The sequence below is a fragment of the Aquarana catesbeiana genome, linkage group LG01 (assembly GCF_042186555.1).
Source record: "Aquarana catesbeiana isolate 2022-GZ linkage group LG01, ASM4218655v1, whole genome shotgun sequence".
NCBI classification, from domain to species: Eukaryota; Metazoa; Chordata; class Amphibia; order Anura; family Ranidae; genus Aquarana; species Aquarana catesbeiana.
The window spans coordinates 313669400-314246115 of record NC_133324.1 but is presented as its reverse complement, the minus strand read 5'-3'; the positions used below and the strand labels follow the sequence as shown (position 1 = coordinate 314246115).

At 42.6% G+C, this 576716-nt stretch overlaps 3 protein-coding genes across 4 annotated transcripts in view; 1 reads left to right on the top strand and 2 right to left on the bottom strand.

Annotated features, from left to right (window-relative positions):
* Nucleotides 1-24138, bottom strand: part of LOC141144152 (sodium-dependent serotonin transporter-like) — a gene marked incomplete in the record, with an annotated part of 151264 nt that extends 127126 nt beyond the window's left edge. Inside the window, 3 exon segments of the mRNA XM_073629563.1 lie at nucleotides 4932-5151; nucleotides 8015-8149; nucleotides 23888-24138. Coding sequence (XP_073485664.1) covers nucleotides 4932-5151; nucleotides 8015-8149; nucleotides 23888-24101 — 569 coding nt within the window.
* A 107488-nt stretch (nucleotides 24139-131626) lies between these two features.
* On the top strand, nucleotides 131627-483149 carry SGSM1 (small G protein signaling modulator 1). 2 transcript variants are annotated; one of them, XM_073629541.1, is made up of 26 exons: nucleotides 131627-131768; nucleotides 131850-131893; nucleotides 230775-230850; nucleotides 304503-304665; nucleotides 308763-308915; nucleotides 315625-315692; nucleotides 326481-326626; nucleotides 332140-332271; nucleotides 341563-341687; nucleotides 353594-353661; nucleotides 356091-356254; nucleotides 358094-358223; nucleotides 359536-359652; nucleotides 388516-388654; nucleotides 399217-399281; nucleotides 413697-413842; nucleotides 417193-417321; nucleotides 433610-433792; nucleotides 433960-434031; nucleotides 436172-436768; nucleotides 438123-438247; nucleotides 442600-442682; nucleotides 446457-446566; nucleotides 457416-457512; nucleotides 463242-463409; nucleotides 475998-483149. In XM_073629541.1, the coding sequence occupies exons 1-26, from the start codon at nucleotides 131753-131755 to the stop codon at nucleotides 476084-476086; spliced, it is 3405 nt and encodes a 1134-aa protein (XP_073485642.1). In that variant the 5' UTR covers nucleotides 131627-131752; the 3' UTR covers nucleotides 476087-483149. The 2 variants fall into 2 exon arrangements, with proteins under 2 accessions (XP_073485642.1, XP_073485653.1); XM_073629552.1 differs by lacking the exon at nucleotides 359536-359652.
* A 10449-nt stretch (nucleotides 483150-493598) lies between these two features.
* Nucleotides 493599-560961, bottom strand: LHFPL7 (LHFPL tetraspan subfamily member 7). The gene is made up of 4 exons (XM_073629531.1): nucleotides 560876-560961; nucleotides 504663-504911; nucleotides 500306-500444; nucleotides 493599-497406 (listed from the first exon to the last, which is right to left on the bottom strand). Exons 2-4 carry the CDS (start codon nucleotides 504870-504872, stop codon nucleotides 497147-497149), a joined length of 609 nt encoding a protein of 202 aa, XP_073485632.1. The 5' UTR covers nucleotides 504873-504911; nucleotides 560876-560961; the 3' UTR covers nucleotides 493599-497146.
* Between the last annotated feature and the right edge of the window lie 15755 nt (nucleotides 560962-576716).

The following is a 576716-nucleotide window of genomic DNA, read 5'->3' as shown; positions in this document are numbered from 1 at the left end:
ACTGATGAGGCTGCACTGATGGGCACTAATGAGGTTGCACTGAAGAGGCTGCATTGATAGGCACTGATGAGACTGAGCTGATGGGCACTGATGAGGTTGTGTTGATGGGCACTGATGAGGTTGCACTAATGGGCACTGGTGAGGCTGAGCTGATGGGCACTGATCAGGCTGCATTGATGGGCACAGGTAAGGCTGCACTGGTGGGCAATGATGAGGCTGCATTGATGCGCACTGGTTAGGCTGCATTGATGGGCACTGATGAGGCTGCATTGATGGGCACTGATGAGGTTGCATTGATGGCCACTGATGAGTCTGCACTGATGGGTACTGGTTAGGCTGCATTGGTGGGCAATAGTGAGACTGCATTGAAGGGCATTGCCAATGCCCCAGGGCTGATCTTCACGCCCCTTCTGATGTCGGAAAGGGGGTGTCGCGGGATCTAATCACAAGCTTCTTATGGAGAAGCCTGTGATTGGAGCATATCGCTGGCTCAGAGCGCATGCGTGCTCTCTGAGCCAGCAAGGGGAGGGTTTTTTCAATTTAAAATGTGGGAGGGGTTATCAAATTTACCTTCGGGCTGAAGCCCCTGGTCTTTTAACCGCTAGCAACACCCCTGCCATGGATCCACCCTTTGGTAACTGTTTATCTGTAAAATATTATCTAATACAAATAGTTAAAAAAATATAAAACATCAATTCATGAACTTTTATAAGAAAGTCAAATAAAATGGATCAAATTCCAATATATATTCATTTATTATACATAGTTTAACATTTCCTTATAAAAAGAATGCTACAAATTATTAAACAGAGGATGATGAGGGACCCAACAGAACCCCAGAATCTGCTGCAAAAACAAACCAACTTCCAGTATTCTGCAAAAAGTAAAGGAAACATGTATGAAGAAATATATAAGCTGCCATTGCTGACTTCCTTCTGCTTACTACCTGACTGTTTTTATATTTATCACTTTCTAAAGCAGTGAGCCAGTACAAGCACGCAGCAAGATAAATTTAGTGAAGTCTGAACAGCTTATCTGCATAATTTTTGGGGTGAATGGCTTTTACATATTAAAGCCACTGGATCAGCCCAAAGGCCAGGCAAGATAACAACATCAGCATGGGTTTTACCTTAAAACTACACTCCAACCAAACATAAAAATATTGTATTTAATCTGCAGATGGAACTTGAAGTTGTTTTTCAATTCACAGATAACTGACAGAGCCACACACAACTGTGCTAACATCAAAAAACAACAAGATACTCCAGGGAGGAGCACCCCAGGTAAGTGTGGGGGGGGGGGGGTGGCGGCATTTGCTGGAGGAGGGTTGGGGAATGCAATCGTTTTTTAAATAATGGTGTAATATGCAACATGGTCCCAAAGGCTTTAAAGAGGTGGGAAGTGTACAATTGTTTTTGTTTGTGTATCTGTTTGGCAAATATACTCTCTCCCTATTTGTTCTAGTGAAAGTAATGAAAATCCAAATTTTTGAGTTATCTTCCAATAAGGACCTTTGTTGCAGTAACAATTGTTTAAGGGAGGATTTCTCTCTCTATAGAGAGTTATCCTCTTGCATTCTGATGTGTCTATAGAACAGAAAGTGAAGCAATATGTACCCAAAGCATACAGATTGCAAAGAAAAAAAATGACAAATTTAGCCATTCCCTACTCTGTTTTATGTATCACCTAATATTTATATGTTTAGCCTTACACTAGCCAGTCTAACCAGAGGTTTTTATTTCATAAAGTTTTATTGGTTTACAACATAATAGCAATTTTAGTGTTAAAGGATACGATCACCTTTCATAACATGTTACATGTTAGACCCATATTCAGGGTTTTACAAGTAACATGTTATGAAAGGACTGGCCCCCACTCCCCTGCTTTGACAGCTAGCGGGGGATCTTCTCCCCCTGCTAGCTGTCACAATTTAAAAAAAAAAAGGCAGTAAAAGTGCCACCTGCCTGGCCGCGTCACTCATTCACAGTGTTCTGTGAATGGGAAGCTACAAGTCCCAACAGCCTTAGCAGCTGTCGGCTTGTAGTTTTCAATAAACTACCAGGACACTGTGAGTGCTGTGGTAGTTCATTGATTCTTCCTTTCATAATGTATCGGCTTGCTTGTATGAGGTATGAGCAAGCAGATACACTGACAGATCTGCAGGAGACCTGCATGGCATCAGCGAACTGCTGATCGCTGGTTCGATGCTTTGCAGGCTCCCAAAGAATGATAAATGCATAGTTTGACGGAAACGTCCAGCACCCAGCTTGGGTACCCCCGGGGACAGCCGCTCACCTCAGAGCATGCGACTCAGCTGTGAGACTGAGTCTAAACACGCTTATGAGCCATCCCACGGCTCAGTGATGGAATCCAGATACACAGTTTTCAGCAGCAACTCCACAGTTAGGAATAAAGGAAAAGAAAAACTGGATAGTGTGATATCGTTTAGGAGGATGATGAAGACACGTGACCCTGTGTCGAACACGCGTAGGGGAGGGGCCAGGACGGAGCATGGAGCCTTTCACTCCACTGAGATGCGATGCACAGCTCATCCTTCCTGACAGGCAAACTTTGAGGCAAACTTTGGAGACTGTTATCAGATTGGTGCACTCACGCACCTTGCAAATGTGAGTACCCTAATGTGGGGAGCTTTTATTCTAATAAACATTTATAAACGATATCACACTATCCAGTTTTTCTTTTCCTTTATTCCTAACTGTGGAGTTGCTGCTGAAAACTGTGTATCTGGATTCCATCACTGAGCCATGGGATGGCTCATAAGCGTGTTTAGACTCAGTCTCACAGCTGAGTCGCACGCTCTGAGGTGAGCGGCTGTCCCGGATGGGTCACTGGATGGCACTTGAGCATGGAATTCTGAGCACTAAGCACTAAGATTAATGCACGCACGTTGGATTTTTTATGAACTGTTTTTATGGACTTTATGTGTATTTCTAAATTGGACTTTAATAACCACGTATCAGATCTTGGATTTGATATTCACACTCATTGTGTGGCACTTGGCACTTTGCTGTATTTTTGCACTTATCACTGTGATATATTTATATATTTTTTACACGGTAAATTTCAGATTATATAAATAATTTTTCATTCATTATATATACAGTTAGTAGTTTAGTCATCGCTACTCTTATTCTAATGGTATACATCTAGTATATTATTTACACATTGCACCTTATAATCACTTGGTTTTTTATATATATCCTTTGTGCCTTGCTGTGGCTGGATAAGCCACTTATGCTGTATTTTCAGTATACCTCATATGCATTAATAATCTCCAGATTGATATTTTCACCTTAGCGCAGCGTATACCTTGTTAAAGTGGGCTTTCAGATTCCAATAAGCCCCCGCCCACAGACCCCCCGCAACCACTGGGCAAGGGTTGTGGGGATGAGGCCCTCGTCCCCATCAACATGGGGGGACCCCAAAGCACCCTCCCCATGTTGAGGGCAAGTGGCTTGGTATGGTTCAGGAGGGGGGGCGCTCGCTCGTCCCCCCCTATCCTGGCCTGCCAGGTTGCTTGCTCGGATAAGTATAAAGGGCCTGGTATGGATTTGGGGGGGGACCCCATGCCATTTTTTCTTACATTTTGGCATGGAGTTCCCCTTAAAATCTTTACCAGACCTGAAGGGCCAGGTATGGCGTTCGACTCGAACATCGGGCTCATCCCTACACATAATGATAATCCATATCTAGCAACTAATAGCTGACAGTGGTCTAATTTTAACAACTAGTCACTTAAACCTAGGTGCCCAGACCGTTCAACACCCAGCCCACAACCCTGGATACACAAAGTACATTACACATAATCATAAGCATAAACACATAACATCCCGCAATGGTTTGATAATAAGGTAAAGTGGTCACAATATTAATCACACCTCCAAGAAAATAGCAGACAGACAGAAGCAATAGACGACTCAACTAACAATGGCAATGCACATCTAGGAGGCACACAATGAGAGAGATACTTAACAATAATCACATAACACCTTAATAAACAGACTACAGCAGGAGACCCCAGCATCAGGTTGAGCTGATGATATAAACATCTACTTTGAGTTTCACTGTTTAAAGCAGTCATTGCTGGTTTGGGTACAAAGGCCCCAAATCTGTATCCCAGACCTAGATTCCCAGAGCCTGTGTGTTTCGGGGAGACATAGACCCTAACCCTAAGCAAGACCACACCAAGGGTCAGATATTTTGCCAATGTTTGTTCACAAACCCTAGAACACTCCCTGCCAATGTCAATTCGTATTCAATCCTGCTATACAACAGCAATCATTTTTCCCACCAAGTGAATTTGTGTTCACGTCAAACATCCAGCTATGTGTATGGAAGTCATATTTTTTGATTACCTTATATATGATTGGATGTTTGAAGGAAATGCAGTTTCGCTAATGCTGGCCATACAGGGTTCGAATTTCGAAAGAATTTTCTTTAGAAAATTGTATCTAAGAATTTTCGTACGAATTTCGCACCATTAGTGGGCTGCAGCAATGGACGATTTTCGTGCGGCAATCTAATTTGAGGAATCGGATATGTTGGAAATTTTTTGAAAAACAAACGATTTTCTAATCAATAATAGGAGAATCGTGTGAGAAATGTAATAAGAAAAGAAAATTTACGGAGTTTAAAGAAGATTCCCGGCCACGAAAATTCTTTTCTGTAGCAACATGAGGTGAAATTGAAGGCTTGGTCGGCTGAATTTCGAAAATCAGTGGTGGCATCATCGGATCACAAAGAAAACGAACTTTCTGATTTTGAAAAGAAAATTTGTTAGAAATTCGACCATGTATGGCATGCTTAAGGTAAGTAAAACATTTTTATCTTAGTAAATGACCCCAAAGACTGAACACTGTAGTGTTAAATGCTCTAAACCACCTAAGTTGAATCCACTTACATGCACTTACGTATAAAACTCTTCAGCAGGAGATCTGGAAAAGTTATTCCAAGAGATGTTATTCTTTCCAAAATAATTAGTGCAGTTTTCTGTATTCCAAGGATTGTCACAACTAGTCCATGGCAGGGTTGTGGAAAAAGAGGAGTACAAATAGTATAAAGCCCAGGCAATAATGGTGTTGTAGTAGAAAGACACATATAATCCAATGATGCATATAGCATAGCCAATGCCTAGAGAAAAAGAAAGAACGAAAAATAAGATATCCAGGTGTCTTTATTGCGTTCATGTTAACTAATTTAATTTGTCTCCTGTAACACTAACTTGACCATGCAATATTGTAAAAAAAATAAATCTCCTAAACAGCAAACATTAAAGTAGAAAAAATATGATCCATATAATACATTTCAGCATTTTTTTTCATAGTTATAGTAAAAAAAATATATATTTTTAAAGTGTTACTAAACCCAGGACCCTGCATTCACTACATCTGGTCTCCCACCGTGCACAGAACATGGAAATGCAATTATTTTAGTAAATATAAACTGCGAAATATATTTTTTCATCAGCAGTATCTAGCAGTCTTGTGGCTTCTATCAGTGTCTATCCAAGCACTGGTTAAAGCTTGTAGGAGGAGTGTTCATTGTGCTCTGACTGTCCTATGAGGCTGCATGACCCCTGACTTTCTGTCTGGACAGTACTGATTAGCCCTGTGCTGATCACATGCACCCTCCTAAAAAAATACCTCTCTCTAGTAATACATACCAAACAGAGCATGTGCAGAGTGTGCACTGTTCTATCAGTATGGATTTGGGACAGTAAAAGAATGGGAGGATCAGAGGAGACAAGATCAAACAGCCTTTTTACACAATGCGCAGGATTAACCCCTTAGGTTCCACAGTGAGTATAACAAGCATGCTTTACTGCATATACAGGCTGATTTTCTGTTGTGGGTTTAGTAACATTTTAAGGGTCCAGTTTAACTACCAATGATGTTAATAAGTTTATAATAGCCAGCACACACAAGCTTATTATTATTATTTAGAATTTATATAAGTTTAGAATTTATATTGAATTTTATAATTGAATTTTATTGGCTTTGTGGTGTCATTGGTTAAGAAGTGGTCTATTTTGGAGATGTTACTGGGGTTGAGATGGCCAAATTTGGACAGTGATTGGATGTAGGGCCGACAGGAGAGTTCAGAGTCCAGGATTACACCGGCAGGCTGGGAGGGACTGATAGTTGTGCCATCATTCACACACAAGCTTATAAAAACACTCTTCGAAGCAACCATCAGGATGCATGCTTGACTTTTATGCACATAGTCTTAAGTAAGGTATAAGTATGCACTAGACATACATGCTTATCAAATTCACTTTTAATAAATCAGGGCAAGGAACCCCGGATGCATACCAGTTGACTGTAGAACTGGCAAGCAAGCTGGTGACCTTAGCACAACAGGCATTAAGGGCCCTTTCACACTGGGACGGGGGCGGCGTCGGCGGTAAAGCACCGATATTGTAAGCGGCGCTTTACCGTCAGTATGCGGCCGCTAGCGGGGCGGTTTTACCCCCCTCTAGCGGCCGAGAAATGGTTAAAAACCACCGCAAAGCACCTCTGCAGAGGCGCTTTGCCGGCTGTATAGCCGCGCTCTCCCATTGATTTCAATGGGCAGGAGCGGTGAAGGAGCAGTATACACTCCGCTCCTTCACCGCTCCGAAGATGCTGCTAGCACGACTTTTTTTACCGTCCTGCCAGCGCACCGCTCGGGGCTTTCACACTCTAGACAAAGCAGCGGCACTTTTGAGTCGGTTTGCAGGCGCTATTATTAGCGCAATAGCGCCTGCAAACCGCCCCAGTGTGTGGCAACATGATACTTGCTAAACTTACACACACACCCCTCATCTAACAGCTAAGCCATAGCACTGCATTGAACTATGAGAAATTTAGGAATCCATTACAACTGCCTGAAATAAGTGCATATTTGCAAAAAACAATTCATTCCAATCAAATCATATCCCTGAAGTATATCACAGCCAAAACATATATTTTTTGCTTTGTATACAGTATATTGAGAAAGGGCAGGAACCACTGTCAGGTTTTTGTTTCAGTCTATGTCCCAACTGAATGATTCACCCCCTCTATGTGACATGGTTATCTTGATGGGAAATCCAAAATTACAGTTGTCAATAGAACAGAAGGTAAAATGGGGAAATCTTCCAATGGGGACTCCCATGCCAGTGACAACTAAGCAGGGATTTCCCCTTACTTTGGGAAAATTTCCTCAGTCATTCCCCATTCTTTCCAAAACCAAAAAAAAGTTGGATGCATTTTAGTGTACATAGTTTTTATCTGTGTCATATGTTTGTGCAGATTTGAACTTGGGTCCTTCTAGCTTCTGTGTTGCAGCCCTGTTCACTCTGCCACTTGGGGATCAAAGTCTCTGCAACACATACCCTGCTTAGTACATTTGCTCCTTGGACTCTCTAGCCCCACCTGCCTTCTAGCTGCAGGTAATCCAAAATCAGCTCAGCTTAACTTCCTGTACACTGTGCCTGTTTGCTGGATCTCTTTCCCTGGGTGTGTGCTATACTACTGAACTTCTAGACTTTTGAACTTAGCCTGATTCCTGGAACAATCAGTTTGCCTGATGGTTTTGCATTACTCTGTCAGTCTGTGTATGACCCTGTCTGTGTCTGGCCACGCTTCCGGATTCTGACTTTGTACCTTGCCATCAAGACTTGTTGCTGACCTGGCTTGCCTGACTATGCTAATGCCTCATCCCCCAGCCAAAGCTCCGCTCTGGACTAAACCTTTCAACAGGTACCTTACAACCTGCAGCCTAGATTTCATTTCATTCAGGATGTATAGCAAACTATCTAATAAACTTGGGATGTTATGACCAATTGTTGTTATAGAAACTACATCCAAAGAAATTGCTCAATTTCAAAATATTCATCTTTGTTTTTGTGGCACCTCTTTCGCTTTGCTCATTGTGGTGCCTTGGAGTAAAAGATACATTTTATGCATGTATAAGACCATGATTCTGCCTTTTTTTTATGAAAAATCCATATATTTTAAAAAGTGAAACTTACCTTTAAAAATAGGGCATATGCGTTTCCATATGGGTATAGCGCCAATTCTATGAAACTGTCCTAGAGCTAACTCCATGTAGAAAAGTGGGACACCGCCAAATATAGCCATAATTATATATGGGATCAGGAATGCTCCTAAAAGAGAAAACAAATACTGTGAATACCTTTTTAATATTATCAGATGAAAATCAGAAACAAATCTTAAATGAACAAGAAGTAGAGGGTCAAAGGCGGTAAAGCTTAAGTACATTACCCACTTGCCGCCCGCCATATAGCAAAATAACGGCGGCAAAGTGGTTTCAATATCCTGACTGGATGTCATATGATGTCCAGCAGGATAACAGCCGTGGGGGCACACATCGCGGCAATTGGTGGTGTGGTGCGTCAGTACTTTTTTTCTACTACTACTCTACTATGTTTACATTCCTTGTAATAGGAATAAAAGTGACACTTTAAAAAAAAAAAAAAAAAAAAAGTGTAAAAATAAAAAATAAAAGGTAAAATAAATAAGAAAAAAAATGTTTTAAACGCGCCCCATCCCGCCGAGCTCGCACGCAGAAGCGCACGCATATGTGAGTAGTGCCCGCATATGAAAACGGTATTCAAACCACACATGTGCGGTATCACCGCGATCGGGAGAGCGAGAGCAATAATTCTAGCCCTAGACCTCCTCTGTAACTTAAAACATGCAACCTGTAGAATTTTTTAAACGTCGCCTATGGAGATTTTTAAGGGTAAAAGTTTGACGCCATTCCATGAGCGGGCGCAATTTTGAAGCGTGACATGTTGGGTATCAATTTACTCTGCGTAACATTATCTTTCACAATATAAAAAAAAATTGGGCTAACTACTGTTGTCTTATTTTTTAATTCAAAAAAGTGTATTTTTTTCCCAAGACTGCTGCGCAAATACGGTCTGACAGAAAGTATTGCAACAATGCCATTTTATTCTCTAGGGTGTTAGAAAAAAAAAGTATAATGTTTGGGGGTTCTAAGTAATTTTCTAGCAAAAAAAAAACTGTTTTTACCTTGTAAACAACAAATCTCAGAAAGAGGCTCGGCCCTTAAGTGGTTAAAGTATCATATGATTTGATCACAATTATGCAGCACTACTTTATTGAATGCATTGCAAAGCACCAATTCATTGGTGCTTGAAAAGAAAATTATTTAATTACTTCTATACTAGCAAATCATATTTACAAACTATGTATGCTATCTTTAAGAGATGTTAACATAAGGCTGACCGTCTTTATGGATGGGCAATGAAAATGGAAGGGTTGAAATAGTTAGCTATGCTACAATACTGCTTCAGTTTCACTTTAGGAGTCTCCGTAAGAAAGACATTGTGAGCATTTTGAATTACTAAAACCTACAAATACTAAATTCTTAAAAACACAAAATAAATGACCTGAATATATATTTTAATATGTGCACGCAAAATGCTAATACTAATGATTAAGTTAATTATTGCTCATATACAGTATTTTAAGGATACCATCAAAGCCTTCTGGTGACAAATGGGTTAATTCCCTAGTGTAAAAGAACTTTGAAGTGATTTTAGTGCGCAAAGGAAAAAAAGAGCACAAATTTCTGCCTTTGTCTATAATGCTGTTGTTAATATTTAATAACTCACTTTACATAATTAATAACAAGTAATAATTAAAAGGATCAGATTATGATATATGATGATGATAAATTTGCACTCTCGCATACTTAAAGAGTTTACTTCTGGGATTATTTAACGTGTGCCTAAGGCTCATCAGGAAAAAAAATAGATTTTTTTAAAGTGGGTTGCATATAAATTTATATTAAAATGTGCAGTCCTGTGCTTTTTAATTATTGTGAATAATGAAAATGGGTCATGCTAGATCTATGGCTTCAGTAATAATACTATCTGAAAAGGAATTAAAAAATAACAGAATCTAAAGGATTAGACTACATGTTTGCAATGATAAAATTATACATTTAACTTAATTATATTATTATAGAAGTCATTTTGTACAGGTAGTATAGCTATTATCTAAAATGCTCGGGGCTTTCCATAAACGTTTTTGCTGAAAATATAGAACATAATTTAGACTCACATCACGCTGCTTCTAGCATTCTTCCTACCAGTGGCAGCTGGTGGTTTTTTGTTTGGGGATGCGGCAAACAACCAAACTCCCCCTGCTGTCTGTCAGTTGGTCCATCTAGGTGGCGGCCATCCGAGGAGTGGCGTCGGGGATCGGGCATCCGAGGAGCGGTGGGGATCAGGCATCCAAGGAGCAGCGGTGGGAATCAGGCATCTGCGGAGACCGGGCATCGGCCAGCAGCTCTTCTCCTACTTGCTTCCACTGTGCATCTCCTCCTCTCCTCCTAGGCGTCCAAAAGGATCGCCTGTCCTTTCAGCCAATTAGACCCGCTTCCCGACTGGCCGGGAGGAGGATCGGTGTTGCAACAGCGAATATTCATTCGCTGTTGTAACACCCCTGGGTGGGCTCCGAGCCCACCCTATTTTGAAACCTATTATGGCCTCTGGCTCTAATCAGGGGCTTAAGAAAAAACCCTGGCTGCTGTAATTCATGCGCCCGGTGCCCTGAAAGGGGCCGTACACATGAATAGGGGGTGGCTGCGGCAGCCATGGATAGATTCATGCTATGCTATGCATGAATCTATCCATTACTCATATAAGGGTGGCCTGGAGAGAGGGAGTGGTGCCCGGGTGACCCCTAATAGATGGGCCACACACCTTCTTCTTACTAGTAAAACACTGCTATTATGGGGCCAATTGTTAGATCCCCCAACCTTCCATAAGACACCTGTTGGCCTCTGTCTAAAGCAGCAGGTTTAGAGATGGTGGAAAAAGGATATAATATTTACCATCATCAAAAGAAATTTGGAAACTGGAGTAAACTCTGGAAGGAACAGGTCTGGCAGACCCAAAGCCACCACAGACTCACAAGACAAGTTTATAACAGTCAACAGCTTGCATGATAGGTGCCTCACAGGACAACGGCTTCTGAATCTTTTGTTTACAAACTTTTTATTGAAAAAAAAAAATTCTTACAGATATTTGAATAACCATTCATAGAAAATACATATGAAAAGTATTCAATTAATTTACATTGAACATACTGTATGTTCTTGTATACAGATGGTAATCTTATATATCATATGACTAAGCAACGCTTCAAATAACTATTATCATGAAAGAAAAAGAAAGATAATAATAGAAAAAAATGAAAAACAACATTAGGATACTATCATATAGAGGTATCTGTATCAGTTATAATAATAATAAAACCCAAGGATCCCATTTCAGGTTAAAGGCTTTCTTGGTATTATTAATTGTGTGGAAAATATTCTCTATGATCTTGATGTCATCTACTTTCGCTATTATTTGTGGAAAAGGTACAGAAGTAGATTATGCAATTGTCCAGTGTGTGGCAACACAAATCGTGTGGGTCAGTTGTAACAGAGGTGAATGTACATCTGGGATACCTTGAAATAGTAAACAGTTAAGATGAGTGAGTATGTTTTTTTCTGCATGTTTATTTATGAGGGAAAATACTTCCTTCCATGTTGGAGCTAACTGTTCACAATCCCAAAATATGTGGATAAAAGTCACAGGACAACAGGTTCAAGCACAGATCAACATTGGTTGAAATAGGCAATCTATTTCAGCTGAGAAGAGAGAGAAGACATTGAGCTGTAGATAGGTGGCTATTAGACAGTCACTGTTAAAATGATAAGATAAGAAAAAGAGGCTCGTCTGGGCTAGCAATCACCATCTGTGGACTACTGAAGACTGGAAGAAGGTTGAATGACAAATCAAAATGTGAAATCTTTTATTTAAATTTATTGTGTGTCATATAGGGTTTTAGTACATAGTGAATTAAATTAAAGGGTCATTCCTCAGTGCATGACCACAGCTGTCAAACATGGAGAAGGAAGCAGTCTGGAACTCCTTTGCTGGATCCAGAGTTGGCAACATGCACAAAGTGACTAGCACCTTGAACCAAATGACTTACCAGAGCATTTTGCAGTGCCATGCAACACCTTCAAATCTATGCCTAGTTAGTCAGGGGTGTGATGATCATGAGTTCTGGTGAACCTCAAACTGAATAGTGATTTCTACAAAACTCAGTGCTATCCTAATTTCTCCCAAATTTGCATGTCTGTGACAAAACAATCAGATTTAAGTCTGTGTCTGTGAGGTCAAAGAACTGACACATTTCATATAACCTTACCCCATCTAAAACAACCAGCTTGAGCAGATCAAGTTGAAAACATAGTACTGAGCCAGCGTGAACAAAGCATAAAAAAAAGACCCCTCATAAAAATTGCAATGTCATGAAACCTCTTAGCACAGTCTTCAACAGGTTTTAATGTATCCTGATCATAACTGGGTGTTGTAAACCTCCATCAAACCAAAGCCTGCTAACAGTTATCAGAAAATAGTAATTAAAACAGTCCAGGAATGTTTTTTAAGCAAATAAATATCTTGGTCTGGTATTTATATTCCATAAAGCTTGATATGATAAAATTATATTCATAACAAGTATCAACTCAAATGTATAAAATGTAAGAAACTAACAATCAAGTAGGGACCAAACATGCCTATGTTATAATGTTGAGAAGATGGATGGGACACATTACATCTTCTGGGGACAATAAGATCAATATCATATTTGATGTGTATCCAATCTTAATTTCATTCTATTCAATAATCCACTGGTTTTCGGAGTTTCAAACATGTACATCTGGAAATATGGATATAGTTAGAAAAACTAGCATTGAGGATATATTCATTAAAATATTATAAAATGCTTCATCACTCCTACATTACACCTCTCAGTCCTCCTGATCGAGTGGGGGTTGGCTGGGAGACACCCTCTGGAGGAACAACAAAAAGCTGCTGCAGTTGGTGTCAGAAACCATGAATCAGACTGAGACAGAAGCACAGTTAAATCACACTTGTTTAATAAAAATAAAAAATGGTAAACAGAGTAAACGTAATCAAAACGTAGCCAGAGTTCAGGAACCGGAACTGATAGTCAGAAAAGCCAAAACATCAGGGAGCCAGAGAACAGCATAGTAGAACAGCAAGCATGATCTGGAGCCAGAAGGAATGTCAGCCAAGCAAGTCTTTAACAGGAACACAGGAGAGCGTCTCTAGAGATGTGACCAGGGCGAAGGCAGAGATCATTTGGACTGGATGGCTTAAGTAGGCAGGACTGACAAGCAGGATCATGAACAGGTGAGTCACTTGTGGAGAGAGAGGAGCTGGCAATTAGCCGACAGCTGAGTGGCCAGCTCAGAGAAGGAAGGGCTGGGCCCAGCCCTGACAATTGGTTGCTGTAGCTCTTGTATACCAATGGAATTATGAAGGATTGCTGAGGGTTAATCATGAGAGCTGATGACCTTAATACATCGGATTAGACTGGTTCTACCACCACCCAAGGCCAGGAGAACTTTACTAAGTATTTTTTCTTTTTTTTTTATATGTTAAAAGAAAGTTTTATTGAACAATTGCAAACATACAGGTTCTAGAAAATACAGTGCATCAAAAATAAAGACCACAGCAGCAGCACACAAACATTTCACTATTACAATAGAACAGTGTAATTACAAACCCAGGCCTATTCCAGCCCGCAGGGCCAAAAGGATCCCGCAGATATGTCTACAGTTACATATAGGTATACAGATTGTGTCTACTATTAGCAGAGCCGTACAGAAGTTATATTTACAGTATATAGATATAAGTAAGTGCTAACCCCGCAAACTATCCATGATCAGGTCTACTAGAGGTAAGCCAGGAATCTCCAACCAACACCCCCCAGACCCTATGAAACTCATCTGGACATCCCCAATGCTGGTAAATGACATGCTCATATCTAAAGATGGTCCCCATATGATCGATTTATTCCATAAGGGTAGGGGAAGAAGTACTTTTACAATGAAGCAGCAGGATTTTACATGCCTGAAACTAAGCCTTAGAAAGTGCTTCCCTAGTAAACGTATCCGTCACCACATTATCTATAACACTCAGTATGTAGCACTTGGGATGAGAAGAAAGAGCAGTCTAATATGCTTAGTTTATGGTGGTAAGAATAGATTCCCAATATCTGTGTAGTTTTGGACAGTTCCACAGCAAATGAATGAGATGATGATTTTGGACATATCGTTTTCCGAAGTAGACCCATGTTAAATAACTTGAGAGGGGTGTAGTGCACTGTCAATAGTTTATACAGTTGAGAGAGTCACTGAGATGTGTTCAAAGAACTGGAATGCACAGTCTCCAGAGCCATTTCCCACTGCTCACCAGTCAGGTCCCCCACATCCCACACCCATTTCTCCTACACCCTGCAGGGGTCTGCTGCCAGGTAAGTTGGCAATAACATTGTGTAAAATCCGGATATAAAACCGTTAAGTACAGGCCTTTGTTGCATCATACCAAAAATAGTGGTTGGGTAGAGAGCAAAGCCAAATGGTAAGTTTTGAGCCATGACTGCGTGTTGTAAAAGTGCATGGACTGTGGTAAACCATATTGAGATTGCAGTGAAGAGAATAATAAAAATTTACCTCCACTGAATATATGCTTGATGTGCAAGATATCATGGTCTGACCATTTCTTCGCATATGGGATTGTAACCAATTCCGGATACGAAAAATTGTTCCAGGTAGGGCTATAGTGTGTAAAACCATTAACCGCTTATATCTGTTTAACTTTTTTCCAAAGTTTTGGGATTCCAAACCCTCTGAAAGAGCAGGTGAGTGGGTATAGTGTAGTATTAATAAAAAGGTAGAGTCCTGAGCCTCTCCCTCATTCTCGTCAATTTGGGCCATATCGACCACCATATGTTGTAATTGGGCAGGCCCATAATATATCCAGGAGTCTGGGAAGGCTATACCTCTATCGCTTTTTGGTTGTTGTAATCGATCCAAACAGACCCTGGTGGGCTCTGTCTCCATAACAGTTTACGAAATATAGGATTAAATAAAAATATGCAAAAAAGTTTAAGTATTTTTCTTTTTTAATCCTATTTTTTTTTTTTTTACTGTTATTGTTTATTTCGTGATATCTATAAATAATGTCTTTCACCATTTTTTTCATTAAAGCTGATTCTTTAAATCCTCTTTTCACAAAATAAAGAATCCTTGTCTCTTTGAAGTAAGCTAACATATTTTAAACTTTGTTACCTTCCTAGCTGGTGTGGCAATGAGCATCACAGACATTTCTTGAGGCTGGGTTCACACCTATGCGAATTGGATGTGGGAAAATCCGCCCCCCCTGAATTAATTTACCCCCTTAATGACCAGGCCATTTTTTACGATGCGTCGCTTTAACTCACAATTGCGCAGTCGTGCGATGCTTTACCCAAACAAAATGTATGTCTTTTTTTCCCTACAAATAGAGCTTTCTTTTGGTGGTATTTGATCACCTCTACGGATTTTATTTTTTGCGCTATAAACAAAAAAGAGTGACAATTTTGAAAAAAAAAGCAGTATTCGATTTAACTGACAACTGTGCAGTAACGCGATGCTTTACCCAAACAAAATGTATAAGACATTTCCCTACAAATAGAGCTTTCTTTTGGTGGTATTTGATCACCTATACGAATTTTATTTTTTGCGCTCTAAACAAAAAAGAGTGACAATTTTGAAAAAAAAAGCAATATTTTTTACTTTTTGCTATAATAAATATCCCCCCCCCCCCAAAAAAAAAAATATAAAAAAACAAATTTCTTTCTCAGTTTAGGCTGATACATGTTCTTCTACATATTTTTGGTAAAAAAAAACAAAACGCAATAAGCGTATATTGATTGGTTTACGCAAAAGTTATAGCGTCTACAAAATAGGGAATAGATTTATGGCATTTTTATTATTTTTTTTTTTTACTAGTAATGGCCTGATCTGCAATTTTTAGCGGGACTGCGACATTGCGCCAGACAGATCGGAACCCCTAACTGAAATTTTTTACACTTTTTTGGGAACCAGTTAAATTATTACAGTAATCAGTGCTAAAAATATGCACTGTTATTGTTCTAATGACACTGGCAGGGAAGGGGTTAACATCAGGGGCAATCATGGGGTTAAATATGTTCCCTGGGTGTGTTTACTAACTGTATGGGGGAGTGTGTGACTGGGGAAGCACACAGATCCGTCTTCCTGCATAGCAGAAATACAGGATCTGTGTGATCTCCCCTGTCAGAACGGAGATTCGCCTTGATTACACAGGCAGATCCCCTGTCACTACGGGGGAACGATCGCTGGTGGCCGGCGGACATCTAGTCTGCCCCACCCGCTGATTGGCTTCCCCGCGCGGGCGTCCACAAAATAGAGTCCCCGAGCCGATGTACAATGACAGCGAATTGCCTGGAAGGAACCGATCGGCCAAAGTATAATGGCAAGTGGTTAATTACAGCAAACACAGATGCTCAGCCCTTTCATTAACATATAGAGAACTATATAGCATTTTTCCTTACCGGAAGGTCCAGAATAGAGCATCTAGAAAAGGTAAGCTGCAATTTTAAAACATTTTTTTAAAGTTATGCTATGTGAATGGGGACATGTAACAAATATAAAGTAGATGTTTTCTAGGGGTAAGTCATTTTAAAAGAATGCTACATGGAGAGATATTTTTCTTTTGTAAAGGTTATGAATTAATCCAAACATCTTTACATGTCATGGACTTATATAATGTAACTGGTAGGGGGGCTGTTCAATGATTAGACAGAGGGTAGCTTTAACTTGAACTATACCACACAGGTGCAGAATGGATTACCAATGCAAACATGACCAACATAGCAAAAGCATACCTCTCAACTCTTTGAGATGGGAATGAGGGACACTTATTATCAAACGTACGTAGGCACAGGACACACACCCTGCCAAGCCCCCTTATAGGAGTACTATACAAAAAATGATTAGTTAAATCCAGCAAATACAAGCAGTTGTATGGCTGTTGTATGGCTGAACTCGCATTGGATTCGCACAGAAAATAGTGCAGGGACTTGTTTTCCCCCACACTAGAATTGGATCGCATGGGTGTTCTCACCTATGCAATCCGATTCCTGTGCGAGTTCACAGTTCACACTGCGATCTGTGAACTAAACTGGGGGTGTCATTAACTTTGTTAATGACATCCACAGTGGTTCGCACAAGGCAGTGTGAACTGCATGCGGGAGAAGAGAGATGCTGGCGGGTGCGAATCACATGCAATCTCTGAGATTGCGCTAGTGTGAACCCAGGCTTAAGCTCAAAAAAGAACATGAGCTTCTTTGGGGCAGATTACAGGCGTTTTTCTGCTTTTTCATCTGTGACCAGTGCAAAATCGCGGCAAAAACGTAGAAAAAATCGCAGTAAAAATACGCGACTTTGCAACGCTCAGGTGTGTATGCAGCCTAAGTTTTTATTTAAATACCTCTGTTTAGATGATCTCATACTGTAGATTTAAAACTTTTAGTCTACAGAATAGGCGTGTCTAGGCACAGTCACATGTCAAGAAGTACACTTCTATTTTTCAGGTGGAATTTCAGGCAAATTGTAGTTCTTAGGCAAAATGAATCTATCTATATTTTCCCTACAGAAAAAAACACATTCTGAGTATACATCCACTTTATAGGTAAAGTTGATCCAGGGAATATCTGATTGCCTTTGCTGGGGTTTTTGCCTTCCTCTGGATCAACTGTAGATATAGGATTGTGTACTTGGGTTTGTATGAGTTTTGTTTCCATTTTATTGGTTGAACTAGATGAACTTGTGTCTTTTTTCAACCGGACTAACTATGTAAGGAACCTGCAATGAGAGAAGCTTGGAGAAGACAAACTGTGTAACTGTTGGAACAGAAATGCAAACAAGGACTGCATACTTCTCGATCAGTCACTAAGACATTATTGAAGCAAGTTGTTAAGCATAAAATCAGCCATGGAATATTTTCAGTATATATATAATGCTGACTGGTGGAATGACATATCCTGTCCTGTCTTGTACTTCTATCTCTCAACAGCAAGATCTCTCCACCTTAGTTCCCCACCATGGTATGACCAAGGCTTTCAATTTCCGAGACTTTTCACTCTTAAAAATTGAGTCTTCAGTTATTAATGTGTTTATTTTGTTTGAATTTGTAATGACTACTACTTGAGTGAGGAGTTCTTACTACCAGGGGCCCCAAACATGAGGACTCATGAGGTGATTCAACTCTACAGCATCTGCCAAAAGCTTTCATTTTCATTGTCTGTAGATTTGACTTGTGAAATTAGAACAGATTAGGTTATAATTCATATATTGATTTGGATTGTTCGTTCAGTTGGTTTAATGTATATTACAATTTCCTGTAATTGTCCCTATGGTTTATGCCAAATAATGTACAGTCAGGTTCATAAATATTGGGACATCGACACAATTCTAATCTTTTTGGCTCTATATACCACCACAATGGATTTGAAATGAAACAAACAAGATGTGCTTTAACTGCAGACTTTAGTCTCAGCTTTAATGGGTATTTACATCCAAATCAGGTGAACGGTGTAGGAATTACAACAGTTTGTATATGTGCCTCCCACTTTTTAAGGGACCAAAAGTAATGGTTGTGAATGGTTGCAAATCCTTTGCAGTCAATTTCAGCCTGAAGTCTGGAACGCATAGACATCACCAGGCTCTGGGTTACATCCCTGGTGATGCTCTGCCAGGCCTCTACTGCTACTGTCTTCAGTTCCTGATTGTTCTTGGGGCATTTTTCCTTCAGTTTTGTCTTCAGCAAGTGAAATGCATGCTCAATCGGATTCAGGTCAGGTGATTGACTTGGCCATTGCATAACATTCCACTTCTTTCCCTTAAAAAACTCTTTGGTTGCTTTCGCAGTATGCTTCGGGTCATTGTCCATCTGCACTGGACCTATCTTGTTTATGCTAATAGGTATTTTCTTTTGTTTAAGGGCGAACATTGTTAGCATAGATTGTACATTTTCAGAAACCTCAACATGTAATTGATTTGTATTTAGGTATAGAGTTAACTGGGCAAAAAATGTAGCTTTAATGACTATTAGGCAAATTGTACCGTAATAGAATAGAGAGCATACATATAATGAATTTGAAAGGGTAATACTGCTACAATGCAGTGATCCAGAGTTGTATTGTAATTAGTGCCTGTAAAAGTATCATGTGACTAAATGAAAGCCTGCTTCTTTCAACATCACTGCAATGCAAATGAGGGGGTAAATGTATTCCTATTCTTTTCAATAAACATGTGGTTTGGATGGAAGTGCTAGTAATCATTAGTTATTGTGTAAATAGGTTTAAATTAATTTCATATGATGTGTATATTGGCAGAGCAAGGCATAAGCAGGATGGGAATGCCATTAACTATGAACCTTTTGCTATAGACTTGAGTAACGCTTGGGTTAAATTTTTAAAGTTTGCAGTATTGTTATATGCAGGCTAAAATTTAAAACATAATTAAGTTACGTTAAATAATTATACAGGGAAGATAAAACAGTTAATATATTTAAAAAAAAATACTATGATAAATAAGAAGACCAAACAGAAAGTTCCTGTCTGAATATTTTTCCCTCATTTGTTGCCAGCTAAACAATATTACAGTACGCTAGAGTTGAAAAGGTTTGAAAACCTAAAGAAAGATATATTTTACAACAGTGCCTTGGACAGCTCATAACATGTTGGGTAGCTACTCTGAGATCCCATTCATCGTCACAGAGCATATGTAGCAACAGGACAGAACTCCATGTGCAGTTTTAAACATCCCAATGAGCGATTCTCACTGGATAAACATTAGGTCTATCAAGTAGTCCACTTTTCTCCCTATTACTATTAATATACAGGATTTATATAGCGCCAGCAGTTTGCACAGACCTTTACAACATGAGGGCAGACAGTACAGTTACAATACAATTCAATACAGGAGGAATCAGAGGGCTCTATGCTTTGTCTTCTGAGTACTGTTGGTGGTACCAACATTTTTTCTTTTAGCGCAAGTGTTGAGTAGAAGCCAGATAACAGTCAAAGAGTTACTGATTTCACAAATATGTGTGGATTCTAAACAGTTGCTACAGGCAAGAAAATTGTTTCCATTTAGCACATGGCTCATACATTAATTAGTATTAATCTTTCACTAAAATATTACCATACATACATTGTTGGAAGACAGAGGGAAGAGACTGGTGAAACAGAGCAAGAAGAGGCAGAAAGTGACACTAGCAAACAGTGGAAAACCTAGTGGAGTGGAAGCGTGATTGCATGGTCTTGAATGGAGAGATAGCATTAACCACAAAGTTTGGATCAATCACTACCCTGTAATTTGACATCTAACATAAGTGCAGTCTGACCTCCTATAAACTACAGGTTTATACAACTGGTAAGCTGCTCTATCTATTCCTTGGTGAAGGTGCTGTCCACTAATGGTGAAAATGTGAAGGATCTATGGAAGATTGGCTATCCACTGTGGTGTATCTGTAGGTTATAAAAGAGTTTTAGCTGCGTTTATCTTTAAATATAGGGTCTTTTGTGGATGTGTATGCTGTTATTTAAGTATGCTGCTTAGTATTGTAGAGTTTGAAAAAGTGCAGGTTTATTGTTTCATTTTTTTATTGTACAGTGTTAACTATCAATCAGAAGTAGAAAGCTAATAGTTAAAGAGTTATAATTTGCTCACTATTTCTGTAGGCTTAAAGTACCAGATAACAGAGAATGCATTATTTTATATTGTGCATATAGACCACCTATTCTCAACCAGGTTTCAGTGGAACCCTGAGGTTCCCCCAAAGGTTGCTAGGAGTTCCTTGGGCTCTGGTTGATTGTCCTTCCATTTGATGGTGCCTGCATAGTTCCAGGGCCAACGTCATTTGGCAAAGCCTGCACCATGACCAGTTTTTTTTATCTGTATGTAAGGGCAGCATTCTGACCACCATTGTAATGGTTCCATTCTGCCTCCTGATTATCAATGTAAGGGCATTTTCCCCATTAATCCCCTGATGAGTTGATTTAATTAGGGGTTTCCTGAGAACTGAAAATTATTTTAGGGGTTTCTCTGGATAAAAAGGTTGAGAAAGGTTGGTATAGACAAAAAAAGTTCACAAATATACAAATAAACCATAATTTACCTACATAAGGAAAAAATAATCCTGTATAAAAACAGAAATGTACTTAAAGTGGGACCTTGATCAAAATGTTGTTTCTATGTTATGGCTAGACTGAAGGAGGCTTAAAACTTCTGTAACTTTTGCATCCCTGTTGTTTTCCTTTCTGTGTGTCTGTGTCCACATGGAGAAGGCACCTAATACTTCCTGTCACAGTGACCATTCCACTGAAGACAGAGACACTGCTAAAACCCTGACAGAGGTTCTAACTCTATTCACATTTTCCAAAACTTAAGGAAAAAGTTAGACTTATGCCCTGTACACAAGTTTGGAAATTCCGCCAGCAAAAGTCTGATGAGAGCTTTTGGTCGGAAAATGCGATCGTGTGTATGCTCCATCGGACTTTTGCTGGCGGAATTTTGGCCAGAAAAAGATTGAGAGCATGTTCTCAGTTTTTCGTTCGGAAAAAATTCTGATTGGTAATTCCGATCGTCTGTACAAATTCCGACGTGCAAATTTCCCACGCATGCTCGGAAACAATTTGACGCATGCTCGGAAGCACTGAACTTCATTTTCTCGGCTCATCGTAGTGTTGTACGTCACCGCGTTCTTGACGGTCGAAAGTTCAGAGAACTTTTGTGTGATTATGTGTATGCAAACAAAGCTTGAGCGAAATTCCGTCGGAAAAAACATCCAAGTTTTTTCCAACGGAAAATCCGCTCGTGTGTACGGGGCATTACTTTAATATAAAGTATGGCATGACAAAAACATTTACCAGTACACGTGCCAGTTTTAACTTTTAACTTAAAACAACAAAGAGCACTTCAGTATGAAACTTCATTTGCACTTTAAGATGTACATGACATATATTTGTATTACACCACCATCAATGTTATCAGACTAACACAAGTATCATAATCTCTAATCATCGCCATCCCTAGAGGTTACTTTTATCTACTTAAGCTAATGCAAATTCTGAATAGAAATATAACGCATTAAAAGACCAAGAAAAGGGGGAGTACTTCTATGGGACAGTAAAAAATATAAAATAAAAAGTAACATCCATTTTGTCTAGTGCAGAATCTTAAATCTAGTTTAATGGGTTACATCTGCAGAGATTGTTTTCAGCTGTGTTTTAATTATACAGAATTTTAAAGCTGCTTGGCTAAAGTTGGGTACACACTATGAGAAAATCGGGTGAACGATCATCCGATTTTCCTTGTTGCTTCACAGCAAATGGGAACCGATGAATGAAAATTCTTACGAAAATTCTCATAGGACAAAAGCTATTTTTTCTTGTTTATGGTCATGCGCAGTCTTTCTTTTCTGAATTTTCTTGTTCGAAAATCGTACAAAAATGGTACACATTAAACGAAAATCGTTCATTCTGTTCCTGTACGAGCAAAATTTTGGAGTATGTCCCTCCGGGAATTTTCGTACGAAAGTTGTATACACACTATACAAAAATCGTACCAGAATTCTTTGGACGAAAAGGTTCGCCCGATTTTCTTATAGTGTGTACGAGCCTTAAGGCAAGTAATAAGTAAAGTAAGTGCAAAAATATTTGGCAGATTATAGTTCGTATATGTGATACTAAAATATAATGACTGGAAAAAAAATGTTTAAATATTCTGGGAGGAGCACTTTATGCATATTTGAAGTCACTGGATGGTAAAAACGAAATAACAGTTTCATCATGTAGTAATTTATGTATTTTGTTTGAGAACAAAAATATGATAAACTCAAGCTAACTCCAATTGAGCTTGTATGGACTACAGCACACGTGTAACAAAATGTTTGAAATTCACTATAGAGCAATATTGGTCGTGGACAGGGTCATGATAATGTTAAAATTTAGAAGCACATCTAAAATCAAATAAAAATGCAACATCCTATGTAGATGATTTTGAAATCTTTCTAGTTTATTAAAATGTAGGAACTAATTATTCCTGGGAATTCATTCTTTAACAATTGAAAATGAACAAGACATTTTATTTTATGACTTATAAAGCAGAATTCTAAACCAATTATACATCAAGTCAAGGAGAGCATAAAGAGTTATAATCTATATCTAAAAGTGGAATATCTTGTTCATAGTAGCGTTTTCAATAATAGGGAACTTTATAACAAATACTCAACTTAAATTTTTTATGAAAAAAGTTCTTGAGAATTTATTTGAAAAGTTTAATTTGTTTAACATCTCGACAACACTGCATTGTGTTTCAGTTTGAAGTATAAACACTTTTACTAAACTGTATAGTAGATGTTTACATTTAAAAAAAATAATATTACAATAATTATATAACAATATATGATCAATAATACAAGTACTAATATTTTTGGAATGACTAACTTACGGCGCAAAAAGGTGCTCCATAATAAGTACTTACACTGCTATGCTTGTTGCATAATGACAAAAAGTTTACTGTTTTGTTAGAAATGATTGCATTAATGACAATTATGCCATAAATACGCCATGAATATACGTCTTTTTCAACCTAACTTATACAACTAATAAATCATAATAAACTCAATGGGATACAACAATGAAACCTGAACTTATTTGCTTTTTGTACTTTGCATATTGTTCAAAAGTATACCATGCTAGATTATTTAAAATGCATACATAGTACTATTTTTTTTAGCTAAAAAATAAATATAAAAAAAAAATTGTATGTTTAGAAAGTCACTGGATTCAGCCTTAGGGAGTCTTATAAATACCCTACATGTTCTAATAAAACAGAAAACCTACCATGTGATTACAAATAATTTTGTTGAAATACCAAATATGTTGCCTACCTCCGCCATTCTGATAGCAGATGTAAGGGAACCTCCACACATTTCCCAGATCCACAGCAAATCCAATGACAGAGAGGAGAAAGTCCATCTTTTTGCTCCATTTGTCACGTGAGTCAGTCTGAGAAAGTGAAAGAGGCAAAGAGTTATTGTTAGGAGTAGTGGCATCCTGTTTGGGGTGCTTGTCTGCAGGAGCTGTGGAGTTCTCTTCTGACATGCTGCCTCTCCTGTAAACCAGGCAGGATTTCAGCTGAGCAAGTGTAAGTCAGGGAGAATTTCTTAAGGCTGATGACAGGAGGGATAGAAACACAGTAGGTGGGTTTACTAGAAGAGGGATTCTCCACCTCCACAATGCCAAATGCATAGGTATAATTGGAGTTCATTTATGCTATGTGGAGAATATGCCATAGATCTGCTGTGTTCTATTATATACAGAATATTAAACTGAATTGTAAGAGGTAAAGCAGCAATTATTACTTTAGTTTATAGTTTTAATACACTGTGGGTATTATTTCGTAAACTGAAAAGTTAATAGTTTGGTGTTTTAATCACATTTTGTTTTTTTCTTTTTGTTTTGTTTTTACAGATAAATGTTATACTGATCGGGTGTTTTATGTGTAACAGGTTCAGCACTCTACGACAGAACTTATTCATACCTTCTGCCTTGCCTCCTTAGGTGACCACAGACAGATTCCTCTCTGAGATTTAGCACCCTAGGGTTCTTCTTCCTACCTTGAATAAGGAAGAAACACAATACACACACACTAAAAGTTTTTCGCTTTCCTCTACAAAGAAGTGGAAAATTGGCAACTGGTCAGCGACATGTTGGAAAATCTCTGCATTTGGTAACAAGCATTTCTGAAGCTTCAGAGCTAGAGGTTTTACCCCCTACATTGCATGATCATCCCAATCAATGCACACAAATCATTATGCCTAAATTTAACCATGCATGACTTTTCTCTAAAGGGTTTTAGGATCATACAAACAGGACTTTCATTCTATCTATTTCAAGCTTTCCACTCGGTGAGGCCCTTTGAATGACTGTATTTTCATCTGTGTACCTCTACAGAATACGTTAGCAAGTTCGGATGATCATGGGCTCAATCCGAACACAAGCTCTAGTGACAATGCTGTAATGATTTCACTGTAGAAGGAAGAGAGTTGACACCTCATTAAAGGATGCAGCTAAATGGCTCTACTGACAGGATCAACAGGTATTTATCAAAATGATCTGTGAGTACTTCGAGAAACTTACTGGTATAGGCAACCTAATTCACATATGTGATTTTATGGTTTGACCAAAGCTGTTTATTGGTCTAGTAGAGATCTGCAGCATCAGAATAATAAAGTGATATTAAAGTCTTGTTTTTTTTCTTTAAAAATAACAAACATGTTATACTTACCTGCTCTGTGCAATGGATTTGCACAGAGCAGCCTGGCCCCTCCTCTTCTTGGGTCTCTATTCGGTGCTCCCGGCTCCTCTCTCCTGCCAAGTGCCCTCACAGCAAGCAGCTTGCTATGGGGGCACCCGAGCTGAGTCATAGCTCCCTGTGTCCATTCAGACATGGAGCCGTCTCTCTCTCCTGATTGGTTAACTGACTTTGACAGCAGCGGGAGCCAATGGCGCCCCTGCTAAGCCTTGGCCAATCAGGAGGGAGAGTCCAGACAGCTGAGGCACTTGTACAACATCGCTGGATAGAGATGGGCTAAGGTAAGTATTAGGGGGGCTGCTGCACACAGAAGGCTTTTAATCTTAATGCATAGAATGCATTAAGATGAAAAAACCTTCTGCCTTTACAACCATTTTTTTTTTTTTGAAAAACATTTTTTTTTGCAAAACAGAGCCTGTGTATTTTCCATAACATTATTTTTGAGGTTTCCAGTTGGAATGTTCAATCAATTATACCAGCATTTTTCATAATTAATTGTTTCAAGGATTTCTATATACCGGTAATTATTTAATTTCATTTATGCAGTATATGCCCTAAAATAAAATCTATAACTCTGTATTTGTACCGCATCTGTGTTTCTAAAACACTGCATTGTTCAGGTAACTTATAGCAACAGCAGTCAGTGAGGTTGATTTACAAAAGGCAAATAGACTGTTCTCTTTGCAAGGGCAGTTGCACAAATTTTCCCCAGAGCTTAGAGAATGTGGTGAAGTTCTGCTAAATTCCATCATCTATTCTACAGTATGTGAAAAATAAATGCTGTTTTTTTTTTTTTATTTTCCCTGCACTTGATTGTCTTTTTGCCTTTTATAAATCAACCCCATTGTGTGTTTTTGAACTAGGTAAGCGAATGAATCAAGTCTTCATTTGACACAAGGTACCTCTGCTAGAGTTGATCGCCTGCATGTGTGCACTGCACAGCAACTCTTTGGATTACAGATTGCTAGTTTAGCCACTACAAACTTACTATGACAAAGCAGACACTTCTGCACACACTTTCAGATTGCTATTTGTATACCAATACACTGGATACTGTGATACCTTAATATTACTGCTACACCTTCTATGATTTTTTGCCATAAGTTATTGGTATTTGAACTTACTGAATTTGTCTATGTCTTGTCTTTTATGTACAGTCTAATTTTGTAGTTTTTAAAAAATTTTTTAAAATTACAAATTAAAGTTATGTACGGTGCTCCAAGTTATCCCTTTTTTCCTCTACCCCTATATGTTTGAACGTTTCTGCAGTACTTTTTGCTGTGTGTTTTGCATTCTTGCACGCGCAATTTTTGTCACGATTTGTGTTTTGCATATTTTATGCTTTTTTTTTTGGCCAATAAGTTGTTGGGCAGAATAAAAACGCAAATCGCAGCAAAATTGCGGCAAAACGCATTACATGCTTTTCTGCGGCTTCACTATTGAAGTCTGTGAACCAAAAAAGCTAAAAAAAGCACAGTTTTGCACTTAAAAAAGTCCCTGGCCCTTTTTAAAAATGCAGTGGCTGAAAAAAGCATGGATGTGAACTTGTCCCATAGCAAGCCATGCTAAATGGTCTGTTAGTGCGTTTCTGCAAAAAGCACCAAAAAAAGCATTGTGTAAACCAGGCTTAAGGCTAGGTTCACTCTATACATTGCCTATGAATCGCACAGGAATTCGCACTGCATTCCTGTGCAATTCACATGCAAATCAGTGCGGTGCGATCTGAGCCCAATCATTTTGAGCTTGAATCTCACTGCATGGCACCAAAATAGTGCATTGGACTACTTTTTAAAATACACTGCAACCGGATCGCATAGAAGTTTTGTACCAATGCGGTCTGATGCAGGCAAACACACTACGTTCATGAGCTGCATTTTTGGTGTAATTAAAAATGCACTAATATCCGCTGCATATTGCAAGGGCAATGCGTTTTAAATGCGGTGTGGAAAATGTGCATGGATCGTGGGTTTCTGTCACCACTTTCTAGTGTGAATCGGGGCTAACTGTCTATTTACTTACTTTTGATCCTTTGATGAAAATGGAAAAAAATATATATTTTAGAAAAGAAAATGGCCAGTCTAATTAAATAGATTCCTTTAATAATAAATATAGTGCTTCAAATCAATTGAACCTCTGGGAATAAGAAATGTATGCAATGCTAAATAAATTATAGAATTGCCTTCTATTATATATGTATCAGTATTAAAAAAAAAGGGTATTTTAAATAAAAAATAAGGCATACTATGAAAATTGCTTGTTTGAGGCTCACAGCAAGTAAGATATGTAGAATCCTTGGTCTGAGCATATTCTTTGTGTCATTTTAAATAAACAAAGCCTGTAGACCTCTCATCCTTAAACGACAGTTCCTTGGGGTGTTTATGTCAGGAAAGAGCACACAGTGAGTGAGAGATAAAATTGGTCTACATGTGAATGTGCTCCGTGAATCAATCTATATGTTGTTGATCAATGCAGGATATCACTCTTCAGCCTGAGATGCGAACTGGATTTGTACCATTAGCTTGTTGAAGAGATTACTTAAAGTAAAGACTGTGATTACAGTTTTGGTTTAAGTTGTGTTTATTGCATCATCTTTAAACTGGTGATCTAACATGTTTTATCACTTGCTTAACAGAGGGAAAGGATAATTGGTATATGTTCTGATGGAAGAATCCATATGTTTAAGTACCTACCCTGAAATATAACTTTTACACGTTCATCACTAGCAATGAGCGAATTGATTCTAGAGTCAGAATTTGCAGTAAACAGGATGCTCACTGGCAATGAGTAATATACGCTTCCATGTTTTGTTGCATTTTACTGCCACGTATGTGTTTGCTGTCAAAACGGGCCTCCACATCATCCGTAGGGTCACTTCTGACTCGGGAAACAAATTTCTGCCAATCAGCAGCACCCAGTCAACAGGGGTTAAAGTGCATGTAAATACATTTGTCTTATTTGCTTAATTTTGGTCTGTTAACCGCTTCAGCCCCGGAAGATTTTACCCCCTTCCTGACCAGAGCGTTTTTTGCGTTTCGGCACTGCGTCGCTTTAACTGACAATTGCGCGGTCGTGCGATGTGGCTCCCAAACAAAATTGATGTCCTTTTTTTCCCACATATAGAGCTTTCTTTTGGTGGTATTTGATCGCCTCTGCGATTTTTATTTTTTGCGCTATAAACAAAATAAGAGTGACAATTTTGAAAAAACACATTATTTTTTACATTTTGCTATAACAAATATCCCCCAAAAATATATTAAAAAAAATTTTTTTTCCTCAGTTTAGGCCGATCGTATTCTTCTACATATTTTTGGTAAAAAAAAATCGCAATAAGTGTTTATTAATTGGTTTGCGCAAACGTTATAGCGTTTACTAAATAGGGGATAGTTTTATGGCATTTTTATTAATTTTTTTTTTTTAATTAGTAATGGCGGCAATCAGCGATTTTTATTGTGACTGTGACGTTAAGGCAGACATGTCGGACATTTTTGACACATTTTTGGGACCATTGTCATTTATACAGCGATCAGTGCGATTAAAAATGCACTGATTACTGTGTAAATGACACTGGCAGTGAAGGGGTTAACCACTAGGGGGCGGGGAGGGGTTAAGTATGTCCTAGGGGAGTGATTACTGACTGTAGGGGGATGGGCTCTGTGTGTGACGTCACTGATCTCTGCTCCAATGACAGGGAGCAGAGATGAGTGACACTTGTCACTAGGCAGAACGGGGAGATGCTGTTCACAACGGCATCTCCCCGTTCGTCCTCTCCGTGAGGCGATCGCAGGTATCCCCGCGGCGATTGAGTCCGCGGGACCCGCGACCCGACTCACGGAGCTTCCAGCTGGCGCGCACGCAATGGCACGGCGGGGAATTCAAATGGACGTACAGGTACGCCCATTTGCCCAGCCGTGCCATTCTGCCGACATACATCGGCGTGCGCTGGTCGGGAACCAGTTAAATATACCAAGCGTACCAAAGGGTTATTATTACTGTTCATTATTTCTTTCATTTGTTTTACTATACAACACGTGCAAAAAAAAGTAGCTGTTCATCCAACTAGAAATCTTCTGGACTGCTATCTACATGGACTGAAAAAACACCTCCTCTGTTATAGAAAAAAGAAGGGGGGGTGGGTGTTGTTATTTAATTCTAACACACCCTCTGTGTTGGGGTGGCAATGCAGCCCAGAAAGGTTGTCACCCTAGGACAGGCAGTATGTTAATAGCAGGATAAAATAAAAGGAAAACGTGTGAAAAATATAAAACTAATGCAGCAACCATGCCTGAGGACAGGTAATACTATTAATTTCTGTTCTTGGGTTTAAGTGAATGCTTACTTTTTTCATGTAAGCATCTTGTTATGTTAGGCAAGCTGGTGTAATTTATATATAGTTACATATAGTTACATAGTAGGTGAGGGTGAAAAAAGACACAAGTCCATCAAGTCCAACCTATGTGTGTGATTATGTGTCAGTATTACATTACATATCCCTGTATATTGCGGTCATTCAGGTGATTATCTAATAGTTTCTTGAAGCTATCAATGCTCCCCGCTGGCCTGTGGAAGGGAATTCCACATCCTTGCCGCTCTTACAGTAAAGAACCCTCTACGTAGTTTAAGGTTAAACCTCTTTTCTTCTAATTGTAATGAGTGGCCATGAGTCTTATTAAACTCTCTTCTGCGAAAAAGTTTTATCCCTATTGTGGGGTCACCAGTACAGTATTTGTAAATTGAAATCATATCCCCTCTCAAGCGTCTCTTCTCCAGAGAGAATAAGTTCAGTGCTCGCAACCTTTCCTCATAACTAAGATCCTCCAGACCCTTTATTAGCTTTGTTGCCCTTCTTTGTACTCGCTCCATTTCCAGTACGTCCCTCCTGAGGACTGGTGCCCAGAACTGGACAGCATACTCCAGGTGCGGCCGGACCAGAGTCTTGTAGAGCGGGAGAATTATCGTTTTATCTCTGCAGTTGATCCCCCTTTTAATGCATGCCAATATTCTGTTTGCTTTATTAGCAGCAGCTTGGCATTGCATGCCATTGCTGAGCCTATCATCCACTAGGACCCCCAAGTCCTTTTCCATCCTAGATTCCCCCAGAGGTTCTCCCCCCAGTGTATAGATTGCATTCATATTTTTGCCACCCAAATGCATTATTTTACATTTTTCTACATTGAACCTCATTTGCCATGTAGTCGCCCACCCCATTAATTTGTTCAGGTCTTTTTGCAAGATTTCCACATCCTGCGGAGAAGTTATTGCCCTGCTTAGCTTAGTATCGTCTGCAAATACAGAGATGGAACTGTTTATCCCATCCTCCAGGTCGTTTATGAACAAATTAAATAGGATTGGTCCCAGCACAGAACCCTGGGGGACCCCACTACCCACCCCTGACCATTCTGAGTACTCCCCATTTATCACCACCCTCTGAACACGCCCTTGTAGCCAGTTTTCAATCCATGTACTCACCCTATGGTCCATGCCAACGCACCTTATTTTGTACAGTAAACGTTTATGGGGAACTGTGTCAAATGCTTTTGCAAAATCCAGATACACCACGTCTACGGGCCTTCCTTTATCTAGATGGCAACTCACTTCCTCATAGAAGGTTAATAGATTGGTTTGGCAAGAACGATTCTTCATGAATCCATGCTGATTACTGCTAATGATATCATTCTTATTACTAAAATCTTGTATATAGTCCCTTATCATCCCCTCCAAGAGTTTACATACTATTGATGTTAGGCTAACTGGTCTAATTCCCAGGGATGTTTTTTGGGCCCTTTTTAAATATTGGTGCTACATTGGCTTTTCTCCAATCAGCTGGTACCATTCCAGTCAATAGACTGTCTGTAAAAATTAGGAACAACGGTCTGGCAATCACCTGACTGAGTTCCCTAAGTACCCTCGGATGCAAGCCATCTGGTCCCGGTGATTTATTAATGTTAAGTTTCTCAAGTCTAATTTTAATTCCATCCTCTGTTAACCATGTAGGTGCTTCCTGTGTTGTGTCATGAGGATAAACACTGCAGTTTTGGTTACTAAAGCCCCCCGATTCACTCGTGAAGACTGAGGAGAAGAATAAATTCAATACCTCTGCCATCTCCCCATCCTTTGTAACCAGATGTCCTTCCTCATTCTTTATGGGGCCAATATGGTCTGTCCTCCCTTTTTTACTGTTTACATACTTAAAGAATTTCTTGGGATTTTTTTTGCTCTCCTCCGCTATGTGTCTTTCATGTTCTATCTTAGCCATCCTAATTGCACCCTTACATTTCTTATTGCATTCTTTATAAATTCTGAATGCTGTGGATGATCCCTCAACCTTGTATTTTTTGAAGGCCTTCTCCTTTGCTTTTATATGCATTTTTACATTGGAGTTAAGCCATCCAGGATGTTTGTTCGCTCTTTTAAATTTATTACCCAATGGGATACATTGGCTAATGCCCTTATTTAATATGCTCTTAAAGCAAACCCATCTCTCCTCCGTATTCTTTGTTCCTAATATTTTATCCCAATTTATGCCTTTTAGCAAGGTTTGTAGTTTAGGGAAGTTGGCTCTTTTGAAATTCAGTGTCTTTGTGTTCCCTTCATGTCTCCTATTTGTGTGATTTATACTGAAACTAATTGACCTGTGATCGCTGTTACCTAAATTGCCCCGTATTTCCACATCTGTTATCAGGTCTGTATTGTTGGTAATCAGTAGATCTAGTAATGTTTTATTTCTAGTTGGTGCGTCTACCATCTGACCCATAAAATTGTCCTGCAAGACATTAAGGAACTGGCGAGCCTTAAATGAATGCGCGGTTCCCTCCGCCCAGTCTATGTCTGGATAAATAAAATCCCCCATTATGATAACACTTCCCATCCTTGCTGCTAATCCAATTTGTGATAGGAGATCCGTCTCCACTTCCTCCCTCAGGTTAGGGGGCCTATAGCATACTCCCAGTATTATTTTCCCCTTAGCTTCATCCCTTTGGAGCTCTACCCATAAAGATTCCACCTCCTCCCTAGCCCCCTCAGTGATGTCATCTCTCACATTCACTTGTACATTATTCTTGATATATAGGCATACCCCTCCCCCTTTTTTACCCTCTCTATCCCTGCGGTATAGGGTATACCCTTGAATGTTTGCCAGCCAATCATGAGAGCTGTTGAACCAGGTTTCTGAAATTCCCACAAAATCCAAATCCTCCTTGTACAACAGTATCTCTAGTTCACCCATCTTGTCCGCCAGGCTCCTGGCATTGGTGAACATGCCACATAGTTTAGACCGGTCGCATATTGTCCTCGTATTGGGTGTTTCAAGATTGCAACTTGGACTTGCTACTATACTCACCTTGTGTTTTTGTGCTTTGGTTAACCTACCACTAATGCCCCCAATACTACCCTCTGGAATATCTTCCACGCTGGCTATCACTGTCTCTGGACCCTCCCCCCCATCGCCTAGTTTAAAAACCCCTCTAACTTTTTGGCCATCTTCATTCCCAGCAGATCTGCACCCTCCTCATTTAGGTGCAGTCCGTCCCTTCTATAGTACCGGTTACCGACTGAGAAGTCGGCCCAGTCCTCCAGGAACCCAAACCCCTCCTTACTACACCAGCTCTTCAGCCACTTGTTTACTTCCCTAATCTCCCTCTGCCTCTCTGGTGTGGCTCGATGTACCGGTAGTATTCCTGAGAACACTACCTTGGAGGTCCTTTTCCTCAATTTAGCTCCTAAGTCCCTAAAATCATTCTTTAGGACACTCCATCTGCCTCTGACTTTGTCATTGGTGCCAACGTGCACCATGACAGCCGGGTCTTCCCCAGCCCCTCCCAGTAATCTGTCCACAAGATCCGTGATGTGCCGAACCCGAGCGCCCGGTAGACAACATACTGTTCGGCGCTTCAGGTCTTGGTTACAGATTACCCTCTCTGTCCTTCTAAGAATTGAGTCCCCTACCACCAGAATCTGTCTTTCCTTTCCCTTTGCTGCCCCCCCACTCTCACTGGAGGAGTTCTTCCCCTGGCAGCTAGGAGAGTCCCTCATCTCCAGCAGTGCTGGTCCCTGACTGGTAACACCAATGTCACTCAATGGAGCGTACTTATTGGGATGCTCCAGTCCTGGATCGGCCTCCCTGGCACTTCCCCCTCTACCCCTCCTGACTGTCACCCATCTACTCTTTGCTAGTGCCTGCACCTCTTTGTCTCCACCCGCCTCTGTGCTGGCCCCTGCCGGCACCTGCCGTGTACATTCCTGGCTCACCTTTAGTATGGAGGGACTTCTCAGTGCTGACAGTTGCTTCCCCAGATTCAGAACCTGGGCTTCCAGGGAAACAATGTGCTTACATTTTGCACAGCAGTATTCGCCCTCGATCGGATGATCAAGGAACGCATACATGCGGCAAGATGTACAAAGAGTCGCCTCTCCACACCCGCCGGGCATCGTACCTATTAAATTTAGTGAGGATTTGGGGATTTTACCCTGTCCAAATTACCTAACAACTAGCTTCCTGGCACTAATACTCAAGACAATACACACTGTTAGATTACAGTACTGTATGTGTTATGTACTGTATGTAGTACTGTATGTGTTATGGTTTTTACATTTCTTTGAATTTGCCACCAGGCTCCACCCCGTGCGTCACGATGCTCACAGGGAACGGAGCCTGGCACGGAGAGGCTTCGGAGGAGACAGAGCCCGCAGACACAGCGGGGGACATCACAGGATCCTGGGGACAAGGTAAGTAAAGCCGCACCAGGATCCTGCAATGTAATCCCGAGTGTGGCTCGGGGTTACCACTAATGGGACTGAAATTTAACCCCGAGCCACACTCGGGAAAACCGTCAGGGAGGTTAAAACGAGTTTATTCAATACACAAATTAAAATAATTCAACTCACATTTATAAGTGTCTTATAGTCCTGGCACCCGGCGTATATAGCAGGTGATTGTTAAGGGTAATCGGCCCTGGCATGGAAAGCCGCCGCTCACGGCGTTCTGCTCAATTCCCAGGTAATTTCATATGGGCGGAAGTGACGCAATGACGCGGTGTAACCTTCAACGTTTCTGCCTATCACAAAGCCATCATCAGGAAGTGGTCCTGAATCCCAGGATGCCTCTGCCTCTAGGAGTCATGCCTGTGATTGTCAGGGTCTTGGGACCTGTAATTTCACCACAGCTGGAGGGCCGAGGTTGCCTACACCTGAATTAGAGTATAGGATAATGAGAGACTGATACTGTATTGCTCTTTTAAAACTGCAGGTATAAATAGAAGTGGAATGGGATCATAGACAGAACTTCTTAAAACTAGTAATAAACACACCTTACTGGAGAACCTGTGGTAGTAATAGGCCGTGGCCCTTTATTATAGGTATAATAAATTATTTAATATTATTATCATCCTTCCAAACATGCAGGTAGAATTAACTCCAACCAAACATCCCCTTTCAATGAAAGGCACAAAACCTCATAACTAGGGCCATGACAAGGGGGGGAACAAGTTATCTTCTGTCTTCTTCTTACCATTGTAATGATGCATCCTCTTCTTTAAATAGGTGCCCATTCGTGACAGAGGACCATTAATTGGATAACTGTTGGATCAACTGGATCCAATCAATGCAAAGATAGATATATATATATATATATATATATATATATATATATATATATATATATATATAGATCTATATATATATATATATATATATATATATATATATATATATATAAATCTATATTTGTATAACCTTTATTTAAATCATTATTTATCTGTCTGTCATGATCGCATAGGTAGTGGGGTGGGGACATTTTGCCCCACCCTTCACCTTTATTCAGTATCTCAAAAAAAGGGTCTATTTAAAAAGCTATACAACAACCATACCAATGCTCAAAAAACAAAGATATCCCATTTGGAGGTGAGCACTGTCATGTGACCTGTCAAAGTCACATGACTGGCTATCCCCTAAACACGTGTTAAGCAGAGAGAACTCGGTGGAACAACACAAGCTATCCACTGCAGCCCATACTTTATGAATGGACCATTGTGAACCCCAACGATATCGGCTCTCTGTTATAATTGAGTCCTAAGACTAACCAAGGTAAATTTACTAAAACTACAGCACTTAGAATCTGGTGCAGCTGTGCATGGTAGCCAGCCAATCAGCTTCTAACTTCAGCTTGTTCAATTAAGCTTTGCCAATAAAACCTGGAAGCTGATTGGTTTCTCTGCAGAGCGGCACCAGTTTTTGCACTCTCCAGTTTTTGTAAATAACCCCCATTATGTCAGTCCCTGCTCATTGCCAAATTACTTACAGGTGAAGGCTGACAAAATGTGGGGAATTTTTTTGTTACTTAGCAGCAAAGCTGACACTGCCATACTGCTCCCTGTTGGTATAACCCGCTTAGTGAACTTATTTAGAAAGGTATCTGTGCACTGGAGCTCCGAGTAGCTGCTTTTTGTTGGCATGACCCATTTTGTAAAATTATCAAGAACAATCTGTAATCTTGATTTGGCTTGTTGCTTTCCCTTGGTTTGACCCACTTTCTCTGAAAAGGTGTCAGTTATTTATAGTAACTGGAAAGATTATAACAACCGATCCATGCATAATAAATAAACCCAAGGATTATTTAATCTGCAGATATAACCAATGGTCATATCTACCCCAGTTTTTGGGGGTGTGGCTTGTGGCGCATGGAGTAGGACGTGCTCTCTCCGCCGGAGCTCCTGCATATTACCCTGATATCCTCCTGTAGTTGCCGCTGTCCTCTGGAGCCTCTCCTGCCCCTCGGATCCATGGCTAAGCGAGGAAAAGACCTTTTTGCAGGGCCCAACCACACTGTCCATGATGGTGGCTGGCCGCCCCGTTCGGCTAAAGAAGCAGCTCAAAACTATTCTTAAAGACACTCCAGCTAAGCCAACGATCGTCCCCTCAGGGGCTCCACAAGACCACCCTGAGGAACCAGAACATGATCCTGCATGGATGGATGACCCTGCTGAGCTCCTCTGGGACACAGTGAGTACCCCTGCTATTCTGGCCTCTCATAGTGATCCCAGCGCCCACAGTGCCCAGGACCCTGAGTCTACACTCAGAGAAATCTTTGCTGCAATCACCTCCTGCAACACTAACTTATTAAATCTTACTGCTGAGTTTAAGGGAGTGAAAATAGAAGTTGTACTTACCTGCCATATCAGGCAAGATATGCAGAAACTGAGGGATCGCACGGCTGCATTAGAAGGCCGTGTTAGTACTAGAGGATGATGTTGCCCCCTTACAGCATGAGCTGCGGCATGTGCAGGCCCTAACTTCTGGCCACGCTGCATGCCTGGAAGACATGGAGAACAGGCTCAAAAGGAGTAATGTGCGGGCTGTGGGCATCCCGGAAAAAACAGAGGGGAAGAACCCAGTAGCGCTCATAGAACGCTGGCTTGTTGAAGATTTTGTCCGGGAAGTGTTTTCTCCCATGTTCGCAGTTTAGAGTGCGCATCGTGTTCCTAGGAGGCCCCCGCGCCCTGGGGAACCTCCACGGCCTTTTCTGTTTAAGCTCCTGAATTTCAAGGATCGTGACGCTATTCTATACCAGGCAAGAATCAAGGGTGAGGCGATGAAAATGGATAATGTCCGGATCTCTTTCTTTCCAGATTTCTCTGCTGACCTGCAACGTAGGAGAGCTAAGTTTACAGATGTCAAGAAAAGATTACGCCGTTATGATGTTTCTTATGCAATGCTCTATCCTGCAAAATTGAGGGTTACGGCGAATGATCGCACCCATTTTTTTGAACATCCTGCTGCTGCGTCTGACTGGCTGGACAGAGAGGAAACCCCGCGGAAACCTCCACATAACTAAGCCACTAAACTGTGGCCTCTTCTTCTGCTTTTTGTTCTATTACCAGGTGGAATGCAAGTTGGGTATATTCGCTTTATTACTTGTACCCCTTTTAAGGCGGTAGGTTTACCTGCAGTTGCTGTATTTAATACCGCCCCCTACCAAGTGGAACTGGCAAGTCCCTTCGGATTTACAGGATAGAGTGATGTAGGCCCCCCCCAACTGCCTATCCCATGTGGACATATCACTCATATTTGACCCCATCTGTTTTTGGGGACTATGTTTTTTTTTTTTACTCTGTTATTTGGCTCCCTGCCTCCTGCTGGGAGAAATGTTGGTCTACATTGGAACCTTGCAAAGTTTACTGACATGTGTGCCTACTGCCTCATTGAAGTGACTGCCTCCCAATCAGCTACTCTGACTATATGCTCCCCTATGTCTGCCACTAGCAGTGTCCCGGTTTTCCTCCCCCTTTCTTTGGAACACTTACCAATTGCCTAGCCCCCTTCCCCGTGCCATAATGGGGCCTATGACTGGCTCAGTGCTGTGTTTTTCCTTTTTTGTATGCCACTCACTATGGGACTGCTGCGTCTACTGTTATTGTTAAGTTGTCATTATGGCGGTTGACTGTAATCTTATCTCGTGGAATGTACGGGGTTTGGGTGATGCGGTAAAACGTCAGGCAGTTTTTTCAACACTTAAATCATATCATTATGCAGTGGTGTGTCTGCAGGAAACACACCTACTACCTACTACCTTATCTACACTGAAAAACTCTGCTTATCAAGTGCAGTTTCACTCCACTCACACCACATTTTCCAGAGGGGTTAGTATCTTAATCTCTAATGATGTCTCTTTTGAACTAATACATCTTGGGTGGATGATCAAGGCAGATACATTTTTCTGCTATGTAAGTTAGCTGGCATGCTGTGTATTATAGGCAATGTTTATGTCCGTCCGCCCTTCTCTGCTGATAGCCTCACCTGCTTAGAACAATTTATGGCTCCGTATACTGATATACCCGTTTGGGTTTAGGGGGACTTTAATAATCTCCTAGACAAAAAGCTAGACAAGTTCTCACCACCTGGCAGACCCCCCAGAGGTCCGGGGGGCGGTACCTCATTTGCAAAGCTGATCAGTGAGCTTGGCTTGGGAGATGCATGGAGGGACAGATATCCAGATGGGAGGTGTTAGGCTACTTTCAGATTGGGGTGGGCGGGCGTTGGCGGTAAATCGGCGCTATTTTTATCGCCACTTTACCATCGTTTTAGCTGCGATACTCAGCCGCTAGTGGCCGAAAAAGGGTTAAAACTGCCCGCAAAGCGCCGCTCATTGTTTTCAATGGGCAGGGGTACTTTAGGAGTGGTGTATACACCGCTCCTATAGCACTGCAAAGATGTGGCTTGCAGGACTTTTTTTTACCATCCTGCAAGCGCACCGCTCCAGTGTGAAAGCCTGGGCTTTCACACTGGAGAGACAGGAAAGACAGGAGAGGCTCTTTACAGGCACTATGCAGGCACTATTTTTTAGTGCTGTAGCATCTGTAATGCATCTCAGTGTGAAAGTAGCCTTATTCCTGTTACTCCGCATCACATAGAGCATTGTCCCGTATTGACTTTTGTTTATGCAACCCTTTGGCCATGTCTACAGTTACTCTGATAGAATATGCCCCTTCGAAGTATCTCTGACAATTCCTTCCTGCGGGCAACGATTTCCGTCCCGGGTGTCCCTGGGGAAAGATTGTGGAAAGTCAACCCCTTTTGGCTCCAACTGTTTCCTGCCGATGATCCCCTGCCTAGGGCACTTGCCACCTTTATTAGATGCAATAGGAATACGGCAGCTCTGGGGGTTGTTTGGGATGCCCTAAAGGCGCATCTCCGAAGCCTTCTCATAAAACAAATTTCCGGTATCAAGTCTAAAACTAGGGAATGGGAGACTCTGGTGTCTACTGAAGCTCGGAATGCTGAGGAGCATTACATTGCTCAGCCCTCACCAGAATCTGAACGAAGCTGGTTGGCTGCCCAGGCCATATTTCAACAAGCTGTTACCACTGCTGCAGATAACAAAAGATTTTTATGCAACAGCGGTACTTCGAAGAGGGTGAAGATACGGGACATCTGCTGGCGGTGATAGCTCAGGCTCAACGGGCAAAGTCGCAGATTGATGCCATCCAGACCTCTACAGGTGCAATTGTACATGGCTTGGATCGGGTGGCATCGGGTGGCATCGGTCTCTCCTACGAAGATGGAATTTTGGCGGACTTTTAAGACCAGTGCCCTCTTCCAGCTCTGTCTGTGAGTGTTCGCAAAACATTAAATGCCCCCATTACACTTGAGGAACTTACTGAAGCAGTGGCTTCCATGGCTAACATTAAATCCCAGGGGAGATTTATAAAAGATATAGTAACCCACTCCTACCTCTACTATTAGATACCCTGAATGCAGGGTACACAGGGGGAGTTGGCAGGGGTGTCCACTTTCATCCCTCCTTTTTGCCCTGGCATTGGAGCCACTGGCGGCTATGGTCAGGACCTCACCGGACATTGTGGGGTTTCGTCGGGGTGAAAGGGAGGATAAAATCTCCCTCTACGCCGATGACACTTTGATATATCTGCGGGATACAGTTGATTCCATGGAGGCTGTTATTCGTCTCATAGAGAGATTTGGGCGGTACTCCTGATTTACCATTAATTGGCATAAATCCTCCCTCCTATTGCTAGACCCCCTAGATTCTCCCATGCAGGACTCAGTGGCTCAGGTGGAAGTAGTTCACTCCTTTTGATATCTGGATATTGAGGTGACTGGGAACCTGAGAGACTATATATTATTAAAATATATTATTAAATTTGAAACCTATTCTACAAAAATTCAAACATAAATGTGCCAGTTGGTGCAAGCTCCCCCTATCAGTTACAGGAAGAGCAAATCTTGTTAAAATGGTGTGGGCGCCGCAGCTACTTTATGTCCTTCACAACGCACCCATTTGAATACCTGGCTATTGATTTGCTTGTATAGAGTCCCAATATAGAGCATTAATATGGAAGAATGGAGTAGCCCGCATTAAATTAGCAACCTTACAATACCCTAAAGATCAGGGGGGACTAGCTGTCCCGCATTCTTTAACCTATTTCTTGGCTACACAGCTGCAACACCTTGCAGGTTGGGGTTTATCAGTGTTAGCAGACCTCTCCAGGATCTTGTTTATTTACTCCCGTTTGGAGTATTCTGAAATGTCCCAGATGGAGATGGGCCTCGCGGGGGCTCCTCCAGGGTGCCCGACTGTCCACTTGCTCTGGAGACTCTGGAAAATTTTAAAGAAGCACCTGAGCATTGAGTGCTTCCTGGACTGCACACCCATTTGGGTTAATAGGTCCTATCCTGAAATGGAAAAGAAAAACTGCTAGACCATTCCACCTGAAAAACTGCTGGAATCAAGTACACGTCACAGTTATTTGATGGTATGGTAATGAAGTCCTTTCTTTAGTTGAGAACGGAGTTTCCCTTACTACCAAATCACTATTTTATGTACTGTATTTACAGTTGCGGCACACCGCAAGAATTCAAGGTAGATGCTCTGTCATGCGCCTTGACAACTCTGACTTCCTTCCCTCTATTTTTAATACTATTGCCCCGTACACACGGTCGGATTTTCCGATGGACATTGTCCGATCGGAGCGTGTTGTCGGAAATTCCGACCGTGTGTGGGCTCCATTGGACATTTTCCATCGGATTTTCCGACACACAAAGTTGGACAGCAGGAGATAAAATTTTCCGACAACAAAATCCGATCGCGTCAATTCCGACCGTGTGTGGCCTGTTCCGACGCACAAAGTGCCACGCATGCTCAGAAGAAATTCCGACACGGGACAGCTCGTTCTGGTAAACGTAGCGTTCGGAATGGATACAGCACTTTCGTCACGCTGCAATGTTCAAAATGGTTTAATACAGCGCACTCTCTTCTTCTTTATAATGTGACAAGAATTAAGTAGTTTTGATGCTCATATTCACACACACTTCTCACAAACTTATTTTGTTACTATTTATCGGGATTCCCTCAATATATTTAGATTTCTCACATCTGACAACAAAATTTTTTATTTTTGGACTTTAATGTAGATTCTTTTTTTGTGTTTCTCTTTTTTATTTATTTTTTTTTTTGGTGATTTTGATTTGTACTCCCGAAAATGTTTGTGTGTGTTTTTGGTTCCCACAACACCACTAATATGTTGTTCTATTTAATCTGTAGGAGATTGTTTGGTGTTGTTGTCCCTTGTTAATTTCACATTGTACTTTAGAAATGTACCTGAATCGTCACCAACAAACTGTCCTTTTTGGATGAAAACACACAGTAGAGTAGAATTTCCCTAAAAAAATTTTATTAAGGGGTCACAACTATAAACAAAGAGGGAGGCAACGCTGGAGAAACTGCAGAAGTGGGTGAAGCCTTGAACCCCCAGGGCAGACATCAATTATTTAAAAGCAAAATTGGTGGCCTGAGGAGTCCTTATCTAAGGGAGGGCAGTCTGGTCCAGAAGTCCCAGAGATCCGGAAAGCAGCAGATGACATCTGTGTCCCCAGGCTGTGGTCATACAAGAGACTGCATCTTCTGTCAGACCAGACTGAATCCAGGGTCATCACTCTTTGGTCTTCTTTCCACGCTTCCTTACAGGCTTTGGCTGTGGTGGTGGAGTTGTGGCAGCAGGAGGAGGAGGAGGATCGTCCCTCTCAATGACATCCGTCTTGTGTGTCAGTTCCCCACTCAACCCCTTACGAAGGACTTGAAAAATCAGGTCCTCAGAGATCTTGCGTTGGCCCTCCTGCATGCCCTGCAATTTTGTGGCAGCCATGCAGGCAAAGGCCTCTTCAGGACTGGGGAAGGCTCGGAGGGACGCCGAAGCCTCCTGGATCAGCCTGTATGCTGAATCCTGCACGGGACTCGGAGTGGCCTTCCTGGCTCGTTTATATGGCAGGCGGAGGGGAGGGACCTGAGACTCAGTCAGGCTGCGACTTGTCCCAGGCTTCTCTTGGCTGCCGCTTAGCCCCGCCTCCTCCTGGCTGACACTGATCCCCGCCTCCTCCTGACTGCCACATTCCACAGCCTCCTCCTGGCTGAGGTCTTCCTGTGTATGAAAAAGGGACATAGTTTTAGTTTTTTATTCATCAATCACACACAATTTTCACCTCCTGACTGCTGCAAATTGAATGTTAACAAATATAACAGACTATCCTTCTGAGCCCAGCAGTTTTCATTCTTTTCCCAATTTTGGGTGCCCACTACTGTCTATTGATATGTAAAGCACTTTTTTTAATCAGCAATTAGTGATCAATAATAACATCTAATAAACATCATTTATTTATTGACCAGAAATCTGTAGAAGAATGCTATACCTGACTCCAGCTGGGCCCCTCCATTTCTTCCTGGCTGGAAGGCCCAGGTTGGACATCGGAAGCCTCAGCTGGGGTGGAAGGAAGCGTGGAAGGAAGAGTAGAGAGGGATTCCCTTGATCCCCCCTGATGGCAGATAGCACATGTTGACATTGGGAAATTTGTGTGCATCTTCCAAATTTGGCTTTTCCAGGGGTGATTTCCCCCCATCTGAACGCTATATCAAACACAGTTCCTAAATACTCATGTCTGATATAGCCTTCCAGTTCTACCAAATGTGAACTTTGTAAGATCAAGATTTGTGTCTTTCTTGTGGGTTTTACACAGGCCTGTTTTCTATAAAATGGACATTTTGATTTTGGATAATGACACCACAAAAATTGTTATACAACAAACATGTTGGTTTGTCAGAAAAACCTTTGGTAAATGCACATGTGATTGTGCAGGTATTAAAAAGATTGTTCATCAAGAATGTGTGGATTATTGTCTCAACACTACAACACTTTTGGGGTGATGTAATTGTTGTTTTATGAGAAAATGGGGGTTATTTCCTAAGGGGAAATCCACTTTGCACTACAAGTGCAGTTTCAGTGCAGTTGCAAGTGCACTTGTAGTGAAAAGTGTCTTTGCATTTAGTAAATAACAGCCAACAGTGCTTTGTATAAGGTTACACAATCACGACATTTTCTGGACTCCACACATTTCTGTCAGGGTCAGCTAAAACAAACACAAGCAGTAAATGTCCACAAAGAAGAGCCTGGGGGGAGATGCCTGTCGAGAACTTGAGGTCCTGCAGGCTTCTCCCTGTGGCTAAATACCGCAAGGTAGCGATCAACCTCTGCTCCGGAGTGATGGCTTGCCTCATGCAGGTATCCTGCCTGCTAATATAGGGGGTCAACGAAGCCAACAAACGGTGAAATACGGGGTCCGTCATCCTGAGAAAGTTCCTGAAATCATCAGGATTATTCTCACGGATCTCACGGAGCAAAGGCATATGACAGAACTGGTCACGCTGAAGCAACCAATTCTTGGTCCATGAACTCCCCCCCACCCTGTTCATGGACTGGACTTGTGTCAAGGTCAGGACCCCAACACCAAGCCCCCGCACAGCACGAACTGTACGAGGAGTACGCATACGAAACATGGCTAGAAAACGGTCGGCTGCTCAGAACGAAGTAACAGAACGCACTGAAGAACAGCAAGGCCTGTGAAGAGCGACCTGAAAAACAGCAACGAGCAGGCAAGATCACACAGAAAACTCTGATAAGAACTGACTGCACGCACTGAAGAGCAGATACAAACCCACAAGCACAAACTGAACGGCAGAAAACGATCTGAAAGCCACGAGTCTGAAAAAGCTTGAATCGTCTCTCACCAAACTTTTACTAACACGAGATTAGCAAAAGGAGCCCAAAGGGTGCCACGCTTGGTTCTGAACCGGCCTTTTCTAGTCTCGTCGTACATGGTGTACGTCACCGCGTTCTTTGCGATCGGAAATTCCGACAACTTTGTGCGACCGTGTGTAGGCAAAACAAGTTTGAGCCAACATCCGTCGGAAAAAATCCTAGGATTTTGTTGTCGGAATGTCCGAACAAAGTCCGACCGTGTGTACGGGGCATAAGAGTAAGAAGGGGATTATCTCCTGTATCTCCCGTATCTATACCTGCCTACTGGCCCATATCCAAGCTCCAGATCTGCTGCCCTGTAGGGAAAAATGGGAAACTGATGTTGGCCCTATAGAGGGGGATAAATAGGAACAGATCCTGACGACCGGTCCCCTAGTTTCTGTATCTGTGGCTCACAAGCTATCCCACTTGTTCATTTTCCATAAGCTGTATAGGACTTCAATACAATTGTATAAATGGGGAAGGAGAGACTACCCCATGTGCCCGAGGTGTCAGCTGCATCAGGGTACTCTGATCCACTTTGAAAATGCCCTGAATTAGTACACTACTGGGATTAATAAAATTTACCATTTACAGTTGCCAGTGGATCCGATTACCTGTCTATTGGGAGGTCTTGGGAGCCCGCGCTATAAATGGGGTAAGTGCGGGGCTGGTAACCCGACCAACCGGGAGTGGGGGGGTGCAATTGACCCGACCGACCATTTGGGGGGTGGCTGTGGGTGCATTATTTGCCACCCCCCCAAAAAAAAAAAAAACACCAGCTGCCACTGGTCACTATAGAGAGAATTATTCTCAAAGCCTTTTGGTCACTGTCCACCCTATAAGAGAAGTATCGCCATATTAATTTACATCTCACTCTAAATGGTTAAACAAAAAACAACATGGACATAGTTAGAGCTCCCTTATTATGATTTACCAAATTCAGTATGTAAAAAACCTACCAAATTGTTAGCAATAAGGATATCTTGTAATATTTATCACTGCAAGAAAAAGAATGACAGACTTTGGTGACAAAATTCGGTGAATTAGCACTCAATGACCTTTTCTTATAGTAACTGAAAACAGATGCTGGCAATTAAAATAGTTAATTACATTATTTTACTATTTTTATGGTTCCAGTAAACTGGCCCTTAATCTGTTGAGGAGATCAACAGCAAATCTCAAAAACCTATGAGAAAGCAAATGTCTCTGTTAACTAGCTTAGCCTATACATTATGTATGTAGCAATTGCATAAGTGTGTTTACATGGGATTTTCACTAGAATTTGATTAGAGATATCACGCTAGAAACAGTGAGCTTCTGTATATATAAAGGTACAGTAAATATTAAGCAATATATCTAAATTATTATTATTATTATTATTATTATTATACAGGATTTATATAGCACTGACTGTTTACGCAGCGCTTTACAACATGAGGGTAGACAGTACAACTACAAAACACTTTAATACCAGAGGAATCAGAGATCCCTGCTTGTTAAAGCTTACAATCTAAGAGGGAGGGTCAAGAGATACAAGAGGTAATGCATGCATAAAAGAGAGAGGAGAATTAATACTAATTATTCAGCTAATTTTGTAACCACGTTTTCCAAGGAGTATATACAAGTGGTGAACATAATTAAAAATAATTTACCTATCTTCTACTCAGACAAAGGTCTTCATAAGGTATTGGAAGCAGGTTGTTGTTTTTCTAATCAGAGGGCTCCCACATTGGTTTCCCTCTTGTCTCCTAGTCTATCTAAACCACTGAAGAAATGCCAGCCCACCTGGCTGTCTTACCCTGGAGGTTTTCCATGTAACATTGAAACATGTAGATATTGTCATCTGAATTCACCCACTAAATCTTTTATTTCAACTAATTCAGGTGACAGCTTTGATATTAAACAATATGAAAATTGTGGAACCCGACATGTAGTGTATCTCATACATTGCATTACCTGCAATCTGCAGTACGTGGGATGCACTACACTTGCCCCGCGCACCAGAATAGGAGAAAATAATTGTGAGACTACTAACCCCAATGCTAAACATATCGCTAATGTCTCACATCGTTTTAGGGAATGTCGTGCTGGGGATTTGTCTCCCTTCAGGTTCACCGGTATTGAGAGATTGACTTCTATGCCCAGGGTGGGGATGGGACCGGGTGACTTTTGAGCAGAGAGGCTTGGTGGATATTTAGATTAAAAAACAGGGGTTATACTTCAGATGGGACCTGAATTTAAATTTATGATAATAATAATAATATTAAAAAAAAAAAAATTACCTATCTCTCATTTTTGTACATTTCTGGTTTCCCCCTTTTCCCCTGGACATTTTGTTTTATTTTATTTTGTCTTATTAATACAATAATATTATGTTTGCATATTTTTTTTTATATATTCCATTCATTATTATTATATCATCAGTTTTTTGGCATGTCTTTTTGAATAATTTTACCCCCCTTGTTTTGCTGTTACACCTAGATAACAATTAATACATTGATTGACATTTCCTGTGACCAATAGAAGGAGGGGCAATGTTTTTATACTATATATTCTGTGCTTTTTTTGTACATAATAATAATAATAATAATAATAAAATGTTGTGAACAAGGCTGTCAAGAATGAAACGCGTTGACATCTGCTGTACCTACCTGTCTTTTATGAAGTATCAATATATTTGAAAAGACTTAAGAGCATGTATGGAGTTGCGGATCATCTTCTATTAGTTATCATGTTGGCAGCTGAGTGACTGCTTATCCTGCACCTGACAGCTCAGGAGGACTTTTGGAAGATCTGGGATAGTAGCATCTTTTTCTTTCTCCATACAAGAGGTAATAACTGTGGGGGATGGGCTGATGGAGAAAATAAATGTACAGTTGTTAAAGTGGGGGCCAGATAGGCTTCTCTGAAGAGATGAGTTTTTTAGGGATCATCTGAAAGTGGACAAAGTCAGAGATAGTTTGACAAATTGGGGTAGAGCATTCCAGGGGATGGGAGAAGCTTGGGAGAAGTCTTGGAGCCGAGCATGGGATGAGGTGACAAGGGAGCTGGAAAGCAGAGGTCTTGGGAGGAACGAAAAGAGCGATTTGGTTGGTATTTAGAGACTAGGTTAGTGATGTAGCTGGAGGGATTGGCAAAGAGGGGTAGCAGATGCCGAGCAGTTTGTAAGGTGGATGAGCTTGGCAGCAGCATTCATGATGGACTGAAAGAGGGATAGCCTATTTAAAGGTAAGCCAATGAGGAGGGAGTTGCAGTAGTCAAAGCAAGAGATGACCAGGGAGTGGATTAGAAGCTTGGTGGTGTCATTGGTTAGATAGGGGCGTATCTTGGAGTTGTTTTGGGGGTTGAGGCGGCAAGCTTTGAAAAAGCAATTGGATGTGGTGCTGAAAGGATAGTTCAGAGTCCAGAATTATACCTAGGACCTTGGCATGGGGAGACGGTAGTTGATAGTTGAGCTGTTGATTTTGACAGAAAAATCAGGGGAAGAGGCACATGCGGGACGAAATATCATGTGCTCAGTTTTGGTTTGGTTGAGTTTGTGGAAGTGATGTGACACCTAGGCTGATATGTGTGTTAGTAAGTAGGTGATGCGTGAGGAGACTGATGTAGTGAGCTGGGGGGTATAGAGATAGATTTGGGTGTTATCAGATGTAGAAATGCTATTAAAATCAACTGACCCAGGGAGGAGGTGTAGATTGAGAAAAGGAGAGGTCCAAGAGCTGAACCCTGGGGGATCCCGATGGAGAAAGGAAGAGGAGAGGAGGAAGTAGAGTTGTAAGTGACACTGAAGGTGCAGTGGGATAGGTAAGATGAGAACCAGTGAAGTAACGGAGACCAAAGGAGTGGAGTTTTTTGAGGAGGAGGGGGTGGTCCACTGTGTCAGAGGCAGCAGAGAGGTCCAGGAAGAGTAGTACAGAAAAGTGTTCGTTGGATCTAGCCATTAGTAACTCATTTGTGAGTTTAGGGAGAGCAGTTTCTGCTGAGTGTTGAGGACAAAATCCGGACTGAAGGGGATCAAGAAGTTTGTTCTTAGATGGTCGCTCAGTCGGTTGTAGACCAGTCGTTCAAGGAGTTTGGATACTAAAAAGGGGGAAAGGGTAAGGGGATTGGTGGGACTTTAAATGAAGCCATGGCCTGGTAAGGCCAAGTGCCTCCATCCCTATCAATATACAATATTAGAAATAAAACAAGGACAGGAGGTTGGGGACTTTGAATGAAGCATGAGGTTTGCAAAAGAGTAATTTCACTGTCATCACTGTCATCAAACAATGTATATGAAATAATAAACATTTTAAATTTCATCAAATTACTCTTTTGCAAACCTCGTGCTTCGTTCAAAGTTCCAACCTCCTGTTCTTGTTTTAGTTCAAGGAGTTTGGAGGAGAAGGGGAGGAGTTGGGGCATAGGTTGTTAAGATTGGTGGGGGTCAAGTGAGGGCTTTTTAAGGATGGGGGTGACTAGCGCATGTTTTGGAGAGTTGGGGAAGATGCCAGAAGAGAGGGGGATGTTGAAGATGTGAGTTAGAGAGTGTAAAATGGAGTAAAAGGGTGAGGGAGCAGTATCCGGGGGGTAGGTGGTTAGATGGGTGTTAGAAAAAAGTTTAGCAACCTTGTTAATACTAGCAGGGTTGAATGAGGGAAGTAATGATTGTACCTGTGGACATGGGGTGTTAAGTGAGGGAGGTTTCTGCACATTGGAGATCTCCTCATGAATTGTATCAATCATATTTTTGAAGTGATTGGCGATCTCCTGGGCAGTGAGTGAGTTAGGGGGTGGGGGGCAGAGAAGGACCAAGTAGAGAGTTGAAGGTAGAGAAGAGTTGACAGGGACTGGATGAGAATGTGTTAATGAGAGTAATAAAATATGTCTGCTTGGCAATGAGGAGGCAGGAATAGTATTTTTGGAGGGCAGATTTATATTGGTTGAAGTCTTCCTGGGACTTAGTCTTACGTCACAGGTGCTCAAGAGTGTGGCTATGTTTTCTGAGTCTTCTGGTGTCATCTGTTTGCCAGGGTTGTAGAGGTCAGGGCCTGATTCTGCGTGTAGTGAGGGAGCGAGCTTGTCTAGGGAGGATGACATTGAGCAGTTGTATATGGAAGTGGCTAGGTTGGGGAAGGACAGGGGTGAGATTTTGTCATAGAGGTGGTCAGTAGCAGAGTAGCGGAGACAAGGGTTGAGGTTGCGAAGGTTTCTACAGGTAATTGTAAGGTGGTTGGAGGGAGATGGGGTGAATAACAGGGAGAGAGCGAAACTAATAAGGTGGTTATCAGAGAGTGGGAGAGGATTGTTGGAGAGATTGAATGGAGTGCATAGATAGGAGAAAACAAGGTTGCCACTGGAGTGAGTAGGAGCCTGTATCCATACAGGTTAAGAGATTAGGTTAGACTGAGAAGTTTAGAAATAGTAGTGGTCAGAAACATCTGCTATTAAGGTGAAAAACCAAAGAACAAAACAGGAGGAGGGAGGGGCCTGATGTGGGCGCCATACAGGAGCAGCTGCTGATCCCGTGAGGTCCGCAAGGCTCCACACAACATGTGGCTGTGAGGATTGGATTTCTCCCCCCGTCCCCCTTCGGTTCCGGAACCCCCATGTGGATGTGCCTTCTCCCTCCTGAAGTGTATCTGAGCATGTGTTGAGGAGGTCCAGGGACCAGGCAGCAATCACTGAGCTCGGAGGAAGGGGAAACCTCTGGATGCCCGCCGGGTAGGCAGAAGGGGAAAGCAGAGCAGCGCGTGCAGTGTTGCAGCGCTGGTCCCGGACAGCTGGTTTGAACCACCAGAGGAGAGAAGAGAGCGCAGGCAAAGGAGGGGACAGGCAGTGTGCCCCCCCCTTGGGATCAGGTCAATCCGGAAATGTAACCCGTCCCCCCGGCACCCCTCAGGACACTCCTGGAAAGCACCACGAACCGAGACTCACCTGAGCAGAGAGGGACTGAAAAGTGGAGGACCCGCAGAGGAAAGCAGCCCCAACAGCCCCAACAACGGATACACAGTGAGTAACACATGACTGTTGAAGGGTGAGATAAAAGCACTGTGTTTCTCTGACTCATCGCCTGGATAGGCATTTAATTACAACGTGGGCTATCCCCTTACCCCCTCAGCAATAAGGGAGGATGGTAAACAACAGGACTTTATGTGAACAGTATACAGTGGTCTGCCCTGGGCGTCTTGTTTTTCTTTTTTTCCTACTATGGTGGAGACACAGGCATAGACCTGAACTGTTAAAGGGTCCTTTAAAGGGGTAGGTTAAACATACCCCGGCCCTGACTAAGAGTAGGGTTTTGACCTCTAGGAGACGTGGATTTAAAAATGGACAAAAAAAAATGTGACAGCTGTACACAAGTTGAAACAGTAGCAGGTTAACTACCAGCCAATGAGAGAGCCTGGAAAAACCTACTCTGAGTCTTGGACAGTCATATAAAGCGATAAACTCGTATAACTGCATAAGTCATACCTGTGTTAAGGGAACTACCACCCAGACAACATATTATGAGCCATAGGTTCATCCCCAAACATTAGACCAGGAGAAGAGAAGGACGCAAACGCAAACTAATATCAAACCACAGGTTTCAAAAGGGGACCAGGGAAAAGCCCAAACTCAATATTAAAGAGAGCAACAATACTCGCATTACCAAATATAAAACTACTAGAAGATTTTACAGGTTACTGAACAATATGAGGGCTAAGCCAGTAAGGGGAGCGGGAGCTAACCCGCCTAAAGTTACCGCTAGCCCTGGTACCATCAAGAAATATATGACACAAGAAGGAGGAAAAGATAGCCTAGGAAAACAACTGGGGGCTAAGAGTAAACTAACAGAGGGCTCTCTGAAAAACAGGCAGAGCAGGCAATCAGGAGGAATAAACATCTCTATGAATATAAATGAAGAATTGGAGGAAGAAACTGAAGTAGAACCAAAAAAGGGCAAAATGGCGGAGATGTTCGTCAGGTTGGAGCAGTCCATAAAGGGTGAAACGGCAACACTACACGATATCTGAACCAGATATTAAAAAGAGTGGAGGAAACTGAAGAAAAGTTGGACTTTCAAGCAGCTGAAATAAAGGACCTCAAAGAACAGATGGAAGGGGTACTGAGAGAACAAAGGAACATGAGATATAAAATGGAAGACCAGGAAAATCGCAACAGGAGAAAAAATCTAAGAATTCAAGGCCTACCCGAATTACAGGGTGAAGACCTATGAAAACCTCTCAAAACCTGATCAAGGCTACTGGTGGGAGGGATGAAACCTCTTTGTTCTCTGAATACCCAAACACGGTCAATGGGCTTACCCAGGTTGATCAAGCAGCTAGGCTAGAACAAGAAGACGAGTGTGGGAGCCTGGCGCACATTGAGCAAAGATGACAACACAAAATTTTCTGACATACAACGTGCGAGGGCTTAATACATCTACAAAAAGATTTAATATACTAAGAGAAATAAAACAATTAAAAGCAGAATTAGTCTTCCTGCATGAGACACATTTCTCACACGATACAAACACTAAAATAATTTCATATGATTTCCCGGTATGGTATTACAGTGACTCCACAACTAATCGAGCAAAGAGGGTCGCAATGGGTTTTGCCAGAGGAGTAAGGTTTTTCCCTGGAGGAGAGATTGGCGGACCCAGAAGGGCGCTTTCTGTTCCTGAGGGGAAGAATCAGGGAGGTAGAATACACCTTGACAAATGTCTATTGCCCCAATGAAAACCCAGTGAAATATTTAAAAGGAATTATAGAAATTCTAATGGAATTTAAGAAAGGAGGTGTGATCATGGCTGGAGACTTTCATTTCTGTATGGAACCCAGTATAGATAGTATGTCCCGGGTGCAGCGGACTGGAAATGTACACTGGAAATGAAGAGGTTAAAAAAAAGGTACATCAAAATCAACTGATGGATGTATGGAGAATACAACATGCTGAAATAAGAGATTTCTCATTCTACTCCTCAGTACATGGGACGTATTCAAGAATTTATTATTTCTTGATGGAACATAGGCTGTTGGATCAGTGAGCAGTACAAACATAGGAATCACAACCTTCTCAGATCACGCCCCAATGATAAAGAAAATGAAGACAGAGGGGGTTCAAAATAAGACTAACATGTGGAGATTAAACAAATAATTAATCCAAAACAAAGTAGTGGAAGACAGAATAAAAAAAGAGTTGGAGCAGTACTTTAAAATAAACGACACCGAAGAAATATCAAAAGCTACCCTGTGGGAAGCCCATAAGGCGGCATCATGATCGCGTTAGGAGCGGAAAGAAAAAAGGAGAGAGCAAGGAATAGGGAAGTACTATCCAAAGAAATTTATGATTTAGAACAACAATATAAAAATAAGGGGCAACTCGAAATATTACAGGCAGTCATTTTAAAGAGGTAGGCATTAAAAGATCTGATAGAACAGGACACCTGAACGGTATATAATAGAATACAGAAAGAGAGGTCTCAATGGGGCAATAAAACTGGGAAGCACCTGGCCAAAATATTAAAAAAGAAAAAATCAGTTAACTGTATAGAGAAAATAAAAACTAGCATGGGGGAAATGGTATATACAAAAGCAGAAATAGCAAATATATTCCAGAAATATTTTGGAAAATTGTACTTGATTAACCAAAAGGAGACTCTAGAATAGGAAAAAGAGAGGTCAGAAAAAATAAAAGCATATTTACAAGAAATAGGCCTAAATAAGATTTCGGAAGCAAAACTGAGTGCGCTAGAGGACCCTATAACAGAAGAAGAAATTATTAGGACCTTAAAAGACTCACCCGCAGGTAAAAGCCCAGGACCAGATGGGCGCACGACACTTTACTATAAAAAATTTAAGCACATTCTGATCCCCAAAATGTGCTCCTACATGAATGGGATGGGAACAAACTGGGGATGAGGATAGAGGCTCTGTAAGCCGCAATTACCTTTATCCCAATGGCAGGAAAAGATCCCTCAATATGTTCTAGCTATAGATCTCACTGCTGAACGCGACACAAAATTATTTGCCAAGATATTGGCAAATAGAATGAAAACGGTAATGAGGGACTTAGTACATGCAGATCAGGTGGGATTCACTCTAGGAAGAGAAAGTAGAGACAACGGAATCAGAATGCTTTTAGCAGTGCAGAAAATGAAAGAAGGTAAATCCCCAGGATTGCTGCTCTCAATAGAAGCTGAAAAAGCGTTTGACAGAGTAGACTAGGGATTTATACAGAACACATTAGAGGAAATGGGACTGGGCCCACAGATGGCCCAATGGATCAAAACACTATACAATCAGCCTACAGCGAGGGTAAAGGTAAATGGCACAGTCTCCGAATCATTTGAGATGTACAACGAAACGAGACAGGGGTGCCCCCTGTCTCCCCTGTTGTTCGTTCTGGCACTGGAACCGATCTTGGCTGGGATCAGACAGAACCCAGATATTAAGGGGATAAGGATAGGGGACAAGGAACACAAACTGGCAGCGTATGCCGACAATATCCTGTTTTACATAACTAGCCCCAGGATAAGCCTGCCCAACTTAATGAAAGTTTTAAAAGCATGTGGAGAGGTATCAAACTTTAAAATAAATCCCTTGAAATCTGAAATTCTAAACATTAGTAGAGGAAATAGGAGGAGCAAATATACCAAAATGAGTTTCCGTTTATTTGGAGAAAATTACAATTGAAGTATCTAGGATTAAAAATAACACCAACCACTGAGACATTGTATCAAACGAACTTTATCCCATTTTGAACGAAATAAAAACAGATTTAAATAAAATTACAACAAGATATATTTCTTGGACTGGCAGAATTAATGTTTTTAAAATGGTGATTTTACCAAAGATCATGTACAAGATGCAGATGCTACCGATCCCTCTCCCACAAGTATATTTTAAAACATTAAAAAAAACATTGGCAAAAAAAGAAGCCTTGCATAAGCCTGACAGTAACTAGGGAAGAGGGGCAGGGGGGACTGGAGGTGCCAGACCTTAAAGTGGTGTTCCGGCCGAAATTATACTTTTTAAATAAAAATACCCCTATAATACACAAGCTTAATGTATTCTAGTAAAGTTAATCTGTAAACTAAGGTCTGTTTCGTTAGTTTATAGCAGTAGTTTGTTATTTTATAAACTTACAGCAGGCCGTGGCCATCTTAAGTGTGGGCATCTGAAGCCAGACTGCATTTCTTCCTGGATCTCATCCTTGCAGATCTCGCACATGCTCAGTGCAGCACAAGCAGTGTAATAGGTTTCAGGTCAGGTTTCCATAGCAATGGCAGTTTCAGAGGAAGTTGCCGCCCCTTCCCAGAAGGCATTGCAAACAGGAAATGATGCGATGGGCCGCGGCCAGGGAGGAGGAAGTGAAAAATGAATACAGCAAATATACAGTAAGTGCTGAGAAAATAAATTTTAAAATATCCAATTCGTTTACAGTGCACAGTTTAGTGAGGGATGCTGAAGAGTTGTAAAAGTGGGTGGAACTCCACTTTAAGAACTATTATAATGCTATTTTGTAGTCACGGGTGTTAGATTGGGTAAAAAACAATAAAGAAAAAAGATGGGTCAAAATGGAAAACACGATTACTAATGCCCCGTACACACGGTCGGATTTTCCGATGGAAAATGTGCGATCGGAGCATGTTGTCAGAAAATCCGACTGTGTGTGGGCTCCATTGGACTTTTTCCATCGGATTTTCCGACACACAAAGTTTGAGAGCAGGCTATAAAATTTTCCGACAACAAAATCCGATCGCGTCAATTCCGACCGTGTGTGGGCAATTCCGACGCACCAAGTGCCACGCATGCTCAGAAGAAATTCTGAGACGGAACTGCTCGGTCTGGTAAAATTGGCGTTCGGAATGGATAGAGCACTTTCGTCAGGCTGCAATGTTGAAAATTGTTTAATACAGCGCACTCTCTTCTTCTTTATAATGCTAGAAGAATGAAGTAGTTTTGCTGCTCATTTTCACGCAGAGTTCTTACAAACTTATTTATTTATTATTTATCGTGATTCCCTCAATATATTTTGATTTGTCACATCTGACAAAAATTTTTTTTGTTTTTTTTATTTTTGTTTTGTATTTTTTTCAAGGCTGATTTTTTTTGGTTTTGTATTTGTTTCAAGGCTGTTTTTTTTTTTTTTGTTTGTTTTACTCCAGAGTACTTTTGTGTGTGTTTTGTGTGTCAAGTTACCACACCATTATTATCTTGTATTATTTAATCTCAAGGAGGTTGTTTGGTGTTGGTGTCTCTTGTTAATTTCACATTGTATTTTTGAAATGTACCTGCCTCCTCACAAACAAACTGTTCTTTTTGAAGTAAAACACACATAGGCGAGTATAATTGAAACAAAAATTCCTTTATTAAGGGCTCAGAACCAAACAAAGAGGGAGGCAACGCTGGAGAAACAGCAGAAATTGGCGAAGCCTTGGACCCCCAGGGCAGACATCAATTCTTTGACAGCAAAATTGGTGGCCTGAGGAGTCCATATATAAGGGAGTGCAGTCTGGTCCAGAAGTCCCAGAGATCCGGAAAGCAGCAGATGACATCTGTGTCCCCAGGCTGTGGTACTACAAGAGGCTGCATATTTTGCCAGACCAGACTGAGCCCAGGGCCATCACTCTCTGGTCTTCCTTCCACGCTGTGGCTCTGGTGTTGGAGATGTGGCAGGAGGAGGAGTAGAACCTGGAGGAGGAGGAGGAGTAGGACCTGGAGGAGGAGGAGGAGGAGGACTATGTGTGAGGTCACAAATGTGGGTTGCACATGTGAGTTGGCCCCTCAACCCCTTATTTAGAGCTTCCAAAATTAAGAACTCACACAGGAGTCGTTGGCCCTCCTCCATCTGCATCATTTTGCATGCAGTTATGCCAGCAAAGTCCTCCTCCACACTGTGGGGTGTTCTGAGGGCCTCAGTAGCCTTCGAAAAGAGGCCTATTGCTGCCTCCTCCAGGTTACTCCTCTTCCTGCCACTTTGTCTTTGAAGGTGTAGGGGAGGGACCTGGGTATCAGGCAGCCTGCTTGGCCCGGCCACTTCCTGGCTGAGACTTCCCTGTGTATGAAAAAGGGACATGGTTTTTGTTTTTGCTTCATCAATCACAATCATAAATTAGTACTCCAAACTAACATCTAGTTAACATCATTGATTGGACAACCAGAAATATTTAGAAGAATGCTATACCTGGCTCAAGCTGGGCTCCTTCACATGTTGCTGCCTGGAAGGCCCAGGTTGGGCGTCAGAAGCCTCAGCTGGGGGGGAAGGAAGCGTGGAAGGAAGAGTGGAGAGTGCTGGCCTGGGTTCAATCTGACCTGCCAGAAAATGCAGTCTCTCATCATAGTACCACAGCCTGGGGACATAAATGTCATCTGCAGCTCCTGATCTCTGGGAATCCGTGACCTTCTTGTGCTCCCTTAGATAAGTGCTCCTCAGGTCACCAATTAGGATCTTCAAATAGGTGATGTCTGTCGTGGGGATCACCGTCTTCACAAATTGCAGCAAATTATCTAGCGCTGCCTTCCTCTTTGTTTGGTTCTTAGATTCAGGGTGGCTTATCTGCCATTAAGATTCTATTAAGATTGGCATAAAGTCCTGATCCTTTCAAGATATCCATTTTAACTGCAAGACACAACACTAGACAAACCCTAATGTCAGCCTAAAGTCTTCTAAACTTGTGCAAATACAGGCCTCAATCTAGAAGCAGTATAGGCCCAAGTTTAGATCTTACCTTCGTTATCACGATCTGCGCCTCCGATACTCCTTCCTCCGCTCACAGATCATATGTACTACGCACGCGTGTTACGCTTTATAGACACTGCGCATGCGTGAAACTCCGCCCGCCCCTGACTTTCTTTCTAGTCTATTCCCCGCCCCTTCTCGTTCGGCGCAGTGGGGGAAGAGCACATGGCGGAGACACAGCAGGTGTCTGTTAATTACAGCAATGAGGAGGAGGAAAGCCCGGAGCCAGAAACGTCCCGATCCAGAAGGAGACGATTTAAGGCATCAAATATGTCCTTTGGGGAGATGTTGGAGATGGTCGACATCCTGAAGAGGGCCGACTATGACGTGAAGTATGGACCTTACCTCAACCCCAATGTCCGAAAGGCCAAGATCATGGCGAAAGTGGCCAAGAGTCTGCACCGGAATTTCGGGGTACGACGATCGAAAGATCAGCTCAGGAAGCGGTGGTCGGACCTGAAATCAAGAGAGCATGAGCAGTACAGAAGGATCCGGAGAGTGCTGCATAAAAGGAGGTAGTTGTCCTGTGTTCCTATTCTTTATGTTTATTACGTTCGTGCTGTTCCATGTGCTTTTCTTAACTGTTGTCCAGTTTAAAATGGCAACTTTCATGTTCATGGGCACATTATTCGTTCGTATAAAACATTGTTCGGTCGGCCTAGAAAACACCATTGTTTTGGCCATATGCATTTGCCAACATTTTTTATGGCCTACTTGTCAGAAAATAATTTGGTTGTGTAGATGGGTTTGTAACTAGAATGTAATGCAAACTAGATTCTGTGTAAGGAAAGGACACTCAGCAGTTTTCACATCTGGACGCTGGAGCACTGGTGTGGGACACAAGAACACACTTTTTATTAGGGGCCCACACAGGTGCTCCAGTGTATACTATAGGGGTGTCTCTATCTGTGAAGCTTGTACTAAACAGGTAAAGTCTTGAAGCTTGACAAAGGCCAATAAAAATTCTACATCTTGGAACTCTGACAAAACAGACAATTGTACCCCACTTCCAAGCATTGTTTCATATTCCTATTTCTGCCATCAAATATTTGTGTGCTAAGTATACCTATTTTTTTTAACATAGGGGATAAAAGACTCGGAGGACACCCCTCATCCGAGGAGATCAGAGACCCCCCACCTCATGAAGAAGTGGAGACCCACCAAAGCCAACAGGAGGAGGAGGCGGCAGGAGATGTGGTGGAACTAGTCACCACAACAGGTGAGTGTCTGCGACCACAGGCTCAGGTAAGAGATGGATGCCTGCATATTTATAATACATGGTGTGTTTTTGTTTCTATCTTTTTAGGTGATCGTGATGCTGTGGCTCCAGATCATTTCACCTCAGAAAGTGCACAGATCCTGATCGGGGAGATCATGGGGTGTAATAGGGACTTGGAAAACATCCAGAAAAGCATCAATGATGTTAAAAAAAACTGAAGAACATCATTGATGTTTTAGGGAGAGTTTAAAACCACTCAAAATCCCTTTTTTGGGGGGCCTTTTTGTGAGCTAAAAATTTTTACCATTTTTTGACATATTTGCGAAAAGCCAAATTTTGAAGATGCACACAGTGTGTCAACATGTGCTATCTGCCATCACGGGAGATCAATGTATGCGTTTTGGGGTTGCAACCTCTTCCTCAATAATAAAGTAGCTGTGAGGAAGGGGTTGCACCCTCAAAACACGTCCCTTGTTCCCCCGTGATGGCAGCTAGCACATGTTGACATTCAGCAATTGGTGTGCATCTTCAAAATTTGGCTTTTCTAGGGGTGACTTCACTCCATCTGAATGCAATATCAAACACAGTTTGTAAATACTCATGTGTGATATTGCCTTCAAGTTCTACCAAATATGAACTTTGTAAGTATCTGTTTTATCTTAAATGGACATTTCTACTTTTTCTAATGTGACCACAAAAATTGTTATACAACAAACATGTTGGTTTGTTTTAAAAACCTTTTCTAAATGCACATGTGATTGTGCTGGTATTAAAAGATTGTTAATCAAGAATGCGTGGATTATTGTTTCAACGCTCCAAAACTTTTGTTGTGCTCTAATTGGTGTTTTCTGTGACAATGAGGGTTATTTCCAAAGGAAAATCCACTTTGTACTACAAGTGCAGTTTCAAGTGCACTTGTAGTGCAAAGTGTCTTTGCCTTTAGTAAATAACACCCAACAATGCTTTGTAATGTTACACAATCACGCCATTTTCAGGACTCACCACATTTCTGTCAGGGTCAGCTAAAAGAAACACAAGCGGTAAATATCACCAAAGATTTTAGTAGTTAATTTTTTTTTTTATTTGAAAAAGGTTTTAGACATTGTCTGGCATATTGATAGCCCCCCTACCCGCAAAGTATTCAAGGTATCTTAGCCGGACATCATGGGCACTCAGAGGGGGCAAGCCAGGACGGACACTTTCTAACGCCGTCAGGGTTGGTTAATTTTAAATTCCAGCCTCAGGCCCAACTGAGCCAGCATAGTTGGCAGAATGTTTCCGTAAAAAGTTGTGTAGAACACAGCACGCCAGGATGATATGATTCAGCTTGTACTCCGCCATGTGTATGGGTGTAAGAAATAGGCGGAACCGGCTGGCCATGATTCCAAACGTGTTCTCCACCACTCTTCTGGCTCTGGCCAGCCGGTAATTAAAAACCCTCTGGTCTGGGGTGAGGGTCCTCATCGGGAATGGCCGCATAAGATGGTCCCCCAGCGTAAATGCTTCATCCGCAACGAAGACGAATGGGAGTCCTTCCACATTGTCTTTCGGAGGTGGCAAGTCCAAGCTGCCATTCTGGAGATGCCTGTAAAACTCCGTCTGGGCGATGACTCCACCATCGGACATCCGGCCATTCTTCCCCACGTCCACATACAGGAACTCGTAAGTAGCCGACACCACCGCCAACATCACAATACTATTGAACCCCTTATAGTTGAAATAGTATGACCCCGAGTTGGGTGGTAGGACAATGTGGACGTGGTTCCTATCAATTGCCCCTCTGCAGTTAGGAAAGTCCCACCACTGGGCAAAGTGGGAGGCCACAGTCTGCCATTCCTGTGGCATGGAAGGAAACTGTGGAGTCAAACAACAACAAAAAATTAGTCATTTTGCACATAAACAGGGAAAGCAGATTAGACACAAACATTCTTGGCCAACATCAAGATAACATTTATTTGAGGGAGTTTTTAAAGACCAAAGTATAAGGTACACCTATCAGACCCCCCCCCCTCTCATGGGCCATTTCTAACATTGGACGGGTAACCCTCTCCAGTTCATTGAGAGATGAATGCCTAAATAATGGGTATTACTTTGGCCAGCCCCTCCTTAGTTACACTATTGGCAGCCCACTGGACAGGTAAGAAGTGTCATAATACAAAGATATAAATACACACTGTACACATTTGAGCACATTTTGAAATTCTGCTATTACCTATCAAGATAATAATAGGATACACAAACTTGAAACAGCCCCATTTGAAAGTATACAGGCAGGCCCTTGCACTACATGCTTTGGGGAATTCATCCATACATCTGAGCACAAAAGAGATGGGTATAGTGTGTATGGGTTTGGCAAAGTCAGCAGATAGATGATTGACGATAGATAGATAGAGAATTGGTATCAGCTGTCTTAGCAGTTGGGGGGAGGGAGGTTTCAAAATGATTTGGGGACCCCCAGAAAAAGCCTCTGGCACTCTGCCTGAATTTAAAGCACAAATCACATTTTAAAACATTTTATGGGGTGTTTGGGGTAAAGCACTACTATGGAGCTGATAAAATACATTGTTAAGTGACTACATGAGGTGAATATAGGGCCAGGAGACCATGCTGGGGAGGTAAGTGAAGGCAAATATGTATGAAGGACAAAAAAAATAATTACATAAAAATCCAGCATGCATGAGGACAAAGGGGGCATTCACAGCATATTACAATCATGGTAATTAGGGAATGAGGAAAGAAATACAATATATTACCAACATTAAATACAATAAAATGTGATGTTAAAGGATAAAAATCTTACCTTAATATACTCCTTCTGCAGGACCTGGATGATGGCAGAACAGGTCTCTGGGATAATGATCCCTAGAGCCTGGGGGGAGATGCCTGTCGAGAACTTCAAGTGCTGCAGGCCTCTCCCCGTCGCCAAGTACCGCAGGGTGGTGACTAGCCCCTGCTCCGGAGTGATGTCTTGCCTCATGCAGGTGTCCTGCCTGCTAATATAAGGGGTCAGCAAAGCCAACAAACGGTGAAATACGGTGTCCGTCATCCAGAGAAAGTTCCTGAAATCATCAGGATTATTCTCACGGATCTCACAGAGCAAAGGCATATGACAGAACTGAACACTCACACTGAAGCAACCAATTCTTGGTCCATGAACTCCTCCCCACCCTGTTCATGGACTGGACTTGTGTCAAGGTAAGGACCCCAACACCAAGCCCCCGCACAGCACGAACTCTACGAGGAGTATGTAAACGCAACATGGCTAGAAAACGGTCGGCTGCTCAGAACGAACAGACCGCACTGAAGAACAGCAAGGCCTGTGAAGAGCGACCTGAAAAACAGTAACGAACGAACAAGAACACAATGACAAGAGTCACGCGTAACTCGCTGCACGCACTGAAGAGCAGATACATACCCACAAGCACAAACTGAACAGCAGAATACAATCTGAAAACCACGAGTCTGAAAAAGCGTGAATCGTCTCTCACCAAACTTTTACTAACAAGAGATTAGCAAAAGGAGCCCAAAGGGTGCCACGCTTGGTTCTGAACTGACTTTTTTAGTCTCGTCGTACGTGGTGTACGTCACCGCGTTCTTGGCGATCGGAAATTCCGACAACTTTGTGCGACCGCGTGTACGCAAAACAAGTTTGAGCCAACATCCATCGGAAAAAATTCATGGATTCTGTTGTCGGAATGTCCCATCAATGTCCGACCGTGTGTACGGGGCATAACGCTACACTAGGGAAAATAATATGGATACCTGCACACTTAAGAGAACTGAGCTCCAACACACACGATATCACACAAAAAACACTGGCCACATGGGTTACAATATACAAAAGGGAAAAATGGGAGTATAATTCACCTTTGATTCCACTAAGAGACACAAATTATTTCCCACGAGGGAAAGGGAGACTGTTTGGTAATTGGATAAAAAAAGAAAATGCACAATTAAAGGATATTATGGAGAAAGATAAAATTTGCACACTACTAGATCTAAAATATAAAAATGACTTATTGATAATAGATGAATGGCGGTACTCCCAGTTGAAACACTTCATGGCCACCCTACCACAACCTATTAGATCCGAAGAGAACATGTGGCTATGTATAGCCACAGACACAAGGAAGGGGATCTCAAAGATCTAAAAAATATTGATGGGACTGAAGGGACTGGAAATGCCGCCATTCATAGGTAGATTGAGGGATGAACTGGGATCGCCAGGGCAAGATTTAGATGCAGGGAAAATACTGAAGCTGGCACACACCACGGCAATAGGAAATGAACTATAAGTGCCTGGCACGTTGGTATATAACACCTGACAAGGCACACCAAAGCCAAAGGGAGGTTTTGCAGCTTTGCTGGCGGGGGTGTAAGGCACTTGGAACCATGGCCCACATATGGTGGACATGCCCTAAAATAAAAAAATACTGGAGAGAGGTGCTGCAGATGATAAAGGTAATAACTAGCATAGAAATAACAGAGGATCTGTGTAAGTGCTTGTTCCACTTGGTTAGTATGCCAACCAAACAATATATAAGCACTTTGGTTCCTCAGCCATTAAACTCAGCCAAAAGTTTAATCCCCCAACAGTGGCAGGAGCTTGAAAGACCCACAATAAGGAGTTGGTGCAATAAAATAAGTGACATTTATAACTTGGAATATCTAAGGTTTAGTGGCGAGGACGGAATGGAAGGTTTTGAATACAAATGGAGAGTCTGGTCCAAGTTTAAGCAGACAATTAGATATGCTGAAATAACGGGAGAATAGCGGGTGAAAGGTTTGGAGGTATAGGAGAAATAGGGAAGAGGGAGGTCAGTATAGAATAGGTTTGAGAGGAGGGGTGGGGATGGAAGGGAGGGGGGAGAAGTTGGGAGTGGGCGGAGGTAAACTATTTTAGTAATTTTTTATCATTGTGTACTGTAATAAGTGCTGGCGAGAATTGTATCTCGGTTTTTGTAAAATATGATATAAAGAAAAGCAATAAAGAAATGAAAAAAAAAAAGAAGTAGTAGTGGTATTAGCATTAACAAGGATGTTGAAGTCGCCGAGAATGATTGTGAGGATTTCAGAAGAGAGAAAATATGGTAGTGAAGTCATCAGGTCCAGGGGGCCAGTAGATGACAGCAATTCTTAGAGAAACAGGAGAAAATAGATGAATACAATGTGCCTCAAAAGAGGAGTGTCAGAGAGGGAGGTGGGTGAAATACCTGATAGGTGCTGCATGGGGCTAGAAGAATTACCATTCTGCCTCCCTTCTGTCCACTGGGTCTAAATAAAGTATACTAATACAGACATATGACTAAAGTATACAGTGGGGACGGAAAGTATTCAGATCCCCTTAAATTTTTCACTCTTTGTTATATTGCAGCCATTTGCTAAAATCATTTAAGTTTATTTTTTTTCCTCATTAAATGTACACACAGTACCCCATATTAACAGAAAAACACAGAATTGTTCACATTTTTGCAGATCTATTAAAAAAGAAAAACTGAAATATCACATGGTCCTAAGTATTCAGACCCTTTCCTGTGACACCCATATATTTAACTCAGGTGCTGTCCATTTCTTCCGATCATCCTTGGGATGGTTCTACACCTTCATTGGAGTCCAGCTGTGCTTGATTATACTGATTGGACTTGATTTAGAAAGCCACACACCTGTCTATATAAGACCTTACAGCTCACAGTGCATGTCAGAGCAAATGAGAATCATGAGGTCAAAGGAACTGCCTGAAGAGCTCAGAGAAAGAATTGTGGCAAGGCACAGATCTGGCCAAAGTTACAAAAAATTTCTGCTGCACTTAAGGTTCCTAAGAGCACAGTGGCCTCCATAATCCTTAAATGGAAGACGTTTGGGACGACCAGAACCCTTCCTAGAGCTGGCCGTCCAGCCAAACTGAGCTATCGGGGAGAAGAGCCTTGGTGAGAGAGGTAAAGAAGAAGCCAAAGATCACTGTGGCTGAGCTCCAGAGATGCAGTCGGGAGATGGAAGAAAGTTGTAGAAAGTCAACCATCACTGCAGCCCTCCACCAGTCGGGGCTTTATGGCAGAGTGGCCCGACTGTTCTTGAATGGCCCAGCCAGAGCCCTGACTTAAACCCAATTGAGCATCTCTGGAGAGACTTAAAAATGGCTGTCCACCAATGTTTACCATCCAACCTGACAGAACTGGAGAGGATCTGCAAGGAGGAATGGCAGAGGATCCCCAAATCCAGGTGTGAAAACCTTGTTGCATCTTTCCCAAAAAGACTCATGGCTGTATTAGATCAATAGGATGCTTCTACTAAATACTGAGCAAAGGGTCTGAATACTTAGGACCATGTGATATTTCAGTTTTTCTTTTTTAATAAATCTGCAAAAATGTCAACAATTCTATGTTTTTCTGTCAATATGGGGTGCTGTGTGTACATTAATGAGGAAAAAAATGAACTTAAATGATTTTAGCAAATGGCTGCAATATAACAGAGTGAAAAATTTAAGGGGGTCTGAATACTTTCCGTCCCCACTGTATGTCTAATCAAAATATGCTAGTAATTAAACATACAGTATATTGAATTATTCAGTGCAACTTTGATTACATTTTTTTTATTCATTCATTTGAAAAGGACTCAGGCCATACACAGAGACTAAATAAATATTCCTAGATAAGTTGTACCCATTTATCTGCGGCCCTCTCTTCTCTACAGCTGTTAAAAGTGCAGAATTTACAGATTGTCCAAGCTTTCAGAAAGCATGGGCAGAATGCTGAAGTTACACTCTTCAGAGCTCAGTGAGGGGAGTTCTTAAAACTGATTGGAAGGAAGATAGACACCTCCCTTCACACACACCACATGGGAACAATGCTGATGCTGTCAATCACAGGCTGTGTGCTGGAGCTCCCTCCCCTGTCACCTTTTTTCTCTTGGTGTCAGGACAACTCGTTAGGAAAGACTCACGCAGATAGCAGCTGAACGAGGCAGCAGACATAAATGACACTTAGTGCTCTGGATTGAGAAAAAAAAAACACTATAGAGGGATATGCTGTGTTTATATTTCATGTCAGAGATTTACAACCACTATAAGCTTCCTTTTTACTTGGCCATACTCATTTCTCTGATACTGATTCTTATGTTTCTGTTGGTACTGCCTAGCCACTGTAGCTGCTCCTACAGCTGACTATTCTCGTGTATGCCCTTATGCATGCCATATATAGGGGTGCATGAATAAATACACCTACATCAGTGTACATCTTGATTGTCCCAAGTGCCATGAAAAGATAAACTCATTGCACACTCTGCTGGCCCACTGTAGCATTTACTAGCTCATGAGTTTGATGAGCTCATGATTTCTGTCTAGGGGACAGGAAATTTACTTTTACTTCCCTGATTTCTCACTCCTATGGCAAGGGGTGATAGCCTCCTCCTCAGCAGTGGACTGTAACTTGGTGCATGGCTATATCCTCTGCATCAGTCTTGATGACGTCAGACCATAGACCATGGAAGTGCAGGGGAGATAAGGCTGCATGGACCGGTCTAGCAGCACAGAGGTGCCTGTGGGAGCAAAGGGCCAGGTAAGTAGAACTGCTTTTCATGACCCCCTGACACAAATGAGCAGTCAACACTTGCAGTATGGATGCAGCCCCACCTCAAGGGAGAACTTTTTTCAGTGTTCAGCTTTAACAATATACAGGCATACCCCACTTTTAAGTACACAATGGGGTTTATTTACTAAAGCTTAAAAGTGCAAAATCAGGCTCCCTTCTGCATAGAAACCAATGAGCTTCTAACCCCGGCTTGTTCAATTAAGCTTTGGTAATAAAACCTGGAAACTCATTGGTTTCTATGCAGAAGTGAGCCTGATTTTGCAGCTTTAGTAAATAAACCCCATTGCGTACTTAAAAGTGGGGTATGCCTGTATAATTGCACTGTACAGTTTTGTATTTAAAAAAAACCCTAGATTCTGAAAGTTGAACTAATATTATCTCTTCCTATAGACTAATGCCGCGTACACATGAGCGGACTTTTCGACCGGACTGGTCCGACGGACTATCCGACGGACTTCCGGTGGACCTTCCCAAAGAACAGACTTGCCTACACACGATCACACCAAAGTCCAACGGATTTGTACGTGATGACGTACGACCGGACTAAAATAAGGAAGTTGATAGCCAGTAGCCAATAGCTGCCCTAGCGTTGTTCTTTGTCCGTCAGACTAGCATACAGACTAGCGGACTTTTCGATAGGAACTGGGTCTGGCTGAGTTCCGACGTAAAGATTTGAAACATGTTCCAAATCTAAAGTCCGTCAGATTTTCGACCAAAAAAGTCTGCTGCAGGTCCGATGAAGCCCACACATGGTCGAATTGTCTGCCGAACTCGGTCCGTCAGACCAGTCCGGTCGAAAGTCCGCTTGTGTGTACGCGGCATAAGGCTTCCTGTAGATGGGTCATTGGGCTGTTTGAAAAAAATTAACAGATTTTCCCATTCTCACAAGTAAGGTGGATGGAGGAATCCTCTCTGCTGTACTATTGTATGCTGACAGCGGGAACTCCTCCTATAAGAATACACTAATCAAATTCATTATTTCCCAACATTCCCCTTTAACAGAAGTCGATCATTAGATTGGCTTCTGTAGAGCAGGAACAGCCATAGGTGGATTGAAAATTCAGCTTAATTTCACTGCTGAACTGACTTAATTTCAATCCATCTATGGCCAGAATAAGAAGTCCATATAAAAACACAATAATCTACATGTAAATGGAAAAAGGACAAGATTTGGAGCAGCATAAATCAAAACAGTACAGTAATCGTAGCTAGTTAATAGGGATAAGGAGTAGGCAAAATATCCAGACCATAGTGTGGAAAACAACAAAGGAAAATTACTTAAAGAATCACAGCCTAAATTACCATGCACAAATAAGCTCCTGTCCGCTCAAAATGTTTATTGTCCTCAATATCAATATAACTTGTTTGCAATTGTGCCTAAACTATAAATATACAACTTTTTCAATCATAACAATATGAAACATCCCATTTATAGTTTAAACCATGAAGGAGCCTAGTACCCATAGTAAATATCCAACCACATAAAGACATAACCACCTCTTTTGAATGGTCTGACTCTTTCTTTTCCTGTATTTTATGTTATTATATATGGTTTCTCACTGGCTGTGGGCAAGCATGTACCGATCTGGAGCCGTATTTTGACTTTGTATATGTCTGAGGTTCTTATTTGATTGTTTTATTAACTCAGTAAGTATTCCACACTGCTATTCGAATATACAAGCAAATGTGTGATTTAATAAATGAAAAGATTATTTGCTGGAAAGTGTACAGAAATAAACTGTATAATGGTGAACAGGAGTAAACAGGATATGTTTTGGAGATCCTTCAGAACTTTAAGTGAGAACTAAATGGACTTGTGTTTTTTTTCAACCTAACAAACTATGTAACTATGTAACCCTTTAAAAGGGAAATGCTGTAAGCTCAAAAGTATGCATTGGGCTCTTGAGCAACTGCACAGTAGTCAGTTTCAAAACAACAAACTAGCAATCGATGTACTGTCTCTTTAAGATACTACACATGGAAAGAAATAACAGGTGCATGGTCTCTTTAGGATGAACATAGATTTTTTTCCAATCAGTTCGCTTTATCCAACAGAAACTACTGTACAGCAATTATCTATCTTTGTCCTCAGTATGTAACAGACAGGCTTTCCCTCATTTTGTAATACAGCCTATCACTCTAGGTACTTACTGGATGAACAAATAGCTAAAGTTATAGTAGTACTGTGTTGCAGCAAGGTAACATGATTCTAGAAATCTGATGGACAATCACTGTAACACAAGAAACTTGTTTGTAAAAGCCACGTGACACTTACAATCCAGCATCTCCTGCTCTCCTCGGTCCTCCTAGGTAGACAGAAAAAAATGGTAATAACTGCACCTGTTTTCTGCACTATTGTCTAAGCAATGAACAACAGGGTTTCTGATGACCAGGATGTCTCTTTGAAGTCTTTCTCAACTGCCACATTGCTAGTAAATATGTCTGCTTTGCAGTTCTGTGGTTCATAGATGATACAACAGGTAGCCTAGCAAGTGTCTCTAAGTTGGCTATACCCCCCGCCCCCCCCCACCTTCCCTCCTCCACACTTAAAAACGTTGGTCCTCCAAAATCGAAGCATATAGGCTGACAGCAGTATAGATTCACATAATACTAGCAACCCATTAACCGAACAGAGGTTTTGGACTCAAGGGGTACATCCTACTAATTACTGTTCACATTTGATTGAGTCTTGGATAGGGTGTCACCAATTGGTTATACAGTTGGCTAAGGGAACTTAGGAACAGAATATTGGAAACATTGGGCACGGCTTCTTGAGTGCTATGGCCTAAGGCTCGGTTCACACCATCGCTGCATGGGGCTCACAGCAGGGGTCTAGTGCGTCCTGGTTCACCGTTTCAGGTCTGATTTCAGCCCGAATTTTGAGCTGAATTCAGACCTGAAACGGACCAAAAGACACACAGGGCTCCTGTGCAAATTCGTACTGGAGCTGTATTGGAGATATGTGAACTGGCTCCATAGAGGCCATGAAGGCCTCGTTATTCTGGGAGGGTTTGGTTTAAAACTGGCAACTGCAGAACTTGGTTTGACAGATTGTACATTTCTGAACAATAGCTTTCAGGTTCTTGAATAGACAAGTTGTTTTCTTCTGATGTTTGCTCAGAATAAACACTGCTCTGTCATTCAAGTTGTATAGATTTGGTAAAAAAAACACAAACAGGGTCTCTTCTCTTTTTCTGAACATCATTTCCAGGAAAACCAAGATCTACTTCTGGAAAAGGAAAGTCTCTTTATGTCTGACAGGGAACAAACTCAGGTGTCTTCAGTTTAAGGTTACTTTTTCTTGGGTCTCTATTCTAAGCAAAGACAATTCTTAATTTTTTTTTCAAATCCTCATTTTCTTCTTCAGAGACTGCTGGAGGTAGTTGTGTGAGTGGTAGACTATTTCCTCTCTGTCTTAACTTCTGGACTGTTGAGAGTTTGGCTTACACTGAGCCATTCTGGGTTCAGGATTTGTCTTTCTCGCTGACTAATGTTATTATAGTGCCAAGTTTCCATATTACCTTACAGCATGAACTTATTAAACTAGAATAATTGACAACTGTGAACAAATTTTGTATATTTGAGAACTCCAACAATCAACTAGCTTGTTCTTTCTAAGCAGACCTAAATTCTGAAAAAGGACTTTGTCCCCAAGTTGCAAGTAATGTATCTTCACCTTTTTGTTATAACATTTCTTTTTCTCTGTGTCTTTGTTCAGTAGCAGCTTCAAACATCCCATAAGCTTGTTTCAGATCTCTTCACAATCTCTTCAAGTAGCTTACATGAGATTGGACAGGCGTATCATCAGCAGTAACTCCAAAAGCCCTATCAACTGGAAGACAAGCATTTTCTACGTTTTAATAGGTTTGCTAAAAGTTTGATTTTAGAGAAGATGTATTTTTTTTACTGTTCTTTCTTTTATGGGACAAAGTACAAGTAGTACTTTGTCCCATGTTGCCAAGTGCCTAAAAATCTAGTTATGAAGTCCAACTTGGCTATTCCCCACCTGCTATGGTGGATCCAACAACAGCTAAGAAAGAGACAGCTGCTTCATACGTTATCTCAGCTCTGAGCACTTTCCACAGACAAGCACCAACAACAGGTATGCAGAGACAGGAGGTGTGTGTCAGCCCCTGCACTTATTTTGCAATTGCTTGTCTGTGGAAAGTGCACAGAGCCGAAATAAGATGCTGTTATTAGCTGTTGTCTGATCGGCTATGGCTGGGGGGAGGAGGGGGAGGTTGGACCTCATAGCTAGACTTAGAAAGCACCTAGTAACATGGGGCAAACTACTACATGAAGTTTGCCCCATAGGTGGCAGGACAGTGAATGAAAAAAATGTAATGAAAGATCATCTTTATGGAAATATTATCATTGTGATACAAAGGATATTGATGATTAATTATTGATGTTTTATTTTCAGGACATGTGTGGAGTTAGAGATCTGGAAGAGCTGGTTCTTCACAGTAATACAGGACACATACAATAAGTCATCTTTTTCCTTCAAGTTACTTTCCCCATCAGACTTTTTCCATGTTTTTTCACACTGACACCCTGCTACTCTGGGTATCTATTTCCTTATGAGGTGTTCTATATATTTAATTTCTACCAGAATCTTCGCCAACCTTTCGGACCTCACGGAACACTAAACTAACAATTTTGAATCCTGCGGACCACTAACATTAATTTTATATGCCTTATACACACAATGCTCTGGCTCTCTGCCCCCCTCCCCCTGGATCATGCTGCTGTCTAATACACACAATGCTTCAGCTCTCTGCCCCCCCTCCCCAACTCTGCATCACACTTCTGCCTAACACAGACTCATCATTGGATCTCACCGCCAGCCATGTGCTCTGCACTCCCTCACAAAGTCTGTGATCAGTGCTGCTATTTGTAATTCCCCTCCTTCACCGCCTGCTTTCTGCACTACTCCTGACACCTCCCTCTGAGTTCACAGGAGCTGGAACTACAGAAGAGGCATCGGGTATCATCAATGCGCACTGACAATACTGTACATTGCGAACAACACTGGAAGCAACATTGGGCAGTATACATCGACCACAATGTTGATTTGTGGCAGAACTCTTGGGGACCACCAAAATCTTTTCATGGACCATCAGTGGTCCACTGACCACTGGTTGGTGACCGCTGGTCTAATACACCCTAACCACTGCCAGCACTCAATGTACAGAGCATTTTCATTATAAGTAGTAAAATTATCACTTCAATGTATGGTTTTTGTATTTATGTTGTACCATAGTATGCTGCTGCCTTTTTTGACTCTAACCAATATAAATGAGAGTACTGCAAATACTTGAAATTATGCCTATTTGGTTATAGCTTTTCCACTTTTATCTTAAGGGAAAGGGGTGTGGATTTTATTTCCCTTGAGCACTTGGATATTACATTCTGATACTAAAGGACTGAACTAGTGGTCTTTTTGGTGCATGAGATATCTCATCTTATTATTTTATGTTGCTAGGCATGATGCTTTTATTGAATATAGTACATTATTGTTGCTATAATTAGTATTATTATTACTGTTATTACTTATTATTATTTTTATTTATTGTTGTTTCTATTTATACTTACTGTAGGATGCAGTTTTATATATCAAGGTTTTTATGTTGCAGCAAATGAGATGTTTGAGTTTCCTGGATTATATTGTATACAGTATTTATATAGCTATATGTTTTGACTGTGGATTTACTGATATTCCCATTTATATTGTTTTATTGCTATCTTGGTTTGGCCTTAATTAAAGGGATGTGAGCCCCTGCAACACATTGGTTATATGCTCTGATCTGCTCTCAAGATAAATTAATACTTACTGAAAAGTACCACTACTTGTGGTGTTCTCGTCACGTGTATACTGTTTTGATCACCCCAGGGACACCCTAGCTATCAGAGAGCTGTCTTTATGAACTGAAATTTTGCTATTGTTCCTATATTAGTGGATCTAACCCCCCACCAACATATCTCTTAAAAGGGTGCATGTACAGGGTTTAAAAGGGTTAGATGTAGTTTCACACAAAAATGAAGCACAATTGTTTGATGTTCACACTATGTTAAAAGGGATTACAACTAAGGAATTTAAAATAACCTTGATGAAATTGGTGGAAAGGAAGTGAATTTTTATGTTTTAACCGAAGCCCTGTACATACGGCGGGCAACATATGCCAGTTCAATAAAAATCAGCCGACATTCGTCCCGTGTGTATGCCAGCCGGTCCGACAGAAGACGGCCTCCTGATCAGTGCTCTCAGCCAATGGCAGAGTACGCTAACTGGAGTCTTCTGCAGGGGGGGCCGCCCCCTGTAAGAACACAACAACCCAGCGGGGGAGATCGCTGTACTAACGTTGGACAGTTAGTATATCGGCTCCGACCGGAGCTGACAGTTTTTTGCATTCAACCAGCTGGGTTAAATGGAAAAAAAAATCATAGTTAGTAACAGGCTTAAGAAGAAGGCAAAAATGTTGGTGCCAGATTATCCATTTATGCCAATTTTTCACCATTTACCTAAGGTTCACAAAATGTTAAATCCCCTTGAATGGAGACATATTGTGGTAGGGATCAGATGCCTGACTGGGAGACCTAGCTAGTGACTAGATTATCAGTTACATCCACTAATAGAATGTTTGAGTAGCTATTTTCGAGCTACAGAGCAACTATTGAAGGATTTTAAGTGGAATGATGGAGATATTTAAATCTCTTGTGATGTTCAGAGTTCCACAATTCCACATCAACTAGGGTAAATAGCAGTCACACATTTTTGAACAACTATAGTCATTATTGCACAGCACACAAAGCATTGATTACTGAGTTGTTAGGTTATTTATTCAGTCACAGATACCTTTCTTTTGATGGTGATTGCTACCTCCAGAGGTTCAAGGTTGCAAAGGGAACTTTCTTCCTTTCTAGTCAACTTGTCCAACTTGTATATGGGTTGGGGGGAGCAGTTTAGATCCCAGCCCATCGGTCACGCCCCTCTGACATGTTTAACCCACATTGGGCTTAATTGTCAACCTCTACGATTAAGCCCAATGTGGGTGAAACATGTCAGAGGGATGTGACCTATGGTCAGTTTTTCATTCTCCTTACATTGGAGTTGAATGCAGTATGCGGCAGGATCTGCATGCTATATTACACTTTGGAATAATATGTACTCTATTTCTGCCAACAGCTGAACAGTGAAAACCTGGGAGACTGACACTGCAAGCTTGGTGACGCACCGATCTGTTATGGTGTTTGGGGGGAGTAGTACTGCATTTTTGGAAGTAGTATCCTATTTAGATCACATATGTTTTTTACAATATATATATATATATATATATATATATATATATATATATATTGTAAATATACATATGTATATATTATATATATATATATATATATATATATATATATATATATATATATATATATATAAATAACATATATAGATGAGATGCTGTTTATTTGTACTGGAGCACTAGATGATTTGTCAGTTTACACTTATTTAAATGATAGTTGTTTCTTAGATTCACTGAGGAACTTGAAAAGTCATTTTTTTTTGGTTGTTAGTTTAAAGGGAGAAGATGGCACTTTACAGTCAGAACTGTACAGGAGACCAATTTTGGGCAATGCAGTGCTGCATGCAGACTCGGAACATCCTTGAAATGCTATTAAATGTATCTATGTGGAACAGTTTATTAGATTGTGTTGGATCTGTACAATTGATGAAAAATTTGAAATGGAGGCGAAGGTAATGTATATCAGGTTTTTGGACAGAGGTCATTCTAGGCCAAATTCGGGTAAAATTTATGACATTGGAATGTTGAAATATAATTAAGAGTTGAAAAGGACAAACAAAATAGTAAAATAGATGGCAATGTAATTTTGTCTACTGAATACAGTCTGGAATACAGGTGGTAGTTTTGCCAGACAGAAGACACATCTAAAGAAACATGTTTAAACTTATAGAGTACTTATAAGTGTGGTATGAATAAGTGTTCTTGTTGCACACATATAGGTATACAAGTTTTGGTGCCCTAAGTAACAACCCTGTGCAAGAATGAACTCTTTTCAACTGGACTTTTCCTTGTTTTCCTGGTCCTAACTTGGCTTAGAATATTGTGATAATGCGCAAACAACCTTATATAAGATTTCTAAAAATGATGGAAAAAAACTATACAAGAAAAAACGTAATCCTAACCAAATATTAAATCTGGCCCCTAATTATAAGCTTTTTAAAAAAATTCTTGCATTTAACACCTACGTTTAAATTCAGGTTTGCTTTCACACCCACCAAAACTATTTCATAAAAATATATCAATGAAATATTGAGTAACACAGAGCCATTTCTATGTCACCTACTGTTTAGATTGTATTTTAGATTGTATAGAAATTCACATAATTTAAACCTTGCTACGCACATAGTTTGATTTGCTATACTTTACGATTTGCCAGTTTAGTGCTGCAGGACATAAATTGCTGAAGTGAACGGAAATATACAGCAGGATGTTTTGTGCTCTTATGCTGCTGCAGACATTTTTCTAGTCAGCATTTAATTGAAGCACACTGCAGGTTGGGGAATTGGCATCAAACAACATATCACAATACCCTGTCCCAAAACTGAAAAACTCTGAGCAGAAATATAAAGCAAAGCAGCAAACACAGCATTAAGTGTCTCATAAAGTTTTAGATCAGTTTCTGTAAATAGATGCAAATACTGTACCTTTATGCAACAAATAATGATACATTTCGCTGAGTGAGAGGTGTACCATGGCCACACAGTTTACAGTTTCATTTTTCAGGTCACAATCCATTTGACAATGTCACACCTAGGGGGACACAAGCTGTTTTTCATTATTAAAGGAAGGTTATCATGAAAATACTAGTTCCTTGACAGTCAGTAATTTACATTCACTGACCACAACATGTATGTTACAAAGTGAAGTCATCATTCATGATTTGCATGCTGTGGCTAGCAGGGCAGTCAGGTTTTTAGCTGTTCCAGAAAGAAAGGTCAGCAATGGCAGTTACTGTATTTTTAAAAAAAACCTTTCCTTAAAGCGAATGCCAATCCCATTAGGGTCCTTTCACACCTGCCATGTCCAGCTGTGCCAACCTGTGAACAGATCCCCTGCTGAATTTGAGCCAAGTGGTTTTGGATGTCTCTTTTGTGACATCCGTTTCAGTGCAGGTTTGCCTTACTTGAGCTTAACAGACCAACGTTAGATCAATAAGCAGGCAGATGTAAATAGACATGCGTCAATTTACATCCAAGTACCTCAGATCTGTCTATTTTTTCACTTAGATGGAGGTAATTGGATGTAAACAGATGAATGTTCATTGACATCAGCTTCCGTTCAGACCACTAGAAAAAACAACAGACGGCTCTGATTGGACTGCTCCTGTAAAAAGGGTCCTAATTCTTAATTTACCATCAAAAATATAAACCATACTCCCCAGACCCTCAGAAATGTATCTCACTGTAGCTGTGGACTTTCTTGTGTAATGTGCTTAGATGTGAAACCCTATACTACTCTCCATGAGAAATCTGCATTTAATAATACTATAAGCAGTAAGGGCCTTTGAACACAATTAGGTACTTAGTAGCGGCCCAGAAACACTCGCCCAATATTGATACAAAATATATTTTTTCTTAGTTAGTGCCCTTATAGTCCTGCTCCCAAGAGGGGTTCTTTTTCCTACATATGCCAGAATTCTGCAGGTACCACAAGGCAGGAAATTGATCTGCCTCTGCTCAATGAACCTCTAGCAACGTCTGGCTGGGAAAGTCTGGTCTAACAACATAAAACACACTACTGGAAAAACAGTAATCTAGAGTATTTTGTTTCTAAATTCAACATTGTTCCTACTCCATAAAAGCTACCCACAATTTCAGGTACACCGATTCCTTATGTTTGTTATACTAGCATAATAAATGAGAGGATTAGGGGTCACTAATACAGGAAGTTATAGAAAGTTTAAATAATCTTAAATTCTATTTAATCCCAATCCTATGTAGAACAAAAACAGTTTTAGCTAAAGTTGGACTTGATTATAAACACAAATATGAGTTACTGTATATACATTCTGTTACTTATGGTTTGTAATAAGTCTTTTTAAAACGTGCACTTCATAGTGGTTTGATACACATATTTCATTTATTTTCTGGGTGCAGGCTATGCTGCAAGGCACTGTTAAAAAAAATATAGTGGATGTAGTTCTGTGAGATGAGATGTAATTGATAGCAGTGGAACCCCAGGCGTCGTAAGAGTATACATTATTTGAAAGCTCCTCCAGAAGGCATAGCCATGGCCCCAAACATAACTGTCTACTGCATTTGCTAACAAATCAATCTAAATTGTCTGTAGCACAACAAAACTTTTAAATATGGAGTTTTTTTTTTTATACAACCATTATCATCTCAACAATGTCTTTTCTGGTGGTTGCTCTAAACAGGGTTACCTTAGTTAAACTCTCTTCATAGTCACTAAATCTTAGCAGTCTCACTCTCTAACATGAACGAAAGGAGGAAAGCCTACCAAGAAGGTCAATTGAATGGCATACCACGGTTGAAAATATTTTTTTTTGTAGAAAAAACACACCATAGAAATCACAAAACAGCAAAAAATTCAGTGAATGACCATCCAAAAACATTAAAAAGTCAACGTTGTCAAAGTAAGGAAATTGCAGCTGCGCATGCACCCATCCATTCAATTATACGCACACACTGCTTGTTGGTCTAGTGATCAAGGATTCTAGATCTTGTAACCAAACATTGTAATTAGTTAAACTTGGTTGGCATAGACTGACATATCTGATATTGCATGGGATCGCAGCCCATGGCAAATGCAGTTTGAATGGTGGTAGCTAAGTGACCCGAGAGGCAAATCTTGAGCCAATGACAACGCGGCATACAGCGACATAGATCTTGTAATCAAAGATTGTAATTAGTTAAACTTGGTTGCCATAGATTGACATATCTAATATTGCATTACAGTCCCAAAATTAAACTTAGAACCAAAAAGAGAAGAAGTGTGCGCTCAATACACTTGTAAGGTTGCGGGTGCTGGCTTGCAGTTACAGAGTTTATTGGAGCCGCCCAGTAGAAAATATTTTTAGTCACATTGGGTTAGTTGATTTCCAACTGTGGGCCAGCTGCTCACTGGGGTATGGTGTTAACTGGCTGATTTGGACTAAATAGTCGCAGAAGCAGTCTATGAAAGGTCCCCCATCTGGGATTAGGCTGCTGGGAGATAGCAATTCATCTATATAGGAGGGGTGGGAGAGAGTAGAGAGGGAGATTAAGGAGCAGGAAAGAAGAGCCACTTCACTTGTGCAGTGCTGACAACTTCCACTGGGATCACTTCAAAACACCCAAAAGATCTGACCACCTCCACTGTCTCCACTGTGCTTGTACCTCTCCCTCCTGAATCCACTCAATAGACCTCCAGACGCTGTGTCCTGTATGTCGCTGTATGCCATGTTATCATTGGCTCAAGATTTGCCTCTCGGGTCACTTAGCTACCACCATTCAAACTGCATTTGCCACAGGCTGCGATCTCATGCAATATCGGATATGTCAATCTATGCCAACCAAGTTTAACTAATTACAATCTTTGGTTACAAGATCTAGAAACCTTGTACACTAGACCAACAAGCAGTGTGTGTGTGTATGATTAAATGGATGGGTGCATGCACAGCTGTGATTTCCTTACTATGACAACGTTGTCTTTTTATTATTTTTGGATGGTCATTCGCTGAATTTTTTGCAGTTTTTGTGATTTCTACGGTGCGTTTTTTCTGCAATAAAAATATTCTTAATTAACCGTGGTATGCCACTCAAGTGACCCTCTTGGTAGGCTTTCCTCCTGTTTATGCGTGGTTTGGTCACATGGACTGCACCATATATGCATTGCCTATGTGGTGAATGGTTGAGCTATAACAAACTATTTACATGATAAATACTGTTTGACAGTTTAAGCGGTTGATCCAGGCTATAAAATTGGAATTGTTTCACTTTCTAACATGGCAATGATCAATCCGAAATAAAAGAGGGACTTCGCAGGCAGCCTTTAAGGACAACATCCTATGTTTGGTGTCTATAGCATTTGCACATAAAATGCTGGTTTGCATCGGCAAAGTTAACTGCATATGTTTCTGGGGACATGATATGCTATAAATAAAAGTGTTTTAATGCACAACAAAACAATCCAAAAGTAAAAAAAAAAAAACATTGGAGTGGGTCAGAAGAGTGACTAACGTTCACTTTTGAATTGTGCTTAACGTGACAAGGGATTATCCCCCACAACTGCTCTCTCTAGTATAATTTCTAATGTGGTAGAGATTATACTAGTGGCAGTACTGAGGTAGAGATGATACTGGCTGTACACTTCTGTCTGCACTTTTCTTCGCTACACATTAACTGAGCCACTGAAAAGTCTGAGCACTTGTGCTCCTCTTACTGGTCATAAAGTGAAAGTACAAACCTGGAAAGTTTTGTCCAGAAACTCTGTCCACAGTAAGCAATAATTTCTAAAGTACAGCCCTGATTAAAAAATTTCTGTGCCTGCCGGTAAAGTCAATCAAGCTGTGCTGAGACAAACTTGCACACAGAGTAATTACGCATTCAATACCCCCTCCTTAATACTATGCTATTTATTGAAAAAATTCTGTGTTAAAAAAATGCATGGTGTGACAATACCAATATACAATGTACTATAGATGAATGAGTTGGATATTTGAGGTACATTTTTTACTCATAGAGAATTTAATTCATGAATTAGGGATGAAGTGCGGGCTCACTGCTACCAGGGTATAACATTGGTTTGGGGTACCAGGGTATGAAAGTGGTTTTGTCACTAGCCAATCTGAATGAAGTTAAGGTCTTTGGCTTTTTTTGAAGGTAAACTTGGCTTCCACTTTACATCTGTGGCTACTACCTCCACCAGTCGATTCAGGCCTATTGCTGCTTCATAAAAAAAAAAAAATCAATTACAGACAAAACCAACCAAAATTTAGGAGCAGGCTGGTAACATGTACACTGTATTTATTTATTTTTTAAAGATATTTTTATTGAGTTTTACAACACATAAAAAAAAGATTACATACAAGAAAAAAAAAAAACCCCGTTATAACAACAACACAGCCCAACATAGCCTGCATACAGTTGAGTATACAGTAAGCAGATTATCCAGCATAACAAAACTGGTGCTATCAATAACAACCAAAGGGTTATACAATTGGGGACTGTGAACAACCAGGTTCCTGGATCCACAGAGGCAACTGTATGAGGACTGTCGACCCAGCGGCCCCATACATTCTCAAAGAATCAAGGTAATTTTCAGAGCTCATAGGTTAGCCTATACAATGGGAGGTTACTATTAACTATAGTTTTTCAGGCCTCAAGCAACAGGGTAGGGGCACCTTTCCAAGACAGAGACGACCTTCTTTACATATAAATAAAGTATATGCAGCAGCTGTTTATTATACTTAGAAAGGGACAAATCTCCAAAGATGCTCAAAAGGCAGTTCTTAGGGTGTAGAATATTAGGCAAGCCCAGAGCAATGGAAAGGGAAGTGCTCACCTCCCACCAGAAGGCAATTGGGCAATTCCACATACAATGAAGAAAATCCACATTTGCTCCACAGGTACATTTTAATAACATTTAATTGTTTGTTGACAGATTATTTTTAATACATTCATTAGTAAAAACTTTATTACATCAGAGATTACAATTATTCGTCAACCGAACATCTATGAATTTCCAGCTATTCAATCACTGAAGCTGCCTAACCAAACAATTTACAGAAACACTTTTTCGCCAGATCAATTCTTCTCCAAGGCAGATTGGCTGTGCAGTTCTTTATCCAGCATGTGAACGATAAGAGCTGACAGCATCTGTAAGACTATCAGTGTCAGCTAAGGAAGACCTGTCTATCCAATGTTACTTTGCTTTAAGCCACAGAGCCAGATTGACAAGAGAAAAGATTGTACAGTGCATATTTTCAATGAGGAAAATACACCTAGGTACCACATAATTTGTCTTATTAAAATGTTCACAAAAATAAATGTTATAATACAATAAACCTTTTTATCTGTAGGCATAAACCATTTTCATTGATTACAGTGTCTGAAAATGTATAATATAGCTTCCCGTAAGACAGGATGGCCTTTCTTACTCTTCCCTACACTGATGGAAGTCATGTAAAGTAAATGGAAGCAGTTTTACATGTGGTATCTTAAGCTGCACACCACCTTATCACATACCTCCTAACATTTTGAGATGGGAATGAGGGACACCTACTAGCAAATGTATGTAGGCATAGCCCCCCCCCCCGCCACACCCCCTTAAAGGAGCATTAACCCCAAAAAAGGTTAATCAAACCCACAAGTGCTTTTTTACCACTACTATTCCTTTATATTGGCTTTTAAAATGTACAAATACAGCAATTTAGAAATTGGATGAAAGGGGGACAAATGAGGGACAGAGGGACATTGCTCCAAATCAGGGTCAGTCCCTCGAAATCAGGGACAGTTGGGAGGTATGTTATCATGATATTAAAATGGCTGCTATTCTATTATTACCAATACAAATAATATCAAATATGGATTTGACAGGATGCTCTGGTGGTATTTTTTAGAAAAAACTTTTAAAAACCTTTTAAACAAGGAGGTTCCCTTGAAATAACTTTCAGGTCTCAAGGGACCCCTGCTAACGTTTTTAAGCATTTTTTGTGGTCAGAAAAACAGCTCCTAAACACGATTTTAGGGCATTCAGACAACAGCCCATAAACTCCACTGCTGATAAACATCCATGTGTGCATGGACACATAGGATAACATAGAGGGGAGTTTATGGGCTGGTAAAAAAAAAAAACGCCCAAACTCCCAAAAATAGCCGTTTATGAGCTTCAGTGTGCATGGAGCCTAAAAGATTATAGACAGTCCCCGGGTTTCAAACAAGATAGGGTCTGTAGGTTTGTTCTTAAGTTGAATTTGTATGTAAGTTGGAACAGGTACATTTTTTAAGTATAACTCCGGCCCAAAAAATAATGTTGTGGAAATAAGGATTGGCGATAAAGCTTCAGTGGAGACACCTTTTTCCCATGATAACTTTTACAGGATTGAATTTCCCTTCCTAGGGGTAGATTTGCTCTCACTTCCTGGTTTCTCCCTCAGTTTGTAAGTAGGAGTCGTTTGTAAGTCAGATGTTTTTAACTTGGGGACCGCCTGTGTTGGAATCAGTGGTTACTTATCTAAGAGTCATAGAAATTGTTCATTGCTCAAGGAACCACCAGGGACCACTAAAGGAACCCTAGGGTCCCAGGGAACCCTGGTTGGATGAGGCTGCTCTCAAGGCATGCACATCCACAATTATAATTCCTCTGCAAATAGAAAATTAAATATTTTATTGTACTCATATTCTTTACTTGCTGCAAGCATTATACACAAATTCTGTTGATAATTGTTCATTATCATTATTGTGTAAAACCTATTATTCTTGATCATTTTTATTATTATTATACAGGATTTATATATATAATCGGTCTTCAGAAGTTCTCTACCCACATCTTGTCTGTCTAAAGCAACTGAGGGAGTGATTGTGTTTTTACTAAACAAGAAGTGGTCACAAAATTTGTATAACCGTAGTTCAGTTTTAGAAAAACTACAACTTTTTAAATGAAATAAAACTTCTGTTTATAGAGCTTCCGAGATTAACGTTCAAAAATTAGAACCTGTGTGTGACCACTTTTTCTCTTCAACATGTCAAAATGTTAATAATTTTGAGTTGAACTCCTATGAACCAATGGATGTTTTCCTTCCTTCCTATATATTCCTTCCTATGTTTCCCTTCCTTCCTATATCAGTCATATTGATGAAATAGAGAGGAATGGACACAGACAGAGGATAATTCCAAGGCAATCAAGGGAGAACAGGGAGGATTCTACAATAACGTGACTTTTGTGGGTTAAAGAAAGTGTATCATACAAAGCGTGCCATGCTGTCACAGTTATTGGTAGTCATGGTGAAAGGTAGGAGTTCCATAACTGTACAGTTTTTTCTCAACAGACAGAATATAGTTTGAAGTCATTCAGTGCAGGACAGGGAGGACACTACAACAAAGTGATTTCTGTGGGTTAAAGAAGGTGTATCACACAAAGTATGCCATGGTGCCACAGTTATTGGTAGTCATGTTAAAAGGTAGGCATTCCATAAGTATATAATTTTTCCCAACATACCCTTTGACATCAAGAATCATCTCCCTTTACAGATTTAAAGTGTCTACACTCAGGGCCTCCAGTCCAACATATCTTATTAGTACTGACTGGGCTGGCAATTGCCCCACCTGTCCCCAAGCCCAGACCCCCTTTGTAGTCCAAAATATTCCAAAGCCCACCTGCAGAAAAACATAGTTTTGGATAAAATGATAAGGTAAAAATTTGGTCATGTTTTTATAGCTGAAAAGATACAAGAAACAGGGGGGCCTCTAAGATCGTCAGTAAAGTCACGGTCTCCGGCAGAAAGATTGTGTGCTCACCTTAATAAATGGAGTATGCCCTTCTACCTTTTGGCCTGACAATTTATGTCTCCCTTCTGCCTGGTACCTTATTTAATTTTTTTTTTTGCTCAAATTGCTTCCTTCTTCCCAGTTCCTACACTTTTTAACATTGTGAGAGTTTTTTTTCTCTTTTCCTTTCCATTACAGGGGAAGTACAGCCAAAGCTCGTTTTGGATGTACTTCTGTGGATCACAGGAATGCAGTTCGTTTGGGTGTGGCTTGAGGTTCATGAGAGCGGCTGCTTAGATACACAGCTCCGGCAGCATCTTGCAGGCATCCTGAATCCAAAATTCTCCCAAGTGACACTGAACTCTTTCTAAAGATGGCCGGCATCCATTCCAGGTATGATGGTAAATAAATATGGGCCCCTGTCCACGGCGGAACATCTGGCTTGGTTCAGGAGGCAGGATGGCACCGATCCCTCAGCCATGCATGAAGCCACGCTGCAGCTCTCTTCTACCTCAGCTCAGCCTACAAGGAGTGAGTGACTCTCTGCCTACATCCCTTCTCACCCAGGCTGACCACCTAACACTCCTAGACTCCCCTACATGCTCAGCCAGCGGACTGCAATTCACCAGGCCCCTCTCTAGATGAGCCTACACTGGCAGAAATCATGCTGGCTATAAAAGACCGTAAGGCCTCCCTCACTGTTCAAATGGAAAGCATCCATATTGATCTTTCCCTACTGAAGCAGGATGTACAAAACATGTGGGAAAGGACGGGGGGGAAGGGCGGAAGAACGTATCAGCTCCCTAGAAGACACAGGGCACCCCTTAGCTATAAAGAAGCCATAGCCTGGCTAGACGCTTGCTTTGGAAAACAACCCAGACAGCGCCGCCTACCTCTCTGCTTATCCTACCTGATGTCTGTTGGAACACCCACAGGATTTCTTAATCCTCTGATTAATACCTACATCTCTGATGATGGGGCTAATCCGTGGACTGTACGTGACAATGTCATATATGTCATGATGCATTTCATTATGGCCCTCCCTATGCTACTATGCTAGATATAGTTTCTTATGGCTAATGTGTTGAAATTGATTTCTTGGAATGTTAGGGGTTTGAATTCACCCCACAAGTGGTCCCTGGTATTCTCCTATTTAAAAAAATGTAAACCCCATATCAGCTGCCTTCAAGCGACTCACCTAATCAGTACTACAATACTGACCCTTAAATGTCTCTGGCTGGCTACACAATACCACGCCACCCACACTAACTACTCCCGCGCGGTCTCTATCTTGCTAGCAAAGTCCCTCCCAGCAGAAATTCTGCTGGTAAAGACAGACCCTGTGGGGAGATTCATTATAATTACTCTCCGTATTGTTTTTACAGTCTTTACATTAGTAAATGTATATGTCCCACCTCCATTCTCCCCAGATTTACTCTCTCACTTGTCCCTTTTATTACTGTCTAGATCCCCTGGTCCTCTACTGTTCGTAGGAGACTTTAATGCTGTACTTGACCCTGACATGGACCGCTTGAGGGGTGGGGGCAGGCCCTATGCCTCATTTGTTAACTGGACTCAGGTGTATAACCTTATTGAGATATAGCAATGGAAGCACCCAGATGAGCGCCACTTCTCCTGCCACGCTGACTCCTTCCACACCATGTCTCGTATAGATCTGGCATTTGCCCCTGTGGATGTGCTCCCTATTGTTCACACGGTCTTCTATCTACCCAGGGGGATTTCTGACCATGCCCCTCTTTCTGTGGATCTCCTCCTCCTGCCGAGTGCAGACCCTTACATTTGGCAATTAAACTCTCATTGGTTGGAGGATGAGATTGTACAGAATGAATGCCAGAAGGGTATTGCAGACTACTGGCGTGTGAATTAGGGCACTACTGGGCCCTCCACTGCCTGGGAGGCCTCCAAGGCAGTGCTGAGTGGCACCTTTATGTTCATTACTGGTATTTTGCGCAAAAATGCCCAACAGTGCACTGAGGAACTAGAAACTGCAATGACAGTCGCAGAGGCGGCCTATGCTCTGTACCCTAGTACAGCTAAGCTAACCCCCCGTGGTTGCATAGTCGTAGGGAGTACGAGCTCCGCTTGCTGGACCTTACTAAAAAACGTATGCCCTAGGTCACACAGAAGACGTTTGAAAATTGCAATAGGACCGGTCGCCTACTTGCCTACCTAACTAGATCCAACCCAACCCCTATCTAAATCCCTAGGATCCTGATATCCCAGGATAAGATTAGCGACATCCCTCAGGATATAACAGACGCCTTCCTATCTTTCTACCGTGACCTTTATACTACTAGGACCCAACTTGACGAATATTTAACCCAAACAACACTTCCCCAATTGTCAGACCAAGACCGTGCTGACCTAGACGAACCTCTCTCTATAGAAGAGCTCTCCCTTGCAATTTCGCAGCTTCCGACCCATAAGACACCAGGCTTCAATGGTTTCCCAGCTGAATGGTATACACACATTTGGCACCTCCTGGGCCCTATCCTACTCAATACATATAATGAGGCCTTGAAAGATGGAGTACTTCCTCCCTCAATGAGAGAGGCATTAATCATTTTGATACTAAAACCTCAGAAAGATCCCCTTAAATGCGACTCCTATTAGCCGATATCCCTTATCAATGTAGATGTCAAAATTCTGGCCTTAGTCCTGGCCAATCGTCTGAACAAAGTGGTTGCAAAATTGGTTGGGAGCGACCAGGGGGGCTTCATACCAGAATGACTATCCATAGACTATTGCACAGCCTGACTTACCCTCATGACTGTTCACCTACCCGTGTTGTTGTGTCACTGGACACCTGCAAAGATTTCCACAGTGTGGAATGGCCTTATTTGTTTTGGGTGTTACAACTATACGGGTTCGGCCCCCAACTCATAGCATGGATACGTCTCCTCTATAACTTACCACTAGCCCGCATACGAATCAATTCCCATGTCACTGAGACATTCCCAATCACCAGAGGCACCAGGCAGGGATGTCCTTTATCACCCCTTTTATTTGCTCTGGCTATGGAACGCCTTGCTGTACGGATCCGTAGCTCTCCATTAATTAAAGGCCTCCCCATAAATGATATAGAGGAGCGGATATCCCTATACGCAGATGATACCCTAGTTTACCAAGCAGATCCCCATGACTCCCTCACCAACCTCTTAGCTGAAATTAACACATTTGGTGACTTATCCGGATTACGAGTGAATTGGGACAAATCAATCCTTTTTCCCCTATACCAAGCTACCATATCGGAGATTCGATCGGACACTAAGCTACAAGTCGCCACCTCCTTCAGGTACTTAGGAGTCACAATTCAATTGCCATTATCCCTATACGTAACCAATTACCTATGCCCCTTACTGCTCCAATTACAAACACAAACCAAACAGTGAGAGGATTTGCCCCTAGACCTCATGAGAAGAGCCAATATCCTCAAGATGATTTAATTTCCTAAATTACTGTATGTCATGGCTAATTTCCCTTGTAAAATTCACAAACCCGTTTTAAAAAGTATTGACTCTATTTGTACTGCGTTTCTCTGGAATGGTCGACCCCATTTCACTGGAGACACCACGCCTGCCATCCCACATGGCTGGCTTGGCTTTCCCTAACTTCTACCTTTACTATCTAGCATCCCAGCTGGTTAATATTCACGATTGGCTCCATCCCATCCCCCACTAATGCCTGTACCACCTCTGAAGGAGCTATAGTCTCCTCATTTGAAACTCTCCATAACATTGTATATAGAGGATGCACGCCACCTGGACCAGGCATGTCCATTATACGTACCTCCCTCTCCCTGTTCCAAACTGTAGTAGCGAAGCTTTCCACTGACTCCTGGATGGCCTCTCCCAATAGTCCACTGTGGTTTAACCCTACTCTTAAGGAGATATGCTCCTTGCCTGACCCCAAAAGATGGACATCCAGGGGAATCAAGTATGTATGCCACATATATACCCCTCAAAGTTTCAAATCCTTCTCTCAGGTGCATTTAGACTTTGACCTACCACATAACTATCTATTTTACTATTACCAACTTAGACATGCAATACGAGCACAGTTTGGTTTCCTGGACAGTCCTCTCAGGTCGTCTGAGATCCCTGGACAAACAAAACTCATTTCCACCTATTACTCGGCCCTTGTGACAGACACCAACCCTAGATTTAAGACAGCACAAAATAAATGGGACTCCCTAGATGTCCCTATTACAAAAGAAGACTGGTCTGAATTCTGTGACACATTTAAGACCTCTGTTATTTCCTCCAGTAATCCAAATTAAATTCTTTCATCATTCACACCTCACCCTGGCTAGAATGCATAAAATGGGCATATCCCCCTCTGCTGAATGCTTCCGGGGATGTGGCCAAACAGCTGATTTTCTCCACTGCTTTTGGACCTATCCCATAGTACAAGATTTCTGGGTGAAGGCTCCTTCATCTCTTCAGCACCGGGTCTCCCAAATATGGTCAACCCCAAGAATTCTGGACATCTTTGGTAACCTCACTATTCCCTCTCAGGCCAAGAGATTGGTTCGTATCCTCTATTTTTATGTGACGAAGTCCCTTTTACTGACATGGAAGGGATCAGAGATCCCAACTCGGAGTTTATGGTTAAAACTGGTTAATGAGTCCCTGCATTTATACAAGCTTACCTTCGATATCTGAAAGAGGAAAAAAACTTTCCACAAAATCTGGGGCAGATGGCTAACTAGTCCTTTGACCCTCTCCCCCATACTACCATAATTGGAGATTTTACTGTGAAATCTGTATTGTACTACTACGCTGAACTTTGGCATAGTTATAATGTTTGGAACTATAACACTTACCTCCCAAGATTGATACCCGTATAGGACGTATTTCTGCACTACCTAGTATAGTGTCTACATGATGCACAATCCCCTTAGTTATAAGCTGGAATAGGAGCATTCTGTACTTTGTGTGAGTTTGTTTTTTTTGTGTATGTATGTATGTCTGTTAAGAAAATGCAATAAAAAATATCTTTAAAAAAAAAAAAAAAGTAATACAGTTCGTTCTGCACTCCTGTGACCCGACTTTAGACCGCTGTCTGCTGATGTCACAGAGCCAGTCCAGGCTGGGCAAGATCGCGACAAGGGAGTCAGGATGCGCCCACAAGCCTGGACCAGCACCCGGCTCAGCCTCTCAGCAAGCCGCTGAGAGCCTGAGCCCCCCAGCTCCCACCCCCTCCACAGCCCAGCACTCCAGTGCATGCCAGGGGGACAGAGCAGAGAGCTGCTGACTGACAGTCACTAGCTGTCTGCTCTGGGAGCTCTGAGAACCAAGCAATTGGCGGTGTTAGATCGCTCGGTTCTCAGTCTTAGAGGCACCGGGGGGGACAGGGTGATAAAGTCACGTGGGCAGTGACGATATGTGTCAGGGAAGAGTCAGGTGACATCACTTCTGGCCGCGGCCGAGACCGGAAGTATTGGGATCTGTGCTGTTCATTTTATGCTGTACATGTAAGTTACTATGTTGTTTTGAATAAACCTGTTTTGAATACTGCACAATGGGGATACTCCTTTCTATTGCATGCCTCCACCCAACTTGTCGAACTTGAGGTCTTCCATTGGAGATTTGCCAGACCTGTGATGATCAGGGGAGACTGATTGATTGATGGTGTTTCATCCACTTCCTGATTGCAGGCTCAACTTAACCCTAGGGGTCTTTGCTAGAGGTGAGAGGCTGGGGGAAACGTGTGGCGCACCACGGAGTACGGTTATTAAGAGGAATCTGTCATCTATTTTTTGCACAAACTGTTTTACGAAGACTCACTTTGTTCACGTTGGAACTGTATTATATTAATTGGATCGACTTGTGGCTATTTTTATAGCGTTTCTGCACTTTTTTGCACTTTATGCGATTTTTGTTATTGCATGCAACTTTTTTATCTCGTGCGATTTTTTTCAATTTTTTTCTAAATTTGTGATTTTTTTCATCTTGATGCACTTTTAGACTATTTTTGGATTTATTCACCTTCATTTGGATTTGTTTATTTATTTATTTGATGTCATATTTCATGAATTTTCACTGTTATTTATCTGATTTCAAAATGAACACATGCCTGTAATTGGAAAGGCAGAAACAGAGTGCAATAGGGAGTCATGTTTCAATAACCTTTGACAAGTTCCCAATAAACCTTGTTTTTTTTGTAATGCAATATCCGCATAGTTCACATAATAAGAGCAAGTGGCATACTTTCTCACGAGAGGAAGAAAAAAAACAATTAGGTATAGTGGCCTTCTAGTTAGGCTGCTAGTTAAATTTTAACTTTTAGCTCCACTATAGTGAGTGGAGTGGTTGCTTTGATCTAATAGGTTTCTGAGCTGAGAGTTTCATTGCTTCCCCCTGCCTTTGGAAGAAGCTCCCAGAGAATAGAGTGGGAGATTCACATGATCAGCAGAATATTTATCATACCATAACTAATCCCTGTAAAAGGGCATCCAGAAACTGGCTGGGAAGGTAATAAATAGGTAAGGCCTGAGCAGATTGTTCGTTCCTCACCAAGGAGGGTTCCAGTATTTTTGGGGCTGCTGCCCCTGAGAGAAGGATCACTGAGACAAGAGACTACTGTTTTGGGCCTAAGCAGCTAATGGGCTGAAGGCCTGAGGAGAATCGCTGAAGAGGGATAGCTGCTGAAGGACACTGTTTCAGAGTCCTAGTCTGAAGGAAGATTTTGTCATTCTCTCACTAAGGATCTACCCATTGAGACTGGGTGGCACAAAGCACCTGGGATACTCTAGGTAGAGATCCTACTGGGGACTGATAGTACTGTAAAAGCAGATGGGAATCAGTGGCCAGAGATTGCTGTGACAGACTCCAGAGGGACAGGAGATGTTGGAGTGGACTGCAAGGTAGCCTGTTGCCTACTGACTATGGGCCCTGGCATTTAAGGGGGCTCTATTCTTGGGAGGTGTGTCCCTTAGGACCCTTGGAGTAGTTATGCTTTCGATTTGGGTCCACGTCTCCCCGAAACACACGGCCTCTGGGAATCTAGGACCTGGATACAGATTTGGGGCCTCTGTGCCCAAACCAGCAATAACTGCTTCATACCCACCCCAAGACTCAGAATAGATGTTAATATAATCAGCTCAAAACAACATGATGCTGAGGTCACCTCCTATAATCTATTTATTAAGGTGTTTTTTTCCTCATTGTATAATATCCCATTGTGTGCCTCCTAGGTGTGAAGCCCCATTGTTAATTGAGTCACCAATTGTTTCTGTCTGTCTGCTAGTATTGTGTCTACTTCACCTTATTATACAAAAAACCAAAGTGCGGCGCTAGGAGTATCCAGTATATACTAGACACATATATCTGAAAAACAAATAAAATAATTATTGAACATATACATATAACGCCATCAAATGTGAAAAGCCAGGCAAAAGCCCTGCTGTAATTAGAGTGTCCAAATAAAAAACCAGGACAGCAAATGGTGAAAGTCCATAACATGTGAGGTAAAGAAAGGTGTCTTCTCCAAACGGAGGGTAACAGTAGATGCTGGGAGGCGAGCGTGCACTCAAATGGGAAGGCGACAGCAGATACCACAGCACATAGATCTCCAATGAGTATAAATGGATACCCTTACCGGATCCGTAGGGCGCACATACCATATAGCAGTGCGTCAAATAGGCATAAGGGGATGATCTCCCGTGATATCCAGCCAGATGGTATCCCACAGGTCACAGTCACGGAAAGGAAGCGATGATCACAGGTAGAAGTCGAACAGCTCCTGCATATCCTGTGGGATACCATCCGGCTGGATATCACGGGAGATCATCCCCTTATGCCTATTTGACGCACTGCTATACGGTATGTGCGTCCTACGGATCTGGTAAGGGTATCTATTTATACTCATTGGAGATCTATTTGCTGTGGTATCTGCTGTCGCCTTCCCATTTGAGTGCACACATGCCTCCCAACGTCTACTGTTATGCTCCGTTTGGAGAAGACACCTTTCTTTACCTCACATGTTATGGACTTTCACCATTTGCTGTCCTGTTTTTTTATTTGGACACTCTAATTAAAGCAGGGGTTTTGCCTGGCTTTTCACATTGGATGGTGTTATATGTATACGTTCAATAATTATTTTATTTGTTTTTCACATATGTGTCTAGTATATACTGGATACTGCTAGCGCTGCACTTTGGTTTTTTGTATACTTAGTGGACTTGGTTTGTTTGTGTGTCAGCTGCTTTGGTCACTTCATTGCATTTATTATTTTATTTGGTTTAGCGCAGCTCTTTCTTCATTTCCACTTCACCTTATTATCAAACTATTGTGGGATATTTATGTGTTTATGTTTATGTTATCTGTTGATTAAATGTACTGTTAGACATACTGACGATATTACTGTTTAAAGTTTGCATGGTTTAGGATAATGTGATCAAGCTCTTATCTGATTTTGTGTGGTGCTGTATATATTCTGGGTTATTTACAATGAAGTCAGTTCCAGTGTGCACCTAAGTTAGTGTCGTCTAGTTCTTGGGTGCAATTCTCAGTTAAAATACCTGGTTCCTGAGTGGAGGAAGCTGTATCTTGACAGTGGTACCCAGGTGGGGTGCCAGGTGGCCCGTCACAATTGTCCTATAGCCTGCAGCTGTGAGACCCTAGATATACTGACCATTTATTGCCACCTCCAGGAGAGCTACTATCAAGAGACTAGAGAGAAGTCTGTCCTCTTGTTGATGTTGCTAAATGTTTTGAAGTACCTGTGACCCTAACCCACCCCCCCTGTAAAATTCTTCTGCAATAAATCCTAAAAAGACACCCCAAGTGTCAGTGTGCTTGGAACTGTGTGCGTGTTCTTTTGGCGGCCCCTGTACTGTTTAGGGAGAACCTGTTTATTTCAAGCAGTCCCTTTGGGGGTGAGTGCTACATACTTATTACAGAATCCCAAGAGAACCTTGAATATTTACATATCACAGAAAAAAATTATGCAATTTTATGCCTCTAAGGCCAATGTCTATGTCCAGGTTTAACCAATTGTAGGTAATTGGTCCACGAGCGAATACATGTGAGCTGCTGTGAATAGCTTTGGGAGCTGTCAGCCTCCCATTGTTTTCAATTGGACTTCCTGCTGGCAGGCAATCGCAGGGGACCTCCACTGGGTCTCTTGCATTTAGGCGAAAATGGCCCCACAAAAGTCAGGCGATTTCACATCAGCATGCAGAGCTGCATGCTGATGTGAATCTTAGTGAAAGGAGGGAAAGGTCCACTCTAAATTAGTTGCCTGAAGTTTCACTTTAAAATATTTCCTAGTGTTTGTGGCCGGTTGCAGCCCACGTTGTGTGGCTTGTTATAATATGTATTGTATAAAACAAAATAAAAATAATTAAAAAAAAATGTCCTAGTGATATGAAAGCCACACTGATCACACAGCAGCTCACATTTTAAAGTCATAAATAAAAATGCCAAATCTTATTTATCAAAGTATAAGAACTGCTCATACTGAACTTCACTTCATCGTGACCACATGGTCATACATGCTTTGATTTTATTATCCAATTGATGTATGATTTGATCAAAATGATCAAACCTGAAAACAACTGAATAGTCATAACTTCCCTTCTGATCGATTTAGCCTTTAAATCGGATTCCATCAAACTAAGATGATCAGCCAGGGTGGAAAGTTATTTGATGATTGCTGTTGAATATGTTCTTATTTTGATTGATCAGATTATGGAGTTACATGGTGGAAACAGAGCTGCGATCGCTAATTTACAATCGTAAGCTATGATTGTATCTTAATTGTCAATCAAAATCTGCTTCCACAAGTGTAGCATATATAGTGAATGGTTAGTCCACCATAGATCAGTTTTACCTAGCAGAAAAGATCGATCAGAAAATAAATCGATCATTTATCGAAAAGTGTATGGCCACCAAAAGATCCATATGCATATATCTAGAGATGAATGTAATCCTTTATACTTTCGTTGGAAGCAAGTATTTAATTTTTTTTTTGCAAGTGTCACTAACCAGATCAGAGTTTCATGTTAATTTTGTGGTATATAGTGCCCCCTGCTGATGAAGTTGAAAATATAACACTTTTTTTTAAAAAGTCAAATGGTTTTTATTGCAAAGTAATAAGAATAGCCATAAAAGTATGACATTACACTTCAGGTTGTCGTCGTATGCCCCGTACACACGATCAGAAATTCCGCCAGCAAAAATCCAATGTGAGCTTTTGGTCAGAAATTCCGACCGTGTGAATGCTCCGTCGGACTTTTGCTGGCAGAATTCCAGCCAGCAAAAGATTGAGATCAGGTTCTCTATTTTTCGGTCGGAAAAAGTTCCTATCTGAAAATGCGTTAGTCTGTATGCAATTTGGACGCGCAAAAAATCACGCATGCTCGGAAACAATTTGACGCATGCTCAAAAGCATTGAACTTCATTTTCTTGGCTCATCGTAGTGTTGTATGTCACCACGATCTTGATGGTCGAAAGTTCAGAGAACTTTTGTGTGCTCGTGTGTATGCAAAGCAAGCTTGAGCGGAATTCCGTCGTAAAAATCATCCAAGTTTTTTCTGATGGAATTTCTGATCGTGTGTATGGGGCATTATAGATCAAGTACATAGAAAAAGATAACCTTAACATTAAGAGAACTTGTATAGGTGAGTAATTATAACATGGCTTGAGCATTATTAATTTGTAAATGGCTGTACACTACAGCTTCTACCTCTATGTGGCACCCCTTCATCCATGTTTTGCTAGCATTTTCTCTCATATTATGCAGCATCTCTCACCCGTTCAATTCCCTAGGTAACTATTTGGTCTATAGACACTCTCAATTGGACAAGCCCTTTGCCTTGTTGAATCCAGTGTTGAATCCATGACCTAACTGTTGGTGGGGTGGCAAACTTCATCCCAAAAGTATTGTTTTCCTAGCTTGAAACAAGGCTCTATTGAATGCTTTCCTCGTCATTTCCTCTGGATTGTCCCCCTCCAGTATACCTAGAAGGCAACAGGTTCTGGAGGAACGTTGGTTTGGAATACCTGGTTAAGTGTGGCCAGGACCTCCCTCCAATATCTATGGAGCTTGGGGCAACGCCAGAGGAGATGTATAAAATCACCTGGTACTTTTCTGCATTTGCCATATAATGCGTCAGGTAGCTTACCCATTTTTAGAGTTTTACTGGAGTATAGTGTGCTTTCAGAAATATATATAGTTGGGACACCTTCTGTGATACATTCAGTGAGCATGTGTTAACAGGTTGACGGGCTTCCTCCCACTGATCCCCCGAAGTAGGGCCTAAGTCCTTCTCCCACTGGGCTGCCGCTTTCATGGGGTATCCCATGGGATATATATTAAGGCTTTAGTAGTCAGTAAGTTTGGGGGATATTTGAATGCCCAAGTATTTAAAGGTAGTCAATATAGGGATAGGACAGGGATGTACTGTTTGCAGCCCAGGTGCCTCGTCCAGAAAAACATCAATGCGGATTTGGACCAGTTGATGGTAAAGCCAGAATAGTGGCCAAAATCAGCAATGATGGGCATTGTCTTGGATAGTGAGTGGTCCACGTCTTATAAAAAGAGGAGCATGTTGTCTGCGTAAAGCATGATTTTCTCATGCATTTCACCAAATTGAAATTCCTTGATTTGTGGGCAGCCGCGCACCTGGGCTGCAAGAGTTTCAATAGCAAGTGCAAAGAGCAGGGGGACAGTGGGCATCCCTGCCTGGTCCCCCTGCCCAGTGCAAAGACCGGGGACATCCTGTCAGACATACGTATGGTGGCCTGGGGAGAACTATAAGGCCTGCCTTAGAGGCACTTTAATAGCAGAAATTGCAGCCATAAAATATAATTCCTCTGCCCTCCTGGAGTGGGTGGAAGATCAAGTATGATAGTTGGAGCTCACAGACCCATCCTACTCTGCGAGGGAGGCATGGATATCTTGCCAGGACTCCCTGAACCAGTTGAGATCCTAAAACACTGTAGCTGCTGACTTTACATAAGTACTTACCTGTCCTGGGTGCCCGCGATGTCGGCCGTCGGTCCCTCGGCTCCCGGGTCCCTACACCGTCATCCTAGGTAAGGGAAACAGGCAGTGGAGCCTTGCGGCTTCACTGCCAGTTTCCTACTGCGCACGCGCGAGCGGCGCGGCACTCTGTGAATGGCCCCGTGGTGTTCTGGGAACACACACAGTTCCCAGAAGACAACGGGGCCACTCACCGAGGAGCAGAAGACGCAGGCAGATTAGGAAGACTGCCTAGCAACAAGGGTTTAGGTAAGTTTAATTTTTTTTTTTAAATTTTTTTTAAAATTTTTTTTAGGATTTTTGGTGTAATTTTTTTTTTTCAGGGTGGCCCTCCACTTTAAAGGAATCCCATTTCAATGAAGCATCTAGATATGTTTGCTTGTCATGGAAAAATCCCTATATTTGTATTACCACCCTCTCATTGGAAGAAAAAAAATTTCAGCCAAAAGGCGTTTAGTTTCCATGGGGCTTTCGGCAGGGAGATAGCTGGATGTGTAGTTAGATGTGCCACCATTGGGGAGTGATCTGATATCCCCCTGGGAAAGTATTCTACTTTAGTAACTAGGTTAAGGGTATTTGAAGAGCCGACACACAGGTCTATGCAGGAAAGAGAACCATACGTTTTGGAGAAGCACAAAAATTGTTTGGTTGTAGGGTGTTTCATTTGCCATACATCTGTCCATCCTACCTCCGCCATCAAACAGCTAAGAATAGTGCCTCTTCTGCCTGACGGAGGCTGGACCGGAGGATGCCTGTCCAACCTAGGATCCAGGTAGCCATTAAAGTCTCCCAGAATTATGGTGGGGCTTCGGGCTTGTCAACCAAATATGACAGAAGGTGTTGTAAAATCTCTCTAGAAAATGGAGGGGGGATATACACAAATGCAATAATCACAGTTAAGGTAAACAGTCTGCAATACAGAAACACATATCGCCCCAGTGGGTCAATCATTGAGTCTAATTCCTGGTAAGCAAAGGATTTATGAATTAACACACTCACTCCGTGTGAATAGGCAGAGTGACTGGAGTGATAAGCCTTGCCCACCCAGGGATATTGCATAAAGTATCCCTTGTGAGGTGAGTCTCCTGCAGGCCTATTATGGATAGATGAAATTTCTTCAGACATATGCTAATCATAGTGCGTTTTAATGGGTCATGCACTCCCCGGACGTTCCAAGACACTAATAGAGTAGTAGCCATAGTATACTTTGTAAATCAGTCCCTCGGTCATGCAGGTAGCCACTCGCTGACTTTGTGTGACACAAGGTTGAAGTCTGAAAACATTTCAGATTAAGCTCAATAAGGAATTGAAGTGTAGGTTGCAAAGCAGAGCGCAACTGCGCAACAATGGTAGATGCATAGAGTAACATGAATCTGGCCTGCTGAGCAACCGTAGCCACTTTGAACGGAGTGGGAATGATCCACCTCCTCTTCCCCACAGGCCAGTGTCTGATGAACAAATATGTGCCAACCGGGCACCAACAAGATTGCCCCCTCAACTGGGACACAGTGGTGCATAGCAGAAGCGTGCATGCACGACTTACACACTGTCGCATGGTGCTGAACATAGTGCTTGGTGTGGTAGCAGAAGCTATTCATAGCGCTGCCTTGGGCAAACTGTAATGTGTCCCGCTGTAGGAAGGATAAACTTGAGTAGAATCATCATTGATCACACCGGTCCTACCAGAATGGGTTTCTGGGTATTAGTCCCCCCTATCGGCATCTCTGCGTCGTCAGAGGTCATGTTCATTGTGGTCCAGCCAGGCGGGTGCGTCAGAGGCCAATTCAAAAAATGTGGATTGCCCTCTGGCGGTAACTTGCAATTTAGTTGGATACAGCATGGCGTATGTCACTTGAAATTTTTATAGACGTTTCTTCACATCAGCAAATTTAAATCTCTTCCTCTGTACATCGACGAGAGTTCGGGATAGACTGAAACTTTAGTCCTGTTGAAGAGAACAGAACCTTTCTCCAGCACCAGCCTAAGTATTATCTCACGATCTTTGTAGTTCAGGAGCCTTTGCCAAAGACATCTTGTAGCCATTGTTCTGTAAATGCCATGGGGTCCCGGCCCTCAGTCTTTTCGGGGAGCCCCACGATGCTCACATTATACATGATATCAGTTTTAGCATTGGCCTGTGCAGCTTGTTGTATTGCTGCCCTGGTGTCTCTGGTGAGCGGGGGTAATTAATTTTCCATGTCACTAATCCTGCTCTCTACAGCCGTGGTTCTCTCCCTTATTTTCTGGTGAACTTGCCGCATTAGGGATACTGTTTCTGTGAGCCCCCCAAACCTCTCTTTCAGGCCATCCAATGAGGCAGTGCACCACTGGACTGCACGCAGGATTTCACTGAGTGTGGGTTGAGGGGTTTCGTTCTGCAGCATGTCAAACGTGTCAGGGGTAGGGACAGGGGAGATGTCCAGAGGCAGCGTGTCATCCAAGGCAGACAGGATGTGCTGTCTGTCCAGCTCAGGAGCAGGGGCCTGTGTGTGAGTGGAGGTGGAGCAGCCTGTCCCCTGCAGCCTTTAAATATAATAAAGCATGTCCCTGGGCTGCTCTTTCCTCTGTGTCTTGTTAGATTTGAGGGACTTACCGCCGACCTCCTGTTGTTTGTCAGCGCCACGCACTGTTCTCTGAGGCTGTGGAGAGCTGGCAACATCTTGGACCTCCATGGCCACGGCGTCTTTCTCTCCTTTGGGGGTCATCATGGGCTCTGTGAGTTGGTTTGTTCACTCCTGGGTCACCTCGGATGTGGTGGCAAGCGGTTTGGGTCGGTTCCGGTTTCAGATCTACAGCGGGAACAGGATCAAATGAGGAGAAGCAGCAGGAGCTCCGTGTAGTGCGTCCACTCACATTCCCGTGCAGGCCACGCCCCCGAAAATATAACACTTATGCCCTGTACACATGATCGGACTTTTCAACGGAAAATGTGCGATCGGAGCTTGTTGCCGGAAATTCCGACCGTGTGTAGGCTTCATCGGACTTTTTCCATCGGAATTTCCGACACACAAAGTTTGAGAGCAGGATCTAAAATTTTCTGACAACAAAATCCGTTTGCGTAAATTCCAATCGTGTGTAGACAATTCCGACGCACAAAGTGCCACGCATGCTCGGAATCAAGCAGAAGAGCAGCATTGGCTATTGAACTTCATTTTTCTCGGCTCGTCGTATATGTTTTACGTCACCGCGTTCTTGACGTTCGGAATTTCCAACCAACTTTGTGTGACCGTGTGTATGCAAGACAAGTTTGAGCCAACATCCGTCAGAAAAAAAACAGATGGATTTTGTTGTAGGAATGTGCGATCGTGTGTATAGGGCATTAGGTTACAGATTAAGGTTTTTCTTTGGTTGAATAGAAAACAAAATCCATTTATTTTAAAATTCACCAATATGAATACATACATTAATTTTATCATTGTTATAGCTATATAAGATTTATTTGCAAGGTGTAATATACATTCCGGTATAGAAAAAATTAAACTTTATATCAGTAGAGTACTAGGTCCAATTTTTTCCTTTTTTAAGTAAAAAAACAGATTCTTTGTGCGTATCGGGGATTTAGGGTATAAGGGTACTTACATTTTGTTTCTTATTGTTGAAACTTTTCTATTCATCTGATTAATTTTACTATTTAATCTTCTTAATTCGTAATGTGCAGATCTTTTTGACAGGATTTTCTTTATCATATGTGGTCCTGGAAACCACATGAGAGCCGATAAAAAATGATAAGTGTATATATATATATATATATATATATATATATATATATATATAATGAAAAATCTGCTTATTTCATTAGGAATTAATTTTCCCTTTCCTCATCTCAGATCATCTCATGATAGCTGTGGGGAAAAAAGGTAGATAATATACTTACCGTACTCACAGTTTCCACCTGCAGTGCTTAGGGGATGAAGAGGTCGTATTCCTTTTTCTATATCCTGGAAACAAATCTCACATGAAGATACTCCTACACTGTGTTAAACCTTGTGTCCACATTAAAAAAAAAAATCCCCATTCCTGCGTGCCATAGCTTTGTTTATAAACAAAGGCATGTCAGATCCACGTGGCTTTGTTGATAAATCAGCATTGACATGAGGATCACCTGGATTGATCAATAGTGCAATGTGCATCTAGAAGGAAGCAAGTTTTTTTTAAATGCTGTTGTGAAGGAAAATATGACATTTATTAAAAATAAAAATACTAACAAAAGGGTTGGGATAACGTATACTCAGAATAGTCTAGAGTGGTTAGTGGATTAGCCCAGGGCTCTGTCCTGGGACCAATTCTGTTTAATTTATTTATAAATGATATAGAGGATGGGATAAATAGCTTGATCTCAGTGTTTGCTGACGAACACAAAAATATGTCTGGCAATAACATCACAGCAGGATATAGAAACTTTACAAGAGGACCTGAATAAATTACTGGAGTGGGCTACTAAATGGCAAATGAAGTGTAATACTGGTGAATGTAAAGTAATGCACTTCGGGGGGGGGGGGGGTAAAAATATAAACGCAAGTTACTCTTTAGGGGGAGAAGCTCTAGGGGCTTCCAGGCTGGAGAAGAATCTAGGGGTACTAGTAGAAGATATTAGCATGCATTAAAAGGGGAATTTACTCCAGGGATAAAACAATTATTCTGCCACATTATAAAACTCTGGTTCGGCCACATCTGGAGTATTCTGTCCAGTTCTGGTCACCAGTCCTCAAAGGATGTGCTGGAGCTGGAGAAAGTCCAGAGAAGGGCAACAAAATTAATATGTGGACTGGAGGACCTCAAATATGAGGAACGACTTCAAGCACTAAATGTATTCTCCCTGGACAAGAGACGCTTGAGAGGAGATATGATTGCATTGTACAAATATCTCAATGGGGATCCCAGCATAAGTATGAAACTTTTCATTCCCAGGGAGTGCAAGAGGACCCGGGGCCACACTATGAGACTGGAAGAGAAGTGGTTTAACCTTAAGCTGCGTAGGGAGTTGTTCACTTGTCAGGGCGGTAAGGATGTGAAACGCTCTTCCACAATCGGTGGTATCGGCAGGAAGTATGGATAATTTTAAAAGACTCATGGACCTGCATCTTAACGTAAACAATTTAAGGGGATATGTGAAATGACTTTTCTACATACACACCTACACAGGTTGAACTGGATGGACTGTTGTCTTTATTCTACCTTACCAACTATGTAACAATAAAGTTTAAAAACATAAAAAAAATATTTAAAGGAGTTTCTATCACTATTACACCTAAAAAAAATAAATAAAAAAATTATGGTAACCCCACCACCACCACCAAAAAAAAATCAACAAAGCACACAAAAACTTTCCCTAAAATAGAAAATCTCCTTTTCAAAAAGTCAGTTGGACCTTTTCTTAGGCCTCATTCACACCGTACAGTACGTGTATAACAACTGATGGAAACTGACGTGCAGATTTCACTTACACCAATTTTAATGCAGGTTTAATGCAGATTCCTACGCAAAAAAAATCTGAAAGTGGAATGCTCTTCAATCTGAGCTCTGCAGTTTGACCAGCGAGAATGAAGACTGGCTTCCACTCAAAACCAGAATGTTTTTTACCTGGCTTAGGCCTCATTCACACCATGTATAGAAACATCAGTTTTTCTGCACACATTTTGCAAGGGCACAAAAAAAAAATTGTTCTCTACGTGCCCTGTTCAGACCAAATAACTAGTATGACGTGCAGATTTTTTTTGCGCAGGAATCTGCATAAAACCCGCATTAAAACTGGTGTAAGTGAAATCTGCACGTCAGTTTCCATCAGTTGTTCTACACGTACTGTATGGTGTGAATGAGGCCTAAGAAAAGGTCGAACTGACTTTTGAACAATCACACTGATCTCTATTCCTTTATCAAATCAACCATAATGAGACCTACTTTTCTAGTTGATCCATGTGTGCTAAATAGTAAGGAAAATGGTACCTACAGTATGTTGTTCGCCCAGGTATTTGCAGGACACCTTTGCTATACGATGCTTTATCACAATACCTCCCAGACATCTTTACTTTTTGCCCTTCACATCTCACTACTAATCGGTAAGGGGGCAAAAGATAGTGAGCAAAGAGCAGGACCCAAACCATACTAACTTGGTTAGTATTTGTACAACAAAACATGTTTTGGAGGTCCAGGGTCACTCTATGGGAAAAGCACCTGGAGCCGCCTGCTGTACCATGTTACTGCTGATTTAGTGCATATGGGTTTCCTTCAAAAGACCACTATAGTGAAAAATATTTTATTCTGGTAACTGTACGGGGCAATACTTGTAACGAATCAATTCAATATATAAATCCAATTTTTTTTATTTTTATTTCATATGCGCTTACCTTTATTTTTCTTCATGTTTACATGAAAACAAAGCTCTCCAGCAAAACTGATAGTTACAGGGGTTGGGATAAACTAAAACAACACTGCCAGGGCTTAAAGCGGAGTTCCACCCAAAAGTGAAACCTCTGCTTATCTGCTTCCTCCCCCTCTCTGGTGCCACGTTTGGCACCTTTCAGGGGGGAGGGGGAATGGGTACCTGTTGTTGACAGGTACCCTTTCATATATAATTATCAATCAGCTGCTGCACAAGCAGGGCTCGAATGAGGAAAGTGGCAGGGTCTACGTGCCTTTAGTAGTGATTTCCATTTGGAAGTATCTCACCAAAAATTATATTTTTGTTGCAAGTGATACCCACAATCTTGTACCTTAGTGCAGACTTCTGGGAAAATCAGTAAGCCAATCACACAAGCAGGAATTTTTGGGGGTGTTCTGTATACCATCTGTATGCAGAATGTCTTCAAGTTGCCATATTGCATTGCATTTTACAGAAAATGACAGTGCTACAGATTGAAAAGGAAAGGTCGTTTTTAATAACATTCATTTACAATATGACTTGTGTTGCAATTGTATATGCTGAATTATTTCATTTTACTTGATCTCTTTTCCCCACGAAAGTGAAGTTTCCCTTTAAGGAAAACAGGTATCAATATAACAGTAAGATTTAAAAATTAGTAAAAAATCTTTGGTAGTTCATGACACAACATTTCTATTGCCTGCTAAACCTTTGTCAAGCTTCACGCTGTGTTATAGACCAGTAAAGATTTTTTACTTTCAGATACGTGCTTCTGCCTCTCGATATGTCTCTGCATCATTTGTTGATGTGGATGAGTCATTGGTAACAGCTTTGGATACAAAGAGAGGCTAAAGGGACTGTGGCTTAGGGTGACAAAAATTCAGAGGGCAGCAGTCTATCCCTTTCTTTATGCAGTTTATTGTAAATGAATGTCTTAATGAGAAAAAAAAAAAACAGAAAATGAACATTTTAAAGATGCAGACTAAACTTATGTATGAGCTTATAGAACCATAAAGCCACAATGATGTATAGTAAAGTGTAGGAAACTGTAGTATGACCTTAGGAGATATATAATGGAAATCAATATTATTTTATGTGCCCTGGAAATAATTTTCAATAAAATGTAATGAAGGCATAAACAATTTTATGAAAGAACTTATATTACTTAAAGATTGTCATAGAATAACAATTGGTGTATGAAACAAAATCTAATAAAAAAACATATATCCTCAGCTGTATCTTCATGTGATTATTAGTTTTAAAGGGAGGCAAATTTGCTCAATTATCTTCCTAATTCTCAAACACTTATTCTGTCTCAACATCTGTCATCTGATCTGATTATGTGCTTGCTTTTTTAAACTTTGAGAAATGTAAGGTTATAAGAAGATCTAGTTAAAAAGGGTTCTTCATAGCTTAAATGCATTTTTAGGACTATGCCACAGCTGTTTTATAAAGATACACAGTACACTGGAGTAAAATGGATGGTTAGCTAGGGGTAGCCACAAATATATTTTAGTGGGATAAAGAACAACAATAGTAAGGCTACTTTCACACTGGCATTAAAAGCAAGTGTTTGAGAGGCATTGCAAACACCCCTCAAACACCTTTGCAAATAATACAATGGACAGTACATAGTGCTGTTCACACTATCAAGAGCATCAGCGTCGCATTGCTTCAAAATTGAAGCCTCATGTCGAGGCAGGATGCATTTAAAGCCTTTCAACAACTCCCATTCAAGTCTATAGTAACGCTTCACAAACACTCTGGCAGGCAGTTGCGATGCAGTTGCGGGGTGTTAAGATTAGTTTATTAACTGTAATGGAATAGGCATTTGTGGAGCAGTTTTAGCGCGCCTTCATGCTCATCAAATGCTTCAAAACTGTCCATAGGGCGTTTGGGGAGCATTTTGAAACCATCATTAACGCTTGTAAAATGCCAGTCTAACGCCCATACTAAAGCTCATTAACGCAAGTCTAATGCCTATACTAAAACTATAGGAGCATTTGTTAAGAGTTAGAAATTTGGTCAACTGTGAACAAGTCCTTACTTTGTAGACCTTCTGAAGCTCTGGGTTGCACACCCTAATGCATTAGGCTGCACACACCTATGACTGAGATAAACTATCAAAGTCGGTTGGTGTGCTTTTTTGGGATGGCTTTATAAACCCTGCATGCAGGGTATTTGATAAAATAAGCCTGATACAAAAGAAAAGCTCACAATTATCAACCTGCCTTGTCTAGCCTTCTAGGCTTATGCAGCCTCGGTTCTACATTTTATGCATTAAGGTGTCATTAAACCCAGACTATGAAAAACTCTCATTAATGCTATATAACAGAGTCTACATACTCACAAAGCCACATTTGTTTTGTGTTAAGTGAAATATACCTGGTGAAATATACCTGGTTGATCCTGCATTCAGCTGTCCTTCCCATCTTCCGTGTCCCCATTGCAGATGAGATTGTGTAGATCAGCTGTTGTCATCTACTGAGCATGCTCATATTTCAGTTCCATTCTAAGCTCTTCATTTCTTCCTTTTTATTATCTGTGCAGCCCACATAAGTATAGAGTGTAGCAGAGCGTCCCAGAGAGAGCCGGGAAAAGTCCTGTTCGGGGTTTAACTGCGAGGTCCCTCCCAGTAACGCCTAAGGGTACTGAGTCCCCTCTGATTCCTGAGGTCATGATTCCAGACACCCTATTGTATTCCCAAAAACAGGAAGCTAGAGAGTTCCTGATAAGGAATAGAGAGAATCCAATAGTCACTGGTCTAGCCCCATTGTGTTAGTCCCAAAACCGGATGGCACTTGGAGGTTCTGTAACGACTTCAGGAAGCTTAATGCAGTGACAAAGTTTGACACGTACCCAATGCCCAGTGTAGACGAACTTATAGACCAACTTGTCAAGGCCCACTATCTGACCACTTTGGACTTGACAAAAGGTTATTGGCAAATACCCCTGACTGGTAGCGCCAAAGAGAAAACTGCATTTGTGACCCTGGACTGTTTGTTTCAGTATAAGAAACTACCTTTTGGGTGAGGGCCATGGACAGGACCCTAAGACCTCACTGACAGTATGCAGCAGCCTATCTGGATGATATAGTGGTACATAGCACTGACTGGGAGTCTCACTTGCCCCGTGTCCAGGCTGTCTTTGACTCCCTCTTTAAAGAAGGTTTTACGGCTACCGTATATACTCGTGTATAAGTCGAATTTTTCAGCCCCTTTTTTGGGGCTGAAAGTGCCCCCTTCGACTTATACACGAGTCACCGCAGTCTGCCTACATGATCAGCGTGTCATGCAGGCAGACGGCGGCCAGCGTGTGCTGCATAGACTCGGCAGCGGCTCTCACTGTTCAAAAGCCGCGCCTCCTCATCTGTGATAGGCAGTCAGTGTACAGCCTATCACAGACATTCTCTCATCCTCGTCCGTGGTATGAGGATGAGAGAATGTCCGTGATAGGCTGACCGCTGACTGCTGGGGAATGGAGTTTTTTGGACGAGGAGGAGGCGCGGCTTTTGAACAGTGAATGGCCGCCGAATACTACACGCTGATCGGTGCAGAGCGGCACACGGAGGATGCACAGGGCACAGGTAGGATGCACACACACACACAGACACATGCACACAGGTACATATACACATACACAGGACACAGGTACATATACAAATGCACATATACACAGGTACATGACACAGGTACATATACACATGACACATGCACATATACACAGGACACATGACACATATGGACAGGACACATGATACATGCACAGGACACAGGGAGGTATACAGCTGCAGATGGGCATTGTTGACCCTCTTTTTCCACTTGCAGTAGCTGCTGCATTTCTCACCCTCGTCTTATACTCGGGTCAATAAGTTTTTCCCATTTTTTTGTGGTAAATTAGGGCCTCGACTTATACTCGGAACGACTTATACTCGATTATATACGGTAATCCAAAAAAATGTGCCATTGGTTTAGAGGAAGCCAGGTGTTTGGGCTACACTATTGGCCATGAAGTCATTAAACCACAAGTGAATAAAATAGAAGCCATCCAGGAGTGGCCACATCCTGCAAACAAGAAGCAGGTCAGGGCCTTTCTTGGGATTGTAGAAGGTTTATCCCAAATTTTGCAACTATAGCTGCCCCACTGACAGACCTTATGAAAGGGAAAGACTCTGTAATGATGAAATGGTCCCCAGTAGCAGAGGGATCTTTCCAGGTTCTGAAGAAGGCTCTTTGTGCACAGCCAGTACTGTACTCCCCCAATTTCTCCAAAGATTTTTTGGTTCAGATGGATGCGTCTGATGTAGGTATCGGGGCAGTATTGTCAAAGGTACACATTGGGGATGAACACCCTGTTGTGTACCTAAGCAGAAAGCTCAATGACCATGAGAAAAAGTATGCAGTCATTGAAAAGGAATGTTTAGCCATAAAGTGGCCATAAAGTGGGCCGTAGTGCGCTAAGGTACTATTTGTTAGGGCACCAGTTTGATTTAATAAATGACCATGCTCCCCTGAAATGGATGACCCAAAAGAAGGAGACTAATAGGTGGTTTCTGGCCCTACAGGATTATTCCTTCTCTGTAAAACACAGGCCAGGTGTTGAGATGGGGAATGTAGATGCCCTGTCTCGTGTTCACTACTGTTAGGCCACAGGTGTTCCAACCCTGGGGTTAAAACAAGGGGGGGATATGTAGCAGTCTAGCAGAGCGTCCCAGAGAGAGCCGGGAAAAGTCCTGTTCAGGGTTCATACACCTCCCAGGCTCCTCTCATACACGTTCAGGGATCTCTGATCCATGGTCCAGTTCGGGCCTTGGTCCTCTCCCCCAGGCTAATTTAAACTCACCTGAGACAGACAGCCAGTGCTCTTGGCCTGGAAACCTCAGACAACTTCTGTCTAGGAGAGCAAAAGGTTGGTAAAAGCTATATACTGTATGTGGAAGCTGACAAGCTGTAGGCTTGTTCAGCCTGGTAGTTAGGATCTTTAAATATTGTAAGGTTAGTGCCAAGACAGGGCTAGGTTTTTGGTTGGCTATTTTTGTTCCTATTTGTTTTTGGAACACTGTACAGTACCTGTATATAGGCTTGTATATATCACAAATAAACACTGCACTGTTTGTCACTACTTCACTGGATTTGGTATCTGTGCCTAAAAGACTGCTCATCCCAGGGAGCTTTGTACCTGCTACCTATACCTATCCCCCAGGTTACAGAGAGGTGTCAGAGTGAGGTGGCGTGTCTCTGAGTGGCAGTTCTAGGCTGGTCATTACGTAAGTTGCAGGTTACTGCTATGAGCAGTTCAAAGTAACAAGCTAAGCGACCATTTATGTAGATGACCACAGAATTCTGCTGTACAGGACTCGGAGACTGCTACCAGTGGACAGACTACTATACGTCAAAGACTATTATAAGCGCAATTCTCTTTCTACTTTTGTGAGTAGTTTTTATTTATGCTTTTTGAATAAATGCACTAAAGAATAATGCACTGGGCTGGTGCGCCCTCTTTTCTTTGTTTTTGTCTATCACTAGGATATCCCTATCCTGCAGGGCAGCAAGGCCGAAAGCTATTGTCCATTCTGATCCTTTGGATTACCTAATCAACACACCTGTGCGCAGGAGTATTTTCTTTTCTGTTGTACAAGAGTGACACATGTGGGCATATACAAAGTGGTAAATGACACTCCCCTCCCTCCTCCTCCATGTCTTCCTAATGCTAAACACTATGAATACTACACTACAGAATATAGTATGCTGATTGATTACATTCACTAAGAAACTCACAAAAAGCTTAGTTTTTTTTTTTAAATATTTATTGAGTTTTATAGCATACAGTAGTATACAACAGTGTACATGACAGTTATACATCAGGTACAAGTAGTATCTCTAAACAGTAAGAAATTCTTAAAATGAAATATAGGTAAGGGGGGAGGGGGAGGGGGGGTCAGAAATTCACATTTACCATCTTATCATCGTTATTGAGCAAAACAGTACTTGAGAAACTGAGACTTTACACCTTAGTACCTTCAGGAGTGGAGGCAGCGTTTAGACATAACTAGCTAGAGATGAGATACATTGGTCTAGGTAAAACGGCAAAACTAACTAGTACTACAGAGAATGAGTAAAAGAAAGTAGTGGAAGTTAAAGAGCAGTATGGGCTTGTGGACATCTTACGGCGGCTTAAAGACGGACGGGTCAGAAGTGGGAGGTATTTTGAGGTTGCCAAGGGAATTGGTGAGATCTCTCCTTAGGTACCAATCCGTGAACCGGAATGGGTGCAATATATCTAACATTATTTGTTGAGAGAACGTTGCTTCTATGTACCTTCTCCATCTCTTAAAAAAGAGTGAAATTGAACGAAAGTTCAGTGTGATGGTATCTAGTCTCTCCAAATAGCAGAGTGAGGTCAAGGCTTTTTTAACCGCCGACAAAGTAGGTGGTGTTGCTGAGATCCACTGAGACATAATAGTTCTGCGGGCAACTCGGAGACACAGATGAGCCCATTGTGGAATATTTTGTGAATCCATCGCTGACGAGGAGGATGATGGTGGTATACAGAACAAGCATAGGAGACAGTCCTTAGTTAACTGTGTTTTATGGATTTTGTTGATGTAGGCTATCACAGCGTTCCAGTAAGTAGTGATCTTAGTACAGTCCCAGAGATGGTGGAGCAAGGTGGGGCGAGGGAGGGCACACCAGGGACATTGCGCTTGAGTGGGGTTCGCTTTGTTGAAGCGAAATGGGAAGTAGGCTCTGTGAATAATTTCGAATTGTGTCTCCCTCCATGTTTCAGAAGTGATAAGATTGCGGATATGTCTGTAACCCTCGAGGATTTTTTCTGGCAAACCGTTATCACCCAGTAAGTGAGACCATTTTTGAAAACGTTTGAGATTATACTTCCGTGCTTGGTGTTGTATGAGGAATGAATATATATTAGAGATGGAATAATTATTGCTTTTAATAAGAGTGTCAATGCAGGATGTTTCAAGAGGATCAGACTCAGACCCACAGCAAGACCTCAGATAATCGGTGAGTTGATGATAAAAAAAAAACGTGAGTTGGTGGTAGTGAGAATTCTCGCAAGGTTTGAAAGGGTTTAAACTCGCCCGGCTTGTCGTGGTAGATGGATGTTACATTGGTAAGTCCCCTGAGTTTCCATTGACCAAAAGCATTATGTAGAGTGGATGGGAGGAACATAGGGTTGCCTTGGATTTTTAGGGAGTGAGAGATGTTGGATGGCAGTTTGAGTAATTTTCTGACCTCTCTCCAGGCAATGACCGTATCCCTGAAAAGTATACTGGATTTGAGGTGAGGAGGCAGAGTATTAGGATTGGAATGAAGGATGGCTGAAAGGTCATAGGGGTAGGCCATAGCGTCTTCAAGTGTGAAGTTGGAATATTTGGATCCTCTAGTTAACCAATCTATGCCCTGCCTAAGTAAACATGCTAGGTTATAAAAACGCATATTGGGTAGTCCCGCCCCGCCCTCGCTCTTTGGGAGACATAATTTCTGCAGCGCTATGCATGGTTTCTTGCGAGACCATATAAAAGCAGTTAAGGCTTTCTGGATTTTTTGAACATCAGAGTGTCTCAGTAGGAGAGGTATGGTCTGCAATGAATAAAGCAAGCGTGCGAAAGACACCATTTTGAAAAGGTGGCATCTCCCAAAAAGCGAGAGAGGAAGGGCCCCCCAAGCCTCCAACTCCTTCACAATTTTGGCTATTAATGGGGGATAATTAAGTAAATACAAAGAAGATGGTTCACGTCCTATTTGGATACCCAAGTACGTGATATGTTGAGTGGCCATGGCGAGTGGGGATAGATGTCTCCATTTAGTGGAAAGGTGTGGGTGTAGTGCTAGGACCTCACTTTTGTCATAATTAATATGGAATCCCGAGCAGAATCGGAAGTCTGTAAAGAGTTGTTTGAGTCTGTCAAAGTCTGATATGGGATCGGTGGAGAATAAGAGTATGTTGTCTGCAAACAGGGCAGAGCGAAAAGTCTGGTTGCCTAAGGTGATGCCACTGATCCCATTCTCCGAGTTGAGTATTCTAGATAGGGGTTCAATCGCTAAGTTGAACAACAACAGGGAAAAGGGGCAGCCTTGTCTCGTTCCCTTTGCTAGGGGGATTGTGTCGGAGACAAAGTCAGGGGTGACAAGACGCGGTTGGGGAGGCATAAATTTGCAGTAGAAATCACATAATTTGACCCGAAAAGCCGAATTGTTCCATCATTCTAAAAAGCCATGAGAAACTGATGTTGTCAATGGCTTTTTCCGCGTCAAGGGACATAATGGCAACGTCTTGGTCGGGGTGAGTTTTGGCGTATTCTAAGGCCATTAAAACCTTGCGAATGTTTAGGGTAGCAGATTGCCCTGAAACAAAGCCAGATTGGGCTGGGTGTAATAGAGATGGAAGTAGGAGAGCTAATTATTTTAGACAGGATTTTTACATCCACGTTAATCAAAGAAATCGGACGGTATGATCCTGGTAGTAGGGGATCCTTGCCTATCTTGGAGATTAGTTTGATGTGAGCCTGCGTCCCTGTGGGAAGATAGGGCCCTCCGTCCCACATGGCTGCGTATACGTGTTTCAGGGTATCAGGGACAAAGTCGCTTGTCAGTTTGTAAAATTCTGCCGTGTAACCGTCGGGTCCTGGGGCTTTGGCCGAGGCCATGGATTTAATCGTGAGTCGTATGTCATCTGTGGTAATAGGGGCATTGAGTGTCTCTAATTGTGCATTTTGGAGTTTGGGCAGACGTATTTTGGCCAGCAGAGCTTCTGCTGTATGTTGGTCGTTTGGGTCAGCTTTATATAAATTAGTGTAATACTCTGCAAGTAATTTACTGATTTCAGCAGGCGAGGTAACCAGAGAGCCCGTCGCATCTCTCAGGGTAGAGATGCAAGTAGGATGTCTAGGTCCTGAACATAATTTAGCCAGCAGCCTGCCAGCCTTGTTACCAAACCTGTGGAAATGTAGAGTATGACGTTTTGGCCGCTTCATGTTGTTCTGCCCAAAGGTCAAAAGTACGTTTAGCCTGTCTCCATTCTTGTATGTTATCTAGTGAGCGGTTTAATGTTAGCCGCTCATGAGCCAAGTGTAAAGCTTCGCTGGACTGTCTGTATTGTTGTCTGGTCCGTTTTTTAAATTGGGCGGTATAAGAGATGATTTTACCCCGCAAAAAGGCTTTGCCTGCTTCCCAAAAAAGGTTCGGGTCAGTGATGTGAGCTCCGTTGGTGGAGATGTATTCCTTCCAGGCTTCGTATAGTGTGTGACGGAAGTCTTCACTATCTGCCAGGTACGAAGGGAAGCGGCAGGTAGGAGAGGGAGATGAGAGTTTAGCTTGAGTTATGTGTACAGCAATAGGGCTGTGATCTGATATTCTGGCGTCCTGTGTGTCTGGGGCATTCATTGTGGAGATTAGAGCAGGGGAGGCAAAAAAGTAATCTATGCCAGAAAAAGTGTTATGTAGAGGCGAAAAAAAGGTATATTCTCTATCCGTAGGATGCATTCGTCGCCAAACGTCGACGAATTGCATGGAAGCGATGGATTGCGCTAGGAGAGTAGTGTTCGGTGCAGGGGGGGTATAGGTACGCGGTCTATGCGACGAGTGGTACGTGCGATCTGCAAGCGTGGACTTAACAGAATTAAAGTCCCCACCTACTAGGTGTAGCATCTCAGGGGCAGTTAGCACCCATTGCACCATATCCTGAAAAAATAAGGCGTCAGGGGAGTTGGGAGCATAAATGTTGGTGAGTGCAATAGCTTTGTCACCTAAGGTCAAATGTAGGGTCATTTTCCGGTCTACCGTGTCTACCCTAACATCTCTGACAGTGTGGGTAGGTTTTTGTGTAAGAGGATAGCGACTCCTGCTTTTCGGCCTACTGCCGGAGAGCCATAGACAGAGCCCACCCACATTTTTCGGAGGCGTTTTAGATCGTCTGCGGACAGGTGTGTCTCCTGGAGCAAAGCCACATCTGCCCGGAGACGCCGCAAGTGCCTAAGGATGGACATGCGTTTATTCGGGGAGCGAAGCCCTTTAACATTCCACAAGACAAACTTTAGGTGACTCCCATCAGTAGATTGTGACATGACTGGAAGTAAACAGTGTTTTGGGTTAGAGGCTTGCAGTTGAGCCCCTTTGTAAGTAAAGTATCTACCATTTGGGAGTCATCAAAGAGCTGTAGAGCTCCTGAGAACATAGGTACTAGATAGGCAAACATGAATTTCAAATCATCTAGACAACAATAAAGGAGAAACATTAGCAAAGCAGAGTTTCGGTCAAGTAAAGGCAAAACGAACATAGTGGACTTCTCTTTTTTCCACATGAGGTTTATCTACTTAACAAAGCTCCCGCCGATCACTAGCTCCTCACGTAGGGGCAGGATGAGAGCTATGGGAGATGGAAGGAGGGAGGACAAGAGGGAAAAAGCAAAAGAGGAAAAGGGGAGAGGGAGGGAGATGGGTAGAGGAGAATAAGGGGGGGTAGTCAGAGGGGAGAAGTTCAGGGAAGGAGCATTTCAAATGTAAACATTGCGGTAGGCTTAGAAAAATGAAGGCCTATCTCTAGGGTCTAAACTACGCATGTGCAATGACTGCGCTTATTGCACGGGTCCCTAGAGTGAACTTCCAAACATATAGTATGCGGCCTTATGGGCTACTGAGGTGGAAAACCGTAAAGTATAAAAATAGAGAACATTAAGCAACAGGCTGATATAGGTGCTACATCAAAGAGTTCAGTCATTACAAATGGAAAGAATTTTAAAAGTACCTATAACACAAAAGTGAAAAGAGAGATAATGGGGGGTAATATATGGAGTTTTATGGAGGTTTGGTCGGGCTTCGTGGATGTTTAGGAGGTGCAGTTGAATAAGACAGAGATGTTGATGGTGAGCCCTCGGCAGCGGTGCCGTGTTCCATCATGGTGTTTCGTGTGGTTAGGTAGTTTTCCGCCTCATCAGGTGAGGTGTTCCCCTTCATGTGTCTGAATGCGGAGGATAGCTGGATATGCTAAGGAGAACCGAATTTGGTTGTTATGTAAAGTTGAGCAGATCGGCGAAAACGGTTTACGTTGTTTCATCACCTCCATGGAATAATCTGCGAAAAGCAGCAATTTTGCACCATCTACAGTTAATGACCGCGAGCGACGAAATTTTTGCATTATAGCATTCTTGTCAACATAGTTTAAGTATTTCACTATGACATGGCGAGGTTTGGCGCGGGTTTCTGAGTATTGTCCCATGCGGTGTGCACGTTCAATAGTGCAGGGTATGCGGAGGCCCAGTTGCTCTGGGATGGTTTTTGCGCATATATTCGTGAGCTGGGAAGCTGGGATCGATTCTGGTAAACCGATTATGCGCAAGTTGTTCCTTCTCGAACGATTTTCCAGATCGTCAAGTTTATCCCAAATGTCCCTGTTCGTGGCGGTGATGCATACTAGCGTGGCAGATGAAGCTGTGCAGTCATCCTCCAGGGATGATATCCTCTCTTCCACATGCGTGATGCGCTGTGCCTGTGCCTGGATTTCTATGTGGAGCTGCTCCAATCCTCTGTGCACTGCTGCATCCACAGTGGCTGTTAGTGTGGGTCACTACAGCCTGTGCAATGCCAGCGGCGAAGGCAGGATCTATACCTGTCATCTCATAAGCTGAGGGAGGCTGTGGCTGCGTCTGCAGCAGTTCTGTTGTGCCTGGTGCGGCCGCCATCTTGGCCGTGTCGGCCATTGTTTCTCTCGCTGGGGGTATCGTGGAGGATACTGCCCGTGCATAGGATCGCTCCACAAAGCGATCCATCTGTGCCCAGAGAGAAGCAGGGATAGAGGGGGGTCTCCCCACAGCAGTAGCTGATTTAATATGCCGGGTATGTGAGGAGCGGTGCGAGAGCTGGATCTATTCACCTCCTCCTCATATGGCGCCGGACCAAAAAGCTTAGTTTTAATATTAGTATTAAATATATCAAACATAATTGCTAATACCTGTAAAGTAAAAAAAGATGTTCAATAAAGATTTATTGGGAGCTGTAAAACTTTTTGTGATATTTATAATTTCATTTGAATTGCTCTTCTGAAATAGTTTTTTGTGCAGACATACTTATACTGTAGTAATAGAAGCCCTTTCCTGAAAATGCCAAAGAATAGGGGAAAGATCATGTGACCACACAACAGCACTGCAGGAATACTTAAAAAAACAATACAGTGGCATGACATATATAATTTACAGCAGAGATTCCCAACCACCGGGCCGTGGCCCACTACTGGGCCGTGGCCTCTCTGCAGCCAGACCACGGTGGACAGGTGGCATGAGAGAGCAAGGCAGGTGGGCAGGCAGATGAGGTGGATCAGAGAGGCAGGCGGGCGGACGAGAGAAGCAGGCTGACAAGCAGAGATGGCATGCAGGGGGGGAGCAGAGGGATGACATCATCTCTCACCGCCTACACTGCATCACCGCTCTCTTGCCCTCACTACCGACCACTGTACAGAGGCTGTGCTAAATGGACCAGGGCTGCAACCAATGCTGTGACAATCCACATCTGGTGGCACTGACTAGCGACCTGGAAAGTGACATCCTCAACTGGTGGCAGACAGCATGGCAAGTGACATCCTCATCTGGTGGCAGGCAGCATGGCAATTGACATCCTCATCTTGTGGCAGGAAGCATGGCAATTGACATCCTCATCTGATGGCAGGCGACGTGACGTGGCGAGTGACAAGTTACATCTGGTTGCAGATGACAGTGGCAAGTGACATGCTCAGAGCTCCCACTGATTCTGCGTTATGGTGAGTTGAACTATTTCATTTTATATTACAATGTTGTAATAGAAATAATGCGCTTCAATCATCCTGACACCAAAACAACCATGGTGCTGGGATTATTGAAGCGCCAACACCAGCCATTGCTCCGACAAATTGCCCACGAAAAATCGCTTAACCCCCCCCCCGGGCCTTGCCACAATTTTCTTACACGCAGCAGGTCCCCAGTGCCAAAAAGGTTGGGGACTGCTGATTTACAGCATGTGAATTATGGCAATTAACACTTCTCTGTTTAGTATCACTTTAAAAGCTTTGGACCTCTACAGTAGAGAGTTGATACTTTGTTCTCTTTGCCTGAGGGAATCTTAAACAAGCTCTTTAAAGAGACTCTGTATCATTTTGTTGCCAGGTTTGGAGGTGGAATATTATGGCTTGTGAACAGTGGTAACATCCTAAATTACTCAACATGTGGACCTTTGATTTGAATAACAATTTGAATGTCCAACAGCATACATGGTCTTATTGTTGGGTTAGCCCATGTGTGGCATTTTAATAGACAAATCTTCCGGGTTCTGGGTCTTCTGCTTTCTGTCCTGATTGGCCGGGGTGGAAAGCCAGAAGCTGAATGTTGATTTGCCAGTATCGCAGGGTGGGAGGGTTCAGGGCACAGTGCTCTGCGCCCCGAGGACAACATGAAACAGGCCAATTGGGGCCTCGGGCTCCGGTCACATGCTTGTGAGGGGGTGACAGACCTGGTAGAAACCTGTTGGTCTGGCGCCCCGCACAGTGCGCGGCCACACACGATGTTTGATTGTGCAGGCTAGGGGGGGGGGGGGGCGGATTGTGTGGGCTGGGGGTGCGGCAAAAATGACAAGCTTTTAAGACTTTTTAAGTCTCTTCATTCATAGGTAAAGAATTCTTGCACTTCATATTTCTGTGGAAATTATGATTGCTCTGAGTGGAAATTTGCATATGAACATTACTATACCCATAGCTAACTGAGGAACTGGATCTAGAAGTTGCATTGTCCCAGCCTGACTTAATGATTTTGATTAATGATTTTTACACTGTAGTCTAGATGGTATTTAGCAATTATTTTAAATAAAGTATATTTACTTATGATTAAAGGTATTGTAAAACTTCCTACCTGAATCTTGTGGGTTTTTTCCGCCTGCATATGATTTGCATTGATCATGTAGTTTCATGCTGTCATTTGTTGGTCTGTAAGCACAACCTATAGCAAGGCAAATCTTTACATTCTGGTGTCAGAAGTTTCTGTTTGTCTTCAAACACGAGGCATGTGGCATGGCACTGCAGAGATTAATGCATGACCTCTGTCTGTAGTCTAAGAACTGACATTTCCAGTGAAGAAACTACATATCCTGGGTCTCTTAGTCTAGTGCTGGTGCAAGTTCAGTAATCAGATCTAATAGACACAAGCAGGCACAGCATTCACAGACACGGAGAGCTCACTGATTCAGCTGGAAGATTATTTTTTCATTACATTAACACTCCTCTGATGAAGAGCAGATGGCAATGCATGCATTGGATGGATGTTTAGAATCATTCCACTCTGTATGTAGTTTTCTTACGCAAACAGTTATTTGTGAAACGGTTGCAAAGTTTATACTCGGAGAACCTGCCGCTAATAACATTTCCTTTAGCAAAATGACAATATGAAGCAGCCTGCAACAGGAAGCACTGCTACTGGCCGGATCGCTAGGGGGGAAACTTTGGAACAGATTCACAAGTATGATTTGCATAGGATTTACCCTTGTGGCTGGGGGGTGATAACAATAGGCAGTTAAGCAGCAGTTTAACTGCCACCTGACCTTTACTTAATATGGTGTCCAGAGGAGATGGTAAACATGCCACAGCAAAATTTATACCACAGATCACATTTGGTGTGCTGCGCTGCATCTGTGGCAGGAACCATAAACCAGGCAGAGACAGAAAATGCAATTAAAAACACACCTTTAATAAGATACCAAAAAATAACACAGGTCAGGAACTTAATCAAAAACTGAAGCCAGAGTTTGGATGCCAGAGCATGTAATCAGACAAGCCAGGGTCAGGAAGCTAGAAGTTAGCATAGTAAGGAGCAAAAACAGGAAAGGATAGTACCCCCTCCTCAATGACCCCTCCCCCCCTGGGGGGGGGGGGGCAACAAGGCATGAGGGGAAAATGTCTATGGAAAGCATGGAGTAGTGCAGGAGCATGTAAGTCCGAGAATGAGACCCAAGAGCGTTCCTCCGGACCGTAACTCCTCCAGTGAACAAGATATTGTATGTGTCCATGAAACCTATGGGAGTCTATGATAGATTTTATCTCATACTCCTCATGTTTGTCAACCTGAACCAGGTGAGGGCGTGGAGCCGAGGTGGTATAACGGTTGCACAACAAAGGTTTTAACAAGGAAACATTGAATACATTGGAAATACACAGTTTAAGTTAGAAGGAAGACCTAATGCGTAGGCCACTGGGTTAACCTTATGGAGTATACGAAAAGGCCTAAAATACTGAGGTGCCAGTTTTAGTGAGGGAACACTGAGTCTGAGGTTATGGGAAGACAGCCAGACCCCCCCCAACTTGGTAGGAGGGTGCAGGTAGGCTTCAGCGGTCATCATGGAGTCTGTAACTCTCTCTGGAGCATTGCAAGGATTCTTGAAACTGCACCCAAGTGGAGCGGAAATCCCAAAGATGTTCCTCCAACACAGGAATTTCCTGCGGAATGAATGTGTCAGACAACATGGATGGTAGGAACCCATAGCTCGTCATAAACTGAGATAATGGGGAGGCGGCATTGATGGCGTTATTGTGAACAAACTCCGCCCAAGGTAACAGGGCTGACCAGTTATTATGGTGGTCAGAAATATAGCAATGTAGGAACTGCTCCAAGGCTTGGTTGGCCTCTTCTATGGCCCCACTGGATTGTGAGTTATATGCTGAGGAGAAGGAAAGCTGAATTCCCAACTGTGCAGAAAAGACTCACCAAAACCTGGACACAAACTGGCTACCCCATTTGAGATGATAACTTTAGGTAACCCATGTAACTGAAAGACCTCCCGAGCGAAAATTTATGCCAGTTCTTTGGACATAGGCAACTACTTTAGCGAAATACAATGTGACATTTTTTAAATTGGTCAACCACCATAAGAATAACTGTTTTGCCCTGGGAGTTGGGTAAATCCACAATAAAATCAATAGACAAGTGGGTCCAAGGCCTCTCCCCACTGGGTATGGGTTGTGGGAGGCCAACTGGAAGGTGGATTACTTATTCTGAGCACACACGGGACAAGCAGCTACAAAGACGGCAAAATCAGCGTGGAGACTAGGCCACCAGAATTGTTGAGATATAAACCATATGAGTTGATTTTTCCCTGGGTGCCCAGCTGCTTTAGGAGAATGGTAGGTCTTGAGCAAAGTACTGCGGAGATTCTCAGTGACAAAGCAGCGGTCATGAGGATTTGCAAGCTGCAGCCTTGCAATGGGGGGTAGACACCCTCCTGCAACAAATTCTCCTCCCACTGTGGTGCAGGCAGGCACAGCCCACATGAGAGTGGAATATTGGCTTTAGATGTACTACTTTAGATGTAGGGTTCATTCACATGGCTGTTTATGGCTGTACACTGCTAAGAACAGCAAATTTTTCAGGTGGGTATGGGCGGGTGTTCACTGATTTGTACAGGCCTGCCCACAGCAGACTTGTACAAATCAATGACAGGTGACAGGTTGACTTTGTTGGAGGCTGTTTGCATGTAAGCGACTACATGCAGGTAGGGACAGAGAGACTGTACGCAGACTGTTTGCATCCAGGTTGGCTCATCTGACCCTAATCACAGGTAATCAATGAAGTGCATATTGTGCACAGAAACTCCTCATGGACTGTGTTCTTTACACACTATGTGCCTTTGCTTGACCCCTGTAAGTATTTACAACAGCTTGTGTGACGTGTAATACTAATATAATATAAATGTACTAATACAGTTATATTTGCTACTGTAATTATGTTTACTAATGTTTATTAGGTATTTACATTGTAGAAGTAAAATACCCAGCATATATAACCCCTGAGGAAGGACTAAAAAAGTTCGAAACATGCTTGGTTTCGTCACAGCTATTCATGGGAGCTGACCTGGAATTGGATATGGTAGCCCTCTGGATGCTATTTTTTGTGTATAGGGTATTTGCATGTACCTATCAATGATTGGTCAACATTGTATTTATATGTTCATCTCTATATTTTATCTTCCATTTTTAATGATATTGACGTTAAAAAAAAAAAACTTTTTCTCTTACACAATGAGTCTGCCTTACAGTCCATGGTTTCTGTGCATAACCCAGATAGCAAGGAATTGTGCTGCAAGTTTGAAAATGATTTGCTAAACTATTGCTAGACTTGCCAGGCTTCACACGTGTGTTGCACAATTGCAGCAAGTCCGCATTGCATGACTCCAGATCAACTTTCTTTGTAAACATTCTGCAAGTCTCCTACAAGTTCTGGTTCAGTTGTGTTGTGCAATAGTCATCCCACCACAGGGGTCACTGTGACGGAATTTTCATGCTGTAGACTTGCAGAGCTCTTGCTGTAGACTCACCACTGCAACTTTGCTCTTGCTAGAGACTTGCCATGCGAATTTGCTACAAATTGTAAAAGTGTCAACTAGAACTTGTGCTTCAAGTGCTCTGCAAGTGTACAACTTGCCAGTGAAAATGTGCAGCAAGTTAACAGGCTTGCAATTCAACACTGCCACAAATCTGTGTCAAGTTATCCATGCTATCTGTGCAATATGCACTAAATTGCTGTTTCATTTCCATTTACGATTTTGGCAGACTATGCTCTATTACACCACGCTTCTTTCTTCCTTTTTCATAATCACAGGTACAGGGGGTCCCCGGGTTACAAACAAGTTAGGGATTGTAGGTTTGTTCTTAAGTTGAATCTGTTTGTAATTTGAAACAGGTACATTTTTTAAGTGTAACTCCAGCCAAAAAATCTATTTTTAAGCTTTTTGAAAAACATAGGGAAGGGTTATCACCCCTGTAACATTTGTTTTGCTGTCTGTGCTCCTCTTCAGAAGATTTCACCTCACTTTCTGTCCCAATGACAATTGGATTTTGAGGTTGTTGTGGAAACAAGCCTTGGTGATAAAGCATCAGTGGAGGTACCTTTCCCCCATAATAGCTCTTACAGGAGTAAATTTCCCTTCCTAGGGGTAGATTTCCTCTCATCTCCTGTTGTCTCCCTCCGTTTGTAAGTAGGAGTCGTTTGTAAGTTGGATGTTTGTAACTAGGGGACCCCCTGTAATCACTTCATGGCAGCTAAACCTAAACATCCCGCCGTACCCTCCACAGAAAACCGCTGATCGCATAAACGATCATGCGAATGGGCACTAAAACTGTAGTGAAGTCCATAGATGATAAAAATCTTTTGGGGTTATTGTCTGATAGAAATGATTCAACATTTTCTGTAAAGGGGAAAAAGTGGCAGCGCTATACGATAAATAAAATAAAATTAGCTTGAAGAGCTTAGAGGCCTTATTGTTCCTTTGGCTGTGCGTGATTGGGAGTGACAGTTAGCCAAGTGCTATCTTCGGGAGCTACTAAAAAAAGCAACTTGGAGCGCAATGTGCACATTTATGGCCACAAAAAGAGAAAAATCTAAAGGTTTAGAAGAGGCTAGAAAACAGTAATGTGGAGGGTAGATGGGAGAAAGGGAGAAGATTTTTTGTGAGAAAATGATGGCAGAACATCATACATGATCTAGGTAGAAATCTAATACTATGATACCATGATATGGCTTGCCGCCGCACAACACTGAGGATTCGATCACATTTTCCTGTTATCCTGCAATATTGAAAGCCACTTATTATTAGGGATAACCACATTGAGAATTGATTAATTTTTGATTCCCCTGATTACCGGTAATATCTGCATGTAAATCTGTCTAATATGTAGAGAATCACACAATCCAAGCAATCATGCATTAAAAATAATATTTTTTTCTGCAGATTGAACAAATCTGCATCCAGAAGATTAAAAAATAAATTGCAAATGGACGATTTGTGTGGCTTTCAAGCCAATCTGCTCATCGCTACCCATTAATTGGAATAAACAAGAGTGAGAACTTTCCCTCAGATGCGCGTTCACAAGGTGGGAGCGTGCTTTAACGTCACAGGCAGCAACTGTTGTTATAGGGAAGAAAGCAGCCCTGGCATTCCTTTAGATGTGTAGGAGTTTTGCTCCTCCCTTACGTTCACTGGGTGGTTTCTGGGCAGTTGCTTAGTTGTGATCTATTTGCACAGCATTTAGGACAATAAATCTTCAGTATCACCTTGCCTAAAGTTAAGGAGAATCAATAGAATTCAAGTGTTTTTCCACCTTTGTGGTCACATTTGAGAAACCGCCGCTATATACCGTGTTTGTTATATGTTTTCATTCACGCAACATTCTTAAAAATAATGAAACTTTTTTTTTCACCTTACTACGTTTTTCTCTGGAGCAGGGGCAGTCGGGTGGAGGATAAACCTCCCCCTTTAACGCGGGTCCAGGATAGTAAAGTTTTGACCGCCGGCAATGGGAAAAAAAGCAAATCGCTGCTAAATTGCGGTAAAAATAGCGTTTTTCTGCTGCCGCGGTCAGGGTAGGCTTGTGTACATGTAGCCTAATAAAAGCAGTTACTTGATGATTCACAGGCTGCACAGTTATGCCTGGTACACACGATGAGATTATCGGGCAAATGATCGTCCGTTTTTTTTTTCATATCGAAAATGAGGAGGTTACTAAAGTTACAACAGAACAAAAATTCAGAAGTGATGTAATATATTGTATTGTATTTGTATTGCATTTTTGGACAAAAGCTGTTGTGATTAACCACTTCAATACACACTTCTTTGAATGACAATTGCGCGGTCATACAACACTGTACCCAAACTAAATTTTTTATCATTTTTTATCATTTTCTTCCCACAAATAGAGCTTTCTTTTGGTGGTATTTAATAACCGCTGGGGTTTTTAGTTTTTGTGCTCCAAATAAAAAAAGACCAAAATTTTTGAAAAGAACATTTTTTTTCTTTGTTTCTGTTATAAAACGTTGTTTTCTCCTTCACTGCCAGGCACTGATGAGGCTGCACTAATGGGCACTGATGAGGTGGCACTGATATAGTTACATAGCAGGTGAGGTCGAAAAAAGACAGTCCATCCTATGTGTTTAGTTACCCTGATGGGCACTGATGAGGAGGCACTAATATGTAGAATTGATAGGCGCTGATAGGCGGCACTGATATGCAGCACTGATTGGCACCGATAGGCTACACTCATATGCAGCACTGATGGGCACTGATAGGCGGCACTGATAGGCACTAATAGGCAGCACTGATAGGTGGCACTGATGTGCACTGAAAGGCGGCACTGATGGGCACTAATAGATGGTACTGACGGGCACTAATAGATGTTACTGATGAGCACTAATAGATGGCACTGATAGGCAGCACTGATGAGGAGGTACTGACCGTCATTACTGATGGGCTCTGATTGGCATGATCAGCGCACACCCCCCCTCTGATATGAGAGACGCCAGTCGGCTCTCCCTGTCAGCGCGAACCGAGGAAAGTTGATTGCCGGCACTTACTGGTTCACGCTGTGATCAGCTGTGATTAGTCACAGCTGATCACGCTGTAAAGAGCGTCAGAGGCTCTTTACCACGATCGGAGATCCCCCACTGATCGCGGCTTATCCTGCTGGACGTCATGTGACACCCAGTCAGGATAACAGAACCACTTTCCCGCCGTCATTCTGCATACATCGGGCGGGAAGTGGTTAAACAATGATATCAGATGAAAAGTCGTGATCGGCTCTCGACAGCTGTAGCTGTGTACTAATGATCAGATTATCATACGATTGATTTGAAAGCGGTATTTTTTCATCCAACTTTAGCTTTAAGGCTATCAGTTCTAGCATTTTGCATGATATATACAGTATATGAGTGGTAGTTAGGAGCCCCAAAGCAGCTTGGTGGGCTAGAATTTCAAACCTCAAGGAGAAATCCCTGCTTTGCAGGGTAGAAGATATTGGGTACCAGGCACTTTAGAGTGTGTAAGGCTTACTTAAGCATACACCCATGTAAAGGCCGTGTTTTGCCTGCATGGGATCTACAGGTGTTCCATGTATCTATGCAGGCAGTCTGATTCATGTCAATTGGGATGCAGTGGCTGCACGGACACAGCTGCTGCTCCCAACTTAACATCCATGTTGGTGTGTATGCAGGTAATTCTGTGCCTGCAGTGCCACTGCTACCTGCACATTGTTAATGTTTACATGTAAGCCCTGAATTCACTAGGAAGCAGCAGTGGCACATAGGATCCATTTACAGTGTACATTTGTAAATGTTAGCACAAACCTTTACATGTGTTCAGTGAAAAAGTGGTCAACAGCAGAACATGAACAAAAAAAATATAGTTTTGCTTAACCAGCTTGAACCAGGCGTCGCCATACTTTCTAAACAAAAGGCCAGTTTACTGTCCTTCAGACTTTAGGGGGCCAGACTGTGGCCATTGGTAGTAGACAATGCCTAAGACTTGGTGGTCAGCGTAAGGAAAAAAAAAATACATAGCACCTGTGGTCAGTAGGAGGAGGAAGAACAGTGCCCCATCATTGGTATTTTTGGGAAGAATACTGTTGGTGTGAGCAGGAGATAAAGAGCTCCACTGTTGTTGTCAGTGGGAAAAATGGTGCCTCATTGTTGTTGTCAGTGGGAATAATGGTGCCTCATTGTTGGTGTCAGTAGGAAGAATGGTGCCTCGTTGTTGGTGTCAGTGGGAAGAATGGTGCCTCATTGTTGTTTTCAGTGTGAAGAATGATGCCTCGTTGTTGGTGTCAGTGGGAAAAATGGTGCCTCCTTGTTGGTGTCAGTGGGTGGAACAGTGCCCCATTGTTGGTGTCAGTGGGAAGAATGGTGCCTCATTGTTGTTGTCAGTGGGAAGAATGGTGCCTTGTTGTTGTTTTCAGTGGGAAGAATGGTGTCTCATTGTTGTTGTCAATGGGAAGAATGGTGCCTTATTGTTGTTGTCAGTGGGAAGAATGGTGCCTTGTTGTTGTTTTCAGTGGGAAGAATGGTGTCTCATTGTTGTTGTCAGTGGGAAGAATGGTGCCTTGTTGTTGTTTTCAGTGGGAAGAATGGTGTCTCATTGTTGTTGTCAATGGGAAGAATGGTGCCTTATTGTTGGTGTCAGTGGGAAGAATGGTGCCTTGTTGTTTTCAGTGGGAAAATGGTACCTCATTGTTGTTTTCAGTGGGAAGAATGGTGCTTCATTGTTGTTGTTAGTGGGTAGAATGGTGCCTCATTGTTGGTGTCAGTGGGAAGAATGGTGCCTCATTGTTGGTGTCAGTGGGAAGAATGGTGCCTCGTTGTTGGTGTCAGTGGGTGGAATAGTGCCCCATTGTTGGTGTCAGTGGGAAAAATGGTGCCTCATTATTGTTGTCATTGGGAAGAATGGTGCCTCATTGTTGGTGTCAGTGGGCGGAATAGTGCCCCATTGTTGGTGTCAGAGGGAGGAATGGTACACAACTATTGGTGTCAGTGGAAGAAATAGTGACCTATTGTTAGTATCATTGGAAGGAATAGTGGCCCATCATTGATGTCAGTGAGAGGAATGGCACCCCACTGTTGCTGTCAGTAGGAGGAATAGTGATGCTTTGTTGTTGTCAGTGGAAGGAATAGCATCCCATCATTGGTGTTAGTGGGAGAAATGGTGCCTTATCGTTGGTGTCAGTTGGAGGAATAGTGCCCCACCATTGGTATCAATGGGAGGAATGGTGCCTCTTTGTTGATGTCAGTGGGAGGAATAGTGTCCTATCTTTGGCATCAGCTGGAGGAATAGTTCCTCATTGTTGGTGTCAGTGGGAGGAACAGTGCCCCAAGGGCCAGATAAAGGCAAGCAAGGTGCTGCATCCAGCCCCCGCATAAGGTTTGGAGACCACTGCTACAGACCAAAACAGAAGAAACAGTGTGATTGGATTTGGATTTTCACACTAGGCACAGTTGGAGGAATAGTGCCCCACCATTGGTATCAATGGGAGGAATGGTGCCTCTTTGTTGATGTCAGTGGGAGGAATAGTGTCCTATCTTTGGCATCAGCTGGAGGAATAGTTCCTCATTGTTGGTGTCAGTGGGAGGAACAGTGCCCCAAGGGCCAGATAAAGGCAAGCAAGGTGCTGCATCCAGCCCCCGCATAAGGTTTGGAGACCACTGCTACAGACCAAAACAGAAGAAACAGTGTGATTGGATTTGGATTTTCACACTAGGCACACTGGCTCTGGTTCGGCAGCACTTCACAAAACGGAAGATGAGAAAAAGACCCAGAATTGAGAATCAATACAGATACAATCCAACGAGAGAGCCAAAAAAAACGTCCAAGAGTCCAGGTAATTTAATGATACAATTAATTGATATAATAGAACCAACGTGTTTCTGTTGCCAAACACACTCCCCCTTCATCAAGGCTACAAAACAAGTACAAATACAAAGATCATACATCTAGATATAAAAGGTCACAAATAGAAAAAATGAGAATACAAATAAAAGAATAATATGCATAAAAGTCAAAGGGTATACACCCATTTGTATGTAATATCTGATTCAAATAAAAAGAGCAGTGTGACTGGGCCCATAATGTACAATACTGCTGCATTCAGATAAATGATGGAACTTAAAGCTGTATTAAACCTCAAAGCAAACATTTATTATATGGCAGTTTACCAATTCTTAGATGTGATGGCTGTATTTGTTTTCTTTCTTTCTTCTATTTTCATCTGGTGATCCAGCCAGTAATTTTTTATTTTTTTTGCAAGAACAAGCTCTCTTTTAGTTGTATCAGTTACAGAAATGGGACAAACCATTTAACTTTGACAGGGGTGATTACAGTGGTTAGATTTTATTTATTTACAATAAACCTTTATGTCAAAAGGAAAAACCTGTTTGCTGTAACTGCGTATAAAGTGTTAGCTGGAGTTTGGCTTTAATTCGTTAGTGTATTTAAATCTGCTAGAACATCTAACACTCCTGACCCCTCAGATTAACAATGCTGCTGTCCAAAGGTGTCTCAATTGTGCCTTCTTCCATAGTGGAGATTCTCTAATACAGGAGGTGGGTTACTGACCAGATCACCAGGTAAAAACAAAGGGAAAAAGCCTAAAAAAAGAAAAGGAATGTAGACACCACATATAATTATTGGTAAGTTGCACTATATTCCATTTTTGGTTTTGGGTTTAATACTGCTTTAACCACTTCAGCCCCGGGAAGATTTTAACCCCATCCTGACCAGAGCACTTTTTAAAATTTGGCACTGCGTCGCTTTAACTGACAATTGCGTGGTCATGCAATGCTGTACCCAAACGAAATTTGCGTCCTTTTCCCACAAATAGAGCTTTCTTTTGGTGGTATTTGATCACCCCTGCGGTTTTTATTTTTTGCGGTATAAACAAAAAAAGAGTGACAATTTAAAAAAAAAAAAAAAAGATATTTTTTACTTTTTTGCTATAATAAATATCCCCCAATTTAAAAAAAAAAAAAAAACGAATTTCTTCATCAGTTTAGGCCAATATATATTCTTTTACATATTTTTGGCCAAAAAAATAACAATCAAAACAAGCGTATATTGGTTGCTTTGCGCAAAATTTATAGCGTCTACAAACTATGGGAAAGGTTTATGGCGTTTTTATTATTTATTTATTTTTTACTAGTAATGGCGGTGATCTGCGATTTTTTTTTTAGCGGTATTGCGACATTGCGACGACAGATCGGAGACTTTTGACACATTTTTGGGACCATTGACATTTATAGAGCGATCAGTGCTATAAATATGCACTGATTACTGTATAAATGTCACTGGCAGGGAAGGGGTTAACTGTGTGTTCCCTCACTGTGTTCTAACTGTGTGAGGATGGGACTAACTAGGAGAGATGACATATCACTGTTCCTACTTTGTAGGAACACACAATCTGTCTCCTCTCCTCTGACAGCACAGGGATTTGTGCGTTTACACGCACAAATCCCTGTGCTGGCTCTCGTGCACGCGATCGCGCATGGCCCGCGGCGATCGCGCGTGCCGGCCACGTGCATCGGTCCCCCTCTGTGCAGCAGGCGTGCGCGGGTGCCCTAATTATTTAGATACAGTATGTATTCCATTTAACGATACTGTGTACATTGCAATCATATATCTATTTTATTGTCAAACCTGAATTCTTTACTTAAAGCGGGATTCCGGCCACTATAATTTTTTTTTAAAGTCAGCAGCTACAAAGACTGTAGCTGCTGACTTTAAATAAGTAGACTTACCTGTCCTCGGCTCTCGGGTCCCGGCACCGCCATCCTAAGTAAGAGAAACAGGCAGTAGAGCCTTGCGGCTTTACTGCCAGTTTCCTACTGCGCACGCGCGAGCGGCGCGACGATCTGTGAATGGCCCCGTGGTTTTCTGGGAACACACACAGTTCCCAGAAGGCAACGGGGCCGCTCAGCTAGGAGCAGAACATGCCGCGGAATAGGAAGAGGCAGATTAGGAAGACTGCCTAGCAACAATAGTTCAGGTAAGTTTAAACCTTTTTTTTTTTTCAAATTTTTTAAAAATTTTTTTAAAGATTTTTCATGCTATTTTCTATTTTAGGGTGGCCCTCCACTTTAACCACTTGCTGCCCGCCCGCCGTCATATGACGGCAGGACGGTGCAGCTGTTGTTATGGGCCGGCACAGCCTTCCATGCAGCCCAGGGGGCGCGCTCCCGCCGCATCGCTCGGGTCCTGATGCGCGTGCCCGGCAGCCGCGATGTTACGCCGGGAACCTGCGATTGCCCGGTAACAGAGCAGGACCGTAAACACACAGATCCACGTCCTGTCAGATGGAAGGAGACCGATGGTGTGTTCCTTGTACAGAGGAACACCGATCGGTCTCCTCCCCTTGTGAAACCCCTCCCCCCACAGTTAGATTCACTCCCTAGCAACATATTTAACCCTACAGCGCCCCCTCCTGATTAACCCCTTCATTGCCAGTCACATTTATACAGTAATCAATGCATTTTTATAGCAGGGATCGCTGTATAAATGTGAATGGTCCCAAAAATGTGTCAAAATTGTCCGATCTGTCCGTCGCAATATCGCAGTCACGATAAAAATCGCAGATCGCCGCCATTACTAGTAAAAAAAAAAAAATAATAAAAATGCTTTAAATCTATCCCCTTATTTTGTAGACACTATAACTTTTGCGCAAACCAATAAATATAAGCTTATTGCGATATTTTTTACCAAAAATATGTAGAAGAATACATATCGGCCTAAACTGAGGAAAAAATTTGTTTAAAAAAAAAAAAAAATGGGATATTTATTATAGCAAAAAGTAAAAAATATTGTGTTTTTTTCAAACTTGTCACTCTTCTTTTGTTTATAGCACAAGAAATAAAAACCGCAGGGGTGATTAAATACCACCAAAAGAAAGCTCTATTAGTTGGGAAAAAATGATAAAAATTTCATTTGGGTACAGAGTTGTATGACCGCGCAATTGTTATTCAAAGTGCGACAGCGCTGAAAACTGAAAATTGGCTTGGGCAGGAAGGGGGTGAAAATGCCCTGTATGGAAGTGGTTAAAGCAGTTGTATGCCCTGCTTTGTGTTTTTTACCTACAGGCAAGCCTATAATAAGGCTTACCTGTAGGTAAAATGAATACCTTCTAATGCCGCGTACCCACGGTCGGATTTTTCGACGGGAAATGTTCGATGGGCGCTTGTTGTCGGAAATTACGACCGTGTGTAGGCTCCATCGGACATTTTCCGTCGGAATTTCTGACAAACAAAATTTGAGATCTGCATCTCAAATTTTCCGACAACAAAATCCGTTGTCGTAAATTCCAATCCTGTGTACACAATTCCGACGCACAAAATTCCACACATGCTCGGAATCAAGCAGAAGAGCCGCACTGGCTATTGAGCTTTTTTCTCGGCCCGTCGTACGGGTTGTACATCACCGCGTTTTTGACGTTCAGGATTTCCGTCAAGATTTGTGTGACCGTGTGTATGCAAGACAAGTTTGAGCCAACATCTGTCGGAAAAAAAAACATGGATTTTGTTGTCGGAATGTGCGATCGTGTGTACGCGGCATAAGGCCTGGTTCACACCTATGCATTTTGTTTGCAGAAACACACTACAGTCCATTTAACATGGTTTCCTATGGGTCACCTTCACATCTGTGCATTTTATGGAAAGGGCCAGGGACTTTTTTGGGGTTTTCGGTTCCATAAACATCAATGGATCAAAAACGTGTATTGAAAAACGCAAAATGCACCTTGAAGATGCAAACTGCATAGGTGTGAATCACGCCTAAACGTACACCGTTTAGGAGATATTCACCCTACATGCAGCCACTGATGTTAGCAGCGCATGCGCTCTTAGGCCTGATTCACACCTATGCATTTTTAGTGCTTTTTGCAATTTGCACTACAGTCCATTTAACATGGTTTCTATGGAACATGTTCTGTAGTGCAAATCTGCAAAATGCAAAAATCACTAAAAATGCATAGGTGTGAATCAGGCCTGAAGGTCTGGCGTATCATGCCGGAACTTCAGAGCTTCTTGCCGGAATATGCGCGGGAGTGATATCATCGCGGTTCCGGCCACTCACAGCGGTGGAGCCCTGCGAACCTGGAAGAAAAGCCGGGGGGAACATGTCAGCCCCCTCAGCGGTGACTGGGCGCTGCTGCGGGGGGAAGGGGGGGCTTCGTTCTAAGGTAAGTATTTCATAATGTGCTAGTATGCAATTGTAGCGCTGGTAGATTTGCAATCTACCGCATGTTAGGTAAATTTAGTAAATTGTGCGTTAGGAAGGTTAAAGTTTGCCTCTGTTCCAGCTTGGCTGACGTTGTGTGTGTTTCCGTGCTGACCGGTGGGTGTCGCTGTTGCCACTGGTCAGGGTTGGAAAGGCAACGCGTTGAAGTGAATGGATGCTCCTCTGTCCCGGAGGCACGCTCGGTGGAGGTGGTCCTCCGAGTTGCATTTTGGGCGTGGGTATTTATGGGACAGATGCCATATTTTGGGGTTCGTTTTACAGCCACCTGCTGGCCCTCCTGGCCGACAGGTATGCGTTAAGGAGCTACCTCGCGGTCCTCCGTTCGGGAGGCCCATGAAACAGCGGCGCAGGGGTGGGTCCAGAGGCTTGTCTGGAGCCTACCACCGCGGCCGAGGAATGGTCCTGAGCTGTCGGTCCTGTGTGACGAAGCTGGACAGCCGAGGAGATCCCAGCGGAGGACCCGTCTTGGAGAGATCACGCAGCGTGCTGGTCTATAGAGGGGCCTGGTGACTCGGTTGGAGGACGTATCCAAAAGTAACCATACAGCATAGTGTTGCCGGCTTGGCTTAAAGGTTCAAGCACTGTGACTGACTTTCACTATAGAAAAACCTATACATCCTGTGGCAGAGGAATGTATGGATTTTGTTCCCAAACAAGTCTGTGGCAGAGACTTTGATTCGTGCTGCGTGCTGGCTGCTAGGCTGGTGAGAGAGGCCTATCCAGACGAGCAAGGAGTGTGTCCCACGAGGGGAGCGCATTTCAAATAGTATTTGAATTCTACCAGGACATTTTGTCAAGAGAACCCTACCAGAGAATATTTGAGTTTCTTCTGCAAGTTTCCTTTCTACCTCTTTCCTGCTACTTCCTAAGTCATTTGTTTAATAAAGCATTGAAAACGTACTCCAGTGTTGGTGCGTGTGTTGTCCAGGAGTAAACTCAACGGAACCCTTGACCCGGTGCCGGTGAAACAGAGGGAAGCAGAGTGAAGGTAACAGACCCGCTTAAACCAGCAGCTCCACCGTGAGTTAGTGCTACATGTGGGTGCGTCGTCCGGGTTTTGTTGACCGTCAATTATTGCAACCCAGTGGAGTGTTTTACCGGGAGTTTACAGAGAGAGCTGGACTTTGAGAAAAAAAATCTTTTCAGGAAGAGGAAAGGTTACACTGAAAGACTTTGCTTCTAAGTGCGTAGACACTGGGCGCCAGAAAAAGGCCCGAGAGTTAAGTGACTGAAAGAACAAGTGGGAGGAGGTACCCTACTTGCTACCGCGTGGGACGGGTGTGTGTGTTTGGCGCCAGAGGAAAAGAGAGGCCTTGTGATCGTGCTGAGAAGATCAGACTGTGGCCATGTCTTTTTCGGCATTGCAATCAGTTGTGGGACCAAGAATGTTCCCTGTAAGCACCGTGATGAATACTGTGCAATCTGGGACTCTGCTCACGGATAGGCTGTTTGGGACTACTTGTCTGTGCCTAAGCCCTTCAGAAAGACTGGATGTTCCGTCCCGATGGATGAACGTTTCAGCAGATGCTTTGTACATTGGAACTTCGGTCGGCACATCTATGCCAATAAAGTGGTAATTTGCAGACCGGGAAAGGACAATGTTGTGTACTTTATTACCACTGTGGATAAAGAAGGGAAATCATTGACCTTGCCAGATCCCCGGTTTTACTGGTAATTATGGACAATAGAACTTTGAAATTACCTAGCTAGATAGTGTCAGGGTAAAGAGATCTGCGTGGTCAAGATCTACAGATTCTGTTGAGAGTTTAAATCCAAGGACTTCTTTTTGCTAGCCGGATTTCTTTTATAGAAAAAAAAAAGTTCTTATGCAGGGATGGACTCCTAAAGTATATATTTTTTCTAGTATAGGTTGTGGTAGGAAAGTTTCATTTTTAATGAGGCTTTACTCCCACTGTTGTATAGGATGTATATGTGTGTGTCTAACTATGTTTCCTTTTCAGAGATTATCAGATCATATATAGAGCTGGGAGGCTTTTCAGCTAGTTAGTTAGTGAGGTTGTGTATCATTATACTGTGGTTTTGTTCGCGGCTGTGAACATAATGTTTTATAGATATAAGTCTCATAGTGTCTTTAAACTGTCCTTTCTCTCCCTTTGCCTATCCAAAGTTATAAGAAACTCAAATGCTTACTCTCAGACTTGAGAGTTATTGTTACTGTGTTGGGATAGACGTTGGGGACAACGTCTATTGTAGTGGGGGGGAGTATGTAGCGCTGGTAAATTTGCAATCTACCGCATGTTAGGTAAATTTAGTAAATTGTGCGTTAGGAAGGTTAAAGTTTGCCTCTGTTCCAGCTTGGTTGACGTTGTGTGTGTTTCCGTGCTGACCGGTGGGTGTCGATGTTGCCACTGGTCAGGGTTGGAAAGGCAACGTGTTGAAGCGAATGGATGCTCCTCTGTCCCGGAGGCACGCTCGGTGGAGGTGGTCCTCCGAATTGCATTCTGGGCGAGAGTATTTATGGGACAGACGCCATATTTTGGGGTTCGTTTTACAGCCACCTGCTGGCCCTCCTGGCCGACAGGTATGCGTTAAGGAGCTACCTCGTGGTCCTCTGTTCCGGAGGCCCACGATACAGTGGCACAAGGGTGGGTCCAGAGGCTTGTCTGGAGCCTACCACCGCGGTCGAGGAATGGTCCTGAGCTGTCGGTCCTGTGTGATGAAGCTGGACAACCGAGGAGATCCCAGCGGAGGACCCGTCTTGGAGAGATCACGCAGCGTGCTGGTCTATAGAGGGGTCTGGTGACTCGGTTGGAGGACGTATCCAAAAGTAACTATACAGCATAGTGTTGCCGGCTCGGCTTAAAGGTTCAAGCACTGTGACTGACTTTCACTATAGAAAAACCTATACATCCTGTGGCAGAGGATCGTACGGGTTTTGTTCCCAAACAAGTCTGTGGCAGAGACTTTGATTCGTGCTGCGTGCTGGCTGCTAGACCGGTGAGAGAGGCCTATCCAGACGAGCAAGGAGTGTGTCCCATGAGGGGAGCGCATTTCAAATAGTATTTGAATTCTACCAGGACATTTTGTCAAGAGAACCCTACCAGAGAATATTTGAGTTTCTTCTTGAGTTTCTTCTTCAAGTTTCCTTTCTACCTCTTTCCTGCTACTTCCTAAGTCGTTTGTTTAATAAAGCATTGAAAACGTACTCCAGTGTTGGTGCGTGTGTTGTCCAGGAGTAAACTCAACGGAACCCTAGACCCGGTGCCGGTGAAACAGAGGGAAGCAGAGTGAAGGTAACAGACCCGCTTAAACCAGCAGCTCCACCGTGAGTTAGTGCTACACAATATATACTAGCACATTATGCCATTTTCTTGAAGGCTTTTTTTTCCCCTTGATTTGCTACCGATTTAAACAAAGAATATGCAAAAAAAAATGTTTGTGTTTGTCCCATCGTATAATATCGGAAGAACTATCATGATCGGCTTTCAAAACCTGTGTCAGATTATCGTACGATCGCTTCGCTTGTGATTGTGTGTACGGGCCATAAAACACCCTCATCTTTCAATCCCGGAATATGACCTCTATGGAGAGTTTCCAGTATTATCCCCTTCTCATCATTGTCCACCTGCTTTTATCAGCCTATACCTCTCTATACATATTAGACAAGCTCAAAATTATTATTTTTTATTATTATTATTTGCTTAAATGTTGTGGAACTGTGCCTTGCATAGCCCAATAAAATAAATATTAAATGGAAGCTTTGATATATCCTTGGGTTGTCATAGAGGAAACCAGAGCCCATCTAATGGGGAAGCAGGAAGGCGCGTGCACGTCTACAGGGAAGCCGGGGGTGCCTGATTGGACGAAGCCGCGTGCACCCGCCGGAGCAGCTGTGCTTTACCAGAGCCGCCGAGTCTGCAGAGGACAGGAGGCGAGGAACTGCAAACATGGCAACGGGCACAGGTGAGCTTCCCTCTCCTCAGCACTACCTTCTCCTTGTATCCTTTCCAATGGCTGGAATAAAACGTGTCATGTCTTCCACAGAGGCAGAGACCAGGCAGAGGCTCCTGAAGACGGTGAAGAAGGAGGTAGGTGACCCATTTCTTCCTTCCTTCCTTTCTTCTCCCCTCATTAGGTGGTGTGTATGGACGGGCTGTGGTGCCTGGGAGGAGGGTGTGTTCCATGGACACAGCTGGCAGAGGGTGGGCACTGGAGAAGCAGCCTTGTCCTAGGGTTGCTTTCATATGGATCTCAATTAGGTTGCTATGCCAATCCATGGGAAGGTTAGCAGTGTCACAGTGACTATTCCAGGGGAGAGCGCTGACATTTATTACCTGGGGACCTGATTGCTAGAAATCCTATACAAGCTTTATCAATATGCCATAAATATTGCATTTCCTAATGTAGTGTATATATTCACATCAGGTGCGTCTGTAAGCATATTCCCAACCAAAAAATAATACTTCCTTATGAATTCAGTTCACACATTGCATTTGTCCAGCGCTGAAAGAAAAAGAGTACGTCATGCGCTTTTTTTTTTCCCGCACAATACAACGTGTTCAAATGTGCATGAATGCAACGCAAACAGACGAATGCAACGCAGCTAAAATATACACCAACGCGTTAGAAAAAAGCAACGCACATCCAGGGCTGGTGCAAGGATTTTTGACACCTTAGGCGAAAACTTAATTTTGCCACCCCCCCCCCCCCCGGCTCCACAACGGACTCCACCCCCTTTTCCCTGCCCATGCATACCCCACCATTTTAATTAAGTGCCCATAAAAATGCAGCCTCACCAGCGCCCATCAAATGCAGCCTCACCAGCGCCCATCAAATGCAGCCTCACCAGCGCCCATCAATCAATGTTTGCTTGCTTCCATTTATTAGGGAGTCGGGACACAGACACAGTCCTCTGCCACCGCTGCATTTCTGACACTATGTGTGAAAGGAGCGGTGGCTGCCTGCTGATGCTGAGACTTAGTTGCTTAGGAACACCAGTAGCGGGGCGCCCTAGGCGGCTGCCTAGTTTGCCTAGTGGTAGCACCGGCCCTGCTCGCATCCGTTGTGGTGCGAATGAGCCTCTATAGTAACGAGAGCCTGACCGTGCATTTCTGCAACAATCTTCCCATACTATTCATTTAATCGCTTCCCGCCGAGCTAATTGTAAAATGACAGCTGAGCGGGAGCTCTCCCATCCAGAGTGGAGGTCACAAGACGTCCTCCTAGGATTGTGCCTCCACCAGAAGCAGCGGATGACAGATCGGTGTACTGGGCTGCCGCTGGTACCATGTTATCACTGTGACCAATCACAATTGACCATGACAATTGTACACAATATTATACAGGATTTAAATATTCTACAGGATTTATATAGCACCAACAGTTTGTGCAGCGCCTAACCACTTCCCGCCTACTGTATTCAGATACCACGAGGTGGTATTGTTATCCTGACAGGGGATCATATGACATCCAGCAGGATAAGCCACTCATGCGCGCCCACGGGGGCACACGGTAAGGAGATCGGTTGTGCTGTGTGTCGATCCAACACACCGCATCTCTGATCTAGGTAAAGAGCCTCTGACATAGGCTCTTTACCACGTGATCAGCTGTGTCCAATCACAACTGATCACATGGTAACCAGGAAGTGTCGTTAATCGTCTTTCCTCCATTCGCGCTGTCAAGGCTTGGATAGAGGAAAGGCAATCAGAGGCTCTCCTCTCCTGGGGCTGTGCTGATAATTAGCGCATTGATTATCAGTGCAGACCCATCAGCAATGCCTGCCAGTGATGCCCATCAGTGCCCCACCAGTGAAGCCCACCTGTACTCATATGTAATGTCAATCAGGTGCCCATAAAGGATGCCAGTCATTGCCTATCGGTGCCGCCTATCAGTGCCCATCAGTGAAGGAGAATACTTGCTTACAAATTTTTAGAACAGAAACAAAGCGACATTTTTTTTTTTTTCAAAATTTTCAGTCTTTTTTTTAAATTGTAGTGCAAAAAATTAACAAGCCAGTGGTGATCAAATACCACCAAAAGAAATCTCTATTTGTGGGGAAAAAAAGATGAAATGCGACATTTGGGTACAGTGTCGCATGTCTGCGCAATTGTCATTCAAAGTGCAACATCGCTGAAAGCTGAATATTGGCCTGGGCAGGAAGGGGGTAAAAGTGCCCTATATTGAAATGGTTAAAGTGGTTGTAAACCCCATTCATGAAATTTGGTCTAAGCACATATATATGTAGTGTTTACTTATCTCTCTCCAAAGCTCTAAGTGTCGTTTCTCTCTGATGCTTTGTTCCTCTGTTACAGCATGAGTCACTTCTGAGAAGTTCACTGACACATGAGATAACATTAGCTGAAAATTTGTGTCGGGGAGGGAGCTTAGAGGGAGATTAGCAGGGAGCTTATCTATTCAGAATACAGCTCTGCATGTTCCTTCGTTCCTCTGTCTATGTGGAGGGGGAGGGGGGTGTCCCTTTCCTCCAATCTGCTCTCACACAGTGTAAGTGCTGAAAGAGGAAGAAAGATTTTTAACACGATCTGCACTTTTCAAAGGGTGTAGAAAGGGGAAGACAGCAGATATACAAGTAGAACTTGTGTAGGAGGATTTGTATCATCTGAGGCTATTCACTTAATTGGGTATATGTTAGGGTTTACAACCACTTTAATAGATGGCTGCCATTCAGTGAGGTAGATTTAATGTTGCACTCAGAATCAGGTGCAGCTGTGCATGGTAGCCAATCAGCTTCTAACTTTAGCTTGTTCAATTAAACTTTGGCAATAAAACCTGGAAGTTGATTGGTTTCTGTGCAGAGTTGCATGAGATTTTGCACTCTTCAGTTTTAGTAAATAACACCCATTGTGTACTATTGTGTTGATCTCTGTGATTGGTCACTGATCACAGTGTACAGACAAGGCCAATCACAGTCTATCTACCATGTGATTATCTGTGGCTAATCACAGCAGTACACACTGGATGATTGAATTTCATTCAGAAAAAAATACAAAATGAGTTGCTTATAACCGTGATTAACACTGTTATAAGCAATCATAATATGTAAAAAAATCCTAATCACCTCCCCAGAGTAATACAGCATTACCCTCCTTTTCGTCTTTCTTCGCCTCGTCTTTCTTCTCCTCGTCTTTCTTCTCCTCGTCTTTCTTCTCCTCGTCTTTCTTCTCCTCGTCTTTCTTCTCCTCGTCTTTCTTCTCCTCGTCTTTCTTCTCCTCGTCTTTCTTCTCCTCGTCTTTCTTCTCCTCGTCTTTCTTCTCCTCGTCTTTCTTCTCCTCGTCTTTCTTCTCCTCGTCTTTCTTCTCCTCGTCTTTCTTCTCCTCGTCTTTCTTCTCCTCGTCTTTCTTCTCCTCTTCTCCTTCTGTTCTCTTCTTCTCCTCTTCTACTTCTGTTCTCTTCTTCTCCTCTTCTACTTCTGTTCTCTTCTTCTCCTCTTCTCCTCCCCCTCTAATTTTCACCTATGTGTCCTCACATTCTTTGCAAGGCTTTGGGGCTATGTACTGTAATTGATGATGTCAGAGGGCACATGACCGACAGAGCATAGGGAAGAAGAGGCTGCCGCCACTGGTCTTACAGCCTGAAAGGCGCCAGGTATCGGCAATAAAAAAAGTTCTTTTTCTGGTACCCTAGAGATAAATATGCATTTAAAAAATGTTAGCACAGCATTTTATATTCCTGATATGTGCCTGTTGTACCAGGCACTTGTGTTAAAAAATATCCTGTTCTCTTTTGTATTGCTTCCTTTGTGTGAAATACCTGGTGATCCTGCCAGTCCTCCCTGCTTTCCTTTTTCAAACTGACCACACTAGGCATGAGGGCATATTTTTCTCGGTGTGTTCAGTATTGTAACTGTGCTGGGAGAACAGCCTGCCTGTCCTCCAATTAATAGACTTGTGCTGACATGCCTCCCTGCACAACCATTCACTGGGGAGATCAGTATGTTGCTGTTTCTCCACCCCCACCTCTCTTTTCCTTTCTGCAGCTTAGAACAGATATTATGTGATCACTCATTAATTCTAAACTGAATAGGTTGTTTTACAAGGTGAGAGTTCACATATACTTTAAAACCTTGCAGTGTGGGGAAAGTTCCCCCTGCAAGGGAGGATTCTTGTCCCCCCCCCCCCCCCCCCCCCAGAGTGCAAGAGCTAAGTCTATCCTTTACAACATGTTTCACATTACAGCCATTGCTCGACCCCTGAAATTCCCCCATTTTCCTCCACTTACCTGTATCACAGGCCGCTTCTCCTCGCAGAGTCCTGTTTAATTTTAAATTCAGTGTGTCTCCGCCCACACAGCTGTGTCAGTGGATCTGTCACACTAGTCCAATCTATCATCACAGTAGTTTTCAGTGAGGTCATGTCACCACACTCCTCATCCATTGATACATCCTTCAGCTCCATAACTGAAATGCCATTGTTTGGTACAGATCTGGGGCTGGAGGAATAGTCTGTAGGAGCCTGTGCATTGCACCTGTGATATCCAGATTGCACTTGCAATGCTTGTACACTCAAGTTAAAAAAATAATGCATGCAAATGTGTTCCTTTTTTTTCAATATAGCTGCATTTATTTTTATTTATTTTTTTCTTTAAGGTAGGATATGCCTTTACCTGCCCTGTGTAGATATCCAAAATCCTTGAGACACTTGCTGGGAGACACCTTTTGGATGTGATTACCAAGCCCCCATAGTACCCCCCCCCCCCCCCCCCGTAGTTTGACAGTCTGACACTCCCAGAAGAGGAGAGGGCTATGCATTGTGTTAGGGAATTGATTCTTCCTGAAGTATTAAAATGGAAAAACACAGCCAGAGAGTATTTGAAACACTTTCTTATGCTTTTAACTGCCATTTTTTTAAGTTGGTGCCAGGGTCTATTAAGAATGTAAATCTATCATGTCCAGCAGCGTGTATTTGTATTATTTCTTTAAATCCGTCCCCTGTGCCTGCGGAAGATCCCTGACCTTGATACAAATCCTGTATATAGGACCTTAACTTCTTTGTGAGTGAGATAGTAGACTTTACTTTAAAATACAAGGTCAACTTTCTTCTTATACCACCTTCGCCCTGTCCCATCATGTCCCACATTCGACATAAAAAAAGAGGAGGAAACCTAAAAAATATACTTAATGCATTTCTTAGCTTCTTCCATGGTTCCTACAGTAAGTGAAGGTGATGTCAATGGCCTTCCATTTGGAACCTGGAAATGCTGAGGATCTGAAATATTGTGAGAAGATGCTCATACACTTTTAGAAACTTCAGGAGCCTCAGTGTTCCTCACTTTAAAAGCCTATGATGTAAACCTCACCTTACAGGTGGAAGCTTAGTTGTAAGGTAAGCATAGTTTTCTCCTCCAGATGTTTTGAAAGTGAAATGCATCATTTTTTCATAGCAATGCAGAGGTTTAATAAATATGTGGATCTATTTTTCTGTAAGATCTGCTTTAGGCACTGCCCTCTTACCGTGGTATAGTCCCCATCCCCTGGTTACGCAACTGGTAAATGACAAAGCTTTTACTTGTCCCACTGTTCAATTGAGCCATGCACTATGCAATTTCTTTCCTTTAACCACCCAGGTCTCAAATTACACTTAGCTCCGTGCTCTATGCTGCGCAGTGTGTGCCATCAAATTCTTGTCCCCTGCCCTCTGGAGTTCAGAAATGCTGTGCAAAATGTGTGCTTTAGGAGGCTGTAGAAGAGAAAGGGCTGCAAATAAACAGGAACAACTTAAATAGGAGGATTTAGTCTCTTTGTATTGCTTGAGGCTAGTCACTGCACTGGGTATATGCAAGGGCTTACAACCACTTGTTTAAAGCTGAATTATATGTTGCCTATCACTTTATTAGTTCATTGAGCCAAGTTTGCCCATACAAACTATTTCCATTAGTATGTCATGTGACTGCTGGGAGCGCTGTATCATACTGTAGTAGCATCCCCTACATACAGTAAACAGTGCTGTGTTCTGCAGTAGAAAGGGCAACTTTTTGTGTGCAGCTGGAACAAAATCAAATTGGCCTGAATGCTTCTCAGCCATTCAGGAGAAGACTTGTATTTTTATCAATGAATACAAGGCTTCCTCTGATTGGTCAAGCTATATAGTAGGTAGAAGAAGTCACAATCCCTACCTCAGCCAATCAGATGAAGCTTTGTATTCATTGGTAAAAGTACAAGGTGGCTTTTGAATGGCTTAGAAGTATTCAGGCTGACTTGATTTTGTTCCATCCACAAATGAGGAAGACACCCATACTTCTGTGGAACACATAAAGTAAACACATACTTTATGTAGCTGATGCTACTACAGCAGGGGTATGGAACCTTTTGAGAGGTGGAGATCTACCCGAACAACATGGAAGAGATCAAAGATCACCAGGTTGTGCCTTTTACCATATTTTTCGCTCCATAAGACGTACCTGACCATAAGACGCACCTAGGTTTTAGAGGAGGAAAACAAGAAAAAAAAATTCTGAACCAAATGGTGTCCTAAAATATTTCCCAGTGCCCATGAAATGCAGCCTGACCATTACACATAAATGCAGCCTGACCATTACACATAAATGCAGCCTGACCATTGCACATAAATGCAGCCTGACCATTGCACATAAATGCAGCCTGACCATTGCACATAAATGCAGCCTGACCATTGCACATAAATGCAGCCTGACCATTGCACATAGATGCAGCCTGACCATTGCACATAGATGCAGCCTGACCATTGCACATAGATGCAGCCTGACCATTGCACATAGATGCAGCCTGACCATTGCACATAAATGCAGCCTGACCATTGCACATAAATGCAGCCTGACCATTGCACATAGATGCAGCCTGACCATTGCACATAGATGCAGCCTGACCATTGCACATAGATGCAGCCTGACCATTGCACATAGATGCAGCCTGACCATTGCACATAGATGCAGCCTGACCATTGCACATAGATGCAGCCTGACCATTGCACATAAATGCAGCCTGACATCATGTCATTCCATCCTCCTGACAGAAGACAGAGCAGCCCAAGCGGCCAAATGCTCTGTCATCAGCAACAATGTCAGACCCAGCCGGGAAATCGGCGCTCACAGGGGCTTCAGATCTGTGTCCTCCGCTCTCCTGCTTCTCTTCCGGCGGCAGGGGGAGTTTCCAGTGGCGCCGGGAGGGCGGTTCTGGTGGCGGCAGGGGGGCGGTGCCTAGCATACATTTGCTCCATAAGACGCAAAGGCATCCCCCCCCCCCCCATATTTCTGAGGGGAAAAAGTGCGTCTTATGGTGCGGAAGATACGGTATATTTATTTCTTTTTAGAAAAAGAAATTTACTAGCAAGCCCCTAATAATAAGTAAAGACCTATAAGTCCTGCCAAGGCCACGAACCAAAGCATTGTAGCTGCAGCATTTGTATACCCCTGGCCACTGCCTCTGCAGCTAAAGGGGGTTTGGGGTTTTATTCTAAGTATGCCCATACTGCGTGTGAGAAATATCTTATTAAATTGCCAACTTTGAGTAAATAAAAAAGAAAAATCAATTGTCATTTTCTTTCTGCATTTTCCAAAAACTTGTAGCAATAAAATGAAGTCTTCAGAAAACTCACCATGCCTTTAAAAAATACCTTGGGGTATTTACTCTCCTCCAAAATGTGGTAACTTTGTGGGTGTTTCTACTGTCCCGGGCTTCCAAAAATTGTGATAAGTAGTCAGGAAATTAGGTGTGTAATTTTTGCCTGGATTTTTTCTCTCTATGGCTAGGCTGTGAAATAGTCTCACACATATCATCATACTTAGGAAGAGTAGCAGAATTTGTTTTAGGGTGTAATTCTAAGTATGCCTATGATGTGTGTTAGTAATATCTCATTGACAACAACTTTGTGTTGTCAAAAGATAAAAATATATATTTTCATTTTCTTTCCTGCATTTTCCAAAAACTTGTGGCAAAAAATTGTGTTAGGAAATTAGATGCATAACTACTTTTTGAAAACCCTTGGATTTTGGGCCCCTCTATGCATGCAGGCTGTGAGAGTCTCACAAATGTGGTATCCCCATACTCGGGAGGCATAGCAGAATGTGTTTTGGGGTGTAATTCTAGGTATGCCTATGCCGTGTGTGAGAAATAACTTGTTAAAATGGCAACTTTGTGAAAAAAACATTTTATTTCTTCATTGTCCAAAAAGTTTTTACGAAAATTCCAGCTTTAAACACACTCACCATGCCTCTTACTAAAGACCTTGAACTGTATACTTTCCAAAAAGGGGTTATTTGACGTTTTAGGGCCTCAAGAAATGAGATGGCCAGTCAGTACATCAGGATTGATCAATTTTCCAATATATACAGTGGGTATAGAAAATAATCACCCCCCCCCCCCCTTTAAAAGTCACATTTTGTTGCTTTGCAGCCTGAAATGAAGACACACAGTTTTAGTTTTATCCAGCTGTATTTACTCAGTGCAACTTATAACATCCAAATGAAAGCTATAACACCAATATGTCAAAAAACAAAATAAACACAAATTCAAAAACAGAATCACTGAGTTGGAATCAGGATCCTCCCCTCCTAAAAATGACCCAGATCAAGTTTAACTAATCACCTTCTTAATGGCACACAAAGCCATTTGACTTTCAGCTGTGGTCACGTTCATTAGCTCAGCATGAAAAGAGCATTCCTGGAGCATTTCAGTCCCTGGTAGTGCAACTGAAGCAAACCATTAATTATATGGGTGACAATGTCAAAATATCTCTGGGATATAATTGTGGACAGGAGATGGATGCAAAAAAAATTCAAAGGCTTTATCGATGCCTAGAAGCACAGTGAAGTCTATTTTTAAGAAATGGAAGGTCATTTGGTACAACGGGGACCCTCCCTGGATCAGAACGTCGCTTCATACTGGATGAAGGAGGCGGGAGGCCTACAGCAACTATGAAGCAGTTGCAGGAATTTATGACAGATTGGTCATTGTGTGTATGTGACAACAATATCACAAATTCTCCACAAATGTGGCTTGTATGGGAGGGTTACAAGAAAAAAGCTACTCCTCAAGAAAGGCCACATGCAGTCATGATTGAGCTTTGCCAAGATGCACCTTGAAGATTCTGAGGCCACATAGAAAAAAGGTGTTCTGGTCAGATGAAACTAAAATTTAATTTGGCCTCAACATCAAACGACATGTCTGGCAGAAATCCAATACAACTCGCCATCAAAATAGCACCATTCCTACAGTAAAGCATGGAGGTGAAATATCCTGTTATAGGGGTGTTTGTTTGGAGCAGGGACTGGAGCACTTGTTAAGATAGAAGAAGAAATGAATGGGGCAAAATATCTTAAAATTCTTGGGGAAAATCTGCTGCCTTCTGCCAGAAAGTTGTCAATGTGAAGAAGGTTTACCTTCCAACATGACAATGATTTAAATCACACAGCAAAAATGACCACACTGTGGTTTAAGGAGAACAAGGTGAATGTCCTTGCATGGTCTAGTCTGAGAACTGAACTTGAGCAATCCCACAGTCCCGCAATTTCGCAAAGAAGAGTGGGCAAATATTACAAAGTCTAGATGTGCAATGTTAGTAGAGGCATATCCCAACAGACCAAAGGCTGTAATTAAAGCAAAAGACGTTTCAACTAAATACTGACACAAGGGGGTGATCCTTTTTCCAACTCGCTGATTCAGTTTTTTTGATTTTTTTTTTTTTCCTGACATCTGATTGGCTGTAGTCACCGTTTGGCTCAGAATTTTCCACATTTGTATTTTAGATTAAAGTGTGTCGATGCGGGTGGTGCCAACATAGCTGTGTATGGCCAGCAATTGTTTATCTACTGTGGTGAACATAAAGAGTTTACTTTAAAGTACCAATATCCACATGTACGTTCTAATGTAGTACACATGTTCTGTAGTCTGCTTACATGACTCTTAAATGCTTTTCTAATGGATCCATTAGTATTTAGGCAGTTGGTTACACTTGGTAAGCTGGTTTAAGTTAATTGAGAATGAGTTGTTCCATCTTAGCCTAATAGTATTATTTATGAATTTATTTGAAAAATATATATAATGCAATTTGCAATCCAGTATTTTAAAGGTCCTTCTTAAATGTATATTGTGAGTTCAGAAATATGGCGACTTGTTTTTAAAGGTTCATGCCATAGGGCTGTCATCCTGAGCCATGCTATGTGAACTAGTGAGTCACTAGCCTGGATACCTGATGCTCACTTGATTGTATTGATTGTGCTAGGACAGTGACTGACCATGTAGGGATGACAGCCATGGCGTATAAACCTTTAACAAACAAGATGACAATTGCAGCTTCCACATTTCTGTCAATATAGATACCTCCAAAATAAACCTCTACTAGACAAGGGTGCCCATCTCTAACTTTGTTTTAAAATGCTGATTGCCTAGCTGACTCTTGATTTAATACTTTAATACATTTTTTTTCTAAATAACCGACCTAGAACCTTGCAGCAAACGATATCAAACAAGGAAGCAGCCCAACAGAATTCCAAAGGGTGTCTGTGACACCTTCATGAATTCCCCTCAAAATATGCATAGTCTAGACAACCCTAGCATGTGACTATGCTTAGGATTAGTGATAGTCCATTCAGGTACCAAGCTCTGATTTGTGGATGGCAGGGTTTATCATCTGTATTTCACACCCAATAGTACGGAGTTTTTCTTCTGGCTGAAGTTGCAGATCATGGTGCCAGGGAAGTATAGAGAAGGTGTGTGCAAGCACTCATGGTGCAGCTTCACCTTTTTATTCCTGAAGTATGGGCAATTTTACACTTATACCCTAGGCAAGAGATGTAATATGTAAAACAAGGCAATATATGAAAAAAGCTACTAGTAATATTCACAGCTATGCATGGAAGAGCACCCGCACTTGAACAGATATTGAAATATGTCCTTGGGCTTTGCATCCATTTTCCCACATTACCTGCATTAGTAATTTTCTTCTATGAAATTACAGACGGAAAGCCAGATGTGTGTTGGAAAAGGCACCCTACTATACTGCAATCAAGGTCTTATGATCTGAGACAAATTAATATTTTATGTAATTATTATATTAGCTTTAAGGGCTAGTTCCATTATTACTGTTCAGTGGGTCTGCAGTCTGCCAAGCAGATTGTTAATGTTAGCTGTGGACCCCTCCTTGTAATGACACATTGCCTAGGAGTTTAATATATGGAACTTTTTTTTTTTTTTTTTTTTTTTTTTTAATAGGAAATTACATTGTAATATTTTTTTAATTTTTATTAACTATTCTTTTAAGTCACCTGAATTAAGATCTTTCTAGTTCAGACAGTAGAGAGTTACCCCTTTTACTGCCATCAGAATGGCAGTACTGTAAATACCTGAAATTTAAGCAGAGAGCACCTCCTATATGGTATGGAATGGGGCTGTTTGCTTGTAAGACATAAACACGCATAAATATGTAAGCGTGTGTTGACTGGTAATATGTGCGGCTATTGTTTTTGAACATCTGTGAGGACAGTGATATACTGCATAAAAATGATAGATTTGCTAAGGCAGAGATGATATACACAGTTGCTGACTGTAAAGAACAGCTGCACCATATAGCTGTGTACTGTATGTATACCTTTAGCTTAGCTGTCAACATGGCTAATGACTTGCCATTTATTGTAACAATAACAGATCACGGTTGGTTAATCTAGGCTTAAAGCGTGGTCATTGAATGTCATGCAACCACAGATTACTGCCTGTTTACTTAGTCTGGTTCATTCTCTTGTAAAAAAAAAAAAAAAAAAAAAAAATAGTAGTAGGCTGTCCAATTGACAAACAAAGCATTAGCGTATTTAAGTCAAATGTGCTAGAAGGGTATATATGCTACAATTTTTCAGCAAATTAGATGTTGTGCTTTAAAACTTCCCCCCGCCCCACATGAGCAGGGATATCATATGACTTGATTTTCATTTGATGTCTTTTTACTTTTTTTTTTTTTTTTTATTTCTGTGCAAGTACAGCATTGCTACGTCATGTGATTATTGCTGTGTGGCCATGAGCTGGGAACACCTTTTTGTGTTTAGTAACAGCCTAGTGACCGTCCCTGAAAAGAGTAGACCATGAGTATAGACGTTTATGAGCACAAACTCACAGGTGTTAAGCCAATGAATATCCGTGCATAGATCTATGGCAGGATGTGGGAAGGTTCAGCTTTTCAGGGTATGATTTTCTGCTATAAGCATAGTGTGTTTCTCTGCCTTCCATGCGCTGTGGTTTTTATTGGACAATTTCAAACCTGTATGTCCCCATGATCTTTATTAAATCAGCAGCTGAACTGGCCTGCCAGATACCTGGTCACAACTTTGTATTTATTATGCAAGATCATTGAAAAAGAACTGATTTATTTCTGTTTGAAGAGAGATCGTAATTACATTTTCTGTGTTTAGATGCTTGCACTGAGAAAACACATTACTAAACCAGCTAGTCATTTTACAGAACATTAAATATGCTGTGCTTGTAGATTCAGTGTTTGAATCAGAGAACAATTACATGAGCTGCTCAGTGAGTGCCAGGAAGACATATCCTTTTGTACGCTGCTCCTTTGGTAAAAATGTAGTGTGAAAAGACAGACTTCTCGTTGCCTTGACTACCATCCTTAAATTGGAAAGCCACAATATGTTTTTACAAATTTAAAACTTGACAGTAAGCAGATGTACTCATTTGTAGGATTTATGATAGGATGTGAATTTGCTTGCCTGTCAATAGCAAATGATAGTCCCAATATTATGCTGGTTTAACCCCTTAACGAAGAAGGTAGAACAAATCTTAATGCCTGAATGCAGTTTTGCAACTTTGGCATGGAATATCATCAAAATTACTTAGTGTATTCAGGTGAATTATATGTTTTTTTTTTTTTTTTTTTTTCTTCCGGACAAAATTGACCTTCATAAATGTTATTAGATAATTCCTGATTTTGTTTCATTATCAAAAGAAACCTGGTGTAAAATAGTTAAATATGATTCTTTAAACGTTAGCTGTATATTTCTTAACATGATGCACCACCAAAAAACAACCCCCCAAAAATATTACTACTCCTGACTTGTTTGAATACCACATGTGTGTCCATTATTTGTTGTTTGTACCTGTAGTAGGGCCCAGAAACTAAAGTCCACATTTTGTTTTCAGAGAGGCTGTCCTAGTAATCATATGAAGCCCATTTTACTGGCTCCCATTAGTCAACCGGTGACCAGAAGTTGTTGACAGCTTTAAAGGATAAGTTCACCTTTTGTAACATATGCACAGCTGAAACACCCCCCCCCCCCCCCGGGCAGTGGGCAGGGGTTCCTCTCCCCGTACCTGCTGTCACATTTTAATAACAGTTGGGCTGTGATGGGCTCCACCCACACAGCTGCATCATTCATTCACAGAGATCTGTGAATAAATGCACTGCAAGTCCCAACTGCCACCTTGGTAGATGCCTTGTAGCTCTCAGTGAACTTTGAGAGAGCTGATGAGCGACCTCATAGTTCATTGACTCTTCCTGCATTTCAGTTTCAGTAACTGCCTATACGGGAGGAACGAACCAACAGCTGTACCGAGTGTCTGCAGGAGCTTGACATTGCACCCGCAATCCACTAAAACTGATCGCTGGTGCAATTATTTTGCAGACTGCATCCCAGTCTTTATGGAACTTGCTTTGTACACTGGTACAAATAATTTGGTGGAGGGGGGATTATAGCGTGGGGTTGTTTTTCAGGGGTTTGGCATGGCTCCTTAGTTCCAGTAAAGAGGGCTCTTAAGGTGTCAGCATGCCAAGGCATTTTGGACAATTTCATGCTCCAAACTTTGTGGAAACAGTTTGGGGATGTCCCTTCCTGTTCCAACATGACTGTGCACAAAGCAAGGTCCATAAAGACATGGATGAGCGAGTTTGGGGAGGAAGAATTTGACTGGCCTGACCTCAACCTGATAGAACACCTTTGGGATAAATTAGAGTGGTGACTACGAGCCAGGCCTTCTCGTCCAACATCAGTATAGGTGTGAACAGAAAAGATATTCTCCTGCGCTCGTGCCGACGGCCTTAGTAGAAGGTGGTAGTATTTTCAGATGATATGATAAAATTTGTAATAAAGACCATGCGTGTCCCGCTGCCTAAACTGACTGGGGGAAGTCCAAATAGGCTAAGTAGGAAAGGAGAAAAAAGGCGCGTGACCTAACGCATGAATCAAGATAATAGAGTTTATTCTAAACAAATAGATAAATACAAGGAAAATACGACGTGTTCATAAATATGTTACAATATTCTCATTTGATAAAATAGTAAAAGTTGATGCCCATGCAAGGGTAAAAGCTGAATAGATGGCTAATGCGTTTTGAGGGGTTTCCTCTTCATCAGAGCCTTGGAAGACAAAACCTGGTCTGTTTAATGTGGTAGGTTGCTGGGAGCAGAGTGAGGGGTAAAAGCCAGTAGGACCGCCTCCTGGGCGGTACTGTGCTTGTTTTTTTGTTTTGTTCTGCCTAGTCCTCTCCTAAAGGTGGCGATATAACCCTAAGGTCAAGACTAAAGTGCTATGTCCGTCAATGAACTTCAGAGAAAGGGATTTTATGGTAAGTACAAAAATCCCATTTTTTTTGCGCATTTGTAGGGAAAAGGAGTATGTGGACCCGGAGTGGGTGAGCGGGTGGCGGGGAAAGATGGGGGTGGGGCTGGGGGAGGTGAGAATAGGAGCTGTAATTTACCCGAGATCAGGATGGGAGTTTCAGATATTGGATGAAGTATGGGAAAGTCTGATACAAAAGTGCCAGGGACATGTCTGGGTGGAAAAGAGCTATTGTAAAATAACCTGTAATAAGTGGTAGATAATATGTAGAGTTTTGAGGACCTGCGGAGGATGAACTGGGACAGGAGATTATGGAAAATTTTGACAGCTGGCGAAGAGAACGAGCAGTACAAGAGCTTTCCGGCTGTGTATATGTGTGTTCATGCAGGAGAGGGGGGGGGGGGGCTGATGGGAGAGGCGAGACATGGGGTCTGTAGTGTGGGGAGGGGGGAGCAGGAAGGAGCACTGGTCTGTAGTGGCTATGGTAGGGAATGAATGTAACAGGTAAGCTGGCTGGAGCCGCAGAGGCGGATTACAGGGGAGAGTGTCACTCGTAGTCTGTGTGTCAAAGAGCAGGATGAAGCTGTGGTCCGTTGTTACGATAGGCGGGAGAGGAAAGAAGCGATGGTTGCTGGTGGGAAGGGTAGGGAGCAATGTTCCCTGGCAAGTCGGCCGGCTTGGGTAACAGAGGTAGATGACAGAACTGGAGCCGGAGATTGGTTGGCAGGGGGGAAGAGAAAGAGGGGGAGGATGGTGGGTGGCAGGAGAGAGAGAAGGAGAATGATGATACTAACCGAATTGGTTATTGTTTCCTCTTGGGTGACAGGGGGAAGGAAGAGTCGGTGCCGTTGCTTCTCCTCCTGGCCGAACAGGAAGACTCCCTGGCCAATCATGTGCTTCAAAAAAAACCCAAAAAAACCCCATTTGAAATCCATGCTTCCTGCGCCCTGCATGTAGATTAGGGGGCGGTGCCCCTGTGCCCCTTATGGATGGGCCGCCACTGGCATTCACAATCCAGTCAGTGAAGTTTTTGAATTCAGGACTCTGCATTGCTCTGCCCCTTTTCGAGTGCACCCTGCCATAAGTTTCCATTAGAAGACTGAAAAACTGCCAATTTCCTGCTGATGTTGGCGAACAAAACAATCTAACAAAATTACAAGCATTTTTTTTTCTTAGAAGCTTGAAGATAAATTACTCTGTGGTGACTGCAGATAAAGAAGTCCGCAAGGATTTGGTCGATGGCCATGGTCACATTTGGCCCCCATCTGCATATATTTTTATTTATATAATAAAATAGTAATATGTAAACTAAGAACTACTGTTTTATACCATTTGAGAATATCTCCAATCAGAGATTGGTTATAGTTTATAGTTTTTGCAAATGTTATACAAGACTGTAAAATGTATATAGTCATTCACTCACTACAATGTTGATTTATAGAATCACAATCTTCCTGGTTGGATATTAGGCATAAGATCATTGGTAATCTGTATCCCTTAACATACAAAGAAACAAATATACAAAGAAAGTATGTTCTTTCAGTTGCATTTCATGGTAGATTACACATAAGGTATTAAGTCTTATTTTCCTAACTGTAAACATTTGTATTGTTTGGTTTGACATTTGCCTTATATTATGTGCTACAGATAACATGCTGGAGATTTTTTAAAACTGAAGGAAATTGCTCTAAAAATTAAACCCAATGCTACGCTATAGTATGAATGGGTGTGGTCAGGACATGTTGAAAATGTACTGTTTATGTACCATGGTAAAAATAGTAAAATTACATTAGGCTACAGCTATATATTAAAAAAGATAAGTTCCACTAAGACCCCTTTCACACTGGGGCGCTTTTCAGGCGTTTTAGTGCTAAAAATAGCACCTGAAAAGCGCCTCTCAAGCCTCCCCAGTGTGAAAGCTTGACTGCTTTCACACTGGGGCAGTGTTCTTGCAGGACGGGACTAAAAAGTCCTGCAAACAGCATCTTTGGGGTGGTTCAGAAGTGGTGTATACACCGCTCCTCTACCGCCCCTGCCCATTGAAATGAATGGGCAGTGCTGCCGAAGCGCCTGAAAAGCGAATCGGCAGTGCCACAGCACAGGCGCTATTAACCCTTTATTCGGCCGCTACCGGGGATTATAAAAGCGGTAAAACGGCTATTTACCTCTAACACCCGCACCACCCCAGTGTGTAAGGGGTCTAAAAGAGTTAAAGGAGTTGTAAAGATAGAAGTTATTTTATCTTAATGCATTCTATGCATTAAGATAAAAAACCCTCTGTGTGCAGCAGCCTCCCCAGCACCTCCTAATACTGTCAGGGCTGGGCTCAGCCCTCCCTTCTCAGTGCTCAGCTGTCGGGAAATTGCCAGCACTCATCGTTCTACAGTGCCTCACCTTGTGATCATTTCCTGCTCTTCAGCCAACCCCTTCTGGCTATTTAAACTGCCTGGTTAATTTCTCCCATGCCTTTGCCTTGGTCAACATATCTGAAGATTCTCTGCTGTGTTCCTGTTAAAGACTTGCCTGGCTGACGTCCCTTCTTGTTCCTGATCCTGTTTGCTGTCTCCAACTATGCTGATCTCTGGCTTCCTGTTTTACTGACTTGCATTGACTACCCGCTTTGATTACCGAAACCCTGGCTATGTTTTGACTGTGCACATTTGGTAAGTACAGAATCACAGTATATATAAAATAATCTGCAAAGTGGTTGGAGGGAAGCTTCAGAATGGCAAAAGATGTTTTTATTACAAATTATGTGAGCAGACTGCAGCTCCTCTTTAAGAAACTTACAGTGATTGTAGTAGAATGTGCCTGCACAGAAAACATTTCATAGTGTATACAGTTCAAACATAAACTTTTAAAATACAGTGGAACCTCAGTTTGCGAGTAACGCGGTTAACAAGCGTTTCGCAAACCGAGCACTGTATTTCTAAAAATCCTAACTCGGTTTGCGAGTGTTGTCTTGCAACACGAGCAGGATTCAGGCCAAAAGCGGTGTGCAGTACCGCTTTTGGCCTGAGGTGGGGGGCGCCGGAGCCAAGCAGAGCCGAAAATCGCCATTCTGAAATGCACGGAAAGGCCCGAGGACAGTTTGGCTGACCTCGGCAAACCTCGGAAAGGCTTGTGCACGGAGTCTTTCCGAGGTTTGCCAAGGTCAGCTGAAGTGTCCCTCTGGCTTTTTCGGCCGTTTCCGAGGCTCTCCGGCGCCCCCTGCCTCTGGCCGAATGCTGTATTGCATCCCATTGAAGTCAACGCGGAACAAATTATTTTAGTTTCCATTGACTTCAATGGGAAAACTCGCTTTGATATGCGAGTACATTGGATTACGAGCATATTCCTGGAACGGAGTATGCTCCTGATCCGAGGTTCCACTGTAACAATAATGAAATAAGCCTTGCATTAAAATACTATGCAAAGCAGATTTTTGCTTCTGCAGCCGTTCGATTAGCTTCTGTCAAGGGGCATGACCGAAAAAGGTCTGTCCAGCAACATCTGATCAGCGATCTCAGTCAATGGCTGTGAGCGCTGATCGGTTTGTTCTGGTGTGTGTGTGTGTGTGTGTGTGTGTGTAGGGGGGTAATCCCTTTGTCAGAACACAATAGCTCAGCGGGGTAGGTTGCTGTATTGACATTGCATAGTTAAAACAGTGAGCTCTTCAGTTTTTTTTTTTTTTTTTCTTTTCGTTCAGCCCTGCTGGGTTGAATGAGAAAAAAAAAAAAAAAGATTAGTGTGTACTAGGCTTTACAATGTTACATTTTCCTGAAAAGTAAAAATGGGGATGGTGCTTTTTAAGTGCATAACCCCCTGGAAGAGACAGCCGTTTAGGCCTCATGCACACGAGACGCTGTTAAACTCGCGTTCAGAGGCAGTTGGACACTTTTTTCAACTGCCCCTGAACCCATTCAATGTTACCCTATGTGTCCATGTACACAGTCTAGTTTTTTGGCGTTTTTAGGCAGTTGCGTTTTAACCTCGTTTTTCCAGAAGCAAAAAAATGGGTTCAGACGCAAAAGTTTTCTACGTTTCAGAGGCCAAATGTGGCTAAACGCCGGTACCGGCGTTTAGCTGCATTTGCGTTTAGAAGTGTTTTTAAAGGAACATTTTACAACCCGATTTTGGGGCCCCATATCTTGGGGCCACTTGGTGCTAGGAACTCCAAATTTGGTGTGCTAACACAGTTGGACTAACACTAACATATCCAAATGGGGTTCCTAGCACCAAGTGGCCCCAAAGTCGAGTCGCAAAATGTCATTCTGTGCTCTGCAGACGCTTCTAGACGCAAACGGGGCAAAATGGGCGTTTCTAAACGCCGGTTTCAGCTTTTAAAAACGTGTTCAGCAGAGTTTGCACCGGCGTCTCGTGTGCATGAGGCCTTACAGTGGTGTCATTAGTTTCTGAGAAGTTGATCAACTGTCGTTGTATAAGCATTCCTTCAGGAGTTTGTTTAACCCATGCAGCAACTGCTTTATAGTGTGTGTGTGTGTGTGTGTGTGTGTGTGTGTGTGTGTGTTTGTTTTGTTTTTATTCTTTTGAAAAACTGGACATTTTCTAGGCTTTTTATGTGTTCCTCTAAAGAAACAAGAGTATGCTACTTGTGTACAAATTCTAACAAAAATTTGTATGACGCTCCGCTTCAATTAGATTACCGTATCGGAAAATAACTACATCTTATACAGGTTTTTGTTGGATTGCATTAATTTCTTTTGGTTTTGTTTAATCAACATGGCAACCAAACAAAGGATCTTTCATAGCTATTATCTATGAGCACATTAGGTTACAAAACAGATTGTACTTTATTGAAAGGTAAATTTGTCAATGCCATGTAGAAGGAACTCCAATGTCCATGAGTCACCTGTCCTGATTATTCTTCCAAGACTACGTACCACATAGACTAGTTTTTATGATCTTTCAGTGGTGAATTTACTACTGTGTTTTTGCGAGGGCTCATAGATGGCACAGAGACCCAATGTTTAGAACATACCTGTTAGTCTAATGCAAAATTTGTTAATGACTTCCCATCCTTAGGCCATTTATAAATGGCCTGAGGTTGAAGTGGTTATTCTGGGATCATGGTTGAGGCTACAGCCATGATCCTGGTATCTTTTTCTTCAGTGGACGATTCCCTACAATGTAAAAGTGATCCGCTGGTTAGAGCCTTAGTGGTTCCGCCGGATCAGTTTTAGAGATCCCCCCCCCCCCCCACTGCCGCCTTTACCAAGCTCTTCCCTCCCATCGTGGGAGCCCGGTAAGAATGCGACTGGCGACATCTGATGATGTGATCAAACTGAACTAGTTTTAATAACAAACACACCCCTATATACAACCACTATTACCAAAAAGTTGAGACCCTTTGTAAAATCTACATAAAAACAGAATGCAATGATTTACAAATCTCATAAACACATATTTTATGCATAATGCAAAATAGAAAACCTAACAAATGTTTAAAGAAAGAAAGAAAATGTACAATTTTTAAGAAAAAATATGGTAATTTTTAGGAGAGAAATGTTGTCCTATTCTTGCCTGATATAGTGTTCTCACTGATCAACAATCCTAGTTCTTCTTTGTTGTATTTTTCATTTCAAGATGCGCCAAGTATTTTCAATTAGTGAAAGGTCTGGACTGCAGGCAGGCCAGTTTTAAGTGATTGTAAACCCCTACATATACCTGGTGAAGTGACTGGCCTCAAGTGATTTGCATAGATGAAACCAATCCTCCTACAGTTGTACCTGATTTATCTGCAGTCTTCTCTAGAGCCATTTAAAATCCAGATTTATAAAGCGCGTTTGAGCTTTCAGAAAACAGGGGGCAGAGAACTAAAGTTACACACTGCAGAGCTCAGTGAGGAGAGCCCTGAGAGCTGATTGGAGGGAAAGGGACACCTCCTTCACACAGGAACTGAGCTGAGGCTGTCAATCACAAGCTGTGTGCTGGAGTTCCCTCCCGTCACCTTTTTTCTCTTGGGGTCGGGAAAACGTGAGAAGTGATTTATTCTGATGGCAGAGGAACAAAACAGCAGACAGAAATGACACACTTAGTGCTCTATGGTACACACCATAGAGGGATATATTTTGTTCATGTTTCATGTCTTTTTTACAACCACTTTAAGCACCCAGGCTCTTCTATTATGAAGCCATGCTGTTGATATAGATGCAGTATGTGGTTTAGCTTTGTCCGGCTGAAATATGCAAGGCCCTTGTTCGCAAAGGGCTGGAGAGCTGTAAAGTAATTAGTGTCTGCAGGCAACAGGAAGCATGGTGGAGGTTCTTTGCAAGTTTGGGGTTGCATTTCTGCCTACAGAGTTGGAGATTTGGTCCGGATCAGTGGTGTCCTCATTGCTGAGAAATACAGGCAGATAAGTAAGAAGGCTGGCCGGAGGCTAGCCTGTATTTGTAGGAGGAGTCTGAGGGGTATATATCCCTCCTCCTCTGTCTGATCCTGCATTGGCTCACATTCAGGGTTACAGCCGATGCATGTCACCTCTGGTTTCCTTGCAGAGTGGCGGTCGGCTGCAGCAGTCTCGTGGTGGTTCCTCTCGCGGTGCTCACGCCAGACATTAATCGGGGGGGGGGGGACCGCCCTCCTCACTAACTCGCAACAAAGGACCGGCCAACCTCACACCACACTGTCGCTTACATAACAATAATAGGAAAAAATAGTGTAGTGCTCTAAAGTGCAAATGCCAAAGTACAATAATATGTGATTACAGAGCAAATAATAATATGAGTGTAAAAGTGCGAATGCTAGTACGTATAGTGAGGCGTGGTTGGGATTACCCAGTATTACAAATGTAATTGTAATTATAAAAAAGGTATATAAAGCACAGGAAGTGCATGCGTAATAAGGTGAAAATAAATCATAAAAAAGAAAGTCCAAAAAAATAAAGTGGTAAATAAGGTGAGCTGCTTTCTGTCAGGTTGGTACCAAAACAAGAGACATCAGAAACAAGTTGTCTGTAGTAATTCTAGAGTGATAAGATGGGTACTCTTACCAGCTGTTGTGGACCCACATGTTATAGAACATTGGGTTGGACAGGCTTGTGATCCAGACCTAGGTCTGGTGTTGTGTGCAGGAGGTGGATCCGGTGACGGCTCCTCAGCTTCCCAGCAGCGAACTCCAAAGGCACTGTAGTATTCAGCTAGATGTACCTCAAGATAACTCTTTTTGGGCTCCAACGGACAAACATAGGAAAAAGAAGGAGGGCTCCAAATGGTGCAGGTCAAACCAATAGGTTTATTGGAATATATCAAAAATGGCAAAAATGTAAAAGTGATCACAAAGTCATAAAATGTAAATGGGACCGATGCGTTTCGACACTAAAGGTCTTCAACAGGGGCACGATATAAAGCATATATTTATTGGTTTGCGCAAAAGTTATAGCGTCTACAAACTAGGGTACATTTTCTGGAATTTACACAGCTTTTAGTTAATGACTGCCTATCTCATTTCTTGAGGTGCTAAAATGGCAGGGCAGTACAACCCCCCCCCCTCAAATGACCCATTTTGGAAAGTAGACACCCCAAGGAAATTGCTGCGATGCATGTTGAGCCCATTGAATATTTAATTTTGTCCCAAGTGATTGAATAATGACAAAAAAAAAATTTACAAAAAGTTGGCACTAAATGATATATTGCTCACACATGCCATGGTTATATGTGGAATTGCACCCCAAAATACATTTTGCTGCTTCTCTTGAGTACGGAAATACCACATGTGTGGGACTTTTCGGGAGCCTAGCTGTGTACGGGGCCCCGAAAACCAAGCACCGCCTTCAGGATTTCTAAGGACGTAAATTTTTGATTTCACTTCTCACTACCTATCACAGTTTTGAAGGCCATAAAATGCCAAGATGGCACAAAACCCCCCCAAATGATCCCATTTTGGAAAGTAGACACCCCAAGCTATTTGCTGAGAGCCATGTTGAGTCCATGGAATATCTTATATTTTGCCACAAGTTGCGGGAAAATGACAAACTTTTTTTTTTTTTTTTGCACAAAGTTGTCACTAAATGATATATTGCTCAAACATGCCATGGGCATATGTGGAATTACACCCCAAAATACATTCTGCTGCTTCTCCTGAGTACGGGGATACCATGTGTGGGACTTTTCGGGAGCCTAGCTGTGTACAGGGCCCCGAAAACCAATCACCGCCTTCAGGATTTTTTAAAGCAAAGGCCCTACAGATTAAAATGGTGGGTGTTTAATTTTTTTTTTCGCACAGTATTTGCGCAGCGATTTTTCAAAGCATTTTTTGGGGAAAAACCACACTTTTTAAATTTTAATGCACTAAAACACACTATATTGCCCAAATGTTTTATGAAAAAATAAAGATGATCTTAGGCCGAGTACATGGATACCAAACACGACAGCTTTAAAATTGCGCACAAACGTGCAGTGGCGACAAACTACATACATTTTTAAAAGCCTTTATAGGTTACCACTTTGTATTTACGGAGGAGGTCTACTGCTAAAATTACTGCCCTCAATCTGACCTTCGCGGTGATACCTCACATGTATAGTGCAATTGCTGTTTACATTTGACGCCAGACTGACTATTACGTTCGCCTTTGGGTGAGAGCAGGGGGGGACAGGGGTGCTTTTTTAATTTAATTTTTTTTTTTTGCTTTTTTATCTTATTTTTAAACTGTTCCTTTAATTTTTTTTTATCATTTTTATTGTTATCTCAGGAAATGTAAATATCCCCTATGATTGCAATAGGTAGTGACAGGTGCTCTTTTTTTTTGAAAAAATTGGGGTCTATTAGACCCTAGATCTCTCCTCTGCCCTCAAAGCATCTGACCATACCAAGGTCAGTGTGGTTAAATGCTTTCCCAATTTCCCAATGGCACTGTATACATCAGTCGAAATCCTAAGTCATTAAATGCTCGTAGCTTCCAGTTTCAGGCCATAGAGATGATTGGAGCCATTTTGGTCTCTGATCAGCTCTATGGTCAGCTGGCGGAACCACTGGCTGCATTCTCAGGTTCCCTGTTGGGACAGGAGAGCCAGAGAAAACCATGGAAGATGATGGTGGGGGGGTGGAACATTCTAGAGGCTAATTAGCCGCTAGGATTGCTTTTACATGAAATCGGACCGCTGCTGAAAAGAATGATACCAAGATGATACCTAAACCTGCAGGCATCATTCTGGTATAATCACTCAAAGACCAGCAACATACCAGTACGTTGCTGGTCTTTGTTGGGCATATATTGTAATTTTTTTTTTTCATGCAGCCTGTGGGCTGAACGAAAAAGAGATTGATCGGTGGGTATGCCCACCATTAGAATACCTCCCTCCATCCACTTCTAATGATGGGCATACATGCACCATTTTGTTTTTAACTGTGGTGGTGAAATCACCTCCTACAGCGCTGGAGTCACGGCTTTATGTATCGTGGGAGCAAACGCCGTTGCTGTCAAGATAAATAAATCAGTGCTGCAGCTGAATGGCTTAAAAAATATAGGCCGAAGCATGGGGGCATCCGCCCGCAAAAGTTAGGAGGAAATCGCACCTCCACCCCTGCTGCCTCCATGCTTCGGCATATATGCTCTTTTTTAACTGTGGTGGTGAAATCACCTCCGACAGCGCTGGAGTCGCGGCTTTATGTATCGTGGGAGCAAACGCTGTTGCTGTTAAGATAAATGAATCTGCGCTGCAACCGAATGGCGTACCTGCTAAGCAAATGATGGTTAACAATAAAACAAAGTAACATTACAGTATAACAGTTAGACATACCATACCTGCAAAGCAATTACAAAAAAAAACATAGTAAAAAATAAAACATTTTTTACCGCAATCTGTAAATAAATCTGCGCTGCAGCTGAATGGCGTACCTGAAAACAAAAAAATGGTTAACAATAAAACACAGTAAACAGTAAAGTATAAAAAAATTACATACCTGAAAAGCAAACATGATAAAACATAATAACAATAAAACATTGCAGAATAGAATACAGTAAAAAAAGAGCAGAACAATAGAGAGAGAGAGAGAGAACAATAAAACAACAACATTTTTTTTTTTAAATATATATATTTTATATATTTGGTTTTTTTTTTTACACTTTTTTTTTTTTTTTTTTTTTTTGTAACTATAACGGTTCCAGGTTCGGGTCTCTCAAAATGCGATGGCATTTTTGGAGACCCTGTGAATGCGTGCCTAGTCTGTGCAGTGCTGTACCCTAAGCTAATACTCAACTAGTGTATGGTAGCGTTCAAAACATTCACAAATGCAAAGACCAGGATTGTCAGGACAGGAGGGACAATAATAGCGGGTGTCACGCCTATATCCATGCTTGCTGCAGACACGACTTCTTCTTTGGGGGGCTCGTTTGGTAGGGGTACTTGGGAGGACATACTGAAAATGCCTCTCATGCAGCCGGCTTACTGCATTTCGATTGGGAAGATAAGGTGGAGCACCGTCTGGAAACAGAAGGGCTCTGACGATCTCTTCCTGGAATTTAAGGAAGGATCCAGTCCGTCCTGAAGCTCTGTATAGCACATGAGCGTAAAGCAAAGCCAATTGAAATAAGTATATAGACACATTCTTGTACCAGCGTCTGGCCTTACGGGCAACTAGGTACGGCGCCAACAACTGGTCCACCCCTCCCATATTCAGGTTATATTCGTGGACACAGAGGGGTTTCTCCACAATACCAGCTGCCGTAGGAATTTGGACCGTCGTGTCTGCATGAAGGGAGGTAAGAACGAAAACATTCTTATTATCCCTCCACTTCACAGCAAGCAAATTATTACACTTGTAGCAGGCTCTCTCCCCCAGTCTAAGACGGGAATCTACAAGCCGCTGGGGAATGCTCTGGCGATTAGGTCGCATGGAGCCACATGCTCCAATCTGATGATCAAACCAGTGACTAAAAAGTGGCGCGCTCGTGTAATTGTCCACATACAAGCGGTACCCCTTTCCGAATAAGGGTGACACCAAGTCCCACACAATCTTGCCAGCGCTTCCTATGTAATCTGGGCAGTTTGGCGGCTCTGCGTGGCTATCTTTTCCCTTGTAAACCATAAAATTACATGTATAGCCAGTGGCCCTGTCACAGAGCTTCTACATCTTGATGGGGAGTAAACAAGTCTGCAAAACGTTGGTTGAAGTGGTTTACGAGGGGCCGAATTTTGTAGAGCAGATTGTATCCAGGGTCTCCACAAGGACTTCAGAGTTCATTGTTGTTGAAATGCATGAACCACAAGATCTGCTCGTATAGTGCCCTGGTCATGGAGGCAGAGAACACGGGCATATGGTGAATTGGGTCAGTGGACTAATATGACCGCAACTCACTCTTTTTAGTTATACCCATGAGGAGGGATAGGCCCAGAAATTAGGAAACCGTAATTGTTTTCCAATCTCTGGCAAGGGAGGACTGGGGAATAGCGGCAATGTATTGACCAGCATACAAATTGCTTTGGTCCACAATAGATCTATAGAGATCTTCGGTGGAAAAACAGTGAATAAAAATCAAGTGACGTAAAATCAACTGTTTCCACCTGAATGCTGGGTTGGCCAGTGAATGGGGGAAGTACAGGTGCTGCAGAAGTGGTGGGTTCCCAATTAGGATTGACGAATGCAGCAGGAAGGGCACTATGGGTTCGACTGGCCTGTGTTTGTCTTCTTGGTGGCAGCGGGACACTACTTGTGCTTGCCACCTCACCAGCTTGAACTGCACTTATGGGTCAAGACATGTTACTGCAGTGCTGGTTTGACTACGACCAGGGTGTACTAGGCCGCTGGTGCTTGCCAGTTCACCAGAAGAAATAGCGGCAATAGTACTTCTCTGCTCCATATGAGAGTCCTGCGGTTTTTGCACCTCAACAGCAGAAGAAGATCGGGGTCTGGTACGCCTGACATTGGCAGGGACCACAACTCCATCGTCAGAACTATCTGTCATGGATCCGCTGTCGTCTACAGGATTGTATTCTGAGCCTGAATCTGACAGATGAGTGGCTTCCTCTTCACTATCTGTCATGCTCAGAATCGTGTAGGCCTCTTCACTAGTGTACCTTCGATTTGCCATTTAGGGCTCTAAATTTAGTGGTGCATTAGTGAGACTCACAGGTAAAAAAGCTCCTGACTGTTTTCGATTGATTCAAATGCTACCAAAAAAACTGTTAGCAGTCGCAGGGATCAGGCCTGACTCTGCGAACGCTGCAGTTATGTGTGTTGTTTTTTGTAAGTGACAGTGATCGATCGATACTGCACTTGGGTGGGCTGGGCTGGGCGGAGGGGCAAAACACAGGTGCTAGCAGTTATCTGGGCTGTTCCCGCTAACACTGCGTTTTTGGGAACCCTAAACTGCTGGGGACGCTAGTATAGAGCTGATCAGATATTGATCCGTTCAGATACTATACCACTAAGGGAGGTAGGTGTATGCTGCGTGCGTGGGTGTTAGCGGTACTGGCACTAACCTGACGCTGCCTGGGGCGACGCAGACCGTATCTGAGCCTAAAACCTAACTGATATCACCCGCCGGGCGATCAGGGGGTTAAACCTTTATTAGGTAATAAACGGCGTGTGCCCTGACACTATAAAAAACAAACTAACTAACCAGCGTCACCCGTAACAGTTATACGGTGATCACTGGTGAAAGGGTTAACTAGGGGGCAATCAGGGGGCTAAAACCTTTATTAGGTAGTATATGGGGGTACCTGACTCTATAAAAAGCTGACAGTGAACCTAAATACTTACCTGACTACCTAGCGTCACCTGTGACACTAATACAGCGATCAGAAAAAAGATTGCTTAGTGACATTGGTGACAGGGGTTAATTGGGGGGTGATAAAGGGGTTAAACCTTTATTGGGGGGGGTAGGGGGGTACCCTAGACCTAAAGGGGCCTACCACTAACTGCCCTACCACTTATAACAGTCACAAATGACACCAATGCAGTAATCAGTAAAAAAATAAAAACTGCTATTAGTGTCACTGTGACAGGGGGAGCGGGGGGTGATTGGGGGATGATTTGTGTGCCTGCGTGTTCTACTGTATGTGTAGTGTTGGTGCAAACTTACTTGAGGTCTTCTCTTCTCGGAAGCTGGAACGAAAAGGCTTCACGAGGAGTGATGACATCACTTCCTCTGCTTCTGTTTACAGAAGCAGAGGAAGCATTCCATTCGCCCGGAGCGATCGGGAGGGGGTGGCCATGAATCGGTGGTCTCCCCCTCATCGCTCCTGGAGTGATGCCGACCGCCTCGGGCACTGGCAGGGGTGCACCCCCCGCCCACGGGAGGCGAGTAACATACCCATACGTTACTCTGCCTGCCCAAGCCATTCTGCCGCAGTATATCTGCGTGAGGTGGTCGGCAAGTGGTTGAGTAGGCAGGACTGATAAGCAGAATCAACAACAGCTGGGTAACTGTGGAGAGAAATGGGAGATGGCAATTAGCTGACAGCTGAGCGGCCAGCTCAGAGAAGGAAGGGCTGAGCCCAGCCCTGACAGTCATCTTGTTTAGGGGTTGGTTGCTGCAAGGTGTCTACACTGTTGACCATGTCCCAGGTACACTTTGTGATACATATTCATATCTCTGCATCTATAGTGTTTACAGACTCCAAATATCTATATTATTGTTCAGCGTGAGATTTCCTTCAAAACAAATGTAAACATGCCATGTCTCTAATGTCTAGTTTACGTAGGAAGAATAAGGGGTACCCGTGATTTCCCATATGACCTGACATAGGGGTGTCTGGATTTGAAAATTATCTGAGGAAGCTAAATATGTCCATATAATGGCTGTGCTATTATTACTTTGGATGTTATGAAACTTGCTGAAATTTCATAATTATTCCACTGTTTAAGCTTTATGTGCATTCAGGTATTTACGACAGGTATCTGCTGGTTCTCTGAATTGAGAGGATGACAGTTTTACCATAGGCATGAACATCCTGCCAGGCCAACATGAGCTTTTTTTACTGACCTAGCCTGGTTCTGCTTTCTCTGTTGAGATAACCGTTCCTTTGAAGTTTTAAAACTATGAATTCCTGACACAAGCGAGGAGGGAGGGAGTTCAGATTTTTCTGTAATGTTACACGGTCAGCCAAGCTGTCATGGCTGCCCTAAGGTTCTCAAACAACCTGGCCACTAGCTACAGCTTTTCATGTCCAGTACGTGATATCGTTATACCCACCCATCCACTCACTTCTCCCGGGCTCACGCCGTCATCATCAGGGGGGCGCCTGCCCGTCCACCCATTTTTTTTTTTTTTTTTCAGGGTGCTTAATCCGGCATCATCGAGGGTGGTCGCCCTCCGCTTCTCCCTGTGCTCACTGCGGTATCAGTGTGTGTGTGTGTGTGTGTGTGGGGGGGGACATGTGGATGTTGGCTGGGAATCAAGGGTGGGAAGCAGTGTCTTGCACAGTGCGCCGGCCATGCTGCTGACTAGCAATGCGCAAGTCATTGGTCACCTATATATATGCATACAGATTTGTCCAATCTGCAGAGAATAATCAAATTCCTGGAAAGAACATGTTTGCTTAAAGGGGTAGTCTTTTAAGAATACTTCAGATATAAAACTCAAGTAATAATCTTTTTATCAAAGTGTGCTTCTGTCACAACGTGTTCCAGTCACGGCGTGTTTCAGTCAGGGCGTGTTCAATCAGAGCGTTTCGGTCATAGCGTATTTCGGTCATAGCGGGTCCGTCGTAGCAGTTCTGTCATAGCGTGTTTCTGTCATAGCGGTTATGTCGTAGCATGTTCTGTTGTAGCATGTCGGTGCCATGCAGTTACGGCATACATCAATAGCCATTTCATCTTCATTTGTGTCCATGTCTCATCGTACCTTTCGTTCAGGTTTCTTTGTATACCTGGGTTCAGTTAGCTAGTGCTCACATCTCAGGATCTGTCACGTCTACAGATCCATACGGGCTGAGGTTTCCTTTTTTAATGATTGTTGACCACAATCTTCTCGCCCGTATACCACACATAATACGATGCACGTTTCATTTCATTACACCTGTACGACTACCCACCCGGTCTGTGGGTAAACTATCCCTGAGTGTTCAGTTTTTAATCACCTGTCCCTGCAGGTTACTCGAGCTCACTTACTACATACACTAGGGTAGGGGGCCATTATCAGGTTCATTCACACGCTATGGTCTTATCATTACTGCTTATGCCCTTACACTCAGATAGGCACAGAGGGGAGGTGTTCTCATGTCTGGTTGTCACTTTCTCTAGTTTTTGTTTCCTTGGGTTTGGGCATGCCGTACGTTTCAGAAGCAACTAATTCACATTTATTCCTTCAACCCCACGTGCGGGCTCAGAGCATGGTAGGACTCCGTCATTAAGGAGTTGGTCCATACTTAAGCACACAGCGGAGCTTTGTCACAGGGGTTTTCCCTGCCCGGCCACAGCTGGAACGGCGCTCTGCTTTGGTTTGTTTCCAATTCTGTCCCAGCTACTCTCATCTACCAGCATGGAACATGTTCTAGGCATTATCCTTTAACCACTTGACGACCGCCTCACGCCGATGTACGTCGGCAAAGTGGCACGGACAGGCAAAATCACGTACATATACGTGATTTGCCTTCCGCGGGTGGGGGGTCCGATCGGACCCCCCCCCCGGTGCCCGAGGCGGTCGTCTTTTGTCCAGCGGCGATCGGTGATGAGGGGGAGACCATCCGTTCGTGGCCCCCCCCTCGCGATCGCCGCCGGCCAATGAGAACACTCCTTTGCTGCTGTATGCTAAACAGCAGCAAAGGAAGTGATGTCATCTCCCCTCGGGTCGGTATTTTCCGTTCCGGCTCGAGGAGAGAAGACATCTATGTGAGTGCACCAACACACACACACACAGTAGAACATGCCAGGCACACAAAACACCCCGATTTTCCCCCCCCCCCTGTCACAAACTGACACCAGCAGTTTTTTTTTTTTTCTGATTACTGCATAGTGTCAGTTTGTGACAGTTACAGTGTTGGGACAGTGAGTATTACCCCCCTTTAGGTCTAGGGTACCCCCCTAACCCCCCCTAATAAAGTTTTAACCCCTTGATCACTCCCTGTCACCAGTGTCGTTAAGCGATCATTTTTCTGATCGCTGTATTAGTGTCGCTGGTGACGCTAGTTAGTGAGGTAAATATTTAGGTTCGCCGTCAGCGTTTTATAGCGTCAGGGACCCCCATATACTACCTAATAAATGTTTTAACCCCTTGATTGCCCCCTAGTTAACCCTTTCACCACTGATCACTGTATAACCGTTACGGATGACGCTGGTTAGTTCGTTTTATAGTGTCAGGGCACCCGCCGTTTATTACCGAATAAAGGTTTAGCCCCCTGATCGCCCGGCGGTGATATGCGTCGCCCCAGGCAGCGTCAGATTAGCGCCAGTACCGCTAACACCCACGCATGCAGCATACGCCTCCCTTAGTGGTATAGTATCTGATCGGATCAATATCTGATCCGATCAGATCTATACTAGCGTCCCCAGCAGTTTAGGGTTCCCAAAAACGCAGTGTTAGCGGGATCAGCCCAGATACCTGCTAGCACCTGCGTTTTGTGCCTCCGCCCAGCCCACCCAAGTGCAGTATCGATCGATCACTGTCACTTACAAAACACTAAACGCATAACTGCAGCGTTCGCAGAGTCAGGCCTGATCCCTGCGATCGCTAACAGTTTTTTTGGTAGCATTTTGGTGAACTGGCAAGCACCAGCCCCAGGCGTCAGGTTAGCGCCAGTACCGCTAACACCCACGCACGCAGCATACGCCTCCCTTAGTGGTATAGTATCTGAACGGATCAATATCTGATCCGATCAGATCTATACTAGCGTCCCCAGCAGTTTAGGGTTCCCAAAAACACAGTGTTAGCGGAATCAGCCCAGATACCTGCTAGCACCTGCGTTTTGCCCCTCCGCCCGGCCCAGCCCAGCCCACCCAAGTGCAGTATCGATCGATCACTGACACTTACAAAACACTAAACGCATAACTGCAGCGTTCGCAGAGTCAGGCCTGATCCCTGCGATCGCTAACAGTTTTTTTTGTAGCGTTTTGGTGAACTGGCAAGCACCAGCCCCAGGCAGCGTCAGATTAGCGCCAGTACCGCTAACACCCACGCACGCACCGTACACCTCCCTTAGTGGTATAGTATCTGATCGCATCAATATCTGATCCGATCAGATCTATACTAGCGTCACCAGCAGTTTAGGGTTCCCAAAAACGCAGTGTTAGCGGGATCAGCCCAGATACCTGCTAGCACCTGCGTTTTGCCCCTCCGCCCGGCCCGGCCCAGCCCACCCAAGTGCAGTATCGATCGATCACTGACACTTACAAAACACTAAACGCATAACTGCAGCGTTCGCAGAGTCAGGCCTGATCCCTGCGATCGCTAACGTTTTTTGGTAGCGTTTTGGTGAACTGGCAAGCGCCAGCGGCCTAGTACACCCCGGTCGTAGTCAAACCAGCACTGCAGTAACACGTGGTGACGTGGCGAGTCCCATAAGTGCAGTTGAAGCTGGTGAGGTGGCAAGCACAAGTAGTGTCCCGCTGCCACCAAAAAGACAAACACAGGCCCATCGTGCCCATAGTGCCCTTCCTGCTGCATTCGCCAATCCTAATTGGGAACCCACCGCTTCTGCAGCGCCCGTACTTCCCCCATTCACATCCCCAACCAAATGCAGTCGGCTGCATGAGAGGCATTTTTATGTCCTCCCAAGTACCCCTACCCAACGAACCCCCAAAAAAGATGTTGTGTCTGCAGTAAGAGCGCGGATATAGGCGTGACACCCGCTATTATTGTCCCTCCTGTCCTGACAATCCTGGTCTTGCATTGGTGAATGTTTTGAACGTTACCATTCACTAGTTGAGTATTAGCGTAGGGTACAGCATTGCACAGACTAGGCACACTTTCACAGGGTCTCCCAAGATGCCATCGCATTTTGAGAGACCCGAACCTGGAACCGGTTACCGTTATAAAAGTTAGTTACAAAAAAAAGTGTAAAAAAAAAAAAAATATGAAATAAAAAAAAATAGTTGTTGTTTTATTGTTCTCTCTCTCTCTATTCTCTCTCTCTATTGTTCTGCTCTTTTTTACTGTATTCTATTCTGCAATGTTTTATTGTTATTGTTATTATGTTTTATCATGTTTGTTTTTCAGGTGTGTAATTATTTACACTTTACTGTGCTTTATTGTTAACCATTGTTAACCATTTTTTTGTCTTCAGGTACGCCATTCACGACTTTGAGTGGTTATACCAGAATGATGCCTGCAGGTTTAGGTATCATCTTGGTATCATTCTTTTCAGCCAGCGGTCGGCTTTCATGTAAAAGCAATCCTAGCGGCTAATTAGCCTCTAGACTGCTTTTACAAGCCGTGGGAGGGAATGCCCCCCCCCCCACCGTCTTCCGTGTTTTTCTCTGGCTCTCCTGTCTCAACAGGGAACCTGAGAATGCAGCCGGTGATTCAGCCAGCTGACCATAGAGCTGATCAGAGACCAGAGTGGCTCCAAACATCTCTATGGCCTAAGAAACCGGAAGCTACGAGTATTTCATGACTTAGATTTCGCCGGATGTAAATAGCGCCATTGGGAAATTGGGGAAGCATTTTATCACACCGATCTTGGTGTGGTCAGATGCTTTGAGGGCAGAGGAGAGATCTAGGGTCTAATAGACCACAATTTTTTCAAAAAAGAGTACCTGTCACTACCTATTGCTATCATAGGGGATATTTACATTCCCCGAGATAACAATAAAAATGATTAAAAAAAAAAATATGAAAGGAACAGTTTAAAAGTAAGATTAAAAAAGCAAAAAAATAATAAAGAAAAAAAAAAAAAAAAAAAAAACACCCCTGTCGCCCCCTGCTCTCGCGCTAAGGCGAACGCAAGCGGCGGTCTGTCGTCAAACATAAACAGCAATTGCACCATGCATGTGAGGTATCACCGCGAAGGCCAGATCGAGTGCAGTAATTTTTCCAGTAGACCTCCTCTGTAAATCTAAAGTGGTAACCTGTAAAGGCTTTTGAAGGCTTTTAAACATGTATTTATTTTGTTGCCACTGCACGTTTGTGCGCAATTTTAAAGCATGTCATGTTTGGTATCCATGTACTCGGCCTAAGATCATCTTTTTTATTTCATCAAACATTTGGGCAATATAGCGTGTTTTAGTGCATTAAAATTAAAAAAAGTGTGTTTTTTCCCCAAAAAATGCGTTTGAAAAATCGCTGCGCAATTACTGTGTGAAAAAAAAAAATGAAACACCCACCATTTTAATCTGTAGGGCATTTGCTTTAAAAAAATATATAATGTTTGGGGGTTCAAAGTAATTTTTTTGCAAAAAAAAAAAACTTTTTCATGTAAACAATAAGTGTCAGAAAGGGCTTTGTCTTCAAGTGGTTAGAAGAGTGGGTGATGTGTGACATAAGCTTCTAAATGTTGTGCATAAAATGCCAGGACAGTTCAAAACCCCCCCAAATGACCCCATTTTGGAAAGTAGACACCCCAAGCTATTTGCTGAGAGGCATGTCGAGTCCATGGAATATTTTATATTGCGACACAAGTTGCGGGAAAGAGACAAATTTTTTTTTTTTTTTTTTGCACAAAGTTGTCACTAAATGATATATTGCTCAAACATGCCATGGAAATATGTGAAATTACACCCCAAAATACATTCTGCTGCTTCTCCTGAGTACGGGGATACCACATGTGTGAGACTTTTTGGGAGCCTAGCCGCGTACGGGACCCCGAAAACCAAGCACCGCCTTCAGGCTTTCTAAGGGCGTGAATTTTTGATTTCACTCTTCACTGCCTATCACAGTTTCGGAGGCCATGGAATGCCCAGGTGGCACAAAACCCCCCCAAATGACCCCATTTTGGAAAGTAGACACCCCAAGCTATTTGCTGAGAGGTATAGTGAGTATTTTGCAGACCTCACTTTTTGTCACAAAGTTTTGAAAATTGAAAAAAGAAAAAAAAAAATGTTTTTTCTTGTCTTTCTTCATTTTCAAAAACAAATGAGAGCTGCAAAATACTCACCATGCCTTTCAGCAAATAGCTTGGGGTGTCTACTTTCCAAAATGGGGTCATTTGGGGGGGTTTTGTGCCACCTGGGCATTCCATGGCCTCCGAAACTGTGATAGGCAGTAAAGAGTGAAATCAAAAATTTTCACCCTTAGAAATCCTGAAGGCAGTGATTGGTTTTCGGGGTCCAGTACGCGGCTAGGCTCCCAAAAAGTCCCACACATGTGGTATCCCCATACTCAGGAGAAGCAGCTAAATGTATTTTGGGGTGCAATTCCACATATGCCCATGGCCTGTGTGAGCAATATATCATTTAGTGACAACTTTATGAAAAAAAAAAAAAAAAAAAAAAAAAAAGTGTCACTTTCCCGCAACTTGTGTCAAAATATAAAATATTCCATGGACTCAATATGCCTCTCAGCAAATAGCTTGGGGTGTCTACTTTCCAAAATGGGGTCATTTTGGGGGGTTTTGTGCCACCTGGGCATTCCATGGCCTCCGAAACTGTGATAGGCAGTGAAGAGTGAAAGCAAAAATTTACACCCTTAGAAATCCTGAAGGCGGTGATTGGTTTTCGGGGCCCCGTACGCGGCTAGGCTCCCAAAAAGTCCCACACATGTGGTATCCCCATACTCAGGAGAAGCAGCTAAATGTATTTTGGGGTGCAATTCCACATAGGCCCATGGCCTGTGTGAGCAATATATCATTTAGTGACGACTTTTTGTAAATATTTTTTTTTTTTTTTTGTCATTTTTCAATCACTTGGGACAAAAAAAAATAAATATTCAATGGGTTCAACATGCCTCTCAGCAATTTCCTTGGGGTGTCTACTTTCCAAAATGGGGTCATTTGGGGGGGTTTTGTACTGCCCTGCCATTTTAGCACCTCAAGAAATGACATAGGCAGTCATAAACTAAAAGCTGTGTAAATTACAGAAAATGTACCCTAGTTTGTAGACGCTATAACTTTTGCGCAAACCAATAAATATACGCTTATTGACATTTTTTTTACCAAAGACATGTGGCCGAATACATTTTGGCCTAAATGTATGACTAAAATTGAGTTTATTGGATTTTTTTTATAACAAAAAGTAGAAAATATCATTTTTTTTTCAAAATTTTCGGTCTTTTTCCGTTTATAGCGCAAAAAATAAAAACCGCAGAGGTGATCAAATACCATCAAAAGAAAGCTCTATTTGTGGGAAGAAAAGGACGCAAATTTCGTTTGGGTACAGCATTGCATGACCGCGCAATTAGCAGTTAAAGCGACGCAGTGCCAAATTGGAAAAAGACCTCTGGTCCTTAGGCAGCATAATGGTCCGGGGCTCAAGTGGTTAATGCAGATTCACATGGGATAAATATGCTCTCAGCGACCTGTTACGGTTGCAAGACAGGATGGAGGTGATTGAAGCTCGCCTGGTCAGATGCGGGGTGTCAGCGCACCCCCAGCTCCTGCTCTTCCTACATTCCTGCAGACAAGGTCAGCATCCCCTTAGCCCACCGGTCTTATCAAGCCTTCTGGTTCAATATGTCTGAGCCAAGTAATGTTCCTTGTCAGGGGCTGTGTTGGACTTTCCCATCCCCAGTCTTCAATAAGCCCCTGGTGAAAGAAGAATTTTTCAGGCCTGCACGCGGGCCTCATCACTATCTCGTTGGAGTCTTTCGTATGTAGTATCTTGGCTTCAGCAGACAGTGGTACTTTCGTTGCCAATCAAATTACTGGAGACAGTAATTTCCAAGGGGTGCTTGGTCTGGTTCTTCATTCTCGTTCTGAAAGCGGTGGGTCAGTGGCAAGTTTCTGATATTGTTTGTTACATTTTGGCTGCTCTCTTTCCTGCGGAAACATTTTCGTCGAAGTACTCATCCGTGGATTTGACGATCCAGCACTTGCTACAATTAGGGGGGGGGGGGGTGTATTGGCTATCCAAGCTGATATCAACAGTGCTTGAACCTACTTCCATCAGACCTGTCTGTTGGTAGGGCAAAATAAATGGTGGAGATGTCATGTCACCACTAGGCTTACCCTTGGGTCCAAAGCAGTCCTTGCTTCGAAACCTTTGCCTAGAACTCCATTGGATCTTGGGTACCTGCAGGGGGGTCGGAGGTTAATTCATTTAGTTTATTTCCTGTTGCTTGGAGACCCTGGTTACCATCCAGGGATCTGCAGTTTCTCTCAGGGTGTGTGCTGAGCCAATGTCCCCTTGACGGCCCACAAAGTGATAGGTCCGGGCCAAATATCATCATTATTCTGGGTTCTACTCTCGGCTCTAATCTCTTGATTGGGAGGTTGCCTGGAGTACTGCTCAGATACGTCAGACCATTCATCTTTTTTTTTTTTTTAATTTCTTTTTATTGAACAATAATTTGACATACATTTACTGAGAATCTGCCAACATAGCAAAATTCCCAGTACATCCTTTGGCCGTACAAGGCCCATATAACATCTCCCCATAACTACTTACCCCCCCCCCTTGTCACAGCTCACAAAGCATATTTTCAGATGCATACCATATGTATCTAGTCATCCTTCAATATTTCTTAAACCATGTTTTTGGTGATCATGTATACAGGGTTATAAAAATAACAATCTGTAGTTTTTATGTCATATTACTGCCTATCTGTATCTGCCAAACTGTCTATATCTATACCATCATGACATTCACATTACCTATTCATTGTTCTTACTGACTACTGTGTCATTTTTAGTTAACCCACTGTGGTGTTTGAATCGTACCATACTTTCCATATTTTATCAAATTTTTTGATACATCCCCTTGCTTCGTATGTATATTTATAATGGGGTAACATTGAGTTTACCAGGTTTTTCCAAAAGTTTATGTCGGGAGCTTGAGCATTTTTCCATTTAAGCAGAATGGCTTTTTTTCCATAAAACAATAAAATAGTGAGTAGCGTTCTCATGGCTCGTTTCGGAACCACCTCTTCCACCAGACCCAAAAGACACACCCTAATAGTCAATGGTATAGGTACCGATATGAGATCTGATATGCATGTTACCAACTCTTTCCAGAAACTTTGTATATGTGAACATAGCCAAAAAATATGTTCCGCACCGGCCGGGGATGCCGAGCATCTCCAGCATTCAGCCGATGCTCCACCATAGATCTTGGCCAGCCTGGCTGGGGTATAGTAGCTTCTATGCAAGAATTTAAATTGTATTAGTCTGTCTCTGGCTTATACTAGATGTCTGAACGGTTGGTTCCAAAGGTCATCCCAGTCCTCCCCCTGCAGTTCTGGAACTTCTATTTCCCATTTGGTTCGGCATTTTGATACTGCTTTTGGTGTTAATTTAAAGAATTCTTTATACGTCACCGAGAGGACCTTACTCAAATCCTCTGCTGACAGTAAAGATTCAAGTGCGGAAGGCAGAGACGCCACCCTCAGCTCTCTAAATTGTTTTTTAAATGCATGCCTAATCTGGAAGAAGCTAAATAAGTATGAGTTGGGCAATTCATGTCTTGACTGTAACTGAGAGAACGTCATAAGTTCCCCAAATGTTGTGATTATCTTTTATTGTTTTTACGCCCTTGACCGCCCAGATCCCTGGTTCAGGTAAGTTATAAAAATGGGGTAAAGTTTTATTCATCCAGATTGGGGTCGATGGGGACAGTCCTTCATAACTAGGTGATACCAACCTTACCGCCATTTCCCAGGCCTTAATAGTAGCTTTCATAGTTATGGTCAAGGGAAGGTCAGATTTTGTACCACGAAACAGTGCCAATCTCAGGCTTTCGTAAGCTCCCAGATGTGCCGCTTCAAGTACAGTGGCAGAGTCCCCGTCATCCGCCACCAACCATCTCCGGGCAAACACCATCTGGCCTGCCAGATAGTATTTGTGCCAGTCCGGTAGCGCCATTCCTCCCTGATCACAAGGTTCTTGCAATACTTTAGTTCCTATCCTAGGGGGCTTAGGGGCCCAGAGGAAAGATCCTATAATTCCTTCAATTTGTTTGAAGTATGATTTGGGTATCCAAACTGGGCAGTGACGTATGAAATAAAGTAGTATCGGTAGAAACTTCATCTTCAGCAGGCTGATTCTACCTGTAAGCGAAAGGGGTAATTTACTCCAAGAAAGCACTTTTTGTTTAAGAAGGGTCAAAAGGGGAAGTAAATTTAAGGGGATGTAGTCCTGTATATTTGTTGTAATTTTCACCCCCAGGTACTTTAGTGATGTTACCCATTGCAAAGGCACTCCTGAGTTTGCTTTTTCCCTAGCTTTGGTGTCTAGTGGTAATATAGACGACTTGCTCCAATTTACTTTCAACCCAGAGAACTCACCAAATTCATTTAGAATCTTTAGTACTGCCTCTAACGAGGCGACGGGGTCACTTAGAAACAGGAGCATGTCGTCCGCGTATAAAGCAAATGTTTCTTGAATTGTACCCACTCTGATTGCCTGCACCTCTCTAGAGGTTCTCAGTGCGATGGCCAGGGGCTCCATAACCAGGGCAAACAAGAAAGGCGACAGCGGGCATCCTTGTCTTGTGCCCCTGCCCACCACAAAGAAGTCCGATATCCTCGATCCCATCCTAATAGCCACCTTTGGGTTCCTATACAGCATGGAGATCCATCCTCTAAATTGTGCCCCAAAACCCATTGCCTCCAGGACCTTGGACATAAACACCCAATCTACCGTATCGAAGGCTTTTTCTATATCTATAGATACTACTATCCTGGTATCAGTATCTGTCCGTGGAAGTTGTATGTGGGTGTAAAGTCTTCTGAGGTTTGTATCGGTCGACTTTCCTGGCATGAACCCGGTCTGATCTATGTTTACCACCGTTTGAATGACTAGGGCTAGTCTAGAAGCCAGTATTTTAGTTAGAATTTTGAGGTCTGAATTCAGTAATGCTATGGGGCGGTACGATGCACATTCTGTCGGGTCTTTCTCTGGTTTGGGCAGGAGGATCATGTAGGCCTCAAGCATGGAAACTGGTAGGGAAGAGTTTTCAGAGCTATGTTCAATTAACCAGTTAAATCTCTCGGCCAGCTGATCCACATGCGCCTTATAAAAGTCAGCCGTAAGGCCATCAGGACCCGGGGCTTTGTTTGGGGGGAATGCAAATATTGCCAGTTGAGTCTCAACCTGTTCAGGTTGCAACCAACTGGGCGAAAGTCGCCACCCTCTCTTTGTAGGACCCGCTGCAAAAGATAAAGTTAGGGATAAAGGATTATGATCTGACAGTCCACCCGCCATGTATTCTACTTCGCTTATATATTGTAGAGATCGAGCATTACCAAAAGCCAGATCAATCCTGGCCGATGACCCATGTGACAGTGATATATGGGAGTATTCCCTTACTGTTGGATGTTTCCATCTCCAAAGCTCAACCATCCCAGCCACAGAAGCCCATCCATTCAGGTCAGCCGAGCTTCCTCTGCTTAAATTGGAAGAGTCTAAGGCCGCATCCAAAATTGCGTTAAAATCTTCCAAAAAAAGGGCTGGAAGATGAAGGTATTGGGCTAAATTAGTTAACATATCAAATAATAGTTGACCTTGAAATGGAGGGGGTATGTATACATTTACCAACAGGATTTGACAATGATATATGGTTATTACAACCGCCACAAACCTTCCCTCTGGATCAGTAATGACCCTGTGTATAGTACATGAGATTGATTTGCTTATTAACATGGATACTCCTCTGGCAAAGGTAGAATACGTTGAGTGTAAAGCTCTCTGTATCCATGGTTTGCGCAGGGACATGATCCTATTACCATCCAAGTGCGTTTCCTGCAAGAGAATTATGTGTGGTTTAGACTTTTTTAGGTAATGGAATATTGAGGCCCTTTTAAATTTATTGTTCATGCCTCTGACATTCCAAGACACTATTTTTAATTTATCCGCCATTGTTGTTATTTCTGAAGTAATTTAAGATTAGCTTCTCATATTTCTTAATCACCATACATCCTATTAAACTTTCTACATTAAAGGTTATTACGTTACCCTCAGTTTTGTGAGCCGTGACAAGTGACTTTCCCCCCCTGCTATTATACCAGAAACATCAAGTTCCGGCATGTAGCTTTTCCCCTAAAACACGAACTAATCTTGATGGAGAGTTCCAACCGCATTGGTCAAAGTTCGGCAGACTTTCTGAGTGATAGTCTCTGTTGTCCTATGCTCCGTACATACCGGTAAGTGAAATTCCAGAGATGCTATTGATATGCACCAATCGTAGTAGTAGTATTACCGAAAAAAATTAAAAAGGAAAAAATGAAAAACAAAGAGCACTGTGGTAAGGGAGGGAGACTCCTGAGCAGTAAGATAAGAGGAAGAGGCAAAAAAGAAAAAAAAAAGAAAAAGGCTCAGGACTAGTAATTCCTCTGTTACCCTGCAAATTTCCAGTGACTTTAATGGAGTGTTAGTCCTCTTCCCCTCGTTCCTACATTTCTCAACAGAGTCAAGAAACATTTGTTAATCTTCCCATAAGGTCGGACGACTATTTTAATGGAAGCCAGGCGATAAAGTGCTTGAAATGTTGGTTCCTAATCCAGTTAGGCCGTGATGTTAGCCAGTTCAGGTAGCAGACTCAGCCGTATGTTAGTTGAAGTGTTCCTGCCCATGGACTTCATTGCATCAACCAGGTTATCCAGGTCAGGTGTTGTTCTTACACTGTGTTCATTCTTTAGTGGCATATAGTAATGACATCTGTGCTGGCGTGTGTTTGACCCTAAGTCAGTCATTTAACCACAATTCACTGGCCAAACCAATGTCCAGGTTGATTATTGCAGGGCCTGGGTGGTTAGAAACAGAATTAACCCGTACCAACTGGTGTAACTTTTAGAAAAGATAGAGAAATAACATCTTCTTACTTGAGGATTCGATCAAAACATCCGATCCAGGAGTTTAAGCTAAGTTCCTTATCCATCCATTCGCATGCCTCCATAGGATTTTCAAAGAACTTTACTGTGCCCTTATACTGTACTCGTAGTTTGCTCGGGTATAACATACTGTATTGCACCTCTTTCTCCCGGAGTCTCCTGCGTACATCATTGAACGAGCGGCGCCTCTGCTGCGTGGCAGCTGAAAAATCCGGAAACAACATAAGGCTCGTGTTCTCATATTTCAAGTCAGGGATTCTTCTTGATTTTGCAAGGATCATATCCCTGTCTCTGTAGTTCAAGAAGCGTACCAGGAAAGGTCTGGGATATGCACCAGGGGGTCTACGTCCTGTAGGGACTCTGTGAGCTCTCTCTACCACATAGGTGGGGGGTAAATCTTCCAGGGAAAGCAATTTTTTAAACAGAGCCTCAGCAAAATGGGTAGGCTTTTCTCCCTCAGCACCTTCTGGCAGACTCACTACCCTAATATTGTTTCTCCTTTGACAGTCTTCAGCGTCATCTGCCCTGTATTGCAGGGATTTTACCAGATCTTGGAGTTCAGCTAGATGTAGGCCTTGTGTGTGAGAAGTGTCCTCCACCCCCGAGACTCTGTCCTCCACAGTGGTGAGCCTGCCCCTTATTTTATCCAGGTCATGTCTTATCAAGGTGCACTCTGATGATAAGTGGTCTATGCGCCCCATGAGTTCTGACTTACTCTGATTTATGGCTTCTAGGATTGGACCGGTTATAGCTTCCGCGTCCATCGCCAGCATTTGATCTTCCACAGCCTCCTGATCAGCATGCGGTTCCTTCGGGCTCCCGGTCAGCGCCATGTTTGCCATCCTGTGTTTAGCGCGCTTCTCAGGCTCCCTTGCAGGCAAGATGGCGGGGGCGGAGTCTTTCACCGTCTCCTTCGCTGAGCTTGTTTGGCGTTGGTCCTGCAGCGGCTTCTGTGACTTTCTGGATGTCGAGGAATGCATGCTCAGAGTCCGCTCACCTTCCCCCAGAAATTGGTAGTACTTTAAAGTAGGAAATTTCACTCTAAATCGGAAAAATTAGATCAGGATCTCTGGAGCTCCTCAGAGGCGCGTGCTGCCCCGATCACATCCGGCCACGCCCCCCAGACCATTCATTTTTTGTCCGATCCCCAGCATGTTCCAAAAAGGGGGGCTTACAGTCACTTTGGGTATGCTGAATCATGCCATGAGACTTATTCCCCAGGATGGATTCTGGCCCTCCTTCTCTTGTTCCGGACTCCGACTCAGTTGTCAGGCTACAAGCAGAAGCACAACCCAGTTAAATCATGTGGGACCAATTTCTGTGTGTCTGGTTTCTCCATGTTTAACGATGCATATTGCCACAGTGTATTGGCCTTATCTGCCAACACTAGCAAACACATCCATCAGGTATCCAGCACTTCAGACCCCTGCAAACTCCTGTCAGTTCGTCCATTTTCACGGCTCACCCTCTCGAACTTCCCCATACCAAGTATAGACAGGCCAAGGGTTTATGGGAAATTCAAAGAGCTACTTAACTGGTGTCCGTTTGAAGCGTTCGATCTTCTCTGCTATTATTTCGCAGAGGCTCCTCGGGTCAGCCCTTGCTCCCTTTCCCCCACATATCCTCTTACTACAAGCAGTTGTTTCTCATGTCTAGGTTTTCTTGGAAATCAGGCTCAACCCAAATAATTTACGGGACATTTATTTGGGTTCTGGGCAGTTTTGCAGGTTCCAAACAGGGGGTCCCTTCTTATCATCAATTTATAGGACGTTGGTTTTCATCCTGTTATGGCTGATACATACCGAATCCGTATACTGAAACCATCCGGGCATGCACTACTCTACTGGACAGATTGTTACCTACCCTTCATTAAGCTTTCTTATCACACCTACTTTTGTGTCTTTTTGCCCTCTTTCAGGCGTACTGATTAGCTAGGCCAAGGCACACCTCAGGCCTTGGTAGTTAGGATATCGCATTTCCAAGTGAAGACTCTGACTACAAATAAGAAGGCTGGCCGGAGGCTAGCCTGTATTTGCAGGAGGAATCGGAGGGGTATATATATCCCTCCTCCTCTGTCTGATCCTGTGTTGGCTCGCATTCAGGGTTCCCAACCACCCACCCACCCGTTTTATACTTATACACATCATACATTTTTCATATTCTTACATTCAGGGTATGCCCTCTTTCAGGCATACTGACCAGCTAGGCCAAGGCACGCCTCAGGCCTTGGTAGTTAGGGTATTGCATTTCCAAGTTAAGACTCTAACTACAATTATTCATCATGCCATACCATTAGGGAGGAATGTAATTGGTTCCAAATTTATTCTGCAGCAGGACAACAACTCTAAACATGCAGTCAATGTCATTAAGGTCTTCAGTGTAAAGAAGAACAAGGGTCCCTGAAAGTGATGGTCTCGCTCCCACAGATCTCAACATCTTGGAGTCTGTCTAGGACTGCATGAAGAGACAGAGGGCAACCTTTATCCACAGAATATCTGTGGTTAGTTCTCCATGATGTTTGGAACAACCTGTCTCCCGAGTTCCTTCAAAAACTGTGTGCAAGTGTACCTAGAAGGATTGATGCTATTTTGAAGGCAAAGGGTGGTCACACATACATACAGTATATATATATTTGGACACAGGCACAATTTTCATACTTTTGGCTCTGTATGCCTCCAGAATAAAATTAGAATAATCCAAATTCATTTGAAGTGCAGACTTTCAGCTTTAACTCAAGGGGTTGAACATAAATATCAAGTAAAAATTTTAGGAACTGCAACCATTTTTATACACAGTCCCCCCTTTTTCAGGGGCTCAAATGTAATTGGACAAATGAATATAATCATAAATAAAATGTTAATTTTTAATATTTTGTTGAGAAATCCTTTACTGGCAATGACTGCCTAAAGTCTGGAGGCCATGGACATTACCAAAGACTGGGTTTCCTCCTTTCTGATGCTTTGCCAGGCTCTAATTGCAGCTGTCTTCAGTTATTCTTTGTTTGTGCCTTTAGTTTTGCCTTCAGCAAGTGAAATGCATGCTCAATTGGATTGAGATCAGGTGATTGACTCAGCCATTGCAGATTATGCCACTTATTTTCCTTCAACAGCTCCTGGGTTGCTTTTGCAGTGTGCTTTGGATCATTGTCTATCTGTACTGTGAGGCGTTGACCGATCAACTTTGCATTTGGCTGAATCTGGGCTGACAGTATATCTCTAAACACTGCAGAATTCATCCGGCTGCTTCTGTGTTCTGTCACATCATCAATAATCATATCTCCACCATGTTTTACAGATGATATTGTGTGCTTTTGGATCATGAGCTGTTCCAAGCCTTCTCCACACTTTTTTCTTCTAGTCATTCTGGTACAGATTAATCTTAGTTTCATCCGTCCAAAGAATGCTTTTCTAGAACTGGTCTGGCTTTTTTAGATGTTTTTTGGCAAAGTCTAATCTGGCTTTTCTATTCTTCAGGCTTATGAATGGTTTGCATCTTGTAGTGAACCCTCTGTATTTGCTCTCGTGAAGTCTTCTCTTGATTGTAGATAGGGATGGGCAGAACACCCCCGTTTCGGTTCGCACCAGAACACGCGAACAGGCAAAAAATATGTGCGATCATGCAAACCCTATTAAAGTCTATGGGAGACGAACATGAAAAATCAAAAGTGCTCATTTTAAAGGCTTATATGCAAGTTATTGCCATAAAAAGTATATGGGGACCCAGGTACTGCCCCAGGGGACATGTATCAATGCAAAAAAAAGTTTTTAAAACAACCGGTTTTTCAGGAGCAGTGATTTTATTAATGCTCGAATTGAAACAAGAATGAAATATTCCTTTAAATATTGTGTCGGGGGGGGTCCCTTAGTCTGCCTGTAAAGTAGTGCATCTGTCTGATATGTTTTACAGTGCCACAGCAAATTGCATTGCTAAAGGAAAACATTTAATTTTTAAAATTCCTTGCGGCTGTAATGTATTGCCGGCTCCCGGCAATATAGATGAAAATCAAGGGAAAAACTTGGTGCCCCCCCCCAAAATCCATACCAGACCCTTATCCGAGCATGAAACCTGGAGGATAGGATAGGGGGGCGAGCGAGCGCCCCCCCCCCCCCCTCCCGACCCATACCAGGCCACATGCCCTCAACATGGGGAGGGTACTTTGGGGTCCCTCGTCCCCACACCCTGGCCATTGGTTGTGGGGGTCTGCTGGCGGGGGGCTTATCGGAATCTGGAAGGGGGCCCCAGATCCCCCCCCCCATGTGAATGGGTAGGGTTACATTGTACCCATTCCCATTCACCAAAAGTAAGTGTCAAAAAGCAAAAACCACAAAAGACAGTTTTTGACAATTCCTTTATTTTTTGTGCAGAGATGTACATCCGTTGTCAATCACGCCGCCTGACGGACCCGAAAAATAGAAGAAAAACCCCCGAAAATACTCCGCCTCCATGGAAGGGCTCCCGCCGACTGCTGTCTTTTCGCTGTGACAGCTCTTATATAGACAAGGGCGGTGCCACCTGCTGATGTAATCAGATTACCCCGCCCCCTCTGACGTCATAAGGGGCGGGGTCAGTCGGTTACATCTCCGGGTGGCCCTGCCCTTGCCTATATAACAGCTGTCACAGCCAAGAGGCAGCAGTCGGCGGGAGTCCTCCCATGGAGGCGGAGTATTTTCGTGGTTTTTTTTCTCCTATTTTTTTGGGTCCGTCTGGGCGGCGTGATTGATGATGGATGTACATCGAGGCGGAGGTTTTTTTTTTTTTTTTTCGGGTTCATCGGGTGGCGCGATTGAAGATGGATGGATATCGCGGGACACTTTTTTAATAAAGGAATTGTCAAAAACTGTCTTTTGTGGTTTTTACTTTTTGACACTTTTTTTGGTGAATAGATAGGTGTACAATGAACCCCATACCCATTCACAAAAGGGGGGACAGGATCTGGGGGCCCCTTAACCATACCTTGCACTGTAATAAATATATATATATATATATATATATATATATATTACACTGACTGCACTATATACTCTGAACTGCAGTAAATATACTATATGGACTGCACTATATATACTGCAGAAAAATTGTGGCGCCAGAACACTGTAACCCCTCACAGTTACTCTTGTTGGGTGCAGGAACGGGGCCGTGCTGTTAAAAAAATTTTCAAAAATTTAAGTTAAAGGCACCTGTAAACAGGGGCAGATAAATTGGACCTTTGGGTGTTGGTGCCCTAAACCAAAAATATTGTTGGAAGCTAGCATCATCAAGATTCAGGAGGAATAGGATAGGCAGTCTTCAAGGGATCCCAGATCCCTAGCAAATTCGATCAGTTACATCAACATCAGGGGCTTGATAGCTGCTGATCCAGGACTGATTCAGTTTTATAAATGTGAGCCTATCAACAGAGTCTGTGGACGGGCACAGACTTTGATCCATTGCAAATCCTCCAGTAGCAACGAATGTCTGTTCAGAAAGCACGCTAGATGCAGGACAGGCCAGTAGCACGATTTGCATTTTGAGCAAGTTCTGGCCATTGGTCCATCCTCAAGACCCAGTAACCCAGTGGATGCTCTGTTGGAAAGGTCTCCAAGCCTGCTTTTGTCCCTAGATTTTCCTGCACCATATAATGCAGACGCTGGCGATGGTTGCTTGAACCCATCAGCCCTTGGCGCTGAGGACTGAAAAATAGCCACCTTCTCCACGGCTCTTTCTCTGACCGAAGGAAGCCTCAAAAACACGTTGTCCAGCATCAGGAAATGGTTACCGCTTCAAGGCCTCCTGAAGATATTTCATCTTCTGCTCCCTCTGTGAAGGCAGGATGAGTTATGCAACTTTACCCTTGTAACGTGGATCAAGAAGGGCTGCCAGCCAGTAATGATCCCTCTCCTTGATACCACGAATCCTAGGGTCCTTTCTCAGGCTTTGCAGAATCAGGGAACCCATGCAGCGTAATTTTGCAGAGGCATGAGATTGAGTCCTCTGAGTCACTGAGGATGACATTGTCAGGCACTACCTCCTCCCATCCATGTACAACTCCTTGGGTTTCTGGGGACTGAAAACCATCCCTTGAAGACTGCTGTGTGTTATCCTCTACATCCATGCTGACACAATCCTTCTCCTCCTCCTCCTCCTCCTTCTTCCTGTGTGTTTGACGGCCCCGCAGGAATGCTATCTGCATAAAGGGGGCCTTGAGGGGGAGAGAAGTCCCCCTTTTCCTCATGCTGTTCTGACTCAAGTGCCCTGTCCACGATTCAACAAAGCTTGTGCTCCAGCAGGAAGACTAGAGGGACAGTGTCACTGATGCATGCATTGTCGCTGCTCACCATCCTTGTGGCCTCCTTAAATGGTGACAAGACAGTGCATGTATCCTTGATCAGTAGCCAGTGGCATGGCGAAAAGAAACCAAGCTCCCCTGAGCCTGTCCTGGTGTCATACTCACACAGGTACTCATTTATGGCCCTCTGCTGTGTGTGCAGCCGCTGCAGCATTGGCAATATTGATTTCCACCTGATGGGCATGTAATAAATGAGGCGGTTGGTGGGGAGGTTGAAATCCTGTTGAATGTCAGCCAGCCAAGCACTGGCATTGTATGACTGCCGGAAATGGCCACAGACTTTTCTGGCCTGCCTCAGAAGTTCCAGTAAGCCTGGGTACCTGGTCAAGAAACGCTGCACCACCAAATTCAGGACATGGTTCAAGTGTCCCTTTCGGAGGGCGGAGAGAAAGTTGGTGCCATTGTGGCATACAACCATTCCTGGCTCAAGCTGCTGTGGCGTCAACCACCTCTGAGCCTGCCCCTGCAGAGCTGACAGAATCTCTGCCCCAGTGTGGATCCTGTCCCCTAGGCAGACCAACTGTAGCACCGCATGGCATCTTTTAGCCTGACTGCTTGCGTAACCCCTTGAACGCTTGGGGAGCACTGCTGGTTCAAAGAACAATTCTGCAGAAGAGGCCATAGAAGAAGAAAAGGAGAGTGTGGAGCAGACAGATGTGGCAGAATCACCACCAGCTTTTTGGAGGCATTGTGGCAGAACAATCTCCAACACTGAACCCTGTCCTGCATCCTTCCCAGCTGCCAGCAGAGTTACTCAGTGCGCTGTGATGGAAAGGTAATGTACCTGATCATGCCTGCTGGACCATGAGTCAGTGGTAATATAAACCTTGCTGCTGACCGCCCTGTCCGAGGCCTTCCACATGACGGTAGAGAGCTGGAATTGCCTTACGTGACAATTTTTTTCGTTTTGGAACCTGCCACTGTGGTACAGTACATTCCACAAATTCACGAAAGGGGGCAGGGTCTACCAGCTGAAAAAGCAGCAGTTGCAGTGCTAGCAATTTGGCCAAGCTAGCATTTAGACGCTGAGCATGTGGATGGCTGGGACATTATTATTTTATTTTTTTTTTTTACGGATCAACTGGGGTAGCAAAATTTGCCTGCTGATATCAACTGGTGGTGTACTGCTACTCAGTGCAGGTTTTTGAGAGGACTGGAGGTATAGTAGGGGTTAAGATCATGGATGAGGAGCAAGGAGAAGTCCGCCTTTTTTTATTATGTGGGTCTTTCAAGTGCTGTTGCCAACGGACTGCATGGCAGGTCGTCATATGTCTTGTCAAGCATCATGTGGTGCCCCAGCTGGTGCTATTCTGGCAATGGTGCGATCTACTGCACGTGTCGAAAAAAGCCCACACCAATGAACTTTTGGAAGTCAGCGTGGAGTCAGCAGCACCCTGCACCTGTGGAGCTCGGTGGTGTGATGCAATAGGGTGACTGCCCTTAAGCTGGCCCCTGGAGGACATCTTGCCTCGTTGGAGTTGTGCCTCCTCCTCCTCTTCACTTTCCTCCTCTCTGCTCTCAGGCACCCAAATACAGTCGGTGACCTCATCATCCCCTCCCTCCCTCATCACTGGAGCAAACTTGGCAGTATGCTGCAGCTGGGGGAACATGACTGCTAGTTTATTGTCCTTCTGTGGCACCCTCTCTCTCTAGGCTCATGTTACTCCCTTCCTCAACTTGGGAACCAACATCGGAGCCTTCAAATTGCTGCGCATCCTCCATCAGCATGTAACCGACACTATGGTCGAATAATTCTGGTGACTCCTGCGTGCTTAATGGTGGGGCTACGGAAGGAGTAACTGTGGACAAGGAGCTGGTGCAGCTTTGGCATCGGCGTTGGAAGGCAAACTAGTATGAGCCTAGGTGACGGAGGATGAGGAAGATGAGGACGGCTTAGTTATCCACTCCACCAACTCTTCTGAATGCTGTGGCACAATAACACGGCCAGCATCAGAAAAAAAGGACAAGCATGACCCGCCTGCAGAGGATGCAACATGTCCACCGCCACCACTTTTCACTGTAGACACAGAAGCTTCTTGTCCTCTTTTAGTGGCCTGAGAGCATCTGCCTCTCCTTGGTGGCCTTCCGGACATGCTGGGGTTTTTTTTTTTTTCACACCACACTACACTGTATTATAAACTGTGTACACGGTGAAGTGTATTAGAAACTGTACACACTGTATTATATACTGTGTACACCGCCTGCACTGTATTATGTACTGTACACCGCCTGCACTGTATTATGTACTGTACACCACCTGCACTGTATTATATGCTGTGTACACTGCCCGAAGTGTATTAGAAACTGTGTAGAACAACAATTCTTTTTTTTTTTTCCAGATCCTCAGAGAGTTCTTTACTATGAGGTGCCATGTTGAACTTCCAGTGACCAGTATGAGAGAGTGAGAGCGATAACACCAAATTTCACAAACCTGCTCATCATTCACACCTGAGACCTTGTAACACTAACGAGTCACATGACACCCGGGAGAGAAAATGGCTAATTGGGCCCAATTTGGACATTTTCACTTAGGGGTGTACTCACTTTTGTTGCCAGCGGTTTAGACATTAATTTGGCTGTGTGTTGAGTTATTTTGAGGGGACAGCAAATTTACACTGTTATACAAGCTGTACTTTACATTGTAGCAAAGTGTCATTTCTTCAGTGTTGTTATATGAAAAGATATAATAAAATATTCACAAAAATGTGAGGGGTGTACTCACTTTTGTGAGATACAGTGTGTATGTGTGTGTGTGTGTGTGTGTATGTGTGTATATATAATATATATACAGTTGTGCTCATAAGTTTACATACCCTGGCAGAATTTATGATTTCTTGCCCATTTTTCAGAGAATATGAATAACACAAAAACATTTCTTTCACTCATGGTTAGCGTTTGACTGAAGCCATTTATTATAAATTAACTGTGTTTTTACTCTTTTTAAATCATAATGGCAACAGAAACTATCCAAATGACCATGATCAAAAGTTTACATACCCTGGTGATTTTGGCCTGATAACATGCACACAAGTTGACACAAACGGGTTTGAATGGCTTTAAAGGTAACCATTCTCACCTGTGATCTGTTTGCTTAACCCCAATGACATTTTTATAATTTTCTTCACACAGATTTTTTTTAGTGGTATTTAATCACTACTGGGTTTTTTTATTTTTTGCTAAACAAACAAATAAAGACCAAAAAAAAAGTTTTCAATGTTTGTGTAAAAATTTTGCAAACAGGTAATTTTTCTCCTTCATTGATGTGCGCTGATGAGGCTGCACTGCTGGGCACTGATAGGTGGCACTGATGGGTACGGATGAGGCACGGATGAGGCGGCACTAGTGGGCACTGATCAGGAGGCACTGATAGGTGGCACTGGTAGGTGACACTGGTTGGTGGCAATGATGGGCACTGGTAGGTGGCAGTGATGGGCACTGATAGGTGGCACTGATGGGCACTTATGGATGGCACGGGTAGGTGGCACTGCTAAGCGACACTGATGGGCACTGTTAGGTGGCACTGATGGGAACTGATAGGTGGCACTGATCAGGAGGCACGGATGGGCACTGATAGGTGGCACTAAGTGGTACTGGTAGATGGCGCTGGTGGGCACTGCTTAGCAACAGTGGCTGTCCGTGTGTGGTACAGATGTCCCTTATACATTAGCCGGTAATCGGCTTGTTTTTTCTCCTCACACTGTCAGCTGATTACCAGCTTCTGTTTACATCACGTGATCAGTTGTCATTGGCTGACAGCTGGGTAAAGTCCCAAGGACTCGGTGATCAGAGTGCGCCCAGCAATTTAAGCCCTGGCTGTCACCGTCTTTCGGCTATAGCGTGGGGTTCAAGTGGTTAAAGCTACACTTCACCAAACCGATACATGGATGAGATACATATGAAGTAACTTCTTTAGGCTAAGACTTTCAAATTTCTGTCCATCCAATCATGAGATTTATACAGCCCAATCTTGGTAACACACACACACACAGGCCTCCTCCCCACCAGTACCCTGTGACTGGACAGTGGAAGGAAAAGCAACAAGCTAAAAAAGCTTCTGTCTCTCACTTTTCCCTCTCTTCCTACCAGCATGCTTCTTGCACTGCAACACAAGTAATTGGCTCCTTGTAGAGGCTCTCCCCCCCCCCCCCCAGCTTGGGCTTTACTGTACAGATACTGCGAGGAGCTAATACTAAAGCCCCATACACACTGATGGTATTGGCCAGTTCAATAGAAACCAGCCGGCATTCGTCCCGTGTGTGCGGCAGCTGGTCTAAACAAAACCGGCCGAACGTCCAGCTTCAGTCGAAGGGACATGACCGAAAAAGGTCTGCTGATCGGCATCCGATTAGCGGTCTCAGCCAATGGCTGAGAGTGCTGACCTGTGTGTTCTGGCGGGGGATGTCCCCCTGTCAGAACACAATAGCTCAATGGGGATCGCTGTACTAACATTGGATTGTTAGTACAGGATCTCCTCCCAAGCTCTTCAGTTTTTTTCCTTTAGCCCACTGGGATGAACGAAAAAACTGTTGTGCAGTGTACACACGGGTGGACTGTTCGACCAGACCGGTCCAACGGTCTATTCAACGGATTTTCGCCGGACTTCCGACGGACTTTCCCAATGAACGGACTTGCCTACACACGATCACACCAAAGTCCGACAGATTCGTACGTGATGACATACGGCCAGACAAAAATAAAGGAAGTTGATAGCCAGTAGCCAATAGCTGCCCTAGCGTTGGTTTTTGTCCGTCGGACTAGCATACAGACGAGTGGACTTTTCGACCGGACTCAAGTCCGTCAGAAAGATTTGAAACATGCTCCAAATCTAAAGTCCATCAGATTTTCGACCGAAAAAGTCCGCTGCAGGTCCGATGAAGCCCACACACGGTCGAATTGTCCGCCGGACTCGGTCCGTCGGACCAGTCTGGACGAAAAGTCAGCTCGTGTGTACGCGGCCTTAGTGTGACTTAAGTCAAATGTAGGTACTTACACTGCTTGAAATTAAAAATACACACTTAAGGATGCATTAACAAGTTCCAGTTTGGGCCAATTCTGCCATTTCTCTCATAGATGTAAAAATCAGCATTTTTTTTTTGTAGAAAATTACTTAGAACCCCCAAAGATTATTTATATATGTTTTTAACATAGAGACCCTGGAGAATAAAATGGTGGTTGTTGCAATTTTTTATGCCGCACGATATTTGCACAGTGGTTTATCAAACATAAATTTTCAGGGAAAAAAAAGCACTTTAATGAGTTTTAGTGAACACAAACACAATACAATATCCAATTTTTGGTAAAACATAAAATACAATGTCATGCCAAGTAAATAGATACTTGTCATGCTTTAAAATTGGGTACGCCTATGGAATGGTGCCAAACTATAGTACCTAAGAATCTCCATAGGCGATGCTTTAAAAGCTTTTACAGGTAATCAGTTTAGAGTTACACGGGAGGTGTGGTGCCCGATTTATTGCTCTTGCTCTGACATTTGCAGTGATACATCACATGTGTGGTGTGATCACCATTTACATAAGTGTATGGGACTTAAGTGTGCGCCGCCTGTAAAAATGATCCAGTGCCTAAATAGTCGCCAGGAACACTTTTACATAAAAGAAGTTTGGCAACTAAAAAGAACAATACCAGGATCATGACTGTAACTGCAGTCATGATCCTGATATAACCACCTGCATTAATTTGTGGCTTTTATATCTGCCTGGTGTTCAGCTTTTTAAAAGTACATTTTCATGTTTAAGTTGGCTTCAAGTTTTAAAACATAACTTTAATTTCATTATTCTTTCACTGTCTCCTGTATTATAATATCGCTATTATTGCACAATAATAAAAGCACAGATCATCTGGGAAATGTTTAATGTTTGCAGGATTGCAGCACGGACTCAACTCATCCATGTAATCATATGAATGAGTCATGCCTTGGGTGATTTTTTTTTTTTTTTGCTTTTGTCTCTACAGTCTTCCAGTGCATGTTCTCTGTGTGTGCAGGCCTTCACGTCACACCTATTTTATTTATAATGCCTTGTCATGTATGTCTCATCTCAGCACTGTTATTGCTGAACCCTGCTGGTGCCGCAATGACTCATTTTTTTACCAGCTTAAAATTCAGCATTTTGTTTAGGTAAGCCAGTGAGGGCTGAAACATCTAATCAACATAATCGATAATAAAAATACTCAACTATTTTCATTATCGATCAGTTGGTCAGTTGATTAGATGGCCTGCATACAGAATGCTTTATTTGTTCACATGTCTGTATACACAATGAATGTGTGAGATGCAATGTCTCCTGGGACATGAAGTCCTGGGCAGGAGAAGGAAGTTATGTAAAGGCTCTATCAGGGACAATCAGCATCTGAACCCAGAGAGACTAGAGGCTGATAGACTGGAAGTAATATAAGTCAGTATAATAATAATAAAAATTTATATATATATATACGTATATATATATATATATATATATATATATATATATATATATATATATATATATATATATATATATATATATATATATATATATATATATATATATATATATATATATATATATATATTGAACACGTCACCATTTTTCTAGGTAAATATATTTCTAAAGGTGCTTTTGAAATAATTAGAAGTATGTTGTAGTCAGGTGCTTATCTAATAGTTTTTTGAAACTATCGATGCTCCCTGCTGATACCATCACCTGTGGATGGGAATTCCACATTCTTGCCGCTCTTAAGCCGCATACACACGGTCAGATTTTCCGACGGGAAATGTTCAATGTGAGCTAGTTGTCGGAAAGTCCGACCGTGTGTATGCTCCATCAAACATTTGCTGTCGGAATTTCCGCACACAAATGTTTGAGAGCAGGTTCTCAAATTTTCCGACAAGAAAGTCCGATCGTGTGTACACAAGTCCGTTGCACAAAAGTTCATGCATGCTCGGAATCAAGCAGAAGGAGCCGCACTGGCTATTAAACTTTCTTTTTCTCGGCTCGTGTATGTCACTGCGTTCTCACGTTCGGAATTTTTGGCCAACATTTGTGTGACCGTGTGTATGCAAGACAAGTTTGAGCCAACATCCTTCAGAAAAAAATCCACGATTTTGTTGTCGGAAAATCCGATCATGTGTACGGGGCATAACAGTAAAGAACCCTCTACGTAGTGTGGCAGAGCGTTGCCCTGCCAGGGTCTAGAAGGAGGATGTGACCCAGAATTCTCAACCAGACGGGTTGAGGGGCTCCAGGGAGCTTGTAACATGAAGAGGAAACTGGCTTTTCAGTTTCCACCTTTCTTTGAAAGGTCCACTTTGGGACCTGGAGCCCGGGGATTTCTGAGAAATCCGGGTGGGATGAAATCCCCAGTCCTGGGTCCTGATTTTGAAAACGGCCAGCATACTGATTGGTCAGGTGTGTACTGGGCTTTTAGTAGTAACCTGACCACCCCAGCAGACAGGAAGTCTGAGTACCAGGAGTCAGGAGGGCTCCATGGGGGAGCCAGTGCAGCAAGAGGCTGTTAGCTGTGTGCACCAAGGTGGTCGGTGAAACAGTCTGTATGAGACAGACAAGGGGCTGGAGTGTAAGGTCAGAGCTTCAGTGCTGCAAGTGAGAGCCAACTAGGCTGAATATAGTTTTGTTGATGAAAAGGAATGCTGAAACCCCTGCGAGGGAATCCTATCTTTGTTTGTTGAACTTTCTTTAAATAAAAATGGGCAAACAAAGCCCTTAAAAAGAAGAACCAGCGAGTGGCGGTGTCCTTCAAGCTCTACATTTGATGCTAGTCCTTTACAGTAGTTTAAGGTTAAACCTCTTTAGTTCTAATTTTAATGAGTGGCCACGTGTCTTGTTAAACTCCCTTCCGCGAAAAAAGTTTTATCCCTATTGTGGGGTCACCAGTACGGTATTTGTAAATTGAAATCATATCCCCTCTCAAGCGTCTCTTCTCCAGAGAGAATAAGTTCAGTGCTCACAACTTTTCCTCATAACTAACATCCTCCAGACCCTTTATTAGCTTTGTTGCCCTCGTTCCATTTCCAGTACAACCTTCCTGAGGACTGGTGCCCAGAACTGGACAGCATACTCTAGGTGCGGCTGGACCGGAGTCTTGTGGAGCAGGAGAATTATCGTTCTATCTCTGGAGTTGATCCCCCTTTTTAATGCCTGCCAATATTCTGTTTGCTTCGTTAGCAGCAGCTTGGCATTGCATGCCATTGCTGAGCCTATCATCTACTAGGACCCCCAGGTCCTTTTCCATCCTAGATTCCCCCAGAGGTTCTCCCCCCAGTGTATAGATTGCATTCATATTTTTGCCACCCAAATGCATTATTTTACATTTTTCTACATTAAACCTCATTTGCCATGTAGTTGCTCACCCCATTAATTTGTTTAGATCTTTTTGCAAAGTTTCCACATCCTGCAGAGATGTTATTGCCCTGCTTAGCTTAGTATCATCCGCAAATACAGAGATTGAACTGTTTACCCCATCCTCCAGGTCGCTTCTGAACAAATTAAATAGGATTGGTCCCAGCACAGAACGCTGGGGGACCCCACTACCCACCCCTGACCTTTCCGAGTATTCCCCATTTATCACCACCCTCTGAACTCGCCCTTGTAGCCAGTTTTCAATCCATGTACTCACCCTATGGTCCATACCAACGGACTTTACTTTGTACCGTAAAAGTTTATGGGGAATTGTGTCGAATGCTTTTACAAAATCCAGATACACTACGTCTACGGGCCTTCCTTTGTCTAGATGGCAACTCACCTCCTCATAGAAGGTTAATAGATTGGTTTGGCAAGAACGATTCTTCATGAATCCATGCTGATTACTGCAAATGATACCATTCTCATTACTAAAATCATGTATATAGTCCCTTATCATCCCCTCCAAGAGCTTGCATACTATTGATGTTAGGCTAATTGGTCTGTAATTCCCAGGGATGTATTTTGGGCCCTTTTTTAAATATTGGTGCTACATTGGCTTTTCTCCAATCAGCTGGTACCATTCCAGTCAGTAGACTATCAGTAAAAATTAGGAACAATGGTCTGGCAATTACTTGACTGAGTTCCCTAAGTACCCTCGGGTGCAAGCCATCTGATCCTGGTAAATTTATTAATGTTAAGTTTCCCAAGTTTAATTTTAATTCTGCCCTCTGTTAACCATGGAGGTGTTTCCTGTGATGTGTCATGAGAATAAAAAATGCAGTTTTGGTTACTAAGCCCCCCGATTCCCTCGTGAAGACTGAAGAGAAGAATAAATTCAATACCTTCGCCATCTCCCCACCCTTTGTAACCAGATGACCTTCCTCATTTTTTATGGGGCCAATATTTTCTGTCCTCCCTTTTTTACTTACTGTTTACATACTTAAAGAATTTCTTGGGAACTTTTTTGCTTTCCTCCGCTATGTGTCTTTCGTGTTCTATCTTAGCCACCCTAATTGCACCCTTACATTTCTTGTTGCATTCCTTATAAAGTCTGAATGCTGATGATGATCCCTCAACCTTGTATTTTTTTGAAGGCTTTTACATGCATTTTTACAGTGGAGTTAAGCCTTCAAGGACTTTTGTTCGCTCTTTTAAATTTATTACCCAATGGGATGCATTGGCTAATGGCCTTATTTAATATGCTCTTCAAGCAAACCGATCTCTCCTCCGTGTTCATTGTTCCTAAGATTTTATTCCAGTTTATGCTTTCTAGCAAGGTTTGTAGTTTAGGGAAATTGGCCCTTTTTGAAATTTAGTGTCTTTGTATTCCCCTTATGTTTCCTATTTGTGTGATTTATACTGAAGCCAATTGACCTGTGATCGCTGTTTCCTAAATTGCCCTGTATTTCCATATCTGTGATCAGATCTGTATTGTTGGTAATCAGTAGATCCAGTAACGCTTTATTTCTAGTTGGTGCGTCTACCATCTGAACCATGAAATTGTCCTGCAAGACATTTAGGAACTGGCGAGCCTTAGACGAATGTGTGGTTCCCTCCACCCAGTCTATGTCTGGATAATTAATAACACTTCCCATCCTTGTTGCTAATCCAAATTGTGATAGGAGATCCGTCTCCCCCTCCTCCCTCAGGTTAGGGGGCCTATAACATACTCCCAGTATTAGTTTCCCCGTAGCTTCAACCCTTTGGAGCTCTACCCATAAGGACTCCACCTCCTCCCTGGCTCCCTTAGTGATGTCATCTCTCACATTCACTTGTACATTATTCTTGATATATAGGCATACCCCTCCCCCTTTTTTACCCTCTATCCCTGTGATAAAGGGTATACCCTTGAATGGTTGCCAGCCAACCATGGGAACTGTTGAACCAGGTCTCTGAAATTCCCACAAAATCCAAATCCAAATTACTTATTACTTTTCTTAGAAACTATTGTGCCTGCTAATTCTAGTTCTCTCTGAAGCTCGGTACAAGTGGTCCTTGGCTCTTGGACAGCTCTTCTGATAATTCTCTTTACTCCTCTGTCAAAAATCTTGCGAAAAGCACCTGGTCGTGGCCGGTTTATGGTGAAATTATGTTCTTTCCACTTGCGGATTATGGCCCTAAACAATGCTCACTGGAACATTCAGAAGTTTTTAGAAATCCTTCGGTAACCAATACCATCAGTATGTTTTGCGGTTGTGAAGGTCCTGAGCGAGCTCTTTTGTTTTTACCCATCATGAGATGTTTGTTCCCTTCAATGGTGAACTTCACTTTGGAAATTCCCTTGCGAAATGCGTTGAGGTAGCTACTGAGGTAAAAAGTTCCTATTCCACTCTCCCTAATCACACTTCCCTATTGAATGAGCCACCCCTATGGATATGGTCGGTTCACCCTCTCAGGCTTTCGTCTTCACCTGCAGACCCTCCACTTCTAAGCTCAGCAGATTTGCTTATAAACCTTCTTTGCATTGAAGGTTTACCCTCACCCTGGAGAAGGGGGTGGGGACATCGATTAACAATTGTTCCAAATCTTAGAACAAACATGTGCCTGGCCTTAATTTTGCTCTATCTTTTGGCAGAGATCACAAAGAGTCTATCTTGCTGTCCTCTTTCTGTTTTTTTTCATTACCATTTGAAATCACAAACAGTGGTCATCTCCTTCCTCCTTAGGGAGGATTACAAGGAATTTTCAATTTCCTACACGTGGGCGAAGTCTACTGCAGCACTGTGGTTTCTGCTCGGTCTCCTATAGACTTACCACATATCTCTCACATGAGATCCTCTAACTTTTAATAGCAAATTAAATGTGATGGATTTTACTCCCCATCTAGTTATACTTCAGTGTAGCCTTTACATTGCTGAACTCACTATATGTCAGGGCTGGGCTCAGCCCTTCCTTCTCTGAGCTGGCTGCTCAGCTGTCGTCTAATTGTCAGCTCCCATCTCTCTCCACAGTTACTCAGCTGTTGTTCATATCCTGCTCGTCAGTCCAGCCTACTTAAGCCATCCAGTCCAGAGGGTCTCTGCCTTCGCCTTGGTCAACATCACAAGAAACATCGCCTGAAATCAGGCTGAGACAGAAGTACAGTTAAATCACACTTGTTTAATAATAAAAGTAAAAAGAACAAACATAGTCAAAACATAGCCAGAGTTCAGTAATCGTAATGGATAGTCAGCCAAGCCAGAAGTCAGGGATCAAAGTAGTGGAACAGCAAGCAGGATTTGGAGCCAGAAGGGATGTCAGCAAAGCCAGTCTTTAAACAGGAACGCAGGCGATGTTTCTTTTGATGTTGACCAAGGCGAAGGCAGAGACCCTCTGGACTGGACGGCTTAAGTAGGCAGGACTGATGAGCAGGATATGAACAGCTGAGTAACTGTGGAGAGAGATGGGAGCTGGCAATTAACCGACAGCTGAGCGGCCAGGTCAGAGAAGGAAGGGCTGAGCCCAGCCCTGACACTATATCTCTATGGTGCTGTATTATTCGACCCTTAATCCCTTAGCTTTCATATACCAAGATACCTTTATAGACCCTTTTCTTACAAAGCTCCTAAGTCAAATCTTTAAACCATAGTGCCAGTCGTGCTCTGATTTCTCCCTGCAGTGCTACAATACCCTTCTCGGGCTCTTCTCCCAAGCATGTTCTGCTTGAGATATCTGGATCTAATTCTGACATCACTATTAGTAAAATTTCCCTTCAGCATGACATTTTGTCTATCCCTGACCCAAAGTTCGTGAACTTACTGTCATGGGTACTCTTTCATCACCTCGGCAAAGAGAATTTTCCTCAGGTTCTGCTGACAGATTCTTTTGGGACAGCCAGTGCCTGACTTCTCTACTCAAGGTCATAGGAACTCTACTCCTCACCACCTTTTACACAGATTTCCCTGGCTCACAGCCCACAGACTCTGCCCCAAGTTTTAATATGCTACTTCTTCCAGTGTTGGAGTTGAGGATCACCAGATCGCCTGTTTTTATGAGCTGACAAGAACTTTGTTTTTGCTTACTAAAAGAACTGGCCATTTGGCACCAGTCAACTTCTTTTGGCAGCGAAGTTCTGGAAAAGGTTGAAAAAAATAAAAGTGCTTTTTTTTCAGGGTTCAATGTGCTATATACAAACTCCAGTTTTTGTGAGTTCTGAGTGCAATTCCACACTTCCCTTTGTGAAAATGCACTCCAGACTGTATGACCCACTTAATAAGTTGGTCTTAACGTACTTTTTAGATATTTATTCCACCTTCACAGGGTGTTGTCCTCTCTCACTCTCTCCTCTGGTGGTGTCACTTAGTACCATCCTCCATACTACCATAGGAAAAATATTTAAAAAAATGTATATAGTGTGATATTGCTTTATTTTAGATTAAAAACAATAACAGTCAATGCACGCTTACATTAGATAGTATCACAGTATTGCCTTGTAATTCTGTCAACTTCCTGATCCTTGAAGATGTCTGGTAGATGAAATGCATCGGGTGGTGCCATGTTCCCTTGACTTCACTTATGCTGGTTGGAACGCACAGCCATTTTGGAAAGGGCTGATGGGGCTGATAGCGTTACAAGGCACTACTGTGATACTATTATAAGTACGCATTTGGGTATAGTTTTTGATCTAAAATGAAGCAATATTACACTATATATGGATTGTTCCAAAATTTGTGTTGTGGTAGCATGGAGGCTGGTACTAATTGAAAACACCGGAGGCGAGAGTGGTAGAGGGAGAGGACGACGCCCCAGTGGATGTTGAATTAATATCCAAAAAGTGCATTAGGACCCACTTATTGATTTTAAAGTGATTATTAACCCCCAAAAAAATATATCCTGTTCCCTTAACCACTTCAGCCCCGGAAGATTTAGCTGCTCAATAACCAGGCCATTTCTTGTGATACTGCACTGCGTGGCTTTAACTGACAATTGCGCGGTCGTGTGACGCTGTACGCAAACAAAATTTACGTCCTTTTTTTTCCCACAAATCGAGCTTTCTTTTGGTGGTATTTGACCATCTCTGTGGTTTTTATTTTTTGCGCTATAAACAAAAAAGTGACAATTTTGAAAAAAACACTGTTTTGTACTTTTTGCTATAATAAATAGCCCCAATATTTAAAAAAAAAAGGCAGATATGTATTATTCTACATATTTTTGGTAATAAAAATCGCAATAAGCGTATATTGGTTTGTGCAAAAGTTATAGCGTCTACAAAATAGGGGATATATTTATGGCATTTTTATTATTCTTATATATTTTTTTTTTTACTAGTAATGGCGGTGATCAACGATTTTTAATGGGACAGATCGGACACTTTTGACACATTTTTGGGACCATTGACAATTATACAGCGATCAGTGCTATAAAATGCACGATTGTGTGTAAATGTCACTGGCAGGGAAGGGGTTAACACTAGGGGGTGATCAAGGGGTTAACTGTGTTCCCTCGTGTGTGTTCTAACTGTAGGGGGATGGGACTGACTAGAAGAGTTGACAGATCGTTGTTCCTAGCTAGTAGGAACACACGATCTGTCTCTCTCCTCACAGAACAGGGATTTGTGTGTTTACACACACACATATGTCCCTGTTCTGGCTCTCGTGCCCGCAATCACGCGTGACCGGTGGTCATCACGACCGCTGGCCACGTGCATTGGCACCCTCGCAGTGCAGCGGGCACGCGCACGCCCGTTATCTCTGCTTAAAGAGCTGATGGTTCGCGGGAACGTGCCGACCTGCTGCAGTATAATGACGGCGGCTAGTTGGCAACTGGTTAAAGCTTTTTGTACAGCACAGTGCTTGTGCTGTGTCATTTGGCCCCCTGTATCACCTGTAATACCTGGCTGATCCTGCCCAGCTATGTCCCCTGTACGCTGACCACGATATATCAGGGCTGCAGAGCCCCGATACCGTGGTCAAAATACGTGCCTCCGTCAGCCGCAGCCCTGCTCTTCTGTGTCTGTGTTTCCTTTGTCCTTCACAAACACTTTAAGGGGTCATACAGTCCGGCGAGTTCATTTTCACAAGGGGAAGTGTGAATTGGCACTCAGAACTCACAAACACTGGAATTTGTTTATAGCACATCGAACACTGAATAAGAAGCACTTGTAATATTATTTGTACAAGAAGAGTTGGACATTTTGTGTATGAATTTGATCAATGAGTTGAACATATGAACTGTTGGGAGTACTGTATTTCAAAACAAATAGATATGTTTTGCAGCAATAATTTGGAGGCATTGTGCACATAGTATATGGTTATAATTTGCTAAGCACACTATTTATGGTTAAGGCGGACCTTCAGTCATTTTTTCAACTTTCCATCTATTAAATCTTCTGCCCTTGTTTTAACTTTGAGGGCCAATGAGAGCTGCAGAGCTGGAGCCTCTGTGTTTTATTCCAAATTATGTGAGCAGACTGCAGTTCCTCTTTAAGATGTGGTATTGATTAGTATTTTTATTTTTTACTATTATCCATATGTGGACTATAGTTGGTGTTTATCAGCTGGGCTAATAATTCGAAAAACCCTTGACCATAAGCGCAGAATTGCCAGACACCTAGCTTTCTGTACCCTGCAGGTCTCCTTTAAGCCTTGTATATTCCTTGGTTTTCACACTCCCTGTGCACTCTTTTTCAAAGAAGTTGCTCTCTTTGTTGCCCTTTGCAAATTTTTGTTCCCATTTGGGGCTCTCCTCAGGTGCTCTTCTCGACGCAAAGCCCTTCCCTTATGCCCAAAGAGTCCCTAAAAGGTCCTCTGTAAAAATAAAACCATCTTCTCCATTGCTGAGGGCTTGTTGCTGCCTTTTTCTACCTGTTTGATTGCCCTCTAGATTTATTGCTTGGTAGCTCCCATAGTCCTAAGAATCAATTCCTGTGTCCTGTACTATACAAAGATAATAAGAGTTTTGGTGTACCAAACAGACATGTTGCATTTTTACACAGTGCAAGTCACTGAATAGCATCGCAGTGCGCTGTGGTACATACACAAGTCACCAGCCCACACAATATTTATCATGGGTTCTGGTGTGAACAAGCCCTTGCATACAGTAGCACCCACAAACACAAATAAAAAATAAAAGATGAAAAAAAAAAAAGAAAAAGATTTTTTTCTTCAGATTTACCAAAACCATATAATATGAGGTCAAACCTTTATGCCGTGTACACACGAGCGGACTTCCCGTCCGCCTGAACTCCGAAGGACTTTTCGACGGAGTTCCGACGAAACAGACTTGCCTACACACGATCCTAACAAAGTCCGATCGTTTTGAACGTGATTATGTACGACCAGACTAGAATAGGGAAGTTCATAGGCAGTAGCCAATAGCTGCCCTTACGTCGTTTTCGGTCCGTCTGACTAGCATACAAACGTTTTTTTTCGATAGAACTCGAGTCCATCGGAAAGATTTGAAACATGTTCTATTTCTAAAGACCGTCAGATTTTTTGACAGAAAAGGTCCGATGAAGCCCACACATGATCGAATTGTCCGGATTAGTTCCGTCGGACCTTTGCTGTCAAAGTCCGTCGTGTGCACACAGCATAAGAGTTTCAATTTGTATGCAGTCAGACAGGCCCTTGCACTACATGGTTTTGGTAAATCTAAAGGAAATCGGACAACAAAAGTTGTATAGTGTCGTGTGTATGGGGTCTTACATTGCTTGTGTTAATTATTTTTTTTGTTTGTTTTCATCCATTCAGCCCACTGCGTTGAATGAAAAAAAACTTGTGTACCTCACATAACAGTGTATGTTTGTTGTTTTTTTCACTAAAGTCCTTTCTTTCCAAAATCAAATAATATAAGCAAACAAAATCTTTAGAATGACAAACCAATGTTCTGAGAATTTTTGTAAAAATTTTCCTAAAACTTTTTCTCAGAATTCTCGTTTGAATTTCTATCCATCTATGGTCAGCTTTAGTTTGCCTGTGCCTCTGTGCTTCCAATATACTATAAAGTTCCTTCTCAATGCTCATTGTACTACTGCCAGAATTTTCTTAATAAACAAATACAATAAAGACCAAATCAAGGACCTGATCAATCAAACAGGTACATCTCTAAACTCTAAACTAAACACATGATATCTACATAATGTAACATGGGCTTACAAACCAGCCAGTATGCCCATTGCTTAATAAATGGTGGATGATTAGTTATTAAAGCATTCAAAAATATTATCTTTCATTTCGCACGTATGGTGGACCGCTTGTACCCCCCCATCCCCCCCCCCCCCCCCCCCCCCCCCCCCCGGTCTCAAAATTTAATTTTTAGGTCTTTCTTCAAATTACAAAAAAAAAAAACACCCACATGTGCCGTAATACCAATGTTTATTTATTGCTTGTTCCTGTTTAATACATTGACTGCAGCCTCTCCAGGTCCAACAAACCTTGCGGCCTAGGGTTGCCAGGTCCTTAAAAACCATTTCATAAAATAATTTATTGCAGCCTACACATCTCCTGTTCCTTGCTGTGCCCTGCTCCACTCAAATGAATACCTCTATTTATAAATAATGAACTACAGGCTATGCAGAGATGTGTGGATAATATGCTGGGGTTAAAACACTGTTACATTATCAGATTGTCTCTAAGGCTCTGCTCATAGAAGTTGTAAGCAGAACAGGGATAATTCAAACTTCCCATGTCCAGTAATTCAGATTGGTTCTCTCTCCAGATTGCAGCTGTAATTCATCATCACAAAGTATTAAGATGAGCAAATCTAGGAAAACATAAAGACACACATCATGCTCACATAGGCATATTATGCTGCAGGTTTTTTAAATCACATAACAGTTGATCTGAACTTCCAACAGGGATTATTGGCAGGGTCAGATTTTAATCACTGGAATTTACAGGCACACGCTGGGGAATTCAAAAAAGTTAAAAGAAGACTCTTAGAACACTTTTTATGGTGGTAGTTTGGTAGTGGTAGTTTCCATACAACCTACCTGCACCAAATTAAGGCAAGCATTACCAACACAGGCGACAAATTCATGTAGTTTTATTTACCGCCACTTAAAGAACTTGTCTCTGTGGCAGCGATAGATTTTTAAAGAGCTACCCCAAATCATGGACTTTGCAGGCACCACTCGGATCACAATGGAATTATAAAAAGTACATATTTTTTTTTTTGGCTATTACGTGTGAAAACACGTAAAAACAAAATACATCACAATACAACTTCACAGATTATGGAAAGAACACCCCCTTCTCTTTCTGAAGTATAAAACCGATGTCAATAGTACTTGTTCATAGTAATATTACACCAGTTGGTTCCATCATCTTTGTATAGCTGCTCTACATCTTTGTAGGTTTCCCGTTTCTTCAGGAGCATGCGAAGATCGTAAAAACATTTCTTATCTAAATGTAAATATTAAAACATGTAAGAATTCCAGTTTTAAAAAGTCTACACAACAACTTCTGTATATATGAAACCATACTCACTAAGATTACATAAGTATGTAAGATTACATAATTTAGTCTCAATTGTATGGATAGCGTCCAGCCAGCAAAAACATCCCTGGGCGGGCGTGGAGGTATACAATACAGAGAGAAAGGGGGAAGGAACCAAGTTAATCAGCTCTTGGACGTACAGTACCTGTCCACGAGATGTGTTTTGCGCTGGTTCTAGACGGCAGTATACTGTACATCTGGCGCTCGCTGCAATAGGAAAAACATATTTTCCTATTGCAGCGAGCGCGAGAGGGAATTCCCCTCCAGGAACATACCAGGCTCTTAGGTCTGGTATGGATGTTAAGGGGAATCCCTTACGCCGAAAGAACGGCGTGGGGGTCCCCCCCCAAAATCCATACCAGACCCTCGTCCGAGCACGCAGCACGGCCGGTCAGGAAAGGGGGTGGGGATGAGCGAACGCCCCTCCCTCCTGAACCGTACCAGGCCGCATGCCCTCAACATGAGGGGGTGGGTGCTTTGGGGAAGGGGGGCATGATGGGACTGTGATGTCATAAGGGGCGGGGTCACATCACCCGGTGACATTAGGGTTGCCACCTCATCCCTTTAAACCCGAACACATATTAATTACACAGATTCTGAGGCTGATTAAGGTGGTAATTGAACTCACTTGGTGCCTTATCTGTATTAAATCAGCCTCAGAACCTGTGTATTTCATATGTGTTCGGGTTTAAAGGGATGAGGTGGCAACTCTAGGTGACATGCCCCATGGCTATATAAGTCAATGCGCACCGCGTACACAGCATTACAGCGGGAGAGAGCGTTGTGTCAACATCGGAAGAAAAGAAGAGGGAAGAAGACGATGGAGAAGACCAGGCCACTGCTAGCAAGAGAGCGGCAAAAGAGCAGAAGATAGCGGAGGAGCCCGGCAGAAGTACCGGAGAGCGGGAGAAGAACCGGACACTGGGAGAAGAGGCCGGAGAGACCCCCAGAGTCGGAAAACCCCCGAAGTCGGAAGAAGACTCCCGGAGCTGCCTAATAAATTACTTTAAAAACCTGTGTAGTTTTTTTGACCCTTTTTCCCCCAGGTGAATGGGTAGGGCTACGATGTACCCCATACTCATTCACAAAGGGTGGGGGCCCTTATTAAAGGGGGCTCCCGGATTCCGATAAGCCCCCAGCCCACAGACCCCGACAACCAACGGCCAGGGTTGTCGGGAAGAGGCCCTTGTCCTCATCAACATGGGGATAAGGTGCTTTGGGGTGGGGGGGCCGCAGGGCGCCCCCCTTCCCCAAAGCACCCACCCCCCATGTTGAGGGGATGCGGCCTTGAACGGTTCAGCAGGGGGGGCGCTCGCTTGTCCCCACCCCCTTTCCTGACCGGCCAGGCTGCGTGCTCGGATAAGGGTCTGGTATGGATTTTGGGGGGACCCCCACGCCGTTTTTCTGGCATAGGGGGTTCCCCTTAACATCCATACCAGACCTAAGGGCCTGGTATGCCCCTGGAGGGGGAACCCATGCCAGTTTTTTATTTAAGATTTGGCTTGGAGTTCCCCCTCATAATATTCTTTTTCCTGTAAAGTTGCTTCACTATAGATGAGGATCCGACTTGGAGGCAACTTCCATTGAATTCTATGGGTACAGGTCGCATAGAAGTCGCTTTGAAGTAGTACAGGAACCTTTTCTGTTTTTTCTTTTTTTTCTTTTTCGGTCTGTCAGCGGAGCAAGAAAAGAAGAAGACTTCATGGGACAGTTTTATTTTTTTATTTTTTAATAAAGGACTTGTCCCCAAGCCGTGTCATGTCATTTTTACCATTCTTACACTTTTTTGTGAAATGGTAGGGGTACATTTGTACCCCGTTACCATTTCACACCGTGGGAGGCCGGGATCTGGGGATCCCCTTGTTAAAGGGGGCTTCCAGATTCCGATAAGCCCCCCGCACGCAGACCCCCACAACCACCGGGCACAGGTTGTGGGGATGTTGAGGGCATGTGGATTGGTGATTGCATTGATACATGTCCCCTGGGGCAGGACCAGGGTCCCCAAACACTTTTTATGACAATATCATGCATATAAGTCTTTAAAATTAGCACTTTTGATTTCGCCCTTAGACTTTTAAAGGGTGTTCGGCTTTCGAATTTGCCGCGAACACCCTAAATTGTTCGCTATTTGGCGAACACCCGATGTTCGAGTCAAACTTACATTCGACTCGAACATCGGGCTCATCCCTAGTCTGCAACAATAAATGGAAAATTTCCTATCAAATTCTTACCGTAATTTTCCATGGAGTTAATTAGGAAACGAAAATTACGGTAGGTATTTGAAAGGGTTTTCCATTTTCCTGACAGACTCCAAGCATACGTTCGGGAACTGATTAGCCAAAAAAACAAGGGATGGAATGACAAAAAAGTAAGGTTTCAATCATTGCACTTAGCCAACAGAAGCCTTATGGCTAAAAATTAACAGGATAAAGAAGTTAGCTTCACACCACAGTGGACCAGAACAGCTGTGTTGTCACTGCTTCCATAGGCAACAAATCCTCAGCCCTATAAGCCAGTTGGCTAGCTGGCAAGACCCATCCAGTGATGATTCTGGATGATATCGCCTTCTCTCTTTATCAAAGAGATGGCCTAAATCTCTAAACCAGGGATATGCAATTAGCGGACCTCCAGCTGTTGCAGAACTACAAGTCCCATGAGGCATAGCAAGACTCTGACAGCCACAAACATGACACCCAGAGGCAGAGGCATGATGGGACTTGTAGTTTTGCAACAGCTGGAGGTCCGCTAATTGCATATCCCTACTCTAAACAAAGCTACAGCTTGTGGGCAAGCTCGAAGTATCCCAATATCCATTTAACTAGTTATCCTTAATAGTCCTCCATGTGAGGAAAAATAAATCTCATAGGAGTCAGAAGCCTCAGATTGCATCCTAGTATGAGTATAATCACTACCCGATCCAGGCAGATTGCCAAAAAATGTCCATTGTAGCCTAAGGCCCAGATCCAGGCACACTTCCTGGCTGAGAAAATAACTCTTAGAGAGGCTGCCTTCATGACTGAGCCTTTTACTCAAAATTGTACTGAAAGTGATCCTATCTGGATCAGCAAGCCGCCAAAGGGTCCTGAAGGCCTTGATCCTGGCAACGTCTTGGCTGAGGATATAGCCCTAGGGAGACTATCTTCATGGCTCAGTCCTTACTCAAACTGGACTGAAGGTGATCGAAGGCAGAGATGCAGGCCACCAAATGATTGCTCATAGCCTAATGTCTGGATCTTGGCAAACTTCCTGGCTGATGTGATAGCCCTTAGAGGGGCTGTCATCGCTCAGTCTTTACTCAAGCTGGATTGACAAGAGATCCCATCTCTTTAAAAAGGACATCTACGATGTAGTCCTATATGCTGGCTAATAGGGGTCATAATTTTTCGATTGCTTGAATAAATAATCATGATCATGCTACAGTCGGTAAAGAATTTTGTTATGAAACGTTCACAGTTTGCTAGATCGTACTGTGTATGGGGCTGGACTCCAGGGCAGTGGAAACATTGTCCACATTGAAAGGTAACCTGCAATTTATAATCACTCTGCACATATGCAAATATGGTGCCTGTGCAGTAGGTTCGGTGGTATGTCTCCGGCTGAGAGGTATTAAGGGGTAGGACACAATTTGATCCATATCCTGTACCCTAAGCGACCTCTTTATTTAAAGCTATATCAGTATGAACTTTGATACACTTTTTTTTTTTTTTTTTTTTTTTTTGTGATATTGTTGGTAATTCATTTTTGATCAAGTGTGGATAACTAGTTTATTGTTGCGGATCAATAGGTAACCATTCCCATAGTTAAGCAGCATACTATTATTTTGTGTTGAGAGCCTCTGAACATCTTTAAGGTAATGCAAATGTGGTGACCTTTTGGCTGTTGGGCTACTGGCTACTTAGTTTTGTGTTTTTTGTTATTTGACACCTGGTATTCACATATTTGTGTTTATCAGATTTATGCTGTATATGAAACTCCGAACATCTAAATAATAAATGATGCTGTGCTACCTGTTAACTAATATATTAGCTATACATATGTTGTACACACCTATAAAATAATGATAATAAAACGCAATGCTTAAAAAATCAATAAATCAAAAGCTTTAAAGTGGATGTAAACCCTCACATATACCCAGTGAAGTTATTAGCCTCAAATGAAGCACAGAGATTAAACAAATCTTCCTTCATAAGTTTTACATGTACAGTATATCTGCTATCTTCATCTGTATATATTCTTTAGAAAGTGCTCTTTGAGTTAGTTTTTGTCTTCCTGGTTAGCACTGGGAGTGGATTATTGGCATACAGCCAAGACAGCTAATTGGAGGAAAGGCACACACCCCCTCTCCACATAGGCAAAGGAAGAAAGGAATGTGCACAGCTCTGTTCTGAGAGGGCAAGCTGACTGTTAATCTATTTTAGGGCTGAAACAACTAATCGATTATGAAATAATCGCTACTGTAACTATTTCTTTCACAGTTCTATGGTAAAAAAAATGAACCCCTTACAGTAGTGATTATTTGCTTTTTTTGTACTATAAAGGGCTAATATTCGTTTTTTTAACCCCATTATGTTACTAAACGTCTTAGACCTGGTTCACATCTATGTGTTTTTTGGTGCTTTTTTGCAGAAACACACTACAGTTCATTTACATGGTTTCCTATGGGACACGTTCACATCTATGCTTTTTCAGCCGCTGCGTATTTGGAATGCGTCAGTGACTTTTTTAACGCAAAACAGTGCTTTTTTGGTTCAACATACCCACATAAATCGGTGAACATATTACAACATATACAACATAATGGAGAAGCTGCAGAAAAGCATGTAATGTGTTTTTGCAACAATTTGTGTTTTTTAATCTGCCCAACAACAAATTGGCCAAAAAAAATGCAAAAACGCGAATCGCAGCAAAATCCCGTGCGCAAAAACCAAACCACACAGCAAAGCGCACTGCAGAAAAAGATCAAAAGCAAACTGCATAGGTGTGTACCGAGCCTTATGCTGGCCACACCGATTAATTTTCAAATGAGAATATTCAGATGAAAAATCTTTGTACACTCGATGAATGAAAGAATATTTGAAATTTTCACTTGTTTTTCACATTCTGTTTTTTAAATAATTGTAATTTCTGAACGAAAACCACATACACTGTCTGATAACTCCTTTCACCAAGAAGTTTTTTATTATTTCCAAATTTTCCCATTACTGTGGTTGAAAATGAACGTCGATTTGACCCCACTAATGATTAGAAAATCGAACGAACGTTCTTATCTCTCCTCTAATAGTATATACAGTATATCTCCTCTTATAGTATGTACAGTATATCTCTTCTGTCTGTTATTCTCAGAGTGGATTAGATATTTTGCTCCCTAACCATATAGTTGGCTTTTTTTATTTACCACTGCATAGAGATATTTAAGAATAAATTGCCTTTTTTTTAAACTTTACATATTCACTAAATTATACAGCACACTTTTTTTAAGGTTATTAACCAATTAATCGAAACAATAATCGGCCACCTAACCGATTATGAAAATAATCGTTAGTTGCAGCCCTAATCTATTTATAGCAACCTCCCCCGACACGCACTTCTATCTCCCATCTCAGCAAGAGACTGCTATGGGACATAGTGCTTTGATAAGAGATACGAAAACACTACAAATATATAGTATCTCACAAAAGTGAGTACACCCCTTACGTTTTTGTTAAGTTGTCAGGGTTAAGGCAGTACTGGAAAATAATGGTGGCCACACAAAATATTGACACTTTGGGCCCAATTTGGACATTTTCACTTAGGGGTTTATTCACTTTTGTTGCCAGTGGTTTAGAGATTAATGGCTGTGTGTTGTGTTATTTTGAGGGGACAGCAAATTTACACTGTTATACAAGCTGTACACTCACTACTTTACAGTGTAGCAAAGTGTCATTTCTTCAGAGTTTTATCATGAAAAGATAGAATAAAATATTCACAAAAATGTGAGGGGTGTACTCACTTTTGTGAGGTGCTATGTGTGTGTGTGTGTGTGTGTGTATATATGTATATATGTATGTGTGTGTATATATATATATATATATATATATATATATATATATATATATATATATGTATATGTGTGTATGTATATATATATATATATATATATATATATATATATATATATATATATATATATATATATATATATAATATACATACAATATAGGGTTTGGCTCCTTCCCCCTTTCTCTCTGTACTACACACCTCCATGCCCGCCCAGGGATGTTTTTGCTGGCTGGATGCTATCCATACAATTAAGACTAACTTATGTAATCTTAGTGAGTATGGTTACATATATGCAGAAGTTGTTGTGTAGACTTTGTAAACTGGAATCCTTACATGCTTTAATATTTCCATTTAGATAGTAACTGTTTTTCTGATCTTCACATGCTCCTGAAAAAGCAGGTAACCAACAAACATGTAGAGCAGCTTACAAGGATGGTGAAATACTACTTTGAACAAGTACTATTAGCATTGATTTTATACTTCATAAAGGGAAGGGGGTGTTCTTCTTTCCATAATTTGTGAAGTTATCTTGTGATGTATTTTGTTTTTACATGTAATCCAATAAAATGTATACTTTTTTCTAATTACATTGTGATCTGTGTGGGGCCTACAAAGTCCACGATTCTATCCATTTGGAGTTGCTTGTGCATTTCAGTTACAGGACACAGCTTTTATTAGGCATTTTCACTCAGTAGAGCTCCATTCCCAGATTTTATGATAAGGTTCCTAAAGGAAACCCTACCAAATGTACATAAACATCGCCACACTTCCTTTATTGCTTCAGAGAGATGGAATATTTACTGTTACTTAAAAGCAGCTCCCCTCAGCACCCAGAATACTTACCTGAGCCCCATCTCTATCTAGCGATGTGCACGAGTGCCTCAGCCGTCTGGGACTCTCCCTCCTGATTGGCTTAATCACAGCAGCAGCGCCATTGGCTCCCGCTGCTGTCAATCAAATCAAAGTCAGTCAATCAAAAAAGAGCAGGGGTGGGGCCGCAGGTCTTTATCTGAATCAACACACGAAGCTGCGGCTCAGGTCCCCCCATAGCAAGCTGCTTGCTGTGGGGGCACTCAACAGGAGGGAGGGGCCATGAGCGCTGGCAAGGAACTTGAGAAGAGGAGGATCTGGGCTGCTCTGTGCAAAACCATTTCACAGAGCCGGTAAGTATAACGTGTATTATTTTTAAAGAAAGAACAAGACTTTTTAGTACCATTTTAAGCCCGTCCACATGTGTCGAATGTCGGGAGAGATTGGCCAGTTTAAAAAAAAAAGGGCGACATTTGACCCATGTGTATGTTGGTCTGTCAGACGAGCATGGCAGGTGCTTTGCGTAATAGATACATCGCGTGTGTGCACGGCGCCGGAGCCGATGTGCTTTATCATTGGCCGTGATGTCCGCCAGCCACCCACGATCGCTTCACAGAGAGGAAAAACAGGGATCTGCCAATGTAAACAAAGCAGATCCTCGTTCTGTCAGGGGAGTACAGTGTGATCGTCTTGTTTCTAGTGATTAGGAACAGCGATCTCTCTGTACTCCGTCAGTCCACTCCCCCCACAGTTAGAAAGCACCTCCCTTGGACACACTTAACCCTTTGATTGCCCCTGGTGTTAACGTCTTCCCTGCCAGTATCATTTATACAGTAATCAGTGCATTTTTATAACACTGATTGCTGTATAAATGTCACTGGTCCCAATAAGGTGTCCAATCTGTCTGCCGCAACGTCGCAGTCCTGCTAAAAATCGCTGATCACTTCCATTACTAGTAAAAAAAAATAAAAATGCTATAAATCTATGCCCTATTTTGTAGACGCTATAACTTCTCTTTATGAAGTATAAGATTAATGCTAATAGTACTTGAATGCTAATAGTACTTGTTCAAAGTAGTATTTCACCATACTTGTAAACTGCTCTACATGTTTGTTGCTTACCTGCTTTTTCAGGAGCATGTGAAGCAAAAACCAATCAATATATGCTTATTGCATTTTTTTTTTTTTTTTTAACCAAAAATATGTAGAAGAATACATATTGGCCTAAACTGACGAAGAAGAAATTCATTTTTTTACATTTTTTTTTTTTTTTTTAATATATTTATTATAGCAAAAAGTAAACATTTTTTCAATTTTTTTCAAAATTGTCGATCTTTTTTTGTTTATACAGCAAAAAATAAAAACCACAGAGGTGATCAAATACCACCAAAAGAAAGCTCTATTTGTGGAAAAAAAAAAGGACATCAATTTTGTTTGGGTACAACTTCGCATGATCAAGCAATTGTCAGTTAAAACAACGCAGTGCCATATTGCAAAAAATGGCCTGGTCATTAAGGGGGTAAATCCTTCCGGGGATGAAGTGGTTTAATCTAGTTCCATTTCAGGATAAATACAGTACTTTTATGGGGTTGCCCAAGTTTTTGTTATGCAATGTAAACTGATAAATGGTGCTAGGCACACTTTGCGAGGTCACACAGTTTCACGCAGTTTAGATGAAACTTGCAATACAATTGCATAACTTCCCAGGGACTGTTTGAGTATATAAAATATTTATATATATTTTAATCGATCCGCGCTTATGTATAAGCTAGACTGCAGCCTCCCCTTAGGGGCCCCAAACAAGGAGCTCTGGTAGCAATATTTAAAAGTGTGAGTTAGAGGTGAGTGGCGCTGCCTATAAATTGAAAGGTGATCTTAGTGAATCAACTTTCTCAGGTGTGAATCCACTAAATAAAATAAGTTGCGGGGCGTGTCCTGGCAATGGAAGAGTGAGGACGTGCATCGCTGCAGCTCCGTCCCGCCGCCGCACCTGATCACAGCCATTCCAGGAAATATCACAGCCAGCCGACTCCTGACATGTCCCAGAGGCACCGGACATCCTCATACCCACAGCGGAGTGACCGATCCAGGCAGGGGCAACTGGATTAGTTCCTGTCCGGGACCCGGGTACAGAGCCGCGAGGCTGCAAAGATGGCGCCGACCGGGAAGGCCCTGAAATCGAGCAAGGCGCAGACTGCTGCTGCTCAGCCACCACAGACCACCGAATCCCCTATACCCTCTCCGGGTTTGGTGAGTGATTCGCTCCCCCCTCCTTCCCCAAGCTCTGCCGCTTCCATGGACAGAGGCCCTGAAGCCCCAGACCCCCTGGAGGACATGGATATCAGACGCCATATTTGGTCTCTCCCCACTAAGGATGACCTAGAAAGGTTTGCTGACAGGGTAGAGAAGGCCCTCAAGGAGGACATAGCAAAACTGAAGGAAGACACCTCTTACCTGGGGGGCAGACTAGAAACTTTGGAACAAAGATTTGAAGACACTCTCCCTGTTATTACCATGCTGCAAGACAAGTGCACCACACAAGATCATCAGATTGAGGCCTTGCTCTGCCAATTAGATGATATGGAAAATCGCAGCCGCAGGAAAATCGCAGATCATCAGGATCAGAGGCCTGCCTGAGGCGACCGGAGCCAAAGATATTATACCAACCCTGGAGGGTATCTTCAGAGAAATACTGGGGCTCCCAAACACAGTTGCTATCGAGATAGACCGGGCGCATAGGGCCCTTAGGCCCCCTTCCCAAGACATGAATAATCCCAGAGATGTCATATGTAAGCTACACAAATACACATTAAAAGATCGCATAATGCAGAAAATGCGAGGCAGGCCCTATTTTGACTTTGATGGTGCCCAGCTTGCATTCTACCAGGACATTTCCAGACGTACTCTTATGCAGCGAAGGGCACTTCGTCCACTGCTAGAAGCCATACAAGATGCAGGCCTGTCATACCGTTGGGGCTTCCCGTTCTTCCTTCAGGTGACCAAGGAAGGCAAAACTGTTACCTTACGCAACAAAGACGACTTGCCGTACTTTCTGTCCTCACTGGGATTGGATCCTGTGGACTTTCCAGACTGGCGCGGCGCCTCAGACTTTCCGGCACTCAAGCTTCCACTTTCTCAACCATGGATTCCAGCCCCTCGCAGGAACCGCAGAAGAGACCGGCGACGTCAAACGCCCGACTCCTCACCAGGCCCAGCAACTCTGAGAGACTGATGGCCTGCCTTGGCCTGTCCCACCATGTTGGCCCTGTTTTTTCACTCTCCCTTGAAATACCTTCTGGCCTCCCAAACTCGATACTACTTGAGTACCTGAGATGCTTTTGACCCAGTCCCGCCCTATCACTTTTAAGTCTCTAACTCCGGTTAGATACAACTACCTAGTTAGACATAACCGATACATGCTAGGAGCACGTTCACTATTTGCCCTGGACATTGCTTAAGCTCACTTAACTGGAGACATTACCCAATTTAATTCATCTGAATTTCCTCCCTATACTGCACATTATTAGGTGCGGTATGCGGACGTGGTGATGCCCTCTCGCCTTCCCCCTTGTTGGCTCACATTCCCCCACATAGGCCAACCTTCATGGTTTTTCTTTTTTTTTTCCCTAGGTTCTATCCCCCTTTTGGGACCCAGGGTTCGTGGTCTGATTCCCCCCCCCTATAGGGGATGGGATTAAGAACATGACCCTCAGATGTTATATAAGTCCGAGTGGCTTTGGATATGTTGTTCGTTATGTGTTTTATCTCTGGTTTCTCATATCTTTGTCTTTCTTCTCTACTTCTCCCCGCCTTTCCTCCCTCTCTCCCCTCTCTGCCCTTCCCAGGAGTGATCCGTCGCATCGACTTTCGCACCAAGCACACCGCCTACCAGACCGGTACGTCCATTCTCAGACCTACATATGGCTACTATACAGGTAAGCTCATATAATGTCCGGGGTCTTTGCTCCCCGTTCAAACGCAACAAACTATGGGGGGAGTTAAAACGATTGAAGACTCAGGTGGTCTTTCTACAAGAGACCCACTTCACACCCCAGTCGCTCCCCAAATTACCTACTCACCTATTTAATCAGTGGTTCCTTAGCAACTCCCCAGTGTCCAAGTCTAGAGGTACAGCCATTGCCATACACAAATCATGCCCCTTTCAGCCCACTGACTATAAAACCGACCCTTTGGGTAGATACGTATTTTTGAAAGGCAAAATTACAGATCTCACCTACACGTTTGCGACGATCTACGCCCCCAACGCCAACCAGCTCACTTTTATTGACACGACTCTGGATCAATTGGCCGAATTTAAAGATGGCCTCTTGATCGTAGGGGGAGACTTTAACATCAGCCCAGACCCCTTGATAGATACATCCCACGAGAGACCCCCACACTCATATATTTTTCTCAAGCACTTCCGTAAGACACTCCAATCTCACCGACTGACGGATAGCTGGAGAACGTTGCACCCAACAGATAGAGACTTTAGCTACTACTCCAAGGTACACGATGTGTACACACGAATAGATCATATTTACGTAGACCCAAACGCCCTAGAACTTCTGCAAACGGCGTCCATCGGCAATATCACCATCTCTGACCACGCACCAATCACAATTGGCATTACACTACCCTTTGGTTCTCAGAGGGCCTGGACATGGAGACTAAACGAAAATTTACTGGACGACGAGGTAGTAGTAAAAGAGATTTCTAGCACATTAACCCACTACTTTAGAGAAAATCTCGCAGACGACACTGGAGAGGGAGTGGTTTGGGAAGCCCATAAGGCAGTGGTCAGAGGGGAACTGATTTCTAAAGGGGCTAAACTTAAGAAAATGCTTCGAGCAGACTTCCAGAGAGTACATTCAGCTCTCCAAAGGCTGAACTCCAGCATAAGGCTTCAGGGGGTGCTGAGGCATTGAGGAAACTTACTGAGCTGAGGGAGTTGTTCCTACGTCTCTTAGATCGCCAATCCCGTAAACAATTTAGATACATGTCCCACAAATTTTATGAACAAGGGAACAAGTGTGGTCGCATGCTCGCTAGAGCACTCAGAAAAAAACAAGCGCAGACATACATACCGAAGTTACACTCACCCACAGGGGACTCGCTAGTGCAGTCTTCTAAGATTGCTGCGGGCTTCAGAGATTACTACGCTAATTTATATAATATAAACCCTGAGCTTCCAATTGACTCCCGTGACACTAAAAGGAAAGCAATACAGGAATATCTAGCATCGGCAGGCGTCCCGTCCCTTACGGAGGAACAATGCTCCGATTTAGAATCGCCGATCACTCCGATTGAACTGGGAGCAACAGTGGAGTCCTTGCCCAGTGGGAAAAGCCCGAGCCCAGATGGTTTTACTAAGGCTTATTACAAAACCTTCTTCCCACAGCTAGTGGCTCCCATGTGCAAGTACTTCAACTCCATAGCAGGAGGCAGGGCCATCCCATCGGAAGCCCTGTCGGCTCACATTACTGTGATCCCGAAAGAGGGCAAGGACCCCACTGTCCCCCAAAGTTACCGCCCCATTTCCCTTCTCAATTTGGACATTAAAATTCTGGCAAAGATCCTAGCCAACAGACTTAAACACCTCCTGCCTGGAATCATCCACCCCGACCAAACAGGTTTCATCGTAGGTAGAGAGGCACGGGACAACTCCCTCAGGGCAATTCAACTAATACACTGGGCCCGTACCTGCTCTGACCCCCGACCCTATATCATACTTTCGACAGACGCGGAAAAGGCGTTTGACCGTGTCGACTGGTCATATCTAGAGGCGGTAATCAGGTCCCTAGGGCTTGGGCCGAGGATGATATCCTCGATCATGGCTTTATATTCTACACCTTGTGCACAGGTGAAGGTAAACGGAACGCTCTCACCCAGCTTCCCAATCAGGAATGGCACGAGACAGGGGTGCCCCCTCTCGCCCCTGCTGTTCACCCTAGTGCTGGAGCCGTTGCTTCGCACTGTGCGAAATAGTATAGAGATTAAAGGCTTGCAAGTAGGTAACACTGAACATAAGCTCTCGGCTTATGCCAATGATGTTTTATTCCATCTCTCGGACCCCCTGATTTCACTGCCCAACCTGATGAAGGAACTTAAGCATTTCGGATCTCTTTCCAACTTTAAGATAAACTACTCAAAATCAGAAATCCTGCCCATTCATTTGCCTTCTCACCTATCCACATCCCTGCGAGCTGCATTCCCCTTTACCTGGACAGACTCATCCCTGCGTTACTTAGGGATACAACTAACAAATAGATTCGATACCCTGTATGCGACTAACTTCCCCCCGCTGATCATGGCGATTAAGAAAGACCTATCACACTGGACACGAACTGCCTTTACATGGTTGGGACGGGTGAATATAATAAAAATGAACGTACTACCCCGTATACTCTTTTTTTTCTGCAGATGCTACCGATACCCCTACCTAGACTTTTTTTCGACAAGATGACCAGCATGCTATCTGAGTTCATATGGCATGCACGGAAACCTAGATTGGCCCTAAGGATACTTGGACGCCCAAAATCTGAAGGCGGTTTAGGGCTTGCCGACATAAGACAGTATTACAGAGCAATTGTCCTCCAGAGGATACTCAACTGGCGTTTCCACACCCACTCAAAACTATGGGATTCCCTTGAAAAATGCCTGGCAGGCAGGAATTTATCCTTTGCCCCATGGTTGCCGAAGGAGCACAGAGGGCTGTCTGAAACGACTTCCCCGCTGACGGCACAGGTGCTCTCAGTCTGGGATCGGATGAATCCACTCCTTAAAATTGCACCCCCTTGCTCCTTTAGGTGGATTCCTATGGTTCCCCCCAGGTGAACAAATGGCCTTTTTTGAACCCTTGGTGGCGGATGGAGACGCCAGTTTTGGCAAGTTTATGAAAGAGGGTAAACTCTTGAGCTTCGAAGCCTTACAGGCTAAAAATCGAGGCTCACCAATGAATTTTTGGAGGTACAGACAATTACATCATTTTTTTCGAGAGACGCGGTCACACAATTAGAGATCCTCTATCCCTGACCCCGTTTGAGCAACTTTTTGTGCAGGAAGAACCCGTTACCCATATGGTGTCAGAACTATACAAGCTACTAGGTTCGGCCGCCCAACTGCCCAAACCTATTTACATTAGAAAATGGGAACGAGACTTGGGGACCGAATTCACTGACGTACAACTGTCTCATTTATACTACCTTACACATTCGTCCTCCATAGACTCCAAAGTACAAGAAACAAACTTTAAGATAATGTCCCGCTGGTACCGGGTACCAGAAGACCTAGCCCGCATTTATCCAACCAGGTCGGATCTCTGCTGGCGGGGCTGCGGACATAAAGGCACGCTCACCCACATATGGTGGAACTGTCCTAAAATAGTACCCTTCTGGACTGATATAAAAGACCAGATAAAAGTAATAACAGGTATAGAGGTTCCTCTCTCTCCGATGCACTTCCTCTTACATATTCCCCCGATCTCACTCAAACAATATAAAAAAAATATACTGCCTCACCTTTTGAATGTGGCAAGGCGGCTGCTCCCAATTTATTGGAGGCAATCCAAAGTCCCCACAAGAGAAGACTGGATCAAAGGGGTGAGTGCAGTCCGAGGCTGAGGAATGGCTAGCGACATGTAGAGGGTCCCAAGAACGGTTTCTCGGCATTTGGGCACCCTGGTCTGAATACACCACAGACTCTAGAGACATACCCTCCAGTCTAGATATTGCTCTATTGGAATTAGCAGACCCAACCCTACGCGCTCGAAGGCAGTCTAGACCCTAGACGAAGGGGGTTCACCCCTCTAAACTTATAGCTTCCCTTCTCTTGCCAGAGGCGGTGTGCTTGGAGGCGAATGGGCTGCATCCACTTTCTGGAAAACAGGTACGTCTGGATTACTCCCCTCCCCTGTTCCCCCCCCTACCTTTTCTCCTCTCTCTTCTCTCTTCACTGTCCCCCATTGTTTCAACGTTTATTGTATGGCAAATGTAAGCAACTTATATGCTATACCTCAATGATTTATAGTTTAAATGATAAGCTGGTGTGAGATTGATGGTCGTAAACACTTAATGATACAGCAACCATGGGATAAGTCTCCTATTTTCAGGGAGTTACTTATAGGTTCGCTTGGATGGGTGGGGTGGCTCCTGGGTACCCCAGAATGTGTGGGGGGAGGAGTGAGGTTAGTAGGAGGCTCTATGGCCCCCCTCTCTCCGACTCGGCCACAGGAAGGGGACCTAACCTTTAAAGTATTACTATAGGTGATCCTCCCTAGGTCATCCCTGAAAAGGGAGTTGCTCCCCGGGGGGATTAAACGTGCCGTATCCCCCACCCATCCAATAAATACACCCATACAATTGCTACCTGATTGCTGTTGGTAATCAACTAGCTGAAGGGAATTTGTCTCAGTCAATCCCACCTAACAATCGCTAGACGTGTTCTATTTTCCATGGTGTCTCTTTCTGTTTTTGTTTTTCTTATTATTTTTGCTTTCTTATTATCTTTGTTCAATGATCAAACTGAACATGCCAGACCCTGGTGGGTCATTGATTTTATCCTATTGTAACCTGTTGGACATGTCTTGTTCTCTGTTTTTTTTTGTCCTTTGATAACTAAAATAAAGATTATTAAAAAAAAATAATAAAATAAGTTGCCTTATTGTGTGTTGGAAAACTTGATGACTTCAAATATTCCACCTGCTACAAGTGATAAACCTTAAATGTGAAACACTATGCATTCACCAAAATCGCATAATATACATAAACCACTCCTTAATATAAGTGTATGAGTAAATTTTCCTAGAGTCTCCTCTAAGACTTATAAGTGTAAACAATTGAGAAACCATTATTATTACTACATGTTTATTATTGTGATATAGATTACACGCATTTTCTTGCCTTATATCTAAAAAGAGGCTCAAATCCTGGATAGGTTATAGATCTAGCTGACACATTTTACAGCGGTCACATTTTACAGCGGTCCATCATTGGAAGGACATGTCCTTGCCTCCTTTTAAAGTTATTGACTTTGCATCAGGGAGCCCTAAATACATTTCAAAAGATTGGAGTAATATTCCATGTTGGAATTATTATTATGGTTATTTTGTTGGATCAGAGGGACGGCATAGATTATAATGTGTTGTGTTATGTTTTAGATATGTAATGTTAAGTTTTGCTCTTATTTTTTATTTTTTTTGGTTGTGGTTTGTTTTGTGTTTAGGCTTTTTTCTATGTAGAAAATAATTAAAAAAAATATGCAAATTCTGAAATATATTTACATTAACCTCATTTGGCTCTGTTTGCCTCAGGAGGCTGTTCTATATTCCTAATTTTTGCTCTCAATTGAAATTGTCATCTTTTTGTTTTGGAGGTTGAACCCACGTTCACATTGGGCTGATTGGACGTGTCAAATCCCAAGCCAAATCGGAGCCTATTGCAGGCAATGGCACCTTCCAAATTGGTGCCACGCTGGCTTTGTGGCGGCACACCGATTCTCAAAAGTAGTTTCTGCATTACTTTTGGCGACTTCAGGGGTGATTTCAATAGACATCTGTGCAGGAACCCGCACAGATGTCTGTCAAAGCGCCCCTGAAGTCAGACTGAAATGCGAGTTCAGCTGAATTTGCATGATTTCAAACCCGCCCTCAGTGGGAACGCGGGTCCCAACCCATTTCATCTGGACCATTGCATGTACGTGTTTTCTGTTTGGGGTCCCCTCTGTAGTGTGAAGAGTTCCACACTTTTCAGCTTGAGATAGAAGTCATCTGATTAAGAAACTATATGATGTGAATGTACAATGTATATGTAAATTGACGGCGCTATACAAGTAACTGAAATAAATAAAAATATAAAAAAAAAAAAAATTGTGTTATTTTAAAAATGAAAGAACATGTTTGTGTTATATTGATCTAGATGCTCTAGAGATGTTTATTTGCTTTTTCTGTGACTAATCTAGCATCCAGTGATTTTTTTCTTTTTCTTCTTCTTTTTTTTTTTTTTTTTTTTGCTTGATTTCTTTAAAAAATGTTTTATAAAGTATTTTCATTAAAATTCAGACCAACTCTGGAAAACATAACTATGCTTTCTTTTCTAAATTAGTAGTGTGAATGACTGACAGAGTCCATTTAAATATGAAACCATGTCGTTTTTCGAGCAGTATAGGTTGCCTAGCAATATTCATTGACACTGTTAAATGAAAAATACAATCTCGCAGCATTGAAAGACCACTAGTTGCTTGGTGATGACCAGGTTTATGAAATTAGATGTTATTAAGTATCACATGACCCCCACAGAAACGTCTCATCATGTGGTCTTCAGTGCTGGTATACACCGTAATCATTTCCTGATTTCTCTCATCTAAACAGGAAATAGTGGAACACATCTCCTGTGGTAATAAAAAACAAGAACACCAATATGAACTAAAAATAATGTTTCTATCGCCTTTCTAGGTATCTTATAGTTGTTTTTACTACTCTAAAACAGGTTTGCGGTTTTCCATGTTATTTTGGGGTAATGAAGTAATCCACTGTTGTTAGAAGAAAAAGAGAGATCCCCCTTCATTGGGACTTTTAAGGCAACATACACTTGAGTAATGCAAAAAATGTAATTTATTAGATATACATAAAAATATCCAATTATAGAAATGATCGATAGTTAAAAAACATCAGAGTTTGTACAAGAAATATAAACAAAAAAGAACAATTTACATGACAAATATGACAATCCAATTAATAATACTCTCCGGTATATAGTAATCCCTGGTACCCAGGGATTAAAAAACTCTGATGTTTTTTAACTATCGATCATTTCTATGATTGGATATTTTTAATGTATCTAATAAATTAGATTTTTTTTTTTGCATTACTCAAGTGTACGTTGCCTTAAAAGTTCCAATGAAGGGGGATCTCTCTTTTTCTTAAACACATACTAGGGATGTGGCAACTACACTTTGACGTGACATGGTGAAACCCTTTCTACTGCTGTTAGAATTGCATGCTGGACTATATATTACACTGGCAAGAAATAATAATAAAGAAAATTGATCCAAATGAGAGGGAAGATCATAGTTTGGTCAACAATTTTATCTAAAAATCTTTTTCCCCAGTTTTCTCTGCAGTCATATTCCTGTCATTCGAGGTCACTCTGGCCTGCAATACATTAGCGATCAGCAATGTAGCAATGTGGGCAATACAATAAAGTTAGGTACTACCAGTATATGGCCTCAGTGCCCTTGTAAAAAGTCAACAGGTGTGCAAAAAAACAAATGAGAGAAAGGAAGTCGCATAAAGGAGAGAAGGAAGGAGAAGAGTGGGAGAGGGGTTGAGGAGAACATTGTGGAGAGCTTGAATGTACTCCTTCAAAGTTCAGGTAAGTAGGATGGCCACTCGCAGGTCCAGTAGACAGTGATAAAATTCCGAGGGCATAAATTCGGAGATCCATGGATCCCACATTTTGTGAAAGGTACGCATAGTGTTAGTAGGTTTAGCATTCAATTTATAATTTGTGTGCATCCAGAGTACCTTCGATTTTACGGCTTCAAGGGTGATAGTATTCGTCAACCAGGCTCTGGCTAAGCAGTACCATGTAAATTTTTTGTCCCAGAAGGAAACTAAATGTTTGCTATAAGACCCCTTTCACACTGGGCACCATAGGCAATAGCGCCTGCAAACCGACCCGAAACAGCCACTGCAGAGGTGCTTTGTGGTGGTTTTTAACCCTTTCTCGGCCACTAGCGGGGGTAAAACTGCCCCGCTAGTGGCTGAATACCGCCGCTAAAATGATGGTAAAGCGCCGCTAATAATAGCGGCGCTTTACCGCCGATGCACCTCCTGCCCAGTGTGAAAGGGGCCTAACTGACTATAAAGTATTAGCTGGGGTTCAGCTTCAATTTGGTACTTTATATAAATCTGCTAACATTTCTAACAGTCCCCTCCCCCAGACTGACAGTGATGCTGTCCGATTCTTCCTCCCTGTGCTCTTTCATCCATAGTGGTGTCTATATTACAGGACGTGTGTTACTGGCCAGATCACTAGGGCAAAACGGAGGGAAAAAAGGCTAAAAAACAAAACTAATATTTTATAATACAGGATTTATATAGCGACAACAGTTTGAACATCGCTGTACAACGTTAGGGCAAATAGTATAGTTAAAATACAATTCAATACGGGAGAAATCAGAGTGCCCTGCTCTTTAGCGCTTATAATCTAGAAGGGAGGTTCAAGTGATACAAAAGGCTGTGGGGGGGTGAGCTGATGAAGAAAATAAAAGTACAGTTGTGAGGTGGACGCAGGATAGGCTGTACTGTCACCGCTGAGAGGGCTGACTTGTACCCCTGGTCTTGCTTCTGGGTTTGCACGCTCTGGCTATGTGCAGAGCTGCGATGACCTCATTTGAGGGAGCCCTTAGTTCCGGTACAAAGCTCTGGAGGTCCGGGAAGGATTGCTGGACCTTCAGAGCGCATGCGCCAGTGACGTAACTGGCTGCATCCAGGGTCAATATCTCCTAAATGGTGCACATTTAGGAGGTATTTAATTTACCTACAGGTAAGCCTTATTCTAAGCACCTTTAGGTAAAAATTACGAAGCAGGGTTTACTACCGCTTTAATCGCTGTAAATCAAGTTTTTGAACTAATTGTAGATACTTGCCTGGATTTTTTTTCTACCCTGTACTATTTATTCTAGGCTATACTAGCTTAACATGAGACATGGCCATGTCTAAGTCTTGAACAATATGAGCCTTGATACAGAAAGGAACAAGGACACAAAAGATAAAGCTTCACATTACTTGGTCACTAATTATTTGCTAAGTACTCTTGAAACACTGTTTTTTTTTTCTTGAGGCAAAGTGAATATTCATTTTATTTCCTGTTTTTGAGATGTCTGGCTATAATAATTTCAAATGAAATAGCATAGCATAGGCTAATTTATTCAAATGTCTTTTTGTATTAGAGACATTAACCACATTGATTCTATAAAGGATGATGTTAGCCAGCAGCTTAATTCATGTATAAGCTTAATTCCCTTCTGCTTTTATAGCTGCATTTAGGCTACAAGTAATAATACATGTTTTAGAGCAGTGTGTTTATTGTGTTCTATGCCAGATTAGTAAACTGTTCAGAACATAAAAAGGATTGGTGAACAATTTTATATGTGCATTCCAATTTAAAGTACTATGGAATTGTTAATGAACGAAGAATACTGAGGTGGATCTCATACCATGTGTAAAAGGTTACATTTTTTCCCCCCCATATACACTCCTTGCTTTAATGTAAGATGTTAAGCTTCACTCACTTTTTTTTTTTTTTTTTTTTTTTTTTTACTTTTGAATGATGAGACATGGGTCAATCTGAATGTGTCTTTGGCCATCCATATCACCTTCTGCTTAGCATTAACTGAGTTACCAGAAGTAGGTATTTTATTCAGTATATTCCAAAAAACATCAAAGAATGAGTAACATGAATTGCTGCAGGCATGTTCACCATTAAAGTATAACTAAAGGCAAAACTTTTCTTTTCTTTTTTTTTTTTTTTTTTAGTTTTTGGTAGAGTGGAGATGGATTAGAATGTTTGTCAGTTTTTATTGCTGTCTGTGCCCTCGTTAGGTAGATTCATCCTCTCTATTTGTCCTGTTTACTGTTATCATTGAAAGTAAAAGTAAAAGAAAATCCAAAATTTTGGGTTGTTCCCGGAAAAGTAATAGAGGGGAAATCTTCAAATAGGGACACTAGTTCAGGTGACATGGGGGTCCCCAAGGAATGTCCTTTTAATTTTCAGGTATTCTCTCTCACTTTCTGTTTCGCTATGGGACAGGAAGTGAAGGGAAATCTCCGCAATGCGACATAGATGGTGGAAAAAAAACCTGACAGAGGTTGTAACCCTCCCTTGCTCTACTCAAAATTTTTTTAAAAAAGTTTTGCCTATAGTACTACTTTAAGGCTGAACTCCAGGCAGATCGCTAAATACACATTTGAAATGCATATATAAAAACTATTACAAGCCTGTTACCAGTATTTGTAATTTTGTGAGCCATCTACAACCCCAATTCAAAAAAGTTGGGACGCTGTGTAAACTTCTCATAAAAACAGAATGCAGTGATTTGTAACTCTTGTAAACTCATATTTTTTTCATAATAGAAAATAGAAAACATATCAAATGTTTAAACTAATAAAATGTAAGTAATTTTGAAACTGGCAAAGTAAGTGGTACTAGCAAGGAACAGCTGGAAGAACATTTTGCAACTAATAAGGTTAATTGGCAACAGGTCAGTAACATGACTGGGTATAAAAAGAGCATCTTGAAGAGTCTGAGGGATTGATTTACTGAAAAATCTAGCGCAGCTGTGTATAGTAGCCAATCAGCTTCTAACTTCAGCTTGTTCAATTAAACTTCGATTAAAAAAAAAAAACCTGGAAGCTGATTATTTTCTATGCAGATCTGCACCAGATTTTGCACTCTAGTTTTAGTAAATCAACCCCACAGTGTCTCGGATGTAGAGATGGACAGAGGTTCCCCAATCTGTGAAAAGCTGCATTTAAAATTTGTCAAACAATTTAGGAATAAAGTTCTCAACATAAAAGTTTAAAGACTTCAAATATATCATCATCTGCAGTACATAATATCAAAAGATTTAGAGAATGTGGAGAAATCTCTGTGTGCAAGGACAAGGCAGAAATACAATTTTAAATGCCTTTGGTCTTCAGGCCCTTAGATGGCACTGCATTAAAAACTGGTATGATTCTGTGATGTATATCGCTGTATGAGCTCAGGAATACTTCCGAAAAACACTTTCTGTGAACACAGTTCGCCATGCCATCCAAAAATGCAAGGTAAAGCTCTATCATGTATAGAAGAAGCCATATTTGAATATGAGCCAGAAACACCGCTGTCTTATCAGTGCTCAGAACAAAAGCCTGCAAAAGCCTGATGGTATGGGGGTTCATGAGTGCACATGAAATGGGAGGCTTGCACATAAGGAAAGGCACCTTCAATGTTGAAAGCTATATCTAGGTTTTAAAGCAGCATATGCTCCCATCCAGATGACATACAGTGGGGACGGAAAGTATTCAGACCCCCTTAAATTTTTCACTCTGTTATATTGCAGCCATTTGCTAAAATCATTTACGTTCATTTTTTTTTCCTCATTAATGTACACACAGCACCCCATATTGACAGAAAAACACAGAATTGTTGACATTTTTGCAGATTTATTTAAAAAGAAAAACTGAAATATCACATGGTCCTAAGTATTCAGACCCTTTGCTCAGTATTTAGTACAAGCACCCTTTTGATCTAATACAGCCATGAATCTTTTTGGGAAAGATGCAACAAGTTTTTCACACCTGGATTTGGGGATCCTCTGCCATTCCTCCTTGCAGATCCTCTCCAGTTCTGTCAGGTTGGATGGTAAACATTTTTTTTTAGGTCTCTCCAGAGATGCTCAATTGGGTTTAAGTCAGGGCTCTGGCTGTGCTTAGGGCCATTGTCTTGTTGGAAGGTAAACCTTCGGCCCAGTCTGAGGTCCTGAGCATCTGGAGAAGGTTTTTGTCCAGGATATCCCTGTACTTGGTCGCATTCATCTTTCCCTCGATTGCAACCAGTCGTCCTGTTCCTGCAGCTGAAAAACACCCCCACAGCATGATGCTGCCACTACCATGCTTCACTGTTGGGATTGTATTGGACAGGTGATGAGCAGTGCCTGGTTTTCTCCACATATACCGCTTAGAATTAAGGCCAAAAAGTTCTATCTTGGTCTCATCAGACCAGAGAATCTTATTTCTCACCATCTTGGAGTCCTTCAGGTGTTTCAGGTTACATAGTCCTGACTGTTCCAAATTCGACGCCATGTTGAAGACTGCATACACTTCTACAAAGTGTTCATGGTTTTAAAGTGATTGTAAAGGAAAAATCTTTAAAAAAAAAAAATAACAAACAGTGCAGTTATTTTGCACAGAGCAGCTCTGATCCTCCCCTTCTCGGGCCCACCACCGACGCACTGGATTCCTCCACCTCGCACTCATGCATGCTCGCTCCCTGTAGATGGCTCTCTGTGTCCATAAGACACAGAGAGCGTGGCTCAGCCGCTCCCCGCTCTCACCTCTCTGGCTGTGATTGACAGCAGCCGGATCCAATGGCTCCTGCTGTTGCATCTCAGCCAATCAGGAGGGGGAGCCTCAGGTCTCGTGCACATCGCTGGATCGAGACTGGGCTTAGGTAAGTATTAGGGGGGCTGAAGGGGGAGCTGCACACTGAAGGTTTTTTACCCTCATGCAAAGAATGCATGAAGGTAAAAAAACCTTCAGCCTATACAACTACTTTAAATGTTTCTGGTTGCTAAATTGTCACAAAACAAATTTTTATGTGGTTTTCCTTTAACTACTTACGGACCGCCCGCCATCATTATACGTCGGCACTTTGAAGAGGAGTATCAATGTTATGGCAGCATATAGCTGCCATAACCCCGGTATCCTCTTCTTCAGCGTGCGATCCGTTTTCAGATAAAAGTGGTCTCTGCAATGGATTCGCTGCAAGATCACTTTTATCACAAAACAAAGAAGAAAGAATTGCGCTAGGTGCATAAACAAAAAATTATATAAAGAAAACGTGAAGAGAGTCCTGCTGCTGAACACTATAACCCCTATATGAGGGCACAGAAGATGGATATAGAATGGACGGTGCAGCGCTGGACATATGACACAAAAATTGTGAACAGTGGTAAATCAATGAATCAAATAACCAACAACGGTGAATAGCATCCAATAAATATCATTAATATCAAATCGACTGATATAAATTAAATCAATTAGGTGCTCATGGAATGTTGCAAGGACATAATAAAATATATAATGTAGTGAAAAAATAGTTGATATAGTAAAAGTGAAGGTGAAATGAAGTCCAAAATTTATGGTATTCAATGCGGGACCCGGGGTCAGTATTCCACCGCTAGTGCTGTCCACCACCTGTTGATAAAGTAATGGAGGCTTACCATTACTTAACTTTACTGTTGTCTTATTTTTTAATTCAATCAAGTGGATTCTTTCCAAAAAAAAAGTGCGCTTGTAAGACCGCTGCGCAAATACAGTGTGACAGAAAGTATTGCAACTGCGCCATTTTATTCTCTAGGGTGGTTCTAAGTAATTTTCTAGCAAAAAAAAAATATTTTAACTTGTAAACAACAAGTTTAAAAAATAGGCCCAGTCCTTAAGTGGTTAAAGTGATTGTAAAGTCTCATTTTTTTAAAATGAAAAATAATAAACATGTTATACTTACCTCTTCTGTTGCAGTGGATTTGCACAGAACAGCCCAGATCCTCCTCTTCTCGGGTCCCTCTTTGGCCCCTCCCTCCTGTTGGGTGCCCCCACAGCAAGCAGTTTGCTATGGAGGCACCCAAGCTGAGTCACAGCTCCCTGTGTCCATTCAGACACAGAGCTGCGGCCCGGCCCCACCCTCTTACTATTCTCATTGGCTGACTGACTTTGACAGCAGTGGGAGCCAATGGTGCCACGCTTCTGTCTCAGCCAATGAGAAGGGGGGTCCTGGATGGCCGAGACATTCCTACAACATCGCTGGAGCTAGAGTAACCTCAGGTAAGTATTAGGAGGCTAAGAGTGGCTGCTGCACACAGAAGGCTTTTTTGCTTAATGCAAAGCATGCATTAAGATAAAAAAACCTTCTGCCTGTACAACAACTTTAAGATTTGCTGTGTGCAGGAAAGCCTCTGCAATTGAAGAGTTTCATTTTTTTAAAGTTCCCTAGTCCTGAGGTTTATTTCAATGATATTTCTATTTTTGGCACAGTAATGAGGCATGTTTTGTGTTTAAAAGGCACTGCAACAATTCATTATGTTTAGAGAACAGGCTTTGTTGTATTTAACCATGCCACCTTAGGCCACATACATTGCTCAAATTCATGTACAATTCCAGTGCTGTCCCTGCCTTCTCTTTTCCTCTCTTAGAAGCATATTCAGGAAGGGAGACCAACAGCAAGCTGCAATGCAGAGTAGTCTGAATGAATCAAAAGTTGCCTCACTTTCTCTCTCACAGATGGTTCACACTGATGCGGGTTAGAAATCGTGCTGAACTCGCACAATTTCAAACCAGCAATGCAGTCCGATTTTGGGGGCGATTTGACAAATATCTGTGCGGGTTCATGCACAGATGTCTATTCAAATCTCCCCCGAAGTCGTCAAAAGTAGTATGGGAACTACTTTTGGGAACTACTTATGCGCCGCTGCAAAGTCCGGTTCGGGCGGTGCCATTGCCAGCAATAGCCGGCATGTCAAATCGCCCCATTGTGAACGTGGGCTCAATGTAAGTTGTGCTGTCCAGGGAACTATGGCAGGTACTGCAATAGGTATATGTGAGAATATATTTTCTTTAAATTAAAGCATAAATGGATTTAATTGAGTTTTTCACATCTGCATGGAGATCAATTTTTATTGTATCTGTTTGGCCTCTTTGCAGCTGGAAAAAGCTTTTTTTTTTTTTTTTACTGAGCTAAAATGCAGCCCATTAATTGTAATGTGCCTATGCACACAAGCGCTGTGCATTCTTCAGTAAAAAAAAATTAGAAAAATTAGCTTTTTTGGTCAGTAATTTATGCCTCATGCATGCAAATACGTGCAAATGTCTATTTACATATTGTGCAGAAGGAGAACGCGAGAATACGGTTTTGCGCATTTGCAATGGGTGCACTCTTTCATGCTCACTCCCTAGCCCTGCTCTGTGTGTCCATTGACACACAGAGCTTGGCTCGGGCCCGTCCCTGCTTCTTCTTCACTGGCTGTGAGTAACGGCTACTGTGTCTGAGCCAATGAGGAGAGAGAGAGCCAAGAGAGCCTCTGCTCTTGTGCACATCACTGGATGTACGCAAAAGGTGTTTTTACTTCAGTACAGAGAATGCATTACGTTAAACAAAAAACTGCCTTTAGAACATTGTTTTGTGACTGCACCTACCTTTTCTCACCACTCCCTGTGTTCTGGAGACTTTAAACCCAAGGAAAACCCCGACTTCCTGCAACTCCCTGTTGGTTTTTTAACATGATGGTTGGCGAAAATTTAAATACACATTTCAGAGTTTGGGGGCTCTGCTCCCACAGCTCCAAGATCCTAGAATAATATACATTATATAGAGTTGCTTGCTTTGCACTTTTTATTTAGTAAACAAATCTGAAACGGAAAGGTAGTGATAGATTTTAAAAGTATGATTATGAAAGGGAACTTGTGATACAGATACTGCAATTCCTCACACCTTTCTGAAGATTAAAGTTGGTGGTTGTCATGCTGAAAGCCTCTGAATTCTTTTTGCGGTGAGCAAGTATACAGATGGAGAGTCCCAACCATATTTTTTATATTTATTGCCACAAACTCTTATTCATTTTATAACTTCTATATGCTTCTTATAATATTTAAAATAAATCATTCACATACTTTGCATTTTGAGTGTCAAATCCCATGTTACATTTGATCAAAATTAAATATTTCTTCTTAGGGAACAGTTTATTAAAAACTGTTTTATCACAGAAACATTCATATATCTTGCTTCTAGAATTTTTCCAATACAACTCTAAGATTATTTTATTACATGCTTCTAAAGTAGAGATCATTTGTCATCTTTATAATTTTTTTTTGACTTTTGCATCAAAGCAGTAACTGAAAGCACAGTGTAATTTTTTTTCATGCCGTATCTGAGGACATCATCTGTGTTAAGAGAAAGCTTCGAGTTTGAGATCTTCTGTATTATGCTTTGATGTATGCAGCCAGCCTCAGAATGAAAAAAAACACATTCATTTTATCTTGTTTGTTATTGCAAACACAACAGAAGTCCAGCAAAAAAGTAGTTGGACTACATAAAAAGATCAGCTAAGTAGTAGGCTACGTTTTAGGCCTCATGCACACTGGACTTTTTTGAACGTTTTTACAGCAGCTGTTTTTGGCTTCAGACGTTTTTTTTTTTCTGCAGTCAAATAAACTCTCCATCATGTTATCCTATGTGTCCATGCACACATAGGCTGTTATCAGCAGTTTTTGGCTGGGACGTTTTCTGGCTTTAAAAAAAACAAAACTAGTGGGTTCTGAGAGAAGATTTTCAACGGTTTTCAGCTGTAAAAACTCTCTAACGTCAAAAAATCCTGATAAACGCTCAAAAACGTGACTCACCAGGTTTTTGATCCATTGAAAAAATACCCCCCCCCCCAAAAAAAAACTCTAATAAACGCTAAACATCAATATTGCAAAAATGTTGAAAAACTCACTGCAAAGCTACTGAAATTTTTGTAATGTTATTTTAAAGTCCAGTGTGCATGGGGCCTTAGTGGGCAAACCCCTTTTATTATGAAGAAGTGCAATCAAAAGGTACTAGTAATGAAGGCATAAAGATGGCAAAATAATGATGCATAACATTTGCAGTCTTTTTATCATTCACTTTTATTCCATTTTGGAAAATGCATGGCTGTGCCTATCTCTTTGCTCTGAAAAAGGAGGTCCTAAGATGTTGGAATTGTGAGTGACTTTAGCCACTGTTGGCCACATGCTGGTTCCTGGAGAATAGCCTCCTAATGAAGCTGAATACTTTTGCTTCTCTGCATTTGGAAGCTAAAGTTTACTGTACACTCTGCATACAGTTGGCCAGCAGGTTCTGTTCATGTTTCAGTTAACTGCTGAACAAATTTGCCATATTCACCTGCCCAAATTCTCGGCTGTTAAAATGTAAGCAGCCCGGGTGTCCTCATTGACCAAATATGTTCATGACCATAGTTGGTCAATGATATCACCTAGGATCCCCGCTGCTGTTAACATTAGCTGTTAACATTACAGCTGCACTGATGATTCTGTTATTTAGTGGTAGGGAAGCAATGGGGTTGATTTATTAAATTTACACCATTCGTTTTGCAAATAAGGTTGCACTCTGCAGTGGAATTTTCCTCAGAGCTTAGTGAAAGTGGTAAAACTTCACTTTTCAACTGCATCTGCAAATTTAACAGTCAATTTGCCTTAAGTAAATCATTGTTGGGCAGCTTGGGTAGTCGTGATTGACAATGGATCTGCATTGATGAGCAACATGATTTATGATAGATCTACATCTAGAGACATTTTGCACATTTTATTAATGTAATTTCATGAAGGGATTTTTCAGTGACTGTGTGTTTTATTTATGGTTTCAGTTTAGTACTCCATCCCCTGCAAGGGGATCACTTATTCTAAAGTTCCTCCCACAAACGCATTATAGGAGACAGGATGTAGAGAATAGGTCTTGTCCCTCAATACTGGGACAAGGTGTCTTTCAAGGGTGAAAGACTGTCACCCATTTCCTAACCCACATCCCTGCAAGGTACCCCCCCAATGTTGCTAGGCATGTAGCGTGGTATGGTACCAATGGGGGGGGGGGAGGCTGTCCAGGCTGGCAGGATTAGGGCTGGTTAGGCTATTAAGCCAAACTCCACATCATTTTTTTTCTACATCCTATTGTTCAGTAACTTCCTGTGCTGCTTTAAAACATCCCCCATGCATGTTGTTTTATAGAATTTGTGTATTATCAATATGGCTAATCTACAAATTTGAAAACGTGATAAAATTAAAAGATATTTTGTCATATTAAAATGGCTTTAAAGTAAAACACTGCAATAATAAAAAAAAGTTCAAACTAAAAACATTTGGGGGGGAAGGGATAAGGGTGTATTATTAAAACCGGAGTAGACAGAATCTGGAGCAGCTGCAATTGGCAACCAATCAGCTTTTAGCTTTCATTTTCATCACGTAACTGAAGAAGCTGAAGATAGAAGCTGGTTGTCCTGCACAGCTACGCCAGATTCTGTCTGCCCCTGTTTTGATAACCCCCTTCCATTCCCTTCTTATAAAAAAAATATATTTTATATTATAATGTAACATTTAATATTTTCATATTTGGTAATGTTTTTACATTGATTCATGTTTTATCTTTCTCATTGTAGTATTGCTACTTTGTTTATTGTCTAGACAGTTTTTTTTTTTGATTAGATAAATCATTGTAAAAGCTTAGTCTTTTGGATAGGGTGCCTGTCTCTGTCACGGCACATTCTGCCAGGCATCTGTTTCACAGATTTGCAAGGCTTCCACCTGGGCTTCTGTTCACACATTTAAATGTTCAAGCTTCTTCTGACTTCACTTTCGGGCATAAGGTGCTACAGGCTACTCTGAGTTTTTGAGCCGCCTTAAACTTTTTGGATGTTGTGTGAGTCTGTTGACATTGTTTGTTATGTTGCCTACTTTTGGACATCTAAGTTGTAAGGAGCCTGTGTCCTGTACTGTGCAATCTGTAAAAAATAATTTTTGACTTGCCAGTAAAATCTATTTACTGGAGTACAGTATAGGACTCTCCCCTCTGTTGTTTGTCCAAATGGAAAACACAGTGATGTACAATATAGTACTGTACATCTGCAGTAACTAAACTTGGCAAATTACCGAGATAACCACCTACTATATTAGGCACAGACAATGTAACTGTGAACAACTTAGATAGTACAACTTAGCTAGCAGTAGTCTAAACTATGCCCAGTCCATCCCCCGTGCCAAATTAAAATGTCCCCCTTAACTTTGCTGCTCTTTTTTTTGCTTTATTAATATATATATATATATGCACAGCAGATCCAGCTTTGTCCTTTTTCTCTTGCACCCATGTCCTTCTACAGGTCCTGTCCTGTGCCACCATCTTTCTCCTTACATCACGCACCTCGCGCCATCCAGCTGTCTTTCTTATTCTTACAGCTGGCCTCCCCAGTTACACAGCGCCAGATTTTTTACATGTGTAGGCAGAGGTCTGGAACCATGTTGAATTACATATTGCTTTCTTAAATAGAGGACAGTAGTGAGAGAGATAACGATGCCTCCTGGTATACTGACATCACATATATCAGGAGGCATTACTCTCCACCATTCATATAACAAGGAGTAAACACATGGATGGTGCCAAATCTCAGTCTGCACATGTGCAAGATCTGGTGTTGCCTCTGTTTACATGAATACAAAGTAATGTACCTATGTGAAATCAGTATACAAGGAGGCTGCAAGAGGAGATTGAAACTCCATTCTTACATAAGAAGGAATATGAGCGCTGGGTGGGCTCAGCAGCAAAAAGGAAAAAATAGATGAATGATGAAAAAAAAATATTCAAAGTTTGGCTTTTTAAAAGAAGTGGGAGGGATGATTAGAGTTCTGAAAAGTAAAAGTTTTGAGTGAAGGTTCACTTTAAACTATTACATATTCTTAGCAAGCAAGACCCTTTGCACACAGTTGGGGTTTGTAGCCATGTATTACCTTTTTTTTTTTTCAGTTATGACCAGGTTCATTGTTATCTTTGGGACAATACATACAGCGGGTAAAATAAGTATTGAACACGTCAACATTTTTCTAGGTAAATATATTTCTAAAGCTGCTATTGACATAAAATTTTTATCACGTCGGTAACAACCCATGCAGGAATCAGTGGCCATTAGTGATGCCAGTCAGTGCTGCCCATCAATGCTAATCACTGCTGCTCATCAATGCCACCCATCAGTGCCGCCTATCCGTGCCCACCAGTGCTGCCTATCTGTGCCCAGTGCCCACCACTGCCACCCATCAGTGCCGCCTATCAGTGCTCATCAGTGCCCATAAGTGCAGCATATTCGTGCCTCCTCATCAGTTCCACCTAATCAGTGCCCATAAGTGCCGCCTCATCAGTGCCCATAAGTGCCACCTCATCAGTGCCGCCTCATCAGCACCCATCAGTGAGAGCCCTTGCACACTGGGGCGGTTTGCAGGCGCTATTGCGCTAATAATAGCGCCTGCAAACCGCCCCGAAAGTGCCGCTGCTTTCATTCCAGTGTGAAAGCCCCGAGGGCTTGCACACTGGAGCGATGCGCTGGCAGGACGGTAAAAAAAGTCCTGCTAGCAGCATCTTCGGAGCGGTGAAGGAGCGGTGTGTATACCGCTCCCTTACCGCTCCTGCCCATTGAAATCAATGGGATGGCGCGGCTATACCGCCGGCAAAGTGCCTCTGCAGAGGCGCTTTGCAGTGGTATTTAACCCTTTCTCGGCCGCTAGCGGGGGGTAAAACCGCCCCGCTAGCGGCCGCATACCGACGGTAAAACGGCGCTAATAATAGCGGCGTTTTACCGCCGATGCCGCCCCAGTGTGCAAGGGCTCTAAAGGAGAAAAATTACTTAGTTTCTGTCAGTAAATTTTGTAAATAAGAAAAGCGTTTTATTTTTTCAAAAGTTTTGGTCTTTTTTTTTTTTTTTTTTTTTTTTTTTTTTTAGGAAAAAATAAAAAACCCAGGAGTGATTAAATATCACCAAAAGAAAGCTCTATTTGTGTGAAGAAAATTATAATAATTTCACATGGTTACAATGTAGCATGACCGCGCAATTGTCATTCAAAGTGTGACAGCGCTGAAAGCTGATAAATGGCCTGGGTAGGAAGGGGGTGTAAGTGCCAGGTATTCAGGTGGTTAAAGTTCAAGGCAGGTGTCCCAATACTTTTGACAATATAGTGTATGTTTACCTAGAAAAATGGTGATGTGCTCAATACTTATTTTACCCTCTGTACATCTGCATATAGATCCATAACGAAGAGTTGCATTCTAAGCCATAATAAAATAAACTGAAGGTTTTACATTTTATTGCAGTAATTTTGGCGTATACGCAAGTTCATATGAGCGTATAAATATAGATAGAAACTCTGGCAGTAAGAACTTGGTGTTTTTTACTCTGGATCTTTCTGCCAGCAAGATCTGCATATAAACATCAGTCAATTGCATTGGCATACAGGAGCCCTACAATATCCTTAAAAGAAGCCATCTCTGACCACTTGGCCTCCGTTCACATTTGAGGATATTGTGTTTAGGTGATTTTGAGGCACTTTTGCGTAGTTTATTATTTTTTTTCTGTGTGTGCAATTGTATAGTGAAGTGCCATACACGGGCGTCTTTGGGGCACAATCAAGTGTTTTTGACCCCTTAGACTTTTTTTAAAGCAATAGTCACCACTGAAGGGGCTTTCATCTTCACCCGGTCTTCTTTCCGGGTTTTCGGACTTCGGCGATATGAATGGCCGAGGCGGCGATGACATGCGCGCGGGAGTCAATGCTTACTGTACGGCTCTGAAGAAAGGGCACGGGTATGCCATTCCTTCAAAACGCATGTGCTGGTAACGTCACAGACTGCATCTAAAGTAAATGACTCCTAAACAGTGCACGTTTAGGAGATATTTACTGTACCCATGGGTAAGCCACCCTATAGGCTTGCCTATAGGTAAACATCATATATGGGAGTTTACTCCCACTTTAAGGAATTGCATGAAAAACAAGTGTAACATATGATTTTGTGCATTTTTGGTGCGCTTCCATTGAGATCGGTTACGGACAGAAATGCCCCATTCTGCTTCAAAAGTAATGATTCTCAAAAATCACAACAAAGATTCTGTTCAGTGAATTTCAAAGCTTAAGGCTACATGCACATGGGCACATTTTCCCATGGAAAGCAATGACACCGCATTTATCTGGCCCCCAGGATGTCCTGGAGCTGCGTACAGCTGCCCATAGGTATGAATAGGTGAAGGTGGCTGTACAGAGCTATGTTCCACTATTTGTGTGTAGTAATGTGCATTAGGTACATTACATCTATGTGCGTGTGCTGCCTTCACCCATTTGTGTCTGCTCCAGGACATTTTGGGCACCATAAATGTGCGTCTTTACACTTCATGGACCAATGGGCCCATGTCCATGAAGTCTAAAACTCCTGCTGGTTGTTTACATTAGAATGCAGGCAGCCTGTCAAGATTCTGATGCAACAGAAAGCAAATAGAGAATGAGCTAAGATTTTTAATGCCTGTGTTGTAAATTTTGAAATAAAATTTCTGCTCAATGCTTTTTTGGACCTGTGCATTAAAAAAAAAAAGTACTGCTTGCTGCATCTTTGGTGGGCTTTTATGAAAATACATGTTACATTGAGTTAAGTGGTAGTGCCTAAAACGCATGTAAATAAAACTCCACACAAATGTCAACAAGCCCTTAAAGATGAATGAGGGCTTGTTTTTATTGCTTAAGCAGACTATGTAAATACTTAAAGAATATGTGAACCAAGCATTTCATATTCCTGATATGTGTCTGTTGTACCAAAAGTATCCTGTTCTATTTTGTATTGCTTCCTTTGTGTGAAATAACCTGGTGCACCTACCAGGCCCGCTGCTTTCCTATCAAAAACTGGCTACACTAGGCATGGTGCACAGCGTCATCAATTCTCTAGCTGTGCTGAGAACTTAGCCTGCTCTCCTCCAATAATCAGACTTGTCCTGACATGCTCCCCCCCCCCACAGCCATTCACTGGGAAGACCAGTGTGCTGCTGTTTCTCCTCCCCCAGCTCTCTGAGCTCCTTATTCAGTTGAGAACAGAGGGTATGTGATCACCTAATAAAAGGGGGAAAAAAGGTATTTACAGTGTGCGTGCATGTGTGTGTATAATATATATATATATCGCCTTTCATTTCTAGTTTAAACTGAATGGGTTGTTTTACAAGGTGAGGATTTACATATACCTTAATGCACTTGAACTGGGCACAGGTTCAATTTAAGCTGACTGTTGATTAGTATTTTTTTTTTTTTTTGTATTACTTACAGGTAAAGCAAATTATGGAAGAAGCTGTTACCAGAAAGTTTGTCCATGAAGATAGCAGTCACATCATCTCTTTTTGTGGTAAGCAATGGCCTGCAGTGACAGGCATGTGTGTGGAACACACATAAGCAAAGATGAAGGAAATTAGTCTTAATTTCCCTGTTTCAGTAAAAGGAGAGTTTATAACTGTAAAAGAGCAAACAGCAGGGTTGCACATGCCTAGTGCATTACTGAAGGTTTATTGTAGAAAACAAAAAATAAAGACCAATGGATACTCACAAAAATAAAAGTATACAGGCGTTGTATGACACTAAATCTCAATCCAGCGCAGGTATAGCGTGGCCAAACAAGTTTCAGAGGATTGCACCCCATTCTTCAGAGATGAAGAATCTATGTAGAAAGGGCTGAAAACGCATCAGTTTGCCAGTGCGATATTATGGTGTGTTTGGCCATGCTGTTCCCCAACTGGATTGAGATTTAGTGTCATACAATGCCTGTATACATTTATTTTTGTGAGTATCCATTTGGCTGTATATTTTGTTTTCTACAATAAACTTTCGGTAATGCACTAGGCGTGTGCAACCTCCTGTGTGCTATTTTATTTTTTTACTTTCAAAGTTTTTTTATTGATTTTCAAAATGGTAACAATGCACAATGATGCAATGACATACATATAAAGAAAATATCCATAGAGACTTAAGTGGAAGATATGGCTGGGGTAACAGTTCTGTAGCAAGGGTATTTAAGGGGCTGATGCATATTATGTAGTAAGGGTTTAGAGATAGGTTGGCTCAGAGGCGAACCCAAGTTCCGCCCACCCAATACACCCCCAAGGGGATCTAGCTGTGCAAGAGGGTAGCGGGAGGGGTCTTCCCTTCAGCCTTGTCCATTGTAGACCAGCCATCTTGCGTAATGGAGAAACCAAAATGAGAAAGTACGAGGAGCAATCTTATATCCCATGCCCGTATACCACTGGGGAATTTGAGGAGCAAGGGTGTGGAGGTGTCTCATGGAGAAATTATTATCCTCGTATGTCAAAAAATTAAACTGCAACTTGGGAAATACACCCCAATGGGGCGGAAATAGTGAAGATAGAGGGCAGAGTCTGGGGAAAAAAGAGGAAGAGAAGAGGCTCAGCCACCAGAGCACCATTGTAAGAACTTAGGATTGGGGGAGACTAGGGGGTAGGTGAAGTCCTTTGTAGGTGGCCCAGGGATCCCAGGTCTCCTGAAACTGTTCAGAGGTATCCAGTAAGGAACTTGCTAGTTTCTCCTGTGACATGATCCAGGAGATTTTGCGCTTTGCTGCCTGAATGGAGACCTTGGGGAGTTTCCAGGCTTTGGCTATGGAAAGTTTGGAGCCAAAGAGAATGAAGAAGATACGTTTTTGAGAAAATTTCATAATTTTAGGGATATGGAAGTTCAAGAGGGCCATTTTTAAGAGACTTAGGAACCGTGAGCCCTGTGACCTTGAATATTATTTGGAATATTTTGTTCCAAAAACTACAGATTTGGGGACAGTCCCACCATATGTGTAACATGGAACCTATCATTTGACATCCCTGGAAACAGAGGGGACACTGAGGGGTAGATATTGGAGTGTTTCAACTGAGTCATGTACCATCTAGTAAGAACTTTCAGGCTAGCTTCTGTTAGGGAAGTGTTGAGGATACCTTTATAGGATCTTGAGAAGGCCCTATGCCAAGTTTCCAGGTCCCATTGTTCCTGGAGTTCAGCCTGCCAAGCTAGTATGTAGGAGAATTTCGACTGGGTTTGGGCAAGTGATGAGTAAATTATGGATATGCCTCCCCTGCTCCACGACCTGTCCGCAAAAAAAAGTTCATAAGGAGTTATGTGAGGGGGTTTAGGTTTTGTAGACCAGATGGAGTGAAGAAAATGGTAAATTTGCGGGAACCTGAAACATTCTGAGTCAGGAAGATCCAGTTTGCCAACACAGTAGGCAAGCAAGATGGGGCCCGCTGAAGTGAAAAAGTGGCCAATCCGGTACATCCCTTTATCCAATCACCACTTGAAGGCTTTCATTTCCATTCTCGGGCTAAGGTTCGGGTTGTGGAGTAAGTGGGCCAGAGGAGAGCTATCTGATACCAGGGAAGGGGCCTGTTTGAGCTTATCCCACAGGACAACAGAGTGAGAAAGGGAAGGGGATAGGATAGGAGGGCGACTTGAAGGTGGGCTCCATAAGAGATAGTCTAGGGTATATGAGGTAACTGCTTGTCTTTCAATGTCAACCCAGTCTGGCTTGGCCAACTTGGAATATACTGTAGATAGTTGAGCTAATCTAGCTGCCTGGTAATACCAGAGCAAATTTGGGAGGTCCATACCTTCTCCAGACCTTGATCTGAATAGCGTGTGCTGAGAGAACTGATAACCTGCCTTCCCTCATACAAATTTAACTATTTTGCTTTGGAGTGAGCCCAAGTGGTCCTTCCTGATTAAATTTGGGAGGGAGTGGAAGAGATATATGGAATCTCAAGAGGAGAGTCATTTTGACGGAGTTAATTCTGCCCAACCAGGAGAGTTCATGTTGGGCCCAAGTTTTGAGGTCAGTTTCTAGCTTCTCAAACATGGGGGGGTAATTAGCGGAGTACAGTTGTTCAAACTTGGGAGTGAGGTTTATCCCCAGATACCGAATAAAGGAATCGCTCCACTCAAATTCAAAGGATTCCTTCAGCTGTGTCACTAGTGACGACTGGAGAGAAACATTCATTGCTTGGGATTTGGCATAATTCACCCATAGTCCAGAGACCTTGGAGAATTCCTCTAATGCCGCGTACGATCGGACTTTCTGGCATACTTGGTCTGGCACACTTTCCGACGGACTTTGTCCGCCAGGTGCGCCGGACTTTAAAATGGCCGGACTTGCCCACACACTACCGGACTTTCCGGCGGGCTAAGTCCGCCCGTCTTTCCGACGGACTTTCGCTGGAGTTATGGCGGACTTTCAGAATGAACGGACTTGCCCACACATGGGACTAGAAAAGGAAGTCAATCTTGCCGCTTTTATCGGCGAGATTGACACCTTGCGAGCCCCGTCATACCAGGCCCTTAGGTCTAGTATGGATTATAAAGGGAAACCCCTACGCCGAAAAAACAGCGTGGGGTCCCCCTAGAATCCATACCAGACCCCGGTCCGAGCACGCAGCCTGGCCGGTCAGGAAAGGGGGTGGGGACGAGCGAGCGCCCCCTCTCCTGAACCGTACCAGGCCGCATGCCCTCAACATGGGGGGTGGGTGCTTTGGGGGAGGGGGCGCCCTGTGGGGCCCCCCACCCCAAAGCACCTTGTCCCCATGTTGATGAGGACAAGGGCCTCTTCCCGACAACCCTGGCCGTTGGTTGTCGGGGTCTGCGGGCGGGAGCGCCCTATAATAAGAGGGCCCCCAGATCCCGGCCCCCCACCCTATGTGAATGAGTATGGGGTACATGGTACCCCTACCCATTCACCTAGGGAAAAAGTGTCAATAATAAAACACACTACACAGGTTTTTAAAATAATTTATTAAACAGCTCCGGGGGGGTCTTCCTCCGGCTTCGGGGGTCTTCTTCTGGCTTCGGGGGTCCCTCCGGTTCCTCTTCTCCCGGCGTCCGGTTGGTTCTTCTCCGCTCTCTCCGGCCAATTCTCCCGGTGTTCCAGTTTTTCGGCCGACTCCTCCGCTGTCTTCAGGCCGCTCTTTTGCCAGCGGAGGTCCGGACTTCTGGGCTTCTTGGCTTCTTGTCTTCTTCCCTTCTTCCCTCTTCTCTTCTCCAGATGTTGACACGACACTCTCTCTGGCTGGACTGCTCTCTGAGGGCTCCGTTGTGACTTATATAGGCGGAGACCCCGCCCCCTTATGATGTCACAGTCCCTGGGCATGCTGGGACTGTGACGTTTTAGGGGGCGTGGTCACCGGGTGATGTTGACCACGCCCCCTAAAACATCACAGTCCCAGCATGCCCAGGGACTGTGACATCATAAGGGGGCGGGGTCTCCGCCTATATAAGTCACAACGGAGCCCTCAGAGAGCAGTCCAGCCGGAGAGAGCGTCGTGTCGACATCTGGAGAAGAGAAGAGGGAAGAAGATAAGAAGCCCAGAAGTCCGGACCTCCGCTGGCAAAAGAGCGGCCTGAAGACAGAGGAGGAGCCGGCCGAAGAACTGGAACACCGGGAGAAGAAGCCGGAGAGAGCAGAGAAGAACCAACCGGATGCTGCGAGAAGAGAAACTGGAGGGTCCCCCGAAGCCGGAAGAAGACCCCCGAAGCCGGAGGAAGACCCCCCCCGGAGCTGTTTAATAAATTATTTTAAAAACCTGTGTAGTGTGTTTTATTATTGACACTTTTTCCCTAGATGAATGGGTAGGGGTACCATGTACCCCATACTCATTCACATAGGGTGGGGGGCTGGGATCTGGGGGCCCTCCTATTATAGGGGGCTCCCGGATTCCGATAAGCACCTCGACAACCAATGGCCAGGGTTGTCGGGAAGAGGCCCTTGTCCTCATCAACATGGGGACAAGGTGCTTTGGGGTGGGGGGGCCCCGCAGGGCGCCCCCTCCCCCAAAGCACCCACCCCCCATGTTGAGGGCATGCGGCCTGGTACGGTTCAGGAGGGGGGGGGCGCTCGCTCATCCCCACCCCCTTTCCTGACCAGCCGGGCTGCGTGCTCGGATCGGGGTCTGGTATGGATTTTAGGGGGGACCCCACACCGTTTTTTCGGCGTAGTGGTTTCCCTTTATAATCCATACCAGACCTAAGGGCCTGGTATGCCCCGCTCTCGCCGCAATAGGAAAATTTGTTTTTCCTATTGCAGCGAGCGCGAAATGCAATACCCTGTCCTTGCGTTGTATCTGGTCCGTTGGACCAGCATACAGACGAGCGGGCTTTCCGTCGGACCAGCACACAGACGAGCAGACTGAGTCCGACAGAAAGATTTAAAACATGTTTCAAATCTAGGTCCGGCGGGCTTTTGGGAAAAAGTCCGCCAGAGCCTACACACGGTCGGATTGTTCGGCGGACTCTGGTCCGCCGGACCAAGTATGCCGGAAAGTCCGCTCGTGTGTACGCGGCATAAGAGTTTACATATGACAGGGAGGGAGGTGACCGGGGGAGGTGATGAAAAGGAGAACGTCATCTGCAAAGAGACCACATTTATGTGTGTTGGGTCTACACTTGACCCCCATGATATTTGTGTTTGTTCAGATGGCTATGGCTAGGGTTTCTATTGCAAGGGCAAAGATCAGTGGGGATAAAGGGCAGCCTTGGTGGGTGCCTTTCGCTATTTTAATAGGGTCCGAGTAGAGGCCTTGTAAGCGAACTCCAGCTTCTGGGGTGGAGTATAATGCCCTAATGAGTTTGAAACGGGGGCCCAATCCCCAGTGGTCCATCAGAGCAGGTAAGGCCAAGAGACGAGTCGAAGGCCTTTTGCAGTTTCAATGACCGTAACATCCCTTCTTGTTTAGGACCGCCATCCCAACCAGATTGTAAGAGATGTCTACTGCTCTTCTAATATGGTCCGGGCCTTGCCTGCCAGGGATAAAACCCACTTGATCTTTATGAATGTATAAACCAATGAAGGAAGCGAGGCAGTCAGCCATGACTTTAGTCATAATCTTTAAATCATTATTCATCAGGGATATTGGTCTGTAGTTCATTACCTCACCTGGGTCCTTATCTGGTTTAGGGATGATGGTTATAAACGTGGAGTTTAACTGTGTGTTAAGAGGGTCTCCTTTGGTTTTAGCATTAAAAAATGTTGCCATATAGGGCGCCACCGTGGTCGCAAAGGCTTTGTAGTAGGGGATTGAGAACCTGTCCGGCCCCAGGGCTGAGTTCTTCAGATTTTTGATCACCTCCAGTACCTCCTCTGTAGAGAAGGGGGCTTCGAGTCTGTCCCTGTGTGTCATTGATAGGGAGGCTATCGGTGTGCTTTGCACTATATAAGTTCTCATAGAACTTATGAAAGGCTTGCATTATGCTCATGGGGTTCGCTGCTGGGGGTCTACCTGCGATTTTGATATTGAGGAAGGTATGTGTGCATGCCCGAGGTGAGAGCCTAGTTGCCAGCAGGGAGCCAATCTTGTCTCTCTGACGGCAGTATTTCGCCCCGCTCCATATGATGCTTTTTTCTGTATTAGTTGTCAATGCTAGGTTAAATTCCAGGCAAGCCGCGTCCAAGAGGGAGGTGGGTACTCGAGAGGTGGGTACTTATGATTAAGCCGGAGAGAAGTATAATCCTTCTCAAATTTTTTGATGTCTGCGTGTCTCTCCCTTTTTATCTGGGTGGCAATTTGAATGATTTTACCCCGGATAGTGACTTTGTGAGCTGCCCATAAAGTTTCCGGAGAATTATCATTCACATCATTTAGGGAAAAGTATTCGGTAAGGGCCTTTTCTAGCTAATTTTTCCTAATGGGGTCAGCTAGGATGGCTTCATTAAGTTGCCAGTGGAGCAGGTTTGGTTGGGGTAGTCAGTTACTTATAGTAATGATCACCATGGAGTGGTCTGACCAGACTGTGTCTTTGATGTGTGCTTTGAGCACTGATGGGATTAAAGTGTTGGAGACCAGCAGATGGTCAATCCTGGCATATGATTGGTGTGAGTGTGAAAAGTGTGTGTAGTCTTTTTGGGTAGGATTTAATTCTCTCCAGATGTCAGTAAGGCCCTGCTGGAAAATCATTTTGGCAGTCTTAGAGCTGCTCCTGGTTGGGCAAATGGTTTGAGCATTGGCAGGTTTAGAGGTGTCTTGGCCTTGGTCGAAGGCTGTATTAGAGTCCCCCCCCCAAAGATTACAGAGCCCTCTAACTGGGACTGAGATGCTCAGTGTATGGAAACATTTAGATTGGCCAGTATTTGGAGCATAGTAGGACACAAGGGAATACAGATGGCCATCTATAGTCCCCTTGATCAGGAGGAATCTGCCCTCGGTGTCTGTGTTCTGACCTCAAAGAAAATCTGCAGTTCTTTGAAATGAGAATCCCTAGCCCTCTGTTTTTATCTTCTGCGTTTGACAGGAAATATAGGGGGGAATGAGCGTGGATGAAGGAAGGTTTGTACCAGGATTGGGAGATGCGTTTCTTGAAGGAAAACTATGTCCATTCTGACTGTTCTCATGTAGTCAAGGACTTTTCTGCGTTTGATAGGGGAATTTAGCCCCTGGGCATTGTATGTAGCTACTCTCAAAGGAGCAGCTGGTGGTGCGTTACAAGTCATGGAGCTGGAAGGAAAAGCCTATGCCCAGTTCACTGCCACTCACCTGTGGGGAGCTATTGGTCTGGTCCTGGAATCGGGAACAGTTGGAAGATTTGACCTCCCGGAAGATAGGTATCCTGCACGGAGTCTGGTAGTTGGCTGGAAAAGAAAAGAGGTGAGAAAGAAGAAAAGATGGAGATAAAAGGACATAGCACTCAGGCCCACTAAGGGCCTGAGAAGACAGCAGGCGAGTAGGATCCTGCTGCCCCCCAAAAAAAGCAAACAATAAAAAACAACAAATTGGGTAAGTGACGCTACCCTAATAAACAGAGGTGAAGGGTACTCTGTGACCCACCCTACTGTGCTATCCACACCTTACTTATAAACAAAGCTGGTGAATAATCATATGTAATAATAAGAAACAATATTATATAGCAGGTATAGATACACACATCAAACCGTTATATAACATCCATACCTAAAAAGTGGGGTACCTGCATCTAAAGGTTAAGATGCAGCACCAAGAAGAAAAAAAGTGAAAAATTATATAACTCGTGTATATCAATTAGATATATACCAAAAATCAGATGGTGTAAAGTCAATATATATGCTAGAAAAAAAACACAAATAAATATATATGCACAAAAATAAAAAATAAAAAATTATTAGTCCATAGTCCCACATATATATTGTGAAAAAATGCTGAGAAAAGTGCTGTAAAAAATGCCAAAGATTCCAAGGTGACCACAGTGCTCAGCAGATCAGGTGACTCTTGTGCTCCCCCTCAAGGGTCCTCACTCACCAGCTCCCCGCACCCCTGCAGGGGTAATAAGCATATATAGGTAACCGGAGAGTTCGATATCCCTTGGTGTGTCCTCCAGCTGATTCACCTGGCGAGGTATCTCCTCTGATCCGTCCTCCAACTTAAGATCTCCAAACACGATTTCCTAATCAGAGCTCTCCAATGTCAGTATCCAGTAAGGGAAATCCAATTAATTTTACAGAGGTATAGGCAAATAACAGATAAGTATTAAATCAGGGAACTGTGGGTCAACTGCTCTGTGATTGCCGAGCCCTGAAATATTGACACTGACATCAGAGTGTAGACCTTAGAGTATCAGGGTCAGTGTCCTTGGAGCGTGTGGGTTTAGGCTTGTGCCAAACGTTCGTCAGGGGGCTCATAGGAGAGGGACACTTGGCTGATCCTGAACAGAAGTTAGCAAAGTCCATTGCTGCTTCTTGTGAGATGAGTTTCAGGTCCAGGAGGAGGCATTCAACTTCTTGGAAGCTGTGGAAGGAGTACGTCTTGCCTTTGGAATCAAACTTTAGAGCAAAGGTAAAAGACCATCAGTACTTAATGTCCTTTTGGGACAGGACTGTTAGAAGAGGTTTCATGGTTCTCCTTTTTTGGATGGTGGTAGGTGAGATGCCAGCGAAGACATGTATGGCATGCCCCCGACATGTCAGGGGAGACTGGAAGCCACACAGTTTCATTACTTCTTCCTTGATGGAGAAGAAATAAGGTTAGACCACTATGTCCCTTGGAGAACCATCTTTTTTGCGGGGTCCTAGGGCCCTGTGAACCCGGTCTATCTCCAGTTTGTGTGAAGGGATGTTGGGAATCAGTTGTTTGATGAAATCCTGCACAACAGCCTGGGTGTCAGTGATTGATTCAGGGAGGCCTCTGATTCGGAAGTCTTGTCTTCTGGATCTATTTTGCAGGTCGTCAATCCTGGAGAGGGCCGTATCCAGTTGATCCTGGATAACCTGGATATGATCGGAGTTTTGTTTAGTCTTATAGACAGTCATGTCCAGTTTATGTTCAATAGCTTCCATCCGGGATCCCAGGTTTTGGAAATCTATCCGGATAGCACCAGTGACTTTAGCTGCCATTTGTGCAAGGCCTCTGTCCAGCAGTTCTGAAAGTTTCATGAAAAGGTCAGGAGCTGGGAGGATAGAAGTATGGGGGATGGATCTTCCATCGTGTGTCCGATAAGGGATTCTGTGGAGGCTCAGGGTGGCTTGAGTCTGGGTCCTGAGAGTTCCTCTGTGCCTGGTGTGTGTGGCTGCATGGAGCCCGCCATCTTGGATTCGGCTTGTGCTGCTGCTATAGCAAATTGCTGCCCAGGTCTCTCCGGGCCGAGCCCGCGGACATGTGGCTGTTCCTGGGGTGTTTCGCTGAACCGGAGCCAGTCAGCTTCTGGTTTTCCCGCATGCTCGTCCGACAGTTGGAATGTTGAATGGTTTTTATTGAACTGGCCGATGTCTCCTGACATTCGGCCCATGTGTACGGGGATTAAGTTTGAATTTCTCAGCTTTGTGATAGGTTTAGTCTAAGGAAGCAGCAGCACAAGAGATTGCTATTGTTTATAATCTCTGCAGCATCTCAATCTTAATTGTTTTTTACTGCAAATGTGCAAAGTAATTTAGCTTCTACAGTTGATAACAAAAAAGTGGCAGATGGCCTTTCAATCAAAATTTTGCTGCTGTAGGCTACAGCCTGTGCTGTAGTCTACAAATCATGAAGTGTATTATACTCATTCATTCTCATGCAAACTTAATTTGGTGAATGTCCTCCTACTCAGAAGCTCCATAAGAAGACAGTGAGATTTTTGCAAGTAGCTGTGTGATCTAGTCAGAATATCACTCTGAATAGGGGATAGGTAAGTATAACACTGACAGGGGGGTGGTAGAAGTAGGGGGAAGCTATGAAATAATTGTAACTGCTCCAAAGATGCAGTTAAAGAGTAAATCCCCTCTGGATGATCTTTGTACATTGCAAGAATTTTAACAAACTTTGTTGCAGATTCCATTCCCTTTTGCTATTCTGTAGAAATAGCTGTTTGTATGTGTCCATGTGCAGACTGAATCTGTATGGGAGTGATTTTATAATTATCAGCTGCTACACTTGCGGAGCTCTGAGGAAAGTGGCAGGGTCTGCAACCCTTTAGACTTGATTTCCCTTTGGGAGTATCTCACCAAAACATTACATTTTTGTTGCAGACGATGCCCAAAATCTTGTATCGCAGTGCAGGCTTCTGGGAAAAACGGCCTATCATACAAGCAGGGAATGATATATTTGGGAGCCGGTCTGTACACCATCTGTGTACAGAACACCTCCAGGTAGCCATATTGCATTGCATTTTACAGAAAGTTACAGAGCTGCAGATTCAAAAGGGAAGGTTATTTTTAATAATGTTCAATTACAATATGACTTCTGTCGCAATTGTGTATGCTATATTTTTTTTATTTGCTATTTTTTTCCCACTAAAGTGGAGTTACACTATAAACATTAAAAAGTATTTAAAGTCTGTAAGCTTTGCTGAGAAAAAGGAAAAAAAACAGTGAGAACAGTGAACAACAGAGCAGTGACCTCACCAAATCTCGCTCCATATCTTCCAAGACTAGCAGTCAGAGGTGGCAGTGCCTTTGATTTCACACCAATTATGTACAGCTATGATGCTTACTAAGCACTGCAGTGCTTAGGCACACTCGCATACCAGTAAGTGCACTGCAAAAAATAAATGCACCCATAATGATAGAAAAGTTCACTTAATTTTTGCATTTAAGACTGCAAAGCATTGCAAGTATGATCAGTGGATCACTGGGGCAATGCTCTGGCTCCTGCAGACTATTCCTCCAGCCACAGGTCCATACTGAGGTTGAGGCTAGAGCAAGTATCAATGGACTAGTGATGTCACCGCATTTCTGCTCAATTGAGAACTAAAAGTACCTTTGCTGGAGTGGCAGTAGGTCTTGTGAATGTATTGCACGGCTGTGCGGACAGAGCCACACGTGGCCTTGCTGAATTCAAATAATGAGTGGAGCCAGAAGGGAGAAGAGCTCCCTCAGATCTGTAAGATGGGGGGTTGTTTGGGGGAGGGGCTGCATCCTCTAACCATGATCAATGTTGCCTCTTAAATATGGATGTAACATAAAAGATGGATTTCTCCCTAATTTCAGCAGCAATTGGCATTGTGCTCTTGCTCTGTTACATGAGTGTGAGGAGGAATCCATCAACCGTTTAAAAAATTATGCTGTAGTGATTTAGAAGTCAGTTGCTCCTCATAATACCTACAGGGAGTGGGGGGCAGTCTATCCTCTAAGATTAAAATAAATCATATATATAACGTCCATCTGGCATCCCTTTATAGAGTATAGGTCAGCTCATGCCAGCAGAATAATGTTATATATTGAGAAGTAGGTAATTATTCATTCATGGTTCTCTCCCAACTGCCATGAAAAAAAAAAAAATGCAGAGATTGCTATTACTCATCACAAGTCTCTATGTGAGCACAGAAAAATGTATAAGTGGTCATGCAATCAAGTGTCACTGTTCAGAGTCGATTTTTCTTTTTTTTTTCTTTCAATATTCTGTAAAAAGAAACAAAAAATCTTTGTCATTGGATGGGCTTTTTTTTGCAACACAAAAGTGAATCATCAATATAACAATAACTTGATATCAGTTAGTGATGCAATAACGATTTATTTTCTAAACTTTCAAAATACCTTTATAGTTTATTCTAGAAATGTTTTTTTTTTTTTTTTTTTTTTTTTATAGACCTTGCATTCAAGATTTTAGTAGGCAATTAGCCCTTAGAACAGACTCTGTTAGATGTTGTGAGATTTTATGTATCACTGTAGTATATTTTGTTGTGCACACTGCATAATGTACAAAAGATGTACTAGGAAAGATCAACATGTTCTTGTATATACCAAGTCTAGTTATATTATTAACAGGCAGTCATCAGCACTACCTAAACACTGAACATCCCTAATGTAGAAGCCATGTGAGAAATTGAAGTTGGTTTTATCTTTTTCACACTATGCATTCAGTTTTAGTTAGAGGGTTGTATGGTAACCACAATGGCAAATTAGTAGCTTACACTTTGGAGAGTGTACACACTCATATATACAGTATGCAGTGTTTTCAGAGCCAAATTTATGTGGACCATCTATGCTACATAATGGGGTTTACTGAATAAGACAAAAATAGCAACAATTACTTGTTGTTGAATAACATCAAATAATATTTAAATTTCCATAGGCATGAGTACATTGTTTTATAGGCTGAAATTGCTTCCTGTCCCGCAAGGATGATTTGATTAGTTCCCAGAATCAAAATATTTCCATATCTTTTAGCCATTGTAACTGTAGATATCACTAAAGTGGAACTTTAACTAATCTAAAAAAACACTAATGGAGTGAGGTATTTAAAATACATCAAATTGGACATATGTAAATACCTACAGTTACCTTGATTTAAATTTCCTTTAGACCCCTTTCACACTGCAGGTGCTTTTCAGGCATTTTAGCACTAAAAAAAAGCACCTGTAAAGCGCCTCTAATGCCTCCCCAGTGTACAAGCCTGAGTGCTTTCACACTGGGGCGGTGCGCTTGCGGGATGGGAAAAAAAGTCCTGCACACAGCTTCTTTGGTGAGGTTTGTATACACCGCTCCCAAAACACCCTGCCCATAGAAATGAATGGGCGGCGCCACAACACGGGTGCTTTTGACCCTTTGTTCGGCTGCTAGCGTGGGGTTAAAAGCGTCCCGCTGGTGGCAGAAAAGCACCGCTAAAATTATGATGAAGCGCTGCTAAAAGTAGCGGCGCTTTCCTGCTGACTCGGCGCAGCCCCAGTGTGAAAGGGGTCTTATTCCTCTATACAGGGGCAGACTTGGAGAAGGAGAGGCAGTTATTGGCACTAATCAAGGTTTTTGCATGCACATTTGTAAAAAGAAACCTACAGATAGGAGAAAAGGTCAGAGTTATGATATCATCAGTTTGTTGCTGGGAGCCTGTGTTGGGGACTGTACTGTACACCATAAGTGTAAGGCCCCTTTCACACGAGGTGGACTCCGCTTCCACGGAGTCCACCTCAGTCCGCCGGCTTAGCGGGAGATCTCTCCGTTGATCTCCGCTGAGTCGGCGGATGACATGTACCTCTCTGCTCGCTGAGCGGGGAGGGGCTTGTCAAGAGCTGTTGCTGCCTATGGAGAGATCGGACAAAAATGGACAGCATGTCCGTTTCCATCAGATCTTACCCGATCTGATCCGCCAGCGACGGATCCGAACGTAGAAGCATCCGTCTGCTTTTAGCGGATCGGACCGGGTCGGATGTCAGCAGACATGTCTCTGCTGACATCCGTCGCTCCATAGGCTAACATGGAGCGCCCGTTCAGGTCCGCCGTCAAAACTGACAGGCGGACCTGAACGGTCCGATCGTTTGAAAGGGGCCTAAGTGTGCCAGTATTCAGATCCCATCAGTATGTTTATTGATGCCTAAATTTTCCTCTGCTGTCAGTTGAAGCATGTGTGCATTACTGACTTCTCAAAGATTCCTGGTAGTTCCTTGATTTGACTAACTAAATTTTGTTACCCAAGTGACACGTGTATAATGTAAAACCTCTTGGGGTATAGTTCTAATGCATAAGGCATTATAATTTGCCTTACAGATTTTAATACTGCTCGACAGCTGTTGTTGCTCGGACTGAGGCAAGATGGTGTTTAAGATGAGAAATTCTCATCTGTTCCCCTTAGACCACTTTTTAAAGGTGATCTACTGAGCCATCTGGCGACTACCTACTTACATTTTTGGCTCTGGCAACCAGACCAAATGTGAATTTAACGTATAACTAAAGACACAACTTTTTTTAGTTTTGGATAGAGTGGAGAGAGATTAGAACACCTATTATTTGTCCTATGTACCATTATCATTGAAAGTGAAAGTAAAAGAAAATCCCACATTTTGGGTTATCCCCAGAAAAGTAATAGACGGGATATCTTCCAATGGGAACACTAGTTCTGGTGACCTGGGGGTCCCCAGTGGATTCCCTTATTTTGCAGAGATTTTCTCTCATTTCCTGTTTGATTATTGGACAGAAAGTGAAGGGAAATATCCACAATGGGACCAAAACGGGGGAAAAATAATCTGATGGGTTATAACCCTCCCTTTATCCAAAATGAAATAATATACTTCTACTTTAATGGCAAACTATAGTCGGAGCATACACTTTCATTTTTATAACATTAGCATTGACACAGCAATACAAACATTAGTTCGTTTTGACAATAAAATATAAACTTACATAAAATGTCTCCTTTTGTGTTGAGTGCTGTCTGCCTGCTGACCATCTTTTTCAGTAATTTTTTTATTTCCCTGCATGTAGTGCTGCTTCTTCTTTGCTCATTCCTTTGGTTAACGTTTAAATTCGAAGGACTACACATCCCATGATACCTTACTGCCTGCTTAAATAATGATTTGGTATGTTTCCTATACTGACTCTGCCTTCTGCAACTTCTCAGCACCCCCTGTATCTCAGACAACAGGCTCTATGAAATGTGTGACAGGGCAGTGAATATGTGTCAAAGAATTGAAGGAATTAAATGCATGGGATTCTTCACAAAGTAAATTTACACATTTAAAAATTATATATATTAATAGAAGAAGGCTGAAATAATTGAAATTCATTGAATAAATATATGATTTAAAATTTTGACCTTAACACTAAAGTTGCCTTGACATTATATTTAGATTAATGCACATTCACTTTGAATTGTACCCTAATGCAGGGCTCAAAAACTACTAGCCAGGCCTTAAGAGTTACTTGCCACCAGTTGCCCTGCCCCACCCATAATTCCGCCCCTAAACACGGCCTCGTAAATTCTCTCATGAAATGACACTGTTAAATGTTTTATGCAGAAATAAGTTACAAAAATAAATATTAACAGCAACAACTTTATCAGTGCCCATCAACGCAGCCTCATCAGTGCCCATCAACGCAGCCTCATCAGTGCCCATCAACACAGCCTCATCAGTGCCTATCACTGCCCAGCCCATTAACATAGCCTCATCAGTGCCTATCACTGCCCATCCATGCAGCCTCATCAGTGCCCATCAATGCAGGCTCGTAAAAGCTGATTCTCCTCTCAGCGATCGGCCAGGAAACTGTGGGGAAGGGGGAGGAGAGGAAGAGGAGAGACAGATGGATCACACAGAGGAGAACACCCTCTGTTACACGGCTTTGATGTATGAAATAAAGTTCCTCCTCCTGGACCGGCTCCTATGATAGACATCACACTACTTCAATTTCCCGGCATTGGGCCAGTGTGATTGTCAAATGCTAGCAGGCGAGTGGAAATTTTGAGGGCTGCCCTAATGCATATATAAAGTAAGTAAAAAATGTACCAGTTGTTTAGGTCACTACAAAGCACAGATGTGGTGCATTGCCAAAATATTGCAGGTCTGTTTTCATGCATTGTGGTGCATTTGACTTCCTTTTCAAAATGAATTGGCTGCCTTAACACAATGTGCATAACAGCATAAAGAAATGCATGTGGATGGGCCCCTAAACTTAAAGCTGGACTCAAAACATACAGCAAAGCTAACAGCAAGTAGCCTATATGATACCTTTGCTGAATACCCATTTCTATGACTACAATTGGCTTCCATTTTTTTTTGTATTTGTTGTTTTTAAAATATAATGGAGTGTACAGGCTACGCCTGTTTTGGCACCACTTACTGAGCTTTTGACTGATGATATTATTATTATGATTATTATTATACTGAATTTATATAGTGCCAACAGTTTACGCAGTGCTTTACAACATAAGGGCAGACAGTACAAGTACAATATAATTTTATACAGTAGGAATCAGAGAGCCCTGCTCGTTAGAGCTTACAATCTAAGGGTCAAGTGATGCAAAAGATAATAACTGTGGAAGATGAGCTGATGGAGAAAATAAAAGAGGGCAGGATAAGCCTCTCTTAAGAGAAGGGTTTTTAGGGACTGTCTAAAAGTATACAGACTAGAGATAGTCGAACAGATTGGGGTAGTAGGTACAGGTAGGAGATCCAGAGGATGGGAGAGGCATATATTTAAAAGCAAACATATGAACACTTTGTAGCTGGAAATGTTTCTACCAGGAGGCATGCTGGTTAGAAATGGGCAAAATTTAGAACTTTTACTTTGCCAGATTGTCCTTTTTTTGCAGAATTTTCGGTAAAGCATAAATATCACTGTTTATATTTAAAACATTGGAGTCAGTAGGGAATGTACATGAAGGTGGCTGTTCATTGTTTTTATGATTTGAAATAGCTGCTGAGAGCTAGAAAAGTTCACATGCAGAAATAAATTTGCATTTATTATTATTCTACGCAGGCGCCTACAAAGCATTGCACCCGTGATCATTCAGGCTCCTGCAGAAACGTCCTTTAGCTTTCTGCCCATACTTCTGTACAGGCTTTTTGTTAGAAACTGACTATAAGCCTACTGATCAGCGCTTTCACAGGACATTGAGAACTACAAGGGCATCTGCCACAGTGGCAGAGGGGATTTTTATTTTGTTTATTCACAGATTGCTGTGAATGAATGATGAATGACAGGGCTGTGCGGGCAGGACCTCACACATCCACGGCGATTTTAAATGTGACAACCACTGCAGAGGAAGAAGACCACTGTCACAGGGGATGGGGGGGCTTGGGGGGGGGTAATGGAGGGTGCTGGAACTTGTTACACCCTAAATATGGGTGCCCCCAAAGTGAATTTATCCTTTAATCTTACCTAAAGCTCACTGGCCCAGACCTTTTGCCCTCACCCATACACTGACCTAGGTCAAACATTGATCCTATTTTACACACACACACACACACACACACACACACACACACACACACACACACACACACACACACACACACTTCTCCTCTAGCAGGGAGAAAAAGATGCAATGTATCTTTTTCATCATTCAAAAGGAAGAAGAGTACAGGGACAGGCTGTTGTACTATCATTTAATCTTTTTCTTCCCCCTAAATGTAGCCCTTATCCAAACCTTCAGACAAGGCCCTATATCCTCTAAGTCTAGCTATAAATTGACTCTAGATCTCCTTTTAAAGGCTAAGTTAGCCTTGAAAACTAACATCACTTTGTTGTAACAGTATTGGCCCCAAAATAAAACTAGTAAAATGGCATTTGAATTAAATTCAAATATTTGAGTCCAATTTATACAGTATTTTTTTTTTTTTAGTTTAGTAATTCTAAAAATATATATTTATAAAAAAGGTCACGTTGAATACTGCCTGACTTTTCTAACACGTCAAATCAGACAAGAGCTAAAAGCAAAAAAAATCCAATGCACTGAGATTTGAGGCTGCTCAAACACAAATGTCACCCTGCACAATGCTTGCTGTCAGTTATGCTTTTCACTGCGGATTAATTAATGGTAAACCTAGTTGATATATAGAGAACCCATGAACAGGGATAGATTTTTACAGAATTAAGATTTGAGCATTATTTTAGAATATTCTGCACAAAAACACAGAACACCTGCTCACGTTTGTTTTTATTGAGGTGCATTTCTAAAACCTATAGTACTGTACATGTGGATTTATTTAATAATCTCAGGCTTAATATTTTAAGGGCACGCAGATTTATCTGATAATTGCAGAATGCAGCAATACAATGAAAGGTAATCCAATCAATACTTTGAAATCACATTTCACCCTGTATTACAGTAGAGATGTCAGAAATGTTAGCGTTGATTTGTTATTGTGGATTAAATAAGTCCCCAAAATGCATATGAATTGTGGAAATTACCACAGAAATATGAAACCTTTTATTGGATAACTGGCTTTGTCGTAAAAAAAGTATACTGGCTCTACACACGGGTGTTCAAACCCACATTACCATAACACATGGAATCTGTGCAGAGTGCTGCCTTTCATTCTGAATAGCAAATAATTATGGGGCCAATATGCTCCAGCTTTGCTTTTTTACTATTAACATATTTAAAAATCTTTTTTACTCTCCTTTCATGTGTCTATCATGGTCTATTTTCTCTGCCATGCTCATACTCTTACATTTCTTTATGCATTCCCTGTAGTGTTGGCGTGCTGATGCTTACCCCTCAGCCTTATATTTTGTAAAGGATCATTTTTTCGCTTTAATGTGTCTTTTTACACTCAAATTTAGCCCCCCATGTTTTGACTTTAGTTCTTTTATATGTGTTGCCCATTTGAATACACTGATGCCATTGATATGTTCTTAAAGCACTCCCACCTTTCTCCGTAGTTTTTGTGTTCAGAATATCCTCTCATTTAATGTAATACAGTATGGAGCGCATCTTGGTAAATTTGGCTCTCTTAAAATTGAATGCTACCCTTGTGCCTGCTTTTCCTACGATTTTGTGGTGAATGTAGTTACCGTGTGTAATTAGTAGGTCAAGCAGAGCCTTTTTGCTGGTTGCGGCAACTCCATATCTCCACCCACCTCTGTACTGGTCCCTGCCAACACCTGACGGGCAAGGTCCAAATTCCTTTCAGGTTGACTATGCTTTGTAGTGTTTCAAGTTACTACTTTAGATTCAGAATCTTGGTTTCCAAAGAAACAACTTGCTGACACTTTTTTTGTTTTTTTTTTAATAGAGTGGAGATTGATTAGAATTAGAACGTTTTTTTTTTCTGCTGTCTGTGCCCCCGTTAGGGAGGTTAACTCTCTCCATTTGTCCTGTTTACCATTATCCTTACCATCACCATAAAGAGAAAGTAAAAGAAAATTCCAAATTATTGGTTGTCCCCAGAAAAATGTTAGAGGGGAAATCTTTCAATTGGGGCTCTAGTTCTGATGACCTGGAAGGGCCGCAAGGAATTCCCTTAATTTGCAGAGATTTCCTCTCAATTCCTGTTTGGCTGTGGTAAATGAAGTGAAGGGAAATCTCTGCAATGGGACACAGATGGCAAAGAAAAATTCTGACGGGTTATAACCCTCCCTTGCTCTATCAAAAAAAAATAAAAAAATTTTTACCTATAGTTCTACTTTTATGAGGATATTCCAAAAAAAATCAGAAATTATATTTTATATAGTTTTATTGTTACTCTTCCTTCCTAATTTTATTCTGTTCTGAGCACTGGTTGTTTCCCTAACTGATTACAAGACCCACGGTGTACTTTGTTCTTGATCCTGGTCACACCCCCGTTGTCCTATCTTCCTGATCCTGGTCACTAATCACAAGGCCCCTGGTGTTTTCTCCTCCTGCTTCCGCACACCGATCACATGGCTCCTGATGCCCTTTTTTCCTGCTCACTGATCACACGGCCCCTGGCATTCTCTCCTCCTGCTCCTGCTCGCTGGTCACCCGGACCTTCACTGACTGCTCCTCCTGCTACCACTCTCTGGTCACACAGCCTCTGGCATCCTTGCCTCAGGCGCCTGCTCTCCTGTCCCCCAGCATCCTCTCCCCGCGCTCCTGCTCGCTGATAACACGGCCTCTGCCTCCTCTTCTCCCGTTTACTGGTCACCTGGCCCCAAGTGTCCTCTTCTCCCGCTCACTGATCACATGACCCCGATGTCCTGTCTTCCTCTCTTCCCACTCTCTGATTTAGTTCTATTGATTTATTTTTGTAATGCAAGCAGTGTATTTGCATTTGACTTTGGATATTGGTCTCCCCGGTATAGTAGAGCTCATACCGGGACAGGGAGAAGCAGTACAAAGAATGTCTTTAAAAGCATTGAGGATAAAAACTGGAAAGAAAGTTTCCTATACAGTGACATGGTCCCTTCCTTCATTATGAACAGTGGCATAACTTGAAAGTTCATGGTGTCATAATTACTAACCATTGCTCCCTTCACATGGACTGAACTTCAGTAGGAGATGTTGTATTTGGACTTGATTGGTCAGTTGGGTTAATGGAAGCCATAACTTGGCCCCTGGAAACCTAATGGATCCTAGTCGCTCTCCATGGATGCCTTAAGGGCGATCTGGCCCTGATAAATGACCTAACTGGATTTCCTTTTGTGTAACCATGGTAAGGCTCACTTCGTAAGCTGGCCATACATGGATTGAAATTCGACTGGCCAAATTTTGATACAGGTATGGGTGTTGTAGTGATACAGAAGTCTACAGTGCCTTGCAAAAGTATTCACCCCCCTTGGCTTTTTACCTATTTTGTTACAGAATTTAGTTCAATGTTTTTTTAATCTGAATTATATGTGATGGATCAGAACACAATAGTCTAAGTTGGTGAAGTAAAATTAGAAAAATATATACATAAAACTATTTTTCAGAGCTCCCAGAACTCATCAAACAGCAAAGATTTAACAGACTACACACTAAAAAGTATTATGCTATGGTGATCCTTTTTCATTCTGGGGAACATCTGAATGATACCACAATCTGCCTACCTATTTGATCCGTGATTGGCGAGTTTGGCGGGTTCTGTGCTGTATGTTGACCACCTCATGGGGTCTGCCTGGATATCGCCTTCTTGGTTTCCTTTTGGATAAAGGCCCTGGCCGGGTACAGGTCACAGGCTTATAGAGCTTGCCTTTCGGTAAGCGAGCATTTTGTGTGGTGTCATCACTGGGGTTGCGGTGGAGGATTTATCCAACCAACTGAATTTCATTCACTTTTTGGCCAACTATTTTGAGCACTGCCTATCATATATAGATGGACTCCTATCTTTTATAATTTCCACATTTATGTATCGATATTGTTCACTGTAAACACTGGTGTCACTGTTATTTATAGGCTGCTACCTACTGTTCCATATTTTTCAGAAATAAAAAACTGATAATTGGCATGTGCGTATGTATTGACTCTCTTTGTTATGAAGCCCATAAAAAGGTCTGGTGCAACTAATTACCTTCAGAAGTCACATAATTAGTGAAATGATGTCCACCTGTGCGCAATCTAAGTGTCACATGATCTGTCATTACATATACACACCTTTTTGAAAGGCCCCAGAGGCTGCAACACCTAAGCAAGAGGCACCACTAACCAAACAGTGGCATGAAGACCAAGGAACTCTCCAAACAAGTAAGGGACAATGTTGTTAAGTACAAGTCAAGGTTAGGTTATAAAAAAAAATATCCAAATCTTTGATGATCCCTACGAGCACCATCAATTCTATCATAACCAAATGGAAAGCACATGGCACAACAGCAAACCTGCCAAGAGACGGCCGCACACCAAAACTCATGGACCAGGCAAGGGGGGCATTAATCAGAGAGGCAGCACAGAGACCTAAGGTAACCCTGGAGGAGCTGCAGAGTTCCACAGCAGAGACTGGAGTATCTGTACATAGGATGACAATAAGCCGTACGCTCCATAGAGTTGGGCTTTATGGCAGAGTGGCCAGAAGAAAGCCATTACTTTCAGCAAAAAACAAAATGGCACCTTTTGAGTTTGCGAAAAGGCATGTGGGAGATTCACAAAATGTATGGAGGAAGGTGATCTGGTCTGATGAGACTAAAATTTAACGTTTTGGCCATCAAAGAAAGCGCTATGTCTGGCACAAACCCATCACATCACCCAAAGAACACCATCCCCACAGTGAAACATGGTGGGGCAGCATCATGCTGTGGGGATGTTTTTCAGCAGTTAGGACTGGGAAACAGGTCAGACTTGAGGGAAAGATGGATGGTTCTAAATACAGGGATATTCTTGAGCAAAACATGTACCACTCTGTGTGTGATTTGAGACTAGAACGGAGGTTCACATTACAGCAGGACAATGACCCCAAACACACTGCTAAAGCAACACTTGAGTGGTTTCAGGGGAAACATGTAAATGTGTTGGAATGGCCTAGTCAAAGCCCAGACCTCAATCCAATGGAATATCTGTGGTCAGACTTAGATTGCTGTTTACAAGCGCAAACCATTCAACTTGAAGGAGCTGGAGCAGTTTTTCAAGGAGGAATGGGCAACAATCCCAGTGGTAAGATGTAGCAAGCTCATAGAGACTTATCCAAAGCGACTTGGAGCTGTGATAGCCGCAAAAGGTGGCTCTACAAAGTATTGACTTTAGAGGGTGAATAGTTATGCACATTGACTTTTTCTGTTATTTTGTCCTATTTGTTGTTTGTTTCACAATAAAAAAAAAACATCTTCAAAGTTGTGGGCATGTTCTGTAATTTTAATTATGCAAATCCTCAAACAATCCATGTTAATTCCAGGTTGTGAGGCAACAAAACACAAAAAATGCCAAGGGGGTGAATACTTTTGCAAGGCACTGTATCTACAGATCCACTTCTGTACACTGACCCTGTTGGATTTTCCCTGCTTAATCAGCACCATAGGCTATGCTGATCATTGTATTCTGACGGTGGGATGTGAATGGAGGAATTGGGTTAGCTTTTTTCGTTCAACACTCTGATTCTCAATTCTCAAGCAGTTAAGTTAGATGTGATATTTATTTGGTATAGTTGAAACAATGTGCCTTAAACTACTAAAACAAATTTATACATCCAATGAATGGAAATAATAGATCCCATACCTTTTCATATTTATTTATTTTATGGAATATATGCATTTTCTATATATTTCTTAAATTGCAGCTAGCTACATCTTTGCCAAGGGAACTGCGGTAATAAATATGTACATATTATTATTGCTGAGTATCTCCTGTAAGCAACAATAACTTGTACAGAATGCTGCCCACTCATTTCTATCTCTAGAGACTGTACACTGCCTCTGGCATTTCCCAGTTACGTAAATCTTGAATGAATGGGCTCAGCAGCTCAAATCTTGCTGTCCTTGTGGATAAGAAGCATTAGCATTTAGATTAGGAAGCTTTTACTGAATATTCAGAATATTCATCAATAAGAACATCCAAATACAGTTTATATTAAATATACCTTACAAATGATGAATGGTAGTGTAATGACAGTTATGTCAACATAGTTTTACTGATCAGCTCATTAAATAGTATTGCTCAGCATTTCTTAAAACTTCTGTTAATATTGAAATTTAAGCAGAATAATTTTGTTGGCCAATGGCATTTTTTAAGTAGTCAAACTCATGTGCAGCCCTCACTGCTAATATGTATTAATTGCAGGTAATATTAGAGTGAAACTAACCCTTTATAGCCAAGAAAGGTGCCATTTTTAACCTTTGTTTGATCTGCAGTTCTATGGTACTGCAAATGTGGTCAACTGTGCTACCAGCCATTTAATGGCTTGAAAGTTCCATTGAAATCCGACATTAGCACATTGGCATTCTTGACATTTATCACCAGAGTCATGCCTTGAATGTAGCTGTTTTGGGAAACTGTAAAATCAGTGGGTTTGGTTCTGCTTTGACTGGCAGCTCAATAATAGGGTTGCCTATAAAGAGTACTATATGGCACTTGCAGCTGGATAGCTATTGTGTTTTTTTTATCTGAATATTTATTTAAAGGAGATGGGGTTTCTTGTAGGAGAGGGAACATACATGACATGGCCGGATCTAGCCTCTCTGATGTGGGGGTGCAATAAAAAATGCCATGGGGGGGCAGAGAATAGGAGATCAGCAGATTGTAGGCCAGTGTACCAGTGCTGTTAATTTTTAGGACAGCGTACAGGGGTCAGCTGGGCAGTGTATTGTGAGTTAGCAGGGGAGTGCATATGAATTGGTAAGGCAGTGTAGTGGGAATCAGTAGGGCAGAGGACAGGGGTGACTGTTGGCAGGGCACTCTGCATATTGTAACTCCCATCCCTGCACTGTACATACACAGACTGAGCATAGGCAGCAAGATCTCTTTCCCACACAACAGCGAGTTGAAATCCGATTCTCTTTCACATTGCTATGATCTGCGCTGTGTTTAGTTGATGACTATGTTGCACTTCTGACCTGTAAAATTCCCTGGTCCAAATAGAAGCGTGGCTGTAGTCAGCAGCTACATACAGAGGTCAATTTACTGAAAATAGAAAATGTAAAATCTGGTGCAGCTTTCAGCTTAAGCTTCCAGGTTTTTTTGTCAGCTTAATTGAACAAGCTGTAGTTAGATGCTAATTGGCGACCATGCACAGCTGCACCAGATTTTGCACACTCCATTTTTAGTAAATCAACCTCACAGTACAGATCGTAGCCATGTGAAAGAGAATCGGATTTCAGCTATGTGTTGCGTGGGGAAGAGCAGAGGAGGAGATCTTGATGTCTGTGTATATACAGTGCAAGGATGGGAGATGGCCAGTCACCGAGGCAGGTGTGGAGGGGGGGTCATGAGTGGGAAGCTTTGGGGGGTGCACCCCCCCGAGATCCAGCTATGATACATGATATGAACCATGATCCAGAAGGATGTGGGCTCTATTGGTCATTTTGAGAAATTAATGTTTTGATTGAAGATGGGTTTTCTCAACCTCAAACATGTCTGCCATCTGGGGTATACCCTGAGAAGAACTGTTAAAATGGTAATGGCAGCAAATAAGTCAATCTATAACCAGCAAAAGAAGATGTATGTATGTGAGGGTGATTTACTAAAACTAGAAAAGAGAACCTAGCATTAAAATATAAACTGAAGTTAAACATTTACACCACCAGGTCTATTGAATGAAAAATGTAATGAATTACTATACTACATCACAGGAATCTCTCAGAATCCCATTGTAATAATTCTCTGTTGAGATTCATTCATTGTTGGGCTCTGAGCCCCAGTTTAAAGAGCTTTTCTGAGGGTTGTCCAATTTGATTTGGGCATTGTATTGATCAAAAGGATGGTATCAGCCATTATTGACTTATTTTTAAATAATTTGTAATCGTTCATAAAGCAATCCTGCTTCTCTGAGGAGAGGTGATATTTTCTTAGATGTTTGTACCCAAGTGAGTTTGTGTTAACTAAATTCCACTAACACATGAGTGTGTTGCCTTTTGGGGTGCCTTTTAGATGGGCTTTTTTCCTGGATGCTGCATTTATATGAAACTCAGTTTGTGCTGGAACCGCGCTTAATTTTCACGCTCCCAGCACTTAAACCGAGCTGTCACCAACAGCTCCCAGTCTTGTACTGTGAGAAGGCCTGGCTCCCAATCATGTAATCACTGTAATTGCCCACTCACAGTTATCATTACTGTGAAAACCCACCACAGTAATGTTCCTCCTCTGAGAATGAAATGATACATTTAATATAAAGTCTCTGTAAATAAAAAAATAAAAAAGTCATTAAAAAAAATTAAATAATAATAAAATAGATCAGGACGTGATCTAGTTTAGTGAGTGTTAGTGTAAGTTTTTGTGTCACTGATGGATTCAGTGTTTTTTGGTAGAAAAAAGGTTTTTATTTTTAGCGTCAGTGTGAGTATTTTATGTATTTTAGGTGTAGGACAAAACAAATACAAAAAAAAGCAAAATGTGTTTTGGTATTGTTTCTTGGCCCCACTATAGGTACAGGAAACAAATAACGCGGATTATTGCTGCGATTATAGTGGGAGTATTTTTTAGGGGGGGTGGGGGGAGTGTGTGTATGGTGGTGGGTCATGGTACACCTACTATTTTGAGCCAGTTTTCCAAAATTAGGCAATATTCATTAACATTTACTACCAAATGAAACCCAATCTGTCCTGAAAAGAAAATCGAGGTATATTTCACCTGGATTCACAAAGTAGTTACTGCTGGAATGTATTAAAATGTTAAGATTATTTAATTGTTGGGCTCTGAGCCCCAATTTGAGGGCTGTCCTCTTTGGGCATTTTCTTGAGCACAAGTATAGTAGATATAAAAAGTCTACACACCCCTGTTAAAATGTCAGTTTTCTGTGATGTAAAAAAATGAGACAGATAAATAATTTCAGAACTTTTTCCACCTTTAAGATGACTTATAAACTGTACAACTCATTTGAAAAACAAACTGAAATCTTTTAGGTGGTGGGAAGTAAAAATAAAAAAACAAAATAAATATGGTTGTATAAGTGTGCACACCCTTAAACTAACACTTTGTTGAAGCACCTTTTGATTTTATTAGAGCTCTCCGTTTTTTGGGGTATGAGTCTATCAGCATGGCAAATCTTGACTTGGCAATATTTGCCCACTCTTCTTTGCAAAAACACTCCAAATCTGTCAGTTTGCGAGGGTATCTGCTGTGCACAGCCCTCTTCAGATCACCCCACAGATTTTCAATTGGATTCAGGTCTGGACTCTGGCTGGGCCATTCCAAAACATGAATCTTCTTCTGTTGAAGCCATTCCTTTGTTGATTTGGATGTATGCTTTGGGTCATTGTCATGCTGAAAAATGAAGTTCCTCTTCATGTTCAGCTTTCGAGCAGAAGCCTGAAGGTTTTGTGCCAATATTGACGGGTATTTGGAACTGTTCATAATTCCCTCTAACTTGACTAAGGCCCTTGTTCCAGCTGAAGAAAAACATCCCCAAGGCATGATGCCTCCACCACCATGCTTCACTGTGGGTATGGTGTTCTTTTGGTGATGTGCAGTGTTGTTTTTGCACCAAAAATATCTTTTGGAATTGTGGCCAAAAAGTTCAACCTTGGTTTCATCAGAGCATAACACATTTTCCCACATGCTTTTGGGAGACTTCAGGTGTGTTTTTGCAAATTTTAGCAGGGCTTGGATGTTTTTATTCATAAGAAAAGGCTTCCATCTTCTTCCATCTTGCCACTCTACTCCATAGCCTAGACATATTAAGAATACGGAAGATTGTTGTCACATGTACCTCACAGACAGTTCTTGCCAGATATTTCTGCAGCTCCTTTAATATTGCTGTAGGCCTCTTGGCAGCCACCCTGACCAGTTTTCTTCTCATCTTTTCATCAATTTTGGAGGGACATCCAGTTCTTGGTAATGTCACTGTTGTGCCATATTTTCTCCACTTGATGATGACTGTCTTCACTGTGTTCCATGGTATATCCGCTACCTTGGAAATTCTTTTGTATCCTTCTCCTGACTGATACCTTTGAACAGTGAGATCCCTCTGATGCTTTGTAAGCTCTCTGCATACCATGGCTTTTACTGTAGGATGCAACTAAGAAAATGTCAGAGTTAATCAGAGGCACGTTAAATGATGGCAGGTGTGTACTGACTCCTATTTAACATGAGTTTGAATGTGATTGCTTAATTCTGAATACAGCTACATCCCCAGTTATAAGAGGGTGTGCACACTGATGCAACAACATTGTTTGTTTTATTTTTTATTTTTACTCTCCTCCCTAAAAGATTTCAGTTTGTTTTTCAATTGAGTTGTACAGTTTATAGGTCACATTGAAGGTGGAAAAAGTTCTGAAATGATTTATCTTTGTTTCATTTTTTTACATCACAGAAACCTGACATTTTAACAGGGGTGTGTAGACTTTTTATAGCCATTGTATATATAATCGTATCAGCAATTTTTTACTTATTTCTACATTTGTAATAGTTAAGAACACAATATCCACCAATACAGTTGAAGCAAAATATGGTTATTGATCCCTGACTGTTTACTTTCTTACAGCTAGGGAATCAGACAGGCAAACTATCCAAATATAGCCAGTTTATTTAACCTGAATCTGAATCTTATCCCTGGTTGCATAAGTGAATCTCTACTTTGCCCATATAGAGCAAAGCAAAAAGGTTTGCTTCCATGCAGACCTCCACAAATGCATATACTTTCCTTTTGCTCCCCCACTGTTCTGTTCAGCCCCATTAGTGAAAGGAAAGCTCTGTGTAAACTATAAGTTGCTGGAGTGATTGCTTACACAAAGCTATGGGCTCCTCATGTGATAAAACTGATTGGGCCTGCGCTGTCACATGGAGTAAATAACATGACCTTCCATGCCAAGTATCAAGTATTTCTTTTGATTTCTTTGTTAAATGGAGCAGCGGGTGTCAGAAACCATGAATCAGATGGAGACAGAAGTGCAGTTAAAATCACACTTGTTTAATAAAAGTAATAATAATAAAAGGTAAACAGAGCAGCGTAGTCAATCATAGCCAGAGTTCGGTAACCGGAACGGATAGTCAGACAATCCAGGATGTCAGGGAGCCAGAGATCAGCGTACTTCAGGACAGGCCAGGAAATCAGGAAACCAGAGAATCAGCGTAGTGGAACAGCAAGCAGGATCAGGAACCAGAAGGGATGTCAGCCAAGTAAGTCTTCAACAGGTACACAGGAGAGAGTGTCTGGATGTGTTGACCAAGGCGAAGGCAGAGAGGAACTGAATGGAACAGCTTAAGTAACCAGCAGGACTGACGAACAGGATATCATCATCAGGTGAGTCACTGTGGAAAAAATTGGAGCTGGCAAATAACCGACAGCTGAGTGGCCTGCTCTGAGAAGGAAGGGCTGAACCCAGCCCTGACAGTACCCCCTCCTCAACGACCCCTCCCTCTCGGAGGAACACCAGGCTTGAGGGGAAAATGTCTATGGAGAGCACGGAGGAAGACAGGGGCATGTACGTCCGAGGATGAGACCCAAGAGCGTCCCTCTGGACCGTACCCTTTCCAATGCACCAGGTACTGCATGCTCCCACAGAATCTACAGGAGTCAAAAAAATGGACTGTACTTCATATTCCTCATGGTTCTCAACTTGTACTGGGTGAGGACGTGGCACCGAGGTGGTAAAGCGGTTGCCGACCAAAGGTTTTTATAAAGAGACATGGAATACATTTGAGATACGCATATTAGAAGGAAGGTCTACTGGGTTAATCCTGCGGAGAATACGGAAAGACCCAATAAACCGAGGTGCCAACTTCAGTGAGGGAACACAGAGTCAGAGGTTGCGAGATGACAGCCTGACCCTGTCCCCAACCTGGTAGGAAAGCGCAGGCAGCCATTTGCGGTCAGCATGGAGTCTGTACCTATCATTGGCATGTTGCAAAGCCTCCTGGACTTGTGCCCAAGTGGAACGAAGACCACGGAGATGCTCCTCTAATGCAGGGATGCTCTGCGGAACAAATGAGTCAGGCAACATGAAAGGTTGGAAACCATAGTTTGCCATAAACGGGATCAATCGGGAAGCAGAATTCAAGGCACTATTGTGAGCAAACTCCGCCCAAGGTAAGAGGTCTGACCAGTTGTTATGATTGTCAGAAATATAGCAACGTAGAAACTGCTCCAAGGACTGGTTGGCTCATTCTCGGCCCCATTAGACTGCGGGTGATACGCAGAGGAGAAAGAAAGCTGAATTCCCAACTGTGCTCAAAAGGCTCGCCAGAACCGGGACACAAACTGACCACCCCTGTCCGAGACGATCACATTGGGTAGCCCATGTAAGCAAAAGATCTCCCAAGCAAAAATGGAAGCCAGTTCCTTAGATGTGGGCAACTTATTAAGTGGAATACAATGAGACATCTTCGAGAACCAATTAACCACCATAAAGATAACTGTGTTGCCCTGAGAGTTGGGTAACTCCACAATGAAATACATGGACAGGTGGGCCCAAGGCCTCTCTCCATTGTGTATGGGTTGTAGGAGGACCACTGGAAGGTGTCGTGGTGTCTTACTCTGAGCACACATGGAACAAGCAGCTATGAAGGCGGCTACTTCAGAATGTAGACTAGGCCACCAGAATTGTTTGGAAATGGCTCCAAAGAGTTGATTCTTCCCAGGGTGGCCAGCAGCCTTGGGAGAATGGTAAGTCTGGAGCACGGCAGTACGGAGACTCTCAGGGACAAAGCAGCAGTCACAAGGTTTCTCAGGAGGAGCATGGACTTGAGCGGCAAGAATTTTGTCACCCAAAGGGAGAAGTGAGACTGGTGCGAACTGTAGCCAGAATACGATCAGGACGAATTGCAGGAACCAATTCCATCTTGGAAGTGGAAGAAAATGCGACAAAGCGGCAGCCCTTACATTCTTAGTACCGGGTAAGAATGAGACAATGTAATTGAAACTTGATAAGAAAAGAGCGCCATTCTGGGAGAGAGGCGTTTAGCCTCAGGCAAGAATGTGAGATTTATGGTCAGTAAGAATGAGAACCGTCACAGTGGTACCTTCAAGGAGATGCCTCCATTCTTTAAGGACTAAAATAATCGCTAACAACTCTCGCTCCCCAATCTCGTAATTGCATTCCGCAGGTGACAATTTCTTGGAAAAGTAGCCACAAGGAAGCATAGCACTCTCTGAGATAGGATGCTGAGACAGAAGCGCACCAACTCCAGTCTCAGAAGCATCAACTACAAGGATAAAGGGTAATGTAAGATCAGGATATGCCAACACAGGAGTAGAAACAAAGGCAGCCTTGAGGCTCTCAAAGGCCTTAATGGACTCCAGAGACCAACTCTGTGAGTTACCGTCCTTTCTGGTCATATCAGTCAGGGGCTTGACCAGAGACGAGAAGGTACTAATAAACTTTCGATAATAATTGGCAAAGCCACGAAAACGTTGCAGAGGATGTATACCCACAGGTCGGAGCCACTGTAGGACTGCTGAAAGTTTCTCTGGGTCCATCGAAAAACCGACAATGGAAATTACATAACCCAGGAATTTAGCCTGTTCACAATGGAACTCACACTTCTCCATTTTACAATAGAGACTGTTCTCTCTCAGCTTCTGAAGCACACGACAGACATCTGTGTGGTGGCTCTCTAGGGACTTGGAAAAAATGAGGATATCGCTGAAATAAACCATCACACATAGCTGCAACAAATCTCGGTTGGACATTGTTGATAAATTCCTGGAAAACTGCAGGAACGTTGCAAAGGCCAAACGGCATTACGAGGTACTCATAATGGCCTGTTCTGGTATTAAACGCAGTTTTCCATTCGTCGCCCTCCTTGATCCACACGAGATTGTATGCTCCTCTCAAATCCAGTTTTGTGAAAACCATTGCTCAATTGAGGCGGTCAAATAACTTCGTAATTAACGGAATGGGATAGGCATTCTTAATCGTGAAATGATTGAGACCCCTATAATCAATACACCACCTCAGTTCACCACTCTTCTTCTTCACAAAGAAGAAACCAGCACCAGCAGGAGTTACCCTTTAACAAGACTAACTTTATTCCAATGGCAGATGTTCCCTCCTTTAGTGAGATGTGTTTTGGCTTTATTTCAAAGTCTATCTGAACTGACAACATCTTAGTTGGGATGTGGAACAGTAGAATAGCAACACTGCACAAGAGGGGAATTTATTAAAACTTTAGCAGACATAATCTGTATCAGCTGTGCATAGTAACCAATCAACTTCCAAGTTCAGCTTGTTCAGTTAAAAGGACCCTAAGCTTCATTTGTTCTCAACCACTTCATTACAGGGCAATTTAACCCCTTTCCTGCACAGGTTAATTTTCAGCTTTCAGCACTGTCGCACTTTGAATGACAATTGCAAGGTCATGCAACACTGTACCCAATCTAAATGTTATAATTTTTGTTCACACAAATGGCTTTCTTTTAGTGGTGTGATTAGCTGTGATTGGTCAGAGATAATCACATGGTACTGATGGGCTGTGATTGGCTCAGTCTGTACAATGTGATCACACTGACCAATCACAGCTAGCAACACAATTGTATACAATGGATGGCTTGAAAGGAAGCCATCCATTGTATACAACTGTCATACGACCTGCTGTGATTGGTTACATCGGTCACATGGTACTGGCAGTGGGCCAGTACAGGGATCAGTCATCGGCTGTGTCTGGTGGATGCAGCTGGTGACAGAGTGTGCCATTGCACAATCTGGGAGGACATCATATGATGTTCGCCCAGATCGACAAGAGGTTCCTGCCGGTGTTATTATGCCATACGCTGGGTGGGAACCAGTTAATGAGTTCTGAACTGTTCGTAATGTGTTTTTTTGCTTCCCTATAATGTCCTTCATGAGCTCCTGAACCTCTCCTTTACCCCACTACCATAAGTTTGGAATGAGCAATGCACATTTGTTGAAGAACACCAGGATACCCTTATTTGTTAAAAATCACCAGGTTGTGAATTAGATTAGATTTAAATCTAACTCTTTCTATACGTGCAGCATGGAATGGATTCCATATCCCCCGACCCCCCCCCCCCCCCCCCCCAGGAAGAATACACCAGGACTGCATCTCCTATAATAACCACTCTTTTAGCCTAATTTCAAACAGTCATTATCAGAGTACCTTGATAGAATACTGCAGAACAGCTTAACATTTAATTAGCATTTTAACTAATATCAAGACAGAGCCTGGCAAAACAGATAACCTTTTAATTCAGCTCATCAGAAATCCCATCAACAGGACCTAATGGGGGTCATATCTAATTTAGCAGTAATTGGGGAATGAGTATCCTAAGTCTGGTGTTTTAATAGCTATCATAAAAAAATTAGTTCCAGGCTTAAGTAATTAGAACCCCTTAAGCAGACATCCATCCATCCATGCTTATGGCATTAGACTGGGTTTATATACCCTATCGTAAAATAGTTTAACCTTCAGAAAACTGAATACAAATTCCTGGCTGAATATCTCTCCCTGTAGTCAGTGTTTCATAACTCCTGAGCCGATGACCTTGCATCAAGAATAAAGGCATATTCATGAGTGTCAACTACCAGCATTTTAAGACTAAACACTAAACTAGACACATCTCATGTCTTAGGTGATATAGGCATCTGATATCTATCATATTTGTATTCATTCCAAAGATAATCCCTTCCTGAACAATAATTACCAGAATGTAACCCGTAGACATCTGAAGATATTAAAACATTTAGAAAACTATTTCTAAAAAAAGGGGCAGCTGCATGATTATTACCATTCTGACATACCCTTGGCCACTCCTCAGACAACTTTATTGGTTGGGTCATTTCTGGTAACACCCTCCTCTAGGACCAGAAAAGGTGGCTACATCAGCAGCCTGGACCCACAGAACCCAGAACTTTTAGTACTTTCATTATTATTCGCTTTTGTTTTCCTGTTGTAGTAGTATTAGTATTATTATTATTATTTTTTTTTTTTTGTAATTCATTTTTCTTTAAAAAAATGTTATGCTCTTTTACCTTTTGTCTTAGCGCCTTAACCCCTTAGCGCCGACCGTAACGCACATATGCAGCCTCGGCTTGAAGGGGTTTTACCTGGGTGATGCCTGCATGTGCAGGCATCACCCCTGTATCCTTTTTTAGAACGGGGTTGTCGGCTCTTTAGGAATAACAACCGATGTGGCTAGAAGCCACTCGGCTGTTATCCTTCTGCCTCACTTCCTTGGCCCCCCTGTCCAACTGGGAGACCCGATCCACGATCTGGCACTTCCACCAGCTAGGCTGAGACTGGAACAAAGCCAGACACTGCTTCGTTCCAATCTCCTATGTAAAAGAACGGAAGTTTTTGGCGATCTAAATAGTTTGAAGTACAAAGAATGAATTTGGGGTCTTTTAGACCCCCGATCCCTCCATAAAGACTATCTGTCACCGCCTATTCCTGTCACAAGGGATGTTTACATTCCTTGTGACAGCAAAAACAGTGATCAGATCACTTTATTATTTTTTTTTTAAAGTGACAATGTAAAAAGAAAAAAAAAATGTAAAGTGCCCCGCATGTGTAAGTAAATGGTGTTCAAATCACACATGTGAGGTATTGCCGCGATCGCTAGAGCGAGGGCAATAACTGTAGCAAAATACCTCCTCTGTAACTCTAACATGGCAACTGTTACATTTTTTTAAAGCGTCGCCTATGGAGATTTTTAGGTACTGTAATTTGTCGCCATTCCGCGAGTGTGCGCAATTTCAAAGCATGACATGTTGTGTATCTATTTACTTGGCGTAACATCATCTTTCACATTATGAAAAAAAATTGGGCTAACTTTACTGTTTATTTTTTTTTAAATTCACGAAAGTGTATTTTTTCCCAAAAAATTGCGTTTAAAAGACTGCTGCGCAAATACCATGTGACATATTATATTGCAATGATCACCATTTTATTCTCTAGGGTCTCTGCTAAGAAAAAAATCTAAATATATAATGTTTGGGGTTTTAAGTAATTTTCTAGCAAAAAATATGGATTTTAACTTGTAAGTAACAAATCTCAGAAATAGGCTTAGGCATGAAAGGGATTTATTAAACAATATTTTCAAATCATTAAATTTGTTTGTAAAGTATCCACAATAAACTCCCATGATAGGTTCTCTTATGGGGCATTAGCAATGGCAGTGTCTTATTTTTTCTCAATATAATCAATATAATCTCCAAATACCTTTTCCCAGCTTCTGTGCAGTCACATGGTTTTCTGGGGTCTTACTCCCAAGCAGATGGAATCTAGTGGGAGGGGCTCACATTTCTCTGTTGTTTTAGTTTGTTTCGGGAGGGGAGGGGCGGGGAGAGGATTGGCTTCACGCAGACCACGGAAATGACAGGAAAGGAGGGGGAGAGAGGGAAATACAGATGCTGCAGAGAAAGCAGAATGTAAGTAATTTTAATGACAGGAACAGACGGGATCAACAAGGTATTATTAAATATATGGAAAAGGATAAATAACATTGCAAAAAATTACTTGCACTAAAATAACGCATGATCAATTAATGGATCTAAGGAGAGATCGATCGAAGGACCAATCTATCGAAGAAAGGCTCAATCGAAAGAAAGGATCGATCGAAGGATTAGTCGATTGTTCGAAGGACGGATTGAAGGAAGGAAAGATCGAAGGACCGATGAAAGGATCAGTTGATCGATCGAAGGAAAGATTACACAAAGTTGATTGAAAATTGGTTGGTTGATCACTGGAAGGATCGGCCGATTTGTAGGAAGGATTGATCGATGGAAGGCTGAAAGAAAGGGTCAACCGATAGAAGGAAAAAAGAATCAATGAAAAAATCTGTCGATCAAACGCTGGCAGGATCAATTGATCAAAGGAAGGATTGATTGAAGGAGGGATCGGTTGATCGACCGAAAGATCAGTCGACCGATCGATGGAAGGGTTGGTTGACTGATCGATAGAAGGATCACAGGATGGAAGGAAGGGTCATCCAATCAAAGGAAGAAAGTATTGGTGGAACAAAACAAGCAAGGATGGGAAGTGTCATAATAGGGAATTTTAATTCTCCAGACATACAGGACAATTTCATAGGTCAGATGGTAGATGCACCAACTAGAAAAAGCGTTACTAGACCTACTGATTACCAACAATACAGACCTGGTCACAGATGTGGAAATAAGGGGCAATTTAGGAAATGGCGATCACAGATCAATTAGCTCAATTAGTATAAATCACACAAATAGGAAACATAAGGGGACTACAAAGACACTGAACACTGAGCCAACTTCCCTAAACTAGGAACCTTGCTAGAAGATATAAATTGGAATAAAATTGTAGGAACAAAGAACACGGAGAAGAAATGGGTTTGCTTTAAGAGCATATTAAGGGCATTAGCCAGTGCATCCCATTGGGAAATACATTTAAAAGAGTGAACAAAAGTCCTGGATGGCTTAACTCCAATGTAAAATTGCATATAAAAGCAAAGGAGAATCTTCAAGAAATACAAGGCTGAGGGATCATCATCAGCATTCAGACTTTATAAAGAATGCAACAAGAAATGTAAGGGTGCAATTAGGGCGGCTAAGATAGAGCAGGAAAGACACATAGTGGAGGAGAGCAAACAAAAATCCCAGAAAATTCTTTACGTATATAAACAGTAAAAGAGGGAGGACGGACCTTATTGGCCCCATAAAGACTGATGACGGCAATCTGGTTACTAAGGATGGAGAGATGACGAAGGTATTGAATTTATTCTTCTCCTCAGTCTTCACTAGGGAATCGGGGAGCTTCAGTAACCAAAACTGCAGTGTTTACCCTCATGACACATCTCAGGAAGAACCCTCATGGCTAACAGAGGACAATATTAGAAATAGACTTGGAATATGTTTTTAATTGCGCTCTATATGCAATTAGAAAGAAAGGGACAAGAAAAGAAGAAGAGATCAGAAAAGCGAAAATACAGGAATATCTAGCGGAAGTAGGGCTACCAAAAATACCAGCAGAAAGTGTAGAGTTATTGGATGGCCCAATTACCCAGGAAGAAATTTTATAAAGCATTAAAGGAAACACCAGGGGGAAAAAGCCCAGGCCCAGACGGCTTTACAATTAAATATTATAAAAGATTCAAAGAACATCTTGAAAAAATGGAGAAAGGGTCCCCCAAGGGGGTTTTTAGGCAGCTAACTATAGATATGAGCAAAAAAACATTGGATAAAGCATTGAAATTCTTTATTAAAATGATGAATAAAAAGATTGATAAATGAGTGTTGAAATATGAGCTCAAATGGGAATATGCCCATGCCAAATACAGGTAATAGCAAACTTACAGGTTATACATGGCATATGGTAATGACTATTGCATAACAAAGCTGACGCGTTTCGACCCATGGTGTTGGGGTCTATTCAGAGGTTGAGTTTGCTAAAAAAACAAAGTTTATAATAACATATCAAATTCATTTGAAAGGGTTATAATGTATGCAAAATTGTTAAATAACACATTGCACATAATTACCACTGAATTTGGATATCCCCCTCGGTCAGAACCTCCCCACATAGCTGTCAGACCATCCAGTGCACCCGCATGCCACAGCACTCCGGAGGGGGGACAAGGATCCACTTAATGCGATTTACAGAGAGTCACAGGTACCGGTGTCCCCCACCCAACGACCCGGGGACACTAACAGGAGAAAGGATTCCTCAAAACCCCTGGAACTGTTTGTTCCATGGAACAACTAAAACAAGGAAACAATATAAAAAAACCTTGGTTCCATTTCTGCTCAACGCTGCCAAAGGTCTTATTCCTAAAAAATGGCTGTCCACTAAGAAGCCAAGCATTAAAGAGTGGTTACATAGAGTGGATCATATTGGCAATATGGAGTACCTATGCAGCAACTATAGGGCAACCTGGGAGAAATGGAGAATGTTTAAAATGTCAGAAAAATACGCGCAGGCAATGATAGAAATAGGTTAACATAGTAAGATGTGAGGATAACAGATCAATAAGGGTGAAAGGGTGGGAAGGGGGGAATATTGGTATATGAGACATATTGTATAATGTGAAGATGCGATTTTATGATTTTTGTATGCATATCTATAAAATTTATAATAAAAGATTAAATTATAAAAAAAAAAAAAAAGAAATAGACTTGGAAAACTCAACAATAATAAGTCATCGGGACCAGATGGCTTGCACCCGAGGTGCTTAGGGAACTCAGTCAAGTAATTGCCAGACCATTGTTCCTAATTTTTACTGACAGTCTACTGACTGGAATGGTACCAGCTGATTGGAGAAAAGCACCAATGTGTGAAAAAGGGCCAAAATACATTCTTGGGAATTACAGACCAGTTAGCCTAACATCAATAGTATTCAAGCTCTTGGAGGGGATGATAAGGGACTATATACAAGATTTTAGTTATGAAAATGTATCATTAGCAGTAATCAGCATGGATTCATGAAGAATCGTTCTTGCCAAACAAATGGACTAACCTTCTATGAGTAGGTGAGCTGCCATCTAGATAAGGGAAGGCCCGTAGACGTGGTGTATCTGGATTTTGCAAAAGCGTTCAACACAGTTCCCCATAAACGTTTACTGTACAAAGTAAGGTCCGTTGGCATGGACCATAGGGTGAATACATGGATTGAAAACCTGGCTACAAGGGCGAGTTCAGAGGGTGGTGATAAATGGGAAGTACGCAGAATGGTCAGGGGTGGAAAGTGTGGTCCCCCAGGGTTCTGTGCTGAGACCAATCCTATTTTTAATTTGTTCATAAACGACCTGGAGGATGGGGTAAACAGTTCAACCTCTGTATTTATGGACGATGCTAAGCTAAGCAGGGCATAACTTCTCCGCAGGATGTGGAAACCTTGCAAGAAGATCTGAACAAATGAATGGTGTGTGCAACTACATGGCAAATGAGGTTTAATGTGGAAAAATGTAAAATAATGCATTTGGGTGGCAAAAATATGAATGCAATTTACTCACTGCGGGGAGAACCTCTGGGGGAATGAAGGATGGAAAACGACCTGGGGGTCCTAGTAGATGATAGGCTCAGCAATAGCATGCAATGCCAAGCTGCTGCTAACAAAGCAAATAGAATATTGGCATTCATTAAAAAGGGGATTAACTCAAGAGATAAAGTGATAATTCTCCCACTCTACAAGACTCTGGTCCAGCCTCACTCAGGAAGGATGTACTGGAAATGGAGCGAGTACAGAGAAAGGCAACAAAGCTAATTAAGGGACTGGAGGATATTAGTTATGAAGAAAGGTTACAAGCACTGAACTTATTCTCTCTGGAGAAGAGGCGCTTGAGAGGGGATATGATTTCAATTTACAAATACCATACTGGTGACCCCACAATGGGGATAAAACTTTTCCGCAGAAGGGAGTTTAATAAGACACGTGGCCACGCATTAAAATTAGAAGAAAAGAGGTTTAACCTTAAACTGCATATAGGGTTCTTTACTGTAAGAGTGGCAAGGATGTGGAATTCCCTTCCACAGGCGGTGGTTTCAGCAGGGAGCATCAATAGTTTCAAAAAACTATTAGGTAAGCACCTGAACGACCACAACATACAGGGATATACAATGCAATTCTGACCTATAATCACACATAGGTTGGACTTGATAGACTTGTGTCTTTTTTCAACCTCACCTACTATGTAACGATGTAACAATCAATGGAAGGATCAGTCGATAGATCGAAAGATTGGTTGATCAACCGATGGATCAGCTATTGCTATACAGTGACATTGGTCATTTGAATATCAAGGAAGGCTAGGTTCCTTCGCTCAGTTGAACAAATCGAGGAAACCTAGCCTCGATAATCAAATGGTCAGTATCACAATATAGCAATAATATTTAAAAAAAACTTTGCAGAAGTAATTTAGTATTTTTAAATTTTAGTTAAATATAGTTTTTTAAATTGTTTAAAAAAGATTGCCATGTGAAAGCAGGAAAACTGCTGGGAGACTCTGCAGTTTTAACAAAGAGGAGGGGAGGAGCAGCTGAAAGGGAATAGTTACTCAAGGCAGGAGAAGGGAGGGGGCAGGAAAGAGATTTTGTTCATACACACTTCGTAGGAAAATGACAGGGGGAGAGGGAGGGGGAGATGCAGAGATGCAGAGGAGAGAGCAGGATGATGGAGGAACGTAAACTAACCACGCTATCATGAATCAGCAGCCATTAGTGTGGTGTTGTCAGATTACAGAGAGGAACAGGCAGGATCAATCAGGTATTGTACAACACGGAAAGAGATAAATGACAATACAAAGGCACTATGCTGTATATTGTGCCTTAAAGGGACAGGGGTGTTTATTTTTTGTTTTTTTTTAAGGGTTACAACTACTTTAATTATCTCTAAAGCACCAAGCTCAAAACTTAAAGAATCCCTGTCTCTTTGAAGTGTGCTACTATATTGTAAATCTCTGAAATATTCCTGTCTGTTGTGACGATGTATATTTCAGACATTTGCTGTGTTCTTCCATACAGGGAGACTGTTGAGAACGAATGTAGCCACGTTTTAACAGGATGTTAGATGCCACAGCAGCAGCAAAAAAAAAGAATTTTGAGGAGGCTGAGAGTAATAGAGTTTTAATACTGTACATACTTGAATAGATTTTTAGATGTTTTTAAACCACAGGTGTCAAAATTTAAAACTAGAAGCTGATTGGTTGCCATACACAGCTGCTCCAGTCTTTGTAATTTCCCTTCAATGTATCAAAGCTTTGAAATTTACTATACAAAATTATATTACAATAACCATGAAATAGGATGCTACATTATGTATTCATTTGTACACACATTTAGACATCTACCCTTCAAATCCTTATCCTTCCGTGCTCAGACACATCTACGTATGTATCTACTGTTAAAGTAATCATTTTTTTCCTAACCGCCAAAGGTTTAATTATGTTGATTGTGTATCAGTGGTTCTCATTCGAGCAGCAGAGTGGAAATGGAGTAGGCTATGTCAGGAATTCAGAGTCATGCAAATAGATGAACAATATTATAGATAATATATTAAAAATATGTGGTTTTGGGCGTGACCGGAAGCCGACCTCGATGGAAGCCTGACTCTCCTGCCCCCTCTCAGCCTGTGACTAAAAGCAAATTTGGGGACGTTCAACTGCATCTACATGGGCAGATCTAAAGCCACCCGACCCGCAAAAGCTCGGGGTTCATCGCAACACCCCACCTGGCTCCACTTCGGACCTCTGATCCTTCTTCCGCTGACAGATATGCCTTACAGTGGCACAGACAACATGGCACCGGAGGCCTCGGTGGCCCGCTCCTGGACCTCCACGCCGCTCTCCCAGCCGGATCGCACTCCAAGTCAGACCTCGGAGGGTCCACCGCAGGCTCCGCTGGGCAATCTGGACATATCCTCCCCATCAGGAGCAGTGAGTCCCCTCCACTCTGTTCTATCAGGGACCTCACCGCATGGCTCCCAGCCCGCCATGATCGGCCTCCCTCCCCCACACTACACTCAATGCTTAGACGCATTTCCTTGATTGCTGAGGACAGCTTAAGACTCCTGCATGCTGGGGGATGACCCTGGATCCCTGGCCTCCTCCGATCTCTCATCTGACTTCCCAGCCCTGCCAGGCCCTATCTACCCGGCAAGTCATACACCTCAAGAGACTGTGGAGACCCCTTTAATGTCTCCGCATGTGAACAACCCCCACCTAAAGCCCAGAGATTGTCGCACTCACAAGTCCTCGACTCCCCCGGGGAACAGGCTGCACATGTAGCCACCTATGCACAAAAGGTGCAATCACCTGCCCCTCACCTCTATGGAGTGAAGGATATGGGGGCTCCCACACTTGCCCAAGCACAGACCTGGGGAGACTCATGGAGCCTGACACCAGGATCAGCACATTCTCCTCAAAACAATGCTGCACCGGTTTCTCAGCAGCTATCGCTTCACCAACTTCCACCTCAGCAAACTTCATTGCCAGCCCAAACCCACCTTATTCCCCTGGAATGGCACTCATATCTACAGGCGATGCCCACCAAGGAAGACTTTAAGCAGCTGATTGCAGATGTAAAGTGCACATGCCGTTCCGAAATACAGATGCTACAGTCAGGCCTTAAGCACCTAGCAGACAGGGTGGAAATGGCCAAAGAGGAAATACAAGAGACCAAGCTGGCAGTTCACAGGACCCAACTTCAGGGAGCGGATCATCGTAATCTACTAAGGGACATGCAACGCCACATAGAGGACTTGGATAACAGGGGGTGTAGGAACAACATAAGTGTAAAGGAAGTTCCGGAAACAGAGGGCCCTGAAGATATCCACAACACCTTACAGAATGTGTTCAACAACCTTCTAGGTGCGCCTACCTCTAAACACATTGAAATGGACAGAGCACACAGAGCCCTGCGTCCTAAGAGCTCCTCCTCCAAACCGAGGGACATTATTTGTAGAATCAGTTCCTTCCCCCTGAAGGAAGACATCATGCGACAAGCCCGCCTAGCACGCTGGGTAACCTTCCAAGATGCCCAGCTGCAGCTATTTCCGGATCTCTCTTGGATAACCTTGCAAAAGCGCAGACTCCTGCAACCCTTATTGCACACACTCCAAGACGAAAACATCCCTTACCGTTGGGGATTTCCCTTTAGCCTCACGGCTAAGCGGCAAGGCAAATCTGCTATCTTGCGCTAACTAGAGGATCTAAATACCTTTTGTGAAATCCTGGGGATTCCTATCCCCCAACTCCCGGAATGGGACCTGGTTGCCACACCACCCCCACCTCCTACAATTTGGCAGAAGGTCCCTCCATCTAACTGCTCCCGGAACCCGGATACCAAGGGCACCAAACACGGAAATGGCTGAACTACCTGTACCCCCTCTTTATTGGTACCCCGCTAATGGCTCATACTGCCATATAACAAGGCTGACGATCCTGCCCTGCACATTTTTGTTTATTTAGTCCCCCCTTTTTTTGCCCCAGTTTTAATCCCCAGTTTACTTTTTGGGCACGTCTCACATGAGACTTGAGAGAGTAGGCCCTGTTCATGCTTACTCACCCCTCCCCTAGTTCCGTGATTACAGTCACAATAGTTTTCCTATTTGTATGCTACATGACTAATCTAGGGCTCACTTGCATCTGCCTCGCCCATCCTTTTGGATTAGGGTTGGACGGATCCTTGAGAAACCGTACTGACCTAGGTTCAACAACCTCTCAAGGTCAGGTGAAAAGATCTATTCTGATCTGTCTAGTTTTATTTTGTATTAACCTTTCTTTTTCTTTTTTAGCTTTTTCCTATCCCTTTCTTTCTCTCCCGTCACCGTGTGGCTCATTCCATGGATTGCAGAATCTGCCTGGATCTCCTGCCGAACTATGTCCGCTCCTGGCCCTTGGCTTTGAAACCCTCAACTTCACAACAGGTAAAACATCCCCCTCTCCCTCCCTTTACCCCCAACCATGGCTAAGATTTTTTTCTTTAAATGTCCACGGCCTAAACTCTAATAAAAAAAGGTATCTGGCACTGGAGGAGTTTAAACAGTCAGGCGCAGACATTATATTTGTCCATGAGACGCACTTTGATAAAGGGGGCTCCTTTGCCTTCGCCTCCAGGCAATTCCCCCAGATTTAGCTTTCCTCAGGACCCCATAAGCGAGCCGGGGTAGCGATACTCCTTAAACATGGGTCCCCGTTCACCTGTTTGGAACACTATAGTGACCCACATGGTCATTTTGTCATTCTTAAGGGATTGTGGCAAGCCCAGGTGATCACCTTATGTGCCTTATACGCCCCAAATGTTAAACAATATAGATTCCTCTCTAAATTGTTCATTTTTAGGTCGGAGCACAGGTTCTTAGTGGTGGGGGGCGACTTTAACTTAAACCAATCCGTATCTGCTGATCGCCACGTGGTGAGACTCCGAGCATCGTCGGCTCGAGCCCTCAGAGACCCGAAGCTTTTTCGCCAACTCTCTAGAAGATATGCTCTGTTCGATGCCTGGAGGGTTCTCCACCCGGGGGATCGGCAATACATTTTTTATTCGGCACCCCACCGAGCTCATTCCCGTATCGATTACTTCTTTGTTAATCACTCCACCCTTAGAATTATGCGTGAAGCTCAAATACTCCCGATCTCCTGGTCTGACCTCGCACCCATCCTGCTCACCCTAGATTTGGGATCCCCCAACCCCAGACCCTACAACTGGAGATTAAACACATTTCTTCTCCAGCACCTCCCATCAAAAACAGAACTGACCTCCGCCTTACAATTCTACTTTACGGAGAACAACACCACTGACATCTCCCTCCCTATACTCTGGGAAGCCCATAAGGCGGTCATTTGGAGCAGATGTCTAGCACTGTCCTCTGCCATGAAAAAGGACACTCTAGCCACGAAACTTCGAACCGAGAAAAAACTTGTGGTCCTAGAGCACCGATAACAACTGTCACCCACCTTATCCTTACTTAAGAAAATTACAAAACTACGGGCGACTCTACATGACTTTGCACTGGGTCATGTAGAAAAGGCTTTACTTAGACTAAAACAAGTATACTATGATAAGGGAAACAAGGCACATTCCCTATTGGCAATGAAGTTACGTGACGACTCCCTTATCTCCACACCCTGCCAGATTAAGAGTAAGTCTGGTTGCCTCTTGTTCCACCCCAAAGACATTGCCCGTACCTTTGCAGAATACTACACAGACCTGTATAATAATCCTAACATTCCTAGTAACCCCACCCCTCCAGATCTTTCTCACTGCATGCACCAATATCTCGAGCACAGCGGGAATCCCCCGACTCCAAATCACTGATTTAGAAGCCCTAAACGTGCCAATCACAGAAGAAGAAATAGAATCAACTATTAAATCTTTACCATCCCATAAGTCCCGTAGTCCTGACGGACTTCCTTACAAGTACTATAAAACCTTTCTTCCCCTTCTACTCCCTCACATGTGCAAATTATTTAATGCCTTTTTTCGGGACATTCCCATCCCAGCGGACATGCAACGATCTTTTATTACTCTGATCCCCAAACCAGATAAGGACCCTGCTTTATGCGCTAACTACAGACCCATCGCTCTGCTGAACTCTGATTTAAAATTTTTTACAAAACTTCTCTCAATTCGCCTAAATGTAGTCCTCCCCTCTCTTATTCATAAGGACCAAGTGGGCTTTGTCCCACTCAGACAAGCGGGTGACAGCACTAAGAAGGTGATCGATCTGGTAGACGTCGCGAACAGGGAGAACTCTGCATCTTTGCTCCTTAGCCTGGATGCCGAAAAGGCTTTTGGCCATCTTGGTTGGCCCTTCCTGGTCGCCACGCTGCAACATGTTGGGTTTGAAGGTCCCTTCTTCCGAGCAATCCAGCACCTCTACTCACACCCTACCTCCCAAGTTAGGACTCCTTTTGCTCTCCCCCCCCCATTCTCTGTAACTAACGGCACCCGGCAGGGGTGTCCACTTTCACCCCTGCTATTCGCGTTATGTGTTGAACCCCTAGCTGCCTCCGTCCGAGGCAACCCAGATATTCGGGGTGTATCAGTTAGGGGAAGAGAGTTTAAGATTTCACTATTCGCTGATGATATCATTCTTACCCTGACACAGCCTAGAATATCCCTCCCAAATCTCCATGCTGAACTAGACCGCTATGGGGCCCTCTCGGGCTATAAAATTAATACATCCAAATCAGAGGCCCTTCCAATAAACATTCCCGAATCAGAAATTACACACCTACAGTCCAATTTCCCGTACCATTGGAAACGCGCTTTCCTGAAATACCTGGGAATACGCATCACCCCAAAATTCGCCACCCTATACCAGGAAAATTTCCCCCCCCCTCTTCCGCTCTATCAGAACTATGCTTCAGCAGTGGAAAAAACATCATATTTCACTCCTAGGCCGGATCGCTTCGGTTAAGATGACGATCCTTCCGAAGCTACTTTATCTTTTCCAAACTTGCCTGTTCCGGTTCCCTACAAGCACCTGAGAAAACTCCAATCAGACTTGCTTAAATTTGTTTGGAATTATAAGAGGCATAGATTACCCCAATCAGTCCTAATGGCGGCACGCTCAGATGGTGGCCTCGCGTTCCCCAACCTTATTAAATATTACCAAGCCACTCAACTCCGTGCAATAACATCGTGGTCTACCCAGAGGTTATACAATAAGTGGACAGAAATCGAAAAAATCTGGCTAGCCCCAGTTCATCCCAACAACTTGCTTTGGAGTGCGGATGCAGAGGTGCCCCCTGAGCGTCTACTGGGATCTATGTCCTAACTCCGCCGGCTCTGGCGCAAATTGCTACCTCTGCACGGCCTGTCCTCAGAAAGATCGCTTCTGACTTCGTTTATTTGTAACCCTAAGGTGCCAGATAGCCTCACACACCAAATGTCCTACCCTTGGTCTTCCCAGAATTTATTTCACTAGGGAACATAGTAGACCTTAAATCACGTAAGCTGTTGCCTTTCTCTGAACTTCAGGCCAAGTATGACCTGCCTCGCCAGGTATTTTATAGTTACTTACAAATACCCCACTATGCCTTGACCATAGCACCTGACCTGCAATTCTCCCCTCCAACACCCTTTGAAAATCTGGTCTTAACTGGCTTGACCCAGAAGGGCTTAATCTCTGACATTTATAAAATACTAAATGAGTACTCACTAGATAAAAAAGGTAAGCACCTTTATATGACTAAGTGGGAGAAAGCCCTTAAGGAGGACATCCCCATTGAACAGTGGCGGGTAATATGGTCCCAAGCGGCAAAGAGCTCACTCTGCACACTATATAAAGAGAATGCGTACAAAATAATATTATTCTGGTACATGACCCCAGATGTGCTCCATACCATATACCCCACTAGTTCAGATCATTGCTGGAGATGCCAAGGAGCCAAGGGCACCCTCCTCCACATTTACTGGGGATGCCCACTAATTGACCCCTTCTGGAAAGCGGTCCAGCAGTTGTTGACCAATCTTCTAGGAATACCAATCCCTATGACCCCCAAATTTTTCCTATTAGGCTTATCCCCACTAAAGATTTCCAAAACCAACAAAAAATTTGTACGCCACATCCTCACGGCTGCACGCTGTCTTATCGCATTAAACTGGAAAAAGAGGTCTTCCCCTAATCCTGAGGCACTATACACTAGAATTAAAGATGTGGAGTTGATGGAGAAGATGACAGCCAGGATGCAGGACAGGTTGGAGGCTCATGACAAAGTTTGGGAGCTGTGGCACCTTCGGGAGGACCCTCCATGACCGGGTAAATGAGCTTCTATGGTGACCTTTCCCCTCTTCTTTCCCTATTCTTTTCTATTTCTTTCTTTTTCCTTCTGACTATTTCTGTTACTTTTATTATTTCTTATAAGTTGATATGTTACCATGTGATATTCATACGCATATATAATTACTTCAGACAGGTACCCACAACTGTCTTAGAATACACTAAAAGAAGTATTGCACATATGCTTGAAAACTAATATATATCAGGATTTGTATTTGCTCACTATCCTTCTTTTTGTACTTTAAAAGCTGATAATAAAATAAATGTGGAAAAAAAATGTGGTTACAGAATTTATCAGGAGATGATAACTTCATACAACTGTTGTCAGTATACAGTGGAAAGTGGTAATCATGCTTGTGACACATGCTGCAACCACGGGTTAAAGGACCGCCTGGGGGGGGCAGCATGGAGAGACTAGGGCTTATCAATTAATCAATTATACAGAAGCGCACTTCAGAAATTGTGTTTTTAGGAGAATTAGTGCTCCAAAAAGGATGGGTGTGTGTGTGTATATATGTATATGTACAGTGTGCGTGTATCCCCTTGCCGTCGAGTGTACGCAGATATGTGGCCTCGGCTTTCGGGGGTTATACCGGGATGATGCCCGCAGCTGCAGGCATCATCCCGGTACCGTTTTTTAAAAGCCACTCGGTTGTTATCCCGGAGGAGCGGGAGGGGACATCCCCCCCTTCCGCCGCTCTTATCGGGCTTTCTGTCCCACCGGGAGTCCCGATCATCGATCCGCCACTTCCGGTGGCTAGCGAGAGACTGGCACGAAGCCGGAAACGGCTTCGTGCCAGTCTTCTCTCTGTAAACACGGAAGTGATATCACAACGTCACTTCCTGTTTATTCGGTTGCCAATGGCGCCGGTTTTTAAAAAATATACAGTTTTCAGAATTGTCGTTTTCAGCGATTTGAATGCTTGAATAGTGCAAAGGAGGGATTTGGGGTCTTTTAGACCCCCGATCCCTCCATAAAGAGTACCTGTCACCACCTATTACTGTCACAAGGGATGTTTACATTCCTTGTGACAGCAATAAAAGTGATCAAAAAAAAAAAAACACAATGTAAAAAAATAAAAATAAATGGAATTAAAAAAAAAAAAAATTTTTAGCGCCCCCGTCCCCGTGAGCTTGCGCAGCAAAGAAAACGCATATGGAAGTCGCGCCCGCATATGTAAACGGTGTTCAAATCACACATGTGAGGTATCGCCACAATCGTCACAGCGAGAGCAATAATTCTAGCACTAGACCTCCTCTGTAACTCTAACCTGGTAACCGTTATTTTTTTTACATTTTTTTTTTAAATGTCGCCTATGGAGATTTTTAGGTACCATAGTTTATCGCCATTCCACGAGTGTGCGCAATTTTAAAGCGTGACATGTTTGGTATCTATTTACTCAGCGTAACATCATCTTTCACATTATACAAAAAAATTGGGCTAACTTTACAGTTTCATTTTTTTTAAATTCATGAAAGTGTCTTTTTCCCCAAAAAGTTGCGTTTAAAAGACCGCTGCACAAATACCGTGTGTCCAGACCCTCCTGACTGAGCTCATCCTGTGTATAAAAAAGGGACATAGCTCATGACTTGCAAATTCAATGTTAATACATATAAAATACTATCATTCTGACCCCAGCATTTTTCAAACTGGTCACAAACATTTTTGGCCACTACTGTCAATTGATATGTATACATCATTTTTTGGATAAAATCCTTAATAGGTAATCAATTATAACATCTAGTTAACATCATTAATATTAGGACAATAAATATGTTGAAAAATAATATACCTGGCTCCAGCTGGGCGCATCCGCTTCTTCCAGGATAGAAGGCCTAGGTTGTTCCTCGTCAGCCACTGCTGGGGTGGAGGGAAGGGTGGAGGGAAGGCTGCAGGGAAGGGTCGAAAGAGATTCTCTGGCTTCAGTCTGGTCCTCCAGAAACCTCAGTTTTTGGAAGTACATGTACGTCATCTGCTGATGCTCCTGATCTCAGGGAAGCCTGGATCTTATGCTGCTTCCTATACATGTTCCTCAAGATCCCGATTTTTGTTTCCAAAAACTTCATGTTTGCTTCTGGGATCTGAGTCTTCACAAATCCCAGAAGTTTCTCTAGCGTTGTCTTCCTTGTTTATTGTAATATAAACTGTGTTTGACCTCCCACAGATTCCTCATCTCCCTGTACTTGTCAATAAAACTGGACATAAATTCTGGGTCCTTAAACTTATTCATTTTTTCTGTAAGACAATACACAAGACAAAAACATTAATTTCAGCCTAAACTCTCATAATCTTATCCCAATATAGGCCTCAATCTTTAAGCAGTATATGCCAGTATAGGCAGTATAGGCCACTGATGTTCCAAATGTAAAAAATTTTACCTTCGTTATAGCACGGTCGTCCTCCTTCCTCAGCACACCGAACGTACGTACGACACATGCGTGTACTTTATATACACTGCTCATGCGTCTCCTACCCCTGACGTTCTTTCTAGCGTATCCCCGGCTCCTTCTCTTCAGCGCGGAGTAGGAGCGACATAGCGGAGATAGAGCAGGTGTCTGTTATTAGTAATTCCAGTAACGAGGAGGAGAAAAGCCTGGAGCCAGAAACGTCCTGATCCCGGAGGAGATTTAAGGCCTCAAATATGTCCTTTATAGAGATGGGGGAGATGGTGGACATCTTGAGGATGACCGACTATAATGGGAAGCATGGACCGTACCTAGAACCGTGAGAAAGGCCAAGATCATGACTAAAGTTGTGAAGAGTCTGCAGAAGGGAGCAGGATCAGTATAGAAGGATCAAGAAAGTGCTTAGAAAAAGTAAGTACTTGTCTTGTGTGTTATTATTATTACTTCCATGCTGCGCCATGTGATTTTCTTTACTGTAGGATATTTTAAAATGGCAAGTTTTAGGTAATTGGGCGCAGTAATCGCTCGTAGTAAACATCGTTCGCTCATTAAATACGATGTTTTGGGCAGATACAGGTTAAATACATTTGGTCATGCCTAAAATATTCTGTGTGCTAAAGTATACTTTTTTTTTCTTTCTTTAAGGGAACAAAGACTCGGAGGACACCACTCAACAGAGGGAACCAGGAACCTCCCACCTGACAAAGAAGGGTAACTCCAAAAAACAACACACCCTGAGGATCTGGAGGAAGGAGAACTTGTCACCACAACAGGTGAGTGTCTGACACCCCAGCTTCAGGTAATATATGTATGCCTGCATATTTATAATACATGTTTTTTCCAAATTTTAAGGTGATGTGCTGGTTGTGGAACAGCAAGCTGAACATTTCACAAGTGACAGTGCCCAAAGGCTCATCCACGACATCATGGCATTGAATCGGGAAATTGACATCATAAGAAATAAACTAAATTTTATGGAGCAACAAATGAAGAACATGATTGATGTGTTGGGGAGAATTTAAAAATTCTTAAAAATGAAACCTTTTTTTGGAATTGTTTTTGCAAAAATATTTTTTGATAATTCTTAAAATCCAAATTTTGAAGATGCACACGGTGTGTCAACATGTACTATCTGCCATCAGGGGAGATTAATGTACGTGTTTTGTGGGTGCAACCCCTTCCTCACAAATGAAGTAGGTGAGAGGAAGGGGTTGCACCCCCAAAACACGTCCATTGATCCCCCATGATTTGAGATAGCACATGTTGACGTTATGCATGGGGGATCAAGAGGGAAATACCCAATTTGTGTGCATCTTCAAAATTTGGCTTTTACAGGGGTGACATCACCCCATCTGATGAAGGCAATATCAAAACACTCTGGACACTAGAATGTCTGATATTGCCTTCTGTTTTTCTACGTTGAATTTTGTAAGTGCCAGAGTTTTGTATGTAAAAAAAAAAAAAAAAAACAACTAAAAACCAAAATAAAAAATAAATGTTGTCAACCAAAATTTTATAACGCACTTGTGTGAATGTGCACACAGTAAAAACTTTGAAAATGAACAATGTGCGGCATATTCTTTCAATGCTCAATACCAGTTTTTTAAATAATTTAGTGTTTACAGTGACAGTGGGGCTTATTTACTAAAGGAAAATCCACTTGGCACTACAAGTGCACTAGGAGAACCTAGAATACAGCCAAAAACAAACACAAGCAATAAAGAAAAATAGAGAATTTACCAGTTTTTGTTTTGTTTTTATTATAAAAAGTTTTACACATTGTCTGGCATAGCAATGGCACCCCTACCCGTAAAATAATTCACATATTTCCCCCAAACTTCACGGGCGCTTTGGGGGGCCAAGCCAGTACGGCCAGTATCCAGGCCCGTCAGAGGATTCTCTGTAATAAGTCCGGCCTCAGGCCTAACTGAGGCAATATAATTTGTAGAATTTTTTCTTACAAAATTGTGCAGGATGCAGAATGATAGGACGATAAGATTGAGTTTGTACTCCGCCTGATGGATTGCTGTCAGAAACAGGCGGAACAGGCTGGCCATTATCCCGAAGGCATTCTCAACAACTCTTCTCGCTCTGGCCAGCCGGTAGTTAAAAACCCTCCTCTCCGGGGTGAGGGTCCTTTGGCGGAATGGCCTCATCAGGTGCTTGCCCAGACCGAAGGCTTCATCCGCAATGAAGACAAAGGGGAGTCCTTCCACGTTATCCGCATCAGGTGGCAATCCCAGGCCACCACTCTGGAGACGCTGGTAGAACTCCGTCTGGGCGAAGACTCCTCCATCCGACATCCGCCCATTCTTCCCCACGTCCACATACAGGAATTCATATTGTGCCGACACCACCGCCATTAACACGATACTGTGAAACCCCTTATAGTTTGAAATAGTATGACCCCAAATGGGGCGGTGGCATGATGTGGACGTGCTTCCCATCTATAGCCCTTCCACAGTTGGGAAAGTCCCAACGGGTGGCAAAATGGGATGCCACAGTCTGCCATTCCTGTGGCATTGAAGGAAACTGGGGAGTCAAACTAGAAAAAAAATATAAGTACTTTTGCATATAACATTACAAGCAGATTACACAAAAAACATTCTTGCCCAACATCAGTATAACATTTATTTTAAGTATTAAAGACTAAAATATAAGGCCCACTTATAAGGGCACACATACCATTTGGACGCATTTTAAGGGGGGGGGGGGGGCTTATAAATTAATTTAAGGACACACATACCATTTGGACACATTTTAAGGGGGGGTTTAGGGTAAGCACTACAATGGAGCTGACAAAATACATTGTTAAGTGACTAGACTAGGTGTGTATATGGGCCCAGGATAGCATGTTGGGGAGGTTAGTGAAGGCAAATATGCATGAAGTACAAAAAAGGAGCATTAAAAGATTACAGCATGCATGAGGACAAAGGGGACATTCACAGCATATTACAATCATGGTAATAGGGATTGATGAAAGAAATACAATACATTAGCAAACATGAAATACATAGAATGTGATGTTAAAGGATAAATCTTACCTTAATATAGTCCTTCTGCAGGACCTGAATGATGGCAGAACAGGTCTCTGGGATAATGATCCCCAGAGCGTGGGGGGAGATGCCTGTCGAGAACTTGAGGTCCTGCAGGCTTCTCCCAGTCGCCAAGTACCGCAGTGTGGTGACTAGCCTCTGCTCCGGAGTGATGGCTTGACTCATGCAGGTATCCTGCCTGCTGATATAAGGGGTCAGCAAAGCTAACAGACGGTGAAATATGGGGTCCGTCATCCTGAGAAAGTTCCTGAAATCATCAGGATTATTCTCACGGATCTCACGACGCAAAGGCATGTGAGAGAATTGGTCACTCTGGAGTAACCAATTCTTGGTCCATGAACTCCTCCCCACCCTGTTCATGGACTGGACTTGGGTCAAAGAATTAACCCGAACACCAAGCCCCAGCATAGCATGAACTCTGTGACAAGTACGTACCCGCAACATGGCTTCAAAACGGTCGGCTGATCAGAACAAACTTAACAGAACGCACGGAAGAACAGCAAGGCCTGTGAAGAGCGAGCTGAAAATCAGCAACGAGCGGACAAGAATGCACTGAATAAACAAATGCGAACTGACTACACGCACTGAAAAGCAGATACAAGCCCCACAAGCACAAACCGAACAGCAGTTAAACGATCTGAAAAAGCACGAGTCTGAAAAGCGTAAATCGTCTCTCGCCAAACTTCTACTAACACGAGATAAGCACGAAATTAGCAGAAGGAGCCCAAAGGGTGGCGCAATGGCTATTGAACTTCCGTTTTATAGTCCCGTCGTACGTGGTGTACGTCACCGCGTTCTTGACGGTCGGACTTTGGTGTGATTGTTTGTACGTAAGACAGTTTCAGCGGAATTCTGTCGGAACTCCGTCGGAAAAACCTTCAGAGTATATTCCGACCGCAAAACCGGTCATGTGTACATGGCATTAGAAGCAAACTGGCCTGTTGCATTCAATCTGTTACAGGGTGTAAGCACGCCTTCAGATGAAAGGGGATGTCCAGTCCGAGAGTCCTCTCTCATTAGCTGGGATCCAGGGAACCCCCGCCAAATCCCTCCCCACTATCGTTTTCTCTAGTGGGACCCAGATTTTGGTTGAAGCATCATGATGCCAATTCAAAATCCACACCAGTGTATTAGCCCTGTGATGAAATGCTATGTCTGGAAAGCCCACCCCACTGTCTGATTTATATCTACATAACATGTCATAAACCAGTCTTGGTCGCTTCCCATGCCACACAGAATTCAGAATTCATTAAGTTCATACAGAAGTTTCAGATCTGATTATATATGGGTTCCCAGGTATGGAAGTGATCCCTCCTGCCATACAAACTGAAAGGATTGTTTCAGGAACATGGATAGAGCTGATAACACATGGATAATTATGATTTATTCTAATTGATTTAAAATGTTGATATTAGGCCAAACCGACGCAGTTCCTCCATGAGCACTGTAAGGAAAATATGGGGTTGCGATAAATTAAGAGGAGGTCTTTTACAGCGTACACACGAGCAGACTTTTCGACCGGACTGGTCCGACGGTCTATCCGACGGACTTTCGGCGGACTTTCCCAACTAACGGACTTGCCTACACACCATCACACCAAAGTCCGACGGATTCGTACGTGATGACTTATGACCGGACTAAAATAATGAAGTTCATAGCCAGTAGCCAATAGCTGCCCTAGCGTCGGTTTTTGTCCGTCGGACTAGCATACAGACGAGCGGACTTTTCGACCGCACTCGAGTCCGTCGGAAAGATTTGAAACATGTTCCAAATCTAAAGTCCGGCAGATTTTCAACCGAAAAAGTCCGCTGCTGGTCCGATGAAGCCCACAAGCGGTCGAATGGTCCGTCGGACCAGTCCAGCCGAAAAGTTCGCTCGTGTGTACGCGGCCTTTGGCATAAGCCAACGGTTTATGTTCTGTAGAGCCAATATGAATCCCAGTGATGTATTTATTATGTCTAACCATCCTAAGAAAGGGCTCTAGAACCATGGCGAATGCTAAAGGGGATAATGGACATCTTGTTTGGTCCCTTTCCCAATGCAAAAAGGATTAGACAACATCCCATTGACCTTTACCCAGGCCTGAGGCCACTGATATAAGACCAGGATCCAGCCTAACATCTGCTCACCCAAGACTAGCCTCCAGAGCAATTCCATCATGTATGTCCAATCCACCCCGTCGAAGGCCTCTTTTGGCATCCATTGACAACACTACCCGGGGTGTTTGTGCAGGACCATGTTGGGTTAAAATATGTAAGGCTCTAATAGTATTGTTCCTAGCTTCACAGCCCACCATGAAGCCAGTCTGATCAGGATGAACAAGGACCGTGACATGGTCCTGAAGCCAAACAGCTAACAATTTGGCCATGATTTTAGTATCAGAATTTAATAGAGAAATAGGCCTATAAATGGAACAATAATGAGGGTCCTTCCCAGGCTTAGGTAAGATTGCAACATGAGCTAGGAGCGCCTCAGGTGGTAAAGGATTAGTGGTAGTGATGGCATTGAAGTAGTGACAGAGAGGTTCAGCCAGAATTGGGAACAATTTCATGTAGTATTGGTTAGTAAAACCATCCAGCCATGGACTCTTGCCTGACGGAAGGCCAAAACTCCAAACATTGATTTATTTTCGATTTTTCTTCTGTTCACTATGCCTTTTGTAATTTGATAAAAATAAAAAAATAAGATATATATTTTTGAAAACATTCTTACCTTACAGTATTTCTTCACACCTGCATAAAACATTTGCACAGTACTGTGTATATACAGTATACTCCAAATAAGTATATGACTCACCCTTCAGTAGAGGAAAATAGTAAACATGTGGCTACCTATCATTTAGCATCTGGTGCGGTTGTCAATGTTAGATTAACGACACCCAAAACAGCTCACAAAATGCAGTGCGGTTGCCAGAATTAGATTCCATGGGTGTGAACACCCATTGGATATGTTTCAGGTGTGGGAAAAAAAAGGTCCTGCACCATTTTGGTGCGGATGCGATTTGAGCCATACAAAAGGTTTGTCACAAATTGCACTGTAGACATCGCATGTGATGTGCACAGGAATGCAGTGTGAGTCCTGTGTGAATCGCATGCATGTCCCGCAACACACAAATATGGACCCAGGCTCAAACAGTACCTCACCTCAGTGTAGTTGCACCCAGAGGTGAGGTGTACCTCAGTGTAGTTGCACCCTCCCTTAAGACTCTTCCCATCGCAGCACTGCCAAATGAGGTGTCTGACATCACTTGTGATGCAGACATGCCTACCAAACATGCAGACCCACTACCTATCCCGGGTCGAATTCAAATGACCTCCTATTCATAAATAAATTTACGAGTTATGTATATGCATAAAGACACTCTAGGCATTTTCATATAAACAAATAGATAAATACAAGAAAAACTAAGGCCCCCAAAGAGGTCACGTAATGTCATCAAACCAGTATTACACTGACCAGGTCTTAACTATATGACCACCAAATTGCAAAAAGCAAGTTAGAAAAAGGACAAGAAAGAGTTGTATAACTATATGTTACCTAGTCCTTTATGTACTTATAACTATGGCACTTATCGTCCCATCTAGTCGTATTTTAGTGCTTGTGACCATGGAAACGCATACCGTACTCGAGTATAAGTCGTTCCGAGTATAAGTCGAGGCCCTAATTTACCACAAAAAAATGGGAAAAACTTAGTGACCCAAGTATAAGACGAGGGTGAGAAATGCACAGCTACTGTAAGTGGAAAAGAGGGTCAACAATGCCCATTTGCAGCCTCACTGTGCCCATTTGCAGCCATAGGTCCCCCGAACTTCAAACTCGGTAGTTAAGGGTTCCTAGATGCCCCCTAGCTGCAGCCAAAATTTGGGGTCTCTGAACCCAAAGGGTCCCGAAATGACATTGCTGCAGATGGACACAGTTGACCGAGTTTGGGGCCCCGTATCTTGGGGCCACTTAGTGTTAGGAACTAGCACCATAAAATATCCAAAGCTGAGGTTTCTAGCACCAAGTGTCCCCGAGATACAGGGCCCCAAAAATCGGTTCAGAAAATGTCAAGCATTTTTCTGCAGCAGAGAATGACATTTTCCGAACTGGGTTTGGGGCCCCGTATCTCGGGGCCACTTGGGCCTAGGAACCCCCAGCTTTGAATATGTTGTGGTACCAGTTCCACTGGGTTTGCACACCAAATTTGGGGTTCCTAGCACCAAGTGGCCCTGAGATACGGGACCCAAAGTTGGTTCAGAAAATGTCAAGCACTTTTCTGCAGCAGAGAATGACATTTTCCGAACTGATTTTGGGGCCCCGTATCTCGGGGCCACTTAGTGCTAGGAACCCCAGCTTTGGATATGTTGTGGTACCAGTTCCACTGGGTTTGCACACCAATTATGGGGTTCCTAGCACAAAGTGGCCCTGAGATACGGGGCCCCAAATTCGGTTCGGAAAATGAAATTTTTTGCTGCAGAAAAGTGCTTGACTCGAGTATAAGTCAAGGGGGGCACTTTCAGCACAAAAAAAAGTGCTGAAAAACTCGACTTATACTCGAGTATATACGGTAATAAAAATACATAATCTGAATTAGGATCATATAAATGAGCATTTGAAGCTCAATGTTGCATTCAACCTTGGCACTTTTGGTAGCCTTAGTGCCCGTATCTTTCTTGTCTCAGACCGAAGGAGGAGTTTGTTATCGTCTCCTCGCATGCTGTTCATGTTTGTGATCTAGTGCATAAAATTTGATAACTGGCACCTAAAATTAGTGGTACCGTTTTACATGTCTGCTTACAGGTTTCATGATTTTACAGTTGTGTCTAAGATATACATGGTCATAGATTCATTTAGTTGTTTCTTGGTATAACATATGCAAGTCATGAGGTACACTGTACATAAAGTTTGACAAGTTATAAGGTGTCCAAAGCTTTCCATTTGCTAGCCAAACACGTTTTCCTTCTTTTACATACGGGTACTGATTGAATAAAAGTCCCTTTTCAGGCCTTATTCACACAGTCAAGGAGCATACAGCATACAAAGGAATGTGATTTCTGTGCTCAGAAGTCACAGGAGTTTGCGTACAACCACGAGCAGCCGTCTGTACAAATCAGTCAGCCTGTCATTGATTTGTACAGGCTGTTGCCGGCAGTTATACGCAAACACTTGTGACTGAGACAAAAATTACTCTCTTTTGTATGCTCTTTGCCCTTCTGTGGCTATGTGATTGAGGCCTTACACTATATTTTGTTTAAATGCCTTTACTACCTGAGACAAATATTTGGCCAAATATAAGTAAGCAGCCATTTTTAGGTCTACCAACCAACTTCAGCATCACTGTTCAGATTCTGTTGTTTAGTTGGTTACTGAACGTCTAAAAATCTTTGCTAAATCTAATGCATAAGGTGGAGTATTTATGGCTCACTTTAGACACCACTCCGGCCACAGTTTTCCTGTCCATGGAAAAGCTACTTCAGTCTCAGAAACCTGACATCAGTTTGTTCTAAAGATTTGTATGGTAGTTCTGGGCTTGATGGTTTTTCTATACCATATGCCCAGTTAAAGTGGAGTTCCACCCAAAAATGGAACTTCCACTTTTTGGATTCCTCCCCCCTCCGGTGTCACATTTGGCACCTTTCAGGGGCGAGGAGGGTGCAGATACCTGTCTAATAGAGGTATTTGCTCCCACTTCCTGGCATAGATCACCGCGGAGCTTGTGGTGATCCATGCCACTTCCGGCGCCTACCCCGTCCTCCCCCGCTGTATTCTGGGAGACACACAGGTCCCAGAACACACTGAGAGGACGTGCAGCGTGACTCGCGCATGCGCAGTAGGGAATCAGGAAGTGAAGCCGCACGGCGGCAGCAGCCGAGAGCCGAAGGACGGATCGGCTTCGCCTGCCGACATCGCAGGCTCCCTGGACAGGTAAGTGTCCATATATTAAAAGTCAGCAGCTGCAGTATTTGTAGCTGCTGGCTTTTAATATTTTTTTTGAGTGGACCTCCTCGTTAAGCACAAGGGCCCTAGAGAGGAATAGTCTTGCTGCACAAGGCACGTTGCCTCTTTTCATGGTTAATGAAGTCTGGATGGGACTCAGTTTTCGTTGATGTGATGGATCACTCTCTTAATCTTGGCAGCAGGTAGGTTCTTTCTATCTCTACAGTGGTTTTTGCTCATGATGGATGCAAGTCTTCTCAGCTTTGGAGGGGTACTGGGCAATTATGCTGGTGTAGGGGTATTGGTTAACAGCGGAGGCAAAGCTTCTGATCATTATTTTTGAACTTCAAGCAATTTCTTTGTCCCTTCTTTTCCTGGGTGGTGATACTTATCTGCCACCTGGTCCTTATCCAGTCAGACAATGCATTGGCATTAATCACTAAGTAGAAGCAAAGTGTTGCAGCAGCCTGGGAAGAATTAGTTTTATACTAGGTAGAACACATATATCTGCTCAGTCTACGGTTCGCATTCCAGGAATGAAAAATTGGCTAGCAAACTATCTACAGTGGAAAGAAAAGGTAAGTAAACCTTGGAATTACCTGGTTTTCTGCAGTAATTTGTGATAACATGTGATATGATCTGTGACAGACCTAACTAGGACATGGGCTTTTTGAGAGGATTAGGGGCAAGCCTCTTACCCACTAACTATGCGCCCTGGCTTTTGGGGGAACACTGCTGTTTCAATTAACATATATAGTTCAGAATCAAACAAACCAGGAATAGTCTTCATATATTTCTTGAGGAATATTGTTGGTAAATATTACTGTCCCATTTGAAGTAATCCAAACCACATTCTTAACATCCATTAAGTAGTTGTCCATTATTTTCTCAGTTACCCTGTGCCCCTAATAGATACACGGCGCTGGGGAGAGATGCAGACTGGGCCTTCTCCCTCGAGTCCTTTCAGCCACTGGAGAGAAGACAAGGTGGCTGGGCTCACTCCGTCATTTTGTTGGGGATTTGGGCCGACAGCCCAGCACCCCTGGGTTATACAGGTGGAGACCATAGTCCCATCCACTTTTGCTAGCTGAAAATGCAGAGCAAGGCTGATATCCTCCTGTCCCAATGCCAGACCTTTTTCTGTGGTTGTGTCAGTGGAGACTGCAGTCCCATCCACTTTCACAGGAAATCCATCTTTTGTTCGTTGAAGGCAGGGGTCAGCGGTGCTCTGTCCTGTTAGCACTTCAGCTGGGGACCTTACATCATCCGCTCCGGCTAACTGTTGGGGAAGGAAGCCAGCTTCATCCACTCCCAGACTGTGGATCTGCTGCTGAGGAGTGACCCTGTTCTGGTTAGGTCTGTCACATGATCCTCCTCTAGATCACAACAATAGATAAACGCAATGTGTTTAACCACTTTAGCCCCGGACCATTATGCTGCATAAGGACCAGAGGACTTTTTCCAGTTTGGCACTGCGTCGCTTTAACTGCTAATTGCGCGGTCATGCAATGCTGTACCCAAACTAAATTTGCGTCCTTTTCTTCCCACAAATAGAGCTTTCTTTTGATGGTATTTGATCACCTCTGCCGTTTTTATTTTTTGCGCTATAAACGGAAAAAGACCGAAAATTTTGAAAAAAAAATGATATTTTCTACTTTTTGTTATAAAAAAAATCCAATAAACTCAATTTTAGTCATACATTTAGGCCAAAATGTATTCGGCCACATGTCTTTGGTAAAAAAATTGTCAATAAGCGTATATTTATTGGTTTGCGCAAAAGTTATAGCGTCTACAAACTAGGGTACATTTTCTGGAATTTACACAGCTTTTAGTTTATAACTGCCTATGTCATTTCTTGAGCTGCTAAAATGGCAGGGCAGTACAAACCCCCCCCAAATGACCCCATTTTGGAAAGTAGACACCCCAAGGAAATTGCTGAGAGGCATGTTGAGCCCATTGAATATTTATTTTTTTTGTCCCAAGTGATTGAATGACAAAAAAAAAAAAAAAAATTTACAAAAAGTTGTCACTAAATGATATATTGCTCACACAGGCCATGGGCATATGTGGAATTGCACCCCAAAATACATTTAGCTGCTTCTCCTGAGTACGGGGATACCACATGTGTGGGACTTTTTGGGAGCCTAGCTTCGTACGGGGCCCCGAAAACCAATCACCGCCTTCAGGAAGAGTGGGTGATGTGTGACATAAGCTTCTAAAATGTTGTGCATAAAATACCAGGACAGTTCAAAACCCCCCCAAATGACCCCATTTTGGAAAGTAGACACCCCAAGCTATTTGCTGAGAGGCATGTCAAGTCCATTGAATATTTTATATTGTGACACAAGTTGCGGGAAATAGACAAATTTTTTTTTTTTTTTTTTTTTTTTTTTTTGCACAAAGTTGTCACTAAATGATATATTGCTCAAACATACCATGGGAATATGTGAAATTACACCCCAAAATACATTCTGTTGCTCCTCCTGAGTACGGGGATACCACATGTGTGAGACTTTTTGGGAGCCTAGCCGCGTACGGGACCCCGAAAACCAAGCACTGCCTTCAGGCTTTCTAAGGGTGTAAATTTTTGATTTCACTCTTCACTGCCTATCACAGTTTCGAAGGCCATGGAATGCCCAGGTGGCACAAACCCCCCCCCCAAATGACCCCATTTTGAAAAGTAGACACCCCAAGCTATTTGCTGAGAGGCATGGTGAGTATTTTGCAGCTCTCATTTGTTTTTGAAAATGAAGAAAGACAAGAAAAAACTTTTTTTTTTTCTTTTTTCAATTTTCAAAACTTTGTGACAAAAAGTGAGGTCTGCAAAATACTCACTATACCTCTCAGCAAATAGCTTGGGGTGTCTACTTTCCAAAATGGGGTCATTTGGGGGGGGGGTTTGTGCCACCTGGGCATTCCATGGCCTCCGAAACTGTGACAGGCAGTGAAGAGTGAAATAAAAAATTTACGCCCTTAGAAAGCCTGAAGGCAGTGCTTGGTTTTCGGGGTCCCGTACGCGGCTAGGCTCCCAAAAAGTCTCACACATGTGGTATCCCCGTACTCAGGAGGAGCAACAGAATGTATTTTGGGGTGTAATTTCACATATTCCCATGGTATGTTTGAGCAATATATCATTTAGTGACAACTTTGTGCAAAAAAAAAAAAAAAAATTGTCTATTTCCCGCAACTTGTGTCACAATATAAAATATTCAATGGACTTGACATGCCTCTCAGCAAATAGCTTGGGGTGTCTACTTTCCAAAATGGGGTCATTTGGGGGGGTTTTGAACTGTCCTGGTATTTTATGCACAACATTTAGAAGCTTATGTCACACATCACCCACTCTTCTAACCACTTGAAGACAAAGCCCTTTCTGACACTTTTTGTTTACATGAAAAAATTATTTTTTTTGCAAGAAAATTACTTTGAACCCCCAAACATTATATATTTTTTTAAAGCAAATGCCCTACAGATTAAAATGGTGGGTGTTTCATTTTTTTTTTTTCACACCGTATTTGCGCAGCAATTTTTCAAGCGCATTTTTTGGGGAAAAAACACACTTTTTTAAATTTTAATGCACTAAAACACACTATATTGCCCAAATGTTTGATGAAATAAAAAAGATGATCTTAGGCCGAGTACAGGGATACCAAACATGACATGCTTTAAAATTGCACACAAACGTGCAGTGGCGACAAACTAAATACATTTTTAAAAGCCTTTCAAAGCCTTTACAGGTTACCACTTTAGATTTACAGAGGAGGTCTACTGCTAAAATTACTGCCCTCGATCTGACGTTCGTGGTGACATCTCACATGCATGGTGCAGTTGCTGTTTACATTTGACGCCAGACCAACGCTTCCGTTCGCCTTTGCGCGAGAGCAGGGGGGGGACAGGGGTGCTTTTTTTTTTTTTTTTTTTTTTTTTTTCTTTATTATTTTTTTGCTTTTTTATCTTATTTTTAAACTGTTCCTTTCATTTTTTTTTTTTTTTAATCATTTTTATTGTTATCTCAGGGAATGTAAATATCCCCTATGATAGCAATAGGTAGTGACAGGTACTCTTTTTTGAAAAAATTGGGGTCTATTAGACCCTAGATCTCTCCTCTGCCCTCAAAGCATCTGACCACACCAAGATCGGTGCGATAAAATGCTTTCCCAATTTCCCAATGGCGCTGTTTACATCCGGCAAAATCTAAGTCATGAAATGCTCGTAGCTTCCGGTTTCTTAGGCCATAGAGATGTTTGGAGCCACTCTGGTCTCTGATCAGCTCTTTGGTCAGCTGGCTGAATCACCGGCTGTATTCTCAGGTTCCCTGTTAAGACAGGAGAGCCAGAGAAAAACACGGAAGACGGTGGGGGCCTAATTAGCCACTAGGATTGCTTTTACATGAAAGCCGACCGCTGGCTGAAAAGAATGATACCAAGATGATACCTAAACCTGCAGACATCATTCTGGTATAACCACTCAAAGTCGTGAATGGCGTACCTGAAGACAAAAAAATGGTTAACAATAAAACACAGTAAACGGTAAAGTATAAAAACTTGCATACCTGAAAAGCAAACATGATAAAACATAATAACAATAAAACATTGCAGAATAGAATACAGTAAAAAAGAGCAGAACAATAGAGAGAGAGAGAACAATAAAACGACAACTATTTTTTAAAATTTTATATACATATATTTTTTTTTACACTTTTTTTTGTAACTAACTTTTATAACTGTAACCGGTTCCAGGTTCGGGTCTCTCAAAATGTGATGGCATCTTGGGAGACCCTGTGAAAGTGTGCCTAGTCTGTGCAATGCTGTACCCTACGCTAATACTCAACTAGTGTATGGTAGCGTTCAAAACATTCACCAATTCAAAGACCAGGATTGTCAGGACAGGAGGGACAATAATAGCGGGTGTCACGCCTATATCCATGCTTGCTGCAGACACAACATCTTTTTTGGGGGGGTTCGCTGGGTAGGGGTACTCAGGAGGACATAAAAATGCCTCTCATGCAGCCGACTGCATTTGGTTGGGGATGTGAATGGGGGAAGTACGGGTGCTGCAGAAGCGGTGGGTTCCCAATTAGGATTGGCGACTGCAGCAGGAAGGGCACTATGGGCACGACAGGCCTGTTTGTCTTCTTCTTGGTGGCAGTGGGACACTACTTGTGCTTGCTACCTCACCAGCTTGAACTGCACTTATGGGACTAGCCACGTCACCAAGTGTTACTGCAGTGCTGGTTTGACTACGACCGGGGTGTACTAGGCCGCTGGTGCTTGCCAGTTCACCAAAACGCTACCAAAAAAACTGTTAGCGATCGCAGGGATCAGGCCTGACTCTGCGAATGCTGCAGTTATGCTTTTAGTGTTTTGTAAGTGACAGTGATCGATCGATACTGCACTTGGGTGGGCTGGGCCGGGCGGAGGGGCAAAACGCAGGTGCTAGCAGGTATCTGGGCTGATCCCGCTAACACTGCGTTTTTGGGAACCCTAAACTGCTGGGGACGCTAGTATAGATCTGATCGGATCAGATATTGATCCGTTCAGATACTATACCACTAAGGGGGCGTATGCTGCGTGCGTGGGTGTTAGCGGTACTGGCGCTAATCTGACGCTGCCTGGGGCGACGCATATCACCGCCAGGCGATCATGGGGCTAAACCTTTATTCGGTAATAAACGACGGGTGCCCTGACACTATAAAAAATAAACTAACTAACCAGCGTCACCCGTAACAGTTATACGGTGATCAGTGGTGAAAGGGTTAACTAGGGGGCAATCAAGGGGTTAAAACATTTATTAGATAGTATATGGGGGTCCCTGTCGCTATAAAACGCTGATGGCGAACCTAAATATTTACGTTCCTAACTAGCGTCACCAGCGACACTAATACAGCGATCAGAAAAATGATTGCTTAGTGACACTGGCGACAGGGGGTGATCAAGGGGTTAAAACTTTATTAGGGGGGGTTAGGGGGTACCCTAGACCTACAGGGGGCTAACACTAACTGCCCTAACACAGTAACTGTCACAAACTGACACCAATGCAGTAATCAGAAAAAAAAAAACTGCCTGCTTGGTGTCAGTGTGACGGGGGGGGGGGGGGGGTGGTGGTGATCGGGGGGTGATCGGGGGGGGGGGATCGCGGGGTAAAACGTGTGCCTGGCATGTTCTACTGTGTGTGTGTGTTTGGTGCACTCACATTGAAGTCTTCTCTCCTCGGCGCCGGAACGGAAACTGCCGAGCCGAGGAGAGATGACATCACATCCTCTGCCTCTGTGTACTACTGGCTGGGAGCGATCGCGAGGGGGGGGCCACGATCGGATGGCCTCCCCCTCATCTCTGATCGCTGCCAGACCAAAGGCGACCGCCGCTGGCACCGGGGGGGGGGGGTCCGATCCACGTGCGGGAAGGCATGGAACGTATATGTATGTCCTTTTGCCTGCCCGTGCCGCTCTGCCGACGTATATTGTCGTGCGGCGGTCGTCAAGTGGTTAACTACTTGCCGCCGGCCCACAGTACATTTTCTATGGGCAGGCGGCAGCTGAAGGCAGCCTCGCTTACTGGTGGGTTGCGACAAATATGTGCACTGGCGTGCCCTGTGGGGCACACAGCGGCGCAGTCAGTACCCGGCCGCTGTGAGTGGATGGGGAATCATGATTGTTATGACCAATCATAGCGATCACAGGATTACAAATGAACAAAACAGTCATGAATGGCTTCTGGTGACAGTATGTAAAAAAGAAAAAAATGTGAAAAAAACTAATTTAATGTCTTGATTTTCCAAAAAATTGTGACAAAATATTAAAACTTCAAAAAACACCCCATGCTAAATACCTTGGACTGTCTACTTTCCAAAAAGGGGTCATTTGGGGGATATTTGTACTGTCCTGACATTTTTGGGCCTAAAGAAATGAGATAGGCCATCAGTACATCAGGATTTTATAACAGAAACAATGAAAAATTTTTTTTTTTTTTCAAAATTTTCGGTATTTTTAATAAAATTTAAAAACCCAGTGGTGATTAAATACCATCAAAACAAAGCTCTTATTTGAGCGAAAAAATATATAAATTTCATTTGTGTACAGTGTTGCATGACTGACAAAACCACTTGCCGACCACCTTCCGCATATATACTGCGGCAATGCGGCTCAGGCAGCGCAAACCGATGTACCAGTATGTTGGTCTGTGCATGCGGTACTGTAGGCACACACCCACCGTGCAAGCTCGCTCGCGGGTCTGGCGGACTCGATGTCCACTGGCCATCTGTGATCGCGGTGAAGAGAGGCAGAACGGGGATCTGCCTATGTACACAAGGCGGATCCCCGTTCTGATAGGGGAGGAAAGAGAGATCAACTGTTCCTAGTGAACAGGAACAGCGATCTATCTCTACTTCCAGTCAGTCCGTCCCCCTGACAGTTAGAAACACCTCTCTAGGGAACACTTAATCCCTTAATCGCCCCCTAGTGTTAACCCCTTTAGTGCCAGTGCCATTTATATAGTCATCGGTGCATTTTTATAGCACTGATTACTGTATTGGTGTCACTGGTCACCAAAAAGTGTCACTTAGGGTCAGATTTGTCCGCCGCAATGTCGCAATCCCGCTAAAAATCACTGATTCCCGCCATTACTAGTAAAAACAATAAAAAAAAGTCCCTAACTCTTTCCCCTATTTTGTAGATGCTATAACTTTTGCACAAACCAATGTGCGCTTATTGTGATTTTTTTTTTTTTTTTTTTACCAAAAATATGTAGCAGAATACATATTGGCCTAAACTGATGAATACATTGTTTTTTTTATATTTTTTGGGATATATATTATAGCAGAAAGTAAAAAATACTGTTTTTTTTTCAAAATTGTCAGTCTTTTTTTGTTTATAGTGCAAAAAATAAAAACTGCAGAGGTGATCAAATACCACCAAAAGAAAACTCTATTTGTGGGGAAAAGGGAACATTAATTTTGTTTGGGTACAATGTCGCACAATCGAGCAATTGTCAGTTAAAGCGACGCAGTGCCGTATTGCAAAAAATGGCCTGGTCATTAAGGGAGTAAATCCTTCTGGGGCTGAAGTGGGTAAAATAGCCCAGTGCTGAATAGCAAAAAATGCCCTAGTCATGAAGGGGCAAAACCTTCCAGAGGTCAAGTGGTTAAGCTGATAACAAACGAACAATTCTAATTTCTCGTGTCTTTATTGAACACACCCATAGACTAATTACTTCAATTAAAGCTTATTGGAGTCAGTAGTTTGCAGACCTGGAGTCCAATTAATGAAATGAGTTAGGAGGTTTGGTTTAGAGCTATAAGACACTCAAATATTTTAAGATTGCTCTCCATAAGAAGCATCTGCTGATGTGAACCATGCCTCTCAAGAAGGAGCTCTCTGAAGACATACAATCAAGAGTAGTTGATATGCATAAGGCTGGAAAGGGATACAAAGCAATCTCAAAGTATTTCCATCAGCCGCGAGTTAGACATATTGTCGGTTTATGGACACAGTTTATTACTGTGGCTACTCTTCCTAGAAGTGTGCATCCAGCTAAGATGACTCCCAAGGCACAACCCAGAATCCCCAATGAGGTCAAGAGGAACCCATGAGTAACAGCTAAAGGCTTGAAGACATCACTGAAACTGGCAAACATCCCTGTTCATGAATCTACTATACATAAGTCTTTGAGGCAAGGTGTTCATGGCAGAACATCAGGGAGGAAACCGCTGCTCTCCAAAAAAATCATTGCTACGTACCTGAAGCTTGCCAAAGATCACCTTGGCAAATCGCAACACTACTTTGAAAATTTGTTATGGATTAATGAAACAAAAGTTGAATTGTTTGGGAAGAATATTCCACACTATGTATGGCGCAAAAAGGGCACAGCTTAATAACTTTAGAACATCTTCCCAACGGTGAAGTATGTTGTAGGGGTCATTATAATGTGGGCTTGCTTCCCTACCTCAGGGCCTGGACCACTTGCCATCATCGAAGGGAAAAGGGGTCCAATCTTGCTCCCTGCTTTTTGGTAGATATATTCCTTGGTCTTCTCTCATCCACAAGGTAACCTTTCTTTCCGTGAATACATCGCAAAGGAGGGTTTTGGATCTCTCGCAAAATTTTGCTTGTTAGAAGTGTCAACATTGGTGAATGCTAGTTTTGGTTGCAAGGTTTTGCATGGAGCTCTGTGAGCTTCCAAGTGCTTCTCCTGTTAGGCTCTCTCTGCCGGTTTAATGTTAGGATGCGTCTGTCTATCTGTATGAAATCTTGTGTCCCTCAGAGAACATTGCAGAAAATGGGAATTTTCACGACCGGCTTTTGTGGACCGAGCATGCTGGAAAACCAACAGCCAATCAGCATTTGATCAGCGCTTGTAGCCAATGGCTGCGAGTTCTGACCAATGTATTCTTTCTTTTAGTGGTATTCGATTGCCACTGGGTTTTTATTTATTTTTTAATAAACAAAAAAAGACCAAAAATGTTGGAAAAAATATATTTTACTTTCTGCTAGAAACATTTCCAAAAAAATCTAATTTCTTCATGAAGTGAGGTAAAAAAAATCCCAATTAAGTGTATAATATTGGTTTGTGTGAAAATTATAGTGTCTACAAACTATGGTGTATAAATTAGAAAATTGATCAATTCTGATGTACTGACAACCTATCAAATTTCTTGAGGCCCTTAAAATGGCAGGACAGTACAAATACCCCCCCAAATGACCCCTTTTTGGAAAGTAGACCTTCTGAGGCATTTAGTAACAGGTATGGAGAGTTTTTTTGTCACTGTAGTACAGCGTCATCATATGATTGGTGTGGCAGTGATCAGGGACACTGACTGGTGACAGTATATTTAAAAAAAAATAACTTATTTAATTTTTTTAACTTTTTTCTTTTTTTAACATTTTTTAAATGTTTTGCTATTTTTGTTTTTGCATACTTTCAGTGTAGTGTAGTTTAGTGTCACCATAGTAATGCCCCGTACACATGGTCGGACTTTGTTCGGACATTCCGACAACAAAATCCTAGGATTTTTTCCGACGGATGTTGGCTCAAACTAGTCTTGCATACACATGGTCACACAAAGTTGTTGGAAAATCCGATCGTTCTGAACACGGTGACGTAAAACACGTACGTCGGGACTATAAGCGGGGCAGTGGCCAATAGCTTTCATCTCTTTATTTATTCTGAGCATGCGTGGCACTTTGTCCGTCGGATTTGTGTACACACGATCGGAATTTCCGACAACGGATTTTGTTGTCGGAAAATTTTATCTCCTGCTCTCCAACTTTGTGTGTCGGAAAATCTGATGGAAAATGTCCGATGGAGCCCACACACGGTCGGAATTTCCGACAACACGCTCCAATCGGACATTTTCCATCGGTAAATCCGACCGTGTGTACGGGGCATAACAGTGTACTACTATCAGGGAGTGGTGAGGGATTTTTTTTTTTAAGTTTGATTGCGGTTACTTTCATGAATGGGTTACATTCAGAACAGCTGTGATTACTAGGGACCTGTGATTGGCTACAGCTAATCACAAAGAACGGGGTGCTGCGACTGGCCCAGGTACCATGCGATTGCTGTCGGCCAATTACAGCATAGGAAACACAGCTGTTCTGAATAAATTCATTCATAACAGCTCTGTTGACATTGTGATCGTGTGATCTCATAGCGATCACATGATCACAGGGCCACAGGTAACGGGATCCAGAATCTGCTGTGTTCTGTTGACACAGAGGTCACAGGAGTGGCATGCTGCACTTCCCTAACCCAGGACAGGCTGGATGACGTACATGTACGTGATCTTAGTAGTTTCAAAGGAAAACCTGTGTATGCAGCTGTCACAGCCCAAAGAGCTTTGTTTGTCAACAGTAACATCAAAAGTGTTTTGTATAATTCACCAATCCGCTTACTCTACATTCTAGTAGTGGATGAGGAGTAGGCAAAATATGAACTGAGGGAATATTTGAATGCTAGGAATGTGAGGATGATGGGTGGAATGGCCTAGACAGAGTATATCAATGCATGATCTTGCAACAAAGACACATATGGACATACAGTAAATGCTGGATGTGGGCTAGTCTATGTCCTTGTCTATGTCCTTGCTATAGGAACAGAAGAACATGATATTCTGAATGGGACTATTAAGGCTTCCATTGTTCTACTAATTTGCATATACTTTGCTGAACTTGTCATCCAATAAACTTGCTGAACTTGTCATCCAATTGCTGGGATCCAATAAAAGCTACATTCTCTGAAAAGGAACCAAGGTTGCCTGGAATTTGGTTGAAGAATGTTGCACTTTCTGTTTGCATGATAATAATCATTTATTATTGTTAACAGCTCCCTCCCTCTTGCGATAGTTATTGCAATTGGTGTCTTTCATACAGCTTTCTACAACTAAGTGATTTGGAGGAGGAAGGAGTCAGGTTTTTGTGCCTGGTGTCCATATCCCCTGTAGGTGCCAATATAACCCATGATCATGACTATGAAATACTGTGATTCCTAGTACACTCAGAGAAAGTGATCTTACACGAAGTAGAAAAATGCCAGTATTCCAATGTGTATTTAGCTGCTTGATTGGAGTTCAGCTTCAACTGTATTAAGATCAATGAACTGTTTATTCTAGTGGTTTCCAATAACATTGCACACTGCGCAATATAGCTCTTTGCCCTATCAAATAGAGAAAATGTCTACAATGAGCCTGGGGACATTATTGGGGAAATTTCTGCTTACATGTGTTTGCTTTTTAAAAAATATAATTTTGTGTTAAGTAGATCATTAATTAGCATGTACATTTGAATTCAGGATGGTGTTATAACGTCATAATGGAAAAAACTTTATTGGTTGAAAATATATTCAGAACCATGCACCAGTGTTTGCACCTTAAGAGGTTAACAGTTGTAAGCCAGGTACAAAAATAAAACCATGCCTAATCCCCCATCCGATGTTATAGTGATTCCTACTGGAAAACACTGCAAATGAAAACATTTCCATGCCTTGTTAAACAGTACAGCATCTGCACAGCTAATCCTGTTTGCTGATGGGATTTGCTGAAGCACTGGAAATATTAGAGGAGGCAGGAAACAAACCAAGCAATTAAATGCATGAGATGTGATAATGAGAGGTATGAGCTGCTTTTTACTCTTAGCATGCACAAATGTACCACATGACCTTGGGTGTGAAAGCAATTATTCTATCCTGAAGTTTTGCAAGTAAAACACAGGCAGGTGCTTTTTCTAACATTAAATTATATTTTGGAAGTTAAATTGTGTGTATCTGTATGTATGTACTGTTTATATGTTGGAAGTTGCTTTTTTTGCCTAGGCCACTTTGTCATCCATTCCACAGTGCTGTGTGGCCACAAGGCAGTGGGAATTAGTGGGAATATAAGCTATCACCAGGAAATTCTTAGGCCCTTTCACACGGGTGCCTCCACTAAGCAGAATCCACTTGCTCAGTGGGGGATCTCTCCGCTGATCCCTGCTGAGCAGGCAAATTACAGGTCCATGTCCGGACACAGTCCCTCTCTCCTCTATGGGGCAATCAGATAGAAACGGACTGCCTGTCCATTTCTATCTGATGCCATCTGATCCGTCGGACGGATGGGTAATAGGACCACCATCCATCTGTTTCTGGCAGACAGGATCGGATCGGATGGCGGCGGGTGTCAGTGGGCAAGTGTTCGCTGACATCTGCCACACCATAGCAGAGACTGGAGGGTCCGATCTGGTTTGCCTGAAAAACCAACACCATGACAGATGAAGCGTGGACTCTGATTAGGGACCAACAACATGGACAGGTAAGGCAGGTTTACCCTGTGATGGACAGATACAGTAGCTTCACTATCTACAGGTTTCCAAAATAGTATTTGTTCTATAAGAAGACTATAAGAAAACCAGGAATTGTACTTGAAATGTATTCGTTTATGTGGTCTTAAACTTTTCAATACTGGAGGTAAAATTGAAGAGGAGAAGAGAGGATCTGTTAAGCAAAGTGTTGTTTGACGATATACAATGTTCTAAAATTCCTAAGCAAAGCTGTAGATGTAGGGACTTATAAAGTGTTGCAGGCACGTGCAATATTAAGATTTGACATATGATCATAGTCGTCAGCAATGGCATCATGAATGACAGCTACTGTTTACTACTTTTCATTTGATCACTGTGATTGGTCACCGCAATCACATGGCACAAGGGCCAAATACAGTGGACCAGTATCCTGAACAGAAATCCGCTGTGTTCACAGATGTGTCCACAGATTATGCCGCTGCATGGCCTCAAGGCAGCGCACACGATCCTGGAGTGGGAGGATGCATCCATGCAGGACTACACATCTTAAATTTATTAGTTAAACGTTTTTTGCTTTTGCTTTAAATTACTGTTTTGCCACTTCCTAGTTGAGCAATGCACAGGTAATGTAACCCTCGTCACACAGATGCATTCTGGAAAGTTCCTGCACATGTTTTCAGGAGTTAGACACAGATTTCTAGGCAGAGTTTCAGAAAGTAAATGTAGATGAATCCATTTGCCCTGAGTAAAAATGGTCACTGTGAGAAGAATGGGGAGGAAAGGAAGGTATCCAAGCAGTGAAAACCCTACAAATATCTTTTTGCAGATTGCCATTACTAAACAATTCTTAAGGTATCTCTGTTTTAATTTTTATCATAAGGGTAATGTTCCTCTTAAGTCAATAGAATTAATTTTGTATTTTTTTGTCATTCGTGATCCACAGCCATTGAACTGAGAGCACAGTACTTGAAAATGTTTATTATCCAGAAATCTGAAATATACACACTTTTTTATTCTCAATACAGCACTGGCAATACAGTATGTGTAAAACCTAGGGAAAGCTGGGGCTATCAGGATAAAGAAAAAACAAGTTCTTTCAAGTATTTAGAATAGTTGTATACAAAATGTTACACACTAAAATTGTAATTGCATTTTTTTACACATTAGCCCATTTCTCTGCTTATCATAAAAAACATATTCAGGGCGTTTTAAAAAAGAACTATTAAATGAAGGCCTTTTATGTGTTTTGGAAAATAGTAAAAAAAAAAAAATATTTTATTATGAAAGCTAGTTAGTTATTGAGTAAATCACTCTTCCTCTATACCAAAACTTTAAAATGTTCCTTGTCACAAAGGGTTTGGGGACACCTGGACAATGCAAACCTGTCAGGAATAATGCTGATTTCCATGACTAAATTATTATTATTTTTTTTAATGCTTGTTTCCTGGAGGTCATGTCAATTTCCTGGTTTTTGTTGCAGAGTATCAAAGCCAGAGACAGCCAGGCAACTAATTTTTAGAAGGAAGTTAGTCAGTAATTATATCCCCCTCATTTTTTAAAGCCAGGTTTCCTTTATTGGCATTGTACAAAAGAAATAAGACACCTGTACTTGGAAGAGCACATATGTATGTTGAGAGGTGTGCTTGGAAAGATGTATTGAAGAGGCTGATTATAAGTGGCAGTACTGAAGATGTTTCAGCTTTGATTAAATAGATTGGCCTGGCTGTAATTGACACTGGTTGTAAAGTGGAGAAGTGAGACATTAAAGCATTGGATTATGGTTTTGAAAAACCAGAAACAAAGATTTTGTTCTATATGTACAGTAAAACTATCATTGCTGTATAGAGGACTTAATCAACAAATATGTGAAATAGTTGGAGATTTCTTTTTTCAGGCACACAGATGTCAGGATTTTTTTTCTACTAAAAATTGCCATATGCTGTGTATTTATGTAATTTCCAGTGTTTTCATAACCTCAATATCATGTGTTACCAAATACTTAAACTGAACTCCAAAGCTTTTTTTTTTTTTTTTTGAAGTAGGATGATCAAGAGTAGAACATTTGTCAGGTTCTGTATGCTGTCTGTGTCCACTTTGGAAATATTCAGCTCAATTCATGCTCTGTAATACACCCATCACCTAAACAGGAAGTCAAAGGAAATGGCCCCCACCACCGAAGGGACAAAGACATAAACGAAAACCTACAAGATGTAGAAAAATTAGGAGTGCCACATGATTGGAAAAGGCTTCCAAAAGTATTTCACCATAAAACGACAAAGGTCAAAAGCCAACGTGTTTTCCAGGGGCTACAACATGTCCTCTTCATCAGGGCTTAAACTACTAGTAGAAATGAAATGACAGATTTAAAACGTTACAAATATAGGAGTAATTTAATATTGGTAATAATGGTTTGCTTTCCAACGCTTTTTTTCCTCACCAAATTCAGTACTTACTGTAGATGTAATATTTCTTACCATGAATGAAACTTAGCTTTTCAGACACCCTAGAACTCTAAATTGTCAACTCTTGGCCTTTGAGAAGCACGGGGGTATTAAAGGCTGAAACTCAATCTATAGCAGCATTCCAGTTACTTTCTAACTTGTTGCAGCAAATGCTTAAAGTGACACTAAGCGATCTATGCAAAAACAAAAGCCCAGTCCTCCACAATGTCCTAAAGCCACAGACATTTTTTACATTTCTAATTTCTATGTGCTGAGTTGGTGTACGATTCTCACATGCAGTGAGACCATAGAAAGCAAACATAGCCACCCTGATCATTAATATTATAATTACATTTTTATGTAAGTGCTTTCAAACGGATCCATTTGAAGGAACACCGATTAATTAAAATTATTGTAGGAAACTTCATGTTGTTTTTGGACATCACCTATGCATTTTGAAGGAACACAGATTACTTAGTTATGTTTGAGGACTTTATAGTTATATTTTTTTTGGACTACAATTTTAGTTTCACTTTAATGCTTGATTTGCTTCTGTGAATGATTCTTACTTTTTCAGTCTTCATTCAACCAAACACTTGCGTCTTTCCCATGCTATATATCGCAAACAGTAATAAAGATTTATGAATGATTCATAACAAAGCTATTTGCTCTGATTCATTGCATTACTTCCTTTTCTCCTAAGGTGTGGGTGTCAGCATCTGCTTAAGGTATAGCAATACATTTTTAGAAAACCGTCTGTGTGTTTATAAAGGAACTCAGCATATGGTTATACATGTTTAAACATAAGCAGAATTATGTTTAATTGCTCATTTCCTTTGCTTAATATAAAATGAAGCTGCAGATACAGAGAACACAAAATGCTTCAAAGCATGAACAGTAATGACAAAACACATGTGTATAAAAAATGCATAGAAGCTGGGTTACAAACAACATTTTATTCTGCTGCTTAGAATTGAATGTGCTGTATATTACTGAAAAACATGCTATTCCTTTCTCACAGCAGCTAAGGTATGTATACTGCATGAATTATATTCTCTGCCTTGGAATTTAATGCATGATATTTAGACATGCGTTTGGTTTCTTGCAGCTGCGGTTGAAGCATGTGTACTGCATGGATTGAAGCGTAGGGCTGCAGGCTTTTTACGCAGCAATAAAATTGCAGCTTTATTTATGAAAGTGGGGAAGACCTTTCCGCTTGCAGAAGAACTTAGCAGAAAGGTGCAGGAGCTGGAACAGCTACTTGAAAGCAAGTAAGTCATTTATTACAACTAAAAATGTTCTAGTATGTCAATACAAAGATCAAATATAAATTTGTATATTATTATCTAAACAGCTAAATACACAGAATATAGGTACGTGTGTTTGTGTGTGTGTGTGTATTCAAAAACACTCATAAATCGTGGAGAGTCACCCTGGGGCAAAGCTAAGAGCCGGTTAATTTGGGTGTGCAGATATTTCCCCTACAATCTTGACTATTAACCTCTTCAGCCCCGGAAGGTTTTACCGCCTTCATGTCTAGGCCATTTTTTACAATACTGCACTGAGTTGCTTTAACTGACAATTGCGCGGTCGTGCAACGCTGTACCCATATCAAATTGATGTCCTTTTCTCCCACAAATAGAGATTTCTTTGGGTGGTATTTGATCACCTCTGCGGTTTTTGTTTTTTGCGCTATAAACAAAAACTGACCATTTTGGAAAAAAACATTATTTTTTACTTTCTGCTATAAAACATATCAAGTAAAAAAATTTAAAAAATCGAATTTCTTCATCAATTTAGACCTATATGTATTATGCTACATATTTTTGTTAAAAGAAAATCCCAATAAGCAAATTTTGATTGGTTTTCGCAAAAGTTATAGCGTCTACAAACTATGGGATGTTTTTCTTTCTTTTTTCTTTCGGACACCTAACTGACACGATTGACACTTTTTGGAGACTAGTGACATTATAGTGATCAGTGCTAAGAAATATGCACCGTTACTGTACGAATGACACTGGCAGGGAAGCAGTTAACATCAGGGGCGATCAAAGGATTAAATGTGTTCCCTGGGAGTGCTTTCTAACTGGGGGGAGGGGGGGTGCTTTGACTGGGGGGAAGGCAGAGATCCGTCTCCATCTTCCCCTCTCACAGAACAGCGATCTGCGTTATTTACGTAGGCAGACCGCTGTTCTTCCTCTCTCGGGAATGATCACGTGCGTGCCCCAGACCCAGAACTAGAAATCATGTACAGGTACGTGATTTCGCCCAGGAGGGCCGTCCTGCCGAGTTGGTTGTAGCCTGCATTCCAGTGAATAGTTGCCACACCAATTGGATTGCATGTCTTATACTCTCTCTCCTAGTTGGTTACCCATATGTTGCGGTGTTAAAAAAAAAAAAAATGCTACATGTTTTGTTTGAACTTACACTGAAGACACTTAGCCAGATTAGCTCAACTTTGTAGTCTCTCAATATAATTTCCTTAGCGCTGAGATGAGGGACCAGCTCACAGTGTCACATGTGGTTTCCCCAATTTGCTGTGAATCATGAACCGTTGTACAGATTAAGCAAAGAGACCAAATAAGTGAATGAACAACTGGTGGTACCTCAGACTTTTAGGTGTAAGACCCTATGCACACTATACAGCGTTTGTTGTCTGATATTTCCTTTAGATTACCAAAACCATGTAGTGCAAGGGCCTGCCTGATTGCATACAAATTGAAACTCTTGAAGGCTTTACCTCAAATTTATATGGTTTTGGTGAATCTGAAGGAAAAAAATCTACAGACAATTGTATAGTGTGTATCCAGCTTTAGTGTTATATTTGTCATATGCTTATGTGCTTGGGGGTCATCTTGGGCAGCTAAAACCCAGAAATGGGTCGCAAATAAACATTTCTGTGAGTCCTGCATGACCTATCAAAATAACTGCCCCAATGCCTCATTTTTGGAGTTTGCTGGTACCCCTTTCAATTGTAGCAGTGCAGTTAGATTGCGTTGCCTTGGAGTTGATGGGCTCCACAGTTAAAGCATTCATTACCCTAAAACTTCATATTCCTTATATGTGCCTGCTGTATCCTGTACTTGTATAAGAAAGTGTCCTGTTCTCTTTGTATTGCTTCCTTTATGTGCAATCCCTGGTGTTCCTTCTAGTCCCCTTGCTTTTCTATTCAAAACTGACCACACTAAGCAGGAAGACACAATGTGGTCAATTCTCTAGCTGTGCTAGGAACTCAGTGTACTCTCCTCCAATGATCAGACTTGTCCTGACATGTCCCCGCTGCACAGCCATTCACTGGCACACTCAGTGTGCTGCTGCTTCTGCTTCCCCCAGCTCTTATGCAGCTGAGAACAGAGGGAATGTGATCACTTATAAAAAAGGGAAAAAAACGTATGTATAATGTTTTTTTATATCTGTAATGTTTTGCCTTTCATTTCTATTTTAAACTGAATGGGTTGGTTTACAATGTGCTTGTTTACAATCACTTTAAACACTTCAGCCCCAGAAGGATTTACCCCCTTCCTGAGCAGAGCACTTTTTGCGATACGGGACTGCTTCGATTTAACTGACAATTGCGAGGTCGTGCGACGTTGCACCCAAACAAAATTGTCGTCCTTTTTTTCCCACAAATAGAGCTTTCTTTTGGTGGTATTTGATCACCTCTGCAGTTTTTATTTTTTGCGCTATAAACAAAAAAAGAGCGAGAATTTTGAAAAAAAAGCAAAATATTTTACTTTTTGCTATAATAAAGGGGTTAACTGTGTCCTAGGGAGTGATTCTAACTGTGGGGGGGATTGTCTCACTAGAACATGGCAGAGATCACTTCACCCGATGCCGTGATTTAAAGGGGACATACCTCTACGCCCATTTGCCCAGCCATACCATTGTGCCGACGTATATCGTCGTGTGCTGGTCGGCAAGGGGTTAAAGGAGAAGTCCAGCCTGAGCTCGTTTGACCTGGCTTCTCCTATGGGTCACAGGAGTGCAATTCGTTTTGCACTCCTGTGACCCATTTTCAGCAGAGAGCGGTCTGAAGTCCACTCTCTGCTGACATCACCGCGTTATCCCCACTGGGAGTCTGGATCCACCAGGTGCCTGGACTGATAGCCATCACAGCCTCTCAGCGAGCTGATGAGTGGCTGAGACGGCCGCTCCCTGCCCATCCACAGCTCTGCGCTCCAGTAAGCGTGGAGGAGCAGAGCAGGAGAGCTGCTGACTGACAGGCAGCAGCAGCTCTCTGCTCAGGGAGCAGAGAGAACCGAGCCATCGGCGATAGTCGATCCTTAGAGTCTCAGTGCAGAGATGCCGGACAAGATATGGTCTCTGCGGAGAAGTACCTCATCCAATGTTATCACACAGGAGTTGTTTTCAGATCGCTGGGCCCGAACAGGGGAAGGGGCGATTGTGAAGTGTCAGCCTGGGGCAGGGCTAAGAGGGGGTTAATTTGGGAGGTCAGATGCTCTCCCTACAGCACTGCCTACTAAACAAGTGATCTCAGATGGTGGTGTGCAAAAATAAGAGAACTGCTCGTAGCCTGGATGGTTGATGGACTTGAATGTCTTGGACTCTTTCTCCTGGTCGGCGAGCCCTATGTGCTGTGCATTAAACCTGTGCTGAAGTAAAGCACCTATCTTGCGGTTTTTAAAGACCGTGTCAAGCGTTGAAAAGATGCTGTTACGTGTTTTGTTTGCACTTACATTGAAGACAAAGCTGGCTTACGTATATGTATGTAATTAATTGAAAATCTCAGCTATTTAATCTACTTTTAAGATTGCTATTTCCTAATTTTTCTCTACTACATTTAAAGTGGAAGTGCATCTTTTTAACCTCCCTGGAGCTGCCTCTTCCTCTAAAGGTCTGAGGTTTTCTGTACAAGGAATCCAGGGCTCACCAAGCCAAATTCAGGTTCTTACACTGCTTGCATTTAAAAAAAAAAATACATTCAATGATATACTAATGTATGCAGAGTTGCATTAATATGTAATATTTTCCTTCAGTTCAGCATTTGCCAAACTTAAACAGCTTATAATTTTGCAGCTGGCCTCTGACTTGCTCAGGCAACATGATTTTATTAGTGATTATGAACACATCATGTTTGAACAGTTTCTTTTGGACTAATAAAGACAGAAAACATGTCAAAATTAGTCAGCTGAGCCACTCTTTTCCCAGAATGCTTTACAGTGAGGCTTACCCCTGACATTCTCCTCTACTGGGTTATTGGTCTGATTGTGTAAGAGATGGTGTTGGAATATGAATATGAGCTCCCTTCAATACCCTTTCTATGCTTATACTTTTGCTCTGATGTCTACTACTAACTGTTTAATTTATGTTATAATTCTCAGAGTTATGTCCTAATATTCATCCACAGAAAAAATCAGATGCAAGGTGTCCAGGAGAGTGTGAGGAAGACACAGAGGCTTCCAAATCTGTCCCCACAAGCTATCAAGCATCTGTGGATTCGTACAGCTTTAATTGAAAAAGTGTTAGATAAAATTGTTCTTTACCTAGTGGAGAACTGTAGGTAAGTGACAATTAATAAAATGTTGAGAAAATCAGTATCTAACATTTTTTTCTAATTATTAAATATACCTTTTTAATTAGATTAATAAACATTAGACACTTATGGTTGACGTTCTCAAAATTTCAAACATGTCTGACCAAACTGAATACAGTTGTGACAGAGTAGTAATTTTGTTACCTCCATGGAAACAAAACAGGTTGGTTCAGCTGTATTCATTGAATTTTTGCAATTGACGCTTTCACTGGTTGGTTCTGTAGCATAATACTATTGGCAAAACAAACACTATATAATGGGGACAGCTTTTTCTGGGCCTCTGAAGTAAACAACCTAACTAGGGTTGCTCAAAGTGATAGTTACTGCCTATAACTTGCCCATAGCCTATTGCCTATAACTTATAAAAACATACCAGGACTGGTTGGAGTGCAAGAGTATCTGCCACTATGGATTACTGCAGAATGTTACAGCTAAAAGTGGGTGTGGGTAATTGGACGTTCAAAGTGTACCTCACTTCATATCTATTGCGGCCATCTATTGTGGCCAGGGTAAAACTCCTCCTCCTGCTGCTGACTGACTGTATTTGCAAGATTAGCAGTTAAATATAATACTTTTTTATGTTGAATTTTATTAGGACCAGTTATGTATTATACTATCTTCCTGCACAATAATAAATTATAAGACCATTTAGACATGAATTATAATGTCCTGCTCTGCAGTGACTTATAGTAAAACAAGCATTGATCTAAAATATTCCCCTGTTATAAAATATAATATCCCTGGTTTGAATCTAATTTCATACGCTCCAATAAATTTCTAATAGAACCAACAATGAATTATAATATCCTATAGCTTTGCGTTATAATATCTTCCAGTTTAGGTTAATTAGCTTAGGGTCAGCAAGTTAGGCAAAGCTAACGCTGGTGACTTCAATAACTTGCTATTGTGATATTTTACCACTTAAAAAAAAAATCCCTATCTACACCAGTAATGGGACTACAAAGGATAACAAAAATATATAACCGAAAAGAACAATTAGTATACCCAATCAGACAGTCATGTAATCTTTAAGGCCATTTATTAAAAATTCCATATAAAATTTTAATTTTTTTCCATGGTTTAATGAACTCCATTAGAAACAAGTCCATCATTCTTTCCCTTGGACACAAGACAGAAAATCTCTATAATAAATATTTAAAATAGCATTTGATGAGTGCATATTGTCATCCAGTATATACCGTGAGTAACGGCTGCATAATAGTTGAAATGTCAGTTTTTTTTGTATAGACACAAAGGAGATGTACAGTGCACTCCTATAACTAGGAATACCAGGCTACTTCAACAAAACACACCCACAGTGTTAGCCTCCACAGAGTTTGTTGTAATCATAAATGGCAACAAAAGGTGTGTAAATCCTTCAAGTAGATGGACCCAACTTGATAGTACAAACAGTGGTAAAGGTTTTCAGACTTTTTATCTGTCCTAGGAGGATCTTCGACATACTTGTAAACCAGAGTGGTGAGCTTAGCACACATATCAGCATCCATTAAAATATAGCAACTGTGGGCAATAAAAAGGTGGAAAGAAATCCTTGTATGAAATCTGAAAGGCACCCAATACTTGTGATAAGAGCCACCATGCACCTCCTATGTATTGGATTATACATGCCTTTTAACCACTTCAGCCCCGCTCACTGTATATATACGTCATTTTTTTGAAGATGGATATCTCGGTAACGGCAGCAGCTGCTGCCACAACCGAGATATCCATCTTTTCAGTGAGCGATTCTGTACACGATAATGGTGGTCTCAGCGGCGGGTTCGCCGCGAGATCACCGTTATCGGCGGCGGGAGAGGTGACACCCCCCCTCCCGCCGCTCTCCCGCACCCTCCGCCGCTTACCGGAGCCGTCGGTAGCGGCGGAGGCGATCGGGTCCTTTCCTTGCTGAGGTATGGAGACAAGTGAGGCCAAGATGGCGCCTACCCGTCTCCATACCATGTGACGGCCGGAGCGACGTCATTACGACGGCTCCGCCCACTCTCTTAAAGGCACAAATTTTTTTAGTGTCATTTTTTTAAACGACTTTTTTTTTTTTTTTTTTTTTGCATTTTAGTCTAAATATGAGATCTGAGGACTTTTTGACCCCAGATCTCATATTTAAGAGGACCTGTCATGCTTTTTTCTATTACAAGGGATGTTTACATTCCTTGTAATAGGAATAAAAGTGATCCAAATTTTTTTTTTTTTTATAAACAGTGAAAAAATAAATAAAATAAAATAAATAATAAAAAAAAAAAAAAATTTTTTTTAAAGCGCCCTGTCCCGACGAGCTCGCACGCAGAAGCGAACGCATACGTGAGTAGCGCCCGCATATGAAAACGGTGGTCAAACCACACATGTGAGGTATCGCCGCGACCGGTAGAGTGAGAGCAATAATTCTAGCCCTAGACCTCCTCTGTAACGCAAAACATGCAATCTGTAGAATTTTTTAAACGTCGCCTATGGAGATTTTTAAGGGTAAAAGTTTGACGCTATTCCACGAGCGGGCGCAATTTTGAAGCGTGACATGTTGGGTATCAATTTACTTGGCGTAACATTATATTTCACAATATAAAAAAAAATTGGGCTAACTTTACTGTTGTCTTATTTTTTTTTTCAAAAAAGTGAATTTTTTCCAAAAAAAGTGCGCTTAGAAGACCGCTGCGCAAATACTGTGCAAAAAAAAGTATTGCAATGACCGCTATTGTATTCTCTAGGATGTTAGAAAAAAAAACAATATATAATGTTTGGGGGTTCTAAGTAATTTTCTAGCAAAAAAACCTGTTTTAAACTTGTAAACACCTAAAATCCAAAACGAGGCTGGTCTTTAAGTGGTTAACCCACACTGGTGACCATTAACACTACTAATAAAAGATGAAACCAGCTTTGTTTAAACAGCAAGTTCATTGGGCGGCCCTATTTTGTTTCAAATGCGGCAGGGAATGTATGGAATATTTATATTAAATGGCCTAAAGATTACATGACTGTCTGAAATTTCTATGATTGGATGTACCTAATATTGTTCTTTTTGTTATTGTTGTTTTTGATTATATATTTTGACTCTCTTGACCTTTAGTGGCTTAGATTGGAACTTTTTGACTATTGGTATGAAAGTCACCATGGACTCCAGATAGGTAGGGATGTTGGTAGGCATCCTTTTTTATGGGTTATATTGTTAATGGGGGTTGTGCTTTCACTTGCATGGAAGTGAGCTGCTAAGAGATTGACCTGGTTTACTCTAAATCTCAGTAAATGTGGTTGTAACCCTAGAAAAAAATAGGAGCTCCTGTTCCCTTATAGCAGATTAAACAGCACAGTGCTTGTGCTGTCTAATCTGCCCCTTTCTAAGATGTAAAAAATCTGGCTGATCCTGCCAGTTCTTGTGCCCCCCTCTGTGTGCTGACCACAATAATCAGGGCTGCTTAGCCCTGATTACCATGGTCAGTTTGTGTGCCTCCATTATCCGCAGCTCTCCTTCACCCCCTTCCCCCAGCCTGTCAGTTATGTGTGTCTGTGTCTCCGCCCACAGGCGGTGGCATAAATGTTTAAGGTTACAAACACTTTCATTTATGATTACAGTGAAATCTATTGATGTGTTCTGTGGATGTGTTCTGTTGAAGTAGCCTGCTATTCCTAAAGTGATGTAAAGTACACTTTACATCACCTCTGGGCATACAGTATACAAAAAAAAACAAACAATATATCAGCTGTCACCCTGTGTCCTAGGGGAGGAATGATGGACTTTTTTAATGGGGTTGGTTAAACCATGGTAAAAAAAAAAAAAATATATATATATATATATATATATATATAAGTGGCCTTTCTTAAAGATTACATGGCTGTCTGATCGGATGCATTTATTCTTTTTGGTTTTATATTTTTTTTAATTTTCTGTAGTTTTTTTTTAGTGGTGTAGGTTGGAAATGTTTGACTTTTGATATGAAAGTCACCATAGACTTCAGAAAGGTAATATAGTTGGATGGCCTCCTTCTATTTAGGTTAAATGTTTACCACTTGTTGGAGGGGCTAGTGCTTTCACTTCCGTGGAGACATAGTGTCTGTAGATAAAACACCAGCAGTATTTTTCATAATGTATTTGTGTTATCATAAAGATTTATATTATAAGAGGTACAAGATCAAGAATGCTGCTGTTTAGGGCTCATGCACACTGTGCTTAAAAAAAATGCCACTTTTGCAGGTGTTTGATTTTTTTTTTTCTGCCTGTAAACGCACCTCTGTTAGCCTATGTGTCCATATACTGTACACCTAGGAGTTTACAGACATATTAGAACAGGAACATTTAAAGACTGAAAAAGAATCCATTAGAAGCACATTCAGTAGAGGGTCTTTTGGTCCAAAGAAAACGCTTGATGTGCCTAAACACTAGGCTGTTTAGAACTTGAGGATTCATTCATTCATTCCAAGGGCAATGAAATCCATTAATGCGCAAATGCTTGGTGTGCCTAAGGGCTTGTGCACAATACGGCTTTAGGCACTTTTTTTAAAGTATCATTGCTCCTGCCAGGAGAAAAGGTGTTCAGGGGAGCTGAGAAAAAGCTCACTGTGCATGAGATGAGGTGTTAAACTTCTGGTGAAATTTTAGAAAGTCATTCATGTTTTTATTGCTGTCTGAGCCCTTCTCCAATCCTGGTGAGTCTTGTTCTCCTTATTTGATGCCTTCAGGATAAATTGTGAAGGGAAATCTCCCCAATAGAAACTGTTTCTGATTCTTTCCAATACTTTGTAAGAAGAAGCTGGGTTTTACTTCTGACTACGTGCTTGTTCCAGGTTAGCACAGGGGCTTACATTTCATGCAATTTCTTATATGTTTGCCTGCTTGGATTCACTTACAGACTTAACATGTCATAATTTAATCATTTTCTTGGTAATCTTCAGCGAGAGACAGGATTTTTGACACTTTAACCACTTCCCGACCGCCGCACGACTATGTACGTCCTAAGTTTGAACGGGGATATCGTTGTTATGGCAGCAGCTAGCTGCCATAACCCCGGTATCCCCGTTTTCGTGCGGCGGCCGGCTTTCAGATAAAAGTGGTCCCTGCGGCGGATTCGCCGCGAGATCACTTTTATCGGTGGCGGGAGAGGGCCTCCCCCTCCCGCCGCGATCCGGTGCCCTCCGCCTTTTACCGGAGGCGATCGCGTCCTGTGCCGTGGTGTGTCTGGAGACGAGTGAGGCCAAGATGGCGCTCACTCGTCTCCATGACCCTGCTGGGCGGAAGCGACGTCAAAACGTCACTTCCGTCCACGCCTCTTAAAGGCATATTTTTTCAAATGTCATTTTTCTAAATGACTTTTTTTTTTTTTTCTTTTATTGCATTTTAGTGTAAATATGAGATCTGAGGTCTTTTTGACCCCAGATCTCATATTTAAGAGGTCCTGCCATGCTTTTTTTTATTACAAGGGATGTTTACATTCCTTGTAATAGGAATAAAAGTGACACAATTTTTTTTTTTTTTAAACAGTGTAAAAATAAATAAAATATTGTAAAATAAATAATAAACATAAAAAAAAAATTTTTAAAACCCCCCTGTCCCGACGAGCTCGCGCGCAGAAGCGAACGCATACGCGAGTAGCGCCCGCATATGAAAATGGTGGTCAAACCACACATGTGAGGTATCGCCGCAACCGGTAGAGCGAGAGCAATAATTCTAGCCCTAGACCTCCTCTGTAGCGCAAAATATGCAACCTGTAGAATTTTTTAAACGTCGCCTATGGAGATTTTTGAGGATAAAGTTTGACGCCATTCCACGAGCGGGCGCAATTTTCAAACATGACATGTTGGGTATCAATTTACTTGGCGTAACATTATATTTCACAATATAAAAAAAAATTGGGATAACTTTACTGTTGTTTTATTTTTTTATTCAAAAAAGTGAATTTTTTCCAAAAAAAGTGCGCTTATAAGACCGCTGCGCAAATACGGTGCAAAAAAAAGTATTGCCATGACCGCCATTGTATTCTCTAGGGTGTTAGAAGAAAAACCATATATAATGTTTGGGGGTTCTAAGTAATTTTCTAGCAGAAAAACCTGTTTTAAACATATAAACACCTAAAATCCAAAACGAGGCTGGTCCTTAAGTGGTTAAATACATGGGTAGTTTAAAGTGTATTTCCAGTTTTGCAGTCAAATTTTATAATACCCCATTATATTGCATGTTTACAGGTTTCCATTCAAACAGCTTTTTTTTTTTTAACCTTTTAGGTGTTTTTCAGGAGAAGGTTTAATGGTTGACTGCAAGGTTTTTTTGAATAAGTCTATGCTAAATCTGTCCTTATTAACATAGATGCATGAAGCCAAGCTTCTACACCTTTAACCCTTTGTTAGGACAGATAGTTACAAATATAGTTACAATTGATAATAAAGATCTGCCTGCACAGTACAGACAGAGTTAATTACGACAAACGCAGCTGCCCAGCCCCTCATAAACAAAGAGAACCATGCAGGATTTTCCTGCAAAAAGAGAGCACCTAAAAAGGTAAGCTGCAAATCTGAATTTTATTAACCTATGCTATGTGAATGGGGATGTGTAACAAATATACAGGTGTTATTTCACTTTGGCTGCAAAAGTGGAAAAACATTTTAATGAAGGATGTGCGATAGTCAGTTGAGCAGCTTTTGGTTAACTGAAATATTGTGTCTTCAACTTGTTTTACAGCAAATATTATGAAAAAGAAGCACTTTTAGTGGATCCAGTGGAAGGGCCGATCCTTGCCTCCTTGTTAGGTAAGCCATGTATTAGATAGGCTTGATGTTTGTAAAAATGCTCATTAGACAGTATGGCTAAAGCAGTCCTCAAGCAATTAAGAACACAAAGTGTCCAATACATTGATGTTAAAGTGGTTCTAAAGGCAAGACATTGTTTTACCTTAATGCATTCCCTGCATTAAGGTAAAAAAATGTCCCACTAGTTGTATCGCTTGCTCACCTCCCTTTATACTTACCTTAGTCCTATCTCGATCCAGCGCTGTGCCAATCTGCAGCTGCATTGGTCTCAATGTGTCCTCACAGGCTCTGAGATAGCAGCAGGAGCCATTGGCTCTTGCTGCTGTCAATCAAATCTTGTGAGGAGGGAGTGAGGGGTAGGGCAGAGCCATGCCGTGTGTGTCAGTGGATATACACAGCCTGGCTTGGGAGCGAGCCTACAGGTGTGACACCTATGGTGCCATGCAGAGAAGAGGAAGAGCCAAGAGCACTGGCGAGGGACCCCAGAAGAGGAGAATAATGCACAGAGCAGGTAAGTTTACCATATTTATTATTTTAATTAAAAAAAACCTTTAATTAAAAAAAAAAAAAACTTTTGTTTAAAGGGACTACAAAAAACAAAACTTCCCTCTATTCATTTAATGACACAAGTTTCTTAAGATGTTGCAGCATTCTTTAGTGTAATTTGCTGCTGTTTTAAAGTAGTTATAGAGTTAAGGAATATGATTAGCAGTACATATCTCATTGCAAGGGCATTTGCCAGTACATCAGTTCTCAGTGCTTGTCTCCACACAGGGGACGTGTGAAAATCCTGCAGCTCCTGCAGTTCTAAAACTCCTATTTACATAGCTTGAGGTTTTTTATTTGTAAATAGTTACCTGCCTCTGTTCGGAAGACAATGAGATTCCCCCGTACTTACTGAAATCTAACATATTGAGTTTTAAAATATTGCACCCATTGCCTTCCTTTTGATCTGTAAGTTTATACCAACAATGCAACACCCAGGTCAGTAAACCTACAGATATTTCCAGGGATGTCATATACCATGTATTAGCTGCCTGTAAGATAACTTTGTGTAGGCTTCTTGCATTGATAAAGCTTTATAATTAGTATTAATGGTTGATATAGCAGGTACCTTATCCTAACCTGTACAGTATCATTTTCCATTTTGAATAGAACACACATTTGGTTTTTCCCATTTATCCACCATAAAAGGTATTGATGGAAAGTTGTATGCTTATTGCTTGATAATCAATAAATGCTATTTAATCTTTTACAGACAGGTATACACTGTGGGAGGAATTTAATAAAGCTGCTGCACCACTAACCTGGCATTAATTCCTCTTGTTACCATATTGCGCCAAATTCATGAAGCATATGCAACACTTTTGGTTCTGGCAGCGACTTGTGCACCAAATTTAGGTTGTTCCAAAACGTGCCACTTTGAATGCACCAAATTGATGTAACGGGTGCCGCTCAGCCTGCCCGTGGCCCCATATCTCCCCCTGCCACCCGATACAAACACATAAGCACAGGCAGGCTAACAGGGACACACAGCCTATCAGCAGCTGCAGGGGAATTACCCCTTCTTCTCCTTCTCTCACTGTGTAGTGAGTGAGAGGCACTCACAGACATGGCCACCCACTCTGCTTCCTCCCCTTTTTCCCCATTGGCAGGAGGGAGTGAACCTATGAGGAGACAGTACTGCAGAAGCTGCAAGGAACTCTGGGACATGTAGTCTCTAACACAGGCTGCCCCACTGTAATCCATAGGGGGAAAACTACACACACCAGCAGCCCACAGACAGAGGCAAAATCTTACACAGAGAGGCTGCCTGGGAGAAAAAAGATTACCACGAGGTGAAAGAAGGCTTGGACGTGAGGAGAGGGGCTGCTGCGACCTGTTAGTGTGACCATCATTCCACAGCTTCAGGTGTTGGTGTGACCATCCTGCCACAGCTAGAGGTGTCGGTGTGCTGATCCTGCCTTAGTGTCATGGTCGGACGGTTGCAGACATCTTGCCAAAGGGGAACCTGAGGGTATCTTCAAGTGCCTATCTGCAGACATCGCTGTACCTTCCTGCTGCCGGGTTGCCATTCGGACACTCCCACAGAGCCTGTCCCGTGTGTCTATTTGGTTCCTGGTGTCTCTGAAATGGTGAGTGGGTGATAGCCCATCTTGTGCAAATTACCTCTACAGATACTGCATGAAGACATCTTTACCCTGTCTCTTAGTCAGAGGCTGCCACAGGAGACATATTACGCAAGTTGTTCCTTATTCTTGAGCCCCCTTGGGCCTTAGCTGGCTGAAGATACCGGACATCTCCACAGCAAGGACTTCCACGTTTCTTCTTTACTTAGCCAAGGACTCAGTGTTAACACTTGTACTCGTTAAGGGGGAACACTGATTTAAAAAATACAAGCTGACACTGGTTGAATTTTGTACAGCATATATACCCTCAGCACCTGTGGGCTCAGGATCTTACAGAGACAGGCTGGCCGGTAACAAGCTGTCTCTGTTCCCCCTTTATGCCTAAGCACATAGGCCATGTTTAAGTCCTTCAAGTTAGGTGAATCGTGCTATTTATCACTTGCTTGTGATGTTGTAATATACTATTCCATATAGAGTTTCCTATTTTCAGTTATTGGGTTATACTAATACTGTTTGAAGACAAAAAGCCTTTCAATAAACATACCTTCTGGTTTACTACAGTTTGTGTCCATTTACTGCTGTGTTCATACTAACGGTGCTTGCTAGGTGTGTCAGAGGGGCTAAGACTGTTCTTGGGGTCGAGAGGCAGAGTATAAAACCAAACGTACAAAGCAGCTCCTTTGGGGGTTGCGTTACACGTGGCAAGACAGCACCCCTACAGCACCAGGACGGACCCCGCTGCCGCGATCCAATGGTGTGGAGAAGAAAACGGGCGAGTGGAGCTGTGTGTAGTGATTAATGTCCCTGGCAGTGACTGGACTGAGGACCGGGTCCGTCAAGCACTGGTTGCCGCAGGCCTATCACAGATTATTTATATTTTGGGTCTGACAGCTTCCAACTAACCGTGGATGTCAGTGCTTTGCTAATTCATCTGGATGAATCAAGCTCTAGTCCAGAGAGCTCAGGATGCCCCACACCAGACCCAGAGGTCACCACCTCAAAGCCAGGTACATCCTGTGAAGATTTCCCTTCCCCCTTAGTAGCTGAGTTTGGGAAGCTAGTCAAAGGGCTCTTTAAGAATCCAGTAGTGCCAACCATTTATCGTTATTGCACTACGGTTCTTCTCTGGGAAAGTTCCCACACCCACAGGGGAAGATTATTTTCATACCTGGATTGATCAAACCATCCAAGCGTTTGAAGAGTGAGAGTTAAAGAGGGTGGATGAAAGTCTACAGGCCCCAGCTTCTAAAGCAATTTGAAATCTAAAACGGGATAAACCCTGCTGCACTGTTTCCGAGTGTCTAGAAGCGCTTTGTGAGATTTATGGAAGAGTTGAAGACTGCACGGAGTTGATCTATCTCTTCAACCACACATGGAATGGAGGGTGAGAAGCTAACAGCCTATGTCATGTGTCTAGATCATATCCTTCATCAAGTTATAATAAAGGGTGGGAGGGAGGCCAAAGCTGTCAGTAAAGCCCTAATGCTACAGATGCAAAGAGGGGCACAGCCACTGGACCTGATCGTGCTACAGCTTCGAGCCCCGGATTCAAGCGACCTCCTCACTTACTCTAAACTCATGAAGATTATTAGCGAGGAGGAGGCTCTCATCGCAGCCAAGGTACAGAGGCCCGAGTTTGCCAAGAGTCCCAAGCATGGTGCTACAGCTTACATCATACAGTCTGGACCTGAACTGGAGACTAGCTCAGATGGAGGGCCCTGCACCTCTGTTGACACTTTGGCACAAGCCATAACTCAGTTGGCAGAAACGCAAACTACTTTACAGCAAAAATTCTGTGGAATTCAGAAGACAGTGGGGCAAGTAATGGAAGCCCATGCTAATATGCAACAATCGCTCTCGGAAGTGAAACAGACAGTGTCCAACCTCGCAACTGAGAGAAGGGATACTGCCTCTCCCACAGCTGTGGGAGAGGAAGAAATGTTATCGCTGTGGGGAAGTAGGACATTTCATAGCGTGGTGCCCTAATTGGGACAACTTGATGGATCTCACAGCAGAGGCGGTGAAAGCGTTGAAGAAGCTGTCCCTTGCGCAGCCGGCTGGAAACTTCAGAGGGCCCCGGTGAAGCAGCCAGCTGGGTACCCATCTACAGTAGCTAGCTCCAAAGTTAACAGCTCGCAGAGACAGCAGTGGAAGTCCAAACCCTTGCAGAAGGCTCCAGTTGTTGCCTCTGTGCGACCCAGTGCGCCACTCCCTTTGATTCGGGCTACCCAGCATCGCAAAGTCAGTGCACAACAAACCCCTAGAATTCAACGGAGACTCAAGCCAGATCAGAATTTCTGCAAGAAACAGATACAGGCCACAGAACAGGCCAAAGCAACCACTTCCTACAAGTTTCCTGCCAAGCTAGTGGGACCTTCTCCTGTTGTTTCCATCCAACTAGAGGCAATCTACACTAAAGCCCTCCTGGATACTGGGGCTCAAGTGACCCTTCTCTACAGAGACTTCTACGACAGGCACCTTAAGCACCTGCCATTGCAGAAGTTGGAAGAGTTAGAGATATGGGGCATCGGGACTCAAAATTTCCCCTACAACGGCTATCTACCAGTTAAGCTGACCTTTGACCCTTCCGTGGCTGGAAAGACAGAAACATTTGACACATTGGCAGTAGTCTGTTCTCACCTACCAGGGGCCAGCAGGAGTTCCCTGATCATATGGACCAATACTGGTCTTGTTCAAAGGCTGTTGACACCATTTGTCCTAGAGCCTGGTACTTCAACTACGGGTGTACACCCCATGCTGAGACAAGCCTTCCAGCACCTAATGCAAGAGCAGAAGGCCCCAGCTGATAGGGTGGGGAAGATATGACGCCTGGACCGGTGTGAGAAGGTATTACAGCCTGGTAAAGTGGTTTGTTTGCAAGCATCTGTCAAGCTCAATTGGAAGCAACAGGCCCTTTCATCGTCCTTGAAGCGGACAGCCAGAGAGAAGACACGGGAATGGAGATAATCCTAGAAGTGGTTTCAACTAAGGCGTTGCAAAGAAGTCACGGGAAGATCTCGGCTAGTGGTCGCAATATCATGGCCTCCACTGTGAAGATGCTGGCTCGGGTGTTGCTGTGACAAGTGAATCAGGCCACCCCAGTCTCACCGTCGGATTTGGTGGGGGGCAAAGGATGGAATCCCTGTCGAGGAGTTCTATCTGAAGAATACTACTCTCTCTCGCCTGAATGGAAGGAAAAAGCCAAGAATCAGCTCCTGAGATGGCAGGCTGCATTCTCCAAGAGTGAGTTAAATGTGGGGCCAACACCAGATCTGCCTCCAGGAGGGTAAGCCATTCCTGGAAAGAGTCCGTCAGATTCCTTTGGGGGACTTGGAAGATCTGCCTGAACAGCTGTCAGAACTGAAGAGAGCAGGTATCATCCAAGAGTGCCGGAGCCCATACGCTTCCCTGATAGTGGTGGTATGGAAGAAGAATGGATCCCTGAATGGTTCCCTGAGGTTGTCTATCAACTATCGGAAGCTGAACTGAAGGACCATTCCTAACCAATATACCACCCCAAGGATAGAAGATGCCCCGCAGAGCCTATCAGAGGAAAAGTGGTTTAGTGTGCTGGATTTGAACAGTGGGTACTATCAAATCCCCATGCACCCTGAAGATCGGGAGAAGACGGCATTCATTACCCCAGTGGGATACTTTGAATTTGACCAGATGCCTCAAGGCGTGTCTGGCGCTCCAGCCACCTTCCAAAGGCTGATGGAGAAGACAGTGGGTGATATGAACTTGATAGAGGTGTTGGTGTACCTAGACGACACCATCTTCTTCGTCAAGACTTTGGAGGAACACAAAGAGTGGTTGAAGCTGTCGTTGGAGAAATGCCAGTTCTATCAACCCTCGGTCACTCCTTCATGCCTGCCGAAGGAGTGGCCACCAACCCCAAGAATCTGGAAGCCGTCACCTCCTGGCTGAGGCCTACCAATGTGACGAACTTAGGTAATTCCTGGGATTCTGCTCCTATTACAGAAGATTTGTTGAGGGATTCACTAAGATAGCTCGCCCACTGAATGAGCTGCTGAAAAGTGAAGAGGAAAATGAAGACCCAGACCTAACTAAGCCTGTCGGAGCAGCTGAAGGGCTCAGGAAACCTTGACAGTCCATTCAAGAACAGTGGACTGCCCTGGTTAAGGAGTCTTTTAGGCAGCTGAAGTGAAGTCTAACAATTGCTCCAGTCCTGGCCTATGCAGATCCATCCAAGCCATACGAACTACATGTCGATGCCAGTCGAGATGGGTTAGGTGGAGGGCTATATCAAGAATACAATGGGAACCTGCGGCCCATTGCCTATGTGAGCAGGAGCCTGGCACCCGCCAAGAAGAACTACTCTATGCACAAACTCCAATTTCTGGATTTAAAGTGGGCAGTGGTGGATAAGCTGGGGGTTTATCTGTATGGGGCAGACTATGTGATCAAGACAGTCAATAATCCTCTCCCATACATCCTCACTACCGCCAAGTTGGACGCCACTGATCACAGGTGGTTGGCTGCCCTGTCGGAGTTCACCTTCGGCCTGAAGTACCGCCCGGAGTCAGGAACAGGGATGCGGACATTTTGCCAAGAAGGCACCATGGTTCCGGAGACTCCCCAAAAGTATGGACTCAGCTGACACCTGTACGAGCTCTGTCAGGGTGCAGAATATCAAGCTGGAGGCGGATCTAGAGCACAAGAAATTGGGATTTTGGCTGCAGTTGCACAATGGAGTGGTCTACTGAAGGGGGTCCCCCTAATGATTCCAGAGAAAAATGGCAGTTATTCCTAACCGAGAAGCATAGGGAGACTGTGTTCCCTGCCCTACATGACAATCATGGTCAACTAGGACCCAAGAGGACCTTTAACCTGGTGAGGGCCCGTTTCTACTGGCCCTACATGTGGGCTGAAGTCGAGGGTTACTGCCACATGCATCAGATGCATACAGAGGAAGACTCTGCCTCATCGAGCTGCCCCAATGGGCCATCTTCAGAGCCAAGGACCTATGGAGCTAGTGTTCATTGGCTTTCTGTGCTTGGTGCCTAGACAGGGAGTAGACAGGAAGTAGACAGGTAAATATCCTGGTAGTGACTGATCACTTCACTAGATATGCCCAGGTTTTTCCCACAAAAGACCAACAAGCGTCCACTGAAGCCAAGATCTTTATGGAATGCCTCAACGCATCTACTCTGATCAAGGGAGAGACTTTGAGGGTAGCCTCATCAAGATACTCTTAGATCTGCTTGGCATAACAAAGTCACAAACCAACCCGTTCCATCCTCAGGGAGATCCTCAGCTGAAGAGATTCAATTAGACTCTCCTAGATATGCTTGGGACCCTGACCTCTGAACAGAAGCAGCATATAGCGGCCATCGTGCATGCTTACAACAGTACCACTTATAATGCACAGGTTACTCCCCTTATCGGCTGATGTTCGGACGGGAAGCTCAGCTGCCAGTTGACTTGGCATTCAGCATATCCCTAGCCCATACCTCAGTAACTTCACACAGAGGGTATGTGGATTGCCTGAGAAGTCTGAAGACCGCCTATGAGAAGGCCAAAGCTGCATCAGATGCCCGAGGACAGAGAAACAAGAGAAACTTTGACCTCAGGATGCAAGTGCAGAATCTACAATTGGGTGACAGAGTCTTGCTGAGAAAGCTGGGTGTCCCTGGAAAGCACGAATTGGCTGATCGCTGGAAGTCAGAGCCCCATGTCATTTGTAAGCAGCTACCAGTGCTACCTGTGTATCCGATACAACCAGAGGGAAGTATGCCCCGCTGAAGACTTGACATTGCAATTATCTGTTGCACCTGTCAGAAGCAGTCCATGTGCCACCACAGCTGGGTTCACAGCCTACACCTGCAGTTTCACAACAATCCCATCCAGTGACTAGATCTCAGCCTGTACCCCTTGATGCAGAAGATGAGGTCAGTGAGGATAAAGAGATAGGTGTGGACTGGCTGTGGCAGTCTCAAATGCCAGAGCCAGCCACCTCCCCTTCTGCTTCCCCAAAACTGACAGGCAACGGGATCCTAAAGCCAGAGGCTCCTGAATTTGTGCCTGTCAGGGCTGGACTCAGCCCTTCCTTCTCAAAGCTGACCGCTCAGTTGTCAGCTAATTGCCAGCTCTTTTCTCTCCACAGTGACTCACCTGTTGATGATATCCTGCTTGTCAGTCCTGCCTACTTGGGGCATCCAGCCCAGATGATCTCTGCCTTTGCCTTGGTCACATCTCTAGAGACGCTCTCCTCTGTTCCTGTTAAAGGCTTGCTTGGCTGACATTCCTTCTGGCTCCAGATCCTGCTTGCTGTTCTACTACTCTCATCTCTGGCTCCCTGACGTTTTGGCTTGTCTGACTATCCGTCCCAGTTCCTGAACTCTGGCTATGTTTTGACTACGTTTACTCTGTTTACCTTTTTATTATAAAACAAGTGTTATTTACCTGTACTTCTGTCTCAGTCTTATTCATGGTTTCTGACAGTGCCTCAGAAAGACATGGAAGACTCTCAATTTTCCCTGCCGGCATCAGATCCTGAGGACTCACTCCTTCATTGAGGAGGAAGGAGCTGAAGCTGATGTGGAGGAAAAAAGAGCCTACAACCTCTGAACTCAAAGAGCAGAGAGAGAGAAGAGTTGTTTGCCCTCCCAGTAGACAGATGTATGATGTTTTAGGTGAAAGCTCTGAGGAGATTGTTCTCACTTCTCAAAGGACCCTTTGCGCCTGAAGTGCCTGATCTGCAGTTTTGGTGGGGGGGCAGCCCTAACTCTCCCCCTGGCGCATCTAGCTGGGCCGTTCCGATCAAGGTGGCCTGTGGGCAGAACAACCTTCCTTCCTGTGCTAATTGGTGGGAGATTCTTATGCAAATGTGAACTGTTTGCTGTCTTGTGTGTGTTAACCTGTTTTTCTCCTCATGTATGACAAAAGCATGTAACAGGTTCAGGACTTTACTGCCTTTGGAGGACCAAGGGTTCTTTGGTGGGGGAGTGTGTAGCAGGCTCTGTATCTCCCGCTGCCACCGGAGACACACACACAAGTACAGGCAGGCTAACAGGGACACATACAGCCTGTCGGCAGCTGCGGGGGAATACCCCCTCCCTCTCCTTCTCTCGCTGTGCAGTGAGAGGCATTCAGACACGGCCGCCCACTCTACTTCCTTCCTTGTTTCCCCATTGGTAGGGAGGGAGTAAACCTATGAAGAAACAGTACTGCAGGAGCAGCAAGAAACTCAAGAAACTCCTAACACAGGTTACCCCACTGTAATACCTGTAAGTGAGAAAACTACACACTCCTGCAGCCCACAGACACAGAGGAGGAATCTTACATAGAGAGGCTGCCTGGGAGAAGGAAGATTACCACGAGGCGAGGGAGGGATCGGATGTGAGGAGAGGGGCTGCTGCGACCTGTTGGTATGACCATACTTCCACAGCTCCAGGTGTTGGTATGACCATCCTGCTACAGCTTCAGGTGTCGGTGTGCTGATCCTGCCTTAGTGTCATGGTCGGACGGTTGTGGACATCTTGCCAGAGGGGACCCTGAGGGTATCTCCAAATGCCTATCTGCAGACATCGCTGTACCTTCCTGCTGCCGGGTTGCCAGTCGGGCATTCCCACAGAGCCTGTCCCATGTGTCTATTCAGTTCCTGGTGTCGCTGGATTGGTGAACAGGCGATAGCCCATCTTGTGCAAATTACCCCTACAGATACTGCATGAAGACATCTTTACCCTGTCTCTTAGTCAGAGCCTGCCACAGGAGACATCTTACGCCAGTTGTTCAATATTCTTGAGCCCCTTGCATAGAGATCTGTTTGGGCCTAAGTTAGCTGAAGATAACGGACATCTTCGCACCGAGGACATTCACATTTCTTTTTCACCCAGTGTTAACACTGGTACTCGTTAAGGGGAAACCCTGATTTTAAAAATACAAATTGACATTGTTTGAATTTTGTACAACATATATACCCTTAGCACCTGTGGGCTCAGGATCTTAGGAAGTCACGCTGGCCGTTAACAAGCTGTCTCTGTTCCCCCTTAATGCCTGAGCACACATTTAAGCCCTTCAGGTTAGGTGATTTGTGCTATTTATCATTTGCTTATGATTTTGTGATATACTGTTCCTTATCAGAGTTTCCAGTTACTGGGTTATACTAATACTGTTTGAAGACAAAAAGCCTTTTAATAAACATACTTTCTGGTTTACTACAGTTTGTGTCCATTTACTGCTGTATTCATACTAAGGGTGCTTGCTAGGTGTATCAGAGGAGCTGAGACTGTTCTTGGGGTCAAGAGGCAGCATATAGTACCAAACATACTCCTTCGGGGGTGGCGCTACATTGAAAATAAAATATTGACAGTTATTATCTTGCAAAAGTGACGCCAATTAAGATCAAATCTCTTTTGGCATACAGAGAGAGAAAGTGGCTCAGATAGGTTTTGCAAAAGTGACCCACATGCATTCTAAAAAGTAGCACAGCATGTGCCAAATTCAAGTACAAGTTCTAGAGAGGTGCATGAATTTGGCACACTTTTAGAACACATGCGACGCACTTTCGTAAAATCTGTCTGCGCCAATCTTTATCAATTCCAGGGTGTATGTGTTTTTTTATTTTTTTTTTTATTGGTTTAATGTGTGAAGCTGTCTATTTGAATCATTTACAAGTCTCTTGAATACCCTACAGTTGGTCCCTGTGCCCTTGAGTACACAAAAATGAAGACCGCAGACCATTTCTGGACCGACCCATCAGCAGATGAACTTGTACAGAGGCATCGTATCCACGGTTCCCACTGTCGTCAAGACTCTCCCACAAAGAGGCCTGCCTTGTGTGTGAGTGAGCCTAGCTGTGACATACTGTAATGTCATTGTGGAAAATGACTGCATTCTAAACATGATGAGACCACTAATATTCTAGCCTTAGCATATGCAGCTTTTCTGCATGATCTGCCCCAGGGCCATTTAATGTTAACTATATTTTTATAATTGGTGGCAGGTTAAGTCACATACAGTACCAACTTCTTATTTCTTCGTGTTCCTAGTACTGTTAATGGCTGCAACCACTGCAGAACCAGGTACAGGATGATACAAACCTCTTGATGATTTCCTAATGTCGTATAAACAAATAAATTAGGTGTAAACCCTTTTTGAATATTTGCATCTATAGCTGTTTACTTATACTACCATGCCTTCTTTATCTGTATAGAAAGTATCTTCATATCATTGCTCCTGCATAAAGTGCATTAGCACTTTTCACATGCACATTCAGTGCTGGCTTCTTAGAGGGCTACGTTACCCAAATATCATTACATACTGATATGCAGGCAGCCCTTATACTCCATCTCCTATGACTGCTGATATCCTTTGGCACACATAACCTGGAATAAAAGAGAACAGCAGAAGGTATTTTTTTTTTTGTAGAAATAGCAGTTGGATAGAAAATTTGCAAGGAAAAATGATACTTTAAGTGAGGACTCTGCAAGCTACCTACAATGCTGACTGAGCAGGGAAAATACGACAGGGCGGTTGTACTGAAGCTGATCGGTAGATCACTTCTATACAACCACAATTTTCATACATGGATTGAAATTCGGCTGGTCCCTGCTGAACTTGTCCATCCATATAGGGCCGGCTTTAGTTTTGCCTGCCACTGACTTTCAGTTTCAAGATATAAAGCATTAAGTGTGATGAAAGAGGCAGAAAACACTTTTGGTGTTAACACTCCTGAATAGGTCTGAAAGCATTTTTAATGTGTTTTGTTTGGTTCAGATGCAGTTCACATGCATGTATGGTACATTGTGAAATTTCCAGAAACATGACTGACTTGCTGATCTGTAAATAGCATTTATTGTACATCACAGAGGACTTTCTATTCATGACTACTTGGGTTATGCTGCCACCTTAAAGGGAAGCAACACTGGACAAAAATAAGCAGGAAATCTCCACCCAGGCATAACCTCGACCAGCTAAGAGTCAGTTTTTAGCTAGCATTTTCCGGTAATAGATGTACTTAGAGATCTGTCTCTTTCAGAGGCTTAGTTTCCACAATAATAGCCTATTTTTAACACCACTGATTGGGGTAGAGGAGTACCTAATCTGTATCAGTCAAAATGGGCAGAGCCCTGCGTGCAAGAATCAGGGAGGACTATAATGTTGCAGTTTGGCGCTGGATCCTGCAGGCAGTGCTCTGACCTCGCTGTCAGGGTGCTTTACAGGTTCAGGTCAGTGATCCTTAGGGGGGGGTCATGTCCCCGAAGGCCCTTTGGGCTCAAAAATTCATAATGGAATCCACCTGATCGGTGATTGCTTAACTTCCTCTGGGACTTCCTGGCTTCAGTGGATTTCCAGGGTGCCTACCTACACATACAGATTTTTCGCCTCACCAGTGGTTTCTGCAATTAGAACTGCAGTATCACTGCATCATTGTCAGTTTGTGACATTGCCTTTTGGCCTGTCCACAGACCCCAGGGTTTTTACCAAGCTGTTGGCATTGGTTCTGGGGTTGTTAAGGGTATTCAAATTATGGAGTACCTGGAAGACCTGCTTCTAAGGGAGCAATCCGTTCAGTAGCTGGCATTGAATGTCCAACAGAGATGATACATGTCCTGGAAAGATTTTGATAGTATTAAACCTTCAGAAGGCAGCCTTGGTTCTGACCCAAAGCCTGGAGTACTTAGGATTAGTACTTAATAGAGCTCAGGCAAACGTACTGCTCCTGCAGGAGAAATGCCTGTCTCTTCAATCTCAGGTGCAGTCCCTTGATTCAAGCTTGCATTAGGGTACTGGGGAAGATGGTAGTTGCCTTTGATTCAGTCCCTTATTCCCACTTTCACTCCAGAGCTCTTTAGCTCAGTATCCTGTCAGTGTGGGACAAATGTCATCAGTCCTTGGATCTGCCAATGCATCTGACCCAACACCAGATGGATTCTAGAATGGTCATTAAACAGACAGCTGTTGGATACCTGGAAATCCTTCCCTCCGTTAAAAAGGGAAGGTCTTGATGATGGACACCAGCCTGTTTGGTTTGGGAGGTGTTCTAAAGAGCCTCTTGGTCCAGGGAACGTGATCATCAGAGGAGCAGATATTGTCATTCAACATCCTGGTATTTCATGTGATTTGGCTGGCTCTCCTAATCTCATCTGTCTGCCTTTGGGGTCTATCTATCAGGGTACAGTCGAACAAAGCCATGGTTGTAGCATATATCTACAATTGGTGAGGGATAAGATATAGTGCTGATGAGGAAGAAGCAAAACCTGATCTTGTAGTGGGCAGAACTTCACGTTCTGGCCCTCTGCTCCTGGCGCATCCCTGAAGTGGAAAATAGGCAGATGGACTTTCTCAGTCGGCAGCTGACCACAGGAGGCAAGGCCCTTCACCCAAAGGTGTTTTCTGAGATTTGTCTGCAGTGGGGGAAGCCAGATGTGGATCTGTTGGCATCCAGATTCATTAACAAACTGGACAGGTTTGTTTCTCAAATAAAGGATCCTCAGGCGTTTACAGTAGATGCCCTGGTAACTATTGGGATCAGTTTCCTCTGAATTATGCCTTCCCTCCACTTTATCTTCTTCCTTGCCTGTTGTTCAGGATAAAGATGAAGGGCATTGCATTGGATCTTATAGCATCTGCTTGGTCAAGAAGAACATGGTATGGTGACATAGTGAATACCTTGATGTACAAGTCTTTGGCTCTTCCAGAAGATGCAGATCTGCTGTTGCTGGGTCCATTCTTCCATCCTTCCTTCTTTATGGTTGCTGGCTTCGACGGCTTGGCTGTTGAAGCCCAAGCCCTGAGGGATAGGGGAGTTTCTGCCTCTGTCATCTCTACCCTCCTTATTGCAAGGTAGTTGACCTCCAGAAAGGTGTAGCATCATACAGGGAAGGTCTTTTTCGCCTGGTGTGAGGCTCGTAAGTTTCATCTCTTTTTTTTCTTTATGTTAAATTTCATAACAGAAAAACAAAACACAACAAGACATCATACACATTGGACCAAAAGTATATTAATACAATTTCAAAATCCAGTATATCAATTATTAATCCACAAAAAAGAGAAAAAAAAAGGAGCAAACTATTTTTAAAGTAAAGATTAGTTCCTACTTTCCCCAATGACCCCCGACATTTCTCATATAGGAGCGTATCTATTATAAACAATGCCCCCATGGGCATTCAATGCTGTATATGGTTTGTCCAGCCACTTTGCCCACACTTTATCATATTTACTTGGACAGCCCCTATTCATGTAAGTATCTCTATACAATGTAAGATTATTATTTACCAGTTGTTTCCAATATGAGAGCGTAGGGGAACAAGGTTTCTTCCAATGCAGCGCAATAGCTTTTCTTGCGTAAAATAATGTTATATTGGCGAACATTCGCTCGGACACTGTGGGAAAAATAGTCTCTACCAGGCCCAGTAGACAAACAGACATTGAAACCGGTATGTGAACAGAAGTGATTGAGTTCAATAAATCCACCACTTCCACCCAAAAGATAACTATATATTGTCAAGTCCAGAAAATATGCGTAAAATCCTCCTGATTTGTGCCACATCGCCAACACTCAGAAGAACACACAGGATTTATCTTTTTAAGTCTATGTGTCGTAATATATGCTCTATGTACCAATTTATATTGTATCATACGATCTCTTATGGATATCAAAGATCGCAAAGGGAAATCCCACACACCCCTCCAATCCTCCATATCTAAATCTGGTATATCTCGTACCCACCTAGCTCTAAGAGCATCTAATGGCAGAATAGAAATTAATATAAGATGAGAATACAATCTGGGGTTGGGCTTATCCAGACACTCAGACCTAAGTACTAATCCTAAAGTGGATTGTCTAATCGTTAAACTATCCTGTGGAAACTGTGCATTAAAGGTATGAAGAAGCTGGAAATATCTAAAGTGGGAACTTGGGACATTAAAAGTCGAAGTAAGTATAGAGAAGGTAGATAGTTTCTGATCAATAATCACTTGAGAACGTAATTTAATATTATACTTGGTCCATGCAATAGGCTCTGGTGCGTTAAAAAATTGAGGAAGAGTAGGATTAAACCATAAAGGAGCATTTGGAGAAAAAGCACCCTTAGGATATTGCTCACATCTAAGACCAGCCTCCCAAGCTCGAATAGTAATAAGCATTGAAGGGGTCAGCTGATATGGTACCCTACGGCCCCTAAATAAAAGAGCCTTCAGGGCATCCACAGAGCCTATTACTGCTGCTTCCAATCTAGTAGAGGAGTTATATATATCAGGATTCAGCCACCATGCGGCCGTAACCAGCTGAGTAGCTAAATAATATCTATATAGATCCGAGAAGGCTAGTCCCCCCTGCTTACAAGGGCGCATCAGAGTAGTTAAGTAAGTAAGTTTCATCTCTGATTGTATGCTATGGAGTACATTTTGTCTTTTCTCCAGTCTGGTGGAGAGATGAGCTTTGACTTTAAGCACCATCAAGGGGCTAATCTCAGCCCTGGCCATTCTGTTTCTGAAACCTATCGCACCTCCTGTACAGATTGTTCCATCAGTGCAGCCTCCCCTTGTCTCCATAGGACCTTCGTTGTCTGTTTTGCAGACTTGCATGGTTGTTTATTTGTAGCCATTACCTCTGCTTGCATGGTCTTGGAGATGGCTGTGTTTTCCTGCAAGTAGATATGTCAGCTTGTTTTTCAGGCCTATGCTATTAAGAGCAAGGTTCCCTCTTTCCTGGTCAAGACCCATTCCACCAGAATTATCATTGCTTCCTGGGCTATACATCCATGCTTGTAAGGCTGCTACCTGGCCTTCTTTTTACATCTTTACTAAGTTCTACCAGGTAGATGTTCACACCTCTGCAGACCCCAGTTTTGGGCAATAGGTCTTGTAAGTGTTTTTTTCACCCTGTTCTATTTTGGGTGTGTTTCGGCCACAATGTCATGTTCGCTCACCTATTATGTTCACTGCTTTGGGACAACCCAAGTAGTCTTAAATAAGAAGTCCTCTGTATTCTGTGATGTGTGATTAAAAAAAAAGGATTTTTGTCATATTGGTTTACCTGTAAAATCCTTTTCCTGGAGTATCTAACATCATAGAGATCCCTTGCCTCTTGTCTGTCCTCATTGCTTGCTACAGACCTGAGGCGGTTATGCCTGGGCAGGGATTTTCTACCTTACTTTGGACAGTGTCCATTCACCTGGAGGTGGCAACAAAACCCATGTAGTTATGAATATGAAGTCCTCTTGTGTCCTGTGATGTATTCCAAGAAATGGATTTTACAGGTAAACCAAAAGTCTAATATTCACTCATACACTCATACATAATCTTAATCCCTTTTATAAGCGCTAATATTTTTTCATTCTTCATTCTAGATCCAGAAAAGGCATTCAAGTGGAAGTATGGATGACAGGCCATCATTATCAGCAAGAGATTATGTTGAATCATTACATCAAAATTCTAGGACAACTCTACTTTATGGCAAAAATAATGTCATGGTTCAGCCTGTAAGCAGAACAGTCTGTAATTTGTAGTACATCAAATTTATGGTGTGCATTTTCAAAGTGATGTAAAAGGAATTTTGGGCTATGTAGGGACTGTAACATGCTTTAATGAACATTTGAAATGATCTGCTATAATGGGGGAAAAGGGAATATGCATTTAATTTAGTTATAAGGTGTTAATTTAGATACCTAACAGCCAAATTACTAATGTTAGCGAAAGTGATACAAACAGAAAAAGGATGAGGCAGGTGTTGTTTTAAATAAATTCAGTGAAGCATATCCTTCTTTGACAAGTACAATTGTATCCAAATTGTACAGTACAAAACACAGGCTGTGATTTTCATCGACCCTAGATTACAGGCAAGCGATTAGACGCTGGCAAAGCTTTTGAGGACATTCCCCCTAGGTCTGCCCCTATATAGCTTTCTTTTGGTGGTTCACTGCTGGGTTTTTTATTTTTTACAAAAAAAAAGACCAGAAAAAAAAGTTTTTCTTAGTTTCTGTCAGTAAATTTTGTAAATCAGTAATTTTTTTCCCTCACTGTGCGCTGATGAGGTGGCACTATTATGCTGCACTGATGGGCACTGATAGGTGGCACTATTATGCTGCACTGATGAGCACTGATAGGTGGCACTGATGGGCACTGATAGGTGGCACTGGTGGACAATGATAGGCAGCACGGATAGGCGGCACTGATGGGAATTGATGGGCAGCACTGATGAGCAGGCACTGATGGGCACTAAAAGGCAACACTGACTGGCACCAGTAATGGGCATTGATTTGTGTCACTGGTGGGCACTGATTTGTGGTACTCATGACCACTGATTTGTGGTACTCATGAGCACTGATTGGTGGCACTCATGGGCACTGATTGGTGAAACTCATTGGCACTGATTGGTGGCATTGCTGCAGCTTTCCTGTAATCAGGGCACTGATGATCAGTGCCCTGATTACCTTCCCTGTTCTCCCCTGCGAGTAGATGCCGCTGATCGGCTCTCCTCGTCACACACTTTGTCAGAGTGAGGCAATTTACGGAACTTGCGCGTTTACATGTGACCGGCTGTGATTGGACACAGCCGATCACATGGTTGTAGAGCCGTGTCAGCAGCGCTTTACAGAGATCAAGGTCGTGCCATGTCCTAGCAACACGGCGTGGCTGCGATAGCCATGCTGCCCCCCCCGCAGGCAATTCTTAAATAAGGAATGGGGCCATCTGGTGATGTCACCAGGTGGCCCCGTCTCTTAGTTATTTAAGACTTGTCAGACAGGATCGGACCTTTTATTTCCTCTTTTTGGGTCAGCTCAGGGGAATTTTTTGTTTTCTTTTTTTTAAAAAAAAAAGGACTTGTCATAAACACTTTTTTTCTGGTAAATGAGTAGGAGTACAATGTACTTCATCTCATTCACATTGGGGGGGGGGGAGGGGCAGAATTCAGAAGCCTCCTTATTAAAGGGAGTTTCAGATTCTGACGAGCCCCCCGCTCGCTGCCCCCCACAACCACCGACCACCAGGGCTTCCAGATTCCAATAATCCCCCTGCCCGCAGCCCCCCCACAACCACCGGTTGTGAGGAAGAGACCCTTGTGCCCTGGTATGGTTCAGGGCCCCCCCCTTTCGAGGGCCTGGTATAGATTTTGGGGAGGGGGCCCCATGCCTTTTTTTTTTTTAATCTTGGCTCGGGGGTTCCCCTCTAAATCCATGGATTGGTAGTGGGCCCTACGCCATTTTTTTTTCTTATTTTTTTTGTTGCTGGCAATTCCTTCTTTTTTTGTTTTACATTCAGCTGTCCGCGTAGAACTCTGCTGACAGCTGTTGACACATCGGTTGTTAAGGACGCGGTGGTGGCCCATTCTTAACAACTGGCTATTCACAGCTTGTTAAAGAGGAAAAAAATGAAAGAAAAGAAAAACATGTTTTCCACACGGCAAAAAATGCTGGAAAACCACATCAATCGCAACCGCATAGATTTGAACCTAGCCTTATACAGTGTTAACATTTTCAAACTTGGTGTTAAACTTCTAACGCTCAGAGCAGCGGTCTCAGGTGGATGACTAAGGTGTTCTACGACACTAACAGTTTAGGCCACTTCCACCTAGAGCCTTATATAAAGTACTAAAGTTCTTCCTCCTGCCTTTTTTACATGAGGACATTGCTACAGGATGGTCAAAACCTGGGTTGCTGCTTACTTTTTCACGGGCATACTTATGCCATTTTTGCACTCTGCTCCATAATTACCCCAAAGGGGATTACCCTCACTGATAGCAATGGTGAAAATCAGGCACATAGGAGCAGTTGCAAAAGGCAAACATTCACTCTGCCTAAAAACCTGCAATACACCCACTGTGACAATGCTTTCCTAGCAACAACGCAGTATCCTATTTTAATACCAGGTCTGCATCTGACTCTAGCTCTGTTTCAGGAATGCAACAAGCTGCTTATCTGTCAAAGAATGTCAGGACTTGTAGTTCATTCATACACAGAGCTCTGTCAATGAATGATGCCCCCATGTGGGCAGAGCCCCGCACGGCTGCGCTGTTTTGAAAAAGTGACCAGCTAGTATGGGAAACATCTCCCTGTACTCCTGTCACAGGGAGCGAGAGCAGCAGGGAGCAGCTGCAGCAGTGGAAACATGTGACATGTTTCCCCCTAAAAATGGGTGGAACATGTAACATATTCCCAAAGGTGAACTTATCCTTTAAGGGAAATGAAGAGGACCTGGAGGTGTTGGAGGAGGGAGAAGAAAATCTCTCACCCCCAGGCTCCTATTCACTTGATGTTATGACTTCACACAATATGCTTGTCAATGTTGGTATGCTCACTTCTGTTATGCACAAAAGCCTCTTCATTGTCGCAGTTGATTCTCATCCGTGCCTCCGTCCCTCCATGCTGCTTTGGAAACAAGCAGCATATTAAGTCTAAAATGACATTCCCTATCCATGAACAATTAGAATTGAGAATTTATGATGATTCGGTCAGTCTTAAAAATATTTTCACCCCTCTGAATCATTTCCGAGCTCTATCCAGTGGAAAAAGAGTTCACAAAGAAGTGGAGTGTTCCAGTAGTCCTAAACATCTCACTGTACCCATTGAAGATGTTCCTTTATTGAACAATTCTGTCTAGTAGCAGGTCCAGCTCTGCACCAACTATTGCTGCATATTCTGTTGGTCAAACTGCTGCTAATTAGACCAGGGCAATAAGCAACCAACAGGATTCTGTCTTCCAGGACAGTGCTATGGAGGAGCACTTACAAGAATTACCTTCCGCTTTGCTCTTTTGTGTTGATGCCCTAGAACAAGTTATGACACACATCTCTAGAAGGGCTACAATTTCTGTATATATTCGCAGAAACTTGTGGCTAAAAACCTGGATAGCTGAAGCTGTCTGTAAAAGACGCCTCACATGTAAGCTCTGGATGTTTCTTTGGTGAAGCACGCAACAAATTCTACTTTATCACAATTCAGGAAACATAGTTACTGAAAGAAACCAATCTCCCTATGAAGATCCTGGAACTCAGAACAATAAAAATGGCTCTGCATCACTAAAACTTTTGCAGGAACACCTAATTAGGGTGCAATCAGACAATACCATGGCTGTCGTCTATATTAGTCACCAAGGGGGTGCCAGCAGTCATGCAGCCTTGAGGGAAGTAAGCTTGATCAACTCATGGATAAAGAAATGCTCTCCAGCGATCTCTGCTGTTCACAGGGCTGATTACCTCACTTGTCACTACCTAGACCAAGGGGAATGGGCCCTTCACCCTAACACGACCAAAGATCCTCTAGCACTGGCATTGGATGCTCTGATAATTCCCTGGCTAATTTAAACCTCAAATGCAGTACAAAATCTGACTTAACTGCTCTGCAAAATAGAGTGAAAAAAACAGTGTTTCTTTATTGCCCCAAACTGGCCCAGAAGAACCAAGTACACAGGCATAATTGAACTTCTCTTATCCCATCCTGGTCAATGCCAAACACACCAGACCTTCTGTCCCATGACCCTCTGTTTCATTCTGCTTCTCATTTGCTTTAGTGTTATGGCTGTTAAAGCCTAGGTCTTGAGGGACTCTGTCATTCAAAACCTAGGCTCCCTCAAGTCCCACATTTAGTAATGTGGGAATGATTATGCCATTCCCACACTACTAAAAACAAGGAAAGCCACTGCCAGAAGAATTTACTATCATACCTGGAAAGTATTCATTGCCTGTTGTTAACACTGGCCTTTCAAGCCCAGAGATTACACCATGCCTTAAATTCTGACCTTCCTACAATTGGATAATCTTTCCTGCAAGGCAACCTTGGTGGATATCTTGTCAGTTAGTGGCTCTCTAATAAGGAGCCATCCCTCATTTTTCACAAGGGCAAGTCATCTTGCACCCAAGAACCTCCTTTCTTCCTGGTGGTGTCAGTCTTCCACCTCAACAAGGACATAGTCATTCCTTTTTTGCTCCCTGCTACTAAGCACCCAGAGGAGATTGCTCATCACTGTCTGGATGTGGTCAGAGCCATCAGAGTCTACCTAAAAGCTACAGCTTTTATTAGAAAGATTGACTCCCTTTTTGTCCTACCCCCAGGACCCCACAAGGGGCCTCCTACTTTAAGATCCACAATTGTTAGGTGCATAAGACATGGCTTGACTGTTCTAGCAAAAGTACTGTGAGTTGGGACTGTTGACCCTTGTTCTTTTAGGTCTGTGTGCACCGCTCTGTTTTGACTAGTTGTTGCCAAAGCGTATTCATCGCTTAGGGAAGTCCCAGGGTCTATGAATATTAAGCCTGCGTCCTGTACTGTACAAATAAGATAAAAGGAATTATGATTTACTTGTAAATTCCATATCTTGGAGGACAGTACAGGATACCCTCCCCTTTATTTTTGAGTTATTTTGCATTGCTTGCGAAAAAACTGGTCCCAGGCACTATATATTTGAAGGTGAACAACAAAGTTAATCAGAGCTCAAACTAATATATAGACAATTATCTAAACATAATAAATATTGATCTTGTAGATCATAAAATTCAATCATAATAATCTAAGGCAGCTCTGATAACTAAACTGTTATCAGCTTGAACCTATCACTAGAAAAGCCTTACCTAGCCAGCTTGTGTGGAGAGGAGTGGGGGCTCCCAAATTGATTTAAAAACACACTAAAAAACAAAAAACAGCTCAAAAAGGCTTATAGTGCCCTAGTTTTGTGACATTTATTGGTAAAATAACCTAATAAAAAATTCACTAACAAACATGAAAACACAGCGCACCTTGGACTGCCTTAGCGTGCAAGGGAAAGACCTGGGAAAAAATGTGGCACTCAGAACAACAAAGGGTAGTAGGATAAATGGAAACGAGGCAAAGAAAATGCTATTATGAATGTCTGAAGAATATTACGAAGTAGAAAAAAGGCAGGCACTGGAAGAAAGAAGTTAATGCTTCCTGGAGCACCTCATACTCTGGACCATGGAAGTCCAAAAGCATCAGGCAGTATAAAAGAAAACCGGAAGGGTGCATGGATGTATCTAGCAAAAACCCATTGTGGGACTGGTAAATTTGCACCTATGGCTGTGACTTTGATTTGTTTATAAAACTGGTTGATAAACAAAAAGTAATTATGATTTGAGACAGACATTTTGAATGCACAGAATTCCGTCTCAACCATAATTACTTTTGTTTGAATGCCAGTTTTTATGGGAAGTCCAATGTATGTGGAAGAACAATCCTCACCTGTCCCAAATAGTTTTTTTGGTCGCTATATAGACGACATCATTATTATTTAGGATGGAGCCCCATCTTCAGTGGTCCCATTCTTTGATTATCGTGATAGCAATTGCATTGGCTTATCCTTTACGCATGTAGTAGATACCAATACACAGACTTTTTTTTAATTGAGTTTTAAAGGAGACAATATAGTCTCAAATTTTTTTTAAACCCATAGGTGGAAACTCTTACCTCCAATTCCAAAAATTGGGCCAAATTAGCCATTTTCCCTTCCCAGTGTCATGTGACTCGTTAGTGTTACAAGGTCTCCGGTGAGAATGGGGAGCAGGTGTGTTAAATTTGGTGTTATTGCTCTCACTCTCTCATAATGGTCAATGGAAGTTCAGCATGGCACCTCATGGTAAAAAACTCTCTAAAGATCTAAAAAAAAGAATTGTTGCTCTACATAAAGATGGCCTAGTCTATAAGAAGCTTGCCAGGACCCTGAAACTGAGCTGCAGCATGGTGGCCAAGACCATACAGCGGTTTAACAGGACAGGTTCCACTCAGAACAGGCCTCGCCATGGTCGACCAAAGAAGTTGAGTGCACAGGCTCAGCATCATATCCAGAGGTTGTCTTTGGGAAATAGACGTATGAGTGCTGCCAGCATTGTTGCAGAGATTGAAGGGGTGGGGGTCAGCCTGTCAGTGCTCAGACCATACACCGCACACTACCTCAAATTGGTCTGCATGGCTGTCATCCCAGAAAGAAGCCTCTTCTAAAGATGATGCACAAGAAAGCCCGCAAACAGCTTGCTGAAGATGAGCAGAAATAAGGACATGGATTACTGGAACTATGTCCTGTGGTCTGATGAGACCAAGATAAATTTATTTGGTTCAGATGGTGTCAAGCGTGTGTGGCGGCAACCAGGTGAGGAGTACAAAGACAAGTGTGTCTTGCCTACAGTCAAACATGATGGTGGGAGTGTCATGGTCTGGGGCTGCATGAGTGCTGCCGGCACTGGGGAGCTACAGTTCATTAAGGGAACCATGAATGCCAACATGTACTGTGACATACTGAAGCAAAGCATGATCCCCTCCCTTCGGAGACTGGACAGCAGGGTAGTATTCCAACATGATACCGACCCCAAACACACCTCCATGACGACCTCTGCCTTGCTAAAGAAGCTGAGGGTAAAGGTGATGGATTAGCCAAGCATGTCTCCAGACCTAAACCCTATTGAGCATCTGTGGGGCATCCTCAAATGGAGGGTGGAGGAGCGCAAGGTCTCTAACATCCACCAGCTCAAGACAAAAGACAAAATCATTATTATTTGGGATGGAACCCCATCTTCAGTGGTCCCATTCTTTGATTATTGTGATAGCAATTGAATTGGCTTATCCTTTATGCATGTAGTGGATAGCAAAATACAGACTTTTTTAAAACTGAGTTTTAGAGGAGACAATATAGTCTCAAAATTTTTTTTAAACCCACAGGTGGAAACTCTTGCCTCCATTTACAAAGTTGTCATCACCCAAAATGGAAGCAAAACATCCCTAGGAGACAGTTTTGCTGGGTAAGAATAAACTGCATTCTAGTTGAGGATTACTAAATCAAACAAGAAAATTCAGCCCTGGGCGCTCACTCCTAATCTAGATGAAATGGTGTACAGCTGGCACACAACTAAAAACACAGGAGGACTGATTAAACAGTTATATTCTGATTCTGTCCACAGAGGCAAGCAAAATACAATGCAATATTGCTACTAATTAACAAATATTTACTAAAGGAAACTAAACATAAAAGAAAATGACAAAACAAAAAAAAAACTCAAAATAAAACCTAGTAGGTGACTATAATCTAAGACCCGGAGTGGAAAAAAAAGGGGGGGGGGGGAGCTCCAAGAGCCCCAAATAGTGTAGTATGCTGGTTTATCGTGGAAATGTGATAAAAACATATAAAAATGATGCACTCACATGATGAAGAAATATATAGACATGTCAGGATAGTGTGTAGTGCTTCATCCCAGGTGGATGGATGGCTTGAGCCGCTAAGAGGTGGAATCAACAAGCGGCTGAAAAGGCAAAGCTAGAGCTCTTGTGTGCCTTTGACAGATGGAAATGACAAGAAGCTCGAAGTGCAAACCTAGAGCTCTTGTGTCAACACCGAGAGCGATGCTGGGAGTGGAGCCGTGGAAACGAGAGCAGTGGCTCCGACAACTGTATCTGCTGCGTGATCCAAGGACTGTTAGCGTATCGGGAACAGCTACTGTGTGGGGAGGACATGGCTGCGCAGAGAGAACACCAGAGGTGAATAATGCAAAGTCAGCACGGAACGCAGAGCCAATTGTTCCCCCCCCACACTTCAAGTTGAGGATTACCAAGAGCAAAGGCAGATACTGATTCTTGGACACAGGGTTTTCTAAGGGATTGATAGATGAGGCCTACTTAATGCAATCTGCCAATACAAATAAAGAAACTGTACAGGAGAATGGAGCGAAGGTAATCAAATTCATCACACAATTTTATGGAAAATTCAGAAAAATGGAGTAGATCATTAACAAAACATTGGAAAGTGCGAAAAACAAAATTAACCAACATCCAGAACCCACTTGTCAGATTTCAGAAGTGACACCATCCTTATTGCACTGCTTTTTGTTTTTGTGTGTGTTTTTCTATGAATATCAAGCCTATGTCCTGTACTGTAGTCCAAGATATGGAATTTACTGGTAAGTCCATTTCATATCTTCAGTGTAATGAATACATTTTCAAAGCCTGACTTTAGGCAATTTCTCTTTAGGATTTATAGAGTTTGGAGCTATAAATTCTCACAAGGGCGCTCTTGGCTGCACCTACTTTTCTTTATCTAATACGTGGTGAAAAACAGCAAGTTATGAACTGCTAAAATCCATGCAGCCAATGATCTTTTCTTTTGCTATCTGCAAGCTTTCTCTTGGCAATTGGACCTTTGAGAAAGCTTGCAGATATCAAGTGAAACGGTCATTGGGTGGATGAATTTTATTGGTTTTTAAATTTACTGGGTATTTTTTTGCTACAGATTTTAAAAAAAGTGTAGTTAAGCCAAGCATTACCTTGTAAGATTTTCGTTTGCATCTTATACATGGACTAAAGATACAAGCAAGTCTGTTTACCATCTGAAAAGGATAAAGATTTTTGCATGGGTATTACCTATGGAAAACATCTCACCTGGGCTACAGTTTAATTATTTTTGTTGGATTTGAGTTAGAATTTCTGTCATCTATTTATTTTTGTCCGTGATACCATTAGAGGAGACTTCCCTCACTTCCTGTCTTTGACATCTATACGAGAAATGAGGAAAAAAAAGGTACATACAGCAAAAAACACACTGTTAAAAGTTAGCTTCTTTATCCAAAACAAAGTAAAATGGACAACTGTTCTTAAAAAAGTTTATATTTTGGACACCCATTTGTTCTTAGGGAAACAACGACAGGGACTGAGTCAAGAAATGTTAGAAATACGGATATTTCTAATATATTTCAAAATGGTTGTCTGAGTCTTTATTGTAGGTGTAGCACTTGCTCAGAAGGAAAATTGCCTAACCGTTATGTTTTTTTATCTTATGTTTAGAGAGATGATATGGAAGCAATCCCAGGGTACTTATCTCTTCATCAAACTGCAGATACTATGACCTTAAAATGGACACCAAACCAGCTTATGAATGGCTCAGTTGGGGATTTAGACTATGAGAAAAGGTAACTTTATGTTATGTGAACTCCATGCAAAATGGAAAAAAAAAATGTGGACTGTATTTGATGCTTTAAATTGTTTTGTATGGGGTATGTATGAAATACATTTTTCCAAGTACATGACAGAACTTTCCACAGCCTTTATGCTGACAGAACTTGTTTTAAATGTTAACAGGGCACTGGAAGCTGGAATTTCTAAATTGTGAAACATGACAGATTTTTGAGCACACCAACTGATGTAACGTGGCGTTGTTTCTATATTACTTTTTTAAAGCCTATATATTCCAAGCAAAGCTTCTAAGTAGTATGTTACTACTCATAAATGATTAAATAAATGCAGGTTCCTATTGCATACAGCCTTTTCACTAAATATCCAGTTGAAAATTACAAAACAGATGACCTGTACCCAAACTGAAAGAGGTAGCTTCATCTAATTCTCAAAATATGCAACAGAGTAGTAGTTGTGTCCAGAGCGTGTATTTTGTGTGTGTGTGGGATGCTACTGCAGGTCAGGAGTTCTGCAGCTTAGTATAATCTGTATTCTAATCAATTCTACAAAGAGATCATGTAGCCCTGTTAGTATAATAACCATTATTATTTAAGGTACTTATATAGCGCCGTCAGTTTACTCAGTGCTTTACATATACATTGTACATTCACATCGGTCCCTACCCTCAAGGAGCTTACAATCTAAGGTCCCTAACTCACATTCATATACTAGGGCCAATTCAGCCAGAAGCCAATTAACCTACCAGCATGTCTTTGGAGTGTGGGAGGAAACCGGAGTACCAAGAGGAAACCCACGCAGGCACAGGGAGAACATGCAAACTCCAGGCAGGTAGTGTTGTGGTTGGGATTTGAACCAGCGACCTATTTTACTGCTAGGCGAGAGTGCTAGCCACTACACCACTGTGCCACCTGATTATCTCTTTATATACTAACTCATGCTTTTGCCTGTGCTTGTTTGGTTGTTCACTGAACCCAATCTTTGGAATGTGTATGAATGATATGAAAGTTGTAAGAGAAAGAAGCATTATAATGGAAAAATTGGGAGATAAATTGTGATTATCAAACAGTAGGGGGATAATTTAATAGTTGAATTACATTTTAAGGTAGCAGCTGTACAAAACAAAACAAAATCTCATGGACAGATATTTAATAAAAGTTATCATGACAGTTCTGTGTTGCACATGCCTGACTGTTCAATGCCCTTTTGTTTTTTTTCTTGAAGTGAAAAGGTAATTGAAAAGTGTGAATAACTGATGAGTAATCTGTTCTTAATGCCCTGGAAAAAAGTGGTTACATTTTTATAGGTTTTATGCCATTTTTCTGATTCAGGCAGACAACATAGGAACATTTTATTATTAAAATAAAACATAATGAACTCTTGTGAGATTATTATAGCTTCTGCCTCAATGTGTACGCTGCTGCTCCAGGTGGGCCAGCCACACAGTCCCTTTCACCTCCAGTGTATTCAGGTGCAAGCACTGCACATCCAGCTATATGCAACAAATACAATAGGATCCAAATGGCTGCACAATTGAAACCTGCATCCACTTCTTTGATAATCATTAGAATGCCGTATACAGCAATAGTAGGCACCGCGAGAGCAAGGAAACAGTCACACATTTTGCGCTGTTATTTCCTGTTCATGACTTACAGAACACAGGAGAAACCACTCTTTGAAAAGCTGACTCCTCAGCACATTCATTAGCAGCAGCTGTGACCAATCCCCCCTTTGCATTATTTGTTCACAAACTATATATATATATATATATATATATATAATATATATATCACAAAAGTGAGTACTCCCCTCACATTTTTGTAAATATTTTATTATAACTTTTCATGTGACAACACTGAAGAAATTACACTTTGCTACAATGAAAAGTAGTGAGTGTACAGCTTGTATAAAAGTGTAAATTTGCTGTCCCCTCAAAATAACTCAAAACAGCCATTAATGACTAAACCATGGTAACAAAATGTGAAAATGTCCAAATTGGGCCAAATTAGCAATTTTCCCTCTCTGGCGTCATGTGACTCGTTAGTGTTACAAGGTTTCAGGTGTGAATGGGGAGCAGGTGTGTTAAATTTGATGTCATCGCTCTCACTCTCTCATACTGGTCACTGGATGTTCAACATGGCACCTCATGGCAAAGAATTAGATCTCAAAAAAAGAATTGTTGCTCTACATAAAGAAGGCCTAGGCTATAGAAGAAGATTGCCAAGACCCTGAAACTGAGCTGCAGCATGGTGGCCAAGACCATACAGCGGTTTAACAGGACAGGTTACACTCAGAACAGACCTCGCCACGGTCGACCAAAGAAGTTGAGTGCACGGGCTCAGCGTCATATCCAGAGGTTGTCTTTGGGATATAGACGCATGAGTGCTGCCAGCATTGCTGCAGGGATTGAAGGGGTGGGGGGTCAGCTTGTCAGTGCTCAGACCATACGCCGCACAATGCATCAAAGTGGTCTGCATGGCTGTCGTCCCAGAAGGAACCCTCTTCTAAAGATGATGTACAAGACAGCCCGCACACAGTTTGCTGAAGACAAGCAGACTAATGCCCTGTACACACAAGCGGAATTTTCATCGGAAAAATCTTGGATGGTTTTTCCGAAGGAATTCCGCTCAAGCTTGGCTTGCATACACTAGGTCACAAGCCAAAATTAAGTTCAATGCTTCCGAGCATGCATCAAATTGTTTCCGAGCATGCATGGTTTTTTGCGCGTTGGAATTGCATACAGACAAACAGAATTTCCATCAAGTACTTTTTCCGTCGGAAAAATAGAGAACCCGCTCTCAATTTTTTGCTGGCAGAAATTCAGACAGAAAAAGTTGGATGGGGCATACACACAGTCGGAATCACAGCTCCCATCACACTTTTTTTTTATGGAAATTCCGACCGTGTGTATGCAGCATTAGAACATGGATTACTGGAACCATGTCCTGTGGTCTGATGAGACCAAGATAAATTTATGTGGCGGCAACCAGGTGAGGAGTACAAAGACAAGTGTGTCTTGCCTACAGTCAAGCATGATGGTGGGAGTGTCATGGTCTGGGGCTGCATGAGTGCTGCCGGCACTGGGGAGCTACAGTTCATTAAGGGAACCATGAATGCCAACATGTACTGTGACATACTGAAGCACAGCATGATCCCCTCCCATCGGAGACTGGGCCGCAGGGCAGTATTCCAACATGATACTGACCCCAAACACACCTCCAAGATGACCGCTGCCTTGCTTAAGAAGCTGAGGGTAAAAGTGATGGACTGGCCAAGCATGTCTCCAGACCTAAACGCTATTGAGCATCTGTAGGGCATCCTCAAACGGAAGATGGAGGAGCGCAAGGTCTCTAACATCCACCAGCTCCGTGATGTCATCATGGAGGAGTAAAAGAGGACTCCAGATGCAACCTTTGAAGCTCTGGTGAACTCCATGCCCAAGAGGGTTAAGGCAGTGCTGGAAAATAATGGTGGCCAAACAAAATATTGACACTTTGGGCCCAATTTGGACATTTTTCACTTAGGGTTGTACTCACTTTTGTTGGTAGCGGTTTAGACATTAATGGCTGTGTGTGGAGTTATTTTGAGAGAGCAGCAAATTTACACAAGCTGTACATTCACTACTTTACATTGTAGCAAAGTGTCATTTCTTCAGTGTTGTCACATGAAAAGATATAATAAAATATTTACAAAAATGTGACGGGTGTACTCACTTTTGTGAGATACTGTGTGTGTGTATATGTGTATACAGTTGTGCTCATAAGTTTACATACCCTGGCAGAATTTATGATTTCTTGGCCATTTTTCAGAGAATGTGAATGATAACGCAAAAACTTTTCTTTCACTCATGGTTAGTGTTTGGCTGAAGCCATTTATTATCAGTCAACTGTGTTTACTCTTTTTAAATCATAATCACAACAGAAACTACCCAAATGACCCTGATCAAAAGTTTACATACCCTGGTGATTTTGGCCTGATAACATGCACACAAGTTGACACAAAGGGGATTGAATGGCTATTAAAGGTAACCATCCTCACTTGTGATCGGTTTTCTTGTAATTAGTGCGTGTATATAAAAGGTCGATGAGTTTCTCCTAACAGACCCTTGCATCTTTCATCCAGTGCTGCACTGACATTTCTGGATTCTGAGTCATGGGGAAAGCAAAAGAATTGTCAAAGGATCTGCGGGAAAAGGTAGTTGAACTGTATAAAACAGGAAAGGGATATAAAAAAGATATTCAAGTAATTGAGAATGTCAATCAGCAGTATTCAAACTCTAATCAAGAAGTGGAAAATGAGGGGTTCTGTTGAAACCAAGCCGCGGTCAGGTAGACCAACTAAAATTACAGCCATAACTGCCAGGAAAATAGTTTGGGATGCAAAGAAAAACCCACAAATAACTTCAGGTGAAATACATACAGGACTCTCGGAATGTGGTGTGGCTGTTTCAAGATGCACAATAAGGAGGCATTTGAAGAAAGATGGGCTGCATGGTCAAGTCGCCAGAAGAAAGCCAATACTAGGCAAATGCCACAAAGTATCCCGTAATATGCCAAACAGCACAGAGACAAGCCTCAAAGTTGTGCTTTTTGGCCACAACAATAAACGCTACATTTGGAGAGGAGTCAACAAGGCCTATGATAAAAAGGTACACCATTCCTACTGTGAAACACGGAGGTGGATCACTGATGTTTTGGGGATGTGGGAGCTACAAAGGCACAGGAAATTAGGTCCAAATTGATAGCAAGATGAATGCAGGATGTTATCAAAAAATTCTGGAGGAACATTTGCATTCATCAGCCAGGAGGTTGTGCATGGGACATACTTGGACATTCCAACATGACAATGATCCAAAACACAAGGCCAAGTCAACCTGTCATTGGCTACAGCAGTATAAAGTGAAGGTTCTGGAGTGGCCATCTCAGTCTCCTGACCTCAATATCATTGAGCCACTTTGGAGAGATCTCAAAAGTGCAGTTCATGCAAGACAGCCCAAGAATTTACAGTTACTGGACGCTTTTTGCCAAGAGGAATGGGCAGCTTTACCATCTGAGAAGATAAAGAGCCTTATCCACAAATACCACAAAAGATTTCAAGCTGTCATTGATGTTAAAGGGGGCAAGACATGGTATTAAGAACTAGGGTATGTAAACTTTTGATCAGGGTCATTTAGGTAGTTTCTTTTGCCATTATGATTTTAAAAGAGTAAACGCAGTTGATTGATAATAAATTGCTTCAGCCAAACACTAACCATAAGTGAAAGAAAAGTGTTTGTGTTATCATTCATATTCTCTGAAAAATGGCCAAAAAATCATAAATTCTGCCAGGGTATGTAAGCTTATGAGCACAACTATATATATTCATTAACATAAACGAAGGGACACGTTCTCCAATGCAAATATATTTGCTGAATCTTCAAATCATCAAAGTCGTCATGTACATCAATTGCAACTACTGTATACAGTTGCGAGCATCCCTGCTCTTCCTCAGGCTGTGTATGGCTTTGTGTGAAAATTCTATGAGTGATTCCCTCTTTTGTTCAAAAACTCTAGTACAAGTGGGTGTTACCCCACAGATGTGTCCCATGCTTCCAAAATGAAAGGCCCTGGGAGAAAAACATTAACCCCATATCAGTTCCAATTTGTTTCCTACCTAGGCAAACAGATGCCTGCACAAGCCAAATAGATTGAGAAAGAGATAAAACAAATTTTTCAACTCATAGTGTCACAATCAAAACATCAATAATTCCTTATAAACATATTTTTATTCATCGCATACAGGTGCAATAGACATGTAGTCCAAAAATTCCAATCAGGACTTCATAGGATTTTCATCCTTCTGATCAATTCCAACTTATTCCCATGTGTCAAGATGCGACTATCTGAAAATAGAAAATGTAAAAAAGTCGCTAACTGGATCGTCATAAAAATAGGTACAAATCATAGTCCCTATTCATCCCATCTGGATAGAGGGATCGTAACCTGTTGATCCACCAAACCTCTCGCTGTTTAAGTCTCCATATTCTGTCACCCCCTCTTCTGTCTCGGGGAACCTCCTCAAGCACCATAAATCTTAAATCTGAGTCCTGATGCCCTTTCTCCAAAAAATGTCTTGATACTGGCAGCCCTGGTTGTTTCAATCTAATGGTGCTGCGATGCTGTGCGATTCGGTCTTTAATCTTTTGGGTTGTTTCACCAACATACAACAATTTGCATGGGCAGGTCAGAATATAGATCACATAGTAGGATTGGCATGTAAAAAATCCTTTAATCGCAACCTTATCTCCATTTTCAGGATGGACATACTGGTCACCTTTAAGTAAAAGCTTACATTGAATGCAACTCAAGCAGGGAAAGCACCCTTTCCTTTTCTTACCCAGAAATGTCATTTTAGACAAATATATATATATATATTAATAAATAAATAAATATATATATATATATATATATATATATATATATATATATATATATATATATATATATATAGCGGGTAAAATAAGTATTGAACACGTCACCATTTTTCTAGGTAAATATATTTCTAAAGGTGCTATTGACATGAAATTTTCACCACTTGTCGGTGTTATGCAATCCATACATTCAAACAAGCCAAAACAAATACTTTCAGAAATTAAGTTCTGTGTCATGAAATTACACAGGTAAAAAAAAAAGGATTGAGCACGCTAACTGAAATGTATTTAATTTTTAATACTTCGTACCAAATGCTTTATTGGTAATGATGGCTTCAAGACACCTCCTGTATGGAGAAACTAGTCACATGCATTGATCAGGTGTGATTTTGGCCCATTCTTCCACACTGTCTTCAAATCTTGAAGGTTCCGTGGGCCTCTTCTATGAACTCTGATCTTTCGTTCTTTGACACCAATTGAGAGTTTCCTTGGCTTTGTGTTGGGGATCATTGTCTTGTGGAAATGTCCGACCTCGTTTCATCTTCATCATCCTGATAGATGGCAGCAGATTTTTATCAAGAATGTCTTGGCACATTTTTCCATTCATCTTTCCTTCACTGACATGAAGTTTGCCAGTACCGTATGCTGAATAACAGCCCCACACCATGATGTTCCCATCTCCAAACTTCACTGTTGATCTGATGGTTTAGGGGTGATGTGCAGTGCCATTTGACCTCCAAACATGGTGTGTATTATGGCATCCAAAGAGTTCAATTTTGGTCTTATCTGACCAGACTATATTCGCCCAGTATTTCACAGGCTTAAATGTTGTGCAGCAAACTTTAAATAGGCTTCAACATGCTTTTTCTTCAGCCATGGAGTCTTGCGTGGTGAGCGTGCATACAGGCCATGGCGGTTGAGGGCATTACTTATTGTTTTCCTTGAAACAATTGTACCTTCTAATTACAGGTCTTTTTAAAGCTTTCCACAAGTGGTCCTTCAGCTCTTGAACAACGCTCTCCACAATGCTTTCCACAACTCTTCTGATAATTATTTTTACTCCTCTGTCAGAAATCTTGGGAGGAGCACCTGGTCGTAGCCGGTTTATGGTGAAATTATGTTCTTTCCACTTCCAGATTATGGCCCCAACAGTGCTCACTGGAGCATTCAGAAGTTTAGAAATCCTTCTGTAACCTATGTCATTAGTATGTTTTGCAACAATAAGGTTGCAAAGGTCTTGAGAGAGCTCTTTGCTTTTACCCAGTCATGAGATGTTTCTTGTGTGACACCTTGGTAATGAGACACCTTTTTTATAGGCCATCAGTTGAAACTGAACCAGCTGATATTAATTTGCACTGAAAAGGGGCAGGATTGCTTTCTAATTATTGATAGATGTCAGCTGGTGTCTTGGCTTTCCATGCCCTTTCGCACCTCATTCTTCATGTGTTCAATACTTTTTTCCTGTGTCATTCCATTTTATTACACATAACTTAATTTCTGAACATATTTGTTTTGGTTTCTGTGTATGTATGGATAGCATGGGTTGTTACTGACATGTGAATAGCACCTTTAGAAATATATTTACCTAGAAAAATGGTGACCTGTTCAATACTTATTTTACCCGTTTCATGTATGCGCATGTGTATGTATATATATATGTATATATCTAATGGATCCAATTCTGTTGTAGTATGTAGTAATGTTTTGTTTTTTGCCTTTTATTTATCCCTTTATATTGGATCTGTTCACTCTTTTGTGACATCTTTCCCCGTGAGCTCACTGACTTTGACAGCAGTCAATGGCTCCTGTTGCTGTATGTCAGCCAGTGAGGAGCAAGAGACATGGGAGAGCCTCTCTCAATAGAGATCGAGCTTGGGTAAGTATTGGGGGGGGGGGCTAAGGGGGGAGCTGCACACTGAAGGTTTTTTACCTTCATGCATAGAATACATGAAGGTAGAAAACCTTCAGCCTCAACAACTACTTTAAGTTCAAGTTTTATTTGTATATATGTAGTTGCGAAACATTTTGACTGTGTTTCCTTGCTCCCACGGGGCCTACTGTTGCTGTATATGGCATTTTAATGGTTATCAATGAAGTGGATGCAAGTGTGCAGCCCTTTGGATCCTATTGCATTTGTTCTACGTTGTTGACAACATCCGTATGGTTGAATGCATTGAAGGCATTAAAGACTGATTCACACAGACAATGAAAGTGTTATAACATTTACAATTTCAAGGAAAACCAATAATATTCAAGAAGATTAATTCTTTATTCAAAGGCACCAACAAATTCTGCTGTTCTTTGCAGACAGATAGGATGTGCATGTCATAATCACATAGCACATGCTGTACTTGTCAGTTTTGGGGAAACACCATACACCAGTCTGTTTTAAAACTGTAGGGAGGTAAAGTAACAGGAACATTTCATGCAGGAAGTGCCTCCTGTAGGAACTGAGTATCGGGAGTTGTATCAGTTCCTAATCTTTCATTTTGGACTTCACTATTTAAGACATTACAGAAGGATATGTTGATGATTTTGATACATTCCCCTCAAGAGGTTCTAAAGGTTTAAGGTTTTTTAACTTAATGCATTCTCTGCATTAAGGTAAAAAATCATCTGTGTTACAGGATTCCCCCCCCCCCCCAGCAACGCCTTATACTTACCTGAGCCTGATCTTGATCCAGTATTGTGGCCAAGAGCAGTGTCTCTCACAGGGTAGATTGATAGCAGCGGGGGCGGGAGGCAGGGCCAAGCAGTCTGAGTCTTCTAAAGCTGCAGGTAGCATGGCTCAGTATCAAATTCACACCAGTGCTCCTATAGGAAGCAACTTTCTATGGGGGCACTCACCGAAGAGGTAGTACCAGGAGCACCAGCAGGGGACCGCAGAAGGGAAGGATCTGGGCTGCTCTGTGCAAAACCATTGCACAGAGCAGGTAAGGATTATATCTTTATTAATTAAAAAAAAAAGATTTTCAATCATTTTAAGTGTATTGGTTATGTTTGCAAGCTATATTGGAAACTCTTTGAGCAACTATTTTTGTTCTACTCAATTAATTGCAAACTGTTGTGTTTAAATAAATTGTGTAATTACGCACACGTCAGGAATATGAATATGGTGTTTTGTTTACACCTGGCTGGGTATCACTAAATATTTAAAACAGATAAGCATAATTTAGCTTTATATGCACAAGCTATGTAGAACTATTCAAAGCTAAATCATTTTGCTTTTATATTTGAATGCTCCATTCTCACTTATACAGTTGTGCCAATGCGTGAGCATATACTGTAGGTGTGATGCCTTTAGGGCAGCCTATTCATTTTACTTGGCTGCCTTAAAGCGCTATTAAACCTGTGACAGACTCACCCAGGATAGAGGCTTTTGGAGGGGACTGAATGTGAGCCTCTTGCCTACAGATTATGGGCCCTGGCATTTAGGGTACCCTTGAAGTGTTGTTACTTTGGCTTCGGGTCCTTGTCCCCCAGGACACATAGACTCTAGGGACCCTGTATTTGCCATAGTAGAAATAGTGACTGAGTCATACTGTTGGGACTCATACTGTGAGGAGATGCTAATGTCATCAACTCCACTCACCTGTCTGATGTCAGCTATAATGTGTTTAATGTAAATGAGTTTAGTCTGGCTTACCACAGGTTCTAAGGGTATTCAACTCGTTGTTTGTTCTAATTAACCCTGTGTTGATGTTTATGGTAATGTGTGTTGAATAGTCAATGAGCTAGGAGACGTAGTCACCTAGGCTGTATAAAGAATTAGATAATTAGCTCATGTTAATTAGATTACAGTTGTATTGTTAGAGGAGGTTCCAACGGCATATAAAGTCTTGTAATTTTGATTCTAAATAAAACAGTTCATGTTATCATCTAAGCAAGTGTCGCCTTGTTTTGTGCTTGGAAGCATTTGGAATATCTGATATCTGTATCCAGACTACAAGGAAGTGGTATACTGATGGAAGCACTCAAGTGGAGTGAGGGATGTTCCGTGACAAAACCCAAAAGCAAACCCTTATTATATTGCAGCGTACCAGTTCTTATGTGGTGGCTGCATTAGTTTTGGGGTTTTTTTTATGCTTTTTGCCTTTATTTTCATCTGGTCATACAACCAGTTATTTTTCAACAGAGTAAGCTGTCCTGCAAAATTGAGACAAACCATTTAACACTGGCAGGGGTTCTTACAATGATCAGCTTTTATTTATAAAAAACCTTTATCCCAAAAAAACAGTGGCTGTAACTGTTTGTGTAACTTTGCAGTGTTAGCTGGAGTTTGTGTATCTAAATCTGCTAGTCCATCTAACACTTCCCTCCCCCCAGACTGACATGCTGCTTTTCAAAGGTGTCCCTGTGCTCCTTCAGAGTGGGAGCACTGAAATAGAGGAGGTGTGTTACTGACCAGATCACCAAGTGAGTGAAAACAGAGGAAGAATCCTAAAAAATAAAACTAATGCAGCCACCACATCAGAAGATTGAACGCTAAAACTCAACAATCGCACCAAAAAAGTGCTGCCAAGTTTTTTTTATCGCATCACACTACAATGCATTGTTGCGCAATTTAGCACCCGTACATTGGCTGGTGCGTTTGGGGAGCCATTAATATGACACTAAACTCTGGTTTAAAAAAAAAAATCTATTAAAAATTGAGAATACCTTCTATTGGTCTCAGCCGCCTCCAAATCTCCAAACTCCTTTTTGCTGCATTGATCGCATTTGCTGTTAGAGGGTGGTTACGTTCACCTTTCATGGTCCCACTGTATGTAGGAATACAGTTACCCACTCTTGATCGCTCCCAAGAAGGACTAGGGATTATGGGTTTTGGAGTCTACATAGAGCAGTGCAATGCTTGATTCAACCAAACAGGAGTGAGAAGGGAAAGGAGTGGTTGGAGGGCACCCAGAGGACATTAAAAGGAGGCAGAAAAACACAGTAAAAAACAATTTCATGAAAAATATATTACACGGCCAATGAGTAGCTGATGTGTTTGGGGTAATTTTGGAAAATAAAGCTATCATTTAATATTACTTTAAGAATGAATGGCACCACACCGCAGACATCCGTGAGAAAAAATGAGCTATACAGAGTTTAGCCAAATGTTTGTAAGATTGGAGCAGATTACATGCAGTCTGTTCATTCTGGCTTTTATTCTATTAATGCTCACTTCAGCAAAATGTCCAGTTTTGGTTTTTTGGAACAGCCTTTAATATTTTCTCATTCTACTATCTCTGTGCACGCCTGCCATTTTTCTTGCATTCATTATCAGATACAGTGCCAAATTAAACATGTGTTCAGCCTGTCAGTAACCCTTTGGGTAATAAACATTAAAGTACCGTAAATGCATAATATCAGGGGAAAATTGATTTGCAATACACCCTTTTTAGAAAAATATAGGGAGGAAGATAAAACTCACAAACGACCACCAAAACATTAACCCTGGTTTTGTCAGAATCTCCTTCATTTTTTTATTGCTTGTCTTTGTTTTTGTTTTAGTGTTTATTGGGACTATGCAATGACTATTCGTCTAGAAGAAATAGTATACCTACATTGTCACCAGCAAGGTACACACTAGCTCAGTCACTTCTATATTCAAGTTTTTGTGTTTTATCATAATGCTCTTATTTATGCATTTGAGATGAAGTACTGTTAACAAATGTAATTGGGACTTTAAGGAGGCATTTAATAAAATACCTATATATATATATATTTATGTAAAAATATAAAAAGGTGCCAACCCTGTGTAAATACGTGTAACAGCTGCCCCTTTAATTGTGAATCATTTTTACATTTTTTGTCTGATAGTTTTATATATAGTTTAATTTATGCAGTAGATTCAGTAATAAAACTCATGTTTTTTTTTAAAAACCGGTAAATATATGAAAAAAAAAACAATAGCAGTCGCTCCATCCAGCTCAGTCTAGAACTGTACTGGGAAATACAAACATTAACATAGAGATCAGATTATACAGACTGCACAGAAGGGCACAATGTTCCTTGCCACCCCATCCTGATAGCAGATATGTAAAAATCTGCCTTAATGCGGAGCTCCACCCAAAAGGGGAAGCTCCACCTCTTCGGCCACATTTGGCACATTTGGGGGGTTTTGACAGGTACCCGCTCTCACTTTCGGCTCAGTTTGCTTCCACGAAGTGAGCCAACAGTCCGCCCCCCCCCCCCCCCCCACACACAGATGGCCCATTTACAGAGCGCAGCGCGAGTCACGCCTGCGCAGTAGGAAACCGGCTTCACAGCCGGTTTCTCTTAGCCGAGATGGTGGCGCCAGCACCCGAGAGCTGATTCAACAATTGGCTCGTGTGAGGACACAGCTGGATGCCTGGACAGGTAAGAGCCCTAATAGTAAAAGTCAGCAGCAACAGTATTTGTAGCTGCTGAATTTTTAGAGGGGTGGGAAGGGGGCTGAAGTCTGCTTTAATTAAAAACACACAGGGATTCCAAATATGCAAGCAGTGCAAGACTTTCTTATTGGAAATCCAGCATTCTTTGAAAACAGACTAAACAAGGAAAACTCGCCGCTCCAGGTGAGATATAGAAGCCTAACGGAACTGGTGGGTGCCCATCCCGACTCGCCTCAGCAGACAATAAAAATAAGAAATGGCTGCACACCACAGTAATGACCCAGTATCCTTCATTGGACATCCCAAGTAGGATCACTGGACCAGAGTGCATGGTCCTGTGGTGTTACTTGGGATGTCCAATAAAGGATCTTGGATCATTGCTGTGGTGTGTGCAGCCATTTCTTCTTTTTATGCTTTGCAAACAGAAGGCAACTTGTACAAATTTTTGATTTTAAAAATAAAATATTGTACTTGTTGTACAAGAAATGTGTTTGTTTTGGATTAAACATTTAAATATGTTTACAAATTCAGAAGCCACTAAAAAGATAACGTACCTTCAAAGACAACAGAAACTCGCAATTTAATTTCAGCAGATTAGGGAGATAGAACCCCAGCTGTACCTTCAGTCTTGCCCAGTTGTGCTGGCATATCTCCTGTACTGAAATTGTGTTCCAATGTGTTAGAAGATGCAGCATGTCAGAACTAGTCTCATTTCCTGCCTGAAGGATGTCCAGCATAAGCTGACTATCTTATTCCCAACTTATTCCCATTTTTACTATCCCTGGCCTGCCCCTTCATTCATTTGATTTCAGTTCTTTCAATCATGGAGACTCAATCATGTGGGCAGTTTGTAAGAAAATAAGCCTGCCTAGGAACTCCCAATGCTCCAGACTGACATTCAGACATCAATGTATTTTAAAGTTGAAGAAACCAAAACAGTATGTGGACTCAAGGCCAAAATAATAAAGATAGTTCGGAGTCCACTGGTATCCAACAAATCACCCCTCCCTCCCAATAAAAAGAAAAACCTGGCTAGTGGTCTTAACCCAAATCATGGATGAATACATCAATAAAAATGCAAACCAGAAGCAATCTTAAGCAATATGTAACAAAATTTATTATACAAAAAGTAGCCATAGACATATTAAAAACCATGATGGAAAGAGAAAATAAAAATAAAATCTCCCACAAATTTACATAACTCTGGGGGTGGTATGGTACGTGGTTTAGCACATCAAACAGCTCTTTTTTTTCCTTTTTTTCCTTGTACAAACTTTATCTGAAGTGTACAAAAATGTCACGTTGCGCTGTGCTGCTGTACAGTGACATTCAATGACTTTCCAATAAGCTGTGATAAAATGCAGAATATATGCATCTTATCGCAGATCACTGCAGTGCAGCTCCATGCTGTATTTCAGAGTGAGTAGAACACATAGAAAACAAATAATACAGCATCAATAATTAAAGCTGACAATTAACTCTGTCAGGGTGGGTTACAGCAGGAAACTGTGACCTCTTTACAATACAAAGGGAAAAAAATACTTTAAAGTAGTAAATCCCCTTAATAGTTCACCTGCTACTAAAATACAGAAATACTCTTGTGGCTAACTTATGTTTGTTTCTTCAATTAACAGTAGACAGTGGTGGTACTGTGGTACTGGTAAGTCAGGACGGAATACAAAGGCCTCCCCTCAGGTTTCCCCGTGGTGGACATCTCCTGCAGTTTCTATCCTGTTTGGAAAACGGTCTACTTCCACATGGCCAGCTTGATCCCCCGCTGTGGTCCCAAAGAGGAAAGGTATTCTTAAAGTGATATTAAAGTCGTGTTTTTTTATTCTTTAAAAATAACAAACATATTATACTTACCTGCTGTGTGCATTGGTTTTGAACAGAGCAGTGGGATCCTCCTCTTCTGGGGTCACCCGCTGGCACTCCTGGCCCCTCCCTCCTGTCGAGTGCCCCCACAGCAAGCAGCTTGCTATCGGGGCACCCAAGCCGAGCCGCAGCTCTGCGTGTACGTTTGGACACGGATCTGCGGTTTGGCCCCACCCCCTCTCTCTCCTCATTGGCTAACTGACTTTGACAGCAGTGGGAGCCTAAGGTGCCGTTGCTGTGTCTCAGCCAATCAGGAGGAAGAGTCCCGGATGGCCAAGGTACTCGTGCACATCACTGGATCGAAATGGGGCTCAGGTAAGTATTAGGGGGTCTGAGGGGGGAGCTGCACACAGGTTTTTTTGCATTCTATGCATTAAGATAAAAAAAACCCTCTGACTTTACAACCACTTTAACCACTTCCCTACCGCGCATATTCATATGACGGCGGCAGGAACCCTTTGTCCCTCTGGGCCGCCGTCATATGACGTCTTTTCTTCCTGAGCCTCTAGGGGGCATGCGCGCCGCGTTACTAGGCACCCAATTTGCGTGCCCGCGATTGCCTGTGAACACAGCGGGACCGTGGATCTGTGTGTGTAAACACACAGATCCACATCCTGTCAGAGGAGAGGAGACCAATGGTGTGTTCCCAGTACAGAGTCCCCGCCCCCTACAGTTAGAATCACTCCCTAGGAACCATAACCCCTCAATCACCCCCTAGTGTTAACCCCTTCCCTGCCAGTCACATTTACACAGTAATCAGTGCATTTTTTATAGCACTGATCGCTGTACAAATGTGACTGGTCCCAAAATAGTGTCAAAAGTGTCCGAAGTATCCGCCGTAATATTGCAGTCACGATAAAAATCGCAGATTGCCGCCATTACTAGTAAAAAAAAAATAACAATAAAAGTGCCATAAATGTATCCCCTATTTTGTAGATGCTATAACTTTTGCGCAAACCAATCAATATGCGCGTATTGCGATTTTTTTTTTTTTAACCAAAAATATGTAGAAGAATACATATCAGCCTAAACTGAGGAAAAAATTTGTTTTTTTTGTTTCTTTATTGAAATATTTATTATAGTAAAAAATATTGTTTTTCTTCAAAATTGTTGCTCTTTTTTTGTTTATAGCGCAAAAATTAAAAGCCGCAGAGGTGATCAAATACTACCAAAAGAAAGCTCTATTTGTGGGGAAAAAAATAATCATAATTTCATATGGCATGCCTGACTGCGCAATTGTCATTCAAATTGTAATATCGCTGAAAGCTGAAAATTGGTCTGGGCAGGAAGGGGGTGAAAATGCCCTGTATTGAAGTGGTTAGGGATGTACACATTCAATATATTAATGCATCTCTGAAGATCATGCTAAGTACTAGAAATGTTTGAGACTATTGTACTGTTCTATAAGGCTCCTTTCACACTTGTGCGACCTGAAAGTCATGCAATTTTTACTGCGACTTTGGAGCGATTTTGCAGTGACTTGAGGCAATGCCTGTGTAATCTTGAGGTCTATGAGTCGCATCAAAGTCGGACCAAAGTAGTGCAGGGACTACTTTGAAGTCGCTGCAACTTGAAGTCACACAGATATGAATGGGGTCATGGGGTACGACTTGTCATGCGACTTTGCAGTCAGGGACAAATGATTCATTAAGCCATTTTGTATAGGTCACAAGACTGAAATGTTGAAGTCTGTTTCCTGAAAAAAAACCATAATCAAATCAACTTCCTTTACATTTTTTTGCATTTTCTGTTAATTATGCAGGGTAAAGTGTTTCCCAAGCTAAGAAAGCGAAGTCCTCAGAGTTCCTCAGAATCCACCTCAGACAAAGAAGAAGATGAAGCCACAGACTATGTTTTCAGAATTATTTACCCAGGGAGTCATTCTGAGTTTGGTATGGGTCTAGCTATGCTATCCTGCATAAAGACAAGTATTTTTCATGCATTTTTTACCCCATAAAAAGAGTAGTATCATGACTTTTTCAGATACATTCTATAATACTATGTTGTAAGTTGAATGCTACCCTGTGTGTTTCTTTTATTTTACATTCCAAAGCTATCCGATTCATTTTCTTGGTAAAAGCCTTCTTTTATTATTAAGCATACTCTTTTTTTCTTCTAATAATTCTTAAAATACTCATAATATTTTATATATATGTGAGATTTATATTTCTCACTGTATATGCGTAAAATATCAGAGACCTTTATACTAGTCTGGTTTCTCTGCAGAAGTAAGCCTAATTTTGCACTCTCCGGCTTTAGTAAATAAACCCTAAGGCCTCTACCTCAGTTATACACATGTGCATAAATGGTATCTGAGTGGAAGGCAGTTAGTTTACCAGTATGTTTGTTTTTATTGTGGGAAGAAAGCTACAAATCCTAAGTAGGATGGTTTTACAATAGACTTTACCTCTGTTTATTCGATACATTGCAAGATTTGTTATAAAAAAAGTGTGCAAATGCAGTTTGTCACATGAAAATTGTATTTCTGAATAGCTCTGCCAGTTTTAAAGGCTCATGTCCACAAAAGTGTTTTGCCTAGTTTTGATAATACGTTGAGGGAGAGCTAAAGCATAGTGCAGGCTTAAAGACCATTTTTCATTGTAGAGAAGTATGGTACTTTGTTTTTATATGCAAAGTGAATTTCCTCTTTGCAAGCAAATTTTCAGTGGTGAAATTTTGATGACTTCGATCTTGCGTTTGGCTCTCCCGCAACATCATTCACTAAGATGAGTGAGCATTTTAGTAAATCAGGAGTTTAAAATATATCGGGATCAAAGGCTGCCTCCTAGCAATTGTTTTACCCCATGCACAAAGTTTTTGTATAAGGAATTTACTAAATGCATTTGCTTCTTCCTTGTTTAGTTACCAAATGTTTTATTTCTAGTACTAAAAAACTGACTTATGTGCCACCTAAATAGTTACGTATTCTAATCAGCATGTTTGCAGCAAAGTTCTTTCAATGCATGCTATTGAAAGTCTTGGTTTTCCCTGCAATTGTCCAGTGATGTCCCTTATGGGCTGTCTTTTCTTATCTTGCAGTGGCACAGTTTGCCCAAGTAATAATCCAGAGCTGAAATGCCATTCAGAACACAGTTACAAATAATGAGGAGGTTATCTAGATAAGGACCGTCATTGTTTATTTATCCTTATTTGACTTTCCATTTTCCTTTGTAGTTACTATGCATCATTATTCTCATCCTCCAGATTCAAACCTCCCCTGTTCCACTTCCATTTACCACGTGAGGTCTAAGAGCCCAGCAAGTCAGACTACAGTGATCCAAAAGCATTCTGAGACATCTTGTCAGGACCCCACCGTATTGGGTCTGCTGTAACACCTCTCATACTATTCATAGCATCCCATGTGCTGAATAAACCATGTTGCCATCTGGGATATAAAGAATTCCAAAAATTACCTTTATATTTAAGTGTGGTTTATAACTGTGATGAAAAGACTTACTGAGGTACTTTATGCAAGTCATCAGTCTTCATATCATTCTTTCTAGTGTAATTTCCTGTATCCTGTACATTTTTTTTTTTCACACAGCATTTACAGTTATACTTTTTGTTATAAGAAGGATAATCACTTTTGGGATGTAATCCTGCCAAAAGCCATTCTTAAGAATGCTAAAATGCCTAACCTATTGCCTTCTGCCTCTTTGGTGACATCAAAAAGATAATTTGAGTATTAAGAAACACACATATCATACACAATAATGTATTGTGAATTTTGTATTTTACTCAACCTAATTATGCTCACTTGTGACGTATCTAGTAAAAAACTTGTTAACCAGAAATACGTTGTGAAGTTTAGACTTTAGAGGCATGACATTTAAATAAAATGCTAATTTTTATTACAAATGCAACATATATAGAAAATTCTACTTGTTATCAAAATACTGAAATACAATAAAAAACAGAATTTAAAAGAAATTTGACATCCTGCTCTATCCAATTCAAAAGTTCTGATATTTCATAGTCCGACGCATTTCCTGGACATGGTCCACTTCCTCAGGAGCCGTCAGTGTCTTTGTATACAAAAGAGCTTCATGAAATAACATACATTATTTAGTCATTCCTTTACTGTCTGTATTATCAGTTTATATACTCATGAGTGGCAATGCCAGATGGAGTAAATAAAGAGAATATTCCTGCGCTACCTGGATAATAATAAATAATAGAACACTAGTTGCAGCAGACACTGGATTGGTCAATCCGTACCAACAATAAATATATAAAAATCAATTTGTGGTGTTGCGCTTTCGTGAATGATGGCTCATTACTATAAAAAGTGCTAAATAAAGTGTACATCGCATGTGCAAAATTTCATTAAAAAATCGCATACTAAACACTACATAATGGCATAGAATTCAGTGTGCACAGAAAATTGAAAAAATGGCATAGAAAAATAGGATCAAAGTGCTAATGCTGACACAGTATAAAAATGGAATCCAACAGTGCACATAGGTATCCAGAAAAACTTGATAGATAAAGTGCAATAAATAAAGTGCTGTCCTCCAAGTGACAATCTGTAAAGACTGTATCTGCACAGATTGTCACTTGGAGCACAGCACTTTATTTATTACACTTTATCAAGTTTTTCTGGATACCTATGTGCACTGTTGGACTCTATTTCTATACTGTGTCAGCATTAGGACTTTGATCCTATTTTTCTATGCCATTTTTTCAATTTCTGTGCTCGTAGAATTCTATGCGATTATGTAGCGTTTAGTAAGCAATTTTTTTAATGAAATTTTGCACATGCGATGTACACTTTATTTAGCACTTTATTTATGATAATGAGCCATCATTCACTAGAGCGCAACACCACATATTGATTTTTAAATACCAGATGAAGTATCTAAGTGTGGAGAGAGACCTGTCCAGATTTGGGCCCCACCGGGACCTCTCAGCAGACCACCCCAACCAACACCACCCTCTCCTATACAAGATAGGGACTGCAACTAGCAAAACTATTCTACCTTTTCTCTAAGATGCAGTAATTTCCTTCCACTGGGTAGCGAGCACAAACATTTCAACCATAAATGTCCAAAGAAGGCACTACACATGCTCTAAAAGGAAAAGAACACACTACAATGGTAAGGAAAACCAGTATAATTAATTACCTTAAGGTAACATCCCTTTAGTACATCCAAGAACCATCATCACTCTCGAACCATCCAGGGACTTAGCTGGTTGTCACTTAATATCCATCCAAAGAGAATAGATCTCTATCAAAATTAGAGGAATCACAAAAGTTTTTTCAACTCACCCCATTCACAAAAATACAAACAAAATCACACAAAGGGTTAAAACCTACCTCTAATCAGGATGACTACCCAAAACAGGGGCTGCGTTGTTGCATAACACAGTCCGTACTTCCAAAAAAAAAGGTGTATGTACCCTCTTAAAGCCATTACATAGGATACCCATGCCAACAAATTGTAAGGGAGTCTATTGCAAGAAGTACTGGTACACCACTTCAAATATATTTGATGCTACCCTGGCGTTGTCCCTTACCTTAATGATCTGAAACCACCACTCCAGAAATCGGATGCAGGTGTCAAATCACTGCCTGAGACACCAGACGGCGCCCAGGTGGTTCCATGATGGAGCTGCCACGCGTGCTCAGTTGGCGCCCATAAGTCTCCCAGTAAGCCTCCCAAGTATAGATGGAACCATTTGCACATACTACGCCCTCTGGATAATGTATGTTATTTCATCTAGATCTTTTGTATGCAAAGATACTGACTGCACCTGAGGAAGCGGACCATGTCCAAGAAACGCATCGGGATATGAAATATCAGTACCTTTTCTAATGGATATATCATGATCTCAAATTAATTTTAAGTTCTATGTTTCTTTATCATGCATCACGGGACACAGTTAGGCTAATATTCATTACCTACTGGGTTATTCGCCATCTCTAGGTGAATGGACACTGGTAGACAAAGTCTTAGACAGGAAGTGGTCCCCTATATAACCCCTCCCATACAGGAAGTACTTCAGTTTTTTACCAGTGTCTGCAAGGTGGATGGGCCCGTTTGTTTGAGCCCTCTAGAGTTCCAGGTCTTTACTCCCAAAACGGTTCTTAAATGAATCAAGCGATTGACCGATTGGATCCATTTGACACAGGCTCTTATACTTAGAGAAATAGTACCCAAGCCTCGCAAAGAAGACGCAAGGATCCTGCAAGGTTTTGCCTGTAACACGACCTTTGGCCGCTGGATCCTGCGTAGTGGAATCCTGGACACCACAGAGCTAAGGCATTCCTACAGGGTGCTGTACAGGTCCAAGGGAGTGTACCCTAAAAACATGAAAGTGTACCCAGTCCTTGAAGGTCCTCAAGTGACAGGAACCCGCCATGATGGGTGAAGATTGCGCTCTTAGTTTCTAAGACTGCCCTGCTCCTGGACGGGTAAGTGAAACCCCCTTATTTACTTATTGTGGGGTGCCCCAATGATTGTAACAATCAGTCAAGCTAGCTAGAGGCTGGATACCTGTGTGCAGTGACCACAGGGGGGGAGTTTTGGGCTTGCTGTGGGTGTTTGCAAAGAGTACCTTTTTTTTCTTGTTGTCTGGCTGTTTTTTCTCTAAATGGATGGTCCACATACGAGGGTGTGCCATTGCGCATCTTGGTTCACATGGCGCACGTGCGTTCGCCAAAGGGCTCAGGAGTTCGTGGTTGTTTGGCAGCCATGGCGCTGGCAGCTTTGCCACAGGTATTGTGCGCACAGGGAGCCACTCATGCGCCGTAGCTTATTCTGAGCGCACAAAGATTTGCGTCATATGCAAATACATCCGTGCCCCTTCGCCCGGAACGAGCACATGCGGAACGACCCACGCACATCCAGCTTATTTAAGCTGTGTATGCCAAACATGCGTTGCTTCCAGAGGGCAGCTGTGGGATCCAGGGCAGGCTCTGAACCAGGCATTTTCAGTGGTTAATTTCTCCTTACCCGGATCACGTAAGTCGTCAGGTGGTGCTTGGCAGGCTAAGGTGCTTAGCAGGATTGTTGCACAGGGGCTTGGCGGGCCCTATTAAGGGGTCTCCCTTCTGGAGTATGTAAATACTAAACCCAGGTACTCCCTTTTTGTGGCTTGCAATGTCTTCAAAAAAGAAGAGCGGAGTTAACACTACAGGGAGAGGCACACCAGTAGCTCCTAAATAGCCTAATCATAACCCTAGTGTTGTATCCCCTAAGAGACCAGAGGCTTCCAGGCAGTCTGAGCCGCTGCGCCTGTCTGGTATTGTGCCTACAGTCAACGTTGTTGCTTCAACCTTTATCACCAAGGATGAACTGTCCTCAGCCCTAGCCGGGTTAGAGCATAGGATTGCTGGCCGGATTGCCTCCATCCTTCAAGGTGGAAAGAAGCGTGATAGATCTCCCTTCCCTGAGCCTCCTAATTTGGAGCAGGAATGGGTTGAGGATGGGGAAGAGCTAAATGCCAAGGATTCTGTGGAGGGCCTGGCAGATGAGTCTGCTTCTGAGCAGTCTGGGCCAGAAGATGTCCCGTTGGTGTCTGCCTCTCAGTCTCAGAGGCTTTTGATCCAGACTCTTACCGAGATGGTTCGTTCTGCCTTTAAGTTGCCTCCTGCAGAGGTTTCGGAGCCCCCCCTGGTCCTCTTTGGGCCACAGGCCTCTTCAGGCCGCACAGGCTTTCCCCTTGCACCCACTGTTGGAACAGGCGGTGTATGCTGCTTGGGAACATCCTGACAGGATTTTCGATCCTCCTAAGAGGTTTTCCCTTTTATATCCCATGGAGGAAAAGTTCGTTAAGAAGTGGAGCATGCCAGCAGTAGATGTGGCAGTCTCTTTCTTAAACAAGAACTTAACTTGTCCGGTGGATAACGCACAGGGCTTAAAGGACGCTGTTGACAAGAAACTGGAGTCACTATTAAGGACTTCCTTTTCTTTGGCCATTTCAGCTATTCAGCCAGCTGTCACAGCAATTGGAGTCTGCCAGTCTTTAAAGGATCAGGTCAGACAGCCTGACAGACCTAACCAGAAGGATGATCTGGCTGAATGCAGAGCAGATATACCTTGAGCGCTGTGTTTTGCTGTTGATGTTTTAAACCATTCAATACAGCAGGTTTCTTGTTTGGCTCTACTGTCTACACATGCGCAGACTTTTGTGGCTTAAGAACTGGTCAGCCAAGCTTCCTTGTAAGAAGATATTGGCAGGGTTCCCCTTTCATGGGGTATGTTTGTTTGGTGATGATTTGGACAAATCTATCCAAAAGATTTCTGGAGGGAAGAGTTCTCTACTTCCTGTAAAGAGAAAGATCAGGCGTCCCTCGTTTAAAACCTCAGGGACCACTTCCTCAGGTGTCTTAGCACCAAGGCAGTTCCACCGCCAATAGAGCTCTAAAGCCAGGGGCAACCCGCAGGGCCAGAAGAAACTCTGGGTCCAAAACTCTTCTAAACCCGGCACCAAGCCCTCCTTTTGAGGGGACGCCCCCACTCTATTGGGTGGGGGGAAGGCTGCTGCACTTTGCAGACATTTGGACAACCTTGGTTCAGGACAAGTGGGTCACCTAGACAGTATCCCACAGTTACAAGCTGGAATTACGGGGGGTTCCCCCTTAGAGTTTTGTAAGATCCAACGTATTGTTTCAGGCGCTACATCATTTAGTTGATCAGGGAGTGAATATACAGGTTCCTGTATCCGAAAGGGGCGCAGGGTTTTATGCGAACCTGTTTAGGGTTCAAAAACCAAACGAGGACACAAGGCCCATTTTGGAGCTAAGGGCCATGAACCAGTATCTATTAATTCAGTCCTTTCAGAAGGAGTCTGTCTGCTCAGTAGTAGCCTCGCTCCAGATGGGAGACTTTCTTGGCTCCATCGATATCAAGGACACGTATTTACACGTATACCTATCTTTCAACCTCATCAGAGGTTCCTGCAATTTGCAGTAGAGGAATGTCATTTCCAGTTTCTGGCTCTACCCTTCGGGCTTGCCACAGCTCCCCGGATGTTCACAAAAGTCCTAGCACCAGTATTGGTTCTTTTAAGGGCCCAGGGGATCTTGGTGCTTGGGTACCTGGACGACCTCCTGCTCAGAGATCACTCACTACAGGCTCTAGAACAGAGCATAGCCTGCACGGTGCAGCATTTGGAAAGCTTAGGCTGGGTCATAAATACCGAAAAGTCAGCCTTGAGACCAGCTCAAAGTCTGAAGTATTTAGGTCTGATCCTAGATATGGTCCGGGCAAGGGTATTTTTGCCACTCATAAGGATCTGTGCCCTGAAGGTTAAGGGGCACCAGACAACCCTCCATTCAGCTCTGTATGAGTCTTCTGGGAAGCATGGTGTCCTCCGAGGCAGTGCCCTATGCCCAGTTCCATTCCAGACCTATACAACAAGACCTCTTGTTGGCTTGGAACAGGAGAGGGCAAGCACTGGATTATCCCTTGTTCTTATCTCCTCAGGTGTGCTTAAGCCTAAGCTGGTGGTTGCAGGATCAGAACCTGCAAAAGGGAAGATCCTTCCTCCAGGTATCTTGGAGAGTACCGACCACAGACGCCAATCTCTCTGGTTAGGGGGAGCGACGCTAGAAGGGCTGACAGCTCTGGAGAGATGGTCAAGGACAGAACAGAACCTGCCCATCAACATCCTGGAGTTGCGGGCAGTATGTCTAGCCCTATGCTCTTGGACGGCCCTGGTTCCCAAAGATCGTGAGATTGGCAATAAACAGGCCATGGACACTTCTGCGCTGCCCTGATCTACTGTCTCAAGGTCCTATATTCCACCCCAATTTAAAGTCTCTAAATTTGACAGCATGGCTATTGAAGCCAGGGTGCTGAAGGATCGTGGCATCTCGGAATCAGTGGTGTCTACCCTAGTGGATGCTAGGTAAGCGGTCACTAGGAAGATCTATCATAAGGTCTGGAAGGCTTATATTGCTTAGTGTGAAGCCAGAAAATGGCATCCTAGGAAATACGTGATTTGGAGAGTTCTCTCTTTTCTACAGTTGGCTGTGGAAATCAGATTGGCTTTAAGTGCAATCAGGGGTAAGATTTCGCATTGTCAGTATTCTTCCAAAGTCCCTTAGCCTCCCATTCACTGATCCTAACCTTTTATGTAGGGGGTAACTCATTTTCTTCCCTCCATTAGGTCACCTATGTGTCCTTGGGACTTTAACCTGGTACTGCCTGTGTTACAGAAACAATCGTTTGAACCTTCTATTCTATTAGTCATGCTGTCACGCAAGCTAATCTTCCTGATGGCCATCACCTCGGCTACAACGGTGACGGAGTTGGCGGCCCTTTCGTGCAGGGAACCATACTTGATCCTTCACCACGACAGGGTCGTGTTAGAACCCGTTCCATCCTTCTTGCCAAAAGTGGTGTTAGCCTTTCATTTGAATCAGGACATTATTTTGCCTTCTTTTTTCTCAGCCTCGTTCGGCGGAAGAGAGACGACTGCACTCAGATGTAGTGTGAGCGGTCAGAGTTTATTTGTCTAGATCTGTGGAGATCTGAGGATCAGACTCATTTTTGTGTTACCAGAAGGACCCAAGAAGGGGCAGGCAGCTTCCAAAGCTTCCATTGTCAATTGGGTTCGTCAGTTGGTCATTCAGGTCTATGGTCTGAAACGTAAGGCTTCTCCCTTTAGGGTGAGAGCTCATTCTACCAGGGGTGTAGGAACCTCCTGGGCTTTTTGCAATCAGGTATCTGTGGCTCAGATTTGTATGGCTGCTACCTGGACTTCAGTGCATATGTTCACCAAATTTTATCAGGTGGGATGTTCGAACAGCCGTGGGTTTGGCTTTCGGCCGCAGTGTACTGCGGGCTGCTGTATAAGGTCTGATGGCTATTTTTTGGAAGGGTGTCTCCCTTCCCTCAAGGCTATTGCTCTGGGACGTCCCAATAGGTAATGAATATTAGCCTAACTCTGTGTCCCATGATGTATGATAAAGACAATAGGATTTTTTTTTCATAGTTACCTGTCAAATCTTTTTCATCACGGGACACAGAGGTCCCTTCCCTCTTTCTGAGGATTCAGTGCTTGCTACAAAACTGAAGTACTTCCTGTATGGGAGCGGTTATATAGGGGATCACTTCCTGTCTAAGACTTTGTCTACCAGTGTCCATTCACCTAGAGATGGTATTTGTTAAGTGGGGAATTTTCTATATATGCTACATTTGTAAAATAAATCTGCATGTTATGTAAATGTTGTGCCTGCGGCAGGGCGCCCCCCCCCCCCTCATTCTCTGCTTTGATTCGGTATAGTACAAGTCAGTGAGCAGGTACCAGCCAATGATTTATGGCTGGGACCTGTCAGCTTAGCGAATCACATTACAGAGCCCTTTGTTTACTAACAACACAGGGCTCTGTACACAGAGCAACAAGGTGTTTTTTTTCTCCCTGCTTTGCATCGATTATATCCATTAGTAAAAGCAGCACACATTACACACAATACACATTGTTAGGCACACAATTAACCCCTGAATTGTCCCTAGATGTTAACCCTTTTCAGCCAGTGTCCTTAGTACAGTGGCAGTGTATAATATTAGCACTGATAACTGTATTTGTGTCACTGATGTCAGCGTCAGTAAGTCAGTTCCCACCCAGCGTTGGTGTCAGATTGCCTGCCGCACTATCACAGTCCCACTATAAGTCGTTGATCACCACCATTACTAGTGTAAAATGAATAAAAATTCCAGTATATATACCATCATTTATAGATGCTTTACATTTCACGAAAACTAATCAAAACACACTTTTTTTTACCAAAGACATGTAGCAGAATACATTTTGGCCTACATTTTTGAAGAAATTACATTTTAATTTAATTTTTTAATTGGATATGTTTTTTTAGCAGGAAGTAAAGAATGTTTTTCTTTTTCCAAAATGTTCAGTCTTTTTTAGTTTACATAATAAAAAAATCCCTGTGGTGTTCAACTACCACCAAAAAAAAAGCTCTATTTGTGTGAAAAATATTATTTAAATGTCATTTGGGTACAGTGTTGCATGACCGCGCAATTGTCGGTTAGCGTAGTGCAGTGCCGAATAGCAAAAAATGTCCTGGTCATGAAGGAGGTAAAATCTTCCCGAGCTTAAGTGGTAATACATGCACCTATTGTTTTTATTTACTACTTTGTCTTATATCCTTAACAAATGGCAGCATGGGGATTCCAGCTCCTATTCTCTATCCTGTAAAAAGTGATACAGTATATGAAAATACCTGGGAGATAAGATGGGACATGTTGTAGTAATTAAGAGTCATTGATCATTATTTATTCTTATGATTACTTAATCAAAATTGATCTAAACAAATTATGCCATGATTGGTGAAAAAACTGAACTTGATCACAAATCAATGATTAGCAATTTTGGTTTATAATCTGATAAAGATCCTGTAATCTTACCTGCAGATCTCCGCATTGTAATGACATATCACAATAACACAAAAAATTTCTTAAACCTGAAAGTAGATTTTTATGTTGATCATTGGCCTAGATAAATACAAATACAAATTGAAAGATAACTGTAGCACAAATAATATATCCAGGGATACCAAGCAATATTGCAAATATAACTTAGCTCTTGCTGTTCCCTGTACTTTGAGACCTCAGACTAGTGTAAACATTGCACTATTTTCAACTTGTCTGCATTGTAACTTCAAATGAGGAGAGAGAACAAGCAAGGCATCTGCCTCAGATACTTGTTTCATTCAACAAGTGTTATAGCCAGAATAAAAAAAATTCAATACTGCACTGATTTCATGTAATCACAGGAGACCACAAGCCGTAGTTTGGCTGCAGTGTCAAATGGACGTTTTCAGATTAGAATTGAGAACAGGTAAGGCAGCAGTGATATCACTAGATGTGGATTGGAATGAACTGGTCTTTGTTACATGAGGTACTTTCCCTGACTTTTCTATAGCAAAATGGACTATATGGTATATCCTAATTGTACAGTACAGTACAGGACACAGGTTGGATATTCATAGGCCCTGGATTATAACCTGGTACCTTCAGGTGACTGGATACTGGCAAAGTTTTGCTGGATACCCTCCCAGCATACCTCTATATCCCCATACCACTTTGTGAGACCTCAATATTTTGTTAATGGACCCCTTCTCCCTCATCTTCCTTTATGGAGAAGTCATTTGCTTCAATAGCTTTCTTTTTACTTTTAAATTCTTCTAACAACTCTTCAAAGTCTTTTAATTCAATAGAAGCATTGCTTTTGATGCAGTGCAACCTGCACCTTGGGGTCAGTACCGAAACCCCACACTGTGGGGACTGCTTGTAATGTTGCTTTGGGCACTAGATCCTGCTTGGGCGCTTGACTTGACACTTAGTGCAAGGCAGGTTAAGCCACGGGGTGCTATGCAGGTCCAGGGCTGTGGTCTATCTCTATGGAACTCAGACCTTAGAGACCCCTCTGAAGTTATGTTCACCTTGATGAGCAAAGCCTGGACTCTGATTAGGGATCAGTGACATGGACAGGTAAGCCAGATTTACCCTGTACTGCCCCAATACTGTAGCCTCGCTTATTACTGGTTTCCTATATAGGAACTGTTTTACGTTAAAACGATCAGGAAACTGGGAGTTCTGTTTAAATATTCAGTTGTACAGTGTTAACATTTTCAAACTTGTCAATAAAAATTCCACCATTCAGAGTGTAGTCTCAGGGAGATAATTAGGTGTTGCATCAAAGCACAGGTCCCCCTCTTACCACCAGCTGCCGCTTACAATCTCCTATTGCGTACTCAGGCACTCTCTTTTTCACCCTTTTGCCTTCAGGACCTTACTACAGGGCGGTCTACAACCAGGTTGCTGCATACTCCTTCATGGATGCGCTTACCCCATTTCCTCAACTTACTCCATGAGTACCCCACAGAGCAATATGCTCACCAATGGCAATGGTGGAAACCAGGCACAAGAGAACTAAGGCAAAAGTTCAGGTGAACATTTACTCTAAAAGGCCCATAAAACACTCATACTACTCAGAATGATATTTCCTTGCGCTGGAGCTGGACCCTATTTTTTATTTTATTTTTTATTCTTTTCAGGTTTAACTGAATGCGTGTACAATACAATCGCAGTTGAAAAATATTAGGAAGAAAGGACCTCATCAGGGTTACATATGTCAAAATCAAACAGTAAACCATGTAGGGTATGTAGACACAGGAACCTATTTTTAACATTGGTCTGTGCATCCGATTCTAACTGACAAAGGCAGATTTTTCTGCAGCTAGATCACTTTGTGGGATGACTAACGGTCTTAACTCAGCCTTCCCTGTACAGAGCACAAAACTGCTCTGTCTCTGCCAGAGTCTGAAAGCAAAATGCCTCCTCTAGAGGATACAGACTATGAGGGAAATGAAGACAACCAGGAGGCAGTGTTAAAGGAGGCAGCAGAATATTTCCAACCCCCGTTCTCTTTCACCCGATGTTATGGATTAACACAGTAGGCTTACCAATGTAGATGTGCTCACTTTTGGGTGCATAAGCCTTGAACTTAGCACACTCGATTCTTCTCCATCTTGCCATTAATGCCTTGGGCACCAAGTGACCTGGTAAGTCCTACAAAGACATTCCCCATTTATGACCAAATAGAATGGATGTTATGCCCCTCACTACACGTGACTGAGGTGTATTCGGGCACACTGTTAACTCCTTTCATACCAATGCATTCCAGTAGGCGCAGAATCCTTTTGAACTTTTATTGATACAAGATAGAGTAAAACGAAGATGAATCCGGATGGCTAGTGTAGAGCATGGCAGCAGATGTACTTGGTTCCATAGGAAGGTAAGAGGAAAAGACTGCAGGAAGCTGATGCAAGGCCTGATGGGATTGAAAGTACGGAGGCTGGCATGTACCAAATCTAACCAGCTATTCTAAATAACTACTTTGAAATAGATATAGCGCAGTTATACAAAATGGTCACTAGATGGCAGCATAGAGCAATCTAATTAAATCAAAGAGTCAATAGGAAAATTACAAGCCTTATTAAAGAAGGCATGACACTCCCCGCTTGGTTTCCCACGGATACCACATATCATGGCACTCCGGAGGAGAGTAACAAAATAAGTTCAGAAACAGGTCTGAGGAAAAGTTTAGGCTGGCCTTGCCTAATGACTTTGAGCTCAACTTTCCTGACGTTTCCATCTTCACTGGGAAACACTTGGGTTATCAGACCCAAGGCCACTCGTTTCTCTTGGATTGAGAGTCTTTCATGAGAACGATGGCACCAGGTTCTAAGTTGGGTTTGCTGTCTTGCCACTTGTTCCTGGTCTGTAGATTAGACAAGTATTGTTTCTTCCACTTGTTCCAAAAGGTGTCAGCTAACACTTGTACTCTTTTCCATTGACATCCGTATAAGTTCTTTGGGTCTAGATTGACTGGAGGAGCTGTGATCACCTCAACTTTCTGAGTGAGCAAAGTGGAAGGTGTAAGCAAGAAAGGATCTTCAGGATAATTAGGTATAGATGTCAAAGGTCTGGCATTGTGAACCAAGCAAGCAGTAGCTCTTTGTAAGGACTTCCAGGTGGAGAATTTGTGGAAGCGCTTGGATCCCAACAGTTGGTTAGAAATTGCTGTATGTAGTGTGGAACCCTAAGAAAGGATATCTGAGTCAGATTCAGGTTCTTAACAGTACATATGTCTCCCTTACTGGAGTGGTAGGCACTGGCTTGTACAAGAAGGGAGGTCCTGTGAGCCATGTAGTGTCTTTGAGACGGGATGCTGGCACAGACCTTGTAGCATGATCTGCTGGGTTATGATCAGTTGAGACATGCCACTGGGTGGGCTGTGTCGACTTCCTGATTCTTAGGACTCTGTTGTGTACATAGAATCTCCTACTTTCGTTGTAAATGTAGCCCAACACTACCTTGCTGTCTATGTAAAACTCTGTGTCCTCGAGTTCTAGATCCATCTCAGATGTAATAAGTTCTGCTAGTTCTACTGCTAGTGCAGCAGCACACAGTTCCAATCTTGGAATGGTGATTTCAGGACATGGTGCTAGCTTTGCTTTGCCCATAACAAACCCAATATGAACTTGGCCCTCAATGTCTACTGACTTGAGCTAGGTTACTGCTCCTATTGCTTTAACTGAAGTATCGCAGAATACACATAACTTTGTAGACTGAACCCTTGTGGGAGGAAAGTGGGTGTATGGTCTATGTACAAGTAGGTTGGATAAAGTCTTTAAAGAGTCTCTCCATGTTACCCATAATGTCTCTTTCTCAGGAGGTAGTGGAGAATCCCAATCACATGTGTCTGCAGTAAGCTCTCTAAGCAGAATCTTACCTTGGATGGCAACTGGTGCTGCAAACCCGAGTGGATCATACAGGCTGTTGATGGTGGATAAGACACCTCGCCGTGTGAAGGGCTTTGGCTCTTGGTCTACCTGAAAGGTAAGGGTGTCAGACTTGAGGTCCCAGTTGAGTCCTAGGCTGCATTGCATAGGAAGGGAGTCTGTAGCTAAGTCCAGATTTTTGAAGTCACTGGCATAATCTTGGGAAGGGAAGGCCTCCATGACCACCTTGCTGTTTGATGCTATCTTATGCAGTCTGAGATTTGAAGAGGCAAGTGTGCTTTGAGTCCTCTTAAGTAGACTTATTGCAGCTTTGGGTGAAGAAAGTGATTTCAGACCATCATCTACATAAGTCTCTTTCAATAAACTGCGTAATGTCTTTCTCACCTTCTTGGGCAGATAGCATAAGTCCATAGATGGCAACAGCAGGAGATGGACTGTTACCAAAAACATGCACTTTCATGCGGTATTCCATAATGTTTTTAGTAGGGTCATTGTCTTTGAACCATAGGAATCTCAAGAAGTTCCTGTGTTCTTCCTTGACTTGGAAGCTGTGGAACATTTGCTGAATGTCTGCAACTATGGCAACTGCTTCTTTGCGGAATCTAAAGAGAACACCAAGAAGTGTGTTGTTGAGATCTGGTCCCTTTAGGAGGACATCATTTAATGAGACCCCTTGATGCCGTGAGCTGGAGTCACACTACCCGGATTTTACCTGGCTTCTTGGGGTGGTAGACACCGAAGATTTGTAGGCACCAGCACTCTTCATTGTCTTTTAGAGGTGGGGCTATCTCAGCATGGTCATCCTCAAACATCTTACTCATGAATGAGAAGAAATGCTCTTTCATTTCTGTTTTTCTTTGACAATTGGATCTGAGGGAAGAAAAGCATTTCAAAGCTTGTTCTCTGTTGTTAGCAAGACGGGGTCTCTGCGCTTTGAAAGGCAGGGGTGCCACCCAGCTGTTTTCATTGGTTTTGTAGAATCCCTGTCTCATTATCTCCAAGAAGATATGATCTTCAATAGATGGGCCAATTTTGTGATCTTCTTTAGTCCTTTGGAAAACTGAGCACCCTAAATGATCTCTGTCTTCATGACAAAGAAGATTAGCGGTGTAAGGGTTGAAATGAATTACACTAGCAGGCTTCTCTCTTACAAGGAATCTGTTGGTGCAAGGCTGAAATAGGGATGGACGCCCGCCTTCTAGTCTCTTTGTAAAGAGAGAGTTCACGCTGGTTGGTTTGTGAACACTCCCTAGGCATACGTTGCCTATGATGACCCATCCTAGATCTAGCTTCTGGGCATAGGGGGAGTTGTGGGGACCATTGATTTGTTTTCTCACCTTGTGAACTCTGATGATGTCCCTCCCAAGGAGAAGCGCTATCTCAGCCTGGGGATCCTGTTCAGGGATGAGATGTGCTATGCCCTTCAGATGTCCGTGATTAAGTGCCACCACTGGTGTAGGGATCTCCTCTCTGTCCGTTGGGAACTGATTGCACTCGATTAGAGTTGGCAGAGGCAGGGTTGTCTGACCATCAAAGGATTCGATTTGGTAACCAATGGCTCTTCTCCCAGTTTCTTCACTTACCCCTGTACAAGTCTTGAGTAAGTATGAAGAGCCGGCTTCCTTGATTTTGAAAGTGTCAAAGAAGGCTCAACTGGCGAGTGATCTGTTGCTTTGATCGTCCAGGATCACGTATAGCTTCACTGCTTTTTCTCTGCAACCCGTGGGGTAAACTGTAGCAAGACAAATCTTAGAGCAGGATTTGTTAGACAGACCTTCTCCACAGACTTGGGTGCACCGGGGTGTAACTACAGGAGGTACTGTGTCTTGTTGCTCCCCGCCATGCTCTTCCACTTGGGGTGAGGGGGTAAGAGTCCATGGTGCTGGCCCTGGATGTGAAGTTGTGTTGTGCTCTGAGCTGTTGCACTCAGAGCAGTTGATGCTCGTCAGTCTTTCCCAAGGTGAGAAGTTGATGCGCAACACCTGTAACAAATTCTGTTTTCCTTGAGGAAGGTTCTGCGATCTTGGAGAGTCTTTTCTCTAAAACCTCTGCACTTTAACAATGAGGCTTCTTGTGAAGAGGACACTCTCTGCTTGAATTCTGAGTTGGAGATACACTTGTTTTGCGTACTGCAACAGGCGCATCTTTGAAGTTGCGGGTTAGAGCAGGCTTACTTGACCTAGGGAGAGCAGAGTCAGATGATGAGATGTCAAAACTAGGATCATTTTTAACCTTTGCTTGATAGCGAATAAAGTCCACAAAATAAGAGAATGGTGGGAAGGGGACGTTGTGCTTTTGCTTGTATTTGGAGCCTCGTGAAATCCAGGTTTCTTGAAGGCTGTAAGGTAGCTTTTGCACTATAGAGTTAACGCCACGGGCTGTGTCCAGAAAGGCAAGGCCTGGCAAGTCTCCTTCTGCTTTGGCTATTTGGAGTTCTGTCACTAGGTCACTCAATTCTCTCAGCTTCTGGTAGCCTTTGTTAGGAATCCTGGGAAAGTCCTCTATTCTTTTAAAAAGAGAGTTTTCTATAACTTCTGGGGAACCGTAACATTCATTAACCCTCTCCCATATCATGCACAGCCCTCTGGTTGGGTAATTAATGTTAATGTCTCTGATTCTCCTTGCATGCTCTGACGACTCATTCCCCAGCCAATTGACTAAGAGATTGGCTTCTTCACTTGCTTTTAAATCAAGGTCTCTAGTTGCATTTCTGAAGGACGAACGCCATGCTCTATAACTTTCAGGGCGATCGTTAAACTTTGCAAGTCCCTTTGCTAACAGTTCACGTCGTGCTAAGAACTTGAAGAAATCTGACATACCTTGATCATTGTGTGAGTAGCCAGGGGGCGCTCTGTTGCGCCAGGAATTTGGTGGGTATTTGCGGTCATCAGAGATACTGTCGCTGTGTCTTTTAAGAAGATTGCCTCATCGCTGTCCTCAGGCTTCATCTTCAAAGCTAAAGATCAGTCCTTTCTTTTAGCACAAGACTTGGAACATAAAATCCACCAAGTCCACACCAAAATCCTCTTCACAATTATGGGGGACCCTTACTCCCAAGAATGTAGAGGACATTTGCTATTCTCTGGGCCCCAGATGTCCCAGACCTATGAATTAAATTAGTGGTTTCAAAGGAGTACAAAATTGAGTTCAAAACTCAACCTAAACATTTTCTACTCTCAAACCAACTGAAGTTGTCTCAATGACAGTAGGATCTGCAGAGTGCCCTGATCCATCTTGTCCCAGCGAGTGGTTGTTCTGATCCCTCTGGAGAACAGGTTCAAATGATTCTACTCAAACATGTTAATAGTGCCATAACCCAAGGGCGATATTCATCCTATCCTGAACCTAAAAGCCCTAAACAAATACCTTTACCTTTCAAAAAATAGCATGGAATTGGCAAAGTTGGTTATTGCCTCTCCGTAACAAGGGGAATGCTTTGCATTAGTAGGCATCCAAGATAGGGATGAGCTCGATGTTTGGGTCAAACATAAGTTCAACTCGAACATCGGATGTTCGCCCGTTCATTGAAGAACGAACATTATGGGGCGGTCACTGCAAATTCGAGCGGCGCGGAACACCCCATAATGCACTGCGAGATCGGTGATATGATGATTGGCCAAAGCATGCACCTGACCTGCATGCTTTGGCCAATCCGAGCGTCCTCTGCTAAGAGAGCCAAGATTGACCAAAGGCTAGGTGCCTTTGGCCAATTATGGCTCAGGGGGACTAAGTCCACGCTCCACACTATATAAGGCTGCTTACACGATGTTGTTGGTGTGGACAGAGAGATAGCTTGATTTAGATTAAGCAGGCAGGTTATTCAGTTAGTGGCAGTGTATTTGATAGATATATATCTATATAATCTATATATACTCTGCATCCAGTGTAGCCTATATCTACAGTGCATTCCGTGGTGTACTATTTTACTATTTCTACTATACTTCAGTGTATTAATATATATATATATATATATATATATATATATATATATATATATATAATACTCTGCATCCAGCGTTCTTTCTGAATGCACATTCAGTGCTGCTGGAGGGTTTGTAACGGATCATAGAGTGCGCCTGTCCACAGAGTCCGTTGATAGGCTCACATTCATAAAAATAAATCAGTCTTGGATCAGCAGCTATCAAGCACCTGATGCTGATGTAACTGATTGAATTTTCTATGGATGTGGGATCCCTTGAAGACTGCCTATGCTGAGTGACTATCCTATTCCTCAATCTTGATGATGCTAGCTTCCAACAATATTTTTGGTTTAGGGCACCACCACTGCCTATTTTTCTGCCCCTGTTTAACAGGGGCATGTAATTACAAGTTTTGATCTAATATTTCACAGCAGGGCCTGTTCCTGCGCCCACCAAGAGTAACTGTGAGGGCTTACAGTGTTATGGCACCACCACCAAAGGCCGAATTTTTCTGCCCCTGTTTAACAGTTGCATGTAATTACAATTTTTGATATACAGTGGTATTTCACAGCAGGGCCTGCTCCTGTGCTCACCAAGAGTAACTGTGAGGGCTTACAGTGTTCTGGTACCACCAACACCTAAAGCCCAATTTTCTGCAGAGTATATAGGGCAGGCCGTATAGTGTATATATGTATATATATATATATATATATATATATATATATATATACACTGCTGTTCAGAGTATATAGTGCCTGGGGGACCCCCACGCCATTTTTTTTTTCAATTTGGGTGCGGGGCTCCCCTTAATATCCATACCAGACCAATAGGAGCTGGTAATGGACTGGGGGGGGGGGGGACCATGCCGTTTTTCTCAGTGGTCTTCATCTATATTGCCGTGACCCGACAATACATTACAGCCGCAAGCAGTTTTAAATTACTTTTTTCCTTTAGAAATGTCATTTTGCTGTGGTATTGTTCTAAACATGGGAAAACTGCGCCACTTTACAGGGATACTATAGATACCCCCCAGGCACGATATTTAAAGGAATATTTCATTTTTATTGTTTCACTTTAAACATTATTAAATTCACTGCTCCCGAAAAAACTACCATTTTTAAAACTTTTTTTTGCATTGATACATGTCCCCTGGGGCAGGATCCCGGGTCCCCAAACACTTTTTATGGCAATAACTTGCATATAAGACTTTAAAATTAGCACTTTTGATTTTTCATGTTCGTGTCCCATAGACTTTAACGGTGTTTGCGTGTTCGAACAAACTTTTTGCCTGTTTGCATGTTCTGCTGAAAACCGAACGGGGGGGAGTTGTTTGGCTCATCCCTAATCCAGGATGCTTATCTACACTACCCACCTCATCAGCACTTCTTGCACTTCCCAGTAGGAAACAAACAAGTCCAATTTATTGCTTTGTTATCTAGCCTATCCTCTGTACCCAAAGTATTTACAAAGGTGCTTGCACCTCTTTTTGCAGTTTAAGAACTCAGGGCATTCGGGTACCAGGTTACCAGACAACCTTCTTCTAAGGGTCTAATATCTTTTTTAATTTATATGCAAATGTCCAAAACAGTTTTCAGATGCTTCAGGTCTTCAGTTGAATAATCAGCTTTCAAAAGTCTGCTCTCCAACCTTCTCTTTACCTAGAATACTTAGACCTCAATCTGGAAACCGCTCAAGCCAGGGTCTTTCTTTCAGAAAACAACATTCTCTCCAAGATCTCCTGCTTAGATCTTAAAGGAGTTGTAAGCCCTCGTGTTTTTTCACCTTAGTGCATCCTATGCATTAAGGTGAAAAAACACCTGGCAGTCACCAGCCCCCCCCCCATTTTACTTACCTGAGCTCCTTCAGCTCTTCGGCAGGGACGTCCTCTCTCCAAGGGGTCCCGGCTCTTGATTGGATAGATTGATAGCAGCACAGCCATTGGCTCCCGCTGCTGTCAATCAAATCCAATGATGCGGGGGGCAGGGTCGATTCCGGCACTCCGGAGTGCGCCCGCAAGGTAACTCCCTTGGAAGAGCGCTTCTCCTGGGGGGTTATCTGATGCAGGGAGGAGCCGCCGGGGGACCCCAGAAGAGGATGTTCGGGGCCACTCTGTGCAAAACAAGCTCCACAGTGGAGGGAAGTATGACATGTTTGTTATTTAAAAAAAAAAAAAAAGAAAACCTTTACAATCACTATATGATCAAAGATGCATCCCTCAGTGAAATTCTGAAAGTTCTGGGCTTCATGGTAGCCTCATACCAGGCCATACTCTTTGTGCAATGGCTGTTGAAACCTGGGTTTTAAGGGACAGGATTGTCTCTGACTCATCATTCCCACATTTCTCATAGCCAGAAAAGTCACCTCCAGAAAAAAACGCTATCATACCTGGAAATGCTTTGCCTGGTGTGAACACAGGCACTTCAATCCAGAATATTCTCTTTGCCTTACATTATGGCCTTGCTACAATTGGGGCTTGACAAAAATTTGACCTTAAGTACTTTTAAGGGACAGGTTTAGGTCTTCTCCATTTTGTTCCAAAAACCTCTTCATTTTTCTCTTGTAAAAACCTTTATTCAAGTTCTTCCAATTAGACCACACTTGTAGGTGGCTTTAGCTTCCTTAGGGCTTCCTTAGAGTTTTAGCTTGGTTCTCTAGACTCTGCAGAACCACCCTTTGAACCCAAAGGGTAGAGAACTCCCCCCTGAATGATCTTCCCTACAAGGTAGCCTTCTTGATATCATGTCAGTCAGACATGTTTCGTGTCTCTCCTTTATAAGGACAGTTAGTGTCTCTTTTTCACACGAACAAAGTATTCTTGCTCCCAAGAACCTCCTTTCTTTCTAAAGGTGGTGTCAGCCTCCCAATGAAAACAAAGTCCTTCCTTCTTTGTGGCCTGTTCCTCAGCACCCAAAGGAGATTGCTTTCTAATGTCTGGGTGTGGTCAGAGCCATCAGAGTGAACTGATAAGCTACAGTTTCTATGCAGAAGACAGACTTTGCTTTACTACCCTCAGGACCTTGCGAGGGCAATCCTGCTTGAAGATCCACCATTACTAGGTGGATAAGACAACCCATTTCAAGAGCTTACACTCTAGGATAAAGCATATAGGCATTTCCTGGACATTCTGACATCAAGGCTTTGTTGCCCAGCTTCTGCCACCTGGTCTACAGTTCATACCTTCTCCAAGTTCTGAAAAGTGGACTTTCAAACATCTGTGGATGCAAGTTCTTGCAGCAGCACTCTGATTTGGGTCTGTTGGCCATTGTTATTGTTGGGCCTGTTAGCATAGTTCTGTTTACCTTGTTGTTGCTCACCCTTCTTATTAATTGTTTAGGAACATCCCAGGGTCCATAAATACAGCATGTATCCTGTCCTGTACGATTAAGATGAAAGGAATTTTGAATTACCTGTAAATTACATATCTTGGAGTACAGTACAGGACACAGGCGACCCTCCCCTCTGTTCTGTGTTATTCTGCCTTTTGTGCTAAAAAACTGAGCTCTCGCAGAGTGGGTGGGTAATAGGGGTAAGCTTGTCCAGCAAATCTTTGCCAGGGTCTGATCACCCAAATTTACCAGCCATATAACGAGGGTCTGTGAATATCAATCCTGTGTCCTTTACTGTATTCCAAGTTCTGTTAGACAAGTATATAGCACATAAATCTATCATGCTTGCTCTATCAATCACTGCAGTGTATGGAGTATGATGAACATATCTGTTAGTAAAAGAGAGAATAGTGAATGAAAAGAATTTTACTACTTATCCAACTCCTCAGAGAAGTGGATTGGGAATCAGGACTTTTGCCAACAATATGAAGAGGGAGCAGACAAAATTCATCTAGTGAAAAATAGGTCCCTGTTGCTAAAGCTCAAAAAGGAGGTTTATGAAGTTATTCTAACATAATACAATAGAAGAACATAACATTGAATTTCAGAGTGTCCTATTATTGCAGGATAATGTGATATTTCCTTTTAAAGTATATCTCTAAGCAAAAGGTTTTTGATAAAGTGGAAGATGGGTTAGATTCTTTGTCAAGTTTTTGTTGGTGTCTTCACTATGGAAATTTGCCCGTTGTCACCAAGAAAGAAATTGAGGGGAATCCAAAATGTTAGAGTTGTCCTCAGAACAAGAGATAAATCTTCTAATTGGTAAACTTGTTCTAGGGACAGTTGTCTCAGAGGGGAATGTTCCTATTTTGGGAGATTTCTTCCAACTGGTGCTTCTGTGATGAAGGAAAAAGAAAAAATGAAAATGCAAACTGGGAGCCCTAATGGAATGAATTACATGAGGGTACCTCCATACATAATGGTGGGGTGTGTTGACAAGAAGCATACTTTCACAAAAAAAAAATATGTGCACACCCAGGGGTTATCTCCTCTTTCCAGTTTATTATAGAAAATATAAAACGGCAACACAATAATGACTCTCAGACAAATGTCTAACCTCCCCCACATGGTCTAACCACCCCCTTTATATATATATATATATATATATATATATATATATATATATATATAGCACCCCTCCCTCCTGCATATACAGGAACCCACTATGAAAAGACCAACCTCTATGCTTCATGGTACCACTATACCTCCCCTTCAGAGCTGGAACCAAAAAATTCTATAAACACCCCCCGAAAAAGATGGTACCCCTGATAAGCACCTAAATCCAATCTGCTCAGAGATGGTATAAAACCAGGTAGCTCCCAGAATAGAAGGCTCTGCACCTTAAAACTGCATTGGACAAATGCAGTAGCCTAAACTATGAAAGGAGATTCTGGGAGGCTGTCTGGCTGCTGGGTGACCACCTGTGTGGGACACCTTCTCATTGTATCATAGGGCCCAGTCCCAAATAGAGGGGTAACAAGAAGTCCCAGTGGCTCTATCAGGAAGACCGCAACAAGGGGTAACAAATTGAAGGCGGTTGTGGAATGATAAGAAAAGTTACATAGTTACATAGTTAGGTTGAAAAAAGACACAAGTCCATCCAGTTCAACCTTAAAAACAATAAATAAATAAAATAAAAAATATAGTACAATCCAATATACCCAATTGTATACCCTCAGTTGATCCAGAGGAAGGCAAAAAACCCCAGCAGAGCATGCTCCAATTTGCTACAGCAGGGGAAAAAATTCCTTCCTGATCTCCCAAGAGGCAATCAGATTTTCCCTGGATCAACTTTACCTATAAATGTTAGTACCCAGTTATATTATGTACATTTAGGAAAGTATCCAGGCCTTTCTTAAAGCAATCTACTGAGCTGGCCAGAACCACCTGTGTCGGGAGTCTATTCCACATTTTCACAGCTCTTACTGTGAAGAAACCTTTGCGTATTTGGAGATGAAATCTCTTTTCCTCTAGACGTAAAGCATGCCCCCGTGTCCTCTGGGTTGACCGTAAAGAGAATAACTCAACACCAAGATCACTATATGGACCCCTTATATATTTGAACATGTTGATCATATCCCCCCTTATTCTCCTCTTCTCAAGAGTGAATAAATTCAGTTCCTCTAATCTTTCTTCATAACTGAGCTCCTCCATGCCTCTTATCAGTTTGGTTGCCCTTCTCTGCACTTTCTCCAGTTCCCCGATATCCTTTTTGAGAACTGGTGCCCAAAACTGAACTGCATATTTCAGATGAGGTCTTACTAATGATTTGTAGAGGGGCAAAATTATATCTCTCCCTCTAGAGTCCATACCTCTCTTAATACAAGAAAGGCCTTTGCTCGCTTTGGAAACTGCAGCTTGGCATTGCATGCTATTATTGAGCTTATTATCTACCAAAACCCCCAGATCCTTCTCCACCACAGATTCCCCCAGTTGTACTCCCCCTAGCATGTATGATGCATGCATATTCTTAGCCCCAAAGTGCATAACTTTACATTTATCAACATTAAACCTCATCTGCCACATAGTCGCCCAATCAGACAGTGCATTGAGGTCGGCTTGTAAATTGGAGACATCCTGTAAGGACGTTATTCCACTGCATAGCTTGGTGTCATCTGCAAAGACAGAAATGTTACTTTTGATCCCTATATCATTTATAAAGATATTAAAAAGTAAGGGTCCCAGCACTGAACCTTGGGGTACACCACTGATAACCTTAGACCATTCAGAGTAAGAATCATTAACCACTACTCTCTGAATTCTGTCTTTTAGCCAGTTTTCTATCCATTTACAAACTGATATTTCCAAGCCTGTAGACTTTACCTTACACATGAACCGTGTGTGGGGAACTGTGTCGAACGCTTTTGCAAAATCCAAGTATACCACATCCACAGCCACCCCTCTGTCCAAGGTTTTACTTACCTCTTCATAAAAAGAAATCAGGTTTGTCTGACAACTTCTGTCTTTCATGAATCCATGCTGTCTGTTGCTTAAAATGTTTTTTTCCAGCAAGAACTCGTCTATGTGGTCTTTTATTAAACGCTCCAGTATTCTCCCGACTATAGAAGTTAAACTAACAGGTCTATAGTTACTTAGTAACAACTTTGATCCCTTTTTAAATATAGGCACCACGTTCACCCTGCGCCAATCCAGTGGCACTGTTCCCGTCATTAATGAGTCCCTAAAAATTAGATACAATGGCTTTGAAACTACAGAGCTCAATTCTTTTAGGATCCGTGGGTGGATGCCATCAGGTCCAGGTGCTTTATCCACCTTTATTCTGTCTAAATATTTCTCGACCATATCACTTTTGAGCCATTGTGGATCTTTCGGGGCTGTGTCACTACCACCCCTATTATGGACATGAGCTCCCCCATGCTCCTTTGTATACACAGAGCTGAAAAAAGTATTTAATAAATTTGCCTTCTCTTTGTCCCCAGTCACCCACTCTAGATTATTTTGTAAAGGGCCTACATGCTTAGACCTGGCCTTTTTACTATTGATATATTTGAAGATTTTTTTGGGGTTTGTCCTACTATCTTTTGCAATCTGTTGTTCGTTTTGAATTTTTGCATCCTTGATTTCCTTTTTACATGTTCTGTTAAATTCTTTGTAACATTTAAACAACACTAGTGTTCCTTCATTTTTATATTTTTTAAAAGCTCTTTTCTTCTTGTTTATAGCTTCTTTAACTTTGGCCGTGAGCCACATTGGTTTTGTTTTTAGCCTTTTAAACTTATTACCCATGGGAATATACTTTGCAGTGAGGTCCCAAACAGTCTTTTTGAAGAATTCCCATTTCTGTTCTGTGTTTATCAATACAAATATTCCCTCCCAGTCTAAATCCTGGAGAGCAGCCCTCATCCTTGTAAAATTTGCTCTCTTGAAGTTAAGTGTTTTTATCTTTCCCATATGTATTTCTTGTTTACAGCTAACATCAAATGAAATCATGTTATGATCACTGCTACCCAGGTGTTCCTTAATCTGGACATTAGTAATAAGCTCTGCATGGTTTGAGATTACCAGGTCCAACAGAGCTTCATTCCTAGTTGGGGCCTCAATAAACTGGACCATAAAATTGTCCTGTAATAGGTTTATAAATTTTTGCCCTTTAACTGTCCCAGTAGTGCCATTACTCCAGTCAATTTCTGGGTAGTTAAAAACCCCCATTATTATCACTGTCCCAGCCCTTGCTGCCCTTTCTATCTGTGCAAGGATCTGAGTCTCCACCTCCTCGTTAACATTGGGTGGTCTATAACAAACTCCAATGATTAACTTTGAACTACGCACATCTATATGCAGTTCCACCCATAATGCTTCAGACTCATCACACTCTCCTTCAACCAGGTCCTCTTTCACACTTGCTTTGAGATCACTTCTCACATAGAGACATACCCCGCCACCTTTCCTTTTTACCCTGTCTCTCCGAAAGAGTGCATAGCCAGGAATATTAATAGCCCAGTCATGTGAGGATTGAAGCCAAGTTTCAGCAATACTGATTACATCATAGCTCTCCTCATGCACCAGAGCTTCCAACTCACCTATTTTGCTTGGCAGACATCTGGCATTGGTGTACAAACACTTTAATGCATTATTACATTTTGCTCTGGTGTTTTTCATATCATTTTTAGTAGTACAAATGGCACTATAGTTTGCAATGGCTGTTTGCAACATGGGAAATTTCTTGTCACCTGCTATAACCCTCCCCCCCTCTATCCCCATTACACCCTCCATTAATGTCTGACCCCTAACTGACCTGTCTGCCCGATGTAAATCTAGTTCACCCTCCCCCCTCAATCCTAGTTTAAATACTCCTCCAGCCTTCCCCTAAACCTCTCCCCCAGCACAGCAGACCCCCTTCCATTCAAGTGCAAACCGTCTTTAGCATATAGGTTGCACCCCAATGAAAAGTCAGCCCAGTGCTCTAGAAACCCAAATCCCTCCTCCCTACACCAGGTCTTTAGCCATGCATTCAGCTCTCTAATCACCCCTGCCTTTCCTGTGTTGCGCATGGCACAGGTAATATTTCAGAGAATATCAACTTGGTGGTCCTTCCCTTCAACTTGCAGCCTAGTTTTTTAAATTGATTCTTAAGGAGCCTCCACCTTCCATGTATACTGTCATTGGTTCCAACGTGGACCAAGACAGCTGGGTCATGCCCAGCCCCTCCCAGTAATTTATCCACCCGGTCCACCACATGCCGAACCCTAGCACCAGGGAGACAGCAAACCATTCGGTTGAGGCGATCCTGTCGACAAATTATTCTATCAGTCCTTCTGATTATAGAATCCCCTATAACCATCAACTGTCTAGGCCTACCTGCATTCCCCTCACCACCTCTACTAGATGGGCTGCTCTCCCGGCTGTTTGGGGTAGCAGTGACATCTAGGGCCGCCACCTCTGTGTTTGCCACCTCCACATCTTCACCCAACTCAGTAAATTTGTTTTGATGCACAAATACAGGACTGGCCTTCCTTTTCTGCGAGCCCCTTCCACTCCCTCTAACTACATTAACCCATCTTCCTATCTGATAATCCTTACTTGCCCCTCCACCCTCCACATCAACCCTACTGACCACCTGCTCGGCGAGCAGAGGACCCCTTTCAAGGTTTTCCTTTCTGCCCAGTGTTGCAACTTGCTCCTCCAGATCTCTAATGCGAGCTTCCAGCAGGGCAACCTGCTCACATCTGTCACAGCCGTATCCATCCTGGAGCTGTTGCAACAATTTTGCATACATGTGGCACACTGTGCACTGAGCAAAACCTTCAACCCTGCTAGCACTCATTTCCCAGTTACAATACAGTTACTTAAAGGTAATTTAAGATGTTACTTACAGGTTAGAAGACTCCTGTTTTAACTTCTGTTTTCAACTCCTGGTTATTAACTCTCCACTTTAGTTCAAAAATTCCACTTGTGTTCACAAAATCCACATGCAAGCCACCAGTAGGGAGCAAGCTCCTAAGGGAGTTTTTAAAGATACTTTTATACACCTGGGAACAATTAACCACCCCCCTTAATTAGCTGGAAGAAAAAAAAAAAGTCTCTCATTGAGATGGAAATGCACTGCTGATCATACCGCTAAAGTCAAGGTTGAAACAGTAGGAGACTGTCCCCACATAACCAGTACAATCAATCAGTCAGTCATATGGGAGCGTAGGTCCTAGTATTGGATATGTCTGTACTCCGGGTACCCTGTGTAAACTGCCGATATGATTGATCATGTAATAAAAGGTGTACTCACTGTCCTGCTTCCTCAAATGACGACTTGTTATAGATGAGCGATCACAGTCCTCCGATGCTCCAAATCAACACAGCAGCTGGATGGGTGGAGTTAGGTCGGCTGCGTTGTGGGTCATGCAGGTAGTTCAGAACAGATGATACTCCTCAATGAATACCGCAAGCATGTCATTCCTATGTAGACTCTACAATGAGCTGTGAACTAGGTCTTTTGTGCACTGCACAACAGCTGAGGTACGTCCATTCACTCCAGCCAGGCTACGATTATATCGCCAGCCACAGGTCATCCAATGCCAGCAAGTCCCGTGCTGGTTACTTCCTTTTGTTCCTCTCAGGTGGTTGGGCATATGGTGCATCAGGGGGTGGGGAGGGGGGGTGGTTTCTGTTCCTGTGTCTACATATGTTTTGTTCCTCCCAAAACTTCGTCAGGTGCTTCTGTGAGACAGAAAGTAAAGCAGAATTTCCCTAGCAAAAAAAACCTGGTGGAGGTTTTAATCTTCCCACTCTGTTCAAAACTTAAAAATGTAAAAAAAACTATAGTTTACCTGTCAGCAGTATGATTCATTCATGTATTTAAAATGTCATATCTGCATGAGCTAATAAACACAAGATGAAAGTCCTCATGCACCTCCTTTAAGCTGAGGTATCTTTAACTCTTTAACCGCTTCAGCCCCGGAAGATTTTACCCCCTTCCTGACCAGAGCACTTTTTGCGATTCGGCACTGCGTCGCTTTAACTGACAATTGCGCGGCCATGCGACGTTACACCCAAACACAATTTTGAAAAAAAAGCAATATTTTTTACTTTTTGCTTTAATAAATATCCTCCAAAAGTATATAAAAAACCAAATTTTTTCCTCAGTTTAGGCCGATATGTATTCTTCTACATATTTTTGGTAAAAAAAAATCACAATAAGCGTATATTGATTGGTTTGCATAAAAGTTATAGTGTCTACAAAATAGGGGATAGTTTTATGGCATTTTTATTAGTAATGACGGCGATCTGCGATTTTTATCGTGACTGCGACATTATGGTGGACACATCAGACACTTTTGACACTATTTTGGGACCATTGTCATTTATACAGCGATCAGTGCTATAAAAATGCATTGATTACTGTGTAAATGACACTGGCAGAGAAGGGGTTAAACACTGGGGGGCGATCAAGGGGTTAAGTGTGTTCTAGGGAGTGATGCTAACTGTGGGGGGGGGGGCTACCACTGACATGACAGCGATCACTGCTCCCGATGACAGGGAGCAGTGGATCTCTGTCATGTCACTAGGCAGAATGGGGAAATGCCTTGTTTACATAGACATCTCCCCGTTCTGTGGCTCCGTGACACGATCGCCGGGACACCGGCGGACCTCAAGTCCACATGCACGGTCACACTGTACGTGGCGGGTGCCCCCATTAGCCCTGCCAATTGAAGGGGACGTACAGGTACGCCCATTTGCCCACTGCTGACATTGTGCTGACGTATATGGGTGTGCAGCGGTCGGCAGGTGGTTAAGGTTGCTATAGAGATTCTCTGGTGCTTGCCTCAATGCCTGGGTCAGAAACTATAGCTGGTGGGTGAAATTCAATTAGGGTAAGCAGACCTTACCAGTACTAGGTTGCCCCTAGGTCTTGATACACAATGCTATAAATTCTGGCCTATTTGCAAAAGGGACCGAGCATAGGCAGTATACAGCATTATCCAGACACAGTCCAAAGTAAAAGCAGGTACATGGTTATTCAGAAACAGTCTAAGGTCTGAAAGCTGACAGCAGAGAAGCATAACCCAGAAACAGTCTGTATTCCAGGCAGGAGGTTAATAACAGGAGAATCCATCGACAAGGAAAGCAGGAAGGAACAACAAGGCAAGTTGGGGAGCCAGGTTGCAAGACTCTACTAGTTGCTACTCCTTTAGGCATTACATTGAATCAATTCTCTACAGGATGGATAGTGTTATCTTAGCATGTATGTAATTACTCAGATAATAGGGGTCTATTTATACAAGGTTGTACAAAAATTCCATGTGCAAATGTCTCAATCATTCCACAGCTGTCACATATAATAAATGGAGTTTGTGTAATATGTTTACTTCATGCATCTAGAAGCCATAATGCAGCAATTTTCTGACTGGGTTTTTTTGGGAAAACACCACATTATGCCACTAGTTATTTGTGACAACTGTGCCAATGCTTAAAAGATTTGCACAGTGAATTATAAGCACACACCTTAGTTTTGAAAAAAAAAAAAATCTTATTCAAGCCAATTTATTGTCAGTAGCTTTTCTCCAGTGCTAAATAAAACTGTAGAGTGTTAAGCTGTAGGAGAGGAATTTAATTTTATAATCTTTTTCTATTCTTTCCTCTTTCACAGTGCCTCAGGATTTTATAGATCCTCAGGGGGTTGGGTTACCTTCTATGTGGCAGCCCAGTACACGCAAGTCCTCCTGCTCCTCATGTTCACAGAGTGGTTCTTCAGATGGGGGTCCAGCCAATGGCTGCAATCATGAAAGGTATATTATGCTGGTAACTAGCACTTTTACCTGTTAATCTGAATATGATCACAATATTAAAACACAAATAATATTTGATCAAATTCCACAATGACCTACAATATAATGTTGTTTATAAATATATATATATATATATATATATATATATATATATATAATGTATAGTGTCTGTGTCTGTGTTCCCAGGAACAGTCTAAGCAGGGTTGTGCTTTATTTTTATTCAGCAAGGCAGAAAACACAGTTTAAAAGAGGGCTTTGTACATTATGTTCATAGCATAAAACAAACAAAATCTCTGCTCGTCTAAACCACTAACTAGTTTTTATATAATCACACACATAGTTTGGACTTGATGAACTTGTGTCTTTTTTCAACCTCACTTACTATGTAACTAACGAAATCAGTCATGAAGTCATGAAATGCTTGTAGCTTCCGGTTTCTTAGGCCATAAAGATGATTGGAGCCATTCTGGTCTCTGGTCAGCTGGCGGAACCACTGGCTGCATTCTCGGGTTCCCTGTTGGGACAGGAGAGCCCGAGAAAACCATGGAAGACAGTGGGGGGGGGGGGGACGTTCCCTCCCACTGCTTGTAAAAGCAGCCTAGAGGCTAATTAGTGGTTAGGATTGCTTTTACATGAAAGCCGACCACTGGCTGAAAAGAATGATACCAAGATGATACTTAAACCTGCAGGCATCATTCTGGTATAACCATCCACCCACTTCTAATGATGGGCATACATGCACCATTTTTTCTTTAACTGTGGTGGTGAAATCAGCTCCTACAGCACTGGAGTCGCTGATTTACGTATCGTGGGAGCAAACACTGTTGCTGTCAAGATAAATAAATCAGTGCTGCAGCTGAATGGTGTACCTGCTAGGCAAATGATGGTTAACAATAAAACAAAGTAACATTACAGTATAACAGTAAGACATACCATAACTGCAAAGCAAATACCATAAAACATAGTAACAATAAAACATTATTTAACGCAATCTGTGCCTAAGAAATATATGCCGAAGCATGGGGGCAATCCGCCCCTAATGTTAGAAGCAAATCACTACTCCACCGCTTCGGCATATATGCTGTTTTTTTTAACTGTGGTGGTGAAATCACTTCCGACAACGCTGGAGTCACGGCTTTATGTATCGTGGGAGCAAACGCTGTTGCTGTCAGAATAATTAAACCCTGCAGCTGAATGCCGTACCTGCTAAGCAATGATGGTTAACAATAAAACATATAAAATAAAAAACAAGTAACATTACAGTATAACAGTAAGACATACCTTACCTGCAAAGCAAATACAATAAAACATAGTAAAAATGAAACATTACAGTTCTAAAATACAGTAACAACAGAGAACAATAGATCTAGAACAATAGTGAGCGAACAATAGAGCGGACAGTAGAGAGCGAACATAAGAAAGAGAACAATAGAGAGAGAGAAGAAGAATAAAACCACAACTATTTTTGGCTTTTTTATTTTATATTTTCCTTTGTGTGTTTGTGTTTTTTTTTTTTCACTTTTATAATAACTGTAAACTGTGAACGTTCCAGATTAGGGTCTCTCAAAATGTGATGGCCATCTCATCTTTCGAGACCCTGTGTTAGTATGCCCTAGGACTGTGTCGTGCTGTACCTTACGCTAATACTCCACTAGTGTGTGGTAGCGTTTGAAACAGTCACCGATGAAGAGACCAGGTTGGTCAGGACAGGAGGGACAATAAAAGCAGGTGTCACGCCTAAATCCGTGTTTTCTGCAAACACGGCATCTTCTTTGGGGTGTTCTTTCTTTGGGCAGGGGTACCGGGGAGGACATACCTAAAATGCCTCTCATGCAGTCGACTGACTGCATTTGCGTTGGGAAGGTGGGGCATAGCACCGTCTGGAAACAGAAGGGCTGTGACGATCTCTTCCTGGAATTTTAGGAAGGGTCCAGTTCGTCCTGAAGCTTTGTAAAACACAAAAGCGTTCAGCAGAGCCGATTGAAATAAGTATACAGACACTTTTTTGAAACCAGCGTCACCTTACGGCAATTGGGTACGGCACCAACAACTGGTCGTTGAGGTCCACCCCTCCCATGTTAAGGTTGTATTCATGGACACAGGGGGGTTTCTTCACAACACCAATCGCCGTAGGAATTTGGACTGTCGTATCTGCGTGAAGGGAGGACAGAACGAAAACATTCCGTGAATCCCTCCACTTCACTGATAACAATTTATTACACTTCAAGCAGGCTCTCTCCCCCTGTCTAAGTCAGGATTCTACAAGCCGTTGGGGGAAGCCCCGGCGATTAGATCGCACGGTACCACATGTGCCAATTCCACAATCAAAAAGTGACTAAAGTGGCACACTAGTGTAATAATTGTCCACGTACAAGTGGTATCCCTTTTCGAATAAGGGTGACACAAAGTCCCACACAATCTTACCAGCGCTCCCTATGTAGTCTGGGCAGTTCTCCAGCTCTACTTGACTATCTTTTCCCTCGTAGACCATAAAACTATATGTATAGGCTATTTCCCTGTCACAGAGCTTATACATCTTGACCCCATATCTGGCACGCTTGCTGGGAAGATACTGTTTGATAGACAAGCGACCAGAAAACTTAATCAGGGACTCATCAACACAAACAACTTAGTCGGCAGTAAACAAGGCTGCAAACTCCTGGTTGAAGTGGTTTACGAGGGTCCAAATTTTGTAGAGTTGATCAAATCCAGGGTCACCCCGAGGACGACAGAATTCATTATCATTGAAGTGCATGAACCGCAAGATCTGCTCGTATCGTGTCCTGGTCATGGAGGCAGAGAACACGGGCATATGGTGAATTGGGTCAGTGGACCAATATGACCGCAACTCACTCTTTTTAGTTATGCCCATGAGAAGGGATAGGCCCAGGAAGGTCTTAAATTCGGAAACCGTATTAGGTTTCCAATCTCTGGCAAGGGTCAGCTGGGGATTAGCGCTGATGAATTGACCAGCATATAAATTGCTTTGGTCCACATTAGATCTATAGAGATCTTCCGTGAAAAACAGTGAATAAAAATCAAGTGACATAAAATCAACTGTCTCCACCTGAATTCCGGGTTGGCCAGTGAATGGGGGAAGTACGGGTGCTGCAGAAGTGGTGGGCTCCCAATTCAGATTGGCAAATGCAGCAGGAAGGGCACTATGGGCTCGACGGGCCTGTGTTTGTCTTCTTCTTGGTGGCTGCGGGACACTACTCGTACTAGCCACCTCACCAGCTTGAACTGCACTTATGGGACTTGCCACGTCACCAAGTGTTACTGCAGTGCTGCAGGTACGACCAGGATGTACTAGGCCGCTGGTACTTGCCAGTTCACCAGAAGGATGAGCAGCACTAGTACTGGCTCTCTACTCCATATGAGAGTGCTGCGGTTCTTGCACCTCAACGACAGCAGAACGGGGTCGGGTACGCCTGGCCTTGGCAGGGACCACTACTCCGTCATCAGAGCTATCTGTCAGGGTGCCGCTGCTGTCTACTGGTTCGTATTCTGAGCCTGAATCTGACAGATGAGTGACTTCCTCTTCACTATCTGTCATGCTCAGAAATGTGTAGGCCTCTTCACTACTGTACCTTCGATTTGACATTTTGGTCTCTAAATTTACTGGTACAGTAGTGAAACTCAAAGGAAAAAAGGGCTCCTCACTGTCAGCGACTGCTTCAAATGCTACAAAAAAAAAAACGTTCCCAGGGATCTGCGAATTCTGCAGTTATGTGTTTAAGGTTTTTGACTGTGATCGATTGATACTGCATTTGGGTGGGCTGGGCTGGGTGGAGGGGCTAAATGCAGGTGCTAGCAGGTATCTGGGTTGATGCCGCTAACACTGCGTTTCTGGGAACCCTAAACTGCTGGGGACGCTAGTATAGATCTGATCAGATATCGATCCGTTCAGACACTATACTTCTAAGGGAAGTGTATGGTGTGTGCGTGGGTGTTAGCGCTACTGGCACTAATCTGACGCTGCCTGGGGCAACGCAGACCCTATCTTACACTAAAACCTAACTGATATCACCCGCCGGGTGATCAGGGGGTTAAACCTTTATTCAGGTGCCCTGACGCTATAAAAAAAATAACTAGCTAGCCAGCGTCACCCGTAACACTAATACAATGATCACTGGTGACGGGGTGATCAAAGGGGTTAAATCTTTATTAGGGGGTCCCTAGACCTATCTGGGCCTACCACTAAGTACCCTAACACTGATTTTTGTCACTAATGACACTAGTACAGTGATCAAAAAAAATATGAACACTGCACTGGGTTAACTGGGGGGGGGGGGGGGGGCGCGATCGGGGAGTGACAAGTGTACCTACATGTACTGGTGTCAGTGTAGTGTTGGTGCACTTACTCTGAGATGTCTTCTCCTCTCTCTGGAACGAAAAGACTTCCTCGAGGAGAGATGACATCACTTCCCCTGCTGTGTTTACCTTACACAGGCAGGGGAAGGATTTAATTTGCCAGGACTGATCACCAGGTCCAGGCCAGAAATCATTGGCCTGGGCCTGGAGACTGATCAGTTCTGAAGCGAATCCGATCATCATGGCCGCCTAGCGAGCGCACGCTCAATGTATAGCTACGACGCTTCGTCCAGCCGGGCCAACCTACCGCAATGTAACTGCGGCGGCTGGTCCGGAACTGGTTAAAGTTCATGTGCGTGTAAAGGCAGGTGTCATAATACTTTTGGTAATATAGTATATATTCAGTTTATAGTGTAAGCTTTTCAAACTGTGCTAAAGCTCAATCACTCATAGCTTGGATTCAATTCAAACCTATTCACAGTACCAAAACCCAACAGGAGATAACGTCCTATCCTGAACCTAAAATGCCTTAACGGATACATTCAGATTCCAAAAATTTTGCATGGAATCTGCAAGGTCAGTTATTGCCTTTTCTGAAACCTGAGGAATACTTGGCATCTGTAAATGTCCAAGATCTTATCTGCATTTTCCCATTTATTCACCTTATCAGCACTTTCTACACTCTACAGTAGCAGACAATTGCTTCCAGTTTGTTGCTTATTCATTTAGCCCACCCTCTGCCCTTGGAGTATTCACAGAGGTCCTTGTGCCCTTCTAAGAACTAGGGACATCCAGATCAATGTTTATCAAGAAAACCTCCTTATGGACTCCTCTCCCTTTCAGTTATCTCCAATTGTCTCCAGGACATTTCAAATGCTTTGAGCTTTTGGTTGGGTTATCAACTTCCAAAAATCAACTCTCCAATCTTCTCTTCGCTTGGAATACTTGAGTTTGATCCTTTTCATAACCTAATGCCCCGTACACACGATCGGAAAATTGGATGACAGATCGTCCGCTTTTTTTTTTTTTTTTGCATGCTAGTCGCATATCGAATATGAAGAGCTTTCTAAAGTTCCGAAAATTCTCATACGACGGAATAAAAAATCGGAAATGATGCCATGTGTTGTAGTGTATTTGTATTGTATTTTCTGATGACAATTGTACTTCTTAAATGAAAATCATACGATCTGGTATCGTACGAGAATAATTTTTGCTTGCCAGATCGGAAACTATCGGATGAACTCTGTCGCGATCAGTTCTCGAAAGCTCTGTACTAACGATCCGATTATCGTATGATCGCTTCAAAGCAGTATTTTTTGTATGATTTTTGGATCGTGTGTACAGGCCATAAGTCTTTCTTCCAGAGAAGAATTCTCTAAGAGCTCATGCTAGGGACTTGAGGTCAAAAAGATGCCTCTTTGACATTCTCCATGAGAGCTCTGGGTCTCATGTTAGCCTCCTTCAAGGTTGTTCTATTCTCTCAATTTCATTTGAGACCTGTCACGGAACGTCCCACACTCCGCTTGAGTGCTTCCGTCAGTATACCGCTTCCTAAGTTCTGGAACACGAGCCCAATGGATCTGGCTATAGGAACCCCCAAGAACTAGACAACACCAGTCTTGGAGTACATCAGAACTAACTCTTTATTTGAGATCTCACACACATTTATACACCAGGCTGACTCAAAGCTAACCTAATTAACATGAGCTAATTTACTAAAACATTTACCCAGACCAGATGACAGACTTGTGGGCACCGAGCTTCACACAGTAGTATAAACACAATAGCTGGAGCTAATTACAATTAACAATACAAACAAAACCTAATTAACCTAATTAACATGAGCTCCAATAGGAGTCGTCCCGTCTCCTACATTGTATAGAGGACAATGTGATCAGCTCATTCAATTAACATACATTACCATAAACATCAACACAGGGTTAATTAGAACAAACAACAATGAGTTGAATACCCTTAGAACCTAGACTAAACTTATTTACATTAAACACATTATAGATGACATTAGCATCTCCTCACAGGATGTGTCCCAACAGTATAATTCAGTCTTATCATTCTAATATGGCATATGACGGGTTCCAGAGTCTGTGTGTTTTGGGGGGACATGGAGCTGAATCCAAAGTAACACCAACCCCAGGGTCCCCAGGCATACAGCTCACAGAGAGCACCATTCCCCCAAATGCTAGGGCCCATAATCGGTGGGCAAGAGGCTTGCGTTCAGTCCCCTCCAATAGCCTCTGTCCCGGGTGAGTCTGTCACATTTCTCCCCTTTCAGCAGGAGACTAACACAGGAGGAGACCCCAGACGGGTTGACTCCGAAGTTAGTAAGTAGCTCCAGTCCTCTAATGCCTGTACCCACACAGTACCCCAAATAAATTGTTCCAAACAAAGCATTACTCACCCAGCCAACCTCTGCCTCTCTCAGAGAACATATCTGCCGCTGGGGAGAGGCCTGGACTGGCCCTTCTCCCTGGAGTCCTTTTTGCCGCTGGAGAGAAGACAGGGTGACTGGGCTCACTCTGTCATGCTGTTGGGGATCTGGGCCAACTGCCCAACATCCCTGGGGTATACAGGTGGAGACTGAAGTCCCATCCACCTTCACAGGAAATCCATCCTCTGTTAGTTGAGGGCAGAGTCCAGCAGTCCTCGGCCCTGTTGCCAGCCCTTCTGCTGGAAAGCCCACACCATCTGTTCCAGCTAACTGTTGGGGAGGGAGGCCGACTGCCCCGCCTCCCTGGAACTCTGTAGTTGTTGCTGGTGCTGGGCAGAGGTTGGTAACACTCTGCCCTGTTGCCAGCACTTCTGCTGGGGACTCCGCATCCTCCGCTCCAGCTAACCGTTGGGGCAGGAGGCTGGCTTCCTCCACTCCCAAACTGTGTAGCTGCCATTGGGGAGGTGAGCTGGCTGCTTCCTTTTCCATTCCCTCATCTGGTTGCTTGGACGACATGTCTATGGTACTGTCTCCGAGGTGCACTGATCTTTGCTGGGGAGGGAAGGCCGCTTCCTCCACCCTGGCCAACTGTTGGGGAGGGACAACACACACCTCCTCTCCCTTCTCCCCCTGTATCTGCTGCTGGAAAGTGATTGCCACCTTCTCACCCTGGGCCTCCGAAACTGCCACAGGTGTGGGGCAGAGGTCTTGGACCCTCTGTCCGGTTGCCAGCACTTCTGCTGGAGAAGTTTGTTGTAACTCCACAGATACTGCTGTTGGTGCTGGGCAGAGCACAGTGAAGTTTGGCCCTAATACCAGCTCTTCTGCTGGAGGCTCATCAGGTTGTTCTTCCTCAGCAGAAAAGTCTATTAAATCCCCTATCTCTATAACTGGTGTCTGGGGATAGAGGTTCACCATCTCCTGTTCATGGAACCCAGAAGATGTTATCAGTGTTGGACAGAGGTTAGCAGAACTCTGCCCTGTGGTCAGCACTTCAGGTTTGGGGACGGCAATCTTCAGATTTTCCACTGCCGATTCTCTGGCATGCTGCTGAACTTGTTCTAGCAGTTTCCTGTATGCCCTTTCCAGATGCTGTTCCTTCCTTAGCAAATGGTCCAGATCAGGTTTGAGCTCTGAGACCCCTGCAAGACCGAGCATAGCCTCTCTGTATTCTCTCAGGTCCTCAAGGTCAGGTTCCCCTTCATCGCCAAACATAAAATGATCTGTAAGGCTCTCCCACAGCAATCCAGGGCCGCCAAAGTCATATCCCTCCGGAGAGTATTCTGTTGTCTCCCCTAAATATCCCTCCTCTGCGTGCCATTGCAGAGCCCGATAACGATTGTCCAGCTCTATCTCCTGCTGGACCAGCCTGTCCAACTCAGTCACCCATTGCTCCTGGGGCCGCTCTCCCAGGAATGCCATCCGCAATGCCCGTTGGTCACTGGCCCGTTTCTCTTGGGTCGGAAAGCACTTGCCCTGTTTTATACCAGCGAGCTGAAGGACTCCAATCCAGAGCTTCACCCGAATCAGCTGCCTGAGCTCCAGGTATTCATCCTCAGACACAGTCCTGGTGTATGTTGAAAGGATGATCCGCAGCAGCCCCGGAAACTCTGATGCCAGGTCCATATCTCCGCTGGGGTGACTGAAGTCTGCTATGCTGATCTTGGATCCAGTTGAAGGTTTGGATGTCCCAGACTGCAGGAAGCTTTCCCGCTGCTTGCCACCAATGTCACGAAACGTCCCACACTCCGCTTGAGTGCTTCCGTCAGTATACCGCTTCCTAAGTTCTGGAACACGAGCCCAATGGATCTGGCTATAGGAACCCCCAAGAACTAGACAACACCAGTCTTGGAGTACATCAGAACTAACTCTTTATTTGAGATCTCACACACATTTATACACCAGGCTGACTCAAAGCTAACCTAATTAACACGAGCTAATTTACTAAAACATTTACCCAGACCAGATGACAGACTTGTGGGCACCGAGCTTCACACAGTAGTATAAACACAATAGCTGGAGCTAATTACATTGTATAGAGGACAATGTGATCAGCTCATTCAATTAACATTCATTACCATAAACATCAACACAGGGTTAATTAGAACAAACAACAATGAGTTGAATACCCTTAGAACCTAGACTAAACTTATTTACATTAAACACATTATAGCCGACATCAGACAGGTGAGTGGAGTTGATGACATTAGCATCTCCTCACAGGATGTGTCCCAACAGTATAATTCAGTCTTATCATTCTAATATGGCATATAACGGGTTCCAGAGTCTGTGTGTTTTGGGGGGACATGGAGCTGAATCCAAAGTAACACCAACCCCAGGGTCCCCAGGCATACAGCTCACAGAGAGCACCATTCCCCCAAATGCTAGGGCCCATAATCGGTGGGCAAGAGGCTTGCGTTCAGTCCCCTCCAATAGCCTCTGTCCCGGGTGAGTCTGTCACAAGACCTCTTCAACACAACATCCTGTTGGCATGGAAAACGAACTTTCCTTCTCTTGGCCTACCCATGATCCTATCCAGCCAAGCAAAGAATTCCCTAGCTTGGTGGATCTCAAGCCCCAACAATGATAAAGTCGTTCTTCCGTATCACTGGAAAGTGATAACCACAGATGCCAGGCTTTTGGGCTGGGGAGGAGTGTTCCAGGAAAGTGGTCATCGGTGGAAGCCAAGCTCCCAAACAACATCCTGGAGCTCAGAGCTATAAGAATGGCTCTGCAATGTTAACCCCCCTTATGCCAGGACACACAATCAGAGTGCAATCAGACAATGCTACAGCTATAGCCTACATCAACCACCAAGACACCAGGAGTCATGCAACCTTGAAAGAAGCAAGCCAGATAATTCTAAATGAAGAAACTCTTTCTAGCAATTTCTGCTGTACTCCTCACAGGAGTGGACAACTGGCAATTATCTCATCCTTTTAGTTGCCAATTTTCTCACTCACCTGTGGTCCTCTCCATGACAGACCATGAGGAAATTCTGTGTTCCGAATGCTCAGCAAAACCAATGTCTGTTTTATATAATCACTTATGTATGGTTAGTCTTATGGACTTGATCTCCCTTTGGTGTAAATGGTTGGCTGACATACCCGACCTTGATGAGGAGGATTGGTTGGATATTTGAGACTCTCCCTTTAAACAACTACTTTCTCTGGGACAGACTCATCCAATACAAGATAGTGCACAGATACTTTACCCTCTGCAGGGTTCATAAAATGGATCTGAACAACCCTCAAAGTTGTTGGAGATGCTCTCACCAGTCGAAAGAATACTTATGCACACTCAAGATTTCTGTTTCTTTGTCTAATTATTGCTTCTGTCACAATTAAAATATTTTGCACCTTCAAAGTCCTAGGGATGTTGTGTATATCACATGCTACAAAGCTAAAAAAAAGCAGTTTTAATTCCAGGCTGTAGTGTAACAAAACTGAAAAACACCATTTTGAAAGCACTCTAGAGGTCACACTTGGATTAGCAATAGTGTAAGCAGGGGCATATGGACAGAGGGTAGCTACTAATTTAGGATATGGTGATATTGGGTACAGTACAGCTGCCTGCAGCTTGCTATCACTCTTGTGCATGAGGGAATGGCTTGGCATTGTGTATGTATGTATGAGTGCAGCACATTAAACAGAACGTGATGTAGGAATGCTTATCTAACCTGCTATATCCAGGTTGTATATCCTGATATCCTGACACACATCCTGTATTTATTGGTCCTCCATCATCTTTTTTTATTACTGAAAGTAACTAACTTATTTAAATTTAAATCTCTTTCTAGGGCTCCTCTCAAAATGTTATGTGACAATATGAAGTATCAGATTGTCTCAAGAGCCTTCTATGGGTGTAAGTATGTGCCAGATAGTTTTCTTTAATACATGTTTCTTAATCGTACATCCCAGGACACAGAGGACTTAGAGATATGCATTACTACTTGGATTTTCCTACCACCTTCAGGTGAATGGACATTGGCCAAAAAAAGTCAAGAATCCCCTTCCAGCTCTACTTAACCTCTGTTTTTAGCTAGTGTCCTTGGGTGATGGATGTGCCTTCTCTCTGAAAATCTCTACCATGGACTTAATCTAGGAGAATGGGCTCTCAATGCAGAGGTGTTTGCAGAAGTTGTCAGCACTGGGGGGACTCCATATGTGGATTTCTTGGCGTCCAGATTCAACAACAAGCTAGTCGGGTTTTTGTCCTTAAAGGCTAAGTTAACCTTTTCAGTAGAGCTGCATGATTCTGGCTAAAATGAGAATCACAATTTTTTTGCTTAGAATAAAGATCACGATTCTCACAGCGTAACATCATCTTTCACATTGTACAACAAAATTGGGCTAACTTTACTGTTTAGGTTTTTTTTTTTTTAATTCATTAAAGTGTATTTTTTCCAAAAATAAATACGTTTCACCTGCCTATTTGAGTTTTAAAAAAAAGCTTTTTGCTTCCATTATTTCTTGTAGACATCTCCCAGAATGCATTGCTTTTGGCAGCGCCTGCACACACCTCCAAGATGAAGGAACAAAAAAAAAAATCAATCACTGGTTGTTTATTTAGTGAGAACAGATAATGATATATAGACTAATAATGATTGCGTGAGCACAGAGGTGGGTGGTAGCAATCTCCTGGTGGGGGAGGGCAGGTGTAGAGTGTGTGCTAATGAGGTCAGCTGGTAAACTCCTTCCTGTGTCTTAACGGTTTTCCCAATTTTGAGGCACAGGTAGCAGGAAGTAATGGAGGAGTTTTTTACACAACAAACTGGAAGCTGAAGTAATGCCTGGTCTTAGACCTATTGAAAGCTTTTTCTTTTCTGCGGTGGTACATTAATGGTATATTGATACATAGGAGAGCTGGAATTTAAAAAAAAAAAAAAACAAGGTGAACTTAGCGGTGACTCTTTGAGATCAGTTTCCCCTGTAGCTTTTTGGGCAAGATAAGGGTGGACAAAATTTCAGTGATTTTCATCACTCCTATTTGGCCAAGAATAATGTGGTATCCAGACATTGTAAATGTCTTGGCAGACAAGCTGGTTTACAGTCTATGGCTTTGAAGGCATGTCTTTTGAAGCCCTAGTCATCAGGGTTAAGGGATTATCTGACTCTATTATCCCTACTCTCCTCAAGGTTTGCAAAGTTGAACTTCAGGAATGCATGCTAGCCTACATAGAAGTTTTATTTCACCTGCTGTGAGGCTGGCAGGATTCATCCCCGGCTGTATGTCATGGGGAGCATTTTGCCATTTCTTCAGTCTGGTGTGGAGATGTCTCTGGCCTTAAACACTTAAAGACTAGCATCGTTTTGAGATTTTGGTGTTTACAAGTTTAAAACAGTTTTTTTTTTTTTTTTTGCAGAAAATTACTTAGAACCCCCAAACATTATATATTGTTTTTTTCTAACACCTTAGAGAATAAAATGGCGGTCATTGCAATACTTTTTTTCACACCGTATTTGCGCAGCAGTCTTATAAGCGCACTTTTTTTGGAAAATAATCACTTTTTTGGATAAAAAAATAAGACAACAGTAAAGTTAGCACATTTTTTTTTATATTGTGAAAGATAATGTTACGCCAAGTAAATTGTTACCCAACATGTCACACTTCAAAATTGCGCCTGCTGGTGGAATGGCGTCAAAATTTTACCCTTAAAAATCTCCATAGGTGACTTAAAAAATTCTACAGGTTGCATGTTTTGAGTTACAGAGGAGGTCTAGGGCTAGAATTATTGCTCTCGCTCTAACGACCCTTGTAATAGAAAAAAGAATGACAGGTCCTCTTAAATATGAGACCTGGGGTCAAAAAGTCCTCAGATCTCATATTTGGACTAAAAATGCCAAAAATTTTATAATTTGAAAAAATGTGCCTTAAAGACGTATGGGCGGTGACGTTATGATGTCGCTTCCGCCCTGCTATGGTATGGAGATGGGTGGGGGCCATCTTAGCCTCACTCGTCTCCATACCCAGCCACGACAAGGACCCGATCACCTCCGCCGCTGCCGACGGTTCCGGTAAGTGGCGGAGGGCCCGGGGGGCCCCTCTCCTGCCGCCGATAACGATGATCTTGCAGCGAATCCACTGCAGAGACCACCATTATCATAAACACGACCGCCTCCTAAAGAGATGGATACCTCGGTTGTGGCAGCAGCGGCTGCCGTTACCGAGATATCCATCTTCAAAGTGCTGATGTATATGTACAGGAGCCGGTCGGCAAGTGGTTAAGTACTATCAAGGGACAAAGCTCTGCCTTGGTCATACTTTTTCATCTGTTGCGTCTCATTCTATGGGTAAAGCCTTTGTGCAGGGTGTCAGATGGATTGTTTGGCCTGTGTAGTCCCCCTTGTCTCTGTAGGACCTTAACTTGGTTTAGTCTCTTTTGCAGACTTTTGAAACCCTTTAAAAGATTCCCCTTTTGCTCCTTAAATGTATAGTTGTCTTTGTTTTTGCCTTTTCCTTGGCTTATAGGGTCTCAGAGTTGGCTGCACTAGCCTCCATGGAACCTTTCTATATTGTTCACCAGGATAAGGTGGTGTTAAGGCCTCGGTCCTCTTTCCAACTTAAGGTGGTTTGTGTTACCATCTTATTGTACTAATCCTAAGGAAAGATTGCTTCACTGCTTGTGTGTTGTTTGTTCTTATTTGAAGTCTACAGCTTAATTTCAACAGTCTGGTTTCATTTGTTTCACCTGAGGATGCTTGTAAGGGTCAGGCTGCTTCTCAATCCACAATTTCTAGAAGTATTTATTAAATCCTTTCTCAGGCCTATGCTGCAAAGGGCAAAGCTCCTCCTTTCCAAGTCAAGGTCCATTCCACCAAGTATGTCAGTGTTTCCTGACCATTCAACATCAAACTTGTAAGGCTGTTACCTGGCCCTCTCTTCACGTTTGCTAAGTGTTACCAGGTAAATGTTCATGTCTCTGTGGATTCTAGTTTTGGGTTGAAGGTCTTGCATGTGGATTTGTACTGAGCCCCCCTCTAGTATATGTTGGCTGTGTTGCTCTGTTACCAACTTTGTGTTCAGTGTTTTGGATCATCCGATGTTGCCATGAATACCGCAGACCTCTCTGTGAAAAAAAATGAGGGATTTTGGCTTACCTGTAAAATAATTTTCTTGGAGTAGTACATCACAGGGCAATTCCACCCCTCTTGTCTGTGTTCTCACTGTTTGCTACAAAACTGAGGCTTATTTGATCTGGGAGGGGTTATGCCTGGGAGTGTCCATTCACCTAAAGGTGGTGGCATAACCCAAGTAGTCCTGTATATCTAAGCCCTTTGTGTCCTGTGATGTATGCCAAGAAATAGATTTTTCCAGGTAAACAAAAAATCCTAATATTTAGTAGTAAGACCACCCTGTTGCCTTATTTTTACAATAGTATAAAATAAATGTCTGTAAGCACATTTACATAGCTTTTCAGGAATGAATATGTCAGTAAAAATGTGATGACAGTTGGGTTTATACATTAAAGGTCAAGAAGAGCCTAAAGTGGAATTCCAGTCAAATTCAAACTAAGCTTAAACCTACTCCCACCCCTATTCCAAGCCCATTCTATCTACCCTGTGAAAGGAAATATCTGTATACTTACCTAATCTGAGGCCGCTCTCATCCAGTCACATGACAGTTTCCCAATGCCTGCTTCAGTGTAGAGGAGGGACAGCCGAAAACAGATTCCCCATAGTAAGCATACGTCATTGCCCAGGCACTGCAGCTGTTGGTGATTTCTCCGCTTCCCTCTGAAGCCAATCGCTAGAGAGATCATGTGACTGGACCGGCTCACCTATAGCATAGGTAAGTATAGACATTTTTCCTTTACAGCAGGTATCACTAAATTGCGAACCACGAACCACGAGTGACAGTCCTGTCTGGACTGCAGCGGCACCACTTGGCAACCTGAGTGGATTCCTGTCCTGCCGCCGCCACTTCTGCTGTTAAACTCACAGCACGGCAGAGGGCAGGAGGCACGTCAGGGAGGATTTCTCTTCTGTGTGTACTCGTCTGCTTGCCGCCTCCACTGCTGTTAAACTCACAGCAGGAAAGAGGCAGGGGATACAGTGGGTCTACAGGGGGAGCGGGGGGAGCTGCCCAACCTCTCAATAAGCTGGTGTTGGGTTGCTAGGACGCTAGGCGGTCCTAGCAACCAATCACTCGCTTGTTAACCAGAAGAGCTGGCCTGCTCTTTGTGAGTTCAACAGCAGCAGTGACGGCCGGCACGTGAGTACACACAGAAGAGGATTCCACCCTACCATGCCTCTGCTCTCTGCTGTGCAGTGTAAGGGTAGGACTATAAAGGGGGAAGAACTGTAACTGCATTTGGGACTTTGGTTTAAAGGAGGGCTGGGATTGTGTTTAGGGGGAGCTGTCATGTGAGGAGGAGGGCTGTGATTGCAAAGGGGGCTGTTATATGGGGGGGGGGCTGTGATGTTGGGGGTTGTGTTTTCAAGGGGAACTGTGATGTGGGGGGGGGGGTCTGTGATTGCAAGGGGGCTGTGCTGTCAGGATAGTGGGGGAAATATGATTGCAAGGGGACTGTAATGTGAGGGGGGATCTGTGATTGCAAGGGAGGCTGCCATGTGAGGAGGAGGGGGGGGGCTGTGATTGCAAGGGAGACTGTGATGTAAAAGGGGGGTGGCTCTGTGATGTGAAAAAGGGAACTGAGGACACTGATGAAAAGGGGGCTGTGATGTGGAGGACCCGAGTCATAGAACATAAATGAGATTCAAACCTCTGCATAAAGAAAATGTTATTGACTGGTCCTCTGTGAATTTTAATTCAGTACCCCTGCTTTACAGGATAGTTAGAATTGGCTTAGAATTGGGGTGGGTGTAGGTTTAGACTTAATTAGTATTATTGTTGAGTTTTCCATAAAATGGAATGTTGCTTTTTGCAACATCTCTAATTTTGTGCTCATTTACATTTCTCCGGTTTTAATGAATTATTATTTTTGAGTGCTATAGCAATTCCATTGCACTTGTAGGCCTAAACTTGTCTAATAGGGGGGCGTGGCCAAGATGGCGACCAGATAGGACGTGTGTGAAGGGAGCTCCGTCCTATGCCGGTATCTCATCCGTTCTTAGGGGACATATCCTCACCCTGACGCTGCCGGGAGGTGGAGGAAACGAGCGGGTATGAGTAGGGGAAGCTCCGGTTCCCAGAGGAAGAGGCAGCAGGCTCCTAGGACCCCGCTCACAACCAGCGGTGCGTGCGGGACAGCCTACATCAACATGGCGTCCCAGACGGAGCAGGCTGAGTCGCCCCAGCTGGGAGCCGATCAGTTCCAGGCGCTCATGCAAGCTATCACGGGCTGCCAAACAACATTGACCACCAAGATCGAGCAGATGCAGCTTGAAATGGGCCTTATTAGGCGGGACATGGACAAACATCGAGACCGATTGACTGAGGTGGAGCGGAGAGTGGGGGAGACAGAAGACACGCTCAGGGAACATTCCGCCTCCCTACGCACGCTACAGGTTAAAATGAAGGCGATCGAATCCCGAGCAGAAGTTTAGGAGAATAGGAACCGGCGGAACAACTTACGTATGGTTGGTCTCCCGGAGGGGGCTGAGGGGAGAGACCCCGAAACCTATGCAGAACAGCTGCTGCGTACGCTTCTCCCGCAGGCGCCATTCTCCCCCAATTTTGCAGTTGAGCGGGCTCATAGGATGCCATCCGCTCCAGGCCCCCCTGGCGCTCCGCCACGCACATTTATTTTTCGCCTTTTAAACTTTAGAGACCGGGATCTGGTTCTCAGAGAGGCTAGGAAGATTGGAGAACTACGATATGAGAATGTAAAGATCATGTTATTTCCGGATTTCTCCATCGAAACACAACGACAACGCAGATCGTTCGACCAGATCAAGGCCCAACTAAGGAGCAAAGGTCTCAAGTATAGCATGATGTTTCCAGCGCGCCTCAGAGTGATTGACGGCGAGACCACTAAGTTTTTCGTTTCTCCGGAGGAGGCTTCCAGATGGGTTGAATCCCTTCCTAAGCAGCATTAGGATGCCTACCGTTTTGTCCCCCTTTTTGTTTTATTTTCTTCTTTTGATCACTTTGGAAGTTTTTAGTGAAATGCGCAGTTGCCAGTGAAGTGCATGGTTCTCTACAGATTTATTTTGTTGGCTGCTTGTCACACAGGCTTTCCCTGAGGATTACCCTGACGGGCATTTTGTTTGCTGTGGGGGCGGGAGGGGAGGGGGGGTGCAAAACCCTAAGTCTGAAGATACCTGAGCTCATATTTATATGATACCCAGATGTTTTCCTTTCAAGATGGAAAAGCCGACCACCCCTAGATACTCACAGCATTTACTACTGCAGGAGTCTCCGCCTCTCCTCCTCACGGGTATGTACTCTTTCTCTGAAGTGTCTTTATAATTCCCTCTGGAGCCGACTTTTCAGGGTGAGGTATGGCTTTATTCTTGAAGGGGGGTGCACTTATGTGACCGGAATTTGACGGCTTAGGTCCCCTCCCCGAAGGCTATCGAGATTGAGCTGTCTGACTGACATATATTTTTCCTGGCAATCATAAAAGGGACTTAAAAGAGCCTTATTATCCTATCTTGGAGAACTCGAGTCTTGAACTGGCTTTGGAGAAGACAGGCCCCCCATCCTCAACTGGCATTTTACTACTGGCCCTCTCTCCCCTTACAGAGGAACTCGAGTGTTATAACTGAATATTAATGTACTTGGGGCTGGTTCTGACCACGTGGAAGGGATGTAATTTAGAAAGTGCACTTGGCTTGCTTTGGATGAGGCGGAGAGGGGATTATTATGCTTAGTCAGGCTGAATCGGGAGCAGTAACTCTCTCTCTACAGATGGGTGGTTAGGTATGATTTATACATTTCCTAGTCTGTACCCTCCGCCAGATAGGGATGTATTGGAGGGAAGATATGGGTGCTTGGGTTGGGCTGTGCTCCATGCCTCTTTCTCCCCCTGTAATTGGGGAAGCAGGATGTATTTACAAATAAGTGTGTGCCCTTAGAATGTCTAAGAGAAGCGAAAATTGATTTTAGTAAAGGGATGGAGCGGTGGGGCGCGGCTCTCCGCATGACCCTAGGTAACTGTGTATGATGTCTATATATGGTTTATTAAGTTTGTGCCCCTAAATAATTCTAGGTGAACTGCCGCCGGGGGTCTCCTGGACAGATAACTCTGTGCGGGCTTCCTTGGCGGCAGTGGTCTTCATGACTGGTTTTGGGCGGGGCTCCCTAGCCCCGGCTGGGGCTCTAGGTCCTTGGTGCGCTTAGTACTACGCACCACCCCCCCAAGGGAGATTTCTCCTATCTAAAATGTTTATCAGGTTAGGTTCGGGTATACAAACACCCCATGAGTTACAATTGGAGGTGTGGGGTGGGTTGGGGGGGGAGTTTGATTTGTTTCAGTTTTATATGATTTTTACTTTAATTGCCTACCTTTATGCCTTACATTCTATGAGATTGTTTTACTACATCTGCTATGACAGCTTTCAGTGGTCGCTGATGTCTCTGTTAAACCCTAGCTGTGTGGAATATTCTCTCCTCCGGATCCCTTCGATAATCCACTCCATTAAACTATATGATGGCCCCTATTAAAATTGTGTCCTGGAATGTCAGGGGCTTAAACCACAAAATTAAGCGCTCCCTGGTCTTTGAGTACCTCAAAAAATATTCCCCTCAGATCTGCATCCTTCAAGAGACGCATCTGGTGGGTGGGAGGGTGATGGGATTAAAAAGACCTTGGGTAAGCCGTCACTACCATGCCACTTACTCCAGCTATTCTAGAGGAGTTAGTGTCCTGGTACACAAAAATCTTAGTTTTGAATTGTTGGATGTGGTCACGGACCCGGAGGGGAGGTATGTGTTGATACATGCTAACATTGACACAGTAGACATGGTGGTGGTGGGAGTATATTTGCCCCCCCAGCCAATATTTCTGTGGTGCAGAAGCTGACCGGGTTGATTGCCCAATTCCAGACTGACAATGTGGTCATAGCGGGAGATTTCAATATACCTCCAAACCCCTGTATGGATAAATTATCCCCTGACCCCGCTAGGGACTCAACGTTGTCTAAATGGGCTGATGTGTACGGACTGGTGGACATATGGCGATGGAAGAATCCATCAGAACGCGCTTATACCTGCCACTCTTCTTCATATAACACCCTCTCCCGTATTGATGTGGTCTATGTTAGTAGCGCAATGCTCCCCAGGGTTATTGCAGTCGAGATGCTTCCACGAGGTATATCGGATCATTCCCCCCTACTCTGTACAATACAAACTCATACTCCCCAAGCAGATAGACTTTGGTGACTCTCTAGATTCTGGATTGAACATCCAACCATAGAAATAGAGGTGGCCAAAGAGATAAGAGGTTTTTGGTTGACTAATGCCGCTTCCACAGGGATGGCAATGGTCTGGGATTCGTTTAAAGCCTATATACGAGGGTGCTATTTATCATCTATTACACGAGAAAGGAACAACGATAAAATTACACTGGAGGAGGCGGAGGCCAAAGCGCAGGAACTGGAGTCTAGGTTCGCCATGACTTCTAATCCTATCACGGCTCAGGATATGAAGGTGGCATATCGAGAGGTAATGTTACTTAGGGTGGACAAGGTTCATAAACGTCAGCTTACCCAAACACAAAAGATATTCGAACACGGTGACAAGCCAGGTAGATTGCTGGCTTGGATCTCCAAGGAGCAATCCCCAATTTCCACCTCTCTCTGATGATGCGAGGGAAAACCTAGACGCCCCGATCACGATGCCGGAGGTGCGGGTAGCACTGAGATCTATGCAGACAGGAAAGACTCCAGGGGAGGATGGGATCCCCCCTGAATTCTACAAACAGTACCTAGACGAACCCAACTATTAAAATGCACAACATGTTTACAAAATCATTGCAGGCCAAAGACCTCCCACCATCCATGTCCCAGGCCATCATAGTTGTAATACCCAAACCTGGGAAAGACCCACAGTTGTGCTCTTCCTACCGGCCCATCTCCCTGCTCAACTCTGACGCCAAAGTACTTACCAAAATTCTTGCCAGGCGACTAAATGAAGTTATACTTACCCTGATCCATGAGGATCAATCAGGATTCATGCCTGGCAAGGGAACAGATATTAACCTGCGAAGGCTGTATGCAGTCCTGGCCTCTGGAGATGAGGGAGGGGCTGATAAAATGGTGGCCTCTCTTGACGCGGAGAAGGCCTTTGATTCAGTAGAGTGGGGCTATCTCTGGGAGGTTCTCCGTAAATTCGGATTTGGGCCATCCTTCATCTCCTGGGTCAGGTTGATATATAGGGCACCGAAGGCCAGGGTGCGTACCGGAACAGTCTTGTCCTCGCCCTTTGCTTTGGGCAGGGGAACACGACAGGGGTGTCCCCTGTCCCCGGGACTTTTTGCTCTAGCAATTGAGCCTATGGCGGCGCTTCTTCGGGCTTCAACACAAATTAAAGGGATTGTTAGAGGTCCACTGCAAGAAAAGGTGTCCTTGTACGCAGATGACACCCTACTATATTTGAAGGATGATGGGTGCTCACTACGGTCGGCTCTGTCACTTATAGATGGCTTTGGGCGATTCTCAGGAATCAGAGTGAATTGGGAGAAGTCACCTGCGGAGGGTTCCTCAGTTTCGATACCTGGGAGTTGAGATCCATCGGGACTTAAGGCAGTTTATCCCTCTGAATCTCAATCCGGTGGTTCAGCGGATATCCCAGAGCTGTGCCAGGTGGAGGTCACTCCCCCTGACACCGGTCGGAAGAGTTAACCTAATTAAAATGTCGATTCTTCCTAAGTTCACTTGCCTTTTCCGCCAAACTCCTGTACCAATACCACACAGCTTTTTTCAGAGGTTGGATAGCATTTTGATATCCTTTGTCTGAAATGGGAGGGCTCCCAGGGTGGCCAAAGTAAAGCTGCAGATGCCCACGTCGCTTGGTGGCCTGGCACTGCCGTCCCTGTTGAAATATTACTGGGCGGCGGTCCTGGTGACGGTCAAGTGGTGGCTGTCGGAGGAGCCGGCTAACCCTGCCTCTTCATTGGAGGCGGCGTTGCTGGGTTCATATGCGGAGCTTAGAAACCTGATTCATAGGGGCCCTAGATCTAACTCTCGGGTCACCCTTCCTATGATTGCGACCCTGAAGGTGTGGGACTCAGTGGCCAGACAGGTGGGTGGATCTGGGAGGTGGTCCCCTGAGACCCCACTGTGGGGGAATCCTCGATTACCACATTTCCATTCCATACCTGATCCTATTGCGTGGGCCAGATATGGAGTTACAAAACTAAGCGACATAACGTTTCAGGGGCAGCTGATTGCATTTGATGCACTAAAGCATGACTGTGATATCCCGAACCATATGTTTTTCAGGTATATTCAATTAAGACATGCCTATAGATCCCAATTCCCCTCCTCGATCTCATTGGAGATGTCGCCGGTGGAGAGAATGCTTAGATCCCCTGATCAAACCAAAACGATGTCTACCTTATACAATATGTTTATTACGCTAGATACCTCTGGTGTCTCCCGGCTGTTTGCTTTATGGCAGAGGGATATCCCGGAGCTAACAGATGATGATTGGGAGGAAGGTGTCCAACAATATCTGCCCCTTGTGATCTCGGCCAGAGACAGATTTATTCAGTTGAAGTTCCTCCAAGTATTCTCCGGTTCGCCTGGCAAGAATTTACTCTGACCGCACGGCTACATGCCCTAGATGTAACTTTCACGAAGCTGACTTCTTTCATATAACCTGGTCTTGTCCTGCAGTGACGGAATTTTGGAAAGAAATCCTAGCTGAAATTAATAACATTGGGAAACTGTCAGTTCCGTATAGCCCGATTCCTCTTCTCTTAGGCATAAGTGACTTCCTGGACTTAACATGGGGTAAAAAGCTGTTCCTCTTCTACACCACGTTTTATGCTAGGAAAGCTATTTTACTGCAGTGGAACCAAAACTCACCACCTACTAAACAGCTATGGCAATCACTGATAAACACAGCACTCCCACTCTACAAACTGACATATATGGGCAGGAACTGTACAAAAAAGTTTGGGAAAATATGGTCTGAATGGGTAAAGGCAAAGCACCTAACTATTCCATAGATGTGATCTAAATGTTACTCAGAGGTGGGATTGCTCCGACATTTTGCCTCTCCCTCCCCCCCCCCCTCCCTCGGGTAGATCCTGGATACTTCCTTTGTATAACAGGGTAGGAGTTATAAGACATTAGTCTGATAACCACATATTATTGGAAATACTGCAATATTTAGTGCATGTGCGGATATGTGAAACAAATTTTGATGTATGATTACTGGATGGTATAAACTGGCAATGTAAAGTTTTATTTTATGTTGTTTAAAATCTTTAATAAACTTTATGTTAAAAAAAAACTTGTCTAATAATGACCCAAGAGAAATTGGATGTGCTGGGCTCATTTGTTAAAGGAAACTGAAAGATGAGCATTATTTATCTCTTTCCATAATTTTTATTGAAACTTTTTAAAAAAAGAAAAAGGAATGGTACAAAACAGCGTATGAGCATATTTTACATTTTGCAAGGTCACATACAATAAAATCTGAACAGCGAAGAGAAGGTACAATGATATCTTTGTAAACACATCCAACTTATTAGGTTTGTATGATATGTATAGCGGCTCACCCCACCCATTCAGCAGAAGAGGGCCTCCCCATGTGAAAAAAACAGAGGAGACTTGCTGAGGCATAACCTGGCAGTTGCCGTTAGGAAGTTCTCTGTAGTAAACATTCAGCATTGATGAGCGAACTTTTCGATGAGGATTATTTGTGATGGTGATATATTTGTTTTAGTGTTTCACTTTGGAGAACAGCAGTCATCTTGCTCAGCTTATAAATTGCTTCCTTTTTTTACAATTCACCCCTTACAGTTCTTTCTTTTTAACATTCATATGTGGAATTGTGTTGCAATATAACATTAAACCCATCTTTAAGCATAGCCACTAATCCCTAATCCCTGCAGCACCCCAACACATTTATGTAGTCTATTATCATAGTTGCCAACATTGTAAAAAAATTTATAAAAAAGAAAAATGTGGCACGCGCAGTTGGGCATGGTTTACGTGAAATAGTGGGTGTGGTTCAAATGGGGGTGTGGCTAGATTCTGAGATGAACGAGAGATGGAGAAAGAAAGGGGAAAAGAAGGAGGGAGGGAGAGAGAAAGAAAAAGAGAAGGAAGTAAAGAGGGATGGAGGGACATCAGGCCCAGATCCTACACCACAATAGAAATGTGTATTCCAGAGTTTAACAAATCAGCAGATAAAGATACTCCAAACACCTGGTGTTAGCGCTTCAATCATCCCAGCACCATGGTTGTTGTGGTGTCAGGATGATTGAAGCGCATTATTACTATTATTACATTGTAATATAGAATGAAATCATTCAACTCACCAGAATCAGTGGGACCCCTGAGCGTGTCACCTCCCACGTCGCCTACCACCAGATGCCATAAGGTGCCCCCAGCAGAGTCTGTCCTTGCATCAGGTGCCCCCAGCAGAGTCTGTCCTTGCATCAGGTGCCCCCAGCAGAGTCCGTCCTTACATCAGGTGCCCCAAGCAGAGTCCGTCCTTACATCAGGTGCCCCAAGCAGAGTCCGTCCTTACATCAGGTGCCCCAAGCAGAGTCCGTCCTTACATTAGGTGCCCCAAGCAGAGTCCGTCCTTACATCAGGTGCCCCAAGCAGAGTCCGTCCATACATCAGGTGCCCCAAGCAGAGTCCGTCCTTACATCAGGTGCCCCAAGCAGAGTCCGCCCTTACATCAGGTGCCACCAGCAGAGTCTGTCCTTACATCAGGTGCCCCCAACAGAGTCCGTCCTTACATCAGGTGCCCCCAGAAGAAGAGGCCCTCCTTACAGATCTGTGTCCCTGGCAGTGGAGCCCCTCCTTACATCTGGTGTCCCCAGCAGTGGAGCCCTCCTTACATCTGGTGTCCTCAGCAGCGGAGCCCTCCTTTACATCTGGTGTCCCCAGCAGCGGAGCCTCCTTTACATCTGGTGCCCCCGGGAGCGGAGCCCTCCTTTACATCTGGTGCCCCCGGCAGCGGAGCCCTCCTTTACATCTGGTGTCCCCCAGCAGCGGAGCCCTCCTTTACATCTGGTGTCCCCGGCAGTGGAGCCCTCCTTTACATCTGTAAGCTCTAACGAGCAGGGCCCTCTGATCCCTCCTGTATTGATTTGTATTGTAAGTGTACTGTCTGCCCTCATGTTGTAAAGCGCTGCGCAAACTATTGTGCTATATAAATCCTGTATAATAATAATAATACATCTGGTGTCCCCCAGCAGCGGAGCCTTCCTTTACATCTGGTGTCCCTGGCAGCGGAGCCCTTCTTTACATCTGGTGTCCCCCAGCAGCGGGGTTCTCCTTACAGATCTGTGTCCCCCAGCAACAGAGCCCTCCTTACTTCAGTGTCCCCAGCAGCTGGCAGCAGCGGAGCCCTCCTTACAGAGCGATCTGTGTCACCAAGCAACAGAGCCCTCCTTACTTCAGTGTCCCAGGCAGCAGCAGCGTAGCCCTCCTTACAGAGCGATCTGTGTCCCCCAGCAATAGACCTATTCTTACTTCAGCGTCCCTGGCAGCAGAAGCGGAGCCCTCCTTACAGAGCGATCTGTGTCCCCCAGCAGCGCAGCAGCTACAGTTCCCGGCTTTCTCGTGTGTGTGTTCAGTGGAGAGGGGAGAAGCTGCCCCTCCCCTCTCCACTGAACACAAGGGGAAATAATCCTTGTGACGGCGGCGGTGGCCATATTTTTGTAGCCCGTCAGCCGTTTTTTCCTAAAACATTCCCGATTTTCCTGGGACAAAGGCAAAATCTCTGGAAATTAATCGGGATGAGCTCCAATTGGGACGAGGGTCCCAAAATCGGGATTGTCCCGGGAAAATCGGGACTGTTAGCAAGTATGTATTATCCCTTTAGCTAGCAGGAAACCGTCCCTACCCTGGAGGGCAGTGGTTGCCTTCTGTTTCAAAAGTTTCTAATCTAAACTGATCTAATATCCCACTTTTACAAATGCCAGCTTTTTTGATAGGTAAACATACATATCAGGTAGTGCAGAAGCTTGCCTGCTTTTTTTTTGCCCTTTGCACATTTGTATTGTCCAATGAGGCAGCCCATCATAAATGAGGGGACAATAAGAATGTGTGGGGGTGGAAGGTAGCAGGAAGCTCAGACGCTAATTGGAAGTGCAAACACTTTATACCTGCAGCAGTTGTGTTCTTTTTTAAATAATTGGGTCCCAGTAAGTATTTCTAATGTTAACTATTATAATTATTCTAGGGCTGGCCTACTGCAGACATCTGTCTACTGTGAGAACACATTTATCAGCTTTGGTAAATCATAAAATTGTGTATCCTGATGTGCCAGTGGATGCCAGTGGAGGCCTAACTGTAGAGTTATGGCAAAAGTATTTAGAAGACAGCACAGTAAGTACACCTAAAAATAACATGGATGTCTAAAGAATAAATATACCTTTAATATAAGGGCTGTTGTGAGGGAAAATATAGGCTGCCAGTGCTGATTTACTCTTAACCACCTATCCACCGAATGTAAGCATACTGTATATACGGCCTCACACAAGTGGGTCTTAACAACTTCACACAAAACGACATACCCGTACGTCAGTACTTTGACGCTAAATACCGGGGTTATGGCAGCAGCCAGCTGCCATAACCCCGGCATTTATGGGAACGCCGTGCGTTTCTCTTTAAGATAAAAGTGGTCTCCAAGGTGGATTCGCCAGGAGAGCACGTTTATCGGCAGCAGGAGAGGTGCCCACCCGCCACGCTCTCCGGTCATCTTCGCCGCTTACCAGACCCGCCGGTAGTGGTGATCGCATCCTCTCCCGTGGATGCCTGGCTGCCAACTGAGGGTAGGATGGCCCCTGCTCAGCTCCATGGCATGGGAGAGCAGAATCGACGTCAAACGTCACTTCCGCCCATAGCTCTTAAAGGAGAATTTTTTTTATGTTTAAGTGACTTTTTTTTTTTACTATTGCATTTTAGTGTAAATATGAGATCTGAGGTCTTTTTGACCCCAGATCTCATATTTAAGAGGTCCTGTCATGCATTTTTTTGCTATTATAGGGGATGTTTACATCCCTTGTAATAAGAATAAAAGTGACCCAATTTTTTATTTTTTTAAAACAGTGTCAAAATAAAAAAGTAAAAGTAAAATAAATAAGAAAAAAAAAAAGTATTTTTTAAAGAGCCCCGTCCCGACGAACTCGCGGGCAGAAGTGGACGCATACGTGAGTAGCACCCGCATATAAAGGCAGTGTTTAAACCACACGTGAGATATCCTCCTGATTGTTAGAGTGAGAGCAATAATTCTAGCCCTAGACCTCCTCTGTAACTCAACTGGTAAACTGTAGAAACTGCTGCACAAATACGGTGTGACAGAAAGTATTACAACAACCGTCATTTTATTCTCTAGGGTGTTAAAAAATATATATAATTTTTGGGGGTTCTAAGTAGTTTTCTAGCAAAAAAAAAGATTTTTAACTTGTAAACAACCAATGTAAAAAAAGAGGCTCAGGGCTGAAGTGGTTAATCCGTGGGCCGCATATATTAACTTTTGTATTTGTGCTGAGCGCATACTTGTACATTGTATCTTGTTCTCCTTGCTAGAGGAGAAAATTATAAACAATAACGTGTGTGAAAAAATAGAAAAGCTAAAAATATAAATAGCTAGATCAGGGTTTGATCTAGGTCAGAGTAAAGGTTGGGGTCAAAGGTCAGTGTATTTTCAATAGAATTTAACAACTTGACCCCCAGGCCTTTTTTGGCATTTTTTGTTTACAATCAGTATTTTTTGATAGAAGATTTCAAACATTATTTATTTTTTAAAGTAGAGGCCCTAGAGAATAAATTAGTGGGTCACACAGTGTTTGCACAGCCGTTTTTCGAACGCAGTGTTTTTGGAAAAAATAAACTTTTTTGAATTTTAATGGAAAAAAAACACACTACATTAATATACATAAAATAAAGATGATGTTACGCCAAGTAAATAGATACCAATACTTTAAAACACACATGTAACGGCGACAAATGGTGTAAATTTTACTATTCATAGCCGAAGCTTTAAAAACCTTTACAGGTTACCTCTTTAGATTTACACAGGAGGTCTGGTGCTAGAATTACTGCCGTTCATGGTGCTACCATGTGTGATGATCGCTGTTTGCGCAAGTGCAGGACTGACTCGTGCACTTGCTTTTTTGCAGCGAGCAGGTGGGGACGGGGGCACTTTAATGGGGTTTTTTAAATTACGTGTTTATTTATTTTTATTTTTACACGGTCGCTTTAATTTTTTTTTTTTTTATCACTTTTATTGCTGTCACAAGGAATGTAAACGTCTTTTTGACAGCAATAGGCATGTGACAGGTATCTCTTTATGAAGAGATCTGGGGTGTGTAAGACCTCAGATTCCTTCTCTGCCCTTAAAAGCGTTTGATCATACCAAGGTCGGTGCGATCAAAAGCTTTCCATTTTTAAAAATAGCGCAGTTTAAACCTGGGTAAACCAAAAGGGATGTCAGGTCATCGCTTTCAGTTCCCAAAATCATAGAGACAAACAAAGCAGTTCTGGTCTTTATTTGTCTCTATGAGCAGCTGGGGGAAGCTGGATGTTTGGGTGGAACGGGATAGCCCGATGAAGGTGTAAAAGCAATCCAGCGGATAGTTGGCCACTAGGATTACTTTTACAAGAGCTCTAAAAAAGCTCTAAAAACAGTATCGGGATGATGCCTGCAGCTGTAGGCACGAGTCTAGCAATGTACAGATACGTCGCTGGTTGGCAAGTGGTTAAAATATATATATATATATAACTGTATATACTATAACTGTTTTATGCCTTTTTTTTGTTAAAAAAAGGAAAATCAGGAGGTATGAAGGTATTAATATGCTATTTGCTGTTATAATGACTTTATACTTTCTCAGTAACTAACCCAGAAGAATTAAGCAGACTAGGAAAGTCAGGTACTCTAATCTACTTTAAAAAATACATGACAAAATCTACACTGTTCCTAAATAAAGAAAAATAAAAGGCAGCTCACACAAAGGTAGTATAGCGGACCTTAGTCAAACTTGTATATCAAGTGTAACGCCAACACTGTAATGTATAGAGTGACAGTTAAATCATAGTCTTATTGATTTGACTATAAAAAAAAACTAAAAATTCAACAAATCAATTCCAACAATGTCCAAATAAATTTGTGCATGAATATGGAAAGGAAAAAGTAGATCTGGTGAAACCGCTCCGTTGAACATAGATACAGCATTCAAAACATGCCCAGATAGCTATCCACACCACCTTCAAGTAAAGTGCAAACTCACCAGAGACGATGGCTGCCGTGACAGCAGCATGTGCGCCTTTTAACATTCATGGAAATCCTTCTGGAAGTGGCAACGTTGTATTTCCACTGATATCTTTAAACCGAATCCCACTAAGGATAAATAAAGCTCACCAGGAACTATTTTCCATAGTGCTATATGTTTTATTATTCAAGTCTTAATCAAGGTAAACAAAACAGTTTAAAACTCACATGGATAACCACTGGCAACTGGGAATCGCTCAGCGGCGAGACGTCAGTACCAAATATCCCGCCCACTTTATTGTTCATGGAAAGTGACTCAAAGTAATGAAGCCAAAGGGCATGACAGGCAGACAACCAGCTTTTTCTGGAGAGTTCAGTTGTTGAAAATGTTAGTAAATGTTACATTTATATTCTAATAGTGACCCACATTCTCAACTTTTTACTTTTCTTTCTGGTTGATCAGAATTATGAAGAAAAAGAATTATTGCGACTCATTTATTATGGAGGCATTCAGCATGAGATCAGAAAAGAAGTGTGGCCTTTTCTTCTTGGACATTATCGGTTTGGTATGACAGAAGCAGAGAGAAAAGAGGTTTGTGTTATTTATAAGACTTTTCTGAAATGTTCATATCAGAAAAGTAAATGATTTTCTCAACTTGCACAATGGAATATTCCTCACCCCAAGATCCCATGGATTAAATTGGAAATGGGTTCAATATATCCATATTATCTTCCAGGACTGTTGTGGTCCCATACACTTTCCCACTCATCCTTAACCCCCTTTAACTCTTTGGTGGCCCAATCCCTACAATTATGGAATCTGTATAAACATAAACACCACCTAGTTTACCCTGTCTCTCCAATGACTTCATTTCTAGGTGACCCAAAATTAGCTGCTGCTTTTTCCAATCCAGGTAATTTTTCTTGGTGGGTGTCTAATAAATGTACTACAGATCATTTTAGTTTTCAAGACTCCATACCCTTAAGAAGTTTCCATATTATGAAATGCATAGATATTATTAGATTAGGCAATTGTTTTCCTCGTATTAAACTTTAACATCACCTAAACTTCCTACTCACTTAGAAAAAACCTGCAAAATTTCCCCTAGAGGGAAAGGCCTTATTTCTTCGCTTTATAACATATTATCCACTCCCACAGTTGAAAAAAATGCCATATATGATAAAATGGGAACAGGGATGTGGAGAACAATTCTCTTTTGAGGAATGGTCAATTATGATATGTAATCTCCGTAAATGCACATGTTTTCTCCTCCATTAGAGAAACCGCTATAGAAGTTTTATCTAGATGGTATTTTACACCATCTTGATTACATAACATGTTTTCTGAGGCCTCTGATTTAGCTGTTTTACTGTTTTAGAGGCTGCAATGACAAAGGTTCTTTTTTTTTCATATATTTTGGGGTTGTGAAGTTACAACCAACATTGCAAAGTGTATCAACTTTAGCCTCTCTGTTACTCATCTGTTACTCTTTCTGAATCAATGTATACCTTTCATGCAAAATGGGATATCTGGTCTTCTATTTTCAATACAATAGCAGGCTGATGTTTTTTATTTTCTTTTTGTGCATATTTCTTATTATGGTATTGTTGGCATGATCACAACTGATATGTCTTATGTACCCTTTTTAAATTATATTTATTTTATTTTTTTTAATTTACATTTAATTTTGTGTTTGTTATTAGGTGAACAGCTCTTATGTCTACTAAAAGTATACTATTTTTGTAAACATGGATGTTTATATTTTGTAATAGTATCTGACATATGTCATTTCTCAAACAGTTTGTAAACAAAAAAGAAAAGTAAATGATACTCAGAATAAAGAAAACATGTGACCACACAGTTCCTTTAAGTGTGTTGCTAATCATTAGCGTTTTACTTTTTAAAGAGCTGGGAACGTGTCTGGCATAAATATTAGTGTACAAATATTTTTCTAAAATAACATGCAGTAAAGGGGTTGTATGGTATGGCTATAGAAAATAAAAATAGCTACTGTATTGGGAGACACAACCACAATGGGAGAAATCTAGAAAAAAGTAACCCATTTATGCTCTAAGTTAAAAAGATGGCAAAAGAACATCCCAACTTCCCTTTAGACATGTGTACATCTGATATGCGATCATGTTTTAAGCAGAACTAAACCCACCAAATTATCTGTTTCCCAAAACAGTTAAAACATGCTGTGAATAACTGTCAGATGGTTGTGCTCTCAGCTGAACTGTCAACCATCAAATGGCTGGTGTCATAACTGATGCAATGTGCAACACTTTGGCAGCTGCGGATGAATCAGAGGCTAAGGTGGCTGTAAAGAATAGGAAGGTTTGTTCCACTTTAAATTTTAAGAGCTATAACCTTCGTTTAACATTTTTGGAGAATATAGGCTATAATAAAATCATTCAAAGTAATTTTTAATACAGTATATGTAAGTACATATTATTGTGCCTTAGTGAAATCTTATAAATACATGCCTTAATAAAGTGCTTACATTCACCAGTGTTTAAAGGGAAAATATTAAATCGATTTACATGGTATTAAACTGTTAATCTATGGCAGGCCATACATGGTTTGAATCTCAGCCGGTTCTTGCTGAACCGACTGAGATTCGAACTGTGTATGGGCAGACTGAATGTACCAAGTTGTTTGATCAACTTGGGGTACAACCAGCATGTCCTGTTTTACCTGCGATTATCCACAAAATTTGCTCCGTGTATGGCCGGCCTTAGTCACACTGAAAATTAAACTGCCCAATAAGCTGTGCCTGCAAAAGAAGAGTATAACCACTGAGCATTGTGATGAACAGATTGGCATTCAGTAGCTAAGGCAGCAAGGGAGATAAGTATTAAACTTTCCTTTTTGTCGCACAGTACAGGACTAGGGATCTTTTACCAAGGGGTTATATGCAACTACCTTTTGGTGATTAGACACTGGAAAAATGAAGGCTGCAGGGGCATCCCCTATGTAACTTCTTCCACTCCCAGCTAAGCTGGCTACGTTTTTGCTAGTGTCCTTAAGTGATGTATCTCTTCACTGTACTGAGAGAAGCTTAATGAGGAACTAAAGTTCTGCTATAATACACTGTGGGAGAGCAGGCATTTTATTGCAGAAGAGACATTCAATGTCTCTTCTAAAATAAAAGATACCTACTTGTCTGCTCACAGTGATCCTTGAACTGTAAACTGAACTGCACATGCACAGCTCAACTTACAGTGGCTGAGCTGATCCTGTGTGCTGGGATAACTAGCTCCTGTCCATGCGCAGGAGTGACATCATCCTGCGGCAGCCAGTTAAGATGGCTGAAACCCGGCACATAGGAAAAGATGCCAGCGCCAAAGGGGGAGCATTGGGAAGGTGAGTTATCCTTCCTTTAGTTCTACTTTAACTCTTTTCTGTGCAGATTTTTTCTCTAAATGATTCCTCTAGCAATATTTGTGGCTGCACCATAGCCACTGTGGCTCCTTCTGCATCTTCCAGATCAGTTGAATCCTTATTACTGGAGCCTGCATAGGCGCTCACCTTGTCACATGGTTCATTGTTAGGAGGGTGCTATACACGTCCAGGATAGTGGACTGCCGATGGAAAAGCCCTGTCTCTGAAAACACCTTTAAGAGTATGCTCACTGTGAAAGGCAAAGCGAGGTTGGGTCTGATTTCTTACATCTTGGCTGGAGTGCGAAGACATCTGCTATGGTAAATGCAGGGCCTCTACCATTACTTGCCATCTTAAGGTGCTGGTGCTCTTATATCTAGGCTACAGAGAAGCATGGGCTGCAACACTTTAAATGTTTTTTTTTTTTTAATTTGGCACCATTTTTCAAGTGGTTGGGTGCAAGTCTGTGGCATCTGGTTCTACTGTGGGCCTTGTTTTCATTCACTCCACTGTACACGTGCATGCCATTTTCTTTCTTAAGGCACACTCCTCTTTGTCGGCACAAGCAATTACTGGCATCTCTACTGTACAGCACAGTAATCTCTGGATTTAACAGCCTGTAGTGCCTGACACAGAAGGCTTCACCCTTCCCTCTCCACAGCTGCAGAGGTCGTAAGTACTCCTCTGAGGATGCTTTTTTTGCACGGCATATGGCAAATCACAAGCACAAGGGCACAGCTTGGCAAATGGCTCCAAGGCATGGAAGTCTATCTTCACAGGGCCCTAGTACCCTCTGTTTGGACAGTTACCCCCCGTCTGACTCCCTGCGTTTCTCTGGGTACTCTGCTGGCTATTAGGTCACACAGCCTTCCTCCTATTTATCTAGAAAGGAATTTTCTGCTTCAATGTTTGATTTCATAGGCAGAATTTTGATCTTTTTAAAGGTCATAGATAACAGAGTTACCAAGCAAGCTCCTTCAGTGTTCCCTCTTGAATTGGTCTCTGAATTTGCCTTTGCTGCAGACACGTTGCCTAAGGAGAAGGTAGATGAGGAAGATTCCCACTTTCCCTCTGAGGAATCAGATCAGGATGGGACACCTTCAAATGAAATTTCTGACACTATCCTCTTGTTTAATGTTAGAGCAGCTGGAGTCTGCCACATGTGGTCTCTACAGTTCACCAAACCTTCTAAGACGTTCCCAGTCCACTGGGGCTAAGCACATGGCTGACATCCTAGCTCCATCTGAACAGATTCCTCAGTTCACCACCAACTATTGCTTTTACATGATACATGTGTAATTTGCTCGGCAGATACACTTCATCATAACTCCAGGATGAGCCGTCTCTTGCAGAGGATCCTTGGGTTCAAATGTTGGTCAGACAAACTCCCGTGCAAGAAATTCCTCAAGCATCTACCCTTTGATATAGAATGCCTGTTTGGTTCCCTCCTTGGATAAGGCCACCAAGGAGCTCACTGGGAGTAAGAGTGCTTTTGCCCTCCAGAAAAAAGAAGGCTTGTGCTTCTGCAAGTAGACCTTCTACTGCTGAGGCTGCCAAATATTCCCTTAGTGCCCTTCAAGCTTCTAGCTCCAAGTCCATACTTTCATCAGAAGGCCCTCTGGTCCTCTAAGTCAGCTAAGTCTGACTGCAAGTCCTCTTCTCCGTGGTGGGGTGCCCCCACTTGTCAGAGTTGGGAGACCTCTGCTAGTATTTTTTGCCTTCTGGTCCCAGGAAATCTCAGATGTTTGGGTTCAGAATGTCCATTACAGGGTCTACAACTGGAGTTTTAACCTCTGCCCCACATCATGCTCTGAAATGTCTCTCTTATCACAAAGAGTGGCAAATCTCTTTAGCTCCATAGTTAAGTAAGTGGACTGGTCTGACCTTGAATTTGCAGATTTCTATTTCATTATTTGTGTGTGTGTGTAATATATACAGTGGGGACGGAAAGTATTCAGACCCCCTTAAATTTTTCACTTTGTTATATTGCCATTTGCTAAAATCATTTAAGTTAATTTTTTTTTCCTCATGAATGTATACACAGCACACCATATTGACAGAAAAACACAGAATTGTTGACGTTTTTGCAGAAAAACTGAAACATAACATGGTCCTAAGTATTCAGACCCTTTGCTCAGTATTTAGTAGAAACACCCTTTTGATCTAATACAGCTTAGTCTTTTTGGGAAAGATGCAACAAGTTTTTCACACCTGGATTTGGGGATCCTCTGCCATTCCTCCTTGCAGATCCTCTCCAGTTCTGTCAGGCTGGATGGTAAACGTTGGGGGACAGCCATTTTTAGGTCTCTCCAGAGATGTTCAATTGGATTTAAGTCAGGGCTCTGGGTGGGCCATTCAGGAACAGTCACAGAGTTTTAGTGAAGCCACTCCTTCGTTATTTTAGCTGTGTGCTTAGGGTCATTGTCTTGTTGGAAGGTAAACCTTCGGCCCAGTCAAAGGTCCTGAGCACTCTGGAGAAGATTTTCATCCAGGATATCCCTGTACTTGGCCGCATTCATCTTTCCCTCGATTGCAACCAGTCGTCCTGTCCCTGCAGCTGAAAAACACCCCCACAGCATGATGCTGCCACCACCATGCTTCACTGTTGGGACTGTATTGGACAGGTAATGAGCAGTGCCTGGTTTTCTCCACACATACCGCTTAGAATTAAGGCCAAAAAGTTCTATCTTAGTCTCATCAGACCAGATAATCTTATTTTTCACCATCTTGGAGTCCTTCAGGTGTTTTTTTTGCACTGAGGAGGGGCTTCCGTCGGGCCATTCTGCCATAAAGCCCCGACTGGTGGAGGGCTGCAGTGATGGTTGACTTTCTACAACTTTCTCCCATCTCCCAACTGCATCTCTGGAGCTCAGCCACAGTGATCTTTGGGTTCTTCTTTACCTCTCTCACCAAGGCTCTTCTTCCCGGATAGCTCAGTTTGGCCGGACGGCCAGCTCTTAGGAACCTTAAGTGCAGCAGAAATTTTTTTGTAACCTTGGCCAGATCTGTGCCTTGCCACAATTCTGTCTCTGAACTCTTCAGGCAGTTCCTTTGACCTCATGATTCTCATTTGCTCTGACATGCACTGTGAGCTGTAAGGTCTTATATAGACAGGTGTGTGGCTTTCCTAATCAAGTCCAATCAGTATAATCAAACACAGCTGGACTCAAATGAAGGTGTAGAACCATCTCAAGGATGATCAGAAGAAATGGACAGCACCTGAGTTAAATATATGAGTGTCACAGCAAAGGGTCTGGATACTTAGGACAAAGAGTGAAAAATTTAAGGGGGTCTAAATACTTTCCGTCTCCACACTATATATATATATATATATATATATATATATATATATATATATATATATATATATATATATATATATATATATATAGTGGGGGATTAGCTTGTGGGGATCACCTTTTCTCGAAATGAAGGCCAGCGTGCAGGCAGTTTCTTTAAAATCCTGGCAGGTTGCCAGCTTTGGTAACCCGCCTAAGTGGTTTGCAAAGTAATAAAAATAAACAAAAATAGTAAAGTAAATCCTTGCCGACCGGCGCTAAACTAAACAGTAGACTGCTCTCTATACAATGTGGGGCTGGTCCCCATCATCCACAAAACATGAGGTAAAGCAAGCCTTCTTTTTCAATCCAAACAGAGCTCCTCTCTCTGATTCCCTTTTGAGTCTCAGGCCAGAGCCCTGCTGTGCTCTCTTCCTGGCCATTTAAGGTCCACTTGAGCATGGACTCAAGTGGACCACAACACCCGGACCGGAACCAAGCCTGCCACAGAGGCTGGAAAAATCCGGGCCAGATTCCGGTTCAGTCTCTTATAATAGAGCGAATGCGAGGTGAAATATACCAATTATCGAGGACCTCACCTCGCATACCGTCACAATATATATAGATATATACTATATTGTCAAAAGTATTGGGTCGCCTGCCTTTACAGGCACGTTAACTTTATGGCGTCTTAGTCCGTAGGGTTCAATATTGAGTTGGCCCACCTTTTGCAGCTATAACAGCTTCAACTCTTCTGGGAAGGCTGTCCATAAGGTTCTGGAGTGTGTCTATAGGAATGTTTGACCATTCTTCCAGCAGCGCATTTGTGAGGTCAGGCACTGATGTTGGACAAGAAGGCCTGGCTCGCAGTCTCTGCTCTAATTCATCCCAAAGGTCTTCTATCGGGTTGAGGTCAGGACTTTGTGCAAGATAGTCCAATTTCCTCCACCCCAAACTCACTCACCCATGTCTTTATGGACCTTGCTTTGTGCACTGGTCCAAATCATTTGGTGGAGGGGGGATTATGAGGTGGGGTTGTTTTTCAGGGGTTGGGCTTGGCCCCTTAGTTCCAGTGAAGGGAACTCTTAATGGGTCAGCATACCAAGACATTTTGGACAATTTCACAGTTTGGGGATGGCCCCTTCCTGTTGCAACATGTGCACCAGTGCAAAAGAAAGGTCCATAAGGACATGGATAACTGAGTTTTGGGTGGAGGGACTTGACTGGCTTGCACATATATATATATTTTTTTTTTTTTTCCTGGACCTCCCCATGTCAGCCTACTATGGGACAGCTCCACCCCCACTGACCCCTCCAGGACCACCTCTTTTCTAGCCCATAAAAGGGGGACTGTCTGCCCACACCAGTGTTTTTTTTTTTTTCGTCCTCGCTCTGGATGCCTTTTAAAGTTTATTTATTTATTTATTTTTTTATCCAGGTCAAGATGACAGCAAAGATAATAGCTCATTGCAGAGCCTTATGGTTGAAGCATTGGTCGGCCGATAAGGCTTCTCAGCACAGTCTGTGTTCGGTTCCATTTGACGGGAAGCTACTCTTCGGGAAGACTTTTCAGCTACAAAAGTCCGACAGCCCGTCCGACGGACTTTTGGCGGACTTTCAACAGACTTTCTAACGACCGGACTTGCGTACACACGATCACACCAAAGTCCGACGGATTCGTATGTGATGACGTACACCGGACTAAAATAAGGAAGTTGATAGCCAGTAGCCAATAGCTGACCTAGCGTGGGTTTTTGTCCGTCGGACTAGCATGCAGACGAGCGGATTTCTGGGTCCAGTGGAGTTACGACGTAAAGATTTGAAGCATGTTCCAAATCTAAAGTCCATCAGATTTGCGACTGGAAAAGTCCGCTGAAGGTCCGGTGAAGCCCACACACGATCGGATTGTCCGCCGGATTTGTTCCGTCGGCGTCCGTCGGACAAGTCTGGTTGAAAAGTCAGACCGTGTGTACGCGGCATTAGAATCAGCAATTCAGCGTGTTTCCGGCGGCAGATCTGGCCTAATCCCGCAGAAGAGAAAAAGGCACAGCAGCTCTTTCGGTTTACCAAAGGGATCCAAAGAAGGATTCAGAGAGGCCAGGGCTTACAGACAGTTTTTCAGACAGTGGAGGGTAGCTGGTTCAACTTTCCAGAAACCTTCCAAACCCAGGGCCAACAAAGCTCCTGGGGCTGTGTTTCCACTGCTGCTTCCCCAAAGTCGCGCGATTTACACTGCGACTTTGCTGTGCGATTTGTGATGAGATGTCATTCGACCTGTGAAAACCATGTGAGAACAAGTCGCACAGATGTCAGAACAAAGTAGTGCAAAAACCTTTTTTGGAGTCGCTGCGACTTAAGTCGCACCAATTTGAACGGGGACCATTGAAATACATGGGTTTTGACTTGTCATGCGACTTCGCATGTGTCGAGTTGCACAACAACTCGCAGTAGTGGAAACAGAGCCTAAGGCTTCAAATAAGTCCTTCTGTCTCCAATTAACCCTCTCAAGTAGGAGCAAGACTAGCCCAATTCAGGGGGGATTTGGCGGACAAATTACAGGATGCCGGGATTGTAGCCGTCATTCGATCACTTTATCATCTCGAGTTCAGAACAAGGCCCCCTCAGACCTTATTAATAGAAACTGGACTTCCTACGGATTTGGAAAGGAGACAATGTTTGCAAGGATATATAGGGGAGCTGTTGGCAGCAAGGGCCATCCTTCCGGTTCCAAGGCACGAATTGGGTCAAAGAGTATGTTCCCCTCTGTTTTTAGTCCCAGAGGCTTCAGGGGGTTTCAGACCTCAAAGTCCTGAATTCTTACATGAAGGTTCCACCATTCAAAATGGAGTCATTGGAAAAGATCGTTTCGATTGTGGAGTCAGGAGACTGGATGGTCACCATCGCTTTCTCAGGCCTTCCGTGGAAGGCTCTCATTTTCATTTTTAATCTCTCCCATTCGGTCTCTGCACGACTCAGAGAATGTTTTTAAAGCTACTGTCTGCTGTCGTTGCGACTGTCAGGGTCAAGGAAGTGCAAATATTCCATTATCTAGACGACATGCTACTTCTGGGTCCGTCAAATGAGCTTCTTCTAGTTCATGTGAATTCACCTGCAAAACACTAGCTTGTTTTGGTTGGTTGATCAGCATCTGACCCAAATGTTGGAGTATTTAAGTATTTAGGAGTACAATTCAACACGGATCGGGGTCGTGTTTCTCTTCCTCAGAGAAAGGTCCAGGAGATCCAGTCTCAGACAAAGCAGTGATGGCCAGGCCTTCTATGATGCTGAAGGAATGCATATGCAGTATCTGGGGGTTTTATCAGCCACAGTTCCAGTAGTCCTGTGGGTCAGGTGGTGCAGAAGGAGGTTTCAATGCAACTTTCTTCTTCAGTGGGATTGTCTGCCAATTCTGATAATCTGGTCCCCGGTTGGTGGTCAGTAGCTCGCAATCTTTCCCGCAGAGTTCTGTTGAAGGCCTCAGAACCTATAGTGGTGTCGACCAATGCCAGTCTGGCAGGCTGCAGGGCACACTGCCTGGGACAGCAGGTTCAAGGCCAGTGGAACCTTTGTGGGGCGAAGAGTTCAAATTTCCTGGGATTGGATGCTGTCAGACACGCTCTTAGCATTCCAACCTATGTTGCAAGGTCAAGCTGTCAAAATTCTTTTGGACAACAAAACTACAGTGGCTTATGTGTCTCATCAAGGGGGCACAAGAAGTCACCCTCTCCTTCAGGTGGCATGTCAATCTTCTTAGGGACAGAGAGAAATATCGGCTCTCTTACAGCATCTTAACTCCCAGGGCCTGGCAATGTTTTAGTAGATAGCTTGAGTCGAGGCTTTGGGGATCACAACAAATGGGGCCTCAACCCCAAGTACCTACGCAAGATCTTCAGGGTCTGGGGGACGCCTTCGATAGATCTTATGACATTGGAGAATTGTCAACTGTCTTACTTCTTCTCTCGGACCTAGCATCCACAGGACTTGGGTCAGGGTGCTCTGTCCAGGTCTTGGAACTTCCCCTTGGTGTATGTGTTCCCGCCGCTTCCATTGGCTCTCAAAATCCTGCTGAAGATTCAGCGAGAAAGGGTCACAGCAGTAGAAGTTCTACCTTACTGGCTCAGGGAGCTGTGGTTCCCTCTGGCTTGGAGGATAAAGTTGGGCTCACCAATCCCTCTGCCTCCTTGTCAAAATTTCCTTCTGCAGAGTGGGGCCTGACACCCGAACCGCAGGAGGATAAAGTTAATGACATTATTACACGATCGTCAGAACGAATGTAACCTATCACTCGATCTGGAATACTACGGAATACTAAAAAAGAAAACCATCCACTTGGATCATAGAAGTTGCCACCATCCCTGGATACAAGGAATAAAAATACCCCCCAAAAAAGGTTAATGGGACTTTGAAGGCAACCAAGTAGTTAAAAAGACAATTTTATTAGATACAAAAAAAGTATACAAACTAAAAATAAAAATACAGACATATAATTTAGAGAAATATATAACAATAGAACCACTAAAAACAATGGTGTGAAGTGGTCATGATGCCTGTGAAGTCTTCCACACGGCCCTACGTGTTTCGGGACTATGTAAGCCGTCCCTTCATCAGGGTAATTTGTGGAGAGGAATCACACTATCAGAATTAAGAGAGAGTATATCAATAGTTTGTTACATGAATGTATAACACAATTGCTCTACATCATAAGAACCATTCGGTATTGCAATCACATAACGAAAAGACATACCCAGACAAATCACAATTAGAGTCTCACTGCCGGGACCGCGGCGGCGGCCGTGTCAAAAAAGCACTACCCCAGGATCCAAGAAAGGAGAACTGAGGTGTGTGGTTGGCCCCACCTTGTCCACACTAGTCCACCCAAGCAGCACCAAAGAGGCAGAGGTCACCAAGGAGGATAGTACCCCAGATGTAGACCAGAATTATATCTGAAAAAGTATATAGGAGTACAAACGTAGTATATCGCCAAACAGATATGAATTTCCATAGTCTAATCTTCAAACCTATTGATTGAACCAGGTGAGTAAAAATTGTCCTACCTCAATAGGGTAAGAGCCCAGGAGATAATTGGAGGGAAGGGAACCAGTGGAGGGTGTCCAAACTGGGACAGGGCATATGGTACATTATGTCAAGGAATCGCTCCAAGTGGAATGCTTGAATTACTTTTCATCGCATGGGAAAACTCTGCAAATAATAAACCGACAACAGCAACAAAGTGTCAGCAGCCATTCCTCAGTATGAACATCCTTAAGACCACTGAGTTTCGCTAGAGACAAGTGAGGAAAACTTACAAGGTAATAGGAGCTTGTTCCAATAGAGTACTTCACTGCCGCCCAGAACAGTGACACTAATCCACATCCAGCATGGCTTTAAGAGAGCACCGGGTGACGGCGTCTGACACGGCGCCGCTCGACGTGTGGCGTCATTACGTCACTGCCCAGGGGAGGAGGAAAGATACAGACTCCCTAGGAATGGTAGTGATGCGGCGCCGCTATGTGTGCGGCGTCCTTACGCAAGCACTACCCACAACAGGGAGGCGGAAACAGAACCTCAGAGGCCCTGCCCATGGATACGGAGACCAAGCGTCAGACCTGCTTGCCTAGCAACGGGGAGGGGCACCATAACAGCGGATCGAGGGAGCTAGAGGGTGGACTCATAGAATTGACAGGTTAAGAAATAAAAAACAAAAATATGGCCCGGTCAATAAGACTGGGAGAGACGAAGTCATCTCATATGTCCCCCAAGGGTGGCAATACCAAAGGCGTCCAGAGGAGGACCCTGAACCCCTGCTGCACGGCGCCCCCCACAGGTGAGCCTGCGAAAGGAGTCCTGCAACAACGGTCCACCGACGCAGGAAGGCGACCATGCAGGTGTGTCATCCGACGGGCCGCCAAGCCGCCCATCGGACACCACCCATGGCTGACAAAATACAGGCCCCCCAAGGATCAGAGATACTGGGAGGCCTGCCTGCGCCGGGCGGGACAAGAAAGGGTCAGCAGATCTAAAAATGTCAACGGCCACCCACCACGACCACGGCAGAAAGACCCCAAAAGGTCAAGGGACAATTAGGTAGGTAGAACATGGGAAAATGCAGAGATGGAATCAGCATGTAATTGACAAAAAAAAAAGCGAGTGTTTTATGTGACAGAATAGCAGAAGCAGTTACTCCTTCTCATATCCTCCAGAAGAGAATCCCTCCAAGAATGGTCTATAGCTAAGTTGTTTGTTTAATCCCGGGGGCGAGGTGGCAGCAAGGTCCACAATCCAGGGAGTCTCTGGCTGCAAATACATTTCTTAGAGTACAGTACAGAATACAGGACCCCCCTTGGTTCTTCTATTCTCTCTATTGCTTGCTTCAAAACTGAAGTTAGCTTGGAGCGGCTTCTTTTTTTTTTTCAGTGTCCAATTGCCTGAGCGTATCTGCGTATAATCCATGGTTAAAGACTAAAGGTCTTGTGTCCTGTACTGCACTCCATGAAATTGTTTACTGTTAAGTCAAATTTTTGACAGGTAAAAAACGATGAACAGTTCCTTTTTTTGCATCAGGGTCGCTTTAAAGTAAATTTTATGTAACTTTCACATTTTGCCTATTCTTTAACCACTTACCCACTGGAACTTAAACCTCCTTCCTAACCAGACCAATTTTCAGCTTTCGGTGCTCTCACTTTGTATGACAATTGCTCAGTCATGCAACACTGAACCCATATGAAATTTTTGTCCTTTTTTCCCCACAAATAGAGCTTTCTTTTGGTGGTATTTAATCACCGATGGGTTTTTTATTTTTTGCGTTGTAAAAGAAAAAAAGACTAAAAATTCTGTAAAAAAAATGCATTTTTCTTTGTTTCTGTTATAAAATTTTGCAAATTAGTAATTTTTCTTCTTAACTTTTGACCAAAATTTATACTGCTACATATCTTTGGTAAAAAAAAACCCAAATTGGTATATATTATTTGGTCTTTGTGAAAGTTATAGAGTCCACAAGCTATGGTGCCAATCTCTAAAAATTGATCACACCTGAAGTACTGACGGCCTCTCATTTCTTGAGACCCTAACATGCCAGGAAAGTACAAATACCCCCCAAATGATCCCTTTTTGGAAAGTAGACATTGCAAGGTATTTAAAAAGGAGCATGATGAGTTTTTTGAAGTTGTCATTTTTTCCCACAATTCTTTGCAAAATCAAGATTTTTTTTCACAAAATTGTCATATTAGCAGGTTATTTCTCACACACAGCATTTGCATACCACAAATTACACCCCAAAACACATCCTGCTATTCCTCCCGAGTATGGCGATACCACATGTGTGAGACTTTTACACAGCGTAGCCACATACAGAGGCCCAACATGCAGGGAGCGCCATCAGGTGTTCTGGAGCATAAATTACACATCTAATTTCCTGATTACCTCTTACACTTTTGAAGGCCCTGGAGCGCCAGGACAATGGAAACAAAAATGACCCCATTTTGGAAAGTAAACACCCCAACGTATAATCTATGAGGCATAATGAGTCTTTTGAAGATGTAATTTTTTTCTACAAATTTTTGGAAAATGTGGAAAGAAAATGAAAACACATTTTTTTTTAACACAAAGTTGTCCATTTATACAATATTTCTAACACATAGCATGTACATACCAAAAATGACACCCCAAAATAGATTCTCCTACTCCTCCTGAGTATGGCGATACAACATGTGGGAGACTTCCACAGCCTGGTCACATACAGAGGCCAAGTATGGCTGGGTATGGCCGAGCATGGCTGGGTATCGTTGGGTATGGCTGGGTATGGCTGAGTATGGCTGAGCACGGCTGAGTATGGCTGGGTACAGCTCGATCTGGCTGAGTATGGCTGGGTTTTGCTGAGCATGGCTGGGTACAGCTCGGAATGGCTTAATATGGCTGACAACGGCTGGGTATCGCAGAGTATGGCTGAGCATGGCTGGGTACAGCTCAGTATGGCTGGATACGGCTGAGTATGGCTGGGTACGGCTGAGTATGGCTGGGTACAGCTCAGTATGGCTGAATATGGCTGGGTATGGCTGGGTACAGCTCAGTATGGCTGAATATGGCTGGGTACGGCTGGGGGTGGATGGGATGGCTGGGCATGGATGGATGGATAAGTATGACAGAGGGATGGCTGAGCATGGATGGATGAGTATGGATGGATGAGTATGAATGGCGGGATGGCTGAGCATAGATGGTGAGATGGCTGAGCGTAGATGGCGGGATGGCTGAGCGTGGATGGTGGGATGGCTGAGCGTGGATGGCGGGATGGAGGAGTGTGGATGGATGAGCGTGGATGGCGGGATGGTTGAGCATGGATGGTGGGATGGCTGAGTGTGGATGGCTTATACAGAGGGATGGATGGCTGGATTTGTCACTGAGCAGCGCTGTGGGCACTACACATCCGGCCCACAGCGCTGTTGCATCCAATCTCTCCCCTCTCCGCTCACACTGGACAGAGAGGGGAGAGAGGAACTGGATATCACGCCGGTTTGTTTACATCGGAGCGATCACTTGGTAAAGGGCCGCTGTTAGCGGCCCTTTACCATGATCCATGATGCCCGCCGGTCACGGATGCTCCCATGTGCGCACCCCAGGGGGGACGCGATTCTGGGAGGATGTCATAGTACGCCCTCCCAGAGTTATCGAACCGCCCTGTAGCCGTCGTTTGGCTATGGGCTGGTTGTTAAGTGGTTAATATGCTGTTATTATGTTAAAGGAGTATTAAAGTGTTACTAAACCCAGGGCCCTTCATTCATTATATCTGGTCTTCCACAGTACACAGAACATGGAAATGCAATTATTTAAGTAAATATAAACTGCTAAATACCTTTTTATAATCAGCATTATATAGCAGTCTTGTGACTTCTATCAGTGTCCGGCCGAGCACTGGTTAAAGCTTGTAGAAGGAGTTTTCATTCTCCTCTGACTGTCCTATGAGGCTATATGACCCCTGACCCTCTGTCTGGACAGTGCTAATTGGCCCTGTGCCAATCACATGCATCCTCCCAAAAAAAACTCTCTAGCAATACAAATCGAACGGAGTATGTGCAGAGTGCATCCAAGGCTCTGTCTTATCAGGAGATGGATTGGGGACTATGGAAGAAGGGGAGGATCAGAGAAGACAGGATCAAACAGCCTTTGTACATAATAAGCAGGATTAACCCTTTAGGTTCCACAGTGAGTATAACAAGCATGCTTTACTGCATATACAGACTGATTTTATTGTTGTGGGTTTAGTAACACTTTAAACCCAAAAGCAACCATTATTATATTGCAGCTTACAATTTCATAGACGTGATGGCTGCATTAGTTTTCTTTTTTTAGACTTTCTTCTATTTTCATTTGGTGACCCAGTCAGTAAGTCTGTTGTTTTTCAAAAGAAGCTCTCTTCAAGATGTATCAGTTTACAGTTCTGATTCAAACTATTTAAAACTGGTAGGGGTGTTTAAATTGATCATGATCAGTTTTTATTTATGTATGTAAAACTTTTATCCCAAAAGGAAAAAGCCTAAAAAAAGAAAACTAATGCAGCCACCACATATGATTGGTAAGCTGCAATATATTACATTTTTTGATTTTGGGTGTAATACCGCTTTAAGCATTGAGATTTGTACACTAGCCACTAGAGTTATAATTCTACTGCAGTTGGCTGTTGAGACAAGATATCAGCCTCATCAGGATTGCATTTTTTCAGTGTTCTAGTGGGGCTTCATGGGAACTGCAACAAACAGGTGCCTGGGTCTAGCAATTCTCTGGCCTATTCCTATAGCCCTGTTTTTTATTTTTTTTGTACATACTCTTTTGGGAAGTGCATAAGTAAATAGTGTTCATTATTCACATGGAAGGAGAGACCAACATCAAAAACCCTCCAGTACTATATCTTTGTCAAAAAATTCACACTAACACGTATAGCATGAATTTTATGGTAGTTGTTTTGGACTTGTTGACCTTATATTTTCACAGGGAGCTCAGTAATGGCAGGCACAAGATTTCATAAATTACATTATACTTTATGTCACATAGTACTCACAAATGAAATAGTTTACTTGCTGTTGAATTGTCTTTGCACTAGAAATAGGAGTACCTCCTCATGGACCTCCCTGTGGTATGTTCGGGTGTATTGTGTTTCACATTAATTTTGACATGTTGCTCTTAAGAACTGGTTCCAGTTAAGCATTCTTAATTTGTCTCTGCCATAGGTAGATGAGCAAATCCGTACTTGCTATGAACAAACTATGGCAGAGTGGCTGGGCTGTGAGGCTATCGTGCGACAGAGGGAGAAGGAGTCCCATGCAGCTGCTTTGTTGAAATGTTCTTCTGGAGCCAGTATAGATATCCAGATTCAAAGGATGATGCATAGAGACTCCACAGTCAGCAATGAGGTCAGCAGAAAAGGCACAAGCGATTTGTGCTTGTTTATTAAAATCGCTTATTTTCTGCTGTTTTATTTATTTTAATTTGTTTCTTTCCTAGTGCTTTTCACAGTTATAGTTTTTTTTAGTATTTTTCCTTTCATTTAAGCTGAAATGTTGTTTGACTTGTTTTCCAGTCTTCCCAAAGTTGCAGTTCAGACAGACAAAACCATGCACACCTACAAAGTGACTCCAGCTCAAGTACACAGGTGAAAATGCATGCAATGTGCAAATGTTGAATCTTGAATCATATCAAACCTATTCGCTAGCAAAAAAAAAAAAAAGAACAGGGATTTACAACCTCGGCACTTGCAATGTGCATAATAAACTACAACTTACTTTATGGTAGTTTCTAATTGAAATGGAGATACTCCCTTTTATTCTGACCTTAGCTTATGAAGGCTGCAATTTTTTTAAACCAACACCTGCTTTTAGTATTGTGACTAAAGCAGCCCAACCAAAGGGTTGAATGAAAAAAAAAAACTGTCAGGATTGCCCACTCCACATGCTCGATGTGGATGGGGGAACCATTCCCACTGAGCTATTATATTCTGACAGCGGAATACTTCCCCGCCATCATAATACACTGGTCAGTGCTGCCGACCAAAGCCTGCAACACTGATCGAACTAGGAAAATCTGACTGAGTGGTTGTAAAGAAGTCAGTAGATTTACTTCTGTACAACCACAGTGCCCATCCATGGATCAAAATTTGTCCGGTCCCTGCTGAACCTGACGAATTTCTATCCATGTATGGCCAGCTTAACCCTTGGTGAGTGATAACACTTTATGAAGATTTTATTGAATCAGGACAAAAGATTAAACTCCTTTCTATCACAGGTTGATGCCAATGGAAGTAGGCAACTTCACAGCCATTTATTACAGCAAAGGGAATTATATAGAGTTCAGTTTGGATGGCATTAACCATTTTCAATCAGCCCACAAGTGAAAGGGTTTTTGAGTATCATTGTAAAGTGTAGAACAGCTTTATTTCACAGGGCATCTTTGGGCCAAGTTTTATAGTGCAAACAATAAATATATTAAAAAAAGTTGCGCTACTAATGACAAAAAAAACAAAAAGCAATAATTTAGCAGCCAGCATCAACAGTGTAGTGAACTGTGTAACAAAGTAAAGAAAAATATATAAATGCAGCGCTGCATTTACAAGTTTTATAGTAATTGTAATTCATATTGCTGGAAAGCTTATAGGATTACATGTTAAATATCTTCCATTGATTCCCTAATGTAATAATACATTTGTATTCCACCAAGTCTGTGCAATGTAAAGGTAACTAAAAAGAATCTGGCATTGTAAAATAGCCATGTTCTGTTTTACTTTCCATGCAGTCTTTAAAAAAGCTTTATGATGCTTCTTTTCTTGAGCTTTTATGTAGTTCAATTTCCAAGTCATTCCAAGAAAGTACATGGCTTTTTAATTGGATTTGGATTGAGAGACCATTGGGCAACCACACTTACATACAGGTCTGGCCGTATTAGTTAAAGTATATGTACGGCTAAAACGTTTATTCTTTAGGATTGAAAAGAGGAGGTTTAAAAGCCCTGATGGCTTAGGGTGGCCATAGATGGATCAAAGTTTGGCCGGTTCAGCAAGGATTGGCTGAATTTCGTTCTATTTATGGCCACCAAGTTGAAAGGAATCCGATCTAGCAATCGGCTTCTGTTCAAACACCCTGTCGGATAAATGCCACTCGATCCGTGGCTGCAGCGCTGATCTTTGTGTTCTGACAGCTGTGTATTCTGTCAAAAAACAATAGAGCGACTGGGTGGATTCACCCATCCACCTCAAATGAGTGAATGAAGGGAAACATTTCAGTTTTTCAGGCCGAAAGAAAAAATAAACCATGTATGGCCAGCTTTATTTTTACTGTCCATTACGAAGATTTCACTTTCTATTGGAGACGCAACAGAAAATGAGAGGAAATCTCTACAAAATGAGGGGAGTTTACCTATTAGATAGAACAGGTGCCCCCCATTGGAAGATTTACCAGCACCTCTTGTTCTGATGTCAGCTCTAATATTTTTGTTACCCACTACTTTCTGTCTTTACAATTGTCACCTGAAGAAATAGAGGGTAAATCTCCCTAGCGGGGAACACAGACAGGATTAAAAACTTTACTGTGGTTTTGCCCCTTTCCTAATCCCAAGACTTAAAAAATGTTTTTGCTTTACATACAGTGTAAAATTATTTCACGTGGATTTTGCCATAACTGTTATGTTAAATCATATTCTGTCAACTCTGCTGAAGTTCTGTTTTCTAAGGAATATTGCTCTTGTCTTAACTTTTCTGCCTCTTAATTCTCAATTAATCTAAAGGCAATTTCACTGCTTAGGTTTTTGAATCAGTGGAAGAGGCTGATCAGTTAGACACAAGAAGCGAGGAGAGTAAACCCTCAAAAATACCTAATGGAACAGTACCTAATGGGACATGCTCTCCAGATTCAGGTCACCCATCTTCCAGAAACTTCTCTATCACTTCTGGTTATTCAGAGCATAGCTTAAGTACAGATGAGAATGCATCAACGGATACCAGCAAAAATGCACTTTATCTGCCTATGAAACCTGGAGGAACAGGTGGAAAAAAACAGTCTAGCTTGGATAGTATGCTTGATGGCAAAAGAGTCGAAGAGGAACTTGTTGTTCAGGACAGTTTAGACACAGAAACTACAGCCAACGAAAGCTTGGATGACTTTTTATCAATTGCTGAAAGTACAGAGGACATTTTGCCTGATAAGGAAACTGCAATGCTTTCTGTTGTGGAAGCTTGGCCAGACAGTGAAGCTGAGAAAGAAAGTTTGGTGGGAAGCGAGGATAATTTATCAGAAGAGCCAGAGATGGAAAGTCTGTATCCACAACATGATTCATTGGTTGTCATTGACAAGACTGTGTCTGAAGTGTCCCCAGTCTCTTCCACCGGAGTAACATATTCTGTATGTATCTTGCAATTAGCATGCCCAACTCTTCTCCCTCATGTCTTGTGATACATTTTAGATAAGTATGCACACAGGGTTCAGCATTAGAAGCTTAAAGATAAAAAGCGTAAGGTTATTTGTTCTGATTCAACACATGACCACATTTATACCCCAAATTATTTTACTTAAGGATAATGTCTAGTTCCAAGTTAGTTGGTATAATAAAGTTAAAAAAAGGAATTGTCATAAACGGTTAGATGCAATTAATTTGATATTTTAGGACCTAATTTCTGGAGATGGTATCATTGTATAATATGCCATTATTTAGATTTATTTATTACAATTCAGGTAGGCTTGAACTTGAAAATTCAGCAGGCTATCCCATAAGGCCCCAGGCCTCCACAGCAGCGAATCCACAGCGGGCAGATTTGGCTGCAAGCAGCACTCACGTCTGGCAGTTTTACTAATTTAAATAATACAGATTGATAAATCATAAATAAGTACATAAATAAACCTATGAATAAAATAAGAGATACATTTTTAAAAATGTAAATTTTTCTTTTTAGAGACAACTTCAACAGCCTTCTGTCTCTGATCTAAGACTTGTCTTGTTATAGTGGAAAAAAAATGTCCCCCCCATTCTACCTATCCTGTCTAGCCTGTATAAAAAGATCTGTACACTTACCATTTTTTTCAGTCCACTTTGCACTTTGGTCTGGTCACGTGATCTTGCTGCTCCAGCTTCTCTGTGTCAGTGAGCAGCAGCTGCAGGGGAGAGGAGGGATCTCTGGCAATAGCTGGGCTGTGGGAGCTGTTCAGCGTTTCATGACACAGGGGAGCCAAAGCTTCAGAATCACGTGAATCTAAAAAATGGTAAATATATAGATTTTTTTACACAGGGTGGGTATCATAGGTAGGAGGACAAGGGAGGGAACATTTTTTAAGAATCCTAGACAAAATGATTTACCTTTACAATATCTAATTATATGTTTGGATTTTTTTCATACATGTGTGATATACTGGACTCTGATTTCACTTAATCTATATCTAATTTCAGACAGATCCCTTTTTTAAATTAATGCTTCTAGGCATGGGCAGTATCCAAATGTCATATCAGATCTGACCCTAAAATTTTATATAGTGGCAGAGCTGAGAAAAAAAAATGGGGCCCCTTGAAACCTCATATAGAAAAACTAAAACGAAGCTAAGAAGTAAAAAGAAGTGTGATAAAAAACCTAAAACTTTTCTTTCTGGATCCATCTGCATGAGTGCTTAACTTTCTCTGAAGTGATATGCATTTATATTCTGCAACTTTTACCTCAAATTCTTTCCACTGATTTGTCTTTCTTTTTTGTCCAACAATTTCATTTAGCAAGAAGTGCTGGATTTGTACACAATTAACTTGCACCGTATCGAGAAAGATGTTCAAAGGTGTGATCGCAACTATTGGTATTTCACTCCTATCAATCTAGAGAAGCTTCGAAATGTTATGTGCAGGTACCCATTATCTACTAACACTGTATCATGCAAAGTTTTAAAACGTGGTAACTGAACTGCAACAGAAAAGCATGAGTGTTTAGGGGATTTTTAGAGACCTTGCAGAATGATTGAGTATTATTTGAGTATTGTTTAATAAGGTAGCAAAATAAAGAAAAATAAACTTACATTAAAGAAAGTACAGCGATGGTCCTTTACAAAATGTAGCAAAAAAAATGTCCTGAGTAAATCATAGGATACAGTAATAAAAAAATGAACACAACAGAGTAAATTGGGAACAAAAATAATATTTGGGGAAAATTACTTTGCAGATTTTAAAAGAACACAAAATAAAACACATCTAGGTCTTTTCAATGTGACAAACTGTTGTGTATTCAAATTTACAAAGCTATAGCAAAATAATAAACCAATTACCCTAATGAAATGAAAGACTAATGCAACAGACCCTCATAATGTGGGCGGGGGCCAGTATGTATTTTGCACTCCAAGTAATCTGTTCTGGCATAAAAACACCATATTGTCAATATAATTCCTATGGAGTCACCCTGTAAAAAGGTTCCCCATCATTCTTATAGAGGTCCTCGCATCATTCCTTTAGATATATCCTACAAAAAGATCCCCAGATCATTGCAATAGAGATCCTCCAGCAAAGAGATCCCCACATCATTCCTGTAAGAGATCCCCTGCAAAGAGATCCAACATCATGGCTATAGAGATATAATAAAAAAGATCCCCATATCATTCCTTTATAGCTTCCTCTGCAAAGAGGTCCTGCTATCATTCCTAAAGAGATTATTATTATTATTCACGATTTATATAGCGCCAACAGTTTACGCAGCGCTTTACAATGTATAAGGGGGACAACACAATTATAGTACAGTTCAATACAAAAGGTACAGGGGGGCCCTGCTCGTAGAGCTTACATTCTAAAGGGAGGGATCCCACATCGTTCCTATACAGATCCCCTGCAAAGAGATACCACATCCTTCCTATAGATATATCCTAACAAAGATCCCCAGATCACTCCTATACAGATCCCCCCCCCCCCCCAGCAAAGAGATCCTCACATCATTCCTATAGAGATATTACAAGAAAGAGATCCCCAGATGATCCAGACCCTCCAGCAAAGATATTCCCACATCTTTCCTATACAGATCCCCTGCAGAGAAACCCCACATCCTTCCTATAGAAATATCCTAAAAAAAGATCCCCAGATCATTGCTTTATAGTTTCCCCTGCAAAGAGATTCCATATCATCTTATACAAATCCCCTAGAAAGCGACCCCACATTTTTCCTATAGAGATATCCTAAAAAGTGATTCCCAAAGCATTGCTTCGGAGATCCTCCAGCAAAGGGATCCCATCTCATTCCTAGAGGAGATCCCATATCATTCCTATACAGACCCCTCCAGCATAGAGATTAGTGAATTATCCATATGTGGATCCCCTCTGCAAGCAGATCTTGCATCATTCCTCTGCAGACCCCCCCAAACAAAGATTCCCCCTACCTCCTGTAGAGATCACGACACAGAGATGGGGTGTCCTCTCACAGAGGTTTGTAGTTTGGAGCCCTGGAGAAGTTCTTACTTGTGAGCTGTCAGTGGCTGTCATCTATCAGACCGGAGTGTCCCTCGTTCTCTCCCCAGGTACCGAGGCACCTCATCCCTCCTGTAGCCCCAGGGACAGCCGTGCCATTGCAGGGTGAGAGGTTGGGGTTCCAGCAGGGTAGGGTTTTGTGTCCAAATCCCCAGGGATCAGAGCAGCTGCTGAAGGCCAATTCACATCCAGCCTGTCTCTGTACATCGGATCAGAGCCTGCCTCTCTATGGTTGGACAGCTCTTATTGTACAGTACATGTCAGTCCATGAATGGTAATAACCCCACCCTTCACCCAGAGCCCATCCCTCTGCATAACACATCACTGGCTGGTCCCTGCATCGGACATCCTTCCCTCTCCGAACGCAGAGCCTGGGATGGGACATGTGTCACCTAGTATACTGCCCCTGTATTAGGTGTGGAGCCTCTTGTGGGGCTCCATACTGGCCCCTGGCCCTCAGGCAGTGCCAGAATGTCTGAATGGTCAGCCTGCCCCTGCCCGAAATGCATTTCCAAATAACAGACACCTGAAAGAAGTCTAAGGAGTAATATCATTGCTCCATAGCTTACACAGATGTAATCCAGTGATCACATGCCTGATGAAGGGGTCCTGCGCAGCTTGGAAACATTGCACTCTTTTGCTATGATGTGACCTCTCCTAAATAAAAAACCTTTTAGACTTCGTTTGAAGATCTGCGGTGTGCTGGCAAATATTTACATTGTTTTCATGAGTGAGGATGCACAATCATTCTTATTCACGAGAGTGCTAGACAGGAATGTGATGCAGCTACAGAGGAGCAGGCACATCACTTCCTACATGTCCCTAGGCCGAAAGAGAGACACCCACCAATCACCCTTCTAGCATGAACAGAGAGGCATTGCTGTCACAAGACCACAATGCCTCATAAAGGAAGGAAGGTACAAACACACAGCTTTAAATAATTTAATACATACAAATGAACTTACATTGCTTAACTGACTGTGGATGATTCTTAAAAAACAAGCTTTTCCTTCCACTTTAAAGCCCTCTCCTTATGTCAGCGGAGGGTGGAGGCCAACATTAAAGCGGTAGTAAACACCAATAACAAAAAAAATTGGGCTCCCGGGCAGTTTAAGTTATAATGTGCTAGTATGCACTGCATACTAGCACATTGTGACAGACTTACCTAAAAACAAATCACTCCAGTGGTGCACTGCACCTCTTTCATCTTCACCTGGTCTTCCTTCCGGGCTGAAATGCCATAACTCCCGTGCATGCGTGTGAGAGTCACAGCCGCGAGCACAGCGCACTCAATGGACGGCATATACTAGTATACCAGTGCGTCTGCGCCATTGATGTATTCGGCCTTTACAAATGTGAATATCTCCTAAACGGTACATGTTTGGGAGATATTCATTGTACTTACATGTAAACCTTATTATAGGCTTACCTGTAGGTACAAGTCATAAAGAGGACTTTACTACTGCTTTAAGGCAATCCTTTTTCTCACATTTTGATAATTTCACCCATGATTGGTGTAATTATATACTTAGTTGTTATTTTAACATTATTAAGTACAGGGTTAAAAATCCCCAATGACAGTAAAGAATCATGATCACAAAACAATATCAATGCCTTGTCAATACAATGTCATTATCTTAGTACCTAAAAATAAGATGATAGTAAGAACATAATAGAGGGGTATAACAGATAGGCTTTAGAAAGTGATGTTTGGTTTCTAGGAGCAGTTTCATACTTTGATTTGAATTCTGTTTTTTTATTATTAAACTAGGTTCATATAGGTAAAATAAAAAAAAGGTAAATGTATGTGTCTATGTACATTTAGAGGCTAATTTAAGAAAGGATCCTTTTTGGTTAGCACTTCTGCCTAGTAGCATTAGGGTCGTTGGTTTGAATCCCAAGTACGGGACTCTGGTTTCCTCTCACGCTCCAAAGAAAATCTGGTAGGCTAATTGGCTTCTGTCTAAATTGACCCTAGTATGGGTGAATGTGACTTAGAACCTTAGATTGTAAGCTCCTAATGGGACTGATGTGAATGCACAATATACACTCACCGGACACTTTATTAGGTACACCTGTTCAATTGCTTGGTAACACAAATTGCTAATCAGCCAATCACATGTCAGCAGCTCAATGCATTTACGCATCTAGACGTGGTGAAGACCACTTGCTGAAGTTAAAACTAAGCATCAGAATGGGGATGAAAAGGGATTTAATTGAATTTGAACGTGGCATGGTTGTTGGTGCCAGATGGGCTGGTCTGAGTATTTCAAAAACTGCTGATCTACTGGGATTTTCACACACAACCATCTCTGGGGTTTACAGAAAATGGTCTGATAAAGAGAAAATATCCAGTGAGTGGCAGTTGTGTGGATGAAAATGCCTTGTTAATGTCAGAGGAGAATGGACAGACTGGTTCGAGATGATAGGCAACAGTAACTCAAATAACCACTTGTTATAACTAAGGTATGCAGAATATCATCGCTGAACGCACAACACATTAAACCTTGAAGCAGATGGGCTACAGCAGTAGAAGACCACACCTGTAAATGTAAAGCGCTGCGTAAATTAACAGTGCTATATAGGTGCCTAGGTGCCTAAAAAATAGTTGTTTCCATGCACCTAACTGGATATTTAAGGTAAATGCAGGCTTGATGAACATTGATAATTTAGTAAGTCAATACCTTGTTGAGTATTTTACTGTTTGCCAGTTGTCCTTCTAATGTTATCCTTGTTTTTGATCTTTTTGTTCTCAGCTATGTGTGGCAGCACATTGAGATTGGATATGTGCAAGGGATGTGTGATCTGCTGGCTCCACTCTTGGTAATACTAGATGATGGTATGATACATTCTTTATCTTCCTTAAAATTAAAAGTAGTGCATTACAGCATTGAAAAAAGGGACCCAAAATTAGAAGTAATGTAAACAATTATTAGGCTGTTATGTCATATTGGTATGCACACTGAGGGAGCAGCATATGCTTTCAGTATAAGCTAAGGCATTTGACTGAGCATGAACTGTCAAATATTAGGGGTAACGGCTCTGAGAGTCCTACTCAAAGTAATGCTGTTGGACTGCCTATCAGGTTGCCCATCAGGTCTGCATGAGGCTTGCAACAGATCAATGGCCAACTAAAGAAGCGTGCATAGCACTCAGACAACGCAGCTATTTGGGAGACCATGGCTTAGCATTGTCATCGTGGAACAGGAAGTGCTGTTATTTGCAGTATTTCAAGGCAGGAAACTTTGCAAGCAATTGACGAAAAAAATATTTTTTGTCAATTGAATTGTGTATTTAGTGAGACATGATGCCAAACACACTGAAACATAGATTTAGGGTCTACATACACTTTAACTGTTGTCTTTTAACAGTCTCTGTTGTGTGTTATGCTGCACAGCTTCTGTAGTGCAGAGAGCAACAATGTGCCAAAATCATAATGTGATATGTGATGGGCCAGATGCCAACATTGTATTGCAGGAGCTTAAATGTTGCTGTCTAGATGGCCATGGTAAATATTTGGGCATGCACAAACACCTTTTGTGTTTGCAAAGCCATTCAGTACTAAGGCCTATATGGTTCAATAAAGATGGACTCTGGCGCAGCCACAGTGGTACCTTGTTATTCTCCATGTTTCCAAAACTTAAAGAAGTGCAAGAATACTAACAACCTACCTACTGTAGCATTGGTCTGATGCTGCAGCTGTCCCCCACCGGCTCGAAACTGAGCGATCATGTGACCGCTGATCACATGGTCACATTTGAGGTTAATAACTGATCAGCGGGTTGTAATCCACTGATCAGAGTTATACAATTGTTCAGCAGAGTCTGCTGAACAATTCTGCTATAAGTTTATGGTGACCATGAGCTTATATCAGAGAGAGAAGTGGGAGAAACGGACCTGGCCACCTGCAGGCACTTTTGTAGGTCTGTACAGCATATGGACCTGACAGTGAAAGTGTTCAATTAAATTTTATGTGCCCGGAGGTCAGCTTTTTGGAAAATTCTGTTTATTGGATTTCGCAAGTTAGAAAACAGTACAAACACTGTACATACAACAAAAACACATATAGTGCGGAAAATAATTATTTGATCCCCTGCAGATTTTGTAATTTTGCCCACTAACAAAGAAATTAAGGGTCTATAATTTTTTATCATAGGTGTATTTTAAATGATAGAAATAGAATATCAACCAAAAATCCAGAAAAAACATGATACAAATGTTCTAAATTGAGTTGCAGTTCAGAGAGTAAACTAAGTATTTGATGCCCAAGCAAGCACAGAGGTAAGACATTTCTTGTAGTTAGTGACCAGGTTTGCACAAATCTCAAGAGGGATTTTGGTCTAATCGTGGTTACAGATCTTCTCTAAATCATTAAGGTTTCTTGGCCGTCGCTTGGCAACTCGAAGTTTCAGCTCCCTCCATAAATTTTCTATAGTACTAAGGTCTGGAGACTGGCTAGGCTACTCCATGATCTTAATGTACTTCTTCTTGAGCCACTCCTTTGTTGCCTTGGCGGTATGTTTTGGGTCATTGTCACGCTGAAAGACCCATCCATGACCCATCTTCATTGTTCTGGCTGAGGGAAGAAAGTTCTCATCCAAGATTTTATAATACATGGCTTTGTCTATTTGCCCTATTTGCTTGACTGTAGAGATGGTGTTCTTAGGGTCATAGTCAGCATTTTTCTTCCTCCAAACACGGCAAGTCCCCCTCCTCAAGAAGGCACATAAACAGTCATGCCAATGAAAATCTAAATGATTCAGTGAAGGATTGGGAGAAAGAGCTGTGGTCTGATGAGACCAAAATTGAGCTCTTTGGCATTAACTCGACTCACCGTGTTTGGAGGAAGAAAAATGCTGACTATGACCCTAAGAACACCATCCCTACAGTCAAGCACGAAGCTGGAAACATTATGCTTTGTGGCTGTTTCTCTACTAAAGATACAGGCTGACTTTGCCACATTGAGGGGCCATGTATTGTAAACTCTTGGATGAGAACCCTCTTCCCTTAGCCAGAACACTGAAGATGGGTTGTGGATGGGTCTTCTAGCATGACAATGACCCAAAACATACCACCAAGGCAACAAAGGAGTGGCTCAAGAAGAAGCACATTAGGGTAATGGAGTGGCCTACTCAGTCCCTAGACCTTAATCCTATAAAAAATGTATGGAGGGAGCTGAAACTTCGAGTTGCCAAGAGACAGTCAAGAATCAAACAAGGGTTTCTCCACCAAGTACTAAGCCATGTTTTGCTTGGGGATTAAGTACTTTTTTTACTCACTGAACTGCAACTTACTTTATAGCATTTGTTTTATGTGTTTATTCTGGATTTTTGGTTGATATTCTGTCTCTATCATTTAAAATACACCTATGATAAAAATGATAGACCCTTCATTTCTTTGTAAGTGGGCAAACTTACAAAATCTGCAGGGGATCAAATAATAATTTTCCCCACTGTAAGTACAGTTAACAATCCAGCTATAGAAACCCACAAACCAACCCTCCAACCCCCCATGCATTCAATCCTAGTTCAATACCTGTGACAATAGACATTCACAATCGTATAACCCAGTGGTTCTCAAGTCCTGTCCTCAGGACCTACTAACAGGCCAGGTTTGCAAGATAACTGAAATACATCATAGGTGATATAATTTGCTGCTCAATGATTGTAGTATTCTAGTCTGCATGTCCCCAAGGTAATGCATCAAATCTGGCCTGTTAGTGGGCCCTGAGAACAGAAGTTGAGAACCACTGTTATAACTCGTGAATATAATGACGATAACATCAGCACAAGTGCAGTGGTGCTTCTCATGCCGCTTACACACGACCGGACTTTACGGCATACTTGGTTCGGTGGACCGTGGTCCATCGGACAATTCGATCGTGTGTGGGCTTCAGCGGACTTTTTTTCCCCAAAAGTTCAACGGACCTAGAAATGAAACATGTTTCAAATCTTTTCGACAGACTCGAGTCCGGTCGAAAAATCCGCTCGTCTGTATGCTAGTCCGACGGACAAAAACCGACGCTAGGGCAGCTATTGGCTACTGGCTATGAACTTCCTTGTTTTAGTCCGGTCGTACGTCATCACATACAAATCCATCGGACTTTGGTTGATCGTGTGCAGGCAAGTCCGTTCATTCGGAAAGTCCGTAGAAAAGTCCGCAGGACAAAGTCTGCTGTAAAGTCCGCTCCTGGGTACGCGGCATCACAGTACCTTCAGGCAAACTAACGTGGCAATATCTCAAAAAAGAAAGGACAAAATGCAACCTCATGCAGAGTCCCAGGGGTCAGCTTTAAATTAGCAACACCATTATTGGAAGAGCCACATTTCGTTAGTTTACAATAAAGCTGGTCACCCACCTTACCATGTTTTTGTGATTGGTTTTACCAACAGCTGTGTAGGATGGGAGCCTAACTAAACAACCTGTTCAGTTTTTAAGCAGGTAGACCCTCACTTTAAATAGCTGTTGAAAAATATAAGCAAAAATGCATCAGTTTGCAATGTCTGTTGCCAGTGGCAATTTCTTGTGCAAGAGACTAAGTAATGTGCAGATTGAGAAATGACACTATAACTGTTACTATTCACTGTACCTGCCATGATTTACTGTTCCACAGAGGCCCTGGCCTTCAGTTGTTTCACTGAACTTATGAAAAGGATGAACCAGAATTTTCCTCATGGTGGTGCCATGGATACACACTTTGCCAATATGAGATCTCTAATCCAGGTAAGTTTAGGGTTTTGTGATAAACGATCAAAGACCAAGAAACATTAAAGCCTAAGTGTAGCTAAACTAAAAAAAACAGAAAAATTCACACAAGGGACATAACTTACAGACATTAGGAACCCCCCTCCTCCCAGGGCCATAATCTTCCAGGGTGGTGGAGGTAATACAACAGAGAGGCTGTCACAGGCTTTCTTCAAGAGAGCAACTATGCCTACCTTTGCTGTCCAGCTGCTCCATTTCACATGTCAAAAAGCACATTTTAGCGTGACACGCCCATTCACACCTGAAGTGTTGTGTCCCTGGAATGCAATGGAGTGTCCCTGGAATGAAGTGGAGTGTCCCTGGAATGAAGTGGAGTGTCCCTCGAATGAAGTGGAGTGTCCCTGTGTCCCTGAAATAAAGTGGAGTGTCTTGTCCCTGGAATGAAGTGGAGTGTCCCTGGAATGAAGTGGAGTCTCCCTAGAATGGTGCATCCCTGGCAGTGGCGACCGATCCAAAGGCGCTGCCCCCCCCAAAAGCTATTCACTAAAAAAAAAAAAAAAAAAAATGGGGTTTTTATTTTACCAAAAAACATGTAGCAGAATGCATATTGGCCTAAATTTATGAAATTAGATTTTTTCAATTTTGTTTATTGGATGTTTTATAGCAGAAAGTAAAAAAATATACTGTATATATTTTTTTCAAACTTGTCGGTCTTCGTTTGTTTATAGCAGGGATCTGCAATTAGCAGACCTCCAGCTGTTGCAAAACTATAAGTCCCATCATGCCTCTGCCTCTGGGTGTCATGCTTGTGGCTGTCAGAGTCTTGCAATGCCTCATGGGATTTGTAGTTCTGCAACAGCTGGAGGTCCACTAATTGCATATCCCTGGTTTATAGCGTAAAAAATAAACCACAGAGGTGATCAAAATCACAGAGGTGATAGCCTGGTCAGGAAGGGGGTAAATCTTCTGAAGCTGAAGTGGTTAAACAGGGACATGGACAATGCCATACACAGTAGTGGGTGAAGGAGAGGGACTAGTGTCTAGGTCAGGGACTGTGTACTGTGTATACAGTGGGGGAGGGGTCTATCAGCATGCAGCCAGTGTTATCCCATGTCTCAGTGTAGCACACACACAGCAGACATGTACAAACACACACTGACAGGTTAACCACTCCCCTCCCCTCCTAAGGACTCTCATGGTCCCCTCACCTCCACTCACAGCCAGGTGTGATTGTTTAAGCACAGCCACAGCATTCCAAGCAGGCAGGTTAGGAAGAGGGGGGAAGTGTAGAAGTGTACAAAGTGGGTGAGAAAGTAAGAAGCTGCACACACACTGCTGGTTTCATTATCTCACTTCTCTATAGACAGTACACTTGTTCCCCGATCCATCACTCTGACAATCTTATCTGTCCTTTATGGAGAGGGCAGAGGCTGGCTGTTCCCCCCTTCCACACACTTACTGTGTGTTCTTGACATCCATCACTGCTGCCAGCAGCAACTTCAGGGAAATTCAGTCCCATGCTTTGAATGGTCAGGCACCCAGAGTAGCGAGTCCCAGGGAGGTGAATGAGTGGAAACACCAGCATGCATGTTTCTACGAGATGCCCAGTCCACAGCACAGTGAGCCAGGAAACCGGAAGTGAAGCTGAAAAAGGACCGCCCACCGTCCTCCGGTCCCTGCCAATAAAAATAAAGAACAGTCTGCCAGAAACATATCGATGAGTGGGAGTGTTTGCGGGCGCATCGCTTGCGCCCTGAACACGCCCTAAACACGGTCTAATCATCTGATTGCAAGTTGGGAAGCTTTCCATAGACTGCTGTGTGTCCTGCACCTGGTCACTCTTAAAGTGACCTCTTTTTGTTTTTTGTGAATAGCTAGGGAGGGCGGCGCCTGTGCGCCCCCTATGGACACTGCTTCATTTATAGAAAGCTGTACTACTGAAGGTAAATACACTGTGCACTTTGAAAAATTGCATTAATTTTCCCCAGAGCTAAAACAAACATATTAAAGTGTCACTTTGTAAAGACAACCCATTAAGTTGCAGGTAAAATATTAAAAAACAGCATTTTGGATTGCAAATGATTGGATGCCGGAAATCAGCAGAGCTTTACCACATTTTCTAGGCTCTGGGGAAAACAAGTGGGGAAAACAAGTGTTTTCCTTTAGTAAATCCAACCTAGCATCTTAAGATACCTTGAAATCATTTTGGCTGCAAATGCTGAAGATTGTACCATTTTAATTTTAAACCTCTTATATGATACCCCAGAGTAAATGGGAGCTGCCGCATTTTACCTGGTTAGGCTGCATCATTATAATCGAGAAAAACATATTGTCTGGACTACTACTACTGTACATACTATATGCAAAAATTCCCAACTCCTTTGCCATATCCATTCTAAATAATCGTGACTGCCCTCATTTGGAATGAATAGAAAAAAAATAATATGATGCAGTAATTCTTTCCATGTCCCTTGACTGGCATTTCAATTCCACCCATTAGAGATTTGTGTCCATATTTTGTTTTGTATTACTTTTGCAATCCCTTTGGATACCAATAAAATATTTAGGAGAATTCCCTTCTCTAAAGAGCCACTTTTGCAGTCAAATTTCAGAAAGCCCCACTATACTGTATGTTTGTGTTCCTGCCTAAAAAGTGTTTACAATTTTTTCTTACCTTTTAGATGTTTCTCAGAAGGAGATGTCATGGCTAACTGCAAGGATTTTTGAACAGTGTTATGCCCTGTACACACGGTCGGATTTTCCGACGGAAAATGTGCGATCGGAGCTTTCGGAAATTCCGACCGTGTGTGGGCTCCATCTGACTTTTTCAATTGGATTTTCCCATACATAAAGTTTAAGAGCAGGCTATAAAATTTTCCGACAACCAAATCCGATCGCGTCAATTCCGACCGTGTGTGGACAATTCCGACGCACAATGTGCCACGCATGCTCAGAATAAATTCCGAGACGGAACTGCTCGGTCTGGTAAAATTAGTGTTCGCAATGGATATAGCACTTTCGTCACGGTGCAATGTTTGAAATTGTTTAATGCAGCGCACTCTCTTCTTCTTTATAATGCGAGAAGAATGAAGTTGTTTTGCTGCTCATATTCACACAGACTTCTCACAAACTTCTTTCTTTATTATTTATCGTGATTTCATCAATATATTTTGATTTGTCACATCTGACTAAAAAATTATCTTTTTTTTTTTTTTTTTGAATTTTTTTTCAAGCCTGATCTTTTTTTTTTATTTTCTCCAGAATAGTTTTGGGTGTGTTTTGTGTGTCAAGTTACCACAACACCATTATTATCTTGTATTATTTAATCTCAAGGAGGTTGCTTGGTGTTGGGGTCTCTCGTTAATTTCACATTGTATTTTTGAAATGTACCTGCCTCCTCACAAACAAACTGTCCTTTTTGAAGGAAAACACACATAGGCAAGTATAATTTGAAACAAAAATTCCTTTATTAAGGGCTCATAACCAAACAAAGAGGAAGGCAACGCTGGATAAACAGCAGAAATTGGCGAAGCCTTTGGCAAAATTAATTATTTTACTGCAAAATTGGTGGCCTGAGGAGTCCATATATAAGGGAGTTCAATCTGGTCCAGAAGTCCAAGAGATCATGAACAGCAGCAGATGACATGTATGTTCCCAGGCTGTGGTCATACAAGAGCCTGCATCTTTTGTCAGACCAGACTGAACCCAGAGCCATCACTCTCTGGTCTTCCTTACACTCTTCCTTCCTGGCTGTGGCTCTGGTGTTGGAGGTGTGGCAGGAGGAGGAGTAGGACCTGGAGGAGGAGGAGGAGGACCTGGAGGAGGACCTGGAGGAGGAGGAGGACCATGGGTGAGCTCACAAATGTGGCTTTCGCATGTGATTTGGCCCCTCAACCCCTTATGTAGAGCTTCTAAAATGACACACTCACATAAGAGGCGTTTGCCCTCCTCCATTTGCAACATTTTGCAGGCTGTTATGGCAGCAAAATCCTCTTCCACACTGTGGGGTGTTCTGAGGGCCTCCGTAGCCTCCTCCAGGTTAGTCCTCTTCCTGCCACTTTTTCTTTGAAGGCGGAGGGGAGGGACCTGGGTTTCGGGCAGCCTACTTGGCCCGGCCACCTCCTGGCTGAGACTTCCCTGTGTATGAAAAAGAGACATAGTTTTAGTTTGTGGTTCATCAATCACAATCAGAAATTAGTACTCCAAAGTAACATATATTTAATATCATTAATTTGACAACCAGAAATATTTAGAAGAATGCTATACCTGACTCAAGCTGGGCTCCTCCACATTTTGCTGCCTGGAAGGCCCAGGTTGGGCGTCAGAAGCCTCAGCTGAGGGGGAAGGAAGTGCGGAAGAAAGATTGGAGAGTGCTTGCCTGGGTTCAGTCTGACCTGCCAGAAAATGCAGCCTGTCATAGTACCATAGCCTGGGGACATAAATGTCATCTTCAGCTCCTGATCTCTGGGAATCCTGGACCTTCTTGTGCTCCCTTAGATAAGTGCTCCTCATGCCACCAATTAGGATCATCAAATAGGTGATGTCTGCCGTGGGGATCACCGGCTTCACAATTTCCAGCAATTTTCCAGCGCTGCCTTCCTCTTTGTTTGGTTCTTATAATCAGGGTGGTTTACCTGCCATAGATAGGGCAGCTCCCTGAACATATCTATGAATATGCTGAGAAACTCCTGATCCAAGATATCCATTTTCTCTGCAAGACACAACACAGGACAAACCCTTATGTCAGGCTAAAGTCTCCTAATCTTGTCCCAATAGAGGCCTCAATCTAGAAGCAGTATAGGCCCAATTTTAAATCTTACCTTCGTTATCACGATCGGCGCCTCCGATACACCTTCCTCCGCTCACAGATCGTACATACTACGCACGCGTGTTACGCTTTATACACACTGCGCATGCGTGAAACTCCACCGCCCCTGATGTTCTTTCTAGTCTATTCCTTCCACTTATCGCTCGACGCAGTGGGAGAAGAGCACATGGCGGAGACACAGCAGGTGCCTGCTAATTACACCAACGAGGAGGAGGAAAGCCCGGAGCCAGAAACGTCCCAATCCCAGAGGAGAAGATTTAAGGCCCCAAATATGTCCTTTGGGGAGATGTTGGAGATGGTGGACATCCTGAAGAGGACCGACTATGACGGGAAGTATGGACCTTACCCCAACCCCAATGTCAGAAAGGCCAAGATCATGGCGAAAGTTGTCAAGAGTCTGCAGAAGAATTTTGGGGTACGACGATCGAAAGATCAACTCAGGAAGTGGTGGTCGGACCTCAAATTAAGCACAAGCAGTACAGAAGGATCAGGAGAGTGCTGCAAAAAAGTAAGTAGTTGTGCTGTGTTCCTATTCTTTATTTTTCTAACGTTCGTGCTGCTCCGTGTGTTTTTCTTAACTGTTGTACATTTTAAAATGGCAACTTTCATGTTCATGGGCACAATATTAGTTCGTATGAAACATTGTTCGCTCGGCATAGAAAACACCATGTTTTGGACATATGCATTTGAATACATTTTTGCTAGCCTACTTCTCGTCAAATAATTTTGGTGTCTAGATGGGTTGGTAACTAGAATGAAATGCAAACTAGATTCTGTGTAAGGAGAGGACACTCAGCAGCTGTTTACACATCTGGACACTGGAGCACTAGTGTGTGACACAAGAACACCCTTTTTATTAGGGGGTCCACACAGGTGCTCCAGTGTATACTATAGGGATGTCGCCATCTGTGAAGCTTGTACAAAACAGGTAAGTATTCAAGCTTGACAAAGGAAAAAAATATTTGTTCATCTTGCAACTCTGCCAAAACAGACAATTGTACCCCACTTCCAAGCAATGTTTCATATTCCTATCATAAAATATCTGTGTGCTAAGTATACCTACTTTTTTTAACATAGGGGAGAAAAGACTCGGAGGACACCACTCATCCGAGGAGACAACAGACCCCACACCTCATGAAGAAGGGGAAATCCCCCAAAGCCAACAGGAGAAGGAGCAGGGAGACGTGGTGGAAATTGTCACCACAACAGGTGAATGTTTGCGACCACAGGCTCAGGTAAGAGATGGATGGCGGCATATTTATAATACATGGTGTGGTTTTTTTTATATATTTTTAGGTGATGTTGTGGATGAAGGACATTTCACCTGTGAGAGTGCCCAGGCCCTGATCGGGGAGATCATGGGGTGTAATAGGGACTTGGAAAACATCCAGAAAAACATCAATGAGGTTAAAAACAAAATGAAGAACATCATTGATGTTTTAGGTAGAGTTTAAAACCCCTCAAAATCTCTAATGTAGTTTGCATTTTTTCCACAAAAATTGTAAGTTCCAGATTTGTGTATTTCTTGTTGGTTTTAAACATGCCTGTTTTACCTTAAATGGACATTTCTACTTTTATGTGACCCAAAGAATTGTTATACAACAAACATGTTGGTTTGTTTTAAAAACCTTTGATAAATGCACATGTGATTGTGCTTGTATTAAAAAAGATTGTTAATCAAGAATGTGTGGATTCTTCTTTCAATGCTCAAACATTTTTTGTGGTAAAATTGGTGATTTCTGTGACAATGGGGGTTAGTTCCTAAGGGCAAATCCACTTTGCACTACAAGTGCAGTTTCAGTGCAGTCTCAAGTGCACTTGTAGTGCAAAGTGTCTTTGCCTTTAGTAAATAACACCCAACAATGTTTTCTAATGTTACCCAATCACGCCATTTTCAGGACTTCCCAAATTTCAGTCAGCGTCAGCTCAAGGAAAGACGAGCAGTAAACGTCAGCAAATATTTTAGTAGTTAAATTTTTTTTTTTTAATTTAAAAAATGTCTCAGACATTGTCTGGCATATCGATGGCCCCCCTACCCGCAAAGTATTCCATGTATCTTAGACGGACCTCGCGGGCACTCAGGGGGGGCAAGCCAGGACGGCAGCTTCATGCGCCATCAGGGTTGGTTCATTTACAACATCACAATACTATTGAACCCCTTGTAGTTGTAAAAGTATGACCCCGAGTTGAGTGGTGGGACGATGTGGGTTTGTTTCCCATCAATTGCCCCTCCACAGTTAGGAAAGTCCCACCGCTGGGCAAAGTGGGAGGCCACAGTCTGCCATTCCTGTGGGTTGAAAGGAAACCGTGGAGTCAAACAAGAAAATAAAATTAATCATAAATAATAATAAATATTAATCATTTTGCACATAAACATGGAAAGCAGATTAGACACAAACATTCTTGGTCAACATCAGTATTACATTTATTTTAAGGAGTATTTAAAGACAAAGGTATAAGGTCCACCTATCAGATCCCCCCCCCCCCCCTCTCATGGGCCATTTTGTGAATTTTACGAGGGGGGGGAGATGTTTTGGACAGGGAACCCTCTTCACTTCATTGAGAGATGAATGCCTAAATAATGTGGATTACTTTGGCCAGCCCCTCCTTACTTACACTATTGGCAGCCCACTGGACAGGTAAGAAGTGTCATAATACAAAGAGATAAATACACACTGTACACATTTGAGCACATTCTGCTATTACCTATCAAGATAATAATAGGATACCAAAACTTCAAATAGTACCATTTAAAAGTATTCAGGCAGGCCCTTGCACTACGTGCTTTGGGGAATTCATCCATAAATCTGACCACAAAAGAGGTGGGTATATTTATTTTATTTATTTATTTCAGGTACTTATATAGCGCCGTCAATTTACGCAGAGCTTTACATATACATTGTACATTCACATCAGTCCCTACCCTCAAGGAGCTTACAATCTAAGGTCCCTAACTCACATTCATACATACTAGGGACAATTTAGAAAGGATCTAATTAACCTACCAGCATGTCTTTGGAGTGTGGGAGGAAACCGGAGTACCCGGAGGAAACCCATGCAGGCACAGGGAGAACATGCAAACTCCAAGCAGGTAGTGTCGTGGTTGGGATTCAAACCAGTGACCCTTCTTACTGCTAGGCGAGAGTGCTACCACTACACCACTGTGCCGCCCATATAGTGTATATGGGTTTGGCAAAGTCAGCAGATAGAGGATTGGTATCAGCTGAGTTAGCAGTTGGGGGGAGGGGGTTCCAAATGATTTTGGAACCCAAAAAAAAAGCCTCTGGCACTCTGCCAGAATTTGAAGCACACATCACAATTTTTAACATTTTAGGGGGTTTTTAGGGTAAAGCACTACTATGGAGCTGATAAAATACATTGTTAAGTGACTACACGAGGTGAATATAGGGCCAGGAGAGCATGCTGGGGAGGTAAGTGAGGGCAAATATGTGTGAAGGACAAAAAATAATTAGTTAAAAATCCAGCATGCATGAGGACAAAGGGGACATTCACAGCATATTACAGTCATGGTAATTAGGGAATGAGGTAAGAAATACAATATATTATCAAACATTAAATACGATAAAATGTGATGTTAAAAGATAAAAATCTTACCTTAAGGGCCCTTTCACACTGGGGTGGTTTGCAGGCGCTATTGCGCTAATAATAGTACCTGCAAACCGACCCGAAAGTGCCGCTGCTTTGTCTCCAGTGTGAAAGCCCCGGGGGCTTTAAAACTGGAGCGAGGGGCTGGCGGGACGGGAAAAAAAGTCCTGCCAGCAGCATCTTCGGAGCGGGGAAGGAGCGTTGTATTCACCACTCCTTCCCTGCTCCTGCCCATTGAAATCAATGGGACAGCGCAGCTATACTGCCAGCAAAGCGCCTCTGCAGAGGCGCTTTGCGGTGGTTTCTAACCCTTTCTCGGCCGCTAGCGGGAGTAAAACCGCCCCGCTAGTGGCCGAATACCGACGGTAAAGCGCAGATTACAATAGCGGCCCCCGCCCCAGTGTGAGAGGGGCCTAATATACTCCTTCTGCAGGACCTGGATGACGGCAGAACAGGTCTCTGGGATAATGATCCCCAGAGCCTGGGGGGAGATGCCTGTCGGGAACTTCAAGTCCTGCAGACTTCTCCCTGTCGCCAAGTACCGCAGGGTAGCGACAAGCCTCTGCTCCGGAGTGATGGCTTGCCTCATGCAGGTGTCCTGCCTGCTGATATAGGGGGTCAGCAAAGCCAACAAACGGTGAAATACGGGATCCGTCATCCGGAGAAAGTTCCTGAAATCGTCAGGAGTATTCTCACGGATCTCACGGAGCAAAGGCATGTGACAGAACTGGTCACACTGGAGCAACCAATTCTTGGTCCATGAACTCCTCTCCACCCTGTTCATGGACTGGGCTTGTGTCAAGGTCAGGACCCCAACACCAAGCCCCCGCACAGCACGAACTCTACGAGGAATACGTATACGCAACATGGCTAGAAAACGGTCAGCTGCTCAGAACGAAGTAACAGAACGCACTGAAAAACAGCAAGGCCTGTGAAGAGCGACCTGAAAATCAGTAACGAACGAACAATAACACAATGACAAGTCAATTGTACTCGCTGCACGCACTGAAGACCAGATACAAACCCACAAGCACAAACTGAACAGCAGAAAACGATCTGAAAGCCACAAGTCTGAAAAAGCGCGAATTGTCTCTCACCAAACTTTTACTAACACGAGATTAGCAAAAGGAGCCCAAAGGGTGCCGCGCTTGGTTCTGAACTGGCCTTTTATAGTCTCGTCATATGTGGTGTACGTGATCGCGTTTTTGGCGATCAGAAATTCCGACAATTTTGTGCGACCGTGTGTATGCAAAACAAGTTTGAGCCAACATCCATCGGAAAAAATCCATAGATTTTATTGTCGGAATGTCCGATCAGTGTCCGATCAGTGTCCGATTGTGTGTACGGGGCATTAGAATGAGCCTATCCCAAGTCTGTTCTCATTAACAACACTGCAAGAAGCCAAGAATCTACGCGTTTGACCCCTTGTTAGGATAAACAGTGTTTTAAATCTAGTTAAAATTGATAATGAAGATCTGCCTGCACATTGCAGAGAGGGTAAATTAATGAAAACACAGCTGTCAAGCCCACGCATAAACAAAGAGAACCACTTAGGAATTTTCTTCCCTCAGCAGCAACTCCTACATGCACCATTGTGTGCCAAAAGTAGAGACAGATAAACATAACACATGTATGAATAAAGTAAGCCATTATAGAGACTGCCAACACTGACCTGCTTCTGAAAATGCTATATTGTTTATTTGTTATATTTTAATGCTTTCTCAGTCTCTGACATGGATGAAATGCAGATTAGAAAAGTGTAATAAACATCAGAAGTCCTTATCTGCACACTTTTTAATTTAAAGACTTAAAGCTATATTAAACCTAAAAACAAGAATTAATACATTTCTGTTTACCAGTCCTCAAATTTAGTGGCTGCATTTGTTTTCTTCTTAAGCTTTTATCACTTTACTTTCACCTGGTGATCTGGCCAGTAACATACTTCCTGTCTTAGGGTGGCTCCACTCCACACAAGTCCGGAGAGAGGATGCTGTTATATGCACTAGCAAATGTAGATGGTTAACTAATTAAAGCAGAACTCCAGCTAACACTTTTAAAACAGTTACAAGAGTTTTTTTCCTTTTGGGATCAAGGTTTTACATAAATAAAAGCTGGCCATTGTAAGCACCCCTGTTAGTGTTAAATTGTTTGTCTCAACACTCTGTCGCTTTTACTGGTTTAGAACCCCTATCAGATTTATACTGATGTCAGTGTCCTCACTAGAGAGTTTTTCCTTCATCTCTCCTGTCCCAGTGATGGTGATGCTTGAAACAGAACCCTATAAATGGGGCACTATAGTATAAAGACTTGTTACCGAGGGTACACGTATTGGAACCTCGGTTGGTTTACTGTTTTAACATTATTGTGCAAATAACAGTTTTTACGTACACTGAAAACCACCATCTTTTCTGTCTTACATATTTTACATTTCAGATTCTGGATTCTGAGCTTTTTGAGCTCATGCACCAAAATGGTGATTACACTCACTTCTACTTCTGTTATCGCTGGTTCCTCCTGGACTTCAAACGAGGTGAGGAATTGACCACTTCAATACCCGACACTTTTACCACACTGTCACATGTGAATGACAATTGTGCGGTAATCAGGGCTTTTTTTCTCAGAGAATAGGTGCAGGAACCCACCCTCCCCAGTCAACTCTCCGCCCCTCACCCCCCAACCCCACCCCTATTCCCGCCCCCAATACTGCCATTCTTTGGGAAAGAGAAGTAAAGTGTTCTTTACCTTCTCCCTCCCCATCCACAGGTCACCTTCTCTTCTCTCGTCCACAGCTCCCCCCCCCCCACACACACACACACACAGGTTACCTTTCCCTCCATGCACAGATTACCTTCTCTTCCACAGTTCACCTCCCTCCCCCCACAGCTCACCCTCTCCACAGTTCACCTCCCCCCACAGCTCACCCTCTCCCCCCTCTCCACAGTTCTCTCCCCTCTCCACAGTTCAAACAGCTCACCCTCTCTCCCTTCCTCTCCACAGTTCACCCCCCACAGCTCACCCTCTCCACAGTTTCCCCCCACAACTCAACCTCTCCACAGTTCCCCCCTCCAGCTCACCCTCTCGCCCTCTCTCTACAGCTCACCCCCCCCCTCCCTCCACCCACAGGTTACCTTCTCTTCTCTCGTCCACAGTTCACCCCCCCCACAGCTCACCCCCCCGACAGCTCACCCTCTCCATAGCTCACCCGCTCCACAGTTCACCTCTCCCCCACCAGCTCACCCTCTCTCTACAGCTCACCCCCCTCCCTCCACCCACAAGTTACCTTCTCTTCTCTCGTCCACAGTCCCCCCCCCCCCCACAGCTCACTCTCTCCACAGTTCACCCCCCCCCCCACAGCTCACCCTCTCCACAGTTCACCTCCCCCCCTACAGCTCACCCTCTCCACAGTTCACCCCCCCGACAGCTCACCCTCTCCACAGCTCACCCGCTCCACAGTTCACCTCTCCCCCACCAGCTCACCCTCTCTCTACAGCTCACCCCCCCTCCCTCCACCCACAAGTTACCTTCTCTTCTCTCGTCCACAGTCCCCCCCCCACAGCTCATCCTCTCCACAGTTCACCCCCCCCCCACAGCTCACCCTCTCCACAGTTCACCTCCCCCACTACAGCACACCCTCTCCACAGTTCACCCCCCTCCATCCACAGTCAGCTCACCCCCACATTTCACAATTCACATTACCATGCGCAGTCCCCTCCCCCCCATTCCACAATTCCCCTTTTAACCTCTGTCAACATGTCACCTCTGCACACCCCCCATCCACAGCTTATACCCCCAGTCCACAATCACCTCTGCACTCCCATCCACAGCCTATTTCCCCCCCTCTCCACATTTCACTTCTGCGTCCCCATCTACAGCTCTAACTCTCTACAACCCCCCATCTTCCACCTCTGCACCCCAAGCCCCCCCAGCACTCTTGACCCTGTATACATTTCCCCTGCTCACAACTCTCACTTTGCACAATCTAACCCCCCCAGCTCTGACCTCTGCAGAACATCCACAACTTCGGTCTCTACTCTCTCTGCACAACCAGCCCCCCCCCCCCCCCCCATTTCCCTCCACAGCTATCTCACCTTCATTAGAGCCGTGCTGAGCGGACTTCCGTTCTGTCAAATCAGGCTTTTTTTTTCTTCCTCAGCTTACTTTGCAGCCTCCTCCGTGCAGCTCCGCCTGTCAGATCAGTGTAGCAGAGAACCGAGGAGGTGTTTCAGAGAGCTCCGCTCTGTGCTACACGGATCTGACAGACAGCAGGCGGGGATAGCTGCCTCTGAAATCCGATCAGTCAGCTGTGGAGCACATTCCCTGGATGCCTAGCATACAGAAGCTGGTGGAGGAAGTGAATGGTATAGAAAACTTCCTCTATCGGCTTCTGTTCTATCTGGCAGTCTGCAGAGGAGAGGGCTGCCTGAGGTGGCGGAACTGCGTTTTGGCAAGTTCCGGCAGAAAAAAAGCCCTGGCGGTAATGCAACACTGTACCCAAACTGTATTCTGGTGAAAATAACCCAAATTAGTAATTGTTTAGACTGTAGGAAAGTTATAAAGTCCACAAACTATGGTATATATACAGTGCCTTGAAAAAGTATTTATACCCCTTGACATTTTCTACATTTTGTCATGTTACAACCAAAAACATAAATGTATTTTCGTGGGATTTTATGTAATAGACCAACACAAAGTGGCACATAATTGTGAAGTGGAGGGAAAATGATAAATGGTTTTCAGAATGTTTTACAAATGTCTGAAAAGTGTGGCGTGCATTTGTATTCAGCCCCCTGAGTCAATACTTTGTAGAACCACCTTTCTCTGCAATTACAGCTGCAAGTCTTTTTGGATATGTCTCTACCAGCTTTGCACATCTAGAGAGTGAAATGTTTGCCCATTCTTATATGCAAAATAGCTCAAGCTCTGTCAGATTGGATGGAGCACGTCTGTGAACAGCAATTTTCAAGTCTTGCCACAGATTTCTAAATGGATTTAGCTCTGGACTTTGACTGGGCCATTCTAACACATGAATATGCTTTGATCTAAACCATTCCATTGTAGATCTGGTTGTATGTTTAGGGTCGTTGTCCTGCTGGAAGGTGAACCTTCACCCCAGTCTCAAGTCTTTTGCAGACTCTAATGCCGTGTACACACGAGCGGACTTTTCGACCTGACTGGTCCGATGGACCGAGTCTGGTGGACAATTCGACCATGTGTGGGCTTCATCGGACCTGCAGCGGACTTTTTTGGTCGAAAATCTGATGAACTTTAGATTTGGAACATGTTTCAAATCTTTCCGACGGACTCAAGTCCAGTCAAAAAGTCTGGTCGTCTGTATGCTAGTCTGACGGACGAAAACCGACGCTAGGGCAGCTATTGGCTAACTTCCTTATTTATGTCATCACGTACGAATCCGTCGGACTTTGGTGTGATCATGTGTAGGCAAGTCCGTTTGTTCGGAAAGTCCGTCGGATAGACCGTCGGACCAGTCCGGTTGAAAAGTTCGCTCGTGTGTACGCGGCATAACAGGTTTTCTTCTAAGATTGCCCTGTATTTGGCTCCATCCATCTTCCCATCAACTCTCACCAGCTTCCCTGTCCCTGCTGAAGAAAAGCATCCCCACAACATGATGCTGCCCACCACCATGTTTAATGGATGGTATATTCAGGGTGATGTGCAGTGTTAGCTTTCCGCCACACATAGCGTTTTGCTTTTAGGCCAAAATTTAAATTTTGGTCTCATCTGACCAGAGCACCTTCTTCCACATGTTTGCTGTGTCCCCCACATGGCTTCTCACAAACTGCAAACAGGACTTCTTATGGCTTTCTTCAACAATGGCTTTCTTGCCAGTCTTCCATAAAGTCCAGATTTGTGGAGTGCACGACTAATAGTTATCCTGTGGATAGATTCTTCCACCTGAGCTGTGGATCTCTGCAGCTCCTCCAGAGTTACCATGGGCCTCTAGGCTGCTTCTCTGATTAATGCTCTTCTTGCCCAGCCTGTCAGTTTAGGTGGACGTCCATGTCTTGGTAGGTTTGCGGTTGTGCCATACTCTTTCCATTTTCAGGTGATGGATTGAACAGTGCTCCGTGACATGTTCAAAGCTTGGGATATTTTTTTAATACCTAACCCTGTTTTAAACTTCTCTACAACTGTATCTCTAAACCTGTCTGTTGTGTTCCTTGACCTTCATGATGCTGTTTGTTCACTAAGGTTCTCTAACAAACCTCCGAGGGCTTCACAGAACAGCGATATTTATGCTGAGATTAAATTACAAACAGGTGGATTCTATTTACTAATTTGGTGACTTCTGAAGGCAATTGGTTCCACTAGATTTTAGTTAGGGGTATCTGAGTAAAGGGGGCTGAATACAAATGCATGCCACACTTTTAACATATTTATTTGTAAAAAAATGTGAAAACATTTAGTATTTTCCTGTCACTTCACAAATATGTGCCACTTTGTGTTGGTCTATCACATAAAATCCCAATAAAATACATTTACGTTTTGGTTGTAACATTACAAAATGTAGAAAAATTTGAGGGGTATGAATACTTTTTCATGGCACTGTACCGTGTCTGAAAATTGATCAGTCCTGATGTACTTGATGGCCTATCTGATTTCTTGAGACCTGAAAATGCCAGGACAGTACAAATGACCCCTTTTGGAAAGTAGACAGTCCAAGGTATAAGGTAAGAGGCATGGTGAGTTTTTTTAAGTTGTATTTTTGTCTCAAAAATTGTTTTTTTCAGATTTTAAAAATTTTTTACATACTGTCACCAGTGAAGTACAGCTTCATCATATAACTGGTGTGATGGTGATCAGGCACACTGGTAAACGTATGTAAAAAAAAAAAAGATTTTCTCTTTTTTTTACATACTGTGACCAGAGCAATACAGTGTGTATTCAGTGTGTATTGTTGCGATTAGCTGTGATTGGCCACAGCTAATCACATGGTACAGATTGGTCTGTGATTGGCCTGTCTGTACCATTGCCCATTTCTGCTGGTGGAGCTGGGTACCCATAGTTCACTGACTGAGGATCTACAATCCTAAGCGCACACTACTAGAAGAGTAGGGTACAGTTTAGCTTACACTGTGGTAGGAACAAGGTTGGGGTGAAGGAGGGGTAGCAGAAGGAGGATGGTCTGAAGTGTTAGGAATTCCACTGTACATTTTGCCTTGCATCCTTCACTAAACTCCTTGTTTTTAAATAAATGTATACTACAAGGCATCTAAAAAGAGCATTATGAAACGGTTGTTTTATGTAAATATCAAATACAACTCTTATGCTCCGTACACACGATCGGACTTTCCGACAACAAAACTGTGGATTTTTGTTTGAGGGATGTTGGCTCCAACTTGTCTTGCATACACACGGACAAATGTCGGCCAACAATTACGAACGTAGTGACTTACAAGACGTATGTGATATCTCCATTACGAACGCTAGTTATATCTCCTGCTCGTACTTGATTCCGAGCATGCGTGTACTTTTGTCCGACAGACTTGTGTACACAGGATCGGAAAGTCCGACAACAAACATTTGTTGACGGAAAATTTGAGAACCTGCTAGCCAACGTTTGTTGCCGGAAAGTCAGATAACAAATGTTCGATGAAGCATACAAACGGTCGGACTTTCCGCCAACAAGCTCGCATCCAACATTTGTTGTCAGAAAATCTGATCGTGTGTACGGGGCATAACTGTCTTTGTAATGTTAAGTATATAGACTTCATTATTAAAAAGTTCAGACAAAGATTTACAGACGCTGCACCGAAAGATGTGCAGTAATATTCACAGCAACCAGAAAGTTTTCAAAATAAAACATCTGTTTTGGATCAATAACTGTCCACCTTGTGGGCCAGTTTTTGAAGATGTGAAGTAGAAATGTCTTTTGGCACTCCATTTTGGTAAAGTTCAGTATGAATTGCTATCATAGAGAGAAGCGTGACTTAATTTTCTTCTTAGATCAATTAGTGGGATAAAAGAGAATTGCTGCTAGCTTTACAATAGACTGCAGGAATGGAAATTTGGCATGATCCTGGGGAACAAAATTATCAGTGGCTGTTCTTCCCTCTGAACTCTGATCTCTAGCTGAGAACTATTTTAGAATACCAAGTGATAGATATTGCTGATAATATGTCTGTATTTATTGTGAGCCCATAAAACACCATGGATAGGAAGAAAGGAGGCTTTTTGTCAGTTTGCACAATGACAGTGATTTTCAGTATTTTATGAGGCTTCTATCTTTTCGTTTAACAGAATTGGTATATGATGACGTGTTCTCGGTATGGGAAACCATCTGGGCTGCAAAGCAGGTGTCCTCTTCTCATTTTGTGCTCTTCATTGCTTTGGCTTTGGTAGAAGTGTATCGTGATATAATTCTGGAAAACAATATGGACTTTACAGATATAATAAAGTTTTTTAATGGTAAGTCAGCTTCACAAGCTATTCAATGTATACCTTGAGCCACAGTTATATGTACTGAATTAATTAAAGCTAATGGCAATTTCCATGTTTTATAATTGTTCATTGAGGGATACAGCTTAAAGTGGTTCTAAACATTTTTCAGCTTAATGCATTCCCGAGTCTTCACTCGATCTCAAGCTGTGCCCATCTGTACAAGCTTTGCTGAGCCAATCGCTCCCACTGCTGTCCGTCAAATCCTGTAAGGAATGAGTGGGGGGCAGGGTTGAGCCACGCTGCGCTATCTGTGTGTATAGACGCAGGCAGTGCAGCTCGGGATCGATCTGTACTAGTGCCCCCATAGCAAGCAGCTTGCTAAAGGGGCAGTGGGAAGAGCGGAGCCAGGAGTGCTGCAAATAACTTTAAATGTTTGCCTCCACCCCACATCTGCAATAATATAGATTTTTTTTTATGTCAGCAGGCTATTTCTTGTGTTTTTTTTATTAGCAAGCATGCTGCCATTCTGATCTAGACCAGAGGGACATGTCATTCTCAAGCTGCCCTCTGACATATCTGCATTAAGTATCCCAGTAGGCTGTGGTAGCCTATTCACAGAGTGGCCTGGGGTGGAGCTTCATGAGTTATCAGGGACAAGTTGGCTGGCTATGACACCCAAAGAGTACATCACTGTAGGATAAAACTTGATCCACTGATGAGTATGTTTTTTTTGAAGACCTAGCAAAACTAATAATATAATCAATGTTCCTTTCTCTTTTGACTGAGTTAGAAAATAATTTTCTACTATCAACAGCCACAATAGATTTAGGCTGGATAATGAAAATCCCGGAAGTCTCTCCAGTTAGTCAATGAGCGCAGATTTTCCAGCTCATTAAGTATACTGGTGTTCCCTGCAGTCGACAATGACATCTCATCTGTGCTCTAGTTAGCATGGGACTCTACTGTTCAGGTCAGGCCAGATTAAACGGGGATTCCTTGTGAGTTGAAGACTCACTTGTGAGTGGCTAGAAGGCTACAGTGATGTTGTACGTTTGCCCACTGACAAAGAAATAATCAGTCTATAATTTTAATGGTAGGTTTATTTTAACAGTGAGAGCCAGAATAACAACAAAAATATCCAAAAAAACGCACTTCAAAAAAGTTATAAACTGATTTGCATTTTAATGAGTGAAATAAGTATTTGATCCCCTATCAATCAGCAAGATTTCTGGCTCCCAGGTGTCTTCTATACAGGTAACAAGCAGAGATTAGGAGCACTCTCTTAAAGGGAGTGCTCCTAATCTCAGCTTGTTACCTGTATAAAAGACACCTGTCCACAGAAGAAATCAGTCAGATTCCAATCTCTCCACCATGGCCAGGACCAAATAGCTGTCCAAGGATGTCAGGGATAAGATTGTAGACCTATACAAGGCTGGAATGGGCTACAAGACCATTGCCTAGCAGCTTGGTGAGAGGGTGACAACAGTTGGTGCGATTATTCGCAAATGGAAGAAAGACAAAATAACTGTCAATCTCCCTCGGTCTGGGGCTCCATACAAGATCTCATCTCGTGGAGTTTCAGTGATCATGAGAACAGTGAGGAATCAGCCCAGAACACACGGGAGAATCTCGTCAATGATCTCATGGCAGCTGGGACCATAGTCACCAAGAAAACAATTGGTAACACACAACGCCATGAAGGACTAAAATCCTGCATCGCCCGCAAGATCCCCCTGCTCAAAAAAGCACATGTACAGGCCCATCTGAAGTTTGCTAATGAACATCTGAATGATTCAGAGGAGAACTGGGTGAAAGTGTGGTCAGATGAGACCAAAATCAAGCTCGTTGGCATCAACCCAACTCGCCGTGTTTGATGGAGGAGGAATGCTGTCTATGACCCCAAGAACACCATCTCCACCATCAAATATGGAGGTGGAAACATTATACTTTGGGGATTTTTTTTGCTAAGGGGACAGGACAACTTCACCGCATCAAAGGGAGGATGGACGGGGCCATGTACTGTCAAATCTTGGGTGAGAACCTCCTTCCCTCAGCCAGGGCATTGAAAATGGGCGGTGGATGGGTATTCCAGCATGACAATGACCCAAAACACACTGCCAAGGCAACAAATAAGTGGCTCAAGAAGGAGCACATTAAGTTCCTGCAGTGGCCTAGCCAGTTTCCAGACCTTAATCCAATAGAAAAATATGTGGGGGGAGCTGAAGGTTACCAAACGTCAGCCTCGTAACCTTAATGGCTTGGAAAGAATCTGCAAAAGAGGAGTGGGACAAAATCCCTCCTGAGATGTGTGCAAACCTGGTGGCCAACTACAAAGAACGTCTGGCCTCTGTGATTCCCAACAAGGGTTTTGCCACAAACTACTAAGTCATGGTTTGCAAAGGTGTCAAATACTTATTTCACTCATTAAAATTTAAATCAATTTATAACTTTTTTGAAATGCGTTTTTCTGGATATTTTTGTTGTTATTCTGTCTCTCACTGTTATAATAAACCGACCATTAAAATTATAGACTGATCATTTCTTTGTCAGTGGGCAAACGTACAAAATCAGCAAGGGATCAAATACTTTTTTCCCTTGCTGTATATGCTCTGTTGAGGAATTGATTCCCTCTCTGAGGCTGGCGTGTCCTACTCTTACAACAGATGGGCTATAATGGAATGAGCTCTTGTGAAGGGAATTCAATATCTATCCCTTTCTTCTAGACTTGCCTGTATACATTTATATTTGTTTTTTTTAAACATACATTACAGGACACAGGATGAGTATTTAGGTACATTGGTGCTTTGTGCTGTTGCCTTCAGGTGATTGGACACTTGCAAAACAAAGCTGTAAGGACAGCCCAGTATAGTTTTTTTTTTTTGCTAAAGTCCCCTCTGCCCTTAGATAAGCAAATCATTTTCTTTTAATCAATATATAATTTTGTTTTCAGGCGAGCTTCTACAATTGCTGCTGAGCCAGAAGAGGCTCATTTTGCAGCTTTCCAGATCAGTTATCTTTGGCATTGTCACAATAGCCTCCTTCTTTAAGGCAGTTCTTAATGCCAGATTTTTTTTCCCACACTATTGCAATGTAACATTTTGGCAGTGCAAGACAACGGGGTGCAATTTCTGGATTGTCCCATATACCTCTCCAGCAGGACCAGACTTTTCCTGGTGTATTGGATCACAAGTTTGTAGCTGGTATCCTGGAGCTCATGCAATACGGTTATCCCTTTAAAGTGGAAGTAAACCTGAAAAAAAAAATTTTAATGAAGACTTCTGCCTAGTATAGTAGAGGATGTCAAGTGTGAGCAATCCTCTTGTTTTTTTGTAGTAAAATAAAACAGGACATGGCATGAGAGAGAGAGAGTTTTACGATTCCAGCTTCACATCCCCCCTCCTTTCTTCTCCAGCTTTTCCAGGATTGGCTGCTCCGCACCTCAGCATAATTGGGCATGCTGAATTCATGTGGTGCCTTTCCTGAGTTTTGACTGGATGTTACTAAAACCTCAGGAATAGGAGAGTAAGAGTGTACAGGTGGGCAGGGAGTCTTGTGACGTCACAACTCTGCCCACAGAGCTCCGGTAAAGAGACCGACCCACTGATACCAGAGTTTTGCAGGGCTCCTACTGCTTAAGGGGTTGACATTTGCAAGGTAGGGATACATGCAGGAGGCTTGCATGTGTATATAATATACATTAATACTGTGTCATTAGTTTATACTGGGTGAGTGGTGGGTTTACATCCACTTTAATGCTGGATTTCTCATCTGCAAAGTGATCCGATCATGATTTTGTCAGTCAGTGCTGCTGCAGTGGATTACATCAACCACCAGGGAGGCACCAGAAGTGTTGCAGCTAAAAGAGAAGCAGATCTGATTCTGGCTTGGGCAGAACATCAAGTTTCAGCCCTGACAACCTCAGTCATCAACAACTGGACTCTGGGAAACGGGCTCTTCACCCAGAGGTATTTAAACACTTCTGCCACAGTTTAAGGATGCTGCATGTGAAGCTCCTGGCTTTCAGGTTCCACAAATCCACAAACTGAGCAGGTGTCTCTCCAAATCCTGGGATTCTATAGTCTTGTCAGTGGAGTACCTGGTGACTCTGTGGAATCAGTTTAACCTTGTTTATGGTCTTTCTTCTCTTAAGCTCCTTCCTTGCCTAATCCACAGGATCGAGATTAAGGTCATTTCTGTCATGCTCATCGCTCTGCACTGCACCAGGAGGACGTGGTACTCAAGCTCCTGACAGACTCTCTGTGAGCCCTTGCAGAACCTTCAGATTATTTGCTCCAAGGGTCAGTTTGCAACCCTGCTTCTCAGTGTTTAAAGTCTTGGCTTCTAAAGCCTGTGTCCCAAGGAAAAGGGGCTTATTGGATTCAGGCATCACTATGCTCTTGAAAGCTAGGAAACAGACTTCTTGCAAAGTCTACCATCACATTTGGAAAGGATATTTCTCTTGGTTCAAGACAAGCAAATTCCATCCCAGGACGTTCTCTGTGGGATAAATCTTTTCTCCAGTCTGATTTGGATTAGTATATGGCCTTGGATACCTCCAATGGTCAAATCTCAGCCATGGTGGTACTTTTTCAGAGGCAGCTTGCCTCTCACTCCTTAGGGAAGGCCTTTATATAGGGTGCCACTCACACTGTTCCTGCTGTATGTTCCCCAGTGATTGTGGGATCTCGGCCTGGTTCAGTGGGCTCTTCAACCTTTTAGAAATATTTCTCTGTCTATCCTCTCTCGCAAGGTTGCCTTCCTTTCTTGTCACCCTTACTTCTGTGAGGTGAGTTTGTGACCTTAGCCTGTAAAGAACCCTTTCTTGTGCTACACAGGGACAAGGTTGTTTTGAGGCAGTAGGCCTCTTTTCTTCCCAGGGTGCTTTCTTCCTTTCACCTTAACCAGGATATTGTTGTACCATCTCTCTGTCCTGTTCCTAAATATTCTAAGTAGACTTCCCATCCATTGTCTAGATGTGGTACACATTATTTGAGTTGATCTCTTAGCTACAGCTCCCTTTGACAGTCTGACTCCCTAAGTCATTCCTGAAGGTCCCCCTAAGGATGACAGCTTTCTTGTTCCACTATCGCTAAGTGGTTTCAACAGCTCATCATTCAAACTTTTGACCTCAAAGCAAGGTTCCTCTTTTCGCTGTCAAAGTGCACTCCACTAGACTTAGTGATTCATGGGCTTTTCAGCATCTGTTTTTCAGATTTGCAAGACTGCCACCTGGTCTTCTGTTCACAAGTTTATATTTTGCCAAGTGGATGTTTACACCTCAGCTGATGCCGGTTTTGATTGTGAGGTTTTTCAGGTAGCTCTGTAGTCTAAGGCCTCGTTTACACAGATGCCGTGGCTCGCATACCGTGAACAGGCTGTTTTTATCAGCATCTCTAGACTTGAAGTGCTGCTTGCAGGCAAGCCATTCAAATCTATTAGGATGAAGCAGCTGCACAAACACAGATGCTCATCATGTGAAAGGCGTGTGGGTGAACAGCCCCAAATGAGCAAAAAAGTCCCATATAACAAAAAGCAATGGGAGGAAAAGCCTAAAAACACACTTGCAGATCCATTGCAGGCTAGTGGACAGCCAAATATGAAGGCAGCCAGTCCAGAGCTGAGCAGGTGAGAGAAGCAGCTCACGGCTTCATAGATCACACAGCAGCGTGTTTTAGTCATACATGATTACGCAATTTCACTGCTGCAGGCTTTTGCACCTTAAAATGTGAGTGTAAAAGATGGTATTTTTATGTTTGTTTTTTAATAGAGAAGGTTTTAGCAGTATAACACTATGTGGAGCTATATAATATTATTACATTACATGAGACAATTTAGGAGATTGCTTTCTGGAGAAAAAATTGCATTAAGAAGAAAAAGAATTACTTTATTTTAAAGTGCTTTTGACCTGAATCGGCAGTAAGGTTATACACTCTCTGGTGAGTTTGATTGTGAGCATAGGTGTGGGGAACATTTATCTGTTTGAAATGTACACACATCAGTGTGAAGATACAATAGGGGACATTTATTAAGCAAATTGGCATCATGATTAGTCGCAGATCAGACTGAATCTCCTTCAGAAAAGTTTCTGCGACCTGTGTATCTCAAATCCTGGACAGTGTAAACCTTCGCAAAGTTCACAGATGGATTTATTACTGAAGATGAGGCCGCTTTCTATGAAGCAATTATGAAGCTTTACCTCTTTAGCTGCAGCCCACTCTCATCAAAAAACCCTTCAAACTACACAGGGCACATGGTAATTTTTAGCTTCCAGGAGATTGGGGGGAATCTGACATTACACACTCCACAGCAGAGAGCATAGTATAATCTGAGACCTGAGTGGAGGGAATGGACACCCCCAACCAGCCTCAATGGGAAATATGCACATTGTCATCCCAATGTAGTGCCCAATCGCCTCCTATTCCTATGTGCTTTTGGGTGGGTTCTTGTCACCATGGATTGCCTCGTGTTGAAGAAAACTGCCAGAAATGACACATGCAGATTGCAGAAGGAGAAAGAAGCCAGGTTCCATACTTGGTGCTATGGATTGAGATATACTATATGAGGATGTACTTTGTTCATTTTACATTTCAAAGGTTTACAACCACTTTAAGACTTTAATTGGACATGTCCAAATGATTTTATTTTGATACATGTATGTTTGCTTATTGCGTATTTAAAAAGTTGAGTGAAGGGACTTTATATTATTTACCTTTATGTGGCTTTTTGGTTAAATAACTATACCTGGGTACACATTTATTTTATGCTTCACTTATCACATATAAAGTTGATTTGTGACACATACTAAGTTTGTAATCGGCATTGCCCTAATATATTCCTTTGAACTTGCTTCCAAAAAGTGACCTTACTAATGACTATCACGTAGGCTCAAATGATGTTGGAATTGGCCACCCTATTGTGCAAAGAACCTCATTTGATCTTATACATTGATGGGGTTTTGTCCTGTGACTACAGATTTCTCTTCTACTTAAGGTGATCCCTGCCTTTCATCTAAATGAAACCAACCCAGACAAACAAAATGACCTTCTATGAATGAAAATATATGCATCACTAAAAATACGGTCAATATGTATGTTTAAAAGTTTATTAAAATAGTGACTCAATAAGAGTCCAACCCAGATCAAGGTCCATGAGATGAAATCGCAAACAAGTCAAAAAGTAAGAAACAAAGGAACGATGCTACAACACATGTATAGTGTACATGTATAATATATCAAAGTCCCTACTTCTCTGAGGAGTGTTTAATCTAAAGGAAGACACAGTCCTCTTCTTTCTTTTTCATACACCATGGGACACAGAGTTAGGCTAATATTCATTACCTACTGTGATATACGCCATCTCTAGGTGAATGGACACTGGTAGACAAAGTCTTAGACAAGAAGTGATCCCCTATATAACCACTCCCATACAGGAAGTACATCAGTCTTTTTTACCAGTGTCTGCAAGGTGGATGGGCGCGTTTTGTTTGAGCTCTCTGAGCTCCAGGTCTCTAGTCTAGTCCCCAGTCTAGTACCCGAGCCTCGCAAAGAGGTCAAGGACACAACAGAGCCTGCCCATCATCCTGGATTTATTGGCAGTACGTACTGTCTGGCCCTACGGTCCTGGATGGTGGAGCTTCGGGACTGCCCTATCAGGGTTCAGTCCGACAATGCCACTACAGTGGCCTATATAAACCACCAAGGCGGTACCTGGAGTCGTCCAGCTCTGAAGGGGGTGAACCACATACTAGCTTGGGCAGAGGGTCATGTGCCGATTCTATCGGCAGTCCATATCCCGGGAGTAGAGAACTGGAAGGCAGATTATCTCAGCAGCCTAGAGGTCTGCCCGGGGGAATGGTTCCCACACCCAGGGGTGTTCCAGGAAATTTGCCAGCGTTGGGGATGGCCAGAAGTCCACCTATTGGCATCCAGGTTCAACAACGAGCTACAGCAGTTTGTGTCCCGAACAAGGGATCCTCTGGCAATCGGAGCAGATGCTCTAGTAGTTCCATGGAGCCAGTACTCCCTGGTTTATGCTTTCCCCCCGGTCCCTCTCATTCCACATTTGTTGCGCAGGATTCAGAGAGAGGGGGTTCCAATCATTCTGGTGGCATCAGCCTGGCCCAGAAGGCCCCGGTTCTTGGAGATTGTGAGACTGGCAGTAGATGGACCTTGGACGCTTCCACGCTGCCCCGATCTACAGTCTCAAGGTCCTATATTCCACCCCAATTTACAGTCTCTAACTGTGATGGCATGGCTATTGAAGTCAGGGTGTTGAAGGACCGTGGCATCTCAAGACCAGTGGTGTCTACCCTAGTGAATGCTAGAAAAGCTGTCACTAGGAATATCTATCATAAGGTCTGGAAGACTTATATTGCTTGGTGTGAAGCCAGAAAATGGCATCCTCGGAAATACGTGATTGGGAGAATTCTCTCTTTTCTACAGTCATCTGTGGAAATCATATTGGCTTTGAGTACAATCAGAGGTCTGATTTCGGCCCTGTCAGTATTCTTCCAAAGGCCTTTAGCCTCCCATTCACTGGTCCGAACCTTTATGCAAGGGGCAACTCTTGCATAAAGTCAAGTTTTTTCTGACGGAATTTCTGATCGTGTGTATGGGGCATAAGATTACCAGTAAACAAAGTCAAATTTAATAAACCTTTCTTCCCTCACTAACTGCATTTTTAAGACTCTAGACATTGAGGGTAACAACTGATAAAAATGTAGTGTGATTTCCTTCTGTAGTGTAATCTTAAAATAATGAAAACATATAAAATAGTTTTGGATGTCCAGAGCCCAGCACTAGTAGTTTTCAGTGTGGGCCCTCTGGTTCCAAGAGAAAAAAAAAGTTCACAAACTTTCCATAAGTGTCCCTAACAAAAAAGCACACTCTACCTGAACACTTAACCTCTCCTCTTAAATAATGGTATACCTTCTAATCCACCCTACCAGCTAATGCTTAAATGAGTATCTAAACTTAAGAACAAAAAGTAAATGTGCATGTCCAACTAAAGTATTTCTCTTAGTTGTGGATAGGGTATGGAACGATAAAAACCCCAGTCAGGTTTTTATTGCTATCTGGTGCCCTAAAAAATTATTCTTCCCTTATTTACTGTCACAGTGACAACAGTTTCACTAGACAGGAAGTGAGAGACCAAGACAAAATTAAAAAGTTGAGAGCCTACCCCTATTATACTGTCTGCGTTGCTGTTTACTCTTATTTCTTGTCTGATAAAACTCAAAAAAAACTTTTATTGGATTCCAAGAAATAGATTTGATGGTGAGTAGAATGAGCTCTCACCCTAAAGGGAGGAGCTTTACGTTTTAGACCACAGGCCTGAATAATCAATTGAGGGACCCAATTGGCAATGGAAGGCTTTGGAAGCTGCCTGCCCCTTCTTGGGTCCTTTTGGTAAAGGAGTCTGATCCTCGGATCTCCACAGATCTAGACAAATAAACCTTGACTGCCCGGACAACAGCCAAGGAATGCAGTCGTCTCTCTTCCGCCGAACGAGGCTGAGAGAAAAAAGAAGGCAAAATAACGTTCTGATTCAAATGAAAGGCTGACACCACTTTTGGCAAAAAGGATGGAACAGGTCGTAACCCGATCCTGTCGTGGTGAAGGATCAAGTATGGTTCCCAGCACGAAAGGGCCTCCAGCTCCGACACCCTTCTAGCCGAGGTGATGGCCATCAAGAAGGCTAGCTTGCGTAACAGCAAGACCAATGGAATTTCCTTGATATTCTCAAATGGTTGTTACTATAAACACAGACAGCACCAAGTTCAAGTCCCAAGGACACATAGGTGACCTAATGGGGGGAAGCAAACGAGTTGCAACGACGGAATTCCGCTCAAGCTTGCCTTGCATACACACAGTCACACAAATGTTCTCTGAACTTTCGACCGTCAAGAAAACGGTGACGTACAACACTACGACGAGCCGAGAAAATGAAGTTCAATGCTTCTGAGCATGCGTTGAATTATTTCCGAGCATGCATGATTTTTTGCGCGTCCGAATTGCATACAGGCGAACACATTTTCGGATAGGAACTTTTTCCGACCGAAAAATAGAGAACCTGCTCTCAATCTTTTGCTGGCTGGAATTCTGCCAGCAAAAGTCCGATGGAGCATACACGCGGTCGGAATTTCTGACCAAAAGCTTACATCCGACTTTTGCTGGCAGAATTTCTGATCGTGTGTACGGGGCATAACTCATTGCTTTGGATTTGCTGTTTATTTTTTGTAGTGTATCACATCCTACTGTATACAGGGCCAGTGCAAGCAATAGGCAGCTTAAGCAGCCGTCTGAGAGTGGCAGGAGGGGGGGGGGGGGTCAGTAAAATCCAATCCAGGAGCTGAACCCAGTATCTGACCCTCTGAGCCCAGTGAAGACGTTTCGGCACTTGGCTCCAGTGACTTGCATGGCAGGGACACGCTGGCGTGGGCCCCAGTGACACCTGCCTCAAAGCTTGTGCCTGTGTTAAGGGTCCCACATGGCAGCCGGTATCTCTCTCCCTGCTGCCTCACACTAGCACAGCACAGTAAGCACACAGTGCAAAGCCCCCTCCTCGGTATCGCTCTGTATGTCCCCTGCTAACCAGACGTCTGTGCCAATTGCAATATCCTGTACATGAGACTTTCAGGGGAGGGGGCACAAGGAAGGGGGGCAAGTTGTGAAAGATGATTACTTAGTAAACAAAAAATGGAGAAAAAAAAGTGCTTATCAAAAAGTTTTCTACAATAAGTATTCAAAATCACAATAATATTGACAATAAACTAGTGTTCAGAAATAAGATATGTAGTGATCAATACACTCTTAAATAATAAAGGGAGCAGCTATCACCAGAAACTGTATATACCAACCTGTGCTAAATGCATAAATAACTATATATAACCCCTCAGTAGTGCCCCCTCATGTAATAACAAATCAATAATACTAAATCAGTATATCCCAATCATCTATATAATTGCATACTATTAATCCATACTCGTACAAAAATTTTGATCCAATAGATAATCAAAAAGTCCATATAGAATAAAATGTGTGTAAAATATGTAGTAGAAAGTTCATACAAAAATCCCATACACCATCCAGTGCATGTGCAGTCCCAAAAAAGTATATGAATCTCTTCTCACAAAATGGTCTTCACCTTAAAAATACAACACTGTGCCCTTCACCCCACCTCATGGGTGTCCTCTCACCTTTTCTGCAGGACTTCAATATGCTAAAGGAGGTCTAATGCGCTTTATTATTACAGGGACCCTGCTCCACTCGATGCCTCGATTATCAACTCCTCAGTGCCAAAAGATACATATGGGAAGTAAGAAATAAGCCCAATAATGTAGCTCGCTCATCCAGTTTATTTGTACAATTAAAATACCACCACATGTCAGAAAACAACAGCATATCTCGTTATCCTCATACATATTGTATCCAAACTCTGCCACTGTGTGATGAAGTCACCGCCCGCTTGGCGCATTGCACCCAATCTGTTTTTATTTTTAAAGGAGCCCCCCAAATCACTGCAAATATTCTTTGCAAACTTTGCCCCTCCCCCACCCCATCTTGAAAAAGATGTTGGCTACTGAAGAGGGGGCAATCATTGTGTCTGGGACTCCGTGCACCCCACAAGAGATTTATGGCAATTGCCCCAGGTGCCCACACTAGTGCCCCCCCACCAGGCAGATTCGTGGAGCCAAGTGCCAGAACTTTTTTTTGGCACTGGGCTCTAGTACTCAGGGCCAGTTCACACCATGAACTAAATAGGAAAGATGTGTGTTCTTGTGTGATTCACGTGTCATCGGGGTGCTATGCGATTTCAGCCCATTCATTTGAATGGACTGAAACTGTGCTGGTCTGCATCAAGAGTTGTGCATGCACTACTGTACGAAACACACAGCAACTGGATCACATGGTACTTTTGTTTATATGATCTGGTGCAGGCAAGCATACTGCCTTTGTGACTTGCATTTGGGGAGTCATTAAGTTGACAGATCACAACTGCAATGCATTTTAAATGCGGAGTTAGAAACACACAGAATGCGGGTTTCCCTCACGGCGTTCTGGAGTGAACTGGCCCTTAGCCGGGATGCACAGGCTTTTGTTCCTATCTCAGAAAGGTCCCACCAAACCCAGGACAGTTGGGAAGCATGGATTTGTATTAGGAGGGGAGAGGATTTACTGGGAAGGGGGATTTTGGTGGGAGGATTTGTGACAGAACTCGGGAGAGGACTGATTGCTGTAGGGGATTTGGCAGAAAGAGGATTTGTGCTGTGGCGGATGGGGAGGAAGAATTTGACCCAGGATGGGGGGGGGTGCTAGAAGGGAGGACCAGGGGGAGAGGATCTGTGCTAGAAGTGGGGAGAGGATTTTTGCTGAGAGGGATTGGTGGTTGGCTTTGTCCTGGGGTGATTTGAAGAGACGTCCTTCACGCTGCACCCCATCACAAATATGGGCGCAATGTGAAGGAGGTCCCAGCATGACTGTGAACATGGGGGGTGGGGAGGTTGCATTGTGGGGGGAGGGGGAGTGGCAGGAGGACCAAAATGCACATTCGCCTGTGTAGACAAAAATCCTTGCGCTGGCCTTGACTGTATATCGTTTCTTTTCTCTATTACAGAAATGGCAGAGAGGCACAACATAAAGCATATCCTGAAGCTTGCTCGGGATCTGGTGTACAAAGTGCAGACACTGATAGAGAACAAGTAAATGGGCATCACTGGGAGAAGCACAGCCACATTCACCACACCAGAAAACTTCCAACGCGACGGAGCCCTGGAAATCATTTCTCAGCAATGAAATCAGGTCTCAAAAGAAGCTAAAGGGTTATAAAATATCTAATCAGCCAGTTTATTTACTTAAGTAAGTGCCAGAAACTGAAGCCAGTTTTAGTAGCAGAGGAAATGGCTACTACAAGAATGAATTTCCCATGTTTTTCTTTGTTTAATTTTTTTTCCATTTGACCTTGTGAGTTTATTGTTAAACCAAAGACCTTAACACACAATTGCTCCTCTTGCAGAGTTCAGATTCTGCTTGTAGACATTGGTGAGTTTCAGCTCATTTCTGATCCTTCCTAGAAGTTTCTGTTGATGAACAGCACACATCCATAAGGAGGGATTGATAATGGCCATAGTTAGAAAACATTAGCACAAATAGAGCACTCTGATGTATTATTTCTTTGTAAAGATATTTCCGATATAACGTGAGTTCACTTTCTGCACACAACCAGCTGCTAATTTCTGTATGTAATCCCCACAAGGGTTCCCCATGTTGTCCTTCTGGAGGGCCAACATGTACACTTTCAGATTTTATTCTTCTTAGTATTCCTAGCTGGCTACACAGCTTTATCACTGCAGGGAAGCTTTATAGGCACAATCAAACATTTAAAAGGGGGAAATTACAGTGAATACTGAATATATTTATTTTTCTTGAAACTTCCATTTTACATTTTTTATTTTGATAGAGATAAAGTATGAGAATAATTAGTTGTTGCTAACACTAAAAATAGAGGCATTATTTGCGATAGGTTTAGATTCACGCAGAGTTAAAACCACAAGCACTCTGCAAATCTCAGCTCTGAAATAACCTTTTGCAGTATTTTTGTGTTCTTGCGTGAGGATCAGTGGGAAGGGAGTAGTTGTGTCACAATACAAGAGGGTAGCATTGTTCATTTTGCAGGGAGCAGAGTAAACGTGATCTTTTCCCACCTTTTCCTGTTTATATTAGCTGAAGCATGCCATAACAAATGTAAGAATATTTTAAATTGGCTTTCATGCATTGTAATGTTAGACAGTCATTTTTAATGGTCAGTCCACAAAAAAAATGTCAATGTTGGATCAGTACTAGCAGCTTAAATCATCAACCATCTCTAAGGAACTGTGGTTTAGGATATCTGTAACTGAGGTCTCCAGGCTACACATGAAGGCAGAGGCTCACTCTAAATATTGGCTTTTTAATTTAGTTTAAATTAAGGAGACAGTAGCAAGTAAAGGGAGCACTTACTGTAAATGTGTGCTGCATTCAATTCCATGCAATTCTGACAGTAACTTTAATATTCGTTTATGTAGACTTAACCTATCAATCTTAAGTGGCACTGTAATGAATACAGTATTGGAGCACATGCATGGAAAGGTAGATAGATACCTTTGTGACCATCCCACCTCTGCTGTACTATATAGCTGCAGAGAGGTCACGCCTTATATGTACCATCTTCCAGAGAAGGAACATTTGTTTCAAATTGTGACTCCATAGTGCTTGAAATATTTTAGTGTAAGCTCACTGTCTGAAAAATGCTAAAAACCCCTGCTTTAAATGGAAATAGTTACACAGGGTGGACCATATCTTCAGAACACTGGTTGTCACCTCTGCAGGTATTAAACCGTTCTACTCCTCATAGAGATAGTTTTTTTGGAGTAAACTCAGTTAAAGCTATCGTGACTCACTCCTATAGAGCAGTTGCCACCTGTCCAGTATATGTTTTCATGTAAAATTTGAAACAATGAGTCTAGCTGCCTCTGTCTACAGTATTAATAGCTATGCCTTGGGACCAGTGGAACACAACATTCACACAGAGTTTATATTTATGTAATCTGCTCTTGATTGTAGTGCTGCTACTCACATACATTTCAAACCGAATACACTGCTTCAGGGTCATGTCAGAAGAGTTTTTCCTGACAGTTATTTTTTAACTGAGAATCATCTCTATGAAATCCCACATTAGAGTGATATTCCTTGCATTAACTCAGTGTGAAAAACAAAGGTAAACCATGAGCATACTCTTGTCAGACAGGTTAGCATGCATAATAACTCCCAGCAAGAAAGACCCACGTGTGGCACTGCCCTTACTCTTCTGCATTTAACATGAAAGAGCATGCAGAATTTTATTATTACAATAGTGGGTAAAAGTGCTCCATTTCATTGTATAAATAAAAAAAAAAAAAACAGTGGTTAGTTGTCCATGCCATTAATTTACTGTTCACCAGAAAATATTTTAAAACATTTTAGAACTGCTTACCTCATTTAGTTACAGATAAATTAGGTTAGAAGTTGTACCGAGACTCTTGTAAAAGGGACTCTACACCCTGCTTACTTTGTCTTCAAAACTCATTGAGAAAGCATAATAATACCCAATTGGCCCCCAACTATAGAACTTGACTATTCACTCCGTTTGTCATCCCTGAGGACTTAAGAACCTGAGTAAACTTGATGAAAAAGTTACTATCTTAAATCTGTATATTTTTTTTTTTTTTGGTGTTGTTGGCAAGTGGTGTAGTTGCGTTAAAAAACAAAAATCTTAGCTAGATGATATTTTTTATGAAAAAATACAATAAAGTATGATATTTGGGGATATGGCTTCAGATCCTACAAAAAAAAAGCAACTTTGCATATCCAGTGTTAAAAAAATTGCTCTATAACTCTATCATCATATAATAGCTACTTATCTTTGCTGTTTTTGCAAGTACATTTGTGTCCTCAGATATCAGTGTTTTGAATAACTTATAATAAGGGTAAAGAGTATTTATTTATTTATTAACTTTACATTTCTGTGTGTCCTTGTTACAGTTAGTGTGTGTAAATCATTTTATCAGTAAAGGTATCTCTTAAATGTTGCAGACATATCTTGTATATGTGTTCAGAAGAGTCTGTCTGTGTGAAGAGATGAAAAACTCATAAAGAGTGCTGTTATTTTTCCAACTTTCTATGAATGGTATGGATCACAAAGCATATACGGTATTCAGTGTATTGCCTTTATTCACATGTTATCATTCATCCTAGATGTTTATTTTGTTGCTTCTCCAGTAAAGGTTACCACAGATATTAATTATATGTTAATCTAAACCTTCAGTGAGCTGTCTACAGCTTTTTTTTTAAATAAATAATTTTTATTAAACAAGGTTTCTAAATTGCATAATTATCAATTCATACTTTTGTAATAGTCATCTATTACAATAATACAATACTACAGTGGCTCCCCCCCCCCCCCCCCAAGTGTCTACAGGTTTTTACTCTTCATCTCTATTAGGGCAGAGATAAGTCACAGCAGTGTATATACACATTTCCTCAGGATACAAAGATATAGACCCAGTTCAAATGATTTATCACCAGCCTAATGTTAAGCAAATGTGGGCTGGATCTTAATGAAACTGAATCAGTGGGTGACCATGGCAGCGCCACTCTGCTGGAAATTCCTCAATTGAAAAAACAAAGGAGGCAGGTGGAAAATTGTAGGCTGAACAACGCCAGCATCCAATCAGTTGCAGGCACTCTTTGGGTATTCTGACAGCCAGCATTGCTAGCTATCAGAATACAATAGACGCAGTAGGATATTTGTCCATTTGCGCTGTTTAGCGTGGATGGAGGAATCTGTTAGACCTCTTTTTTCAATCTGCAGGATTTATCATTTTGCTACATTACATAAAAGTTGCACTTATGTGTCAGCATTATGTTGGGAAAAATTACAAACCAAGGAAATAAAGCTACATGTATCCAAATGCAAGTCCTATCTATCCCCCAAAAAATATGTTTAATATGTTATGGTAGACTCGCTAAAAGACTCGCTAAAAGGTATAAACATCAATAAAAATGGAAAAAAGCTCTGGAACTGAAAGGGTTTTAGGGAGAAAAAAACCCCGAGGACTCAAATGGTTGAGACCAGACACCAGAATTGTCTATTAATTGTAATAGCTAAAAAAGCTTCTCCTGGGCCCCCCTTTCATGTAGTTTTATTTTTTTACTGGGACTTTACTTTCCCTCTTTCCCTGTCTGCATGGCTCCTTCAACTCCTATCCACCTGTCCAATTAGAGTGCCCTTACTGGCCACTGAAGTAGACTCATTAGATGATGTAGTAGCAGGCATGCCAAATTCTGGAGTTCTTTAAACAAAATTATTATTATGGTGGTACAGCCAGCGAGGAAGGTAAGTATAATTTGTTTGCTTTGCAGTGAGGAATATATTTCATCTTTTGAAAATTATGACAGTGTGCTTTTGGACTCCTTAACAAAGTGAAACTTATCGAGAGGCCCTAGTGCAGGTTAATTTTAAAGCTCAATTGATTTTTTAGTTTAAACAGTTAAATACATTCCAGGTGAATCAAAAGAAAAGATGCTCAGTGTCTTACAGATTTTTGTTTTTCAAAAGCAGCTACAGCGAGTAAAAAAGCCTGTACCTTGCCAGCAGCCGTCCGGCAGTAATCACAAGCAAAAATTCCGACAGACTGGTGATAGATTGATCGAATCTCGACAGGTCCCTGCTGAACCGGCCGAGATTCAGTCCATCTATGGCCGGCTTTACTCTAAACTTTAAATTGGATCCTGATCCTTATAGCACAATGGAGAGCTACACACATTTCATGAAGTGGTTAACTATACTGTATTACTGCTTAGTGAGCCTGAATATGTATATACATCATCAATACTTTCTAAAATGGGACTTCTTAATAAACACAGGAGAACAAAAAGATGATATAAAGCAGACATGCTGCCCATAGTAACTAATCAGATTATCCATCTATTTTCCTAGAGAATAAACAATTAAATATGACTGGTAACTATATACAATTACATTATCAGAAGGTTATAAACTGGGACCTGTTTATAAAAACAGGGAAAAAAAAGATTGAAAGGGTTAGTCCATTTTTAATGACATTTTTTTTAAAAATCCATATGCATAACAGCTTTGCCTGTACATTTAAATGTTCTTAATGTGTGCTCTCCACTGTCTATCCTGCCTAGACACAGGATGGACAAACAGTTGGATGTGCAGCCTCAACACCTCACAAATAATCACTAGGCTACAAGAACGAGGCTTTCTAATCATTTGTGTGCAGTCTGATTTCTCTTGCTTCAGCAGCTGAGCTCAGGATTCTTCAAGTGAGAGAGAGGGAGCAGACTTGGTTACATGGTTCTCATAGCTGAGTGCTCTGTTTATGAGTTGTTAGTCCCCTTTCATACGATAAACCCATTCTGATCCGCCTGTCAGATTTTCAGGCAGATCCGAGCACCCATCCATTGACTCCTATGGGCAGGCGGATGTCAGCGGAGATGTGTTCGCTGACACCCGTCTGCCATCCGATCTGCTCAAGACAGACATATGGTGATACGTTCGCCATCCGTCTGATGGATCGGATGGGATCTGTTGAAAACGGACATGCTGTCCTTTTTCGTCCGATCTACCCATAGAAATTATCGGGGCTCTGGTGGGTCCTCCCTGCTCAATGAGCAGAGACAGACCTGTTATCCGCCGGCTCAACGGAGCCCGCTGAGCAGATCCACCCCGTGTGGAAGGGGCCTTAGGGCCATGCATCCAACAGCAGGACAGAGAGGAGCCCACAGTAGAAGCAGCATCAAAAGTAAGGGCCACTTTTAAAACTGGGGACAGCACATAGGACTGTAATGCATATGGATTTTTTTTTATGTATTTAAAGGTAAACTAAACCCTTTAAGGTAGAGTTGCTGCTCTTAAAGACCACTCAGGTTTTATTCTTTTTTTGGGAGGGAAACTAAAACATCAATTATGACTAGTCTTTTAATATAAAAAGTTCCATATATCTCCTTTCTCACTCACACCCACCTTTGAATCCTTTCAGATACCACAGTACAGTTTTTCCAGTTCACTTTATGATGAGTTACTCATTAACTGCACTTTGTGGTGTTACCTAGCACAGAATGTGAAATAATCATACAGGTATGTGTCACAGTCCCTGACTCACCATAACATGCCATGTACTCTAATTAACCCCAGGATCAACTCACAAAAGCACTGTTAACATTGGAGATCACAAGATATAATAACTTAACACAAGCTATTCCTGTTATTGAAATGTGATTTGGTTGTCACCCGTACATAATGTAGAAATCATGTGGTATTCCACCATTGTCTATTATTTCAACCACGTCAAAGTAACGATTTCCTCTCCTAATACAACACTAACTATAGGACACTATTTTGCTGTAAAAAATTAATTTATATCTATACACGCAGAGATGCAACAAAATAAATGTGGTATATTTTTGGCATTATTTATGTGAAACATTTCAAATTGGTAATGATTATGTTTTTTATAGAGTGAAATTCTTTACAGAGTGTTCATAATCTCATATGAAATCATGCCACCATTTGTTGAGTTCTATTCTATGCAAGACCAAAACAGCATTCTAGAGGTGTCCAATAATTACTTCTTCATTCTGCTACATGCACTGTGAAATAAAACTCTCTCAATTCTTATTTCTATAAACATTATGGGATTGATTTACTAAAGGGAAGTTGCACTTTACAAGGGAATTTGCCCCAGAGCTTAGTGAATGTGGTGAAGTTCCTCTTTGCAAAGAATACTCCATCACATGCAAGGAAAATGAAAAAAACATTTTGTTTGCACACGATTGGATGATTGAAATCTGCAGAGCTTCATCTCATTCACTAAGCCCCACTGCAAATTCCCTTACAAAGTGAGCAGTGTATTTGCCTTTAGTAAATCACCCCTTATATATCTAAAACTACGCAGAACACATGTATGGTTTTGATGTGAGGAGTGGCAAAAAGATCAGACAACTATTTGGAATTGATAACAGGATCAGTAGATATCGATTACCATTTACCACCAAATGAAAGCCTGATTTGTCCTGTAAATGATAAGATACAACTTGGTACTTGGTATGTACAGTTTTACAAATAAGGCCTGAGTGCAATTTTGTGCCTTTGGCGTCAAAAATGTGTTTTATCTTCAGGTATTAAAGTGATTGTAAAGGTTTTTTTTTTTTTTTTTTGTTTTTTAAATAACAAACAAGCCCCGATCCTTCTTTTCTGGGGTGCCCCGGGAGCGCTTTCCCTGGGGACACCCGTGTGGGTGCGCTCACGAGTCCGGCTGCTGCGTCCATTGACACAGACAGCAGGACTCGGCCCCGCCCCCAGCTCCTGTGTCATTGGATTTTATTGACAGCAGCGGGAGCCAATGGCTCCTGCTGCTATCAATCTATCCAATGAGGACCCAAGATAGCGGCTGGAGCCGCTGGGCTCATTCACGTCAATGGAACAATCGGGTTCAGGTAAGAAAATGGGGGCTCTGGGGGCAGCACAGAAAGTTTTTCACCTCAATGCATATGCATGAGACTTTACAACCCCTTTAAGTTCAAAAAAGGCAGAGCCTTTCCTACCCAGCTTCCATATAGAATATCATTTTCTCCAAAAAGTGCAAAGTGCATTCAGGCTTCACTTTTAGAAACACAATGGGGTTAATTTACTAAAGGTAAATAAACTGTGCACCTTGCAAGTGCAGTTGCACTCATTTTCCCCAGAGCTTAGTGAATGTGTTGAAGCTTCACTTTGTAAAGAATACCCAATCAGGTGCAAGGAACATTTAAAAAAAAAACACAATTTTTGCGTGCACATGCTTGGGTAATGGAAATCAGCAAAGCTTTACCACCTCAGGGTGCATTCACACCTGCGAATGCACCCTGCCTGCGGATATATGTAAGAACCCCAGTGGGGATTAGCTGTGAAAGGCAGCCCCATTGAAAGCAATGGGAGGCTATCAGCTCTTACTCCCACGTTATTGCTCATGCAGTGATCACATGCGAGTGATTGGCCCTGGATGCAGACTGCCTCTCAGTCCTGTGCAACTATAACAAGCCTTACATTACATCTTTAACAAACTGACAGACATGTTTACACTATGTACACACATTCTTTCTATTAATATTTAATTGCAAAACTATATTACTGTCTCAGGAAACAAGTATGAAGAAAGTTTGTGGTTCGTGGCCTAATAGCCGTCGCTTAGTATGCCATGGCTAAAGTATCACCCTTACTCCTAATTTCTAGTTTCTCATATGTTTATATAGTAATTTTCTGGTAGTGTCCCGTCCAGAACATCGCACAACTTTCTTTAAAATTTTAATGACATCAGAAACAAAACTCTGAAACTTACAGCCTATCAGTCAAAGTACTGTAATTAGCAAATCTATTTTAGAACTAAGGTTTGCTAGTAGTAGAGCGTTGAACAATGTTAGCCATGGATGGTGTTAGGAGAGTGAAAATGTAGGCAATACCATTTGTATGACTAACTGAATGTATTTTGAGGTGCAAGCTTTCAAAAACATTTATAAGGGTATTTATAAAAACTGGTGAACACAGAATCTGGTGCAGCTGCACATATTAACCAATCCACTTCTAGGTTTTATTGTCCAACCTAATTGAACAAGCTGAAGTTAGAAGCTGATTGGTTACTATGCACAGCTGTACCAGATTCTATGTGCACCAGTAAGTAAGTCACCCATTAGTTTCCTTCTTCAGGCGTGGTTTCAAAAAAGCCTAAAGTACAAAACTATGGGATCTATTTATAAATTTTGTTTCACACAAGATGCACAGTTTTGTCTGGGGATTTGACACATTTTTCAAATAGGATACTATTGGAAAGTAGCGAATTCTAGGTGAGAACATTTAAAAAAAGAACCCTAAGGCCTCATGCACACGAGACGCTGTTAAACTCATGTTCAGAGGCAGTTGGACACTTTTTTCAACTGCCCCTGAACCCATTTAATGTTATCCTATGTGTCCATGTACACAGTCTCGTTTTTTGGCAGCTGCGTTTAACCTAGTTTTTTCAGAAGAAAAAAAATGGATTCAGATGCAAAAGTTTTCCACGTTTCAGACGCCAAACGCGGCTAAACGCCGGTACCATGTTTAGCCGCGTTTGCGTTTATAAGTGTTTTTTACAACCCGATTTTGGGGCCCCATATCTCGGGGCCACTTGGTCCTAGAAACCCCAAATTTGGTATACAAACACAGTGGAACTAGCACTACAACATATCCAAATGGCTCCAAGATATGGAGCCCCAAATTCGGGTCACAAAATGTCATTCTCTGCTGCAAAAGTGCTTGATATTTTGCGACCCGACTTTGGGGCCCCATATCTCGGGGCCACTTAGTGCTAGGAACCCCATATTTGGATATGTTGTAGTGCTAGTTCCACTGTGTTCCTAGCACTAAGTGGCCCTGAGATACAGGGCCCCAAAGTTGGGTCGCAAAATATAATTCTCTGCTCTGCAGACGCTTCTAGACGCAAACGCGGCAAAACACGGCATGCAAACGCAGCAAAATGGGCGTCTCTAAACACCGGTTTCAGCTTTTAAAAACGTGTTCAGCAGAGTTTGCACCGGCGTCTCGTGTGCATGAGGCCTTAGTGTTTTTGAAAGCTTGTACCTCAAAATATATTCAGTTAGCCACCAAAAAAGTATTGCCTCCATTTTTACTTTCCTAATAGTTAACTTAATATTTTGGTGTTATTTCTTGGTGTTATGTGGCAACTCTGGCCTTTTACAAAGTGCTGATTTGGTCTTGTACTTATATTATACCGTACATACCATGTGTTTGAGAATTAATCTATGTATGCCACATTTATGTATTTGTGCATATACTATTTACATCAAACATATCACTTGTGACCAGTATGTTTTGCTTAAATGAGCATAAAAATGCATTCTTAATGGCAAATCAAAATGCAAAACACATTGGGTAACATTGGTATATGCTTATATTTATTTATTTGTTTGTTTTTTTGTGTGTCTTAACTGTATTTATTGTCAGCTTTAGAACTCAACAATGGTAGACAGCTTTCTATGATTTTATTCAAATTTTATTTTTATTATGTAAATTTCTCTGTACCAAGAGGCAAACAAAAATATATTATATATGGTAAATGTATTTTCAAACAATAAAACTCCTTGTTGTTACTAAAACATCCATATGAGTGTTGGTTATAAATGTAATAGAACACATTTTCTACACGTGCCCAGTTTCACATACCTAAACTGGCATCAGCCCGCAGAACTAATTGCAAGCAAAGCATTAGCTTTACCTAAAATGGACCATTAAAAATATTTACAAGTAAAAGTCTTGTCTACATTTTGCTACAAACTACAGAACTACAAACTGTTTTGCTTTTGGCTGAAGAAAGGTCTTTGAGTTTACTTGTTTTTGGAGATACCAGGACTGCTTGCTTTTACCAACTCGCCTGGCTGATGTTCCTGGGCTACCTCATATCACACACAGAATATGAATATTCTATTACAAAAACACTCCATACTCACAAAGAGCTACTTAAAGCAGCTACCCTTGCTTCAGTACTTCAAATTTTTATCAACTGTTTTCTCTACAAAGTGCTTGGACAAAACATAAACCACCACAATACCTTAGAAGAATAACTTGTCATCATTTATGGCCCCTAAGGATATGAAGGTTAGTTTAAAGTTATATACTTTACTAAACTTCAAATCTATGGAGGGGTCCATGGTTGACTTTGAGTTGCTCTCTTAAAGTAGAAGTTTGCCCAGGCTATGGTCATTCAAATATTTACATTTATATGACAGTCCCAAAAAAATAGTAAATGAGCTCTTAAACAAGTCCTCGCTGACCTCTGTAGCTACAGTCACTGTGTATTAAGTCATCCTCAAAATAAATCAGAAAGGACTTTCATTTCACAGCCAAAGTCCAGGATTTCTGTCTTTTTTTTTTAAACTTCACTGATAAAATACAAGGCTTCTTCTGGCTGAGAAGCACTCAGCCTGACTCGTTTTTGTTCCAGCTGCAAATGGGAAGTCACCTGCAATGCTGTGGAACACAGCGCTGCATACTGTATGTAGCTGATGCTACAGTATTATAGAGCATACACAGCCACGGAAAAGCTTAGTAATGGAAATAGTTTTTGTTCCAGTTTGGCCTGAATGATCTATTTAAAATGACAGAAAACCTGGACTTTGGCTTTAATTTCTTTAGTTGAGCTCACCCTACACCACTTCCTATTGGTGATTTAGCAGCTTTCCAGTCTGTGCAAAGTAGCCAGTCAGCTTTTAGGTTTTATTGGCAAGGCTTACAGTGTTACTAAACCCAGGACCCTGCATTCACTATACCTGGTCCCCCACAGTACACAGAACATGTAAATGCAATTATTTTAGTAAATATAAACTGCTAAATACCCTTTCTCATCAGCAGTATATAGCAGTCTTGTGACTTCTGTCAGTGTCCAGATGAGCACTGGTTAAAGCTTGTAGGAGGAGTTTTCATTCTCCACAGACAGTCCGATGAGGCTGCAGGACCCCTGACCCTGTGCTGATCATATGCACTCTCCCAAGAAAAAGAAAAAAACTCTAGCAATACACAGCAAACTGAGCATGTGCAGAGTGTCCCCAAGGCTCTGTACTATCAGCAGATGGATTGGGGACTGTGGAAGAAAGGGAAGATCAGAGAAGACTGGATCAAACAGCCTTTTTACACAATGCAGATGATTAACCCCTTAGGTTCCACAATGAGTATAACAAGCATGCTTTACTGCATATACAGACTGATTTTACTGTTGTGGGTTTAATAAGTTGAAGGTAGAAGCTGATTGGTTACTATGCTCAGCTGCACCAGGTTTTGTGTGTACCATCTTTAGTAAATCTCCCTCTATATGTATATAGTTTGACTACAGTTCTACTTTACTTTACCTGGGCAAATTTTTCAATTTTTTTGCACACATGTTAAAATCTGCATTTTTCGCTGGAAGTTACTTTAAACCCCCAAGCAATTATATGTTTTCTAAAAGCAGAGATCCTGGAGAATAAAATAGTGTCTGTTGCAATTTTTTATGCTGCACAATATCTGTGCAGCATTAAACGCATATTTTTCAGGAAGAGTACACTAAAATAAATTTTAATGCAACTGAACACAATATTATACCAATATTGATGTGTGTATGGGAATGATCTGGGTGATTTTTAAAACCTTTTTTTTTATTATTGTATTTATTAGAATTTTTTTTTTTACTTTTTCTTTAACTTTATTGCTATCACAAGAGGACTAATAAGCCCCAATAGGATAGTACTGGGTAGGTGACAGGTCCTCTTTTAGATCCCTTTTGTCTCCCCTGCTCTCCACTACAGCTAATCAAGCACATATAATTCATGAATAGATGAGGATGGGGATACCTGTAAAGCTGGAAGTGACATTTAGCACTTCTCTTCTGGGTTTATTAGTTCCAAGGGGATGTTCCCTGTTCACCTCCTGCTTTCAAAGCTTCCACTGTCTACCATGGTCCTGGGCTCTACAGAGGAACTTTTACCACTGTGGGCACCACTGACGGGAAAAAGGGGGACGTGCGCACCTTCACAGTAACTTTTACCTGTAAATGTCGATTATAGGCTCACGTCATCAAGTGAGCTTGTTTTAACCCCTTGAACACCAGGAGCTTTATAAATGTACCTTGGTAGACAAGGTGTTAAGGAGTGGTGGTGGATCTCTATTTGTCCTAGTACTTCCTTTGATGGAAGTATATCTGTTGCTTTGTGGATGTGCGTGTGTGGATAGACTGGTGAATAGCTGTTGGACTACAATTCAGTTGATAAATCTGAGTGCTAGTGGAGGGGTCACTGCTATATAAAAAAAAAAAAGTATGAGCTGATGGCTAATGTCAGCCAAAACCATCAGCACTTAGGGTTAAATGTGAGATATGCACAGAACTGTTTTGATACCTCCCAGTCCAAAATACCAAACAGCAAGAGTTAAAGAGAAGTCTGCTCTCATAACTTGTAATAAAAACATCTTTGCTATTCTGAAGCTTCCCTCTAACCACTTTGCATATTATTTTATATATATACTGTGATTCTGTGCTTGCCAAATATACTGTAGAAATCTCCCTCCACTAAGTCTGGCTGCATCCATTTTCACTGTGGGCAGCTGAAGCTGCTGCCTGTTCACTTCCTGGAACTACACAGACACAGAGGCACACCTCCAGTTCTGCAGATCTCATTGGCCCACTTATGACTCACCCCCCTCCCTTCCTGGCAAACTCTCTCTCTCTCTCTCTCTAGAGAGAGAGAGAGAGAGAGAGAGAGAGAGAGAGAGAGAGCTGTGCATGATGTCACAAACCTAGGCTTTTTTCCAGACAAGAAACAAGAAGTGGGCTGTAATAAGATATTTACTGGCAGAAAAAAAATGTTTTACTATCCAAAGTTAAAACAACAAAGGGAGAAGATTTAATAGATGGAAAGATGAAATAATGACTGAAGGCCCGCTTTAAGCACTATTTCTATCTCCTCATAGTTTACCTGACAGGTAACCAGATGAACATACGTAGGTGTGGCTGCATTACTACTTTGTATATGACACCTACAGGTGGTGGGTTTAAGCTGTTCATTGGGAACACATACAGGGAGATAAAGCCTGGTACCACCTATTTGCACATATATAGAAAGAACAGATTTACACTGTTTATATATTTATCTTATTTTAAGTTTTTATACATAGCATGATTGGATATTTGTACATAGCATGTTTTGTTTATAATTGCAGCAACAAAATGTTTACCCATACATGGGTCAAATTTCGAAAGAATTTTCTTTCGAAAATCTTATCTAAGAATTTTCGTTCATATTACGCACTATTAGTGGGCTGCAGCAACAGCTGATTTTCATGCGGCCATCGAATTTGAGTAATCGGACATGTTGGAAATTTTTCGAAAAACTAACGATTTTCTAATCAATAATGGGAGAATCGTGCGAGAAATGTAATCGAAAAAGAAATGTGCGTGTGCAAGAAAAGAAAATTCCCAGGAAAGAAAAGCATATTCCCAGCCACGAAAATTCTTTTCTGTAGCAACATGAGGTGAAATTGAAGGCTTGGTTGGTCGAATTTCAAAATCAGTGGTGGCATCATCGGATCACAAAAGGCACAAATTTTCTGATTTTCAAAAGAAAATTCTTTCAAGATTCGACCATGTATGGCCCGCCTTAGTTTAAGATTCTGCATTTATATTTATAACACACAACACATGGTTATGCTTACCACAAATACCTGAGAGGTCAGGTCTTGGAAACAGATTGGAGAGCACAAATCTCAGGACTGTCTTAAGGTGATACTAAACACACAGTCTTTAAATTACATTATCATTTCTCTTCCTGTATGTGGATGATGGCACTGTAAGTACTTTGATTTTTTTTTTAATTAAAAAATATTTTATCCTAATCGATATACAGCTGTTACATGACCCAGCTCTTTCCCATCCTGTCTGCAGGAAAACATAAGAAAGAGGAGCTTCTAGTCCTCTTCTGCTGGTCACATGTTCATAAAAAAAAAAAAAAACAGCCCTTGGAATACAGAGTGAAAAATAATTAATATCAATAAAGTCTTACAAATTCTCTTACAAATATATATTTGATAGCAAATCTTTATTATTTTTGGCAAGAACACGGTGTGGGTGGAATTTCTGCCAATCACAGGCTGTGTCACACCCCACCAGCCGGTGTCTTAGAATAACAGGGAGGTGAAGCCTCCATCAATCAAGATGTAATATTCCACCCGATTGTGTTTAGCTGGTTAGTGGGCATGTCTATATATATACACTGCTCAGCAAAATCCCCAACTGCAGTGGGTGCAAAGACAGAAGGGGGCGATAGTGAACAGCGGGATCAACCAGGTTTTTTTTTTTCAGATTACAGAAAAGGAACCCCATAGTGACTGACTATGAACAGCATGTAATACAACATGTACTGACAGTTTTTAATGACACTTTAAAGGAGTTCCGCCCAAAAATGGATAACATCACATTACATTTGGCACCTTTCAGGGGGAAGGGGGGAGCAGATACCTGTCTAATACAGGTATTTGCTCCCACTTTCAGCAAAAGATCATTGCAGAATACGCAGTGATCTTCGCCATGTCTGGCCCCTCCTCCATCCCCCCTGCTGTCTTCTGGGAGACACACAGGTCCCAGAAGACAGCAGGGACCAGTCAGAACACACAGCGTGACTTGCACATGCACAGTTGTGATTCCCTTAAGATACCGGCGCCTCCACCCGGAGCTGAGTCAGGACATCGCGGGTACCCTGGACAGGTATGTGTCCTTATTTTAAAAGTCAGCAGCTGCAGTATTTTTTTTTTTAGCACTCTTTTTTCCACTTTAAGGATAATAGAAATGAAGCTGTCTAATGCTACCTACAGAATACGAGGCAGTCAGACATGAGCAGTGTTAATTTCGTCTGCAAAAATATTTTCATCTAAATTAACTACTTCAGATCCACGCTATAGCCAAATGACGGCTACAGCGTGGATCTACTTTGCCGGTAGGGCGTCAATAGACGTCCTCCCCTTTGCAAGCTGGCTACGCCCCCCTGCAGGGCACGCGCTGTGATCACCCGAGTCAATGAGACTCGGGCGATCACAGATCGGACCCCTTACCACGTGATCAGCTGTCAGCCAATGACAGCTGATTATGTGGTGTAAACATTTGGGTACAGTGTTGTATGACCGCGCAATTGTCATTCAAAGAGTGACAGCGCTAAAAGCTGAAAATTGGTCTGGGCAGGAGGGGGGTTTAGGTGCCCAGTAAGCAAGTGGTTAACACTGGTACTGAAGATTTTGGTAGACTAAGATGCGACAAAAGCTAAAGCAATTCAGATGACTAAAATACGACTAAAACAGCATTTTAGTCAAAAGACTATGACTAAAAGTAAATCGAACTTTGACATCAAAATAAACACTGCTCTCCTGGCCTTTTCAAGATTGGCAACACAATTCCATTCCCAGCTTAGTTAAAGTGGATGAGTTTGGTGCCCTTGGTGGCTACTGAGTACCTTAACAATGCCAAATTCTAAGGAATACACATATTGGGGCTCAAAGGAGAGAAATACTGAAATTTATAGGCACATGAATAAAATGTAACAATTTTTTTTGTCTACATTAAAAATATTTTTAATACAATACATTAGTAGAAATATTAGAAGAATTCTTAAAAATGTATTTTTGGACAGAATCCTAGGATAAAGTATCATATATAGTGATTGTTGTAAACATATAGTACATCAACATATACCAATCCTCGAAATACTGGGGTGCCTCTAGTCCTCATATGTTTCACTCTACATGTTTCACGACATTTAGTCACTTCTTCAGAAGCTTTAGCAAATCTATTTGAGTAAGAACATACATTTATTAGAATATAAAATTAACAAAAGTATTAAAAGAATACATGTACATATATACTGTTTTCCACATCCTGGACACTAACTCACATGGCGAAAGCCTTCAGTTCAGCGCCAACTTTTTTTTATACAAGTGGAGAAATACAGTCCATTAAAGATAATATGTAAGCAATATATTATCAACAATTTTGTTATGCACTATAGTAGAGCATATTTGTCACTACCTTTGCAATCTCCTAAGCATATTTGTGTGTCCCAACATTTTGACGAATGAGCCTTTGATGGCCACTCGGGGGGGGTTCCCACCTGGCCATGGGTTTGGCGCTGAACTGAAGGTTTTCGCTATGTGAGTTAGTGTCCGGGATGTGGAAAAAAGTATATATGTACATGTATTCTTTTAATTCCTTTGTTCATTTTATATTCTAATAAATGTATGTTCTTACTCAAATAGATTTGCTAAAGCTCTTGAAGAAGCGACTAAATGTTGCGAAACATGTAGAGCGAAACATATGAGGACTAGTGGTACCCCAGTATTTCGAGGATTGGTATATGTTAATGTACTATATGTTTACAACAAGCACTATACATGATACTTTATCCTCTAGGGCAGCGATGGCGAACCTTGGCACTCCAGATGTTTTGGAACTACATTTCCCATGATGCTCAACTACACTGCAGAGTGCATGAGCATCATGAGAAATATAGTTCCAAAACATCTGGGGTGCCAAAGTTTGCCATCACTGCTCTAGGGAATCCACATTCTGTCCAAAAATACATTTTAATAATTCTTTTATTATTCCTACTACTGTATTGTATACAAAATATTTTTAATGTAGACCAATAAATTGTTACATTTTATTCATGTGGCTATAAAGTCCAGTATTTCTCTCCTTTGAGTCTCAGTATATCAATCCCCAGCTTATAATAATAGCACATTAAACTTTAAAAATTCATTGCATTACCACATAAGAATAAGTAGGGGGCATCTACTAAGCTGCTGAAAGAAAAAAAATTAAAAAGGCTTTTCTTATTATTTTTGCTTAATATTTAATGTTGGTAATATTAAATTACGAGTATAGCTTCATATAAGATTTTTTTGTAATTAAAAATTTTAATAGTACCATCATCCAAATTAATGTATAGAAGAGGAGGAAAATGAGAGTGGGAAGATAGAACAGTTGCTGAGGCTGTCCAAAAATCTGAACCCAAACTCAATAAATTCATCATTCAATAAATGATGGACTGTCCCAGTACTAATAACAAACAAAATGAATAATGTAAAAAAACTATTTATTACATAAAAATGACATACAAGGTACATTAAAAAAAACAATTAGGAAAAAATTGTATTTCAAAGAGCAAATACTCAGGGTACTCCCAACATGTATTTTCTATTGAAGCAATTCTCGAAATTGATTTGGTTCCCTACTAGTTTCGCAGGTGACCGAATGTTTGTAATATATTCAGGTCATATGTGCAATAGCATTACAGCCAATAGGGTTTACAGTTTTTTTTTGTTTTTTATATTTTAAAGTTGCATTTCTGTTTGTCAAAAAGCAATATTTTTGTTTATGAAAATTGGTTCTATTTGTAAAGATTTTATATATCACAACGGCTAAATCTATGTCTGCAGTGCATGTTCAAACCTTAATACCATAAATAATAACAGGTTATTAGAGTTTTACTCTAGGAGTATATAATGAGTTTGAGAATTCTAGAGAAATGCTTAAAACCACTTGCCGACTGCCCACAGTAAATATGCATCATTACTTTGACATTAAATACCTATGTTATGACAGTAGCTAGTTGCCATAACCCTGGTATTGTTATTTATTGTGGGCGATTCTCTACAAGAAAAAAGTAGTCCCGTGGGCAGATTTTATAGGTGGCGGGAGAGGTGCCCCTCCTGCCGCTTCCCGGCCGTTTCCAAGCTTACCAGAGCCATCGGTAAACCCAGAAGCGATCCAGTGCGGCCGTTTGCAGGGCAGGAGGTCAAGTGAGGGCAAGATCGCCCCCACTCGTCTCTATTTCCTTGGAGGACTGGAGTGACCTATGACGTCACTTCCATTTCACGTGCTTAAATAGATTATTTTCAAAAAAAAAAAAAACGTCAAACTTTTTTTTTATTTTGTTTTTACAGGTAAAAGAGAGAACTGGGTTCTTTTTGACCCCAGATCTCTCAATAAAAAGGACCTGTCAAGCTTATTTCTATTATAAGGGATGTTTAAATTCCCTGTAAAAGGAACAAAAGTGATAAAAAAAATAAAGGGACAGTGTAAAAATAAAAAGTAAATTAGAAAAAAAATGTAAAGCGCCCCATCCCTCCGTGCTTGCGCACAGAAGCGAACACATATTTACGTTGTGCCCGCATATGTAAACGGTATTCAAACCACACATCGCCAATATCATCAAAGTGAGAGCAACATTTCTAGAGCAAGACCGCCACTGTAACGCTAAACATGTAACCTGTAAAACAATTTAAAGCATCGCCTATGGAGATTTTTAAGTACTGTCGTCTGTCACATTCCACGAACGTGCGCAATTTTAAAGCATGACATGTTGGGTATCTATTTACTCAGCGTAACATCATCTTTAACATTATACAAAAAATTGGGGTAACTATTGTGTTTTGTTTGTTTTTTCCATTAAAGTGTATTTTTTTCCAGAAAAATTGCATTTGCAAGACCGCTGCGCAAATACAGTGTGACATAAAATATTGCGGCAATCACCATTTCATTCTCTAGGGTCCCTGCTATAAAAATAAATATATATATATATATATATATATATATATATATATATATATATATATATATATAATGTTTGGGGGCTCTAAGTAATTTTTTTTTTTTGCAAAAAATATGAATTTAAACGTGTAAGCAAAATATTCCAGAAAGGTCCTGGTCAGCAAGTGGTTAAATAACGCATTGCAATTTAACTAAACCCATTCGATTTTAGTCAACTAAAATGTACTGAAGGTTTTAGTTGACTAGAATACAGCTAAAGCTAAAACAATTCAGATGACTAAAATATGACTAAAACTAAAATGGCATTTTAGTCAAAAGACTATGACTAAAATTGAATCGAAGTTTGACGTCAAAAGTAACACCAGACATAAGTCACAGTCTAAAGACAATTCAACCACTGAAGAATCTTTTAAAAAACGTAAATATAAAATGGGCCAAAAATGCATGTTTATACCTATGGAGGAAAGAAGGGATCATTGCTTGACATACACTGCTGTGAAAAAGTATTTGCCCCCTTCCTGATTTTTTTTTTTTGTATATTTCTCACACTTAAATGATTCAGATCATCAAACAAATTTTAATATTACACAAAGATAACCCGAGTAAATCCAAGATGCAGTTTTTAAATTATTATTTAATTTATTAAGGGAAAAAAAAGCTGTTCAAACCTGCCTGGCCCTATGTGAAAAAGTAATTGCCCTCTCCCATGCTGAATCATGAATGAACTGTGATTAACCACATTTTTTTTGGAAAGCTGAGTTAAATTTCACTTGCCACACCCAGGCCTGATTACTGCCAGACCTGTTGAATCAAGAAATCACATAAATAAAAGCTGTCTGACAAAGTGAAGCATGCTAACAGATCACAAAAAGCCACACATCATGCCACAATCTAAAAAAAATCAGGAACAGATTAGAAACAAAGTAATGTACATGTATCTGTCTAGGAAGGGTTTCAAAGCCATTTCTAAGGCTTTGGAACTCCAGTGAACCACGGGGAGAGCCATTATCCACAAATTGAGATAACTTGGAACAGTGGTGAACCTTCCTAGGAGTGGCTGGCCTACAAAAATTACTCCAAGAGCATGACGACAACTCATCCAGGAGGTCATAAAAGAACCCAGAACAATATCTAAAGAATGCAGGCTTCACTTGCCTCAGGTAAGATCAGTGTTCATGATTCAATAATAAGAAAGAGACAGAGCAAAAAGGGCATCCATGGGAGAGTTCAAAGGCCAAAGGCTCATCTCACATTTACCAAAAAACTTTTGTATTATCTCCAAGACTTTTAGGAAAATATTCTGTGGATTGATGAGATAAAAATTTAACATTTTGGAAGGTGTGCGTCCTGTTACATCTTGCATAAAACTGATACAGCATTTCATAATAAGAACATTATACCAACAGTCAGACGTGGTGGTAGCTGCAGGACCTGGACGACTTAACCACAATTGATGCAACCATGAATTCTGAGCCAGAAAATCCTAAAGGAGAATGCCCGGCCATCAATTCTTGACCTTAAACTCAACAGCAAGTCCACCTCCAAATGGCTCAAACAAAGCAAAATTTAGGTTTTGGAGTGCCTTAGTCAAAGCCCGGACTTAAATCCAAGTGAGATGCTGTATCATGACCTTACACAGGCCATTCATGCTGGAAAACCCTCCAATGTAGCCAAATTAAAACAATTCTGCAAAGAGTGGGCCAAAATTGCTCCACAGCAATGTGAAAGACTCATTGCCAGTTATCGCAAACGCTTGATTGAAGTTGTTGCCGCCAAGTGTGGCACAACCAGTTATTAGGTTTGGGGGGTAATTACTTTTTCACATAAAGCCAGGCAGGTTTGGACAATTGTTTTGCCTTAATAAATGAAACCATCATTTAAAAACTGCATTTTGTATTTACTTGAGTTATCTTTGTGTGATAATAAAATGTGTTTGATGATCTGAGTCATTTAGGTGTGACAAATATGCAAAACAAAAAAAAACAAAAATCTGAAAGACGGCAAATACTTTTTCACAGCATTGTAGCTAGGGTGCTGGTTTATCTTAGGGGAGAACAATAGTGATCAGTGGCACTCAGTATCTGTGGTTCTCACAAGGCAGCATACTCTGGGATAGCTTAGACCTCAATATCTTGGTCTTCATTTCATTCAAATTATAACGACCAATGATTGGAAGGAAGCAGGAGAGCATCACAGTTATAATGGCCATCATGTATCCCCAACCAAGGGAACAGCTTCCGCTTTTGTAGACATATGATGAGTCACAAATCCGATTTGCAAATGAAGAACGAAGACTCAAAGGGAAGAGGATAAGACCAAGGACAGTAACTGCAACTGCAAAAGGTAAGCAAAGATATCACTTCAGAGAAATTGTAAGGTACATTTAATCTATACCAGCCACTCTCAACCAGGTTTTCATGGAACCCTACGGTTCCTCCAGAGGTTTCTAGAGGTTCTTTGAGCTATGACCGAATGACCTCCCATTTGATGGTGCCTGTATAGTTCCATGGGCCAACAATATATGGCAAAGTCAGTGGCATGACACCAATTGTTCTAGATGTCTGTAAAGGTAGCATTCTGACAACCACTTAAGGGGGCATTTTCCCACTTACCATCAGTGTAACTGTTATTTTTTTCCACTGACTCCTAATAAAATGGTTTTAGCAGGGGTAACCTGAGACAAGAAACTTATTACAAGGGTTCTTCTAGGGAAAAAAGGTTGAGAAAGGCTGTTCTACACCAACATGCCACAATTTGCAATATGTCCAACTTATGTCTGTTATTTTTTTTTGGTGTCCACAGGTTCTTCAGCTGGTTCTGACTCTTTCCTGCATTTATACATATAGGTCTTTCCCTTATGAAGGATTGATGGTAGCTAAAGAGGCATCCCCCCATTCCATTGTTTACATTAATCTGACCAATCAGATATCATACCACTTACAAAGTGATATTATATATGAATAGTTGCACCATGATGCTATATTTTGGCTGGTAGTGATGTATTCAACCAAAAAAATAATGTCTCTATCATCATTTGAGTGACACAGCTTTATATTAGGAGACCTAGGGCTATTCTGCCATCTGCACTAGAAATGGACATTAGGCACATAGAAAAACGAAGACCAGCTCCCCATAGGCTATAGACACACCTCATCTTAGAACTGGCCAGTTTTCTTAGTGTCCTTAGGAGAATTTTCATTTTCCTTCTCTATTGACTAAATACTGGCAGTTTCAGGTTGGATATTGGAAATCTCTCCAGTTAGCCAATGATTGCATCTTTTCCTTGTTCATTAATTATATTGGTGTTCTCTCTGTGAACTTCAAGTTTTTTTGTTTTTTTTTTGCGAACCTGTTTACAGTTCCAAAACCAAAAGGATGCCTTCATACTATGTTGAATTTAATGGTTCTCAATACCTCAGAAGTTTTGGATGAAATTTGTTTGGTCAGTTATTGCTTTCATCACTTGGTATCCATTGAAATAAAAGATGTACACATTCTCCTATCTTTCTGGAGGTCATCAATGATTTATTTGCTTTGATGTGGGCAACAATCACTATCAGTTTGTGGCTCTTGCCTTTGGCCTTGCCTTGGAGTGCTCACAAAGTTCCTTGCATTGGTTCTAGACCTTCATCTCAGAAGTATAATAGTATTCAGATACCTGGATGACCAGCTTTTGGTGCAAGAACAAACTTCTCTGACCCTGAATTTCAATGTGTCAGGCATGATGTGATCCTTGGAAGACTTGAAATGGACCCTGTACTTTGAGATGTCTTCGCTGATTCTATCACATTACTTGGAGTAATTGGGCCTCCTGGATACCACTCATGCAGCGGTCTTTTTACCCCACGATAAGTGGATGAAACTGCAGAATCAGGTTCAGCAAATTCAATCCCAACATCAGTTTTCCCTGCACAGTGCTGGTTGATGGCTTCTACCTTCAAAGCAGTCCTACTAACTTAATTCCACTCCAGAACTTTGCAATGGAACATTGTCATGACATGGAATAAATGCAGTCTCTCAAGACTAGCTGATTGTTACATCCTTGACCTAGATATCTCTGTCATAGTAGCTTCTGTCCCCAGCTTTGTCGGAGGATGGATTTTCCTCCTATACATAGAAAGATTGTTGCAATAGATGCCAATATTCTGGATTGGGATGGAGTTCTGGATCATTTGTATCTTTGGGGTTGTTGGTCTCAGGAATAAGCTTACAATGAACATCCTAGAGTTATGAGCAATTAATCTTTTGTTACCTCACTGGATCCTATTCTGACCAGTTATCAGGTCTCCCGTTATCAGGTTTTTGGTCTCTGACCAATTCTCCAGATTCTTAAGGTCCCTGCTGAACCTGCTAAATTTCAATCCATGTATGGTTGCCCTTAGTGGTTTCTGTTTTTCACCCTCATTAAGATATTATGTTTCTGCAAGTGACTTATAAGCATCTTTCCTGTGTCTGGCATCAGTTCACCCCAAGGATATTTCTCTCCTTTGCCTGGATTTGGTGAGAGTAATTCGTTTTCTGCCATTGCCAAGTTTTTCCTTTTCTTCCATTAAAGCAAATTACACTATTGCAGTTAGTAGTTCTTGGGCTTTTAGTCACTGAGCCTTGATGTCACAAAATTGTAATACTACAACCTTGTTCTAGAAAGTCGGTATGTCTGCTTGCATAGATAGTTTCAGCTGAAGATTTCTGCAAGCAACTAATTGATGCCCTTGGTTTCCTTTTTTGTAATTTTCCTATTGGGTTGGTGCACCCATGTTGTTGGGTGTGCTATTCCCACAGTTTGGACTGCTTTTGTAGGTCCCTAGGTATCTTACCATTAAGCTGTGTCCCTTGGTGCATGATGAAGAAAATAGGATTTGTGTACGCACCATAAAATCCTTTTCTCTGAGTCCATTCAGGGCACAGCTCCCGTCTCTAATATCCTATTGCTTTCTCTTTGGACCGCTTGCTACAACTGGACAGGTGGGAGGGGGCTGTAGTCTCAAGAGGATTGTCCTTCAGTTTTCTATGTGCCTATTGTCTATTTATCCTGGAGTTAGTAATGTAATGCTGGGTTCTCTTGATATCAAGCTGTGTCCCTCAATGGACTCTGAGAATAGGATTGTATGGCGAATACAAAAATCCTATTTTCCTGACCACTTTTGTATTTTTAAATATCTACATTCCTTTTGTCTGAATACATTTTGATTCTTTCCATACAGTGTGAAAATTAAGAAATGTTGTTAAGTACCTGCAGTGATCTGTGTGTATCTGGCTGGAGTACACACCCTTCTTTGACATATCCCTGTAGGTATGATTGTCCATGACAAAACAAGTAATGCTCCAAAACTCATCAGCAGCCAACCAGCAAACAGTATCACGGCTGCAACCTAAAACATGAGGAAATTAATTACATTTCACATTGAAAGTACATCAGACTATCATATCATAACAGCATATTTTAGACTGAAATAAAGTTTAAGTACCTGCTAATATACTGTATTCACCTTTGCAGCTGATCAAATATTAACATAGCAGCAGAATATAGGGGGGGCGAGGAATTGATGTGGTAAAATGTGAGGACAAAGTCACACTTCTATAGTTTACTACTGATACCCAGCCTTTCCATTTAGGAACTCTCTGAGAAGAATTTAGAAACAAATCGTATAGCACAGTTACCTTAATTATGATATTAGATTATAAAATCTAATATCCACCATTGTCAAAACCATATAAAAAAGCATGTCCAATTGTAGGAGAAATGAGATTGTTTACAGTACATGATATGATAAATACTGAATCTCAAAAATGGGTATCATTCAATCATCTTAAGATGACCTATTGTGCTCGTGTTATTTGTACTTAGATGTGAATCTAGCATCAGTAGTTACGTGCTTCCATTTCATAATATTAGGTTAAAGATTTCCTAAATAATTGCCATATTCTACTCTTCCTTAACCACACACTTCCTCTTTTGTGGAAACTGTTCTTTTCATCTTCTAAATTTAAAATTTCTCAACTTAGCACTCAGATGCATAGCTTGCACAGCTGGCCCCTGGTGCATTAAATTGCTCATACTTACAAAATTACATATTGACCGATTTTGATGGAATTTCCAAGAAAAATAAATCTTTTACTCTCCTGGTGCCACTGCCTGTGGTAAACTAGTGGCATCGTTATCTACCACAATGCCAGTGCAAATACCATTGAAACAGAAGTGCTAAACAGAACCAGGTTCAAGCATAGAAATGCAGTGGCTCCCGTAGAGAACCATTGCATTATATCATGGCTATGTGCCACCAGATTTTGAATGAATGAGTGACTTGTATATAGCGCAACCTATGCGAACTGAATCGCCTCAGGGCGCTTTTTGCCACCGGTGTCCATCTGCGGTATAGCACGGTCCTTTGCCCCATGGGGTCCTAACATACTTACAAACACATACACATATTTAGCCAAATTTTTGACAGGATCTAATTAACCTACCAGCATGTCTTTGCAGTGTGGGAGGAAACCAGAGTACCCAGAGGAAACCCACGCAGGCACAGGGAGAACATGCAGATGGTGTCAGGATTTGAACCAGCGACCCTATTGCTGCTAGGTGAAAGTGCTAACCACTACACCACTGTGCTGCCAGCAGGAGGTTCCCCTCTAGTGAAAGCTATAAATTATGACTTATACGTTTATAATATGGAAGGGGAGGAGACCCCCTTTTCCATTTCAGTACATGTAGAGTTCACTGACATACTGATTTCCATTTTTTCTTCAAATCCATGGAACAATGCAATATTAACATTAAAGTACCTTGAAATACAGTGCCTTGAAAAAGTATTCATACCCTTGACATTTTCCACATTTTGTCATTTTACAACCAAAAACGTAAATGTATTTTATTGGGATTTAATGTGATAGACCAACACAAAGTGGCACATAATTGTGAAGTGAAAGGAAAATAATAAATGGGTTTCAAAATTTTTTACAAATAAACATCTGAAAAATGTAGCGTGAATTTGTATTCAGCCCCCTTTACTCTGATACCTCTAACTAAAGTCTAGTGGGAAAAAAAAGTAAATAAACTTTTAGGGCACATAAAGAGTGAACATACTGGAATCTAATTTAAATTATTTATTTCAAAAAGTTCATAAAAAGTGAAAAATACAGTGTATAACACAGTCATAGGTACATACACATTTGCCTATTAAATGACAGCGAAACAGACTGTAATCACATACAGATAAATAGATATTATGTCCACAATTTTCAACATGTTTCGCCGATGTGGCTTCATCAGGAAAGGGACATAATGCTTTATTTAGTAACCATAAAAACATGCATTCTTCCAAATCTTGGTGTATGAAAAGAAAAAAAAAATATAAAGTTAATAAATAATATTTGTTCTCTATTATCGACACATACATAACGACAGAAAAACAAAACCCCAAGAGAGAGGGGGGGATTGCCCTTCTCTCCCCCCCCTCTCTTGGGGTTTTTTTTCTGTCGTTATGTATGTGTCGATAATAGAGAACAAATATTATTTATTAACTTTATATTCTTTTTTTTTTTTCTTTTCATACACCAAGATTTGGAAGAATGCATGGTTTTATGGTTCCTAAATAAAGCATTATGTCCCTTTCCTGATGAAGCCACATCGGCGAAACATGTTGAAAATTGTGGACATAATATCTATTTATCTGTATGTAATTACAGTCTGTTTCGCTGTCATTTAATAGGCAAATGTGTATGTACCTATGACTGTGTTATACACTGTATTTTTCACTTTTTATGAACTTTTTGAAATAATTGAATTTTTAGATTCCAGTATGTTCACTCTTTTATGTACCCTAAAAGTCCCCTATCTCCATTTTTTGCTTTTTTTGAACTTTAGGGATGTTGGTACTATATCATGTCAAGGTTTTTGGAACTGAGTTTTGCCCATTTATTTGTAAATTCTAGTGGAACCAATTGCCTTCAGAAGTCACCTAATTAGTAAACAGAGTCCACCTGTGTGTAATTTAATCTCAGTATAAATACAGCTGTTCTGTGAAGCCCTCATGGGTTTGTTAGAGAACCTTAGTGAACAAACAGCATAGTGAAGGCCAAGGAATACATCAGACAGGTCAGGGATAAAGTTGTGAAGAAGTTTAAAGCAGGGTTAGGTTATAAAAAAAAATATCCAGAGCTTTGAACATCTCACGGAGCAAAAATCCAAAAATGGAAAGCGTATGGAACAACTGCAAACCTACAAAGACATGGCCGTCCACCTAAACTGAAAAGCCGGCAAGGAGAGTATTAATCAGAGAAGCAGTCAAGAAGCCCATGGTAACTCTGGAGTAGCTGCAGAGATCCACAGCTCAGGTGGGACAATCTGTCCACAGGACAACTATTAGTTGTTCACTCCACAAATCTTAAGCCTTAAATGGAAGAGTGGCAAGAAGAAAGCCATTGTTAAAAGAAAGCCATAAAAAGTCCTGTTTGCAGTTTGCGAGAAGTTATGTGAGGGACACAGCAAACCTGTGGAAGAAGGTGCTCTGGTCAGATGAGACAAAATTGAACTTTTTGGCCTAAACGCAAATGCTATGTGTGGTGGACAACTAACACTGCACATCACCCTGAACACACCATCCCCACCGTGAAACATGGTGGTGGTAGCATCATGTTGTGGGGATGCTTTTCTTCAGCAGGGACAGGGAACTGGTCAGAGTTGATGGGAAGATGGATGGAGCCAAATACAGGCCAATCTTAGAAGAAAACCTGTTAGAGTCTGCAAAAGACTTGAGACTGAGGCGGAGTTTCACCTTCCAGCAGGACAACGACTCTAAACATGCAGCCAGAGCTACAATAGATTGGTTTAGATCAAAGCATACATTCACTCTCTAGATGTGCAAAGCTGGTAGAGACATACCCAAAAAGACTTGAAGCTGTAATTGTAGCGAAAGGTGGTTCTACAAAGTATTGACTCGGGGGGGGCTGAATACAAATGCACACCACACTTTTCACATATTTATTTGTAAAAAAAATTTTAAAAACCATGTATAATTTTCCTTCGACTTCACAACTATGTGCCAATTTGTGTTGGTCTAGCACAAAAAATCCCACAAAAATAAATTTACGTGTTTGGCTGTAACATGACAAAATTTGGAAAATTTCAAAGGGTTATGAATACTTTTTCAAGGCACTGTATGTAATATTAACAGTAAATTAAACAGGAACTTTAGTCTCTAGTGCAAGCCCAGATGTGCTGAAGGGCTCTGCCTGCCATTCGGGTCCCGGTAGAGCCCTGCAGCACATCTGCACGTGCGGGGGTCTGTGTGTGAACAGACACAGCCAGATGTTGGACTTCCATAATGCTCCACCTTTGCCGTATGTGCACAGATGTGCTGCAGTGCTCTGCTGGGACCCGAAACTCTGTGGCACATTTGTGCACCTCAAAATCTGGGGGTGTGAGGGCAAACATTTTCACCTAGGCAAGAAAAATGGAATTACCGCATCGCAGCACAGAAATACTGTAAATGTAGAAAGCAAAATATCAAAATCTGAGGGGGGGGGGGGGGCAGGGGAAAGTAAGTGTGTATTTAAGGTGAAGGTTTGCTTTAAGCTTCTCTAGTTACCTTCCAAAATAGATCAGGAATTTCCTCCAAGGTCCTGAAAACAATGCATGTCTGGTTACATGGAGAACTGATTTGGCCACTGCATTGAACAAAGACTCCAAAAGATATGTCATCATTTTTAAACCATGCTGAGGACAATAAACTGAATCCTAAAATGAGAGAAAGAGTGAAGGAGAGGGCCACCCAAAGAGATCCCATACACGACACCATCAGGAAGAAGGATCAATAAATCCAGCCATTTGTAACAGCCTGAAAGACACAATTTAATATATCTGCATGATGTAAACAGGGCACCAATTACACATATGAGTTGTTTAAGCTTGCAACTGTCTTCTTGTCTCCCTGTCTTCTTTTATATAACTACCTTTTTTCTACTCATAGTATAACAAAGTGAATTAAAATACATAAAATAATCCATTTGTTTCACACATAATCCATCATTATTTCTTCTTATAGTGATTCTATCGCATAAAGAAATCCAAATGAAGCTTCTCCACAATAGAAGAGGTATTAAACTCATCTTTCCATCAGCCTATGCACCTTTGGGTTTTTTTTTCACAGTCCCCTTTAGACAATTCAGTATTTAACACTTTTGGTAGTGTTGGATGCCTGTGCCCCCTGTCATGCAACAATATTTCCAAAAGTTGTAGGCAGTGTGTGGCTGAGAACACAGGCATCTAACAATCACAAAAGTTATAAATGCCGAAGAGTGTGATGGAAGGTGCAGCACTGGCACTAAGCTACTGGAAAGGTGAGTATAATAACTCTTCGACTGTAGAAAAGCTCAATTTGGATTTCTTCAAACGACTGATGGGTTTGCTCCAATTTGTTTTTTTTAGGAAAACATCTCCAGGTCCACCTTATACATTATAAGGATGTTTGTTTTTTCTACCTTCATTTGTCCTGTGTACACAAACCTGAATTCCTGGAGCATCAGGAACCACCAGGTTACCCTGGTGTCTGTTACTTTATTCTGTTGCATCCAAGCCAGAAGTGCACTGTTGGAGATATGCCTTAACTTCCTACCTAAGTATTATTACCGAAACACGTCTAGGGCTCACTCAATGGCCAACCATTCTTGTTCTACTATAGCATAGTTCCTCCCAGCCATGGTTAATTTCCAACTGAGAAAGACCACAGGAGGTGACTTGTGAAGGAACAACTAGTCCCACATAAAAGGTGTCCATCTCGATGACAAGTTATTTGGAGAAGTCGGGAGCTACCACTGTGCTACCAGGATGTTGGCACAGTGCTGACTTGAGCTCAAAGAAGGCCCTTTCTGGATTTGTATTCACATTATTCTGGGTTCTCTGTATATCCTGAAGTCTCAGGGAGTCTAAATCTGGCTGTACACTAGTAGAATTTCATTTGAAATTAGTTTTGAGAATGTTTATTTCATTTCTAATCGTTAGCGGGGTCAAATTGACATTCATTTTCTACCACAGTGATGAAAAATTTGAGTAGGATGGACATTTTTTCTCAAACAAATTTGTAATGGTGTATGTAGTTTACATTCGGGAAATGACATTCATTTCAAAATTGATTGTTAAAAGCAAATGAAATTTTTGAATGACATTAGTCCAGTCATTGAATGTGCAAAGAGTTTTTGTACGAATATTAGAGACGTTCATTTGAAAATCTGTGTAAAAAAGTGTATTGCCAACTTAATACTGCTTTGGGGAAAGGGGATTCCCAGTCTACTGAAAATGACAGTATTGTCTCGATATACTGAGGTCCATCTCTCGAACAGGGCAGTAACAACCTATCTATCCACACTGGATCGTGGCTGGAGCTGTCTGAAAGCCAAAAGGCATTCCTTTGTACTGGAAGTGTTCATCTGGGGTAGAAAAGGTGTTTTTCTCCCTGGTGGCCTTGCCTAAGGATATATACCCCTTTAATATTCGAATTGGTGATGTATAAGGATTCAATGAGCTCAACCATAGGACCATGTAGGATAGGTGTCATATTTGAACCTTGATTAAAACTCCAGGAAATATCTGTCTTGCATACTTATATTTGTACAACTGGGCACAATGTAAGTACGCATATGTCATACCTGATGCGCTGCAGGGGAAGCTGAAAATCACTTTAGTAGTTGGTGCTTCTGCAGTGATAGCATTGATCTTCCAGGTTCTGTGCTAGCGCTTCCCCTCTGCATACTGACTAAAGAGGGTCACTCACTAAGCATTGATGCTATTCATAGTAATCCTTGTATTTTTTAAATGACCACAAGGCAATCTCTGATTGGACAAGGTGGAGAGGATAGCAGTGACAACATGGTGAGGTCTGACCCAATAATTTGGTCAGACCCCTACTTCCCGATAATTTCATATAGTTCCTTAAATAGTCACATCCTACTATCAAAGGGTGTAGCAGATTTCTTAACCAGTCTGACCTTTTGTTCAAAAGTTCCACTGATGGTGGTAATGGACACTGACTGAGTAATCTGACGAAAGCCGATGTCAGATCCCTGCCCTTTGCACCAACTTGTGACAATGGACAATGTGACAATGGACAATCTCACACAATGCTGTCACTTACGTAACAATGCCACTGTCAGCTGCACCCTGCACAAAGATTTTCCAGCTTCTGGGACCCAATCTAGCTGCCAGCAGCCTGAGCATGGTTGTTACTGGCCTATGTTAACTAGGCAATTAACCCCTTAAACAGCCACCACCTCCTTTTTTTACAGAGAAGGATGAAACTCCCAATCTCAGCAATACCAATATGATTTTAGTAAAATCGTCTGTAACATACACTGTCACCACAGACAAGTAAGTTCAGAGGATTTATACCATACAGTAGCGCTCTTCAAGAGATAGGGTTTTTTTTTTTAGTTTGTATTAAAAGCGTTAGAGACAATGTTAATGAAAATTGGGATGGTATGGGGTTCTTTCCTGACAGGTCACCTGCTGAACCCCATACCATCTCAATATCGATCTGGTATCTTTACATGCTGTTTGCCTGATGCAAAGTGGCGCACTGATGCGCCTATACTATGTGAGTGCCCCATAGGGGGGTTTTATGTGATTAATAAACTGTTAAAACATTATTACACCATCCAGTCCTTTTTTACTCAACCGAGGTATAGTGCTGACGGGTCCAGGAGTCTGGGTAAAACTGCAGAGCCGCAGGGGTGGTTCACAGGGGTGTATTGACTAAGCTTAAGTGTAAAGTCACATGCTCAGAGGTGACCTACCTGGGGGGGGGGGGGGGGGGCACCTGAGTGTGATCACTGTGGCTTGCTTTGGATCATCTACACAGCAGTTTCCTAATTGCATGGATCACTGCGGCTTGTTTTGGATTATCTACACAGCAGTTTCCAAATCGCATGGATCACTGTGACTTGCTTTGGATTATCTACACAGCAGTTTCCAAATCGCATGGATCACTGTGGCTTGCTTTGGATTATGTACACAGCAGTTTCCAAATCACATGGACTTTAGAAGCACTTTTGAACTGAAATAATTGGATGACACATATGCACATAGAAGCACTTTTTATTTATCTATATGTTTTAGTGGATTGAGTCCCACTATATATTTTTATGAACACTATATGATTTTATGAACAATAATTTTGATACAACCAATCACCATATGGATGCACGTTATAGCACTTTTTACTAGTGTGATTATTTATTTTCAATTATATATTCATTTTTAAGTATTCATAACTAATTGTTGCACTATTGTCACTTTTTACAGTCACTAGTTACTGGATGTATCACGGTGTGTGATTCACAGGCATATTTGCACTTTGGTTATCACATATATATATATAATGTGAGGCATATAAAGAGGACCGGTCATGGCTCTATACATGTATATAGGAGTATAAAGAGGACCTGTCATGGCTCTATACATGTATATAGGAGTATAAAGATGACCTGTCATGGCTCTATGCGTGTATATAGGAGTATAAAGAGGACCTGTCATGGCTCCATACATGTATATAGGAGTATAAAAGGACCTGTCATGGCTCTATACATGTATATAGGAGTATAAAAGGACCTGTCAGGGCTCTATATATGTGTATAGGAGTGAAAAAGGATGTGTTATGGCTCAATACATGTATGTAGGAATATAAAGAGGACCTGTCATGGCTCTATACATGTATGTAAGAGTATGAAAGGACCTTTGCGGCCTCGATGTCCACCCGGCCACCCGCGATCTCTTCACAGAGAGCCAGAACGGGGATCTGACAATGTAAACAGACAGATCCCTATTCTGACAGGGGAGGAGAGACAGATCTGCTGTTCCCAGTGATTAGGAACAGAGATCTCTCTCCTCCTCCAGTCAGTCCCATCCCCCCACAGTTAGAAACACCTCCCAGGGAAAACATTTAATCCCCTCCCTGCCAGTGACATTTACACAGTAATCAGTGCATTTTTATAGCACAGATTGCTGTATAAATATCAATGGCCCCAAAGATGTGTCAAAAGTGTCCGATCTGTCCACCGCAATGTCGCAGTCCTTCTAAAAATCGCAGATCACCGACAGTACTAGTAAAAAAAAAAAATAATAAAAATGCCATAAATCTATCCCCTATTTTGTAGATGCTATAACTTTTGCTCAAACTAATCAATGTATGCTAATCGCGTTTTTTTTATACCAAAAGTATGTAGAATACATATTGGCCTAAACTGATGAAGAAATTTGTTTTTTTTTTGGATATTTAACATAGCAAAAATGAAAACACATTGGTTTTTTTTTTAAATTGTCTGTCTTTTTTGTTTATAGCACAAAAAATAGAAATCACAGAGATGACCAAATACCACCAAAAGAAAGCTCTATTTGTGGGAAAAAAAGGACATCAATTTTGTTTGGGTACAACGTTGCACGATCGTGCAATTGTCAGTTAAAGCGACGCAGTGCCGTATCGCAAAGAATAATGATTGAGGTGCAATATTTCTATTATTACATTGTTATGTAGAATTAAATAGTTCAACTCACCATAATGCAGAATCAGTGGGAGCCCTGAGCATGTCACCTGCCTTCAGATGCGGATTGTCACTTGCCACACGTTGCAGATTGTCATTTGCCACATCACCTGCTACACATTGCAGATTGTCACTTGCCACGTCACCTGCCACACGTTGAAGATTGTCACTTGCCACAACGTCACCTACTACACATTGCAGATTGTCACTTGCCACGTCACCTGTCACCCGTTGTGGATTGTCACTTGCCACGATGTCACCTGCCACATGTTGCAGACTGTCACTTGACACAATGTCACCTGCCACACATTGCGGATTGTCACTTGCCACATCACCTGCTACACATTGCGGATTGTCACTTGCCACACGTTGCAAATTGTCACTTGCCACAACGTCACCTGCCACACATTGCGGATTGTCACTTGATGTGTCCCAGAGTGAAGGCAGGCAGCAGAGAGATGATGTAATCTCTCTGCTGATCGCAGCTGCACAGTGAGGGTGGAACTGCAGTGATGCAGGGCGGGCGGTGAGAGATGTCATCTCGCTGCTCCGCCACCTGCCGGCCCACTGATTGTCCAGCAAATCCGCTCACCTGCCAACTGGCCTGTCCACTCAGCCACCGACCCACCTGCCTGCCTGCTGACTGCCCGCACGCTCCTGTCACCTCAGTGCCAGGCTCCCTCACAGTGGGATAAGCAGCAGAGCGGGCGTAACGAGCTGGCTGGCAGGCGGCAATTTACGACCAGTATCTGTTAGTTCTCTGGATTTCTCAGGTTTCGAGAGTGAAAGTTTTATTAGCGTTTCTAGACTTAAATTGTGGATTCGGTAATGTAAAGGTCTGTGTGTCTGATCAATGAATTGATAAGGTCCTGGCATGAGTTAACAGTTTGTGTATTGTATAAGGTGAAGGAAGGAGGGGGGAAAGGAATCCGAGCTGCTGGATCTCTGGTTTTAAAACAGAGAAGCTAATGACAATAATATGTATTGGCTGAATGTGAACAATGGCTGCTACACACACACTGCTATTCGTGAGCCCAGTACATATGACCATTACAAGTAAGTCCTTGTATCTCCATGGATGCAGACAACCTCTTGTCAGACACCAACATTGTCAGGAGTAAGGACATATTATGCTAATCGGTAGTCTTCCGATAAGAAGGGAGCAGTTAAACTAGTATTGGGGGCCATTCTTCTCTTTCCGTTGTTCTTTCAAACATTGTAAGAAATGCCTCCATATCTGTGGGTGTCAGTTTGTCTAAGAAATGATTGACCCCGGTGGTTGTTTGGTTGCCAGAAGCACTGATGACATTTTGCTTTCTGAAAAAAGGTTAAAGAAAACTGTAAACTTTCAATAACCACAAAGCCAAGCTAATGAATATCAGGATATCCTGCGTGTATGTGTATTTGTCAAAAAAGATGTAGCAAGATTTAATTTGTTAGACTATTGTGTAATATTGGAGGATTACATGTTTCCACCATTCACTAAAAGCAAAAAAGAAGTTGCGCAAAAGTGTCACCAAATACTAAAAAAAAAAAAAAAAAAAAATTCTCAGTGACAGCTGCACTCACAAAATGTCCACATAAACATTATACATATTAATAATAATGAAAAACGTGTTGCGCTATCAATGTAGAGTGCATAAATTCAATCAAGTAAGAAAATCATATATTTTAAAAACTGTAAATAAGACTGTGTTAAACATTCATAAATAATCCAGTAAAGTCTATCAGAAAAAAAGAAGAGAAGTGCTCATGTGCAAAAAGTTCATTTATGCTTGTGTATCAACAAAAATCCATATTTCAGTGTGGATAGCAAAATCTTCATACCCAAAAGTGCACTCCCACCTACCAGCTATTCTGATCCCAAGATGGGGGTCTGGCTGCACTTTATCCCAATTGGATGGATGGATATTAGGAGCCAAGATCCTAGGATGCTCAACAGTAGGCTCAGCAAAAGGAAGAGACAAAGGGGGAACTCCTAGTGTAGTAATTCAAATTCCAGGTATTTTTTAACCACTTCAGCCCTGGAAGGATTTACCCCCTTCCTGACCAGAGCACTTTTTTGATTCGGCACTGTGTTGCTTTAACTGACAATTGCGCGGTCATGCGACATTGCACCCAAACAAAATTGACGTTCTTTTTTCCCCAGAAATAGAGCTTTCTTTTGGTGGTATTTGATCACCTCTGTGGTTTTTATTTTTTGCGCTATAAACAAAAAAAGAGCGACAATTTTGAAAAAAAAAGCAATATTTTTTACTTTTTGCTATAATAAATATCCCCCAAAAATATATAAAAAACTATTTTTTTCCTCAGTTTAGGCCGATATGTATTCTTCTACATATTTTTGGTAAAAAAAAAAATCGCAATAAGCGTATATTAATTGGTTTGCGCAAAAGTAATAGCGTCTACAAAATAGGGGATAGATTTATGGCATTTTTATTATAATTTTTTTTTATTAGAAGCGATCTGCGATTTTTATCGTGACTACAACATTATGGCGGACACATCAGCCACTTTTGACACTATTTTGTGACCATTGTCATTTATACAGCAATCAGTGCTATTAAAATGCACTGATTACTATGTAAATGACACTGGCAGGGAAGGGGTTAAACACTAGAGGGGATCAAGGGGTTAAGTGTGTCCTAGGGAGTGATTCTAACTGGGGGGGATGGGCTACTACTCACATGACAGCGATCACTGCTCCCGATGACAGGGAACAGTGATCTCTGTCATGTCACTAGGCAGAACAGGGAAATGCCTTGTTTAAAAAGGCATCTCCCCGTTCTTCCGCTCCGTGATACGATCACGGGCACGAGGTGGACATCGAGGCCGCGGGACCCGCGGTCACGGAGCACGCAGTGGGCACGGGCACGCGCACGCCCACAATGCCGCATCTTCACCACTTTAGGACCGAGCCTCTTTCTGAGATTTGTTGTTTACAAGTTAAAAACAGTTTTTTTAGCTAGAAAATTACTTAGAACCCCCAAACATTATACATTTTTTTTCGAACACCCTAGACAATAAAATGGCGGTAGTTGCAATACTTTCTGTCACACCGTATTTGCGCAGCGGTCTTACAAGCGCACTTTTTTTGGAAAAAATACACTTTTTTGAATTAAAAAATAAGACAACAGTAAAGTTAGCCCAATTTTTTTTTATATTGTGAAAGATAATGTTACGCCAAGTAAATTGATACCCAACATGTCACGCTTCAAAATTGCGCCCGCTCGTGGAATGGCGACAAACTTTTACCCTTAAAAATCTCCATAGGCGACATTTTAAAAATTCTACAGGTTGCATGGTTTAAGTTACAGAGGAAGTCTAGGGATAGAATTATTGCTCTCGCTCTACCGATTGTGGCGATACCTCACATGAGTGGTTTGAATACCGTTTTCATATGCGGTCGCTAGTCACGTATGCGTTCGCTTCTGCGCGCGAGCTCGTCGGGACGGGGCGTGTTTAAAAAGTTATTTTTTTTTATATTTATTTTACCTTTTTTTTTTTTACATTTTTACACTGTTTTAAAAAAAAATTGTGTCACTTTTATTCCTATTACAAGGAATGTAAACACTCCCTGTAATAGAAAAAGCATGTCAGGACCCCTTAAATATGAGATCTGGGGTCAAAAAGACCTCAGATCTCATATTTACATTAAAATGCAATAAAAAAAAATAAATTAACATTTTGTCATTTAAAAAAAAAAAAAAAAAAAAGGCCCTTTAAGAGCTATGGGCGGAAGTGACGTCCTGCAGTGATATGGAGAAGGGTGGGGGCCATCTTCCCCTCACTCGTCTCCATACCCAGCAAGGGGACAGACGCGATCGCCTCCGCCAATGCCGACGGATCCAGTAAGCAGCGGAGGGCACCGGATCGCGGCGGGAGGGGGGGCCCTCTCCCAATGCTGATAAAAGTGATCTCGCAGTGAATCCGCCGCAGAGACCACTTTGTCTTAAACCAGACTGCCTGCTGAAAAGGAGGACACTGGGGTTATGGCAGCTAGCTGCTGCCATAACAACGATAGCCTCCTTCAAAGTACCGATGTAAAACGATGGTGGGCAGTCCGGAAGTGGTTAAATGGGACGTACCTGTACGGCCTTTTGCCCACCCGTGCCGTTCTGCCGATGTATATCAGCGTGCGGCGGTCGGGAAGGGGTTAATGAAGGTTAAATCTACCTACAAGAAGGCAGGAGTAAAATCATATGTAAAACAATCAATATTATGCAGACACCCCATCGGGTGTGATAAAGTCACCGCTGTAGCGAGGGAGGAGCTACAGCGGTGACTTCAGCAGCCATACAGTGTTGATTGTGAGCTTAGCTGTGATAGGGAAAGGCTGGGAAGCACTTCTGATAAAGTGCATTAGGACAGATTAGTGTAGGGCTTGTAAGCACGGGTCCCTTAAAGTTGATGTAGTGCTACTACTTAAAAGAGCTGCTTGGTAACTTGGGTTCACTGTTCTGAGCTTCCAAGAACAACCTCATCCCCTCTGACACACCTGGTTGAATGAAAGTCACTGCAATCACTTGATAAAACACAGCATAGATACCTTTAACTTGCTTGTGAGCTAATACCAGGAAATAGACACAAGACTGTTTAATGGTAAATTAACTCAATGTATTGGTATGGGTTAGAATAAATGATGGTTTGAGCATAAATGAACACATAGAAGGTAGATTCAGACAAAGTCCGCAAGACAGTATAATCACTATACCAAGGAAACTTAAAATACAGTTCTGTACCACTAGACTGTAATTAACACATAACTCACCAAAGTCCGCAATAAAGAGTGCATATAAGCACCTGCAATGTGAATAATAATACTATAACTAACCTAGAGTGCACTCTAGGAGAATGGCTAGATGGTGCAATGTCACCTGTGAGGTACCTCCTAGCATAGCCAATACTTGAGGGTCTCAGTGTAACAACTGTAAAGGGACAGTCTTTAGGGAACAGAAGGAGAACAGCTAGGGATTCGTACTTTAAGGCAATTTTGACCACATAGATTATATAAAAATATATTTTATTTGTATATAACAGTATATAAAAAAAAATGTTTTTGCAAGAGCAAAACACAGAACACAAAAGTTAAAAACATGTAATCACATATGCTTAGAATTTAGGCCACAACGGCCAGATATTGTAGAAAATAATGGTAACACTATATCAGATGAGTGAGCCCCTGTGCATCAATGCGCTTCGCTGGTTCGCCTTCATCAAAACACACAAAGTGATGGAGAGTAAAAACAGGTCTCACCGCATTGGAACAAAGACATATATCATATTTAAATATATCTTGTCATCATATATGAGAGGTGTATGCTCTATACATCATAGGTGGTATAATCAGCTGGTTTTATATTCACCTTGCCTGAATGTGAATACACATGCATGCAAAAAGGATCTCCCTGGGCGGGCACCGGAGCAACAGGGCAACCAGAAGGTCTGAACCCCCACGTATCTGAATATAAGCATAAAACTAAAATAATGCAAAAAGATGGCCATAATTACTCCATAAGAGGTAGCATATATATATGAAAGCAAACTGCAGCAAAGTAAGAACAAAAGAAAGGGGGAAGAAAATGTACTTGGTATTCCAAAATTTTATATATAGAAGCAATCTTCCTTATTCAGATGGCAAATACATTAGAACTACACCAAGGTATATACAGTTGTGCTCATAAATTTACATACCCTGCCAGAATTTATGATTTCTTGGCCATTTTCAGAGAATATGAATGATAACACAAAAACTTTTCTTTCACTCATGGCCAGTGTTTGGCTGAAGCTATTTGTTATCAATCAACTGTGTTTACTCTTTTTAAATCATAATGGCAAAATAAACTATGACCCTGATCAAAAGTTTACATACCCTGGTGATTTTGGCCTGATAACATGCACACAAGTTGACACAAAGGGGTTTGAATGGCTATTAAAGGTAACCATCCTCACTTGTGATCTGTTTGCTTGTAATTAGTGTGTGTGTATAAAAGGTCAATGAGTTTCTGGACTCCTGACAGACCCTTGCATCTTTCATCCAGTGCTGCACTGACGTTTCTGGATTCTGAGTCATGGGTAAAGCAAAAGAATTGTCAAAGAATCTGCAGGAAAAGGTAGTTGAACTGTATGAAACAGGAAGGGGATATAAAAAGATATCCAAGGAATTGAGAATGCCAATCAGCAGTGTTCAAACTCTAATCACGAAGTGGAAAATGAAGGGTTCTGTTGAAACCAAACCACGGTCAGGTAGGCCAACTAAAATTTCAGCCACAACTGCCAGGAAAATAGTTCGGGATGCAAAGAAAAACCCACAAATAACTCCAGATGAAATACAGGACTCTTTAACATGTGGTGTGGCTGTTTCAAGATGCACAATAAGGAGACTCTTGAAGAAAGATGGGCTGCATGGTCGAGTCGCCAGAAGAAAGCCATTACTATGCAAATGCCACAAAGTATCTCGCTGACAATACACCAAACAGCACAGAGACAAGCCTCCAACTTTCTGGCACAAAGTCATTTGGAGTGATGAGATCAAAATTGAGCTTTTTGGCCACAACCATAAAAGCTACATTTGGAGAGGAGTCAACAAGGCCTATGATGAAAGGTACGGAGGTGGATCGCTGATGTTTTGGGGATGTGTGAGCTACAAAGGCACAGGAAATTTTATCAAAATTGATTACAAGATGAATGCAGTATGTTATCAAAAAATACTGGAGGAACATTTGCATTCATCAGCCAGGAAACTGCGCATGGGACATACTTGGACATTCCAACATGACAATGATCCAAAACACAAGGCAAAGTCGACCTGTCATTGGCTACAGCATAATAAAGTGAAGGTTCTGGAGTGGCCATCTCAGTCTCCTGACCTCAATATCATTGAGCCACTCTGGGTAGATCTCAAACGTGCAGTTCATGCAAGACAGCCCAAGAATTTATAGGAACTGAAGGCTTTTTTCCAAGAGGAATGGGCAGCTTTACCATCTGAGAAGATAAAGAGCCTCATCCACAAATACCACAAAAGACTTCAAGCTGTCATTGATGTTAAAGGGGGCAATACACGGTATTAAGAACTGGGGTATATAAACTTTTGATCAGGGTGTGTTCTCCTGCATTCCTGTTAAAGACTTGCCTGGCTGACATTCCTTCTGGATCCAGATCCTGCTTGCTGTTCCACTACGCTGTTCCCTGGCTTCCTGACTTTCTGGCTTGTCTGACTATCCGTTCTGGTTACCGAAATTTGGCTATGTTTGTTCTATTTACTTTTATTGTTAAACAAGTGTGATTTAACTGTACTTCTGTCTCAGTCTGATTTTTGGTTTCTGACAAATAGCCCCAGTCAAGCTTGCAGGCAGCAATAAGGCTACTAGATGCATGTATGGTAAGTTCCTGAAAGGGCTCAGTCTCTCTAGCAGCAGATTGTAAATCCCCACAGCAACAGCTCACTAATTCCAGTGATATTACCATCCAAAGCACTGTGTGAAATGCATTACAGGCCTCCTCCTCCTCAGATTGTCCAGAGCACTGTGTGCATTACAGGCCTCCTCAGACCACTGTCCAGAGCACTGTGTACATTACAGGCCTCCTCAGACCACCATCCAGAGCACTGTGCAACATTACAGGCCTCATCAGACTGTCCGGAGCACTGTGCATTACAGGCCTCCTCAGACCACGGTCCAGAGCACTGTGCAGCATTACAGGCCTCCTCAGACCTTGGTTCAGAGCACTGTGCAGCATTACAGGTCTCCTCAGACCACCGTCCAGAGCACTGTGTGCATTACAAGCCACCTCAGACTGTCCAGAGCACTGTGTGTAATGCATTATAGGCCTCCTCCTCAGACCGTCCTGAGCACAATGTGCATTACAGGCCTCCTAAGACTGTCTAGAACACTGTGCAGCATATACAGGCCTCCTCAAACAACCGTCCAGAGCACTGTGTGCATTACAGGCCTCCTCAGACCATCCAGAACACTAACTGAGCATTATAGGCCTTCCAAGTCCCCCCTATTTCAACCTCACAGATACAGAAAACTTCCAATGATGTACCAAGTCAAGACAGTGCACCACAGCAAACTATTTGCGCTGCTCTTTTAAGTGCTTCAAAATACAAAATTGACACTAAGGAACAAAAGGCCACTGGGGCCAGAGAGGAGGCCATAGCAAAATGGATTGTATGCACCAGATTACCAGTCAGACTGATCTGCTGCTCTATGCTGTTTCGGAAGCTCCTCTGCCTGGGTCTTCTCTGGCATTTTGAAAGAAACCGAAGGACTAGCTGCTTTGATGTGGATCCTGCTTCTTCATCTTGTGTGTGGGGAAATGTGGATTTTCATATGACACGGGCATACTTCTCTGTCTTCTTAAAGTGGATGTAAACCCAATGTCATCCTTTCTAAACTACTGCCATAGGGGTTATCTATAAGGATATACATGCCTCCTGCATGTATATTTACTTGTCAAATGTCTCCCCTCTGTCTGTTATTAGACCCGAAACACTGCAGATTCTGTGGGTGGGTCTGTTGTCTGGAGCTCGGTGGGTGGAGTCATGATCTCAGTAGGCTCCCCGCCCACCTCTACACTCCTTGTCAATATGCATGTTCTTCTGTGTATTTCTAACACTGAACTGCTGCTGAATTTCTGCTATGATCTCTAACATCCAGTGAATAGACAGGAAAGTAACCACATGACTTCAGCATGCCAAATCATGCTGAGGTGTGGAACAGCCAATCCTTGCAGAGCTGCTGAAGAAAGGAGTGGGAGGGAATTAAAAACTAATGCCTGTGTCCTAGGCTAGTGCATGAGATATGTAAATCACCTGTCACTCACAGCAAGGGGGAGGATTTGACAAAGTTTTTCTTAGTTTGTCAAGATTTTTCTCACTGAACAATAAAAGAAGATTGCTCAGAGATGGATTAACTCTGTGTGGCAAGACTGGGCTCAAATGATAGGAAACCTTATACTCTACAGTATGATATAAAAAAAAAATTTGGGGGGTTTACATCCACTTTAAGCAGTTGCTGAATATTATCAGCTACATCAACAAGAGTTTCACAGACAGTAGGGTTGACAAAAGAAGCAGCTGCTGTAAGTGGCAAGAAGATTTCATCAGTTAGATCTAAGAATGAATGAAGCAAAATTCTGATTCTTGGTAGCTAGTGTTCTGTTTAAAGTCCTTAAGGTGGCTGAGTAGATCAAAGAGGGCAGAGACATGGTCATGGTGTCACTGTGGAGGGTTTTAGTATGTTCCGCAAAACTCAGCAGTGGGTCATAGAATGATGTGATTTTTTGCCATTCACCAGGGAGCAAAGCTGTACCATCCCATGCTGTATGCAATTTGGCAGACCAACTCTTTCAGTTTGAGGAGCCTTATGATCATGTTGAATGTATAGGCCATAAGGTGAACTAGGAAAAAAAAGAATTTTTGTTCCCACACTTGGCCCCCACACTTGGGCACTACTTTTTAAATGCATTTTTGCATAGATAACACCCCTATGGACTTTATGTTAAAAGTTCTCCACAAAATATCCTGCAGTTTTTTGTCACAATCCATAAATGTATGTAATTGTGAACCAAAAAAATGAAAATCTTATGGTGCTGCTTTGCTTGTAACTTTATTTCTATTCATTTTAGCAACACAAAATATCTCTCAAACTGATATTTACACATGTGTGTAACATTTGAGACATTGAGGTATTGGTGCATTAGTATACTCAAGAGTGCCTGTAGATCATGAAGTATGGCAAAGTTGTATAAAATATGCTTTAACTTCACAGATTGGCACCAAGCAAAATTAAACATACACATTGTAAATGCATCAAAACTGAGATGTTGTATTCATCAGAATTTTTAGTAGGCACTGCGTAATCAAAGAAAGTTAAAAAAGCAGCACACTTTACCACAAGTTGGCTGAAATTACTCAAAATGCAACCCAACCCCCTCAATGCTAAATAATGCCAAAAATTGACAATACTACAATAGATTCATTACAGCTCAAAGATCACCCTAATACGAAACAGTGTCTTCACTCTTCAGTCTCATCCCTATCACTGTCATCAGAGTGGTGACAATGTAGTGGTCCCAATGTAGCTCTTTCCTTTTTTTTTTCGGAAACATTTTCACAATTTTTGCACCAACATAAATCAGTACAAGACAGTCTTGCAGACTTACGGGAACATCTTCCAGTCTCACATTTGCCTTGCTTGCAACTGCATTGGACTACTTGCAGCACAATTCAGGGGCAGGATTTCTAGTCATCCAGGTCACTGTTAACTTCTCATCCTCGAGGCGCCATCCACTGCCAATGGGTGACGGGGCACACGTTATACCTTACAGAGAATGTCTCATTATGTCTGCTTGGTAGTTTGCGTTTTTACAGTGTTAGTAAAGGGTGTCACTTGTCGGAGGCATGGATAGTTCTGGCAAAGCTGACGATGCCATGCAGAATGCTTTGTATCTTGCAATGTTCACATTTTTTGCAGATGACTGTCCATACAGATGGCAGACATATTTGCAAAGGTAGACTGGCTCAGGTTAAAACTGCTACCCAGATTTGTAAATGCAGTCAGGTATTCCTCTTTCTCGCAAGCAACAGAAAATGCCTTTCTTTTGTCTTTGCTATAAAAGGTGCTTGTAGAGTCACAACCTGAGAAGATATGGATCCCTATAAGTGCCAAACACACACTGATGCCAAGCGCTGATGACACATTAGCTAAGTCAATGATCCTTGTTTTGTTGCCAACCCCTGTGAAAAAATACAAGCTGATAGACGGGCTACCTCACCCATCAGGTACAGAAACAACAGAGTCAACTGAGATAACTAGCCAAAGTGATGGTGAAAACACACCAAGTACAACAGCTGGTCTGCAAAGACCAAATTCAATGGCTTCTATCAATACTATAGACAACACAATGACACTTTATAGTGCAGCATTGATATTAAAGATGCTTCTATGTGACTCTCCCGGTATGACATGCCGTGGCCACCCATGTCTGATGATTTAAATTGAAGTGAAACAAAAATCTGTTGTGCCACTTGAACTGTATAACAGGGCTGTGTGCATCTGTTGACACACACACAGTGTGGTGCGGCCCCCATACTCAAGGATTTGACTGACATCTTCATCTAAAGCCTGTGAGAGCTATGCAGAATTTGACTATTATTAATTCGCATCACAATTTCAGTTTTCATGCAGATAATCATCTAAAACCGAGGAGGCTTTACCTTCCCAACTTCACAAAAAGTAGATTTAGAACTGTTTGTGGCCTCAGTAACTTTAAAACTAACATCCATAAGTCGGTGGCACTCAACTTCTTACTCCTGGAAAAGGAGGTGTAAAGCTGGCCATACACCATACAATTTACTTATTCCATTTTCTTTAGATTTACCTTCAACTATGTAGTGCAAGGGCCTGCCTGATTGCATACAAATTGAAAGTGTATTGGTTTGACCTCCTATTATATGGTTTTAGTAAATCTAAAGGAAAGTTGTACAAGAAAATTGTATAATGTATGGCCAGCCTTACCTACTGGAAATCTCGTTTTCACTGGGTGTCTCACATCACAAAATCCTTTGGGAAATACTTTCCCAACAACCTATTCAAACTATTTACCCTCAAATTTTTTCCCCTTACTGCAATCTACCCAACAACTCTTGACATCCTGGATGACCAACAAACATAGTTTGTTTGGCAGAATGGCCTTAATTATGATGGATTGATTCCGTGTTTACAATACCTGTTTCAGACAGTACCTATTTACATACCTCATTCCTTTTTAGGATCCTTTGCACCTCCCTGCTTAGATATGGGCATACTCACCTGCTTGCTTGAGATGTGGTATTCTGGTAAAGAGAAAACACTGAGGGGGCCCAGGCCTATCACATCTGGAATTGTACTAAAATGCAGCCCATATGAGTGTCAGGAACCATGAATCAGACTGAGAAAGAAGTACAGTTAAATCACACTTGTTTAATAATAATAAAAAAAAAGTTAAACAGAGTAAACGTAGTCAAAACATAGCCAGAGTTCAGGAACCGGAATGGATAGTCAGACAAGCCAAAACGCCAGGGAGATAGAGATGAGCGTAGCAGAACAGCAAGCAGGATCTGGAGCCAGAAGGAATTTCAGCCAAGCAAGTCTTTAACAGGAACACAGGAGAACGTCTCTAGAGATGTGACCAAGGCGAAGGCAAGATCATATGGACTGGACGGCTTAAGTAGGTAGGACTGACAAGCAGGATATTATCAACAGGTGAGTCACTGTGGAGAGATAGAAGCTGGCAATTAGCCGACAGCTGAGCGGCCAACTTTGAGAAGGAAGGGCTGAGCACCCAGCCTTGACAATGAGGCTACGTAATTTACTGGGTTCATCATAAACCTCATAAACTTTGGGTCTTGATTGAACCAAAACTATCCCCAGGCCATCTTATCTCTCTTACCTGGCTATCACCTCGTTATCTGCTCTGTCCTCAACATCTTCCATTATGCATTACTTCTTTCCTTAATGACTGGGACTCCCTAATCTGCAAAGTCAGATTGTCTACCTTCGTATGTCCAGCCTTTTCGATAACTTGCAAACTGGAATTTCCCCATGGAATGCTTATCCTTCTGTTGTTGGCAATAGGGAGCTCCCACTCCTATCTTCGAAGTTCTTCAGTTCAGAGACCTAAAACCACTCCCATCTATTGGATACATGGGTTTCTTACCCAGAAGCCTGGTTTCACTATTTCCAATTGTGAAATGTGTATGATAATCTCCACAAACAGGCCCCCATCTCTAGAAACCTAACTCTGTTCAAGGACCTATGTTTTTGTAGAACAGACAACTTGCATATCAACTTCAAATTCAAAACATGCGGGGGGCGTGTCTGGACGAGCAAGGTGGAGGATGTGTTCTGGCTGAGCTCCTCCAAGGCACGGAGAATCCGCCGCCATCCAGGCTTCAATTCTCCCTTTTGAGCTTGCCACACAGCACTTTAGCCTCCTGAACTACCCTGCTAAGCATCCACTGGGCTCTTTTTGGCATCGATCACTCTTAGTGTCTCGGGCCTATAGATCGCTCCCTGCAGAGACACACGCCGCCATCTTGAGGCCTGAGGCCCGATCTGATCCTCCGGCCTGCCGTTTTTGTGACCCGGGAGCCGAGCGGACGCTCATCCCGAAGGGACAGCGGTCATCCTTCCTGGAAACCCGCAGAAAGGGGGGCCTGTGGACTGCCTGTACACCAGATCCCTCTGCTCTGCTACATTGAGGCCTTACACCACCTTGCGGCCTGCAGTCTGCCTGAAGCCTCCGACCTGTATTATCCAAACGCCAGGCACCGACCTAGAGTGGACCTGCCCTTCCTAATCCCTGGGACACAGTGAGTAATAGATCTCCCTTACATCCACACAACGCGCAGGGCCTACATCCCTTACCGAAAACGGCGCTCGCCCGGCCGGATACACTCACTAGGAAAGTCCGCGGCTTCGGCCTAGTCCTGGAGGTTGGCGGCCATCTTGGTGCTCCAAACACTACTACAATCACCTTACTCCACAGCCTTTCCTATTAAAACTTTCTCACAGCATCCATCTTTCAACAATTCTCTCCATCCACAAAGCTGAACTGTACTACCTCTATGAGATTTAATTAAGATAATATTTCCTGCCCCTTTTTTCTGCCGTATCTGGAGTACATTTACTGTTATCTGTGATCCGCCTATATGGGAGCCCTTCTTTGTGCTGATAATATTTTGCAATATGCGTGATATCGCTCAGATGTGAGGGAGAGTGCCCTTTGCAGCTATCGGCCATATAGTTTCAGTTATGCCCGCCAAAACACCTAAGTCCCGTTCTGCCGCAGTTAAACGTCTAAACAAGAGATCAATCTCTAATCCAGTCTCTACAGGTTCTATTCAACAATACCTGGCCAACGTACGCAGTGACCAAGCCAGAACTTCGAGAACAAGCGCCTCTCCGTCATCCCACGCCGCCTCTGTGAGAGAGAGCTCCCCAGCTTCCTCTTGCTGCTCGGATCTTATGGATGATCCCGGATCTCCGGTAGGCTCTGAAATGTCTGCACTCATGAGCGGCCTCAAAAAAGAGCTTGCAGGTATGTTTCACAGTCTGGAGAAATCCATCAAAAAAGAAATAACTGCCGTTAGATCTGATATGTCACATATCCTGGCCAGGGTAGAGGAAACGGAACAGTGACAAGACACGCAGGCACTAGCTATTAAAAAATTACAGGACACTGTTACCCAGTTGGCTTTTGCCCACCGTGCATCCCTGTATAAGCTTGAAGACCTCGAAAACCGCAACCGCAGAAATAATATTCGAGTCAGAGGTTTGCCAGAAGCCACTGGGGATACCGATCTTGAACATTCTATAAGAGGCATTTTTAATACCATCCTGGGTAACCCTGTCACTGCACCATTACGGTTTGATCGGGTACATCGGGCCTTGCGACCCCGAAACGCTAACTCAGACCAGCCCAGGGATGTCATCTGCCGCCTGCATTATTTCGAAGATAAAAACGCTATCATGATAAAGATGCAAGGCTTACCTAACATTGACTTTGACGGGGCTACCATCACCATCTATCCAGACCTTCCCAAAGATACTTTGGACCGCCGTAGAACCCTAAAACCGCTACTGGACAATCTAAGATCTGACGGGGTTACATACCGATGGGACATCCCTGCCTGGTTGATTGCTACAAAAAATGGACGTTCCCATACACTGAGATTTCCTGAGGATCTTCCAACTTTCTTACAGGACCTACATCTCCCACCCATGGAACTCCCAGGCTGGCAGGACCCAATTCCAAAATTTTCGTGTCCCATGGACTCTATCTGGAAGAAGACCCCCTTAAAGAGGAGTCGTGCTTCGCTCCCGGACTCTGCACAAAAACATGACTGAAACACTTATCTTTTCACCCATGTTTTTGCTAATAATGCGAACCACCTCTCCCTTACAAAAGGTTCTCTTTTTTGCGGATTCCAGCACTGGCCGCTGTGTTGTTTTTTTTTTTCTTCTTTTTTTTCTAACTGTATCTGTATACATAAGACTAGAGCGGACTCAACAGTAAGCTGACCAATGTCTGTTTTTTGGTCTTTTTTTTTTTCTATGTTGGGTCCTTTCTTTTTCTAAGTTTTGTCGATTGTTCACATGTTTCAAATTGGTCTACATTTGCGATTATTGTAAAGTTGCATATTGTTTCTATTGACCCTGGTTTCACTTACATGGGTCTCTATATTTTCAACTGGAACTCATTATTCTTTTATTATTGGCAGGTTGTTAATCTGTTTTCCTCCTACAGGCCGTGCACTGTCGGGGCGCACTCCCCTCACCACCTCCCCCTCACAGCATAACTCCACCCCCACTTCCCCCTGGGGATGGCGAATGTGAACGGCCCTGAAGTTGTCCTATTTAATCCTTGTTTAAGGATTAGGATGGCCTTTCGCTCTCTCTTTCCCCAATGGGACCACTGCAGTTTTCTGCGTGATATTTTTTCACTTCCCACAAGTTCCTTGGATTACGTATGTACTCTCTGTATATATCTGTCCCTTTTTTCTTCTCATCTCCGCCTCTATTTCTTTTCTCTTTCTCCCTTCTCCCCCTTTACCCCTCCTTGCTGGTATGCCTGGCAAGACAAAATGAAGGCCTTCATTTTATTTTTAAATGGCTAAGGTAAAGGTTATATCCTATAAGGTTAGGGGTCTTAATGTCGCTGCTAAACGACATCAATTATATCGTGAACTAAAACAAGCCACGTGTTCCATTGCCTTTCTTCAAGAAACGCACTTAACCCACACGACACCTGTCAGACTAACCTCACCTAACTTTCCGCAGTGGTACTATAGCCTATCGGACACCAATAAGACCAAGGGGGTAGCCATTGGTTTTTGCAGAAGTGTGTCTTTTAGGCTATCTGATATGCTTGCGGATGACTATGGTCGCTTTCTTTTTCTCAAGGGATTCATTGGAAATGTTCAATGCACGCTTGCAAATATCTATTGCCCGAATCATAACCAACCTGCCTTCCTTTCTCAAATACTGACTAAATTGTCACATTTTGCTAAAGGTCTTACTATTCTAGCGGGAGACATAAACATGCCGTTAGACCCCATTATTGATACATCACAAAGCCGCTCTAATATCTCTTTTAAACGACTGAAATTTGTGAAAAAACGGCTTGTTGATCATCAATTGATGGACGTCTGGCACCTTCTTCATCCCAAGGAGAAGGATTTCTCACACTATTCCTCAACGCACCAATCATACTCCAGAATAGACAATATATTCTTAGACCATTTTCATCTCCCTCTCCTACACTCTGCCCACATTGGCATCGCATCAATCTCAGACCATGCACCTGTGTCAATGACATTGACCATGCCCTCTTTGCCCCGACGTACCACCAACTGGAGGTTCAATGACTCCCTTCTCACCAACGAAGTAGAGGTCTCTTTGTTGGCTTCTCATTTATCGCAGTACTTTAGGGAAAATAAATCCTCTGATACCTCTCCTTCCATTGTTTGGGAAGCTCATGAGGCTACAATTAGAGGCCAGCTCATTGAGCTTGGTGCGCGTATAAAGAGAGAGCATGGTCAACAAATTAACCAGGTCTTACAACAGATAGAGGCTCTAGATAAGCAGCATAAACTTTCTTTACATAATGAACACCTTCAATCCCTCACACTTAAACGTGAGGAATTGAAGTCCCTCCTTAACCTAGACACCAAACGAAAGTTCCAACGTCTGTCGCAGAAATTTTACGAATGGGGGAACAAACCAAGGAGATTGTTGGCTAGGTCACTAAAGACTAAACAGTCGCAATCGTTTATCTCTAAAATTAAGCTTTCGTCAGGTGCATTGGCCCATGCAACTCCAGATATCGCTAAAGCCTTTAGAGACTACTACGCAGACCTATATAATATCAAAAACGACATGTCCTCTCTTCCTCAGAAGGAGAGACGGAACCGCATGCTCTCCTACTTGAGAAAGGCAAACCTTCCTAAATTGCCCACATCTGTCCTTAAAGAACTAGAGGAAGACTTTACGGTTGAGGAATTCCAGGCGGCATTGAAGTCTTCCCCCTCTGGTAAAGCCCCTGGCCCTGACGGGTTCACGATTCTATATTATAAAACATTTAGTGACATCCTCCTTCCCCGTCTCTCTGAATATGCAAACTCTATCTCTAATTCATCGGGTTTACGCCCAGAATCCCTTTCGAATCATATCACAGTCATTCCCAAACCAGACAAAGACCCTACCCTTTGTTATAGTTTTAGACCAATATCGTTAATAAACGTTGACATTAAGTTATTCACAAAAGTAATGGGAAACCGATTACTTCCCCTTATACCAAATTGGATATCAGCGGATCAAACAGGTTTCATACTCACTAGAGAAGCAAAAGATAATTCCCTTCGGGCAATATCCCTAATTCAGTATGTTCGGCGGCACTCCCAGCCCACCCTACTCCTCTCCACTGATGCAGAAAAATCTTTTGATAGGGTGAACTGGGAGTACCTTAAGTTGACCTTACGCCACTTCGGTATGGGTCCAAAAATGTTTTACCGTATTTCCTCCCTTTACTCTAACCCTTCTGCTCAAGTTAGGATTAACGGAACGCTAAGTGACCCCTTTGTCTTACATAATGGAACCAGGCAGGGATGTCCCCTCTCCCCCCTTCTCTTTGCTATCACTTTAGAACCCTTCCTCGCCACAATCAGGAACAATGCCAATATCAAAGGCATACAAATAGGCAACAGATCCCACAAATACGCGGCATACGCAGACGATGTACTATTTTTTATCCAACAACCTCGAATCTCGATTCCGAATTTGATGTATGCATTTACTACGTTTCAATCAATATCTAATTTTAAAATAAATTTGTCTAAATCCGAAATTCTAAACATTAACATTCCTAAGTCCGAGACTCTTTCCCTTAAAACCCTTTTTCCTTTTAGATGGGAATCGAATTGCATGAAATACCTAGGTGTTTATCTTACATCTAATCTACAATCCCTTTTTCCATGCAACTACATTCCCATGCTAAACAAAATCAGAACAGACCTATGAAAATGGTCTAACTTATCCCATACCTGGTTGGGGAAGGTTAATATAATTAAAATGAACATACTACCTCGCATCCTCTTCCTCTTTCAAATGCTACCATTAGGTGTCCCAGTGGGATTTTTCACTATTCTACAGTCCATGATTTCCCGCTTTATCTGGAAGGACAGACATCCTAGAATATCCAGGGAGATATTGTTTCGTTCTAAATGCTCAGGTGGCCTGGCACTTCCCAATTTTAAAGCATATTATCAGGCAACTGTATTGACCAGACTTGCTGAATGGAAATATGCCCTTAACTCAAAGCTATGGGTACAAATTGAGTATTCCCTAAGCTGTATAGACCTTTCAATGGCTCCCTGGATACCCCGCTCCCACAGGAACCTTGCCCGTTCCACTTCGGCCCTTACCATCTCCTCTCTGGATGTATGGGACGCACTACATAAAAAATACTCCTGGAACTATGACTCACCTTTACTACCTCTCCTCAATCACACATACTTTCTGCCAGGCCTTCTGGACCCAGGTTTTAAATCCTGGAGGGCAGAAGAACCCCTCCTATTGCATCACATTCTAAATGGTAATGTACTTAAACCCCTATCTGCGATCCTCACTCCTAAACCCGCCACGTTCCTGGATAGGTGGAGATACCACCAAATACAACATTTCTTAAGCTCTCTTCCTACTCCACTTAGGGGCGTCAGTGACCTAAACGATATAGAAGTAATATTTTATCCAAAAGATCCCCCTTTACATAGCATCTCTTTATTTTACAAAGCCCTTATTACTCTTCAAAACCCGGACCCCCCCCCCCCCCTTATCTGACTAAATGGGAAACTGATCTTGATCTCTCCTTGACTGACAATCAAAAAAATAGGATCCTACTATAAGCCCATACCTCGTCCTTAGCCTCAAGAATGTCAGAAGTCAACTATAAATTGCTCACTAGATGGCATTACACCCCAGCTCGTTTAAACCAAATGTTCCCCGCCAGTTCCCCATTGTGCTGGAGGAACTGTGGGAACAAAGCTACTCATGCACACATATGGTGGTTTTGCCCACTGATTAGACTGTATTGGGATGATATCCGTAGTTTGATTGCTCAGATTGCTGATGTTCATATACCAAATGACCCATGGGCTATCCTTTTTCACGTCACAAAAACTCCCATAAAGTCGTATAAACGCTCAATCATTCCTCACCTATTGAATGCCGCCAAGGCCTTAATTCCCACTTTGTGGGGCCAACCAGCTGTTCCTTCTATGAAATCCTGGCTACAATCGGTTGACGAGTATCACACACAACATTAGAGGGACCTCCCAGAAACATTACCTAATCTGGGAACCTTGGAAAAAATTTCAGTCTACCACCACATATACAAATCTCTTGCTCTAACCCCTTAAACATAATACTCTAGAGTAGCCATTCAGCACCTACTTAGGTTAATCCTCCCCTCTGCTCAATACTTGGCCTAGCATACCAGCAACTTCCTTCCCTCTCACTCTCCCATCTTCAATTCTTTCTTCTCCATCCTTTCTTTCACTAACATTACTTTTTCCTGATGTTTACCTTTATTAAAATAAAGCAATACCTTCTATTTAATTATATTTAGACTATGGTGCTCACTTAGTTAACATCCTTTCTCCAATCAGCTGTTCTGTTGATTATATGTCTATTCCTGGATGTAATGACACACAGCACACTAGGAACCGCAAATCAACAACTTCAAAGTGCACAGCAAACGGGAACCAGATAAAATTCAGCTAAAAAATAGCAGACATGCAGTGGAAGCCTGTTGAGGGGAAACGCGTTGGGTGGAGCTAGAGGCTGTGACGCCATCACGTTTTTTCTTTTCCCCATGCAGTCAGTCGGTTTGCTCCTTCGCTGCATGTCTGCTATTTTTTAGCTGAATTTTATCTGGTTCCCGTTTGAAGTTGTTGATTTGCGGTTCCTAGTGTGCTGTGTGTCATTGCTGTGACTATTAGCAGTGGAATTTTTTGAAGTGACTGTGAAAACATGTTTTAATAAATTTATACTGCACATCTGCACTATGGAGTCTCTCCCGCTTTGTTCCCACTGAGGGGTTCGTTTGTCCTATGGATGATCCAAAGATTTAACCCATCCGCCCCGCAGTTGTGGAAATCAGTGGGTCATACTAAACAGAGGGTGCCTGTTTGCTGATCGGGTGAAGTGGATGAGGAGACCTCCCGCGATCGACATCCAGGTGGCAATCACTGAAGCCGGCAGGCTAATGCAACAAGCTCATTTGATCTCTTTGACCTGAGATCCATCTGATCCGGTAAGCGGCTTTTTCTACCATATATTTGAGTGGGAAGATCATCGCTTTATTCCAGTTAGAAGATTTATGTCATCATCAGCATAATATATTTCTATGTGGACTCTTGTTTTAAAAATGTAATTTCTATACAGGGTACTCAGGGAGGAAAAGTTCTCACTGATAGATACACTAATTTTGAGGTGTTGAGTGGATGCTACATTGTTGCTGATCACGATTTTTTGCAACATTGTGGCTAGTGTCACTATATCACAGTTTAAAATAGGGATATCTATTAGGATATCCTGGGTTTACAACAATGTTTGAAGCATGTTGATTCATTATATAATTTTTTCTTTTATAAATTTCTAGATGGACTACAGTAATCTCTTCACATGAGTTTTCACATAAAAAGTTTTTTGTGTGTTTATGATTTAATGTCCCACTGATAGTGTTCTGAACTATTAGGGATCACATACACTGTATAAATATACACTGTGTTAGGATGCGCGCTTGTCACTTTATATGAATAACTATTTGCAAACCGCAATGTAAATAATCGTATTGCGGTTGACAAGTCGTTAACCACTTGACGTCCAGCCGCCGTCATTATACTGCGTCAGGTCGGCACAATCCCACGAGCCGTCGTAGCTGTATATTGGCTCCTTTAAGCAGGATAGCAGGCATGCACGCACCCGCTGCACTGTGGGGGTGCCAATGCTCCTGGCCAGCGGTCGCGATGACCGCCGGCCATGTGCAATTGTGGACACGAGAGGCAGAACAGGGACGTGCTATTTATTATAGCAAAAAGTACAAAATATTGTGTTTTTTTCAAAATTGACGCTCTTTTTTTGTTTATGGCGCAAAAAATAAAAACCACAGAGATGATCAAATACCACCTAAAGAAAGCTCTATTTGTGGGAAAAAAAGGACGTTTGGGTACAGCAGTGCAGACGCAGTGCAGGTTGTGCAAAAGAATGCATTTTTTGCTGTGTAATATGTTTTATGTCATACTAATGTGGCAGTTGAGTGTAACAGGAGTGTTTCCTATTCTAATCTTCTGTGGAAGACCTCAATTAAAATTTAAATAAAACACCACCTTAGGGAAGAAGTAGGGCATTAGGCTAAGCAAGGTATCTGCAAGATCAGATATGAAGACAGGGCTACCAACTTGGACACTCCGTGACCTGAAGAGAAAGCCACCAAAAGGTGACCTTTTGGGAAAGAATTAACAAGGAGTTGACAGCCAGACCACAGTCCAAAGAGTCCCAAAAGCTCCCCAAAGAATTAAAATGGCTCCAGTACAGAGAGAGATAAGAAAAAGTAGAACTTTCCACACCCACATGGCCATCACACAGGCCATGGCCACAAAGTCCTGCCCAGTTCCCCAAAAAGTGTAGCAGCAGTGACAGAAAGTTCGCTTGGAGGACAAACCAGTAAGTATAGTCCCCAAAAGGCTGACCCCACCCCCCACAGTACGCCCCCATAGAGGGGAGAGCTATACACCACTACATGGTAGGAGGAGAGGAAAAAGAATAGAGGTGACCCTCCACTTACCACACCTCTGTCCACCTTAAAGGCCAACATTGTGACAGAACAGCCCAAGGCAGACTGGTCATATGTGTCCCTGAGAGCAAATATTCCACAGGGTGCCACTGACAGGGCTGTGGCAGCCGAACATGCATGGAGCAAGGAACCCCATGCTCTCAATGGTTGGACCTGGAAAAACCACTAGGATCTATATTATCCAGCCTGTCACCCAGCCAGCAGCTTGATAGAAGATCATCTTTAGTTGTAGAGATAAATAAAAAAGATTTCTTCCAAGGAAAAATATGGAAAATAGTGAACTAAATTCCAGCACGAAAAATTAGGTATCAATTCCTTTACACTATGCTAAAAACTGAGCACCTCAGGAAGTTAGGGGGTTGAGCCACCCCTAGGACGAGAATTTGTTTTGCACCTAGTTCCCTGGCAGTTTTAACTAATCATGAAGAATAGAGAAAGCTATGTCCACCAATGAATAAAATAGAAGTTAATGCAGCACTGTTGCTCTGTGGAAAGGGTAGTTTTAGCTCGGCAACAATAATTCAAAGGTACAGGCATTTTACTTTCCAAATCAATTCCATGGCAGTTTCCGGCCTCAGATTCAAATGCACAGGACAGATTTTTGTTTCTCAAAGGGCGCAACATACGAAACACTTTCACCCTGGCAAATGTCTACTTTCCTAATTCTAATGAGATTTTGTTCCTTGACTCTGTATTGACCAGGTTGGAAGCATTTACTGAAGGGACCCTAAAATTGGGTGGTAAGTTCAATCTTACAATAGACCCCTCTAAAGACACTTCTGGGGTCTCTCTCAGATGTTGACAGCAGGGCCAGACTTAAAAAAACTCTGCATGCTCATCAACTTAGATGTTTGGTGCAAGATGCACCCTCAGGACAAGGACTATTTATATTATTCCCCTGTACATGGTTCTTATTCTTATAACTTTTTTTTTATTAAAGCATGCATCTTTACCCATGGTTACTGATGCTGGGTTAGGACATATTACCGTATCTGATCATGCACCCTTTCATAGAGCTACAGACAGCTTGCATGCCTCATAAAGCCACATGGTGGAACTTAAAAGATAATTCAACTTTCCGAACATGTTCCACCTGTATTTAGAGCGTAACGTGTTAAGCAACCTCCCTCCACACCGCTGATCCTCCCTCATTCTGACAGCAGGCAGGGGATCTTCACCCTCTATCAAAATTTGAAAACCGCGGGTTCTGCCCACACAGCCGCATTCTTCATTCACAGAGTATTGTGAATATATGAACTACAAGTACCGTTTTCCATTGCGACAGATAGCTCATAGTTCTCAATGAACTGCGAGAGCACTGATGAGTGCTCTTGCAATTTGTTGATTCTTCCTGCTCTTCAGTAACTGTCTGCCTGTATGAGAGGTATGGGCAGAGGAGCTATAAGTAAATAGGCAGTACTCCAAACCGACAACACTTTGATTTTCATAAATTTATGAAAGGTAGCATCATATAAAGACAAAACAGTCAAACAGAGTACATGCACGGGATCTCCCCACAGCTACAAGCATCATATACGTTTTCATTAGAACAGGGGGGAGATCCAGGCTAAAAATACAGCAATTATCAAAGATCAATACGCATGGATAGATACCAGAAAAAACCTTCAGCTAACCTGTGGACACTCAGAATCAGGCGGAGGTGGGAATCAGGTTTTGGAGTAAAACCCCCCTGTTGCCTCCCCAAGATTTACAAGGGACTAAAGAATCCTCAAGGGCGTCCCACTTAGGGTGACCACATTTCTAAACTGCCATTCAGGGACACCCCCCCCCCCCCAAAAAAAAAGATGATTTTTGACATTTTTTTTGCTGATTTTTGGGGCAGGGCGTATGAAAAAAGATTGTGGTGAACAGTGGACATGTCTTAAATTGCGCTAAATATTGGCTTAAAGGGGGTATAGCGAACAGAGGGTGTAGCCCATCCTACCTTTAGCAACCCACACTATCAACACCACAACAAAGTGGCCCATTCTATCTCAACACTCCAAATCAGTCCATCATATCTAAGGCACCCCAAAGTGGACCACCCTAACCACAGCACCCCAAAGAACCCCACACCAGCGGGATGCACAGGGGGAGGTGGAGGGGGGGCTGCAGAGTGGTCGGGGGGGCGCAGAGTAGTCAGAAGGGCAGTGGGATGCACAGGAGCACAATGGGATGGACAGGGGGATTGACAGGGGGACTGTGGGATGGACTGTGGGATGGACAGGGGGACTCTTACACATAAGGACTTGCCTCTGACTGTCTCCTTGACCTCTTGGTTCTCACTTGTTCCTAGTAGGCTGTTCCCTGAAGCCTGCGCTCTCCCTGTCAGACTCTTCTTCCTCCTCGCTGTCCTGGGACAAGGCGAGCGTCCCCTCCACGCCTCCTGTCTGCCATGTGAGTGAGAAGTGAATCCGTGTGGGGCTGTGCTGGAAACTACACTTCCCAGCATGCAGCGCGGCACACGGAGCCCTCCATAGAGATGACTGGGGTGGGGGAGGCGGCTTGTGTAGCTTGTCTGAGCGGAGCGGACATGCTCCCCATCAGAGCGGAGTGGACCAGCCCAAGCTGAGCCGACCTGGCCCCAGCCCGAGCCAAGCAGATCCGCCCCCGTCCGTGCCGTTTATTAGTGTAGCTGTGTGTCCTTATTTCATTCCGGGACACTATATTGTCCCGGAATGAAGGTGCCCGGGACACAAATATGAATTCAGGGACAATCCCGGGCAATCCGGGACACGTGGTCACCCTAATCCCACTGTGTCATGGACTGAATCTGTTTTTCAACCCTTGGTTATCTTTCTGAGCCAGTTATTACGACCAAAGGTGGCAGGTATATGATCTTTTCTTCTTGATACTTTGATAGCTTTCATCCTGAGAAGTTAAAAGCAGGTTTGCCCTATAGTCAATTCATTAGAAAACGCTGGATTTTCTGAACAGATGAAATGTTTTTGAGTCAAGCCCGGCTCATGTTGAAGAACTTTGTTGAGCAGGGAGACCCTTGTGCAGAATTAATAAAGCTTTGTCTAGGGATAGGGCATCCTTGCTTAAGGCCCCTTTCACACTGGGGCGGGAGTAGCATCAGCGGTAAAGCTCCGCTATTTTTAGCGGTGCTTTACCGTCGGTATTTGGCTGCTAGTGGGGCGGTTTTACCCCCCGCTAGCGGCTGAGAAAGGGTTAAAAACCACCGCAAAGTGCCTCTACTGAGGCGATTTGCCGGCGGTATAGCCGCGCTATCCCATTTCAATGGGCAGGAGCGGTGAAGGAGCGATGTATACACCGCTCTCTTTCATCGCTCCGAAGATGCTGTTAGCAGGAATTTTTTTCCCGTCCTGCTAGCGCACCGCTCCAGTGTGAAAGCCCTCTGGAGAGATAGCAGCGGCTGTTTCGGGTCGGTTTGCAGGCACTATTTTTAGCGCAATAGCGCCTGCAAACCACCCCAGTGTGAAAGGGGCCTAAGTGTAACACAAAAGACCAAGGCAAATGGATTGGAGGCGGAGTATATCTCCTCCCCGACCCTGGATAGGTATCGGGCCTGGCAGTGAACCCTGAGACAACTTTCCCTTCTCCAGGTGGAAAACACTAAAAAGGCCCTGTTTTACTCTCATCAAAAGGTCTTTGAGGTTGGGGATAAAAACGGACGCTTATTGGCGTTGCTGGCAAAAAGCCATAGCCCCACAACTTACCTTGCCAGCATAGGCGTGCGCAGGGGGTGTGCCAGGTGTGCCTGGGCATACCCTAATCACTATGTGCTGTGCCAATTCTCCCTCCTGTTTGGGCTTCCTCCCTCTTGTTGGCCCCACAGTGCTACTGGTTTCCTTCCTCTCCTCTTCTCTCCTCTCCCCCCGGCTGCTGCGGGGATGTTTCAGGATGGAGAGAGGGGGAAGGGGTTAGCAAATATGTAATTTACTGGCCCCTTCTTTTTCTAAATGAGCACAGTGAACACACTCACTCACTGTGTCCATTCATGACGGAAGAATAGTAAACTGTGTTTACTATGCTTTGGTTTGTGAATGTACAGGAAGTCACTCAGCACTTAGCACTTCCCCTTTCATTTGCTGCCCCGTGCAGCTGAGGCTGCAGAGAGAGGCATATGTGTTTGAGCTTTGGGGTGCACACCCTAATGTAATAGCCTGTGCACACCTATGCTTGCCAGTATGCGGGGGGTGAATGGCCAAGTCATAGTGGCTCCGGATCTTATAAATGAGCACTTTATGCAGTTCTTTAAGGAGCTTTATGAGTCCAGGGTCACCTATCCCAGAGTGAGCTAACTACCTTTTTGTATACCATTAAACTTCCCACCCTAGATGGGGTGGACAGGGAACGCCTAGATGCGGATATATCTCTGTAGGAGATACAGACAGCCATTGGGAAATTACAGGTGGGTAATACTCCAGGTTCAGATGGGCTCCCTGCTGAATTTTACTCAAACTTTGTCGAAACTGTAGCTCCCAAGCTTACAACCCTTTTTTCAGATTTGTCTTCCCTGGACACTCTCCCAGAATCCATTGAAGAGGCTGGAAATTGTATTGATTCCCAAGCCCGGCAAGGATACCCAAGACTGTGCCTCTTATAGGCCTATTTCACTTTTAAATGTTGATGCCAAAATTCTAGCGAAGGTCTTGGCTGGTTGGCTGTCTACTGTTATTGAAGATCTGACTCATGTTGACCAGACAGGGTTCATGCCGGGTAAGGGAACAGACATAAACCTACGACGCTCATTTCTCAATCCCGCTCGACAACCAGGGCACCAGAGTCATTGCTTCATTAGACGCAGAAAAAGCATTTGACTCAGTGGAATGGGTCTACCTATGGGAGGTTCTGAGGTTCTTGGTGGTCAGCAGAAAGAATGTTCCTTACATTAGTGGTCAGCAGAAAGAATGTTCCTTACATTGGTGGTGGTCACTGGGAATAATGTTTCTTACTTTGGTGTTCAGTGAGAATAATGTTCCTTACATTGGTGGTCAGCGGAGAAAAATGTTTATTACATTGGTGGTCTGTAAGAATAATGTTTATTACATTGGTGGTCAGTCAGCATAATGTTCCTTACATTGGTGGTCAGAGAGAATAATGTTCCTTACATTGGTGGTCAGAGAGAATAATGTTCCTTACATTGGTGGTCAGAGAGAATAATGTTCCTTACATTGATGGTCAGTGAGAATAATGTTCCTTACATTGGTGGTCAGCAGAAAGAATGTTCCTTACATTGGTGGTCAGTGGAAAGAGTGTTCCTTACATTGGCGGTCAGCGGAAAAATTGTTCTTTACATTGGTGGTCAGCGGAAAGAATGCTCCTTACATTGATGGTGGTCAGTGAGAAGAATGTTCCTCACATTGGTGGTCATAGAGAATAATGTTTCTTACATTGGTGGTCAGAGAGAATAATGTTTATTACATTGGTGGTCAGTGAGAATAATGTGTATTACATTGGTGGTCAGTGAGAATAATGTTCCTTACATTGGTGGTCAGTGAGAATAATGTTTATTACTTTGGTGGTCAGAGGGAATAATGTCTCTTACATTGGTGGTCAGAGAGAATAATGTTTCTTACATTGGTGGTCAGAGAGAATAATGCTTCTTACATTGGTGGTCAGTGAATATAATGTTTCCTACATTGGTGGTCAGTGAGAATAATGTTTCTTACATTGGTGGTCAGAGAGAATAATGTTTCTTACATTGGTGGTCAGAGAGAATAATGCATCTTACATTGGTGGTCAGTGAATATAATGTTTCCTACATTGGTGGTCAGTGAGAATAATGTTTCTTACATTGGTGGTCAGGACCGAGAGAATACTGTTTCTTACATTGGTGGTCAGAGAGAATAATGTTTCTTACATTGGTGGTCAGTGAGAATAATGTTTCTTACATTGGTGGTCAGTGGGAAGGAGGAGGAGGACACACCCAAGGAGCTCTCTGAGAACCAGCCTTTTTTCAAGCCTGGGCCTTGCCTGCTAGCTTGGCCCAGGAATAATGCCTGATCCTGGGGGGAGGCCCTGGGAGGGATCCCCCTGATGACACAGGGCCTAGTGAGGAGGAGGTGGAGGACCTGATTCTGGGTCCAGGCCCTGTGGATGCAAATGTCTTCAGTCATAAGGTTATCAATCGTTTTAGGGCGATTGGAAGTGCTGAAGAAAAGCTTAAAGTTTTGAAGGCTGAACACAAATCCTTCAGAGCCAAATACTGCCAGGCCTGGAGTAAAAATCGTCAGGTCCCCAAACACTTTTTATGACAATACCATGCATGCCTTTAAAAATTTGCACTTTTGATTTCTCCCATAGACTTTTAAAGGGTGTTCCGCGGCTTTCGAATTTGCCGCGAACACCCCAAATTGTTCGCTGTTCGATGAACAGGCGAACACCCGATGTTCGAGTCGAACTTATGTTCGACTCGAAAATCGGGCTCATCTCTACTTTGGACCATCAGAGGAATGCTGATGAACCTGCAGCAAACCCCCCCGGACATGGATTTTTCTGATCATGTTTCTGCTGAGACCTATAGTTCCTCTGCTAAGTTTGCTGCACAAGGTATGCCGGCTGGTTGCAAAGAGATTGCCTCACCTGAGCCTCTCTATGTTCCAGCAGAGCGGATTGATGCTGGTGGGGAAGGGGATCAGCATATTGCACCATGTGCAGTGGAAGCCATGGATGTTTTACCTGTTGTAGTATCAGACCAACCTGCACTATCCTCTGCTGAAAACTCTGTCCTGATGGAAGAGAACAGACCAGCTGAAGATTCCACCAGCACAGCAGTGGGAACTGACACTGTTGGGAAGACTGCAGGAACTGTGAATATGCCAGCAAATATTAAGAATGACAGTAATGATAAAACAATGAATGTGGTGGTGAAGGGGTTAATACGGCTGGGAAAAAAAAAATGACATTGCTCAGCAGAGGAAAGACTCATCGGTTGTGCAGACCAAATCTGTGAAATCGATATCTGCTAGAAATGTATCAGATGGTTCAAAACACACAAATGTTTTTTTCTGCTGGGAGGAATGTGGGGAGTTGTGCGCCTATTTTGGGGAGTCACACCAAGGAGGGTGGAGGGAATTTTGTAAATACTAGTCACAATTTGGGGAGGTTTGGTGGTGGGATGGTTGGTGGGTACAAGAGGAGGAATGTGATTCAGTTGAAGTGGGAGGGGGAGGGGGAGGGGACCCCACCAGTAAGGGGTTGGGTGGCTGAGTTGGTTTTGGAAATGGGGTTTAAAGCCTTGGTTATCCCTTTCATGACTAAGCCTATTTTTGAAATTTGGTGTTTACAAGTTAAAATCTGTATTTTTTGCTAGAAAATTACTTAGAGTTCCCAAACATTATATATATTTTTTTAGCAGAGAATCTAGAGAATAAAATGGCGATTGTTGCAATATTTTTTATCACACGGTATTTGTGTAGCGGTGTTTTAAACGCAAATTTTTGGAAAAGTGACACTTTCATGAATTTTAAAAAATCCAAACAGTAAAGTTACCCCAATTTTTTTGTATAATGTGAAAGATGATGTTACGCCGAGGAAATAGATACCAAACATGTCACCCTTTATAATTGCACGCACTCGTGGAATGGCGACAAACTACGGTACCTATGAATTTCCATAGGCGACGCTTTAAAAATTTTTTACGGTTACCAGGTTTGAGCTACAGAGGAGGTCTAGGGCTAGAATTATTGCTCTCGCTCTGACGATCGCGGCAATACTTCACATGTGTGGTTTGAACACCGTTTACATATGCGGGCGCGACTTCCATATGCGTTTTCTTCGCTGCGCGAGCTCGCGGGGACAGGGGCACTTTAAAAAATTTTTTTTTTTTTTTATTTATTTTATTTATTTTTTTACTTTATAAATTGTGTTTAAAAATTTTTTTTTTTTTTTTACTTTTATTGCTGTCACAAGGAATGTAAACATCCCTTGTGACAGTAATAGGTGGTGACAGGTACTCTTTATGGAGGGATGGGGGGGTCTAAAAGACCCCCCATCCCTCCTTTACACTTCAAAGTATTCAGATTGCCGAAAACGGCGATTCTGAATACTGTGTACTTTTTTAAATTCGGCGCCATTGGCAGCCGAGTAAACGGGAAGTGACGTCATGACGTCGCTTCCGCGTTTACAACGAGAAGGCTGGAACGAAGCCACTCACAGCTTCGTTCCAGCCCGCCCCCAGTCGCCGAAAGCAGCCGAATGGACACCGGGCCTCCCGATCGCACGGGAGGCCCGGTAACAGCGGCGGGAGGCGGCATGAGGGGGGGGATGTCCCCTCCCGCTCCTCCGGTATAACAAGCGGGCGGCTTTTAGCCGCATCGGTTGTTATACACGGGTAGCCGATCGCTCGCTGTAAACAACGGTACCGGGATGATGCCTGCAGCTGCAGGCATCATCCCGGTATAACCCCCGGAAAGCCGAGTACGCATATCTGCTTACGGTCGGCGGGAAGGGGTTAAATTTGCTTTAATTTGCCCAGTGAGGCGTTATGAATTTGATTTGTCCTTTGTAAAGCCTGAGGGTTTGGATTTATTTTGGGAGTGATATAGGAGGTGCAAGGGCCTTCTGCAGTGGAGTGGTTTGGTGCCAAAGGTGATTTCGAGGCAGCCTCTGATAAAATCTGTGACGATCCTGGTGCATAACGAATCCATACCGGAGGCTGATTTGATAGTATGGTGAGGTCCTTGCTCCACTGCATAAGGTCCTGGATGAACATGGGATATGGACAGGGGCCTGGACAGTGTCACTAAAATTGGGGGTGCTGGGCAATGTAGTTCAACACCTTCCCTGTTCAACTTTTCTGGGGAGAGATAATCTGACCATTTTTTACCAGGGTCAGCCTAAAGTTTGTAATAAATGTGGTGACAAAGGCCATTTTGCATCTACCTGTACTCGTAAGATATGCTCACTATGCCAGGATCTGGACCATTTGTCTAAGGATTGTACCGAAATTCGGTGCCATTTGTGCCAAAAGCTTGGTCATCCTTATAGTCAGTGCCCGGAGGCATTACATAACTTTCCAGGACTGGAGGCTGAGTTGCAGAGGCTTGATGAGGCCGCTAAAACTGTTGTTGCCCCTACTGTGTTTGTTACATCTGCTGTTTCAGATTCTGTTTCCCCTAGTGATGTGGTCCCCAAGTCTGTCCTCCTGTGTCTGTTACATCTGTTGTTTTGGATTCTGTTTCCCCTAGTAATGTGGTCCCTGAGTCTGTCCCTCCTGTGGTAGTCCCTAATCCTTCTGTACGTAGATCCTCCAGACTGGCAGAACCTGCTGGGGGGACAGGTTTAGCGGATCTTCCCACTCAGCCCCCAGTCCCTGTCCCTCAGCAGCGCAAACATGGTCAGGGGAATGCGGGGGTGCTGGATGGGGGTGGGGCTGAGTTGCAGAGGCTTGATGAGGCCGCTAAAACTGTTGTTGCCCCTACTGTGTTTGTTACATCTGCTGTTTCAGATTCTGTTTCCCCTAGTGATGTGGTCCCCAAGTCTGTCCCTCCTGTGTCTGTTACATCTGTTGTTTTGGATTCTGTTTCCCCTAGTAATGTGGTCCCTGAGTCTGTCCCTCCTGTGGTAGTCCCTAATCCTTCTGTACGTAGATCCTCCAGACTGGCAGAACCTGCTGGGGGGACAGGTTTAGCGGATCTTCCCACTCAGCCCCCAGTCCCTGTCCCTCAGCAGCGCAAACATGGTCAGGGGAATGCGGGGGTGCTGGATGGGGGTGGGGCTGATGGAGTTCTCTGACCACTGTATGCTGTCTGTGACTCTGAATGCTTCGGACACTCCACCCAGGGGAAGGGATACCTGGAAACTGAATTCGGCTCTCCTGGACGATGTAGAGGTAAGACAATCCTTTGAGGATTTTTTTCAGGCACAGGTTTCTATTCCGGACTTTTTCAGCAGTAAGTCAGAGTGGTGGGAACTTGTGAAACAAAGGGCAATTGGACTTTTCAAGAAGTAGCTTGGTATGTACATTGCCTACCAGCATTTGCGGAGGAAGCTTGATCGTCTTGTCTCGTATAGAGGAGATCCAGGGGAGATCTTTGAGGTGAAGTTTCTTCTTAGGAAGTGTCAATAAGACTGGCATGCCTCCTTGGTTCTGGAGAGGGATTATAGAAATATAGAAACCTTTGTCGGGACAGGATGGAAAGCTTTCTAGATTCTACTCCAGGATTAGGAAATGGTATGTTGCCGATTTGACAGAACCAATTTCAGTGGATGAGGTAGTTCATGCTATAGAGAAGTTGGCTACCAAAAAATTGCCTGGGCCAGATGGGTTGACAGCTGAATTCTACAAGTGTTTTAAGTCCACTCTGGCTCCCTTTTTAGCAGAGGTTTATAACAGCTGTCTAGAAGAGGGTTCGCTCCCTCCCTCCATGAGGCAATCCGCTGTGATTTTTCTGTCAAAAGGTAAAGACCCCTTAATGATTGAGAACTGGCGCCTCATCGGTCTTCTCAATGTTGATAGAAAGATCTTGGCGAAGATTCCTTTTTGGCGCTTGTCGTCAGTAGCAGGCGATTTGTTGTCCAGTCATCAGCACTGCTTGGTCCAAGTTAGAAGTACCTTTTCAGCGGTTTTAGCTGTCCGGGAGGCTTTGGAACGATGCAGGGCTGCTGGATGGAGAAAGTACTTGCTGCCATTGGATCAGGCGAATACTTTTGATAGAGTCAATCACGAGTACCTTTATTTGCTACTTGATAGATACGGCCTGCAGGGGAGGTTTATAGATTGGCTGAAGACATTAGATAAAGGGGCCGAGAGCTTCCCACTGGTTAATGGTTGGGTTGGACGGCCTTTTGAGGTTGGCTTTGGTGTGCATCAGGAATGTCCTTTGAGCCCCCTGTTATATGTATTCACAATCAACCCCTTCATAAGAAGGCTAGAGAGTGGATCTTTGTGCAGGGTGCCTTTGGGCATTGCTGGTGTGCTGCCTTTGAAGGTCGTGGCCTATGCTGATGATGTGACTGTTATTGTCTCTGGGACGGAGGAGGCGCAGGAGGTGGTCTCTATGATAGAGAAGTACATGGAGGCTTCTGGTTCTAAAGTCAACCATGAAGAGTGCAGTTTTCTGGATGGGTGAGGAGGGTGAAAGCTTAGAACTTCCAGATGCCTTCCCAGAGCCCCAGCAGGAAATTAAAGTGTTGGGCATCAGATTTGGTCCTTGTGACTATGGTCATCGAAATTGGGAAAGCAGGTTGGTGTGTCTCAATGCCAAAGTGGCAAGCTGGAAGAAATGGAAGCTTTCCTTAAGGAAGAGGGTTGACTTGATCAAAACATACCTGGTCCCAATCTTTTTATATGTCAGTTTCATCTGTATCTTGCCAGCCTATCTCTATGCAAGAGTGTACAGCTGTTTTTTCCAGCTGTTATGGGGAAATAGGCTGAACCTGATCAAACGCTGGTCGATCAGGTTCAGCCTATTTCCCCATAACAAGCCACCGGACGCCGCAGCAAGTCCTAGTGAGCGATCTTCACCATTCGAATTACTGTTCCTATTGTGGTCATCTGCAAGCTTAGAGGCCTTGGCTGGGCTATAGCCACCTGTCTTTTAAGCTTGCCTTCCGGTAAGCTCAATCTACAGCTACGGTGGTCGGGCACTTTGTTTGTGTGTGCACACTGCGGTGTTATTATGACCCTTAATGTTCTCAATGGACTTCTTTGTCTTCATGTTAATTGTTGTGGCCTTATCTTTTAGCGCAGCTTCCCCAATTTTATAGACTTTTTGTGTATCGCACTGTATGCTGCTGCTTCTTACCAGTGGATTTAATTTTTTCAGCGCTGTATCTTTTTTGCTTGGAGGCCATGAAATGCCCAGATAGCACAACACCTCCCCCCCCCCCTCCAAATGACCCCATTTTGGAAAGTAGCCACCCCAAGCTATTTACTGAGAGGCATGTTGAGTTCTTGGAATATTTTATATTTTGCCACGAGTTTCGGGAAAATGACAATACATTTTTTTTCACAAAGTTGTCACTAAATGATCTATTGCTCAAACATGCCATGGGCATATGTGAAATTACACCCCAAAATACATTCTGCTGCTTCTCCTGAGTATGGGGATACCACATATGTGGGACTTTTTGGGAGCCTAGCCGTGTACAGGACCCCGAAAACCAATCACCGCATTTGGGATTTCTAATGGTGTGAAATGGTCATTTCACTTCTCACTACCTATCACAGTTACGGAGGCCCTGAAATGTCCAGATAGCACACAATCCCCCCAAATGACCCCATTTTCGAAAGTAGACACCCCAAGATATTTGCTAAGAGGCATGGTGAGTATTTTGCAGCTCTCATTTGTTTTTTAAAATGAAGAAAGAAAAGGAAACTTTTTTCTTTTTACAATTTTCAAACTTTGTGACAAAAAGCGAGATCTACAAAATACTCAACATGCCTCTCAGCAAATAGCATGGGGTGAGGCAGGTTTAGTTAGTTTTGGAGCCTTTTTGTGTATTTAAATGGTTTGGATGGCACATGCAGACAATGGATCTCACTTGAGAAAGGGGTTTTTACTCCGAAATGTTGTGATTCCCTCCTCCCCCTGATCCTGAATGTCTGCATGTCAGCTGGAGGTTCTCTCTGGTATCTATCCATGTGTATTGATGTTTTATAATTGCTGTACATTTACGCTGGGGCTCCTCCCTGTTCTAATGAAAACGTATATGATGCTTGTAGCTGAGAGTTTGTCTTCGTCTAGATAGAGGAACTTTGGGGAGATCTTGTGCATGTAATCTGTTTTACTATTTTGTCTTTATATGATGCTACATTTCATAAATATATGAAAATCTAAATATTAGTTTTTTTTTTTTTGAGTTTCGCCTAATATTTATTTCTTGAGTAAACTCAATATATGGTTCAAGCACCTGTTTTCATGCAATTAACCCTTTATTCACTGATGTTGTTATTTTGGTGTGCTTACCTTTTGTTTTACTAATATTATGGGCAGACCGCTGTACTGAGTCTGCAGGAGCCTGGCATTGCACCCATGATCTGCTGATGGCCTTACTGCCTTTTACTACAAAACTTTCTTGCCCCAACTGTCTCCCTATTTTCTTGATATTCAATGCCATACTAAATGGCTACACTATACCATCAGACTTATTGCGGGCTCAGATCTCAATCATTCCCAAACCCAACAAGGACCCCTTACAACGTGGCAGCTATCAGCCAATATCTTTATTGAATTCTGACCTGAAACTATTTTCCAAAATAATTGCAAATAGATTTAGCCTGATCCTTCAATGCATAGTCCCGCCGGACCAAGCTGGTTTTATCCCCACTAGAGAGGCGTGGGATTACATAGTTTCATAGTTAGTCTGGTAGAAAAAAGACAAAAGTCCATCTAGTTCAACCAATAAAAGGGGAAAAAATATATATACACAACCCTATACCCACAGTTGATCCAGAGGAAGGCAAAATCCCCAACAAAGCATGATCCAATTTGCTCCAGCAGGGGGAAAAGTCCTTCCTGATCCCCCGAGAGGCAATTGAATATTCCCTGGATCAACTTTACCTATAAATATTAGTATCCAGTTATATTATGTACATTTAGGAAATAATCCAGGCCTTTTTTAAAGCAATTTACTGAGCTGGCCAGAACCAGCTCTTAAGGTAGTGTATTCCATATTTTCACAGCTTTTACTGTGAAGAAACATTTCCGTATTTGGAGATTAAATCTTTTTTCCTCTAGACATAAAGAGTGCCCCCTTGTCCTCTGTGATGACCTTAAAGTGAATCACTTGTACAACTAACATAATCTCCAAAGCTAGAAACTCTTCCACCCCTATGCTTCTGCATCTACGAATGCAGAATAAAACTTTTGATAGGGTTGGTTGGACTTTAATGCACTGCACTTTGGCCAATATCGGGGACCCTAGAACTATGGAGTGTTTGTTTTTTAGTCTTGATGCTGTGATTCAGAGGAGAGGAGTGGTATAACTCATTGCGGATAGTGGATTCCATTTAAGGCTGGGTTCACACTTATGTGAATTGCATAGGGGTTTACCCGCATTCAATTCATATGACAGGAGAGTGTGCCCTGATCACAATGGAGCCAGTTCACACACCTCCGGGGAGGTCGCAATTCCCATTTGGAAAGGGTCATCTGCACCTGAATTGATGAACAGGGACACACCGGACCCCCAGCTGTGTGCCGCGCCCACAGCATGTGTGAACCCAGCCTAAAGGGGACTAATGCTGTTTTTGACCTTGCACTTGGGTCATATATATCAGGTGAGAGCATAACCAGTGTTGGTGGCGCACGTTGGTGGCGCACGTTGGTGTTTTGCACAATATATTTTTTATTTAAAATTATTGTGGCACAAATGCGACATTAATTACGGTATAATTTTATTTAAGGTTGCAGTTTATGCGGACGTCCCTTTCGTTTATATTACTAATCTGATCATTTCCATCCCATCCCTTCTACAAGAACTTCATACATAGGGTGCACTGTCAAATTTTAAGATAAACCTAAAAATATTCAAAGCTGACATGTCTTTAGAAGAACATACCGTGAGGACCCTTCGACCCAGTTTCCTGTTCCATTGGGTGTCACAAGCCATCAAATATCTGAGTACACATATCCCTGCTGACCCTTCCCTGAAATTTAAGCTAAACTACCTTCCACTTTCCCATTCTTTAAGAAAAGACCTAGATTCCTGGACAAATAATGCATTCTCCCGATTTGGGTGGTACAATATTTTAAAAATGAATGTGATGCCACGGCTTCTATACTTACATTCCATGTGCTTTTATACAGTCAGAGTTCATAAAATTTGTCTGGCCAGGTAAGGCCTCCTAAATTGGCCGGAAAGTTCTGATTAGATCAAAGGTGAAGGGAGGAGTGGGGCTAATGGATCCAGCATATTATTATACTGCAGCACATATGACACAGGTGATTGACTGGTGCAGACACAGCGATTGCAAACTATGGGTCCTACTTAAACAAGATTGCCCTGCTGTCAGGGCTTACATGGGTGGGACAACAGGTTCCTAGATCTCTGCTCAAGCACCCTCTAATAGGCCCAGCACTCTGTGAAGTTGATCGGTACGTTATACTGCTTAACTATGTCTCATCCGGCCAATGTATGTAATGGCCGGGTGGGTGCTCTCTAGTTCCGGGAGGACATACATTTATGGCCTCCCGCTTGCGTGCACCCTTGGATCACAGTTGTTGGTACCGGCTGCTGTGATTGGTCCAGGTACCATGTGATCGCTGTGACCAATCACAGTGATCACATGTTTACTAGTAATCACTTGTCATGAATTAAATTAAAGTCATCATCACTGTACTATCGGATGTCTCACGCTATAGCCCGAAAATCTCGCCAAGCTGGCCGGGACAATGTAAACAGGCTTTCCAGCTTCAGTTAGGGAGAAAGTTGCCTGTCATGTCTGGGCTTTTTACACCCCCTCCTTCTTCCTGTTTTCACTGACTGAGTTAAAGTGGGGGTCCACCCACACCGCCAAAAAAAAAAATATTAAAAGCCAGCAGCTACAAATACTGCAGCTGCTGACTTTTAATACATGGCCACTTACCTGTCCCAGGGTCCAGCGATGTCGGCAGGCGACGCCGAGAACCCGCTCGATTCTCGGCAGCTGCCGCCGCAATCCTAGGTGAGAGAATCAGGAAATGATGCATTGCGGCTTCACTTCCCGGTTCCCTACTGCGCATGCGCGAGTCGCGCTGTGCATCGTAAGTGGTCCCCGCTCTCTCCTGGGAGCTGTGTGTTTCCCAGGAGACAGCGCGGTGGGGACGGGAAGAGGCATAGACTCCCATGGGAGTCTATGCCGGAAGTGGGTGCAAATACCTGTCTTAGACAGGTATCTGCACCCCCCCTCCCCCCTGAAAGGTGCCAAATGTGACGCCGGAGGGGGGGAGGGTTCCGAAAAGCGGAAGTTCCATTTTTGTGTGGAACTCCGCTTTAATATGAGCTGACACACACAGAGCTCTGCATTCAGTGGCCTCTCTTGTGCCCCTATTGGCCAGAAGAAGAAAACCAATTGAGGGCACAGTTACAAAAGCCAATAAAAGAGATTGTACTGATCTGCAAGGAGAGCAGCAATGGATTCTGGGACATGCAGTTCCCACACAAAATGGCCCCATAGACTGGTATACAGGGAGAACTACAAACCCCATGATGCTCTGCTGACAGGAAAGCAAAAGACTCCATTTTGTGTCCTGAGGTAAGTTAGCCATGAGGGAGTGAAGAGACCAGACCTGAGGGAGAGATACTGTCTCTCAGATGATCTTTCTGTGCAATTCAGGCCTCCACTGTGAGTTGGGATGTCCAGCCTGAGAGAGGGGGATCCCAGGTGAATATTGAGGCGCATCTCCACCAACGGTGAACCCGTTCCAGTTTGAGGGGACCGATCGGGTCACCATGAAAGCCTGCCTGTTCTTCCCATCTGCAGGGAACAGAGACGTTGCACTACAGAAAGTTATTTGAACACCGTATACAAACATTGCCAGTAGTCATCTTGCTGACACTTGTAGTACATGTAGGGATAAAGGACAAGGCTATCCATTTCTGGGACATTGTATACAGACACCATTGTCTTCTCACCTTGTTGAACAAATCCTGTCTGTTTCACTTGATAATCTGGGCCAGTTATGTTGTTTGCCCTGCTACCCAGGAGTGCACCAACGAAAGTGGATAGCTGTGGCTAGCTGAAGACACCAAAGCTCATCTTTTTTTCAAAAAGGACTGAAGCTGTTAGGGTCATATGGATCCACACACACATATTCATGGCTCTGCATATGTATTGGGTGTGTGGGACAGTTTATCTATAAAGTTAAGCCATTACTTGCTGACTTGAATAAGTGTGTAAAGTTGGGCCTGTGGTGTCAGGGGACAGTAGAGAGAGGCCTGACACAAAGGGAGTCATTCCTCTGCTCTCCTCCTGCCTAGACTCATAGAGCCAATCTGAGTAGAGGTAACCAATCTAAATTTGAAATGCCATATTGTGCTTTATTTACTATCAAAGTGTGCCTCTGCTCTTGGGAACATTCTCAAGTTTGGAATCCCCTGAAAGCAGCTTGAATATAGGATTGAGAGCTCTGTTGCTCTTAAATCTCAGTTATTGATCTCTACTTGATTACTCGACTATATACTGTTACTGTTTGTTATTCTTCCACAGAAATATTGCATTAAAGATAATTTCTGTGTTTTATTATAACGTGTGTTTCTCATTGGTCATTGCACTTGCACTATTGCCAGGTGTGCCAGTACAGTACATTGGGTTTGATACAATTGTATATAATCAGTTAAATCAGTTATATATAATCAGTTAAAACATTGAAAAAATCTCACACATATGGTATCCCCATACTTGGGAGGCATAGCAGAATGTGTTTTGGGGTGTAGTTATAAGTATGCCTATGCTGTCTGTGGCAAATAACTAGTTAAAATTACAACTTTGTGAAAAAAAATGTATTTAAAAATGTATTTCATTTCTTCGTTTTTTACAAAATTGTGACAAAAAAATGACAACTTAAAAAAACTCACCATGCCTCTTGCTAAATACATTGGGTTCAATCATTTCCAAAAAGGGGTCATTTGGAGGGTATTTATACTATCCTGGATTAGAGAAATTAGATAGGCAGTCAACTTCAGCTTGTCCAGTTAAGCTATGCAAAGTTGCACAAGAGTTTGCACTCACCAGTTTTAGTAAATCAACCCCTATGCGTTTTCAAAAGTGAAACCAATTTCATTTGGGTGCAGTGTTGCATGACTAAGTAATTGTTGTTCAAAGTGTGACAGAACCAGAACCTGTGCTAAAAACCTAAAAATGACCTGGGCAGGAAGGGGATGCAAGTGTCTGGTATTGAGGTGGCTAATGTCAGGTGTCATGGGAGAAGGGAAACTCCTATCATTGGACATCCTGTGTTCCTCCCAGACCAGTCAGACCTGATTTTCACAGTTTCTATCCAGACAACAGTGGAATACTCTGTCTGCAGTCTCCCCAACTTATGGTGCCACAGCACTGAGTGCTTGTTGCCAACACCAACTTTTACATTTTCTGCATTCTTTACCTAAACCTCACAGTTTCTAGATGGACTTTCGAGAGATCTGTCAAGAGGCCTTCAGAGATCTTATTCTCCTGTTAGAGGAGAACGAGAGGTCTGAGTCCTTAACACCTACTACTGATATCACATACACATCTACTTCTTCACTGCCTAAACCTAGCAAAAAATTCAAACCAAAGTCTAAAAAGTTCCCGGATCTTACGAGCAACCCCCATATTTGGGCCTTTTTGACAGCTACTATAGGAGATTTGAGGCGTCTTACATTAGATCCTATGCCTAAAAATCTACGGCCTGATCAATTACAATCTCTTGCCAAATTACGTAATTGCCCCGACCTGGTTATAAAACAGTCAAAGGGGGCAATATTGTATTAATGACCGACCAGCAGTATATAAAAATGTGTATGAATATCCTTAACAACAGGTCCTGGTATTGCAAAATTGCAGTAAGCGTTACTCATCACTTTGTTAATGAATACAAATTACTCATAGGAGAGGCCTACCATATGGGTCTGATTGACCAGGATACGCATGCTTATTTGGACAATAAAATCCCCCGCACGGCTACGTTTTATGCGTTACCAAAGATTCATAAGAACTTAGAGGCCCCCCTGGTTGACCCATAGTTTCTGCAATAGGCTCACTGACTGAAAACACGAGTAAATTCGTTGACTTTTTTCTAACTCCTCATGTTTTATGTTTGCCCTCCTACGTCCGGGACACATTAGACCTTCTTAAACACATTGAGGGGGTTGCAGTCCCTCCCGACGCCCTGCTCGTGACCTTGGATGTTGAGGCTTTGTACTCCATCATCCCTCACGAGCAGGGTGTTGGGATGGTCCGCTCCTCCCTCATGGAGGAAGACCATCACTTATGGCCTTTTAACGAGTTTCTATTGAGACTACTTTTTTTCATTTTGACACATAACTGTTTTACTTTCGATGGTTCCCACTACTCCAGGTACAGGGCGTACCCGGGGGGGGTGGGAACTGGACATTTTTTCAAATGAACAACTCAATAACTACACCAATGAGGTGTTGTTGTGGCTAAGATATATCGACGATATCTTTATTTGGGTTGGCTCTCAGCAAGCACTATCTTCCTTTGTTAATCACTTGAACAACAACATTTTTAATTCGAAGTTCACAGTCAACAGCGATATACATAAAATTTCCTTTCTTGATCTGGTAATTTACAAAGATCTTAGTAATTGTTTGGCCACTACACTCTACCGTAAGGAAACGGCGGGCAATACGATTCTGCACGCCTCTAGTGCTCATCCCTCCACACTGGTGCGAAGTATTCCCTACGCACAATAAATCCGGCTTAGAAGGAACTGTACTGTTGACAGCGACTTCAAACACCATGCGGACCTACTTAGGGAACGACTCCTCCAACGTGGATACTCCAAGTCTCTTCTTCACAAAGCTTTTAATAAAGCCTGTGACCAACCTAGAAATACACTACTCTATAAGAACAGAATCAAGGTAGAGGAACACTCAATGGTTAAATTTATTACACACTATTCGTATCAACAGTACCAATTGCGTAATGTATTGCAGCAACACTGGCATATTTTATATGAGGACCCTATTTTGAGCAAATACGTCAGCGACCACCCAGAAATTGTGTTCAAAAGAGCACCTTCCCTACGTGACAAACTGACCAAAAGTCATTTTGTCTCCTTACAGGATTATACGATCAACCAAGTGGGCATGCATACATGTGGTCATTGTTCCTTCTGTTCCTGGGTCTCCATGGGTTGGAGATTCCAATTACCTAATGGCGAGATGTTTTGCCCTCATTTCTGGGCTGATTGTAACACCCAGGGGGTGGTCTATTTGATGACTTGCAAATGTGGGGTCTTTTATGTTGGCAAGACCATCCGTCAATTCTGGCAAAGGATACGCAATCACGTTTATTACTCAGCTAATGGGAAGATGCTCAGTCCTATTAGCAGACATCTTGATCTTTGTCATAGATTCGACACTTCTGTTGCGACTTTCATTGCTTTGGCAGTGATCCCACAGGACCCAAGAGGGGGCGATTGAGATAGGAGGATACTTCAGCATGAGGCAAAGTGGATCGAACGTTTGAATGCCACACGTTGGCCAGGGATTAATGAAGTACAATCTTACAAATCTTTCCTTTGATAACGACCTCTGTCTATTTTAAAAAGGACAAACCTCTGATTTATTACATTGAGTATATAGTATTGATATACCTTATCAGTCCACTCTTCCTCTTTATTGGCTGATGATCCTCCTGTCCCTTCCCCTGCCTTTGGGGTTCCTTACCTGTTAGATATTGTTGAACATACCTTGATTGAGTTAATTTCTGTTATCCAGATGTTTCCTTCACTCACACTGTCTTGTAATGTCAGCAAATTCCAACTTTAGTCACACTGTATTTCGCAAAATGTCTGCAGATTTTTGTTATTCATTTTTTACGCACTATGAAAGAGTTGAATCCCTTTTTCATAGTCATTACTATGTATCTGTGTTGACTGGCCATGTGTTTCGGGCTTGTAATGTGGACCCGGGTTCTGCCAACCTTTGGACCCTGCCGACTTGCTGGTGTACTCAACCACATGTGCGGCCAGATAGCTGCATTCCGCTCCATAAGAGATGGATTTTGCGGCTTTGGGTGCAGGCTTGTGTTTTTCCCCTAGGTGTACGTCGTGACCTCCTCACCGCCTGTTTTACCATCTCTAGGCTAGTTTCATCTGCCTCATACAGCGCCTTTAGCGCCGTTATTTAGGAGGAGTCACTAGGGGGAGCTCCCGGTCCTGCTACCTTTAGGACTGCGCTCCTCCCACAAGTCCGTGTCTATGGCAGTCGGCCTTTTGGCTACTGCGCATGCGCGGCTCGCTGTGGGTGTGCGCACAGCCCTGCCTGGCCGAGTCAGGTGATGCACTTGATGCACACCTGATTGGGGCGTGTATTAAAGGATAACAGTTTAGCCTACTACCACGCCAGTATTGCTGATGGCGCTCTGGTTCCTGGGCGTCATCCATACCCCCACAAGCTGTCTGGTAACATTTTCCTCTGGCTTTACCTCTAGCTATGGCATACTTAATCTTGGTGGTTATACCCCTTGTATGGTGTGTGGCAGAGCAAGGCTCTGTCACTATGAAAATGGGGTTAAAGTGGACACAGAGTCTGCATATTGTCTGAGTGCAGAGCTACAGAGTGTAGGTTTGAGGTGGAGAGAACTGCTCTGGCAGTTTTCTCCAGGTTTTGCTAGTTCCTTATGGGGCTCTGTAGTTTGGAGATCCTTCAGAGTCTTGGGTGGGACGGGATCTCCAACCCTGTGTCCGGGTCTTGTGGACAGCCAGCAGGGTGTGTGCCCAGGTGCACACAGCCCATATAACGAGGGACTGGTGAGAGCAGAAAGGGTGGAGGAAGGTGAAGTTGGAGCAGTGGCTGCTAGTAACTGTCTCTGTGTGAGAACAGATGCTGTGTGCGTTGAAGGGCTTCAAAGCTATGTGCGTCCAAGGAGCCAGATGCTGTGTGCGTTGAAGGGCTTCAAAGCTGTGTGCGTCCAGGGAGCCAGAAGCTGTGTGCATTGAAGGGCTGTAAAGCTGTGTGCGTCAAAGGAGCCAGAAGCTGTGTGCATTGAAGCTCTTGAAACTGTGTGTGACCAAGGAGCCTAAGACTGTGTGCATCCAAGCAGCTTGTTTGAGGGGCCTGTTCCCTATAGCAGCAATACTGCTGAAGAGTAGCCAGGTGGGCTAGCATTTTCATTTGGATTTTCTATTGTATTTACTTGCTGAAGCTTGGACCCCTGCGTGGGATTCCTGGATGGACTTTTGTTGTTTTTTCCTTTAATAAACGTGGGCTACCAGGCCCTTAACTATAAATGCCTCTCTGATGTGGACTCACTGCACTAAAACGCATCTATCCACTTGAGCTGAACAATCCCCAATGTCACAAGTGGTGCTCGAATGCGGGCATGTAGACGGTTGAATCTAGGTCCTTGCTCCATGGTGAGTCGCATCAGGAACTACTGCTAGCTGTGTGTGGCAGCCAGGCGAACAGCATTGCACAGAAGTTTGATGGACTGTGTTGCATGCAGGTTGTGTACCTGTGAAAGGAGAATCACATATTTATTCTCTCCGTGTTGCATGCAGGTTGTGTACCTGTGAAAGGAGAATCACATATTTTTTTTCTCTCTGCTGTGAAGTGTGTTGCAAGTTGCTGTGTGTAAGACAGCAAGCATGGGGCGTTCAAAACAGAAAAAGGAAGCAATCCTTGCTGAAGCAAGGGAAAGGGTTCTATGGCTAGAGGGTATTTCACCACATGCCCCAGCCACGCCAGAGAATTTTTCCAAGTGTGAAATTTCTGTGACCTGGGGTAAATTAATCATGTCATCCCCAGTTAAAAAGGAAGTGAAAGAAGTTTCCCCTGGCAACAGGAAGCCAGGTGGACAACAGCGTGTGAAAAAGAGGAATATGGTCATCTGTGGAAGCAATGTCCAGGCCAACAGGGATGTCGGGGGTCCAAGGAGTCTGTCTGCTGATGGTCATGACCAGTGGTATCCCTTGGCAACAGAGAGCCAGTCATCAAGGAGATTCCAAGAAAGTAAAGTTCAGCTTCCAGTACCGTGCTTGGAATGTGGTCAAGTGGGGCATGGAATTTTTACTTGCCCAAGGTTCTGGAACAACGCTGAAGAGTCTGGAAAGGCTGCAGTGTCGTCCTGTGGCCACACAGAGGAAGTAGCTGGTATGGATGCAGCTGAGAGACAGCGCACTCAAGTGAAGGGTATGATGTCAGCCACTGAAAATGGTAAGACTGTTTCAGTTTGTGGGACTGAACCTAGTGACATGGGAGTGTGTCCAGCAGGAAGATCCGCAGTGCAAATGGACATAGACTTGCTGCAGTGTGCTACCCGGAGCAGTGGGGAGGCACTTGGTGAGGACCAGCTGACAGCAAGGTTAAAGACTCAAATGAACATGGGAACTATGCATGTGCCTGCTATAATCCAGCAGAGTGCTGGAGAGGTTAAAGTAGGGGTGACCAAAACTGTTCTTGTGCCATGTTCCCTAGTGACAGGTGCTGCAGAGTTGCCCAGGGAAACTTCAGAGGAGCTTGCAGTGATGGAGCAGAGAGTTTCCCAGGTCAGCTATGGAGCTGCCCAAGGAGGAAAGAGTTCCCCTTTAAAGATAGAGGGTGATGTGAGGAGAGGCTCACAGGCTGTGGTTGGTAATAGACAATCCACAAATGTAGCAGTTATGTCTATACGTAATGAAAATTCAGATGGTTATGCTGACAAATGTGTTACTGTTGGCAAATGTGATGGTATTGGTGATAATGACATTGAAAAATGTGTTCCCTTTAATGTCATGTCTGAAAATGTTGCAAATGTGTTCACTGACAATGATCGGAGTAGGATATCTCCCGTGACAACCAGAAGCGCAGGCTTGTCCATGGAAGTCTCATGGGGTCTCCATGTGTTGGAGCCAGAGGTGTTCCAGGATGGCTGTGGTGCTACTCTGGTGAAGCAAAGGAAGACTGAGTCACACAGTGAGAGTGTGCGGGCGCAGCCCCACAACCCTAAGTGTAACCCAGTTGTCAAGGGGTTAATTCAGCCTGCAAAAGCTGAAAGTGCAGAGCTGTGTGTGTCAGTAGCGCCCCCAGAGCAGGTAGGGCAAAAGCATGTATTACAGCCTACCTTGTCAGATGATGTGTCAACCCAAGGGGATATGTATAGAAATGACACAGGTGATGTTTTGGCTAGTGAATCCCAGGTTCCTGTGGGGCCTTCTAGAGTAAGTGATGGAACCACAATAGACTGGGATAATTGGTATGAGAATGCAATCGCAATATTAAATAATGTGGTGGACATAACACCTGCTATGCCCAATGGAGGGATTGCAGATCGGCTGGTGCTCAAGGACACGTTTGTCCCTGTGAAGGTTATTGCCCTCCAGTCTGAAGGAACTGTTCAGGGTGCTGGCATAGCAGATGTGTTGTCCACAGCCCAACAGCTCGGATGTCAAGGTGACAATGTGACTTGTAATGACCTGCAGTGGCTCACTGACACTGGTGCAGAAGGGTTAAGTGTGAGACATGTGTCTGACAGCGCTCCAGGGGAGCAACAGGCTGTGATGAGGGGTACCTCCAAGGAGGTGGAGGTCTCTTCAAATGTCTCAAACTCAAAAGCTGCAGTGGATGAGCCCCTCCATGTCTTGGACAGGGGAAAAGACCTTAGAAAGGTCTGGTATTTAGACATGGGATGTTTAGAGATGACAGAGACCTTATTTGAAATGCTGGAGTTGGTAAAAACGCACTCATTGTACACTTGGGTGTCTCCACCGCAGTCGGACCAGGTGGTGCTGCGTAGTACCAATGGGTGGAGCCAGGTGGTACAGACTGTGCTGGGAAGTCTTGATCTACAATGGTATTGGTGGGGCCAATGCTTATTAACAGTGTGGCAAATAGTCTTAAGGTTCTCTGAGAGGGTGCTCCCAGTTACTGAGTGGTATGGAAGGCGCCCAGGAGAACTGTTGGAGACATCAAAGGTCTCTCCGGCTGGTGTAGTGACTATAAACATCTCTGCTGGTGTGGTCCGAGGTGCGGCTGAGCTGTGGTCAATAGAGGGCGTGGATACTGTCTCACCCGCTGAACCTCATGAGAAGGTAGGGCCCAAAATAGACGCAGCACTAGCAGAGATGCTTTCTATCACTCAGAAAGTGGTACAACTTAAAGTACCCGGAGACACTGTAAAGGAAAGTGCTAATGTTGGTTGCTGCAAAAATGTAATGTGTACATCAGAAAGAAGTAGTTTGTGCTTGGATCAGTGTCATTTGTTAGATCAGTTACCCATGGAGTGTTGGACAACAGGTGAGGTGAAGCTGTGCTATGGACCCTTGGGGTGTAATCGCTTGCCTGTGTTTTGTCCCTCCTCAGGTCTGGTCCTAACAACAAGTACTGAGATAGATGGCACTGATTGTGTTCGACAGGATGTCATTGAAATGTATGATCTGCTAATGTTTGGTGCTGTTAAAAGTGACGTGGTTGCCGTGGGTAACCAGAGAGAGGTTTTTGAACCTGAAAGACCTGTGGTGAAAGATAAAACTGACGTCTGTAAGCTGAAAGGTAGGATCAGGGAAGGCAGAGTTCCCCCAAGAGAGGAGAGTATGCTCAGGAACCCCAAGAGAAGAGAGGGAAGGCAGAGTATACGGAATTATAGGACCCTGTTAAGATCCAAGGTGGGACGTACCTGGAAGCACACCCGAAAAAAGGGTTGGGCCTACGTGGCTGATGGCCAGCACAGAAGTGTCCCAACTGCTATGGTGGGTGCAGGTGTTTCTCCCTCCGGATCGAAACAAGAGGGGGGGGTATGTGGCAGAGCAAGGCTCTGTCACTATGAAAATGGGGTTAAAGTGGACACAGAGTCTGCATATTGTCTGAGTGCAGAGCTACAGAGTGTAGGTTTGAGGTGGAGAGAACTGCTCTGGCAGTTTTCTCCAGGTTTTGCTAGTTCCTTATGGGGCTCTGTAGTTTGGAGATCCTTCAGAGTCTTGGGTGGGACGGGATCTCCAACCCTGTGTCCGGGTCTTGTGGACAGCCAGCAGGGTGTGTGCCCAGGTGCACACAGCCCATATAACGAGGGACTGGTGAGAGCAGAAAGGGTGGAGGAAGGTGAAGTTGGAGCAGTGGCTGCTAGTAACTGTCTCTGTGTGAGAACAGATGCTGTGTGCGTTGAAGGGCTTCAAAGCTATGTGCGTCCAAGGAGCCAGATGCTGTGTGCGTTGAAGGGCTTCAAAGCTGTGTGCGTCCAGGGAGCCAGAAGCTGTGTGCATTGAAGGGCTGTAAAGCTGTGTGCGTCAAAGGAGCCAGAAGCTGTGTGCATTGAAGCTCTTGAAACTGTGTGTGACCAAGGAGCCTAAGACTGTGTGCATCCAAGCAGCTTGTTTGAGGGGCCTGTTCCCTATAGCAGCAATACTGCTGAAGAGTAGCCAGGTGGGCTAGCATTTTCATTTGGATTTTCTATTGTATTTACTTGCTGAAGCTTGGACCCCTGCGTGGGATTCCTGGATGGACTTTTGTTGTTTTTTCCTTTAATAAACGTGGGCTACCAGGCCCTTAACTATAAATGCCTCTCTGATGTGGACTCACTGCACTAAAACGCATCTATCCACTTGAGCTGAACAATCCCCAATGTCACAGGTGATTGACTGGTTACACTGAGTTATGTCTCTTCCTCTATAGATGGCTTTCGTTTGACTGCTGCCAAGCTGCTTATATTGGTACTTTTAAAATCCCAGTATAGCCCTGCCTGCTACGTTCCTCTTGGTGGTTGGTTTGTAAGGAAACAGCTTGTGATTGTTTTTCACAAGATCCGTTTGGCTTGCATTACCTCTCACAAGGTGAGACTCTGTTGTATACAGTTATACGGCTTTTTTGGAGTCTTTGTAATAGTTCTATACTATTATCACTCTCCTTTTTTATACATATGTTTTCATATATACATATAGCTATATTAAACTCTGCTTTACTATATATTGTTTGTACTCTTTAGAATCGTTGTTATTGGTTATCCAACTTAGCTTGGCTATCTGGAAGCCGATTATGGCAGTATACACTTCCCAGTTATTTGCAGACTTAATTTCTTTCTGAGGTAGGCTGAATTGTACATGCCCTTGCAATATCATTAGTCCTTTTATCCCATCTATTGTCTGCTTACCTCCCCATCTTGTCTTTTCCCCTTCCCTTCTTCTTCCTCCCCTCCCCCTTTTTTCCCCCTCCTTCCCCCCTCCCCCCTTTTTTGCCCCCCCTTTCCCTCTTTTGCTTTTCCCCCCCTCCCCCCTCCTCCCCCCTCCCTTCCTTCCCCCTCCCTTCTTTCCCTTAGATTCCCCTTCCCTTTTTTCCCCCCTTATCTTTTCTCTCTTTTCCTCCCCTTTTTCTTTTTGTCTTCCTCACATATGGAGTGTTGCCACAATTTTACCACCCTCTAAGCTTTATTTGGCTCTATATAACTTTTTCTTGGCAGCCGGGACTTTCTATTCTATTGTCTTCCCGGGGTTTATACCTGCTATGGATTCATTACCAGACACGTCCCCGCATGTGATTGTTTGTCACCTTATACTTGTTGATTGTTAGGTCCACTGACTGGCTTCCTCATGGTGTTCACGGATATTGATTGACACGCATTACTAACAAGGTTCAAAGTGAATATTAACATTTTGTATTACTTTGGTGTCTGTCTTTTCTCTCTCTCTCCCTATTACAGGTGACTCAAACGGGCTCCTGAAGAAGCATTCAATTGCGAAACATGTAGAGCTATATCAGTTTGATGTCTTATATGCTGAGTAGTGTGCTATGTCTCCCCTTGTTTTAAGGGATACCCCTTTGTAGGCTTGGCCCTACGTTTGGGAGAGTACCAGCTATTGCTTTGCAATTTATTGCAATGTTTTAATATGTATGTGTTCTTGCTTTTTTGTACTTTTTGTATAATAAAATATCTATATTGAATTTTATGATTGGTGCCTACAAAGTCCATTTTTTCACTCCCTTGGGTGTTCTTTTGAGAATGTCAAGAGGATCAGGCCATGCAATACTCTTTATTTCTTCAATCTTTTTAATACCGTTTTGTACTGATTGCGCACTTGACCCTGGATTTCTTGCCAGCTGAGAAAATGACCTAAAACTTTTCTTTACAGAGAACCAAAAAAACAGAATCTATTTTATTGCCCACAAAGCATTGATCTGTAAAGGATCAGGAGATTTCCTACAAGATTATAGCCTGGTGGTACAGGACCGCATTTACCCTGGCCAAATTCTTCCCAAAGCAAAGCCCTAATTGTTGGCAATGTGGTACCCATCCAGGCTCCCTCTTGCATATTCTTTGTTACAACCCTTTTGGCGCCAAGTTACAGAAATCATACAAAAAAATTAAAAATCACGGCATTCAGTGACCCTGCTGTCATCTTCTCCATCTCACATCCCTGTCTCAAAGAGTTATAAGTCCTTGCTAATTCACTTACTAAATGCTGCCAAGGCTTGCATCTATGGTGACTGAATATTGTTCACCCTCACAAACTACTGCTAGAGTTTCAGAGGGGTAGATTTTTTCCATACTATGAAAGACCTTACCACAGCTCTCTGAGAAAAATCTGCGGAATGGTTTTACTAGGAGGCATTCAAATGCTTGTCCCAATATGCGCAATTAGGAGGTCAATGCACACCTCCCACCTTCCCTTCCTCTTTTTTCTTCTCTCTTTCTGAGCTAAACCCCCCCCCCTTACTAACTATCCTTCTTCAGTCCCTATATTGCCTTCTCCATATGTCTAGAGGTAATCCCAGATTAAACATGATGAAAACTAAGGGTTTCACTTGAACGCATAATGTTGTCATTTCCAATTGTCTTTGGTAGTTTATACTGATGAGATGCTGTATATGCATGAATTGAATTTCTTGCCCAACTACTGTATACCATTTCATGTATGCTTGAAAAGCGTGTAACATGTACATTTACTAATGGCTGTGTTTTGCTGTTTTAGTGAATCTTACCTAATAAAAAAAATATATATATATAAAAAAAACAACTACAGCTAACACTTTCAAAGCATTTTTTTTAAAAGGTCTAAAGCACATGAATAAATCTGATTGTAAGCACCCTGTCATTATAATACTATGTCCCAATATTACTTCTGCTAGACTATGTGGCCTGCTTGTAAATGTGAAGAAATAATAAATAAAGGCATGTGAATTAAAAAGGAATTTACGGTATATACTAAATACAATCTTTACAGGTGTTAGCCCTGTACCATTATTAGAATACATTTTTTTCTCACTATACAGTAGTTAAAAGCTCAAAAAAGATTGACAAATTTTAGTTTCTAACCTGTGTCTATGTTTCTGGCCTGTGTGTATTTAGGACAGAAAATGAGATACTATTGTTCATTTAGGAAGGCTGAAAGTAATTACAATCGCTAGCATTCAGTACAGAATAATTATATCTTGAAAAGTCCAAGCATTCATGACTTTTCAAAGAGTTTTCAAATGCATTAGCACTGAATGCGGTAACAGCTCTTATTCAGATCTGCAGATAGCAGCAGTGGTGAATGAATTTAGGCATATGCAAATTTTCTAAGTTATATTTACTCATCAGAAAGCATTCTAAAATATAAGTCTAGAGAACAATAAGCATTCATTTGTTGATAACAATGATATATCTGATCTCATTGTAAATAGCCATGCCAAGTGACAATATATTGTCTTTGGAGCACCTGAAGGTCAATTTAACTGGCAAGGCTGAAATTGGACTGATAAAATCACAGAAAACATGTAAGAAATTAAATAATTTGCACAAGTCATTGGGTACGTGAACATTGTATGACTATAATGTATATATTTTCTTTGCCCAACTTACATTCAGTCAGCGAGAATCCTAAGCTGTGCGCCCCATCGTCTGAGCTTGTGCTTTCATTCTAATCATCTGCAGAGAATGACCCTTTTGAGCATTGGGTCCTAGAAATATAGCTGTTTGGTCCCTATACTATCTCTATTGACTTTTCTACTTTGTTTGCTTTTCTGGCACAGATTAAAGAGGTAAATGTCCTTCAAGTGTGTTCTCTCTTTTCTGTGGCATTAACCAAGCTTTTAAAATCCTCCCTCCCTTTTCATATTGTTTATTTCCATGTTTAGATTACTGCACTAATATGGGGATTCAGTTTAGTTCCAACTTTGCTATGGGAAAATCTGTGGCATTGTGGGTAATCATGCTTTTCAGATTGCTCATATTACCACCACAATGCTTTCAGTGCAAATTATTATTATTGTTCAGGATTTATATAGCGCCAACAGTTTGCTCAGCGCTTTACAACATGGGGGCAGACAATACAGTTACAATACAATTCAACACAGGAGGGATCAGAGGATCTTGCTCGTTGGAGCTTACAATCTAGAAGGGAGGGTCAAGAGGAACAAAAAAGGTAATAGCTGTGGGGATGATCAGATTGGGAAAATGAAAATACAGTTGTTAGGTGTGGGTAGGATAGGCTTCTCTGAAGAGGAGGGTTTTCAGGAATCGTCTAAAAGCTAAGAGTAGGAGATAATCGGACAGATTTGGGTAAGGAGTTCCATAGGATTGGAGAGGCTCTGGAAAAGTCCTGGAGGTAAGCATGGGAGGCGGTGATGAAGGTGCTAGAGAGCAGGAGGTCTTGAGAAGAACTAAGAGAACGATTAGGTTGGTATTTTGAGACTAGGTTAGTGATATAGCTGGGGGCACAGTTGAGGATGGCTTTGTAAGTAGTTATTAGTATTCTGAATTTAATTAGTTGGGTGAGCAGAAGCCAGTGGAAGGATTGACAGAGGAGTAGCAGACATAGAGCGGTTGGTAAGGTGGATGAGTCTGACAGCAGCATTCATGATGGATTGAAGGGGGCCCCCAGATCCCGCCCCCTCCATGTGAATGAGTATGGGGTACATAGTTCCCATTCATCAAAAAAGTGTAAAAACTCCTTTATTAAAAAATAAAAAACAATGTCCCTTGGTGTAGATCCATCGTCAATTACGCTGGCCGCCACCACTGAACCCGAAAAAGAAAAAAAAGAGAAAACTTCCGGCCTTGTTGAAGGCTTCCCGCCAATTGCCCACTCCTCCATCTGACAATTCTTAAATAGCTAAGGGACGGAGTAACCTGATGACATCAGTGGGTGACCCCGTTCCTTGTGATGTTACTGACCCAGCATTCCTCGGTCGGTGAAAGGGGGTGGGGTCACTTGCTGACGTCATCGGGTGAATCCACCCCTTAGCTATTTAAGAAATGTTTGAAAGAGGAGCAGGCAGATGGGTGGAAGCCTTCGACAAGACCAGAGGTTTTCTTTTTTCTGGTCCGGCGGTGCGGCGGGCGTTGATTGACAATGAATCTACATCGGGGACATTGTTTTTTATTTAATAATAAAGAAATGGTCTAAAACTCGTGTATTATCTTTATTCACGTTTTACACTTTTTTGATGAATGGGCATGGGTACTATGTAGCCCATAACTTATTCACATGGGGGTGGCTGGGATCCCTTGTTAAAGGGGGCATCCAGTTTCTGAAAAGCCCCTACATGCAGACCCCCACAACTACTGCCCAGGGTTGTGGGGAACAGGCCCCCCTTTACTGGCCTGTCGGGCTGCATGCTCAGATAAGGGTCTAATATGGATTTTGGGGGGATCCCATGCCATTTTTTTCTTTTGTAAATGCTGTTTTTTTCTAAATTTTCTATTGCCGGCATTCTTTTATTTACATTTCAGTTCTCAGTGGGGAAGCACGCTGACAGCTGAAGAGACATCGGTTGTTAAGGATGCGGCGTCCGGCTTCCCGTCCCAATCCTTAACAACCGCTTTTCTTCCCACAGAATTTGAATTGGTCGATCATTTTTTGACTGATCCGAATTTGAATTGTTCCTGAAAATGTAGAATTCGTTAGAAAACTAATATATGAAACTAAATTAAACTAATCTCAACAAAATGCATTACTATTTAATTTGAAGATTCGGATACATTCGAATCTCTGAATAACCAAAAATCTATCCTAATTTATATTCAGGCCAAAACTAATTGCACATGTCTATAAATTACTCACACCTTTATAACTTAACTGTTAATACTCTACTGCTCTATGATAGTACACAGAAAATAGACCACCAGCAACTTGAGAATTAATAAAATGAATGTGTTATTGAAGGGTAAGCAAATGCAATTCATAGACAAAAAAGCAAGACAACAGAATATGTTAGATTAACTGACGGGCAGTTTAACCTCACCTACAGCCATTAAGTTACGCCAACTTAAGGCTAAGCCCAATTATACTAGTCTACATGGTAGCAATAAGAATAGCATCAACTGCGAAAGCATAAATGACATAAAAGAAACCACAATGTAATTCTTAGCAATAGCTACTCAAATAATGTTCCTAGGTACACTCTAGGCATACAACCCCAATGGCAGGTGGGTGTTTGCATTACTGACAAAGGGTACCCTGGGTGGTGTCTAAAGTACCCAGCGCCTAATTGTCAAGGTTAGCCTGCTGTTGTTGGGGCCCTTCTGTAAGGTGTAGCTGTCTCATTAATGCTGTTCATACGCTGTTCACAAAAGATGACTAATGAACTGTTAAGTAAGGATCTGTCTGTACTGCATTAGTTGTGGGTGGTAAAAGATTCAACTCTGTAGCTCCTCTCACCAATCCTGGTATGCAACAGGTTCAGTCCCATATGCTTGACAGCCAGCTGGCCCAGTAATCTCAGTCCTCTTGCCCAGATCCTTGCGATCAGGTCCTCTCTGAGGTGGGCGCTCGCAGCAACTGGTCTCCCAAGTTCAGGTTCCAAGGGATAGCAGTCCTCACATGCTCTGTCCTCAGTTTAGGCAAGCACAGCACAGATCTGCTCACACTGGTTTCCCTACACTGTCTGCCAGGTGTCCTGCTCAGACCCCAGCAACAGGTCTACACTTGTTCGCTTCCACATTGTTCTGCCTCATTCTCTGCAGATTTGCCCGGGAAAGGTTCTGTCTCTTCTCCTCTGATGTGCAGGGAATCCTGGGTATTAAAGTCTGCATCTCCATTAGCCTCTATTGACTTGTATGGCAATATGCTCCCTTAAGGACTACAGCTCCCAGAATCCATTGTGCCTGCATAGCAACTTCCTCTTTTCCCTTGATTGGCTTAAACACTGCTGTTGCCAGAAGGGAGTGGGTGGGAGAGCAGAAGCAGGGGATTCACACAGAAGCCCTCTGATGCTGCCAGAAGGGAAGTGAGGGGTGAGAGGAGCCCACTTCTCCATTTATTCTGTATCTGTTCACACAGTGGCGGTGGGGGGGGGGGGGGGTGAGCGAGGAAAATTTAGTACACAGAGAGAAGCTCCAGCAGCAGCTAGCAGAGCTGTAGCAGGGAATAGAAGAAGACAGCCAGCTTCTGCACAACACATAGGAACCCTGGCACTGCCACTGATCCCATCAGGAGAGAAAAGCGAGCAGGCAGGAGATAAAACAGCCAGCTGCACCTGACTACACATTTCTGCCACCAAAGAAGTCTCTTGAGCACCTGAATGGAGAAGAGCCCTTGTGTAATTCCCCTCCACTAGCATGGGCACCAGAGGGAATGATAACCTATAAATGGTGACTGTACTGTCCCCTTTTACCAATACCCAATAATATAATACACAGTGCAAACTACAAAAAACATAAATAGTCCAATTCATAAAGTGTCCCAAAAAAATGAAAAACAATGTGCAAATACCATGCAAAAAAATAAAAACATCGCATAAAAAATTCAATTATCCAGTGCTATCATTTCTTTTTCAGAAGATTTATTGAGGTTTTTAGAAGTTTTACAGTATACAGCTTAATGGCTCAATATGGTAGCACTTAACAGGGACAAGGAGAAAACACACAGGTCTATTGTAGGTAGAAGGTAAAGGGACAGAGGAATACATAACTTCAAAAATAAATAAGGTATGCATCAGCGTGTAGGTGCACCCAATGCACATGTACAATGTAGGGGTTGATGTGAGCTAGACTTGTTACTTGTCTTCCAAAATAAACATACATAAGTAAGGAGGGGGGGGGGCATTTAGGCTCAGACCTAGATTCAGGTCATCGTTCTAGAATATCCACCGGCCCCAAACTCTCAAGAACTTGTCATGGGTATTGTTCAAGATTAAGTCGTTGTTTAACTTTCTTTAAGGGGAGGAATGGCTGGTACCAGACTCTCTTTGTCTGACAAACAGCAAGAAAGACAAAACCCACTGGCTTCCTCTTACTCCTGAAAGTGTTGGAATGGGTCTATGTAGTAGGGCCTCCCACAGATTCCAAGCTAAGGAGGTTTTCAAGACGGTTCTTCATATAAACTTGTGTCCAAAAGCGGATCGACTTAGGACAGGTCCACCAGATGTGAAGCAAGGCGCCACGTTCACTACCCATCGGAGAAGCTGCTGGCAGCTTGTTGTTGTGTGCGGCTGGAGCCCACAGTACATCTGTATACAGTACATGCGGTAAAAACCTTAGTGTCATGGCAAGACGCATCCGAATGTACGTCCATTTTGTTTTTAACAATTTTATATGAATAAAAGGATTTTACACTATGCAGCGCCTGTTTGTTCCTCTGTGCATGGTCTTGAGGAAAGAGAGGTAGGATTTGAGTTAATCCATTATTATATACAGCATCTCACAAAAGTGAGTACACCCCACACATTTTTGTAAATATTTTACTATATCTTTTCATGTAACAACACTGAAGAAATTACACTTTGCTACAATGTAAGGTAGTGAGTGTACAGCTTGTATAACAGTGTACATTTGCTGTCCCCTCAAAATAACTCAACAGACAGCAATTAATGTCTAAACTGCTAGCAACAAAAGTGAGTACACCCCTAAGTGAAAATGTCAAAATTGGGCCCAAAGTGTCTGAGGTCGTTATGTTGGAATACGGCCCTGCAGCGCAGTCTCCGAAGGGAGGAGATCATGCTCTGCTTCAGCATGTCACAGTACATGTTGGCAATTCATGATTTCCTCAATGAATTGTAGCTCCCCAGTGCCGGCAGCACTCATGCAGCCCCAGACCATGACACTCCCACCACCATGCTTGACTGTAGGCAAGACACACTTGTCTTTGTACTCCTCACCTGGTTACCGCCACACACAATTGACACCATCTGAACCAAATAAGTTTATCTTGGTCTCATGAAACTGTTTGCAGGCTTTCTTGTGCATCATCTTTAGAAGAGGCTTCTTTCTGGATCGACAGCCATGTAGACGAATTTGATGCAGTGTGCGGCGTATGGTCTGAGCACTGACAGGCTGACCCCCCATTCATTCAACCTCTGCAGCAATGCTGGCAGCACTCATTCGTCTATTTCCCAAAGACAATCTTTGGATATGATGCTGAGCACATGCACTCAACTTCTTTGGTCGACCATGGCGAGGCCTGTTCTGAGTGGAATCTGTCCTGTTAAACCGCTGTATGGTCTTGGCCACCATGCTGAAACTCAGTTTCAGGGTCTTGGCAATCTTCTTATACCCTAGGCCATCATTATGTAGAGCAACAATTCTTTTTTTTTTAGATCCTCAGAGAGTTCTTCCACACCTGCTCCCCATTCACGCCTGAAACCTTCTAATACTAACGAGTCACATGACACTGGGGAGGGAAAATGGCTGATTGTGCCCAATTTGGACATTTTCACTTATGGGTGTACTCACTTTTTTGCCAGCGGTTTAGGCATTAACGGCTGCGAGTTATTTTGAGGGGACAGCAAATTTACACTGTTATGCCCTGTACACACGGTCGGATTTTCCGACGGAAAATGTGTGACAGGACCTTGCTGTCGGAAATTCCAACCGTGTGTGGGCTCCATCACACATTTTCCATCGGAATTTCCGACACACAAAGTTTGAGAGCTTGCTATAAAATTTTCCGACAACGAAATCCGTTGTCGGAAATTCCGATTGTGTGTACACAAATCCGACGCATTAAGTGCCACGCATGCTCAGAATAAATTAAGAGACGAAAGCTATTGGCTACTGCCCTGTTTATAGTCCCGACGTACGTGTTTTACGTCACCGCGTTCAGAACGATCAGATTTTCCGACAACTTTGTGTGACTGTGTGTATGCAAGACAAGTTTGAGCCAACATCAGTCGGAAAAAATCCATGGATTTTGTTGTCGGAATGTCAGATCAATGTCTGACCGTGTGTACAGGGCATTATACAAGCTGTACACTCATTACTTTATATTTTAGCAAAGTGTCATTTCTTCAGTGTTGTCACATGAAAAGATATAATAAAATATTTACAAAAGTGTGAGGGGTGTACTCACATTTGTGAGATACTGTGTATGTATATATATATATATATATATATATATATATATATATATATATATATATATACACACACAGTGGGGGAAATTATTATTTGATCCCCTGCAGATTTTGTAAGTTTGCCCACTTACTGTCAGGGCTGGCTTAGCCCTTCCTTCTCTGAGCTGGCCGCTCAGCTGTCGGCTAATTGCCAGCTCTCATCTCTCTCCACAGTTAACCAGTTGTTGTGGATCTGCTCGTTAGTCCCGCCTATTTAAAGATCTCCAGCTTACTTCATTCCTGCCTTCGCCTTGATCACATCACAAGAAACCATCTCCTGCCTTCCTGTTTAAAGACTGGCTTTGCTGACGTCCCTTCTGGCTCCTTATCCTGCTTGCTGTTCCTCTACTTGGATCCCTGACTTCTGGCCTGGCTGATTACCCGGTCTGGTTACTGAACTCTGGCTTGGCTGACTACCCGATCTGGTTACAGGACTCTGGCTATGCTTTGACTACGCTTACCTCTATTTACCTTTTTATTTTTATTAATAAACAAGTGTGATTTTACTGTACTTTTGTCTCGGTCTGGTTCATGGTTTCTGACACTTACAAAGTAATAAAGGGTTTATATTTTTTTTATCATGGGTGTATTTTAAATTATAGAGGCAGGATATCAACCAAAATATAGAAAAAAAACACGTGATACAATTGTTATAAATTGAGTTGTAGTTCAGTGAGTAAAATAAGTATTTGATGCCCAAGCAAAAACATGACTTAGTACTTGGTGGAGAAACCCCTGTTGGTAAGGACAGAGTTAAGACATTTCTTGTAGTTGGTTACCGGGTTTGCACACATCTCAGGAGGGATTTTGGTCCACTCTTATTTACAGATCTTCTCTAAATCCTTAACCACTTAAGGACCAGCCTCGTTTTGGATTTTAGGTGTTTACATGTTTAAAACAGGTTTTTTTTGCTAGAAAATTACATAATTATATATGTTTGTTTTTTTTCTAACACCCTAGAGAATAAAATGGCGGTCTTTGCAATACTTTTATTTGCACCGTATTTGTGCAGCAGTCTTATAAGCGCACTTTTTTTGGAAAAAGTTCACTTTTTTGAATAAAAAAATATGACAGCAGTAAAGTTAGCCCAATTTTTTTTATATTGTGAAATATAATGTTACGCCAAGTAAATTGATACCCAGCATGTCATGCTTCAAAATTGCGCCCGCTCGTGGAATGGCGTCAAACTTTTACCCTCAAAAATCTCCATAGGCAATGTTTAAAAAATTCTACAGGTTGCATGTTTTGCGTTACAGAGGAGGTCTAGGGCTAGAATTATTGCTATCACTCTACCGGTCGCGGCGATACCTCACATGTGTGGTTTGACCACCGTTTTCATATGCGGGCGCTACTCGCGTATGCGTTCGCTTCTGCGCGCAAACTCGTAGGGACAGGGGGTTTTTAAATTTTTTTAAAAATTATTTTTATTATTTATTTTACATTATTTTATTTATTTTTACACCGTTTAAAAAAAAAAAAAATGTATCACTTTTATTCCTATTGCAAGGAATGTAAACATCCCTTGTAATAGAAAAAAGCATGACAGGACCTATTAAATATGAGATCTGGGGTCAAAAAGACCTCAGATCTCATATTTACACTAAAATGCAATTAAAAAAAAAGTCTTTCAAAAAAAGGACATTGAAAAAAATATTCCTTTAAGAGGCTTGGGCGGAAGTGACGTTTTGACATCGCTTCCGCCCAGCAGTGTCATGGAGACGAGTGGGCGCCATCTTAGCCTCATTCGTCTCCAGGCACAGGAGGGAGACGGACGCGATCGCCTCCACCGCTACTAACGGCTCCAGTAAGCCTCCAGGAGGGCAGTGGATCGCGGCGGGAGGGGGGGGGGCGTGAATCTGCCGCAGGGACCACTTTTATCAGAAAGAGGACCGCCGCACGAAAATGGGGATACCAGGGTTATGGCAGCTAGCTGCTGCCATAACAACGATATCCCCCTTCAAAGTTTGGACGTACATCGGCGTGCAGCGGTCTGGAAGTGGTTAATGTTTCTTGGCTGTCGCTTGGCAACTCGAAGTTTCAGCTCTCTCCATAAATTTTCTATTGGATTAAGGCCTGAAGACTGGCTAGGCCACTCCATGACCATAATGCTTCTTCTTGAGCTGGAAGACCCATCTAGGACCCATCTTCAGTGTTCTGGCTGAGGGAAAAAGGTTCTCATCCAAGATTTTACAATACATGGCCCCTTCCATTGGACCCTCAATGCGGAAAAGTCGGCCTGTACCTTTAACAGAAAACCGCCCAAAGCATAATGTTTCCACCTCCGTGCTTGACTGTTGGGAGAGTGTTCTTAGGGTCCTAGTCAGCATTTTTCTTCCTACAAACACAGCGAGTCGAGGTAATGCCAAAGAGCTCAATTTTGGGCTCATCTGACCACAGTACTTTCTCCCAATCCTTCTCTGAATCATTTAGATGTTCATTGGCAAACTTCAGATGGGCCCGTACATGTGCCTTCTTGAGGAGGGGGACCTTGCGGGCGTGGCAGGACTTCAATCCATGTGTTATCAATGGTTTGGCTGGTGATCTCAACTTCCTTGATCATTCACAAGCTCCTCCCGTGTAGTTCTGGGCTGATCGCACGTAATCTTGCATGGAGCTCCAGACCGAGGGCGATTGATGGTTCATTTGTATTTCTTCAATTTGTGAATAATCGCTCCTAATCCTTCTCACCAAGCTTCTTGCTGATGGTCTTGTAGCCCATTCCAACTTTGTGCAGGCCTACAATCTTGTCCCTGGTGTCCTTTGACAGCTCCTTGGTCTTGCCCATGATGGTGAGGTTTGAATGGAAGAAAGAGATTCTGTGGACAGGTGTCTTTTATACACATAACGAGTTGTTGTTAGGAGCACCATCTTAAATTGACAGGACTAATCTGTGTACCACATGAGCACATACTGTAGCCAGTCTGTGGGAGCAAGAATTATTGTTGGTTGGTAGGGGATCAAATACTTATTTTACTCAATGAAATGCAACTCTGTTTATAACATTTGTATTTAATTTTTTCTGGATTTTTTGGTTGATATTCTGTCTCTATCATTTAAAATACACCTATGATAAAAATTATAGACCCTTCATTCAGTGGCGTCACAAGGGGGATGCGGCCGCGCTCAGGTAACACCCGCCAGAAGGGTGACATCCATTGGCAGGGCCCAGGGCAATGCCAATGCACCAATCCGCATCTCTCATGGGCTGTCTGAGCTGTCCCTGCTGACGCTGTCTCACACAGTCAAGCGGTCTACACAGGAGGAAGGACACTGCTGTGCTTGTCCCTGATATGAGGTATGTACATTATTGGTCTGTACTGAAGGGGGGCTGCACTGAAGGGGGGTTCTGTACTGAAGGGGGGGTTTACACTGAAGGGTGGTTTGCACTGAAGGGGATGTCTGTACTGAAGGGGGGTCTGTACTGAAGGTAGGTCTGTACTGAAGGGGGTGTCGGCACTGAAGGGGGTGTCTGCACTGGAGGGGGTGCTGTACTGAAGGGGGTCTGCACTGAAGGAGGGTCTGTTCTAAAGAGGGTGTCTGCACTGAAGGTGTCTGCATTGAAGGGGGGTCTCTACTGAAGGGTGGTCTGTACTGAAGGGGAAGTCTGTACTGAAGGGTGGTCTGTACCGAAGAGGAGTCTGTACCAAAAGGGGGATCTGTACTGTAGGGGTGGTCTGCACTGAAGGGGGTGGTCTGTACTGAAGGGGGGGTCTGTACTGAAGGGGGTTTGCACTGAAGGGGGGTCTGCACTGAAAGAGGGGGTCTGCACTAAAGGAGGGGGTCTGTATTGAAGAGGGGGTCTCTACTGAAGGCATGGTCTGCACTGAAGGGGGTGGTTTGTACTAGAGGTGGGATCTGTATGGAGGGGGGTTTGCACTGAAGGGTCTCCACTGAAGGGGGATCTACACTGAAGGGGGGTGTGCACTGAAAGAGGGGGTCTGCACTGAAGGAGGGGGTCTGTATTGAAAGGGGGGTCTGCACTGAAGGCATGGTCTGCACTGAAGGGGGTGGTTTGTACTGAAGGTGGGATCTGTATGGAAGGGGGGTTTGCACTGAAGGGTCTGCACTGAAGGGTCTGCACTGAAGGGGGGTCTACACTGAAAGTGGGGGTCTGCACTGAAGGAGGGGGTCTGTATTGAAAGGGGGGTCTGCACTGAAGGAGGGGGTCTGTACTGAAGGGGGGTGGTCTGTACTGAAGGGGGGGGTCTACACTGAAGGGGAGTCTGCACTAACGGGGGGAGGTGTCTATACTGAGGGAGGGGGGTCTGTACTGAAGAAGGGAGGTCTGTACTGAGGGAGGGGGTCTGTATTGATGAGAGGGGTCTGTATTGAGGTAGAGGGGGTCTGTACTGATGGAGAGGGGATCTGTACTGATTAGAGGGGTCTTTACTGAAGGAGGGGGGTCTGTACTGAGGGAGGTGGGTTTGTACTGATGAGAGAGGTCTGTACTGAGGGGGGTCTGTACTGATGAGAGGGGTCTATACTAATGAGAAGGGTCTGTACTGAGGGAGAGGGTGTCTGTACTGAGTGAGGGGGTCTATACTGATGAGAGGGGTCTGTATTGATGAAGGGGTCTTTACTGAGAGAGGGAGGTCTATACTGATGAGAGGGATTTGTACTGAGTGAGGGGGGTCTGTACCGATGAGAGGGGTCTGTACTGAGGAAGAGGGGTCTGTACTGAGGGAGAAGGGATCTGTACTGATGAGAGGGGTCTGTACTGATAAGGGGTGTCTGTAATGAGGGAGATGGGTTTGTACTGATGATAGGGGTCTGTACTAAGGAGGGGTCTGTACTTATGAGAGGGGTCTATACTAATACAAAAGGGTCTGTACTGAGGGAGGGGGTGTCTATACTGGGGGGGGTCTGTACTGATGAGAAAGCGGTCTGTACTGAGGGAGAAGGGATCTGTACTGATGAGAGGGGTCTGTACTGAGGGAAAAGGGATCTGTACTAATGAGAATGGACTGTACTGAAGAGGGGGGTCTGTAATGATCAGGGGTGTCTGTACTGAGGGAGATGGGTTTGTACTGATGAGAGGGGTCTATACTAATACAAAAGGGTCTGTACTGAAGGAGGGGGTGTCTATACTGATGAGAGGGGTCTGTACTGAGGGAGGGCGGTCTGTACTGATGAGAGGGGTCTATACTGATGAGAGTGGTCTGTACCGAGGAAGGCGGTCTATACTGATGAGAGGGGTCTGTACTGAGGGGGGTCTGTACTGAGGAAGGGGGGGTCTATACTGATGAGAGTGTGATCTTTACTAAGGGAGGGAGGTCGATACTAATGGAAAGGGATCTATACTGATAGAGGACTGTACTGAAGGGGGGTCTATACTGCAGGAGGGTGTTCTGTACTTAGTGGGGGGGGTCTATACTGATGGAGGGGGGTCTGTACTGAGGGGGGGGACTATGGATGGTGGAGGGGGGGTGACACCACGTTTTTCTGCACTGGGTGACACCAACCCTAGTGACGCTACTGCCTTCATTTCTTTGTACTGACGAGAGGGGTCTATACTAATACAAAAGGGTCTGTACTGAGGGAGGGGGTGTCTATACTGGGGGGGGTCTGTACTGATGAGAGGGGGGTTTGTACTGAGGGAGGGGGGTCTGTACTGAAGAAGGGGGGTCTGTAGTGAGGGAGGGGGTCTGTACTGAAGAAGGGGGGTCTGTAGTGAGGGAGGGGGTCTGTACTGATGAGAGGGGTCTATACTGATGAGAGGGGTCTGTACTGAGTGAGGGGGGTCTATACTTATGGGAAGGGCCTGTACTGAGGAAGAGGGGTCTATACTGATGAGAGTGGTCTTTACTGTGGGAAGGAGGTCAATACTGAGGGAAAGGGATCTATACTGATAGAAAGAGGACTGTACTGAAGGGGGGTCTATACTGCGGGAGGGTGTTCTATGCTGAGGGAGGGGGGGTCTGTACTGAGGGGAAACTATAGATGGTGGAGGGGCGTGACACCATGTTTTTCCGCACTGGGTGATACCAACCCTAGTGACGCCACTGCCTTCATTTCTTTGTAAGTGGGCAAACTTACAAAATCTGCAGGGGGGCAAATAATTATTTTCCCCACTGTATATACAGTATCTCACAAAAGTGAGTACACCCCTCACATTTTTGTAAATATTTTATTATATCTTTTCATGTAGTGTACAGCCCCATTAGCCATTTCCCTCCCCGGTTTCATGTGACTTGTTAGTGTTACAAGGTCTCACGGGGGGGAATGGGGAGCAGGTGTGTTCAATTTGGTGTTATCGCTCTCACTCTCTCATACTGGTCGCTGGAAGTTCAACATGGCACCTCATGGCAAAGAACTCTCTGAGGATCTGAAAAAAATTGTTGCTCTACATTAAAATGGCCTAGACTATAAGAAGATTGCCAGGATCCTGAAACTGAGCTTCAGCACGGTGGCCAAGACCATACAGTGGTTTAACAGGACAGGTTCTACTCAGAACAGGCCTCGCCATGGTCGACCAAAGAAGTTGAGTGCACGTCCTCAGCATCATATCCAGAGGTTGTCTTTGGGAAATAGACGTATGAGTGCTGCCAGCATTGCTGTAGAGGTTGAATGAGTGGGGGGTCAGCCTGTCAATGCTCAGACCATACGCCACACACTGCATCAAATTGGTCTGCATGGCTGTTGTCCCAGAAGGAAGCCTCTTCTAAAGATGATGCACAAGAAAGCCCGCAAACAGTTTGCGGAAGACAAGGATTACTAGGATAAGGACATGGATTACTAAAACCATGTCCTGTGGTCTGATGAGACCAAGACTAACTTATTTGGTTCAGATGGTGTCAAGCGTGTGTTGCACATAAAAAACACTGCGCTAATACGTGAAAAAACAAAACAAAAGTGAGCAGCTACATACAATCTGACAAAGACCATGAGAATATAACTTAAAAAATGCAGCGCATAATATATGTGTAAGTAAATGGAAACAAGTGAATTATTTCAAATAGGTGCTTCAAAGAAGAAGATAAAAAATAAAAATAATTAAGGAAAAGTCAGCCTGATGGCCTGTGCTAAACATAAAGTCAATAATATATGAACAATATTGTACCACAACCCTGTGAGGTGAATAAACTCCAAAGTTTGGTGTTGTTCGGATGATTGTCGCAAATTGAACTTCATGAAAATCCAATCAAAACAGAGGGATGAGGCAATGGTAGAAAGGATGGTAAAAAGGATGGTATGTAGGAAAACTTTTACCAGATCCCGTTGATTCCCATGTCAGCGACAGGGAATCGCATGTGCGTTATGCCACTCAGGGCATGGAAAGTGACATCTCCTCACTGGAATCTTCCAGGCTCGAATCTGCTTGGAACTCTGGGGGCCACCAGGAAAATCCTCATAGCAAGACCAGGATGCAAATCGGATGAAGGGAGACGTCTCTTGTAAAGCTCAAGTCAACACTTGACTTATAGAAAGGGTATGTGGAAAGAAAAAACATGCCTCCACATAGTGCAGATGAAAAAGGGGAGTATTTTTATTTCTAAAAAAACACCATATAACAATAAAAAAACGTGATCACGATGCATTAAAATAAATGGGCAACATGGAGGGTGGTGTAGAGCCCAACATGTTTCGACCTAGGGGTCTTCAACAGGGGCATAAAGCATCCACTCCAGGTTGCCTATATTTATAACTAAAAATGTCTAATGAGGACCAATTACATTAGGTAAAAATAAAGCCGTTTCATTGGGTAAATGTAGTCACCTGATCATATAAAGGTAGCAGGAAATAATGACATAATCATATTAGACCCATATGTATAGTGCAAACATAGTGGAAATGAATAGGAGCAAGTTACAAAGGAGCTCTGGGTAAATAATGAATATATAATATAATAAAATGGACTGGTAATGAATTTGTAATGCAGCAGAGGTGTCATATCAAAAGGACACCACTGCTGACAGTACAAAGTGCCCTCTGCCATTAGCACTGTGAAGAAAAAAGTTTAACCCTGCGCTTACCCAGCACAACAGCAGCTCACACAACAAATAAGGATTTTGTCTAAAGATAAAAAATTTTTATTTTTTATTTTATTTTTTATTTTATTTTTTATTTTATTTTTTTTATTTTTATTTTTTATTTATTTTTTATTTTTTTATTTATTTTTTATTTTATTTTTTTATTTTTTATTTTCCCCTCGTTCACATTTCCATTTTTAGGCTTCACTATCTTAGCACGCTTTTCCATTCACTTTTATTCCTCCATTCCTTTTGTGTTTCATCACACCTTTAAGATATCACTACTTAGGGACACACTGAGTGACAAGTAACATCGATATATCATTCTCACATGTCATCTTAAGTATGCACATCCATCTATTTTATTCAAATTTTCTATCATTGGGTTGCGCAGATCCCAGTACACGTTACTGTGTACAGTTGGCATCCTTGCTGTGTCGTCAGCTTAGAGCGTAGCTGACGTCACCACGTTGTCGGTCTCCGTAACGAGGCTTGAGCCGCTGTTTACCTTTTTGCGCTTCAGGATAAGAGTAGCAGCGTGCGCCCGCCTCATTAGACGAGGTGACGTATGTCCGGTCACTCGCTCCCCACATCTGAATACATATTATAGCACCAGAGATCCGGAGCACTTAGTAATCCCACCAATCCAAGTTTATGGGTAGATTATTTCTCGAGGAAGTGGTTTATATTCATGATCTTATTATTTTTATGAGAATATTAGGACGATATTCGGCATGTTGTTGGAATGCACACAGACACTCCATAGTGAGGCTTGGAACGCACGCGGGTCGGCCATTTTGGCCAAACCCGGAAGTGCTTGTTAATTTGAGATACGAGCTGGATTCTCATCAAGGGGACCAAGGTATCTATATTAAGGGGTATGGCAGCAGTGGGTGAGTACCCCAGATGAAATCTTATAAGACGAAACGCGTCGGAAGACTCCACTGCCTGCCATCATTTTTACTTAGAAGCGCTTTTTTTACTACAGAAATGTAAGTTGTTTACTTATTTTAAATAAATTCGTTTTACAAACGGTATTATGCTATGTGGCCCCCCCTCTTTATTTCATATGGGCTATTCGTCTGAGATGATCCATTGGAAGGTTTGCCATCTACTTTAGAGAGAGTTCCTTCACGGCTCTGGACACGTTTGGAGTTTTGCTGCCAATTATTTTGGAGGTCCTTTCCTTTATTGCCTGTTGGTGATACAAGCTAGATTGACTCATTGAACGTACGTTCTTATGAGTTCAATTCCTCTGGTAAGCCTTCACTCTTTCTGTGTGGAGGGTTCATCACATCTAATTTTTTGCATGTGTTATCCACGTGGTGATTAAGCAATTCTATATACCCTCTGGATTAACAGCAGTCTTCTGCATCTGAAGAGATATCCGAAGAGCACTAG

Coding starts and splice junctions, on each gene's coding strand:
- SGSM1 (XM_073629541.1), top strand. Junction 438,248..442,599: donor CTTCGAAATGTTATGTGCAG/GTACCCATTATC, acceptor TTTTGTTCTCAG/CTATGTGTGGCAGCACATTG. Junction 446,567..457,415: donor ATATGAGATCTCTAATCCAG/GTAAGTTTAGGG, acceptor TTTACATTTCAG/ATTCTGGATTCTGAGCTTTT.
- LHFPL7 (XM_073629531.1), bottom strand. CDS start 504,872: ATGGTGTCGTGTATGGGATCTCTTTGGGTGGCCCTCTCCTTCACTCTT. Junction 500,445..504,662: donor TTCCTGATCTATTTTGGAAG/GTAACTAGAGAA, acceptor CTCATGTTTTAG/GTTGCAGCCGTGATACTGTT. Junction 497,407..500,305: donor ATACACACAGATCACTGCAG/GTACTTAACAAC, acceptor TACCTTTTGCAG/TTGCAGTTACTGTCCTTGGT.